General features: G+C 38.2%; 2 protein-coding genes across 6 annotated transcripts; one reads left to right on the top strand and one right to left on the bottom strand.

The window, feature by feature from the left end:
- Positions 1 to 143,494: 143,494 nt before the first annotated feature.
- Positions 143,495 to 477,040, top strand: SYT1 (synaptotagmin 1). 5 transcript variants are annotated; one of them, XM_058805517.1, is made up of 11 exons: positions 143,495 to 143,733; positions 222,630 to 222,715; positions 262,805 to 262,866; positions 352,755 to 352,946; positions 387,951 to 388,135; positions 400,497 to 400,619; positions 403,821 to 403,988; positions 407,218 to 407,385; positions 426,020 to 426,137; positions 469,517 to 469,650; positions 473,929 to 477,040. In XM_058805517.1, the coding sequence occupies exons 4-11, from the start codon at positions 352,772 to 352,774 to the stop codon at positions 474,133 to 474,135; spliced, it is 1,278 nt and encodes a 425-aa protein (XP_058661500.1). In that variant the 5' UTR covers positions 143,495 to 143,733; positions 222,630 to 222,715; positions 262,805 to 262,866; positions 352,755 to 352,771; the 3' UTR covers positions 474,136 to 477,040. The 5 variants fall into 5 exon arrangements, with proteins under 5 accessions (XP_058661500.1, XP_058661503.1, XP_058661499.1 ...); XM_058805520.1 differs by having other exon boundaries at positions 352,752 to 352,946; positions 400,506 to 400,619; XM_058805516.1 differs by having other exon boundaries at positions 352,752 to 352,946.
- Positions 477,041 to 500,820: 23,780 nt separating this feature from the next.
- Positions 500,821 to 570,975, bottom strand: PAWR (pro-apoptotic WT1 regulator). Its single transcript, XM_058805345.1, has 6 exons — positions 570,505 to 570,975; positions 534,604 to 534,732; positions 516,393 to 516,427; positions 507,796 to 507,943; positions 506,332 to 506,436; positions 500,821 to 501,861 (listed from the first exon to the last, which is right to left on the bottom strand). The coding sequence occupies exons 1-6, from the start codon at positions 570,973 to 570,975 to the stop codon at positions 501,775 to 501,777; spliced, it is 975 nt and encodes a 324-aa protein (XP_058661328.1). The 3' UTR covers positions 500,821 to 501,774.
- Between the last annotated feature and the right edge of the window lie 5,741 nt (positions 570,976 to 576,716).

The raw sequence follows: 576,716 nt of genomic DNA, 5'->3' as shown, positions 1-576,716 counted from the left end.
AATGGTTGTGACTCAAACAAAAAGCTGCTTAGTCTGTGTTATTCATTTTACCTCATGGCATCATTAGTGCAGGTTACATGACGCACTTTTATGTACAATTCTTTTTTCCCAAAAGAGATTGTGTCCTTGGGCTTGCTTCCTTCTCTTCCACTAGGTTTTATTTACCTCTGCAACACCACTTTTTATATTCTAAATCAGTGGCTAGAGTTGCTCCTTGCAATTATATCCTGGGAGCCCTCCCATCCCCAGTTAGCTTGAAGGACTATCTACAGCCATTTAATTTACACCACTGTCTCTCTGGGCACTGAGCTCACCCATATGGGTACCTTCTGCTCTTTTCAGCTCTATTCTGTTCTTCTTTCATTAGAAGTCTGAATCAAAACCCAGGGCTCCTCCTTCCCTAGCTGAAGGGAGTGATAATAACAGTGACATAAAATGAGAACTAGGAACAAGCACAGATGGAAATTTGCTGTAAGAATAACCATTGTGATTAATCTGCATTTCAAATCTGAGTCCCCCCCATCCCCTGTCATTTCCCTCTCTCCTCCCCCTACTCCTGCAGCAAAGTCCCCAAAAGGTTGCGGGTTACACACTGATGTTTTACTTTTCTATACATTTATACTATTGTAACAAAATGGTGATCAATAGTTCAGTTACAAAATAGTTTGGAGGGGAGGAGAGGGTTTGGCTGCTTGTGAGGCAGACAGCTCATCTCACGCAATGAGGCTGAACAACTTCTGTTTGATGATCGTCACGCCTGGGTGAAGTGGAGCAGGGAGGGAATAAATGTCTTTCAAATTAGATTGCAAAACTACAGGGCAAAATGCTGCCTTGAATTTTTAACCAGCCGGAGATCTGGTTAACTAGAATTATGGCTTTATTTAATTTGAAAGCTACTTCTCTAATTTGCACTTAAATTAGTATGGTCCAGCCCTTTTTGAGAGGGGTCTGTTCTGAAGCTGGTTTTGTCTGCCCAGTCCTCCATAGGTACCACCAAAGGCAGTTTTGTCTGCTGCGTCTTCTCCCAGCTTTCAGTGAATGCAGTTATCTCTGCACAAGCTGGGAGTGGGGGGTCTCTGGCAACATCTGAATTCATTCACAGCATCCTAAGGCACCTTCTGAGTTGAGACACTCCCAGGCACTTGCAGTGTCAGATTCTTCAAATGGGGCAAATTCACAGTCAGGATAGACTGTGCCAAAATTTTAGAGGCAAGAAGGACAGCCCTTAAAGGTCAGGGTAGACATAACCACTGAATTTTAATGGAAAGGCTGCCTTACTGGGTTATGGATTGACAGCCCAAAGGCCTCACAAGAGTTCTGTTTGCTTTAGCAGTCTAAAAATGCACTCAAATTTGTTGTTGAAGTAGCACCTCTCAGACAATAAAACTATATAAGCAGAATATAAGGCAAATCTCACAAACTTTGCTTCCAACTAAAATGCTTCTATCCTATTTCTCAGATGGTAGCACCAGTTAATTTGCTTCTGCTGCTGTTTTAACAGATGAATTACAAATGTGTTTGCTTTTCACAGTAACTTTGGGCTATGCTGGACTCATTACGCTTTTGACTGAGCAAAGTCAATGCCGTGTTGTCAGTCTGTTTGCATGGATCTTTTCATCATCAAAATTTATACTGTGATCTCAATTGTCAATGGTTTACTAGTGTGATATGTGGAAATATTCTCATAGTAGAGGTCAGGTGTCTCTTCAGAGTGGCAACAAAACCTTTTGTTCAGAAGCTTAGGTGATGTTGTGACTATGCCAATTTATGCCATTTAACAGGCTGGCCCTCCAGTATTAGCCCAAGGGGACAATAAAATTCTTCAGAATAGCTTTAATTCAGAAGCAATATTCCTGTCTTCTTGCTGCTACCCTCCAAAGGGAAGTGATTGACTTGGATTTGTTGTGATTTCTCAGTCAGGAAAAAAACAACAGGTAAATGGTGCTGCCTCTGCCATCAGCAAGGGGTGTTGGGAGCAGCGTAATGGAACGACAGACAACCTGTTATGACACTGCTGGGTACCTGGAGGAAATCAGTTCACTCCTACCACCAGAGAAAGGTTCAGGGTAAAAGAATCAATTTGCCCCACACAACTTAAGCTTCAAAAGAATAAAGCTGTCCTTTCCAAGTCCTTAGCTGATTGTAGCGGACAGGAGAAATGAGGTGTCACTAATCCTCTTGCTGCTTTCCCTGGCTGTTGGAGGAGTACAGATCTCTTTTAAAAAGGCCTCCTGCAGGCAGCTCTCTGGCAGGTGAGTCTGTCTGCAGTGCCAGTGGGGTTCCATAATGTACCCATATAACAGGGCAGTGGTCAGCTTCAAGGTCTTTAAATGCTAGGTTTTCAAAAGAAAACATCCTTTCAGTTTCAGGATAAAAGTCCCTAAATGCCTTGTTTAGTTGGGTTACAGCTTAAATAATAATTAACACTAGATTTGGTAGTGGGACCATGAATTCTATTCTTTTTTTCCACAGCTTTCTAAACTTCACAGTCTGAAGAGGGCTTAATCCTTAGCTTGATTTGCCACTTTATTGCTGTTGTTTGGGCAGAATGCCATCATGCAACTGAAAATAGCTAGGATAGCATGAGCTTGGACAGTCTTACAAATAGTAGATGTAGCAGGAGCACCTGCAAATCCCTTCACTGTTCAGAGTGGCTGAACCCAGTGGACTGGTGTGCATCCTGAGGATAATGTACATCCCTGCACAAGGCATGCAGGTCTGTGCCTTTCCTCATGCCTTGTTTCACCTTCATCAGAAAGCTGTTTTTAAGAGGAATCTTGGCTGAAATTATTTCTGCTGGGACAGCCACAAAACAACTGAGCCACTGGGAGCAGGAGGTGGAGGGGTGCTGCGCATATGAGCAGGACTGGACACTGCAGAGACAGCATCCAGCTCGTGGAGGAAGGCATTTTAACAAAGCTAGGCCAGTTCTTTCCTGCAGGCTCCCACTGTGGAGCAAGATCATGACCCTTGTTCTTTTTCAAGCAGACATATTTTCAATTAAAGCTGCCTTCTTAACAAAAAGGGTACGTATTAGAAAGGGCAGGCTGGGACATGTGATGGCTCCTCCAGGCTTTTCCCCTGCAGTCTAGCTGGAACAATGGCCTCAGGCAAGGCTGCTTACCAGAATGGGGGAAAACTTTCCCTTGCTACCTTTCATGAAAAGGCAAGGGTGGAAGGGCATTTTTTCCTCTGAGTGTTGGGATTTTTCCTCTATATAGATATCCCCTCTTACTGTTCAGCCAGCATTAGTGCGTCCATTACAAACCTGTTTGTGTGAAGCATCTATTTTATACGGTTTCTTAAAAGAAAATCACATATAATTTATAAATGGGAGAAACTTTTGGTTTGTGAAAAAAATAGTACCCTACACAAAAATAAGAAAAGAGAGAAGCTGTAACATATCCTTCCATGTGGCGTCCCAGTGATATCTGTTGCACATCCCCTATTGATCCAGTTACTGGGTCACCACAGCTCTGCCCTCATCAGCTCTTGAGTCCTGTTTGGTCTGAACAGCTGCAGGGTTGGCTCCTTTCGTTATCAAACTGGCATACTTACTGGGGCAGGCCTGAAGGTAACCCTCAATAAATTTTTCCTAAGAAAACCCTTCAGTTTCCTTGTCTCTTAGGAACTAACCCTTCATTTCATATTTTTAATGAGTACTATATTATTCAGAGCACTGGCTTCTCTGAACTCTTTAAAGACCCACCAAGATGCTAGTAGAGAGATGCATAGGATCATCCTCTTTGCTCTCAGCACTACAAATATGCAGATCTTGACACAGCAGCAAATGACAAAAAAGCACATGAAGAGTGTCTGCCCTACCCCATATGCTGTCCCTGACATTTGTGAGATGCTGGTACTTGTCTTCATGCTCTTCTGTTGTCCACTCTCCACCTATTTCCTCATCACTCCTGGGACAGGGACAAAAGTCCAGCTTCCATCTTCTCACCTTCCCTTCAGATGGCTGCTTCTCTGGAGACTGTTTTCCTTCTCTGTGATACTTTCTGCTTCCATTTCCCTAAGTCCTTTAACAGCTCCTTTACTGCAGCTGTGTACAATTGACACCGCTTTAAACCTAGGTCCTATGGGTGTGCTTTATAGGTGCAGCTGTTTATAGCTGTGGCTTGGTTTCACTATTCCACAGAGAGATTTGAACCTATTCCACAACCAGTCAGCTTCCTCAGGAAGGGTACACAGTGAGCTGGATACTCCATTTAGCTCTGAAGGAATACTCTGCACATAGCCCTTTCATATTTTCCTAATAAAGAGTTCAATGTTCATGTAATTCACATGAAACATCTCACCCCACCTGTGATTTGCCACCTTTACTGGTCCCTCATTTTCTGAACAAATGTGACTCCCAGCAAGAAAGTGTCACTTCAAAGACCCTGGAAGTCACTTGCAAGACTTACAATGTCTTACAAGATGCTATCTTGCCAAGACTGGGACTCAGTTGCAAAAGCATAGGTGTGTGGAAGATGAACAGAACTAACAGACTATGAATGCTTTGACTACAATCCAAACCAGAAATTTTCTAAAATATAATACCTAATTTTCTAAATGTTTCTAAATTGTTTTCTAAAATGTTTTTTTAAGAAATAGTATCTTCCTTTTGCTGTGATTTTTGAGAGTCTAGCAATATCTCATAATATGGAGGGAAGGAGATAAGAGAACAAGTTCTCTGCTATAAAACAATAAGGAAGTAGACATGTAACAAATCCTTGAGATACAATCCCTGAGACATAACGTGGCTTATTCTTTCATAGTGGTTATAGAGGAGCAGCAGTTGTATGGATTATGAATAACACATGCCCTGATGTGTTTGCTTCTGATCTCCAGGAGGAAATGCCCTTCCACTCTGCAAAACTGCAGCAGCTCAAGTGCTGTGCTACCATTGACTGTTAGCAAGCTTTCATTCCAGTTAAAGGGTCAAAATGTTGTCAAACGAAAATGAATGTTGTGATTCTGCCAGGCTGAGTTACTTAACATCTTCTTTCCCTCAGTTTTTAACAACAGGACAGGTTGACCTCAGGACAACTGGCCTCCTGAGCTGGTAGATGGGGACAGGCAGCAGACTAACCCTGCTGCAATCCAGGAGGAAGCAGTTCATGAGCTGCTGTGCCATTTAGATGCTCACAAGTCTATGGGACCAGATGGGATCCATGCTAGGGTGACAAGACAGCTGGTGGAAGAGTTCACCGAGGGGCTCTCCATCATTTCTCATCAGTCCTGCCTCACAGGGGAGGTTCCAGATGACTGGAAGCTGCCCAATGTGATGCACATCCCTAAGAAGGGCTGGAAGGAGGAAAGAGGAAACTACAGTCCTGTCAGCCTGACATTGGTGCCCAGCAAGGAACAGATCTTTTTGAGTTCACAAGGTGATGTAAGGTCATAGGTTGGATTTGATGATCTCAAAGGTCTTTTCCAACTTAACTGATTCTGTGATAAACAAATGTAATATCTGTGTTTAAATCAAGCAGTTCTTCCAGTCCTGATTAGATCTGTGTCTGGCTGGTCGCACCACCATATTTTGTGGAAGGCCTGTGTAATTTAAAGGAAAATACAGATTTGAAAGCATGTTCTAATTTTCTCCTCCTCCAGATTTTTCTTTTTCAATATTCTTTTTTCTTTTCTGTTGATTCCTTGATTCCCATAAAACAGAGCACGCAAGCTTGTTTTACATTATCAAGTAGGCTAGTGGTTGGGCATTTTTGTTTTGGTTTGGGATTTTTCTGTTGGTTTTTTCTATTCCTTCTCAGATGTTACAAACCTTCATGCCATGTAGTCCACACATTGGTTTTTATCCATCCTAAAGCGATTCTAGCATGGAGCTTTCATAATAAGTTGTACTCACTGAGTTGAAACAATAACTTCAAAGTACCCGTAGGGGAAAAAGATGTATAATTTCTTTTCATGTGGATTGCCCTCAGTAAATAATGATGGTTAGAATTGTTTTAAAGTAGAAATATAAAACTCAGCCATGTATCAACCACCTCCATAGGTGCTACTGCAGAAGCAAACTAAGTTCAACAGACAGGAAGGAATTATCTTAGAGGGATTTTACAGGCCACAAAAAAACTAAAACCTACAAGGACTTGTATGCCCATGCTCTTAAGTTTTGTCAAGTGCAGAGCAGACTATATTGAATTATGTACCCACACACCTGTTTTGTTTGGGTTTTTTTTGTAAATCCAGTAATGCTAATTTTTCTAGTGCACATCACTGTTTTCTTTGCGAAGCTCTTCACAGCAGCTTTTAACTCCCAGCTCTGTGCTTTAATAACAATACCATCTGGCAGAGTTTTCCAGACTTGCCTCTAGGGGTTGAAAGACCATTTTTTCCATTATAATTCATGAGATTTGGGTGTCCAAAACCCCTGGGCAGTTTTGAATACATCACCTGCATCTTTTGGGGTTCAGAAGTGCTTGGAGACTTTCAGACAGAAAAGCCATTAAGCTGACCTGAGATGACAGGATGCTGTCCAGTATTAATGCTCAATACTCCTTTCTGTGTAAAGTGACCAAAGTTGGCTCTGTTGTACCTGAGAGGAAATGTTGTTGGCTTGGTTAAGAGTGAACAAAGCTCTTGAGGACCTTAGCAACTGCATTTAATTTTTATTCCGGAAATATTGACCTGAAGCCCAGAAAGATGGTTTTTTGTTGCCCATATAAAAGCAACATTTTTAGTGTCTTACATTAGAGCAAAACTAGGTACTCATAGAAGTACATAAAATTCTGGCAAGTCTCAGTAGCAGCCGCTATCTTTGTTATGATAAATGTGCAAAAAATTGCTTCAAAATGCTATGCACAAAGGGTGGCCAGATTTTATGTCAGGTTCCAAAATCTTCATATGATCCCAGCCAACAAAACCCCTTCCATATTTACAGAAGAGATGAGAAAAGAGGGCAGGCAGTTGCTCCTAGTCATCTTGCAGACTGGATTTCAGCTGTGAGGGCAGAACTTAACTGTCCCTTCTTCATTATTTCTGGCAGCTGAGGGCTTGGAGGCTCCCACAGCTGGAACATCTGGACCTAGTTGTTCTGGGGAGTCACATTTGAATTAAACAGGTCACTTCATTCTTAAGCAAATTGCTAAATAGACTGACAGCATAAATGGTTGACACCAAATTATTTCTATTCTGTGAGTAAGTAAAGCCTGTCTGATGGCAGATGTATTTCATAAACATAAGCCAGTCCTTGGCATTTATTATGAAACATTTCTCCATGAAAACTGTGTAAAAATAAAAGTTTCTAAGGCAGAATTGAAAATGTATTCTCTCTACTGCAGGAGAATCCTTTCAGCAGAGGTAAGATAGATGGGCTCACTAAAATAGCAAATGATATAAAAGGAAAGTGGCTTCAAGCAGAGGGCAGTTATTTGCTGTTAAATGGCAAATAAAAAGTAAGTAGTGAGTCAGTTCAAATGATGTTTGGGGTAATCTATTTGGGTGTGCTTATAAAATCTATTTATAAGATTAGAATCTTCATTAAAATCTCTGTACTCAGCCTTAAGAGCCTTGTTCAGTTTTATGTTGTTTTGGGCTTATAGCAAAGGTTCTTTCTGTATGTTTTACAGCAAAAAATGGATTTTTGATAAAACTCATGAACTGTCAGAATTTTCATGCAGTAGTTTTCTGGACTTAAACATGATACCTCAGATATGACTCAGTTATTAGATTTGTAAGCTGCATGTGGGAGGATGTGGTTCTGTGCTCAGTGTAAGCAGATATGTATCTTGTACTACCTCTCAAAATAGCAATTTTACTGCAGGATCTCAATTTTCCCTTGTGCCAGTGTTCACAGGGATCCGATCTGGCTGAAGATTAACCTTCAACTCAGAAAATTAAAAATAAAAAACAAGCGTAAATATTTCAGCAAGGTAAATTTGCTTGGCTGAGCCAACTCAATGAAAGGATGGAAGCACAAGGTTAAGGGCAGACAGGGAACAGGAATCACCCTTCTGGCCCCTATGTGCTCTCAGGTCAGCTTATGCTTCTAACATCATCACACTCGACATGAGCACACAGATACAGAAAACATACAGGCAATTCAAGATATCAGAAGCAGCTGGCTACATGCCAGCATATAATAATTCTTGATAAATCACATTGCTGACTGTTGAATCTAGAGGGGGTTGAGTGTTTTTGAGGTTGTGGATTTTCTTTAAGACTGGCAGCTCTATAGTCTACATGGATTTTAGGCAAGATCAGAGAAATAATTAGCTATGTAAGTATGCGCAGAAATTTCTCTTTTAGTGAAACAGAAGGAAATCCTGACAGACCTAGATGACATGGAAGAAAGGACAGCAATTTTACCAGGAATAAGACACAGGTTTCAGAATAAATTCTGCGTATAAAGAAAGTGACAGTAGACTCAGTAGGATGTCAAAAGATATGGTACGGTAATGTCTGCATTAGTATTTGTTGTGAATTTCAAAGACTGCAGACTGACCTCCAGAACAGTTTATTAGCTGGGCTCAGCAAATCACTTCTTCCTTTGTTTGCTGGTATAAGTGAGCAGAAAGGGAATAATACTGTAATTCAAGGAATTACAGGAAATTCATTGCAGAGCATTTGCACCATGTAGACAGTTGTTAAATGATACAAACATTAAAAAGGCAAGACCCCACTTATGCTTGTGGAAGGGTAGAACCTTTGTATTAAAGGGAAAAATAATGTAAACCTATTTGAGAGCAATAATCCAAGAGGGGATTGTTGATTCATGTATACTGTAAGAAAATCATTGTGAGCTACTGCAAGCTTCTATTTATTTTTCCATGTTTCCACCACCACCCCCCTCCTGAGACAGTAACTGTGACTGAAATATTGTTTTTCCATCCCCAGATGGCAGTGCTGCCTTCCAAGATAATAACACTCGGTAGCTCTGGGAGAGAAATGCTGCCGGTCTCTGGCTGTCTTATGTGCCATGTTTCTTTGTTTCAAGGGAAATATGCTACAAATTCTCACATAACAAGACTGGGGTAATCAGGATGGGCTTTCTCAACCAAGTTTGACAGAGCAGCCATCTTCTGTTAGAGACACCCACCAGATCACTGCCTATTCATGAGAAATGATGCCTGTGACTACCAGTCAGAAATTCTGCTGAACTTTAACTGTGCAGTTTTGAATATCTTCTAGGTGGACTAGAGAAGAAATAAGCATGATGGCCATTTTTGCTCTTAAAGGTGCTGTAGAAGAAGACTGCACATACTAATCCTGGTTCACAAGCCTTTGGCATCTGGCCTAATCCTGCTTCCACTTTCCTCACTAGCACAATCCTTGCAGTCCTCAATGGGCAGGCCCTGAGCAGCATTGTAGGCACTGCATCAGGCTGTCACATCAGGCTGTTAAATCTCACACTGGCTTGCAGGCTGAGATCCTGGCTTTGTCCCACCGTGCCTTTCTCTGCACAATTGCATGTCCCTTCAGTTACCTGGAGCAAGAACCAAGCTCTTACTCCACCTGTGCTACCCTCACTGAGGTGTAACAACACCACAGCTTTGCTAAGCAATGCTCCTAACTTTATCCTAAACAAAATAAATGTGTATCAGAATAAAGAAACCTGGTGCATAGGGATGGCTGCCAGCTCCAGCAATGTATTGAAAAGATAACAAGGAGCTCTTAGTCCCTCTAGAGAACCCAGGAGAGCTAGACCTGATGTCTTGGAAAGTGCAGCTTTCAGCAATTGAAAATCCAACTGAATGTTCTAGCATGTTGTTCTCTTCTATTTCGAATTGATGAGCAAGGTCCTTCCAGGTTGGGAGGGTATGATCTTTTCCAAAGATCTTCACTCCCACTGCGGCTGTTTTGTGGGTAGCAGGCAGGAAGCTGAAAAAGAACTTGTTCTTTTCCTTCACTGGAGACTTTTGTGTGTGTCAAGCCCTCTTTAAAAATTTCTGTTACTTCTTGAATATCCTAAATCCCAGATGGCACTAAACTACAGTTCAAGGTAATTCTCTGGCCCCCTCCCCCAGCTACCCTGTTTGCAGTTTACAACTCCGTGAGGAGAGGCTTTTCTCCACCTTCCCTGATGACATGCTCACAGAGCCAGTAAGGAAAGATTAAATACAGTCAGAGCCGGGATGTGCATTGTCCCTCTCCTGGCAAGCCCAGGGCAGAGGAGGACAGGGGGCTCCCCAGGACGTGGTTGGGCAGGGAGGAAGAGGGGAGGACAGCAGCAACTGCACAAACAGCCTGCCACAGAGGCTTCGTCTGGAGGCGGTGCTGCTCTGTGCTGCTCTTTAATTGGAGCAAGCAGTAAATATAACCTGGCCTTCCCACTTAATAGGATAAGAGAAATGCAGATTTAGTTCAGAGCAGCTACTGTGTTTTTAATGGTGCTTGGGTCACAGCTTCTATCCTCAAGCCTTCCTTTATCCTCTTTTATTCCCTTTGATTTTCTGCATAGGAAAAAAACCTTTTTTTCAGGAAGGAAATATTTACTGTCCTTTTCCAGGTTTCTCTAATTCATCCCTTCTCACCCCAAATTCCTGTTATGTCCAGAGCCATGTTTTCCAACTCATCACCTCCATGCCCGCCTCTTTGACTGACCTCAGAAATTAATAACTCACCCTACCTAAAATGAAGATATATCAAACTTAAATTGTGCATTCTCAGAGGTCTACCGCAGCTGGAATTTCTCTATTCTTCTCTGCTAGCTGTAGAGAGCTTAGAGAAAAATTTTAAAAGTTAAAACTAAAAAAACCCCTTAAAATAAAATCAATAAGCAATTTTTTTTTTCTACTGGAAGCACTCACCCTTCTTGCCTATTGAGAAGACCAGGACCTCCTCATCACTATGCCACACACATAGGCCAACAAATAAACATATCTGTAAATAAAATGCAATAGACATAGCCTTTGGAACAGAGAGGAAGAAGCTATCTTTCAAAATGTAGGCTGAATTTTGTGCTATTTTCTCAATCAAAATCCCTCTCCTTCTCAAAAACATGAGCAAAGATGAAAGGGACAGTTTGTTTTAAAAGCTGTATTATCAAATCCCTAAAATATATCTTTTTTTCCTCCTTAAGTCTCCATACACAGAAAAGAGGGAAAAGGAACTCAGTAATCTCAGCCATTTAAAGACACATCTGCTCATCCCCAGAATTTTATTTTAGCTGTCACCAATTCACCTGAAATGATTATATGGGAAGCCAAGCTTATCAACTCCAGTTTCTTATTTCCAGTGATTACAGCACTTTGCAAGTCTGATGGTTTTTGCCTGCAGAATATGGCAGACTGAAATATAATATTGGTTTATTTTTTAAATAACCAGATTTCTCAGTTCAAAAGAAAACCAACACAAAATATAAACAGTATTACTGCTGCTTCAGAATAAAGATACTTCCATTTTCTAGAATAAGTTTGCTGCCAAATCGATGACTTTTCCATGGCTAGAACATATTTTTCATTTAAATGTTAAATACATAAAGTTTACTGAAAACAGAGATATTTTATCTGAAATTAAAAAACCCAGAACAGTCCTCTTCCCTCTAAATAGAAGAGAAAATTTGTAACTGCTTTTTATAATTTCCTTTATATATGTACTGAAAAATTACATTTGACACAACTTGGAAATAGAATCTTTTTTTCCCCAATGTATTAAATTGGAAGATAGTAGCAAAATTTGTTGCTGTGGTTGGATTAAATCACTCTTAGATTAATATTATATACCTTTCACTGTTAATAAACAATGTAAAAAGTAAGAACATTTGGTATCTTCTCCTTAAGACCAAGATGGTACAACACTTTCTGGGATACAGCCATCCCTGGCATACTTGCAGGGTACATGTGGATAAAGGGATATGGATATGGGTTTCTCCTTCTTCTGCAGGGAAATAGGTGGAGAAAAAAGGCATTGAAAAGTCTATGAAAAAATGAAATTAGAAGTAATTAGAAGAACATGAAATGTTACGGGGTTTATGAGAAAGGGCTAAGTAAAAAGAGGCTGTGAATTTGCTCATGCACAAACTGTTTTCTTATTTTGCTTATGGAAGCCTAGTTAGAAATACACAGGTTGCACAAGAGAGTTGTCATTCTAATCTTGGATTTCCCTTTGAACCAAAATCCTCTGTCTAGCTGCATGGGTCACAAAGGGCAGCTGCATTAGAGAGCTTAGCTGGCAGAACTTGGTTAAATGTCTGTCTTCTGACAAATCAGTGGTTTTAAAAACAGAAGTGACTCAGAGACGTGGGACAGGAAGGCTGTGCACCTCAACTGGCAGCAGCTTAACTCTCCAAATCCTCCCAGGGAAGGTGAACTTCTAAGGAATATTTGTTTTGATTCTGTGTCATGTCTTGTACCTATGCACACTCTTGGGACAAAGGGTGATAGAAGGTGCCCTTACCCAATCTTCCTGGTTTGAGTAGGCAGGAATTTGTTGCAGGTCCTCTTTCATAACTTGGCATAACTGGGATTCCTCTCACTTCTGGTTCTGTCTCTCTGCCATCACCTACTATGCAGCTGGAGCACGAATTTCATTCCAGACATTTTAACTGCAGTGTTCTTTAAGACTGCTAATAGATATGACCCACTGCAGGGGCGCTTGGTGTTTCCAAGATCTTTCTCTCTCTTGCAAACTGACAGGTTTTGTTTTCTTCACTCATGTGAAAGTACCCGCCTCAGCTGGTGAGCAAGCACACTGACTTGGCTGAGTGAGCTGGAGGGGGCCATCCCCCAGCATTCCCAAGACTGAGCCAGCCTGGCCCCCACACCAGGAAGCAGGATCACACTGAGATCCAGATTGCTTTGCAGCCAGATATTGTCAATTTCTATTCACTTTTATATTTTTATTTATTTACTCACAATCACTATCCAGGATATTCATCCTGGACCAGATTCTGACATTCTGAAGCCCTAATTACCAGTCTAACAGGGAAGCCTACATTAATTGTCAGTAAGACAGTGAGACTATTATTGAAGTAACTGTTGGCAACAAACCTAAATGCCTGTTATCAGCAAGGGAGAAAGCCTGCCAACTTTATGCTAAAGAGAGTTTTTATGCAGAGTGGGTTTTTGATTTGGGAAATTAAATCAAAATGCAGAGGGTATTTCCAAAAAGAATTATTATGAAGGGATACTAAAAAGGAAGATGAAGCCAAGAGAATGAGAAAGAAAAAGATGCTTGGGAAATTTTTCCTCTGGATGCATAATTTGGTTTGAGGGACACAGAAGATGGGGAAATGAAAAGAGAAGTTGTCTTTTTATGCGCTAGGAGCTGGAGATGGGTTGCTGGGAGTAGTACAGGAGCACTCCTACTGCTTCTAAAATTTCTCAGGGCTTGATTACTCTGGCTTGCTCAGGTTTAAAGAGACTGATGCCTTTGTGGGAATGAAGGAATGTTTCCAAGGAATGGACATTCAAAGCTGGATTTATTTCTATTTTTTTGCTTAAATTCATGGGGCATTACCACAGACAGTCCAGAATCAACTGCACAAATTTCCTGCTGCAGAGATCCTTGATCTCTTTTGCTCTGCACTTGTGACACATTGTAATAATGTGCTTTTACTGTTTAACCGTACACTTAGGGTATTCAGGGTTTATGTAGTCCCATGGACCTTTCTGAAATCATTTTTATTGTGTTTACCTGTGTCAGTGAGGGAGATAAATGGTATTAGGTGCCATTAGGTGGTTTGTTCCCCCAACAAACCACCTAAGCCATTAAGTGGTTTGTTGGGGGAACAAACCACCTAATGGTACCTAATACCATCACATGGAGAAAAATTTGCCATGAAATCACATGCCAGCTTGTAGCCTGCTTCCTCTGAAGCACTGGACGTGGCTTAGAGCAAAACTCCTACCCCCAGGTCTTTGTGCCATGCAATCTTGTCAGGTATTTTTATTCACTCCTAGGTTTTATGAAAGTAAATAGGCTAAATCAGCTGCCATCCAGTACACTTCATTAGGAGTTAATGTTCAATCATAATTTCTCAGAGTTCCAAGGGACAAAAATCCAGGATAACTTGAAAGATGATCTCAATTTGATATTGACTACCAAATATTGTGGTGGGCTATGACCTCCATGACAGGTGTTTCTCAGAAATTATCTAATAAATCACCACTAAACAACATGGAAAAGTAAAATACATAGATTGCTGTGCAAAGCAATCAGTGAGCTCATTTCTGTTATCTTTGCAATGCTTTCTTCTGGAGAAGATGTTGGAGAGGTCTCTTGGTGCCAGTGGATATTTCCACTCAGTAAGGCCAGCTCAGTTGTTTGAAGATGTTTATTCTGCTGGGAAATTTATGTTGATGTACACTCTGTCATGCTTTAGGCCATTCTGGTAAGAGGATCTTAGGATAGAGTTGATAGGAGATAGTAAAAAAAATTCCCAGAGAAAGTGGTAAAACTTCTTTTTAGAAACTCAAGAGTTTTGCCCCTCTAACAAAAGTTTTTAAAATATAGACAGTCTTTAGAAAATTCAATTGAAAAAGAATATTTCTCTGTCAGATTCATGGAAGCAGCTGCAGTGGGAAGTAAGTGCTGAGTTTGGTGTACAGGATGACAATATTGATGTTGAACTGAAGGGCTTTTACTTGGAATATTGTATGTGAGAATCTACATGAGCTTTGAAGCTCTAGTCACACCATCATGAATTCCTCAGTAAAATACTCCTTGTTCTCACAGAAACAAGATTATCTGATCCTCTTAGTATTTTTCTGTAATGAAGGATCTAATTTTCTCTTTCCTGATTATTCAGGGTCTTGACTGATGCAAACTCAAAAGCCAGTACAACTCTGTTCTTTTCCTTGTTACTGCTTGAGTTTTCTAAAGGTAGTTTTAACTTTCTTGATTGCCTTCCCTGCTGTACAATCTAGCACTGAAGTATGATAGCAACTATCACTTGATCTATTTCTGTGATCCTAATCTGAAAAATAATATTAATCTAATTTATGAAAGAATGTTTACTAATTTTTCTTGGCTTGCATGATTTGGACTGTGAAGTCAGATTTTCCAGTATGTTTTTCAGCCATGCTTTGTAGTATGTTTCTTCCCTTTTCCATAATGACTCAGTTAAATACTGTTTATTATGCCAAAGTTTGCAGAATATTTTTTCTTCCTGCATCTGCTGGGGCATCTTTGTTAATGCTCATTATGGGCCTGTACCAAACCCTCACAAGTAAAAGGGAACATTCCCCTTGGAGGAATCTGACTTTGGATCAAGCTCTCAAACTCCATTTTGATTTTAAATGGCATATCCTTCCCCAGCCCTCCCACATCTTTGCAATGCATTGAGGGGAGGAAAAAAGCTAACACTGTTGCAATATCCTTTGCTCATTTGAAAGCAATGCTTTTAGAAGGAAATAAATGTGATATTGTGTTCTCCCTTATAATAGCCATGGGTAAAATTATGCTGCATTGGTTATTGTTCTTTACATATATTACCAATTGAAAAGGAAATGAAGTTAGAATTAATGGACCCATTTGTACAAACATGATTGTTAATATTAATATGCAGGGTAAATCACTTGGCAAGAGCAGAAATAAATTAGTGAGTGTCTCGAACACAGTATTTCACTAGAGACTAACTGCACAGATGCTGAAAATACAATCCTGTAGTTAAACCAGTGGGTAGGGAGGCTTCTCTTAGAGTTTGGGAGAATATCAAAGTGTGGATTCCCCACAGTACACTCCTATTGTCCAAAAGTCTACAGGTGTTGCCAGGAGATGATTAGTGTTTTCTGAGAAAAAGCACTCTGCAAAGGAAGGAGCTGGTGGAAGAAACAACCTTCCCTGTTTCCCTCTATGGCTGCTGGGCTCACACTGCAGCTGCAGGAAATTCTAGATTGATTTTTCATTTGAAAAAATAACCACAGGGAGTCAGTTGGCTGCTTTTATTTTTTTTATATTTTGGTAGGCTCAGGCAGAGATGTTATAACCCGTTTCTGAGCCCTGCCTGTCTGGGGAGTGCACAGGTTGACTTCCTCGTACTGCCACTGTACAAGCAGCAACACAAGCAGAAAGACTGCAAAAGCAGTTTGTGCAATCTCTTAGGACCAAAACCCTGTCCCTAGTTAAGAGGTAAAGCTTTGGACAGCTCAGTAGGACTCTTAGTAGTAGAGTAGAAGTTTTGGTAGTCAGTTAACCTGGTCTCCAAATTTTTCCTCTGAAAACATTCCATTCTTGGCCTGTCATTATGATGTTGAAAGTAGTATTTTTGTGCATCAAGCCCAAACTTCTTTTAATTATTAATTATCTTCCAGGCAATTAGTTTTTAGGAAAAGTCACCCATCATAACCACACATCCTTGTTTTGTAATCTCCTTCATTACACTGATTGTTTCAAAAAAAGATGTGATGGTTTTGCTGGCCTATTTCAGAGCTGATTTTAAATTACCTTACTGAGACAAAGCTATCAACCTCTTAATCTGGAGAAACTGTAGATCAATCCAAAGCTTTCTTTTTTTTATATAACAAGAAAGGGTAATTTTCCTAAAATCAAGGAATACTCTTGAACGTGGTCTTTCTTTGTTTATGTGAAACATTCTATTTTTTTTTCCTTTTATTCATTCACCAAGCATTTCAAATGTAACATATAATAACATTAGAATAACATTAGAAAAATAAATAACATTAGAAAATAAAATGAAAATCCCTAAAATGTTATATTCTGCATCTGAATTATAAGAATCCAATTAAAACCCAACATTAAAGTGTTGTTTGCTGGAAGAAAAATTGTTACGACTTTGATAAAGAAAAACAAATCCTACCTTGGCTTTTACAGCTTTAATCAAGTAATTTGTGAGAGTAAGAGCTCTGTACTGCTGAGTTATTTTTGGAGCATTTATCACAGGTGTTTCACTTGTGCTCAGCACATCCTGATTCTAATCTTAATACTCTTAACAATAGTAGGGCAGCTTTTGAGAACAAGCAGACTGGCTCTCCTCACAAGCTAACTAACTCTCTCTCTAGTTATTATGTGCTGCATTCTTACACAAGCATTATTTATTTGGGATTTGAAAATCTTTTCCAACATTCATTACATCTAAAAACTTGCTCCATCCACATAGGGGGTCTTCTTGCATCACTAAGTTGTATGAAGAGAGATATTCACAGAGAAATCTAAAATTTGGGCCAGTTCCTTCAAATCTGAGCAATGATCAGTGTGCTGGACAGCAACCATGTGAAAAACATTTCTTCTCTGGGTGCTCATCACTTGGGATCTTCTCATCCAGCTGACTGGCATCAGAGCTTTATTGTGGGCTTAAATCATGATGTCATATAAACAGAAGCAGAAACAACCCAGAGTTCTCTAATTAGCCTCATTAATTCATTACTTGTGAGAGCTCCTGGCTTCACTGGTCCTATGATGGATTGCAGCAAATGCAGTGTGCATCCCAAGCCAAAGGCGAGGGCATGTAAGAGCAATGTCCATGAGATGATCTTCAGATCCAGCAGTGAATATTTCTGTTTAAGTACTTAATGTTTTTTTAAGTACTCCAGATCATTTTTCTTCGAATGATTATGCTTTTACTCTGTGATAAATAAGACTCTGCCTGAGGATACCAGGGGGCATGCAGCACCAGAATAATATCTTTGCAACATATTTTGAGTGGAGATCACACCATTTCTAGCTCACCATATGGCTTAGTGCAGCTGTCCTAGCATTAAAATGACCTTCTTCATTACATAAAGGTCACAGATGCAGAATTCAACATTTTGTAACCCTTGGCAGGGGTACAGGCTATGCAGGGAGTACACCTGTTGTCCTGCCTGCAGTTCAGAACACCATCACCCATTAATTGATTAAAATAAAGAGATTGAAATTTAGCTTGCATTGCTGTAGATACCACCAGTTTATAAATGTAGGTGTTATTAAACAGTTTAATGTGCTGAGTTTAATAAGAATGCTAACATATTAGCATCGACTTCTTTGTAGGTTTTTCTTTGTTATCCCTAGTAAGCAGAACTTCTACACCCTTCTTTACTCAACCTGGTAATATTCTCATGTTTAAGAAAAGAGAATATAGAGAGGAAATTAAGGCAATGACCAGGTGTTTCTGTACATAAAACAGTTAAATTTTTCTTCACTCCTAAAATAATTTTTTTGCATATTAATGGTGGAGTGGAGAGAATGCCCAGTTTTAATATTTTCCCTGCCTTATCCTGCAGAAGATGCTCTGCTAACGAAGAGCTGAACTGGATTTCCCTGCCAGCAGAAAAGCCTTGGGGTGTTCCTCAGTGTGTTTCTCCTGCTGCCTCATGCTGCTGGAGTCAGGCAGCATTTTGAACAAGACAGAGTACTCGGCCTCTTGACTTAATCATGATTGTGGAGGTCAAAAAAGGGCACAGATAAGCACTGAAACACACTTCTCCCATAGGAGTGCTCAGCAACATTGCCTTTTGGTGGGTATCACTAGAGAAAAAACAGCTGTAGTTTGCTTGCACCTCTGAAGAACTGCTAGATAACATGTTTTAAACAGCATATTCTAAAAAATACATTGAATCAAACTGAATTGAATTGAATCAGAGCTACTATTTCAGCTGGAAGGGACCTACAGCTAGCCCAGCTGCCTGACCATCTCAGATTTACCAACAGTATGGTCTTAAGGACATTGTCCAAATGCCTCCTAAATATTGATAGGTTTGGGGAATCAACCATCTCTGTAGGAAGCCTGTTTCAGTGTGTGATCCCCTTTCAGTAAAGAAATGCAAATTTGGCTTGATATTGTTCTTTCCAGCTAACCATCCAAAAGTGCTTTGAGGCAGCCACTTCAAATTCAGTACTCCTTTTGAAGGGATTTCATCAGTACAATGCTAATATATTTAGGAATATCTCCAAACCACTTTCTCTCAGCCAGCCTCAGAGCAGAATATCACTCACACTATTTCTGCCTGCACTGTGTATCTTCCTTAGCAATGAGCTTTCATGAAAGCTACTGATTTAGTTTGTTTAGGATGTAACCAAAACATGCTCCCTGACTACCTAACTGGACTTGGAACACCTAATGTAGGAGATATTTCATTACAAAGGTACTCCAATAATTGACCTGGGATTTGACATTTTTTCTAATAATTAATAAAAAAATACTAAAGCATTTGAAAAAATTGACACAAATAATACTCCAAACCTAACAAGCACCCTGAGACTGTATTTTATTCTCACAGGACAAAAAGTAGTGAAATGGCACTGAAGGTAAAGTACATGATGCTCAGGGAGATTGGCACAGCATTATGAAGCATCTAATTTCAGCTACCAAAGGGCCTCATATTGATTTTTTTTTTTCATTCTCTGTGTGTTCTTTTATAGAGACTTCAAATAGAGTCTCTATTTTGCTCTTAGGAAAACCACGTTTCTTAGAGGGCAATGTGGGAGAGGGAAAAGAATAGTTCTTTCTGCTTGAAAAATAGCAGCCTACTTAGCACTTAACAGAGGATTAGACACTCTAATGTTCTGAGAAGTGCTTTTTCAGGTATGTAGAGGGAAGATGGATGCCTTGAGAGTATTTAGAAATTATTTAAATCCATGCAGGTTGCTGAGTGTTTTCTCATTTGTGCATTGTGAGAGACAGATCCAGATTCTAGTCATTGCTTTTGGAGCTACAAAATTTAAATTAAGGGCAAAGAACATGGAGCAATTCAGAAATACCTCTATTTGTAGGTCATAATTGAAATTGTTGAAAAGGTTGTTAAACAGAAAATATTCTCTCTTCAGGGTTGCCCCAGTAGCTAGAATCTGACTCCTTGATGTTCAGACAGGGAATATGGAAAATTCCAGTCATGATCCAGGGCTGAATGATTGAAAGATCAACTCTTCATTCAGTCAATTATTTCTGACTGTTTAGAAAATTCTAAATCTTTTCAGGATCAAAGGAAGCTATATTTGCAGCATCAATATCTGATTTTATTCTTTTTTTTTTTTTTTAGAAGGGTTGGTATTCTAAAGTAAAAGATGCTTGCGTTCTAAGAGGCACATAACAATTATTAACATATAAATTTTACATCAGCATGAGCATGTGACAGAACTCAACTTTCCTCACTTTTCCCTGGTTGTTTTTTGGAGAGGCTTTGACCAGAGTCCCTCCAAACTTTTGTCTCCAGCATGCCTTCCTAACAGCTGGGGAAGTGTCACAATTTGTGCAGTCACACACTTGTTTACAGCTGTTTCCTGCAGTCTGGTTCAGAGATTTAAAATGGCCAGAGATCCCAGCAGACAAATAGCTTCCTTTGGATCTGACAAATTACTTGTTCTTTTGCTTTTTAGAACAATGTTAAAAAAATAATTGTGTTGGAATTTCAGCAGAGGAAAAAATACTGTAAAAAATAGTATTGCTGCTTCTTATGTTTGGCACTGTAACAGACCAAAATATGAGCCATCCAAATAACAGTTTTAGAGAAAGGGGAGGGAAGGAAGGACAGCAAAAAATTCTCATGGCTCAAACAACTTTCCTTCCCCCCTCCCCTCCTCCCATGTTACCTGACAGAATTAATAAACCAGCAGGAAATTAAACCTATACACCTGACAAAGAGCTGCTTAGATGCGATGTGTGATTATAGATGACTCATTCCCATTCTGAAAGACTGGTCTCCTTAAAAGATTCCAGAAAGCTCTGTTTTCTTTATTTTTTTTTCCCAAAAGACATTTTAGTTCTTCATTTTCTAAATATGATCTATAGATAGTGTTTATTTAATACAAAATAGGAAACATAACAATCTTCTTTTAATTCTATTTGTTAGATAGTCAAGTGATTATGAATTTATATGCCAGGTTTTTAAATTAAAATATTTTAATACTCTGTTTTCCAAGCCTGTGGAATGAATTGCTTCCTAGGTGCCTGTGAACTGTATTTTTAAATTTGTGTGGAGATAGCTGGACACAGCTGAAAAAAAATCAATGTAATGATATTATTGCAAGCAACCTAATAGTACTTAACCCTTGCATGGCAGCTCTTGCATAAAAGTCTGCAGTGCCTTCACAATGACTGAAATTATTATTTTTCATAACACCTCTAGGGTGCAGAGAACAGCTGCTCAATGAGTACTCAGTTAAGTGCAGAGAACCACTACTGGTTAAAGTCTTCATCAATAATAAACAGTTCAAGCAGTAACTTCATTTCTATCACTGAAACTGTCAAGGGATTTGAGTTTTCAGCATGTTGTTCCTGAGCTGGAATTTATCCAAGACATCCAGGTTAAGAGGCAAAGTGTGACTTCCAGAAAAATTACTGTGAGTGTTACATGATCAAATAGAGGGCACATCCCAACAGTAAGCCCCATCAAAGGATTAGACCTGCAACATTAGAGTGCTCTTTAATAAACCCCTATCAGAGTATTGACTCAGTACAGACTTAAAAGGAGGACTGCAGTCTAGTGAATCACCAGCACTGTGTAGTGCAGACTGAGTGTAATGTCACTTCACTTGAAGGATTTGACATGATGAGAACACAGTGCTGAGATGTACAGCCTACAACCACCAAGGACTTGTGCTTTCAGGAAACACATTTAAAATATTGTACTAAATTCACAAGGACTATATTCAACTCAGTGCTATACTGGGCAGTCATCACCACGGTAAGTGGTGCACCTATAGAAGTAAGAATATCCTGCACACATTACTGTGAGATGCTCTTATTAAGTGTTTATAACATTAAACAACTTGAATGGTCAAGAATAGTGAGCTTTTTCTGCTCAGGGGCATCATTTATTTGTTTTTGAAAGTTCAAGGTGTTTCCAGGATTGATATCACTAACAAAAGACTATTTATTCTATATTAAAAGGTAAGGTGTTTGACTGAGAAACTCTCTGTTATATCTTATTCTCTATTTGTTGTTGATTTCTCACTTCTAATAATAATTAGTCCATATTTTTGTTCTTTTAGAATCCTTCTCCTCTAGTAGAGTTTTTACTATACATATAACCTGTGCTACCTAGAGATGTTTAAACCTCCTGTGGGTGCTCCTGCCACTGCCTGGGTATCTGATGGGGGTTTCCAGGTCCCAGCTCCTGGAACAAGGCTCAGGGGTGATGGCCGGGTGGCTCTGAGCTCAGGAGTCCCCTGCATCCAACACTCACTCCTGGGTTATCTCGATCACTGCTGCTGCCACCTCATGGGCTCTTGTTTTCAAAGATAGAGTATCGCGCTATTTTTGTTAAGAGCCAAAACTACACATTTTTTAAGTGGTAACTGATAAATCTGATAACAAAATTCTGACATGTTCCAGCAAATGGCCTGGACAGCCTTTCTCCTTGTCCAAGGAATAACTTTCATCTGCTGGCCCTTCAAAGTTTTGCTAGAAAATAGCTTTTTTCCTTTTCAATGGGAAGAGGTTGGACCAAAACACAAGCAAGTGAGGAGCTCTCCGGAGATAAGAGATGTACATAAAAGACAGAGCAGAGGACACTAGTGAGAGCTAGAACTGGGAACAATTAATTTGAAACAGTAAATCTGTAAGAGAGAGAAAACAAGAGAGAGGGGAGTTACTTTGAAAAGGAGGGATTAAGGAATGAAAAATAAACCAGGTTGTGTTCAGTGGCAATAAAAAATGAGGAGCATCTTAGGCATGATGACAGAGGTAGTCAGTGGAGAGAAAGGATGAAAAGTGGTGGGCAAGCTTCAAGAACTGGGGAGATGAACATTAGTATAATAAAACTTCCTGAAATGTCAGCTCTTGATACAGCTCAGTAGAAATTCATCCCTTAGATTTTAAGGGTTTTTCCTCCCCCTCAAACTTGCATAAGTAAGGCTTTGCTCAAAGCTTGGTAAGACAGCTAAGATATAAACTCAGATTCTCGGAAATGACAGAAGCAAGAGTGACTGTTTCTGTCAGATTTTATCTGGTTTGGGCATTTTTTTTCCTTATGTTGCAATGAATGGCTTATATTAAATCTGGGCAGTTATCTAGGGGGAGAGAAGTAAATCCATATCTATTAAAAAGAGAAGGAGAAGCTGAAATAGAAAGATCAAAGGAGGGGGAGATCAGTTGGAATCGGTGCAAGGTTTTGGAGCCTTTTCTGAGCTTTATTAGTGGTCACAACTTAGTCCAGTCCAATAAAGATTGAAAATGATAGTCATCTGTTGGCATATGAAAGGCTTCAACTTTTGATAGAAAGCAAAGTGTAATTTTCTTGTTTTGACAGAAAAAAGAGTTCTGAAAACAAATTCTATGGGTATGGAATATAAGTTTTGTTGTTGACAGCTGGGGCACTGTGAATGCCATATGATGAGAGCAGAAATATAGAAACCACAAAAAGTTTTGGCACAAAAAGTTTGGAACCACCTTCCAAGGGAAAAATTATGTTGCTTTCCAATGACCCTTGCTGGAAGGCTACAGGTGACTTCCCAGACCTTTGATACCAGTACCTGACCCTACTGCAGGATAACTGCAAACCCCTTGCAGGCACTACTCAGAAGTTGCTGAAGTAGGATCCTTGGTTTATTTCTTTGACCAAATAAAAGGCATAAACCAGTCTGCTTTGCCAAAGCCCTTCTTAAATTTGCAGTAGGTTTGCTTGTAGCAACTGAGGAGATTTACAGATGCATACAAAAAACCAATATCTGACAGCAAATTCCTCCCTGTTGTATCACCACCATTGCTGGGATACCTTTCAGCATCCTTAGGGAGGACATGTCTTTCCAGACCTTCACTTGCTCAGCTCAGCCCTCTGATGTGGTTGGTGATTCGTCTCTTTTTGTTCTTCTTGAAGAGCCTGTCTCTTTGATGACAGTCTTTGATGTTCCTGTTTAAGATTCAAAGATACTGCCTTTTTCTACCATAAAAAAGAAAGTTTTAAAGCAAAGCAGAGGTCATAGTAGTAAATAGAGTTCATAAAATCAAACAAAATTAATTAAGATTGTATCGTCAGATTCCTCATAGTTTCTAGTGCAGTAAAAATCACAGACAGCTAATGGATTTGTCTGTATATATTTTTTAATTTAGGTTTGAGGGTTTTTTTGTTCTGCTGTATGTTTACACGATTTAGATAAAGCACAAATTATTGCAGTTTCTATGAATCATTTCAAATGTTATTCATGGATTATGAATAGTGACTATGACCACTATTTTCAACTCTTTCAGATGTTGCTTACCTTACTGAAAGACATTATCACTGCTATTGAGAGCATTTGTTTACAGGGAGAGGAGGTCTCCTAATAATGTCACCCATCTTTTTCTCCTTAGGAATTCCTCCAAACCATTTCTTTCTGGTTCCTGGAGGACTTGCCCAAACTCTGCAGTGGAACAACAGTGACAAAGTAATCATAAGTAGATATCCCAGAATGTGCAATTTCTTTTATTGGGTGGATAATGACAGTTATGGGCAAGAAAAAGTCTTTTCCTTCTAGTGCAATGAATTTTCCATTGTGGCAGTGCTTTCTGACATAGGAAGGTGCAGTGCTTAAGGATTGAAATGGGCTCTGTACAGAGCAGTGTGTCATTCTCTGCCCTGGCTGTTGGGCTTATTCCCTCTCTGTTATTCCTAACTGGTGTCATAGATTGTCACTTTTAAATTTTAAAGCAATGAAATATGCCATTAATATAATAGAATCCCTGACTTGCACGAGTTCGGATGATCAGAAAATTCATTCCCCGGTAGGGATTTTTAAACTGTAATGAAGAATTAAAAAACCTCCCTGCATGTCAAGCAGACTGCCAGATTTTCCTAGGCTCTATCACTTATAAGGTAGGAAAGGGCAGAGAGTCCAGCTGTTAATGGAAATTATAGAGGAGAGCTAGAACTTTGCCCGGCAGAACTTTCTGGTTTCTACACAGGCCAGTGAGCTGTAAACAAGTTTTAAAAATGCATGCTTGGGAAGGACTATATGTATATTATGTCACTGTATATATTTTCCTCAGAAAGAACCAAATTAGGATTTCAGCCATTCTGACTGGTATTATGACAATTTGGACATTGAGCTAGGAGAGGATACTCATGCAATTTTGAGAACAACATTATTGTATATAGAAGTTTTTTGTTAGAGTGACTAATAGTGAAATTTAGCTTGTGATTTTTTACAGCAGAAAAAACTCCAGATCTTCCAAAAAGCATCAGAAAGTGGAAATTTCTTCTCTGAGGAGTCTGACACAATTTTGTGGGGTGTTGAGAACATATTAGCTATAAGCCATAGTTCTATTCAGAGCCTCACTCTGTAAATGACATTGCAACTGCTTTGCTCAGGAGAAAAGAAAGTGAAGATTTGTAATTTGTGCTGTAGGACTCACTGAAGAGAGTGGGATATAACAAGCAAGCTTCAGCTTGCCCATTACTTGGGGAAATGAAATATCTATTTAAGGCAAATAGTTTGTGGCATGTAAATTTTAAAGTTCAGACTAGTTCTCAAACAGTATAGATTGAATATGTATAAATAATGTGCAACTATTACACCATGATATTTACCCTCATAAGGCTGTTGTCGCCGTGATGTCTCTGCTTGTCATCTTCCAGGATGTATCTTTGAGGGTTTGGTTGGGAATGTTTCCTTGAGGATTTTGGTACAGTGATGCAGAGTATGAGACAAGTCCTGTATCTTCCCCAGCTCAAGAAGATTCTAAGGATGATCTGGGGCATTCAAGATCAGCAGGGTAGGTAAAGAGAATCACTGAGATTCAGCTCAGTACGGAGAATTCCCTCTTTACCTGTTCATCAGATAAATGGGGGAATAGGGAAGTGAGAAATGAGGCACACTCAGATCTGAGTGTCAAGGCAGATGGTAACACAGACAGAGGAAGAGGTGGACAGGTGTCTGTTCCTCTCCCCATGCCTTGGTGAATGCTTTGGTGCAGCTGCCACCACCCACAGCCCTGACCCCACAGGGTAAGCCCAACCCAGTGACACTGGAAAAGTGCCTTTAGATGAGCCAAAACCCAAAACTCACAGCTGGTAACACCAGTTGCAAACAACTTCACCTACAAGTGTCAATAGATTAGACAAATATTCTCTGCTACATGACCCTGGTAAAGAGAGCAACAGAGAATGTGGTCTGGGCAAAAGAACGGGGAATGTGAACAGCAGTCTAGAGATAGACATGGGGAGAAGGGGCCTGGGAGAAGAAAGAGTGAAAAAGATATGCACTGTGCTAATGCCTGTGGCCTTTCAAACTCCTCGCCTCTCCCTGTTTTCTTTACTGCTTGCACACATAGCTTGACAGATTCTCTAGCTAAATTATCAGCGCTACTTTCCACTGGTTTTGTTTGTGCTTATTTTTCAGCCTGAATATGTACTTTTAAGATGGTCTCTGCAACACTGAGAAGCACTATATGAAAGAAGTTGCATGAGCACCCACCAACATGGAGGCAATTAATTTCCTACTTCTCAGATGTGGGTCTAAGGGGCAAGAATAATGAAGCACAATAGGGTGAAAGCAAATTAAAGGAAAGCAAGCAAATTTGTAAGTAGAGCTTCTTGGGGTGGCTTAGAAATCCAGCTTTTAAGGTAGAACAATAATTACAGCGTATTTTCACTTAGACTGTATTTCTGTTAGTTTTGTGCCAAATTGTGCAATTTTTCTGGCATTGACACCAAAAAGGGAGCACCTGCATCTGCTTCAAAAATCTGAACAGTCTTAAAAAAAAAGCCTTCAGACAGCAAGGCATTTCTGTATCATACATGTTGTTTTTCTTTATTAATTTACAACCTGGATCAGGAAAGGAATTTTGGCATTTGTTTGTTTAGGGATGTTTTCCTTCCCAGGGGCTTTTGGAACTTGAAGGTAGAAAATCCTTAGGTAGGGATATATTTTATTCTTGAGCAGTGAAATTGCATTCAGTTTTGACTGATGTAAAAGTTATTTATAATAATTAATTGCCTTCAGTAATGTGTCTTGATTGGGAAGATTCTTCAGTGCGTTAAAGCTAATGTCTAAAAATGTTCCACAGAGGATTGCTCACTAGTTTGATCAGCATCTCTTGCACCAGTTGCATCACCTACTGTGTCCTAAAATATCTCTGGACTCGAAATATATCACCATTGCTACTGTCTCATTTTTATGGGTCACGCCTCCTACTCCCTCATATCTGCTGGGTAGAGAAAAATACACAGAGCTCTCTGGGATTGCAGTTGGTTCCAGCCCCACCCCTGTGGTGACATGATGAGGAAAGTCATCATGGGGAGTTTCCAGATTCTTCACTTCTTCTCTCTGTATGGGTGTTAAGTGCAGGAGAAGTCCCAAATGACTATTTGTTGGACTTGATTCTTCTGCACTGTCCCTTGGAACAATGGACTTCTCCTTTACCAGCTGCTTCCTTGCAGACATGCTGTAAGATGTCTGTTCTGGAGGCATGCAGTCCAAACACTCCTCATACTAAATCCTGGGTTTGCTATGAAAAGTTACTCCATACTTAAATTGGAAGGGCAAACTTCTGAAATATAGGATGCTTCTGTAATTAGCTTGTCTGTGTAATCTTAATTTACATACAAATTTGTATGGACAGCTACAGTTCATAATAAAGCTTTCACTACAGGAGCTAGGTCTTGATAAAAATACATTCTGCATGCAGAGGAGGCAGAGCTGAGGATTTCTAGGCAACCATGGAAAAGGTATTTTCCAACCTATTAATCTTCAAATCCTGTGGACCTGCCAGGATCCCTGATGTAGATGCAGAAATCCCTATGCAGTATAGAAGAGTGGAGAGTAAACATAAAGCTGCTAAGCACAGAAGGATTTCAAAAAGACTTTTGAGGCTGCTCACCCAAAAAGACAAGACTGTCGCCAATACTAAGTCAGATCAGCCATGCTGTGTGTAGCTGCATCTTGAGGACCTCAAAAAAAGGGATGGAAATTTCAGAGTTTACCTGCACACCTTGACAGGGCTACACTGCAAAGGTTTTCCTCCTGGTGATAAGTTTTTCCTTAAATCCCTTTTTAATTTTAACTCCTCTTCAAGTAGTTGTTGCCTGCTTTTAGACCAAGCCTAAGACTCTTCAGCAGTCTCAGTATTTCAGGATCTCTCAGTATTTCCTTGTGGTCCAGTAGGTTGTCCAAAACTTGATTCACTTTTTCACATGAAGCTCCAGGTAGATGGGAAAAGCAACTTCCTCATCTCTTTTAGGGAACTCCTTTCAACAACAGGGTAATTCTCATTTTACCTTATTCATAGGAAGAGAGAGTATTCAAGCTAGAGTCCGACAATAATCTTCTTTTCAGCAGGATTACTACAAATTCTTTGATCACATGTGAGCTTATACTATTCCAAGAGCAGAAGTTTGTTTGTCTCCTTGTTGGAAATCATGAAGTTTCTGTTTTCCCAGTTCTCTAGTTTATAAAAATCCCTGTGGATTCAAGTAACTCCCTCTAATTTAGCATAATTAATAAATTTGCATGTGTTGCTTCCTAGGTCATCACCTAGGTCATTGATTAATACATCCAACTGTGAGAAAGAGAAAGACTGCTCTGCTCACTGCTGGTCACCAAGCAGATGCTGAGCCGCTCATTGATAAATTTCAAGCCCAGAGGTACTGTTAATTTTTGGTCCATCTAAATATCATTTCTTCCAGTTCACAGTTCTCATCTGCCAGCTGGCAGAGTATGGAGTCAAAAGCTTTCCTAATGCTGAGATACATGACATCCATGTACAACAAACCTCACTTTGCTGTAGGAGGTTTGCAGAACATCATTTGTTCCTGGTAAATCTGGGGATTGCTGATTAAAGCTGTAAAGTTTTTGTTCTTCACAACAATGCTTATTAAAGCATCCCAAAAAGAGAGGCTGTGTGATTTTTCCAAGGTCTGAGGAGAGCCTGGCTGACCTGTAAGTCCCCAGACCCTTCCTCTTGTCATTTTTAGAAATGGCGCCCAGCGCCACTGTGAAAACCATCCAGGGAAATGTGTGTTTTCTCTGTGAAGGACAGGGTATCCTGGAATTGCTTTGCCATGACAGAAGGGTCTGAGCCTGGGAAAGCACCATGATCATGGCAGCACACAGTGAGCTCTTGCTGCTCCTTGAAAATTTGGAGGAGACCGCGTAAATCTCATGCCAGGCCGTGGCCATATGTGCAGAGGTATTTATGCTAGCTGACTGTGTAATTTGTGTGCAGTCATACCAGGTTTTGGCTTTTCACTTAGACACCTGAATTAGGAGGACAACCTATCACATACACAATAATTTCTCTACAAAATAATCCAGAACTCTCATTTTAATCAACATTTTAGCTCAACTTCATTCTGTGTTTTTCCCTCTTGGGGGTATAATGATAATAAAGGAATCTGACTCAGTCCCCTGAGTTAAGAAATTGCTCCCTTAGGCAGTGTGACTCGTCCTACTGAGTTCAACTGGAAATTTATTTTGTTGCATAAAATAGAAAAATATGATTCATATACTGTTAATACTCAGCTGCATGTTTGCAATTTGAGCATTTAATGAATTTCAGTTCAACAAATTAATTGCCAGTTTAGCCTGAAAATGTTTTAGAGGTCCTTGGGAATAAGAAAGAGCACAATTGCGTTCCTTCATCTGCATGGATCAGCACATGACCTCTGCAGCTAAGACCATCATAAGAAAAATGTTTTTTTCTATTTAGAATAGCAATCACCAAGCCAGGAAAACCATTCTCTAAGTGAGGTCACATGCTAAGGGTGCTTTTGCTAATTATTTCTGGGCATTAATGCAAAGAAAATAATTCAAATTTCATCCAAAATAATTTATTCTCTACTTGAAAACAGTCATAGGATCATAAAGTTTTGAAACAAATATAGCCTTTTAAAAGACTTCTTTAGGAAAATATTTGAAGATTGATTGTTTTAGAGGTGGCTGCACTTGGAATTGCCTTATTAGTTGTAGTCTTCAATTTTACATCTAGTGCATTGTGAAAAACTTTTGGCCCACTTGAGGCTTTGTGCAATGCAGGCAGGCACTAAACTGCTCATCCTTGATCCTTTGGCTTAAGTGGCAGGGTGGGGAATGATTACACAGAGAGCACAAGCAGCAGCAGCAGTCTGTGTTTTGGAAAAGCTACATTTCAAGACCAAGAACGTTGAAAGAACAAACTCAGGAATCCTGTCCCCCTGGTTTTAGTTGTTTCTAAACCTCAGCCTTAAGAGCTTCCTTCTGCCCTGTCGATGATACTGCTGCAAGTGGTAACAAATATGAAATGCTGATAGAGATTTTTGGAGAGGGTTAGTGAAAGGCCAAATGAAAGCTTTGGGAGAAGCATTGTGAAGCTTTGTACTTCCCAGGTTTGTGACTCTGGACCCCGTTTGCAGAAACACAGGAAAAAATCCATCCCAGCATGGATGCCACTGGAATGGTGTTAATTGAGGGCATGGATCATGAAAATATTGCCAGCTTTTGTCTCTTGTAACAAGTTGTTGATTTATATGGGAAATGAGAGCTACAAAGGTGTGTTTGTGGATAAGTATTCATGTTTCTCTCTTGGTATAAAGGGCTGAGAATAGAGGTGAAAAAGCCAAGAAACGAGAAGAATACAAAAGATACACACACATCTAGTGAATATTATCTTGTTCAGTAAGTGACATGCTAATTTCCTCTTTGAGCATACGTACTGTGGCCCTGCTGAAGTTTATTATCAAGTAAATTAAACTGGAACCTTTGGTGTCTCAGTCAGTCTAGATAATAAATGCATTTCATTATTATTAAAAAAAAACAAACAGAAAAGAAAATTGATTTTATTTTCAAAAAATAGTCAGGTGGAGTGATGCATGCTGTCTGTGCTGTATTTTAGGTGCTTTATTATGCAATTTCCCATCTCTACATGAAGTTGCTTAGAAGCTAAAGAAAAATAGAAAAAATAATTAGAAATTCCAGTTTTGTAAAAGCTTGTCACTTTGACTGTATATTAGCTGTCTCTTCAAATGAAGTGAAGTGATGGTGAAGGATTAAATATGCTAACTTTGCCCCATGTCTCTGAGCTACTCCTGAAGATAAAATTCTGCTTTACTCACTGCACTTATTTGAAAAGCATACAGCAAAGTGTTCACAAAACTGTGATCCAAACTTAGCTTCCGTGTGTAAGACTTCATTAAAGAGTGAAAAAAAAGTGCTTCCAATTCCAAAAGACAATAGTTTGAGCACTGAGAATCCATGGCCTTTATGCAATAGAGTTGCATTTTTAAATATATCCTAAAGTCAGGGAACCAAAAGACCTAGATCTTCAAACCAGCAATCATGGTTGGTCTCTTGAAGCTGGACTGCAAGGTATGTGCTGTTGTCTTGGTAATTTATATCTATATTTCTCAGAGCTCCTCAAATAATTGTATTTTTATTAATTTGTTTGGATTTCACTTCAAGTAGTTTGAGTAATGTATGCCAGGGAAGACAGTAGAAGGTTTGGCATAGAGGAGATGTCAGTTATTTAGCTGTTGTGACACTGTCTTCTTTATTCTTTCTAAATCTGCCATTAGCAGGTTACAATGAACTTGACTCCCTAAAATCTATACTATCTCAGTAATTCCTTATTGTTTTGCAAATTCCTCAATAGGCTATGCAAGAGAATTTCTCTGTAAAATTAATTTAAATAGTCCTTGAAAACAGAATTATTAAGCCTTTGTCAGATAGTGGTTTGAGGGTTTTGTGTTGTTTTGGTTTCCTTTTTTTTTCCCCCAAAATTTAATATTTCCTTAGAAATAAAGAAACTTTTCTGCTGCCATTGCTGAACTGACTGATGGCTCTGTGTGGGTGTTGCTTATTGTGGTTATGCAAAAGAAACCATGAGTCACAAGCAAGTGGAAGAAAGCAGTTGCTGTAGGCACTGCCACCAGCCCTGGAAGTGGCAGAGTGCTGCAGGCACAGGGAGAGCTGCAGTTCTCTCCCATTTTGGCTCCTCATTTTTCCTGCAGTGTTGCATTTGACAGATCATTAAAATGGTGAAGAGAATGGCTACAAAACAGAAAGGGGAGCTGGGACTGAACTAGGCAAAAATACAAAAATAAGATGGATTAGGCAAAAGCAAGAAACAGAAATTGAGAAGTATACTAGCAATGATAAAAGAATTATAGTGAAATTTGATGAGGGACAAGTTTATTACAACCCCCAAACCTAAAACATGATTTGCCCACCTGTGATGAAGGATAATGTTTTCCCACCTCCTTTTCATTCAAGTGAGACAGACAGGATCAGCAGCAAAGCTGTCCTTGGAACAAGTTTATCATTCCACTAATCCATCAGCATTATCTCCTGAGCTGCTTCCTTCTCCTGTGAGCCTGCAGCAGATGTAGTTACATTGCAAAAAAAAAATGGAAATCACTTTCCAAGTCATTTCAGTCAGTACCATGGGACTACTTAAGCAGTGCTACACTGACCACTTGCACTGAGACCGTCCACCTGAGACCCTCCTCTGAGCCTCTCCCTCCGTTCTGACTCATGATCAGTGAGGTACCAGCAACAGGAGGTGTCGGCACAAGACAGTGAAGAATTGCCAAAACCCCAGGAAAAATTTTAAAATGAGCAGCCAGGTGTGTGCTGTCAAAATAAAAGGCAATAGGGTTAGAAGAGGAAATAGCAACACATGAATCTTGTGGTCAAAGAGATTTATAAGTAAAAAATAAGTAGCCAAAAATACTATTCTCCCAGTTGTTTAATGAAGATATGAAATGAATAAACAAATGAACAAGAGGTTTGACAGTACTATGATGATGAGCTTAAATGTTACAAATGTGGTTGTCCTAGGACATGTGAAGATCCTCTGCATTGTAAAATGATGTAGCTGTCCCCTGTTAATGTAGCTGTTTCTCAGTTAATACACCTAGAAATCATGCTTCAACACAAGTTTCCTTCAACACTTCTGATCTCTCTGTGGAACAAAAGGTAATGATTAGTGTGTTTCTTTCTCAGTTCTAGGCTGCGTACCAGGGATCCAGAAACCTAACAGAAGCAATGATATTGATTCAGTACAGTACCTTTAAGAAATCAATCACCTTCTAGATGCTGGTTTCTATCTCTGTTTGTTGTGAGGATTCACCAACAATTATGCTTAACTCTCTGCACCATCATCTGATAACATTCATTGGGAATGGTGATGCTAGCTGATATCACTAAAAAAATATTCAGGTGTAATTTTTTTGTCATTGCAAGAAGTACAAGTTTCCATGGATAGAATTATCTCAGATTTTGTATTCAAATCCATCAAGGGTTTTTTATTTATTAAAAAAGTAGCATTGGCAGATATATACATCAAAAGTTTAATTAACAAATGGGGGGGAAGAAAAACCCTCTTTGGTGCAAAAATCAATTGAGTAGAATGCTGTCACAAATAATCCCAAGACCAAGGTTTTTGTTCTGCACTGCCTGTGGCTAGTTCCTACTCCAGGCAGTAACTAATAGCTTGCAGTTTGGCCTTGTTTTTCTGGGATAGTAGAATAGTGCTTAAAGCAAATTTGAACTAGAGGGAAGAGGCATTGAGACACTGAAGCATATCCCTGAACCTCAGGTAACAAATGCCAGCCTGTGTCTGTGAAACACATTAAAGTAGCTTCAGGGCTGCTGTCACTCATGCTGTCTGCCTGCTCCAGAAGTGCCATTAGGGCTGCTGGAGAGAAGATGAATGGAGTGACTCTTCAGCATTTTCTAGTGGCTTATCTTTGGAGGGGTGGCATGGCACAGAAGTAACCATGGCTCTTTTATGACATGGTGACAAGTTGGTTGCATATTAAGCCAGTGAAAACTTGAAACTTTTCATCTGGCTGAGAGTTTGAATGCACTCGCTGGATTTTGTTTTAACAGAAGCACTAGTGTCCGCAGACTTTCCCATTTGAATATTCCTGAAAAACAAAGTACTTATTTTTTCCTTTACCCTTCAAAGGAATGACAGACTAGCTGCCAGATTGAACTCTCTTTTGTGATGAAATATGTGCCAACTCCTTCCTGTCACTATAATCCTTAGATTTACTAATTAGTGCCCTTCAGGGCTGTTAGGTGAGGAGCTGATGGTCAGAGTATGAGTTCTTTCCATGACATCTTGTTCAGACAGCTAGTCAAGAAGATCAAAGTGTGTCCTGTGTAATACCCTCCAAGAGCAACACCTGTTCAAAAAAAATTGGTCTTACAGTTTTCTGACAGCACTTTTCTTCATGAAATTATCCTCCTAATTGACGCCAAAAGCAGAGGTCTGCTATTAACAGGTGGCTGGTGCAGAGCCCAGAAGGCAGGGTACTCAGCATGCTTTGGGCAGGCTCACTTGCTTTTCTTAAATGTTTCCTTTAATCCTCCAAACCTCTGCAAAGCCAGGTTTTCTCTTTTACTGCAAATGGACTATTTTGAGCTAAATATGTGCTAGAAAATTGAAGCACTTTAATGCCCACACCCACCAGACTAATTTTTATGGCATGGCAATGTTTGACAGATAGAAAAGCTGTTGAGTTTTCCTTAGAACTTAAGAAATGAAAGGAAATAAGCTTATAACAAATTGTCTCTGAAACTCCAGGCTGCTTGTGAGACTGACAACACAGAGAGTGCTCTGTGCTGAAAGACACTAAATTCTGGGAAAACAGATATAGGAAAATCAGTAAGGAATAAAGACAAAACTAATACAGCATTTTAGCCTCTTTGTTTCAATCCATAAATGCTTCCATTTCTATACTTATTTATGTAGGTGGTGATCTCCTATAGTTATTGAAACACAGAACATTGCTATGCAGATGGGACAAATAACCATGATAAGCAGCAACAGAAGTGACTGAAAACCTTAAATACTACAGGGCAAAGAATATTTTGTCCACCCTTGCATGTATATGGGTACTACATAGATATGTATATACTGTAAGCAAAGATAATCATGTGGTAATCCACAGTCTTATATAACAGTCTTTATTTGTGATTTCTGCATGCAGGTTTTGCCACACATCTTGCACTATGGTTTGTTTCTTCATCTCTTTAGGCTGTGTTTCCACCATTCCAAATGTGTAGCAGCAGATAAAGTCCCAATTTGCCAGGTTCTTCTTTTTCTTTTCTCTATCCTCAGTGAATTAACATTCCAGGCAAGTATCTTTGTCACAAACAGAAAATGTAAGAAAAGGTAACCTGAATGTGGTGCAATTCAATCCTTGTCACAAAAAGAAAAAACATTTACTTTTCCTTATTGTTTTTCAATCATATTTAAAAAGCAGTGATAATCATCCACAATGGATTTTATTTTGTCTCTGTTCCCAGATTCATAAATAGGAATTTATAATGCAAAAGTTGTTACAAGATATAGTTATCTCAGATACATTGTCCTAAACAACAACACATTAATTAGCAGTACTCAAAAATGCATCAGAAGAGATATCTTTAATTTTTTTGCTCTTAATGTCCCTGAGGTGGCTCAATACCTTCACCAGTAAAGCAGACATTGACCAAAACTTCACAGATGTGTGATCTATGGTGGTCATTTTTCTGAACATGAATAATTAAATATTACATAAGCCATTAATTGTCATGGACGTTTGGGGAGGTTTTTTTCTCAGTAAAAAAGCCTTAGAAATCTCAGATTTCCTTCTTGAGAGTTGATATTAGTTGCTAGCAAGACTGTTGCGTGGAGACCTAATATGTCTGGTGAGCAGCTATGTCCAAACCACAGCCAAAACACTTACCTTGTCTGGGGAGCTGATGCCCGAGCAGCACCCTTCTGCTTCAGAGGCTGGGTTTGACATTATAAATGGTGCTTATTTTTTGCAGCCACCATCTTTCAGTCTCCAGTGTTAGCAACCAATCCTTCCAGGCATATTTGTAGGGAAACAAGGCATTCAGAGTCACTCTTTGTTCATTTGAAAATGAAATGAATTAGGCAATGTGCCCTACATGTTTGTCACAAAGGCTAGTATTATTGCTATTTAACCAATGGCTGTCATTTACTGAAATACTGAAACACATATTTAATTTTAATGTTACTGTCACATCTGAATTGATAAGTTAGGTATGCAAATTTGATTTCAAATGAGAAATTAAGTGGCTAATCAGCTGATCATTGCACTCATAGTATGCCATTAGCATTTTTGGTTTTATGTTGTTATTTGTCTTTGACTACTGGGTAGTTTTACTCTCACAGCCCGTTATTTAATGCAACTGCCATTTTTCTTGTTATATTTAATTAAAACTGATGAAGAAAACAGTTACAAGGGAAATAAAATTCTTGTTTTAAAATAGCCTGGTATATACCTTACAGAGGTAGGAACAATGCTAGATAAACATGTCTGTGGATGTAAGATACCACACATACACCTTCAGCACAGAGACCATTCTGTTGAACTAGAATTTTTGTATTTTCCATAGAGTGCTATATTTATATGAATGGCGTAAAACAAATCAAAGACAGTAACTACTTGATTTTTTACTTTTCCAGCATTTGTACTTTGGATTGGTTTCCATTGTTTTGAGCATTCATTGTACTGCAAAGCTACCAGCTGGTCCATTGAACTGATGACAGGTTACTCCTGAAGCATGTTAGGGGAGGTTTTTCTTATATCTGGTTCTCTAGTTTGATTTTCCAAATCCAGTCCTCAGATGATTATTCTCTGTGGAAAGCATCAACAGATTGTTGGAATTTTTTCCCCTGAAACTTATTTTTTGTACTGTAGAAGAATGCTAAGAAGAATGTTTAAGGCTCTTATAAGCCACTAACTTCCTTTTTTTAAAGAGGGAGATCGGGTTAGAGAAAGTTTGCAGGGAATATACATTGTCAGAACTATCTTTTTGCCTAGAAACTCCAGTAGTTCTTGGCTTGGAGGCCAATTTTACATTTAGTGAGGAGCAACTTCTTTATACATGAAAACCCACACATACTTGATAAGTCAATGTAGACAGATCACACATTTTGAAATTCCAGAATATAAATGCCCTGAAAATGTCATTTTCTCTGAATGTGGAGTGGAAGGAGGTATCTTCCTGCCATTGCAGCTCTGTGCTGCTGTGACTGTACGTGGTCTACACCCCCACACTGGATGAGTTGTGTGCTTTTCCAGTTCTCTTCCTGTCCCTTGATCCAGCAGTTTGCAAAAAGCTAACTAGATATTATGCACAGGGAACAAGGCAGAGCTGAGGCAAAGACTCTGGAAAGATGCATGGCAAACAAAGTGAAAAACTTAGACTGTGAGTTGGACTGGGGGACAAAATTGGGAATTTGGCATAGAGCTTCTGTCAGAGACTTTTAAATGTTTTTGGGCAGGACCAGGAACCTCTGAGAGTAGCCAAAGCTCTTGATCTCTTAAACAGCTTGCACAGTGATGTAGAAACTGGTGAAATTTGGGGGGGAAAAAGGATAAATGAATCTGAAAAGAAGCTTCAGTGCCAGCAGGACAGCAGCAACTTCTTAGGCAGTGGTAGTGGGGAGCAAAGCCGGAGGAGGCACCTGGAACAGAGTTTAGAAGACAACTAAATACTTAGTGAGACAAGAAAAATTTAACTGAGCTACCAGAAAGGGAAAATGAGACTAGTGAACAAGACTACTGGGTGAGAGAGAAGGCAATGCAGCAGTGAGTGGGCAGCAGTGCAGAAAAGTAGAGGAAGGCTGGTTATGCAAAAGAACTGGGAGGAGGATGAGAAATTAACTACTTTTCTGGGACTAATGAAGGGAGAGGATGTGTCTTAGGAGCAGTCAAGAGTAGAGCAGAGGCATTTGAGGAGCATGGGCACACTGAATCAAGTTTGGAGAAGTTGGGGAACAAAACATCGAAGTCTGTTCCCAGTAAAGCACACTTTTCTACAGAGCCTGGCATTGGACCTGAGATCCAGGGCCTCTTACACACAATAGTATGCTATCGTTTCCAGTCAAGGCCAGGTGCCCATGAATTGACAGCAGATGTCACCCGTGTCAGTTTTGTCAATTTAGACATGATAATAATGAGGATATGGCAGTTTGATCTCCTTTAGGTGTGATTGCACCCACTCAGAGACCCAGGAAGGGCTCAGTTCATACCAATACCTCTGACACCAGATATACATTAGGGTTAAATGAAAGTTAATGTGTTACTACATACTACAGTATATAAATACACTACGATGTGTTCTACACCAGTGTCTAGAATATCCCCTTATATGTGGGAAAGAGCTGAAATTATTAAACCAGAAGCTGTACTGTAATGACTGCATTAAATGGCACTCTTTGGCATGAAAAACCTGAGTGATTTCTGCTGACTCTTCTCCATTCTGACTAAAAGAGTTAAAACATTCAGCTGAAGTAGCATCAGAACTTGTTCCCTAGATTTTGTATCCAGTACCCATAAGTGCATGTCTATGAATGCCCATCTGTTAAGTCTGAAGCTTTTTCTGCTTCTCTAGTTCAACACACATCTATGTCACCTTGTTTGTCACACAATGGGAAATTGGTTCCACTAAGGGTTGGTGAATAAGCAAATTTGTGAATTCTGCTCTTAGATATTGTGCAGGGAACATGAGGTTATAGAAATCTAAAAATGGACTGGGTTCAGTATATGGAGCCTGGGGTGTTGGTGTATCCAGCTTTAAACCAGTACTTTGCTTTGCACTGATACTTGGTGCTTTCATCCCTCGTCTTGCAGAGCCTGACCTGGGACATGTGCTTGGATTTCCAGGAGTACCATATGAACCTCACTAAAACTGATGCAGTAACAGCTACACTTTGGGTGGATATGGTAGTGCATAAGTGATTATTTTCAACATTTAGGCTCTGGGGTTCAGACTGAGCACCCAAACATTGCGAGTGCTCCACGCCTGGGCTCTTTGGCTGTCAGAGGGAATTAACACCACTCCTGACAATGCCCAAGGCTGCCCTGTGCATAGTGTGTGTGAAACATCCAAATTGCATTTTGAAGAGCGCCACAGAAAAACCTTTAAGGAGATTAAACTTCAGAAGGGTTTGTGTAGTACCTGAATTCAAAACCTAAAAATGAGAAGAAGGAAAACAGTCACAGTCAGCTCATTAAGTGAGGTTGGGGGTGAAAAAAGAGTATGTAACTGTTAAATTGAATAATATATCATCTTGAGATGTGCATGATATTGAGTACTCTAGCATTAATTCTTCATTTCCAAATTTTTGAGTGTTAGACACCATGATCTGTTAATATAGTTCTGCATTTTTTATATGACTTATAATCTGACAGATGGCAAGATTTTGCAATTATTATCCCTTTATTTCCCCAGAATACGACCTAGTAGCTTTTGGAATATATGCCTAAGGGAAATGTTGCTTATTTCAATCGTTGTGTAAGTTAAAACTGTAGCATACAATATAATGCAAAGGACAATTCTATAGTGATAAGTCAGAGGACCGTATGACTTCATAGGGCTTTTTCTATTTGTGCTTTGTGTGGTTCTGGAAAAGGGAGTTAGCTTTTCTCTGTGTTATCCTGCTGCTCAGCCTCAGGGAAAGACTGGACTTGGACAGGATAAATTAATTTTCATTTGTACTGTGTCTCTCTCCCTTTCTCCCATCATCACATTTGAAGCTGCTGTGTTGTGTGATCAAAAGGCATGTGATGCAGAAAGGCAGTCAGCCCTGCTACCATCAGCACAACTGTGTACAATATAGATGGTACTAGGGATTATGGAGATTCTATCTGACCAGTAAAGAGAAGAAAAGTATCCAGTCTTTAACAAACGGTTGTATCAATGGGAGTGGGAAAACATTTGATCAGTGCAGGCAAGGTAACACTTAGTAAAAAACTTAAGCATTAACTTCTAAACTCTAGGTGATGTGGGAAAGAAAAAAGAAAAGTGTTTACCTTCTGAAATCAAATGCATTTTCTTCCCAGGGCACCAAACATCCCGCACAGAAAAAATCTTACTTTGACTAACATGCATTGCCTAACTCCAGAAGAAGTGCCAAGTTAGTCAGAGAGAATCAGCCTTCCCAAAGTTAGACCCTGCCTACTTATTGTCTTTGGAGTTAAGCAATGAAATTGAGAGCATCTCAATTTGTATGATTAGGATTTTTTTCCCTTCCCTTCCCTTCCCTTCCCTTCCCTTCCCTTCCCTTCCCTTCCCTTCCCTTCCCTTCCCTTCCCTTCCCTTCCCTTCCCTTCCCTTCCCTTCCCTTCCCTTCCCTTCCCTTCCCTTCCCTTCCCTTCCCTTCCCTTCCCTTCCCTTCCCTTCCCTTCCCTTCCCTTCCCTTCCCTTCCCTTCCCTTCCCTTCCCTTCCCTTCCCTTCCCTTCCCTTCCCTTCCCTTCCCTTCCCTTCCCCTCAACACCCTTTCAGTTGCAATCTCTCCATATCATGTGTCTGGACCCTTTTTTCCTCTGTAAACTCAGAACATTCAGGTTTTGGTCCAGTTGGCAGGACTGCTGATACATGAACTGTTCTCTGTCCTCCTGATGTGCCTGGAGCTGCCTGAAGGAAAAAAAAAAAGTGTTGCTGTATGAACAGGATAACTAGCAAGGGATAATCTTGGCAAAAACAATTTCTATTAGCACTGTGAAATTTGAGAGGATTTCTTTGATTACCTGTTCTAGAAATAATGTATTTCCTGACTGCAGAAATGTCTGTAATGCCTGCTCCAGTTAAGTTTTGGAAAACATTTATCATTCCGATCCTGTTTTCAGGTGCTCGTAGCTTCATGGAAGCATTCAAATTTCATTTTTCAACCCTGCTTAGCTAATGACAGCTAAAGACACAATGCTTTCTGCTGGTAATCATGTAGAGGGATGTGGTATTTTGGAGAAAACAGTGTTCTACTGTCGCAGACATATTTTCATTAAAAATCCTTTCTTGGGATTTTTCTTCCTGAGAAGCTGAGAGGCTTCAGGAACAAAATGTAAGCAATGGTTATCTGCTGCTGTGGAATGCAACAGGTGCATCTGTGATTGGCCCATGCTGGATGTTTACAATTAACGGCCAACCACAGCCCAGTTAGCTTGGGCTCTCTGTCCGAGACAGAAACCGTTGTTATTCATTCCTTTCTATTCTTAGCTTAGCTAGCCTTCTGAGATGAAACTTTTCCTTCCATTCTTTTTAGCATAGTTTTAATGTAATATATATCATAAAATAATAAATCAAGCCTTCTGAACATGGAGTCAATATTCTCGTCTCCTCCCTCACCTGAAAAGCCCCTGTGAACACTGTCACATTCTACAATTTGAGAAGAAAAGTAGGAGCTTTGATCACTTTAATTTAATAGACTCAGACTATTTATTCTTCTCCTTTACTATAGAAGAAATACCCTGCATATTAGGACTACTTGGCTAATGAAAGATTATGAGTCTAATTGTCCTAACCACATCTCCATTGTTTTGTTCTGTCTTCTTACAACAGCATAAAACTTGTCTATACAAAAGCAGTGTCACAAAGATGAACCTAATGAAGCAATAATATCACTTTTTATTCTAGTAAGTCTCCACAGTCTTCAAAAAAAGCTGCCCTGTAGGTTTCATTATTCCTTCATCCCATGGCACACAGTTGTCCAGCCTTTGCCTTCAAACTTCTCTCCGCTGTGTAGATGAATACATATATCTGCTCTGTCTTTTCTTCAGCTTCCTGAAGCTGGAAGGGAGGATAGGAAACAGTTTCCCACTCAATGGACCAGGCAAAGATGCGTTTACCATGGATGATACCACTCAGTTCTGCAGGACTTAAAACACCATTGCTATTGTTATTGCAAAATCATGTTTATCAGGGAATTCAACTGACTGGTTGAGAACTCCTTTTGAAATTGTCTATTGTGTGGCTTTGAACAGCTCACGTGTTCTTTTCAATCTAGGAGAAAAACATCTATAAACTCTCTGCAAACTTACTTTAATATTGCAGCTGATAACAAAGAAATCTGTGCAAGAGAGGAACACACTTCTGCAATTGTTCCAAAACAGTATTCTATTTAACAGTCTAGTTCAGACTGCTCTATACCAAGTTATTTTGGAGGCTACCTGATCCAACAAAACCTGAAGCAGTTACTCCTTAAATGCTGTCTTGTTGTTTAACAAGTGCCACCCTTGGTCAAGGGAACAAGAAGTTTCTCCTGTACAGGGTAACATTAAATGAATTTGATAAATCATCTGCCACTTGTGTTTGTGGGAAAAATCTATGAGAGCTTTGTCATGGTCAGCAGGGAAGATTAATGGCAGCTGGGACTTGAGTCAATCAGTGTTGAAACACACCAAACCAATTAAATAAATGGAAACATTTAACAGAGCCTGTATCAATAAATACAGATGAATATTAAAGCAGACCTGTAAGATTTGGAGTGGGGGAAAATAAAACTGTAAAGAAGAGAAAATGCTTAGATGGGAAGAGTTTCACTACTCATTTCTGCTGCTGATCACCCAGAAGGATTTGGCACTGGAAGGAAAACTGTGCTAGGACTTGGAGAGATAAGCTGGAGCTGTATTATTTTTCCATAATATATCTACTTTACTGTTCTCTCCTATTTTTCAGCTGTAATCTTCACCTAGCTTTTACATGTTTTGGGTTTGTGTTGTTTATATTATTGACTCATAATAGAGAACACACATGAATTTTGGTGTTTAATTACATGATCAAGGCAAAGTTCATGATTGGATTTTGAAATGTTCAGCACCACAGGATAGTTAATGTAAATATGGGCACTGCCTTTTCCCTAGGTCAATTCTTCAGTGGGCGGAAATTCTTCTAACTGCATACAATGAGACCATCCTTGTCACTGGGGAAGTTTCTCTGGACTAGTTAACTTTCTGAATTTTCCCAGAGACCCTGTTTATAACTTATGAAGACGAGGTTGATGATGATGACAGGAGTCTTAGGACAGCAACTAGGCAGCTCTTAAGAGATGTTTAAGTTTAACTAATGCTGTAGATGTATCTTTTAAGAGCATGAGAAAGTACTGGGCAGTGCTTGAAGGGGGTCTGACTGTGACAATAAGGAGAACTGTGGTGAAATGCAAATACTGAGGATTAGTAAGTGGACACAAAGATATTAAAATTCCTACATCAAAGAAAGCAGTGCTCAAAAATAATTTATAGAGTCTGGTGTGCTGGAGGAAAGAGTATGTTATTCAGATTGGAATTTTGCAGAACTCTGGAAAAAAATCAATTATTTAAAAAATCATGGGGCATTTTTTGTCTTTCAAATGACTGAAAAGGGGAATTCATATGCAGAATAAGGAATGGAATAACTTGTGTCTTTCTCCTCCACTCCCTGACCACAGCAGTAGGAACTTAGACATATACACACACAGAAGATTTTGAAAATATATGACATTTTCTTAAGAACTTGATTTCTGCATGGCAACCAGTTATCTTTGGGGTGCAGCTTTCCTTCATAAGGGAACACTGCTGGAAGGGCTCTAAACAAGCCTCCTTCTATAGAATACTAATTGAATTCAAGTGTCTCTCTGAGCTGGAATGTGCCCCTGAAAGAAAGGAGAAACAAAACAGAGCATCATGCAGTTAAATTCACCTTGCTGTATCTCACCTTCAGTAAGTTGGTGGATGGTATGACCTCAGAGAGGTTCATCTCACTGCTAAGGGGAATTGTTCAGCTGAGTGAGAGCAGACAGGAAAGCAAGCAAACGAACCACCAGCAGCAACAACAACAATGAAAACTGCTCCTTCTAATTAAAGACTGAACCAAAAAGGATCAAAATTTACTCTCTGCACCTGATGTAGTTGCTTTAAAAATTGTATATTCTACACAAACATAATTTGAAACATTTTGAAATTTCATTTCTGTTTTTTAGTTCTAAGAGGCAACTTTTTATTGCTTTATAATGACATGAACATCAAAATGTTCAATACTTTTAGAAGTTAAGTAGTAGGAAAATAAGTTTTCTTGCTGCCTTCCTCTCTTTCCCAGGAGGGCAATGGAGCACCCGCATATAAATAAAAACACAGCTTTGACCAGTTGTCAGGAAGAGCAGGAAATAGCCATTACTTAGCAAAGCAATAGGTTTTAAAATTAAAATCTAGTGTGAAGGCAATAAGAAAAAGTACTATGGCAAAAAGACTGGTACAAAGAAAACCACATTGTCTATTGAATTTTGATCCTCTATTTTACCCTTAGGACTCTTGAATTGGCCTACTGTAGCTTGACAACACCATGAAAACGAACATAACGATTATTTTTGGTTTTAGACACCTTTTAATTTTCAGGCAAGTTTTATCAAGGTAACCATTCTGATAGAATATAAATATGTTCTTATTCATGTTGTGAAAATCACTGCAGAAATGTGCTGGTTCTTCTTCCTATTCTTGCCATGCTTCACAGAGCTAATATATTAAATGGGCATGAATCCTTGAACACGTCATTTTCACTAGGGGAATTCTGAAATTTCAACTTTTTTGGCATATTCTAAACATGCAAAATATTCCTTAAAAGGAAACAGCTGCAAAAAGTTTATCTTTACTATCTCTCCTTTGGCACATTAGATTTTTATTTTGTTTTGTAACTTGTGTGTGTAGTCATCTGTGTGATGACTCCTGAAATGAGAAAAATAATTAAAAGAACACCAATGTCGACCCTGAGACTAGCAGAAATCCCTTCTCAGACAGTCCTCAGGTCTGTGCCTTCCTGACTACTCATAACATCAAAGAAGACCCAATTTAAATTAAGAAGCTCTAATAATCTCCTGAGACTTTTCCTAATAATTGCATCCATATGTAGGAATAGGAGGAATTTATAGGTAATACTCTATGCTTCATAACAGATAAGAATGGATGGGAATGTTCACTGTTTTTTGTGAAAATAATCCCCCAAAATGTCCATCTGTCAATTAAGCAAATTCCTCAGAAAGTGGAAGTGAACAGCTGAGAGTATAATTGTAACATGCTATAGAATTATGGAATTACTTGGTTTGGAAGGGACCTTAAATATCATCTCATTCCAAATGCCCTGCCATGGGCATATAGTTTCACTATAATTGTCTAGTTCTACAGTTTCATGCCATAGATTTTCATTACTAATTCCCAACTGTAGATGAATTTAATCTGCATAATTCTTAGTGCATTATTAGACTGTCTAGATGGTGAAGGGTGGCTCATACCAAGACAGTCTTGCAGGTGCTATCAATTTCTTTGCACTATTGAATTGTTTGCTTTAAAGAAGAAGAAGATAAAACCCCATGTTCACCCTACATGATAGCACAGAATAAGTGAGGTTTTCCTGTTATGGCTGGAAAGAACCCCTGGTCTGGGCGCTGCTGGGAATAAAGGAGTTTTGTTGGCTCAGCATGGTGTGTCCATTTGAGACACTGGGATGGGAATTTCATTGAGACTATTATTAGAGCTCCTGTCTCCCCAACACCTCAAACAAAAACTGAGCCAAACCAGTGGGAAAATTCATAACTCATAGTCACATTGATAGGCAAGAATTTTTCATTTTAGAGCAGTGACAAGCACCCAAGAAACATTTTTAAATGTTTTTTTTGCTTTCTCAAAGGCAACTGGGTTATCAAAATAAGGTTCTTATTAGTTAGGCTTTGTAACAGCTCAAGTAGACAGTTTTATCTGACCAGGATATGAGAGGAGTTTCTTCAAAGAACTCAAAAGATAAGCCCAGTGTCCTGATCCCCAATGTCATGTGCTGCAGAGTAGAGGCATCCCACTGGCTTCCTGCAGCAAGTGATAGTAAATTATTTTTCTGTTCATTCCCATATAAAATGCGAATAGTGTTTTATTCTCCAATTCAGAGACACATGGCTGGATGGTTCAGCATAATTAGTTAAAAATATACTATTTTAGCAGAACATAGCTGACTAATTTCCTAGCTTAGAAGACACAGGTGTGCGAGGATAAAAGCTTTCTTTGTTTGAATAAACAGAAAATGTCTCATAGCTTTTCAAATAACTTCCTTTAAAAGAATCAAGGTAAATGAAGACAGAAGTACCTGTTCAATATTTCTTCATTGAAAAGCAGAGAGATTTCTGCTCTGCCTTGTTTTTGAAACAATGTTAGAAGCTGTCCTAGTATGATGGTAATGAGCCTAATGAATTGTCACTGGAGATGAATTTGGTCCTGGTATCTCTGTTTTCACCTACCAGGAAAAAAATGTTTTTAATCTAACTCTACATATTAATCACTCACAGACAAGGAGACAAGTCCTGGAACAATTCAGTCTTCTTCATATAGACTTTCTAATTCAGCTTGTTATATAATGAAGGGAAAGGAAAGTCAAGATCACTCAATTTTTGTAAGGACTTTGAATCAGTTCCACAGATTTTATCAGGTGGAAACCCCAAACTCAAGAACTTCTTACTAGATTAATCATTGTCTGAGAAAATGCACAACTTTAAAAGTATATTTGGAGCATGGAAAAGAAAAAACACCTTGGAAATTTATTATCTGACTTGTTTACAAATGGTTGCTTTAAAAGAAATTTGGGTTACTTTTAAATATCTTGAACATTCTGACTTTCAGATTGGCGGGAAAAGTGCTGTGCTCATGCTCTGCCTTGACAGGCAAGAGGCTTCTGCCAGCCCTGAGCGCGTCCCTGCAGTGTCTGGGCAGAGGGCCTGGGATCCCTGGGCTGGCAGCGCCCAGGGAGGGGCTCTGGAGACAAGGCTGAGCTCTGCTGCCTTCCCTCAGGCCTGCCCTCCCTGCACCAAACCTTGGGGCACGTCTGGCAGTGCCCAGGGAGGGGCTCTGGAGACAAGGCTGAGCTCTGCTGCCTTCCCTCAGGCCTGCCCTCCCTGCACCAAACCTTGGGGCACGTCTGGCAGGCCCCAGCTCCCTGCGCCCAAACTAGAGGGAAATATGTTCACTTTAAAAAGCAGCCTCTTCCCTCTACATTTACCATGGCCTAAGATTTTTCTTGGAGAATATGTAACTTTCACAGTCTCATGGCTTCCAAATTTAGTATTGATAGCATGCATCTCCTGGAGAGCTTTAATTTAAGACTAATTCTGCCAGGTAGCCTAATTTGGAAGTTAGATTAAAGAGATCTTTCTTTAATCAGTAACATTTCTGTCATTAATAAAGACTTGTCTTTATTGGATGCATTGACTTACAGACCTAGTGGAAATTATTTGTTGTTTTGGCTTGTTCTAAAAACAACACATTATATAACACAAATTTCAAGATACTGCCATTTTGAAAGTGTTGTATTTTTGTGATTTCTTTTTTCAAAGAGAGGTTGGTTTCTCTTCCCTCACCACAATGGAATAATTGGTGGGCTGGCATGAATGAGTCGTGAGCTGCATACATCAGGGCTACTTAAGACAACCTAAAGTCCTTCAAACCTCAGTTGATAATTAGAAATGAGAGTTTAGGCAGGGTCCTCAAATCCTGATTAGAAGTCACTTAAAATAATTACAGAAAGAATGAATGCAATTTTAAATATTCTCACCCTGGTAGGCTAATCCTAGTTGGTGAGCAGAAATCTCCATAAAATATGCTTGAATTTGACAATGTAAAATTTCAGAATATGTGTTTTAAAAATAATTCATTGCTCAGATATACAAAATAGCCCCAAGCAGACAGAAATAAATGTCAGCAGGAAGTTAACAGTCATGTAGTGTTTAACATTAGGCATTATGTTCTCTATTACTCTACTTAAAATTGTTATTATTACATTGTCTTTAGTACTGGAAACATTACTTTGATGAACCAGCTATATTTAGGCATAACTGCCCTAACTTTTTATCATTCATGACATTCACTTGCAAAACACTCTTGTGATTTCATTATGTGAGTTTATTTGCACCCTCATCTCCTCATATTTTAACCTAAATTTCCCCCCACGTATGCAATTATTTCCTCCTTTTACTTTTCCTGTTTTGATTTCTGCACTTGTGAGACACTGATTGAGAATCACAGCTGTTTGGGAATGAGGTTAAAAATATCTGCTCAGGCCCACTGTAAAGCTTGAGGACTGTTTTTATTTTTGGAGACCCCTTGTATTTCCCAAAAATCTTCTGAACAGTAACATACACATTATGGAGTACTGCTGTCATCTCAAGGCAGTCTTCCATAAAGTATTGACCATTAGTGCACTATCTGTCCTACTGCATCACTCACATGATTCATCAACAGCCAAGAAGGAACAGTTTGATTTTTCTGGCTAGTACACAATCATCCTTAATGTATTTGCTGAGATTTAAATTCAAAGCCAGGTATTGCAAGGATTTCAGATAATATGATGTCATTAAAAGCTTTTGTGTCTTCATGAAGAGCTGCAGTTTAAGCCATATGTATCCTACACCTTCCTTTTATGACTGGTTTTTAGATTTTTTTGTTGATTCCCACTTGCTGTTGCTTAGAATTCACATTGCCTTGGGAATAGATTTGCAGCTTTGTCCTGATCTTGTCATGGTGTAGATGGCAGAGCAGTACTGCAATGATATTTTACTTTCATAGTAAACCTGTTTTCACTTCTTCTCCAAGTCTGTGACCTATCAGGATTTCTAAAGGAAAAAAAAATTGAGGGACTCTTTCTCTTCCTGCCAACAGAAATGAAAGCCGCAACTTACATTAATGCTCCTACTGAATTTTATTTTTTAAAATTATATTCATGTAGCACAGAATGAGAAGAGAATTTCTTCTGGAGAGATATCCATTCTAGCAGATAGATGTTCATGCTCCTTTCCAGGTGGACTGTGCCTGTTTGATGGGCCCCCATGCACACCTCTTGTCACAGCTCTTTCCTGTCAGCTTTGTGCTGACCCATTTTGGTTTTGTGCAACAGGAGTCCAGGAAAGCATCGGCAGGATTGTATGCATTTGTCCAGAAGTTCCTTAAACATGTGGAAAGATTTTAAATATGTGTATTTTGCTAACCCAAGAGCCAAACTGAGTCTCAGAAACCTGCAGCCTAAGGATGTCAGAGCACAGTTTTGGATCTTCCATTCTGGGGAGTGTCGACAGAGGGTGACTGTGAAAAGCTGTGGCTTTGAGCTGGCGGCACTCCTCGTGCCTTTATGTTGTCCAGGAAAGTGGAGTCACCATCCCTGGATGTGTTTGAAAAACAACTGGACATGGCACTTAGTGCTATGGTTTAGTTGACACAGTGGTTTTTCCTCAAAGTTTGCACATGATCATCTTGGAGGTCTTTTCCAATCTAAATGATTTTATGTTTCTGTGATGTGAGAAGGAAATACTTGTGATCATTTAACTCACTTATGGAGAACTCTAGGTCAATCCAGTGAAGGATGCACAAGAAAATGTTAATTCTTTCTTTAGGCTTTGTTTAAGTTTAGATAGGTTTATAACAATTTTTAAATTAAAATCAAAATTACAGGAACAGAAAAACATGCCCATTTCAGGATATTTCACCAGGAACTTCTCACCATGCATAAACAAGTTTTAATTCATATACCTTATTGATCTCAATAGAGCAAAAAACAGTGCTGCAAACTTCCTTGGCTGAATGAAGAAGAGTTACCTTTTAGGGGAACAAAGTAGAAATGTGTGTTTAGTGACAGACTATGTTGGCTATATGTTTATGGACATTTAAATCATGTAAGTACTTTTCCTGTCCTTGAAAATATAGACACTCAAAAGTTCTTTGTAGAGTGCATCATAAAAGACAGTGGTCAAACAGGAGTAGTGACACACAGGTGCTGAAGCTCTTAGCAATATTTATTTTACCTTTTAAAAAAGAAATTTGATTTGCAGTTGATCCCTAACTTCTTTTTTCTTTTGAGATTACATTGAAAAAATAGGAGAAGATAAACTACGTATCAAGTTATGACTGTTTTTTAAAAATTAGGTAGAATTTTGTGATTTGTCAGAATATTATGATCATTTCTGTTGCATGCTATCTTAGTTTAAAAATCTCGGGATGGATTATCTCTTTTCCCTCTATTATCTGAGGCTGTCTACCTCTAGCAAATCCACACTGATGTTCATAGAAGGATGATACAACAGGAAGTATTTTCATTCTTGGTTTGTTACAGAAATGAGTTTGAATTTATTTTTAAAGACCAATAATAAACAACTATAAAAATGTGCTCCATCCAATGAAATATTGGGATCAAATTGTGAGATTCATTTTATTTTTTCTTCCCTCAGCTTAATGGGTATAGTAAGTGCTAAAGTGATCCTTCATAGAGTACAGCACCTCAATTTAATGGGCATATGGCGTTAGGTCAGCTTTGGAAAATTGTCATTATTACATTGTTTCTTTGCCAAAACATTGCTAATGAATTTTAGAAACACTAATTTAGAGTTTTAAATACAGAATGTCAGGAGTATATCGGAGGAAGGCTTGTTTTATATAGTATCTGTTATAGCTTAGAATCCTCAAATATCACTTTTGTTGTGGAGCCAGCTTTTTAAACGAAACCCCACAGTGTTGGCTAGACTATGCAACTCCGACTGGAGCAATAATGAGAGAGGGAAAAAAGTCCCTGTTCCACTCTGTGCCCAGCTTCTGCATCTGACCCTCCATTCAGGGCCTCACATAGAGTGTACCTGGCTAATTTTCAAGCCTTTACACAAACACATTTTCTGCAAAAGGCTTCAGTCTGGCTGGCTCCACTGTAGATTTCTAACACCAATTCAAACTTATAACAGCCAACAAACTGGACATGATGTTTATGGGGTGGCTTAAGCTGTTTCTGCCAGCCAGGAGGACACCATCAGACTGTGGCTAGTAAAACTCCACACAAAATGCACTTAATGTCTGCACAAACCTTCTCCTCCAGCCTGGGAACTTGTTTGGTGGTAAAGTGAGAAGCAGTACAAGGAGACACCTAATCCTTTCTAGTATCTATTCCTGTCAGGGAATTTTTTCTTTCTAACAGAAACTGTTTCCACTTAGCAAGGCGCTTCTGGATCTTTTCACATGGCCAAGGGAAGGTGCAGGTGCTAAGCTGAGCTGTTCAGGTGTCACCTGAGCCACAGCTGGGGCCAGCTCAGCAGCCAGGACTGCTAACCTCTGCAGACCCTTCTTTTGGACAAGGTGTGACACCATGCTGCATGTGGCAGGCCAGAGCAGCTCTCCAAGCACAAGAAGAGAGCTCCAGCACAGGGGTTTCAGACCTGCTGTCTCCACAGGGCTCTTTGGCCTCTGCCCTGGTGCTGCTCACTGCATCTCCCTCTATCCACATATTGGTTTTCCACCCTGATGCCTGCAAAGGACATTGCAAAAAAGTTATGGCTCTTTTCCTTCAGGTCTGGGTAAGTACATTTGTAGGAGTCCTTCTTCCTCTCCACTTCTGAGTCCTGACACCCTAATCTACACCCATGTCATTTCATTTCTGAGCTATTTAAACATATGACCTGTACTTGTTGGCAGAAATGAAAGTTTTGATCTGAGACAAGGGGATTTGAGTGTTATTCTACCAGCAGAGATCACCACATACAAAGAGTGCTTCACAATTAGACACTGAAGACCCCCATGGTATTACATGCTCTAAGAGAGGAAAGCTACATTAAAAAAAATTCTGAGAAACTGAAAAATCCTATTCACTATGCACAAAGTTGGATTTTAATATATGCTCAGGTGTCTGTGAAAATTAATGAAATGTCAGTTTGAGAACTGGAAATATATTTTAATATGAGATAATATTTTAATAATGAGATAATATTTTGAGTGGGTGAAGATAAAGTACATACCGTGTAGTGAGATAAATAGAAAACTCTGCTGCACTTACTTGCCAAGCGTACATACAAATAATTGCATTGAAGTGGAACAGTATTTTGACCAGCTGAGAATTAATACCATGTTTAGCAGCATGCATGGGAAGGTGGATACACTGCTTCACCTGTGAGATGTAATTTTATTTCCATAAGGGCCAAAATGATGAGGAATTACTGAAAGAGATTTCAGCACCTTCTGTTAGGTACGATGTGATGATAGTGTGCTGATGGATATCAAACAGTATGAGTTGAAAGCAGCTGTAATCTTCATGCCTATCAACAGTTGTAAAATCACTGACATTAACTGTAATATTTCAGGATGGAGTTTAAGACATTGGTGGGCAGATGAAGGAAAGGGGAATTAAATCACATTTTCTTTGGAAAACTGCATGTAGTCCTTTGCTTTGTCTTTCATGCCTGCTCTCACACTAAAAAGAAATCTCAACATTTTATTATGATTATTAGTCATATTATAGTAGTAGCAGTAGTAGTTGTAGTAGCAGCCACCAATTTCAACTATATTTGGCAGAAAACTGAAGCTCTCACAATTTTTTAACTTTGGCAAGTCTTATGGAGCTGTTGCACACTGTTGCAGTAGGCCCAGTAAAGAAAGGCTAATGTTAGCTCTCCAAGCAATGCTTGGTCTAATAAACAGCCTCCATATGCTTTGGTATTTCTTGTACAATATGTCTAAGACAACAATCACCCACAGGGCACTGACCTGTAGGAAGACAGACCATTTGGTTTGGTGGCTGCTGAACTAGTGTTCTAGTTCACAGGGGATGTTGCTCAAAAATCTAATCCTAAACTGTCAATAGAAATACTGCATTTTTTCAATATGTTGTGAAATGGGTGTTTATTTTATTTATTTTATTTTATTTTATACTATTTTATACTATTTTATTTTATTTTATACTATTTTATTTTATTTTAATCAACAGTGTATCCATAAGTGACTGGTTGAACAATATGTATAACACTTCCATTCTTTCCTATGAGAGGAAAGTGAGTTTCCACCTATTTCTTTTCTGTCTGAAGCTCTAACATTTCTTTCTGTCTGAAGTTCTGTGGTTATAATTCTATTTCAAATACTGATATACAGAGCTATTCCCATGAAATTCAGCATTAGGAGTGTCAGGGAAGGAAATGGTGAAGAATACAAGTTGTTAAGCGAAACTCTTGCTAAGCAGGGTAAGTCTTTAACAGTCTCCAAAAAAGGTGGTAGATGAACTTTTAAGGTTGTGTATGCTTCAGCAGGCAAAAGCTGTGCTTCAGCAAACCTTAGACTAAGTGGCACTAATGCTAAATGCACATTACCCACTTCTGTAAAAAGAGCAGTGAAAAAAACCCCCAAAATCACACTTGCTTAAGGATTTAGGAAAAAAGGTGACTTGTGGGTGGATGAGATTTAAGTATCACATAAATAAGCAAAGTTTTCTGAGGAAACTTGAACCTCCTTGAAAAATGGAATTGACACAGAGATATCAATAAGTCTTAAAACAACTAAGGACCCCATTGCAATATTTCATTGATAAGGCATTGTGGCTCTATGATATCTTTATTTTTAGGGAATTTCTATGATGACTCAGGTACATTAATGTAAATTATTTCAGTATCATTTTCTCTTTTATGTCTCACAGGAATTGACTCACAATGATAATTAAATTCATTTACTCAAGGAAAAAAGTAGGTGAAAACAGAATGAAATTCCAGATACATTAAATATTACCCAGTTCTAATAGGAATGGATTTAGCAGCATATGAACCTCATTTACTATGAAGTGTAAGAAGATCTGCAGGTACAGCATTCAGGATTCTTGACAATATCAAGCAATCGCACTTGTAAATTAAGATACTTTTCTTCTCAGTATTCTTTACAAGATGCACTTTTCAAGCGATGTTGTTTTGATATTTATTTCAGCATTTTTAAAACAAAGGCTCAGGTTGTGAAATCATATGCATGTCACTGGCTTTTTCTTCAAATCGACAGCCAGTGCATCTTTTCAACAAGTCACAGATAGTTTATAGTTAGCTGGCCATGTTAAAGATTTAAACTCTCAGTAATGTTTGCCCTTCTCAAGGGAAGATAGTTTGCTACATCTTGCTTTCCTACAAACTCTCTGCACATCCTTTCTCCTGGAAAATGGAGCTAGTGCTGTGCTAGGGTTTCAGCCCTGCTGCCCATCAGTTTATTTTCGGATAAACAGAAGCAATTTACCTGGTGGCCAGATAAAGTACACTGATCAGCTCTGTCAAAGGGAAGATGTGACAGTCAAAAGAACTGCAGTGGCTACAGAAGTATATGCTGTCCTTGGCCATGTGAATTCACAGATCTCCTTTCCTTGCTTGTTTTGATAAGTTTAGCACAATTCAGGCCCCGTATGTGATGTGGGGCCATAAGACTATTCCTACAGTGTTCAGCTGCTAGCGCTTTGTTAGAAATTCACTTCTAGTTTCTGTTAGTTAGCATCTTTCTTTCATGTCTGTACTGCTGGAAACCCTGAGGCATAGGCCTAAGGCAAAATAATATGCTGTCCTTGCTGGAATCAGGAAAGTGAGAATCTCCCAAGTAAAGATAGTTTCCATTTCCTTTCTTTTTTTATCTTTAAGTTTTGTTCTTTTTTCCAATGTTGGTAAACTGTGACACATAACTAGTATTCGAGTGAAACACCTCCCATCTTTCTGCATTGCTTTTTCCCATTCATTTTGTTTAGTTTCTTCTATTCATTTTCTTTCTTTCTTTAAATCTTCCTTAAGAGGCTTTCAGAAATCCATTTAGTTTGACTCAGTTTGAAATATAAATAGCAGGCAGATCACTGTCCCAAATATCATCTGTGTGACTCTCTTTAGCACTTAAACAGCATCCGGTATGTGCCTGGCACCGGCACAGAGAGAAGAGTCTCTGCAGACTAAGCTGATTTAGACACACGTCATGAGACCAGCATGGCAGTAATTGCCAGTTTACACAATGAAGAGCTCCTATCTGGTAGTGAAGGAGAAAATTTCGTGATAAATTCCCATGGAGTAGGTCTTAATATAGGTCATGTATATTTTTACTGTGTTACAAGTTAACTCCTTAATGAGTCCTACAATAACACTTTTGTCTGGCTGTACCCAAAGATCAGAATTTCCCAGGGGGAAAGGTCTGTATCACTGTCAAAGTACTTGTGGTATCTACCAGACCTTTCATGTAAACATTTTTAAGAAGAAGAAAATGGGCCAATTTGATTACTGTGGTTGTAGCACATTTCACCACTGTTTCTGTTCTATGGCATGTCTTAATTTACCAAAAATACTACCTGGAGGATAACCTGCGGACTCTTATCTTACTTATGCTTCTGCATGGTTCAAGATGAGGTCACCACCTGTCTTGGAGTTGTAAATCCTGGCCTGAAAGCTCAACCTGTTTGTGTCAGTGTTTAGTTTATCTATGCAGATATGGAAAGATTATATGTAGGACTGATAGCATTCAGGAGGTATTTTTATAAAAAATAAGTGGTTGGAAATATCACTGAAAAATTTTACAACCAGGTAAAATTTCCATCAAATTTCTGCATTAGCAAGAGATTTAAATTTTAAAAATCCTCTAACAATGTTTTCTAACAAGGCAGTAATGTCTTAGACTTCTTAATTTAATTTAATTATATTGCAAGGTCTATATAACAAAATTGCATGTGGAAAAAGTTCTACTTTTTTTATATCTTTGAGTAGGAGCGTCTAATTTGGTATTATGCTTCTAAAGAAATGCCTTAGGTTGCAAATGCAAGATGTGGCTGGGGGTGTGTATTCTATTGCCATCTGTTAGAGGTGGGGCAGTTGTCTTCAGTTAATGGGCCACCCATTAAAACCAAGTGGGGCAGTTTTCTTCATCTCTTCCACAACCCATCCTCCCTCCGGGAGGTATCTCCTGTTCATGGGCCACTGAGTCTCACTGCATGACTGATAAAATAACATCATCCCGTTGTGGGATGCTCTGCCCAGGGGGAGGAGCCAAGAATTCCTAACTGGATATAATCTGAGTTGGAATACCACAGGCAACCTTTTCCCACCAGATTCCCAGGGCCATCTACACCACCACCAGACCTTCAAAGGAAAACTACACCCTTCTACAGGATCACTGCTTCAAAAGAAACACATCTGTCTCTCCAGGAGGGCTGCAGCCACCTTTTAATCATACTGCTACCAGCACCCTGACCAAGTGTCAGGTTGTATTCTGACTCTGTCAATGTTGTTTTGTATTACTGCACTTTAAAAATTATTTTTACTTTTCATAATAAGTAATTGTTATTCCTACTCCCATATCTTTGCCTGAGAGCCCTTTAATTTCAAAATTGTAATAATTCAGAAAGAGGGAGTGTTGTGCTGTGCTGTAATGTCCCATTTTGGACTTCCAGGTCACTTCCCCAGGTGTGCCTGTACCTCTCTCCCTTCCCCCTTGCCCCCATGCTGAGTGAGTCCTGTCAATCAGGCTTAACATTCCAGCAAGGCGTTGTGTGGTTCGTTAAGTTCAAAGGATGCCCCTCAGGCCTGGGGGTCATTGGGCTGTCTGGGTGTCATCTTCCCCTGAGACCCTGCCCCTCTCACCTGGTTGGTGGCTCACCTGTACCTCCCCTCCCCCTGTCCCTGAGCTTAAAAGGTGAATCAGACTATGCAGCTGGGATTCTGTTGGAGCAGTTGCCTGCATTCAGACCTCTGTAACCATGGAATAAACCTCTGGATTTAAACCCTCCAGCAGAATCCATTTCTTTTTCTCTTCACCACCGTCAGAAGCCATTCCTCCTGAGGTAAACGGAGTTCCTAACAAGCCTGGACTTGTTCAGTGCCCAGCTGCAATCTCCAGCAAGCCAAGGTATCTCTGGGGTGATACACAGCAGTTGCTGCCTTTGGCCCAGCAGCAACGGTCAGACTGGCTCAGGCACAATCTAACTGGTAATATTGGGATTCATATTCCAATAAGGGAGTTTACATTTTCCATTTCAAGAGAGGCTCCTGCCTTCCTTAGCAGACACCTGTCTTTTCAAACCAAGACAGGGAAACCACCCATCACATTTTTGAACTGGTGAAGATATCCCTATTAATATGGTTTGATTTGATTAAACTTCAGATTAAAATAGAAAAATAATTTACTTGTTTCAAGAGAGGCTTGAAAAACATTATTTTTCTGTTCCTTTGTGATATCAGCAAGCCCTGTTCAGCTGCCTGAAACACTTTGTAGGAGTCAAGTTTGAGTTTTGCCCTCAGCTGTCTAGATTAAACAGTCTGAAGATCTATAAGGGTGGGATAGGACATGTAGGCACAATGCTCCCAAACTGGCAGCTGTTCACTTCCACAATAGCTTGTTTCAGTTAGCTCTTCATTTTTCAGTGTAGGAGATACATTTGCTCTCAATTTTCCAATGGTCACATCAAAGTACTTGCATGAAGATTTATTATGTTGTTAAAAAAAAAGAGATGACTTTCTTTACAAGACAGATCCACAGGTAAAATGAATGTTGATTTTTAAATTTTTTTTCTTCATGTCAAGTTTTGTCCTCAGAATTCAGAAGTTGTTTTTTTATGTAGCCTTTTTACTTCCCTTGGGGGATGTTATGCCTAAATGAGCCTTATCATTCCAGTGACTATATCTTTAAACAGAGGTGTAAGGAAGAGATACTGCAGTACCTTCGAATTTTAGAAGTGTAGTATATGCTACAGTTCAGGTTGGAAAAACTGTAAGTGTGCTATCTGCTAGAAGCCATTTCAATCACAGAATTTATTAAAAGTGTTCTTTTTTCTGATCATGATGCACTGCATCACAAATATAGCTTTTTATAAGTAATAATGTTTGCTACAAGCAGGTGAAGCAAGAAAATATATAAATAAAGGGGCATAAAGTAGGATTAAGTGGAATCACTCCTCAAGGATTATCAGAGCACCTTATATCTCATAGAGCCTTATATCATCATATCATGTGGAAACAGCTTCTATTTTATGAGATTCTTTTTAATTCCTAACCCTTGCCCTTCTTCATTACAGCAGACTTTTTTGCTTGATATTAGTATTTTAACCACTTAGTAGCTTAAATTTAGCCATTTAGCCTTATGAGGCACTCAACTTCATACATTTTTTTAAAACATAATTTAACTATTAGCCACTACACCACTGTTTCATTTTTACATTTAAATAATATTTTCAATTTTCTTGCCAATTCATGCAAATTAGTAAAGGTCTTTAAACATGACACAGTTATTTTTTTCTCTTTGCACTGATGTCTGTTAATGGGCCTTTTAACAGCAAGGTGTTGCAAGACCAGTTGCCAATAACGTGATTTCCAAAAAAGTCCAATGCTGACACTTCCCTAAGAAATCTCTTGGCTTTCTTACCACTTCTTACAGGTGATTTCCACCACCCTGTCTCCAAATGCTCAGCTTAAGGCCTCGCTTTACATTTATGAGGTTTTTTTCCCTACTATGCCTTCTCAGAGCAATGAAGACAAGTTATGAGGACTAGATTGAAATGTTCAACAATTCTCATCATTGCTATTTGCACTAGGAAGCTTCCACCTGGTCAAGCTCTGTCCAGCAGGATAAACAAAGACAATTACAATGTCAGTGTTTTCTAAAGAGCCACTTTTGCAGAAAATGGCTTTCCTTTTATCTAATAAAAGTGCAATTGAATGTAATTTTGTTCTTTTAAGTAAACGGTTCTCTAAAAGAGATACAATTACAAAATCACAACTTAATCTGTAAAAAGACAATGCTCAACAGGTTCCAAGAAGTAGATCCTGGATTATCTTTTGAGTTCTTTAACACAGTCTTCCAAGTGCCACTGCTTAATAACAACTTATAGTTGCACTCTTTGTACATAAACTTAGTCCTTGAAGATTTGCAGCATAAGACAGCCATCTTGTCTTCTTTTGTTGTTAGAGGAAAATAGAGGGACTGGATTGCCTTATGGCTGCTCCTGGCTACAGATAAAACCTAGACAATCATCTATGACTGGCCAGCATATTTTTTATCTTTCACTAAAAGAAGTTTTATAAAATCAATCCTATGTGTAAAGTTACCATCCTCTGGTGAATCTGGGTAGGAATCCAGCTGTTCCTCCGAACTCCAGAGTCTCTCCAGATGATTTCTTTCTTTGTTGAAAGAAGACTTTTGTCCAATCCTGTAGATTTCATAGCCATTTCACTCTCCTTGTTAGTTCCTACTCAGATCATATGAATCTTTATTAAAGGTCTACACAACTCACTATGAAATTAATTGAAAGTTTCTCTCTGATTTCACAAGGCTCTGAACTAAGCCTTTTTGCTTGCATTGTAGCCCTATAGGACTTTTCTAGTCTTCTCTCTTTTCTAGTCAATTCTCTAAACTTGATGATCAGCTCCTGATTCAAACAGCTGCCAAATATCCTGCTGGGCCCTAAGTAACTGCTGCTAATTTCCCATTGCATAAATAATGAAGCCTGACATACATACAACACAGCACATGAGATTCAATTTCAGCTTTCTAAACTGTACTAAATGGAGACATTAGCTGTAAATTCACAGTTTATTTTCTTTGATTTCTGAGTAGATAGAGCTTAAAGCTACCACAAATCCTTCATGTGTATCTTTTTTATGCACACCTGATTTCTCCCATATTCCATTATTATTAAGAGCATTCAGGAGTGTTACTGTCATTCACTGACATATGCTCTGTGCCAAAATACCCACATGTTGTAATGTTTGTTATAGCAGGGTGTAAGAGTCTGGGGAGAAAAAGCACTTCAAGGCATAGGATCTGCTCTTGCTTGCCGGAATGAATTAGGGGTACTTGTATAACCAAGACCAGAGAATTGCCTGCCACAACTTTTCTCATTGTTCTGCTGTTTCAACTACTTGAGAGCCCAGATCAGTTTTGTGCGATGGTTCTGCTGTCATTTCTCCGGGGGTTACAATAGGAAGCTGTCGCCTGCCTCGTGAAGCTCCCAGTTGCTCTGTCATGTAGCCAATGCCAGTGTTTCCCACATGAGTCTGGGCTGCTATTCCAAGGCTCTTCTCTGCTGCCTTCATGACAGATGGTGCACAGCTCTGCAGCAGCCACAGCCAAAAGTAACTCGTGGAGGTGTGATTCCACCGTAAAGATTTTCCAGCATTGCTGCTCAGAAAAACTCCAGTGACAGGAAGTGACAGTTAAAAATTCTATTATGCACCTAGAAGCGTTTATTCACCCCTCATTGAACACAGACATGGAGTGCCAATTTGCATTACCTGAGCATCATGAATTTCTGCTGCATCAAAGCTAACATGTTGCATTCTGGCTTGCCAAGCTGGTCTGGGGAACAGCTGTAATCTTGTGGAGTCTTTAACAGTCCTTGGAACCACACATGTCTGAGAAGCTGCAGGGTCAGGAAATGGGCTAACAGCGAGGGCTTGTCATCTGGGGCAGTGGAAAAGAGGAAGAGCAGCAGTGCAGCTGGGTGGGCTCTGTGAGTCTGGTGGCAGCTCCTCAGCAGCACAGTCTCCTGCCTTTGCCTGCTCGTGGCTGCCTCACAGCTGACTTAGGGATGTATGCGAGCATCACACGGCAAAAGCAGAAGAGCCTTGTCTGATATTGAGCCTGCAGAAAGCCCAGATTTAAGGCAGTCTTAAGAAAAGAGAAGATGGTGCAGACCAGAGACTAAAAGTATTATGTGAGTTCTTAGGAGGCATAAAGAAAACTCTAGCATAGGGACAATTAATTGAAGCAAGACAGATTTATTTTTAAATGGGCTACCTATTCCCCAAGGAAGTTAAGGCCACAAGTAGTTCTACTGGGACCCAGTAAAGGGGAACAACAGTTTTTAATACACACTTCTTTAAAAATAACACCAAAATAGAACTTCTGGGGAAAAAATTAGCATGCATCTCACCTCAGTGACCTAATACTGATAATGACCATTATAAAATTACAAAGGCATATTTGGGGCTCTTTGGATACTATAAACATTTAGGCTCCTCAGGATCCATACTAGCAGTCATATCCTAAAATAATGTAGGCTAGCAACCTATGGCATTTACATTAAAACATCTTAGAGCTGAAAACAGGCATTGAATTTTCAGAGTCGTTTCAGTTAAGTCAATAAATTGACTTTATCTCTCCTCCTTTCTCATCCAGGCTCTAGCTGGCTTCATTTCCCCACTGATGGTCTTCACTTCTGTGATTTCTCAACTTGAGGCAGTATGATTGCTTGTTGACAGTGAATGTACTACATAATGTGTGTACTTCTAAATTGCTTTCAAGCTGATAAGTCTTTCTAATAAGCTTTGAGACAGTGCTCAGTATGTTTAATGTTTCTATTCTTTTTTATGGAATCAAAAACCATTGCCAATATTTTTTTTCCTTGTTTAAATCTTCTTGCCCCTAATCAGCTGGAAGAGGGAGAGGACTTATGCTACAGGTGCACAATTCTGAGCACAGCTGTCTCTCCTGACTGTTTATGAAGGCTTGTCATAGAAAACAAGACCACTGCCAACCTAGCTTGTAACAGGAAAATATGTATTCACTGATTATTATTTTTGTTTGGGTTTTATTCCTCTGTAAAATAAAAATGCAGATGTAGAGCTCTATGTGTTGTTGGCAGTGGTGCCCCATAGGTCTTGTCACAGTAAATTAAAAGAAAATAGATACTTGCTAATTTGTGGTTAGAAAAAAAATTAAAATTAAAAAAAGGCATTAAAGTGATAGTCCCTTCATAAGTCTGGCAACAACAGGGAAAAACAACTTCACAGCCTGATGTTGTTGCAGCTTGGCAGCCAAATGGGTTTGTGTAGGCTGCTGTTGGCAGCAGTTTTCATTAGCTTAGGGCCTCCTTTCTGGAGAGACAGAGCTGAGCTGCCACACACAGATGTCCAGTCTGTGCAAGCAGGACTCACTTGTACACTGTCCTGCTGAGCAGCCCCCCTGAGCATCTCCCATCTGCCTGCCTTTAAGTGCAATTCTCTTATCATTATGACATCTTCCTTCAATATCTGGGCTTTAATTTATATGTTTGCTTTAAGCTAAATTTCCTGTTATGATAAAATAACAATTAATAATCATGGCAGAACTTCGGAGAACTGAGTCACATTTCTGTATACTTTGAATAAATGCCACCATCGCTACAAACTGCTGATTGGAATAGAGCATTGTTTTAATTATTATTAGTATTTCTGCTTCACCTAGTAAGCTAATATGCAAAGCTAATATAGGATCACTGTAATGTTTATTGATTACCTTTGGTAAATCCCACAAATGAGAGGGCACTTGCAGAAAAAGAAAGCAGCACAACTATGGATCAGATTATTGCTATCCTTCTGGGGCATCTGGTCCCATGACTGCAATAAGTTCGGAAGGATTTAGCTCTTTTTCTTTCTGACTCTCTGAAAAGAAATATGACATTATGAATTCTTCTCTGAGAGGCAAATTAGAAGGAATTAATCACATCCTCATGACAAGAGAATTCTTCTAAAGTAATGGCCATTACTAGAAAATATTTTAAAACATTTTTTAGAAAATGTATTCTTATTGATGTTGTACTGATTATATTTCAGCAAACACTTTCTATATGATGATGTTTTAAAAGTTAGATCTTTTCAGAACTCTGGAGATGAACCTTGTGAAGATTCAGAATTTTTCAGGATCCAGAAAGACTCCTAGATAAATTGTGTATAAGGAATAATGTGTAGCTTTAGTATCTTCCTCTTACAAAACTTTTCTCAACTGTACTAAGACAAATTTTTCAGTGCAGCTAGCATTTGGACTGGAAGGAATAAAGTTTTGGAACTTGAAGGGATAAACCCTCAGGATGCAGTTATGTTTGCTCTGTTATTGTATATGTCCCAAGAATGTGGGTTTTTTACTCTGTAGATGAGAGTTTGAAGTCTCTCTAGAAAATAAAACTTATTTGCTATTTTATTGTCAGTACCTCCTGAGAAGGAAGCTTTATTCAATCAATAGAAGAAAAGATCACTACAGCACTTTACCATGCTGGCAGCAATGTTTTAAGAAAACAACTAGATCAAAATCTTAGGTGATAGAAATTAATTTGTGTGAGCAAGAAATTGCCTCCATTGTGCAGCTGAGGAGCTTTACTCTGGCAGTTCTTTGTTTTGCTTCTGAACTGTGGTGGGGTTTTTGAAGTTTGGAGGGGGTTGGTTATATTGGAGTCCATTTTCTTTTAGCTCTGCATCTTGATGTGATATATCCAGGTTCAGCACAGCCCAGTACTTTGAGTGAGACAGCTGAGGACTTTTATTGCATTGTCTTAAATATTTCCTTTGTGGCTCTAAACTCAATTTGGCTATGTTAAAGTTAAGACCAGGCAAACAAATATGTCATATGTCCATCTCCTGTCTCTGCATTATTTAAATAGCAGTGGAATTCTGTCTCAATTTATTTCCTCTGTGGCTTAACTTGTATGTATTTAGCCCTTCTAATATTTCCGTAAGTCTGTTTCGCAAGTGAATTATCACTTTTGTTTTGCTACCCTGGATTTCTTTCAATCTGTCCCTGTTTCTTGTGTAATGAGATGTCCAGAACTGCTGCAGGTGTAGTTGTATGTATTGCCCTACATAGATGAAATACCTTCTGTAGATTAAATGCTATTTAAAGAGCTGTGGACTTTCTGCTATCAAACTGCATTGCAAAAGAATTTCTTGATTGCCTCAACATTATGACTAGGTCCCTTTCTGTATGTTCAACAGTGAGGTGTTAATTTTGATTTTTAAATTTTTTTTATTAATGGAAACAACTGAAGAAACATAGCCTTTTCATTCCCATAGAAGTCTAAACTGAGGCAGCTAAACTGATTAAGTAGCTCCCTATTACTTGGTCAGGTTAAGTAAGATGTGCCCAGTATGAAATTTATAAAAATTAAGCTACAGCCTAAGTGACATGGAAGTGAACTGAAGAGAAAGCGAACATGATTCTGTGAAAGAAAGACAGTTCAGTCCATGCTCACACCTTCTGGTACATATAAATTACAAATGCAACTCCTTCTTGAATTGACTCATTATGTAGAAGGCAGAACCAATGCAGAGCTAACCTGTATATTAGGCATGCCTTACATAAGGCAAGCATAGGCATCTCTCTGACATTAAAATTGCACATTAAAAGATCTGAAGGAGTAGTGGTCAAAAAATTGCAGTCAGGAATGTTATTTTTCTCTCAGAAAATATGACATCTTTAAAATTCAGCAGTTCCCTTGATGTCTGTCAATGTGTCTGTTTATTTTGAGGAAGAAAAAGATGAAATGTTGCTTTTTGGTAAGGTCAAAACCTTTCCTTTTCAAGCACACCTGGACTGCTTTGATTGTTTCAAGACTCACATTCTCACTTTGCAAAAAAAAAATTGTATATCAGTATGCTTTAAAATTGATAGCATATTTACATTTATTTACTTTTATAGACTAACTAAAATAAATCTATTTAGGGTTGTCTAAAACTTCAGTTGATGCTGCTGGCTCTATGATTAAAAAAGTCATTAAGAAGATTTTATTTCTCTTTACTATTAGAACAGCATTTTGAAGGGATAGAAATAGTATATTGGATATTGAGCTACCTTTGAAACACTGAACATAGTGTACAAGGTCAACAAAGCAAAAAGCCAGGTTAGGTCACACACAGATGCAAGAACACCATCCCAGATACCCATATTAGTACACAAGCTGGGCTCAGCTGTTCTATTTCAAACACCAGCTCAGATAATTCAGCTCAACTGGGACAAGTTTTATAGCAACTCTTTTATTGCAATCTTCCTTCAGAGCTAGTGACATACGTAAAATCAAAGCTCCATTGAAGAGCGAAACTCTGCCTATGACTTTAACCTGTGTCTTTGTCAGAACCTTGTACAAGGCCAAATGAGTCAGCAACCTCCTGTTCTTTGTGGAAAGATTCTGAGAGAATTTTTGAAGAATTTTCCTCTAAGGAGGTTAATTTGCATCTAATGAAAACATATGGTTTTGGCAGCACCAATCTCTAAGGAATGCAGTCAACCTTTCTTTTATTTTCCTCCTTTAGAAAGTAACAGCGTAAGTAGTGAGCTCACTACCAGTAAATCACCAAGTAGCGTGAAGTATTCCAAATGTAATCATAACTATCCTCACTTGAAGAAGACTTGGAATGAAGTGAATCATAACTGCACTTCATAACAAAGATAATATTGTGAAAATGTTCCTATTCAGAAGCAATGAGTCATGCTACAATGACCATCACTTAATCATTCTGACTAAACAGAGATCAACATTTACAACTGAATGTGTTACATTCTGAAATATTTTGGAGAGATAAATATGGCAAAGTATAAGAAGTTGTAAAAGCTACCACTGTATATTAATTCATGTGACCTAAAAGCTACTAGTTTCACTTGCAAAAACTGTGGTCAGTGAGCTGTGAAAGGCACTTACTATTTCAAAAATGTCTTGAAAACATTTTTCAGTATCAGGAATAATCCACTTCACCTTTTAACACACTGTTTATTTTCCTTTCACAGAAGATTAATGCGACAATAAATCCTTGGTATGGTTGATAATAAAGACAGCATGGATGATCTCAAAAGGAGCACTTTGCTTTTTCCCTTAATGTAACTTAGTATTCAAAATTGTATTAAGTTTGCCAATGACACAAAATTGGGAGGAGCTGCCAATTCCCTTGAGAACAAAGAGGCCCTACAGAGAGACCTTGACGAATTAGAGAGACGGGCAATCACCAACCTTGTGAAGTTTAACATGGAAAAGTGCCAGATTCTGCACTTGGGATGAGGCAACTCTGGTTGTGTGCATAGACTGGGGAATGAGAGGCCAGAGCAGCTTTATGGAAAGGGACCAGGGGGTAGCAAGGGAGGGGACAGTACTGCTCTGCTCTGCACTGGAGTAGCCTCACCTTGAATGCTGTGTGAAGTTTTGGTCACCACCATATAAGAAAGATGTTAAATTATTAGAGAGTGCCCAAAGGTGAACAAGAAGGATGGTGAAGGGCTTTGAGGTAAATCTGTGTGAGGAGTGGCTGAGGACACTTGATTTGTTCAGCAGGAGATTGAGGGGACACCTCACTGCACTTTTCAACATACTCACAAGGGAAGTAGAAGGTCAGGTAGTGACCTCTTCATGACCAGTGATAGGACTCAATGAAATGGCCTGAAGTGTGGGAAAAGCAGGGCACCCCTGACGTCCGGGAGAGGAATGACAAGGAGGACTCCATAATATCAGAAAGCTAATTAATTACTTTGTTACACCATATTATTGTATACTATATTACACTGAATCTGCACCAAGCTCTCAACTGCCTAGAATCTTGTGACTGTCAGCATGACACACACATGGATTCAATTGGTCAATAAATCAAAACCCTCACACCAGAATCCAATTACCAATTCCCTTCAGGTAAACAATCTTCCTCAATGCCTTCCACTTGTGAACAACAAGAGGCACAGCAATTGAGATAAGAATTGTTTTTTCTTTCTCTGAGGTTCAGAGAATGTGAATCCCAGAAAATATCCTTGGGAAGTTGTTCCTTGCTTTTCTCTGTGAAGAGAAATGTGGCTCCACCTGAAGTTGTTTCAGGGGAGGTTTAGGTTGGATAAAAGGAAAAGGCTTTACACCAAGAGGGTGTTTGAGCACTTGCATCTGTGCAAAGTGGTCACAGTACCAAGCCTGTCTGAGTTCAAGAAGCATTTGGATAATGCTTTTTAGGCACATGGTGTGACTCCTGAGGTGTCCTGTGCAGGGCCAGCATTTGGACTTCATGAATTTTGCAGGTGCCTTCCAACTCAGCATATTCTATGATTCTATGACTTTTCTATACTTTTCACTTTTTTCTAACTGTTAATAAAAACCTATTATGGAGTGGCAGCTTGCTATCAAATGGCCCTTTAAAGGACTGGTTTATAATCCCATATCTAAGGACCTTGTATTCCTCTTGGTCTAGTATAGATTTAATATCTTCCCCTTAAAAACTCACAAAACATAATTTTTAAAAAATCAAGTTTAAAAGTAAAAATCTCAAGCCCATTTTTTTTTAGTACTGTCAAACACTGAACGGCCCTCATTGTAACAGCAACTTGTGTCCTGGGCTGTGTTAGAAGTGTTACCAGTGGGTCAAGGGAGATTATCCTTTTGCTCTACTCAACGCTGGGGAAGCTGCACTTGGAGTTCTGAGTTCATTGCTGAGCTCCCCAATGCAAGGGAGACTTGGACATAGTGCAAGGAGTCAAGTGCATCACCACTAGGAAGATTAATATACTCGAACTGGAGCATCCCTCATATCAAGAAAGGCTGAGAATATGAACCATTCAGCCTGGAGAAGAGAAAACTCATAAGGATTTTCTCAATGTGTGTAAATACCTGAAGGAAAGGTATACAGAAGAAGCAGCCAGGCTCTTTTCAGCGGTGGCAAGGGACAATACCAGAGCAAAGGTCCTGTCAATGGGCACAAAGTGAAATACAGGAGTTTCTTTGTGAGGGTGGCCAAGTACTGGCACAGGTTGCCCAGAGATTTTGTGGAGGTATTCATCACTGGAGGTATTAAAAAATTATCGGGATATGTTCTTGGACAAAGGGTTGTTGGTGTCCCTGCTTGAGCAAAGGTGCTGGACCCGATGGCCTCCACAGATCCTTTCAAACCTCAACCATTCTGTGACTCTGTGATCTCTTCTGAGTATCTGAGTATTGGTCATGATCAGAATTGGTAGTGTTTGAGTGAAACAAGAAGCACTGAACTCCATTCTAAATTTATATTGGATCACTAATAAGCTTCATAAACTTTGGAGAGTGATTTTTTCCTGAACTCTGCTGTTCCTGTACATCTGACACAACTTCTGCACACAATGCTTTCAAACTTCTGGCTTAGTCCATGTATTCCCCCTTCGACCATGGTGAATCTTCTGCAGAGCTATTTCTAATTTATTGTCCACCTCCAAGTTCTTTTACTGATATCATATCCATCTGGTGGTGCTGTGCTGATACCATTATATCTCCTGCTGAACACTATTCTCTTGCTTCTTTGTAGCATCCTGTCTGTATCCATCCTTTGAGGCAGGGAACATCTGGTTTTTATACACTGATTAACCTCGAATGGAGACTCCAGGGCTCTCAGGTAATACAAACAGATAATGACGATAGCAATACAATGTGAGGCTCCAGTCTAGCATATTGACTTCACCTACATATGAATATCAAGTTTTGGAATAAAATTTGGTGCTTCAAAATCTGTTTTTAAACTATTAAATATTTCCCTGGAACAATTATTCCATCTTTGCTTTTCTAGCTAGTCCAAAATTGAGATTTTTAAAATTTTCCTGTTCAGATAGCACTGTAATTTATACCTACTAGATGGAATTAAAGAATACTTTCTATAGGGAAGTGAAGCACAAAAATATTTTCATAGATTGTGAGAGGAAAGTTTTGCTTAGAGGCACAGAAAGCCTCTAAGCTTTTTTTCTTTTTCCTTCATAAAAAATAAGAACAATTACTTTTTTTACACAAAGATGACATCAAAACCATTCTACACAATTGTGCAGGCCTTCTGTCCTTGAATAAAATACAGTGGAAAGAAGTCAATAAAGGAATCCAATTTTAAAACACCAAGAAATTTATAATGGTTTTTAAGAGCAAAGGAGGTCATATCCTTTTGGAGAATATCAGTTCTTTTAATCATTATTTTTCTCACTGATTTTGTTGGGTCTTTCTTACTCTAGATGTAACAATTTTAGATCCCTAGTGAAAGCAAATGGAAGAATTCAGATGATGCCAAAGGTAAACTTGAGGAAAAAAATGAAAACCAACCACAGCTGGATAAATCCTCTTCTTTAGTGTTAATTCAGATAAACTGTCGGTATTATCTTTTTAAAGACAGTTTAAGCACTGCATGGCGCATTCCCTTTCTAGAAAGAGTGTAGATCATTGTAAAGTAGGACTTGAATAGGGGAGTTGGAAAACTTTACATTTGTACAATTTTCCTGCTATCAGGGAAAAATGAAGAGTGTTAATAATGTGGAAGAACAAGATAGCTAGCACTACTGCTGGTTGCTATTTTTTTCACCGTACAAGAAAACAGGTACTGTTTTTGTCCTCTCCTAAAACCCCTTCTGCCTGGGGTCATAGCCAGGCCCTGCAGCCAGTACACTGTCATGCATTGCACCAGCACATTTTGCTGTGCCACCAGCTACTCCCTCCCATCCTGTTAGAGCAGCTCTGCATTTTCAGCAGGGCAATATGCCCTGGGACAGGTAGGTTTCCCAGTAAATGGAATAGCCAAGATGCCCCTCTGAAAACAGCAAGTTGGAAACCAGCCCCTTTCAATGGGAGGTGTTTAGGCAGCTCAGCTGGATGGAATGAGCACACTGGCTCTCTGTGAGAGGTTTATGCAGCCAGTTGTATATCCAGAAGTGGAAGGTCTGCCTTGGTTTAGTGGCTGCTAACAGTGGAGGAAGTCTGCCTGGAAAGTGGTTTTTGTGTCAACGGTGTGTGGTGGTTTGACTCCAGCTGGATGTCAGGTGCCCACCAAAGTTGCTATATCTCTTTCCTCCTCAGTTGGATAGAAAATATAATGAAAGACTCCTGGACTGAGAAAAGGACGGGGAGAGACCTTTTATCTTTACCATCATAGGCAAGACAGACTCAGCTTGGGGAAATTAATCTATTACCAATCAAATCAGAGTAGGGTAACAGGAAACAAAAACTAAATCCTAAACTGTCCACTCCTCCCTTCCTCCCAGGTTTAACCTCAGTCCAGATTTTGTCTATCTCCTTCTCCCCAGTGGAGCAGGAGAATGAGGAATCAGGGCTGTGATCACACATTGTCTCTGCTGCTCCCTCCTCCTCAGGGGGAGGACTCCTCACACTCTTCTCCAGCTCCTGTGTGGGGTCCCTCCAACAGGAGACAGTCTCCACAAACTTTCCAAATGTAAGTCCTTCCCAGGGTTTCAGCTCTTCTGCTCCAGCAGGGTCCCTCCCTCAGGGTGCAGTCCTTCAGGAGCACACTGCTCCAGAGTGGGTTCTCCATGGGGTCACCACTCCTGCCAGCAAACCTGCTCACTGTGGGCTCCTCTCTCCACGGGGCCACAGCTCCTGCCAGGCCCCTGCTCCAGCACAGGTTTCCCACAGGGTCACAGCCCCCTTCAGGCCTCCACCTGCCCCAGTGTGGGCCCTCCCCAGGCTGCAGGTGGATCTCTGTTCCTCCATGGGCCTCCATGGGCTGCAGGGTCCCATCCTGCCTCACCCTGGGCTGCACCACGGGCTGCAGGGGAATCTCTGCTCCAGTGCCTGGGGCACCTCCTCCCCTCCTTCTGCACCGACCTTGGTGTCTGCAGAGCTGTTCGCTGCTCCTCCTGCATATTCTCACTCCTCTCTCTGGCTGCTGTTCCAGAAGTTCTCCCCTTTCTTAAATCTGTAATCCCAGAGGCACTACCACCATTGCTGATGGGCTTGGCCTTGGCCAGCAGCAGGTCCATCCTCAGAACAGAAGCCACCCCTGTGGCTCCCTCATTACCAAAACCTTGTCGCACAACAGCTCTTGCAGCAAACACAGGGGCCAGCACTGGATGCCTGCCTGCCCCATCCGGGTCCTGCAGGCGCTGTGGGCCAGGGGCCTGCCACAGCTGAGAAGCCTGAATGTCTCCCACCCCTCCTGGCAGACTGAGTCCTGGCTGACACCAACAGAGGCAGCCTAGGAGGAGACTGGGAACGCCATCAGTAACTCTGATAGCAAGGTTAGACAATGGTGAACTGCACTCAAAGCAAACCAACACAGTTAAATTAGCAGGTGTTTAACTCCATGTTCCCTCTGCTCTCTGAAGTGGTGGCTGTGGCTCCAACGTGAGCTGGTCACTTGGAAAGTGTTTGTCTTTGCGTAGAAGATCAGTGTACAGCATGCCTACAGGAAACAAAAATTGAGAGCTATAAGTCATCAAGACAGGTGTTATTTTCTGACAGGAATACAGTGATCTAGTTTATTTACAGCCAGTCATAACAGCAAAAGAGCAGAACATAAATCTTGAAAAGGGTGTCAAAGGTGGAAAGACAGCTGTGGAAGAACATACATGCCAGGAGAAAGGAAAGCATTGGAGACTGTGATTATTCTTGCCTTCTTTATCCCTACATATTTTAGATACATTATTAACTAAAACGATACGAGTGTGATAGCATGTCTTCTGTTCTGCAGATGGGTTGTCAGGAAATGGAAAGTCTGAACCTTCTTGGTGTAGATATGCTGTAGCAAAATTTAACATATAGGAAAAAGAAATTGTGAAGAAAAGAGTCAGCAAAGATCACACAGTTCAGTAGAAGATGGCCCAAATTCAAACTCCTTTTAAGTGTTTACATCACTACTTTTGTTTTGTATTTCTGCTGGCTATCATCTAGGTTGTACACCATCTGAATTCATAGGGATGAAAGTCACCCTTTAAAGGCAACCAGACTTTTCATTATATGAGTTACACATCAGAAATAGATTAAATAAAATAGAATGTCCATGAACACATCCTGTCTTCCCTTCATCTAACCACAGAAGTAATGACTCATTTTTATGCCACAGATGATATTGATATCAATAAACTATTAGTTCTGGTTCTTAATTTTGATTCTTAATCCAATTAATTAAACTTTTTTTTAATAGTTATACATTCTATTCATGGTTGCCATGGAGAGTGAAAGTACACAGTGTAACATCAGTTCTGAATCTATTAATATGAAATTATCAGTTTGGTTATGTTTCAGCTATTTTACCAGTAATAACTATGAAAATGAAGAGAACCATGATGCTTATAGGACCATTATGTGCTGTTAACCATAAATTATATGGCAGCCATGTGATTTCTTGACATTTATTAGGAGATTCTGTTCAATATCATAAAGAATTTGTGACCCTAAAATAAAAAAAAAAAATATTTATATCCAGAACACTCTCATCCACTATGTTAAGAATGTTTCTTATCTCTTTGTACCTGGTCTCAGCCAGGATTCAGTCAGTCACAATGTTTTTATCTCTTCGCTCTGCAAAGAGACCACATTGCTGCAAAAGAAATGTTTTGCACAGACAAGTGGATCCAAACTTTTCCACCTTCACAGTGCCCAAAAACTGCCATTACTGGAAAGGAGGTGATCCCTGCCATTTGTATGATATCATGGTAATTTGTCAAGTTGCATCAGGTGACTTTGAATCTCCCCTGTCCTGTGAAGACCAAACAGCTGCTGATGGGCTCTTGTAAATCTGAGCTCCAGCTGTAAATGAAGTTTTAACATTTAGATACCAAATAGAATACCTATTGGCAAAGATTTTTTTGTTTTTTCTTGAAAAACATGCATTTGTATTTCCTCAGGTTCGAGCAAAATTTGCTGAAGTGGTTTTCTTTGTTTTTGCATATCTATTTTTAAGAGAAGTCTCTCTTTAAGAGAATCTATGACCTCGAAAGTTTTGAAATACACACAAATAAATGAGTAAAGGAAATTAAACCCTTGCAAAAAGGAAATGGAGAAACTTATCAAGTATCTGTCCAATTTTGAATATTAGACTTTTTTATCAATAGACAATGAAGAAGTTACAAACATCTAAGACAGCCACTGATAGCTATTGATATTTATATACAGATCTATGGGAACTGTACTAATGCTAAATATACTATGAACTGATCCTTTTCAATCTGCAATTTCATGCACATTCCAGAATGTTCTACTCCAAGGAGCAATTCATCCATAGGGAAAGCAGAATATATTTCATAAGGTAAAGTTGCAGTTATGGTGCACCTGTGGTTTTCTCCCTTCCCCCTTTAGACAGGAATATGCTACAGGAAGCAGCTAGGTAGGGCCAATGTGATTTCACAGAGAAAAGTATTTCTCATGGATGTCAAGATAACAGTTGCTGCTAATCAGCACTCATGAGGAGAGATCAGAGGACTCTCAGGATATACTCGCGATCTATCTTGAATGCATATATTTTTTAGGGTTTTGTCTTTCTTTTTAATGTAGTATTATATACATTTTATATATATATATAATTATAAAATTTTAATATTTTAAAATAAGAATTTCACTGAAGTAATATTTCTCTTTGTCTTCCTCTTATGAGGAAAAGAAGTGGCTACAGTAACATTATTTCTACATCTTTGTAGAAATTATTTTTTGACATAATACTATTTTTTAAATTTTAACATCATATTCTTCTTATATTGACTTGAATACAGACACATGACTTTTCACAGCTTTTAGATGAAAAAATCCCTTTACATTTTCTCCCTCTCATTGAATCAAACCTCATCCTCCCAAGCAGCAGGAATGAAAGTCTTCAGAGCAAAGAGCTGAATATTGCTAAACCAGTAGCCATGAAAATTGATTCTATAGTGCATTCCAAAATTACATGATCTTCCGTGTTATTTTGGGCCACCTCAAAAGTTTATACAGACAGACATGATAGAAAGTTACATGATGAGTGAAAAGATTCAGTAAAATATGACAAGGAAATTGCTTAGATTAAATATCAGCGTTCACAAGAAGAGAGGAGATGTGTTATAACAGTCAGCGTTTTAATTCTCAATAGATTTTAGAGTGATTATCTTATTTTCTGAAGAAGCACTAAAGCCACCAAAAATCAAATTTCTTAACTGGCTTAGCAGTAATTTGCAAGGAGAAATATTGCACACAATTTCATTTGGTGGATAAAATATGGAGCTCGAAGTTAAATTATATGAGGGAGCATCCATAAATATTCTGGTAACTTGACTGGACATTAGGTGAAATTCAGTAACAGACAGTGTTCCTAAAAACTCAAATAACAACCTGACTGACTTCCAGCTCTGGAAAAAGGAAAAAAAGAAAAGGAAAAAAATGAAAGTGGGAGATAGCCCAAAGTTTAATTAATTTTCACATACAAAAGTAAATGTCAGTTGGAGGGCACTTGAAAACTCTTCTTGAATTTTTTTTTCCCCATACTCACATATTGATAGAAGTAGCACAGTCTGATTTGCTTCAAAACACTAAATCCCAGGTAAAGGAGAAAAAATCTCCAAAACTATGAAAGAAAAGCAGAAAAAATGTCATTGTTCTTTCTTGATCCAGACTGGCCTTGCAATACCAGTAGTTTCAACATTTTTCTGCAGTATTTTGTGAGCAACTTTCACATGACATAAGTGATAGAAAGCATTTGTGAAAGGTACTGCATAAATGATTTCCCACATGATTTTCTGCTACTTCATGGGTTACAAAATCAAATATCCATAGCTTTCTGTCATACTGAGGTGAAATAAGCATAAGAAGCACCCCATTTGTCTCAGTTCTTCACCAACCTTAAAAATAAAAAGGCACTGTTTGCACTTACATACAAACAAGGACAACCACATAGCAATGCAAAAGGATCCCTTTAGTGTTTTTCAGCTTTGGGCTGTATTTGAGCTTTAGCTCAAATATTACTAGGGCTTTAATTGCTGACAATTACATGTTTTCAATGTAAAATAAAAATCACAGTTCTACATAGTCCATCTTAGTTTACAGATTGACTATTGCCTTTGAGCCTTAAGCAGTATATGCTACCAATCTCTTTGCCGTAGTGCTTGCAGGAGTTAAAACTGGAGGCTAGCTAAACACATTGGTTTACACCACTTTATTTATGTTTCTTTATGCTTCATATGCTTCCATAGAGCTTCACAGCAATCATCCATTTCCCATCTGCTTATCTGAGAAGCAGAAGGTTCAAAAATACCAATACATACCAGACATACAAATCATTATTACTGGCTTTGTCTGGCAGTCTTAAAAATGGTAATGTTCAGGTGCATACAAATCATCTGTTGTTTTTATAGAGACGTAAACTCTTGCTAAGCAAGATTTTTAAAGCTTTTCTTTTAAAACCAGGGCTTCAAGACATCTTTGGGACATTGGGAATTTCTAGTTTGCTATCTGATACAATACAGACAATTACTTTACACACACACACACATACACATACACATACACATACACATACACACAAATTGAAATAGCTACTTTAAACATAAGTTCTGTTACAAGGAAACACCCTAAATTACTTCAAATATATGAGACTCAGTAGAAATTCAGTAGAATAAAAAAAAGACAGAGAAATGGTAGAGTGCACGTACAATTCCATCATTAACCTTCAGTGCTGTGGGGTTTACTTCATTCTGTAATGCACCAAAGAAATCTCAACGCCAAAACAACAACAACAAAACCCCTCTATTACTCTTGAGCCAGGAGAAACTTCTCAAGATTTAAGAAAAGATTATTGAAAAACATAACTTACATGATGTGCAGAAAAAAAATTATGAGAATTAATCTCATAGCTAATGATAACTCCATCTGATAGTGCTTGGAATTGACAGAAGGGAGAGATATTGAAACAAATCAAAACAAGTATATTCTTATATTAATTATGGGCTGCTTTCCCTACCTTTTTTCTCTTGAAGCCATAAGTAACTCAGAAAACTGATCCCAAATAGGGTTATTTCCCAAAATGACACTGACTTGACATTGGAAAAAAAAATTAGTCTGATTTCTTACCTTACTGAGGTGCTGGCTGTCAGATTCATTTATTCTTCAATCATGGGATTATATGAAAAACTGCTATCTATAAATTGACTAGGTGTTTGAAAGCACCTGAATCTTCTAAATCTATCTAGCTTCCTTGGGAGTCCAATAATTTCACCCTGAGGCAAGAAAAAATGTAATAATTTTTCCTCTCTCTGAATTTAAATTTACATTAGGCCAAAGAATCCTCTAAAAATGGGTCTTCTTCTGGGCTGACCCTTCTTGTTTCCCCTTTGCTATGGGTCAAGGCATTCTGTTCTGCCTTCTCTAAACTGAAACTGTCACATATTGACTGAATTAAAGGCTCTGTAAAGCTACAGGGCAAAATCTACTGAGATTCAGAATGTTTGTTGGAAATATTATTTCCACAACTGCAGCTTAACCTAGGCTAGGAAAAAAACTAGGCTAGGAAAAAAAAATCATATTTGGGAGTGTATAGAAAGCAAAGCAAAGAAAAACAAAAACCAGCTTATTGCTCTTGTATCCCTCTACCTGCAAACACAAGTTTGACAAGGAAAAGTCAGCACAGGGAAGAGAAAGAAGACTTCTTTTTACAGGTAGACTGACAGGTCTGTCATTCTATTCCCCTTCTTTGCATCTTGTTATCAAATCAGAAACCCTTGGAAAGCATTTTAAGTTGCCTCATGATGCAGGGAGTTTCCAAATGTTTCAACTTCAGGTTTATTTGAGAAGAATGTACTGGAACTAGACCCACTCTCTCCTTCTCAGTTCTTTAGTGAAGCAGACTGTTTTTCCACCTTCACAAATGAAAAAGTTCATAAGGCTTGGGGTGTTTCGTGGTTTCATTTTACATTTCAACACCATCCTGAAATCCTGCACAGTTTGGAGCACACATCTCTGGAATGATATATAAAGAGTAGTGTCATTTTCCAATATTAAAAAAAAAAACAAAAAAAAAACAAAAACAAAACAAAAAACCCCCACAAGATCAGTTTAGGAAACAGAACACCTCTGATTTTTGAAAATGTATAAGCAGTATGTGTGACTTATTTTATTCAAAAACTTTATGGAAAGCTCTCAGATTGTAAGAAAAGCAAAGTCTGAAATTAGCATGGGTGTTTAGCTTAGCTTTATCTCCAGACTGGCAGATAGCTGCCTGTGAAAAGGTTTAAAGTAAAGTTCTTGATTGTAGGTCACTCCTCAGTGGATAAATCACAGAAGCAGGCACAGATAAGGCACATGATTGGCTGTTCTCCTGCTGAGGAGAGACTGCATTAAGGCAGACTAATGAATACTGAATCATTTTCTCATCCTCAGGGTGGACACCCCTGTCAGGGCTGAGTCACTGTGTAAGCAGTATGCTGAAGTGATTTAAAATGCAGCAGCCTCTAGTGCTGGTGACAGATGGATATAAACTTTGGGCATGATACACACTCATTTCTAGGCCTTCACAAGCCACCAGTACAAATATACAAGAAAACAAAAGACAAACTGTGATAAAAGACCCCCATTTGTGCATATTTGAGGAAAGCGTGAAGTGGACACTTTTTCACAGCCTTTTCAAATCACCAAAGAGGACTCTCTTTCAGGGTAGTCAAAGATGGATACTTTATTCCAAGGTTACTTTGCTGCTATTTTTCTTTCCAGTAGACTGCAGAACCGCTTGCAATAAGCAATGTGTTACCTCTGCAGAATGAAACCGCATCTTTGACATTTTCTGCTGAAAACTTCTGATGTGCTAACCACTTTACCTAGTCACTTGGAGGTATTACAGAATCAAAATGCAGATATGAAAAGCTGGAGGTACATTTTGATTTTCTCACTTGCATTTTAAATAGAAATAGGTGGTCTTGCTTGAGAGAGAGAAGATAAAAGGGTAGCTTCAGCAGTACCCAACACTGAAGGAAAGGACTGATTGAATGAGTATTATTAGACTCTGGGTGAGAAATCACAGAATATCTTCCAACTTGGCTGAGAGATAATGTCTTATGGGCCTGACTTTGCCCTGGATTATGATTTCTCTTTGTACAATCCTGGTGTTTGGCATGGGACGCTACTCACAAGCCTTTCAAGTAGGGAATTTTGGTGAGCTCCCAAAGGCCTTTCATGGCAATCAGTGACCAACCTAGGAAATATGCTGGCTCATACTGCTCGCCAGGGGGACTTTCATGAAGATCCAACTGCTTGCTTTCAAAAGTTGCCTTCTGTCAAGCCTTTCAAAAAAACTTTGCAGAAAGTGTGCAAAGTGATTTATTTCTCTGTGGTGAACCCTCATTAGTCAAGAAGGGAAAATAATGCTGCCTTGGCACAGAGCACTCACAGAACATATCCTCTAAGGAATGCTATTCATAAAAGAAAAAAGGATAATGAAACTTCATAATATACATGCACGAATTCTTCTAGCTACTCTGTCAAACCATAGCCTATGGAAACCTAAATTGGAAAGCTGCTTAGGAAAGGAATCATGTGGCAAAGGGTGGCTATGAATAGTCACCAGCAGAATAGCTTTATGGAAACAATAGCTCTAATACTTGCATGCTCTTCTATGTCATTTAAAGCATTGCTGTTGATTGTAGAAAATGAGACTTTTAAGCTGACCTTCTGTTTTACCATTGGGGAAGCTAATGCTTACATTGTAAGGGGAAAGCTGGCTGGTTGGTTTTCATTATGGTATGTGCCACAAATAAGCATGTCAGGAAGGTCTGAAATTTCATCTCATCCAAATCGATTAGTGTTAATGTTTTTCTCATTATGATTTCATCAGGATTAATTAACAGAATCTGTGAATAATACGCTGCACATATTTGATATGCAAAACCAAACCAACTGTACAATTTATGTTTCCTTACAGCTGGTGCTTTCCATATTCAGTTAGGAATATAGACTACAATTCCACGGTGTAGACTAATGCAGCTCACCTTCCTGAGCCATGAAGTGCCCTGGATGTCAGTGAAGCCTGTGCTAGCAGGTGACCCTGCTGGAGCTGACAGCTCTGCCCTGCACAGCCAGCCGAGAAAGCAATAGACTCATTTCCTTACCAGTTCAGGAGTCCAATGAATGTTTACATTATATTGGTACAAATATGCCTTGGCTATTGAATTTTAAAATAGGTCAGGGTAAACTTATGAAATGTCCAATTTATTTTTTTTCAGACTCATCCAGTGGTCACTCAGAGCACTCTATATTTGACTGGCATGATTCATGAGTAAGTATACACACCAGACACAGGAGTGGGCTGCTTGTAATTTTCAGGAAAGTGCTCATGAACAGCAGAGAGAAACTGCTGTTGATGGCAACAGTTGTGTCCAATTAACCCCTCTCTAAATAAATATCTGAATTTTTAGAGAAGACATTTTTAAGTGTCTTTTGTAAAAAATTATTTTGTGGGCAGATCAGAGGATAAACATTTTATGTCCTTTGTACCTTTTTAAAAACATGACAAACCATCTTTACAGGCAATAAGATCTTGATATTTCGAAGCACAGAAGCAAAATAGTGCAAATCTGTTTTCTGATTTCACTGGTCTTGGCACTGGCTCCTGGATATTTACATCTTAATTTCTTCCCCTCAGATGTGGTATTTGATTTAAGTGTTTGTGAAAACTAGCAGTCTGACAGTCCTGTAGACTGAAGTCTTCCATTTATTCATCCATTAACTACAAAGTTCAAGTTTCCCTTTCAAATTAAGTGCCTCTATCCGTGTTGGCCAGACCACCTCAAGGGAGGAATAATTTAGATTCCAACCACACTCCTACCCCATCCTCACTCTTGTAAATGCAAGCAAGAAGCCGATCTGTGCCAGCTGCTGCACATTTCTAATGGACACACTTGTCTATAGGGAATAATGTGATCAGGTAACTTCAAGAAGATAAAAATTTCAGGTTACCACCAGTCTGGGCTGGACTTGAACTGATACTCCAGGAGCAAATTATTGTCTTCCATTATCAGTCCAGATATACTTTGGATTTTCTTTGGAGCTCTAAGAAGTATCTTAGTGAAAGTAGACCTTTTTTAAAAATTAAATTTACTAAGAATTCTGTGAACAATTCGAATTTCAGTCTATATTAACTGCATTGAGCTGTGGTTTGTACTTAATAGTAAGGAAAACAGAGTATAGTATGCAACCCGCTATACCTGGTACAGTGTCAGGTTTTGAAACAGCTTGCATTTAATCTGGACCTATACAGTGCAGAAAGAATCCAGAAAGAAGCTGAAGGTTGCTCAGCTAAATCTTTTTTCATGCAGCTGAGAAGGTTTTCAGGAAGCTGAGTTTTTCACTGATTATTTTCCCCACTTTTTCATATTTTCAAAAAAGGCATAAATAAAAATAGATTGGTTCTGAAGTAACAGAAGGACCAACACAGAGACGATGAAGGTATTCCAGTCATATGGATTATGGGAGAAATCCAAAACTTCCAGGTTCTCATTTTTCCATAAGAGCCAATTCTGATACTTAAATATATAGGTGTAGATATGCCAGAGGGGGAGCAAAGAGGAGATTCTTTCCTATCTGTTGTTGCAGCTTGATTGCTTTGGTGCCACACATGCTACTGGCACTGCACTGCAGCAGCTACAAAGAGCCTCACTGTTTTCGGCGAAAATGAGACAGAGATGTGGTAGATTCTCCAGAAGCTGTATTATGCCTCCTATTTCACTCTTGCCACCAGTTTGGGATGGAAAGGAACTTGGTTAGGCCTTCAGCATGCTGTACATGGCACACTTGGTTCTTGGTGTGTGACCACAGAGCTCACCATTCATGTTATAAAGGCATGTTTCTGGATTATTGATTTCTCCAGTGTTTTGCACTACTTCAAGTGCCCTGAAAACCCACTGTATTCTTTTTTTCTGGTGGAGAAAGTATGAGTGCTGCAAGTTTGGGCTCTAGTGAGGGGTTGAGAAGGCAAGTGGGACAAATGCTCTCGGGGGAAGTGGGGATGCATGTGCTGTATAACTGAAGCCTTGACAACAGCTGGTAACTAATGCCAGTGCTGTCATATGTATTGACCAGTCTGCAAATTCAACCCAGACTGTCATGTCAAACAAGAGACCTTATCCTATTGAATTTGAACCATGAACTTGGAAAAGAACTCACAGTAGATGAGACAGAAAGGCTACATGCCTACATGCCTTGCCCTGTTTCAACTTCCTACCGTCCTCTGCTGCCCAAGGTGGTTTTATTGGCTTCTTGTGGTGTTTTGTTAATGAACCAACCAAAATCCTCCAAGTTTTACTTAGGTAGAATTTTTCTTCCACATCTTATTCTTTTTCTGTCTTTATTCCTGTCTAGAACAACAAGCCTTAAGCCCTTGAAAAAAATCTTGACAAACAACCCTGTGTTCTGCTTTGCCAGCTGACTGATGGATTAGTTAGAGGTACCCTTGCCTAGGCTGCCTCTTCTGCAGAGCTGCCAACAGCACTTCCATATGAATGAGTGATCACCAGCACTCACAGTCTTCTTCTGTTAGACCTGTATCACTTTCTACCTCTACATAGATCGAGATACCTGGTTAGACAAAAGCTTCAATCAATTTATGGTTTGGAGCCTGTCACATACAATGTGAGTCTGCAGTATTAAACTCACAGGAGTTGAAACAGATATAAGGAAAACCTAGCACTTGCTAGCCAAGTGCAAATAGCTAGTCCTGTAATGATCTGAGAAATCTAAGTCTCTCAGCTGGAATCCATCTATTTTTCCCTTGTGTTGAGGCCTTGGGTTTATTATAGTGGTATTTTAGCCTACTAGTAGACTGAAAGCAATATGAGACATACTCATTACATTCAGGAGGGAAATTTTGCACATTGTATGGGTGCTGAAAGCATTTTTCTTTCTAACAGGCAGGAAGAATTAGATTTGCCAATTCCCCAATCTGCAGTGCTTTTCTGAGAATTTTGAATTTTAAACTCCAGCCTTCTGACTAAGAGCTCAGGACAAAAACCTAATTCCTAGCTGTATCCGAAGAATTGTCTTCAGTCTGTAGAAGGAAAATTTTCACTGTGGAAATCTCTTTTTCTCTGAGGTAGAGGTTGCACTACAGGTTAAAGAGAAAAAAACCCAGTGCCTTTTGCCCCTTGCCCTTTCCAGGAAGGTGCATTGGGGAGCTCAGGCAAGTATTTAAGTTAGTTCTGCTTGAAAGCCTTCTGCCAGATGAGTGGCTCCCACACAAAAGAAAAAGAAACAAGAAATAAAGAGAAGTTGGATGTGGAGAATTTGTAGTCCCTATGCCACTTTTGTCACCAGAGTTTTCCAGGAGGGCAAAAATGCAGCTTAGGCAGGAAATCAGCCATACCTTGCACCAGTGATTGCATTCTGAGTGCTGCTGTGCCAGTTTCCCTTTAGCTTTCTCTTTTTTTAATCTAGGACAACCCTACAAACTGAGGCAAATATCTTAAATGGAGAAACAGATAATGCACACAGAGCATGCATGCAAATAGCATGCAGAACCATATAAAATATCCCAGAAAACATTATGAGGTAGTGTTTAGATTAGTTGCAGCTAGACTAGACAGCCTGTTAATGGACATTAGGAGAGTGTGGTTTGGAGCAGGCATTTCCACGCATTCATAAAAGATTGAGAAGCCTTGGAAGGTCAACAAATAGTTTTGTGGATTATCAGATCCCATTGACCAGTTTAGCATTTCTGGCTTCTGTTATAGTGCATATGCCCCTTACAGCCACCCACATCCACCATGATCTTTAAAACCAGTGGCAACTCACTAAAAAGTCAGCATGCAGTACGGGACCCTTTGGTTTGTGATTAATGTATTTCCAGTTCAGCTTCAAATTTTGCAAAAGAAGGCTTCTCAGCATGCATCAATAAGAGATTAATCTTACATCCTTCTCAAAAATAACTGCTTATAGTTTTTCTTGTTTGTCAGCAGCTGCCCTTTTATTCTCAGCAAGTAACTTCCTGTTATGTGTATGATGTGCAGATAGTCATTCTTTCACTTTTAGATCCTGTGGTGGGCAGATTTAGTAAGCAGTGCTCCTTTCAACCTGCAAACCACTCTGTCAAAGGCCATTTCATTTCTTAAAAGAAGTTAATAGCACAGTGGATCCATTAGATTCTTTGTTTTATTGTGCCCAGCCATCTTGGTGTTGCAACACAAAAATCTAATGAACAGTTAAGGTTGTGCAGAGTCATTAGAAAAGCCAGATTAAATCTTGATTTCTGCCAGACATAGGTGACTGGAGGTCAGGTACTGCCATTTTTGATTTTAGAACTATTAATACTGAGTTTGGAAAAGGATAGGTAATTTATTTCTCTTTTGTTAAAGCATGGGTAAATATATTCATGTCACTAAAACATTTGCATTATTAAAGTATTTGAATGAACATGAATAAATTACTAATCTGAAAGGCTGTAATTATTTTTGCTCAGACAAGAATAAATAACTTTTTGGTAGCATCTTTAGGCTTGGATGATCCTTTTGCCCTTGTGTATTTGTAAACTCATATACCAGTTGAGTCACCTGGATCGAAGCCACTTTTTAATAAGACATAGAAAAAATAAAGTACATTTTCTGTCAGCCTCCTCTGCTAGAACTACAAAAATAATTGCACTTGATTTTACTTCTTTGGAAAAAAGGAACAAAACAAAATAAAGCAAAAAAAAAAAAAAACCCAAACACCACACTAACCCTTAATTTACTTGGAAAAAACAAAATGCTGTTAACCATCTTCACTGACCTTTCTCTCAGCTGACAGTTGGTTGTGACAGACAAAGCTGAGTAATCAGCCAGCTGTGGTAAAAAACAAAGCCATGTACCTGATGCAGTCTGATTTTGAGCTATCATTTGTGATACCTGTGGATTCCTTAGGAATGCTTCAGCGTTTTGAATATTTTGTCTTTCTATCCAGACATTGAAAAAAATTTCGAATCTTTTATTCACAGAAAATATATATTTCATTTCTGAATATACAGAGTTGGATTTTAAAGCATTCTTGTTTCCTTTTTTTCCTCAAAACTTCATTTTTAGCTTTGGGAATTCCAAATATCTCTTGTGTTCAACATTTTCTCTAGAAAAAGAGGTAGCAGACTAACATTTGAAGGAACTGACATGAAAAAAGACTGACTTTCATTTTAGATGTCTTTCTTGCCAAAACAAAAAAAAAGAGAAGAAACACTAGTTGAAACATGGGAAATTATGATTGGGCGTAGGAACAAAAAAGTCACAGTGAGACTGCCCTGTAACAACTTGTCAAGAGATGTTGCTTTGTCTCCACCCTTGGAGATATTCAAAACTCAACAGGACATGGCCCTGAGCAAGTTGATGTAAGTTGTCCTTGCTTCTGAAGAAGCAGCAGGAGCTGAATAAGGTGACCTCTGGAAGTCCCTTCCAACTTGAATGATTCTGTAGTTCAGAGCCTGCCACATGAGAGCAAAGTGCTGTCTACAATCTTTGTCAGTTCTCAGATTTTAGATTCAAGATATAATTATCTTGAATAGATTGCTTTGCATAGATTGCTTTGAATTCTAGAGCAAGAAATATTACATATATTCATATTCATACCACTGTCTTTATAGAACAAATCTGCAATCATTTGTTCCTTGGAAAATCGTTCTTCATGTAGCAAGTTCTTGTTCAAGCAGGAACAATCCCATAGAAGTTTGTAAGTTATGTTTTGGTGGAATGTTAGGATTAGATTGTGCTGGTAAACAGAATATATAAATGAAATATTCTCCTTTAAGTTTACTGAATGCTTCATGATAAGTATATTCCACATATTATATATATATATGTACTACATATGAAATTAATTTACTGATAACTATTTCAAAAATTAAGATGTCTTTGGAAATCAAAGAATGATAATGGAACAACTGTTCATGACTTCCTATGGCATGCAGTGAAAGAATCAAAATTGGTCTGGAGGAGTTCAAGTCTGATTACCATGTTATCATACATGGTTTGTACCTGCTGTAGGCAATGGTGAAATGCCTCAGCAATTGAACAAGCAAGCATAGATAAAGATCTCATTTGAAGAATACTTTTTCCCTTTTTTCCCCCTTCTCTGCTGTTTCTTAAAGTTGTTCAGCTTAACATGCTGGAAATATCCAATTTGGTTTTACCTTCATTTGATAAGGAAATCACTAATGATGGGATGGCAAAGGATGGTGAAATTAGAAATATACCGCTCAATATTTAGTTTGTCTCCCAGTTTTACTTGGTTAGCAACGTTTCCTCTAGAAAAGGCAGAATGAAGAAAAGCATGAAGTCTGACTGAATTTATTGTCAAATCGTTGGTTTTGTCATACTCTGCCTTCCTTTCTGACATATTTTATTAAGCAAAATGTTAAGCAAGAGATATAAATAATGTATTATTGAAGGCATCCTCATCCATGACTTAATGGTACTAAAGATAGACTTCCCAGCTTTCCACAGGGAAGGGAAGGGAAGGGAAGGGAAGGGAAGGGAAGGGAAGGGAAGGGAAGGGAAGGGAAGGGAAGGGAAGGGAAGGGAAGGGAAGGGAAGGGAAGGGAAGGGAAGGGAAGGGAAGGGAAGGGAAGGGAAGGGAAGGGAAGGGAAGGGAAGGGAAGGGAAGGGAAGGGAAGGGAAGGGAAGGGAAGGGAAGGGAAGGGAAGGGAAGGGAAGGGAAGGGAAGGGAAGGGAAGGGAAGGGAAGGGAAGGGAAGGGAAGGGAAGGGAAGGGAAGGGAAGGGAAGGGAAGGAAATTTCAGGTTCTGAGCAGCAGCAGTAGCACATCTATTTTTACTAGTTTAACCAATTTTAGGAATGCCTTAAGAATATGGATGGTGCAGTGGAAGTAATGGAACATGGTAGTCCTGTGCAGTGGCTGTCTATGATCCTTGTTTCCCATTTATGCTTTAGGAGATGTTTCCTATTTGGGAATCAGATGCAGGAGACAGCTATAGAAAAAACACTTGTCCTGACCTTATCCTTACTCCATAACATGAAAGTAAAAGAGAATTTCAAGCAGCATGGATTGTCATAAAATCATGCCTCTCCTGAGGGCAAGCCAGTAACTTAGGAATTATCCCTGCATCCAGATTTGTTAAGAAAGAGAAGACACGGTAGAACTGTATTTTGTAAATGACTGATAATTTAAATCACATTCTGTCCAGTGCTCATCTAAACCATTGACTAAATTACATCACCCGTCACAGCTCTTGGTTGTCTTTCAAAGGCAACTGCTCCACTAGGAAGGTGAAAAGGCAGCTGAAATAATACAATGTGTCATCAAAATAAAATGTGATACAATTTAAGTTTATTGCTACTCAGGGAATTCTATTCCAGTATCTTACCTTCTTTGTCCAGAAGGGAGATAAACTAGTGAGCATTGACACTTCTGGTCAGAAATTTTCAGTTATTATATAATTGGAATATAAGTGTTGTTTATACAAGACAGAAGTAAAATATATTCCCTCTAGACAAAAGACCATTAGCCTTAAAACTTTCATTACTTCTTCTATCCTGAAGATAAAAACTTGCGTTATTTTTCAAGAAAAAAAGCCTTGAGCCTCTAGCAAAAGATGCACAGCCTCCTCACTGTTGAAATTTTAAACATTGCCTCAGTTGAGGCTTTAACTTGCTTTTGGTGCCTCTATGTAGCATTAAGCGTATTTCCAAAGGTCGATTAAGTGGTTAATCATAAAATACCAGCTTTCTGTGATAGTGGCACTCAGTACTAGCTGCTCCCATTACTACAGATCCACTCTACACACCCACCAGAGACCACAGCTGGGGTATGAGGGTCTGTTGCTTTTGACTATAAAGTTACAGGGCAGAGTGATGGTCTCTCTGCAAAGAATAACTGAGCTGAGATAAGCTAAATTAGTCACTGTAAGAAATCATAGGAAACAGGAGATGAGTCTGAAGGAAGCTAAGGTACTTTCTTATCTTTGACACTTCACTCAGACTTTCCACATGATTTCTACAAAGCCAAAAGATAAAAACAAATAAATTTGACTCAATTCCAGAAAGTATACTGTGGTTTCTGCAGTAAGGAATGTTTTTTCAAGACTCAGTAATGGCTCTCCAGTTCCCCAGTTTCCTGGAGTCTATAGCATGCATAACACCTTGCATTTTTTTCAAAGAATATTATTTAAACTAGATGTTTTATAGAGACAAAAACCAATGGGAAAACATAGTTTCATAAAATGCCACACACTGGACAGAGGTAGAACCCAAAAGACAGAACAGATGTCACATTAGAACAGTGGGCAGAAAAAGAATTGTCATGTAAGCAAAATAATCAAAAAGGTAAAGTAAAAAAATAAGCAGCTATCAAAGAATAAATACTTATAAATAATTTATTGTTCCTTATTTTCACAGAAGCAATTCCTTTTCTCCTTTCACAGAAGCCAAGCTTTTTCAGCACTGAATACTCTGTTGGCAGCTCAAAGCACTGCAAATCTTGAATAAATCCCAGGACCAACTTCCATGTTTTCTGCACTAAACCATGATGATAGAGATAACAGCTCAGCTGATTCCTCCCTGACCATGCCCCAGTTCAGACCAACATAAATTTGGAATAGTTCAGTTGAAGCTAAAGAAGTTATTTTAAATTGATACTGTAGTAAGACAGAACAAGCCCTGACTCACAATAGGAAGATCAGATAATGTCATATATTGAATACAGACATAAATGCAAGGCTTCATTTACAAAGAAGTGAATTTAAAAAGTATTTAATATATTGTTTAACTACCATTTAATTAATTTGTTTAATGTTCTATCCATTGATAAATAATATTTGCATTGACAGCAATTGTACTCCTTGCTGTCTGCTCTGTACTGCTGTGATGATTATTATTTCAAAACAAAAGTCAGTCTTTTCCCCTCATTTGAAAGATACCATCCATCACATGAATTATGGATTTAGAGCATACTGAAGACCATTGGAAAAACTCTGACTTTCAGTAAGGTTTAGATCAGTCTTTTGAACAGGTCAGGATTCTTGTGGAAAATAATAGCATGAAACCTTGTAATTAACTCAAAATGTATAAAGCTTGCGCACAGGAGGTTTATTTGAAGGAATCACAAAATCTCAGAATAGATGAAGCTGGAAGAGACCCCGGGAGGTCATCTAGTCCACTCCCCTTACTCAGAGAAGGGTCAATTACAGTTTGTTTCTCCAGGGTCATGCAGGAACATAACTCTATTTCTTTACTTTTAAATGACCAACTTTCCCAATTTACTTTTTTCTTACATAAAACTCTGTAATACATCTTACTCTGTAATTATTGGATCATTTTGAAAAATCTTTTGCAGCCTCTTGTCAAGAGAATGGAATCCTGTTGTGCATTTTACATTTAGTATTACAATTTATTTTTTCACTGAATAGGTCATCAGGATTTGAAGTTTTAATGTAATTTTGCAAATTATTGTAATTATTTGCAATTTTGACCTTTTTATGGCTCTATATTTTGATTGCAAAGAACTACACTTCTTTAGTGTGAACCAGTGAGACTGCAATCAACGGAGAAAAGACTTAAATAGAACCAATATAAAATGGATATCTTTGAAGGGTAGGTAGATAAACACCTTCAAAACTGTCAAGATCTACCAGAAATGGAACACTCTGAGTGCTTTGGCTATCAGATGTCACTGTTGACCCTCAATGAAGATGGGATGTTAAATAGCCACCTATGTTTTATACAGATCATGTCCAATTCTTGTCCCAATGCTTTTAAGCTAATTGTTTCCACAGATTATTGTGCCCAAAATAACTTCTAGCACTGCTCCACCAAATGTTTTCACCATTTGCCTGGAAGTTATTAGGTGGCATCCCACAACATTTAAGTCCTCTTGAATCTGCTTTTTTTTTTTTTGCATTGAGCACTATACAGAAATTAGCTGAAAATGAGACCAATTTCAAGCAATTGATTGATGTTTTCTATGAGTACATGATACTGGTTGTTGATGAGAGTTATATATTAATTAAAATCACATCTTCTTTTACTACTTATTACTAGTTGAATATCATTAGAGTAGCCTTCATGCTTTTATGTCTTTTGGTCACAGCAAAGACAGATAGACAAGGAGCAAGGGGCTGGAAAGAGCAAATCTCCAGGGTTACTGCCTGCTTAATGAGGGTGTTTTCCTTTGATCAGGAAAATAGGGGGTACAAATCAAGACAGAATTTTAACGTTAGTCTAATCTGAATCCTCATTTTATGGTTTCACATAGAAGGAGATAGAGGGATATTCGTTTTACAGGTTGTATTTGATTTCTTCTGTTCCTTTATTCTGATAAGGTCCCTAATTCAAGCACATTGCAATTTTCTCAAATTTAGAAGTGACTGCAATGTTTTCTATAAGTATAGTCTCATATGCTAGAATTGAAAAATTAAAATTATAATACATTTGTATCATCTATTTAGTGTGCTTTATTGAATGAAAATTGCATGTATGTTTTCAAAAAGCTCTTATTTAAATTCCAAATATCAAAACATTTCTGTTTGAACTGTATAAAATGAAAAAGTATTATTTTACAGGGAGAGAGCGAGCTCATGAAACTGTTTTCAGGAGGGCCAACCCTGTCCTGGGGCCATCAGGTACAACATCACCAGCCAGAGAGGATTGTCCTGCTCTGCTCTGGGCTGGGGCAGCCTCACCTCGAGAGCTGGGAACAGTTCCAGGTGCCACCGTATCAGAAAGACATGAAGCTCTTACAGAGCATCCAAAAGAGTGCAATGAGGGTGGTGAGAGGTCTGCAGGGGAAGCTGAATGAGGAGTGGCTGAGGTCACTTGGTCTGTTCAGCCTGGAGGAGCCTGAGGGGAGGCACCATCACAGCAACAACTTCCTCATGAGGGGAAGAGGAGGGGCTGGCACTGATCTCTTCTCTGTGGTGACCAGTGACAGGGACTGAGGGAATGGCCTAAAGTCATTCTAGGTTTATGTTGGATATTAGGAAAAGGTTCTTCACTGAGGGTGCTTGGGCACTGGAATAGGTTCCTGGGGAAGTGGTCACAGCACCAAGCCTGACAGAGTTCAAGAAGAGTTTGAACAACACTCTCAGGCACATGGTGTGATCCTTGGGAATGGTCCCATGCAGGGCCAGGAGTTGGATACAAAGATCCTTGTGGGTCTCTTCCAATTCAGCATATTCTGTGATTCTGTGATTTGTGTCTTTTATATTACTGAAACATTTCTGAATCTCTTAGATTACTGATGGTTTTGTGGTGGGAAGAAAAAAGGAACTGGCAAAGAAGTGATTGACAGTGACCTGGAGGCAGTGAGGGTCCATCTGATCTTACCTAAAATGATGTTTCAGATTTCACAGTTTACACTGAGAAAACTCTGTTATCAATCAGTGATCTTGTTAGCAGTTGCAGTGGGCAGGCTAACTAATGATGCTGCTTTGCATAGATTTGGGGGATGAGTAGGAAATGAATATAACATAATTAAACTATTGTGAAGTCTCAAATTTGGACTGTTACTTCTGAAAATGTTGGTGGCTATGTCAGTTTAATCAAAACTAATAAATATGCAAGGATTTAATTTGCATCAGTTAATTTTGGAGCACAATCCCAAATACAGGTCTGTTAAATGCTGCTTTTGGAAGGATGTGCTGTGAATTCAGAGGTAAAGAGCATTTCCTACAGACTTTAATTCCCTGGGCAGAATGGGAATTCTGTTACCTAGGAAGAGCTTCCCAGTCTGTATTTTGCTGGGTGCCATCACAGTGGCTCAAGCCCTCAGCATCCATGCCAGTGTGAAATATGACACTGCAGGGATGACAGGACAGGGGACTGGGGATTCATTAATGTTGTGAGGGGCATCATAATGCCTCAGGATGCTGCTGCTTAGAACTGATTTGTCAGCAGGTCAGTCTTACCTCAGTAGACACAGTGCTACATTCAGTTGACTTGCTCTGACTGTTTTCAACTTTTAACCTGTTTTGTGTTGGACTGCAGGGTTCAACTAATCATGTTGAGTAAATTTAAAATTTCCTTGCATATTTTAAAAGCATACAGACTTTGCAATTTGCACATCCACTAAATGGAAGCTATGTCAGTTTCTAGGAAAAATAAACACAGAATCACAGAATATTCTGAGTTGGAAGGGATCCACAAGATTCATTAAAGTCCATCTCCTGGCCCCGCACAGAACAGCCCCAATAATCACAACATGTGCCTGAGAGTGTTGTTCAAATGTGCATTTAAAAGATATTATCTCCAAACACGCATATTAAAAGAGCACATATCCAAGGTCCAGCAAGGAGTACAGCATGGAATATGTCAATATTCCTGTTCCAAATTGCCAGCTTCAGGGACTTCATTGTATTATGCCAAAGACTGAGTTTATCAGTGGGGTGGTATTTTTCCAGATGGCAAAAGGATAATTAAAGGAGGTATTTTTTAGAGAGAAGAATAAGGAAAAAAATGAAAACCAAAACAAAAATAAATAAATAAATAAAAGATTACACTCCTCAGCTAGAGAGTCACTGATAACAGGCCAATATTCCTACCAGGCTCCTTCTAAGCCAGAGAGGTTTAATCTTTGCAGTCCTAAGGCAAGGATCAAGGACTCTGAACAACTGACTTAGAAAGCACCAAGGAAGTTGAACCAGTTGTTTGCAATTGCTTGAGGGGAATCTCAGACATACAAGCTGCCAGCAAATGCTTCGAGAAGGCCCCTCTCTTTCCCCCTGAGTCCCTGGAATTAATGAAACTCATCAAAGCTTGCAAAGGAGGATGCAAATTCAGGGAAAAGATGATAAAAAGGGCCCGTGGCTCCTGCACGAGCAAATTACATGTGCTGGTGACTAAATTGATGGGAAAGTCACAAACTCTGTTCACCAAACACAACAGAGATAACAGCAAATGTCACTTCTGTTAGTTACCACAGTGCCTGCCTTTTTCAATTAGCTGAGTGCCTGTTGTGACACAGACACTTGATTGTTCTAGCTGCTTGGCAATCTAGTCCCTAGTCCCTTTAAGCTTTTCCATGATGTTGTGTCAACTGGATTTTGTGCAGTAGAGCTCTTAGACAGAAATACCGACTGCAGAGCAACTCATGGCTGAGGAAAGTGAAACACACAGCTGAAATGAACTTACAAAAATCTGCCATGTTTCATCACAAATCTGTGACATATTGTACCCAGAGTTTTCCAACATGTAGTCAAGCTTAGAAATGTCAGCTGTAGTGGACAAAAGGGTTATGATACAACTCTAAAGAATTTCATGTGTGTCCAGTGTTTTATAATGCTTTTTATCAAGTAATTTGGAATAGTAGGCAGCCCACCAGCAAAATAACTGTTTCAAGCTTAAAAGTGACTCCTGAACTGCCAGAGGAATGTGCCAAGGATTCAGATGTCACTAGGAAATTTCTGTCACTAGCTGATCGGTCCTGTGGCTGCCACCAAAAAGAGAAGGAATGGGATAATGTATTGTTCTATTTTTCTGAGGCTAGCAGTCTCTGCACCAATCTACTGAAATTCTTCTGCCATTTGAAGCAAATATTTTCATGTCTTTGCATTTTCTTCCAAGCTTAAACATGTTTATGTGTCTCAGGAAGTGACGTTTCTAGCACTTAAAAAATGAAATGGTTGTTTATTTTTGGTCACTACTGCTGTACATTCTCAGCCTTTAGAGTCATGGTTTGAGTGGCAGTGTTCAAGGCAAGGTTGGAGCAATCTGGTCAAGTGAAAGTTGTCCCTGCCCATGGCAAGGGGGTTGGAACTATATATTCTTTAAGGACCCCTCCAACCCAAACCATTTTGATACTATGAAATGAATCTCTATTCTGGATACATTCTAATCTCATGGTTTAGAAACTCTTTGATTGTCCATAAGGATGAAATAAGTAGACTTTGGAGCTTTTATGGAATTAAAGCTCTACTACAGCTTTCTGGCATTCAGAAACATCCGAAGTCACAGTGCCAGTGTCCAAAGAAGGTCTGCTCTATTCACTGTCTGGGTTTTAGTCAGTCACAAGGCAACACAAGTACATTCTGGAAGGCATTGAACTATTTTTGATCTGTGATACCCCATTCTAATACGGTAATACTAATTCCATGGGCAGTTATGTTTATCCTTATGTTTTAAGGGCTTCCCTTCACTCCAGCATTATAGATAAGTTTAACTCAAATTTTACTCACCTGGAAAGCAGGCCAGTCCTACACATTACTTTAGAGTAAAGCCTAGGCTGATACATTAATATACTGCTTAGTAATTCTGGCTTGTCTTTCAACCTTAGAAAGTTTTTGTGCTTCTGATGCACACATGGGTTAGATCCAGTGAAAAAATCAAAGAAACATTTCAGTAAAAAATTCAGAAAATCAAAACACTTTCAGTTAAACTGAGGTTAGGAAACAGAGGTCTGAGTCTATCTGAATCCAGGTATTTTTCTACCTCCCAAAATGGTTTCGTTCAGATATCCTGTTCAGGACTGGGCTGAGGGCTGCCACACTCTGTAAGGTGAGAAGCCAGATATGATGGGAGAGCTTCTGAGCAGGACTCAATTGCTTTCCAGGTGAAAAACATCATCCAGGACACAGCTACCCACTTTTGTCTTGATCTCTCTGACACACTGCTCTGTTGCTCCAAATGTAGTTTAACACTCTGTGACAAATAGCTTCAAAAGTGGGCACTCAAATTTTACTGTTCTGCCACATGAAATATTATTATAATATGGTTTTCCTCCTCTGCCACATGCAGGCTTGTCTAATCACAGTCCAGTATTTACCATGCAAGATGAACTTTGGACTTCCTCAACTATGGACTTAACTAAAACTAAGCAAGAAACTGCAAACATTAAGTTAACTATATTTCCCTAAACTGCAAAAGTACCATTTTTGCTACTTTCACTTTTATGCAGTAAGCAAGAAGAGGGTTTGGCCATTTTGTATCCACAGCACATAAGAAAAACAGTAAGATTACACAGAAATTGGATCAAATAGAATATTAGTAAGCCTGATTTTTTTATTTCTAATGTATTGGCAGATTCTGCCCATTTGAACTGAATGTCTCATAACTCACTCTGTGGAACACAGCCTGCTATTGGAACCAACTTCTGACACCAGATCAGCACCCTCTGGGTTGTCAAGTCTTTATATAGAGAGAGAAAGCAAAGTATTTCTAGAAGGCAACTGTTATGTTAGATTGGGCCTTAGATTCCAAGGCCATGAAGACCAAGTGGGTTAGGCCCAGGTCTTTGACCATAGGTTGATTACAGAAAATGATCAAGCTCTTAGGATGCCACAGGAATTCTCTCTTTACATCCAGAGAGAGATAATTTCCTCCCCAGTATGAATCTGGACATTTGTGTTCTTTATTTCTTTGAGAGATTTCTACTTTCAGTATTTTGATCAAGAAGGGAAGGACGGAGTGACCAGCAAAAATATTGGCCAGTGTTGTGAATGAGCAAAGAAAATGACACAGCAACTGGCATTTCATACAGGCCAGAAGAGCTCCCATGTTATGTGAGATGCCATCTGGCATCCCTGAGTACGTAACTGGTCACATGAACAATGCCTCTGCTCTGTCCCTCAGGTCTCAATGGTGATTTTTAAAAAGCTGGTAGATTGGTAACTTTTATTGTGAAAAAAATTACAATTTGTCATGTGCAAAGGCAAGTTGCTGGAGAAAAACCCAGAACATCAGTCTATTTTCCTTCCCAAAAATTTCCTCTGCATCCCCTTCCCCCCCCCCCCCCCCCCCCCCCCTCCGCTGGGATGTCACCCCTCTTGATCATTGGTGAGTCTGTGAAAATGCACTCTGCTGTGTTCCTGGGGCTGTCTTGTGTTTCTCTGCCTCTAATGCTATCCAACCTGCGGGGTTTTTTTCTCTAACAAAAATACAAAGTGACTAAATTTGAAGCATCACAACACTTAAAAGGTAGGAAAAGACATTGTAATGCCCATAGAGCTGGGCTCTTTTGACCTATTCATCATCTGTTGTCTGCCTTGAAGGTTTTTAGTCCTGTGGTTATCAGGGACTGAAGCACAAGCATCTGTAGCTCCCTTCCTCCCTCTGTTAGCTCTCTGTTGAAGAAAACAAGGAGAGTTATTTATGCTGTCTTATTCAAATTTAAAAGAAAAATCCAAGACCTGCATGAGCTTTAGCTGAGAGCTAACAGGGAAGAGAATATGGCCTTAGTATCTTTCTTTCAGTGTAAACACAGATATTTTTGAATAAAGGAAAAAAGACAGTAATTCTGACTCATCTTTTTTTCTTAAATTGATATAATTTCAGCTGGCCTTCTGTGGAGAGAAAGGATAAGGGAAAATAAGTGGAATAAACATAAGATAAAGCAACAGAAATTCATAAATTCGTTTACCATATTTTCCATTAAGTTTTTGCTGTTCTTTGTTTTAGGGTTTATATTGCCATAATTCATTTTTCAATGATTTTGGAGTCTTTTTTTTTTCCTTAAGAGATGCTATGACTTTTCTATATGCAATTAAACATATGTTGTTTAAAACTCACTAGAACACATCTTTGACCAGTTAAGCATTACTCAAATCCTTTTATCATAAAACTCTATTCTCAAAAGATCACCTTATTCTAAGGTTACTAAAATGAAAGCAAAAGCCCTTGCACATTAAGAGTCTTTTTTTCCAAAAGATTTCCATTTTCTTCTGCAGACCTGCCACTTTACTTGCCAGTTGTATCATGAAAAGCTGTGCTTATAGCAGATCTATTGTAGAGTGAAAAGAGAAAATGCTTTGCTACAAGGCAGTAGCTAATTCACTATTCTTCAGGGACTGATATTCATCTATCCTTCAATAAAAGCTAATGGTTAAATAGACCCAATGCACTCAGCTAATCTTGGAAGAAGCTGATGGCTGGGGGTTGGGATTCAAAGTTCATGCTGAAGTGCTATTCCTGAAGACAAAGATATTCTTACATTTGCCTTAGAAAAAAATTATAATACTAAAAATATCACATGGCTTTCACTCTCAAACACATATTTTTATGAAACAGAACCTATGGCATGTGAAAAAGTTAAATTTTATTAATTTTTAACAATGCATCGCTTTTATGAATTTTTCTTTTTAAGGAATGTGAATATTTAAACAAAGGGATTACATTTTAAATAACCTTCTGTCTAGTCTTTTGCTACTTGAATTCCAACACCCTTAAGAAGATTCAACGATTTTTTTCATGAAAAGCAATTTTTGCAAAGCCCTCCCAGAAGGAAGGGAGATGACAACACCACGTTTATCTCTGTATAACTACCTTCCCAGTTAAAGTACTGCTGTGCTGTGCATATCAAACAGTCCAGTGCAAGAAGGAAAGCTCACTTGAGAAATCAACAATGAAAACAAAAGCCCACAACCAACACAGCAGACTACACAAGAACAGAGGAAATTTTTATAAGCAAGGTTGTGACTTGAAAACCAGTATATATGTATTCTGAACAACTGCTGTAGCAGTTGTGTATTAGTGCAGGTATGTCATTGCTTTTAACAGATAATCTGAAAGTATTTTTCTGTGCTGCAGGACATTTAAATTAGCCATACTGTGACTAATCCTGAAAACAAAATGATCTGAATATATAGATGTGCTGTTTAACTGCAGGATTTCAGTCACAAAAGGCCTTATGCTGGTATCCCTGAAAACAGTGGCAAGGCTCTCCCTGATTTCACCGGAAGCAGGACAGAATACTAATTAGGAGCACAGCTGAAACCATTGGGTGAAGTCCTTATTTCAGGACCTTCTCATAGTGCAGATGATGAGATGCACTGCAGCAAAACATCACACCTCTGCACATTAGTGGATTGCTGGAAAAACATCTGTGTTTTCTCAGAAACACAGAGCCACAATTGGACACATGCCTGATGAGAGGGTTTCAAGATTTGTGTCTTTCCACAAACTCAATACTGCCAATATTTTTTCTCTTCTTGCATTTTTCTTCTCATTTATCAGTTAAAAAAATATCAATCTGTATGCATATTTTTCATTACATAGGGTTTTGGGCACTTTCTCAGTGCTGGTACTGTAATCCCTCTTTTGAAGGATATTTGTTGGTAGGCATCATCTTTCTGTCTGAGGCCAGACTGTATCCCTCTTGGTGCAAAGAGAACTACTACTATGACAACAGCTCTTCTTTCCCTTCAGCATGCATCAGTGAGGAAGTCTGGGGAGAAACACAGTCTTGAAATAATCTGAAAACCATTCATTCGTCTCACAAAGCTGAGGAAAGGGGAACCTCTGTGATCTGCATATTGGCACCAAGTGGACTGAGCAACTCACGGGTCTAGGGATGGAATAAAGATGCTTACATAGCAGATCTCACATGTTATTTTTGTGCAGGGGTCTCAGTCTTGTTCCTGTAGAATTGGTATCATAGTAGCTCAGAAGTGCAAAGTAATATGGAGTCCAAGTAGTCAGTGCTGGAGACATAGCTGAGACAATGAATCAAATAGATGGAGGAGAGAAATTTTAATGAGCTGTTCAAAAACGCTCAGATTATTAAGTAAACTCATGGTAGTTTCAACATATATGAAAGGTGCAATTTTATATCTGAGATAAATTTGCTATATATTCTGCCTTCATCTGAAAGCTATCTCAAAGTCTATTTATTATATTAATCTGTTAAAGCAAATCTTGCTAAGATAATCTGAGAGATATTTAATTTTAGATTTTCATATATTGCAGTTAAATAAGAAAGACAGATATCTGACATTCATAAATAAGTCAAGCACAATTTTGGACATTATAAAATTGATCCAGAAATAAAAATTTTTAGTCGATTTTTTTAATATGGCTACTTTTTTATTTGTAGCTACTGAATTTTGATAAAATAGATTTGGTTGAGCGGTACCCCTGGCAGTGACAGGTAGTCACTAGGCAGTGTAGTCCAGGTATGCTACCACTAAGGGTATGGATGGGACCTGGCTGTTTCTACTGCTATCTCTTGAAAAATAAGAAAATAGCACCTGGATCCTGTCAATGCAGGATGAGATGGTGTCTTACTGTGTGACTGCATTTACATTCTTAATGCTCTTGGTTCTGGCAGGATGATAAACCAGGAAATGAAGATTGTGAATTCATTACAGCCTGTCTCTCATTCTGTCACTGCAACACACTGACATGTTTCCAACCCTGTCATTGAGAAGTTTGGTCACTTAATCCTTTCTTATTGCACATTACTTTTCAATTAGCTATTTATTGCATAACAGTCTTCCATTGTGTTACAGCTTGCTTACTGAGAGTCGTTCTGACAAAGGCTGTGGTAGGAGTACTGTCACACCCAGCATGGGTAACCAGGAGAACCAGCTTTCTGCTTCAAGCTGCTGAAAAACACTTTCCAAAAAGAAAGTTTTCAAACTTGTCAGAAGCAAAAGATCTTCCCCTTCAGTTTGTTAACATTCTGCAAGTCAATTCCTCTGAGTATGCTGGAGAGACAGACTTGTTTAAAGAGTAATCACTGACGGCTGTGACTGATCTGTATCACACAGTTAGCAATTTACGAGTACATGCCATTTCATTTTCTCAGGGTGTCATTTCTTTGCTAAATTTAAGCGACACTGAAAAATTAAAATATTTGGAGGGTTCTCTGAGTCTGTCTTTTCAATCAATTACACTGAGTGATTACAAGTGGAAAGGCCTGGGTCATTCAAATGTACTGTTTTCCACCGAAGAAACACTGCAAAATGCAGATGAGGCATTTGATATAAGACAAAGGGATCTCAGCTATCATGAAAAACAGAACTAGGAGTACAAAACAGTCAATATATGATGAAAATACATGGTAAAAAAATTATTTCTCAAGATAAATACGTATTACATTTCTTTTTGCCTCTTCTGCTTTTCTAGAAACAGCCTCCTCTGCTTTTAAATGTCATCCATATTTATCAGACTTCATGGTTCTTGACATTTAGGATTTTTTTTCATCAAACTGTAACTGAAGCTTTGACAAAGGGTACTAATTATCAAGGGACTAGATTTTTTTCCTTTTTCCCCCTTTTTGAAGGAGCAGCAGGCTGTAGAGAAAATGTGAATTGTCAGCTACTTTTAATACTCCTATAGCAGTCTCTCTGTCCTTACTGTGAAATATAACTAGAAATAAGATTTTAAGTGTTTGCTGAAGCATGTAGAAAATGCAGTTGGAATTGAGTAACTTGATTTTAAATGACAGAGGTCATTATTTACTTCAGTAAAAATGTTTCCACCTATTAGAACTATGTATAATCCCTACTGAAGGAAATTTTCCTAATATGTTAAAATTTAGTAACTGATTATTCACCAATGATGATTTAATCGACTATGGGATGCATAGCTTGTACAATGTCACAATATGGTGACTAAAAAATTGAAGCATGAAAAACTGAGAATATACTCAGTTACTAAACAGAAGAGTGCATTAACAAGAAAAGAAAAGTACATTGTGCTGCTTATCAACCAAAGTTGTTCCTGTTAGAAATAATCTATTTTCTTGTCGTTATTGGTAGTAAAGACATATTGGACCCTGATCAGAAAGATGATAGCTTTTCACAAACCCCTTTCTTGAGCCTGCAAATGAAGCCTAATGTAAGTGTATAGATATACATCTGAAATCTATTATTCATCCATTTTCAGTTGCCTAGCAATGGCACAACTGCAAAGGAAAGAACAGTATGTGGTGAGTACTACATGGGTTTTTTTGTTATCGATAACTTTGTGTCCATATATATCTTCATTATGATCTTGCCTGCCATCACATATAAATTATTTGATTTCCTTGACTTGTCAAACACAAGCCATTTAGTTTGAAGTGAGATTTTTAAGTAAGAAAAAATACCAGATATTCCCATTACAAAATCAATTTTAATTTAGTTACAATATCAAAGCCTGCTTTGAATACATGCTCCATGCATTCAGCTGAGTTAATAGCAACGCTTAGGTCAGATGATCGGAACAAGTTTTATAAAAATTCAAGGCTAAACACAGCTTTCATGTCTGGCTCAGCCTTGTTTTAATGTCATTAATTGCAAATTGACACACTCTCTTTGCCTGCTGTTTATCTAACCATAGTGTAAGAAAATAATAAGGCCAGTCCTAGTGAATTCTCAAGGATCACTGCAAAGGTTATTACCTGTAACATCAGAAGAGAAACAGAGATCTTGGGATTCTTAAAACTCGGCACCTTCTATACAGTCAACTTTATTTCTTGTCACTGCTTTTCATCCTGCACATAATCCCTATCAGTGTTTTCATGTTACAATTTTTAAACAGTCAGGCATTTAGGAAACAGAAAGAAAAATAAATAATTATAGTTCTACCCCTGAAAAAAATGCACAACACACCACCTCTGCCTAGCTCTGCATAATTTACAACTTACAATTTTCTCCTTAAGACACAATGCATCATACTGACCTAAACCAAGCAAACAAAAAAGCAGAAAAAATTCTCTCTGACTTCGCTTTTTTCATACGTTAGTGAAAACTAAGGCATTCTTGGCAATACTGTGCCTCTTATTGATTAGTGTCTCCAAAAGCATAGAATATTGATTGACACTGATTTACGTCTCACAGCTCCACATCAATTTGGTACTGCTTTCCTCTTTTTGGTTTATCCACATCAGCATCAACTCATAGAAACTCTCTGGACATCAGTGGATCAAGATAAACCAGAAAGGTTTAAGGATGCAAGGAGATGCAATACTATGCAGGACATGCTTCTGTTGGACTTGGCTCTTTGCAGGTTATGGGCTTCAAGCATTGCAGAATGTATGGCCAAAAAAGGAGTTGTTCTGTACAGGATAAATTGCTCACTGGCCATTTTCCATGTGGGGTGGTGGAAAGGATGATCTGATCCTTCCTCCCTCATAGAAAATGTCATCCTCCCTCTTGAAGTTTCTAATAACTAGAAAAGCAAGAAATTGTCATTCCTACTCTCAGCAATTCTAGTATTCCAGTATAAAGCTGTTAGAGATATTTTCATGACAGTCATTTCATTTAAGGAACCACTGAAGTTTTACACAGTTGTATCAAGTTCTGAAGGCACTTTTGTCTCAAGTGCTGAAGGCATGCAAATTTCAGCAGGATTTCGCTCACTTGTTCCACATATGTGTACAGGTAGATAATTCAGGAGCAGACCAAAATGAAAGGTTCACCTGTTCATGTAACTTCAGAAGTTACATGAACAGGTGAACCTTTCCTGCACAGAGGAGAGTCTTGAGGGCTTCAAGAGGAAAGCTCTCAATGTATCATGTTCTGCAGGCTTTTCCCACCTGTGTTTGGCTCTCCAGCCTCTTTCATTGCTGGGCATAGAGGCCTTTTTTCTCCATTATTTAAGTGGTTATTATGAATTCACTACTTCACCATTTCGCTCAGAGCAATTGTAAAATGTTACCTGTGATCTGAGAAATAATCAACTATTTATCTTGATTATGAAAAATCTCTATTTTACTTATGCTGTGGGAGGACTTTCAGGTATGGTCAGTTTACCCAACCTTGCATAAATGCTGTAGCCAGGTGTCCGAGCTAAGACAGGCATCCCTTGGTTTCTGCAATCCCTTGGTTTCTGCAAACTTTTGATTTTTTTTGCTGGCAGACAGAGCACAGAAATTTCATGGTGGAGTATAAACAGCCTTAAGGAAATAGAACATTTGAGGGATGGTGTACATAGGAGAAAAGAGAGAAGTAAGTAGAATTAAAATGTAGTAGACCCCCTGAGAAAAATTATTGCCTGGCAATTTAGAGTAATTTCCATTTTTAAGTAGTCCTTGCGAGGAAAAGCAAGAGTCATTTTCAGTCTAGCATTTGAATATTGAACTAATGGAGAAATGGCAGCTCTGCAGTGGCTTCGGCAGAGATCCAAGTGTTTTTTTTCCAGAGAGACCTTCTTCTGCTCCATATTTAAACTACATTTGTCTTAGAACTGCTGGAGTCTATTTTAAGGTAAACAAAGATCTCATTTAGCCTTGTGATATTTTCAAGCTTCACCAAGAAGCAGTGACAGTATGAAGGGATCAAAACTATTACACTCTAGTGAACAACGGCTTTGGGGAAAAGGACTTGGGTAAGCAGCTGCAGGACATTAAAGCCAGGAACGCATACACCACCCACACTTTGGCCTATGTGCCACTTTAAACTGTCACTGAATCTCCTACCTAAAGCACCCAAGGAGGTGTGGGGGTGCTGAGAGAATCATCTGCTGTAAACTGCCTGGCTGGCAGAAGTGAGGAGTGACCTGTGTGCCTCTGAGTAACCTCCCACACCACAGACCTCTTGTGGCATTCTGATTGCAGCCCCAAGGCCCAGGTCTGTGCCTATGCACTTGTGTCTTTTGCTTTGAAGCACCTGCAGAGAAGTGGCCCACAGAGCAGTGTATTTATAGACTGACAGCAGGAGGATATTGGATGCTCTGGGGCCTGACAGGAGGTTAAGGGAAGACAGAACACTTGGCAGGGCAAGGTTTGCAAATCTATGGAGACTGAACATGCCACAAGCTATCAGAGCCACACTCAGCCACACCATGTCTTGGGTTCACTCTAAAGACACCCCAAGAGGCCAGAGGACCCCTTCTTCTGCAATGTGGTTCATCAGGACCCAGTAACAAACCAAGAAACTGGGTCACAGGACAGCACAAATATAAAATAGGTCACACATCTCACTGGCTGAGGGCACCCCAATATTCTGTTTGAACAGAAAGATGTTTGCATCACTCAGATATCTTTATTTTTTACCCATGAAGTTGAGTGACACGACATTACCCTGGGCTGTCCATGCTTTGGGCTGATGCACTAGTAACACTATGCTTCTGTTGCAGACACGGATTTTACACCTAGGGAACACAAGGATAAATTTTTAAAAATTGATTTAAGGTCTTTATTCCAATGGAATTTTGCTAGAAAAATCTGTGACTTGAGTAGCATGTGCGTATTCACACAGCATTTGGTGGCAGAAGACAGGAAGAATTTTTGACTTTTGAATGCCAAGATAATATCCCTACCACCTGTAAAACACCTGTAAAATCCCTACCAGCAGTAAAAGCTGTGTACCAGAATGAAGTCACTAATCTATTGGCCCAGGATGGACTTGCAGCACCTATTTAGTCAAACAAGTCAATAATCAGCTCATTTCTTTCCTTCTTCTGAAACATTTAAGTTAATTATTTTATTTAATAAATAAAAGTAAAGTATCTTCCTACTTTTAAGATACAGAAATTCCTTATGTTTTTAGAAACATCATTTTTAAAGAACACTGAAAAATTGAAAGTACTTTGTTACTTCTATAAATGAAAGACAGCTTGAGAATATGGATTTTGTTTGGAAGGTATATTTTAAACTAGATTTAATCCAGGCAACCACAAAGCAAATCTGCAAAGTGCAGTCAGTGCATAGCAGAACAGTAATTTTGTGCGGTTTGGCACAAAATGCGATAAAAATAAGCTTTTCTGGAGATTGCCAGCATCTCCAAATCCCTTTAAAAAGCATAATGAAATAGCTTCCTTTTCTATTCCTATTCTTTCAATCAAAAAGAAAAAAAAAAACCAAATGTTTCCACGTGCTATGTGAGCTACTGTTCCTATTTCAATCGCAGGGATGGGAATGTAGGGCAGTCTTACTGTTGCAGTCAGTGTATATAAAATCACACTTCTGTGGCAGGACGACGCCAGACATTAAAACAGGGCAGGGATGTCCAATCCAAGCAAGGCTGAGTGGAGCTGTTTAGCCTGGCAGTGCATGTTTATTTAGCTGGTAAGAAGCTATGGATCTAGAGAAGGGCAACTAAAATGATTAAAGATAGAGCAGTTGCCTACAAAAAGAGACAACTACAACTCTCAGTTGGAAGAAGAAAAAACTGTAGGGGGTGCTGTGGTTTAAGGCCAGCTGGAAATAAAGTACCACACAGCCATTTGCCCAATCCCCTTCTTCCCCACAATGTGGTGGAATGGGGAGGAGAAATAAAGTAAAACTGGTAGGTTGAGAGAACAGATTAATAGAGGAAGCAAAATGTGTACACAAAAGCAAAGAAAAAACAACAACAATAAAAAAATGTACCACCTTCCATGGGCAAGCAGGTGTTCAGTGATCTCCAGGAGAGCACGGCCCCATCATGTGTACACTGACCTGGTGAGAGAAACCCCATCACTCCAAAAGTCTCTCCCTTCCCCTTTCTTTCCCCAGCTTTGCATACTGACCATGATGTGATGTGGTCTGGAGTATCCCTCTGGTCAGCTGGGGTCACATGCCCAGGGTGCGTCCCTTCAACCTCCCCGGCACCGCCCTTCTCCTCAGCAGTGCAGCAGTAGAAAAGGCAGAAGTGGCCTTGGCTCTGTGGAAGCCCTCCTCAGAAATAACAAAAACATCTCTGTATTATCAACTCTGTATTCAGCACAAATCCAAAACGTGGCCCCAATACCAGCCACTGGGAAGACTATTAATTCTACCCCAGCCAAAACCAGCACAGGGGGCTATGATGAAAACATGAAGGTGCTTGTGAGTGAAATTAATATAGTCTATCGTTCAAAAATTGTGTGGGACAAGAGCTAGATAGCAGCCAATGAAACTCAGAAAATCAGTAGGAGAATATTGGCATCATCATGTGCATGAAGGGATTCATGGCCAATTCATAGTCAAAAAATCCAGAAATAGATACTAAAGGGAGATGGTCATGGATGTATCCTCTAGCAACATGCATCCAGGGATTGTGGATGCTGGGAGACAACCAAGAGAAATGGTCAGGGTTGCTCTTCCCAGTGCCAGACAGAAGAGACAGACCACTATTGTGATGCACAGTGTTTCTTATGCTCTCACTTAGGGACATACACGCTCCAGTGTCACTGAGGTGTACCTACACCATGCTCTGTCACATGGTACAGACGTGGGATTTGTTCTAGAAACAAAAAATACAACTATGAACTTGATTCAAAAGACGTATGCAAAAAGACGTATGATTTCTCTGTACCAGTTACTGAGCAGAATGAAAGTACTGCCACTTTTCAGGGTGCAAGGCAAAACATGAGTTGGCCTGGCTTCAAAGAGGCTGACCACACGTAATACACCATGGTAAGACTGATTTTTGCCCTAAAGAAACTAAACCCAAACTGCAATTTGATCTTGTCTTTTTTATACGCAGGACACATTGCCAGTTTCACTGGTTGCTATCTAATGAATCTATGCCCTGTATTAACCCTGAGGTAAAAATTCAAATAAAGCTTTCTAGCGCCATTCCTGCAGCCTATGTGTGGCTTTGAGAAAGACAGTTAATTTTAAGAGTACATGTTCAGGAGTTCTGGATCTGGCTACATTATTACTGAATTATTAGTATTTTCTGTAAATTTATTGGGAATCTTGTATATTACATAATACCATAAATTAAGCAAGGTTTTCTAAGATTGGCCTAAGTGGCACTTCTGAGAGTTTAGACCATAACTTTTTCATTCCTTATTTTCTCCTGTAAAATGGAGACTCCACATGTTGCAGAACTTTTGCTGTTATTAATGTTTATACAGTGCTCAGGAAAAGAAAAATACCATACAAAGGCAAGGTATTACTACTTTTATAAAACTTTGGGGACTTTTTTTTTTTAATTCCCATTTGACCTTTCAAAGGGGTGAAAGCTGAACTTTCTCCTTTTCCTAAATATCATTTCAGGTCTTATGATTTAAAACCTTTAGCATCTTTGCTTTAGCATTAGTCACCAGTAATGGCTAAAGCACATACATCCCATCTGATATTTTGAAATTGAGGACTAGACATTTTAAAAACAGTGATGGCTAGGAAACAGACATACTTCAGCCATACTTTGTTGAACCACAGAACTTACAGTAACTGGATTTTAAAACAGTAATTTCAGTAAACTCTTGTGGTATGTAGCAATTCAAGAGCAACACTTTCCTACCTTATCATTTCTTGTGCTCACCCTCTCTTTTCTCAAGGGACAAGCTGACTCACACTACAAAAGCCTTGTACTTAGATAGGAGGCCCTGGATATGGCTGTAGGTGTGTGCAGTACCTGCCCACTCTCATACCCCAACAATGACACAGCAGTTTCCCCCCCAAAAAGCACCCTTCCAGAACACACCATCTTCTAAGAAAATACAGCATATTTTTTAGGCTACTACAGCTTCAGCAGATGCAATTATGAATAACTGCAACCTGTTACATTTTTTTAATACTATGTTGCTTGAAGATAAGTGTTTATCTGGCAGTGCAGAAGTTCAGTTGTCAATCATGAGTTAGATAAGCAGAATGTTTAAGCCTATCACATCTCTTTTATAAAGTAATGATATGATGACAGTAAAGAAACTAGCACAAACAGTTCTGATATCATAAGACAACTACAATAAAGTTTGATACATCAGCATGACCATTTTTAACAGACTGCTTAACATGACAATTTTTTATATAAGTAAAATGTGGATTTCAGGAATGCATTGCTGGCTGTGCAAATTTTTAATGATCTGTAAAATCACATTCAGCCACATAAATTATTCATATATTTGTATACAAAGAACCAAATCTGGAAAATGTATTTAAATACCTTTAAAGAACCACTTTGTTGATAGCAAAATATGGATATTGTTTTTAGAAGAACCGATTTTATTGCACATTGTAAGAAAAATGCCAGGTGACATTGTCTTCTGAAAGAAATTTTAACATAAAGGTTATTATTCAAACTCATAGTCAATATATAGGAGAAGTTGCTTCTTCAGGAGACTTCACCTGCATTAAAGTCACTCTATCTTGCCATTAGAGCTCATTGACAAATGTTTTTAATTTATGTTCAGTGTAATGGAACAACTCTGTCATTTCTTCCTGTGTGGACAGTTATTGCCACTTAGGAGTTTTAAGTCACATTTAACCTTGGATAATACTGATTTTTCCTTTTGATAGTCCCTGGACCAAGAAATTATAGCTTGGTTGTACTCAGCAGTTTTGTCTTTAGTGCCCATCTTCTTCTTGGTTCATTTATATATTTCCCAAGGTGTATTTTCTCATTATAAGCTTATTTAATAAAGGAAATGGGCAATTTCCATGCTCCTGGTTATTTGTTGCCCTAATTTTTAAATATCTTTGAATTTATCTGTAATTTTTCCATGCTGTCATGTTTGTCAGTGCTAACATAATGTATTTGGCCATACAGTCTCATATTTGGCCCCTAACCTTTCATATCCATCAAGAATATAAATGCATCATAAAGCTTCTATCTGTTACAGCATATCACCCCTTTTATTTGTGAGCTGCTGGGCTTTGTTGGCATCTTAGGGTATTCATTTTCCCACAGACTGGTAACATCTTTCTGAAAGGGGGGAAAACGTGTGCATAAGGAATACAGTTCTGAAAGGACAACCCCAGGCATCACCCTAGTAAGGCTCAGGGAGCAACTAGCAAGTCTGAGCATTCAGCAAGTTCTAAAAGTAGTGTGCCAAAAACAATAATAATCCAGACTGGACCTTAAAAAAAGTGAGGATACTTCAGTTTCAGACATATATGTATGCCTGGAGATATTCAGAATATTATGGACTCCTCCAGCCAGAGCTATTGAAATGTTGAGAATTCTCTGTAATACAGATGTAATAGTTATATCTGGAAGCAATCTTGACATACATTTTGCAGCTTAGAAGAAGAAATGAAGAAATCAGTTAACCAAGGATGAAGTACTTATTATCAAAATGAAGTTATTTCCCCATTTACATGCCCCAGATCCATATTAGAGAAATTATAGAATGTTTCTAAACTTTTGTTGCTGCTTCTGTTGCTTCAAAAAAAAATTAAATTAAGAGGTATTTTAATAAAAGGACTGACCATAAACAAGAATATTTTACTAATAGGGGTTTTAAATATTCAGCTAACAGAAAATTAGGAAGAAAAATAAATTAAAATAACAACAAAAAGAAAGAAAAGAGAAAAAATAAGAAAAAAAAAGAAAGAAGGAATAGCATATACAGAAGAAGATTCTGTAATAAAAACAAAATTGGTAGCTATTGTTTGGCAGACACGTCCTGGAGAAGATGACTACTCAACAGCATTGTAACGCTGCTGTTTAGTCATATGTCCAAGACTGCTCATTAGCATTCCCAAGCATGCATCAATTTGAAAGTGTCTTTCTTTCAACTCGTCAGTATGGAAGCCCCAAAGTGCACTTTATTTGTGTAATAGGTTCTTTCAAGATGTTCAAAATCAGTTTTGGCTCTTCTGGTTATATTCAAGTGACATCCACTCAGAAGGGAAAAAAAGTTCCTTCTTGCTAAATAATAAAAGCCTGGAGTGCAAAGAAATAATGTGTTCTAGACAGATTGCTTTAAACAGTGACAAGAAATACATGGTATTCTCAGACACTGAATCTGATTCCCAGGTTCAGCAGATATCCCCCAAAGAACACCTGTACATAGTATTCTGCTTGCCAGGAATATGTTTTGACATGATTAATATATTTATCAGCTAAACATATAAATCTAGAGACTGATGAGTCCAGTTTCATTCAGAGTAGAAGACTAAATTTTTTTAAATTTTCTGCTCTAACAGCACCTGTACAAACTTCCTTACTTTCCCAACTCACCCAGTAAATATTAGTAGTGTAAAGGAATTGGGCTCTGGGAAGAGAAAATTCAATGTATGTTTTGATAAGCTATATTTGTACATCACTTCTTCTGTTGTGCTGCGTTCAGGTGCAATGTGTTGCCATTCATCTTACATCATACTTTTCTTAGAAGCTAGGAGAGAGTTGATACCGATTTACAAGCCAGACAGTGTCTCTCTGGTAAGACGATATATCAAAGAATCATAGAGTTATCTGAGCTGGAAAAACCAGGTTAAAGACCATCTAGTTCCAACCCTCCTACCACACAGGCAAGGACACCCTCTAGACCAAGTTGGTCAAAGACCCATCAAACTCAGACTACAACACTTGAACACAAATCTCCTCCCTTTGGTATGACAAACCCAACCACTAGCAGCTTTCCAGCATATCTCGTCATGTGTTCCAAGAAAAAGAAGTTTGTGGATGTGAAATTTAATAAAATCATAGGGCATTGAAGCAACAGTAAATATAAGGTTTCTGTAGCATGTAAACTGCAACTGTGATCAGCAGGGGCATTAAGTTGTACTTTATAAGGCACGTTCACAGCTACTACTGCCTAATTTGCCTTCACTCAACTGGTTAAAGGCATTTTTAAAAAGCAGCAGAATTTGTTCCTTTCTGTCCCAGACTGCTGTAAAACTGAGCAGCAATACTTATATAACTTCCAGGGCTGTGACAAGGATTCACTAATTAGATATAGATTGGTTTTCAAACAGGGTGACTTGGCCACTTCTCAGTCTCTCTGTACCTGCCCTGCAGCACCTTCTTCCCTGATTCTCTCTTCAGGGCTTTGGTGAAACAGCAAAGCAGAACTTTCAGAGATCTTGCTTTGCTTTACACTGCAAACTATTTCAGATCAGTAATTACATCACTTAGTACTGGTAGAACAATAAGCAGGGAACATGCTTAGAGCTGGCATCAAACAACATATGTTGTGTGAGGCCAAAGATCCGAAAAAGCCTACGGACAACAGGAGTCTCCCCGTAGCTTCTCAGTTTCTTCTTGGAGAGTTTGGGATGGGCTTTTCATCCAACCCTGTATTCCTATGCTGTCCTCTAGCCTCTTGGAACATTCTCTTACTCCTGATGCACATTGCAGCAGCTTTTCAAGAGGAATGTGAAGCTACATGCTTCACATTCTTACACTCCTGTAGAGTGTAAGAAGAGTTTTTAAAAAAAGGCCTGTGAAACCTCCATTACTTGGATGAGAGAAAAGGAAATCTCAGTGAGGAAACCCTTTGTAGGCAAGTTTAAAATGCATGGTTTGATCTACTTCCAGCAAATTTATTCTCATGTATGTCAATTATTCATTTCAGAGTAAGTTTAATTGGACATAGGGCAATACTTTCCTGTCTTAGAGAGGAGAAAAAAATAGTTATTTTCAAACTTAGGACATATGCAAAGGTATTTTTTCTCAAAGGTTGATACAAGAGGAAATAATTCCTACAGTTTCAGAATTGCACCATTTGTGCAGTTGTGAATCATTCCTGCCTTTAACACTTGACAGCATTTAAAGTAGATGGACTGGTTTTTTGCTCATATTCACTACATATCTGCTTACCCCTGACAATACAATTTTGGCTTCATAGTAAATCCCTGCTGCAAATCATCTTAAGAATTCTTGTCCCATAATTCACCCAATGCTTTTTGACCTTGTTAACTACAGATTTTAGAGTGGGAGATTGAAATAAATGTCAGTCTTGCTGATGTGGCCTTATTGTTTTTTTCCCAAGAAGACAGCTTAATATGCTTAGACCACTGGAGGTGGCAATGCTTCGTGAATTTCAAGAACCATAATTAATTTATTTTAGTAATGAAAAGCAAAACAGAGTGTGACAATAACTTTTTTCTGTATGCTAATGAAGCACTAAAATCTGTAATGAAACACTGTTAAATATGAAAGGAGGAAGCAGAAGAAATGCATGTTACTGCAATTTGGTGCCCATTAGAGTGTCATTGCTGAGCCTGATCTTAAAAAACCCCAGTGTGCTGACCTGGCAACAATGAAGGCAAGTATGCTTTTTACTTCATTGCTGCCAAACTTTAAAAATGCATTTTTTACCTAGATAAGTAACTTCATCAAAGTTTTTTCCTGCTTTTTTCCTGCTGAAGTCAATACGCAAATTGCCATTATCAAAAAGAGCCAGAAGGTGCCGTAGTAAAAACCTTTTTAGCAATTGGACTTGAATGACAATAGGTAAGGAGCTAAATATGAAATCAGACTTTTTGATTCTTTTCTGTATACATTAAGAGAAGAAAATACTGTAGGGAAAAATATTTTTCTTATTTATACATCCTTTTTTCTTAATGAAAATTGAGGATACAAGGAGAAAAGTTGAGATCTTGGAAGGCCTATAGGTACCTCATGCCTTCAGTACTGAAATGTCCTGCAAGAATCATCAGCTACACTGGAGACAACATTTGAAAAACAGTCATAACCATAAAAGAATGCTGCATAGGATTTTACTGATGAGAAATTGGATAAGGTTGAAAACACTTGGGACACATGCAGAAGGATAGTACTTTAAAAAAAAAAATTGAAAATCCAACTATATAATCACAGTGCAAGCCTGCTGATGCTGATGTTGACTGCATCAGAAACCTCTAGAAAAAACCCTAAGGCTCTCGCTGAATTTTATGGAGTGTAAGATTATGAATAAATATTCCTATTTGTAGGAGTTTGTAGGTGGTTTTGGTACACAGTGACTGCTGGAGACAGAACACGTGAAGCAAAGAAAGGACGAAGTCCTCCCCTTTGTGCTGTGTGAGATCAGAGCTTCCAAGGACCCTCTTTGGTCTTCTCACATTCATATCAATTTCCAGACATGATTCTGAGCTGAGCATCTGAGATTTCAGTGGTTCTTCTGAAGGATTTAAGAGATTCTAAATTAGTTAATACCTGGCAAGGTATCTTGCTCCTTTTTGGAAGCAATTTCATGTGATTCTAAACTGTCATTTCTTAAGTAAAAGTGATTAATGATGCATTGAAATGGAATTTAAAATAATTTTTTTCTGAATTTAATGCTTGTGAGAGCAAATGACGTAAGTGAGGCATGATGCAAACAGAAGTAAAACAGAGCAAACTGTCCCAGTAAGTTCTGGTTATCCTTCTTGTCCTGAAAAACAGAATTCTGTAGCATTAGCCTTAAGTTTCTCATGAATAAATCCACACTATCTGCATTTGCTCAGGCTACAGGAAAAAAGGGGTTGTATTCAGTCTTTATGTTCAGTCTCTTTAATCAGCTTAAACCTGTTTTTTCCTGTTCTATTTGCGTCAGTGAATTCAGAGGCACTGAGTTAACAGAATTGATTTTAAAATAGATTTCAATTAAACCACGTAATTTATGACTTTAGAAAAGGCATATTTGGCTCAACATGTAAGTGCACTGGCACACAGCTTTTTTTCAAGACATATGACGGGCATGTTAAGCATCTAACCTTAGGGTGCAAACATTCCCTCTACTTTTCTGGCAGTAGCTTCCCAGAGATAGAACTGTAGCACCACTAGTTGACCCTGTGTAATTCTTGAAGTTCATTTTGCCCTCCCTATTATTTTTGGGTAGGCCTGTGATGCATAAAAAGACTCTTCTCTCACTCCATAGACAATTATTGTTCTGTATTCTAGGTATAAAAGCAGGCATTTCTGTATCTGATTTCGTCAGTATTGCTTCAATAGTCACAAGGAAATAAGGGATGGTTTCCTGGTTATCACAAGGAACTAATGATGGTGGTTCATAATTTTGAATTTTTATCTTGAGGCTTATAATGCAGCTTTATTTATTTGGAATTATACAGAGTTTATATGAGGCTCTTTGAATTTGCAGCTACACTTGGCATGGAAAAACACAACTTTTCTCCTGTGTGAAATAAATGGTGACAACATGTAATTTTCTTCTTTGCAATCCTCACTATAATTTTCTTCCTTTCAAGCAATAGTTATTCTGATAAAACCTTCCCCATTTGTCTTGTCACTGTCTTACTACTTATATGTAACTATTGTATGGCAAAACACCCTAATGGTTTGCAGAGGTACAGTTCACAAGTTGTTTTTTACATTAAGAAGTATTTCCCAAGAAAACATTATGGGGATATTCACTGATGCACTTCAGTTTCAGTAACCAAAAAGAATATTTCCACTGAAAATGTACTCAGTGCTAATTCAAACATTACTACACATGCTCCTTTTGGCAGATGAATCTTCCTTTCTAATTGAAGTGCTAATAAGAATATATATAGTTGCATATATATGTCCCCATGTAACTATATTATTTCTGTTATACTGCCAAAAAACGACCTACTTCTCAGGGATAACAATGGTTTCAGGTCAGGCTATTTCAGTTTCAAAGCTGAAAGAAGTAAAGAATGAACATCTCCATGCAGGCAGCCGTATTGTCAGCAGCTCTGGTCAGTCATGGAGACAGCAGAGGGAACAGTGCAGGGAGAGGGGAGAATGTGTTATGGCTAACAACAACCATGGGAGTTTTTTGGGAGATCACATGATGCTAGGAAAGGTGTTCTGACTTTAGCTTGGGACCTAGCTGGACCCTTAGTCCTTTCTTCCCTAATTCACGCAACCACGCTTTACCTGTAAAAACACACACAAGCTTTCTCCTCAATTTAAATCCCCAGAGACTTTGACTTTCTCACCATCTTTGTCTGTACCCCTGCCCACACGCTCTGCGTGTCTGTGATGCGTTTGGCTGTTGGTTTTCAGAAGTCTCCCAGTGGTATTGTTTCTCCTGGTCCCAGCAGCCAAATTGAGAGGCAGCAGGTTCAAATTTTAGCAGGGTTCACAGAGGAGAATTATTCTCTTTTGCACATGCTGTTGAATTAGGCAGGGGGATTTGTTGCTATGGTGTTTTTTCATCATACTTTCTTATCTTTGGTCCCTTCCTCTCTTCTTGTCTCCCTTTTTTTTCTCTCAGCAGCTTATATTTCCTTGTTTTATCAAACCACTTGCTATCATTTGATGGCACTCGTCATTCCTAACAGGCTTCTCTACAGGATCATATCTTCATGATGTAAAAGTGGAACACAGCAGTAGCCAATAAAAATAGAGTAGATGACTCGTCTTGAGATAATATTCTTTTGTTAAAAGAAGCAGACAAGCACTATTGCTTCTTTCAAGCAAAAGGATAGGGTCTTCAGCCTAAAGAAAATGAACTGATAGAAGGAAACTGGGCTGATTTACTCCTGCTTAATCATAGGCAGTCTTGCTTTCAGTACATCTTCAATTACAGAAAAGCCATACAATTTGGAAGGATGCACAACAAATTCTTGTCTAAACAGAAAAGTAGCCCATTAGGTTTAAAAACACATAGCAATATTTAGGTATTCAAGAAAAATTTCAAGCAAGTTCTTCAAGTTGTTTACTAATTTTAAAAATCGTTATTTGGATAGTAATGCTCTTCAAAAAATGAAAGGTTTTTTGTTTTCTTGAAATTTTATTCACAGCTAAACTTTGTTTACTAGTAACTATAGGATTCAAGTGCATTGCAGATAAATTTTCTTCCTGGACTTCTTCTCCAGCCTTGGTATGGAAGGTTATAAAAATATTTAATGCCATGCTTCTGCTATGTCAGTATTAGCTAACTTTGGCAACTCCATAATTATCAGTGGAGACATTAATTCAGAGCCCTGCAGGCATTTCCCAGAGCATTAAAGGTTCTATTAAAAATATGTCTTGGACTTCAGTGTATGGAGATCATATCTTCAAAACTGCACACTACCAAAAGTTTTCTCTTAAAAGTCCACATCTAATTAAAGAGTATTGATTGTAGGAGAAATATATATGGACACTGTTGCTTTTAATGAAAAAACACAACACATCATAAGCTTCAAATGTGGGGGCAGGGAGGGAGATACACTTTAGCCTTCATAGCAATAAGGAAAAAAAATGTTCTGCATGGTGTTTATTAACATGAACTGTGAAAAGAAATAGAAATGAGACTGGAAATTGTTAAATGCAGGACCAGTCAATAGCAAGATAATGACACAACACAGTGAAGAAAGATTGATTTTTGTCCCTCCATCACACTGAGGCTTAAGTTTATTTGCTAACACAGTGATTAGACAACAGGCGGAATCCAGCAAGTATGATTCACGAGAAAGCAGTGTTTAGATAGAAAAACACTATATAATTTAGATTATGGTATAAACATCCAGTATTTCTGCATGAATCCACCTATGGATTATGCCACAACAGAAATTATGATTGCAAATAAAGAACTCTATTACATCCATAATCAGACCCTTAAAAAACACAAAAAACCTTCTCCCTTCTAATATCCCAGTTTGAAAATATTGTGAACTATAGGAAATTGAGAACAGAGGTGGTAGTCCTTCAAGACCAATTATAGTTCCCACCTTGGCAGTTTTGCTGGAACAGTAGTTTGGATGCAAGATTCTTCACGTAACTCAAGTCTGCATCATGAGATATCTTTGATTGCCAATAGCTCTCCCACTGAAAAACGTGTCAGGGCATTTCTGGTTAGAGATTACCAAGAGGGAAGTTTATGATCAGTAGCCAGACATTTTGAGACTAATAATTTGTTGTTTTCAATGAGGTTGCATTTGCTAGACAGATTATGAGATGAAACTACAGCTGTGCCTGTCTCTTCCATAGCAACCAACAGAGAGCTCCCCACCTTTCCCAAAAGACTCCTCAAGCTGATCACACTCACAAGAAAGAAAATTCAGTACAATAGCAGCAAGCTTGATTTGGCAGCCAGGGGTTTGGATGCAACATCAGTGTGGAGATGGCAACCTCTTGCTTTGGTTCATTTCTCACTGTAATAAAAGCAAAATGAAATTTGCCAAATAATCAAACAAACCTTTCAAAGAAACATTAAGGAACATAATTGTTGATTAAACTTTCTTCTTGCTTGAATGTAAAATTCATCCTGGGGAAACCTAGGTATTTAGCAAAAGCCAGCCACAAAGTGGCTGTGATTGTTCTTTTCTGTTGTTGTAAGATTGAATTAAAATAAGACCTGGTACACAAAGCCTTCTTGAAGCTTCATTTTGAAGAATTTGCTTCTTATTCATGATTCACAGGGGAGTTAGTATTTCTTTTTTAGGTTGCATAATGCATGCAAGTGAGAGCTCTGAAAAAACAGTAATAAGGCATTTTCTTCTGACAAACTCTGGAAGTTTATAAGTAGGGATCATATCAGGACTCTGCAAATTTTAATCCAGTTTGCATCCTATAAAAATAGCAGTACTTCATCTCTTATGATGCTTTACTATTTTATATTACTGGTGTGGACTGATTTGTTGAGGAGAGTATTTAAAGAGAATTATTTAGTGTAACTCTAAAGAGAAATGTGTTCTCTGCAAACTGGGAACATGAACAACTTGAAGACAGAATAATACAGCCAGAAAAGGCAAAAACCTGAGAGTGATTAAGACAATTATGAATATTCTCTCCCCAAAGAAACTGCAAAAAGCAGCGGCATCTTTACATATAATTACTTCTACATTACTGTGGCATTTACTATCAGAGGAGCTATTTTCTCTTAAAAACTGTGAAGAGAAATTACTTTGTCTGCCACTGCAAAGACAACTTCTGTCTGAATAGTTCTGCTGAAAGTGTCGTCTACCTGATAATTTTTAAGATAGGAGAAAATTGTGTAACTAAATACTAAAACTGTGAGAAAATTTAACTTTGACAGTGCAGGTGCTGATGGATGAATATTAAAGGATATTATGTTTACAAATTTATGAAAAATAAACGTTTACAGCTGATGCCCAGCTCATATACCGAATATTCAGTAAAGAATGCTTTAGAGACCATGCTATTATAATATCTTTGTTACATGACATTTAAAATGATAAAGCCTCTTCAACATTATTTTAGCAGCTTAGATCTCAGGAGGCAGATACGTCCTTGAATAGATGGAGATCTTGAGATGAGTCCTCAAGAGAGTTCTCTGTCCATCTGTCACGTGGAAAGGTATTTCTGCCATTCGACATTTAGAACTAGCATGGGCACGTTCATGTGCAACTGTGTGTTCTCCAAGGGTGACACAAACCAGAAAAGAGAAGAACACTTCCAGAGATAATGATATGCTTTCACAATCTGCTTCTTATGATGTCAGTTATTACTATTTATGATGTCAGGAATCTGAGAGACAACAGATTAATGGCAAAGTAATGAGCTAATGAGAACTTCTAGCCAAAGCAGCACTATGATAGAGCACTCCAGTAAGGGGAGGGCCACCAAGATGGTCAGGGGCTGGAGCACATGGTGTACAAGGAGAGGCTTAGAGAGCTGGGTCTGTTCAGCCCAGAGAAGGCGGCCATGGAAGGACATTATGACTGCATACACCTGCTTAATAGGAGGATGTAGCTGAGATGGAGACAGAATTCTTTGGAGCTACACAGTGAAAGGGAAAGAAGGAATGAATGAAAATTCCAGCAAGTAAAATTGTGTTTACATATAAAGAAAAAGCTTTTCACAGTAATAGCAGTCAAACACTGAGAGATACTCCCCAGAGGGACTATAGAATCTGTATCCTTGGAGATGTTCAAACTCAGCTGGGACAAGGGCCAGATTAACCCAATGGGTGGGACATTGAACAAAACAGCCTCTAGAAGTCCTTTTCACTCTAAACTATTTTATAGTTGTATTACTGCATAAATTGCTCATGGGCTGAAACTTTGACATGAGATGCAAACAGTTTTTTTGAAAGAATGTTGTATGCATAGGTACACATGGCTTGTAACTATATAATGTTCAAACTTAAAACCCAAACTTGGAATTCTAAAGCTTGCCGTCAGTGACATATTCATGGCTTTCAAATTTTCTGGAAAAATCCTCTTTCCTTGTGGAAACAGACTTGAACCATGAAAATTTGTTAAAATCTGAATAATTTCTAGATAGGTAACAAACTGCAATTTATTTCAGTGCTACAAGGAGAAAAAAAAATGAACTGAGGTAGAAAGCCAAAGATGTATTGAATTGCATGGAAGCTGATAATTAGTTTCCAACAAAAAAAAACCCTGAAGCTTTTCACAATTGAATTACAGTAGAAACACACAGATGAGAGAAAGCAGCGTAATATTCTAATTGAAATTATATTTTATCTAAAATTTCTCATAAACTAAAATACTTCTTCATTCTTCTCATGCAATTTATCTGTGACTACTAAAACAATCAGGTTTGACATGACTGTGGTCACTCTTCTACCAAAGCTGTTTAGTACATGACAATACCTCTTAACTCTGAGTAATACACGTTTCTGCCAGGAAATCTACTCTAAAAGCAAAATAGCACTACCATATGCCAGTGGTTAGTTGCAGTATCCTCTCCTTGGTAATGCAGTTCAGAGCTGCAGTAGCTCAAAATTAATTCCTTCTGCCTGCACAAGGACTGGAAATGAAAAAATTTAGTTTAGGAACATCCAAATATTTTATTTCAGTTTCATTATTTTTTCAGTCTTTTTCAAGCGTTTGGCTTAAGAAACATCCAAAAACTACACACAGTAAAATGCAGGATTTTAGGTGTTAATAGAGGCAGGTCCCTTATAATCAGCAGTCAGTTAAACAAACATTTATCCTGGGCAAGAAAAATTACAAATTAGCATCCCAATTCTGTACAAGGGATCTCCTACACTGAAATAATGTTAGCACAGTGAGGAGGGCTATTTCCCTCCCAGCCTCAAACCTCTATCCCAAAATAAAGGTATTTTTGAGGGTTTCTTTTCTGTAACTGCCATATAGAAAAAATTTAAGTAACATAAAAATGAGTCAATTTCTATAGAAATGGTCTTCTTATTATTTAATCAGGCCAGTACCTGAGTGATTCATGAACAGCAGGTCGTAATTCAATAAGTAGTTCATGCATCTCTGAGTTGAGAAAATTTGAAGGGAAGAAAAAGGAGAAGAAAGAAGCCCCTTCCTCACAGGACTTAAAAAACACTCTTTCCATGATAAACACTGCCTAATTTACTTTAAAGCAGTTAACATCTACTCAGTTCCTTAGCTTATTTGCTGTTCACTTACAGCAATAGTTGGGCACCAATGATGCATTATGCTAGGCACTGTATAAGTCCATAACAGATAACCAGTATCTTTGAGAAATGTACTGCACAAAGCAGTTGTGAAAGGAGTTAATTGACATCTGGCAGTATTGTAAACAAGCCAACATTTTTCTTCCACAAGGTAAAATGTACTGGAAAAAAGATGCCTTGTGCAGGAACCTTTATATTCATCCCAAAGATGTTTATTTTTGTAAGACTTAAGTTCCTGACCCCAAGGTCAGGAAAGTGCCCTTTATTTCTCTCCTCTTTCCATAAGGTGTCTGTCGGCTTGTGAGGGTAGGTATGCACTACACATATGCACACACAGAGAAATCTATGCTCGTGTGCATTATGGGCATTTCCAGGTTCACCTTAAAAATACCTTGTAGTTACAATGCTGAGAAAAAGACTATTATTGTAACATTCCCACAGGGTGATTTTAGGAAGACTATGAAACAGTTGTAATTAGCTGGAGCTTAAAATAAGCAAATGGAGGAAGAAAATTTGCACTGCACTTTAGTTCAGTGTGCAGAATGAGCCCAGACAGCTACAGCATCCTGATTTGTAGAAGAGTGATACTGATTTTCCAAGGAACAAAAATACTCTGTCCAACTTTCAGCACTGCCCTTCAGTTCCTGCTCTCCCACCAGTCAAGTTAAATTGAAAAGAAAGACAGTTGAAGGGGGTAGGTGGAGAGAATGCTGCTGGAGCAAATGGTGCAGCTCAAACTCTCATTCTGTCCCCATCTTTTGACTGGATATATGCATAGCTTTTCAAAATAAAAAGTCATCTTTCTAGAGCACCTGATTGCTTTTAACATAACTTTTTTTTTTCTGCCTGCTTTCATCTAACTTTCTTGGATCAAATATAAATGTGATTCCATCTCTTTATCTGGCACAGAGAGCTCCAAGATAAAAAATACTATAAAAGCCAAAAGACATTTTCCATATTATTGTTGGAACCTCAGTAAATCTAAAGTACAGTGCTGTTAGACAGAATTTCAAGAAAAATAAGATTTTTTTTTTCCAAATCATTCTGTAACTATTCTTGCTGCAGGGGCATTGGAAATTTTGGAACATATGTGTTTTGCTGAATAAGGACAATAATGGTGCTGCTAGTACTGATGTGATTCTAAAAGTTGGTGACAGAAAGTGGTTAGTGAATAAAAATTGATAGGATAAAAGAGGCCATGTAACAGAGACTTTATGTAAAAAGAAAAGTAAATACCATCTGGAAAATCACTGGGTTACTGCCTGTTTCAGTTTCTGCCTTCTGTAAGACAAAAAAATGTCAACAAATGACAGAAGTCTGCAAAAGTTCACTGTATATTTGCAGTTTCATAGAAAACAGAGGTGATGCAATGTTATCTTCCCTCACTTTGCAAAATCATTGTGTTTGCCTTACTGACCATTGCTATATGTAAGTGCATTAGCTAGTAATCATTATAAGAGCTCCCCAGGGCGTCTGATAATTTGTCTGGAAAGAGGTCACTTTACACACCAGTGAGACCTCTTTTTAATATTTTTCAGGCTACCTGCACAGTGAGAGTTTCAGCTGAGAGCTTCAGGTGAGGTACAAATTCAGCTGCTCATCAAAAAAGTAAAAAAGGCTCTTTCCTATGTCTCCAAGGCCTATCAGCTAGATGGCTGACAAAAGGCCTGTGCAGGACACAGCCTGCAGCCATAAATCTGGGGAATAGCAGCATTATCCTAAGTGAAGGTGGGTGTTATAGGAACTTCTGCTCTGGGTCAGAAGGACCCACAAACCAGCAGGGAAATAGAGAATTCTGAGAGGCCATGAAAATGCTCATCTAGGAAGGCTTCAGGACCTCAAAGGAAGTTCTGACTCAACTTTGCTATGAAGGTACATGTAAATAGAAATTAATCTACACCAAATGTGAAGAATTGAAGATTTTTAAATTTTTTTTTTGTCAAAAATTCCTGTACTGCTCAAAGCAAAGCTCAGGCATCTTCATGACTGGATTGAAAACTGCACTTAGAGGCTCTGGGAAAGCCCTTTTAGAGTAGAGGTTGCAAGTGCCTGCGCAGTATGGTGGTGTCACATCCTCATCCCCAGGTCAGTGCAGGTGACTTTCCCTGAAAGAAACATCCAGCAGAAAACAGTTTCATAAAGACATTCTTTTGCAGAGTTGTCAAAGTTTTGTATGTACACATTTTCTATTTTTAATGCCCAACTCCAAATATTTTAGTTGTAAAAGATGGAATGAGTTAGGCTATTTATATTCAGCCATGACTTTTGTCACATTACACTGACAATAAAATTGAGTTTATAAAGATACTAACTTACCCAAAATACAAGCTGCAGTTGCTAAATATTTGACAGCAATGGGCAGTTTTGAAACAAGAACAAACTTGTTTAGGACCAGAAAAAAGAATATTGTAGTGAGATGTGTGATGTACCTCTGTGGTAGTCTGACAAATCTAAGTTTGAAAGATTCTTGCTCAAGAGAGATGAACAGGCAAGAATTTTGATTTTTGTGGGGGCACTGGTGTCCCTCTTTTATTATCTGTTATTACAGATCCACTGAAATAATTTGCCTGTTTGAAGGATCAGGATCTAAATCTGACAAAATTAATGGGAAAAAAAAGAACGTATGTTAAACAGAAAAAAGATAAGAAAATTCAACAAATAATTTCAGTAACACTTATCTTCTTAGTCTGAGGTTATTAGGAACATGATCACTGTGGTAAAGTAGCAAATTATAAAGGACTGACTGGTGTTCAAGAGATGGGAAGCTCTGCCTGAGCACTGTTGGCTGAGAGATCAGGTAACAGCAGGGAACACAAGATGTGTCCACAAGCAGTGTTGTTCAGAATCTTAAAAGTGATGATGGAGTGAATGTCAACCTCTTACATGAAAAGCTATATCCCGTATTCCTTATCATATTCACTAAAAAACACGTGGAGACTTCCTATTTTGCAATCTCCAAGTCCAACCTTATTATACAGGGACTGCCACACTGAATAAATCAGAACTGTTTAAAACCCTGTAGGCTGTTCGCACAACTCAAGGCCACCTGTTCTTGGTTCTGGTGCCTTTCTGGGACTTGCTGTAAACACAGCATCCCCAAGGTCAGCAACTGTAAGCTTTGGTGCCATGGCTGCCCTCAGTTCCATGCAGTCAGAGCCAGATTACATTGCTGCTCACACAGAGGCCTTGCAGGCCCTCCATAAATAAATGTTCTCTGCAGACAGCAGCTCTACATTCTGAGAGAGCACATTTATAAAGCAGTCACTTATTCCATACTTATTTCTATGTATGAATACATAATCAAGGAGAGAAAGTCAAACAGTGGTGCAGTTTAAAAGCTACAGCAAGAATCTGTGCCACAGGGAACAGCAAGGCAGCCTTTCCATTTAGGCTTCTGAATGCTTTGCTGTAAACACATAATGTAGGACAGGGATGGAGCACATCTTTTAAATGCACTGCCCACAAGCAGGGCAAGAATCCACTTAGTTCTTAACAAATGAACTCCTGTCACTGGAACTAACTGCAGCAAAGATAGATTTTTAGGCTATGTTTTCACTGAAGAACTGACACAAGAGAGTGGTCATACCCACAGACTATGCCTCCAGCAGAAAAGAATTATTGTGCAAGCAACTCATCCTAAAAATATGTTTAGAGAAAATGTTTTTATGCATAATTCTACTCAAACCTGAGTTCAGTTATAACGTAATTCACAACCTGGAAAGACAAAGAAGCAAGGGCCTACCTACACGAACATTTTTGTTTGCAGAAAATCCGATTTCACTTGTGTGTGCTAGTTCATATATTGTGACGTGCATATGAACTCCCTGAGCTCTTTGTGCTGCTCCCAAGACAGGAGCATCAGCTAGAAGATCCTAATGAAATAAGACATTACTTTCTTCATGAGCAGCTAAGCTCATCAGTCACCTGAAACAGCTGAAACTCTCTGTGAAGGTCGTCTGAAGCTATCAAAAAGAGATCTCCCAGGTGTGCTAATAAAAGTGGTCTTCTCCAGCTGACACGGTTAGCATCTAGGGGAACCTAAAGAGGAGGGTTTGATCAGTAAAATAGCTACAGCAGGTAAAGTTTGGCAATGTGTAAGTAAAAACTGGGAGTACATTTAAATCTAACCTAAGAATTCCATAGTAAATGGTAAAGATTAAATACTGTTGGCAGAGGCTCCACCAGTGAATGTCCTTACGCCTTTGCCAAAACACCTTACCAAGCTTTTTCTTGTTCAGGCTGATCAGATATGGCTGTTGGGTTCCCGTGCATATGTTATGGGCTTTCTTGGCACTGTAAAGCTGGCAAGTGGATCCAGTCAGATTCATAAGCACTATCCTTCTGACTTCAGAGCATCTGGATACTGTGGGCAGACTGTTCAAAGAACATGTAAACTACTTATGCATCAAACAGAAGCACTATCCGTGCCAGTTTAGCATGTGGTTTTTGAAATGCAAATTAAAAGGTTGAAGATGGGCTTCTGAAGCATTCTGGTGAATGCAAGGATATCTGAAAGAGATCTCTTTGTCAAGTGATCCAAACACTGTCATTCTAGCAATCAGTTTGTGCAGTCCTGAAGGGTGCATAGAGCATGGGAAGGCTGTTCTAGATCCTTCCCCATCTATTCCACAACAATTTGGCTTTTTTACCAGCAGAAAGTTTTAACATATTGCTGGTGCCATTCATTATTGAAATCTTCCGAGAAATACAGACCCATGGACATAGTGGTAAAGATCTAATGCTGTTCTTCATTACTACCCACGTCTTTCTGCCTTGGACAAGCCTTTCTATTCACTTGTAGTTTAGCTTTGATGGCTGAGCTACTGAACCTCAACCACAATTTTACATTTGACTCAGTTATTTAGTGCTTCACCTCTTAAAGTAGGTAAGACCTCCTGTGTTGATTTGTTGAGAACCTATATTACCAGGCATTTTTGATAATTTCCTGTGATATTTAACAAATATTCTCTAACCCCTAAGGTCTCTAATGAGCTCTACTTCACCATTTGTTATCTTACATATAGACAAAAGAGCAAGTTTGCACTTGTCTGTATCACATTTATTCTCCATTGAAAATATAACTGCTACTTTTTCTATTCTCCAACCAAATAGTAATAGTTCTTACTGAAAAGATTTGTTAAAAACACAGTCACACAGTAGTGACTTTTTAAGCTCATAATGGCATTTCTATCAAAATTGGTGGAAAGTATCTATATCCATTTTCTTTGCATTACCCTCTAGCTTTGCCCTGTCCGTTCATACCAGAGTTCAGTTTTTAAAAGCAAAAGATTCTTTGTCCTAATAAAGGCATGATGCCAAAGCTCATATTTTCCTCCTACTGTTGGAACCCTGGGTATTTCTGTTCTCTTTTTACTTGTATTGATGGAGAATCTTTTATTATTTAGATATATTTCTCAAATCCTTTCTTTTCCCTGCCCTTTTTGACCTCTTAAGTGTTTCTTTGCTAATCAGGCCTTTTTCCTTTCTGAATAGGATTTCTCCTTGTTCCAAAGTGTCCTTCATGAAGTACTCAGCCAGCCAGCAGAACTGTAGCCTGCAGGTTTTTTAACCCCTGTGTTTTTTGTAATATAAATCCTAGACAGTTTTATATCCATTGACTGGAGGGAATTTAAATCTTCCTTCACATGTGAGTCCTGGTGTCCTCAATGTGACTTTCAATACTGAGAAATATCTTCAGTTTATCAAAGTTTATCCAAGTTTCTCCTCTGGAGAGGGAATACATTTTGTAATAAAATTTTCTTTATCTTTCAATGCAATATTTTTCATCTATGAGTACAAGATGAATTATGTCTTTATCATACAACCCAAGATTATTTCCCATGGTCAGCTTTTCTGTAACAGTCGTGCTGCTCTGCAGTGCCAACCCTCAAAGCTCCAACTCTTGATTCATTAACAGCTTGACCACCAAAATTAAGGAATCTTTAATAAGCAATCAACTTTGTCCTGAAAGATTTGGCATTGCAAATCTCTGTCTTGCAGATTGATCAGCAGTGTGCTTTAATGCTGAGAGGAACCATGAAATAAGAGGAATGACTCAGCCATCAGATTTAGGAACTCCTCTGTTCTCTTGGCCATTTGCTGGAGCTTTTTAGTTCTAATAATGTACCACAGATTAGGCATTTTGTTGTCAGAAAGAGAATGCATAAGGTGTTGCCTTTTTTACTATCTGTACTGGCTTCAAAGCTGAAAATTACTGGTTTTAGAGCTTTATAACTATTTCAGCTTTTCAACACCCAAATTGGAATTTTTCCTCTCTTTGTAAGAGACAAAATTTTAAATAAAATCAATTAATTGTTGTTATTATTTGTGACATGGCTGGATAAAGTATTTCCAAAAATTGTATTGAAATCCTTTATTTGATAAAGGCATGCTGTTGGTTATACATGGTTCAAAATACAGAAACTTTATACTTTGTGTTTGCAAATTTTTATGAGAATATCACAAATGTACAAAATTTCTATTAACCTTAGTTCATGTACTTTCAGCACCTATTGCTTTGTTTCTAAATTTATGAATACATGTGGTAAACAAAGGGTAAGGAAACACTTTGTTTAAATTAAATATAAAATTAGTAATTTAATTAAATATAAAATGTGTTCCTCACCTAGTCATCTCAGAAAATCTTGGTGAGACTAATTTAATATACCTTTTAACTCTGCAGTTACTTGCTAGTTCTCAATACAGCAGCATCTACCTACTCCTCCCTTTATAATGCAGGCAGCACAAGTAAGTTATGAATTAATCAGTAATAATATGAGTTTGGTTTTCTTTCTACTGAAAAAAGGTCTCTTTAAACTGAATGTAAAAGGTTACTGAATCTGATTCTTCATTACTTTCATTTGTGTAGATGTTCAAAACAGATGCAAAGTCTGAAACCAATCCAATTAATATTTAGTATTCCCTTTGTGCTCTCTGAGCAGTTGATCCCACAAGCACAAGGATTTGAGTAACTTGGGTTGTATAAGAGAGGGACAAGTTATAAAGGTATCTTCCCTGCTGAGAGTGAGAAGAGAAGGGAGACCCCATAAGTTTAAAAAAAAAAAGAGTTCTTCGAAAGATTTGTGGTTAATGGCTGACAAGTGGTTAATGGCTGACAAATAGTACCCTATATATTATTTCCATTTTTGCAACTGGGTTGTAATTAATTCTAAAAGCAAAAGGAAAACGAAAATTGAAATTTTAAAAAAGCATCTTGATCAAACATGAGATAATCATTTTCTTGAAGGAAGGTCTATTACTGTAAGAGTCAACCCTGATTTCTCCCTGGTTTTTTATCAGGCAAAAATCCCAGTCAGTGTCAGCCTGTTTGCAGCTCTCCTCCCATTCCCACATGACCAGGCCTGCTGTGCAGTACTGGAGCTGAAGGTAATCAGTTTAGCACATGAATATTATTTGATTATTTTTGTTTTACATAGGCTATAAACCTGTCCAATCTGTTTTAAAAATCTTTTCAGTGTTCAATTCACTTAGCTTTTGCTGATTGAATTCCCTGCCTGAAATATATTAAGCAACTGGGGTTAAAAGAGGGTAGTCATTTTTATTTTTCACTTTTAAAAGCAAAGCTCTCCTACTTTCTTGAAATAATTCTTCATTAGAAATAAAAGGATTTGGTACAGAGGTTCCCATTAGCACTGTATCTGAGATTTTTAATCATGTTCCAACCTAATATGACTTTAGTGGATTTTGTATGTGATATTATCCTTCTTTGCAGTTCAGTCATGGTCTCCTGCTGGCTGGCACTGGTGAACGGGCTACAGGCAGCAGCTGCTGGTTTGACAGCCAGTTCTGTTCAAGGAGATGGGAACTGCAGGGCAATGCATGCCCAATAAAACAAGCTAAAATTGTCAGGGGATCCCTGAACAAGACCCTGCTACGCTGAAAAAGAGTCTCTGAATAAACTCTAAAAGGTTTCTAGCAGTCAGGATGCAAGTAGAAGTAGTCTTATTTGGAAGTTTACATAATCATTTAATTTAATCCTTCCGGTGGTGTTTCCCAGCCACGGCTTTATTTCTGTGATCATAATCTGCTAGGACAAATGTCAGGAAATATGAGTCTACAAAGTGATGTGAATCTTGTTCCCTATCGGAGATGTGACTATGAGCATTATCTTCATGATATTTTCTTTCTTGTGTATTCGTTTCTGCTCAGTGTTTTTCCAGTCTTTGATGACAGAGAAAAGCGATGACATTCAAGCTTAAAAACAAAGTTATATTATTCTGACCTTGGTGATGAGAGTGCTTTAGCTTGCATTTCAAGGTGGAGAAAAGCTATAGTAGCATGGATATAACCCCCTAAGCTTTATTATTATTTGGTATTTGCAACAAACTATGGCTTTTGGCTTCCATATTGTCTTGTACTAGCTGCAGCTCCATCATGGCATGTGTGATGAGACCTCCTTGTATGTTTCTGTCTCACAGCAGTCAAACATGGCCATTTCTTGCCTTTCAGTAGCTTTACAGACTTGAGCTTTATGAATTAGACTGAATTTTTTTAAAAAAGGCTTTCAAAATAATAAACTTATGCCATCAAGTACACAGAAATATATATACATATACAAAACAATATGCATCTATAATTTAATACAGACTATAAATACAGAAATTACCATCAAATAGTATTTGGACATCAATATTTTCTGGTTCATTTAAACTTTGCATTTACTAATTTAAAAAACAGAAAGAAAGAGATAGAAACTAAGAAGCATTCCATCACCGTGTAAGCATATATTTTATGTCCATTTGACATATCATGTGATTACAATGTGCAGTTGAGGTCATTACATTAGAGGGAAAATAATGGTAGAATGTAGAAGACAGTGAACCAAAGAAAAAAATATTTTGCTACTGCTAATATTTTGGTGTCTATTTGGTACGGGGTTTTTCTCTTGACAGTGAAGTCCTAGCTTGCTTTTAATTAATGTTGCATTACTCTTTTTAATATGAGCATCTGATTAAGATATCATTAATAACAACATCTATTGAAGACACTAAATCTTAGCATTAATTTAATGGGAGCATTAAACAGCATCTATTATATATTCCCAGTAAAATTAGCATGATGCTTTTTTAATGGATGTTTTAATAGACATTATTAACTAGAATATTATAAAACTAAACCAGAACCCAATGGGTTCTTTGAGTTCCTGTTGTAATACTCTGTGAAGCCACTGATTCTGAAAAATAACAGTGTATGTATTTTTAATTTAATTTAATGGCATTTGGCAAGAGCTTCAACACGCACATGCTTTTATATGGCATAAGATAAATATTCATTGAATTAAGACATGGCTGTTTTTTAAAACCTATCTTACATTTTCATCCTGTGGGTCAAATTCTTTAATAAAGGGTTCTTTGTAAACATCTGTATACAAAGAGCCATGGTTACACTTTTTTTTTACTACCTGAAGTGTGTTTAATTTCCTGCTGAAATCATATCTGAAAATAATTGAGAGTCAACATTTCTTTAGAGAATGAAACATTCTTTTGATAAATTACTATTCTCTTATTTTTCAAAAATAACCCTCATTTTCTCTTATTTATTTGTGAAAGTGAGTGTGAAGAGCAAGTCTCAATTCCAATTTTTTCACCAATTTCAAAGTGCAAAGCTGTAAAACTCCACAGCTCACAGATCTGCCTATTGAGCTCTCATTTCGGTCAGCAAACATTTAGTACACAGGCAGCAGAATCTGAACCTTCTCCTCATTGGTTTTCTGATTGTGAGCCACATTCCTGAAAGTATATATTTTATCCACAGTAAACATTATTGTTCACATCAATGAAGAAGGTCATTGGTCGTTATCTTTCCACTTCAGCAGCAATTATGATCAATTCCCATTTTCTGTCCTGGTCTTCACTCCGCTGGGGGAACGTGATACTCACCTGTCATACATCAAAAAACTTGAGAGAAAAGTGGCTTGTATAATCATTTAGTTGACATTTTGAATATGTCATTAACTTTGGCACGTGGGTGAACCTTTTTCTAGAAATCTCTGAGTCCTATACAACCAACCCTCCACAAGTTATTGTTTAACACCTCAGAGTTAGCCAAGAACTTTCAGTTAAATTTCTCGAATCACCATTGTTTTGTTTGAAATCCTTATGGTCTTAGTCAAATACAAATCTGTCATTTCGTGCAACAGACAACACTCGCAGACCTAATAGGAATTTCCTATTGGACTTGCTTGAGAATATGAATCCAATCCTTCACTGAAGGACTAAGCAAATACTTTCCCATCTCTCAGACTTGTCAGGAAGTGCAAATGAAAATATTTACTTTTTACATAGCTTTCTCTCTTGCTACCTGACTATATCCATCTGGCACTTTGAGATAAGGTCATGTACAAATGGTGTTTCCACGTTGATCAGTGTGCATTTAGAAAATACATGCAATCAGTAAACAAGGAACAAAACTATGAAGGTACAGCCTGAAAGTGGCAAAGCAAACACACAGATAGAGAAAACAAAGGGTTTTGTTGTGATTTCTAAACACCCAACCTTTTAAAGGTATGTCTTAAACTAATATGTCTAAAATAATATTTTGATAAATGAGAGGAATATTTTTCCTTTAACAGTGAACTTTACACTGAATTTTCTAATGTTGTGAAGAGAAGCTTCTTTTGAAAGAACTTGCCCGGAGGTTCTTTCAAGAAAAGAAGATGCTTTTATTTATAATCTCCAGAATTCCCAAAATGCAATGGTGTACAAAGACACTTGAAAGTAGACTTTTGTAATAATATGGAAAAAAATATGTGAATTCCTGCTGTGCTGAGCTGGTTTGATTGTACTCTAAAGCCCTTAAAAACTGAGTTTAATATGTCTTTTGGGAGAAAAAGGAAACTTAAAATATACCTTCATAATGGGCCGATATGAGTAAGGAAGACACTGGTTGCTTCACGTGCCAGTTTGCCTTGCTTTTTCTTCTAGTTTGGATGAAAATAGCTCATACTTGAAAATCCAGGGAGAGAATGAAGTAAACACAAGAGTTCAATACTTCAAATAGATGTCGAACTTCTAAATTTCCATTTACCAGCCTTTTCCCTTAAGAAAAGAAAAACCGCTTCAGGCAAGTTCTGCTGCTCCTATTATCTGGGCACAAATCTCTCCTCTTATTTTCCAGCCTTGGACCAGGGAATGGAGGGTTGGGCTGTTACTAGGCTAGGCATCAAGGGGGAACGGAGAACCTCAGTTACGTCTCCACGTTTCCCGCCTTTATCTCTGGACAAGACAGAACATCTCTGCAGTGCCAGAGAGAGGGGCAGCCCAGGGCTTCACAGGAGTGCCAGCTGGAGTGTTAAAGTTCTTTTTAGCAAGGCTTTTGATAGTCACTTACTAGAAAGGAATGGGTCTATTGAAACTGAGTGTGGAACTGCCACATGGCTCAGGACGGGAAGGGGACCATGGCGTGCTGGGTACCACTGTCTCCTCTGCACAGCATGCAAGAAGCTAAATTCCTCCTATTCAAGACTTCATTAAAGGAAAAACATTTGTTGGATAGGGATGCTGACTTCTTGGCTTGCTGAGCAGGATACTTGCCTGAAATGCAGATACCTAGATCCAATTTTCTGTTCCAATTCCAGTTCCAAATTGGATGCAACAGGGACTTGAACTTGCAGCCTCAATTCCCAAGAGAGTGCCACTAACTTAAAACCTAGTGGCTAGAAAAGCTACTGGGATTTTTTTAAATTTTAATTTTGTTACAGGGATTCAGAATTGGAGCCCATAATTGCTTTCAGCTGTAGTTTCACTGAAACAAATACATTCCTATAGAATTTGATTAAGACAGATCAGCATTTTCTGCCAACATCAATGAATCAAGAATATTTTGGGGAGCTACACTAACAAAAAATTATTTCAAAGAAGGAAATGGGAAGGGTAAAAGAGGAGAATGGCATGGGATTAGAGATAAAGGTAGATAAGCCGAAATAAAGTCCTATTTGGAAAGGAAACAAAAACTTCCCTTTTAAAAATATCTCTAGAGCATTCCTGGTTGAATACCTGTCCTGCTCACAAGGCCAATAGACTTTCTGCTCACCAGTGAACACCTGATGAGAGAAGGAGCTGACTATTAATTCACTGAGTTATCAAAGTCAGGTTCAATCTGGAAAACTGCATTTGCGGCCAGAAATCCCTCAGAGCCCAGTTTAGGCTCAAGACCCTTGATGTCTATTGTAGCCAGCAAAGCTTTCTCTTCTAGCTTTTTCCTCATCTTCTTATTCTTACACTTTCTGATGTATATTGCTATAAGCACCCTTTTGTTTTCTATGCTTCCAGCATTTCTTTTAATTACACTGAGATTTTTTTGTTTTTGTCTGGAAGTTTCAAAATCATTCATTAAGGAGACATACCTCCTGCTTTGATCCTTGGAGTATTGATGTGCTGATGCATTTGCTTTCCTCAGAAAGACCAATTTAATCTTTTGAGCAAATCATCTACATCGAGGGAAGTATTTTGCATTCTAGTCATCTCAAAGTGAAAGAGGTTAAATTTGTTAATGAGATAATATAATTTGGTTACATTGAAGAAGGACAATACTTGGAAAATAGTAAGAGCTTTTTTCATCTCTCCCACATTATTCAGATACAAAACAATATAAATGTCTAATCCTGCCTGTTTTCCAGCTCAACTCATAGGTAACTTGTGGCAAACTGAAACGATGGAAATTGCAAAGATTAAGCAAATGGTTAAGAACCATTACAGATGTATGCAAACCCAAGGATGTGAAAACACCTATAGGCCTGTCAACTGCATTTTACAGATTCTGTGCAGACTCCTTAGAAATGCCTGAATTCTAGACCAAACGAATGTTATGAGAGTCCAAACAGTTAAGGACACAAGAACAGGTTACTCAACTGGAGAAGAAAACCTCAAACCAGGGAAAGCACCGGGGCTCTAAACCACCAGAAAGCAGCCACATTTACTGAGATATAACAGGAAAGATATAGAAGAAAATCTTACAGATTTTTTCTTGAGAGAAACATTAAAAATTGGCCTTCTGGCATTCAACTAAATTTAAAAATTAATCTTTGTAATAAAGCAATACTGCTACTTCAGCATATGCCAAAATACATGGCTCATTCATGCCAAATTACTTTTTGTTCATCCTTCCTTTCTGATAATGATTTGTTGTAAGTTCAACTAACATCAATTCTTGTGTATTGGTATTGTGACTAGATTGATGAGAATTTGAGAATCTTTTGTACTGCAACTATTTAAAAAGAAATCCAAATCTTAAAAGACTGGCTTGAAAATTAAATTTAGAAAATTACATGAACTTGGGGATTGCACTTTGTCTGTGTTATTTGACACTTGGGTGCTGGTTTTTTCAAGCTTTACTGCATAATGTTTTTAAGCTAGCTGCAAATGTAAAACAAGTGAAAAAACAAATCTGAAATGTTCACAAAATCCCAAGGCTCAGAGTAGAGCTGAGAAGAGTGCTCAATGCCAAGAGAAAATGAGTTTTCTGAAGCAGAATTTCAGAATATTTGTTTCTATTTGTTGTTTTACTATGGGCAAATTACAATACCAATGTCTACTAGTCCTGTAAAACTGTGCATTTGAAATATTACCAATTAATAAAATGTGGTAATTGTTAATTTGGAATAAAGTTTAATCTGCATGACTCATGTCATGCTGCATCATTCCACACAATTTGTTCAAAAAACAGCTTGTTTCCTGCAATGATAGCATGCATGATTTGGGGGCAGTCATTATTAAACTGCCTTACAAATTTTGACTGTGAAAAGGAACACATCTGCATTCTGTAAATATATGTGCAATTACCTGAATTCCAGCTATGTTATGTTGATTCTGCTGTTTCTTTTCCTGATTGGAAAGAGAAAGATCTGCTTTTAAAATAAGCAGATGGACTTTCAAACTGCAAGCCTGAATGAATCATTGAAAGAATAAAAATGGTAGAAGACTGAGATCCTGGTGGAATCAAAAACAAGGATATGCAGAACTGACATCAGAAATATGGATGCCAATGCAAAACAATTATGCTAAATGTGTTCTAGTGCTATAACATCACTAGCATTTTAATAACAGGAAACATCTGAGAGTTTGTTTTATAAGCAGGATGCTATGTGGTACTACTCCGTGTGGGAGCTACTGAGAGTGCTAGGACAGGTTTCACACAAATCAGTTTTTAAGACTTTTAAAAATCTTTCCTGATTGGTATTCCTGTTACATCTGCTACGGCAGACAGAGCCTGAAGAGGTCATAGCACTGATGTGAATGTGATCTCTCAGTCAAGACCCTGGCTAATGGATGGGTTTAGGCTCACTTTCTCAAGCCCAGAAGCAGAACAGTTTATGACCTGGAGCCCTACCTACACCGTACAAAGAGAACCTCAATAAAAAACTGTGTTAGTCAGGGCATCCTAGCACAGACGCAGCTGTAATATGGTAATCTGAATTTAAAGTCTTCAGTGTCCTCCTCCACATCCCTACTATCTTGGATTTCCAGCACAGTTCTGCTGGCAATCTGTCATCTACAGATTGGCTTTCTTCAACTAAGTAGAGACTGAGCATCAATAAAAGCACCTTGGATCTCTGTTCTTAGGTAGATTTGACACTGTGGAAAACCGTGGCTCTGTTTCCCACTGCACAATGACCTTTCTCAGAGCACACATCTCTGGTTTTTGGCAGATTTCAAATCTGCCTTAGCTTTAGCAGCCAACTGGTACTGCCAAGGTAAGAGCCAATCTGAATCCTTGAGATGTGAAAACAAGTGAAACCACTTTCAGAAATATATAGCTTTTTGCTGCTAAAAGCAGTGGTTTAGTGCCCATCTACATCTGAGCTTCTTTTTTTAAAAAGCAGTAAGTTTTATTTAATGCAAATTATAATAATAAAGACTTAAAAATTGTGTTCTATATTTGCTATAAGGATTGGGTTAAAGCTGAATAATGCATTAACAGGTATATGTCAAGGGATACCAAAAATATAGAGGCAATTTGTAGAGAAACCTGAGATTCAGCGGCTCCTGAGTAGCCATACACTCAATATATTCAGCAGCTTCTGAGTAGCCAGGCTGACATTAAAGAAGGCTGCTAGAATAGGATGTTCCAAGTGAAGGGCCAGCATTCTTGGAGTCAATGACATCAAGTGAATATATAAAGAATCAGAAGAAAATTAGGGCATTTAACTGAGGGGTTTGAATTGGAGAAGATAGGATAGTCAAAGATCAAACTAGCTTTACACTCCTAAATTAGTTCTAATTGGAGAAATGTGGGTTCTATTAAATCTGCCTTGAGACCAGTAAAATGTCCAAATGGAAAACAATAAGAACATGTCCCAAAACTGTCAGTCATCTTATGAGCAATGGATTTTTGAGGAGTTTCATAATGGAAAATTTAGGCTAAATAATTCAATCTGTATATAGCAAGTCAGATATAGAAAGTTGAGTTCGAATGCAATTTAAATATTACAAACAGGAGAAGGAAAAATAGGGGAAGAACTTTAGAGAACTTGGACTAAAATGATACAGCTAAACACAAACAAGACATGGAAAGGAAAATAATATAAAAAAGGCAAACAGAACCTCTGTACTACCATACCCAAACATCTCTCTCACACTAGGAAGAATAAAGGCCAGAAAATATCAGAATGACCTTTATTTAAGCCATTAAACCTACATTTAGATACCAATAGAAAATGGATGTTCAGTTTTGATCATAGGCATTCTCAGACTTCAGATTACCTGTGTTCTTTCACTAAGAGCTCCATTTTAGAAATTCTAAGGCACAAAAGTCCCATATTTCTGTTATATCTGTGGAAAGATCTTAGTACACCATTATAAGCTTAACTGTATGTCAGTGCAATTTATTACATGATTCAAATCAGAATGTACTTTTGGAAACTTTCCCAAAAGTTTACATTAGTGAATTCTTACTCTTCTACCTTAGGACTATAACATTATACAACGCATTAGAGGCTGAAGGCATAGAGCAAAGAAAAGGTTTAATTACAGTTCCTGTGTGGAAGCTATAAATATATGGCAAGGATAAAGAAGACAAGATAAGAAACCAAAAATGAAAAAAAATATAGTGATGAGAAAATCACCTTAGAAATGACATCCTGAGGCAGAGGATATTGATGATGAATAGTAATAATATTCAGTCTCAGATAGTGCTGATGGTTCCAGCAACAGCTGCAGAGATTATCATTGTATTAGTCACTTTTCTGTGGCTTATTAGGAGAATTTCAGTTCAGTCAATTCTCCAGTTCTGGCTCAAGTGTTATGACCTGAAGGCAAAGATTACTCTGGCATACTTTCTATCATGAAAACATGCATTAGATATATTTTTTAATTAGAAGAATAAACATTCATAATTTTCTGCAGGAAAAGTATTATAGGAGGAATTGTTACTGAAACTGTATTAAAAATGTAGCTCTTACTGTGAAAGTGAAAGAATTTTGCATATTTTCAGGTTGCTTCAGGGTATTCCAGCAACCCCTTGAAGTTAAAAAGAATAATATCAGAAAGAGCCTTTTTCATCTTTTTCCAGACAGTACAAGCCCCAGTTCCAAAACAAACTTTAAACTCACTCTCCATGCCAAGAGAAGAGTACCTTAATTGCTATACTAGCTTTACTACTACTAGAGTAGCCTCACTGTAAAATTTAATATATCCTTTACTGCTATGTATATATCTTTAATACTACACTATTACAGCTATCCTAGCTTGCTAATTAATTTATTGTTTTATTTTACTTTATACACTGTTTCTGGTTTATTTTAGACAATACACTGATTATTTTACTTTTATATTAATTAATTTCATTTCTAATACTGCAATATTAGCTTTACTGCTTTATACTACCTTTATTTCTACTATATAGGCTTTCCTACTGCTGTAATAGAGGTAAGTATATAAGTTATCATAGAGCTTATAACACTTAATTGTAGAAAACGTAAGTACCATTATCCTATCTCAGAGTGAATTTGTGCATGACTGCTTGGAAAGGAAATCTCTAATGTATAATGAGAGGGCTCAAAAAGTAAGCAAGGAAAAGGTCCTGAGATATCTACTCCAAGGCTGGATTATATGAATGAAGATGAAAAGCTGAATTAAAAATCTAGAGCTACACGAAATGTTGTATAAGTATACCTGATATACTTGGCAAAGGTGATTCATAGACTAAGTCTGTATTTGGTGCACACTTGAGCTGCATCCACATTGCTGTAGTCTGCAGATTGTGTCCCAGATTGGTTTCCCCTCAATACAATGTCTTCTTAGTGGTTATAGATAATTATAGACCATTATTTTGCATTTATTGACCCTCAATTTCTGTTTCAAACACTGCTGTAACTGTCCCAAATACAGGGTCAGCTCTCTCCTTCCCAAAGCCTACAGAGCATTACGACAATCTAAATCTGCTCTGCAGACATCCTGCAAGTGAGTGATCATTCATTTCCACTCTTCCACGTGAAGAACAAGGACAAAACCTTTTAAGGAAATTCTAACCTCCTACCAGGACAGACTGGGCCATAGCTGCATAAGTGCAATCTGTTCTTTCCTGTCTGGAAACTTGGGACAAATGAAATTAATTTTAGATAGTGAAAAACCATCCATCTCCAGGCCCAGAACAGCTTAAAGCAGATTTTCAGGATGACGGTGAATTTTAGGACAAGAATAATTGCATTTGCCAAGTGTTTGGTATACCTCTCTGAAGCTCCAGATTTCAGAAGGATGTCATGACCCTTTCAAGCTTAGTCACTCCTGATCATTAGTTTGAGCTAGGAGAATCTATTGTCAAGATCATAAATTTGCTCACAGACCTCATGTATATGATCCATAATGGAATGGTTTCAGAATAATCCCTATACTCCTCCCACAGGAGATTCCACAACTTTTTAAAGTAATAAATGGTCTCCATATGACCAGTAGACCACCACTTTAGGAGACACAGCTCTCTATCAGGAGGGATGGCTGTGGCCCCTCACAAGATGGTTCATGGACTCCCTGACACCAAATTAATGAAGGAGCTGTGATAAGCTGACCCATTTTGGCTGATTCTGATCAAGGATGGACAGGCACATGCACAACCTTTCAATTTCTCAATGTATAGCTGTGCTTCTGAGTCATGAACGTGAATCAGCAGTATGGTGCTGCAGCAAAAGTGGCCAACTACATTCTTGGCAGTGTCAGCAAGAGAAGACCCAGGAGGTCAAAGCAAGAAATCTATCTCCTTATTCAGTACTTGTAAAACCACATCTGGTGCATTATAAGGAGGTCTTGAGAGCCACCTGACTTGAAAACCTTCATCAAAGAAAGCCCTGAGGAAACTGTTCTATCAGGATCTGCTTTGAGCATGGGGGTAGAAGAGATGACCCCTAAAAGTCTCTCATAACCTCAGTTACTTTGTAGATACATGACTATATGTCATTAGCAGCAAACCTTCATGGCCATGAAATTTAGCGTGCAAAGGCATTAAATATTTTTTTCTCACAGAACTCTCTAACCAGCACCAGAAATAGGAACAGAACCTCAGGTGGCTCCTCTGCATACTACAAATACAGTTCTCTGTAGTCTGGCATTACAGCCTCCTTGCTGGAGGTCCTTCCACAAAGGTACACAGATTTCTGAGATCCTTGTAGGCAGACATCAGATACAAGACAGCATCTATAGTGCAGTGAGACAAAAGATGCCAAAAGCATCAGCTGGTCTCTGTAGCCAGTCTCATCTCATGCTCTGGGATGCCTTTCCAGGACAGCCACTGAATGTGTTTATCAACATATAGGCAGTACAGAGTGTCAGCGGACTATGCATCCATGGTAAAAACTGGGAGTGTAAAAACATCACAATACTGAAATACTTCAAATAGGCTTAGTCAGAGAATTTTTAATGCTCTGATCATCACTAGAGGGCTGGTGTGGTTTTTCAGGGCAGGTGTGTGGACCACAGTTTGAGCCTGCCCAGCTTCATAGACAGGTGAATCTGTTTCCACTGTGCCTGCTACCATCTATCACAGGTCAGTTTGCAGAGTACAGTATGTCACAGTAATGAATCATTAGATTGTAATTAAACTGGCAATTACATAAATAACTTTGGCAAATAACCTTTTTTCCTCAGAAGAAAACCATCAAGGACTTTTTAGAAGTGACTGCAGGAAAAAAAAATGAAACTAGTTCTATTTAAATAAGAGTAGAATAGAAAGAAAATCTCCTGGAAAAAGTCAAATGTAAACATTTTTATGAACTCTTGTATGATGAAAATGGCATGACTGGTTTCCTTAATAAAAAATAAAAAGTTAGGTCAGAGATAAAGCTTAATAATTTTCAGAAGAAAAGCCAAACTAAAGAGGAAGCTAATAAGAAAACAGGTCTTAGCACTGAACAGGACTTTTTAAATTTAGGATGAATGACTGATGCTCTAAAAAATCCCCGAGGTTATTCTGCAGGTACCTTTGTATTTATGAGGGAATAATGATGATAATGCCTTTCTGTGATTATGGTGGGAAAGTGTAGGCCATAGATTCCAGCAGAAGGGAGAAAGGAAGGAATGAAGGAATGCACTCGAAGTCCCAGAATAACTTAATCTAGGCTCTCATCTTCAGAAAGAACATTTTAATTTAGAGTTCCAACATCAAAGACCATATGAAATCACCATTTCTTTGAAAATCCACACTAAAGGACTAGGAGATATTAGCCAAAATCCTTAAACTAATTAGTACCAAATACTCCTTTGTCCTGAACTTCTCCCTAGGATCAAATTACTGAGCTCAAGTTAGCAAGCTCTTAGTCCAATCTCAGTGTGGGCAAAGACAAGCTTCCAGTGATAACCTTTATTATCCCCATCCTAAAAATTGCTTTTTAGTATGTTTTTTATTCTTTTCTTTTCCTGTAATTTATTTTGTTTTTATCCAGGAAGCATCATTCCTTAGTATCTACTTCTGTTCACATACAAACAAGAATGAAAATGAACCAATGACTTAATGACCTTTCCATTCCTCAGCAAGGAACCACTTTATTACTGTATCTCATCATCTGTCATAATTCTGACTGCAGACTTCACCTCCATCCCTAATGGTAAAGAACCAGTCCTGGCTCTTGCAGGAATGCATGTAACATCAGGCTGAGGACGATGACTGTGACTGTTCAGACCATTTCACAGTGGACTGGCAATGTTATCCCAAAACATATTCTCAGATGAACAGAAAGGACTGAGAGGAAGGTAAAAGGACTGGCAAGTGAATAGACCAAAGGCAAAAAGCCTAGCAAGGTGTTAGGGGATTCTCAATACAGATTTATAAGCAGCCAGGGAAGATGACATTGCCTCAGACTAAGTAGGAACTATTGAGTAAAAAAGAAAGTATGTCCTCAGAGTGCAACTGGAGTTTCTGTTACCTTAAAACTTAGTATTTAAATTCAGCACTTGAATTAAAATTATGCATTGCTACATTAACTTCTTTAGGACTTTGAGGCAGTTTGATTTATAGAAGATAACAGTTGTGAAAACTGTGCTTTTAAGACAGCAGGTCTCACTACAGATTTATACCTAACTGTGAGGAGAATTAGGTTCACTGAGTAGGATTTATTTTTCTTTGCCTAAATTTTTTAAAAAGGAAGAAAGGCCTTCTTTTCACTAACATATTGTAATGAATAAAAATTCAGCTTTGACCTGGATAAATATCTATCAAGGTTTGCAGAAGAGACATTACTATTGACCTTATCATCTTAACAACACAGTTGGAGAGCTCTATTTCCTTCTAATTTATACTCACACAATTTGAAGGCTATGGCATATGCTATAGAAAAAGCAATAAGGCAAACAAAACAATTCTTTTAGTTTGTAAACAAAATGGTGTTTCTGACAGACAGAGTTGCCAGAGTAAATGCTAGCTTACCATATTGTATACTGGCTAAGATATTGCTATGAAGAAAGCAAAATTTAAAAATCTTTTCTACTAATTATATTAATGAAGCATAATTTTCAGTTCATTTATGTATGTGGTTTGCAAGCTTTTAAGCTCAAAAGTCTAGACATCAGAATGTACAGTGACTGCATTTTTGTAAGAGAAGTGAATACATTTTTAAACAGACATAAATTATTATGAAGTAATCATTACAGTAAAAAATGGTACACTTTCTTGATTTGACATTTTAAATTCAAATAATAAGGTAATTTTACTTTGAATGAAATGACAATATGAGCTAAATGAAAACAAACTCCCTTAAGAATTATTTATCATGCTACTAATATTCAGAAGTATTTTCTGAAATTTAAAATACATTAATTAATTATTTAGTAACTCTATCCCATTTTTAATTCACCTGGAAATTCTTGGCCTACTCTGCATAGTTAGATGGTAGAACTCACCATGCTTTATGGCTGGGCTGGCTTCCTGGGCCATTTTTGCTGTATGTCAGCTGCAAAGTGAAGATTTCATGGACATCTCAAATTAGAGGCATGAAGTCTAGCAAGCCTGAAGCCTTAAGATTTCACCTCTATTTCAGTGTTATAGTCTGATACTTATATTATTCACTCTCACTCCACACTCAGGTTGGTGTAAATATAAGCATATTTTACACTTATAAGTCAATTCATTTGAGCTTCTCCATACAGAGTTATGCTTAATTTGTATTGGAGACATGGAATGTGCTCTCTTATGCACATTGTGATAATCATTCATACTGATTTGAAAAACATTGTTTAAGTCTTGACCCTCTCCTCAGAGGTAACACTGACTGCCATTACACAGATCTTCCACCTGCTTTGCAAGGTCACTCCTCAAAATTAAATTAGAAATGACATTTCACATTCTTTTTATTACACAGTCATCCATGTGATGAATATACTAACAGTGGATTAGAAATTTTACATGGAGGAAGCCATAAGGTAAGGAGATTGATAGTATCTGGGTGTTCTGGAAGCTAAGAGTTCAGTAGTTTGTCATTTTATATAGCAGATTGTGTTTTCTCTCTGAAAAGAGAACTGGGACTTCAGTCCAGCTCATCTTACCTTCACTGAAAACCATTTTTTTCTGGAGTACCATCCTGAGCACCTTTTTGGCAAAACTGACTTTGAAAGAGGGGAGGGGGATCAGGGATGCAGATCTGCCAACCCAAAAGAGAATCCCTGAACTAGGGGCACCATCTACAGGGGAACAGACTGACACTGACTCAGATCACTTCACACATTACATAGCTGACATCTGTGCAAAGCATATGCAAGTTGGTTTGGCTACACTTGAACACCCCCTCAGAGTAGTTCTGTTTTCATTTCCATTTCTGCTGCCACAGTGTCCAGGAGCCCTGGGCACAAAGCAGGAGCTCTCAGTGTCAGCTGCTATACAAATGCAGACTAAAAGAGACCATCTCTGCCTAATCAACTTAGAAGCAGCAGCAGATGTGTACAGATCAAACAGAAGAAAACAATGAAATCAGATGACAAACTGAGACAGGCATCAGTGAATGGACTAACAAGTTCTTTGATTTTACCCTTTGATTTTTAGCTATGATTAAAACCACAAAAGCCCAACATTTATTCTCCACTCTCTCTACCGAAATGATAATCACACATGTTGTTAGAAAAATAATCTTCAAAGATGATTTGCTTCATGTAACATTTCCATTAGTTGTGTATAGTTGAATAGTTACTCCAGTATTTATTAATTTTACTGAAGGTTAATTGTCACTTTGAGGACGTAGCTTTCTCTCTCTGCTTTCATGTCCTTCATTCTAAGTGCATCATCACCACTCAGTAGGTATTATGTAAACTTTACTGACACCAAGAGTGTGACAACAGAACACGCAAATGGGACTCCAAGTGTTTAATTCTCAGCTATACAGACCAGCCCTTGGATTCCCAGTCAACTGGAAAAACACCAAAACAATCAAGAACAGACATTTAACATGTTAGAAGAAATTTCAGAAGCACATTCTTAAACTACAGCAATCAGAGCATAATTTTAAAAGCTGTTCCATTTCCCTAAGCAAAACCCAATTCCTTTATCTTCCCATGAAAGAACTTCTCCAAAAACTAAAAACTTGAGGATGGAAAAGAACAAATCAAAGCATAAACAGGAGTAAATTACATGATAAAGAAGAACAAAATAAAAGCATTTTTCTGTTAAAGACAGGGATCTGCAACCCTGTGCAACACAAAGCCAGTTCAGTTAGTTTACAGATCTACCTGGTAAGTAAATTAACATGCCACCAGTTTTATTTACTTATTTACCTGCCAGTGATTTGGTCTCATTATTTACCTGACTTCCCATCTTGTACATCTCTTTGTGGCAGTTGTGATACTTGGTCACACAAAGGGTGACCTACAAAAGGAAAAAAGTCAGAGACCTGATTGCTTTTTTTTATGTGCAACAACTTCTGTTGCTCCTGAATTAGCCTCAGTTCAGTGACTGCCATTCTAGCATCTGCTCTTTATATGCCATAAAACTTGCCAGGATAGGCCCAAGAATATTGGTTTCATTGGCTTTGGCCCATGCTTCCTCTTTCTTTATGGATCAAGCAGGAGTCTTTCATTTTCAAAATCTAGATTTTATGGCTCATATTACTTTCTAATATTGAGGTTGTACCTTGAAGTCACAATATACAGAAAGTAGAAAATAAAAAAGACAAAGATAAACAAGGAATAATTTCTGGTCTTAGTTTTTATTCTATTTTTTTATGCACCTGTACCTTTGGCTCAGTCAAAGTCTAAAACAAAACCAGGACATATGAAGAATATAATGGAGTCTAGTTCTTCATTTGTATGTAGTAGGATTCCTGATGGAACTTCTAAATGGCTGACGCTATTTAAAATTATATTCTGATGCATTAAAACACATTACATTTTTTTAAAATGCCAAACAAAACAACAAAATAGGTCTTAAAATAGATTTTCTTCTGGATTTGCATGTTTCTTCTTTTTTCTCATAATAGGATCCTTTCTTCTTTCCTAAACACAACTGTGGAAAATATAGCAATAACAAATACAGTGGTCTATGTTTCATGATTTTAGAGGCTAGCATTTGGCTACCACTCCAAGCACTCATCAAATGGCTCATGAGCTCTTCTGGAGCATCCTTGTCCATTCAGGGTATGTATGTCATTCCTCAAGCCTCACAGCTTCCTTTGGCATAATTAACATAATGACTGGATAGCAACTACCCATTTCCATGAAAAGGCAGTAGTGAAATAAAAATTGCAGGACTGAAAACCTCTTTCTGTATGAATAAATGTTTGAACTTGAAAGGAACTGAAAGAAGCAACTTTTGCAGCAATTCTTTAATTGCAAACAACCAAGCTCAGAAAATAATAGGCAAAATCTCCCCCAGCTGCTATGACAGCTGGTTTGGGGGGCTTTTTTTTTTTTTTTTGTTTGTTTGTTTGTTTTAAACATAGCAGAACAATTTTGTGTGAGCTACCACAGACAGAGTGCAAAAGTTGTTATACTCTTCAGGACTATGACTAGATAGCATTTCTGTTCCTTACTGTCTCTACACTAAGGAAGGGCCATTGGGCTTCAGTGATGTTTCTTGTCTTTGCTCAAATACTAAGACAGCATATGATGTGTCATGCCTTGTGAATGTCAGACTCCCACAGACTTCTGGCTGTGTGGCTGTTAGGAACTCAGCATCAAGTCCTCATAATTACTAGCACTGAAATGTGTGGGTTTTTTAACTGACCAGATAAATGATCCTGGTGAAAATAATCCTTGATATCTATTGTATTGGGACAGAGAAAACAGCAACCCTTTTAAATCATATAGAGTAATCTGAACACAGGTGACACTTCTGCATATGCAGTATAAATTATGGTTGTTCCTCCTTTCTGTAGCTCAGTAAAAGCTTTACAATGTAATTTCTGTTGCATTTGCTTTCCTTCTCTCCTCTCATGAGCTAATGTGCCCATACAAGAAAAACTGATATTCTGACTAACAGACCTAAGAACAAATGTGATCAGAAAAACGGAACTGGAAAAGGGCTGTGAATTTTAGAGTCAAATCCCAGCATGAAAGGATGGATGGGGAAAGGCAGAATACAGTCCTGTTGAAGGCACAATAAGCCACCTACGAGATGTGCCTGGGGGCTGCGTGACCTTCTCAGTTACCTGCTGACCATGGCATACGGGCTCCTCTCTTTGCCAACATCTGCTACCTATATTAAGATGTACTTTAGGTAAATTTCACTCTCAGTCAGTGTTATAACAGAAACCAACTAAATGGTTGTGAAATATATTACTACTTTCTCAAGTTTTCTTACAACAACTGTAATCCAGCAGGACCATGCACAGTAGTGCATCAAACCTGGGCTACAACCTGTATGTTCAGTACCGTGTAACCAATTAAAGGTTATGGGAAACACAGAAATACCACCCTGTTATGTTTACAATTGTGCAGGTAAAATTGTTTTCCTCCTCTTTGAGGATTTTGCTCGTTATCCTCTTTGAGGGTATAAATGTAGCAGTAATATATGCTGAGGAACAAAGAACTTTAGTCTGTTGTGTTTTTAAAAGCTGAGCTTACATCTAAATCTATTTCCATTTCCCTCTGGAACCTGAGCAACTTTTTATGTTATATTAAACATGAGACAAATAGGGTAGATCTAATTAAAAGTTGAAGAAATGTGCTTCCCTTAATTGAATTTGTTACAGTTACATTTTGCAGACCAATGTTAATCAAAGCTCCAGTTCAGAGTGGATGGATCAAGGGAATTAGGTTAACCCTTGCACGTCCTTACCTGAACACGCGATACAGTCTGCTCTCGCCTAAGCCACAGAAGCCAATTACGACTCACCGCTGGGTCGCGACTGCCCGGGGCGGCGGCACAGGGGGGCTGCGCACCCAGGCTCGCTAACAGTGCCACCTACGCCTGCCGGGGGTCGCCGCCGCCCCGCCACCTACGGGCGGGAGCCGCCGCCGCTCCTCGCCCGGGGCACCCGCTCGCCCGACGGCGGCTGGGCTTGCGGCACAGCGCTTCGTGCCGCGCGGCGGCAGCGCCGGGATGCCAGCCTTGCGCACCGCGCGGGGATACCCTCCTCATCCTCCCCATCCCCATCCCCATCCCCATCCTTGCCCCCGCCCGCCGCCGCCCGGCCCCGCCCGACGGGGCGGACAGGGACCCGCGGCCGCGGGATGGGCGCGGCCGGCGCGGCGGCTCCACCCTCGCTGGGCGCCGGGCGATTGGCGGCGGGAGCGCGTCTCCCCGCCCCGCAGCCAATGAGGGCGGCGGGCCGGGGGTGATGGGCTGCCTCTCGCGGGAGGGATTCCTGGAGACGCTGCAGTGTGGCGGCGCTCCCGGCGCCGCGCAGCCCCCGTGCCGCCTCCGCCGCCCCGCCTGCCTCGCCTTGCCCTGCCCGCCGGCGGCCGCCACCGCCGCCGAAACTTAACGCCCGGCGCGCCGCCAGCCCGCCGAGCGCCGGGGGCTGGGGCAGTCTGCCTGCCCTGCCGGGGGCGGTCCGCCCGCGCCCCGCCGCGCACCGCAGCCTCGCCCCGGGAGCTGCCGCCGTGGGGAGAGGCTGAAGGACGGAGCCGGCTGCGCCCGCCCCGGTTGCCAGGTAAGGCAGCGCTCCGGGGCCGTCCGCAGCCGCGCCCGGGCGGCGTCGCCTCGGGCGGGGGGGCTGCCCGCTGCGCGGGCGGGGGGAGCGCACGCGCTCCGGGGGCGGCTGCAACGCCGCCCGCCTGCCCGCCGGCTCTGCCCGCACTGCCGGGGGGCGGGGGCCCGCCCCCGGGGCGCTCCCGGCGGGGGTGGGGGCGTTTACGGGAGGGGCGACACAGACAAAGGGGACGCCCGCGCCCCCCCCCCGCCGCCCTCCTCGCTCCCCGCCCCCGCGGAGCTCCGCCGTCGCCCCCCGCCCCGGCTGCCGGAGAGGGGAGCCGTCCGCTCCGCATCCCTCCCCGCCGCTGCCCGGAGCCCGCGCCCAGGCGGCCGCCGGGCCAACTTGTTTCTCCGGGTGTCACCTGGCGCTGCCGCCGCCGTGCCCCCGCCCCGGGCTGGGTGGTCTGTCCCGACGGCCGCCCCGGCGGAGGGCGGTGGGGCGCGGCGGTGCGCCCCGCCCCGGCGCTGCTCTCCCCTCCGGACCGCAGGACAACAGCTTATCGTTTATATATCAATTCACAAAAGCCTTTCCCTCATTACTTAGGCTGTCAGGCTAATGTGTTTTCTTTCCATGCAATTTCATCTTCTCTGACATTGTTGCCTTCATACCGAGTACCGCTTGCCCTGCTTTGGTTTGGGGACGTTCTGTTCTGGTTCCTAGGTGTACACGGTATGGGTAGGGGATCAGCGCTCTTTTAAAAAGTTAATTTTGCCTATCAAACTCTACTAGGTACAGTAGTAAGAAAGTGACAAAGAATATTAAGATTTCTTTTGTTTCTCGCCTCCTGAAATAAAGATATCAAATGACTGCTAGCTTCTGGTAGTCAGTATAGTAAATAAATTAAATGTAGTCATTGGAATGAGCCTTTATGGCACTTTCAACAATCTGTAATTCAATCATCTCTGATACAAGCTGCCTTTTGCTATTATTCATCAGACCCAGCTGAGTGATTTCTGTCAGATGGGAAGCGGTAGAGAGAAATCTCTAGGTAGATGTAACTGAAAAGCTTTCCAAGTAGAGTCCTAAATGAGCACAGAAAAGCACTTGGCCACAATCTCAAGACAGATGTTGGCATCCAAATAAATAATTTCTTTTGATTGTCTGGGGGATGTCAAGTTTTATTTTCCTTATTTAATAGCCATTTGCGTGTGAAGAAGTAGCTCTGTCTTTATTACCTTGTAAACTCAATGCAAAATGTTGTAGTGCAATAATATTTCACTGTCTCTGCAACAATATTTTCTGTACAAAGGTCAGCAGAGTAGTTTTAGATACGCATACATGTTGTAGATGACAAGTCGACTCCTAATCTGCAGCGCTGATATTGATCTCAGAGCTGCCGCGCAGTGTGCCATCCATGTTGCATGTTAATCTGTTACGCGCTGTTTAAATTGCTTTATTGTCCGAGAGAGTTACTCCATCCTGAGAAAGGGAAGATGGTACTTGCAGACCCGAGGGAAATTTCCTTCCCTGGTGAGTTGACATCTAGAGTTATAGATGGGCAGTTGTTTAGGAGTGTCCCTGAAAAAGGGAGGGGGAAGCTTTTGGGTACAAGGACAAGTCGCCAGTGAACTAATTTGCTTTGTGAGGATGTGAAATGACATCTCCTGCCATGCTTAAAAAAACCTGCTCAGGAAAAGCGTAAGGAGATTGCACATGTGTCTAGAATAGTATTTTCTTGTCTGTCTTGCAAACAAATGACCTGATTTTATGTCTTGAGTCAAATATATATCTGTTTTTGTTCCAAGCTTTTTGGGTTTTTTAGTTGTATTAGTAGTTTCTGAGGGAAATATAATGTGGTGTATTACTTGGCTTGTGGTATAGTTGCTCAAAATTTGCATGCATACAATTCATAAATTGAAACTATATAGCTTAAAAACATAGTGTAGGCAGCTTGAGTGAGAAGAGATAATTTCAAAAAGAACCACAGGGCATAAGATAATGACATACTGTAGGAAATAATCATACTCCTGCACTTGCAAAAGCATGAAATGTTCCAGTGTAGCCATTTCATACAAGCCAAATTTTCCTTCACATTAAGAGCATCTAAGTGAGCCTTATTAATGTTTGATGTGAAAGATGCTAAATCTATTTTAGGGGTTGATACTGGAATTTAAAGGGGTAGCTCACAGACTAACAGCAGTTCTAATACTTCCTCAAAACAAATGGGATAAACAATCAGTTGCCACATATGCCATAGGAGCACAAGTGGGATATAGCCTCCTGTGTAACGCTGATGGGCCAGAAACCCTAAGAACCATACAGAACAGTGTTTGATTTAACAATCTGAAATGTTTTCCTACCTCAATCATAACTTAAATCAGATGTAGGAGATGACCAAGAACATGCTCAGTGTTGGTTAGTGTAGTGAAGGTGTGAGATAAGGTAAGGTTCTGTTTGTCAGAAACGTAGGGGGGAAAAAAAATCTATATTCTTCCAGCTAGCATAGAGACACCGGAAACATAAAATCAATTTTTATGGTCTTTTGGCAGGGTTGGCTGTAATAAGTAAAAAGAAGGAGCAGCTTAGTGTCTTGGCAGAAGTTTTTAAGCCACTCAGCTGTACAGAACTCAGTTAATTGATGTTTCCTTACATGAAAATGAAGCTCTTATTAGCATGTTGTTGTCTTTTCCTGTCCATTCAGCAGTCTGATTACAATTTAAAAAAATATTTGTAAGTAATTTTTTATTTGCATGCATGTTTAAGCACACAGATAAACTCTTCACTGGGAACTGCTTTCTAGGTAAAGGGTGCACGCAGCCTCATATTACGTGCTGTGGGAGAGACATTAAAGTTTGTGATACAAATGAGAAGGACAAAAAATATTTCTGCATATCTGGAAGAAAAGCATGGCGGAATTATTGTGCATGGATAGCATGATCTCCTTCCCTCTGCTGGTGATGCCTATATAAATACGCAGTTTCACAAAGAGAAATACTTCGTTGTTTGATTTTACTTTGATTTTCCATAGAATGTTTGTTTTAGACATAACTCTGTGTCTAGGAAAAAAACCTAATTAGAAATACAGATAAGGGAGCAAACTATTAATTTGTGTTTACTGCTGACATTTCCTAAAGATACTCGAGGTTAAAGTAAAAGCATTTGCCAGACTAAGTAAACAAAGCATTAGTTTAACAAATATTTTCAGGATCTTTACGTACAAATGTCATCTTTGCTAGAGTGGGCTCTTCTCTCATACACCCCAATAAAAGTGGAGGTGGTTTTACTGTTACTTCTTTTACAAAAATACCAGACGCCAAAGCAGAATGCTTTAGGAGGAGGACAACTGACAAGGGGTTTTCATGATTTCTTCTGGTGGTAGGCTAAGAGCAGGCTACAGGCAATCTCTTTCAGGATTAGCTGAGTGATTTGCGCAGCAGCGTGTTGAAAATTTTTTTCTTGTCTAAATTAAAAAAAAAAGTAAAAATATTTACTAATACCAATTTTTTCTTTGAGTCCTGTAATGACTGAAAGCTGGATGGGAACTGTACTAAGAACGTCTCCTTATGTACTACTTTTGACAAATGTCTAATCAGTATGTTTTAGAGGTTGGCTTTTCTCTTCTGTTGTTTTCCCCAAGTAGCTAAAGGAGGAGCACATCAATGGCTTATGAGAGAGCTGACCATTTTTCTTAACCTGTTTTCTTATCACTGCCAGTCTGGAGGTATTTCCCTGAAACACAAGGCACTGAACACTTCTCCCTCTCCATACTAGAGGGAGTGGTGTTGCCATCTTCTAAATTCTCAGAGAATTGCAAACTCGGGATGCCACTTCTGTTTTCTAGATGTCCCTAAATAGGCTCAGAGAAATCTATCAGAGCATGAAATAGATCTGGAACATTTCCTGTGCAGTGTAGTTATCTGATAAGCTTCTAATAGTCATAATATCTTTTTAAATTGGGAAGATTTAACAAATTTTAAAACAGTTGTGGGAAATTATCCAAATAATTAATCATCTCTGAATTATTATAGTTATATAAAAATTTCAGGAAAATAAAATTTTACTGAGGAGTGGCTAAACCTAATTTTGTTCTTTTAAGGATGTTGTCTGTAAGTTTCCTGGACACTATTCAGGATTTATGGGCAAATGTATTGTGGTAGCTTTAATAATGTAGCCATAGCTATAATGACTAGGTAGTACAGTGCCTCAAAGCTGCTCAGTGATGTTTTAAGGAATTGATTTAAGTGATTAAAAATACAGTTACAAGTTCTGTTTTGTTCCTTTATCTTAAGGGTGTTGTTTTACTGCAATCGTGTGGTTGAAAAATCAGTGTAGCAGTTGCAAATGGGAAGGCTGGTAACCATTCCTCAGCTTGGCTCAGAGACATGAGTCTGCTCATGCACTCTCATGTCCATGTGTTTAAATAACTATGTAGATAGTGCAGTTAAAAATAATTGGAGTACTTTTGTGCAAACCACTGTGGAAATAAAGTTTCTTTGACAAATAGCTTATCTGGTTCAGGGTAACAGTTGTGCTTTTGCTAGAAAATACGTCTGTGTACAGATGAACACTTGATCCAACTCCTATGTGGAAAACGTAATGACCACTATTAGCATGTCAGGGTTTTTATTTTTGTTTGTTTGGATTTTTGTTTGTTTTATTTTGGTGTTGTTTTTTGTTTGATTTCCTTGGTTTGGATTATTTGTGGTTCGGCTTTTTTTTTGTTGTTTTTTTTTTTTTTTTCTTTTTGTTTGTACTTTCCAAAGCTATGGACAGCATTACTTTACAAGCATTTATTTCTAGGATAAAGTATTAGAGTCTGGAGGAATTCATAAAGTATGTGATGATACAAATAGAGATGGGAAGGGTTGTATTTTTAAATTTTTTACAGGATAAAGTGATAAGGAAAACTTAGTGGTATGATGTTTTGATAGAAGACAGAATCTGCTGCCAAATATTTGAGGGTTAAAGAATGATAGTGTAATACGTCCCAATCAAAAGAGTTTTGAAACTTTATTTTTGAGTTTAAAATGGCTCTTTGTGTTTCTTGTTGATAATGTAAGTTTTGGGTTTTGAATTCAGTAAGGCATTTTATTTAGTTCAGGGTGTTCTAGTTGTAAAAATAATACTGTAGAATAGCACTATTGTCCAGGTGAACAGATTTTTTTTTTTTTCATGTAATAAATTGCAGAACAGATAGTGTATGGGGAATTGCCATCTCCATTATTCCAATTCTTTTCACTACCTTTGACAATGATCTGGAATAAAATACAAAATCCATATTCATGAGAGTACTTCTGGGTTTTTTGTGCCAATTTTAATAAAGTTGGAAAAAGTGCTATTATAGACTGATTTCATTTGCTTTCTCATTCTACATCTGAATGTGTTTTAACAAAGTGCACTGTAATACTTTTGGATACTTCCAGTAAAAAAAAAAAAAAAAGTGAACCCCCCCCACCCCCCCCCCCAAATACTGGTTCTGAGAAGGATTAGGCATGACAGCCAGGTAATGTGATCTGCTCTTATTTCAAAGAGAAAATAAATTGTTTGCAGGTGTAAACACTGACTGGAGTGTTGAGAGTAGGAGAGGTGCCTAACTCAGAAAGGATGCTGGACTAGAATTAGTTTAGAGGAGGGACTTGAGTTGTCTCAATTGGGATGTGTCTAGTCTGTTTCCTAATGGGACTTCTAAAAGCTTACTTTTCCCTTTGCAATGCTGGATATGCTGAAAGGCTTCTTGATCCCCACACAGTGAAAATACCAGTGTTAAGTTGTGCCCTGATGCGCAGAAGTTCACGCAGCAACCTGGCTGGGCACACAGGGTACTAGAGCCCAGACCAGAAATGAGGTATCAGTGTTTGGTCCATCAGGGTAGCAAGTGTATGAGCAGATGACACCTTTCTATTTGAAGTCTGTAGATTAGTATTTTCTTTTCTTTTAACTGGACCAGGTACAAGTTCTAGATTTGATGTTGAAATTGCTGCATTTGTGTTAATCCTTGAGAATGGAGAATGTCTTTTTGACCTAAAAATCACCAACCCGTTGAACTTGCTGCTATTAACTCCTATTGTCTCTTGGATTAAATAGCATTTGCTGTAAAAGATGTGACACGTAGCATAGTGTGAAGAGGTTCTCTCTGAACTTCCCTTAAGCTGCCCTTGTGTGTTATAATCCTATTTCATCCATTGTAACTGATGAGACATTTTTGTTTATTTATCTAACTAGTGCTAACTCTTCTTTCCATTTATTTTGTTCCTCTGATGTGTCCTAAAACTATAAACTGTGTTTATTAGTAGGTACTTCACCTAAAAAGAGAATTCCTGTTACTCTCTGAGATTTGGGAGAGCCAGTGCCCTGTGTTTCATTGTTATGGCCAGGATTTGTGTAAATAGGCGTTAGTTTCCAGATGCCCATCAGTGAGATGATACCAGAAGGATGGTCTTCTGTCAAACCCATTCTGGGTTTGGAACTGTCTATGCAAGTGACAAATCTTGTGGCTGGCATCTGAACCAGGGAATCCTGTCATGATTCTGCTTTGAACCAGGACAAACTTGTCTTGATTAGCATCTTCCATGTTCTCTGTGTGTGCCAGGATTTGGATAGTTAATTGGTGGCATTGGTAAGAAAACAGGTGTCTCTGATGAGAGGGCTACCTTTGAGCGTGTGCTCCCACTGAACTGCCAAAGATGTCCTCAAGTAGTCCAGCTGAGGGTGGAAGACAAGTACGTTTTTTGACTGCAAGTGGAATATTGGTTGAACTGCAGGATTTTTAGATTCTGAAATTAAAGTTTATGTGTTTTCTAACAGCCCAAATATTTAATTAAAGATCTGTCTGTTACACTCTTGCGTTTGATAACTGTATCTGGGACATACTAATACTTCCTTATGAAAAGCCTGACAGTGTGTGCCTTTCTTTTGGAGGTTTTTGATTTCTTTTTTTTTTTTTTCATATGCTAATAACAAGCAGTTACCTTGCACTTGCTCATCATCTTTGACTTTCCTACTTCATGCTTTGTTAGCTTGCTCAGCTGCTAGTTAGAGCAGAGAAACACCCAGCAATATCCATGTGACCTTGACAGAGGTCGCTTACTTCATGATGTGCTATAGCTGTGTAAGGCCTTTGCTGCTCTTATCTTGTATATTTGCTTTATTTATGTAAATCTTGCATAAGAGGATTGATCTGTGTGGGGTTTTTATTAATGTGTATTTATGTTTTTTTTTTTTTTAGCTTACTGAGAAAATGCTGATAATGAGAAATCAAAGTAAAAATCATGTGGGACAAAACCACCTGAAGTCACGTGCTATAGTTTTTTCTTGCATTTGTCATTTTCAAAATGTATGTCTGTTTTTAATAATAACTTGGGCTTACTTTAATATTTGATATGCAAATATTTGCTTTATAAATCATACACTGGCTTATAATTGTGATCTGTTTACTCAAAATCAGTTATTCTTTATAAATACTGATGGAAGTTGTGTTATAGGTGAGCAAGGCATAAAACTTGCTATAGAAATAAGCATTTTGGAATAATAATAATAATGAATATTTTATCTTTATATCAAACAGCTAGAGCTCAGATTTTTGAATTCAACACTGTTTATTCATGTACTGTCAATTAGATTCTAAAGCAAAAACCAGCTAAATGTCCATTAAAGGTGATGAACCAGTCTTTTGCAGGCACAGAAGGGACTGTCTGCACTGTTACTTAAGGTTTCAAATGAATCCCAAAAGTCAAAACTTTTTCCCTGCCTTTCCAGATATTTGTGTTGAAATTTGGCTCTTAGAATATCTGTGTGCTTCAGCTACTTTTAAAACAACATATCAATTCAGTGGCGTTTACTGATTTAACAGCAATGCTAAATTATTTACTGGAAGGGGTCAACACCTGCCATTCCCTAGTCTGTGGTGTCACTGTGGCTTCTTCCAGTCAGTTCTATGACTCTTTTTGTGGTGAAGAAAAGTAATCTTTCTGGGGAGGTAAAAATCCAGCCTCTTGGCATAGTTTACAGTGTTGGCTTTAGGCGTTTCAGGTAGGTAAATGTGTAAGTCTGGAAGGATGAACTAAAGGGTGGACAAACACAGGTAGATGTAACGAATACTGAGCCTAGTTGAGATTGTTATAGTCAACAAATTGTTTAAGGTTTTGTCTTCCAGTAGGCCAAATATTGGCCTTTTCATGGGTCCTTTTGGGATAAGTGTATTGATCATCCTGGATACTTTAGGAATTATGCTGAGGAAATAATACAAAAATTTATCCTCAAACTGTGAAAAATATTAGCTCAGCCTGTCCTACTTCTAGTTGTAGTGCTGTTAATATGCTTACAGGTAGTTGCTTCAATCAGTCTTCGAGGTAATTGTATTAAATAAATTCTAGGTACAAAGTTTAAGAGATTGTATACTAAATAGTGTAGAACTATGCTTAGTGTTTACCTTAAGGTGTAGTACTTAAAAAAAAGAGTAGGGGAATGTACTGAAACTTTTCCACTCCTAAAGACCATCAGCAAGTTTGTTGATTGTGGTTAGTGAAGTCAAGCTGTTGTCCCATTATTATTGGCTATATGAGTTTTCTGTCCTTATGTGTAGCAAGATTAGGAGGTAAATTAGAAGTGAGGTGTGTGACTGGAGAGGCTCCGTGTTGTTCCATGATGGTCAAACATTCTGTCCCTGTTGCTGCAGAGATGAAGATGATCTACACAAACTCTGCCAGGCAGAGTTAGAACTAAACCTTAGCTGGCTGGTATCAGCAAGTTAGTGTGTAAGACTAACATGTAATAAGCATGTTCACCATATGGGACAGCACCCTTCTACATGAGGATACAGTCACAGCATGTGCAATTGCTATGAGTTTTAGTAGTAGTAGATACATGTGAGTTTTTCCCTAGATAAGGCACAGAAAGAGAGCCTGAAATGAACACGTGCTAAAATTTTTCCTATCACAAAACAGCTGCTTTCAGGCCATGTTGCTTTTTCCATTGGACTTGGTCTAATAATGTTCTTCCAATTCTGGCTCACATAGATCAGGATTCTTGTTGATGTATTTCTAGTGAATCATTGTTTTTTTTTTAGATGAGCAGAATTGTGTCCCAGAAATACAGTTCTATTTTTTTCCCCTTCAAAGCACTTTTATAGTTGAGTTGGAAGACTGCATGAAAAGTCATTTATTGTCGTCATCACTTCAAATAGCTGGCTAAGACTTTTTCAAACCTGTTTACCTGTTTTGTTTTTGTAGGCTGCTTGCTTGCCTGGACACATGGGAAAAATCGAAAACAAACATCATAACGTGTGGTGGCCATGTTCCTTCTTTCTCCTTTTTTTCTAATTTTGCTTTGTTATTTTTATGTATGGGTGCTCTGTTAACACATGAATTCCAAATGTGGGTTGTAACCGACGACAGCTGTTTCATCAAGAGCTGCTTCATGTTTGTGAGGAGCAGTGTTTGCTCTGCTCTGCTCAGTCTCTTTAGAACAGGGCCTGACATGCCTTGTAATGTGTTTGTACTGTGCCTAACACAATAGGATCCAGATCTTTGACTGGGGACATAGGCTATTGTGCCAAAAAAAAACCAAAACAACCTAGTCCAAATGTTGGAAAAAGTGCCATCTTTTAAGGCCCCCAGAAATCAATAAACTCACTGTTGTATCTATATCAACCCTCTCCTTCAAAGGGATTTTAATTGAATCATGGGAACTTCAGACCTGCAAATGTGAGCACTTGTCTGTTAGATATTCTGCCAGATGTTAGTATATTTTGCTGGTCATAAAGTGCTGTTCATACTAGGGGATTTGGACATCCAGTTTGGAGCTCTATTTAGAAACCATGCTGAGTTATTCTTTAAAACCTCTTTACCTTCAACCTGGCATAAATGATAATTTTTTTGGTTTTAAATAGAAGAAGGTGTCCTGTTTCCCAGTAATCATGATTTGCCATCTTCCAGTTGAAAACTAGGTGTAAGCTATTTGACTTGCTACTGAAGAAAGCTATTCTATGTATAATGCCATGCTCACAACTGGGATTTGAATAATTTACAGGTGGGATGGTACAAAGAACCTGGATTTAGCCTTTTGCATCCAGGAGGTAATTTATCTGACGTAAAGGAGATAAACTAGTTTCAGCTCCAGTAATACTTAAAAGACTAGCTATTTCATACCAGGAAGCAGTTTCTATGATAAAGGAATTAGCAAAATTCTGCTACAGCAGCTTCCCCAGTACAGGAGCCAATTTATCTGTCCAGAGGTTGATGTAATTATATGAGATTTCTGCTCCCCCTCTCAATGAGAGGCTGATACAGGAGAACACCTAGTACAACTCTGATATGTGATAACATAAATGGGCAAAACAAATGCGCAGTCAAAACCATAGCTGCTCAGATAGCCTGTTTTGAATGTAGACATGAAGATTTCAGGTAAAGATCATAGGAATAGCTTTTTGTGAAGTGTGCAAGTCTGTACACATCAGACAGTCATTTATATTACGTAGGCACCAATCAAAGTAATGTCCTATTGATGTGTTGAAACACAAATCCCATATGACAGATGGGGATCAATGGCAGAGAGTGATTAAGGATAGGATTCATCTCATTTAAGTTTAAATACCTTCAGAAGGTGATTCATTTGACCTACCTTAGGCGTCTGTCTTGGTGTGAGATGGACTGCTGTCTGCAGGTGAGATGAACTGCTCTCTGGAGCTATCTGTTCCATTCCAGTGACTCTAAGAAGTCTGGGAGTACTAGATGAGACTTTGCCAGCCAATTTATAGATACCTGATGTGGGACACTGGAATTCTAAGTGATATGTCTAAAGGCCTTATGGGGAGCCCGTGGCAGTGCTGGGAATTGAGTCCAAGTTTTCTGGTTCCAAGTTAATGCAACTAATCACAATATGTGTTTCTGCAGAATCTTACAGTGCAAAAGAAGCACTAAGAATAAACTTTGTATCTCAGAGTCTTAATAGCAGTGAAAAGTTTACTATCAGCTCCATAGGAAGATGGGTATCTTGTCAGTAAAATTGTAGATAAATGTCCTTTGTATTGGGAGTGACAGTATTTTATTTGCAGTTACGGGCAGTTTGAAGTCAGATTTGTCCAGTCAGTGCTGATGAAAGGGGGCTTCCCTGAGAGAAAATGCCTTATATTACTGTGAATCACAAGTGTTAAGAGATCTGATGTTTCCTGAAACCGGAATTTGAAAGCTGAGATGGGGACTGATAGTGGCTCAGCAGGCTTTGGATCTTGCCTGGAGCATGCAGGGAACCAATGAGGTCTGCACAAGTGGGGGCACACTGGGCAAAGTGTGAGAATTGCCTCTCCTCTGGTTGTCTGGTCAGTAAAGCTCCCAGTGGAGAGAAGAAAAGCAGCAGCTCAGGTGTTGCTTGTGTGTATTTTCCCTCTCTGAACCTGCAGTAATTTTTGCACCTGAATGGGCACAGTGCTTTTAGGGGTTAGCTTGGTTCTTCCTTGCTTGCGTCCCTGCGCATACCCAACCCATCCCTTCCTCCTTAATCTGATTCAAGGCTATAGTTTTAGTGTAGTTTGTAAGTGAGGTGAGATCATATTTTGTGAGCTGTAAGTCAAGATCTGTTTAAAAAGCTTTGTGTAGTTGATATATAGAAATCTCAAATGATCCTGTCCCAGCTGTGAAGCAGAACATCCTGGTAAAATGTGACCCTCTTTAATTCATGGCAGCACATTTCTTTACATGGGACTATACTGTGATTTTAAAGCTTCAGGATGTAAATATCAAGGGTTTTTTCGTTTCAATTGATTGCTGTGGTAAAAAGAAAGGAATAAAATGTGCTATAATAAGCTAAAAGTAAAGCTGGCAATGTCAGGAGTAAAATAGGATGTATGTTTTAAGCTTATGTAATTTCTGCCTCTAAAAATTGGAAATCGGCCACTGGTTTCATAGTACTATGTGAAGTAAAAATTGTATCTTCATGTTAGATCTAAAGTAAAGTTAAATCAGAACAGCCTAGAAAGAAAAATCTGGTGCTCTGAAAAATTATATTACAGCAAAATGGTTGTCTTGTTCACACAGGTCATGAGAATTTCTCATTCTGTTCCAGCCTCCTTTCAGCAGCTAAGCATGATGATTTTCTAGCTAAATGAACCTTTAGAAGCTAGACATAAACTATGTATAAATGCAGAACAGTATGTCTAAAACCTGTCATGCTGTCAGAGTACAACTGTTTTCTCTACAAATATGGAAATTGTCACTTATCTGCATTCTCTCCTTGCCCTGTTTCTCCCCCATATGTTGATATTCACCCATGTGAAAGAGGCCAATTATAGTTTGGCTGTTGTATAAATAATGCAGAAGTTGTCAGTGGCAGAGAAAAATTTATGTTAGAAGACTGAGGGATTGAATAAGGAAATGAAATTAAAGCACCTTTTAATGAGGGCAGTGATGTCTTAGTGTCAAAAAAGGTATTTAACACCCCCCCTTGCCTCCCCAACTTTTAGGAATTATAATCCTTAATCTGGGAACTGTTTTTAATAATAAAATCCTGGTTCAATTTTCAGTCAGCATGTTTTGCTCTGCAGTATTTTACCTTTTGGCTTTTCTCCCCAGGCTCTCCCGGAAGCAGGCAATGGGTGTTTCCCCTTGGCAGGGACTGGTGCTAAGCAGCACCTGAACTGGAGGGGTACCCCAGGACCACGCAGGGCTCACAGGGAGTGGGTGTCTCCTCCCTCAGCTTTGCGGAAAGCACAGTGCAATCTGGAGTCAGGCTACCTTGAAAGTAAATTAATTAGGCTCATTAGAGGTGAAGTCACAAACTTCAGAGCAGCTGGGGTTGATTCTCAGTAGCTGCTGCTGGCATGGGGTTGCTGTGGATTTGGCCAGGCTAAATGGCACATTGTCAGTGCGGCTGTCATGGGCCTGCGCTTCTGCACGGTGCTCAGGGCGTGATCCCAGGTGATGTACCAAGTTTGCTTTGCTTCTTGTCTCCTTCCTCCAGCTGCTGTTACTCTTGAGTGTTATAGGGGCTGCTGTGCCCTTAAATTTAGTTGTATTTAAGCATCCACTCACAAGGTCTCTGTGGCCTGGCAGCAGCCTTCAGCGAAACTTGCTGGGCCGCAAGGCTGCTGGATCTGCGGTGCCTTGGGCCGAGGCACCAGACCCAGAACCATGTGGGAGCCCTTGCCCCCTCATTCCCCATGGTGATGATTTTAATGTAACTAAAAAGGATAGTTACAGAAGGAGATAAAGAAAAGCCCTCATCTTCTGTGAGTCTTAAAACAGGAGTATTAAGGAGGTAAACAAGTACCTCCTTTCTTTTTTCTTTTTTTCTTTTTTTTTTTTTATGTTGTTTTTTTGAGGAGATTGCAGTTTTTTGATCAGGAAGCTGCGATTTTCCTCATTAGCGTTTCTCTTTCATGATTGAGCTGTTTGTTTCCAGATGGCTCCTATGTATGCAGGGACAGGGACACACACTGCCCAATCTGTTCAGCTGCCGGCCGTGCATCAAACAGCCCAAGGTGCTGGGCACGCTGGCTCACTTGGAGCACTTGGGCAGCCCCTCCTGGAGCAGTTACTCTGCTGCTTTAATTTCCAGATAGGAAGGGTTTGAAGAAACTTCCTTCTGTGGAAAGGAGAGATTTCAAGGTTCAGAAACAGATAGGTTAAGCTGCAGCCTCCTATCACCTTTCAAATAAAATTGAATTTATCAGTGTTTCTAAATGTGTCTGCTGTACCAAAGCACTTTGAACTTTTTTCCTGGTGTTGGTTTTGGTAAGCTATTTCTCTTATCCATTCTGCTATAGCTGAGTTCTTAGTGTAATACTAGGTATGTCGGGTGAAGTATGTAAACAATTATGGTTTTTTTCACATTTGACAAAAGTATTCACCAGAGAACAGAGATGGTGTGTGAAAATTCAATGTTAGCACCATATGTTTACAGGTACAATGTCAATCTTGCAATGACCTTAAGCAACACTTGTTTGTTTTTATTTTTTTTTGATCACCAAATACAATTCTTTGGTTAATTTTATATATGGCTGTTAGGATTTGAATTGACCAAATGGTTTCTGCACATTCCTCTTCCCTAACATGTGCCCTTCTTTTCTGTGCTTTTTAAAACTGTGAGGGGAGAAGGATGGGAAATGTTATTAAAAATAGATACTGCAACAAGCTCTGGTTAAGAGGCAAACACATGGCCTACTATAAAGGCTGAAGAGGTGACCTATACAATCAAAAAGTAACTGTCATTAGTACAGTAGACAAGGTGATTAGGTATCGCCCTATTGAAATCATCTTTATGACTGATTCAATGAGTTAATCAACTGTTAGAGTCTGGATTTCTGAATGTTTCTGTTGTATTTTCCCACAAACCACAGTGGTGTTTGGGTAAACCCTGAAGTAACCATGGTAAGATGCTCATTCTCTGCAGTGCTATGTGCATGTGAATTGCTGAGCATCTGGAAATCCCTCTGACATTGAAGTGATCTGTACAAGTGAAAGTGTACTCCTAGCTAAAATAAAAACTTCTGAAATGGAAGCTTGAGGTACCACTAAAAAATGACTACTGTGTATAGATTTAATTTTTCCTGGAAGTTGTCTTGAAACCTTTCATCAGGTTATTTACATAAGAGAAACATAGCATATCTGAACTGAGAATCTCTTCAGACAATGCATTATTGATATGTTGTCTGAGAATAGAATCATAGCATCATTTAGGTTCAGAAAGGTCCTTGAGATCATTGAGTCCAACCATTAAAGGTTGTGAAGGTGTACCCAGGAGATAAGGTGAGTTTTATGAGATATTTCAAATAGCTTAGGTAAACTGCATCATTTTCTGCTAAGATTTGTTTATATTGGGTTGTTTGTTTGTTTGTGTTGGGGGATTGTTTGGTTTTTTTGTGTATATGTGTTTTCTTTGTTTGGTTGGTTCCTCACTCTCCTCCCAACTCTTCCAAACATTTAAACAGTTACAGTTGCAGGGACTGCTTTAGTCAAAGCAATGCTATTGAACCCTAGGACTTCCTATTATGGTTAATCAGCAAACGTGAGGTCTTCTGAAACCTCAGTCATGTTGTTATTGCAGCAAGATTTTGTCTTGAGGCTTTTCTATGGTTTAAATTTTCCAAAGTTTCTTTCCAAACTAGCACTTGGAAATCAAAGTTGTTCTTACCTCTGCTGTATTACAGCAGTGTTTAAAAATAACTCTAAGTGTGTAAGTTCAGACGGCTATCACATCAGTGTCTGCAAAAGGAAGGATAAATCCCACATGGAAAACACGAGTGCATGATCTAAGCAATCCAGAGAAGGCTGGTTTTTTCAGACCCCTTAATGCTGAATGCTAATGAAAAAAAGCTTTTAGAAAAAAATTTCTGAGTAGCCTTATTTTTTGTTCAACAGCCAAAAACCAGTCATTGCTCAAATAATTTTTGATGCTGAATAAGTATTCATAAGTTCACTTTAGACCTATCAGTCTTTGTCAAAATGAATAGTCATTTTTAATTCTGCATATTACAAAACAGAATGTAACCCTGTGAATTGTTCTTGTCCATACTTGTGATGAACAGTATTGTACAAACTAGAGTTCATTAAAACTTCCAAATTCCAATTATGCAAATAATAGGGTCTTAAGATTATCCTCATTGTGGAACAGAATGTCTTAATGCTTTCTGTTGACATCTTAACAAAAACTGGGTATACTAAAAGTATAAGTAGTTCCTATTTTAGGAATGTCAAGATAGGGTGTTTTTTTTCCTTCTTTTTAAAAAAAATATTTTGCCTTTATGACCTGATTTCATTGTAGCATTCATAGAAATGGACAATTGTTAGGGTTGAACTGAGGGAAAGTTTCAAGTTGCAAGAGAATTTTGGGGTGATATAGAAACGTGACACAAGATATTTTTATATGGATAGGTTCCAGTACTGTTTTAGTTCTCAGTAGAATATATTTTTTAGAAGAAAAAATGTCAATTATGCTGACAATAGCAGTAGTCACACAATGTTTAAGGAGTTGAAAGGTTGTTTTTTGCACCAAGAAGTAAAGCTGCACAGGAGTTCCCTTCCCTGGTAAAAGATAGTGACATATTATTCTGTTTGATTTTAGGTTGTGCTTCGTTGCTTTTTAAATAGATCTACTTGGGACATATGCCCAAACTCAAGATATGGTCAACGTGCGACCACAATTATTTCATTGTTGACGAGCTTTCTTTGCCAGAAAAAGACATCCAGACAAATGCTACTGTGACAAACAGCTTGAAACTCACTACAATAGATACTGAAAAAATTAATATAGGGAGCATGTAACAGTGTCAATATTACACATACTTAACAGTTGTGCTGGCTTAAGCTGGCAGGTCTGGAAACACCACTCAGATGCCTTCTCCCTTTCTTTCCCAGTAGAATGGGGAAAGAACTGGAGGGAAGGGCACAGGAATTTGTAAAATTCAGGGGTTCAGATGAAGGCATTTTGGTAGTACGGAAATAGAAGGAAAGCGAGTAATAATGATAGAAGAATTTGAATATTCAGAGCACATGATGCACAATGCAATTGCCATATGTGCTACCTAGTGACTGATGCCCATTCCAAGTATCCATGCAATAGAGCCAGCTTTCCTCTCAGTTTATATACTGAGCTTGGCATCATATGGTATGGAATACCTCAGTGGTCAGCTGGGGTCATCTGTCTTGTGTCTTTTCCCAGCTTCTAGTGGCCCCCAGCCTCCTTGCTTTGGGGTGGTGTGAGAAGCAGAAAAGGTCCTTGACTTAGTCCTGCGCCGACACAGCTGGAACATCTATCAACATCTTCACAACATTATTTTCTGAAATTCAAAACACAGCGCTGTACCAGCTACTATAAAGAAAATCACAGCCAAAGCAAGGACATAATCTTATGTCCATCTTAAGCATATGTGAGAGCCAATGCTTGAGATATCTCTCCTAGTTTTTGGGATAAAGGGCAAAATTATTACTGTTTAAGCAGGTCAGGATTTGTAAATGACCAGTTCCACCAGCAGTGCCCAGCTTGAAGCACATTTGGAAATGTCTTGTTTTCAGCAGGTGCTGGGCACGCATGCTGCTAAAATCAGGCTTAATTCATGCTTGGCCCAAAGGCAAATTTTATTCATCTGTGAGAGAAACTATGAGATAGAGGCACTTTGGCCACATGGCTGATATGGCTGTAGAGAACAACTGCCTGATCGAAAGCCTGATCCTGTGTTGTAGGCCTGGCTTCCCAGTCTGGGATCTTCTGGGTCCTGGTCAGATGCCTTCCACATAGCTGTTCTGTGTAATGTGATTCTAGGTAAACCACACTTTTCGAGACCAGTCCAGTAGCTTTTAGCATTTTTTGAGAGTAGTGGGTTTCTGTTTATTCCCTATCACAGAACACTGTTGAATAAAGGTGAATAACATGTTCTCAGTACATGCTTTGCACTCAGGGTGCCTATGTCTTCTGTCCTTGCAATTTTGTCTTCTTTCATACTTGTAGTTGATTTGTACTCCAGTTAGTATTTATATTTACTACCGAGTCTCATGTATGACACTTTGATTCTGCAAACCTGAATGAATTTCCATGTTTCCTCAGGAACAAATGAAACACTAAGTGCATGGTGGCATAGAATGTTACTAAGAGATTTCTGTTGAGTACCTTTTAGTGCCCTGCTGTTTATATGATCACTTAATGGGATCCAGAGAGACCAGTCATTAAGCATTTTTTTCTTAAGGTCTTGGAAGCAGGATACCTGCTGGCACATCCAAGCAGATTTCTGAAAACTGTACAAAATTTTAGCAGAAGTCTCTTGCTGATGCTTTACTTCTTAATTTAACTGCATTTATGGTACTGAGAGTCCCACATATGTAAGTAATTATGTTGCTTCTTCAGCTGAGTTGAATGTGCACACACAACTGTGTAGGTTTGTGTGCAGTATGCATTGGTGTTGTGCAGCCTGCGCACCTCTGCCAATTAGGATGTTTCTAGCCTGGCATGGTTGTGTTTTTCCTGGCCTTGGGCATGTCTTTGCTATTCTTAGGAGCTTGGACGTTGCCTCATATTCTGTCATAGTGTATTTGTGGGATAAAGTTTGGGGATGCTAAATGTCATTTTGCTAGGATACTTCAGCAGTGACCTTGAGGTATTGTCTTGGGCAGCTACACTGAGCATTTGAGCATTATGCATGCAAACAGCCTCTCCAGTTCTTCAGAGTGAAGCCTTTGATTATAAACTTTCTGTGGATGTACAGTCTTGAGGGTGAGTATGAAAATATATGCATGCAAATATGTGTGCAAGTACTGGGTGTTTTATATCCTTAGGGATAGTGTGAACATGTGCTGCTGTTTTCTTCAAGCTACCTATATTAGCTGTCCATCAGTTAAATTAAAATAAAAAAGGCTGGAATGAAGAATAAAAATGCTTTAGAGGTGCTAAATTAATTATTTTGTGCAGACAAGATGTTCTTTTAATAAAATACAATAAAATGACATGTAAGGACATAACCACAAAGCTACAAACTGATGATTGTAATGCTAGCAATAATGTGTAGCAGCAATAAAACAAATAGGCCTATAAAGAGTTACCCCATCACCTGGTTTGTTTAGGGTTTTTTCCTAACACAGATTTCCAAGCTTTTCACATTGGCATGTGCTGAAGTCTTTTTTTGACAACTCTGTGGGTGGAGCTTTGGGGATGGAGAGTTAGATTTCAAAGGCAAGAATACTGGAAAATTCTGGGCAATAGCTATGTAACAAACTCTCATTCTCTATCTGTTCCTGAAAAAAAGGATGGGTTCTTAGGCTTTTGTTCCTAGTGGCAGCAAGCACATTTCATAAAACATCTCCAAAGATTTAAGTGACAACTTCCATTAATAGTGAAAACTTTTAATTAATAACTCATAATAGTTGAAGAAAACAAAACTTCAGTCAAACAGCCAACATTTTTTGAGATTTTTTACCTCCCCCTGATAGTATTCTGGTCCATAAGTACATAGCAGTGGCTACTAAAGGACATTGGTTTTCAGCAATCAAATAGTAAAATATTTGGACAGTTAATGACTGAAGGGTTTTTGTTTTTTTACCCTTGTGCTCAGGTTACTTAGTCTAGTCTAGTATCCTCAAAGAATCTTCAACACTGTGATTCTGGAAAATTATAATTATTTTGCCACTATGCAAGATAATTTATAATACTTTATTTTGCACAAGAACCCTAATGCCATGTACAAGTTGGGCATCTCAGGTTTTCTAAAAGCTGGAATGGTAGCTCTTCAGTGTTGCAAGATGCTGTAAAGGTATTATTTACATGGTGCTTCCACCTAGCTCCTGTGTTTAGGCAGCCTGCAAGCGTTCTCAAGGACTTGGATTTCAGTAGCTCCAAGCCCTCTTCTGAAAATAAGTGTGCATGTATCATTGCCATAAAGATACCTCTGTCTGCTTTCTCTCCCTCAAGAAGGGAAAATATATTGGTAAATATTCCTCATACAGTGATTGGTTCCTTTAAATCCATCCTCTCTCAGAAGGGGTTCAGAATGAAGACAATTGGCTATTCAGTCTTGTTCTTAGGATTGTTCCTTTATTTTTTTCTGGTTTTAAGATCCTGAATAAAATACATAAATGGTCACTCTTTCTTTGGTTACTAATTAAAATAGAAAAAAGGTTTTTGCTTCCTCATCTGACCATGTTTATGGAGTAAATGTATTGCCTAAGTTGACCACTGCAGATGCTCAAAACCTACCCCTGTATATCCTCAGGAGATAGGTAAATGAATCTTAAAGCGTGTGTTCCAAAAGTGCATCTTGAAGCAGTCTTAATGAAGAAATCAAAAGATGTTAGTCTAGAAGACTGAGCAAGCAAAACAATCAACAAAAAAAAAAAAAAAATCTGTTTTGCATGTTTTTTCCTGTAAAGAATAAACCTCACTAGAAGCATCTCTAAGACTTGGCAGTTTCAGCATGTAGATCAAAGGAGAGAGCTGTCAGAATTATTGAAGAATGCCGAAGTAAATTGAAGTGGGATTTAAGATGAACTTGTGGAATTGCAGTGTGAATGAGAAATGGTTGGGTTAAATCTATTTCCTGTTTTCTCTTCAGAAAAAAAAGGCATTATAGTTCTATATTTATTTTAATAAAGCTTGGATGCTTTAGACAATATAAGTCTATCAAATAGTATAAAAAATGGTAAAACTGTGGAATATCATAACTTAGCAGTCAGTAGTTTTGGTGACATGTTGTTTCTTGTTGTGTTGCTCATAATTTGAGATGTTTGATATCTGGCTTTGCTGTCTAGTTTTTATGAGCTACTCAAATGCTACAGATTTAATGAATCTCTCTAGACCATGCATTAAAAAGAAGTCTTTCTAATGTGTCCACGAACTTGCATGACATTAAAGAAGTAAAAAAAGTGTTCAGAGCACTCATAATAATGCAAGTTCAGAAATTTCTAAAAGAAGAATATAGCACTGCTGTATCACTGAGTTTCTGAAATGTTGTGTTTAACATGATTTCAACTTCCCACCTCAGTTTCTGACTCTTAAGAATTTGTTCTGAGCAGTTTCTTTCCAGGGAAACTTTACAAAAACAGGTCAATATATAGGGAATAGAGTTAGTGTAAATATTACAGGAATAGAGTTAGTGTAAATATTTTAGGAATTTAGAAATTAATATCAGTGGCATGTATTTAATCAAATTAATATAATTTTCATCTGGTTTTGTGAACTGCTTAAGTGGGACATACAGGTCAGTCTCTGTAAGAGCTAGTTGAGAAGATTTGAAGTAATGCATATAAAATAATGATCCTTCTATAACATCTAGCAAGGCAAATGTAGTTTCCCACCTTGAATTCTGTGTGATGCTTCATGGTAACAAAACAATATTATTCATATGCTGTAGTAGAAAGGAAAACTGGAAATGGTTGTTGGAGACAAACCTGATGAAACACTGCAAGAGGGAGGCATGAAGCTGTTAAGTATGCTGTTAGTTTATGGCATTGCTTAGCAGAATGTAGTTTTTTGAGCTGAGTAAAAAGTGGTACCATACATAAACAGATAAAAAGTGGTATCATACATAAACAGATAAAGGTCCCGCAAGCCTGAGGAGCAGAAGTTCAAAGTGTGGATATTCTGCAGTGGCACCTGAACCAGCACTGGTGCTTCTCCCGGTGATGGGAACGTGCAGGCCTGGAGAACAGGATACAGTGGCTGTGTCATGGTGAGTGAGGAGGTCTGCCCATGATGTGGCAACCAGGAGCACATCTTTGCCTGAGGGTACCTCTCAGCAGGGGTGTAAAAGCTGTAATGCTGCAAGACTTATGCAGAAATGTAGGTGGAGTGAAGAAGTCAGTACTGAAACAAGGGGTTTTTCAGCATTAGTACCTAGATAGATTTAAAAAATCCTCATACAGCCTTAAATGTTGGGTTTTGTGGCCTGACATATTTGTAAGGTGATTTGGAATTTGACATCTACTGGTTTTGTCTTTGGGAAGAAGAACTTCGACTGACTTATCCAAACAGCATTTGTAGTCTCTCTGGGACTTAGATGGATATTTTAAACAATTTTAAAATATGTATTCTTGTATAAAAAATGTAGATATATACCTGCATTCATTACATTGTTTTTTTTTATTATAATTATTCATCTATTGGTAATTATTGATGTATTCCTCCTTGCTTCTAGAAGTTGGTGTGTAGGACCACATGTTGAGCATCATGGAGAAAGTCCAACTGATTTTTCATTAATTCCTTAGCTACCTTAAGGATATTTATCATAGTATTCAAGAAATGTAAATTAGACCTCAAATATGAAACTGGCATAAAACTTTTTACAGATTACTTTTAATGTTTGTGTTTGCTTTGTTTTGTTTTTTTCAATTTAAGAACTAGAAACTCAATTACATTGTGAAAAGTCATGTACATAGTCATGAGTCATGGAGTTTTTAGTCTTTCAGGGGAAAAAGACCCCAACTAAATATTACAATTGCTGTGCTGTAGTTTCAACGTGTAGCATACGTAGAATAGTACCATTTGTAAGTGGAGGAATAGAGTTATAACTGATGCTTTTGTTAACCTACAATATAAGTGCAAGGAATAAAACCAAATTGATTTTTCAGACTAGCCAGCTGCTCTTTCTGCCTGTTACTCCAGTGGCATACAACTCGGGGCTCTATGACTGAAATACGTCACATGAGGGTTTCAGCTGCAGCAAGTTCAATTAATAGGTGTCACTGGGTTGGTGTTTGCTCCCACAACTGCATATAAATCTGTTTGTGATTCTAATGTTCAGTAATGACTTCATGGTTTTGTCACTGCCACCTACACTCTGGCAAACTGCAGAAGTGTTGCATCTGGGCACATAAAAGAGAGTGCTACCTGATTTGTTTTTCTTGATGTGATAGGGTCTAATTGAATAGCAACTCCTAGCAATTTTATACTGACTTATATAGTAATTGTTCTTTCAAGTGAAAGTGCTGTCAAGTTGTTCTGGTAGGTTTGTGTATAAAACTGAGATTGGGCTCTAGATACTTAGCATTTTGAATTTGGAAATCTTTGTTGCGAATTGTCAGTGAGTGAAAGTTGAAATAGCTGTTTTAGTAGGAAAGTTATTTTAATATGAATAAGCTCATCAATGAGTATACTATTAGTAATAATTTGGAAGTATTTCTAAAAAATGTGTCCAGCAAGACTGAATTTGCTTACTTCTCTCCATGAACTCAATGGCAAAGCAGCAAACCATGCCCAGAGTGTGGAAGCTATTACAGTAGGTAACAGCCACCAAAATAGGTTATAGCCACTCTGTCTTACTTTTCATATATTGATTGGCATGGCATGGCAGGATCTGATGGCACCTTGGCACAGCAGCGAGCCCTGGGTATGGGAGCTGCACATCCCATTTCTCCTCCCTGCAGCTGCTCAGACAGTGTGTAGAGGGAGCCTGTCCATGTTCTTCAGGTGATGGTACCAGTCCGGAGGCAGATGCCATTAATGGAGATGAGAAGTTGTAGTGAAGAGGTGAAATGCCTGGTCAAAAGTGTTACAACTTGGAGAGAGCGAATGTAAGTCAGGGAAATAGTAAGGAAGAGTGATCGGGGGTCAGGTGATGGAAAGGAAGGGATTGAGGCCCTCCTCTGCTTCATTTACTACAGACTTTCCTATTACTGCAGTAAATGAAGCTGGAATTCTACTGGCAGTCTTCTTCACTACATAATTTAAATTAATCCCCAGAGCATTCTGTGCACTAAATGATGCAGGATCCTGTGGAGAAAAATAGTGGAGCTTTAAAGGCTGTATTGCACTAGGGAGTCACGTTAGCTTTGTACCAGCAGTCTTACTTCTGGCGTTTCTTAACTTCAGAGTGCTTATCTTAGCAACCATAGCATTATTTTAATCTAAGTTTGAGAGTGGGGGGGAAGAAGGATTAGGGTCCAAGAGGGTTGTGATAGATATAGACAAATTACATGCACAATTGTAAAGCATGCAGGAAACATTCAACTGGATGTATTCCCATGGAAGTACAACTTTTTCTGACCTCATTGTGTCATTGATTTGAGGTAACAGTTTTCCTACTGCTTAATCATTTTTATTTTCAAAATACTATGAAAAGATGTACAGACAAATCTAGAAAGGGGTTTTCTGAGAGGAGGACTCGTAGAAGGTAGATACCTGCAAAATAGCTGATAGAGTTGCCAGGAAAATTATTTACAAATCCTAGCACATCTCTTCAGCAGTCTTATCTTTCTTATGTAAACAGTCATTGCTTCCATGTGTGCTGACCCACCTAGCAGACTCAAAGCGTGGGCTCTTTGTGAATTATTTAATAGTTGGATTACAAATATTAGTCATAATGAGGACTGAAGCATTTTCTTAAAACACTTTTTGACTCTATAGCTTTGTTTGCAGGTCTCTTAATGCAGCCTGGGACTGTAACTAATAGATGTGCGTGAAGAAAAACATTTCACTCTGCAGCCTTTTCCACCCACATCTTCAGGGTTGCCAGAAATCCTATCTGTCAGCTGAAATGATGTTAAAGTTCTGCACAGCTCTAATCCAAATTTGACAGAGAATAGGATTAGCAGAAGCTGTTCAAATGTGATAAAATAAATGAATAAAAATGAGTTGAAGAGGAAAGCATGATATTAGTGGAACATGACCCAATTATATATGTAAAAAATACACTCAACAAAATAGGTCAGAAGTATTGACTAGACACATTTACATACTGTTTTGAATGTGGAGTCTCTGCGTAGCCATAATAATATTATATAAGAATTTGATATCTATGTATATTTATCTATTATAAACTCCCAAAAATGTATGTAATTGAAGTAAGACACTGGAATCTGACTATTTTCTAGAACATGAAACTACATAAGCCAGGATCTCAGGCTCCTGCATTGATGCAGACTTCATATTGCTTCTTTTTCATCTTTTGCAACTCTTGACAATAAAAAATGAATAGGTAATTTATATAAATTGAGAAAATGAATTTATTAATAGCAAACTACCTAAAGTGCAACCAAAAGAAGAATAAAGTCAATTATTTCAATAATAAACTCCCCCAGAAGCAAACTTCAATAGTAATTCCAGATTGATAGCACAAAGCAGGCAAAGCTTCCTAAACAATAATGTAATTCTTTAGTCTCAGATTTTATTGTGCATATTTTTTATACTGAGAAAATGTTAATTTAGTTTGCTAAATTAAAAAGGCAATATGCACATCTTAAAATTTGAAGCTGTTATCCAGTTCTGGAAATATTAGGAAATACTACAGTTGGCTCTTCTCTTTCTCTAATGATAAAAGAAATACTGGTCTAAAAAGAAATGATGTTCAGATCAAATGTAGCTGTTTATTTTTGGTTCCCTTATTTGGGAACCTTGTTATTTGTATATTTAATTCTGTTTTCATATGAGTGACTCACCTCTGTATGTTGATTAGAAAAGTCTAATTTTTGTAAAATTAAAATGTCTTAATATATTTTTAGGTAACCAGAACTACTACCATTAATTGGAGAACATAGTAAATTAGAAATTTATAGGGCTTTTTTTTTGGATTTCTTTCAAGATCTGTTCTTACTTTCTTTGTCCTATAAATAAAAGTAGTCTGAAGATCAGTGTCTTTAAAATAGCCATCAAACTTAAAGTCAGAATTAGTTTAACAAGCAAGTGACCTTTTAGTGTATAGTGAAGCTAGTTGAAAATGATCTTTAAATCCTGCTTTATCTTTCTTTAGCTTAAGAAAGCTCACAATTAGAGGCTGGGTTAACTCTTCCCTCAAGAAAGGTGAATGCAGACAAGACAGCAGTGAAGGTGAGAACAGCATTAAGAAGGAAATTTATTCTGTCAGTCTGCTGAAAACTGAGCAACTGAGCATGGATTGCTGTTATATAGATAATTCTTAGTTTATTGTACAGAGGTTTAAAATATTAGTACTAGATAATTCTTGTTTTCTAAACAAATCAAAAAGAACTTGGAATACAGAAGAATGTGCTCTAGTTTTATGGGTGACTATTCAGAATAACTAGCTATACCTGAAAAATCAGACTTATATGTTAAAATAGATTTTTATGGCTTAATTCTGAATTGGTGTAATTGAAAGTATTTTACCCAATAGTAGAAATCTATAGGAATTAATTTTCTATCCAGAGGCTGATAATGAGTGGTCTTTTTCTGGTGTGAATTTAGTCAGCTGTAGAGAATTCTAGCAGGTAGGTGTCATATGGTTTGACTGTTGTTAGACATCACACCAAATATATGAAATGGACATTTTGAATTTACTTCCCTCAGCTATACCAGGTTTAGTATGTATTTGTCCAGTGGCAGAATTTGTCTCCCAAAAGGTAGTGAGCTATGTAGTATACTGTGTTTTTTTCTGTGAATGTATCTAGAAGGACATGTCCTCCACCAAAGCTGAGGGAGTACCAACCTCCAATATCTCAGCTTATGCTGCTGTCAAACTGTCCCTCCTCCCTTTTTCCCATGACATAGTGGTTCTGCCCCCACTTATGCCATTTCTTGCTCTTGTAGGAGCAGATGGTAAGTCAGTTCAAGGAACTGAGCCAACAGAAAGTGGAACTAGGAGAAGAACAATAGTAATTATTTTGCCTGGCTGATGGAGGTGCTCATAACCTACTCATTTAAGCATGAGTGCCCGTGCAAAAGAAGAAGCATAACAGCCTGGACAAGGCATGGAGAGGGGAAAGAGGCTGGGAGCCTCATCTAGATGCTAACTTTCTTAGTTAGTTAAGTACTAACTTTCTAGATGAGTTGAGGGGCTAAAAGCAGTCAGGATTGATTTTCTGTGTTAGGTGGTTGGGGAGGGAAGGGAGAAGATGGTTTCTTCTTGTTGACAGTCTACATTTAACTGTTTCTACTAGAACAGAGTGTGTTTATTCTTTCCTTGCTAAATCCTGCCTGTCAAATGGGTTGATTTGGTACTTGTCTTGAAGGAAGTACTTTGCATTACATTTGTGATATCATGCTTTCCCAGTTTGGCATTCCCAAATATCTTCCCCTGCATTACTGCATCTGTTAAGAATCTTGACTGGTTTTTTTGGTGGTGGTTTTTTTTGTTCTTTTGGGCCTTTTTTTTTTTTATGAGGGGAGGGGGCAGGGCATGTTTAGTCATTCTCCTCAGTGCAGTACATAATAAATTATTACATCACTACGTTCATGTATAGAAGTACAGATAATCTAATATTCCCTTCTGTTGTGTACCCTGAGCATTACTGGTCCAGGTGTTAATGTAGGGTACAAGGCAACTGAGCCCTTGATGGTGCAAAATGCTAATTTGTAAGGAAGCTCCAAGTGTTATGCCTTCATAGAGTTCCTTGTAAACCAAACTGCATAATCAATAGCAGGGAGGAAAAGAGGAAGATTTTGCCTGTGCACTCTCAAATGTAACTTCATAACATTTCTGATTACAGGTGACTAATAATGAGTGTGCTCACAGAGCATAAAGGGCCAAAATCACTTCTGTCTGCTGGTCACTCATTTGCTTCAGTAGTTAGGTGAGAACTGGGACTCTTGGCTTTGGTCCAATGCACAACAGAACAAATGGGATGGATAAATAGCTTTTTATCAACAAATTTACAGTGTCCAGTCTTTGTTCTCAGAAAAAAAGCCTTGTATAGGACATTCATTTATTTTTACCTTGTTCTGCAAATATTAAATGTTTGTTTTGCTAGGCACACTGACAGCATTTAGTGACCTTCTTAGCAGAAGCTAAGCTGTCTGTGTTTTAGTTGGACTTGAAATACTCATGAATGATTGTTAGTGGACAGGCTTAAAATCAATTGAAGTTGGGTTTCTAGAGGACTTTTGCATCAGAGCCTTAAAGTTTAGCAGTTAACACTTCTTCATCATTGCATTTATGTTGCATGTACCCCTTACCAGTGGGATCAGGACCTTCTTTGTACTTGGCCCTCTGTGTTTGAATCTCTGTTTTATTAGTCAGGATGTTGGAAAAGGTGCAATTCCAAATTGTGTTAGTGGTTGACCCCATCTTTTTGGGACTTGCCATTACAAATCCCAAAAGACTTGTAATGCTTCTCAGTTTCCTTGAGAAGGTAACTGGGCAGCAGAAGGCGTAGAAAGGGACCTGAGTAAGGTTACAGGGGAATGAGTATTTCTAAATTACACAGTAAGATTGCCTTTTTTTTCCCTTTGGACAGGGGAAGTACAAAAATTTTGTTTCTAGTGATGACACTAGAAGTCATATTTGAAACTACTGAACTGGATCAACATACCTTCTGTTTACACTTGGGAAAACTGTAATTTATAGATGTCATTGCGGATATCTCAAAATAATTGAGCATTCTTTATAATGATGCGTTGCACTTAGAGTTTTATTTGTATTTTTATAAGACATCTGAGAACATGATAAACACTGTAGTCTTCACACCCCAGCTTCAATGTGTGACCTCTTCTCTCCATCCATGTCATGAGATGTCAACTACTGTGAGGGTCAGATCCACTGGTAAATGTGGTTTTGTGTTTGAGCGAGACAATCAAGATCTATTGCTGCTTATTTAATTCTTCTTAAACTGGGATTTTGAAAGTCATCTACTGAATTCCTTGCAGGGCTGCAAACAGACTTCTTGCTTAAAAAAAATTTCCACTTAGACTTATCTGAGTGTTGAAAGGATTTAACAAATACAGTGTCATAAACCTTGCAAATACTGATCAGAGCAAGCAAGTGCTATTATCCATGGTTTAACAGATGGCTAATCTTAGAATATGTGCTTGTTTCATCTTTACTAGCACTACAGACAGCTTTGCTAGTGTTGAGTAACTCCTGCCTGCTGAAACTGGAGATGGGGCTCCCATCTTCAGCAGCTATTCATCTGAAACAAAGTTTAACTGTTGAACTTCTCCCATCGCTATCATTCATACTAAAATTTACAGTGAGGTGCTTCACTATTCCACAGTTTTCTAAAAAAAATCTTGAATTACTGAATAAAGAGTGTTAAAGTTTTTCTGCAGTGATTTGTTTATTATTATTATGATTATTATTTTTAGGTGTTCTTGAAACTTTTAAAACCTCACAGATCCAAAGAAGATCCTCTGACTTAAAAAAAATGTCTCCCAGTAATTTATTAAACTAAACTGCTATTTTCATTCAGGTAAACACCTTGTGTTCTCTAAAATAAACTTTGATAATGTTGCCTATTAAAAGCTGTGACAGATCTACTGGATGCCTGGCAGTGAAAGAATTATGTTAAATAAAATGTAAATCATGTTTCTAAATCATATAACATGAAAATAGGAATAGGAGCACCTTTTGAGGAAGAGCCATTTGAGGTATTCCACAGTCCTGCTTATTTTTTACATAGCTTGCTTTCCTGTTCTATTAAAGATGTAGGTGCTGCTTGATGTTTAGAGTTAGAAAGAGGGGAGAACAGGAATGTGCCTGGAGCATGTGTGGAGTGGTGTTATTTTATGGGGTTTGTTTTTCTTCTGTGTGTTCAGCCCCCACCGGTAAGCATTTTGATGCTGAATGTTTCTTCCCCATCGTGGAGGAAATGTAAAAACCTGGAGGGGTAAAAAGAGGGTAAATTTCTTTGCAAAGATGAAAAGCTACTGTGATGTCATGTAGGCCAAGGCATGGGAGAGAATTGAAAAGTGGTTGTGGCTTTGCTTAGCCTGTATAGCTTGTGGTATTTTGCTGCTCTTACAGTGCCTTTTATCTCGTAGAACGTTTGAATGCCTGCGTTGAGCGTGACTCTTAATAGAAAGCACTGAGTGTTTGTCTTGCACTGTTTGGACAGTGAACCTCAGAAAACTGGTGAGAACTGGTGGCAATGATCGATTTATGACTAGGATCCTTCTTTATTCCGTATTTTGGTAAACAGAAAGCGTTGACATTATTGAAGCTTTCCCCCTTTAGACATGGAAGGGAACAGGTGCTGCAAATCAAGCTGAAGCTTGGTTGTGCCTGTGCAAGGGCACAGTTTTTTACCCAGTGATGAAATGGTGGTGACTTGTGGGCTGGACAGACACCTCCTCATCATACCAAGTGACCTGGCATTGAGTGCCTCCACTGGAGTCCAATTCATGTTTGCCTTGAGAGGGAAACATGCACAGGCAGGAGAAGACTTAGTGTCCAAGTACTGCATGGATGCTATTCCAGGAACTTACACCTTGTACTTAGTGGTTGTTAAAAAACAATTCATTTCACTAATGTTTTAAAATTGATGATACATTTTTAAGAATACTTTAGTATGCAGAAATTATTAAAGTTAAAACCTCCTTCTGTGTCCATAGCCTGTTTTTCCTTTTATTCATGTTTGCAGCAGTACCAGACTGAGAGAATACACTTTAACATTTGGAAGTATGCATGGAATTTTCAAACAGCCTTATTCTTTTATATCCTCTAATTCCTTTTTTTTTTATTATTTTTCATTATGTCATTTCTATCTTGTTCATTGGTAAAATGGGTTTGTTAAAGCATCATTAATAAAGATATTAATAATGCTGCTTGTTTAAACATTTTGTTCTACTGACACTTGGCCAAAACAGATTGTAGGAAGAAATACTAATTAGAAATGTCTAATCACCATCCCTACTTTTGCCTTCTGTCATAGGGAAGATGGAGATCAAGCAAAAACAGTGATGTCTTTGCTGCCTTTGAAGTCCTAGGAGGTTTGGTTACAAGGTTCCACTGAAGAAATGGGTGGTGTTATACCTGGTATCAGTTATCAGCTCTTACTACATGTTAAACTTGACTGAAAGCTAATTTATGCATACTCATAGTTGGGCTCAGAGAGTGGATTTTAGCTCAAAGAGTAATGGTTAAAATTTTAAAAGACCAGTGGCATTTATTGGCCTGCTGGTGGCATTTACTCATGGTGACTATAACATCTGGTGCTAAGTATTGTTTAAGCATGTGTGCGTATTTGATTTGAATTACAAAGAATCAGCACTGTAGCTGCTGAGGTCTGTAGCTCCACTGGAAACTTTTGGGACTTTTTATAAATGCAAAATTGCTCACCTTTGGATCAGATTGAAGTGGGGTCTGTGCTATTCAAGGCTAAAAGAGAAGCAGCTTTCCTCAAAAACCAGCTTCTCTGAATGAAGAAGATCATACAGAATTTCATAGTCATTTCCATACAAAGAGGGAATGCCTGAGCAGCCCCAGAGTATGTACCAAAAACTGTGCAACCAGTGCTGTAGCTGAAGGAAAGTGGTAGCATGACCCTACTTCAGACAGCAGTTACCAGGCTCAGTGCGGCTGCTGATGTCTCCAACAGTGCTACCCCCTCGCTCAGGGTGAAAACCCTTGGAATGGGACGGCTGCTATTTGAAATAGAACGTGGTTTGCAGAGAGGTTATCAATACTGTGTATGCTTGTAAGACTGCAGTTTCATTCTCTCAGGTTTTCAGTACAGCCTTGAAGAATGGTTATGGTCTGTTGGTTAATAAATCCTCAGACAAAGCTAGAGTTTAACTCCTTCTTGAAGTCGTGAGTCAGAGCAATTCTGGGCTATGCTTGGAGCCCCTTGAATATTCTTCCTGTGAAAGGAAAGAGTGAGATATGTCATATACAGTCTCCTTTCAGATGATCTCTGAAGTTGTAATGTGAATGGTAAGGAGGGTTGGTAAAGTTTCACCTGGTGAAAATTTGATCTGTTTAATGAAAATTCTTGATCAAGAAGGTCATGATCACTCAAACTTTCATTTTTAAAAAGCAAATTATAAATAAAAACCTTAGCAATTACTTTGTTTTAAAACCAAAACTGATTTATTTGAGGTAGAGGAATGTTTTTGTAGCAGCATAAATTAGCTTTTAAGCTTAAGTTGTCTTACAGTGTCAGTTAAAATAATTTTGTAAGTTACAGTTTAAGTGTTATATCAACATTTAAGCACAAGAATTAGTTTTGGTGCAAAACTTTTATGCTGCTACTGCCATGTTTTGCTGAAGTAATGAAGTATATCAGAATAGGAACTACTTTATGCTATGTGTAAAATTATCACTAGTATATACTTGACTTTTTTATGACAAGTAATACATTATTTGTTACTTTATTTGTCAGCATCTTCAGAGAGTTTTCACTTAGGATGGCTGACATGTTTTAGGATTCATCTTATTTTTTGATTTTAACTTTCGATTTGAAATCTTGCATTTTTAAGAAAGTTACTGATGAAAATAATCTTCTGACAATATTGGTTCATCTGGCTTTTACTTCTAGGTAAGTGTTTGAAAATTGCAATCAACTTGTTTAAATGTAATAAAGCCCCACAAAATCAAAAACTAAACAAACAAAATAAGTAAACAAGAAAAAAAACACAAAAAAACCCCCCAAAAAAACTCAAGAAAAACCAACCCAAAGAAAACACTTCAAAAACACAGAGATCAGCAGGGTATTAATATCTGTGGATGGTAAGCAATCAACTTGAAGTAACAAATGCACCAGAGAGCTTCTTTATGGCAGGGAAGACAATTCTGCAACAAAACACTTGATATGCACACCCCACAATGCTACCCAAAATGTGTTATAAAATCTAAACATCTTTTCTAATCTTTCTGCCCAAGGCTAATTTTCATTTGGAAAGCATAATAAAGTAGCAGAGGAATTAAAACTTACAATACAAAAGATGAAGCAATGCAGAATTCTAGATTAGTTCCGGTTGTTCCAATTTCAACATCAATAACCCAAAATAACTGTTCCAAAGATGAAGTATGCCCTCTGAAAATCATATTTGAATTATCCAATGAGACATTGAACTAGAGATAATTCTGGTTACTGTGTTTCAGTAGGGTTTGTAACCTGCTATAGTTTGTAACTGGATGCCAGAGCAGGTATAGTGATGCTGAGGTGCCTGTTCAGCTGCTTGCATGTACAGTCACGTTTGGGTTTTTTCCCTTATTAGACGAAAAGTTTTAATTCATGAATTTATACCAATCAAGAAATAGGTTTTAATTCAATTATGCCATCTACAGAATTGGTTGTAATTATGAAGAACATTAATCAACAGTTCTATCTTTCTGATTAGTAATTTCTAATCATAAGCAAAGAAGAAAACACAATTGTATTGTAAATAAAAGTAATTGAACTCCATACTCTGGATTGTGTTCAAATGTGTGCCAAGAGCCAGTCAGTATGGCCTAGGCTGGTTGGTCAGAGGTGTAAACAATACATTGCTTTGCCCAGGTTTTAAATAAACTAGGCATATAAAGGTGTCTCTCAATCAGCCCACCTGTTTGTGCTACTTTATTATTGTCTAGTCTTCCATGTTGTATGGTAAGCACCAAAATAATGTCCTGCATGTGTTTGAGCAGATTTCTTGCTTTTTTGCATTTATTGTTTTTTCCAGCAAAAGCTAAAACTACCTGAAAAAAACCCGGCAATCAAACCAAGCCCTAAACTTTGTCTCCTCTAGTTTACATATCTAGTTGGAGTCACCTTGGTCTCACCTTTCTCCCCCTTTATAGTAAGTTTGCCTTCCCTGACCTGGGGCAAAGAGAAAAAAAGTCTTTTTTGATATGTTGGTAGACTTACTGAAAAGTATATACAGAGAATAATTTTACTTACCTCTAGTTAAAATAACCACTCTTCTTAGTTTTGTTGTCACATTAAAATATGGTTGTAAAATAACACAGTGAGGCCCTTACAGAGATAGTGACATTCACCAAAGCCAGAACAAGTAGGTAAACAACATCCATGTCTTGACCAAAACAAGCATCAGAGTGCTTGAGGTAAACAAATGTCAGTATGCCTAACAAATTTGATCACAGTCTATGTGCATGGCATATTTTGGGATATTGTAGGGCAATTTTGGTAACTACCTTGGATGATCCCCTTCACTGAGTTTGATAGAAGGGGAATATGCATGGTCAGTGCTGTGAAAAAGCCTCAATACTCAGTTACAGTGCTTCATAATTAAACTTACTTTGTAGCAGGAAAATTATCTCAGATGCATAGTTTGATTTGGCATAAAAACTAAGTTATGTTTCTTTCTTAAAAGGATGTGTTACTGTGTAAGTTGAATCTTCTCTTCCCCTCAGTCTTTTATATAAACACTATTTTCTTAGCACTTTACCTAGTGCTCTTCAGGTTCAAAACCCTTTACACAAATTATTGTAATTAGTTCCCACATTTCCTCTGAGAGAGGTAAGTAAATATCATTATCCTCCTTTTTACAGATGGGGACTCTCATCTGGAGAGGTTAAGTAACTTGCCTAAGGCCACAAGGGGGAATATTGTCATAGTTAGTCCTGAAAACTCAAGAGCTGTTACCTTAGTCCTTTACTTCATTTGCTAGATGACAACTCAAGTTGTTAATGGTTACTTCTGTGTTGTAGAAACTTGTTCTGTGATTTTACTCCCTCTGTCTTAGCGATAATTTAAGGAAAGAAGAGATTGGATTTTCTGTAGTTAGATTTATAATATAGTAATACAGCCTCCTTCAACAGAAATGCCAGGTGACTTTGCTGCTACTTTGCTGCCTGTAATTAAGTAGAAAAGGTATAGGCAATGCCCTTTACAGTTTTCCACGCTGTACTGCCCAGTCCACAGAGACTTTGTCACTTCAGGTCATGTTATGCCTGCAGCTCCGCTTTATTGGAAATGCTGAATGTGCAGCCTTTGGAGTTTTTTCCAAGCTGTGTATGCTGGACCTCAGGAAAATACAGATACTGATTGTGTGTGCTCCTGTAGAGAACTCTTTTCTTGCACAAAGAACATACAGAAGTAGGCATCAGTGGGTTGTTATTTAAGTAATTTAAAGTACTACATGCCTTTTGTTGTTGTGTTTTGCAGGCTGTTGTATTGAATGTCTGAAAAAAATAAATTCTTGTCTCTCGGTCTCAGCCCCAGTTAGAGGATGTTTAAGGAATTGAGTTTGCTGTTTGACTTCTCCTGTTTCTTAAACTTTGAGGAAAGGTTAGTCATAATGCAAAGAATTCAAGGAATTTAGAGGACTACTTAATACTGTATTTTAAAAGGATAATGAATGGAAGAGAATGGGAAGGAATAGTGATATTTTAGAAATATATTGCTTGTCTCTCAACAGCTATACCATGAAAAAGGGAAATGTAGCCAAGATACATAATATGCATATAATGTTAATGCAACTAGTATCTTTTAGATGCACTCACTGTTAGACTGTGCTAACATAAGCACAGTGGTGCAGTGCAGGAAGCTGTGAGGCTCAATAAGTGGGGAAAGGGGTGAATGCTTGCATGTTTCCAGTCCAACAAGAAGTGATGGAGGACAAACGGGAAAGGGGAAGTTTTTAAAGGAAGGATGTCCAGGTGGTAGTTGTAATGATTAAGATAAGAAGTCAAACTTAGGATGGAGCTCGTGCTCTCTTGTTCCGTCAGACCTTTTATTTGCTAACTTGAACTTGGATTATTGTGAGGTTTTCTATCATCTTCTCCCAGTTTCATAGGGACAAGTGTGGAAGTTGATTGATTTATCCACAAAGACAGAGGCACCTGTATTTTTCTGATATTTCATATATTGTGTGAGATCTCTCTGTAGGGCTGCTGGGTGCTACACAAGAGCCATGAGAGCTTGGCATCCCACTTCTGGAGGATGCTTGGTGTACTCAAGGGTATGTTTGATAGCACCATATGCCTCAGTGGGGCTTCTCTGATGTCGTATTCTGAGTCCTGTAATACACTTAATGGGTTACAAGCCTCTTTCTCAGTTGCCTTTCACAGACATTTTTATCAGAATGGAAAGATGAAAAGGTGGAAGGAGCCCAAGCAAGAGAGTGACATAACATGCTTTATGAATCCAAGTGAAGGAAAAAACACTGAATGTTTTGCCAGACATTCTGGGAACTATGTGCTCAGCATATGTGCAGCAAGAGATTTGATCAGCTACCACTGGGGTGGCAAAATTAGTCATCAGTGGAAGTGTTAGGTAATTTTTCATGCTAATGATTAAACTAACTGGAGTCTTCACAGAAACTCAGGATGTAAAGCTTGAAAAATTAAATTGTCATTTTCTAGCATGCTATTCCACTTTCCTTCCAGATAGACATATTCCCTTTTATATTGAGTTATGGATTATTTTGTCTGTAAATTCAACCAAAATCTCTCCAGGAAGAATCAAATCATATATAACTATTTGTAATATGTGTTGTCAAAATAATCTTTTTTTGAGTGTCCTACTCTTTGGTTTTGAAACATATGCATTTATTTAAATATGATTTGCAAGGGTTTTATTCTGTTAGCTAGGTTGAAAATGTTGGTCCTTTTTGTTTTTTCACAGTATGAATATTGAGTTATCTTCAAGTATTTGTAACCCAAAAGTAAATACTTTTTCCGTCATTGGATTTTACCAATTAAAGGAATTAACTATACAAAATAACTATTTAAATTTCTCCACTTACCCACACTAAAGTCACCGAGGTTTGCTTGCTTTTGGAACATCATCTAGAGATCTTGTTAATAAAACTTTATTGATATATCATTATTCTCTATTATTATGAACCAAGGGTATCCTTCACTTTTGCTTTGCCATGGTGGCTGTCATGGCTTGCTAAACGACATCACTGCAAGCAGTTCAGGATTTCAATTTCCTTCTTTTTTTTCCTTTTGCAAACTCTTGGGCAATATTTAGAATATGCCTCACCAAAAAAGAACGAAGATTTGCCTGTTGGTGACGAAGAGGTGGGTGTGATTTCATGTTCTCTGGTTTGACCCTCTTTCTTTTCTGGCTCTATGTCATCACTGGCAGCAGAATCAGCAGTGTAAGCCTCATGCCTCTTGCAGTCATGGTATCTCAACTACTCAAAATCAATGAAACTGATTTTGTTTAAATTTTGGAACTTCGTATCTGGCCACCTGTATTACTCCTGTGTGTCTATAACAGTATGCAGCAGAAGGACAGGGCTGCTGGAAATAAAAAGGAGAAGATAAAATACAGATGTGATAAAAGCAAAGATTGTTTAGATAAATGTTGAAAGGAACATTTTGGAAACCTCAAATCAAATACAGGCTATGCTCTTTTTTAAACAGGAAAGAGAATTTAGAAAAGAAGCTCTACATTCCTATGGTCTACTTGTTTTGGGGTTCTTGCAGGCAGGTAGGAAGGCCTCTTGGTTAGGAAAGCAAGCACGACTCTGCCCAATTCACCATCAGGAGCAGAAAGGGGAGCCAGAGAAAAAAATCCCCAATACTGATTGTGTCACGATCAGGAGTCCTTGGTAATGGATCCATAGGTTAAATCAGAGCAAAGATAAGCTAAGATCAGAAGTCAGGAGCACACGCTGGCATGAAAGGAATGAATAAGCCAGTAGACTCACTCTGCTGCTCAGAGGTTTTCCATGTGGCTGCCTGCTAACTCCTTGGGGTAGGATCTCTTCTTGCAGAAGTAGTCACAACTGTGACAGCTGATTTGCCCCCAGACAGACAGTGATTCATTGTTGTCCGTGTGTGACAGGGTCTCTAAAAGTCATGATGTCAGAAGAAATTATTACAGGATTGCAGAAGACAATTTCAGTGCAAAACCCCCTTTTTGGGTTGCTGTGCAAAATTCTAAACAAATGCTTGGAAATAAACATTTTCAAATGTTGTTCTTTCTAAAGCAAATAGCATCTCAGGACAAATATACAGGGAGAGTAACAGGACAAAGTGGTGAGGAGTCATGTTGCCATATTCAGTACTATATTTGTTTCTCGCCAAAGAATTAATTTTCCTGTCATGTTCAATGGTGAAGTTTAAACAGTTCTCAAGAAGTCCTTTCTCTTCCTGAAATCTGTGGTGCTGTTTTGTTATGCTAACTTGAGTAATAGCAACAATCTGGCATTGAACTTTAATAGAATGTAAGTTACATGAAGAGGAATTTTAATCAGTCTCTAGTGTCTGGATTCTCTTGGCAGAGTGGTGATTGCATCCTTCCAGGTAATGTTTACTTGATTTATAACACATAAATGGCAAGCTGACCTGACTGCACTTACTAGAATCATCTTCCGTTTTGTCAAAGTTGCTTCATTTTAGTGTGATTATTAACTGTTCAACTCACATTAGGTGCAGAGATACACACTTCTTCTATCACCATACTTCAGAGCAAAAAATATCCCAAACCTCTTTTTTATTTGCATATACAGGAATTCTGGTCTGGCACTTCTTAGACCCTAAGGACCAGTGCAGATACTTGTATAGATGGTGTGAGTCTTTCCCTGGCTTTTAATGAGAGATTGATCCAACTTCAAAATAATCATTGTTAAAGGAAAATAAAACAACTGAAAAATAGTGAGGTATTTTGTAATATATACTAAACTTACAAAAATGAATCATGTAGCAACAAAAGTGGGTGCTATGATTACTAGTTTTGACAAGGAAATTGCTGTTGCCAGGAAGAATCTAATTACATGAACAGCTCTAATAAATAAGCATGAATCTTCCTTCCCCCTTTTTTTTTGCTAGGATGGGGAGTGAGGTTTCAAGTTGGAGATAAAAAATAAATAATCTTATGAATAATAGTCTTCAGTTTTCTTTTATAAAAGCTTAATTTGATGTGAATTATAGATGAAGTTATACCTGCTGCAGGAATGATAATCTATGATACTGTTGAATGATAATTACACTGCTGATGACTTTAAAGAGTTTATCATTTGATACAGCCCTGCCTGGTAAAACTACAGCTTGTAACATGTGCTAAATTAAGGGTTTAGTTGCATAGGTACAGCTTTTGCAGTGCCTTGTTCTATAGCATTTTACTTCAACATAAAAATTTTTAGAGGACAGTGATTTTTTCTTTAAGTGAAATACAGAAATTTGAATTAAGCTTTAATTCAAGCAGCTAAATGGTGACAAGCTGTTTCAAAAATGCAGTTATAGCTGTAAGCTAAACTTAAGCTCTTACTAAAATGAGAAAATATTGTTTTTTCTTTGCAAGTAAAATGTGTGGGTTTTTAACAAAGGGAGAACATGGAGCAGCATACCACTATATTTGGATATAAGTGAAAATACATTCTTCCAGTCTTAAAGTACAGTTCAGCTTTTATTGTGATGGGTAAGCTAGAGACCATTTTGCAGAACTGGGGTACAAGCCTATGTTAATCTCAGCTGTTCTTCTCGCAATTTAGCACGCACATGAAGGATAAAATTACAGCAAAAATTAATGTAAAAGCTGTGAAGTCGAGCATTAAAACCGAAGCAGTGCTGACTATTATGTTGCCCAGGCATTTTTGTTTCCATTGTCTTCATGTATTAGGATAGGTTTCTTTCCTCTGACCATACAGGAATAGAAGATGCATTTGTTTCTTGATCAGTGTCTCTAGTCTCCAGAGATTATTCTCAGTCTTCTTTCAGTCCTCAGTCTTGTCTACTGCCCATTATCTTGTCCGTCTGAGATGGAGAACTGAAAGCTTGATAGAAAATTAAAGACCCACAAGGAAGCTAAATTAAGGTCATATCTTGCTTGGTACTCTCTACATGGTACCAGTAAAATGCAAAACATTATTGATATGCATGTTGGAGAAAGTGGATGTGGAGTTCATAGTGTTATTAGTTTTGTGCCAGCTTTCTCTAGCAAGAATAACAGGTCAGATTTAGGATCAGCCACAGCTAGCAACTTTTAATAGCTTCAGCCCAACCAAATTTGCATGTATTTTCATGGGTCAGCACTTTTGTCTCCTTTCCCTTTTCCTCTCATATTTTAAACAAAACAAGTGGACTGGAAAGAGTGTGGAGGAGGGAAGTGAGAGAAGACTAGCATGTAGAAAATTACGTATTTATGCCTCAGCTTAGTTTTTGAAATGCAGTATTTCAATCTACAAGCTAGTCATGTCTCTCCCACCGCCTCCTCTGAAGACTGACAAAGTAGAGAGATGAGGCATGGGTTATTTTAGCCCATTGTTCAGTCTGCCAGAGCTGTAAGCAACTAAACAATGACTGTGTACTTAAAAAAAAATAGTTAAGTGTAATGTGGGTGTTATGAGCTCTGTGATAAAATAAGATGAACCATATTTTAATATGATTAATCAGCTAGATACTAGCAAACCTGGATACCAGCTGAGGAACCTGTTACTCCTAAGAATGAATGTTAAAAGGAGACCACCACCACAGGTCCATCTGAGCCAATCCTAAAATAATATGGTTTAAGGAGAAAAAGGAAATTAAATGCCAGGTATGATTATTTTGGAAGTAATGGAAAATTGTTTGTGTGACCTTATAAGCCATTTAATAATGAGCAAGACTGGAGAGCAGTAAATGTGTTTATTGATGCAACAGTAGTAATTTAGTTTCAACATAATATATTTAGGGTCTGATTCATGGTGCACTAAGGTGGAAACTTTCAGTAACTCATATGGAACCATCTGTAATACTTGAGGTATACTTAATTTGGGTGTAGCTTTTCCAGTTTTATTTCTTAAAGGAATAGATTAGTTTAACGCCAGTATGTACATTTTTCATTTTTCCAATGCAAAGGGGAGAATGGTTTTGGATGTCTGGTTCTTAATCAGATGCAAAATGTAGTTGAACTTTATTGCACCAGATAAGCAAAACAGCAAATATCAAAGATTTGTGAAGAGTCAGCGTCAGGAACATTAACACTGACATGTCGTGTCTTGTTTCTGGCCAATCTGCAAATCTAACCTGACAAAGAAACGCATAAACCACAAAGCTCCAAGGTCTGAAGCAATCTTGCCAGGTATAAAAAGGACAGAGAGGAAAAGAAACCAAGAAGAGAGGAAAAATCAGGCCTTATTTATGCATCTTAATGAGATGGAGATTACAGTTTTATGAAAATAAAGAAATACACTGTTCTAAAAGAAAAAAACAAACTTCTCTAGGTTTGCTTTCATTCATAGTTTTTTTTTTTCTTAACAGGAATGCTGTTGGCAATGATTTGAAAGCCATGCTCTTGAAAAAAGACTAGTTGAATCTTTGGCTCACTCTTAACAGTGGTGGGAACACATAGGTCACTTTGCCTAGAATATTTCTAAATTTGGAAAGCTGTGAAATTTCTTACTAAAACATGAGTCTGAAACCGTTAACTTCACATGAAAAAGACAAACCCACAACCACAAACTGAAACCGCTCACAAACACTGGTTTGGGAAGAAACAGATAGTCCTACTGTTGTGGCAAGCCCTTGCAGTCCAAGGGTCTTGGTCTAGCCTTAAATGATTTTGGCCAGCTAGGCAAAGTTAAGATAAATTAATTGATCTCAGGCCATAAGCTCTGAACTTTGGAGAAGTAGGTCTCCAGGTAAGAAATTCAGACCTTAGTACATTTCAGTGATGTAAAGAGGAGATGAGATTGGTTACAGTATGTAGCTGGGGCTTCAAAGAGCTGTTCTCAAAAAATATTTCTAGACAATGTCATCTACCTGGACTAAAAAATGCAACAGCACCTGTGATTTCTAATAATAATGCTGTTTTCTGTAGACCATAACACATTGGTGTTGACATTTAAGTATTGCTCAGCGAAGATGTTTCACAGCTTGAAGGAGAGGAAAATTTTCTCTTCCTCAGCACATTGTGATTCTTTTTTTCTGATTGGCTAGCCTCAGCAGTAGGAAAGGGGAAAGGCCTGAGCAGCAGCACAGCAGAAGGGTCCCTGAAGGATGACTGTTTCAGGATAGCCTTCTCCCTGTGTGCCATTTTCTGTTTGAGTTCTGCAGCTGCTCTGTTCCTACTTTTTTACTAATTGGCTCCTGCTGCCCCGTCAGGTTCCCTCTCAGTGATGACTCTTCCCATTTGAAAGGCTGGTGCTAGCAGTTGGAGCACGTCATGCAGATATGGCTGCTGTTCCTAGGAGAGGCTGTAAGACCCCAGTAAAACTGCCCACCACAGCACCACTGGCAATCTCCTTTGGCACAGCACTCCAGCATATCTTCACACTCCACAAGGTGTTTTGGAAGGCCCAGAGAGTGGCTCATGATCTTTCTGCACTCATGTGACCTCATACAAGTACTTCATTCGGAGATACTGGCTAAGAAAATACAGTAGATTTTTTAGTCCTTGTCTCTTTGGTTATGGTCAATATTTGCCACAGAATTTTGACTCCATAATTGGTAGGGTTTGCCAAGATCTGATTTCCTCGACCTATCAATGTTGCTTTTATGCCCTTTGATAAAGGGATTTTTAGCCTGGTTGTAATAGTTCACTCAGGGAATGAATGCATCATTAATTAACCTCACTTACCAGCTGAGACATTTTAGGTTGACATCAGATATGATCACTACACTGCACAGTGGAAGGATGCTGCCTCTCTGAACTACTCCTGAAGAAAAAAAAAACAGTAGTCAAGTGACCTCATGTTATTTCTCTTGCATCTCATGATGAGTTACATGGACTGACCATTACTATGAGTTGCTGCATTTATAAACCCATTTTCAAGTTAACAACTCACTGTTACATCTGCAACTCCACTTGATTTCCTCAGTGGAGGCATAGGAAGTCTTTCAAGATTAACCTGTAGCATTGGTTTGTTGTGTAACAGGAACTCAAACTGTTTTTTCACCAAGCTAGCAGTTCATAGTGTTGTGGGAACATCCCCAAGGCAGTGTCTGTTGGAATTACTAATAAAATTACATCCTTTTACTTATTTGTTTTTGAACAGAGGATATTTTCCAAGCCTGTAGCAAACAGGAGAGATAAAAGAATATTTTTTTAGTCTCTCTTGTCTTGTGGTCAAAAAGTTTTTATCTCCTTCTTGTGACAAAAGCTTCACATAAGCAAGTAGAATCATAGAACAGCTCAGTTGGAATGGACCCATCAGAATCATCAAATGCACCTCATGTCCCTTCACAGGACACCCCAAGAATGACACAGTGTACCTAAAAAGCATTGTCCAAATACCTCTTGCACTCTTTCAGGCTTGGTGATGTGGCCACTTCCCTGGGGAGCCTGTTCCAGTGGTTAACCATCCTCTGGGTGAAAAGCTTTTTCCTCCTGATACCCAACCTAAACCTCCCCTGACTTGGCTTCCTGCCATTCCCCTGAGTCCTATCACTGGTCATGAGAAATGAGGATCAGTACCTTCCCCTCCTCCTCCCCTTGTAGGGGTGTTGAAGACTACAATGAGCTCTTCCCCCAGCCTCCTCGAGGCTGAAGAAATACAGTGACCTCAGCTGCTCCTCATACAGCTTCCCCTCCAGACCCTTCATCACGCCTGTGGCCCTCCTTTGGATGCTCTCTAATAGCTTCTTCATGTCTTTCTTATATTGTGGTGCCCTGTGCACGAGACTCGAGGTGAGGCTGCCCCAGTGCAGAGCAGAGCAGGACAATCCCCTCCCTTGCCTGGCTGTGCTGCTGTGCCTGATGTCCCTCAGGACAGAGTTGCCTTCCTGGCTTTCAGGGCACTGCTGACTTGTGTTCACCTTACCATCAACCCGGACCCCCAGATCTCTTTCTGCAGTGCTTCTACCCAGCCTCTTGCTCCCCAGTTTGTGCACACAACCAGGGTTGCTCCATCCCCAGAGCAGAATCTGGCACTTGCTCTTGTTAAACTTCATACGATTGGTAATAAAAGAAACTGATCTGGCTAAGGCCTCATTTAGCTGAAAAAACAGTAGTTTGAGGTCTGATTAATTTGCACAGAGTTGTCAGTGATCCTGACATAATTTACACTAAGGCTGCACTTATATATTTGAATACACTGTCAACAATAGTGTATTCATATATGCAGAGTAAATTAACTGTTTGGGGTTCTTTTTATTCTGCATTTGTTTTGTTGTGCATGTGTCCCATGGATTCTTCCGCTATGAAATATAAAGTACTGGGGCACAAATATCAATCTGTCACGAAGAGATGCAGTTAATCCAGACCTACGTCCCCTCACTGCAGCAGAGCTGCAGTTTCGTGTGTTCCCAGCTGACTGGCAGAGCTTTTTCTAAGCCCAGAAGAACATTTTACAGCATGAGCATCTGTAAGCCGTGGCTTCTGGCATGTGTCAGTAGCAGACACGTCACACGATGCAGACATTCTACGTATGTTTAGACCATTTCCTTCCCTGAGCAGGTGAGCCTTTTGGTGGAGTATCATATCCTCATGTAGGAAAGGGGAAGGTTCATGAAAGGATGTACATGTTTCTCCAGGAGCAATTTCTGGAGAAAGTGGCTACGTAGAGTTAGAGCAATAAAGGCTATGTTGTCCTTTTTTGTTTAACTATACTACTTCTGCATCAAGTATTTTCATTGTCTTGTGACTCTAACTCCTAGCAAGCAGTCACAGTAACAAATAGTAGTTGTCAACCTATTCATTTTCAAACATGGTCAGGTAAAATTTATAGGTCAAAATTAAGATGTCTTGTAAAGCTTTAAGCTTTTGACAGTTTAATGCTGAGAGGAATAAGTAGACAGTTTCAGGAAACTAGAGTGATTTTCAGAAGATGGCAGCTCTGTTGTTCTTATTGATGGATTCACTAAAGCTATTTACTAAAATGATGCTAAATTTTGAGTAACAACATGGGAAGGTGTGTGGGTGAGATCTGTATTTCTGATCTTCTACCATGTTCTTCCATTTGGAAGAAACCATGAACTTTTTGGGTTTTTTTAAATGTTTGAAAATGTGGGATTAACAGGTGAACCCTAACAGTATGGTATCTGTCTTTATTAGATCCCTAGGGTTTTTTTTTTTGCTATCTCCCTGATTTTATTATGCTTTATCTGTCTCCTTTGATCTAGAGACCTACATGAATAGGGTTGCTTTTGGTTTTTTTATTTAAAAGCACTTAAAGGTCTTAAATTAAGTATGCACTAGAAGGAAGCCATTTTATAAATGCTTAATTTATAAATGTGCTTTTTTTCAGTTAGCAGATTAAGCCTGGAATGGTAAGAGCTTTGTGTGAAAAAAGCCCCAAACAAAACAAACCACTGGTTTTTATTATGCGCTGGAAAGATAACTTTAATAATGTCCTTGAAAAAACACATTTTTTTATTAGCTGGGTAAAATTGAGTCTCTGCCACTTTTGCAAAACAAACCTCCTTATTGCTAATATGTTATCTTACCCTTGGTTGTCAGCTTAATCTGTATTATGATCTCAAAACTTTGCCGAAGTTGATGCACACAACTGTTGTTCAGATGTTATATTCAGCATTTTGTTAATGGGAAAACTGTAGGAGATTGAGTCCAGGCTTAAGGAGATAAACTCCTCTGTGATCTTTACTTCCAGGCTGGAACAGGCAAAGGCCTTGTGATTCGCCAATGAGAGATCTTCGTGATTTACACCAAGCTGCTTTGTGAATATGTTGCAGGGTACAAAATCCTCTGAACCTTGCTTGAAAATCTGGAATTCTCCTGGTTGACTCAGGGAACGGATGCGAGTTCCTCCTTCCAGTTCATACTGCTCTGTGAAAAGAGCCAGGAGAAGTAACCAGGACAGAAAGGGCCACAGTTTAAGGATTGCCTCCAAGTAGTTGGCATGAGCTGTGTAAGAGCTGAAGGGCGAGGTTGGGCTGCCGTGTGTTCCTAACGCACCCTGTTGTGTCTAGGTAGCGCAGCCCATATGGCCTTCTCTCAGGAGCAGTGGGAACAGTGGGAGAGCGTGCTGCCATATGTTCCACTATACCTAGTCACTGGCAGGAAGTTAAGGACAATGTGGCAGCTCTAACTTATAATTTCCTTTTATTGGTGTGTGTCTCAGCTTTAATGTCCTGATTTGCATAAGTTTAAATAACTATGTAAATTATAGCTTTGAAACTGACATATGGTATTTTATGTGCACATCTATCCTCTGATGTATACTTAAGGAATACAACACTTTGACTAATAGAGCCCAAATGCTGCACTAGAGACATGTTGCCTGCTTCTAGTGTTCCTGTATTTTATGCCTGAAAGAAAGAAAAAAACCTCATTTTATTCCAGGACAGTTACATTATGTAGGAGGCTGTTGAGTCTATCCGGAATTCAGACTGAGTACAGTATAGCATAAACAGTTTGTCTCTTCAGGGACTAATGTTTTTCACAAGTTCAATTATTTAGACTTTTCAAAGTCCTGATGAAACTAAAATTTCCAATGCCTGAGCTTTTGAGGCAGTTCTTGATGTAAAATAAATCTTGTGGTGCAATTTTTAGTTATTCTCTTTTTCACACTTGTGAGATTACAGTAGAAACCAATATTAATTTGTGCTATAATGTTGCTTACAGTTTTCCTGTGCAAAGACAAACTGAATTAAGATGGGTTCCACCATGTTTAGTTGATCTGACTGCCTTACAGCCTTTATTCTTTTTGCTATGTTTAAGGTCCAGAGGATAGTTTATGCTGCATAACAGCATCCAGTTACCTTTTTACTTGTGTTTTCTTGTGTGTATTATACCCAAACAGTATCAAGCATAGTGTACAAACAGGAAGCAAGTGCACCAAACTATTCTCATGCTATAGTGTTTAAGACTTTTACATGTATTATGCTATTATTCACTTTGCTATTTCATCTCCTAACAATGCAGATGGTGAGTACCTTGTTATGCAATCAGAGGAATGATGCAGGAAGCTTTTACAACTGACATCATTGCAGATGTCTGAATTTGCCAAGTCTTGTTCTGTGCTCCTACCGCTGATCCTGTGTAGGCTCTCAGACAATGCAAGCTGCTTCCCTTTACTGTGCTGTCCAATCAGTTTCAAAACCACAAAAGATATTTGGTAGAACCCTGTAGACCATAATGAAACTAGACAGTGTGTGGGAATGTCCCTTGGCATCTTCACGGGTTTGGCATTCTGCATGCCAGGAAGCCATGCAGTCTAGCACTGTTACTGCACAACAGTTCTTCTGGACCAGTTAGATACCAGTTCTTCACATGTCCTTTGCCACATGTGCATGGACCTGCTTCTTTATTCTTGGCTACTTGGAGAACATGAGCTCGATATCTGGGTGTGGAACACTTGTAAGATGTCTATAAAATGTTTATAAAAGATACGAAAGAAGAAGTGAAAGGTAGATAATGATAGATCTCTCTGCTGCTAAAATGTCATTGCAGGGCTTCTTTTCCCTTTCTCCTCGCATTCTTCCTGTTCTCCCTTCATCTAGCAGACTTGCTGTGTATTTCTGATATTCTCAGCTGCCTAGAAATTCTGCATTTCTGTAACTCTTGATTACATCCATCTTCCTGATTAATTTCCTTCTTGAAATCCTTCAGCAGATCAATGCAGATTGGTATTTTCTCCTAAAACTTGTCCGTTTCCTTAATCACTGTATTTCTTAACTACAATAAAGGTCCTTCTCTTCCTTCACAGACATAAATGAGTGTTTGTTAGACACACGATGCTTTTTGTATTGATTAAACAGTTAACAATTCATCAGCTCAATGAGAGGTAATAGTCTCCCCATATCTCCTCTTGGAGACCTACAGGAGGATTCCAGACAATTCATTGCAAGCAATAGGAAATGTTTCTGTTCATCATCTATATTCTTGATCTTTCTTTCCTATTCCCATGCTTAAATTGAGATGGTAATGGAACTGACCAGAACTGGTTCAGCCTGCCTGTAAGTTTAAATAGTGCAGCAATGAATGTATATAGTTTCTCATTGAGAGATGGAGTGACAATAATTCATTGCTTTGGGCTAACGCTGCATTTACAATGACTGACACGCTAGGTCTTCATTCACAGGATACCATGGCACTGGGATAAAGGCAAAGAAAGGAGCAAGAAAGGAACAAAATATCTTGTATTCTTCCTTATATTAGCTGTAGTGTTCTTTGCTAAGTAGATCCAGAACTTGCTTAAAAGTCTAGAGTGGAACAAATATGTACTTGTCTATCAATAAAAAGGGGCTCTTTGCCCATGGTTTATATGCTTTTAAGTTCTATAGCAATCCCAGATAGGCAACACAGTAAATGAAAGAAAGGCTGTAATAAACATTGCAGTTTGCTTGTAAGATAAGAATTTTGTTTTGGGTAACTGTGGTTATTTAATTCACTAAACATTGCTATGTTTTCATTTACCTTCATAAAATGGTTTAAGTATACTTGAAGTTTCCCTGAATATGGGTGGCAGTGTGGTATTTATGTGCAATATTTAATCTATCCTTTGTCATAAAAACTTCCCAATTTCTATACTATACTGCAATTGTGTTATAGAAGGGGCCTATGAAAAGAGGTTGATAAGTTTTACAATAAGTACCAACACGCTTCATGTTAGGAAAGCAATTTGTGAGCATAAATATTGAGCACCAAAACACTAACATTTTTTCAAATTCATACTATTGTAGCTGACAATAGAGATTGATCCAGCTTTGGTTTATTTTCCAAAGTTTGTTGGAGGGGCTTTATTTTGAAAGGTGGTGGCTGTTTAGTAGTTTTAGTTTATGAGGAACTGAGGTGTCTTAGCTGATCTGAGAACATATACTCGGAAACTGCAATAAATTTGAATTCTTCATAGAGACCCTTCTGTGGATTGTGTTTTAAGTAAGCATACATATTTAATTACTTAAAATCCAGATTATAACAACAGCATCAAATCAATAATAAATGATTGTTGTTCTATCTTTAGGTGTTGTAACATGATTCATCATATATATTCAACATGTATATAGCTTTCTGATGTTATATGATAAAAGAAAACACTTGATGTTGTTTTTTTATCAAGTTTTATGATCTGTTCTTTTACCAGGCTAATCCTGAATTTAGTTACAGTCCCAGCTGTACCAGTGGCAGGTACTGACCCTGGGAAATTATTTACCATCTCCATCTGAGCTGTTGAGAAAGTGGTGCTGCTCTCCCTGGTAAAATGCTTTGGGATTGACTGATCAATGGCTCTGGAGGGTGAATTGCTGCTGGTTATGAGTCAACCCATGTTTCTACCTCTTAAGATTTGTAGGTAGTGTAGCAAATGGCATACCTCAACAATGCACCTGTTTGGTTTTTTTCTTCTATTTTGATTCAAACTTCATTAAGGTAAAATGTTACAGAGTCAGTGATATAACACTGGCATTAAGATAAACAGTCTGGTAGGTTAAGCCTGCACTCAGCTAAATTGTGATCATAATAGTGCATCATTCTGTTACACATCACCTGGATGGTTTCCTTTCTTGCTCAACGTCATTAAATGAGTTTTTATTTTGCATTAGTAGGAAGAAGAGGGCAAAAAGACTCAGGTTAGCTCACATTCATGTTAATTAAAATATTTCTTTCATGAAAACCAAAGTGATCACTAGCCAGTTAGATAAGGAAACACAGAGAAGTTTCTTCGCCTTAGCTTGATGGGCAAAGTCTGTTATATTGCAGGAATGCCAGCTGCCAGAGGTGGATATGTAAGTAGTTCAGAAATCTGGATTCATGCATTCCTCCTACTTAAGGCAACCTCACTGGAATGTAAGTAACTGGGTTGTTGACGAGCAGATGTTTTTTCATCCTTTTGATGCAGTGAATGTCCACATTGGTTCCTTGCATGTTGGATGATGTACCTGGGCAGATTTTACCTAGGTTGTAGCTACTGCATTGCAGTGTAACCTGTTCTTTAGTAATTTCACTGTTTTTTACTGTTACCTTTAAAATGAGCAGAACACTTTGATTAGGAACAAGCTTGATTAGCTCTGCCCATTATAAAGCAATCAAATGCTTTTAATTACTTCCATGATTATGTTTGTTTGATAATATTCTTTCAGTCTGAGGCTTTAATTGCTTCTAATTTTTCTAGAATTATCAGTTGAATGAATCTCTCCACTTGTGAGTCTCTTTGTGCTTTTATATAAATTTCTGAAGTGTGACTGTGCTATGACTTGTGTGTATGCCTAAGTCAATATTTTTTTAATAGCACCAGGCTCTCCTATTATCTTTTCTTGACAAGAATTATAGAAGTATGCACTGTAAAACCACCTGTGAGACTACAGTGACCCTCTTTGTATCAACTGTTTATTGAAGATCCCTCATCTAGCATATGCTGCTGGAAAAGCTCTGGCTCATGTTTTTCTTTCTGTCCTCAGGGGCAAAACTCCCTTATGGAGCAACCTTCCTTTCTACATTGGAAGCTAATTACTTGCTTGCAAACATTACAGTCCTTACCAGTATCACAAAGAAGGAAAAGCCCTGGAATTTATCCAGCTGTAAGACTGTGACCTTAGCTTCCTTTTATTGCAGCCTTGGAGTCAACACGAAGGGTGCCGCATGGAAATGAAAACCCAGAGAACCTAACTGGTCAATTTCCACTGTTTTTTCACCATGCTCTGTAAAGATGTTATATCTCCATTTTGAAGGAACTGAGAAAACAAATTCACCCAACTGAGAGATGAGAAAACAGATATGGCTTCTCTAGTCTTTTGATTTTTCAAGGAGACACGTGTGTAATGATTCAAAATTGCTTCAGGTCTTAGATACCTTAGAAAGGGAAATTTGAATCAATTTTTTGTCAGAGCTAGTTGCATCTTGACTGCTCAGGCAGTTACATGTAGTAAAAAGTGAATATATGTAAGAAGTAAATACATGAATATAAATTCTCACTATTTTAAGAAAAAATGTATGAAAAGTATTGTCTTGGTTTAAGACAATTTAAAGAGGTGGATGCTCTAAAATTATTTATATCTCCTTAAATTTCAACCAGTCTCTTTCCACCAATAAGGAATGGATGCAAGCGGATATAAGTGGAAAAAAATAACAGTTTACTAAGAAGTGAAACGGCAACAGGAAAAAGAATAACAGTAGGTAATCCCTAGATACAAAATTGCTGAATTTCACAACCCTCAAGGGAGCACAGAGTCACCCAAATTGTCAGGGTGCTGCCCCCCTACAGGGCGGCCCCTGCCACATGCATCTGTGTGTTAGGAGACAAAGAGAACATGGCGGCTGACCCTACCCACAAAATGGCGCCCACCACAGAATGGTGACTGCGTCGCTTGGGAGACAAAGGGAAAATGGTGTCACCTCTCTTCCATAAAATGGTGCTCCCCACTTGACCATGTGGTCTGGGAAACAGAGAAAAGATGACAGACAAGAAGCGCCCTTGCAGGGCTTACGGAGCAGTTTTAGCTGCAGATGAAGACTTGTCCCAGTGCGTGTGGCACTTTCTCCTGCTGCATGTGGGGATGCCATCGGTGTTGGTGCTAATGTCATCCTTGCTGCAGGTGTGTGTGCGTGTAGGGGGGAGATGGGTTTGTTGGCACCCATATGGGGCGGCCCAGCCCCAGGGACCAGCTCAAGCTTTGCTGCTGATGGGATTTGCAAAGTTCATCCTAAAACCAGTTTCTAATTCTGAAACGCAGCTTTTCCAAGTGGCTGCATTTGCAAGCCCAGAAAGCCACCCAAAGCAGCGCCTGAGCCTTTGGCAGGTGCTGCCAGGTGGAAGAGCAGGTTGGCTTGGGTGCTCCAGTCTTTTCAAGTGACCAGCACCTCCCGACTGCCACACAATTCCAATTATGGCTGGGCCGGATCTTAAAAAAACAGTGACCGTTTTTGGACACAGATGGATATGGAATACAGTAGCATTTTGAGTTATCTAGGACAAGTAATATTAATATTTTCTTCAGATTGTATTGTTTTTTTTACGTAACAGGCTAGTTTGCTAGGGCTAGACTCATTTGGTAACACGGGTACACTCTACTCTGTACATAGGCATACATTCATATGCTTCCCCTTTCCCTGGCATCTTAAATAGCTGGGCATGAACTGGATTGAACAGTTGGTGTTTGCCTTTCTGAGACCAGCTTTGAGATCTGCTATATCAGTGTTAGGTATTTGAGTATGGTCAATAGGATGCAGCCATATTCTTTTCCTCACAGTAACAGCAGAGAGGTATTCCCATTCCCCTTGGTTTCCCTGCAGTCCACCTGTACAAAAATTACACTTAGAGCATGTTTTACTCTGTTTTATTTTTGTACACAATAAAATGTGGCATTTCTGTTTTCCTGTAGAGATTTGATTAGGAACTTAAATGAAAGATGGAAATACCTATTCATAAGATCTCAAGTATTAGTGTAAAGTCTTTCAGACTTCACTGCACTCCCCTTTGAGATTTGACCTATCAAGATCTATTAAAATGTGCAGTGTTCAGAATTACTCTGCCACATTTAGAGTTTTTGCTGTTCTCTGCAGAGGCAGGTTTCTAGTAGAATTTCTTTCCATGCTTGTTTTAGTCTACTAATGGAGTGACAAGTAATACTTAATTTCTTTAAATAAGTGTTATAACTACCAGTGTTTGCTTCAAATGGGCCCAGATTAGTTGTTAGGGTTTATTTTAAGTCACTGAGTTTCATCTGGGACTAATTCTGAGAATGATACAGGAAAATTTCTGTTGTCAGTGGTTGCACACTGATCCCATTTTGGATGTAACAGCACAAATGCCAGTAGAAGGACCATTAAGTGTTCTTTCCACTGTGTCCCATAAGGGACACAGAAAACCAACCACAGCTAATGTTAAGGGGGCAGGGGGAGATGAACGATTCATTCCGGTATTCATACACACCATATAAAAATGCTGAAAAAAAAAGATACAGTCAAGACACAAAACAGCTACAAAATTCCATTAATAGAAGTGTTAAAATACATTCATTTCCTACTTTGTTACAAGGGCACTTGATCCATTGTAGAAAGAGAAGAGTTTGAGGAGGCAGATTGAATTGCATTAGTATAAGGTGCAGAAAACCAAAGATTGTTTTGGCATGATCTCTGTCCATTGCAAGGTGCAATACCACTGTAGGTTAGTAATTAAAAAAAAAAATGCATGGTTTAGATAATGAGTCTCAGTCACAAAATGGATGTGATTTTTCTGTAATCTATATCATACTGCTGTGCTTAACCAAACGCCCCAAAAAGAATGATTAGTTCCAAAATTTTTCAGATGGTTTTTTTACTGTAATTGTTTACCAAGAGCTAAAATCAGTTCTATCAGTGGAAGTGGTGGAAAATGTGTAAAGATTATGTCAAACATCAGTGCTGGGAAAAGAAGGGAGTATAAGTAAGGCAGAAAGAAATATTCCTGTGTGGTAAAAGGATTGAAAGAGAAAAGAGGAAGAAAACAGGGATGGTTAAGCATAATGGGTAGAGTGTGTTGATGATCAACACACTCCTTAAAGCAAAAGAGAGCAGTCAGTTTATTTCTTTTTTTCTTTTGGGTTGGACAGAACTGGAATGCAAAGTTGCCCTCAAAGCACTATTAAGCAGACATCAAAGCATGCTTTTTTTTCCTACCATTTTTTTCTGTGCCTTTTTTTTTTTTTTTGAGAATACTGCTTTTTAAAAAATTCTCAGATAAAATTGAAGCACTTGTACATTTTGCTTATGTAACTTTTCTACTGGGATTTTTCCAGTTAAACATGACTTTTTGGTAGAGGGTAAGAAAAGTGGATGTGTTTGTTTCATGAAAATTTATTGGCATGGAGGAAATAAAGACAAAATGGTGCCTCTTGTGGCCAAAAGTAAGGACTTTCAGTGCTCTTGGAATTAATTGAGTGTAAATTCACTGACTCAAGGAGACTTGATGGCTTCCTTGAGACTTGGAGACATGAAGCGAGTGTTAATGGTGGGTAAGCACTCTCCTAACTGTGCCTTGCCAAGATCATGTTGATGATGGGATTGGGAGAGGGGGAAAAAGGCAGGTAAAACACTGGCAGCAGCAAAACTGGCAATGAACACAAGGTATTAAATCATTACTGGGACTTGGAATATGATTAGGGAAAGTTAATGGAAAACAAAGCCACTGTGCCAAATGACTGTTGCTGGGTTAAAGGAGGCTAATTTGCAACACTGTAATGAAATTAGGCCTGCTGCCTTTGTTTCTGACACTGAACAGTGTTTAAAAAAAAACGGCAAAAAAGTGTGGGTTGTGCAGTTGTGGGCCCTCAAGTTCTCTACTGGATTTGGAAGCTGGAATGGTGCTGCCAAGGTGGAGTTGCAGTGCTTTCCTTTGGAAAGTGACTGGCAATAGACAGGTGTGTAAGATGGACACTGAATCCATCAACCAAGAATTGCTCGTACAACAGAGGAATTATAAGTACATTTTGTTGTCTGTCCCCTGCCTTTTAAAGAGAAATAATTTTCAATAATTTTTCAAGAATTTTTCGTTCAGCAAAATTCAGAGGGGTAGATGTTTCACAGCCTTCTTAGGTAGTCTGTTTAGGCTTAGACATCAATTAGCTGGCCATTAGAAAGTTAATCCTAACTGGAGATCTAAATCTGTATGGCTGCTATTTAAATCCGTTGCTGGATCTGCTGTCCTGGGTGAAGGGAAGAGACCTTTCATCTCTCTCCTTTTTGTAGGTAGTGGTGTAATCTTCTTGCACTGAAGTCTTGCTCTTTAAACTAACTACTTTAAATCCTCCTTATCATTAATATTTTTTTGCAATTTCTTTGGGAGAGAAGGAGTGTTGTGTTTTGGGGTGGGATTTTTGCTGTCTTCTGAAAACAGTGGGTAGAATTCAACTTAAATTTTGAATATCTATGTTTGCAGCCATCAGACAGATTTAGCATCTGTTCTTAGAGAAGAGAAACATGACTTTCTAAAGTCAGTTAACCTAAAGCAGATACATGAACTAAGCTAAATGAACCGTCTTGTATATTTATTCCTTTGTGACTGTAAAAAGAACCTGAAGTGCAGATGTCAATACTGTTTACTTTTTAATTCCTGCTCTTTAACACCCTTCTGTCCTATTTACAAAACTCCCAAGGAGTATTTTAGCTTTTTGTTTGTTGGCTTATTTAATACTTTCATTAAATGAGTAATATTTTATATTGCTTTTCAATTTATGTAAGTAGCAGAACCAACAAAAGCCAGCCTTTTCAACATGAGTCACTGGAGTGCCAGAAATTTAATATTCATATATAATATACTTTGTTGAAATACAGTGCAAGTAAAAATTAGTATTGTAATTAATCATATCCCTGTTAAGACTCGTAACTAAAATGGTAGCAGTATGTACAATTTCATCTATTATTGAACTTGACCTAATATATAATATTCCTCAGATTTAAAGATGCTCCCTTAACCATAATTTTCCATCTTCAAAAATACTGAAATGATCTAAATGTTTTAAACAGTGTAAATATTTTATTAAACTTTTATTAAACAGAGGGAGGTGTTGAAGTAGAGTAACTGTTTTGCAGCTTCTTTAAAAGGTGAATCACTTGACCCAGTGTGCATTGTTTAAGATATTTCATCTTGTTCATGTGGGTGGGTGCTTCTGGCTCATCCCATGGCACATGGGCTGTTTGCCTGCTACATTTTACAGCAAATGGGTGTGTGTCTCCTATTGGATTCCAGGTAATATGATTTTGGGATGGGAGTTGTATATGCAGGCTGAGGAGACTGTTTCAGCTGATGTTTAGGTATTGTTGCATTTTTTATTAATAGAGTCCAGACAGCAGGTGTGAGTTTTGCTTTGCAAAGATCTGTGGATTTCAGGGACAGATATCTGGGTGAGATGTATGCATACATGTTACATGAGAGAGCATGCTGCTCTTTTTTCTGTTTCTGTACAAAAATGAGTGTTAGAACAAGAAAGGCAGCCAGAGTGGATTATAGCTCTGCTGGAACAATGTCAGAAACTCAGTAAACTTCATGTAACTCTGTAATTTATCATACTTCTTTGCCTTTTAAAGGGAGGCTTTTTAGTTCTAACTGTGACCTTACCCTATACGCTATTGCCTAGGCAACATTCCCCCTCAGAAATTACCACCAAAAAATTACTTCATGTAACAAGCGCATTCTTTGCATAATTTTATTTATAGTCTCACTCAGATGGCATACATTTTAAATGTTATGTATATCCCTCACACTGAAGGTGGCATAGTATCATTTGCATTAGGGAGCTGATTCTCTCCTTCATTATATCAGCTAGCGTAAAGGGGAAAAATTGTAATTTTAGACTCATACAGAGCCACTCAAGGCTTTCTAGTACTTAAATAAAAATGGTGTTTCCTACCTAAAGATGGAGGGTCTGTGCCCTTGTGTTGGTCAGGAGGGTGTGGAGGAAAGAGTTCAAACACCTTGCGGCAGTCCCCTTTGCCAGGGAGGTGGGAGAAGAGGGCGTCCTGCCAGCTGCTCCAGCTGCTCCACAATCCTTCCCAGTTCATCACCTGAGCCTCCCAGGGGAAGCAGGATAGCTTTCCAGGCAAAGGAGGTGTTTTCTGGCTGAGGTTAGCTCTGGTTGAGTTGCTCAGGCTATCTCAGAGCACAGCTGGAGGTTCTTGTAAAGCGGGCCCTACCAGTTCAAGGAACTGGGCTGCACACCTTTCTCTGCCATCCTGGCACCACCTTAAGATGCCAGAGAGGATTGTCACCTGAAACATTGAAAACTGCTAGACATGTGCACTTACCACCTTCTCACATGTAATTATTCTAGAAATAGATACTTAAGTACAGGTTTGCTATACATAATGTAATGCTTAACACCGACAATTAACATAACTGCTTCCTATTTGTGATGTGCAGGGGTACAGAATTGTATAGGCAACTGGTCTGTTTCTAGACACAAAATATTCCTCTTACAAAATGAGTTATTTTAATTTATATTTCCCTGCAGTTATCAATAGCAGCAATTAGGTAGGTAAGTACAGTTTTTGGAAGGTTACATTGATTATGAAGCAACTGCATGCATTTTTATGCAAGTTTACTTCATTAAATTCAAAATGCGTGTGGATTCATGTCCTACAGCAAATTTTTATTGTGATTTAATTTAGCATTTCAGGCATTTCGCTATTCAATATCTTGCTTTCTACATATGTATATTTAATATGTATAATTTTGATCTGCTGCTATCAAATAAGCTGAATTAGTGAAAGGCAACACAGTGTTCAAATAATTTTGCTTGATGAATACTTTAAAGCCTATAGAAAATACAGTGGAAATGCTTAAATTCTCATTAAAATCTGTCTGATTTACTCAGTAATACACACTAAAGCCCTTTATTAGGTAATTTCTTGGGCAGTTTTCACAATGATAACATGGTTCTCTTTTATCTAGAGATACTTCACTGTAAAACATACTCTAAGAAAAGAGAGGGGTTTTAATGAACAAATCCAGTAGTATTAATTTTAAGCCCAGTTGAAGTACTAAGCCAAAAAACAAGAGTATGCATTTAAATAGTATCTCTCCAGTAAAAAATGCTGTTCACATGAACACTGAGCTCATCTGCCACATTAGTTTTTTTTAAATGGAAGATCATATTTCTTCCTTGGGAGCTGAATTGCTGTATCAGTGTTTCATTTCCTGAGTAGTAGAGGTTTGGACCAGGTTACCTCAAATTAATCTGTATCGTCATATGTTTTGGTCTGTTGGAGGGCTCTGCTAACACTAGGGGTCTTCACAGGAGTAAAGCAGGAGTAAAAATGCAGGTTTCTTCCTTGGAAAGGAACAAATTGTTTTATTTGAAAACCCCTAGTAATGCTATTTAAAGTATTTTAAGTTCTGTTGAAGTCTTATAGGATCTTTTAGTTTAGCATGTTCAACTGGTGCTTCCTTAAAGGGGTTATCACACCAACACCCTCCATTTAGAGCCTTTATTTGTCTCCATGTATGTTTGAGCAGTTTCATCTGAACTTGATTTTCTCCCTCCCTGCTTTAAACTGAATGTCATACACTGGGAAAATCAGATTTAATAGGTATTGTTTATTTATAAACTGTTGAAGTGTTGCAAAATATAATGACATGGAGTATCAGCCTAGATGTTTCATTTTAGTTTTGGGGCTTTTGTTCATTCCTTATTATGTTTCTGTACCCTTAACTTGAGGTGTAGAATGCTCTCAGGTTTTGCTTCCTTGGTGGACATATCTAAATTAGGCATTAAGTGTAATTTTGTTCTCTATATTTGATTTGTGCTTGTGATGGTATGAAAACTGCCCAATAGTAAAATAGCCTCTTCTGCAACAAAACAGAGTATTTTAAAAAATAGATGTGTTACCTTTTCTTAAAGCACCCTCCGTGTCTTTAGATTATACTTTCCATAAAGTAACACATTCCGAAAACGCTTTGTGTTTTCATGAGGTTAATGCCTATATTAAAAAAAGAAAAGTGCTGATAGCAATTTAATTGTTCATGCCATGGGGTGAGAGTCATTCCAGAGGAGAAGGATTCTCTTTGGGGCGTTGGGGAGGCCTCAGTGAGCATCACCAGCCACCTCTGGGCAGCGCCTCCGGCAGCAGTCGCTCACGGAGCTGCACATTCGCAGCAGCCAGGGAACAGCTGCTGCCTTTGTGTGCTTTTGCAGCTCCCCTAACAAATGGCTGATTAGAAATTGAGCAAAAAATGATACTCAGCACAAAACAGGAAGGTGTCTTGTGCTTCTGAAGTGTGCACGTGACGTGGTGAGAGGAAAAGGAGATGCAGTAGGAGGAAACATTGTTTTCCCTAGAGAGATCTGGCTTTTCAATGCCATGGAAAATAAGTCTTGTTTTGTATCATGGAAAGTCAGGTGCTGCAACCCATCAGCGTCTTTTTTGGGTGGGGCAGCAGGGGAAGAGAAAAATCAAGATGTGTAACTGTGTGTCTGAGGCAGTATTTTGGGGCTGTGAATTGGTTTAATTGATAAAAATGTCCCTTAAAAATGTCTAATTCCTTCTGTCATGTGAAGATACTCTGAGGTGAACACCAGTAGCTCATGCGGAGGTTTGTTGCAAGTTCTAGTGTAAACAATGCACATCAAATTAATTGCTAGAGAGCTAATTGTGATGGTATGGATTTTCCCCCAAGCATTGCTCCAAGTACACATCAGTTCCAGCTGAATTTCAAGGAGACCATGGTGGCAGATGCCTCCATTTGGTGATGAATGGCAACCCATGTGAATTTACAGGGAAGAGGAGAGGACATGGTTGATGAAACAGCTGCTTTTGGCATAGGACTGCTCTGTATTAATCCACCTGGGTAACTGATCTGCCTTTAGGCAAGGGAAAGAACAGAAGGTACATCCTGATTGAACAGAGAGGTGTGAAGAAAAGCATCCTTGCTTATAAGAAGTAGGGATTGCTGTCATACATTATTGGGTCACCTCATGCCATCATCTTTTCCTGTCCATTGCTCCTGGGAATGGCAACAATTCTTACCTTTACCATGGAGATGCTGTGATGGCTGCATTAAGAAGACAATTTAGATTTGTTTGGAAACGTAATGGAAATATACAGGCCTGTAATTAGTTGAAGAGATTTTTTGCTTTGAATTATCAGTCCTTGCACTCTCATACATAGTCAGTGGGGGCCCATTTGTGTTTCAGCTACAACTGCCTCCTGATGCTGAGTCAACAGCACTGTTTAAATACAAAATAAATTATTGCCACCTGATGCCAGTTCAGAATTAACATTATTTTAAAAGCCCTGGTAAAATGATCCTGACTGCCCAGGCTTATTTTATGGCATACCAGGTGTTGTAGAAAGCAGGGCAAGCATGGAGAATGGGTTTGCACCCTGTGTCTCCTGCCACCCTCTTGTGCATATAAGAGACTTTCCTCAAAAGCCAGACCTCGGTACAAACACAGCCCAGACTGTTTACAATAAGAGAACACCTCAATTCAAGCAGCTGTCAGGGAGCAGGTATTAATCATGCCAATATTCAGCAAGCCATGTGTGAGAGCTTTCTTGTTCCTTTGAGCTTAATATGGATAAAGCCAGTAAAGAAAGAGAAAATGGAAAAGGTGGCTTCACTGATAAGAAAACCTACCATAAACTTTGAATTAGTGACAGTGTGTACCAGATTTGCCTGTGGAGTGTTTCATTAGTATTGTGTACTGCCTCTACTGCATGTTAGCTTTCTGCTGACATGTCACCTGAGATAACAACATCATCTATTTAAAAGGCTCAGGAAAGAGACAAATTAGTTTCCTAGTGTCCTAAGAAAAATGTGAGTACTAAATACATTCACTGTGTTTCCACACTCAGTGGAAATTGTTCTGTTTGTGATTTACACATTTTTCTTAGTAAAACAAAAAAAGCCTCCAAATTATTTTTTCCCTCACATCATGTGACAGACTGGATCAGGGAGATAAATCTCATTCAGGAGATGAAGCAATGTACAATAACATTATGGGACCAGCTGCTCTCTTTGTATAATTTGCTGCATGGACTGCATTTGCAGAGCCCAACAAGGTCGAAACCAATTAGCTAATTAGAATGTGCCAGAAATAAGATAGAATACTTAAGTGACAGGAGAAGTAAATGCAGTTCTCCAGTCATTTTGTTCAGCAATACTGATCTAAAGATTGATATGGAAAACACAGAGCAGTATATTGTGCCTAAGATTATATTTATCCAACAGCTTTTTTTTTTTTAAACTTAAGAAATCCTGATGTTGCAATACTAACAAGTACAAATTCTGCAGCTAAAATGGCGGATTTTAATAAATGGAACAGCTGAGTATTGGTCTAAGTCAGTACTCAAGAGCTACATAAAAGTAGCTACATAACAACTGAATGTTTTAATAGGTTTATGATAACAAGATAGGGTGTTTTTTTAAAAGTAATACATCGTTTAATTGTAAATTTGTGGTTCAATTATCAAAGTGTTTTTTAAATCATTCTACATTTCTAGGTATATAGGATCAGAGTCATATATTGCATTTGCAAGCAAGATGGCTGGTGATGAGATGTGAACTACCTGGAAGGCAGCATTCAGAGCAAATACTAAAAAAAGAAATAAACAGGATGTGGATTCTGGAGGGGTTCCTGTTTTAAATATACAGGCTGTACTTTTCAGCTCTCAAATGAGCTCATGAAAGCTATAATTCATCAAATTCTCTCTAGGCCGGTGCAGAAAAAGCCCAAGGGTGGCAAAGAAATTAGGAATGATGGTAAGCTTTGTGTGTAGGGCCTACAGAAGCAGAGCAGCACATCCCATGACAGCACTGAAATCGTGGGTGCAGGACAAATTGTACCTTGGGTAGGAGAAGTGAAGGCAGCTGGGCGCAAACAGAGGCATTTATAGCTCTGCCGTCACAGGCACCGCAGTGACCTCAGTGTGGCTGCTGATACCTATCCTGGAGCCCTGCTAGGGCAGAACATCTTTCATTAAACTCAGTGCAACTAGCTAGGCAAGGCTCTCTCTAGGATGGATGTCTCTCTGTAAGCCGGGTCCAAATAGTTCCTGCAAGTTCTGTGCTAAAGGAGGGCGAGCAGTATTTTACTTAGTTGAAGCTGAGGTTGAGTTGAAGGCACTGAGCTCTATTCTTTGATCCCTTAACAGGTATAAATGCTGTGTAACACTGCTGTCAGGAAGTATTGGGAAATGACTGTAAGAAGTGGCGTACTAAAAGAAGTTGCACAGTTGTGAATACCTTCTTGTTGTAGGGCAGTGTTGGACACCGTATACTTGTGTACACTGTCACAGATAATTGTTTTCTGAATGAAGTTGTTTGTACATAGTTGTGTACTCTTTGGTTTTTGTTTGTGTAGCAATAGTGGATCTCTGATGTTGCTGTTAATGTTACCTTTCATTGTTTACATTTTGCTAGGGTTGAAGCAGGCTCTAACTATCGCTGATGGTAACATTTTTTCATCATCTATTTGCTTCTTATATAGGTGAGTTTTATTAATTTCTGTAAAAGAAACTTCAAATAACTTACAAATTAAATAAGCAGCTATTGCAGTAGGCAATTGAATATAAGTCATGGGCCTTTTCTGGGAAATGCACAATTGACTTAAAGGAAGGATGTTTAGTAATAGAAAATTAATTTGCTAACTAGTTTTTGGAGCAATTTACAGCCCTTTCAGTCAGGTGACTGGACGTGTGAGTGGTGCAAGCTGATCAATGGTCCATCAATATGGCAATGCCAAATGTATATAAAATGGGAAAATGTACTGTGGTCATGGCCCAGAGGCAGAGCTTGGAACAGTTGGCCAGGATGCTGTTCAGTCAAGAGCTGGATTGCTAATTTAGCTTTGAAAACTCCTTCTCAAGCTTCTCCTACAATGGCTTTCCTGGTCAGTTCTTGACTTTTCTTTTGGTTCAATAAAAAGTCCTGAGCTTGTTGTAAAAGAACTGCTAAGGTCTCACTGACACTTACTCGTCCTTGCTCCTCCATCATTTCTGTTCAAAAAAATGAAAAGGTTACTGCTCTTTAAATATCCCTTCACAAGGGTCTGTGAGAACTGAACTGTCTAAATTCATGTATCTGGTTAGATAAACCTCTTTCTTTATGAAAAGTAAATACTCAACTTTTGTCTGTTCTTACTTTCCTCAGGAAGAAATCCCACATGTGAGCCTGTTTTGGAAAGTGGCTGTTAATGAAAGGGTGGTACAGTGGTGTTAAAAAGTTCTTCTGTCCCCTCCATTCAGAGTTCATGAACTAACAGCATCTCTTATATTACATTTGAATAGTTATGTAGAAAAAGCAAAACAAAATTACCATGCCTGCAAAATTATTTTGTCTTTATTCTATTTGGAATGTATTAGAAATTGAGAATGTAATGTATAGAAAAATACATTATTATAGAAAAATGTAATAGAAATTGAGGGTAAGTTACAGATTTGTGATCTCAGAAATGGAATTCTTCATGGCTGGTGCTGGATAGTCTTTTTCCTATGTATTTTGACTTACATAAGGTAGAGTTGATATTCAAGTATATGAAAATGTCACTTAACAGTTCAGTAATAAAATGTAGTTGAAGTGGAAAGAGCACAAGTATCTCAGGGGCATGAAATAGTGAGTTCCACAAAAAAGGTAGATTGCTTTAATTAGCACATTAGGTCTGTGGAAAAACTGTGTATGATTCTGTAAAGTGAAGACTCATATTCTGTTGTCCTCTATTTATCATACATAGCTTCTCCTGAAAAATGGTAGTTGCTGTTTAAGGAATTTTGAAAAGAAGATAGATAGGGATCTCCTTGGCTGCCAACTCCAGCTCCTTACTGTTTCAAGTAGCCCTTCATATTGATCCATCTTCCCTGCTTGTAAGGCACAGGGCAGGAATGGGAAGGGAATGGGAGTTGCATCCATTTTTTCTGTTACAGGTTCTCATTGGTTTAATGTTTAGATTTTTTTTAAATTTATTTTTATTCGCAGCCTAGTTTTATTCATGGCCACCTTATATTTATTTATTTGTTCTTATGCCAGCTGTGCCTCCTAGACTGAATAATTTTTCCTTCCTTTTGCTGTTCAGTTCCCTGGCATATTTTCTCTTGACTTTCATTTCACCAGACCAGATATGCTTAAGCATTTTCATTCTCTTTTTGTCAGATAGATTTTCCATTTCTCTGATCATGTTGGCACCTCTTTTCTCCACATCTTCCAATTTAAGCTTATCATTCTTTAACATGAATGAACAGGGTTCTATGGCAATTTAGAGATAGCATTGATTAGATTTTGCCCATATTGGTATTTCCTTCTCTCCTGAAAAATCTTGTTTGATGCAGCTTAGAGTTGCATTGTCCATAGAACACTAACAGCTCAAACTTAAATCCTATGACTTATCCTTTTCCACCTCGGTCATTTTCAACTGATGAAATTCTGGCTTATGGAAGAAATTATTTTATTAGTCCTTGGGGGGGATGGCCTTGCCATTTATATGCTAGATTTTTATTTCACTAGTGTTATTCATGTTCTCAAGGTCACCCAGTTCTTTGCATACAAATATCCCAATGCTCCTTGGTATTGATTATCTCCCCAGAAATGAATTACCAGGATATGTCACTAATATAGTACTGGCACTTTGGCTAAAGTAGTTACAAAAATAAAAAGATTTCTCCCAAGACTGGTCATTGAGGAACTCTCTTAATAGCTTTCCTCTAGCCTGAAAGTTTCTAACAGTAACCACTTTCATTTCCCCTTTAGTCACTTACTGACCTAATATTTCTGATATTAATCCTAATTTTATGTCAACTGAGTAATGATTTCCCATGTTGCATGATATGAAAAATGCTTATCTGAACTTGCAATATGTGAGGTCTCCCACATTTCCAGTGTCTAATAATCCCCAGAACTTTGAAGATAGCTACTGAATTGATACAGTATGATCTGCCTACTCATCCTCCCTTGACCTGTGTGTCTTTAAATTAAATGCAGCTACTCTGAAAACTTCCTTTGAAAAAATACACATTTTTGAAAAGCTTTCCAACCATCTGATGCTCTAATGACTTTCTCCTCTCTCCCACTTTGCCACCCTACACTATTCTACTCTGTTCCATACCTATAGGACAAGATAATGATCCTACCTGAAATATCCTCTGCCTGTTCTTTCAGACTTTGGGCTGGGAATTGTTCTGTCACCCTCAGCTTAATCTTCTTGAGCTTTTCTTCTAGTTTCATAATTAACTGATCATTTATATTTTTACTCCTGCTATATGTCTTCATCCCTGCATTCAATATTTTCACCCTAATCCTAAAGTCTGTACCATCTTCACTACATTTTGATACATTTCTCATTTTTCTTCTTGGTATTTTATTCATATAGGTGAAAAATATTTCACTATTTGTTCTTATGTACAGACATATTTATTGCTAATTCCAGCCCATGTGCGTGTATATAGTTGTTTACAAAGAGCAAATATTTTTGAGTACTAAAACATCTTTGAATTAAACAGCAGACCTCTTTTGATCTTAATCCTTAATTCCATACAGAAAACTTTGAAGTAACTTTTTGCTTACAATACATTCCTTATACATTGGGTTAGGCAGATATTCAAAGGAGCAGCATAATTTATTTTCTCAGGTTTTAGTCTAGCCTATCCTGTACAAATAAAATTAAAGAATAGTTTTCACACTTCATATTAAAATGTGTTAGAAGAACATATGAACCTCTCTTTTTTGTGTTAAATCAACTTAGTGTTCAGATTAAGTATGGTTTTGGAAGACTGAAAGGAGGAATTGGAAAATATCAGTCCAGTGGTAGTTGGGAGACATGTTGAATGTGTGAGCTTAATAAGGATGAAATGAAGCACTCTAGAGTGAAAACTTTGAAGTTGGACACAGAGAACAGGAATGAATGCAAAAGGAGAAGAGAGGAAAAGAAAAATACCATAAGGAAAGGCCATCACTAAGCAGGCACCGTCTGCGCAAGGGAAGGAACAGCCAGGAGGGTCATGGGGCTTAGGTCTTTTACTGGGGTAGAACCCAATTTCCTGCTATGAGAAAAAGGGGAACTGCAATTACCCACCCAGCAATGAGAAAGATGAGGGGAGAAAAAAAAAGAAAATATTTTGAGCCTTGTGGAGAAAGATGTTCACTGGAGGCAACCACAGCTTCTGTGATGCAGTGAAATAGAAGTCTAATATAAAGTAAAACAGTGTATACTAATGTACTATAATAATTTAGTCACCTGAGAGCACACAGTGACAGTGAATGGTTCTAGACATGTTTGGGTTAACTGGAAAAAATGAAAGGGAAAAAAGTCAGAGATCAAAGTTATATTATTATTTACTTTTTATTTATGTACCCAACACAAACATTACAGTAACTTCTGCTAACTTTGTTGACCTTCTTTGTCTGTAGGATATAATTAATAGGGGGATGTTTTCTGCCTTTTTGAGGGAATGTAGTGTCTTTCAAGCTTATGAATAATTAAGGTACTCCGTACTGTGTTGCATTGCTTGCCAGATACTGGGCCACTAAGTTGATTCAGCTTGGTATTTCAAAAGAAACTATATTAATTTTCATAATTCAGTACTAAGAAAATTTCCAGCTCCTTTTTTAATGGATTTTGATAGTGGGTGCTGTAACCATAGGGTAAAAGTCTTCTATATTGATTTAATAATACAGAGCAAAATCCAGAACTTCTTGCTTTGAAGGATCATAGGGTTGCTTTAGAGATTTCCTGCTTTTTTCCCTTTTAAAATTTTTTTAAAATTAGTATTATTATTGTTTTCTCTTATTTTGGTGAACAGTGTTGTATAATTACATTTGCATGGCCAGGAAAGGGATCATGAAGGGTCATGGATAATTTCTGTGGCTGAAAGCTGTACATGTATGTGTGCGTGGCCACATTTGCCAAATTTCTGTTGACTCACACCTACTGCAGGAGAGCAGGATGTGTTTTAGAACAGAGGTGGCCAAGCTTTCACAGAACTTTTCTGGCTCGTTGTTGGGGTGCCTTGTTGCATAACTTAGAGGAGTCGTTAGCTTGTTTAGGACTGCATACTGTAAGGAATTTGTCATGGTGCATTTTCATCCTCATTGAAGTACCAGCTCATTCCTCCCAGAAAAAGTATCAGAGCTGTGCTGGATGAAACCTTTAACAGAAGCTTAACTCTTATGCTTGTTGGAGAATATAATGGAGCTCCCAGCAGTTCCTGCTACAGGGCTGCTCTGACACCTGGTCAAGAAATATAGATCCATCATTGGTGATGTTTGGTGTGTATAATGACCAAAGATGCAGTGGCATAGGAGTTCAGTTTAAGACAAGAGGCAGCAGATGAATAACAGTGAAAGGGGGTGCAAGTCCCAGGAAACATTTGAACATATAATTATAAGGTCAGTTTTGATCATAGCCAGAATTACAGAGCTCATTTCTGCAGCCTTTGTGCTGAATAGAGTTTGGCCAGGCAAGTAGTACTACTGACTGCTTTAATATGTACTGTTCTTTGCAGACACTATGTTTTGAGGCTCTAAATAGGGTCAGGAACCACTATTTGGATTGTTTTGAATTTTAGTGGCCTTTGCAGTGTGAGAGGATTAGGAAATGTAAACTCTGGGATTTTGTTTTTTTCCTCAGAAGTTTCATTTGTAATAAAAAATAACTAACGAACACCGTGTCACAGCATCTGTTACTAGAGAAACTTACTTTCAGAATATATTCTCTGTAAGTGATTTGTTGTTCTCATAATTTTAAGTATTTATAAAGGATTCCTTTTAAGGGTTGGTTAAGTTATATGGAGGGAAAAATTTCACTAGCAAATAAGTTCCCAGAGGAACAATAACAGCAACTAAGAAACCATGTTATGGTAGTAGAAAGGTTTATAGCTATGTGGGTCTATATGGGAGTGTTATGTAAGCCTCTACTCTCACAAATCACTGAGATATTAGGTTATGCTGAAAGGGATGAAGGTGCTCAGCTGACTACATTTTCAGCTTTGTCAGTAGTTAAGTTGGTGCTAAGGATACAGATGTTTCAGTGATTTAAAGGAATAGAATAAAAGTGCACTTTTATGTCAATGGCATGCCAGTTTAATGAGTAATATTAAGAATGGTTATAAAGAAACAATATGCAGCAAAGTAAATTCTCTTCATTCAGCTTTGACACTGCAATTAAAGCACAAATGCTATTTATGGGAAAACCTGTTGTTAAAATAACAATTACAGTAGCTTGTTTTATTCTTTTATTTCATTGAAAGACAATAAAGAATGTTATTAATTTTTTCTGTTTTCAACTAAAATGCAACTGAATTTTCCTACACGATCATTTTGCTTTTTTACTCTTTCCATCTCTCTATTTCACCTTAAAGTTTTAAAGAGCTATTTTTTCCAGAAATAATTGGGTCATTTTTAATTGCTGTCAGCAATTTGTTAGTCAGAGTAAAGCTTACGCTAGTTCCAGTCATGGATTTGTGAAAGCTTCCAGTATTAACTGCTGCAAATAGCTTCTGTGGCAGCACACTACCCTCCTCTCCAGCCCAGCTCACTGGACATCCATGTCCTCTGCTATTTAAATGAAGGTGGGACATCCTGCCCTGAGATGTTACATTCTCATATACTGGTTTTTTTTCTGAGCATGGTATTCAAAGAATAGACAAAAGCACGCCAGAATAGTGATGGTTATTAGTATATCCAAAACTACAGATGTATCTTACATTATATAAATCCTTATTTTCAGGAGTTTAATAATGCATGTTAGAATAGCCACATCAGAAGGGTTTTGTATTTTCAAATGGATGCATTTCAGAGTAAGCTCTACACAAACACAACATTGTGATTAGATAACATGTCACTGCTGTGCAGTTTGTTACTTTGTTTTTCTACTGCCTTGATAATTATTGTGGTGAGATGATCTCCTTATTTACTGACATTCTGTAGGATCACACCAGTAATTCACCTGAAATGACTGTCTGCAGTCTTACAGGGTCTTGCTGCTGAGGCTTTTCGAATGCTAATGTAGGTCATAATTAATCAATAGTGATTGTGCAAAGCATAAAACATTTATATGATCTTCATAACTGGCACCTAAATTCTCCACAAGAGACAGCCTGAAATAGTAGCCGAGCTTGTCCTTGCATCTCTCTGTTGTAGCTTGTACTGTTTGATGTGCTGGCATGCTTGCCCTAAATAGTCTCTGAGGTGAGTTGTTTGGATGTGTCATTTCAACTGAATATAGCTTTGCATACTCCTGTAGCACATAAAAGAATAGAATACCAAAAGAGATCTAAATAGTATACAGCAAAATATGAAATACTATTCTTTTCTGCTACTCTTATAGAAGCAGCACTTTAATGTGCCATTTAATGTTATTTCTTGAAATACCATTTTGAGGAGTTAATAAAGAAAAAGCTTTATGTGCTTATTGAAACACTGGTGGTTTACTTCCTGTGTTCCACAGCCTTAAGCTTCTTCTAATGTTAGGAACAAGGACATTCTTTTCTCATCTGTTTATTTTTGTCTTTATACCTTCATTAGGGTGGGAGTTTTTAGCTTCCATTCTGTGTTCCATCATTTTTACTACTATGTTTCTGCTTGATAGGCATTACAGTTGATTTTCCAACAGAAAAAAGGACTTTGAAGTGGCAGTTTACTTAAAGTAACTTGGTACTGTGTCCTGATCCTCCAATGCCAATATCAGTATTTCTTTAAACTCTTTGGTTTATTGCTATAATGTTTTTCTTTCTTTTGACTTTATATTTGCACAGTACTCAGCATGCTAGGACTCCATCTTAATTAAATCTCAGGACTGAGCTGAAAAAATAGGGAGTATTTATTATCTGGGAAAAATGTAGAAGGGAAGGATCTGGGATCCAGTAAACACATGCAAAACCAAGTAAGCATTACCCTCCTCACTCTTGTTCACCCAAAAATCAACCCACCAAAAACCAGAGGAACAGTTAAAAAATTAATTTACGTCCTTAATTCTTCAAATGCACATGGGAGACCGAGTAGTTAGCAAATTCATTAGTGTTTTTTTAAGTCAGCACTGATACAATACTGTGTCTACAAAATGTGGTCCATGCAATTAATTTGTAATGCTTCCATAGGAGCATGTAAAAAAGTGAAATCACATGAAGGTGAGGGAAAGCTTTGCTGTACCATAAATATTATATTGCATTGTATTGTACAAAGGTAATAGTCTAAAACTGTATGCATGCCAGGAAGTTACCTAAGATGTTTGCTTTTTTTTTTCCCCAAAAGATAGAGCTAATACATTTTTCATACCCTCGTTTAAATTTTTCTTTATTGCTTTGATTGATAAATTTTGATGTTTACCTTTTGGAAAATGAGATTTCTGATTGACATTATTAAAGATATCGTTTAGAAATACTGGAAGTATTGGAGGTGACCAGAGTTAAACATGGTAGGTTTTACTGGAATGACTAAATATAATAGATGCTTGACTCCCTTGAAGGTTGCTGGGAATAAGGTGCTTCCTCATTTAGATGCTTTTATAATCTCCATTAGGTGCTTTTGTGCATCTTTAGACATGCAAATACCTCATCTGCTGGTCTGAACAAAGAAGTGTATGCACTGGCAGCATTTACAATGACAGAAGTCAGGTATGCTTTGCCTCAAATCAGTGGGCTTTGTTCATTTATGCCTCTGTCTGAAGATACTCTAGATATAATCAGTTTGGATGCCAGCTGACAAAAAAAAATTCAAATGAGGAATTATACTTCGGGAGGACAAATAAATGTATTTTGAAAATGAGGAGACAAAAACTAAAATTACTTCCATATGACACAAAGCTATAAGTGTGTGACATATCTGGGTTAGTTTCATATTTAACAATACCTGGTGCTAAATACTTGCCCAAAAATTGGAAAATTGGGATCACACAATGCACAGCTCTTCTGTTTGGCATCAATTCCATAATACAATAGAACTTATCATTTGTAAGCTTGTCTGGTTTTCAGTAAAAGAGTGAGAACAGTTTGATCTGTCCTGATACATGAAACAATATGGTCTGGGTGGTTTAAAAACAAAACAGTTAATCAAGCAAAATTTTACTTAAAATACCTTATGATTCCTCAACCAGTCTATGCACACTATCAGTTTTGCCTTTCTGAGCAATTATTTATAGACTATTTAAATAGCCTGGACAGCATGTGGAACTACTGAGAATAATATTGTATTATGAATTACTTCTTCAATTTGTTTCAGTTCAATATGGACTGACAACATGACAGTGAGTCAAGAAAACTGCTGCTTTTTTGAATGCAATTCAGTACAACATGGAAATTAAATTTTGCCTCAGTATTGTTTTTTCTATGTTAAAATATTCCTGAAGTAAACTATGAAATGGTGTGAGAAATAGAATTACTTACTTAATCTTATTTAATCATATTTCTGCTTCTTTTTTCATATTTGCTATCACAAACTTTAGAAGTTGCATTTCTATCAGTAAGGGTCACTAGTAAGTTCTTACCTGCATGATTCCCATTCAAGCACAAAGCACTGACTTGGAGACATGAATAGACAATACAATGGAGAAGTTCCTTAGTGGACTGAATGCTAGTTGTGTTTTTTAGGGAAATCAAAGAAATGTATGAAGCACAAGGATGTTCAGAGATGTTAAATACATCAGGAATGTCAAGAACTGGACAGGCTTTGACAGGCGATAAGGGAAAGGAATTAGAGAAATTAGAAAAGCAAGAAGAGGGAAAAGGGGGAGAGTGCAATTATGGGCATGAGGTATTTATAAAGTGTATTATATACTATCTGGAGCAAAGACAGTTGAGTAATTTTTCTTGTGCTGCCCTTAGGAAAGTGGAACATCAAGGAGATGGAAATGAGGCTTGTGGCATCAGAGGTGGCATCTGGTTTGAGTACTGTGTTGCCAGGAGTTGCATTTAGACTGCTTGAGTAATGCTTTTGGGTGTCCTGGTTGCTTGTTCACCAGTGTGCCTGGAAACCAGGGTGGAAATGGTAAGAGAAAGAGAATGAGGGAAGGTCACTGTGTGCAGTTAGATGTCATGCTGGCTAACTTGAGTCACGAACTGTGACTGAGTACCTGTATTGAGTCTGGGTCAGATGGAGTTAACTTGCTTCATCGCAGCTCACATGCTGCTGATTTAGGTTAGTGACTGAAACAGTGGTGGTAACACACCAGGGTTTTATCTATTGCAGAGCAGCACCTGCACAACAAAAAGGCCTTTTCTGGTTTTGTCCATGGCAAGTAGGCTGGGGTGGGTGTGCCAGACCTTGGGAAGGAGCACAGGCAGGACAAGTGACCCACATCGACCAGAGGGGTGTTCTGTGCCTTGGAATGTCATGCTCAGTGATCAAAGCTGATGCTTGGAGGCTGTTTGAGTACTGGGATGCTGGCAGGAAGGCTTTTGCTTCACTTGTATATTTTTGCCCCATTTTTTCCCTTTACTTTTTAAATTGGCTTTGTCTCAACCCATGAGTTTTTCCTTGCTTCTGCGATTCAAATTCTCCCCTCCATGCTTGGAGGTAATGTGAATGGGTGGCTGGTGGAAACTTAGTCTTTGGCCAGGGACAACCTACCACAATATCTGAAACTTCAGTGTCTTTCTGAATCCTGCTGTTCAGAGGTAGTCAGAAAGATGCCAACTAAAAATAAGGCAGTAATGTCAGTTTATCTATAGTTTTAAAATAATAATTGATTGAAAAATTGAAAACAAAAGAAAAAAAAGTAATATTAATACAAATGTTTTGCAGAAACTGATTATTTCAGTGGCCATTTGGGGTTTTTGGACATTTTTATGGCATTGTGTTATTACTTTCCTGGTAAGTAAATTATCTGTATCTCTTAATAGTCTGTTGGGGATTCTCGGTGAGCAGTTGTTTTTTTGATACATTACTTCACATCTTTTAAGCCTGATCATCTAATATTGACAAGCCTCATGAAATCCGTAGAAAACTGAGTAGACTCTTCATCTGCTACAAGTGGGTTTTTTCAGTAGTATTTCTGAAGTAATGGCATAAAGTAATGGCATAATGAGCCATTGGTCATGACATTTTGCTCATCACCTGGGGACTATCTGAATAAGTACAAACTTACTTTTGGTATCCAAGCAATCAACCAGTACTAAATTTGTATCTGGTTATTTACTTTCAGGTTTGAGTCTTGAGAGAAATATTAGTATCTATCATACATATTCAGAATGTCTTGTTAAGATGCAAAGTAAAGGACTGTAAAACTGTGATTCACCTACACCTTTGTAGAGGCACTACAGACTAGTTTCCTCTCCTGTTAAGTGACAGGCACTTCCTTATAGTTAAGAAAGTAGTACCTCAAAGACAAATGAAAGTTATTAAAAATGCTATCTTTACTACAGCCTGGTTATTCTGCACTGATGGATTGGTTGTTAACACATTTATGTTCGTAAATCTATATGCATATAATATATCTGAAAGTTAAGAATAGAAGATGCAGATTGAAAAATATGTGGGCCTGGCACTCTTTCCTCTGCCAAGGCAGAATTTACTGTGCTATGTATTTGTTTGTCTGAACTAATTATAAAATCTCATGTGTGTTGTAATTTATGTCATTCTTGATGCAAACCTGGTTTCAGTGTTGTGAGTTGGATGCAGTGTTTTAATGTTTTCCTGGTTCCAAGTAAGTGCAACTCTAAAAACTTGCCATCTAAGCTGTGTTGCCCAGTTGGGCAGTAGGAGCTCCAAGCTTAAAATACAAAGGGTTTCCACTCTTAAATGACACTTTGTTGTAATTTACCATAATTTGACTGCTTTGCATGTGCACCTATTCGTGGTTTAGATTCTGACAAAGAAGCTTCCTGGAAGGTGGATGATAAAGAGGTGATGATGAACTTGTCATTTGTTCTAAATGCAAACAACAATTTTCAAGGGAGCTAATTAAAATCTTTATCTGATCCCTAGTTGCAAGAGAGCTCTGCCTGGATGTATGTGATAAGTTCATGCTGTTAGAGATTCCTAATTTGATTGAGGGTTTTTTCCTGATTTTATGAGTACAGCTTTTTTTTTTTTTTATGTTCATAAGTCTTTGCCAGAGGAAATGGCAATCTTCCTTTAAATGTTGCAGTTGGGAAACAATGCTTGGCAAGCGGATTTTGATTATCTTTGTGTATGTGAGAAAAATGTCGACTCAACTCATCAAAGCTGTTTGTAGAGGAAAATGGTTTTCTCCAATCTTACTGGCTAATGAACTTACTTTGAAGAGAGTTGAACCTGAGGTTGTTCACAGGATTTTGATAAACGGTGAGCTTCTGTTTACCAGAGCTTTGTGAAGATTGTTTTGTCATCTTAAAAAGGACGTGCTGAGTTTTCTAGATACAGAGAAACTAGCTGATACTGTACATCAGCTTGATCTGGCAAAGAACATTAAACTCTTAATATGGCATTAGAAGTTGTCAGCTGGTCACGTTAGTTCACTTCAATAATTGCTGGTTGACAGGTCTGTAGATCTGGAAGACAGAACATCAAAAACCTGCCCTTTCTTGTCAGCTTGTTAATTGTATGTCTTTAAGTTATTTTCACTTGTGGCATGAAAAAACCCAATTGTTCCTTCTGCAGAGAGTTCTGTATAAGATATTTTGTTTGATATCTTTCATAAATTAAAGGTTATACTAATAGTTTAAGCTGGAAATTGTTCTTTAATGGCAAGTAAATGAATTGATCAGTGTGGAATTACAGATCATGAATTTAGTGTGGTACAAGAGGTCAGAATGAGTTTGAGGGTAGAAGTTGGCACAGTATAAGGAAATGTAATTTTTTGCTCTGTAGTGAACTATTGATTCTTACTTTTAATTGCATGCTTCAGTATTCAGCATTCATGTGGAAGAAAAATGTTTACAGCAAAGCAAGATGTCTGTCACTGTCTGCTTTTGCTATAGTAAAAAAATTAATGTTAATGATCAGTGAAGCAAAAGCAGAAAGAATGTTGCTAAGTAACATCATACATAAGTGAAGTGGAAGCAGGAGTGTGATATTTACCCAGAATTTCAAATGGGAACCAATAAAGTAGGGTGCTAGTCGAAATAATATTTTTGTCTTCTTGTCATTTAAGTGCAGACCAAAGTATGTATTTTTGCCTGTATGTATTGTGTGCTGGTTTTGATTGGAAAGTAGAGAAATGGACCAGAATTTCCTTGACTAATTTTGTATCATTTTAATAGATAAACAAAAAATTCAGTCCAAATTCTTCTGGAAAGAAATATCCCCAAGAGGAAGGTGAAAAACCATCCCACTGAGACAAGAAAAACCAGAAAACACGTATAAGCTTGAATACTGACATATGAGACAGGCACATTTTTTTGAAAGTTGACAGCTCAAAGATGTTAGCCACATGTCACCAAAGTAATTTTTTATAAATGTCTAACTGTGTGGTACCATATGGATACCTAAAACAACACACAGGGAAAGAAAACAGTTGCAAGTTGCAGTTACCAGATCAGACAGTTCTAAGTCTGTGTGTTCACATGACTCTTTACTCTAGTCACTTGGTGTTCTGCTCTTGCTTTACCACATAAAATGAAGCATAGTTCCTCCTAGGTTTTAGACCATCCTGTTGAGTTCTTTGTTTACCCTTTTCTGCCTTACATTTGTCTGTGCCATGTAAGGAAAGAAAATTGATCTAAAATTTATTAGTATTACTATTATTATTATTTTTAAATTTTTCTCCTTTACCATTCTGAATAACAGGAACCATTGCTAATGAAATTATGATCATGGACATACCCAGTTTAAGCCATACAAATTTGTTCAGTAGAAGTGGTCTCACAGTACTGAGGACCAGTGGGTGATGCAGATGTGTCATGCAGTGGTTTTGACTAATTCCTGGAATATGAAGGCATCCATTTCCTTGCCTTTGCTTAGGCAGAAGTGTAAACAAATTCAGAGTATCTCATTGAAATGGAAGAATGGTTCCAAAAATTCAGACCAGGGATTCTCTTAGCCCTGGATCTACAGTGTTAAGCATCTTATCTCCAATAAGCCATAGCAGATTTCCAGAGAAGAGAAGAATAGAGTGAGAGTGCATAACACATCTCTAGAAAATTCCCAGCCTCCAACTGTTTTCAGCTCAAGGGATTTCCTAAACCTGGTGTGATATCACCAGCTCTCAATGACTCTCTTTTCTAAATTTGTGTTAAGTTTCTCCATTCAGCTTTTAAGATTTTCTTGTACCCCCTAATATGTTTCTGGCAGTTTCATAGATTTTTTCGCCTGTTGGGCAGAGAACCACTTCCTTCTGTTTGTTTTGCACTTCACTCCTACCAGCTTCCTTTAAAGTTATAGTACATATACAAAGGTAGAGTTTGAGTCCTCTGTCTCTCAGGAGAGAAAAAATACCATCAGAAGGCCCTGGAAAAAAAAAAAAAAAAAAGAAAATACTACTACTGTCTTCCAGAAATAAAAGAAGTTTGTGGTTTTGTGAGTTTTGGCCCTTTTCTTGCCTGAATAACGATGCTCCATGGAATTATTCATTCTCTTTCTATGTTTCTAAATATTCTAAATTTTTAAAAAAGAGAGACCAGTGCACACAGTGGAAAGATACATTTTTAAAATGAACTGAAGGGATTAAAGAATATGTGACTTTTGTACCTCAACAGTTTGTGTTGGTAATATAAGTATTTTGCGCTACAAAATTGTGTTGTGAGCACTGAATATTAGGAGCATGTAATAGTCAAATATGTGGTAGATGGGGTATAGCTGTAACGTTATCATCAGCAGTGATACAGACTACTATACTTATTGACAGGAGCAGAAAAATCAATTAAATAGTTTTCTTTTGAACATTGGTTATAATTACTTTGTTGACAAGATACCTTTATATTGCAATCTGAGGTGATATCTGTGCTTCCTTTCAAAACATCACATAAAGTTTTCTAGTGAAAAAATAATCTCAGTCAGAAAATACACATCTGAAGGCATTTTATCCCAGTCATTTGTGGTAGAGATGGCAGCAGGATGGCATTGTAAATTTGCTCAATTTTATACTTTTTCTCTCTGAATCTGCTTGTTCTTTATAACATAACTACAGGCAAGCCCTTAAGTTTGCAGATGTAAATAGCCAGTGTCAGAATGTGTTTCATGCAGAGCAGAGCTATACCTTCACCTGAATACCACTCAAGGTGAGGCTGTCTGCTCACCCTCATTGTACTCCTGTTACAGAAATGAGCAGCTCATCTTTTCTGTGGATTTGTTTTTTTCCCAGAAAGCAGTGAGAGCAAACTGAATGTATCTTCATCTTCCAGTATTTCTGGTAGCATCCTTTATAAGTTGGTCATTGACCTTTCTTGATAAGAAAGCCTTTTCCCATCATTCTTTTATTTTTTTAATACCTGCTGCCTCCTTTCTCTCTCTCTTACTGCATTTCCCCCTAGATATTCATACTACTAAGGAGGTATCTGAGACTCAGGCTGTTGATGAAGAACTAATTCATTAAGAATATACTACTAGCTTCAGTGTCTTTTTATGCAATTAAAAAAGAAAAAAGCAAGGCTCAGCAAAACAAACAACTCCTACCCCCAGCCTCCATTTTGTTTGTGTTCTGTGTCTCCATAGACAACACATAAAGGTTTTTATTAGTATTCTGGCAAGCTCTCACTTGTGGTCTGTAGACCACCAGAGTGCTGACAGATGCACTGTTATACAGAAATGCAAAAATTATATTTGTGTTTCTGTATGTATTCTGCAAAACCCCAAAACATTCAGATCTCTCCCTGCTACTCTGTTCCAGCTCACTCAAGCCATCTGCTTGGTTTTCCTGCTGCATTTGGTCTCATTAGTCATGTTCACATGTACTTCAGGCTGCTTAATTTCATTATGCAAAGTATTATGCACTGTTCATCCAATAAGTGGGAGAGTTCATCTATTCTGCTCCCTAAGAGACTTGTAAAAAGTAGTTTTAAATCTAAGAAAACCTAAAAATTCTTGTTGAAACATGTTCCATGCTTCATTGTTACCTATATTAAAAAGTACTATAGATTTATGTGTTTTTTCTTGAGTTCCAAACGTTAACTCCTGTCTCCTTAGAAATATTTGCGTCTAACTAGGATTTTTCAACACAGTTTTAAGATACCAGCACAAAACTGCATGTCATATTCAAAAGTTTCCTTTTTGGCATATTTAGGTCTTCTGCCTATCAGTGGGATTGCCAATTCTGACAGAATGTGTTTGTGGCCATGCCTGTGAATATTCGCTAGAATTAGCAAAATCATAAGCCTTTTGGACAGGAAGAGAATTCACGGAGGGAAGAGGAATCTGTTAATAAAACAAAGATAAAAAATACCCATTTGCAGTCATCACTACGTGTGCTCTGGCTTTTCAGAGGCTGAGAACTCTGGAGGCTGACTGTGATAAACTCTTGCATCCCTATCATCCAATGGACTTTTTGTTGCAAGATGAAAAAGATCTAAAAAGAGTTCCTGTGATGGCTTTTGGTACTCCCCTATGTGTTATCCCAGACAGAACTCTGCCAGGACCCCAGTGGGCAGAAGAGTACCAGAAAATTGGTCAGCCTTGAGCTGAGGAGGGAATGGCGGAGGCTTGATGGGCAGAGGCACTGGATTAATAGTCAACCTGGATAATGAGAAAGGGCATAAAAATTGGACATGGAATGGGAAACTGGGACTGACTAAACAAAAAGAGTCAGAATTGGCAGGGAGCTCTAGAGAAGACAGATTTAATAAGGAATTGGATATCTGGACAGCAGATGTAGAGCTGCCAGCATAACTGCCAGTAGTATCAGCGAGTAATTCTAGCTCGAGAGACCTGGGAATGTTTGAGAAATGAGCCAGGAAGGCAGGAAAATGGAATTCAGTGGGAGTTGTCTTGGATATATAGGAACATACAATATATGTTACATGCTAGAGGGGAAAAAAAAAATGGACATGGAGAGGAAATAGGGATCTATTATTTGGTGTATAAAATTAGTGGATTTTTTTATCTTAAAGAAATTTCATCACAAAAATAATTCTTTTATTTTAAGGGTCTCTTCCGTAAGGTATATGAATTTTAGAGCATTCATGAATAGGAGAGGTAAACCCCTTAAATTCCTTGAAAAAACAACCTAGGCACTGAATAAGCATAGCTCCCCACAAAAAAATTGTGACTCTGAGACTTCCATAAAACCTCAGAAATAGACTGAATTAAACTTTGAGTGCTTGGCATTGCAGTGATTTTTTTTATTAATGTTGTGGTTTGCATCTAATGAGTTTAATTTCACTTTGTTGTTTTGATAAATAAAGATATTCTATCCAGACAGCCACAAGCTACAAAATAATTGTTGACTGTGAAAGTCAGAACATTTTTAACCAGCTTTTCCTGATAGTTATTTCATTAAAACCCTAGGTGCTGGAGTAATTCAAAGGCTTTAGTCTTTTTTCCTTTTCTGATAGAAAAGACACATGTGGAGCTGTAAATTCTTGTACCCCCAGACTTTGGTGACTCTAAATTCAATGCAATGCGCTTGCTGATATGGACTTTATTCCCTAAAAATTAGAAAGCAAATAATAGGTATATACATTTACAGAAAATTACATAATTTTTACAGTATTTATTTCTTAATACTTAACTAATGAAAAATGAAAGCTTCCTAAGTATTTTAGATTATTTTTATTATTTTTATTTAATTAAATCTTTTTGTTGTTTAAAAAGAATCTTTATTTGTAATTTTATATTTTTAAATATTGTCAAGTCCGACAAAATTAAATACTGATAGTACTTCCTCCTAAGGAGAATATTCAGAAGTGCTACATATGAGATATGGGGGCTGGGCACAGGCTTTATGGGGTGTGATCCAGGTACTAGATAAGGATTCAAGGCATTTAAGACTGAGAAGGATCCTTGAACCAGACTCATGTGACTTTCAGCATATTGTTTAATATTTGTGTACCTTAGCTTTCATCTGTAGAACAAATATATTGATATAGCTTTACTCCTGTTCTTTACTGTCTAAGGGATTTGATTTATAAAAATCTTAAAGATGTCTAACAGTCTTGTTCAAACAACTTCCAGCACAGTGAGCATTCAGTCTTAAGTGGAGCTTCTAGTTATAGTTGTGGGAAAAAGTCATGTGAATTCCTTTAATTTACCAGAATATGAGACTTTATAGAAGGCAGAGAAGGGAAAAAAACCTATATAGTATAATCAGAATAGTTCTAGGAAAGAGTTTTGAGTCTAAGATTGAATTGACTGATATCACTTTTGCCCCTTAATGCAAACTGTTCTGAAATTGTCTTTTTGTGTATAGAAGTTAAAAAATGTTCAAGTGTAAATCCATTTTTTTTCCAGTGTCATGTGAATTCACTGAGTCTGCTAAGTTAAGGAATCTTAACTTTGGGTTACAGCAGTAGAAAGACATGATGTGTGCTTTACTTGGCTCACTGATGAAATCTACAGAAATATATCATATTGGAGCACACCAAGAAAACAGTCCAAATCAGTCCATGATGAAGAAATTTTGTTCATGTATTTTTGTTCTGTGTCTCTTAACAGTCTGATTAAATCTCATGATAATCAGCTATGGGCAATCAGCTGAAAGCAGTGAACAAACCAAGTACATTTAAAAGAGTTTTTAAGCAGCAGTTGTTCATGGGCAAAGATGGAAAATACAGCACTGCAGGTACTGGTAATTGTTTGCATTGAATGTCTTTCTTTTAAAGGGAGAAAAGGAATAATTTTCTGAACTGTGAAGTAGAAGACCCTTCATTCAAGATTGTGAACCCTGCATTGATGCCACTCATATAAGGTATTTTAAACAAACAAGATTCTGTTACCTTCTATAACCTATTAAATGCTTTAATCCATGGCACTTCCCAAGAATTAAAATGGAGATAGTAAAGAAATTAAAGAAATCACTTTTTCTGATGCACAGTTTGTTAGATTAATGAACACGTAATTTTTTGGTAATACATGATACTTCATTCTGACATTAAAGATTAAAAAAATCCAGTTGATTTGCATTTCTTGTTGAGATAGTAGTTGTATTCTTTGCCTTCTTTCACCATCAATTTATGTTTTATCAAATCCCAAGCTATCATGATTCATTATCCATAGATGATCTTGAGCAGCCTTGCATCACAAAAAAATATGCTGTGGCATCTGCCATTGTGCACCACTAAACAGATCACTTCTGAGTAGGATTTGTCTTTGATTAGTACATTCAGCAGTGTGTGTCCTTATATTTTTGCCTGTGAGTATCTTATGCAATGTAGCTGCATATAGAACAGTACTGTGATTTTCCAGGTTGCAGATGGAATGTCTGCTGTGCCTTTTTAGCTGATGAGTTCCATTTGAGTTAATGCTTGTACACCTCAGTCTCCACCAGGCTGTCCCATTGCTTCTGTAGTCATTTCATAAAATTCAGTATCAGTGATGTAGACAGCACAGTGAAATTAGGAGGTGTGATTATAGTATCATCATCATCAGGCTTGTAGCCTAGACCCTTTTCTGATTTTAGGAGCCAAAAATTAAATTCATGTCACAATTGTATTAACAGCATAATAACATCCAGATATAAGTATATTTAATATAGAAGTCTTTATTTCCTGCAAGGTACTTACATTGGTAAAGAGACTCTTCATTTTTAAAAGACAGGAGTTAGACTTAATGATCCTGATGGGTCCCTTCCAATTCAGCATGTTCTATGATTCTATCAAAAATATTTAATCTTCTAATTCCCCTGAATCTGTTCCTGTTCCACCAAAACTTGAAAATAAATTTTGATTGAAGTAGTAGTGTGTTCATCGCAGTGATAAAATTAATTTCCATCTCTGTTCACTATCTTGCATATCTCAGTTCCAGGCAGTTTCTTCTGAGAATATGAAATACTGTCTTATGAATGTGTCTGGGAGTAAGTCACCAATGTTATAACTCAGACTAATTTAAATGAAAGCAAATGTTTTGGGATTTGAAATTTGAATTTCCATTTGAACAATAGCTTCAAGGACTTGCATGCACATTTGACTGTCTTGTGCCCTGAAGAGTATTGCTACTAAAGAGATGATCCACATGGACCTGTGAGCTACAGTGAGGTTCTCAGGAATGTAAAATAGAATAAAGTTGTCTGTAAGGTAAATATGAAGTGGGAAAGCAAATTAAACCAAAACTGGAATATGAATGAATCTAGGAGAATTTTTTAAAAAATCTATACCAATAACCTAAGATTGCAGCAAAACCTGAGGATCTGATGCAGAAGTCTGAACTGGAAATGCCTCTTAATTTGTCACCTGAGTCAGAGAATTTGTTTGGTAGGTCCCCTAGCATGCTGATGTCTATATAATATACTACAAAATGGGTTAAAGGGGTTACTGTAATAAGCAGAGTTAGTAGGAAATGCCTTCTGAGACTTTCTGAGTGTTAGGAAGTGATTAGTGAAATACAAAAAAATTGGAAATTTTTAAGTGTTACAAGGAGTCTTCCTACTTAAAAACACCATTATAGTGGCAAAAATACTCCTTTAGTTGTTTTAGATGCACTTTCTCTTTAATACTACTTTTCATTTAGAAATATTTATGATATTTATGGTGTGTAGATTTTGGTATTTTTTGCTTTGGAGGTATTTATTGCTTGATAGTAACAGGGATGAAAGCAGTTCGCCTCTCAGAGGAACTATTACTTCCAGTGTAGTTGCTTTGAACATTCTAAAAAGGCAGAATGGTGCTCAGGCCAGCTAAGGGAATATCCACAGAGCACAGGGAAAGACTGTAAATAGTACAGATCCAGAATCAGGAGGCCCCAGACCAACCAGTCTCAATGGTCTGACCCACTTAAATTCAAGATACCATGCTAGTTGATAGCGAAATTCTCATGAGTTCTTTCCCATTTTCCTGCACTGGAGGTGTTTATTTTCTAGCCCATTTGTGAAAAACAAGGAGCCCTGGAATCCTGGGACTGTGCAAGAAATAAGGACTAAGGTGTTGTTGCAATGAGCACTAAAATTATGGGTAAACAAAGGTTGATAGACTGTAAACCTCTTTCTAAAAATAAAAACATTTAAGAAATTTCCTATTATTATGATTTTTACCTGTTTTTTTTTCTGAACTAACTCTTCATTTAATTTCTCTGTTGAGACTCAACTTTTCACTGGTAAGTTAAAGTCCCTAGGCTGTAGATGGATACATCTTGCCTCCTTTAATCATTGTCATCTTAAAGGTAAACCATTAAGCAGTGAAAATGGAGTGTTACACAGATCTATGGTGTTTGCATCCATTAAAAATAGGGAGAACAATAAATACAAGAATTACTTATTACAATACTTTAATCAATGTGTTGAAATTAAGCTCTTTATTAACCTCCTTAGCTGAAAGTAAATTCAACTATTTTATACTGGCAACATAAGCTGCAATGAGATTTATGGGTTTGGATGATTCAGATTGAATCAGATGCAACCAAGACTTCTTTGGGGAAAACAAAATTTCACAAAGTAGTACAGTCAAATTCAGATTTTACTCTTCCTGAAAGAAAGAGAATAAAGCTGCTGGTGCAGGAAAAGGCCTCTTTCTTTCCACAGTGCTGCACTTACTGTGTTACAGTCTAAACCAGCAGCAATTACATGTAAGCTGTTAAACAACATGAGAACAATCAAACAGTTGGCTCACTGAGCCAGAGGTGGGACTGGGAGCCCTTGCTGTTTGTCCCAGTCAGTCTCAGCATCAGTAATGGTCAGAAACCAGACACTCATTCTCCTGCATATGTTTGTGTGGCAAGGGGAATGTGCCTTTTCTTTCCTTTTGGCAAGCAAAAAAAGAAACTAAAACTTCATGGAAAAATAATAGCTCTATGGGGAGAGTATACTCCTACAAGTGCACACCATATCTGGGAAGAGAATTGTGGCTTTTAACTGGTTGGATAAAAGCTTCATTAGATTGCTATAGGATGAAGCCAAGAAGCTGGGAAAATTCAGAACTGTTTTGAATTGACAGGGGAGTTAGAGTTAATTACTTGGACACAAAGGAATACTAAATAAGTTTGCTGACAACATTAATGTGGGAGGAGCTGTCAACTCCCTTGAGGGCAGAGAGGCCCTACAGAGAGAGCTTAACCAATCTCCAGCCATGTGAAGTTTAACAAGAGCAAGTGCTGGATTCTGGGATGGGGCAACCCTGGATGTAAGGACAGACTGGCAGAGCAGTGCCATGGAAAGGGATTTTAAGGATCCTGGTGAAGGGCAAGTTGCAGATGAGCCAGCAGTGCCCTGAAAGCCAGGAGGGCCAACCCTGTCCTGGGGTGCATCAGACACAGCATCTCAGCTGGGCAAGGGAGGGGATTGTCCTGCTCTGCTCTGCACTGCCTCACCTTGAGTGCTGGGGGCAGTTCTGGGTGCCACAATATGAAAAAGACATGAAGCTATTAGAGAGTGTCCAAAGGAGGGCAACAAAGATGGAAGAGGGTCCAGAGGAGAAGCCGTATGAGGTCACTTGGTTTGTTCAGCCTGGAGTAGAGGAGACTGATGTGAGACCTCAGTGTGTTTTTCAATATACTCATGAGGGGAAGAGGAGCAGCAGGTACCCATCTCTTCTTCACTCCCATGACCAGTGATAGGACCCAGGCAAATGCCTGAAGTTGTGTCAGGGGAGGTTTAGGTTGGATATCTGAAAAAAGCTTTTCAACCAGAGGGTGGTTGGGCGCTGGGACAGGCTCCCCAGGGGAAGTGGTCACAGCACCAAGCCTCACGGAGTTCAAGAAGCATTTGTACAATGCTTTTTAAGCACATAGTGGGATTCTTGGGGCCGGGAGTTGGACCCTTCCAACTTGAGCTGGATCCCTTCCAACTCAGCATATTCTATGTTTCTGTGAGTAAATTATTTTAAGATTTTAGGGCGAAGAAGAAGACCCCAGGTGTAGGGCAAAATGAATGGCTAAGTGGGTTGGGTATTCTTTCATGGACTGAATTATGTTACAGATAACTACTGCAGGAGGTCATGCACATTTTTTAAATGATTGACCTTGTCATTTGTCACAGAGAGGATACCAGATTAGTAGACTGTAAATTTAGATTGGTTCAGAAAGTCCTCTGGTCCTGTCCCAGGTTTGGTCAAGCAATATTAAAAAAAAATGTGTGACAAATTGCCTCAAAAAAAACGCAGCAGGATATTTCTTACTATCTTTACATCTGAATAAATCAGGATGGACATTTTAAGAAACCCCAGTGTGAAGCTGGGGGAATGGCTGTGATCCAAGTCTCATAAGCATAGTCATTTTCTGAGGTACATTGAAACCATGAGCCTGAAGCCCTCCAAGGCTATAGTTTCATGATAGTGTGTTTGCTGGAAGTGGTGATCTTTTGCTCCCTTTTTGTTCCAGCACTAAAAATGAACAGTAGTTTTCAGCCAGATAAGCCTTACTGCTGCCTCAAAAGAAGATAGTGCAGTGATGTGCATGTGAAAAGTAGGGCAGGATCTCTTTTCTTTTGGCAGTAGCAAAGCCTTAAATCAGTTTAAGCAGCTTTTGAAACCACTCCAGAACTTTGAGCCTTCACAGAAGGTGGCTGTGGGCATCAGGTGGTGGAACAGCATATACTTTCTGTGTAGCAAGTGTTGCTCACCTCACTGTCAGCAAGTGTGCTAACAGTGTTATTGTAATAAGTAATGAACTTTGGTCACTTTTGTATAATTGGACTATCTGAATTTGTAAAATTCAGTTCTCAGATTTGATTCCCAAGAGCAGTGGGCTGACCTCAGCTGGCTGCCAGGCTCCCACCCAGCCCCTCTCTCACTCCAGGTGTCTCAAGATGAGGGCAGGGACATCACTTTCTTAACAGACAAAACAGGCTCATCTTGAGGGAGATAAACTTAATTTATTGTTGATTGAAATAGATTGGTGTGATGAGAAACAAGGAAAAACCCTAAAACACCTTCTCCCTTTGTTCTTCTCAGATTCACTCCTTCATTCCCAACCCTTTTGCTTGCCCCCACTGAGCAGCACAGATTGGTGGGAAATGAGGTTTGTGGCCAGTTTATAACAGCTGATCCCTGTCACTCACTCCTCATCCTCTTCCCCTTGTCCAGCAGAGGGACCTCCAGAGGCTGCAGGGGAGCTTGCGTGGTCATGGTCCCCATTATGGGCTGCAGGGGAGTCTCTGCTCCAGCCTCTGGGGCTCCTCCTCCTCTCACCTTGGTAACAGGGCTGTTTCTCACACTTTCCCCTCTCTCTTCTCACTGCTGGTGGTTTTGCACCATCCTAAGTGGTTTTGCACTGTCTTAAATACATTTCCCAGAGGTGTTCCCAGGGAGTTTTGTCCCCACCTCAGCTGTGGGCTCAGCTGTGCCCTGTGGTGGGTGCGTCTGGAACCTGCTGTGACCAGCCCTGGGCAGACCCTGCCTCTCCTCCCAGTGCCCTTCAGCCTCTGCTGCGAGCACCAGGACAGAGGTGCCCCAGACACCACAGTGTCTCTCAAACAGTTTGAGCAGCCAGAGAAAGTAAAGGTCATTTTCTCAGGATAGTCTGGAAGATTTGAGGGTCTTTTTTCTAACCTCATCTCACAGCAAATGAGCAGGTTCTGTGTGTAACCCTTTGTATGTGGCATTAAAAAGAAAAAATATTAAAATTACATTCCTTCCCTTAAAATATTTAAAAAGACTTGCCTTCTGTATCACTGTGAATCCAATTCTAGAATGTGCTGCATGTGCAAAATGTGCCAGAGAACAGACCCAGCCCATGCTGGGACAGGGTGGGTATCCAGGGCTTCAGCTGGAGTCATGCAGACCTGCTGTGTGTCTTCTAGTGCCTGCTCTGCTGTTGGGGCTTCCTGTTCTTTGCACCCTTGGTTAGGGCACTGTCCTGAGATAAATACATCCTCTGCTGTCCTCTCACTATTTTTTTGGTAAACTGGTTGAATACAGATTGCTACTTTATTATCTATGACTTTGCCTGCTGGTGTCAGAATGGTGGTGACCCAACCAGAGTGATGCTTTGTCCTTTGCTGTATGACAAACTGCTTGGAGCTGTTGGCACAAACAGCTGGTTTGTTTTGTTCTCACATTAAAAGGAGACACGATATGAAACCTTGTATATTTTAAAACTACAAATTCTTATCTGTGTCTGACAGATCTCGTCACTGTGAGAGGTCCAAAATTTGTAATTCTCTATAAAATTTAATTATCTGGCACTTTCCAACAACAGCTTGTCTACCACTGACATGTAGAATTTCATTTTGTTCAAACATCTTTTGTGTGTCTTCTTGATATTGATAACAGAGACTTGTACTAATGCTTATCTCTTTTTGATTCTGAAAATGTAATAAAGAAGAAAAATACAAAGTAATAGCTACATACATTAGTTAGGCAGACATCCATCAAATCTTTGTATCAGACTTAGCTCTTCAGATATCTCGAGAAACCGAGACTATGAAAGCAGCTGTAGGGTGGCAAACATGCCCACAAAACCAAATAAATCATTGTCAACACAGAAAATTAACTGAGACAGACTTTTCTTGTTCATTGATGAATTTCTTTCTTCCCTTTTAGAGTTAGTTTTCTGAACAAATTGTTACTTATTAGTTAGCATTAGTAATAGCAATAATTAACTGTAATTGCTCTCTTCGTAGCTACCATAACTTAACTCTTCCACGTATTGGAATCTTGGGTCCATTCTCCAAATTCTGAGGGATGTGAGTAAGGTAGGAAGTCACTGAAAAGTGGGAAAATAGTCTTAATAACATGTTGTATACGGACAAGAGTAGTCATTTAGAAAAAAGCATGGAATCACAAACACATGTAACATCATCTCATCAGTAAAAGAAGTCCATCATTAAAGAAGTAGGAATATAAATACATGCAACTGTAGGCACAACTCTTGCTTTGTAGTTTCCCTTTGAAATGACTGAAAATATTGGATATTTATATGTAAACATATTTATATAGATGACTTTGCTCTGTACTTGTGGATAATATGGACAGATGTACATATTGGCAGTATTTGGGACATATTATAGAAAAACAGGAAAATGTGATGGTATAATTCAGTATATGCAGAGGTTTGTTTGTACAGTGTTTGTTTGCAAGACACTATTTTTTGACATGTATTTCTTGATTGTAAATTGCTGTATTTGCACAATGATCCTGTAATGAGGCTTTGACTTTGTAACCCTTGTTCTGAGCAGCCAGATTCATTGCTAACTGAAGACTCAATGAAGAAGCCTGTATGTTTCCCTGGCAGGGTATCTGATTTGATGAGAAGTACAGTGGCAGTCTGCTTTATATTGTGGGAAAATTAAAAGTATTTTTAGCTTTCTGATAGGCTGTAAATAAGCTTTGATAGCAGTAAACAAGTTTCAGCTATGCTGTGTGACACAGAGCTGTGTGCATGGTGTGGCCTGCTTCTCAGGAGAAGCACAGATAGAAGCCAAGATTTCCTGAGCTCCATGATTCTTTAAAAGCTTGTATTAAGGAAAAAGCAAGATGGGAACAGCTGTGTGAAAACCATACCCCTGATGATCAAAACACAGGTGAGGAAGATATGTACTGACTGATGAGGGATTTTATATTATCCCTAGGCAGATAAACCCAAATTGAGTAGCTAAGGCTGTCGTATTTCAGTTCCCAGACCAGATCCTGCTGGTGTGGTGGCTTTCAAGTCAGCTGTTATGGATTGTCAACATGGAACCTCCTGAGCAAAGCACGTGAGGCTGTGCAGCTAGAACTAAAATAAAAGCTGTAAAACAAACAGCTATCACTCTTCACATACCCTGTACCTGGTCCAAGAGAGAACACATTGTGCACGCTGCCCAGTGCTTCTTTCATGTATGCGTGCATGAGGATGGATAGGTGGATCAGTTATGGAGAGTGTAAACACAGCCAGCAGGTGGGACAATCAAGGACATCTGGTATACTGGCTTTTGTAAGTAAGATTTAAAGTCTATTGGAATAGTACAAAAAAAGTTACAGGGAGCAGGTGGAGATAGGAGAGAAAGCTTCCATCCTGTCACACTCTTAACTCCCTCTCTGTGTTAGGAACAAATGGCTGCAGTGAAATGGGATCTCCTTCCATTTTGTAATCCTGAATGCCATTAAAAAATATTATTATGGAGAAATTACACACATAAAGGTAGAGAATGCAGCTCTACTTTTCAGGCACAGAGGAAGAAACAGAAGGAAGCACTTGGGCATCCTTAGAATATGTGATTAATTTTGGCAGGGTAGAGGCAAGCTAGCTTTAGTGAATTTTGTGAAAGACAGCTGTTGCTTTTTTGTGTGACATCGGGAGTCTAACCTGTATCAGTTAGAATTTCTTTGTACTGCAGCAAATAACAGTTAAATAAGACTGGCAAATTGTTTCAGCACAAACTAGTATGTGAAAGATGTTGGCTGCAAAATTTCATTCCACTGCTGCAGAACTGTACATAATGCATATACATGGATAGGCTGGACATACTTGTAAGCTCAAACTAATTTTGTAGATAAGTGGTTTGCAGCACAGTAATGTACAGATTTAAAAAATCTTTTCAGTCTGTCTACTGCTGTGTGTTCTGGTGCTTCTTTTTTCACTAGCAGCCAAATAGTTGTTTCTAGATTAAAATATTCCCTGGATGTGCTGCTGAAAGATGGATCGTTTCAGACCATACTATAGCAAACAGTGTTTTAACATGCCCATTCTACCATTGTTTGTAAATGGCATGAAAGCAACCAACCTTGCAAGTCGCTGTCCTATGTCTTTATGTGGAGAATGTTACATAATAAATGTGGGAAACATTCATGCTGTAGGTCTATAATACAGCCTTGTGCTTATGACTGCTCAAGTGTGTTTGTTCTTGAGCAGCACTTATATAATGCCAACCATTAGTTACTCAGTCGATTTGGTGTCTGGGAGTCAGCTACTTCAGATACATTGTTTTTAAATAGGATGGAAATGAAAAATGTCTTTGAGTTGAGTAATTGTTACATTAACTTTCTCATCCTGCTCTATTGCATGTTTATATAAGACTTCACTCACTATTGTGTATGTCCAATGTAGCAATGTCCAATTTGACACCATTTGCCAACCTCTTTTCATGCTGTTTTGTCAGCAATGGTGTAGGGTATGCTATTAATCCAGCTTTTGTAAAAAAATATTTTTTTTAGATCAGAAGTTAGCAGTGGCACGGTAGCAGTGGTACCATGAATAAACTGGTTTTAATAAATTGTAAACCAGTTTGAACACTTTGTCCATGGCAAGTTTGAAGAAGTAAAATGTTTGAGCCTAGAGGTGTGTATGTGTTAAGGCCACATTCTGCTATTCAGAGGATCACCTCCTCCCAGCTGGGGTGTGGTAGCAGAACTCAGCTGCCCTTCCTGGCCTTTCGTACCACATTTTGAGAGGTACAGGTCTCTGGTGAGGGATCTTCTACATAACCCTTGTCTAAGGGTATTCTTTTGAATGATAAATTCAAAATTATCTGATGGTGTATTTTTTGGATTGCAAACTCTTTATGGGGGGAGGATGTTTTACTTGTATGTGAGTGATTTCCAGTGAAATACAGGAGTTCCTTTCCCTTTTTGAATACAGGTTAGCAGTGGTTGGTTGTGTTTCCCATAAGCAACACAGTCAGCCCTTCTGATCTATCCTGGGGTTTACAGAGAAGGATATATGTCTACAATTTTGTAGCACAAAAGCATCCAAACTAAGTTTTCTTAATCAAATACAGGAGTTGTATTCATATGTTGTTAAAGGATGACACCTTGAAATAAAGATTGTATCCCACCTGAGAATTGTTGAGATAACTTTGCATGTTTGGTTATGTTGATTTTAGTGGAACAACTTGTGAGTTTATATGCTAGCCAACCACACTAGTCACTGTCAGCAACTAATGGACTCAGTGCTTGGCCAGGACTGTAGATAAATCTGAATCTAGTTAAAATTACAACATGATGTTCATTAGCTTCAGCAAGGGTAATTTCTGAGACAAAGTGTTGCTATCACCCAACATGTTAAATAAACAGTTGGACTAAGCAGATGGTGGGCAGAGATCAATGACTTTCCATTAAACTATAGGTAATTTCTCAGTAGGAAGTTACTTACATTCCCAAAAAGGGTGATGCACCAAATTCCTTATACTGGTTTATAATTGTAAGAAATCTCCTGGTCAAGTGTTCGTGCTTTAGAAAGATGAAGAGCCACAAAACCTTACAGACATTTTGAAGAGTTATCTTATATATTCTGGAATACCTCAATCTCTTCACTGTGCTGGGTGCTGCATGTGGATAGGTCTCAGCTTTACACTGAATTTTGCCACTAACTTATTTGTATGATGAAGGTTTCTCAGTATTACAGCAGAACTCCACTGTTGCAAATTAGCACCCTTACATAAAGTATGAAGTGTGTAGAGCATTGACTGCTTCATATATTTATGTCTGCTTACGTGGGGTTTTGTGGGAATAAGGTGTAATGGATGTTAATATAATAAAGTGTTAAGGATGAAGATATGGAGACATTACTTGGCCCTTTTGATTAATTGTTGTATAAAATCTTTATATAACTTGAGAAAAAATCCATCATCTTTACTTTTCATTTAGCATATCATGTCTTATTTTCAGATTGAAAGCAGACATATCGAAGTTGAAAGTTATTTTCTCAACATTCTCAGTTTAGTTGTTTCATGATTTCCATGCTGGTTTGGTTTTTGTTTTTGTTTTTTTAAATTATGGATCTTAAACATAATTTAGCGGTTCCTGGTTGAACTTCTGCTAATCTTTGATGTAACAGTGGATTGCAGTGAGATGACTTGGTGAGGGATGAGTTTCTGACTTGAACCTCCTGATAAATGGTATCTTGCCTGAGTACATTATGTTCATTTGCTTTAGCCTGTTTTGATTTACCACAATACATTGGTATTAAGAACTCTTTGACATTTCAGGAGCTTGTTGATTGGCACATCAGTTGTATCCTTGAGGACAGGAAAAACTATCTGAAGAGCAGGATGGAGGGCAGGAATGGTTATACTTTCTGCCCTTCAGTTTTTCTATCTAGCCATCACAGGAGTGCGGAACTGGATAAGACTTTCTGAATTTTTAAACACAAATGGTTGTTTATGTCTGTGAACTTTCCTGTCTTGATTTGATAATATCTTTTCCTACCCAACACAGTAATTTAGAGAAAAACAGCCAAAAGTGTTTGACATAATGAGATATGAATGAGGGGTAAGAAACTGTAGATTATTATAATAGATAAATAATAGATCATTATTCTTACCTGAGGCTTTTTATATCTCTATGTATTATAGATATAGATGGATCTGGACCGTGCCTCTGCATGTTGGCACTGCTTTCTGACAACCAATTTCTAGACTGCTTTACTTGTAAATAATAATGAAAAGTACATTATTGTGAATTGCTGCAAGAGTGTATTTTAATATTAAAAAGGAATAAAAACTAACCTTAAGATGACAATTTAATTTTTTCTCTCATTAAGTGAAACTTACCTTATAAAAATTTTTCTTTTTATGTTTTGGTTTCTTGTTTTGCTTTTTTTTAACCAAAGTATGATTGGCTTGGGTTGTTTAGGGGTGTTTTTTTTGTTTTTTTTTTTTTTTTTTAATTTGTTTGTTTGCTTTGTTTTGGTTTGGTTTGGTTTTGGGTTTGTTTTTTTTTTTGAGGGGAGACACTTTTATTCCTTTTTCTCTGTAGAGACAAAACTGTTGTATTTTTTTGGCAAAGCCTTACTCAGCCTTCCTTATCTCTTGTGTATTTTTGCAGTACCAAATACACCCATGAAACAAGCAGATGCAAAAACATCCATGAATTACTTCAGACTGGTGTTAGAAGGTTGCTTATGTTGAAGCATCATTAACTTACAAATGAAATTTCATATTCAGGTTGTCTGTAGACTGGGCTCCAATTGTGCCAGCTTTACAGATACTATGTAGTTCTATTCACAGGGTATTTTAAACCAGTCTCTGGATTAGGGTTTTACAGCCAAACATCTTAGAAGTCTATTACCTGATTTGTTTCATTACTACATGACATTGAGATGGAAAAATTAATTTAGCTAATGTGAATAAGTGTCTCTGGTTTCCTGAAACGTGATTATTTAAAAAAAATGTGTTAATATATTAATATGGTTATGTTGGGACTAATAAAGATGTTTGGGAGCGGCTTGAAAAAAGTTACAAATGAGCACAGAAACAGAAATTATAATTTTGGTAAGACTGTTCAATGTATAATGAAGAAAAATGATCTGAGGAGTAAATCAAGAGAGACAAGAAGTGAGCAAGAGTTGAGGAGAAGGCAAGAAGATTATGATTACCAAGAAAGAAAGAAGTTAGGACTGGATAGTATTTTTCACTTTGAAGGGATAAAGTTCTCTATGTTTGATTTTGTGAAGAAGGGAGAATTTAAGTGAAGGGCAAGAGTTTAAACATATCCTGAGCTACTGCAGATTTTTTTTCTATTAATAAAGCTAAGCACTGAAGAATAGATATGGGTAAGGATTTAGAGAAGTCAAAGTTTTTCTGGGCTAGCTATACTAAGTTTGAGCTACTATCAGGCCACTTAGAGTAATGAAATTGGAAAGGAAGTTAAACATGCATAAAAAGGAGCTGACTGGTTGTGTAAAAGAGATGAGCCATTGACTCACAAATTACAGCTGAATCCATGCATAATGTTCACCAGAGATAATATTAAAAGTCAGGAGAGTCTGGTACAATAGGGGAAAGAAACTCTAAGACAAAAACTGTATGAGTGAAAACTAAACTATGGGCCCACAGAATCTGAAATAGATAGTAAGAAAAGGAGTAATGTGGAAGGCTGTGGAGATGTTAGGATGGCAAGATTTAAGACTTGGATAAGAATTGATCAGTCTAGTAGAAAACACTGGTAAGGAAAGAAGAGAACATGTATTTTATAAGGAGTCTGTAAAATTCTGTCTAAAAATGCTTCTGAAAGATACGGGATGAAGATGGCACTGTGGTATGAACAGTCAGATGGCAAATGGAAGTGAAGCTCCTTTAGAATGTATATGGAGCAGTAATCTCGGTATGGCAGAGTCTCAGGTTATTGATGAACTGAATGAAATAAAAGGAGTGGATGGAGACAGATAGTGTAAGTATGGTAGTGCGATTATCAAGAAGTAGTAAAGCAAGAGGAAGATGCTTCAGTAAATACAGAAAGAACTTAAAGAGAAGGCAAAGGAGAGAAGTAGTAGGCCTATTGATTTTCTTTCAGTTGAAAGCCTGAGATACCAAACATGTTGCAAGTAGGCATGGTGTGGTAAAACCCAGCTCCATCGAGGTGCCTTTGGACTGATGAAGACACTTAACAGCTGCCAAATAGTGGCACAGAGGATTTAAGCAGCTGTGAATCCCCTTAACAGTCTTTTCACTGCCTTTATGTGTTCCATTGCTTCTTAATGCAACACAGAGAAGTGTCATCTTTTTTTCCTCCAGTATATTACTTCCCTGTCTATCTTCCTATTTTAATTCTGCTGCATTTATAATCTGTGCAGTACTATTTCAGGTTCACTGGTACCTCCTATGATCATTTTATTCTTCTTTCAAATACTGAACAGATTCAGAAGTCTTGAAGCCTTTCATCAAAAAATAACCTTTTAATCTCCAGATAAGCTTTCCAGGTCTCCCTGCTAAAGAATTTAAATATCCTTGACTCTAGTGTCCTGAACTGCTAGTGACATTTTAAGACTGGTATCTAAGGTGTGTCTGCAGCTTGCATTTTGGAGTTGTTTAGTCTTTACTTTAGAAACACACAGTCAGCCATCTTATTTTTAAATTTAGTTACCAGATTTCTATTTTCTTTGTTCCAGAAGTAGTGTTGTCTGACTATCTCAAGTACCAAAACACACTGCATGTCAAAGTTACCCATTTCTACAAATGGATGCAACATTCTGCCAGCTGACTGGAAAAAACTAACTAAAATTAACTAAAACCATGTAACTAGATTGTGTTAACAACATGAGATTAAACATCATGATGTTACTGAAAATTTTAACACCTGAATTCATTACAACTGCTAAATGAATATGCCTTTTGGAAAAGTTTGTCTTCAGAGAAAGAAATGTTTTGAGCATGAAGAAAAGTGGTATGTGTGTCAAATGTTTAACAGTTCAGTATGTCAAAAGACATTTTCTTGTAACAGGCATATGTAATTTTTGAAAAGACACTGGCCCATAACCTACAGAAATTTTGGTTGTGAGTTCATCACAGTTTTGGTTGTGATTTCTGTTTAATGAATGCTGCTACACATATCTCTCTTGCAGAATAAGCAAGTTTCATCCATTAAATTTGATCTTGAGTCTTGTGTATTAGAAGCTGGCCTTTGTCACATTTTTACCCATTGGGAAGATAAATGGCTAAGTCATTTTTATCTGGTTTGCATTAGGGAAAGCTGAAGCTCAGAGACTAAGCCTTTAAAATCATACATACAGGTATTGCAAAGATTAAAACCTGTAGGAGTTACATATAGCCTCTGACACAAAGATTTTGTTTAATGGAACCATTATTTTTCTTGATATGTAAATAATCCCTGTGTTTATTCACCTTGGACCATAGTAGCCTATTCAAATAGCACATGAATCTGTGCAGATCACCAGTGCTGCTGTTTGCTGTGTCACTTGAAGCATGAAACACAGGTCTGTGCTAGCCTTGGTGTACTTTCACAAAGTGTAAACACTTCCTGTCTTAAATTTCAGGCTGCTATCTTCTCAACATCTTCCTATGTCAGTATTTTCTTTATATTATTTAGATTTACAGACTGTATTCACAAATTTTATTTAATCTATTTTATACAATTTTTAATGTATTAATATGAATGATAAAAATGTTCCATTGCATTAGAGTGTTTTAAACCCAAGGCTATGCTAAGGAAGGGGTTTTATTGGCTAGTAGTAATGAGGTTCATGGGAAGCTAACTTGAACAGGAGGCATAGCAGCAATTTTAGTATCTTATTTTCCCATTTAATAATACTTAGGATATTTTCTTTAAAACACATAAATAAAATCAGGAAATGTAAACTTCTTTCTTCAACATGCTAGCTGCTCTTCAAGCATTCTTGTTACTGCACAAGTTGACAGACAACAATGTCAAGCTCTGTGCTAATACCTGTGCTGGTAACCTGTACATTACTGATACTGAGGTAGACTTTTACCTGGGATTGAAATTGTGGTAGCAGGCTTTGGGTTTTAGATTTGTTTGTCTTCTTGTGTTTTTCCACAAAACATCCATTTGACCTTTAAACAGCATTGCCCATAGTTAAACAGATGTAATCTTCAGCTATTTCTTGTGGTGTCTATAATCATAATGCTGTGCAAAATGGCAATTCCATTTACTGTAATTTGTAACGTATTAGGCTTAATTTTAAAGTAAAGTACATTTTTCAAAATCAGAATCACTTCAAATGTCAGCCAACAATAGCAGTGACAGGATCATGGGCCTATGAGTACTCATACATTATTTGTAAAAAAAGACATTTCTAAAATGAATGAGTTTTAGAAGATGCTGAACTTGTTGGCTCTTTTTTTTAACTAAGAAAAAGAGTAGAAGAGTAAAGAGTACTAAAAAAACTTTACTAAAAATCCCCTACTGAATGTCTCTCCTTTCTCAGAAATATAAAATACAAAAAAGTTCCCATGTAGCCTTTCCCTTATAGTTTTCGAAATATTTCCTTCTCTTTGTAATGCATGTCTACATTTTTACTTTTCTCTCTACAGTTTAGTGTCATGTTTCCATTAACTGCTAAATTCCTGAGCTAAGTTGTTTCTTCCTGCTCCCCAAATATCTTTCACTTGTTCTCTTGCATTTTAATATGTTGTACTTTTTTTCATAGGCTAATATTAAGGTCCTAGAGAAGAACTTTTTCATTGGTCTTTTGAAATGTTCCTCAAGTTTGACTGAAATACATTCTATAAAACTACCCTTTTGCTCCTTTCTTCTGGTGAAAGAAGTGGAAGTTCACCAAACCCATTCAGTATTCCGAGACAAAAATTTGTCTGCACTGTGGTTGCAGTCATGTCGTAATAAATGCAAGCAGTTTCAAGACTCCAGTGAATGTCAGTTCTATATAGAATCTGATTTAGTGTCAAAGACACAATTTTTATCTGGTGTAGACCCAAAAAAAAAAGACTTGGCACAGGCAGAATGCTGTGGTTCAAGTGAAAGCCCAAGTATTAAAAATTACTAGTTTTCATTGTGGTTTTCTTTGAGCCTCATTCAGTTTCATTCAAGTATTTTGATTCATCCCATTTTTGGAATTTGTTAGAATAATACCTTAAAGTTTACCCTAAAATAAGATTTGATGCAATACTTGTAGACATCTTGGAAGCAAATTTTTGAATTTTATGTTTTCTTAGAGTTTCACAATATATATTCAAAATTTTTATTGAACAATTTTGGGTATCCATTGCAAAAATGGGTTCTTCTGGAGCTCAAACTTAATGAAATTTCCATTCTTCAATTTTAATTCTTTTTCTTTTGATTTTGCCAGAAATTTCCATGGTGTTAGACTTCTTTCTAAGAGCTTTTGTGATAGGCTTTTTTGATGTGAAACATTCAACAGAAGAGCTGCATAGGGATGCACTGAGACTGCCCAGGAGCTGCTGAAGTAGTTTAGTCCAGTGAATTCTCCATGGTTTCTTTCTGCTTAGTGTCCACTCCATGACTTCAGTAAAATTGTGCTTTTCTTTTCTGCTCCTCATTCAGGTGGACACAGAATTCTGCCCAAATTCATCACAGGTGGAATACCAGTTTTTATCTCTCAGCTGTGTCAACTACAGCTCAAGTAGCAGTTCAGATGTATAGGAAAAGATCCACTGCAGCTTTTGAACAGCTCAAACTTAAAACTCTGCTTGTGATACCTATATATCTTCCAGCTTTACAAAAAAGAGAATGGCTTTTTATGAACTGCTTTTACCATGCAAACTCATTCTCCAAAACATTAATTTTCTTGATTGTGGGTGTGAAATTCTGATACCATATTAATAATTTAGTGTGACGGATGGATTAACTAGAGGGCAAAACTTTTCTAGGGGATTAACTAGGGGTACAATATTTCTAAACTTTCAGCTGCTTGACTTTGTAGCAATGACAAAGCCATTGCTGAAAATTTGTTTAACCTTTAATTTGTTTAATGTGAGTCTGTAAGCGATTTTGCATGTTGACTGAGTAATCTACATATTAGTCTAAGAGCTTCCTATTATTTTTACTGATCTGCAAAATCTAGTCTCCTTAAGGTAACTGATAAATAACTTAAATTGAATGAGTAGCTAATTTAAATCCAGTTGTTCATTAGATGGATAGGTAGAAGACTTACTGGAGCCTGCAGTAGCAGTTTTATCAGCATAAACATTGTAAATCAAAGCGTGTTACCAGTGTCTGACAGAAGCCCTACATCTGCATAAACAACCTGCTGAATACTTACAGAACACTGTAGTGCTGTCTCCAAGCCTACCTCAAACAAAATACCTTTCCTTAAGCAACTTTCTCCTTGCATTGCTGCAGACACAGAATGCTATAAAGAATACAGACAGATTGACTCTCTTTATTTGTATAAATATTTTTTCTTTTTCTGTAGCTCATTTTACTGGCAACTTTTCTACACTGGCATAGATAAAATAGTGTTTTCTACCAATAACCTTAAAATTGCTTTAGAATTCCACACTTCACTTTGTAGTGACACTTGCACTCTGAGCTGCTGCAAAACGTCATCTTGGGAAACAAATCCCATGTCAGTTTACATGGCAAGAGAGTAAATACTACTTTCATAGCTCATATGGAATCTGACAGTTGAAAACTAAAACAAATTACTTCAAAGGTCAACTCTCTTCTTCATTGACCTTGATAATATTAATGTTTGTACCCTGGAATGTAAATGAAGCACATTTCCAAAGTCCTTCTCCATCAAAATAAATTAACAGCTTTTTAATTCACCTATTTACAAACTCTGGTTATTTTCAAACATGTAGTTTTAATCTACCTAAATAAATTTAACCAGGGACAAGGCTAGGATGTGACTCATTTGCTTTATGCCAGTGGGTAGCATTGCGCTGCTAAAGGAAGACATTCTGACAGATTTGTGTGCCAGAGAACCTTCTTGGTGTTTCCAGTTGACAGAATTTCCACAGCAGCTAATGTCCAAGCGTGGAACCCAGTGTGTGAAAAAAGATCTCATTTTTGGGAGATGTAGACATTTTTCATACTTAAAACTGCTGGGACAATTCCTTCCAATAATTCCTCCTTTAATAGCAAGAGATTCTTTATTTCTGCTGTAGTGCTGCTTTGTAACAATAAGAAGAACCCAAAATATGAAATGTAGATAGTTGTAGAAATAAAAAAGTGGCAAGATAAAAGACCTGTTCTTTGATTGCCAGTACAATAAGAAACAGTTACATGAAGTCAGTACAGAATCAAACTATGATACCTGTTCTCACTGCTTGTCTCTACAGAGAGCAAGTTGAAAAGGATTAAGTAATACTGAGATGGAATGCGGTCAGCAGTTCTTAAAAAGAGATTTAGACTTCCAATTAGGAAAACTATTCTTGTCTTTACCTTGTTCTGTTCCATCTTTCATGGCAGTGAGCTGGAATTCTGGCCTGAAAAAAATGTTAAAATTTCTATGTTTGGCATCATAATTCAAGCTTTCCTCTTGTACACTAAGTATAAAAATAACAGCAAAATACTGTCCAGGGCTGAACTGTAACTTCACTAAAAAATGCCAAAATTCCAAGAAAAAGTTTGCTTTCGTTTTTTTGGAACACAGCATTAACAAACTTGGAGATTATGTGTTACGACATTTGCATTCTTACCTGGAGTCCTACTCCTGGCCCTGCACAGGATACCCCAAGAATCACACCGTGTCCTTTTCTTAAGCAAATTTTTGAGAAAGAATACTATAAGTCTCCTAGAGGGAAAGCATGAATGAATGTAAATGCGAGTGCTATTGAACTCAAGCAAAGAAAATAGAGTGATACTTCAGGATGGCTTGAGACCCATGAATATGAGCTGTGCTTGATTTTAAGACATGATATTATGATCCCACCATGGCTTTCAGTGAAAAACTGGTTAATATGCAGTCTGCTTTGGGTTATTCACTTCTCATTTTGAAGGTCCAGCAAAAAACAGGTACATATCTTGGTGGGTTTGACTTGGTTTCCTACCACATCATACTGTGTGTCATGGAAAAGATAGAAATGTTTGTGTTGTCATTATTACACAGGATCAGAATAATGAGAACATCAACTCTAACTAGGGAACTATGTTCTCAGACTGAAAAATGCACCACCCTGTTAGTTCTGCCTCTCACATCCCCTTGTAGTATCCCCTACAGCCTGTTGGCCTGCTCTAGTCATGCAAAATTGCAGGTTGCTTATAGTATTTGTTTCCAAGATAGGTAGTAGTTACATGGAGCTACCAACTTCAGTCTCAAAGTGCCATGTTTGCTAAAGAAATTTCATACTTTCAGGTAGCTGTGTCATTAGGGTGATAAAAACTTGTTATCCATGCTAAAATCTATTTGATTTAAAAAACAACCCCAACCAACCTACCAACCAACAACACTCCAAAAAACAACCATGTATTAATATATAGGCACTCTTTTTCAAAAGGATTTTCAAAAGGTCTAGTGCTTTTGTTCTTTTCCATGTTCAAATATAAACCAGCATTTCTCTTTCTGTTGCAGAAAAGTGCTTAATATTCTGAAATCAGCCATTTTAAAACTATTTCTACCGAACTCTGAGAAATTCAAAATCACTTGTCATCACTTGTGCTTACTGCATGAATAACTGAAGCACTTGCAGGGATAATAATAAGTATGAATTGCAAACACTTCTGGCTTTGAAGGTTGTTGCCACTGACAAGAAGTCTCTCATGTATGAACTGAGAAGCATCCGCACTTTTACAGTGCAGTAGCCAAGATGTATATTCAGTAGTATAGTCATGGGAAAAAGGTACTGGGAATACAGAAATTGCGTCATTCTTGCTTAGTGTTTGAAGACAGTTAGTCAGAAAACCAGAAGAGAACAGGAGGTCAAGGAGCCAGGAGAATTAAGCTGAAGGAAATAATTGGAGGAGGAGTTTGGAACTGGACAGAAGAGTCAAAAAGAACTGCATTTTTTAGCATTGTCAGGGGATGAAAGATAGACACAAAGTGTTATGGAATAGATAAAGGAAAAGAGTTTAAGAACTGACTTAGGACCAGGAGGAGGAAGGCAAATAGCAGAAGAAAAGTGAAGATTGGAAGGAGATAGAAAAGACCCAAAGGGAAGCATAAAAGCTGTTGACCTGTTTGAAGAAGTTGCTATATCACATGTCAGGAGAAGAGATGGAGATGAAGAGAACACCAAATAAAAGTAGAAGGTGTGATATTCATTAGGCCCAGAAAATAATGGTTTCTTAGCCAGGACAGGAACTGAGCTGAAGGAGGACAGAACAGATTCGTAGTGAAAGAAATTGATTTGGTTCCAGCTTTTCACCCAAGGGCATTCAGACTGAACAGAAATAGGAAATGGAATTTGGAGGTTATAGGTCAGAAGAAGAATGGAGGAGGAATTGAAAAATATATGTTCATTGAGCTGAAAATAGGTGTGTCTTGTTTTAAAAGGAGTCTCATATTTCATGAAATTCATCAGTTTCATCCTGACCTTCAAAACATAAATCTTCTGTTAAAACTTACCTAGCAGAGAACTAGCAGGCAAATTTGCTTTTTGGAGAGTATAAGATGTCTTTTCAATTTCAGTCCCTGAGCAGTGTTGTCAGTGCTATAAATACATCTATTTAAAAAGCATTCATTTTCAAATAATAAAATCAAAATAGAAACAGCTTTCAAAAAATCCACTAAATTAACTAAATAAAAACAAAATAATAGTTTTTTCTATGTCAGTGTTTACAAAGTTCTATTTCTTGAAAATTAAGGAAATTGATAGGTAAAAGAGAGCATAAATCTTTCCCTTTTTTTTGTCATGATACAGTATAATGTGCAAGGCTAAGGAGCCAAACTAAATGGAAGCTTTAGCAATTAATAGCAGTGAGGAGGATGATTATTATCTGATTCAATATATTCTTGCTATAACAGTGACTAAGATTCACCATTATTGACCAGCCTTTCTTGTACAAGGGGAATATACAAACCCAAACCAAAAAAAAGACAGTTCTTCTTTCAATAACTTTTCAGGTTAAATATTAAAAAAATTAAAGTGAAAGGCACTCCTCAGGCTAATACAGTAGGTAGCTATAGACAATGAAAGCAGGCTAGATTGTCTGAAATTATGCCTGCTTTCAAGCCATAGTAAGTTTTATAAAATTTCCACTTAAAAATATTCTCATGGTATCAGTATCAGTATTACAAATGTACTTTTGTGGTATAGGAAATGGCATGCTGAATGAATGGCACAAAGGAGCCATTTTATATTTAATACATAATTTTCCTAATAAATGTTCTGACTGTCAATGCAGTATTTTTTAAAATCATTAAAGATTGTTTTTTTCCCCAGTATCATTTTGCACAACTCACCAAAAGACCTCATTCAATATCAAAATTAGTTACGTGAAGTGTTTTTAGGTGTATGGATATTTAGTTTTCATTACAGAATGTCTTTTTTTACTTAAAAGGGAATGAGAAATTGCTGGATAGCAGAACCAGCCTAACCTTTTTCCCTAAAAAACCTGATTTTCCAAATCTGATCTTGCTAAGGTTGAAATGTGTTTTCATGGATTTTGATACTCTCATTCCTTTCCTTTGCATAGGGTTAGTTTCTTTCACATTTGGAATCTCTGCTTCTATCTTTTATTTTAAAATAAACATGAAAATTATTTTCATCTCTTCCACAAATCACCAAGACAACCATAAAGTGGTAGCATTTGAGTGATGAAAGGTATTTAATGGCAGTGAAGTTTTATAGAGTTCTTTAAATTTGGCTGCTAGAGTTTGTCCATACATAAAGAAAGGATTGACAGATCCTCTCATTTTCTTCATGATTCAAATTTAAGTGTAAGAATCTATTAGATACATCTTATATAAGAATATTTAGCATAAATAAGAAGACTCAAAGTAAATGTTATACCAGTATTATTTGTTTGTCTTTTATAACTTGTGTTCTTTCCTATAAATACATCAGATACTTTTTTGGTACTAATGTGAATTTCAATTACAAAGAACTATCAATAGTTCTCAAAAAAAGTAATATCTCATGGATAGGGATAATTTAGAGGTAAAGGACCAATCAGGACAATTGAGGATATTGGAATATTCTCTGTAATTTTGTTTTATTTTTTAAAAAAACCCTGAATTTAATTATGATTGGCTTGAGAAAGTAAAAGATAAAGACTTTTCAAGAAAAGCCCAAATTGTTTTTTATTTCAAAAGATAATAATTTTTTCTTTGAAAGACCAAGATTAATTGCTCTAGGACATTTTAAAATTTAAATTTTGGCAACATATGATAATATTTAGTTTCGGAGTTAAATGCTAGTGAAGGTGAGTGTCTTCTTACAATTTTAACATTTTGAAGAGAGAGAAAAAGATTCTCTAAAATAATCTAAAACGTACTTCTTCATGTCTATAAAATCATTAGCAACAAATGGATTAGACATTTTGTTCAATTTGAGATATCAAGGAGTGTAGCCAAAAGTTAAGAATTAAACTATTGTGGTTAGGATAAAAGGTAGCACAACCAATACCGACCAAGTGAAGAACAGGTTGGTCAGGTCTGTATGGAAGATGCAGGAGGTGGTCCAGCCTCTCTTGCATGCTGGAATTGTAGGGATTTGAGCATTTGTTTGTTTTACTTTTACTACCATACTGAGGGTGGGATTAATTTCAAGATGATGAGACAACAACATGCCAAAATTAGTGTGTTTTTCTTGTGTTATATCTATGTCAGATAGTGTAAGGAAATCGTACGTGAGACAGATTGCCTATCTCGGGGCATGCTTCGTCCACAAACAGAATTAAATTAAAATGCAACCATCAAAACACAAAACTTAAGGGATGTAAGCATCCCTGAGTAAAACAACAAAGCTTAATTAAAATCCTGTATTTTTATGGTTGATTTATTATCAGAAACCATCTGGGCCTTTTCCACCAAATTTTACCGTTGTGTCTCTCTTCTAGCTTGACTGGGAGTACTGTTCATTGATTCAGTTACACAAACATATGTTTGAGTACAGAAGTAGTCTCAAAGGTTTCCTGACTACTAAAAGTAGTTGTCCGTGTGCTGAAACGCCTTGCTGAGTGTCTTTACCTCTTCACAAGCTATTGCTATTATTTAGGAAATTCAGCATCTTACAGGAAAATCCTTCTGATCATGTTAAACAGGGTAAATATGAAGTGAATAGATATTTGTTGATCTGGGGGGAAGCATAAATGTTTAGAGCTGAGTAGTGATTGAAGTTAACTTGCCAAACATAAATCTAATAAACCAAACATTTCATGTTCTAGCTCCTTATAAATGAGGAGGAGTGTTATGTAGGGAAAGGAACAAAGAGGGCCACTGTGAGGCATGAAGGATGCTTTGGAATGCAGTGTAATGGCATATGAAAACTGCACAGACTGGCTTTCTTGACTCATTATATAAAATGGTGAAGCCACCTGGTTGCTCTGTTTTCCAGTTAAAACAGTATAAAAACTCACAAAAGCTCCATGATTACTGTACAAGGGCAAAGCTAATACAATCAGCTCTGTTTTCCCTTCCATCCCACATATAGTAGAAAAAGTTAAAAAGTACCTGCCCCACCATACTAGGCTCTGGGTATTTTCAGCTAACAAATTATTTTGTTGTTGCAAAGCCTAAGGACATTTGGATGTTCTTGAGCTCTCCTACAGCCTTCCAGTGGCTTAGAGATTTAGGTGCCTTTTGACTCCTTGTGTGAAAAAATTCAGGTGTTCTGCAACTTGTTGTCTCGGCAGAATATTCAAGGCCATTCCAGCCTAGAGGTTTTTCCAGGGTTATCTGTGTTTGCTGAGGGCTGAAGCTGGTGCCTAGGGTGATATCTTCCATGCACTGGGGAAATTAATTTCCTTGTTGTCATACAGTTTCTCGATAAGTATTGGAAGTCCTGGGACTTTCTCATTTCGTTCTTTGTCATTTCAAACAATATTGATGTCTTAGGCTTGGTTATGAAGGAAATTGTCAAACTACACATAATCAGCAAAGCCACATTGGTTTTGCTTTAAAGAAGGTAGGCTGCACTAAGCAGGAATATGAATTAGATGGTCCCAACAACAAAAACCAAAAAACAAAAACATAAAAAAAACAAACCAACCAAGAAAACCAAACAAAAAAAAAGAAAACCTGAACCAACAAATCCGATCATCTACTTTTTGTAGTAATCCTACTACTATAGTTCTCAGAAGTTTTTTTCCATGCTCTACCAAAAATTTCAGGCCAGATCAGTCTTCAGTCAGCATTGAGGAGCTCTTGCCCCAGCTGAACCTGACTCTGTTTTGTCTTGCCTTTTTGTCTTCAGGTGGTACGTGGCCTTTGCCACCCTTGCAGCTGTCTTCATGCAGAAGGCTGTGCTGTGTGGTTGAGTAGATCTAACTCATGTTTCTCTGCATAGTGTTGTCTCCAAAGGTACTTTTGATGCCTAGTCAGTAACTGACAGCTGATAATTTATTTGGCTTCTGGCTCCTATGAAATGAGTTACCCATTTCATTCTGAGTGGAAAAGAACAGGAATCTATTATCTGTACTATGTAAAATCAGAAGACTCAGACACCAAGTTTTTTACTGGTGTTTGGAAGACTAGTGTAAGTAAAGTGCTGTGTTTAATAAACAGGTCTATGGTACAGAATATGCCAAATCAATATATTTAGCAGGCTTGCAAAAGAGATGTTCATGTACTGCTGCAGCATGGCCTTTTGCCTCCTACCAAGGTAATTATCACTATCAATTACAGTATCTTTCATTATCTAAAAATATCAAAAATCTATTTTAGTTACTTTTTTAAGACTTCAGAAGGCATCTGGGCATAATAAAAGCATAGTATGCTGTTAAAGAATATCTCTAACTCAGTCTCTGTGTGCTGTATCCAGGCTGGAATGCACCATCTTCCTTTGCTATTCTTGTGCCATAAATTCTGTAGTGTTTGTTGTTATTTCAGAATGGTACACTGATCTAACTGAAGGTATTTTGAACATCCTGGGTGTCAAAGACCTCCCTGCTTTTGCACAGAATGTTATAAATCTCTTTACTGCGACCAGGGAGGCATCTAAATTGGGCTCATCTTACATCTCCTCTGTCTAATTCAAGACTCTGTAGCCCATTATCTTAGATATGGATGATCTGTTATTGGTGATTCTTTGATAATATATATTTTTTCATGTAATATCTCATGACATCATATTTTAAATGCTATACATTTTTATATATTCAGGGACTAAAATAATTACATTTATAATGTGTTTATTCGCATACTCAGTTTATGCTCATGCTGCTATAACTGCACCTTGTTATCCAAAGTAAATATTTCTGTCTCAACCTTTTAAACAGATAGAGAATATAATTCATGTCTGACATAAACATGGGTATTAACTTAATCCAGTTAGTTATTGTTTGGTGTGCTATAGTTTGTAAACAAAAATTCTCAAGTAAATACAGAACATCTATATGCAATAGAGTTGGACCTTGATTTTTGGGGAAGCTGGGTAAATAAAGAGGGAATATATGTGTGAGTGGATACAGCTTGACAAAGGCAGGCATCCCTACAAATACAGATAAGTGCTTATACGTAAGGTATTGTGATTTCATTTAGTGCTACAAGAAACTCCTTATATTGATATTTGAAATTATGTAACACAGTGAGTACAACAAGAGAAAAAGAAAGCAAAAATAAATTCATTGTGAAGGGGAAACATGGAACAGTGAAGAATATAGAATTGTTGCTGAATTTATTACATTTAAACAATCCAGAAAATACTGTTAGCAGTCTTGTAGTCCTTTGGTCCTTCATCTTTGTTTAAACTGCTCCATTTAAGAGCATATTTCAGTTTTGCCTGAGTAATTCCTATGCTGGTGAAAAGATAATACTTTGGGATTTAGTAGGATAAATGTAGTGTTATTAGCAGTGGCAACTGAACCACGTTAAATGTTATGAGACATGTTGTTTCTTTGTAATACCACTTTGCCCAGAGAGTCAGATGTGATGAGCCATTTACACATGAACAGTAAGAGGCACTTGTAGCTTCAAAGACTTTTTAAAACAAAATGGTGAAGGATATTTAGAGAGTGGTCTTTTTTTTCTGTTTATAATGCCTTAGAAAAACAATCTTAAGGTGTTAGGGCCGAAGGAAAACTTCAGCTACCCTGCAATATAAATCTGGAAATAAGGCAAAGTCCCAGAAGTGCAAACATTTAGTCCCCATGGCACGTGGTTTAGTAATGCAAAGGTAAGATTTTTAAAAACACTCAGGGTTGTCTTGATTCTCTCCTACTGCAGTTTACATTTTTATAGATGTAAGTTAAGGCCCAGTCCCTGTAGGCTGATCCATTTAAGTGCTGCAGGAAACTTAAATTTGGCAGCTTTCCTGCAAAATCCTGCACACTTGAATCCTGCAAGGTCCTTCATGAGTTCTATATTACTGTATCTGCTTTATTAGTAGAGAAACTCAACAGTGACACAAACATGGTACCAGAGCAAGTCAGAGACCAATCCAGGATTACATCTCTAGAGTTCTTGAATTCTAACCCTGTATTAGCTCCACTAATTCCCTTCACCTCCACAATAACAGCATGGTGGGGTAAGGTGGAAAGAAGAAAAGAAATACTTAGTTCAAGGAATCCTCAGCTCAACTAATGTAAGATGATATCAGCTTCCTACTTTATTATGCTTTTCCTGGTCCAGGAATAGCTGGGCTTTACTATTTCCCTTAAAATATTTTAGAGCAAAACAAGGGGTTTTTGGTATCCAGGCACTGCTTTCTTTCCCTGTTCTGTCTTGTTCTGCTTGTTTACAGTGCTGGTCATGTGCCAAATACTGTCAAGTCTTCAACGTTTCAGATACTTCCCACTTTCTTCAGCTGTTTTTTTTCTTTGGGTTTTTTTTTAACAGTATCAGTCTGCCTGCCACATTTCTCCAAAATCTACCTCTTAAGACTCCTCTTTGCTTTTCATAACATGTTCAGTGATCTCTTCCAATGATTTATGATTCATATTTGGAAAGCTATAAATGAAATCAGATGTATTTTTCAACAAGCTAAGATAAGGGTACTATCTTTGATGGGCATGGAAGATGGCAGCTGACACACCAAAAATCACATTGGTCTGTTTCTGTTGTTCTGTCTCATTGCAACTTGACATTTTTGAGAGAGCACTGGACAGATTGCAAGACAAGCAGATCTGGATTTTTTGTGAAGCAAGAATTGCTTTGCAGTTATGGTAATTTAATATCTCAGCTTCTTTTTTCACTATTTCTTGTGAGTGTGGCAAGATTCAGAATAAAAGTACTTCAAGACAGTTTCTTACTGTATGCTCAAAGGAACTATTTAGGTGCGAAGAATGGCAACTATCAGCTCTGTTAGATGCTCATTTTAGTTTAAGGAGAAGGTGGAGAAGAAGAGAAGGCATATGAGGAATGAACAAATGAAACCAGGGCCAGAGGAGTAGATACTTGATTTCTTTGTTATTTTCTCCTTTCTCCTACTCTTGCTGTTTTCTAATCTCCTGAATTTTCTGATATATGAACAGAGAGCTTACAGAAGGAAAATAGTTGACAGAGACAGGCGTTGGATTTATTGATGTGCCTGAATGAATCCATGATGTTCCTGTTTTAAGCTGTCACATTGTTCTGTTCATAAAGCAGCATTTCACATTGCATCCTGAAATCTCAATGTATCATAGAACTTTGCTGAAGACTGACACTGCTGTGAATTGTGTTACTGTATTTTAGGAGAATCAGTTTTGCTGAAGAGCCCTTGCTTCAGTTATTCTTGAGACAGGACTATAACCTTATGGGCAAAATGCTGATTTTTGTCAAAAGGAAAATACATTGACAGTCAGCTTTGCCTGAGTATGCTGAATTTGCATATTTTATGTCAGTGCAAAGCATAGATTAGAAATTGCATACTTCATAAGTTATAGTAGCAATTGATTACAGCAATTGATTCTACCCTGTGCAACGAGGTACTTATGGTCATTACAATAATGCCAAAAAGTACCTGTCAGGTTCAGAAAGGGCATCTGCTGATTTGTTGACAGGCAATTTCAAGTTCTCTTTTTACAGAAACTCCTATTAAGGGTTTCCTTGAATGAGATGATTTTTAACAGATACTTCCTTTTTGCCAGATGCTGAAATGAAATTTTAGATACATCATGTGGTGTTTTCTTGATTTGTTTAAAATCCATGTTGAGAAATGCTGTAACAATCATTCTGTGTAACAGAGTCTATTATGCTGTCCCTTCCTATCTGTGAATGCAGGTATGCTCTCATCTGACTGCTTATCAAAGCTGCACTTACATTCTCCTTCCTGCCCACAGTGTGTTCCCTTATATCTGCTTTGTTTGAGAAGCAGCAATGTTGCAATGTGTTCAGTGGCACCTGCTAGATTCTGCATTGGATTATTCAGCAGAGAACTTCAGCCTGTCAGTGTTACAGGCTTTCCTCTTTTGGGACAGGTGGCTAGTGTGACTATAGAATTGAGGGTGGAACTACAGGAACTGGACAAGGGGACTGGAAGTCCATAATCTAACTGCAGTGTTGCTTCCCTGAGTTAGTCCAGGGTAAGTTTGCCTTCTCTAGGCCCCTCTTTAAAACTCTTATACAGCCTATTTTAAGACTGTATTCAGTATTAGGTGTGCAGTGGCCAGGCTTCCTTTGTCAGAAAAATAGATGAGGCACATTTTGGATAATGATGTTTTGTGTTGAGGTAGAGTATGTCCCTGCCTCAAGATGATTCAGGCATTTGTTATGTTTTCTAACTTTCTGCTTCTGCTTCTTCTGGGCCACGGGTAGTACAGATTGCTTTTGTTTTGTAGACTTAGCTAATGTGTTTGCAAATTGCAATGAAAGAATCTCAGAAAATTACGCTATACATCAGTTGAGACAGAACAAATGGTTTTTTCCTTCAGACTGCTCCAGTGTGCTATTTGAGTGCAAATCAGTAGTTTTTATGAAGTGGCTGAAGTTTGGTCCAAATAAGCTGTATTTCAGAGAATCTAATAATCAAAAATTAAGCAGATTTTGTCAAGATGGGTAGGAAGATTAAATTAAAGGGTGGTTAATGTTAACATTTGGCTCTACAAAAAGGGAGAAATATTGCTATGTGGAATACTTAGCTTCATTAGCAAAAGTAGCCCAATTAAAATATTTGCCCATATGGTTTTTTTAAGGATTTCAAATAGACCTTGTTTTGAATTTTCCTTGATTTAGAGATGCTAACATTAAATGTGACACGTGAGATGGTAATTACAAGGTAATTATTTGATTTTCACTAAATAGACATTTCCATTAGATTCCTTCTGGCAATGTCTAGCTGAGGAAGTTGATTTTATAGGCAAATACAATATCACGATGTCTTTTCTTTTCTCAAATACGTAAGGAACAATAATGATAACTACCTCTTTTAATGTTCCTAGCCATCTGCACATCAACACTGCACTGTCTGATGTGCTGCTTTTTGATTAGGCTATCAGATTTGCTGAATGTGGACTTGATGCTTCCTTTTTTTACTGTTATGAAGACTTGCAAAAGCACCACTTGTCTTTTATCCTCCTTTTTGTTTATAATATCTTTACATGTAATCTGCCAGGATTGGCAGTTAAGCTCTTCTGTCGCAGCTCAGAGTGACACCTGTGATTAAAAGGCCTGCTTCAATTCCCCAGTCTCTAGGTTTCTGCTTGTAGTTTCAAGATGAAAAAAGTCATGATGCTTCAGTTCATCTTTAGTATTGCAAAATCAGGCACGTGCACATAATGTGCAAAGAAAAGCTTTAAGATACGGAAATTGCATCTCTAGAGGATGTTATGTAATAGTGAATTTAGACCCAAATACCAGCAGCTATAGGCTAGTTAAAACTTTCACTCTGTTTCTATAAATGTGAAGATGAACTATAGATACCAGCCCAGCCCTGTTAGTTGACCAGGGCAGGAAGCCAAGGTAGCCAGGTAGGATGTTACTGTGTGCCTCTAACTATGGAAAGTAGCATGGCTTAGACGCACTACCCTGGGGTACCTGTGCTTGGTTAAGAGCTCCAATGGCCAAATTCTCTCCCTTACACAGCCAGCCAGGCTGGCAGCCATTTACCTCAGGGACATGAGACATTCCTACTGAAATGTGCAGTTGCTGCTGAGTTGACTTTGCAGCTTCTGAGAATCACAGTAGCACTTGCAGCTGTGGCTGCTTACATGCCCACCTCGTACTTTCCACAGGCTGTTGTTACATGTCACTCCATGTTCTCTCTTGTCACTTAGGTTACACGTTTCTTCAGCAAGTTGTAACCTGACAAGAAACTCCAGTTTGTGTTGCTCTTGGCATTCACCTGTTTTATACACGTGCAGTGCATCTGTCTGCTATTCTTTTGTTTGGTTTCGTTTATTTGTTGGCCTCTGTGTCTAGGCAGAAGTTAAACTGCTGAAGAACCAGAAACATCTACTGACTGGTCAACCCATTACTTGTGTTTGAGGACCAGCAATACTGGTCAGTGCATCTCTTAGTGATGCTACATACAGCTCCTTCCAGGAGACAGCCCTTTATGCCACAATGACAGTCACTGGGAAAGTAGTTTTCTGGGCAGTACTAAATAAGAGACACAATTTTTAATGATTGCTCAGCTTTGGGGTTTTCTATACTGACTGTAAGGAGGTCTAATATTCTTACATGCTGAGGAAGATGGAGAACATGGTATAAGATGAATTTGTTTTTTCCAACAGACTTTGTGATGTTTATAAAATGGTCTCATAATGGTAATCCATTCTTGTCATAAATGTTTCAAAGACAAATACCACAGTTATTTTTTTTAACATAAATAATTTGGAGGCTGAAACATTTTATTTTTAACTAATTGCTCATAATTTTGTAATCCTAATCATCTATCCATAAGGTTATAAAGTATCTCCACCAATGTTAGTAGAAATGTTTGCTTGCTCTTATGGTGTTACGATGAAGTTATTTTAATGCTAAACAGAGTGATTAGAAACTTTTTTTGATGATGAAATATTATGTGCTAACTGAAAAGAAACATTTAAAATCTTCATGTATGCTTACTTTATTTAATGATCCTATTATTAATGAAGTCTAGTGCCAGTGCAAGGGCTCAGTGCTGTCCAGTTTCGTTATTAATTTTGAGTGTTTCATTCTTTGCTCCTGTTGACCACAGAAAGGTACAAAATATAATCTCTTCTCGCAAACAAAAAGCCAAAAAAATCTTCATTTAAATTGGTATGTTTTCATTCTCTTAGTTTTTTCATACTCCTAGTAGTTTGAAGCGTAGCTCAGTGAAAAGGAGAAGCCAGCTGTGATTGTGAGATTAGTGAAATTGCACATGAAGTTTAATAATAGCAGTCTTGGGATATGAAGCACCCAGATCGTTATAAAAAGGTGAAAGGGAGCAGAGAGCAGTTGCTGTGGAGCAAAAGGGCTTGTTGTATGGTGGATGCAGAACAACAACATTAAAATTAATGTGAGAAATCAAGGGTACCAGCTTTGGAAAGTGATGTACCTGTCTTTATGGGATTTGTTTTGCTGCTTACCAGAAATCTGATCAGCATGTAGTTCATTACTTCTTGGACTAGTACAGGAGGGGGTAGGCAGTAACTTGGTTTTGTCTTTATTTAGACTTGGTGGACTTTGACATTCTTTTAAATAATTTCCATTAGAAGAAAACAGTGGCATGAATAAAACTTACTGTATAGAAAATGTGGGCTGCCATTATAGCAGTGGTGCATTATCATCCGTATACATTTTGTGTACATATCCAGATGAGCTACAGAGTAAGTCTGCATAGAATTTTCTCTTTATTTAAAAAGTTACCTTTGAAGGAATACATTTAAATGGCCAAGAGATACTGAAGTTGTTCCCACAGTAGGCCTCTCTAGGGTAATATGGAAAGGGTATTGGAACATCTCACCCATAGATTATGTAGCTTAATTTGCTGAGGTGTTGACACTCACTATCAGATTTTATGGGTGAATTGCTTACCCATATTAGTACATTTTCATAAAGCAGAATTGAGAGATAAATAAATAAATAAATAAATAAAACCTCTCATGCCAGAACAAAAAGATCAGCTGTGTTATGTAACATATAATCACTTCCTGCAGTGGATATTGCAGCAGGTTCTTTCGTCCTGTGATAAAAGCAATTAGATTTTGAATCTCGAAACACTGGAATGCACCTCAGTGTGTATCTACTAATGTAAAGATATGTTATCTTTCTAGGAAGGATTTAGGAGACTGATTAAAAACCTCCATTGTGCTTCTAAATAGTCTTAGTCTATATCTGTAACAAGCAAGCTAAATATGACATCTGAAACCAATTTTGCTAGGAACTATTTTCTTATAATTTCGTGTGATCCAAGGTGCCTAGTGTAAATAGTGTTATGAAGCAACTTATGGAGAACTGTGTTTCTTTTTTTCTAACATGTCTCATAAATAATTGTAGCTTTATATCTTATTGTCTAGAAAAGCCTGAAAATATTTGGAATTAAATTTGATGGAATGCCATGTTATGAGTGCTAGTTGTTTCAGCTGAAATCTTGAAAACTTTCACTAAAAATGAAGCTTCACGCTGACTTATGAAATTTTTATGGCTTTTTATTGTTAATAAATGTTGGTATTCTCATGTGTCCATATTTGAAATTGGAAAAAAATAAGTGCCATGTAATCTACTCTACTCTTGTCTAAGAAAATGGCTGAGACATAGCCAGCAATCACAGAGCAAGAATGGCAAGCTACACACTGGGAAGATTCCTTCCAGAGCAGCTCCACAGATACTGCATGGCAGATGTAACATAGTGGTTGAGGTCTCCCTACGTAGTGTGAACACATCCAACTTATCTACTGTATAGGTCTGTTACATGCAAAGATCTCCTGGAGGTCTGTGCCACATTTGCTGTGCATCCATATTGCTGGCACTTGTACCATCCCTTTTATAAAGCAGGACTACAGTAGCTTCACAGTGAGAGGAGTGTTAGTAGAAGAAGAGATATATATTGTCCTGGATAGCTACTGGAGGGAGGAAATGCTGTTCTTGCCCCAGATTCTGATGCTCCTTTGGCCACATAAGATTCTTAAAACATCTCAAGATGATTCAGATACCCATTTGTGACTGTATTGTCACTGACCATATCATCACCATTGATAGGTTTTCTTCCTTGAAAAGAGAATCTTTTGGTGCCTACTGATTCATATGATTGTTCATTGATCATGAGGTTCTGAGGCTGACCAAGGTGTGGTTGTGTTAGGAGAGTGGATCTCTCTTCTAACATCAAGCCAAGTGTAAGGATAAAGCAGAAGCTGGAAAAGGCTTTTGATGGGCAACAAGAGATCTGAATCCAGCAGGACTGAGAACCAAAGAGGGTAACAAGGCATGTTCTGGACAGTACTGGTAGGAGAAAGAATCTGAGAATGTCAGAAGCATCATGCAACTGGGAGAGCAAGGCAGGGGCGTTTGAAGAGCAGCTGGCACTTACTGAAGGTTGGGGGCTGCTCTTGCCTGTGTGTGAGTTGTGTGTAACAGAAACAGCATTGTCTAATGGAGGTGTGTGGTAATAACAAGAGAAAGCTAGTCAGGAGTTGAAACACCTGGTTCTGCTAAGAGCTGAAGTTCTGAGAAAGTTACAGGGAAGGATCTTTCAACTTTAGGTGGCAGGTAGCTCAAAACAAGTGAGCAGAGGCTGAAAAACAGTTTTGTTGCTCGTATTGTAAAAGGGACTTCCAGAGAAATTCCACAGTGAGCTGAGTCCTTTGCTGAGTAGAGAAATCTGTAGAGCTGAAAACTAGTCACCTTTAAATATATCGATCACAGGATGGGAATGGCCAGGCCACAGACTGAATGGACAGAGAAAAGCAGGGTGTAAATACTTTAGGTTTTGTCTCTAGTGTCCACTGTGGGGGGATAGAATGTAAGAAAATAGTGTAGAAGGTAGTCTCACGCCTGAGGAGTTGCAGCTGTACTAGTCACCAAAGATTAGGAACAGGCCTGAGCTTAATAGGCCACAGCTGTGTCCAATAAGAAGAAGAGTGCTACAAAAGAGTGGGTTAGCTGGTTGAAGAGAGAGCTGAAGTTTTTTAGCTGTACTGTGAAGAAGAAAGAGTACTGTGAAGAGCTGCCATGCAAAATCACCAGGAAGGTGTAGAACTTTTGCAGTAAGATGACAACAGTCCACAGTGATGCAGCACTTGCATTCTGGTAAACTGTATTCTGAAGTACTTAAACATTGTTTGTTGAGACCTAAAGGCATGCAATCTAGTTAATATCTGTAAACTTAAATGGCTGTTCAAATGGCAGCTCTCCTAAATAGGTCGTCTGTCTTTGTGTACTGTGTTGAGTAAATGCTCATCTATGTGAATGAGGATGGGAGAATTTCTCCTGCCCCACAGGAAGTGTATGGTACAACCACTATCTTCTTCACATTCTGTTGCTCTAAATTTCTCCCTTGTCTTAGGAAATTACTCGATGCCTTGGTTTTATCTCTTGAACTTTCTGTTTCAATAGTTGTTTCCTTTCTATCAGCAAAAGCATCCCTCCGTATTTGCCCATCTCCACAAATTTACCCCTGTCCTGGTTTTTCCTTCTAGTTTTTGAGTGGACACTGGATCTGGTAACAAACTCTTACAGTCAGAAGTTTGCAATTTCCTGTCTATGTACAGTGACCCCTAATGCCAGGCACACACCTGAGAATTGTTTGGGTTTTTTAAAGCCACAGTTTCTTTTAAAACAAGCTGGACTGTCACAGTCCAAAATTGAGAACTGATTTTTGTCTGACAATCACTGTGTTAACCACATTCTGTATAAAGTCTGAGAGGCTTTCCAGTAGTGTTTGGCTTTCCTACCACTATTTGTTCACTTAGCAGACTATTCAGGAAATTTGCAATAACAATGCCAATAAGTACTTCCTCTCTTCTGATTTGCTCATTTGCTAGAGAAGTTTTTATTCTTGGTTTTGATTTACAAAATATCAAAGGCTGCAGAGCCTCCTTATATTCATTGTTCTGCAACTAAGTTGTTTATGCACAGTCACCTCTACCATGAGATGTGCATCTCTTTAGCAAATAACATGTCTTTCTGGTTTTTACTTTTTTGTACTGTTCTCCATCATTTCCTGTAGGCAAGGAGGAAGGGTGGTGATGTGAGTGGAAAAAGTGCTGTCACCAAGTATACAGTAACTTAGAGCAGTGCTATTTTTTGGGGGAGGGGGATGTGTGTGGAGGTATATTTAAAATTAGTTCCTGTTTTGTTATATTACAGGCCTGAATTCAGTCGGTAATGACCTCAGTAGTGCCTGTTTTAATGTAATCCCTGCTTGCTGACTGCTGTTCCAAGAATAAAAATTTAAGCCAAAAGATTTAATGAAATCCTTTGGGATTAGTGCTCACTGGGCTGGGGAAATTGCATATCAACCATTTCCCTGTATTCTAGCCATACGGCTTGGTATTTGAATAGGAGGGTGTCCAAGAGAGACAACTCTTGAGTTCATCAATAATTTACATTTTTGTTAGTTAAAAACCTGGTATTTGGGATTCTGTTGCCATAGCAATCCATCTGGGCCTGAACGGATAGTGTTTTAAGTGGTGGTTGTATAGAGATTCACAGTGTGTGCTTTAAATCCCTTCTGAAGTAATCCTCAGATCTGTTCTGTGACTTATTTGAGGTTTTGACAAAATCAATGTTACTCACAGTAAAAGTTGATGCTAAGCAAATTAAGCCCATAAAATGGTGAAATATACATATGATTAAGGACTGTAAAGTTCATAATGTATGACAATTTCTGTTTCAATATGTGAAACGATTAATAAATGCCTGCAACTGCATTTTTTTTCAAAATACATTTAATTTGTTGCACATTATGCAACTGGAAATTATCCAGACTCTGTACTGGTTATTAGCTAATTTAACCTTCATAATCGAATGCTAGCCTCATTTTTTCCAGACATCAGTTCTGTGTTTTACAGGATGTCAGTCTATTCATAATGGACTTCTCCACTTTCAATTAATCTGGTTTTCTCTCATAAATAATTCTAAAGCAGAGAATAAAATTTGAAATACCCATTTTCACTTCTAAGAGTATTGGGCTTGTGTTTTGAGGATGTGCTACTAAATTCAGTAGGCTAAACGCCCGCTGATTTTTGTTGGAGATTTAGTTTATATTTTTTCATTTTGTCACACAAAATTTCAAGATCGTTTATTCCAAAACTCCCAGATATGCCACATAAGTGATGTCCTCAGGTCTGAAAGACAATCAATAAAGTAAACAAACCTGGGCTAAGTTTCAGCTCTGTCAAAACCAAAACCCTCCTGAAACTGATTTCTAGAGCTTTTATTCCTTCATGACAAAAATGTTGTCCAGTTGTGCTCTGGAACTGTCACTGAGCCATAATGATGATATATTAGCAGCTCTTTATTACTCCAGAGTACAGATATTCCGTTTGCAAAATTATTCCTCACTGTTTGAAAGAAGAGAGGGAAGAATAGTACTCAAATAACAGCCATATGCTCTACTAATGAGTGTTTAGCCCATAATCCTAAACAGATAAAAATTCTTTCTTCATGGAGTTTGTAAAAGATCACATAGTTGTTCCTGGTTTTAAAAATAGTAATGGAATAAAGAGACTGCAGATGGCCTAAGATACCTTGAGAAATCTTTTAATTACCATGCAACTTCCCTTTCATCTTTTGTATCACAGTTCACAATGAAAAGTGAAGCATCTAATAAAAGGGGCTTATTTTTGCCATGATTCCGTGATGCTAAAAATGTTCTTTGCCACCTGTAATAAATGTAAATCCACTTTGTTTCTCTATGAGTTAAACAAGGGCTTCCTGAGAAAAATTGCAACTTCCTTCCTTGCAGTGGAGTAGGGTTTCATTTCATGAGCATATATGAATGTATAATCTTAAATACAGTGATTTTGCCTGAACTGGTTTTATTTCAGAGCTCCAGTCCTGCCCCAGTTTAATGGGACTATTGCCATAACTGGTTACCATAAAGGTGACTGGGATCAGAGAGTTTAGAATTAATGAAAAAAGGCTTTGTTGTTCTTTTGCTATCTATATGCTAACCAAATCAAAGTTGCAGATCATTTAAATGAGTATGTACCCTGAAATTAAACGTCTTAAAGTATCTTCTGTAGATAACATTTGTTAAATATAGATTGCACTTCAACGGGATATTGCAAGATGTAGTCACACATATCAAAATGTGTTTCTGTTGATATTTCCAATGGTTTCATTAGGAAACGTCTTCTCTTGCAAATATAGAAATGAAAATGGAGCCTTGGAAGTTACCAGCACTGACAGATGCTATTTGTAGCTCTGAAAATATAGTTGTCACTGCAGGGGATCTCCTGCACTGAAGACCCACAGGAGTCCATAACCAAGGGTGAACGAATTAATCTTTGAACACATCTAATAAAAAAATTGCCTGTGTTTAATAGTAAGTGATAGAAACACAGCTGAATTTCTTTTGTACTGTGTTCATCTTCCTCTAGAAATGCAAATATTTTTTAGATATTATATAGAGATAAATATAGAGTTTATTTATATCCTTATATTTTCACTCTGCAAATCCTTGTAAAGGGCGATGGTATTTAGTTTCCTGGACAACTGTTGAATTTTATTGATTGGTTTTTACTTATTCCAGATGTCTATTACATTTTTCATATCTTTTGGAAACTCAGACTGTGAGCTTCAAAGAAGCAGGCAGGCTGTCTCTGTTTGCACTTAATGCAGCACCACACTTATTCATAGGCTCACGTAAATCTGCTTCCGTGGTGCATAACCTGTATTTTTATTCAGTTATTTACAATTAGTAGTATAGTAAACATTTGTCTTTCTTTTCTATGTTGTCATTGCCGCAGAAGGAAGCAGTGAACCTCCTGAAAGGCTCAGTAATAATATGGCACAGCTTGACACAGACAGCTTAGAGAAACAGGGGAAGATTGAGACAGTGCACCACAGAGCAGGTGTGACTCTGGGTGTTAATTTTTTTGAGGCACTTGCAGCTACCTCTGCTCAAATGCAAGATATACACAGGGCCCTGAACCAAAGCCCTGGCTCTGAGCCCCAGGAGAAGGTGGAGATTAGAGGCTCTTTTATTGAACTCTCTTTCTGAGTGTTTCTGAATTTCAAATCCCTCTGTTTGGGAAAACTTGACTTGACAGCAAGAGGGAAAGTTTTGGTTGAACTTCAGAGTTCAGAGATGTTTGAGTACAGTAGTTCAGATTAGGTCTGTCATGGTCTGTACCAGAACATTTTATACAGGTAATACAGAGCACCAAGCAAGGTAAGTCTTGCTAAGGCTATTGACCATGAGTTGATATTTGATATGAGTCACAAACTGTGGGAATCAAATTAGCTGTGTTTTACACCAGCATCTGAACTATTCTAAACCCTTAAGAATAAGATTTCACATCAGTGTCCAGCTAACCTTGCATCATTTTAAGTGTTCAGCTCCTCACTGATGTCTAGGACATAAGAAAATGGGCTGTTAGATAGAAGAGCTGATCCCTATGGTTCAAAAAAGTATAAAACCTAATAACATCAAAATACTAGAATGCTTCTGACTAATGTATTATATAGCCCTCAGCTCCAAACATTTCTTAATTGTTGCTTAGCAGGTTTCTTCAGTAGACTCATATGAGATGAGTGATTTCTGGTATGTCATAAATATTGACAGAAAGATACAGAAACAAAGGGAAATTAGATTTTATAATTAGTTATAGTTTGAGTCCTGTATGATTTGAGTCATGAAAGATGGTTTGCTGGTTGGAGTGAGATGGTAGATGGAATCATGATTTGCCTTTTTAAAGGCCAGCATAAGTGTTGGTGTGCTGTAGTCTGACAGTTTCAGATAACAACATTTTCATTTTCTAGTTGATGTAAAATTAAAAATACGTCTGTCTATCTTGGTAACTATGTATTTGGCTCAATATTTTGATTGCATCCAAATTGGTCATCTTCACAATTAATGCCTTCACAGCTTGATTGTGCTTGCCCTTTCACACCAATGTTGCCCTTATTGTAACCCTTATTGCCCAGCAGTTCCAATTTTCTCCCTTCTCTCAAGCATCCTTTATTAATGAAGATTGTTAATAGTAAAATCTGCAAAGGCAGTATGCTGTGTTCCTTCAAATCCTGCCTTAAAACTCACCTCTGTTGTGATGCTTGTAACCTGGCCAAGAAAGGCTAAAGCAGCTGGTGTGCTGTGTTCAGTTCTTACCGTACAAATTTCCTGTCTGAAACAGCAGGAGTGAGGCATCAAAGACCCCTCTGCAGCATGTTCCACTCTCCTCCAAAAGTGGTGAGAGAGGCTGTGGCTGTCATTGCAGGATTATGTTCTTTCTTCCTTGGCTCCTCAGTCTAATGGGGTAATTCTGCTGAGATCTAATACACAATGAGAATTTGATTTTGATGAGAGGATTGACAGCCTCAGAAATGTGAAAGCCTGTCACCTTCCTGGAACTGGGGAGGCCTGCAGGTGCCCAGATAAAATTAGGATGCCTGGCATTTAGTCTGAGGTTTCAAGAGAGATTTGTTCCCTGAACCTGTAGATTTCTCATCTCTGCTGCTAATGTAGTATCTAAGACTGAAAAACTGTTTTTTAAGGAAAAGGGATGATACAAATTTTCTCTGCTGGGTGCTTTCACAAAAGCCCAGGATTTTAAATATTAGGGTAAGCCAAAAGTAAGTTTTAAAATGGCAGACTTCTGTGGCACAAATGAAACTAGATAGTTAATTTTAAATGGATGATAAACACAAGTATTTTTTTTTCTTTCAGGAGTGTGGAGTCCTGAATAAACAAAGAGAAGAGAGTTAAGCACACATTCTCTTTTGTGAACAGTAAGTGACCAACTTATATACTCCAAAGCTAAACATGACTTGCACTTCCTTTTAATTTTTTTTTATTCTTTCACATTTGCAGTTCTTCCAACAAGTGGAAGAAATTAGTGCAGGGAACATCTCTGCCCTGTATCCAACTTAGTTTCATTTCACAGGGGTAGACTTTTACGAATTCTGTAATCATCTCAGGTAAGAGGCCCAGGTAATCCACAAAAAGTGCATTCATTGCTGCTCATACTGAGAATATTGTTTTTCTTCTCAGTAAAAATACATTGCAATAGAAATTGAACAGTAGCAAACTAAAAACAATATTACACCAACATTTGCTCACGCGTGAAATTTTGCGGAAAAACAGATTCACTGCTGTAGTCAGATCCCACTGAGTTGGTGTAGGAGCAAAATTTATGGGTTTGTATTAAGCACATAACCACTGGTTCATTGTTCTGAACAGCCCTGGTCATGGCTGTGCTGTTCACTGCACACTGCAACCAGTCTCAGTGCATGGCTGCACTGGCCTCTGACAACTGCAGCATTGTCAAACACCGAGAAATTAAGATTGCTTTCTGAGACAAGAAAATGGGCCATGTTTGTGTTGTAGGTGATATTATTGACATTGTCCCTAGAAAAATATCTTAGATTGCTGGTGAAGTACCAGTCATGACAAAGTAGAGCACAGACACTGCTGTCACTGCCAATCCAAAGTAGTGTGCCCCGGGAACTGTAGCTGATTATATGGGTGTACCACATTTCTGGGTATTAACAGGTGGTGATATCTTCTGAGAACCAGAACAGGTGGACTTGTGTTAACACATTTCTGTTAACAGTTCCAACAAAACAGTTCCTCTGTGCTAGGTGCCTTTTTTGAGGTAGATAATTGTGGACGGTAGGTAATGTGCAGAGAATGTGTTCTTTAGCACCATTCTGCTTTTAGAATATACATTTGGCAGTACAAGATAAGGAATTTTAATGTTGTATATTAAGTCCCTATTTATTTAGCCAAACTGGTGTATGGGACAGGGTAGTTCTGAATAGAAATAAATCTTCAATAGTTCTTGAGAAATAATAAAAATAATATTCTTGATTGGAAAAAAAGTGTGTGTAAATCTCAATAGCAAAAAAATACCTATTCTATCTCTGGGCTGATAAGTTTGATGATGGGCTTTAACATGAAAGGAAATGTGTGGCATTTCACAAATCTAAGGAAACACAATGCTTGTTTGTGAACCTGTGTGGTTATTTGTACACTGTACTAAACTATATTACCTGTGGGCATCTTCTAGATATATAGCAAATGATACATATGTACCAGAAAATTCTAGAAAACTTCTCGAAACTCCTATTTATCTATTCCTTTGATTTTTTTTTTTTTTTCATTTTTTCTTCTATCAGTCATATTTTCCTTGTGTTTTCTCTTCTTTCCCTTGTGGCTCCTGTGGTTTATATTCCCTACTTGCTATCACGCCTCTTTTTACCCTTTATCTTTCCATTTTTGGCCATGTAGTTAGTCGGCTCGAGCTTCACATTTTCTGCTCTCATCTCCCACATAGGGCCATCTCCTCTTACTCTTGGCAGAGCTGCATTGCAGAATGTTTCTGATCTTGGGCAAATTTTAAGCTTGCTATTTCTAGTATCAGATAGGCATTCTGCAGACCAAGAGTGTTATTGCTGGTTTTGGGTCATAATGCACAGAATAATGCCATATGCCTATGTCTAAGGAATTCACAAAGGGTTACAATGTAGTGTAATGTAGGTGAGGTCTTGCAATTTTATTTGACATGTGGAAAGAAACAGTGGAACTTTGGAAGTTGTTATTTAATGCATGGGATACCTTCAGCCTAATAAATTATGCTTTATGCCCTCTGGATCTGAAGTTTTGGCAGCAGGTGACTGGTAGTTACATGAATAAATGCTAGCATTTCCAGGCAATTTGTATAATTCAACTGATCTATATTTACAAAAATCTACAAATTATTACAGACCTTCTTGTAGAAAATAAATTTCACTACTGCAGACTCTGAAGATCTTCTCCCCAGTTGTGTTTCTGTGTCAAGTGGCCAGAATTCACAGGCAGCTCTTTCAAAATAATGTGGATTTATTTGTGTATAGTGAGAAAAATTTAGTCAACTATTATTTGTACTCCTTCACATACAAATTCTCTCTCTTCTGCTGGCAGAATAGGTTGACAGGACCTTTTCATATTATCCATGGTTAATTTTATCAATTGTGGTATTATGATTATAAACTACAAATTATCTAACATATAATGAATATATAATTACAAAAATGAAACTCTGCAGTGGTTATTTAACATTTGTGATGTGAAATTTATTTAATGCTCTCTTTGCAATATACATGGGAAATTAGAATAATAAAACAAATAAAATTACTCTTACCTCTCATCCATCATCAGTGAGAACAATGTAACCAGCTTGATCAGGCTGTGCGTTCTCCCAGAGAGGGAACTTCATGTATGGCACCTTTGGGCCTTCTAACAACACCCTTGAGAACATGTGCTATTCTTACACAAAGGAACCAGTCATTCTTCTGACACTAGGTTTGATAAATTGAATTTGTGGAGTTGTTTCAGAATACCTTTTTTCCTTCAACTTGAATTAAAGTCTAAAATTTAAAGTATCTGGTGCTTAGAGGCAAAAAAAGATTGAATTCCCTACATATAGAGAAAATAAAATTAAAATCAATATTGTTCTTATTTTAAAAAGGATAAAATAAAAGTCAATAATGTATAGTATATTTTGTGGATTTTACATGTTCCCAACTTTATTTTAAGTGCAAGGGCCTTTGTCATTTGTATTTGATATTGCAAAAGATTGCAGATACCTTTTGAGGAACAGGAAAAAATTCTTGCAACATGTGTTCAAAAAAAGGTGTCCATTGTCCTCACATGGTCAGCAGCAATCAGATTTCATCTACCACAAACTTTGGTGTACCAAAGAAGTGGCAAATAATTGATGGCTGGTTGATAACAGGTTTTTTGTTACTCTTGTTTGATAAAGCAAATTCAGGTAATGTGACATAAATTAGGAGATTGCACAAGCACAGTGCTGGTACAGGAGAGGGATGGCCAAAATCTAGACTCTGCTGTGAGCAGATGAGAGGAGGCTTGGCCTGCTGAAAGTTATTGTATGGGCAGTTCGACTCCATTATGTGTAGAAAAATAAATTTATGTTAGACTTACCATTAGCTCATGAGCATGCAACTTTTCCCTTGTTTGTCCTAATATCTATTTCAAAAGCTACTGTGTTTTATATTTTATCATTTACAATATTATATATAGAGGTATGTAATGTACCAGAGATAAAGGAGCTAAATGATGGGGTTTTTGGTTTTGGAAAAGTTGTAAAAGTTGAATTTATGAGTATTCAAAAAGAAATGAGCCTGTGGTTCCTGAATATTCTGTAGTAATCACAATAACCTTCCCTTACGTTATTATTTCAATTTTTCATGCAGTATAGTAATCTAGAAGCAGCATGAAGTGCCCTCATTCCTTGTTCTTTGCCATTTTGTCACAGGTTTCGTCATTACAAATTAAAATTCATGTGCATATACTGCAGGCTTGGATAAAATTGTTCATTGGAGTGTTTCCATTACCTTAAGTCTTTAATGAGGTCTTCCCCTAAATTAGTTTCACTCATTTTTTTTTCCTCACATAGTGAAAGTATGAACTTCTGGTCAATTATACAGTAGCATTTGCATAATGTAAAGGTTGTTTATATTGCTTCTTTTTTGGTTATCATGTCAAGGCTATTCAGAGAAGTCTAGTCTCTATGGCTTATATGCTTACAAAGTTCTGTGCTGCAGAACTTTATTTTTCTTTTCTTTTTATCATTCCTGTATTACAGACACCGCTTTGTGTTTTTTAATGTGACATCTCTGCCATGGATTTAGATTCGGTAGTGCTTTGAGGTATGCTAGTTATGCAGCCTAATTTTGCAAAATGGCTCAGTAGTTGTAGTTCCCTGGGGCTTCAGTTTAGTTGTCATCTATCATTTTAGCACTGTGATTGATTAGTCCCTACCATTTAATTTATCTTCTGCAGCTTCTAAACTTTTTCTTTAATTGGTAAACACATACCTTTCTAGACACATTTTCAAATGATGTGTTTTCCAAGTGCCCCAGAAGTCATGTAATCATCTTTTTCTCAGCTAGGAATTTAACCATTTGAGCCATTTAATGGCTTCAATGAATATTGCCTGATATTTTGTCTATTATTTGGAAATTGTGAACTGGAAATCTGTGTTATATTTTCCATTTTTCAATGTTACTGTGTATATATATTTATTCCGAAGTACTACTGTATTTACCAGCTGCTTTTTCATCCACCAAAAAACATTAAAAGAAGTCAGTATCTTTAAGTTTAGGAGCCAAATGCCTGGGTTGCTGCTGTGGCAGTAGATTTTAACCACCTTTGCACATTAGGTTTCAAAAGCAAAATATTAATTAGTGTAATTTTCTTGTTGGAATTTCATAAGCCAGCTTCAGTCAGTAGGGTTAACATCCTCATTCTCCTCTGTTGCATTCTCTGTTCCTGTACTTGGCTATTTATAAACATCACATTGAATATCAACTTGGCTATGATTTTAAATCAGACTCTTTCAGAGAAATGTCATTTCCATTTAAAAAAGAGTTGGTTTTTGGCATTAAGTCATACAATGTGTAAACATTGCAGCAGTTCTACACAATTACTGAGGCAACTTCCAAGAAGCTACTATAAGTAATTGCTTCTATGATCCACACATCAAAGAAATTTTAATGTCACGTTTTCTTTGCTACTGCAGTTTTTATTATGGCTCTGCCTATTTTTGGATGGGGATATTGATAATTTGTTTAGTTGTTTTTTTTTTTTTTTTACTTTTAGTTACTGTGAAATATTTGTGATTAAAATCTCTCAATAAGAAGAATTATACTGTGTCATCATAATGCAGCTTTGCTGACGTTGGTAACTGCTATTATGGTCCCATCTCTAAATACAATCAAACAAAATTAGTAGACATCTGCAGTGTTGCATACTTTTTGGGTAAATTGGTGTTCCTTTTTTTTTTTTTTTTCCTTTTTTTTCTGAGAGCAAGCTTTAAGCAGTATTTCCCTTTTGTTTCTAACTCTTAATCTTGTTGCGCAATGCACTTTTAAAGACTACCAGGTTAGCTTCGGACACCGAAGAAATTCATGGTAGGTCACTTCCAACCCAAATTTCCAATGAGTCTTGGAGACAGTCTGTTCTGTCACTGCTCTTGTCATGACTTATGCTTTGATTAGGAAATAAGAGATAGACTTTATTGTAAATTTTTCTGGTTTGTATTTATGGTGCATGAAGCTTAACTCAAGAAATACCTCATCTGGTACAAGTGATTATGAAACATACAGGTTAAGAGGACTCCCCTGGATGGAGTTGGTGATTACTAAGGGACATTATTTGGCAGTTTTGGATCATCTCCAAGTATGACTTTTTTCTTTAAATATGATTTTATTTTCTTTAAAATTTCATACTATAAATCTTACTTTGAAGAGACCTAGCTGTCATAAGCATCTCATTTTGACTGCTTTCCTTATGTAAACGAAACTCATTCAAGAGTTTATTCAGAAATGGGAAAAGACGCATCTTAGACTTGTTTACAATTATATCTCTTACTTACAACTATGTTGAAAACACTTAACTGTGGAAATGGGAGGAAAATAGGAAATTCAGTTACTTTTCCATGTAAACGAAAATGTTTTGCAAAACCATTAGCACATAAAAATATCTTTTCTGACGTCAATCTTCTGTGTTTATATTAATATCTGAAGTACATGGAATAGGCACAGTAGAATTTTTCTTACAGTAAACAACTTTGAGAACACTGAATTCAACACTTAATATATTTGGAAAGGCATTATTCCTAGGATTAGGATTTTTGGGTGGGGGGGATATCCATTAGAACAACTAGAAATTAGGAGTGATTTGAAGTGCTCTGGAACATCAATCTGGAATATCAGCAGTGTGTCTGCTGCTGCACTTGCAGTTTTGCTCTGCAAGCTAAAGAGGCAAAGAATGGTTTTGCTGTGAGAGGACCCTCTGCACGACAGCTCTGAGAGCAATATTGATTGATGTCTTTCATACTAGTGACTCTTGTAGCTGTGCTAATAAATGAAACAGTACTTTCAGCTGAGGGCACAAGTTTTTGAACATGCTGTTCGTAAAGCACATAACATTCGGCCATCTTACCAGTCTCACCATTTACAAAGCTTTAGTCAAGTGATTAAAAATGCTGAGATTCTGTTTTTCCATATGCCACATACTTGGGAGTTTTTCCTGTTATTGCTCAATTTCTATGACTGCTTTAGTCCCTCCAAAATCTCAAGGTTTATAAGTGTATTTTTTATTGAAAGATGAGATTTGTATTCAGTTGCATGGGTCCAGGGGCTGAAGCTCCAAAAGATAACTCCCAAACATTTATTGCAAAGTCTGGTGATCCTGTGTAAAATGCATGATAGCCTGGAGGTCTCTGCTAGTACTGAACAGAGGTACACTTTGATCTTTCACGTAATAGGTCTCCCAATACCTTTTCATTTCTAACAGAAATAGTGCCCAGGCTGCTCTTTTACCAAAAGCCTATTTCACTCATCCTTATAAGTTACATTGCCAAGTAAGAACATTGGTTTTAGGAAGAAGGATGAGAAAAGTGGAATACGATGTCATTTAGACCATGCAACCTTAACTATTTTTGATGGTATTTGTTCTTAGAGTTCTGTCTCAGCAGTTGAATCTTTAGTTTCAATGAAATTATTAACAGGGACAGAGTTCGCTTAAAGATCTAATTTTACTTTAGATAATGCAGTTTGAAGTCTTAAATATTATTAAGCAATTGGTTAATAAACCACTAGGTATTAAACTGTTAATTGTTTTTCCTGTAGGTAACAGGGATTCCTTTTGGATAGTTACAGACTCTTGGGCAAATAGGCCAAATATTGCCAAATATGCCAAATATAGGTAGGTTTTAAAATGGGTGTTACATCTAAACATTAAAATTTTGTTCCTAGACATTTCTTAAGGAGAATAGAATCAGTTTCTTTGGGACTGAAATTTTCAAGATTTGTTAGTGGACATAAATTATTTGCTTAAATCCTCCTGAGTAGCTTTCCTTTTCAAAACTGATATGGTGGCACACAGTAACTTTCCAGGGGAGTGGAATTCACTCCAGTGGTGAAACTTATAGTATTGTTACTGGTGTGAAAAGAATAAACTCATACCATCTCAGTATTGCAAAGACCTTGAAGAACTACAGAACTGTGTACTGCTGTTACTTATCTTACTCTTTCAGACTCTGAGATTGTTCTGAATATTGATTTGTCCAGCAGTTCAAGCTTCTTAGAAGGTGCCACTGTATTTGAGAAATGTGTTCATTAGTACCTAATTATTTTTGATGCATTTTAAAAGAAATTGAGATTATATTTGCTGTTAAGTAACTGCCTCAAAAAAAACCATTGTCTTGCTTAGTGGTTCCTAATCTTGAGAATACCTGTGTAAGACTATGAACAACTACAAATATCAAACAGGTTTTTTGGCTGCCCATTTTACCGATAAAAGCCCTCTTTACCTCCCTTATTCATTCTCCTGGGAAAAAACAGCAGCCTTTTCAAGCCTGAATAATGAGATGGGGCTAGGTAAAGGAAAGGTCTGGTAGAATTATTTTCTTACTGCTATAGCATATAGCCCTATATTGTTTCTTGTTCTGATTCTCCTTTCTTCCTTTGTTCATATTCCCATTTTTCTCCCTTTACTATTTTCTTATTGGTAACTCTACCTAAGTCATATTATCATAGAATTTTTTGGATTGCAAGTGACCTTGATCTAGTTTCAATCTCTCTGTCATTGACAGAGACACCTTCCCTGACATCAGGTTGCTCTAAAGCCCCATCCAGCCTGACCTTGAACACATGCAGGGATGGGGCATCCACAGCCTCTCTGGGCAATTTTTTCTAGTGCCTCACCACCCTCACAATGAAGAATCTTTGTGGCCCTCCCCTGGATTTGCTTATTGAATTTTATCTTCCCTTCTAGAGTACTTTGATGATACTCTTCTGAAAAAGACCCCTCATAACTGTGTCACCTAATTTGTTTTCTTGTAGTTCCCATAGTTCTTGATCTTCTTCATAATAGGGATTTCAAAAAGATAGCAATAGGGATAAAAAACAACTTATATCTGTGGGAGTACTGTAACTAGGTTGTGACTGAGTTTGCAAAGAGGGGCTCAAGCTGGGATGGGGCCCATTTATGTGATCAGAAATGTGTCTAGACAAAAAGCAATGGTTTTTATGTGTACATTCCTTCCTCCCCCTGACCAGATATCTTAATGTTGTATTATAGAGCAGTGAATGAACCTGAGGTTTGTACTTTTTCCCTCTGCAAACATTTGTTTCTTTAACATAGGCTCAGAGCAATTTGGGCATCTCTTTATCCCAGTCAGCAAACTGTCGCTTTGTTCCTACTTCTTCCTTTTCTACCTGCCGTGGGTATGGCACTATAATGTTACATTACTTCAGATAGAACACAGTAAATTTGCTTAAAATGGTACATGCATACATTATCTTTGTGCCTTTTTTTTTGGTTGTAAAGCCCTTAGCATATACTACTTTCTTCAAATTATCTGCCTATAGCATGCAATGTCTGATTTGTTTGAAGAGCTTCTGATTTCTGCTGATCAGATATTTCACTCAGAACATTTATTTATTTACATCTGAAAGATGTAAAAGAAATTCATGTTAGTGTGACCTTTCTTCTTGGATGCACATGTGCGTGCTCACTTGCTTTTGCTCTGTCTCTAGCTTTTTTCCTCTGCTTTGCTGGAACATTATGTCCTCAGTTGTCAAATTGCTTTCTCTCAGATAGAATTCCAAAGCTAGATTGAAAGAAATCAATCCAGAAACTCTGAGAGAGGAACAGATTATTATTTTCTAGAGTGAAACTGAATTTTTTGAATCTTAAATGAAAAAATGTGTATTATTAAAAAAGTATGGTATTAGGTTGTGAAGAGAAATCTCTGATACTTGGTATATAAAAAAGGAGATATGATACGATTATGAAACCTTGAGGGGTTATTTGAATCGTCACCTTGTTTCTAGAGAGAAAATAAAGCTCTGTTTTATTAATCCTAACTGTCCTTTTATTTGTTGCCATATATTATATCAGGTTTACAGCATCTCTTCAGCATTAGCTTCCCAGGAACAGCATCACTTAAGTGCAACTATCAGCCAGCTGAATGCTACAGATAAAACCTGAAAATAAGTATGGATAATTAAGCAAGGTATTGTTTTTCAGAAACAGCACATCCACTTCTGTGTAACATTAAGAGGAGAGTTTAAAATTGTGTACAAGATTCCATAAACTGTTGAGCAATCTATTTACCAGTAAACTATTTTTGTGAGTTAATCCATTGGAAATAAAAGATAAAGAGGCAGTTTATGCATTATAGACTATTAAGAATTGCACAGTAGAAGGGAAGCAGATGACACTAGAACTGTATGATGTAGTGGGATAGAATATAAGAAAATAACAATAGTGTAGAAATTAATCTTACCCCTAAGGAGTTGCAACTGAGTTAATTATCAAAGATTAGGAGCAGACCTGACTTTTATAGGCCACAGCTGTAAGCAATGAGAAGAAGAGTGCCGTAAAAGAGTGGGGTGGCTGGTTGAGAAGGGAACTGGAGTCAGTTGGCTGCTTTGTGAAGGAGTCAGTGCTCTGAGGAGCTGCCCATGAGAAACACCAAGAAGGTAGGAAACTTTCACGATAAAGAGACAATGGTATGGAACCCCTGAAATGGGATGGCAACAGTATGACAACCTGTGAATTGTTGCTACTTAAAAACATCATGGCTCTGAAAATGCATTGAAGTCTTCTCTCAGGGTTCTCTAAAATGTTGATTGAGGTGTGAGTAAAGGCATTTCCATGACCCCTGACACCACTGTGTTGCCACACTTAATGTGTGGCTTTCAGGAGATGAATCATCATCAGCCATATGTGACTGTTTAGCTTTGCTTTTTACTAGATGTATATTCTGCTTACCAAAATATTGCTTCGTTAGTTTTTTAGCCTAGAAGTACCATATATATGGTGTCACAACTTCTTTAGCAGGAAGTTATGACAGGGTAGTTGGGGAATTCATGTAACATCTTGGAACTCATCAGTTTAGAACAGGTGGAGCTGCATCCGTTGATTTTATACTATGGTACAACCTGCTGTATAAAAGTTATCTCAGTCTGGGGATTTATAAATGCTTTTAAGGAAATAATTTTTATATGTAAGTATTGTTAAAGTAACTGAAGTATATAGTTAACACTTGTGGGAACAAGCAGGAGAAGGAGAACCCTGGGTTTAAGTCACAAACAATCAAACACTCAACTGACCCAAGCAAAAAACACCAAAATTAGAGAACAGGAGCAGTCAGAATGTTTCTAAGTAGAAGCATTCATCAGCTGTCACGTTGCTGACTTTTTCAGTTCAGTTATCATATTTGGACTTGGTGTGGTGCCAGTAAAAAGGATTTGCTCATTTATTTTCAAGTGATCAGAATATTTTTTAGGTCGCATGTAGAAATAGTTAGAAAATACAGTAGGCTGACTGGATAAGAAAGAATGGATTAGCTACTTGCCGTGATAATACAAAAGAGGAAGGATGAAAGTTCACATTTATTTAGATTTAAAAGAAATCTCCATAGGAGCTGCATTCACTTCAGATGCTAAATATATGTATTATTGCCTCTTTCTTCTCTGATTGAGTTAAACTTACTTGGTCACCTAGAATTTGATGTGACTTGTATATTGACTTATCTCAGAAACAACAAAAGACTGAAATTGAAGAAATAAGGATGAGCATGGTGGTGTTCTTTGGTAAGTTAAGAGGTATGTGTAGGAAAAGAATATGGTCAAGAAATACATTAAGGCTGAATATTTATTTATTTACATCTGAAAGATGTAAAAAAGGTGTAATGAAAAAGATATTTGCTACTGGTGTGTTAGCTATATTGGTAAAGCAGAAAAATGATAACTCAGAGCTAGAAGAATGAAGGTATAGGTTTTGTCAAAATATTAGTAAGCTCTCTAGATACCCTGATAAAAAATTGCCTCTAGTTAGTTTTCTTGTCATTGCCTTGACCTTAGTATATTTTCTGTTGAGCTTCTGTCATTTTCATCCAAAATATGACTAGCCATTCAGAAGGCTTTACATTTGTCTTCTAGACTGTGCCTGGTTAAAAAAAATATTTGGCAGTGACAAATACTGTCTGATCTGTAGGCAGCAGTTACTGTAGTCTGAAGTGGTGTTGAACGCTGCCCCAGGTGTAACTGAAAACACAGTTAGGTGTCTGTGGTTTATACTGATGCTTGCTCACAGACTAAATGATGTCAGGTGTGTTTTGGATGTATAGATTTTGTGCATGGCTAAAAAACAACTCTTAATTAAGTTGATTTTTAGGGAAACTAGTAATGGTACATGCACATCTCTCAACTATGTATCTTTCTGGAGAGGACACTGAAGCAACTTGACTGTGTAAAACAGGGTATGTATTTCTGTGGGTTAAGACTTGACTTTCTATTTATTTTAGAGAAATATCTTTTTTTCTTGGTGAGCACAGTCTTTTATCCCTCTTAAGGCTTTTTGATAAGAGCTTATCCATGGCTTGGTTGCCTTATCATTTTCTGATGCTGCTGGGGGAGTGGCGCTTCTCTGCTGCATGACATTTATGGACATTTGCTGTTTTTTCCCCTCTGGAACAATGGGTTGCAATACAAGACTTTGCTCGAGAAATCTGAAGTTGCTTTTTTTTTTGGTTGGAGTTTCATGTATCAATACTGCTAATTGTTTTATCACCAATAAAATACTGTACTGTGCAGTCCTTACACAATTCATGAGAGTTTACATATTTACTGTAAAGTTAACATGTCCTCTGCTCTGATTCACTCACTTTCCATGGTCATGTATCCCTAATGCCTTATTAAGTCATATAAATAAGGAATTCTTCACATTAGCAGTTCTAAAACTTAATCATTTACAATCACATGCAGAAGTGGCAAATGCTTTGAGTGATGCTCAGCTATACTTCTCATGTGTGGAGAAGTATCCAGCAGATGCTGTGCTGTTAAAACAGCGGATCTGTGGCAAGGGGGTGATCCTACGTAGGACATACCTGCTGGCACAGTATGAAGGCACTGGAAAAACTTCTGTCTGGTTGGGAAAAGTTTTGTGGGAAACATTAAAACTCCATTCACGTCTCACAAAACTCTAATTTTCGAAGAGAAGTTTTTTCTCTCCTTCGGTAGAAAATAGAGCAGATTTCTACTGTAGTTAATTGTTGGTGCATGGTAGGATATGATTTCTAGCTAGATAAACCTTGCTAAGAAAGATGAGTCAGTTCTAAGGGATCTTTTTTCTGTTATGGTATGTGGGGGTTTTCCTCTGTGCTTGTTCGGGTATTTTTTCCCCTACGTTTTGCTATTTCTTCGTGTTGTGCATCTTACTATTTATGTCTTTATATTTAGTGTTTATTATATTTGGATATGCAGGTGACTACCAAGTATCTGTTAGTAAGTAATTAATACTAAGTATTAAGTCTAAGCTTATGAGTCTTGAAACTTTTCATCTTGAAAATAACTTTCTTGAAGCACAGGGTCTTCTGTTTCTGTAGCTGTCTCTCCTTTTGTCAGTCACCACTGTAGGATGGGCAGTTGCCAAAGCTATCACACACAGAGCAGGAGGTCAGATGCTCTGGTGTGGTCTGTTTGTGTTTAGCTGTGCACTCTTATCCCACTCAGGTGATTTGTCTTCATGCCTGGATGTGGAACTCTGCGTTTTCTCTTGTGTGTACAGTGAGCAGCCCTTGCTGTCAGGACGAGCAAGCAGTTCACCCCCAGGTTACAGCAATGCTACTTTTCAAACTAGCAGCTGTGTGTTACTTCAGGAAAGCCCAATAGAGGGCCCTTCCCCAGAGACTGAGCCTATCCAATTCAAAGCACTGTGTGATGCCTTTGAAATATAATTGCTAAAATGGCACCCGTTTATTCCAGTAGAGCTGTAAGATGCACAGGTAGATTTTTTTTAGCTGTTTAAGTAAAAGATGCATATCTGAGGTAACCTAGCAAAAGGCATTTGCCTAATTAACTCCCTGTAGTTCACCATTCTGTCAGTTGCTGACAATTAATAAATACTTGGTTTCTATAAGCCTTATTTCTCTATGTGAATGATGTAGATGTTTATAGTTTAGGAAGAAAAGATCAGTTATTTTCCATGTCTTCAATGATACCTGTTTGGACTTTCCAGATCACAGTGCAGCTTAAACAACAACATGGATATGTGAAACTTTGAATTTTCTCCCATTGTGATGTTTTAGCTGCTGACTATGAGAATCAAAAAATCTACCATTTTTCCCCCATGCAAAGGAGTTAAATTCTGTAATCCTGTGGTATTCTGGAAGTGACAAAATTGTGGGTTTATTTTTTTTTTAATTTATGAGTATGTTTTTAAAAGTCTGTTTTTGTAGGGCATGTTCAGAGTCTCTTGAAATTGCAATACATAAAAGTGAGTCAATTATGGTCTTTAACAGGAGTGAGAATAATATGTAATAGCCCTATATCAAAAGTCACTATGTAAAGCAGTTGTATTCTGGACTGCATATAATTACCCCAGTTTCAGTGGGGATTACAGGCAGCTGTGGAAACTATCAGTTCTTATTGTCTGTGCTGTTATTTTCCATTCTGCAGTAAAAGTTAAATTCACTCTTTAGACCTAAATTAATATTTTCTGTCAAAGCTTGAGGAACAAAGAAAGGGCTTTTAGGGGGGAAGCACTGAAGTTTATATGTATAATGGAGAGCTGCACTAAAAAAGACATTTTGGTTAATGCTGGTTCCCATGGTTACTTGCAAATAATTATGCAGTTTTTAAAACACAAAACACTTTTTGCAGTCTTACTCCCAGGCAGATAAGTGGCCAGCAGTTAGCTATAATTAGCTATATAAGAAGTAAATTGTTAAGTCTTGATCTTTGAAATTCATCTTAACTTATAGATGTTACACCTCTACACACTAAGGTTAGATTTCCAGGTGAGGCAATTCTCTCTGGCTTGAATAAACTTAATCTTGAATAATATCAGGTCAATATCATAGCTTGTTATTACCTCCACAACTTTTACAGTAGACTATGAAAGTCTTTAAAGAAAAGTTATTCTTTTCTAAAGCAGCATTTATTCTACATTTAAGAGTTCTGGTCTTTTCTCTTAGGGCCTTTTTTAAAATTGTGTACCTAATTTTATTAAAACCATTTCAGTCTGGAAACCACAATGATGAGAATGCATCTTTCTGTGAAGCTTGGTCATAAGAAACCACTGTTCTGTTGCACTTCATTAATAACAAAAGCTTATCTTATTAATAATAGTAGTAATATGATTTTTATACTTGTAACACCACATTAGCGTGATGTGAAAATAAACAGATTAGGCTGACCTGCCCAAATTTTTCTAAATTAACAAACATACTGGCAGTTTTGCCTTCCTAAGTCCCCTATGTTGCCTGTCTTGGAACTGCACGTTTTGTGTCATGGCAGAATTAGGAAAGCACAACAGATAGCTTAGAACTCACACTGATCACAATTCTGAACTTCTGGAGTGAAAAGATTTTGACACTTATGTATGAAAAATTTTCAGATGATTCTTGCTGTTTAGATATGTGTGAAATCTTTCCATGTTTGCCGTATTATTTTTATGATTTGTCAGAAATAGATATAACAAGAGATGTCATGTCACATCAGCTTCACTGGTTTCCTGTTTTGTCTTTCTTGTCATTTTTCTACAAAGTTTTTTGGTATTGGAAAAAGAAATCACAAATTATGTAATTAATATGTGATAACGTATTCTATTTGACCTTTTAATGTCATTTCTAAAGTATAAGCACTCAATTTCTAATTAGATTAACTGCTCTTTTCTCTTTCACTTTAACACAGAGATCTAAATACACAGTAATTGATTGCATAGCACTTTATTTTATTTTCTGAATTGAAGTCTTAGCATGTTAGTTGCTCATTACCATGAGTTGATGATGATAAACCGTTAAACAATGAGGATGAGAAGATACTACTTGGTCACAATACTTCTTCCTCATTTTACACACTGAGAGGGAGGCTGGTATCATATCAGCAGGTGTCTGGCCGAGGAAAAAAGAGAAACATTTTGATTGACTCTGAAGCCTTAGAATCACATAATCATTCATTTTGGAAGGAATCTTGAGAGGTCTTCCAGCCAGGCTTCCTGCTCAAAGCAGGGTCAACATTTGAGTTTAGACCAGATTGCTTGGCATTTTCTCCAGGCAAATCTTGAAAGCATCCAAGGATGGAATTTCTGCAACCTTCTTGGGTAAACTGCCTAATTATCCTGCTGTGGAAATAGGGGTTTTTTCACATTCAGTTTGAACCTCCAAGTTTCAGTTTATAATTTTTTCTTGTTCTCCCACAGAACACTTTATGTACAAATAAAAGTTGTGTTCCATAAATGCAGCTTACTTAAATAAGTGTTACATGCAATTGGAATAACAAAGTTTGTCATGTCATTTTTTCACCTGAATTCATATACAAAAAGTACAAATTTAAGTATAACACGCATAAAACTAAAAACAGCTTTTAAGGCAAAATCCAGGCATTTTCTCATTATAAAACTTTCAAGGGTGGTATTTTAATGTTAAATTTTCCATACTTTTAAATCTGTTGGTTTAGGCCAGTTTTATCAAGGTTAGTGTAATTTTCACAAAAACTTGCTTTTTCCATCTCCAGTGGAAGAGTTCTCTGGCCAAATATGCACAAGCAGATTCTCAAAATGATGCTTCTCTTACAGCTTTTCAGAGCTGCTGCATTATGAGATCGCAACATCTGGGCTGTATTAAGAAAAATATATTTGGATCTGCTATGCAAGCAAAATGAAACTTTTTATCACCAATTTGCAAACTGGGAAGCTTCCAGTTTGAAACTCTGGAGAAAGAGATGTAAAGCTTATCTGGATTTTAGTCATATTAATGAACTTGAAAGGGGATTATAGGCATTTCTGTCCTCTCAGTTCTTCAAGTAGGGAAGAATAGGAGTGACCACACAGCTATGTAGCATGCGTTTGAGGGGGGCATGCCATACTTTCTTCACCAAAAGTCATCATTTGTTGTGCATTTTTGTTACTATAAGTAGCTAGTTCCTTACTAAGTCTTAAATTCAAAAAGCTGCATAAGGTAGCTTCCTAAAAAAAAAAAAAATCACTCTCCCTATTCTGTCTTTATTTTTCGATGTCAGTGTCTCTTGACACCAAATTTTCACTGAGGTATCTATTCCCTTTTAAGTGTTCACTTAATGGGCTTACTCGTTTGGACTTCTATCTTACTTTTATGTTCAATGTTTTCTTCTTCCATCCTATCTTGGTTCCAGTTTCTTATTGCCACTTCCCCCCTCCAGTCACATTTCAGCTACAACATGAGATAGCAGCTTACCCATTTTGTCCCTGTACATCTTATGGGCTTAATTTTTCTTTTGCCTGAAAATTAGCTTGAAGAATTCCACAGAGCTCACTCAGAAAAATACTGGGTTCTGGAAGGCTGAAACTGCCAAACCCAGTTTGTGTATATGAAATTACACTACAGTGGACAACAGAGCCAAACTCCAGAATCCTCCATGTGTTGATTGACAATTTCTTGTCAAATTGAAGCTGAAATGAAATTGAGCTGTTCACCTCAATTCCCTTGTAAAAGCTAGTGCATGTTTAAAGCACAGACTTTGTTCAGCTAACTAGTTGCTCCCTTGTAAGTACTTAATGTTCATTCTGTATGTAATTTGTTGGTGGTTTTACCTTGGAAACCAGAGTATTTCACTGTGGTTGGTTTCCTCTAGGTTTTTCAGTGAAACATAATTCTTGTCTTGCACGTATCAGGAGGGCCCAAGCAAGGTGGCAATTCTTGTTTTCAAGTTCGCACTCTGAAATTGGTTCAGTTTCAAAAGATTCATGAAGAAACACAATACTCCTTGAATGAGTGCCTGTGATTTGTTATGGAGCTGTTTGGATTGAAATTATCCATGGACAAGTTAGATGTTTACAGTGAGTTAATGGGTTACAAATAAATGCACTTTTAATGGCTTGGAAAACCTAGCCTTCAGCTTATTATCCATGTGTCAGAATAAATGAAATAGTAATCTGATGCAATGGCTACTTCAGGTGAGAAAACACATGGAGCAGTCTCCAGAATAATCTGAAAACATGAGTTCAGTATTGCCTAAAAATAGTGCAAGTGAAATCTGTGCTGTCATAACCGATTTCATTGTGAATTAGTGTTGTTCTTCATATATGAGTAGCAGCAAAGTAGAATGGAAGGTTAGTGAATATATAATGAGTATGCAAAGGTCACCAGTACAGACAAGAAACTAATTTTTTTGCAAAATACACTTTGTGTTGCTGGATTTTTAGATATCTGTTCAGAGTTTTGCAATTACATTAGAAACAGGAAATGCTGAACCTGGGTCTAACATATCATAGCAGACTGCATTATCAAGTGATGTTCTACAGATGATTTAAAGTTTTACAATTTCATCATATCATGTTTCATTATTCATTTTGTGTCCAACCAGTAATGCAAGGACAACTGTGCTTTTAGTATAGGAAACAAAACACATTTTCAGTCCTGTGCCAAAAAAAAGTTTTCATATACCTACACTTGGAAGAAGATTAAATTTGGATTGGTGGTTGTGCTTATCAACCAGATATAGTCTTTCTCCCATTGAGATATGTTTATATAAAATTATGTCTGCAGTGTTGGGGAGAGGAGGAGAGACAGAGAAAGGAATTACTGCAATTTATTTTTCTTTTATGAAAATATGTATTTTTATATTAAATTATTCATCTGTATCTGTACATCTGTGTATATTGATACATTTAAGTTCCTGTCCATGAGAATGAACACTTCCTCCAGTTTATCTTAAAACTCCAAATTAATAAGCTACGGTTAGGCAATGGTGACAATGCTGAAAGAAGTAGTTCTTTGTGTTTAATCACCACAAATCAGAGTCTGAAATTGAAATAATTTAACATGAAAAAGGCTCCAACAAAGTTTTTGTGTCCTTTTCATACAATGTATTAAATCTCATCATAATGTAGTTGTTTTGGTTTCTGTCAGACAAAGTTAATTTTTTGGCAGTAGCTGGGAGGTGTGTGGCTGTGGGAGGTTGTGACTTGGAGGTTTTTCTTTACCACCTCACTTCATTGCTAGGAGAGGAGTAAGGGACTCTTGTTTCTGAGGAGAAAGGTGTTCTTTCCAGTGGGGAAAAATGTGGTGAGGAAGAACTGGTCATATTGTGAAGGACTTTCTGTGTAGTTTCCTTGTGTTATACCTTTTGTTATTAATATTGTTGCTGTTACCTGCTGTATCTCATTGCTATTTCCAGTAAATTGTTCTTATCTCAACACATGATCTATGTCTTTTGTGCTTCCAGTTGGAGGGGAAAGTGGGAGTGAGTGGCAGCATGGTTTTTTTGGGGATAGTAAAATGGAGAATATCATTCCTAAACCACAACAGTAGTATGATTTTAAATGCATTGTAGATAGCCACACACATTGTCAGACTGAAAACTGCAGGTTTTAAATCAAACATTGAAAAATATAAATTGCTAATAATAAGTAAGCCCTTCCATTGGCCTCAGCATATGCAATTTTAGTTGCATGATCAAATAATAAAATAACTTAAGGGAGAAGGTTCCAGAATAAAAGCAAAATATAGAATGCTCAGGGAAGCAGCCAATGCTCATACTTTTGTTTCATCCTTGTTGTTTAATGGGATCTTCACATGTTGTATTCACATTTTTCTCTGAAGATGGGACTATTAGTGTTTTTCTCTGGGCTTTTCTGTGACACTTAACATTATTATCTAGTAAGGGTACTTGGATATAAGAAACTTGCGGCACCCATGTGAAAAAAGGAAAAGGTTTTAGTTCCATTTTACAAAAGGGTCAGTAAGGCACATAATGTACAAGAAGTGTCCATTCATTTTGTGTGCCCAATTAGCACAGGACCTTTAACATCTTGATTATTTCAGAATGCTACATTTTTGTAGCACAGAATGCTTTAAAAGCCTCCCTTGGGACTCAACATTGAAAGGAGGCAAGACACACTGTTAACAGATTCCACAGTTATTTGTGGAAAGTGGAAAAGTGCTGAGAAACAGTTCAAAGCCAGGTTCTGGTGGGGGAGCACTTCTCTAGCATTGCTCTTTGCTTCTTTTTCCATTGCTGCTGTTCTCTGGATTTCATCCACCTATAATGGTTCATGTCTTGACACACAGGATCTTCTATGAATTCTTCATGCTAGCTTGTGTGCTCTTTTCTGTATTGTATCTGTCTGCTCCTTCATGCTTCTGTCCCAAGTCACTTCCTACCCTCTGCCTCTTCATTCTCTTTTCTGGCTCGCATTCCTCCCTTGGCTGTTGGGCTGGCCTCTAGTTTCTGTCCCTTCTCCCTATCCAGTCCCTTTGCCCATTGTTGGTCCCAGGGCATGCAAGACCTATACTTGCTGACCAGCCATCCTTACAGAAGATGATTCATATCTTCATTTATCCCTTCCTGTGTAACTGAAAGCCAGTCAAGTCTGATCTGTTCTTTTTTGTATTGTCTGGTTACCTGTAATGCTTCATAAGAAAAGGTGCTTCTTTTATTCTGAAATTCTGTACGTAGCAGTATTACTATGTTTCCTCCTGCTCTACAGTACAAATGCTTGGTTCTTCCAGTTCTGAGCTGGAAAATTTGATTGCAGATGGAAATTTGGTTGATAGGGACATAGTTGCTCATACTTTGTCTCTACTGCAAATAGAGAAACCAAGGACTTTTTTTCTACAGGCATGTTGATTAGACAGATTTAGACACTTCCCAGAAATCAGCACATTTCTGGTGCCAGGCTGAACCTTCTGCCAGACTGGAAACAGGGGGGAGTAAAACTTCTTGAAAGATCCATGAGATTTCATTTTTCTCAAAATGTCTTCTTCCCCTAGTATTATATTTTTAATCAATTTGATGAAGATACCCCGTATGTGAATTTCAACAGTTTCGGCACACCGAACAGAATCAGAAAATAATCAGAACTATTGGCAGTTCATAAGAATAGGTCTGAGCTTTTTGCCTATCACATAGGCTTTAAAATTGTTCCGTGTATATTGCTCCATATGACAGAACTCAAACTGTAGATTGAAAATAGATATCTTGTACAGTAAACTGCTGAATTTACTTCTTAAAATTGATATATAAATCATACTTATTCAGCTGGAGGACAAAGCAAGAAAAAAAAATTGATTATAAGGTCTAATAGAGGATTTTGCTGAGGTTTAAGTGGCTGCCATGAAAGGATAATGAGATATTTTTGGGCTGTCAAGTCACTGTTTACTTCTACTGAAGAACTTAACTTTTTTTTTAATAAACTTGCTTAATATTGTGCCATCTTCCATTCTCAAAAAATTTAGTTAGTATGTTTACAGCAAGCTGTTTTGCTTCTTGATTGTCAGAACCTTGGAAAATCTCAAGGTCAAACATAGAATTGCAGATTAATGCAAAAATGTATTTAATATACTGATAGATGATCTACTCAAATGTTCCTATTTTTACACTTATAATTTTTTAATTGTAAGAAGAGTGAATTTAATGAGCTGAAAATGATAGCTTAGTGTTACTAGTTGGAGTTGAAACACTTTACTTGAGGGAAATGCAGGCTTGCATTTGGTTCCAATATGGTTCAGTCCAGAACTAGGGAAAAAAAGCACCAACCAAGCTGATATTTGACACTTCCAGTTCAGCTGGACTTCACATCTAGCTCAAGAAACAGTACCATTCACTGAACATCATAGGAGTATTGAAAGAAATAAAGGGAACAAGTGAAGAGTAATTTAATATACTGGGTAATGTAAATAAGGTTGAAGTTGGAGAAAAAAAAATTAAAGTTAGGTACCAGGTCTAACATCTTTCTTTTTTCTCTAAGAAAAAAAATTATTTTTTCCTCTTTGTTCTCTAAATGTCTCCTTAAAAATTCACCATTCTGTAGAATAATGTTGTAGAATACTTTCTCTCTCTTTGACCCCTGCCCAAACCCACCCTACACCCCACCACCTACAACCCAGTGTTTTGATTAGGAATATGTGTTTTATTGAAGTATAAGTGTTGCTCCATGTCTGTGGCTTCTTTCTCCTTTCCATATTTGAAGATATAAGTTAAATAAAATGTATAGTTAATTATTTGGGTATCAAGAAAATCTGTTATGGTGTCTGTTTGTATAAAAATTGTAAATTATGAGTCTATGGCAGAACCAAGACATTTTCCTTCATTAATTTTTAAACATAAAACCACAATATTGGTTAGAAGGTTACATGCAGTATATTATCCTACAGTGGTAATTGCATTGAATACTTGGGCAGTATAATGTCAGAGGAGTTATGTGAGTAAATGTAAACAGAAATGAGCTTGGGACTGATTTAGCAAAAATTATTTTTGCAATGTACTGACTTAAATCCTTCTAGCAGTGCAAAGGCTGGATGTAGGATGGTGGGAAGTGAAAAAACTGCTGATCCATGTACTACAGAATGCTGCAAGGTTAAAAGTTAGGAGACTCAATGTCAGAGTTTGAACAAAGCTAATAACATTTTGCTCTGTTTATTGGCCACTCCTGCTCTCCTCTGTACTCAAATTCCTGGGAGAAAAAAATTAAGTGTTGTGAGCCGTTTGACTTGTCAAAAGAATCGTTACCAATGGAAACCTACAAGTTTGATTTAGCAATTTTCTGAGTTGATCTTAGGTTATCATTGATTATGGGCTCTGAAACCAAGGAAAATGAACAGCTCAAAAAAAATCCCAGCAGTTAATTAGTGCAGTGCTCTCATTTTCACCTCATATTTTCTTTTAAACCCTACATGCTGTGTGCTGTATTTGGTAGTGGAGCTGGGAGGGAGAACTGCATGAGAGCATCCTCACGATGAGTGTCCCAAAGCATGGACAGTCCCCAGCCAGCAGACAGAATGAGGCTGGGCTGTCAGTCATGATACAGTTCTAAGGTAGAGATAGGATAATTTCAGACAAGGTGGAGAAAAAAATCACCCACACACAGGTCAGATGTCTTTTCCTCTTTCTCCAAGAAATAATTCACAATTTCAGTTTCTGGGCACCCTTTGTGGTCTCATCCCTCTCCTTCTCTCACTCTTGGGACTGACTTCTTCCATACAGCCTTTTGTGCCATTTCAGTAGGGGAAGCTGAACAAAAGAGAGAACCTTGTCCTGCCATGAGCTTAAACAGCTGGGGAGGAAACATCTACTCAGTCCGTGCATCACTGTGGATGGATGAATTTTAGCAAAGGTCTGTCTTAACAAGTACTGTGAGTCTTTGGTGTCTGCCATCAACCAATGTAGTCCGCAAAAATCTGAAGGTCTTTTGGACTGCATCTGGTCATGGTGAAGTTGGATACATCTGTTAGCTGGATAGATTTGTGGCTATTGAAAAATGTGGAAGAAGCTTGGCCCTTCATGGCTTCCACATATATAATTCTGATCATGCACATTCATTCATACCAATAGTTAGGACAGTGCTGCTACCAAACTCAGTGCTTTGAGATGTATCTAGTTTTGATTGTCCAGTGTAAGACATTTTAATTCAACCTGCTGTCCAGATGCAGGAACTGTCCTCAGTATTTTCTGAGGCAACAAAAAATGCATTGGAAGCAGCATCAAAGAAAAGTAAGAGCTTACTGGATATTAAAATTGAATTTTAAGCTAACTGCTGGTAATTTTGTTTTCACTGGCATCTTTTTGGTGACCTGGAGCTAATAAATTTCATTTCTCTCCCTTGTTATTTCATAATTTCAAACCTGAAATGTGAAGTATGTTTTATTGGGAAACCACTGTGGTCATTGCTTTGAAAGGATGATGCTGACAGTGTAGCTGCTTATAAACTATTTGTGTGTTGCTTTGCCCAGAATTTGAGCAAGCTAGCCACTGAAGCAGAAAAAGCACAGCCAGTGTTGTCAAATATTATTGGTGCAATGTGCCTTTATATGTGCCTGGCTGAGCATCATCAAATGGCATTTGACGTGGTTCTTTCCCAAGGCCAGAATGTGCTGCATACAGCAGACTCTCAGTTAAATAATTTTTATATTTTGTATTTGTACACATACATACATGCATTTATAATCCATCATGGTGATTTGCATGAATCTGTAAAATATTCCTCCACCTACCCTACTTAATTTTTTCATTTTATATTAATAAGCCACTTTGAAAAATCATTCACAAAATAGTATTCTTGAGTTAAAAAATTCTCAATGCATCTAACTATGATATACAGCAGTCACAAATATGTTTTCTGAAGTAGTAAAAATGGCCTAATACTAGTGATTTAGCAGCTGTTAAATTATGCAAGTGCAGAATTTTTTTTCTCAATTACTTCTTGGATGAAAGCTTTCAGACCTGTAAGTTTTTTGTTTGGTTTGGTTTTTGTGAGTTTTTTTTTAATTTTTTTTTTATGAAGCACTGAACTCTTTCTGTTAGCTATAATTATGAGGAAATATAAACAGCATTTGCTGTTCCTGCCCTCAATGCAAATCCAGCTCCATTATGTAACATGTTGTATACAGAAATCATGGGGAAATGCCACAGTGTAGCTAAGCAGCATTATTTTTTAACAAGTTGGTGTTTTAAAAGCATTTTTAGAATATTTTTTATTACTTTTCTTCTTTGTTAGGATTCTTCTGTTGAATATTCCTTTTGGAATTAAAAAAAAAAACAGTATTTCAGGGGCTCAGTAACTTAGATGGCTTATCTTGTGCAAATTTTAAGTGAAATAGATGTTTTCTTCTCATATTTTACTTATTGCACAAGTCTCCTTTTCCAATGAATGATGTAAAGAATAAATGTCAGCACTGAGAACAGACGTCTGGTATAGGCAAGCCAGATTCACCATGTATTTCTATTGTAGCTGAATTTCAGCTAGCCTGGACTAAATAATAGTGGCACCTTTTCTGCATGCAGGTTTTATTTCTGTGTTCACTTTAGATGGAGACAAAAAACCGCGTGCCAATCCATATTGGAACGTTTGAGTTTCATTGATTGCTGCCTGCAGGGACTGTCCCCGTAATGACTGTGTCACAACTTGGGGGTGAAAATGATCTCTCTGTCTGGTCTTGTGGGGAATAACTCCCTACAGAGAAGGACAAAATGGTCAAGGCGTCACTGCTGCTTTGCCCTAGACTTGTCTTTTCAGTAAGATTTTGTTCACCATACCTCCTGCTTGCTGTTAGCAGAAAACATGGGGTTTTTTTAGCCCTGGCTTATGAAATTATGGTTTTATTAAATCCTCCGCATTATGTTGTTAACTTGGTAAGAAAAACCTCTACATTAACTTTTATATCAGATAATAACCTAGACTATTTTGTTAATTCTTCCCAAATCAAATTCCAAGGAAGGATATATTGTAGTAACTTCTTTTTTTTTTTACAAGCTAGAAATTAGGTTTAGGGAGGCCATCTTGTCAGACTATTTAGGAGTAATCACTTTGTCGCCTGTTAGCTCAACTGAATTAAAAGTTGGTAATCATAAGTGCACCATTACTATGTAATATGTTGCCAATGTAATGATTTCTATTTTCAGGTAGTTTCAAGAACACCACTGCTACTTGAGTTTTCTTAATTTAATTTCTTCTAAATTCTTCAAAATAATTCATTGTTTCAGTGTTCCCTATCTTCCTTTGAAGCATGAAAGAGGGGGAGAGATGAGTAGGAGAGAAGGAAAAGTACATGGCAGACAAGCTATTCGTGAACTGTTGCCAAATGTACCAAATAAACCAACTGCATCAGAAGCAAGAGAAAAACCTTCAATCTTTTCCAGTTATAACAGTATTGGAACATTGGTTCTGGCATTAGTTAAAAATGTTTCATATTCTCATCAGAGAACTTAGTGTTCTCTTGAAAACATTTTATATCCTAGTAAATACTGAAATAGAAATAATTATTCTCTAACTGGAACTCACTGTGGTTCAATATTTTTCCAAGGGTGCACATACAAAACCTGCCACTGCTCAAGTTTTATATACAGTGTTTTGTCAAAAGGTAAGGCAATGCATTATCCCTTGAGAATGTATCAGGATTCCCAGCCAATTTTTTTTTTTGGGGGGGATATGGCTGTTTAAAACTCTAACAGGAAAACATGCTTTCTAAATACAGCCTCTTAAACAAAGTTTCTCTTCATTTCTAGAGGATACATGTTTTATTTTCATAATTTAACCTTTCTGACTTAACTAAAATTTACTTTTTCACATTAAGTTCAATTAAATTGTACTCATTTTATTTGGGCTTTGAAAATGGTAAATATGTTTCCACTGGACATATTCTGTTACTGGTTTTGGAAGTATCCACCTATGCATGAGAATTGACATCGTTTTTATAAGCTACCTCTTTGACCATAATTCCTGTGAAACTGTATTTTTCAGAAAGTACGATATTGTTAATTTATTTTAAATTTTTCTCCTTACTCTGGCCCTCCTTTCATCTACCTACCTTCAAACCGTGACAGCTGTGTCTCTCCCAAGAGATGATTTCATTTCCTTTGTTTTCTAATCACTCGAGAGTCAAGCATTCCTAGTGGCATGTTCAGAAAATGTAATGATGTGTCATATATTACTTCTGAGGGTTCAAAGGAGCTTGGCTGTCAGTGCACACTGAACACTGTTCGATGATAAATAGCAATTCTTTTACGTGAGCTAAGTGGTGGTAGCAGTCCTCAGTTGAGAAAGTTACAGATGTAGCACATTTATTATCATCCAGGTGGGGAACCACAGCTTGTCCGTGTAGTTCTGATCTTCTTAAAGATTTTGTAGTTCTATGGAGATCTTCTGTTGCTTCCTAAGCTATTACACATTTTCCTTAGATGGATCTGATTTAAGAAAAACAAGAGTTCTCACGATCTCAAAACTGATGACTTTCCTCATACGATTTCAGAGTGTGTGAGCAGCACACTAAGCAAGATGTTCCGGGGAACAAATTTGAATTGGTTCACTACATTAGTATTGATTTTTTGTCCTTTCGAGCTTCCCTGAATAAATGTGGAAGGAACTGCATGAAGCACAAACCAGAAGCCACTGTCAGTGTAAGTGCATTACTTACCAGTGGTCTGCTTGTGTTTAACACTTGTTTGATATCCAGATAACAATAAAATTAAATCAGGGTAAGTATTCAGTGCAGCACAAAGCACAGTCTTCAGCAAAAGCCATTTATTTCATGCTGTCAGATATGACCAGAGTATTGAAAATTTCTTGCTTTAACAGGATAAACATTTTTTCTTTAATTTCATGAAAACAGTTCACCTTAGATGACACGTAGTGGAAATTTTTCTACTACCCCTTTCAACTGTTGCATCTCCTCCAAATCCTTGTGGACGATCTGAAAATTGAAAATTTGCCAAAAACCCTTAACATCATTGCAGATGTGCTGTTTTGAGACTCGGAGGTAATGATTGTTTTCCTTTTCTAGGAAAAAAGCTTAAGTATGTAATTTTCAAATCTGGAAAATACTTGTAGTCCTGCCTTTGTAAGTCCATAAAAATCTTAAATAACCACTCACCCAGTATTAAATTTTTTTGGTATATAGATGTTATAATTAATATAATAAATAATTTCTTGTGTCTGAAGAAAAAGTTTGGAATGACTAATTTTTTTTTTCTAATTTAATTTCATTCATCAAATTTGCTATGATTCTATAATACCTTTTTCGAAATACCTTGCAGAAATACACCATAAATGTAGAAACAGATTAAAGAGTAATTAACTTCTACTATCTTCTCTGGTGATTACAAAGTGTTCCATTACTCATATTTTTGTGTTCCTAATCCTCTTCATGGGTTTTAGAATTGTGTTTGGTGTCTGAAAGTACCAAAGAAATACCTGTTACAGAAAGTTGTTCTGGACTAAGTGAATTGGGAATATTATGTTTTGGAAGAAAATCTTGTTTATTACCAGTCTCATAATCAATGCTGCATCCAGTAACAGACTGAAAAAGGGAATCAGGATAAACAACTGCAAGAAGAGATGGCAAGAGAAAGAGTTAAAGACAGTCAGATTTTATAGAGTTAAATCACTTTAATTTGGAAATACTTCTCCTTATACCTTTTACTTCTTGTGTGAGGATTAGACTGAGAAGTTTGTTGAGGAAAAAAAATAACAGCCTGAAGAGCAAATAGCCCCACAGAATATTGAAATTTTACTGTACGGACAGTAGGTGGATTTGTAAAGAGACTAAGAGCAAGTTGACTCATAAAATCCTGTATCAATTAATCATTTAAAGATATTTAAATCCTGAAACATGTAAGCACTAAATTGCAGCATCTTACCCAAATCATTAATTTAGCAACTTTGCTTAGATTAAGCCTGATTTTGATGAACTGATTTAATATTTCAGTACATATATTTATAGCCATATTTCTCAGGCATCCCATTCAAATTTAAAATTATTTTCCAGACTTAAAAATCAAATAGTAATGGAATTGTTCATAAAGTTACTATAGAAACACTGGATAGTCAATAATAAAGGATTTAGGGGATGCATATTAGAGAATGAGATATTCTTCAGTTCAATTGAACTATAGAAAATTGCTTTGATTGAATTTTTTATGCTTTTATTTCTCATGTATATATAAAAATAAACCATAATTAAAAATTAATATAGTTACTAAAGAAGTTTAAAACATTTCTGATGGAAGAAAAGAATCTAACATCTAATATTAGGCAAATGCTAAGTTAGCAAAAAATTGTCCGAAGGAATCAGTGGCAATTTTAAGCAGGCGATGACATTCACCTTTATTACTTTTGTAAATTATATTCCGTTTCACAGTAAGAGGTGGGGGAAGTTTTTAGGCTGTTCTTAGGTAGTTAGAAGAAAATTATGTTAGTTTAGGTCCAAAAGTTGGTCTGTCTTGTATTTTTTCAGGAAGTTTAGATGAAATTGTGCTATACCAAAATTAGATTTCTGAAGAAAGCTGAGTTTGTCAGAGTCACATACAGCTGCTTCTCTGTTGCTCATTACTTGAGGGCTAAAGTTGGACTGTTCATGAGTTTCTGCTCTTAGATTTGAACAAAATACTACATATGGTGGAAAAGGTGCTTTCTAATAAATGGCTGTAACCCACAATACTTTGGCAGTCTTCCTGTAGCTGATATTGAGAGTGCTCTGTGTGTATCTTTGACCTTGCAAAATCCATTTGGAGTGGAGATCTTTCTCTGGCCTTGTGCTTTCCTTTTGAAGTGAGCAACAGGTGAGTGTGATACTCAGCTCTCATTAAACATGATGCTTCTTTATTTACTTCGAACCCCCACCACTAAAAGGTTGAAGTCACACAGATCAAGCTAGTTTTTGAAGTTGGCACTTTGGTGTGTTGATAACTAAATAAAAGATCACCTGGTGGGAGACTTTGATTGCCTGTCAAGGCCAATCAGGAGTCACTGGCAGAGAAAACACTTATTCCAGCAAAGTATTCCTAGTGTAGATATGGTCAAGTAATCACAAAGACCCTCTGAGATGAAAAGAGCCTCCTTGCAGGGTACTGTATTTGTTAGCAGGCATGGAGACAGTGCTTTTGCTGTGACTCATCTACCATTCTGGAACTGCCTTTTTCAAAGGATAAAGGTGGACTTACTCTTCATCTTACTCGGTTGATGGCAGGGTAAAAAATGCATTTCTAAATCATGTCTTCCAATATGATGATAGTAATACTTTAAGGAATGATCAGAAGAAGAAGAAGGAAGTAAACATCCTGCCTTCGTTCTTAAAGCCAAGAAAAAAGGTTATGGGCAGAGTGAATGTAGAAGGAAATCACTGCTGGCAGTTTTCTTCTATAACCATTGAAAACTAAGGTAGGCCACCTTGGAGTGGTGAATATTTGCAATTTTGGAGCTCCAACCAAAGCTCCAAATTCGAGGACTCACATTTATTGCTCCAAGGTCACAGGAATGCAGAATTCTTTTCTTTCTAACCTGTGAACAGCTGTGTGTCCTCCTGAATGGAAAGTATTTCTCTGTGATCTTTGTTCTTTACTGAAATTTAAAGTAAAAGTTAAATAGATTTCTTATGATGATGCTGTGCTTTCTTTTTGTTTTGAGACCACTGTAAAACCCAGTGTTCTGTTTTCATCAGAAATTCAGTAGTTGGGCTGAATTTTAGCTCAGCTACCGCTTGAAATTTGAATACAATTGTATAAGAAGCAAAGCACTCATGAAGGATCTAGTGTCAACTTGTTTAAATGCTGTAGAAACTTGAAGCAAAAAACACTGTCCCTATCCGAAATAACTTTATGGTGAAGAACATCTTCCAGACAAATGCTGTTTTAAGTCTTTCAGGAATGTGTAGGGAGGCAGTGAGCTGACCCCTCCATGATGGTTCCCAGATCACAGGCAGCATCATGAAAGGGAGGGTGACTAAACTTCTGCCACATTGCTGCAGCACTTCATAAAGTCATGGGCAGAAAAATTAGACATCATTATTGATCAAGCCTGACATGCTGGCAATTTTGGCAACCCATACTCTACTGCTAGTGTGGATTTGTAATGTCATGATCTTGACAGAAAAAAATAACACATTATTTTTATTTATAATTTGTGTCATGATCTAGACATAAATATAAGTAAATAATGTAGCAGAATTTGGGAGCTTTTTTCCCCAATCTGTCTTCATTATTTTATTGTTACTTTAGGCCACAGGTAAGCAATCAAAGCTTATTTACAGTATTTTCTACAGATACTGCTGCAGTGCAGTAAAGTTACATATGATTACTACCTTTTTGTATTAAAAAAGGAGCAAGTACAAGAAAGCTGCCATTGCCTTTAACAATTATTTGTTTGAATTGTTCAGGCGAAAAATTGCCTAGAGACTTCATGGAGATACTTGAAGATGATGGCAGCCAAAAGGTGAAGGTGTGAGGTGGAATATCTTAGACATTGTCACTGTTTCAATGCCTCTTTGCTGCTGAAGACAGTTTCTTTCCTTGGTGAGAAGATAGATGAAGTGGAAAAATCTATAAAGTATTCTCTATGACACTGTGACTTCTCATTAAAGGGGGGGTGGTGGTAGGAAACCATTTTTGAGTGCATAAACTCTACACTGCACTCTACTCCGTTAGAATGCGAAAAAGGAAGAATATGTCTGGATTTCAGTGAATTCCAAAAATTTTTTTTCCTGTTAGCCATTTTTCTCTGGCTTCTGTATTAGTTTCAGAATTATTTGCATAATGTCATTTTCTCTGCTTGATTTAATAAAAATTAAATATAAGCACAAACTTTAAATTACTTTTGAGTAAAATCTAGTTTGTTCAGAGAGTAAATTACCATATGAAGAAGGGAAATAGAATTGGGAAAAATGTAAATGGGAAGACAATCTTGGGCTACAAGAAAGATACTGTGGAAAGTGAATGCTTTGCATTTAGGTCAGCCTGCTTTAACTTATATCTTGTCTCAAAATTCACCAGCTTTCAGCTACTGTAATGAAATTTTGAAGTTGACTGTTCTGAACTAGAGAAACATTTTTGGTTACATGGATTGACAAAGCATTTGTGAAAAACAGTGTACATACACTTTAAATAACAGGCTGTCCCTTATTCCAGTTCTGTTATGTAATTTAGTACATAACTAAACAACTGATGACAACTGAAGTTATCTATTATTTGTAGAACAACTTTGCTACAAACAGCATTAATACTTCTGGTTGTTGTAGCAATATACTTCATTTTTGCACTTTAGATTCAGCTCTTGATGTGAGAATAGCTCATTTTTTTTGTTCTCTGCCATCTATCAGCATGCATGTCAATCAAGCAGGTGATGAACATGTGCCTGCTGGGGGTTATATTTGAGATCATCAACTCATTTCATGTAGGCTTCTAAACAGATGGTTTCTTTTGGTCCCCAGAAAGATAATGTGGATTTGAACTGCTGATACGAGTGTGAAAGAATCTGTTTATATATTCCAATCTCCTCATTCTAGCTTCCATCTATGAAAATTTTAAAGGCAGAGATTTTATTCTGTGTGAACAGAGCATATGAAAAATCACTGCACTGGATTAATAAGTAATTAGTAAAATTTCCTTCAATTAAAACTGAGCACACAAGCCTGCAGCCTTGCATATTGAGTGCATTCTTTAAAAGAAAGTAGGCACCAGAATAACTTGAGACAGAACTATGGTATAAAATTCTACAGCGTACTTTACTTTGATATATTTTGAAAATGTTTTCCTTTTTACACCTTTTTTTTCTGAGGGTTCTTTTTAAGGTTTTCTAGGTTGTATCTTTCACTAGAATTTGTCCAGTTCCTCAACCATTTAGCAAATAAGAAAATAGGCAGTATATTTCTGTTCTGAAAGTAAAACTGAATTATTTCTATTATGAAAATGAAATATGAGAGTCATTTTATGGATTTTGATGGAAATAAGAAACCTCTTCTTTCCATTATGAATTTTCTTGCTATCCAGTGACCTATTTAAGGTACATACTGCGAATCACATTTTTCCCTCTCTCTCCATAAGTGACATAATACACTTGAATCTTACTTCTGCTCTTTGACTTGCTGTGAAAAGCCCCTGAAAATCCGTGGTCAGGATCTACACAGTTACTACCTATGTTGCTGGATGCAGTGTAGTATAACAACATTACGGATGGAGTTAAATAATTTTTCTCTTTCTCTCTTTCTCTCTCTCTTTCTCTCTCTGTCTTCCCATAATGTATTGATTCTCCTTAGTCATCCCCAGAAAATATGTTTTTGGTGGTGATCACCTCCTTTCCTCCACGTCTGGCTTCATTCTTCTTACTATTTTCATTTTTCTTTCCCAGAAGAATTCCACAACTAAAGGGCGAAAGGGCTTCAGATATTCAGTTGGTTTTTTTGATGTACACAAGTAAATTTGACCTAACAGGCTAGACCTAGCTATCCAGCTTTTCCTGTAGTTATCCTAAGATTCACATTAGTGAAACACTATTCTTGTCTCAGGATGGAAGGAAGCAGGAGTTGCTGCTTCCTTAATTACCTTTAAATTTAAATGATGACATGTTAGTTGCTCGTGCTTTCTGAATGTCAGTCTAGCTAGTATCTCTTGTCAGAATGGTAAGTAAGAGAATATGCTGCTGCCTCCTGTGCAATTTGAGTACCTGAGTTGACCTCCAAACTTAACATTACTGCTTGTCTTTGGTTTAGATTTCTCTGTGTGTCATTGTTAAGCACACTTGATTCTTTGGGATACTACAAGAAGCAGCATGGAGGTACTGCTTCTGTCAATAATTGTAGAGTACTGACAATTGTAGTTGAGGATGTCTTTAAGCTATCTGTATTTTTTTGAAATGTGTTCTTTCTGGTAAGCCAGTTCATTCCCATAAAAGACATGAACTAGACTTGAGAGTCTTTCCATTAATGAGTTTTCTGGGCTGTGCAGAATAGCTATTAAGATGAAAAAACTGTGACTTGGTAGAGTTAAATTAGATTTGTTACTCCTCACAAGTGAACTCCCTCGCAGTAGCTGGAGCGAGCTTCGGAAGCAGATGAAGAAAACAGAGCATGAGGCGCACAGCAATTTTTCATTGTTATTGCAGGTGACGTATCTAAACTGGCAGTATGCAGGCATAGGAAGGGCATATAAATTAGAAATAAGAATTTATTCCGACTTTTTCAAAAGCATCAACAGAAATAAGAAGAAGAATGAACTGCACTGGGATGTGTGAATGAACATCTTCATCATCTTTAGGTAGCTATCTTTCAATGCCAAAAATAAAAAAGAAAAAAACTTACTGGAGAAAAAAGTAGCTTTGCACCTTTGTTCTGCAGCAATTCAAAAATCAAATATGACATTCATGGAAAATCTGTACAAACTTGTTGTAGTCCCTAATATTGTGTGCATATTACAGTCATTTTTCATTTTGAAAAGAATGAAATTACTAACAACCATTTCAAGGAAAACATTTTTCACAGTGGACTGGATCTTTCTGTTCCAAGGGTAGTCTTAAAATCTTTGCCATTGCATGGTAGATTCAGATGACACTTTCTGGAATGTTTGACTGCCATGGTAGAGGACTCCTGGCAAAACTGGAAAATAGTGAATATGTGTATCCTCACTTTCTGTAAACTACCTAATTGTAACTGAAATGAAGCATCTGTAGCACAAACACTTTGTGATATAAATGTGTCATTAGAGCACAAATAGTTTTGTACAAAGTTAGTCAATGGTTTTTTCATTAATTTTCTTTATTGTAAATGAAGAAAAGGATTTTTCTTCACCTTGTTGTTAACTTAATGCTAAGTAGGCACAGTCATCATGTAGAGAACTGGTACAGTAGTCACATCATCAAAGACCCATCTGTTCTGATTAATGCTATGTCCTGCAAGATTATAACCCTATCATATAAAGTGATTTTTGGGGGGTTTTTGTGTTCTTCGTGTAAATGGAGGCAATTTCTCTCAGCTTGCTAGTTAGCCCGCTGCTTGTTCCTGAAAAGGTTTTACTTTTCAGTGTATCAGACCTAGGCAACAAAGAAATTATGGCCAAGAAAGTAGGAAAGTTTCTGCACTGCAAGTGTGAAAGAGGAGATATTTTATCATACTTCCTTTCTGCAGTGTTGTCTTTTGCTCCTTTTCTTGAATACAAGTATTTTTCCATACAAAAGGGCAAATATCTTTGTTGGGTTGTTTACTGTCATGGTAGAAGCTAAAAACTGTAGTTCGGATTGTAACTGCTTCTGATAACAGACGGGATATAAATTTGTCCAAGCGAACATGGAAGTCTCAGAGCGGCAGCAGCAGAGGGAGAAGCACAGGCCTGGCTCAAGGAGCCTGCCCACAGTGTCCCAGGGCAGCCACAGTCTGCTGGCCAGCACTGTCCCTGCGGGGGCTGCTGCCCCAGGCACACACACGCAGGCTGGGGGGTTCTGCAGGCAGGGCACTGAGAGCAAAGCAAGGAGTGGATTTATCGAACGTGCAGATTGCCGACCGCCTTTGCGCAAAAGATGGGAAGTTGAAATTGGGATTAAATGGTTCAAAAGTGGGGGTTTTGCCACTTCACAGTCTAATGACTGTGGAAGAGGTCTCAGCAACTAAATTTACTGGACAAATTCCTTAAACTTACATCTCAGAAGCTCAAAGAACAGGACCTCAAAGAATAATCAGGCAAAGTTTCTCTGAAGACCTGCGGCTTGAAATCAACATGATGTTTAAGTCTTGTTCTGACTTCTATTAATACAGCTTGTCTTAAAAAGTGTTCAGTCAATCCATTTTGATTCCATATTTGTATCATCAAATTATACCCCTTGTATTGTCATCTGTTGTTTCTTCAGTGCAAATATAAAACAGCCTGATAAGTTTAAATAATATCACACTGCTAGGCAACTACTGCTTCTTAAAAACATGAACTAAAATTGACAATTTCATCAGTTTTCCTGAAGAACTTTTAAACTTGCACTGATATAAACAGGGTTTATTTTTCTGCCAGATACTTGCAGTGTAGTGTCAGATTGGCTGTTTATATATACAAAATATTTTTGCCCTTTTTTTGAAAAAGAACCATAATACCTTTCTCATTGAGTGGCACTGAAACAATATTGCACAATATAAGCAATTAAAAATAATTGCAAAGGCTTGAAAGCTACAGTCTAGCATGTAAAGGTCAAATTCTAAAGTCTTTGCTTCGCTTTCCTTAGACAAAATTCCTGCATCTTTTACTGTAGTTTTCACTTTGCACTTCCTGACTCAAAGCCCACACAGGACAAAGTGGATAGAACAGATGACTGTGTGCCAAATCTGTATCTTTGATTGCATGTGGTTGTCAGTGGCCTGGGTAAGTGTTATGTGTAAACACTGTCAGCATACTGTGCTGATGTGTGATGTTCTGTGTTCTTGATTTACCTTGCCTGGATGCAGTGTCAACTCACCTCAAAAATTCTAAGCCAATATGAACTAAGTTCTTTTACAGGTGATATTAATTACTGCTATGTATTTCTGAGAGATCTGATTGCACCTCGTTACTGCAATGTTACGAGAATGTTCTGATCCTTCTCCAACATCTTCATTTTCTAAAACATGCACCTTTGCAATGCTGTGAGATGTTTTTTTAGCTGTTTTGTTTCCATAGATAAGATTTTGTTGCACCACACCACACTCCTGGAGCACGGAAGAGATCAGACAGCAGGGCTGGCTTGACATATTTTAATATGTGAAGCGTGAAGGTGAAAACTGCGGTCAGCAGTGCCAGTCAAATGGATTAATACCATTGCTGAAATTGGAAAAAAAATTACTAGGGCAGGGTAAACTGATTGTTTGCAGTATATTTTTTTAAATGATTGATCCCTATCCTCTTAATTTTAATGATTGGAGAAATAAGGACTGGGATTAATTTTGTCCAGTTGTAGATGCCTATTAGTCGGATGCAGGTTTGCAGTACAGATCTGAGCTGGTTTTACTGCCAGCAGATAGGCAATTAATCTTACTTTAATTCAACCTCTGTTATAGGATAGGATGACTCATCTTCTGAGGGAGCTGTTTCTTGCTGTTGACTGTGAAGAAACATAGTGTTTGTCAATTAAATTAGGGCAGATGAACCTACCATGCAGCTTGCTGTGTACATCTCTTGAAAATATAAGCTATATCTGAAACTCAAAGTGCTTAAGGGAAATAGTAGAAGTAGTTCACAGAAGTGGAAACAGGAAATCATTTGGTGGAGCTGTATGGTAGTGAATCAAAACTGCTTAATATTTATAGTTACAGATTTGATTTTTTTTAATAGTTACCTGGTTTTGCCCAATTAACAGTGTATGTTGGGTTTCTTGTCAGAAGAAAAGGAAGATATTTGTCTTCCTGTTAAGCAGATGCTTCAATGAATGGGACAGACTTTTGCTGCATGGATGTATATTATTTTGAAAAAGAACATGGGAATGTATCTGAAAAGTAGAAAATTATTTTGCTTGATTCTGCAATATAAAACCCCCATCTAGTGTAAACATTAATTTGTTGGGTCTTTTGCCAAACCAAATAGAGGTGTTGCTTTAGGAAAATAAATCTTAGGAGGAAAAATTACCAAAAATTTGCTTACATGTTTAATGAAGATTAGTACTTAGATCACAGCGATCAATTTTGTAAAAACTGGTGCCCAAGAATTACTTTAGATAATATCCATTTAATGTGTTTTGCAGTGGAAATTTTAAATAAAGACCATTAAAATTACCTTTAAAACATTACTTTACAGATTTCAGTATAAGAAGTCTGGCTGCATGATATGTGCAATATGACCTTATTCTTGTTTTTCATGGAAAGCAATTGTGCTGGTTACTACAAAGCTGTGAGCCTGAGGGCTTTGTGTCTATATGAGATCAATATCATAATTAGAGAAAAAGCCTTTTACAATATGACATATCTTAAATTAAACTTTCAAAGTATTTTTTGGAGGGTCGGGGTTCCCAAATCATTTGGTTTCTCAACCTTTTCTTGTATTTGGAATTTTGATAAAGAAAGGTCATTAAATAGTTAAAAAAAAAACTATTAGGAAATGTCTGTGATGTGTGATAATAGGAATAAAGAAAGGCAGTATTGCTAGCACTCTGTGAAATAAATCATACTTATAATTTGATTTTTTTTTTCCTTATGTCTTCTCAGACTGATTTTACAATCTCTTTAATTTTAGTTGCTCTTCTCACTTTGTTTAGTTATCACTGGATTTTTTTTTTCTGGACATTTTTCTCCTGCCCCTTTTCTGCCTTCTCTTTTAAATTTCCTAAACAGATTATGTATCAAGGTGAACTTTTGAACTTAGTGTGATTAGAAAATGGGCATAATAGGGAATCTCATTTTTAACAGTGATTTCATGAGATTAATTGAATAGCATCTTTCAGCTGGAGATCCCAAAGTCCTTTGTAAATGCAAGTCACTATTATTATTGTTCAAGAAATAATAGAGAAAGTGGAACAGATAAATTTAGGCATGCTCTTTGAAAAATGCTCACTTTTGAAGTAGGGTTCTGAGCCCTTTCTTCACTCCAGTTCTGGGTTGAGCTTTAGCAAGGAAACTGCCTTGAAGTTCCCTCTGAACCTACTGATAGCAGGGGCTCAGTGTGCCTAAAAGCCAGGAAAGAAGGATGAGGAGAGAACAGTCACACATTTAGGAAATGAGCAGATGAACTCAATACACAGGAAGTCTTCATCTCCCTGATTTGTCTTACCAGCCAACTTTTTCATGGTACTGTTACCCTCAGATGCTTAATTATGAGGATGTCATTAGAATGATGTTTCAGACTCTTCTCTTTAAAGTCTTCACCAAAGTAGTTTTCTTCAGGTCCCAAAGAACTTAGGCACACATCCCTACTTTTCTTTAAAGGTATAATGTAGAAAGGATCTTGTAGAATTTGATGAATGTAAAAAAGAATATGGCTTATAACTGAGCCTTAAACATTTCACTTTACAAGAAAGAGATCTACATGATTTAATTAGGAAATCAGATAATGCTGTTACTTCTATTGCAGCTGAGATGATGCAATGGATTTTGGGTCCTATAAAAACTGGAAACAATGCCTGTGCCTGTTCAGTTCAGCTTCTGTTGGGATCATTCAGAGGTTATTACATTTTAAGTTGAGCCAGAAACAGATACAATTTTTATATTATTTGTTCTGTATTGCAACATAAAGTACAGTATGATTTTACAGTGGAAAGTATTTATAGCACCAATAATGATGTCTCTCACTTTATGTTTAGAGCACTCAGCCAGTTTGCAATGCACCAGTTCCTATAAATCTACCATTTATCACTTTGCAACTTATGAAATACATTTATGTTCTTCCCTGGGTAGATGTGTGTGTATATAAATAACTAAGGCATGCACATCCAGAATCTTTGCAGAAAACTTTATCTTCTGTGTTAGAGTGGAAATTTTGAAGTGATGGATAAGCAAGTCTTTTTTGTGTAAAAAGTTGTTTAAATATTTTTGATTCTAAAAATTCTTGTCACTTGAAAAGAGAGAGAATTTACAAAGATCGTGGACAAGATAAGATAGTCAGTAATTAAGTCTTCGCTTTTCATCCAAGTTGTTTTATACATTTTTCATCATTTTTAGGTGACTTGTTCAATGTGAAAAGCCTTTCATTAACTGCTGTTGCTTCCCTTGTCTCTAGCTAATATCTAATAGCAGGCAATTACTTTTCTTTCCAGATCATTAGAGGAAGTACACCCCTCTTTTAAGCAGTATTTGGATTTGAAGGCATTAGGGATTAGAGAAAACTTTTTAAAATATGAGATAGTAAACAGGGGGTCTGACCCATGTTCAGTCCTCTGTCATGAGGCTGTCACAGGAAGCACTTTCTTCTAGAGAATAGTATTGCAGATACTATTAAATACTCCTACTTCATCCCTAATGCATATTATGCTCTTGAATTCATCAGGATATCTGGTGTACAGAATACACATAGATTTCTTCTGTGTGCTATATGCAGCAAAATTTAAGAAACAGATTTGATTTTCCTATTCATATCTGGTTCACTTATTTTGCTTATTTTTATGCGTTTACTTATGTTTCCAGTACCTTGCAATGAAACAGCTCAAGTACTAAAAAGGATATGTTTTAAGATTTAAGCTACATACAAAAATAACCCTATCAAAAAGCCATTGTGACTAGAAAACATCTAACCTGCTGGTCTAATGCAGGATGAAAACTAACTTCACCTGATTAAGAAACTGATTCAGTGTGCATGTGTTCTATGTTGATTATTAGTGAATTTCCTGTTGCAAACTTGTCTCAGTGTAATCTATAAATAGTTAGGGTAATCATTCAAAGGTAGTGATAAAACCTTTTTTTTTGCTGTTAGTGAAAAGTAAAACTAGTGAAAAATTAAAATCTACTTTTAATTTTTCAGGCTGATAGAAAACAACATTAAATATATTCAGGACTTTCAGTCTAATTGAGGAGTGAAATCCCCTATCCATGGGATCACACCACAGTGTGTACTCACTTGAAGCTGTGTGTTTCCACGGGTTCATTACTGTGACAGACACTCCTGCCCTCCTCTGAAATGGTGCCTTTCCCTGTGATTTCTCTTCTCCAGACTTCTCACCATAGTTTCACTGTAGTCATTGTGGCCCAGCTCTGCCCTGGTTTCTTACTGCAGAACTCAGACTCGCCCATTCTCGGTGTATTCCTATGGCTATATCAGCCAAATGGCTTCCAATTTAATAAACGTTCACATGAAAGTATTTGGGTTTAAGAAAATTTGATGGAATCTGTTTCAAAGTTTAAATTCTTCTATTAAAAAAATATTGGTGATTTTTCTATTTTTTTCTTTTAAAAATATATTGGAAAAGAATAAGTAAGGACATAACTGCTTTGAAGACTTTGTAACATTTCATAAATTCCTGTTTCTTTCTATGCAAAGAGAAAAATAAGTTTTGAATATTTTAAGGCAGTGAATTAATATAAGATTAAATATAGCTAAAATATGAAAGGAGCAAGCTGTCACCTCTTTGAGTGTTAATCTGCCGGTGATAATACTTTTTTTTTTACTTTTTTTTCACAAAATAATCAGTGTAAAATACTTGCCCCCCAATGTATCCTGGTGTGGTTTTAACTGCTGCTGGCTGTTGCAATTTCTGAGAGTGTTTGTGGATACCTTTCTGTAGAACATCCCTTCAAAGAAATGATGTGTCAGTCAAAGCCAGATGCATGCAGGTGCACCTAGAGAAAGGTGTTTACTCATGTGTTTGCCTCATCACTCACCACTGTCAGACTCATTGTGAGATTAAAAGGTTAGCAGCTTAAAGTTCAAAAAAAACCACATCATCAGATTAATAGACTGGGAACTGGAATAGTTCTCTCAATCTTTATTTTCACATTGCTGCTGATGATTATATTTGCAAGTGTGCTATTGGTAGTGGTCTGTCACTACATAATAACTAATGGAGAAAAATTTAAAGGCAGCAGGCAGTATCATGTCTTGATATTACCTGAATTATAGGTAGTAAAGAAATAATTCATTTAAGCAGTTCAAATATTTTTGTATTTGGATAGTATCAATCAAAAGATTAGAAAATATGACTGTGTTGATATGTAAAGTTTGTATATGCTCTGTGTTTGATTTCCAGGGAACACTGAGGTGGTGTGCTTAAAAATGCCTGTAGAAGAATAATGTAAGGCTCTGTTCTTAAATATGCAGCTTTGCACTTGCATGCATGGGTCAAAAGTTCCAGCCAGGATAGGAGTCCCTTTTGCTGACAGTTTCAGTGAAAACTGAGGGATCTTAGGCTCCATTAAAAATATTTTTGAACACCACACAATCAGCCTATTAAAACTGCTTTTTTTCTGTAGAATTATTTTTCCACGATTTCTTATAAGTTATTTACCATTTGTATTAAAAAAAATAATTATAACCTTAACATTCTTGCTCTGAATCCTAGGCCTGATATTAGTCTAAAGTTCTGCCTGTTAAATATTCCTACCACTTGTGAATGTTACCAATTCCATAGAAAGGTAGTTAATTCCATGGTACTTCATCTGTCTCTAATATAAAAAATTTATCCTGACTGTTCATGAATTTTGAATTTACAAACAGGAAAGATGAGTGGATTTTTATGTAAAGAGTTATAATTTTTAAGAAATTCTTTCCAGCAGTGTATTACCAGGAGTCTGTTGAGTTTAGAACTGATTTCTGTGCCTCTGCAACCCCTTTACATTGCATTTCTCAGTGTTAAAGGCCCAGTATGAGGCATTTTGAACATTCTGTGAAATTCACTTACTTGGCTGTAACTTTGCACTAGATTTACCACCATTCTGCTAGGTAGAATTTCAAAGTATTTGCACTTTTTGCTTTTACAGATAATTAGGCAGGAGTTTAGCTCTTGAGAAAGAACATAATGTTTTGCAAACATAGAGAGCTAACACAAAACTGCCTGAACTTGAGAGTTTTTGAGGAAAAGCTTCTTGGATACTGATTTTTGTTATGATGAGTTGTCTTATTACAATCTTTCCTCTGTCTTTTCCTCTTTCCTCCTGCCACTTGCAGGAGTTACATGTTAGAGATATATGTTTAGAGTTTTCTAAGTTTGATCTATTGTGGCCCCATTGTGAAGGATTCTAAGCAATGATGGTTCAGCTTTTTAGAATTGATGGCTTTGATTGATTGATTGAGTCTGTGGCAGTTAAATTGGAGCTGAAGCCAGGAGTGTTCATGAATACTTCTGTTCTGTATGTGAGGATAAGCAGGTTGCCATACTCATAGTGTATTGTAATTATGCAATTCCTTCTACTCCAACAGTGACTAAAGCTACTGGTGCTGGAAATCTTGAGTCAGTACATTGGGGTAACAGGTAGCTAAATATTTTCAAAGGATTGGCAGAAGAACTCTCTGATTTTTTAATATCGATTTTCATGCTAACTTGGAGCACTGGGGATGTTCCAGAAGCTTGTGAGAGTAAAGGTCATACTAACATTTTTTTTAAATGGATGAGGTAACCTAGATGATTATAAGCCTGTCAGTCTGACATCAGTCTGAGGCAAAATAATGGAAATGCAGGTGTGGGACTTGAATAATAGAGGATTGAACTCTACTGAGGGAAGCAATATGTCTTATAAGCTCAGCCATTAAAATATAAGGAAGACAGCTCCATGTAAAGAATGAGGGGTGCTACACAGGAAAAGCATTTAGGTGCCCTAATGGGTAATAATAATGGATATAACAAGTTTTTCATCCAGAACAGTAGCCAACAAGAGTTGATGTAATCACAGAAGGTGTGAACAGGGCAATATACAGAACAAAACTAAGGAGATCATTTTATCTCTCAGCTCTGTGCAGCTAGAGAATACAAAGCCTAATCTTATTTCCCAGTCTTCAGCAAGGATGTTGGAAACCTGATGTCCATAAGAGCCACAATACTTGTTAGAAAATGTTCTGTATGGCCATACATTATCTCAATGAGTTTTACTCAATTCTCTTAGAAAACAAAATCATTACAGGAAGACTTGAGACTAGTCTATAATTGTATATGTGGAGAACAGAAAAGTGAAAACTGAAGGCTTAAAACCTAGCATACAAACATGTTAACAGATTTGCATTTGGAAATTGGTGACTCATGCTGTAAATAATGAACCATGGTGGCACCTGAACAGCAATGGTGAATTCTTTAAGGAAGGTATCTCTGCTAGAAATAAGAATTTCTTCTGGGAACTCCCAAACCTTTTGTAATAATTCAGGTCAGACTGCATGGTTGCAGCTGTCCCTTCTGGCTCTCCAATCTCCTTGGGGTGTCAGGAAGGCAGGAATGGCTCTGAGATGGGATGACAGCAGGGTCTCAGCACATGGAGTTGAGCTAGAACAGACCTCCATGGACACTCACTGGCCTGTGGGGTATGCCTGCCAATTTGACTCCTGATCACAAGAGTAATACTGAAAAGTCATGCTGTTTTAGCACTGACACTAAGCACAGTAATTTAATTTCAGCACTTCACTTTCAGAGCCAAGAATAAGACGAATAAGAAATTTAAATCTGAGGTCGGCTCACTCACAAAGAGGGTTTTGCAAGTATCAGCGCCACCTTCTATAATGTTTGTTCCATTTACTTTAGTTTAGTTTCCTATGGGTAAATATCTCTACAGCTTTGCAGATGATCCCCCATCAAATCTTTCCACGTGCTGTCTAGGGAACACCTGGTAATTTTGCAATACTCATTTGACATTAGCTTCTCTGTGCAGTTATTAGCCCGTGGCTTTAGAATAGGACATTTTCAGTCATTACTATTTACATTACTTCCAGTAATGTTACTGTTGAAAGCTACTAGGAGTTCTTACTGATCAGAATATAACAGTAATGTTGAAGGAGTTATGAAGAGCAAAACTGAACACATTTTATTTCTCTCACAGATATATTTTGATTATCAGAACAAGCATATTTTAGATGAAATTAAATACTTTAATGTTTTTAATTTTTAGCCTATAAATATGCTTTTTCTTTGAAAATGAATTTTAAATAGTATGATAGCAAGTATCTGCATAAACCTCTAAAAATCCGTGCATATTCACAGAAAAAAGAAGAACTTATAGCAGCCATAAGAGCAAATTACATTTTATTGTTCATGGTACAGAGATTTGCCAACATTTTCTTTAAATGAGAGACTTCAACAACAGAGTTGTTGAACATATATCTTCTCCATTTAAAAAATACACTTTCATGGTAGTGTTTATTTTGTTTAATTTACTCTGTGAGAAAAATAGATTTGTGCAATGAAATATTTGATTGTGCCTGTGTGTTCATATTTCAGTACTCTCTAAATGAACCAGAATATATTGCAAGGTATAAGTAAGGAATTTTTAGGAATTTTCTTTTGCCCTGTCTCCTTTTAGATCTTTGTAGGAATTCTTCAAGTCGTTAAGTGAACATGATCTCAAAAAGGCTGTGGTGAGTAAATGTGCTAAAGTAATAAAATATTCAAGACTTTCAAATTTGTATGGACTTTACTTTTCCACTCACTTTCTTGGCTCTAAAGTAAGAAAGCGTAGTTAAATGACTGATAGTATTAACCTGTCATACTAATTAAAAGGTATTTGAGCAGTCTGCAGATTACTGTTGGCCTTGAGGCAAGAAAATCCATCAGGTGAGCACACTTCATTATCATTTATAGAATTTTACTTTTTATTATCTGAGTTAATTTTTTTGGTGTAAAAACCTGCTGCAGTTACGACTTTGCTGCACTGATGTCACTGGTGTAATGAGAGCATTTTGTCTCTGGTGGCAGGTTGAGGCTCTGCTGAAGCTGAGAGTAGGTGGGAATGTCAGGGGGACTGTAGGAATTCACACCACCTGGCCATAATGCCATCACATATGTGCAAGCTGGTGTGAGGTTTGCTCTGGCTGTTCTGCTGATACTGACAGGTGGGAGCTATATGAGAGTGAGGAATGTGAAGAGAATTCACACTTGCCCACATCTGGTTGCTTTTCAGCCGTTCTGTACTTCTGCAGCAGGTGGACCTTATGCTTGGGCAGTTTCTGCATTAATTATAAAAATTGCTTATGTAGATGTGTGAGAACATTGGCATCTTTATCTACTTTGTGTGTTCTCTTTATGGAACATGAACTTAATGAAGGAGGAGCACTGAAAGAAAGAAGGAGAACCTTAAAAAGAACAGAAAACAAAAAGATAATGCTTAAGAAAGAAGAAATAGTTCTGCAAACTGAGTTTTTTTACTGTCATTGTTATTACTGAATGTTCCCCCCTTGATTTCAGGTTCTGCAGAAGAGATATGTATAATTGCACATTTCAAGCAATTATCTGACTTGTTAAAAAAAAAGTAGAGTATAAACCACTATAAAAATAACTGTAGCATAGTAAAATAGTTCACTGATTTCCCTAACCTTGTCTGTGAGTAGCTAACAGATTCTCTGTACCCCAAAATAAGATGATCAGAATTGGATATTTATTGCCTGAGGATGCAAGACTTTCTTCATTTAGCTCTTGGTGATTCTGTTGTGAAGGAGACAGATAAAAAGTGCAAAGCAACAGTATTTCTGATTTTTTTTGCTAGTGGTGTTAGTTGAGAAAGAAAAGCTTAGTGGTTTTCTGTTGGGATCACCAGTCACAGCTGCAGGTCTGGCATAGAAACTACAAAAGCCACGATGACTTGCCTTAGCTGAGTTGTTACAGAACACATGGAGCTGCAGGATCTGCTGTGGGCTCCTTCATTTTCTCTTCAGGTTCTCAGCATTTTTCATTGATGCTCACTAAAACTCTGTCCATGTACTCTATGACCAAGCATTTAAGGGGATATAAATGGATAGCTCAGATGTATAAAACCTATGGAAGAAGACAGTATGTTTTGAATGTCTTATGATAGCTCCTGACAAAATATTGAAATCTTTGCCATAGGCTACTATTTGAAGCCACTGGAATGGTTGAGAAATCTCATGTACAGCAAATATGAAATCAGAACAGTGTTTTGGTCAACAACAGACTTAACCTGTATCAGCACCATATGAAAAGCCCTTCTCTGAGGCTCTCTGAGTCACACAGCTGTTGGAGGGCCAAGTTCAATTTTGTCTATAACTGTGGGGGCAAATATGGTCAAGTAACCTCATCTCCAGTCTTCTTTTTCCGTCTGTAGGAGATACTGAATGACTTCCTGACTCCACATGATACATATCTATAAATACATGGTACAGAGACTGCTTTGCTCACTTGAACTACAGTATACTTCACAAAAGAGGCCCTAATTCTTGTGGTATCTGTTCTGTGCAAGTAATTAAGAAGTTCTTAATCATATGGCTTCTTTGTATTAATTAATTTTTAAAAGTAATTACTGTAGTAAGTAGCTGCTTACTTGAAGTATTATTAAAATAAGACTATTTGCAAGAAAAGGCTGACTGGAAATAATGAAATGGAGGGAGCAATATAGGCAAAAATGAGAACAGAAAAGGTTGAACACTGGAATCTATGATCTGAGTTACATTTTTGATTCACAGTGGTAAATTATTTGCTTGAGTGATAATGCACCTGTGCACTTTGAAACAAAATTTCAACTGTGGTGTGAAAGGGAGTGCCCATCCCCGAGATGAGAAAGAACACACAGCTTTCCTTTCAGACATGGTGGCATACAGCAACCAGCAGCCTGCTCTCTCACACAAAGTGGCCACGTTTCTGCACTTCATCACCCATGGCAAGTTGCAGTGCAGTGTCATGTCATTGTGGCTCCCTGCAACCCAAGTGTCAGCACAGCCCTGGGAATGCATGGCTCTGTTCCACTTAGTGTCTGGCTTCTCACAGCATTGCACTCTCCTTCCTGTCTGAATTAAAAGGGAAAAAAGAGACTTCATCAAGTGTGTATCTTGTGTTTGTAGGCTGACAGGGTGGTCCAAGCCATTCATCAGTTCTCCTAAAAAGTGACGTGGATTTGCGAAGAATTACGTACATCTGGAGGTCCCAGGTTAACTGCGCAGGTGTCCCTGGTGTAGTGAGTGTGGGTGTGTATAGGGCAGGAACCAAGAGTGTACAAAATCCTAAGATGTTTTTTATGTATGTAATATTTCATTATGTAATATTTCCGGAACAAAAAAGTTTCACCCCATCCTTGCCTCTGTCAAATGTTTGTCAATAGATACAGAAATTTTTAATTAGTTGATGTTCTTTGCCTGTTTATTTGTCCTTAATTTTTCTTCATGTTTCTGTCTGTATCCTGACACCAAGATCAGGAGAATCTATTTCTCCATCTGTGTGCTCACCAGTTCTCAAAACTCTGGAACTTCCTGTGAGCCAGTACATTTTACTAATCTAACATATAGATAAGGTAGCAAAAGAAGATGGATAGTTTAGAGCTGTACTAATAAGCAGAACTATTTCATAGCAGGAGCCCCTGAATGTTAAGGAGATGGGAGAAAGTTTGTGGAAAGAACCAATAAGCCCTTCAATCAGGTCAATTCCTTACAGCTCTCCCCCCTTCTCTTTTGATCTTGTATATCCAAAATCATGCCCATTTCTCTATTGCCTCAGGTTACCACATTAAATACATATTCTCTTAATGCACTTTTTGCCTCTCCATCCATTTTCTTAAACTACAGAGCCATAGCTTTGGGATTGCCACCTTAAACACTAGTGGTCAAGACAGGTACCCCAGGAGTCCATGTATTTCCTTCTAGCAGTAATGAATTTATTTTTTTTTTTTTTTTACTTATAACTGAATGCCTGGCCAATTACAAAATCATTTAGAAGACAGCTCTAGTTTTTACCGGAGATAAATGATTGTTCCTTGTTCTGATGTCAGCTGTGGGATTGCTAGTTAGGTTTGACCATAGGGTGAGTGCTTTGCATGAAAATGAGCCATGCCTCTTTACTGAAGGAACATGCTCAGTTTCCAGAAGTTCTCTGCTGAGTCCTTACATTGCACCGTGCTTTTCTACCCTTGTCTTGCATGCTTTGCTAGTCCTACAGTTTACGTTATTTCTATCCCTACGCATAGGAATGTGTAGTTTCCTGAAGAAAACAAATTACCTTTCTCCATTATAAAGTCTACTGTTCTTTGTGTTTCTACATATTCATACCTATATGCAAGACTGTTCAATAAGCATTCATATAAAATACAGGTGAACCTAAATATGACACATAGAGACAAGTTTCAGAAGAGAATAAAATCAGCCAGAAATAGGCTGATGCTTTACCCCAGTATGTATAATGTGGAATTATGAATTTGCTTCAGATCTATAATAAAATTGGTAATGTGGGGATTTTGTGTCTTCTTTGACATTAAAATGGTAATATCTCCAAGTTTTATTAGTTAAACAAAGTTGTGCATAAGAAACGTGTAGGTTAAAATCAGCTCTGGCTGATACTGTAGTAAATCTCTAGTATAGCTTTGTACTCCAAGACAATTTTGCTAATATGTGTTCTGTTATTATATGGTAATAATCTATTACCTTGCCAATATAGGTCATTATATTATACAGTCAGTATCATCAATTTTAAGTTGTATTTGGATGTGCACCAGGACCCAGCTTAGCTGGAGATAGGGAATTAGCATATTGTTTCTTGGGGAATGCCCTTGAATGTGCTCCAGTAGCTGTCTTGTGTGAGACGTGAGCAGCATTGTTTGCAGAAAGGGTGAAATTCTGTTTCAAGCAGCATGCAGTAATCCTGAGTTGCTGTGCTTATTTTAAAACCCCAGGAAAGCCCTTCAGGATCATTTTTCAATGAGTAGCAAGCAGCAGTGGTGTGCAGGTTTGTCACTTGGGAAGGCAGTGCTAGGTCACTTAAAAAGCATCTTGGTAGAACTTCAAACAGGGTCTGTATGGGAGGCCAGGTCAGAATCTAAACTCAGGTTGTGGCTGAAGATGCCACCAAGGAATGAAAAGTGAACCAAAGGTCTTCCTCTTACTTCTGCACAGACGTTGAGGGCAGAGTGTGATGTGCTGAGGGAAGACATGAAATGTAAATGGTCCCAATGTAAATGATCTAAATTTGGCTTTTTTTCCCCCATAGTTTTATTTGTTTCCAGAAGATTATTTCAAATTTAAATACAGAAGTGACTGCCAATGTAATTGAATATTAAATGCTTCCAAAAATCAACCTTGGTGTGACCAACCAAGACAGACAGCAGCATGACTTTTTATTAATATCTTATGCCAAGGAACATTGTGCCACTTGTTAAGATGACTGGAACAAAATGTTGCTTTCTGGAACAAAGCTTAGAAATTGAGAAAATTGCAATCAATCAAATACAGCAACATTAGTGAAACTTGGGTGAAAAATCCCACAGAAACCTAGGAACATGACTGTGTAACAATCTCCCATTACTGACCATTCAGCTCATTTGTAATCCTATTGTGAGGTTAGTTGCATTCTCATCACACTTTTAATCAGGACTATTGTGAGAATTAGAATTCCATTGAAATGTCTCTTAACTGTTGTTTGAAGGCTTTTTTGTTCAGCATTTTTTTCTATCAATTAAATTTGGAAATGTTCCCATCTGCATACAGTGTAACATATTGTAATCAGACATAGAGGGGAGTATAAAATTTTTCTTTGGCCTTGGTACTGAAAGATGGCATGCAACAAAGTTGCAAGGACCACTGGTCCATATCAACCTATGCCTTTGTACACCTAGGGCAAATGCAGCCTATGACAGCAGATTTGGGTACAAGACCCAAAACAAAAAGCTAATCATACAGCTTGCTTACATACTCACTTCTCAGTTGATGAGATCCTTCACTGTTGAGTAAGTTATTTGAAATATATTTTACTGTACCTTCACATAGATATGGCATCTTAAACCAGGTTTGTTACATGAATTTTGTAGTAAGTGATATTGTCAGGAGCTGTTTATTTCCCATGTAAGAAGCAGCAGCTGTGTGTGCACCTATACGTTTGTGTGTTTTAAACTGAATGGCCTTTTTCTGTTACATATTACATTGTCCTGTATGCTGCATTTTCAGTATTTTTTCCTGTTTAAAAGTTGGCATCACACCTGGCAGGAAAAGAAGAGCTGTTATTATGTTAGAACTTGCAAAAAATAATAATTTCTTTTACTTTTTATTTTCTTTTCACTGTAATACAGTAACTAATTACTGATTATGATTTTTTTTCTTAATGAAGAAAATATCTCTATCATTATAATCTCCTTGTGATCTATAGGCTCAGACAGAAATCAAAACCATTATTGTTGAAACTGTAGCCATCATGTTGGTCTTTTTGTCTTGAAAATCAAGAGGGCAAAACATCACTTAGCTTTATCTTTGTGCACAAAAAGGTGAACAAGAATCATAAGAGCTGGGAAAACTGAAAATTCTCTGATGAGAGAAAACACATTAAAGCTCAGGCTCACTGTAGGAATTTTAAAGGTATTTTAAAATCTAGATTTAGTAGATATTAGCAATTCCTAAATGCTTATGTCAATATGGGTCATATTAATCTAGGAGAAAAAGTCACATTCCTAGTAATAGAGATTTTGACAATTGCTGTGGAACAAAGGCTGGTCTTTCCAACACTGGAAGAATCCAAAATAACCATCTTAAATTAACTGTTGTTTACTTTGGATCTTTTTTTGTAGGGTGAATAGGGGCAGCTTCTCATGTCACTTTAGTAAGTGTTATTGCACTGATTGCTTGTTTGAATTATTCTTTGAAAACAATGCAGTGTTACAGAAAGTCATATGACCTTCTTATTCTTCACCAAATAATATGTAATATACTGTGATAGATTTTTCTCTGAGTTATGTATGTATAAATCTGGATTTGTTATATTGATACCAATGTCATATTTCACTTTATGTGTTCTAGTGGTATTTCTGATGGTAGAATGTGGCCTGAATGTTTTTAGATAAAAAATGTAAAAGGAAACTAGAAAAAACATCTAGTATTTCTACCCTCATAATTTCCCTTGTTTAAGTTAGGGGAAAAAAACAGTGAAGGGTTTGTTTCCTTAAAGTATCTACTTTCATGGCTGTTAAGCTGATTTTGGAAGCATTGAGACCCAGTAAAAGTGCTTGTTTACTTCTTTCTGTATTGCACAGAATGCTACAGAAGGTCTTTCTTTTTTTGTCCTGCAGAATGTTTCTCTCATTTGAAAGTTTATTTTTTATTCCTCTTGTAATTTTGTTTGCCTGTTCATTGTTGTTGAATTATGAAGTTGTTACAGTTGGGAAAGACTTGAGTCCCACCATTAACCTGGCATTACCATGTTCACCAGTAAATCGTGTCCTCAACTGGCACATCCACATTTCTTAACACTTCCAGGGATGGTGATGCCACCTGTTTCCTGAGCAGCCTGTTCCAATCCTTGACCATCCTTTCAGTGGACAAACTTTTTCCTACTCTCCAACCTAAACTTCGCTGGCACACCTTGAGGTAATTTTATCTCATCCTGTTGCTTGTTATGTGGGAGAACAGATTGACCCTCTCCTGGCTCCAGCCTCCTTTCAGGTAGTTGTAGAAAGCAATGAGCACTCTCCATGAGCGTCCTTTTCACCAGGATGAATATCTCAGAGAAGTCTTCAGCTAATTCTTGTAAAATAGTACCAGTGGTGCACGTCTCCTACTTCCAAATCAAAGTAGCTCAAATAATTTCCATCACTTTGTTCATTCTGTTATGGAACAACAAGAATCCTTGCCTATGGGAAAATTCTATATTAAAACAACAATAAGTTTTGTTTTCTCTGATATCTCTTCTTGTCCATTCATTTTCATATGAATTGTAGTTTACTGTGGTCATATACTGTTGTTTGCTTGTAGCTTTGGTCATAAGCTGTGTGTGAAGTGGGTGCATCTGTGTAAAAATTAAATAAGGCATCCAGTGATTTCCACCATCTCACCAGATGGGACACTGAGTTTTGTGTTCTGTCAGTCTGGCCAAATGTGAAACAGATCCATCCATGAAAGTTGAGGGGGAGCTTTTGCTCCTTGTTTATAACGTCAGTAGTAAGCACAGATTTTTTATTCTGTGTTCTGAGTCTTTATTAGGCTGTGTAAAAAAGCATACATTTATGAACATAGATATCTATTTTTTTATATATATATAGTTAGTTATTCTTTTGCCTTCAAATATGAGAATTGCAGCCACAGTTACATTTAGCCTTCTCAGGCATCCATATGCAGTTTAAATATTGTGAGGTTCTAGACTTGGTTATGTGAACACTGCTGCACCAAAACAATCAGGTATTCCAGCTGTGTATCACTAGTCTGCAGGAACTTCTTATATTGCTGTATTTATTATTTTATTTTCTGTCTCACTTAATCATTCCTAATGGTTATGTATAGCATATTTTTCTCACTTCAAGACCATTAAATCTGAAACAAATTTCTTTTGCATTTTGCAACACACCATATTGTTTTATATTGAAAGATAAATTTGAAGAAGAGTGTAGCAATAAAATTTATCCTTGAAAAATTATTTAATTCTGTTTGTATGGCTGAGCTGTAATAAATAACATTATTATTAAAGGTTAATTTTTGGAAGAGAGAAGGGAAGTTGGAGGAAAACAGTAGATACTGAAGTGAAATGTATCTGTCTTTGGCTTTTTTTATAAGTAGCTAGATGACTATGAATTTTGAAATTTCTTTCCTAACTCAGAAAAACTAAAAGATGAGAGGGTTTTAAAATCTATTTTGAAAGATCGTTTGTTGGTTAAACTGAGTCATAAGAACTTATATTTGGCTTTTGGGTTTTTTGGTTTTTTTTGTAAATCAGAGGCAAATGAAGCATATCTAGATAAATGATGGAGAACCTGTCTACTTGTGACTGGTACAATTTTATATTAAAGAAGAGCAACACAATTGTTATTCAAAGTATGACATGCTGTCTAGTGAGATAATGAGATTCAATTGAATATAGGCTAAACTTCATTATCTCAGACTTTTTTTAAAATAAATAAATTAAAAAAGAAAAATATGTGAGGTTCAGATGTAAGGCTGTAGCATTCAGCAAAAGCAATACAAGACATCAGCATTCTCTGTGTGCTGTGGAAAGGGCAAAAAGAAAAGCTCTTCCTGTGGAAAGATCCATATGAAATTCTTTTTGGTGATTAAGGAGGAGTTAAAATTAACATAAATAATAAAGTGCACTTGGGTGGGATCAGAAGTCTCAATGCTGCATCTGAGTGCAGTAAAGCATAAATCACTGCAGGTGTAATTATGAAGGTAATTGCAATGCAGTTTAAGTTGTACCAAAAAATGAAATAAAAAAATTGCAAAGGAAATAAAATCACGAGCAGCCAAAAGACAAAAAGTTTGTGATAAATGGTTCATTTAGACCTGCAGTGCTGTGTGGGCAAAAGTGGATTGCAATCATAGCCATTTCAAAAATGAAAACATAAGAGAAAAGGAAATTGGACAGAAATGGCATGGAAATTACAGCCTTTGATCCATTTTTGAAGAACCTTTTATGAGACATCATCGTGAGTGGGCAGCAAATTCTTTCCAGTCTCCTCTTAAAGTACTTGTGAAAGCTTGGAGTCCATGAGACTGAAATAAACGTTTTAGCATGGATTGTGGGAATGTATCCCTCTCTTTTGACCTTTTCAGCTTTTATAGGCAGCACAGAATTGCACTGAATGTATAGTGTGATAATATAGAATACATAATATAGTCAATTACATAGAGCATCATTTAGCACAGTGATACAGAAAGTGTTTTCTCTAGTAGCACTCGGCTTTTTATTAATTCCCTATAAAAATGAGGAACAGTAAGTGGGGATAGACTACATGTTTTTAAAGATTTGTTAGGCAGAAGCACAGACGGGGTTTGCAGCTTTTGTAACTCTGAGGGCTGACTTGATCTGGGCTGAGTAAGTCCCTGTTTAAACTTGCCACAAGCTGTGTTGCTGGGGAAGGCTCTGTCTTTTTTTTCTTAATACTGCATCATTTTGAACCTCCTGGGTTATCCTGCTGTCTTGAGAGAATTACAATGTCTCAATGTGAAACTTCAGTGTACATACAGAGAAAAAAGGTAAATTGCGAACATGAATAATACACTGTAATTTCCATAGTCCAGCTCTGCACTCAGATTGATCTCTGAGGCTATAAAACAAAGATGATCATAGTCTGGTTCAGTCACTAACAAAATATCTCTAATGCTGCTGTAAAACATTAATGTTATGGATGTATTTGGCAGTACTCCTTATTAAATACCAGTAATTAAAATACATTGGGTTAGCTATCTCATTCAGTAAAGCCTGAGTAATTAGCTTTCAGGTAATTGGTCAGATTAGTAACTGTACAAAAAATGATTATTGTTGATGAGAAGAAATATGTTACTTCATGATTTGAAGGATCATGAATGCTGTCACATAAAAGAATAAGTACACTATTTTACATTTCAGTAAACAACAGCTGGATTCTTCCAAGAGTGCTGCTTAAATCAGATTCAAGCTGCCTGAAGCAAAATCCCTATTTATTTCCTTATTTTATTTGACTTGACTGGGTTCTGTTTTTATTAACATTTTCTATCTGAACTTATGAATTAGAAAATCTTTTTATTCAGCAGAACAAGTCATTTTTGAATTTGTGAAATTTGGGATCTCTTTTCATATTTTTTTAACCTTTGTGTATCATTATTAAGGTGGGAAATACTCTCCATTATATCCAGATAACGATTGTAGGGAACAGTAACAAAATTAATAAAAATGTTTACTCCTATATAGCCTATTTGATTTTCTATTTCAGACTATTTGATTATTAAATGGAAGGTGGAGACAGAGCTGTATTTTGCTGTTGGGGTGCTGCTGTTATCATTATTAATCATTTATATAGTTAATGTGTAGCTGTTGTTCACGTCTTAGGCAAATAAAAAATGTCATCCACGCCCTGAAGTGTTTGCAATCTAAAATTAGACAAAAGAGGTAACAGATTATAGCAGTCAGCTCTAGGAGTGGGAGTTTCAGAAGAATATGTTATTGTTTTCCTGCTGTCCTTTTACCACTTTCTGTTTGAAATGCTTTCTCTCAGCAGACTGCTGATGTGCTGAGGGTAGCACTGTGCCCCATCCTCCAGACCATTCATGGAGGTGTCACACAGGACCAGAGCAGTTTTGACCCCTGGGGTACAGCCATGAGTGAGCACAGTGTGTACCACCACTGATCACTGCCCTCTATGCCCGGCTCTTCGGGCAGTGTTCAGCCCACCCCACTGCCTGCTTGTCTAGCTCCTCCTTCGTCAGCTTCTCTGGGAGCATTTTGCAGGAGACAATGTTAAAAGCCTTACTGAAGTCAAAGTTGTCAATAGCCACAGCTGTCCTCTCATCTACAAAGCCAGGCATTTAATAATAGGAGGTTGTCAGGTTGGTTAAGCAAGATTCCTCCTTTCTGACAACTCCCAGTTACCTTCTTGTCCTTTATGTGCCTGAAAATCATTTCCAGGATTATGTGCTCTGTCACCTTTGCAGGGATAGAGGTGAGGCTAACAAGTCTGTAGTTCCTTGGGTCCTCCTTCCTGCCATTGTTAAAGTTTGAAGTGGTGTTTCCTTCCCTCCAGTCTTCGGATGATTCTCCCAGTTGCTCCACAGTGCTTCAAGATTATCAAGAGTGGCCTAGAAATGGCAGCAGGCAGCTCCCTCAGCCTTTCCGGGTGTGTACCATCAAGGACAACAGTATTTCCTGCCCGGATCATCTTCTCCAAGAGTACATTTTCTTGTTCCACGTTTTCCCTGTGGTGTCAAGGGCCTGGAATTGCAGAAGGCCAGTGTTCCTAGTAGAGACTGAGGTGCAGATGATATCAAGTACCTCAGCCTTTACTATGCCCTGTGTCACTAGGTCCCTTGGCTCACTTAACAGCAGGCCCACATTTCCCCTAGTCTTCCTTTTCTCATTGCATACTTATGCAAGTTTTTCTTGTTCTTTGCCAGGTTCAGTTCCAGGTAGGCTTTCGCTTTCCTAACTGCATCTCTGCATGTTCAGCTAGAATCTCTGTATTTCTCCAGGTGTCCCCTCTCTGTTTTTGACTTCTGCATGCTTCATTTTTTTTGCGTTTGAGTTTTGCTGGAAGCTCCTTTTTCATCCATGCAAGCCTCCTGGCATTTTTTCTGGCTTGCCGCTCACTGGGATGGAGCAGCTGTAGCTCCTGCAGAGCACAGTCCCAGCTCTCACAGCTCTCCTCAGATGACAGATGCTCCAGTCCTTTTATGGTCCTCCTGTCTGTTCTCTGGGAACATTGCAGTGTGTCCATGTCTCTCCTGAACTGGGAAGCACAGAACTGGACACAGTACTCCAGATAGGGTCTCACCAGTGCTTTTTTTTCAGGTGGTCATAACAAGGTGTTTAAGTAATGGATGTGGTAAGGAGATTGTGATTAACACATGACTCATAAGGGTAAGAGAAGTAAAGTTTGCAAGAAAGAAAAGAGAATGAAAAGAATCAGTCAGAAGAGTCAATAGAGGAGAGTCAGTGGGATAGAAAGCACAACTAATTGGAAGCAGCAAAATAGAGCAGAAGGATGAGATACATATATTGGGAAGGTGAGTAGGAGGGTGAGGATAAGAGGAAGTAGCTAAAGCTTGATAAAAAGTTAATTGAAGGCAATAGGAAACTTTAATGTTTATTTCAGCAAATTCTTGTTAGGGAACAGGTTGTAGAAGTGGCAGGTTGTTAAAAATAAGATACACCCTGTCTAGACTTCAGATTTCCTAAAGTTCAACTATAACAAGTGCCTCTGTGACTTTGAACCTGATTTCTTGGATTGGTGGCTGATGATTGCTTTGGTGCCTCAGTGGGATGCGCTTGGAAGAGTGACGGAGTCAAATGATCGCTGTTTCAGAAGGATGTTCTGATTTTCAGGGTTGGTTCTTTCAGTGGAATAATCCTCTACCTGGTTGTGGCTGGAGGAGATTACACAAATGCTCCAAAGAATGAGAATATTACTATGTCTCTTCAGAACATAGAAGAGCTCTACAAAATGAAGACAGGACCAAATGAAAATTTAAAATTTCCATGTCCTCATTGGAAAAATGAAAGTCAAACTTTGATTAACTGCTTAAATTCCACACATTTTTATCCTAAGCCACTGAACTGTTTAGAAACTTAAATGGTTCTAATAAGGATAGCACGAGGCCTGAGCAGATTTATTTTATGAGAAAAGTATCACATATTTTGTGAGCTCTAAATTCTGGTAGGGCCACCTTTTATCCTTATTTTCTGAGTAATTACTTGATTTTATTTTTAAAGCATTTCCATACATCTAGTCTGTTACTTTTTATAACTAACTTGAGATTCAGTTCTAATGTGTAAAACACATGCCAGTGATTTTGCTGCTGCTATAAGCTTCTTCAACTCTAAATCTCCCAAATGTGTTTGGATTCCCTATTGAAATTCCCTTTTTAAGAAGTATTGGCTGTAGTCATCTCCAGATAGCTAATGAAAAACGTAAAATACAGCATGTCTGTATTTTCTCTTTTTAGAAATGCTGTGATAAATACATTTTTTGTTTAAATTCACCAACCTCTGCATATTCTTTGGTTTTCAAGTTGCAAAAGAATATTCAATATATATTTAAAAAAAAGAAGAAATATTTCCAAAATTCTAAGTTATGAAATGCTACATGCTCTACTATACTTAGGAGTTTGTGGAATGTGTTTGAACAAGTGGCATGTAAGGTCCCCTGTAAAGTAGAGAGAGGATCAGAATTAATTCCAAAGGCTAGGAACAAGTATAGTGCTTGGCAATATTCCCTTGGCTTCCTTTCCTTCAAATCAGGACTGTTGTTACACTATTTCTACTGAAACATAATTGCAATCCTGTAGGTACAGATATCCATAGTATCTCCAGTGTAAAAGACTCTCTTCCAGAAGAGAACTATATTAGCTGTAATAGGTATTAACATAGCTATCTTAGGATAGCCAGTAATAGGTGAGCAGAAGAGGGTTCACAGATGACAGATTGATAACTAAGGCAATAGTGTTCACCCAAGGATTTCATATACTTCCATAGGATTATGTGGCAATAGGGAATGAGGTAGATTTCTTGGCCATTTCTCAGTTTCTCATATCTGGGGCTATATGAAAGCATTACAGCTCTTGAATACAAAGTAGGGAATTTCTTTAGTGGTAGCCAAAAACTTATTGTGTTTTATTTGTTTTGTTTTGAGGAGGTGATGGGATACTGGGGTCAAATCATTCTTTCCCATTCCTACTAGAGTATTGTTTTATGTTAAGGGTTCTTATCTTCTTTTCAAACTTCAAGAAGAAAACATGAAAAATAGCTTTTATTACCCTTCTGTGGTATTTGTAAGGATAGTGAAGGAATAGCTCATAAAAAGATATTTCTCAAGTTTTAACATACTGACTTTTTCATTACCGTAGCAGGTGGTCATTTTCATATAAATGAAACTGGTAAATAGCAACCCAGTTTTTCACATGGATTCAATTACAGTGAATGCTTCCAAACACCAAATGCATGGAAAAAAACCATTCCTTTTCATTCTCTTTCTAACCGAATAAAATGAATCTTTAAAACTTTTATGTGTATATATATATACATACACACACATACATATTTATATATGCTCTGGTCTAAATGCAACAATACACAAAATAAAAAATACTGAACTTTATATTTTTCCATTTTTCTCCCTTAAGGTTGATACTAAAGCTATACATAAAATAATTTAAGCCAAAGGAAATTTACTTTTTGTGTTTATATGTTTGTGAAATAGCTTCAAGTTTGTTACAGAAGATTCTTCCTCACTTAATATTCTCATAAAACTCACCCACCTCCATCTTTTTGGGCAATCATTACTTCAGTGCATGGCATCTCACAAACTTGCCATCATTGAATTCATCTTACCTAATTCTAAATCTATAGAAGTAAGACATCATATAAATACGTTTAAAAAACAGATAAAATTTTGTAAATTTTCCTCTGTACGTGTCTTTTTTTCAATAAGTTTTCTTCCTAGTCTGCTGTTAGATCAGGCTTAGGATCTAAAATCAGGTGAGATAAATATCACTCTTTAAGTCCTCAGTGCTCTAAGAGGTCTGGTTAAAATATTGATCTATCTAAGGACTCTTGAAGCTATGTGAAAAAAAGGCAACACATACTAATAATTACTAATTATGCCACTATCATCTGCATGAAATTTGTTACAAAAGTTGATAGTATTTTATGGGGTCTGTGAAAGTTTAAATGAAATAATTCCAAGTAAAATGAAATTAATTTTGGAATTTCATGTGCTTGAGCAACATATTATTTAATAATTATTGAGTACAGCTTAGGTGACAAGGAAGTACATCTTATCTAAGAAGTACAGCTTTTCACCTGCATGCCACTAAGATCAAAGATGAAAATAAACAATGCTTGTGGTGGGATTCCATAGCTGAATGACATTCAGAGAAATTATTCCTCCCTGATTAGCTCCAAAATGCTTTACCTGTATAGGCCAGTGGGAGCTGTGTCTTGGTGCAGTGCTGTAGCTACTATGTGCAACTCATTAGGTTATGCTGTAGAGAAACAGATAAAATAACATGAAGAGTTTACACAAAATTAGGCCATTTAACTGGGGGTCCTTACAACTCTTGACGCCTGTCTTTGTGTCCAGCAACCTGCTGACAGACAAAGGCAGTAATTTAAATTCTTGGCATTGCAGATCCTGTTAATCACAGCTGATGCAGGCTTCCTCTGTAAATCTGTTCTGTTTATTATGGGAAAGCATTCTATATGTGTCTGTTGGGCTTTGGCAAAAGTGATTCCAGAGATGACCAAGATATATAGTTATTAGATTTCCATTTCCCTCTCAAAAGTCTTGACATTTAAATTACTGTGCTAAAAACTTCTAAATTCTATCCTAAGCATACTTGCAAAGGTATGAATGTTGGCATGCATAAAGGAGAGTTCATGGTAACTTAATGATTACTTTGAAATACAGTTTTTCTGTTTTTTAAATTACTGTTATGAAGCTCAACTGTTGGTGGAAAATATGTGTGCATTAATTAGTACAAGAACTGATAAGCATATTAAATCAGGCACATTATGTTTGCATATAAATTATATTTCAGAAGAAAGGTTGTTGAGCTGGACATAAAAGTGCTAATAGTGATTTGTGAAACAGTTTTTATAATGAAAAGATATGGAAGTTAATGCTAAAATGCAGCCTTAGGAGAAGACATTATCTTTAAAGAATTGAAGAACTTTGCTCTTTCCTCACCCTGTACCATCCTCATCCCATAGATCCCTTTTTTTGGAGACGTTCTGTTTGTACTGTTACAAACACAAGAGATTGCATCTGAGTCCTTCTCACTGGCTCTAAATTAAGATTCTGCAGTTTCATGCCAGCTGTCTTTGGGGTACAGATTTCCTCTCTTCAGAGGCATGAGTGAGCTTGTTGGTGATAGGCAATAATACTCTATTTTGCCATTTGTCATTAAAAACAGAACATGAATATCTATCATGCTTTCCATTTAAATGCCCCATAAACTAGTACTTGATCTGCAGAGATAACTTCAACTTTCTTCTACTCCCATAAGGATTTACTCAAAAGAAACCCATGGGCAGTTTTTAATAGGATATTAGCACGCCTTCAGATAATTCTTAATTAACATCTTTCAAACCTTCCTGCAGAAGTGTAAAACAGCATTGATTGTCACTAAAGTATCAGTGATTTATATAAACTGTTTCATGAGTGGACATGTCTATATTAAGACTAATAGTAAAAGTTTCTGTTTGTATTATTTATATGCACTTTTCACTTCAAACCACATCTAGGCCATTTTACAAATATTCTATTGCTGTTCACTTTATGGAAATTATGTCTGTGTTAAGAATAGCTTATTTGTACTCTCTGTGCTTATCACGTGCTAGTTAAAGATCCTTTCCTGAGTTATTAAAGCTGAGGACACAGAAGCTACCTAAGTGGGAGCCCTTCCTTGAAATAATGGTGAGAACCCAAAGCCTCTCTTCATCTCAGAGAGAGTTCTGTGTCTGCAGCAACTCTGAATAGCTTAAGGCCTTGTTCTTTGGAAGTCAATTTGAAAATTAAATTATTTTTAAGATATTGGTTTACTAGTTTTAAGATACTGATTTAAGTTATCAGTCTGCCAGATTACCAGTTTAATATACCAGTTACCCTTGTGTTTCATAACCAAGTCTACTTACTGAACATCATGAAGTGAGAAACCGATGCCTAAATTCAGCTGAGATCTGAAACACTGTAGTCTACAAATTCCATATCTGAGAACCATCACTGTATTTTGCTTAAGATGGGGGTTATATTAAAAGAGATATTAATTTACCAAAAAAGCAAGATTAAAGTTAAGCTATTTTGTATTTCCTAATAGTTTATTATTAAAAAACACTTTAATAAGCAAAATAAATTAATTAAAGCACATATTTGTTTTAAATATTATCTCAATAATCAGCATTGATAATTACCATGAGTTTTAAGAAATTGTACCATGCTTGTTACTTTTTGTTTTCTTTTTGATTAATCATGCCTATTTCCATTTCCCATTGCATGTGGTTTTTCAAAAACTGTAAATAATTTAGAGATGTCCTAGATTTAGAAAATTATGTTTTAAAAATCTATTCTAGAAAGTGTGCCTGGAAAAGGCACATAGTTATGCACAAGAAATTTCATGTTTTCATTTTGAAATATGATTTAGACAATGGTAGACCATTGACCTCAGTAAAATACAGGGATTTAGACGATATTTTAACAAACCATAAGTAGGGGTATGGAAGCAATTGAAGCCCACATGGAATTGCCAGATATGGGGCAAGCCAGACTAAATTGCCCATGTTCTTTGATAAGAAAGGAACCGCAGTAAATTTTATCTGTATGGACTTTCTAGCATTTATTTTGGAAGTGTATTTAAAAATAGGTCTTATTTTTGTTGCAAATGCATAAAAAAGCTGTAAGGTGATTTAAAAACTATCAGAAGCAGTAAACATGATGATCTGTATTTAAAGTTACTGGATATGAAGGAGATTATTATGAGATTGTTGAAGGAACACTGGTCTTGAATCAATATTACTCATTTAACAACTGCCCCCAAAAGTCAGAAAACATTAAAGATTTGTTTCTGATACATACTGGAGGGTTTTGGCAGCTTGTAGAGGAAATGATATATTTAGAGACTGAGAGGATCATTAGAAATAGATTAAGTGTGTAAGTACAAAATGAAAGGTAACCAGTCATAAAATATTTCTACCCCATCTGGATTCTCATCCCTTGAAAACAGCAAAGAAGAAAACCAAAAATCAGCTTGTGGGTGAGTAGAGATAACATCATGGAAAACTGAAGGAGGAGTTACTGGACAAGACATTCAAGAAAAGCAGAGATGTGTTACTTTAGAAAAACAAAGATGAAATTGAAGTTGCAATGCTATATAAAGTTCTTGACATCATTTTCTTTCATGGAGATAGTTCCATATTAAAGCAGACAAAGAGAAGGATTATTAAAATGACCAAGGAAGAGTCGCAGTTGTCACAAGATAACCAAGAAGCAGTACAGGCTGGAAAATTAATTTCAGTAATTCTGAAATGGAAAACATAACTTTCAAGTAGTGTTTGAATCTTTGTGCTATGTTTTCTGTGTTCCTTAGTATTCCATATAAGAAGTTATGATTCCAGCTTTGGCAGTTTTTTAATCTTAATTTTGTACCAAATTTCATAAACTCTGCATTAAACTTTGTTCAGGTGTCTGTCATTAAGCAGTACATTCATGGCATTTTAGTAGCTTGCAGCAAAGAACAGGTGTGTTCACACTGTGATGCACCAAGATAGGCAGCATCTACTAAAACAGGTTTAGGAAGTACTGACCCATGTGAGTACTCATGTGAGTTCTCTGTGACAGAACTGAATCAGAAATGCAAGACTGGCATTTTCACTGCTGGGTAATTTGTTTCCTCCTTGTATTTGTGCAATATCATTAGTAAAAGATAGCAGTAGAAAATCGCTGTGAGTTCAGTCATACCTTTTCTAGCTGCTGTTTTGCCTAACAGTATTTCAGTATTTTTGTAAGGGACTTGTCAATACAGAGCTCAACTAAGTGATAAAAAGGAAAAGCTGCATTACAACTTGTTCAAAAATACCCTCTATACTAAATAATTACATTTCAGAATAATATTCAGCTACTCTTACATTTGAGGCTGTAGTTTGAAGATGTAGTTGAGTTATTTATTTATTTTGATATTTGCAGTTAGCTGGGCATCCTGCATATTATTTGTTGTTCAAGATTGCTCCAGGACTACAAACTCTGTGTGAATCACATTATGAAGCTCTGGAAATGCCAGATACGAGTCAATATTTGTGGTGTTTATCTGTACAACTCAAGCCAGGTCTTCCAGAATGGCAAATACCTCTGAAAAAAGAATGAAATTCAGCTGGTATAAAAAGGTTCTATCGGTCTGAATCATGCAGGCCTGACATTGCTGGGGAGGTGCAGCTGCATGGGTAAAAGAGAAACCTAGAAAAATAAGTAATTTAACACTGATAATTGCATTATTGCCCTCCTTCTCTATAGGAAAGGGTCTGGACTTTATGAAATGCTTAACTGTATTAAAATATGTCTACAAATTCTTATGTAATAGCCTAGTAATGTTAACGTGCACTTTGTGTGAAATAGGCTGTTCAGATACAGCACTACATTTTCAGCAGATCTTTAAGTTATTATAAATTGCAAATTTGGAAATGACTGCCAATTAAAAAAATTAATTAATCTTTTATACGGACTGTCATTTCACATCTGAAGAGTTGCTGGAGGGCTTTTTTTCTGTTTTGAAAAAACTCAGCATATTTGTTTTATCTAATAATTCTTGTCCTAATGTGTGCAGAGGTTTTATTGTCATTGTATTGTTCAGAGAATTAAGTATATACAAATGATTATCTGTCTATTATCTATGTAGACATGCATTCATATCTTATATTTTCCTTCTTGTTTTGAAATTTCATTTCTTCCAATTTTCTAAAATAGCAAGCACCAGTTTCAACCCTGAAAAATATTTTTAGAAGAATCACTGTTTTAAATCTTTGTAAATTCTTCTTTTCCCTTTAGAACTGGGTCTTTTTGTTTGTTGTCTCTGTCCTTTGAATGTCAAGGCAAAGTTACTTTATTGAGCTTTCAATGTCATTGAATTTGCAGGCAGCAACTCAGGTCTTCTATGAAGTCAGTGTTTTGCGACTGAAATTTCCATTGTTTTTCTTTGTTGTTGGAAAAAAAAATGTTAGGTTCAAAGTTTGAAGCCAAAGTCCTTTTTTTGTAGGATAAATAACTATCCTGACATAGCTGGCTGTTTTCACATGTGTCATAAATTTTGTGAAAACATAGAAAAATGGGTTATTGTCCTAAAGAATCCTGATTCTATTTTCTTGGTTTATTTCAGCAGTAAGTTTTCCTGGTCTTTAACTGAGAATTCCTTGTGGGAAGCTTTGTGTGTTATGAGTTCTCTAGTCTGATGCCATATTTGGACTGGCAGAAGGGTTCATGCTTCCAGTGTTGGCTGTTTTAAAAGCAGGAAGGAAATCTTTTATCCTTGATGAAATGGTGTCCTGCATTTCTGTATATATAAGGACTTCTTATACTTATTTTCTTCCATTTCACATCACTCTTGGAGCACTGACTATGGAAAAAAGCAGCATCACACCCTTGCTTTCTATCTAGCTGACTGTACATTAATGTCTCATTTAAACACTGAACCCATGTTTACCTCCAGTTATGAAGAAGCCGTGCTGTGCTGCTGGGCATTATGGAAAACCTATCAGAGATGCTGAAATGTGAGGGAGAGGAAATATGCTTGTGAGGAAAATGCATCAGGCAGCATTTTAAGATTTGTCTGTTTGACCGTGCTGCTGATTTTGCTTATTTGTTTTTATCTTCTGGCTTTATTATCAGTATAATGATTTTGTTTTATACTGGCATTTAGAGAGCTACAGATGGCAGCAAATTAACCCCCCCCCCCCCCCCCCCCAAGATACTGGAATGGGAAATTTGGGAATAAGCTTTTCCATAATACTGTGTATAAGCCTGAAGAAGTCCTTTAAGTTTTATGTCTTTCAGTTTCCCTCATACAAACCTGAGTTAATATTTCCCTGCTGCCAGACATGCTATTCTTCCCCTAGAGTGAGAGAGTACTTTGAACAATTAGATAAAGGAACTCCAAACATTTTTATTTAGGGGATTGGAATAGGACTATCCTGCAAATGTAGAGTTTTAAGAGAAGGGAACATTTGATATTTGTTTATAACTTATTCATTGCATTTAGATGCAATGCCAGTTTGAGAAAAAGTCTAGCTTGGTTTGGCTCAGCATTTGGGTCGATATATCACAATATGGAGTAAAAAGGCCAAATTTAGCTGAGCCTCTGGCTGAGTGTAGTTGGACTAAAGGTACTGATGCAATCACTTCTTGATTTGCTTGTTTGCATATAAACATTTGACTATATGAGTTCACCTGCCATAAAATCAGTAATCATAGTTGGCAAGTAAGATAAAGGAATAGAGCTGTTCTTCTGAAATAAAACTATTTTAGCCATAAAATACAAAACATAATATGCAAATTCATTATGAACTAAAAATATGTCCCTCAGAAAAATCCTTACATTTATTTTTGAAAGTTTGCCTTAGTTTTGGTACACAACCAAAATAAACACCTGAAATTTCAAGAGGAATCACTCAGTGCAAATGAGAAATTCTGTAAGTTGTAGCCTTTAAAATACAAGTGTGAAAACCCATTAAATCCATGTAAGAGAATCAAATACCAAAACAAAAAATAAGGCAGGAAATGTGCTTGAAAATATTTTCGGTGTCCTACAACACAGTGAAAGGCAGTTATGTCATCTACCCTTTTATCCTTCCTCATGCCTTGCAAAAAGCCAACCCTTCCCACCAAATGCACGGTTTTTTCAGTTCTGCAGCTAATATCTGCCTGTTGAAAATAGTCAGTGGAGATGTAGGCACTGGTTTGCGAGGGCAGAGGGGCAGTAAAGGGATTTCCAGATAGCAAAGTCACGCCAGCCCCAGCAGAGAGGCCAGGGCATTTTACACGGCTGTGCCAAATGCACGGACAGGTCTTTCGGGTTCTCGCACGTTCCCGGTGCACATCCTAAGCACTGGCTGAGAAAGGAGGGAGTGGAAATATTTCAGATTTTGCAAAAATGAAGTTTGTCCAAATCTTCCTGTTATGGAAGGGGAAAAAAATCAGCTTGAATTATTTTTACATCAGAGGAGAATTGCTTCCTGCTCAGCATTAGGCACTTTCAGATTGTGGTCTCAAACATGTACAAACACACTTTCATGGTGTTTAACTGCAGGGTTTGGCTTGAAATCACTTCAGAGGAATATTTGAGCATTCCCATTGGATATTTGGATAACACAGGATTAAGATTTTGTATATAATGTATATACCATGTGTGTATTTTTACAGCCTAAGTTTTATCATCAGAATTACTAAAATACATCCTTTTCAAGAACTGCTAGATGTAAAAATATCTGCAGAATAGAAATAATGCTGATGAATTTATATGACACGTAACATTTTCCTCTCTTCATTAGTAGAAGGAGCTGGGAGGAGTCTAGTGGAGCAGAGGAGTTGAAATAGCATTAGAGCTGTGTCAGCTGTCTTTCCCCTCATGGCTTTGAACAGTTTTCTATCCTCAGAGCCACCCCCCTGTAATCCTGAGCAATACCTACAGCAGGATTTGCTGTCTGAACAGAAACGCCTGTGCTGTCCTACCTATTCCTTACACTGTTGTCTGAAAATTTGTACCTGCTGTTGAATCTGCTCCTTATTGTCTAATTATATTATCCAGTGAAACAACTAAAATATGGCAAGAGTAATTAACAAAAGAAAACAAAATCCTTTTTTTTTTTTTCCTCAGCCTGCTGGGAACGTACACAGAGCCACAGGCTGTAGCTGACCCACTTCTTGATAAATCACACAGCGTAACTAACACTGAGGCAGCTAATGCCATCTACTGACTAAAATAACACACTCACTGAGATAGCCTCAAAAGGAGCTTGCAGAGCTGGTAGCATTAAAAATAATCAGAACATTATGTACACCTCTTTGATTAAATATAAGCTTGAGAAGTTAAAGTTCTTGAGAAATCAGAATTCATTTGTCGAAAGTTTGTTCTGCAGCAAGAAAGCTAAAATAATCTGGTGTTAGGAAAACCTTTCAATAACCTGATTTTCAAAATTGTGGAGTACCTTCTCTTCTATTGTATTCAGAGAGGTTTGTATTTTCCCAGACACTGTGAAAATCCATGGTGATGCTTTATAGAAGATACTTTATATGCTGAATGTCATTTGAAACAGTAAAAGAATTGCCCTTTCTCATCTCCATTAATTGTTGCAGTGAGTTATACCCAAGTGAGTTAGAAATTATTGTTTTCATCTCAGAGGTGAGACTCAGCTTTTTATTTTTGTTCTCAATATGAAGACATGATCAGTGTTAAGTATGTTGCTGCTTTATGATACCTGCAAATAACCACTTAACTTAAAATGTATTTTCCTGTGTTTGTAATAATAAATTCATGGCTTCAATGCAATATGCAGAAAAATTTGCATTTGGAATAAGTGCCACATTTCCTGCTAAAAATTATTCACTGAGCAAAGTGGATTACATATAAGATACCAGCATTCTCCAGGTTAATAGCAGAGAACATACCCTGTAATAATGAATAGCCATTTTGCACAGTAAAGCAAATCAGTGTGCTCTTTTGAGACAATTAAATTATAAATCAAAGTCTCATTAAAGCAGGTAAAGTAATTCAGTATGTTCTCAAGTGGGGTGGTGTCACTTTTACTGGGTCACTTCTGTGTGTGCAAAAATTTCTGAGGCCAAATCCTTCTGATCCTGTGGAACTTGATAGCTTTGTAGAAAGAGGCGGTGCCTTTCACCCAAAAAATCCTGACTGGATTAAAGTACTGAATCACTACTTACTGTTCTTACTCTCTGTCTTTTTTTTTTTTTTTTTTTGTACATCACATATCCAAAGTTCACATCTGGAATAGCAACAACTTTGCAGCAAATCTGTACTTTTCCTCATATTCCAAAATGAGGAATCTCTTTATTCATTCTTTATTCATGGCGTCTGAAACACTGCTTCACTCTGTAGCCTTAATATAGAGGCGGGTTAAAATTTTAAGGAACTGGCCACAATTTATCCACTTTTATCACCTTTTCAGATGAAAAGGATCTTTAGTCATTTTGAATAAACAAGGAAAAGAAATACTGTGAAGGAGGTGTCATAATGTATTAGGATATGGACTCAAATGAAATTAATGTTAATGTTGTTTAGGTTACCTTTTACAGCTTCTTTAATTAAAAGAATAAGCTCTGTTCATACAATTCTTTCACAAGTTCCATTTTCACATAATTTTACCTTTTTGGGCCAGATTAATTTTCATTCGACTATATGAAATCTGTATGACATTGCAGCAAGTAGTCTTCATTCCTGACTTGAAGTAGCATTTCCCAGCCACCTGCTGCATCAGACCAGAATAATTCTTAGTTTGACCAAGGTCCCTCCCTGGTCTAATTACTTACTCTGTTAAATTTATTCTAATATCTGTCATAAGAAACCTAGGTAAAAAATTCTTATATAATATTTAATATTTTAGAAGATGTCTTCCACTACTTCTGTGTGGGCTTTTTTTTCCCTTAAGTCTGTTATATAGTAGATATTTAAAGACTCATATTATCTCCTTACAGTTCTCAATCTTACAAGTCCAAAAGACCTGTAAATTTTTGTTAAAATATTTTGTACTCATTGTTAATAATTTTTCACCCCTTGAGATCTAATTACTTTTAAAATTTAAATTACATGCTCTGTACCGTACACCTCAGCATAAGCATGTTGATTAGTGGAATAATAGCAATTCTAAAACTTTCTTCATGGCTTTCAATCAGCTTTGTTTTGTTTTCAAAATGCCATGGATTGTACTGTTTCAGAGGTGTTTTGCAAAAGAGCAACTCAGTCTTGAGTTTCTCTTTCTGTGCGCAGTCAACCTCTTTTGTTGATCTTCATTAAGATCTCCAAGGCCTGTGAATAAGTAAGGTTTGCATAAGGCTGGCTGTAATTACTATGTGATTGCAATTTGTCTAGAATATACTAATTAAATGAGAAATAATTTTTTTCTGTATCATTATTAAATTATTTAAATGCTCATATAATTTACTATTTATGTGATATTTATGGCTACTTCAAAATTCTGTATTTGTAGTCTTTAGGATGAAATCTCTTGTTTTCAGTTATATACCATGGACCCTAAAAAAAATTCTGTAGATTTTACTGCTCATTTCCTACCTATTTCATTTGGACCTTTTCTTTTAGAGATTGAGGATGCATTTATTTTGACAAAGAAATATATCTCTCTACATACATAAATCATAATTTTATATATTTTACCAAGATACTCTATTAAAGTTTTCCTAATCAAAAGCATTTTTGATACAAATGTACAATATACTTACTGCTCTTGTGTGAAGGTGTTGTCTAATTTTTTCTATGGTTAACATGAAGTTTTGACTTTCTGGCACAGGTGAGATTTTTTCCACATTTGTTTACTTAAATACAAGAGAATGGAGATAGGGGTAGAGTTTTATTCGTTGAACTGGTTGTTTTCTTTGTTTTGGAAAATTATTTGGATTTCCTAGTGGAATTACTTATATTCAGAACATTTTCTGGTTCTCACAGAGGACATATAGCAGAAAACACAGAAGGTCATTGCAGCATTGCGTGTGGTAGGCAGCTCATTTTTGTTTGCCATATCTAGGAATTTTCAGACAGCTCCATTACACACTGTGCAGAATGTACAAGCATGGGTGCTTCATTTGCTGTTATAGACTGGGGTGCTGGTTTCAGAAAAAATGCTTAACATTGTGTGATAATGGCCAGCTGTGAAGGATGAATGAAGATTACGTAAAGAGAATTCATAAAGTTGTATTTATAAATACGGCATGAAACTCCGTTTAAAATTGCCTCATAAAATTTGATGACTTTAAATGAACCTTTGTGCCAAACAGGCCAATCTTCTTGGTTTCTAGAGGCATGGATTAAAGCAGGATTACTTACTGTGCCCCAGTGGCAAGGGGCACAGACCAGAAATGGGTCCCCAGGGATCATAGCAGCTAGTGGGCAGATCCAGCAAAAATTCCCCAGTCACTGTGACAGAGCAGAGGCCTCAAATGGGCATGGAAAAGTTACCCATCCCTCAGAGCTGTCCTGCTTGATCTCCTTCTCCTGCTTGCAAGATGGCGCCTGGGTGGTGCTTTCTGGAAAAAGGAAAAATAAATGTTTCATTTTCTCCTTTTTCTCTATTTAAATATGTGATATTTAAATGCTTAAGCCAACAGATTCAGTAATGCTGTGCCATAGTGAGCAAAGCAGAGCGATGCAGAGTCCCCAGGCAGGTGCAAAGGAGAGCCACTTTATTGCAAAACCCCGGGCTTTTAAGCAGTTAGCCCATTATCAGCTACATTGTTTTAAATCATAACATAATTCAACCAAGCACCATACATCACAGTGTGAACACACAATGGTTATATAACTTGTTTTTCTTCTTGTAATTCAGCTGTGTCACTTTCCCATAGTTCTTTTCTGCTTAGCCAGAGTAACAGGCCTGGGACATGATGTTACAAGGCCTTCTTTCTCTAAGGTTTTACCCATCTGCAACACAACAGGAGGGATCAAAACAAGACTTCTCACTGGTTAAACTGAAGGATCTGTAGAACGTGTTCTAAGCATGGTGATTAAAATACCAAGACCACATGAAAGAACCTCGGCATTGTGAACTTTTTATTTATCCATTCCTTGCAATTTTTACTTTATTTCTTGTGACTTTTCATAGGACTTGTGACTCACTATTTTGTTGCATTTCCCCATCTTCTATATTTTAACTTTTGTACTTAGAAAGTTCTTTCACTTTGTTCTCCTCTTGCTTTCCTGTTCTCTCTCCTGAATTGCACTCAACAATCACACCTCTCTGTCTGCCACCTTCTTCCATTACTATTTTACTATTCTAGCAATTTTAAGTTCTTTATCCTATTGATATTTACCCCTCTCAGGACTTCCTTCTCTTTCCCATCATAGGCATTTCTAGATTAGCATTTTCCCTGCAGATTTGTCTGCTTCTCATCATCAGTAATACTGAATTCTCTCTGCAGTAGGAGGAATGGAAGTGGGCAGATGCTAATTCTGTCCTGAGATTGCATCACCTGTAAAGAGGAGAAGGAAATTTGCATCTGAAATCAGCCTAGATTTTTTTTTATCTAGAAATTGTATATCCATTTGCTCATTCATAGGACCTTGCCCATCTGACACAGACTGAGTTCTTTTGACATGGAAACAGTGAAGTAAACTTGCACAACTCTATGGATCAGTCATTCTCAATAACAGCAGTTTTCAGAAGCTTTGTTCTTTCCTCTGTGCTGGTTTTTCAATGTAATTTGGAGACCACATTTAAGGTTATCCACACATTCCAATGAGATGTTATGCTCCAGGAAATGAGTACTTCACTTTTAGACTATACCTGTAACATTTTCCAGTCTGTACCACTAGTGTATGACCCTATTTTTTCTGCCATTGCCACTAGGCTGCCCATAATTATATTGATATACTTGAAGATTCCCAATATGTAAAAGACTAAAATGCTGCATCATAATTTGCTACTATGTTTTCCCTTCCATTTACATTTCTTAAAATGCTTTGGAATTTTGTCACAGTGCCTTCATACATATGCATGACCCGCCTCTGCAAAAGACAGAACTCCTTATTTTAGAACTTATGAAAAATGCATCCAAACTTCAAAGATGAATTAGAAATCAAGATTTCTGATAAGATATTTTGGGAATCAAATCATATGAGACCTCTAGAATGTAGACAATAAAAATGCTACTATTTATGTGTCTTTAGAGAGAGAAATTATCTTGCATAAATCTTGAGAAGTCTTCTTAATTTTTGGGAGATGGGAAATACAAAACATAGGCTAAAATAACAGCTTTGATCCCTACAGTTTGTAGCTTGTGATAGTTTTAATATGATTGCATATTGGTTTTTCCATGCCACATCACTAAAGATGTGAAGTGTCCTGAAATAATCTGTGTTCTATATATCAGGATTGACTGAAACATAAACCAAAAGAAAATCTGATGTGCTGTCATGGTTTTTAAGTTCTGTCAACATTATGTGTTGATATTAATAAATTTTAGCATTGAAGTGCTTTATTAATACATATATAATAAACACGACAATGTTATACCCTCTGCTGGAAATACTTGCTCTGTTAGCAGGTGAAAAGGCACTAGGAATTTTTGTGAAGTTGTAAATTTTTTAATAAATCTCAACTCTCACAGATGTACAAATCTAAAGTCTTTAAAAATTAATGACTTAATTCAAAATTAAAAATGTTAATTAAATACTACAGGCCATTGCTAATCTATTCTTACTAAATTTTGCAGTATTTTGTATTACATATATTTTGTCTGACTTCTCAAAAAACCCCAAACAAACTGCAGTTTCTATGGTGAAACCTGTTTTATTTTTGTATGTTTATGACTGAAATAATAGCCTACTTAGAGGTATTAGTATAAAGCAAAAAATTACTGAGTAGAAATTATTTCTAATTTTGAAACATAAGCATCTTGATATGAACAAGTAGAAATGTCAGAATTTCATACTCAAAGGTAGAATTTGCAAGCAATTTTAGTCTTATTCTCCTGATACCTTTAAGTCTTACATGTTACTTTCCTGTTTTCAAGGGGAAAAGTTGAATTTGTTTAATTTGTGAGATTGTAGTATCTTTGAACTATGTCCAATGCTTACAGCGTGTGGAATTAATTTTCACCAGTTGGCTCTTTCAGTGATTATGTAGTATGTCACAGAAAGTGTCTCTTCTGTACTAGGAAACTGAATACACCAAAAAAAACACTGCTGTGCAGTTTACAAGCTATACAGCATTACAAAGATGTCAGAATAGATTCTGCTTCCTTTTTTTTCACCACAGATGGGTTTTCTTGGTTAAAAACTGTTCTTCTCTGCATTGGACAGATACTGTTTGCCTGCCCAGAACTTTGCTCAGTTACAAAATCTGAATTTTAACTGAAGTATGTATTTGACTTTTATGATTCTCATAGCTGCTCCCAAAACAAGGAAGATGATTACTTCATACAATAAGAATCGCATTTTTAACTACTTAAATTCTCTTTAAACAGCAGAGCATTTCAATCAGGTCTACTGAAAGCATAACAAATTTGCTACAATCTGCATTGTCAGATGTACTCAGAAAATACTGACTTCAGGCATTGAAAACAAGGACTTGTGATTGAGTGGCTAATGTATGAGGACATTATTTTCAAACATTAACTCTTGCTTCTTCCTCTGATTTATATCCCTGTCTTACTCAATAAAAATTAACCAAACAAACAAAAAATTCCACGCCAGGCAATAAAAACTGAAAATTTCATTTGAAGGAAGGGATAACAGGCAGAGAAAGACAAGAAACTGTGGCTAGACTTGAATATACCAGGCACTAGATGGTGACACTTAAAATTACTTCAAAGCAGCATGCAGTGCATTACTGCAGGGTGGAACAGGCAGTTATTCTGACATCAGGAGTGAATTGGGTTGTTTAACTTCTCTGCTTCTTGAACATTATAGCCATTTTAGTATAATTAAATGAAGATGAGTTGGATGACTATTACTTTCCCATGTTTACAGGGCCTAACTATGATTCATGGTTTGTGTATAAAGAATGCAATAGAAATGTAGTAGATCTTGGAATATGGCCAAGTACTGTTTATACAGAATTATAGAGATTTACTATACTAGATTAAATCTATATTCCATCTAGTATAATATAGGTTAGTACCCATCCAATGTAGTATATATTGGCTGGCAGTATTTAGAATCAAATGCTTCAAACAGGCATGCAAGAAATTCTTAACCAGCTTGTTGTGTAGTAATCTGTCATGGGAGGTTACTTCCAGTCCTTTACTGCTGACAGTTTTATAAGTGAACAAAGAAATGAGACTTTGAGAATGAGAATGAGGGTTGTGAAAGTGGCTTCAAAGAGGGTGGGAGAAGACTGTTTAGGTCACATTACAATTCTCTTCTCAAAGGTCACATCCAGTACATTTTGTTTCTTTCTTTCAAATACTTTCTTTCTCGTGTCCCAGCATGGAGAAGTTCTTTTGTATTCCTAGAACATAATCTAAGAAACTTTTTGGAATATAAACCTGAAAGAGTTTACAGAGATCTGTAGTAACAGAAGTTAAAAATCATCCCTGATTCCCTTTCTTGAGATCCAGTTTCCTTTTACTTTTTCAGTACTAGCTTCCATTAGAAGTGGTGGGCTCGAAGTATAGTCAATTAAGTTTTGTACAGCATCATTAGGCTGCAAAACACAATTAGATGAACAGGCTTGCTAAAAACAGCCCATTGTCTTCTCTGCTATTGTAATGTCTTTTCTTACACAAATCTTTTTACAGTCTTGTGTTCTAACAAGGGCCATTTAAAATTAAAATTTCCATCACTCCTAAGCAGTTGCGACTTATGAAAAGAGACCTGAGAATAATTGGTTGTTATTCACTGCAACTATGCTAAATTAGTGTATTTATTTGCTTCTGCTGAAGTGCTGAGCATTGATGTTGTACTCCCCAAACTGAGCCCCTTCCTTAGCCCATTTAGATAGACACACAGAATATCAGGATCTATACATGCATTCAAGCAGATATTCTTGCTGCACCATAAATACCATTCTTTGTTGCGTTTTCATGTTTGTTGTTGTTCTGAAAGTAAAGTCTCTGCATCAAGGACTGTCTGACAAGTGTGGCTGAACAGCCTGACTGTTCTGTAGCTGCTGACCCACTGGCGCCATGGGTGTAGGAAGAACAAGTGCTGAAGAGGAGGTGCAGTTGCTGGTGCAGTTACACTGTCTACTGAAATTGGGTAATATAGGCTGGCAGAAACTCTTTCTATCAGAATAACAACATAGCTTAGAAGTTGTGCTGACATGTCTGCTCTGCAGAGATCTGCTGACATAACTATGGCCTCAGTTAGATAAGCGAAATTGAATAAATAGAACAGAGGCAGGAAGGGAGAAGTGATGAGAGGGGAGCTAAAAGTAAGAAAGAGTTTTGCTGCATAGCAGGAGAATTATGCAGGTGTAGGAGGAGATTTTTCAAAGGCATGAATAGCTAAATCTATTAAGATTGCACGGTGACTGCAGGGATTGAGATACAGATAGAGTGGAAGAATATAGAGAAGCGAAAAATTTCTAGAGAAGGGATCTAAAAAGATAGAATAAAGTTGGTTAATGAAGCAGAGAAATGTGATTCTTAGGGTAGCATGAGTCACACACCAGAAAGAAGAAGGGGAGAGTGAAAAACTGCCATGAGCAAGGGGAAGGGGCTAAAACCACCTAATAGGTAGAAGAAAAGCCCAATGTTAATGCAGGTTGTGCTGGGATATCGGGTGATAAAAAGTGATTGTAACCTTTCCTGCATGTCGATGCTCCTTCAGTGCACCAGAGTGTGCTAGTTATGATATCCAGACTGAAGGCCTGTTACAACATGTCCCTGAGGCTGCCCATGTATGAAGGTATAAAGGCAGCCCTAAAAGCCTTTTAGGCTATTCAGTATATTTCAACATAATTTACAACTTTTATGATTGATCAGATTCTCATTTCACAGCGGGTGTCACTTGCCAGTTTTGTTCCAGGATGGTTTGTCACAAGGAGTGTGAGTAGGCTTCGACAAAAATAAGCAAAGTTCAAATTTGCCAGCTAGAAATAATTGCATAGAGAAGGAATAAATGTACCTAACTGTCATGCTTGTAATCCCTGCTGTAAATGCTAGGCAGTCATTGCCTTTCCTAAGCAGAATATAGATACTTAACACTCCAGTATCCATTTATTTCGTGTCTTACAAGGGTTTTTGTAACAAGGCAAAGATTAGATTCAGAATCTACTACTGTGAATACTAAAATGAGCTAGTAAGTGTCTGTACTGTAAATCTAAAAGTTCTTGATTTGAGCATTGCAAAGGACCCAGTAAAATATATAATGAGCATATAAGTTCTTGTTATGCTAGATAAAAAGGTAGAAATACAAAAGGCTTCAGGAGTGTCTTTTGAGAGTTTCAGATGATAACTTCAGTGTTCTCCTGACACAGCTGCAGGTAAGTTCCCTCTGAAGTGAGCTCTGACCGGAGGACTTTGTGCTATAGGGCAGTTCTCTGCTGCTCTCTCTCACCTTGTAGATCCCCACTTTTAATTGAGTTCACTCTATCAGCAGGAAAAGCTGCTGTGTTGAGCTCCTCCCATATCACAGGCAATATGTATTTCCTGAAGTGTTGTGCCATCAGTTTGCTTGGTGTAGCTGCACTAAGGGGCTTCATCACCTCCCTGAGCTTTGATTCCTTCAACTGTTCCCTTCTGGTAATAAACTCATGGGACTGGAATGTGGGATAGGCAAACATCTAGTGAAGCAATCACTGGGCTTTAGTCAGGAATCTGCAAACAGAAAGAGTAAGAAATGTAAGAGTGAGGGAAGTAAACACTACTGCTGAGTTCCAACCTAGCTAAAAAAGTATCTTTATAAAATTTTGACTACTTTCACCTTGTGTGCAGTAAAAGGCATCCCAGTGCTTCAGCCCTCCTGAGCCTTTCCATCTTTTTCTACTAAAGGTAAAACCTTTAGTTTGTTCCCATTAATAGCATTCACTGACAGACAAAGCCTGGCTGATATTGGAGTTCTTTGCTCTTTAGCATTTCTTTTACAAGAGCCAACAGTGTTTCAGGGAGACAGCACTCTCCACTTGGGAGAGAGCCACCTGCCACTATATTTTCTTCTCTCCCAGTAGTGTATTTTGGCAGTAGATCCCTTTGCAGCTGTGACTACCATTTACATTTGGAGAGTATTGGTTTAGAAAGAGAAGGCATTTAACAGAGGTAACAATTACTGTTTTCAAATGGTTGAAAAGGTAATGAAAATTCCAGATACGGCTTATGCCTGTGGATTAAAAACAAATATCACTCCTTGCCATTAATGCTGCTTCTCTCTCCTATTGTGATAGCTGGTAATGGCTGAAACACAGTTGCTGCATTAGGGATCTTAATAGCAAGGGGCTTTTGGTGGAAACTTCTCAACTTGCCTCCAGGCTTGTTTAGTTTTTCAACGAAAAGTGGAATGCATGTGTGTACAGCATGGAAGCTGTACTTGTTCCTAAGTTCTGAGAAGATGCCTTGGCTTTCATTTATTTAGGTGTTCTGTGAAGGTAAAGCTGTTAGTTTTTTTGTAAAGGGCAGAAGACAAGAAAAACATGTTATTTGATGTGTGGAAAAACAATTAGATAATGACCTTTTCATTTACAAACTTGTCTTTATTTTCTAGGTTTAAATAATTTTCAATTATTCTATTTGCTTTTTGGCAGCAAAAATATGAACAGAATGAACTTCAAAACTATGTTGAACTAAGCTTTTTATCTCTTTTTTTGCTAGCAATTGCTAATAAATAAACAAGAATTGCAGGCTTGTAATTAGAGGTTTAGTAGTTGCTGCTTAGTTTAAAATGACCTTGAAAGGGTATTCTGCTTTTCATCTTTCTTTTCTCTTTGCTAATGTACATTCCAACAGGGCTAATTCCCTTTTTTTTTTTTTTCTCCAAGGGCTTTGTTGAAGTGAAGGCAAAACCTTGACTTTTGTCTCTTATATTTATGATAATCTTCTTGTCACATTCTTAACACTTTACTGCATCCACTTTCATTCTATTGTGAATGTCCCTTGTGCTCTAAGTCCAATTTTCTGCTTTTACCTCACAGTGCTTAAACTATCCATTCTGTTCTGCTCTGTTTTCATTGAGAAGCAGCCCTTAGCAGCTAGATAACGGCCTGTTACTGAAGATTTCTTCTTTTCACATACTATAATACATCTTTTCTCTTCCAAAGAGATTTTTGGAGCTCATCAAATTCCCCTGCTACAGAACAATGCATCCGTGTGCTTTCTCTGAAATAGCTTTTCTCTTCACACAACTTTGAAATGCTGACTTATTTATTACTTTCTTCTAAAGAAAAAGCAAACAATTTCATCAGTCATGTTGAATTCTTTTGTTCTTATGCTTTATAATGTTGGTATAATCTCTGGAAAGTTCTTAGCTCTAAGTTTTTTAGAGGAAGCCAAGATTTTCTTTAATAATTAGTTCTGCATTCATTATAGAGTACCAGGCTCTTGCAAGTAGTGCTGGAATTATCATTTGAGTCCAGTCCCATGTTTACATGCATTCATGAAGAAGAAATGCCCATGTCACAAAGCAGAAACACATGTACTGAAAGAAGCTTAAAGGCCATGCTAGCCTCCCTACATCATGCTTCTGTTTGGCTCAGGACCCTCTTCCTTCTCCAGAGCAATTCACTTTGATTTAGAAATTGCAGAGGGCAAAAAATAACCAGCTACCAGAAGATCTAAAGGAAGTTAAAATTATCACTTTTTTATCCTGGCTGCTCCTCTTGAGCAGTAAAAGGCATGAACCTCTTGCTGTGTATCGTCTTCCTTGTAGGCCAAGTTCACCAGCCAAACATTGGGTAGCACATGACCTCAGAAGGTGTGTACCCTTAGTGCTGAAACTCTCCCCACCTTCAGGTCTGCTCTGTCACACCCAGAAGGCCACAGATCACATAATAGCAGAAGTTACATTTTTCAGCTAAAAGTTAGATAAAGATGCATAGTTTTACACTAGCTATGATGATCTTAAAAAAAGTGGGAACTGAACACATAACTAATTTTCTTCATTCTGTGACAACAGATAATCTTACTTTCCTTTGCAAATCTTACTTACTTTGCAAATATGATCAATAAGGTTTTTTTTGTTTTCTGTTTTAAATGGATTATGGTTATAGAAGGAGTGTTGACCAATAGAGGTTTACAGTAAACTAAATAAGGGAGAAAAAAAAGGAAACCACAAAATAACAAAAGTTGAAGCATTCAATTAAATGTGACCATCAAGAAAATAAAAACTGAAACATAACAGGTTGTTTTTTAAATTATGTCAATAAGTCTATCCAAAGTAGAATTCTTTGCTTATTCAGAACTTCTTTCTTTCTGTGTAAATGTTAACTGTATAGCACTTAGTGTACACTCAGCCCTTCTTCTGATGTCTCAGTTGGACAATTAACTCAATCAGCTAAATCTACAGGAAAACTTAGGATGTGTGACAACATGCTCCAAGGTGTTTAGCTATTAGAGACTTAACTGCCATAGTAATATCTATTGGGCTGCGTTAAAAACAACATTCCTGTAACTATCCTGTAACCAGTGAGCTGTTCAGAGTGTTCCAAGTGTAATTACCCATAGGTTAAGTAAAATTTGCCCAAGTTTCCATCCACAAACTGAAAAACTGAATTATCCTACTTAAACACTTTTGATGAACAACACTTTCTCCTGAACATCTACTGAATCAGTGGTTTAAAACAAAGAGCACTGTACTGGGTCAGAGGAAAGAAGTGCCCAGAACAAAATTGGGAAAGCCAGCAGTAGCAATAAATCAGCCTTGCCTATTAAGTAGGATTTCTAGCTCCCTCAGGTTGTTTTGGCAATAACACTAACCTTAGTTGCCCTCCTGCAGGAGTAAGTGGCTAATGAGGCAGAATGATCTATCAATCACTGTCTCAGTCAGAATGCTGCTGCAGACTGTTGTCCAGATCTAGGGTAGATCCATCCCTCAGTCTAAAAGGGCATGATACTCTGGGATGTGCCATCTGAAAGAGGCATGCAGAAGGGCTGCTTTCAGAATGCAGCCCAGGCATAGCAGTTGGCCTGAGTCCACCAAGTTTCTTTCAAACCTGTGCAGAACCTCCAGGAATATTCATGACACAGAAGGGCCATAACGTCAGGCAGAGACACCAGACTGCTTCTGTCATCCTATTTATGAAAGCAGAGCAAATTGAGGTTGTGGGTTAGATTAGAGAATTCCTGATGCTGTGCTTACGAATACCCATGCTCCTTCCATCCTTGGACTGTGTCACAGCTTCAGAGCAAGCTTCCTGTACAGTATCCGGAGGATGTGAGTACCTCAAAATGGGTTGCTCAGCAGCCAGCATGCTGAGTGAGAAGCTGTCTAGTCAGCAGGGTGTGCTAAAAACAGAAGTGACTCATAAATCTTGCTTCTTCTCTGAACTGCCTCCAGCACCTTCTGAGAGGTGATGCCAGAAGACAGGCATGCAAGTCCTTTTTTGCAAAAGCTGAACAGTGGTGACTCTTCCCTTGGAGGTAGCAACACTGGCTATGCAAAACCCAAGTGATGAGAACTCACTCATTGAAGATAACCTTAGGCTTAGGCTGTCATCTGTCCAAGGGAATTCAAAGCTTTATCATACAGGCTTTCTCGGGTCTACAGAAGAGAAGGGAATATGACCATACCAAGCATTTCCATGTGCAAAAAGTCCTAGAAGTTTTAAACCTATGAAAATCCCTAAATTACCATTTATCCTTAACTTTATTTCAACAGCAACAAAAAAACCAAGTAGTTCTGTTTTTTATTTCATTTTGTTACTTCCTCATCTTTATTCTGGAGTTTTGTTCTCTCTAGTATTGCTCATGCATGAGCTGGATGCAACATTCTTGTAGTTGGAATCCTTGCTAAACTGATTGCAGAATAAGCAATAGTTGTACTAACAGCAGAAATCAGTGCTTATACTAATACTTTATAAACTGCCTCATTTTAAGGTTATCAGTTATTTTAAAAATTTTGGATATGCATAAGGGCATCTTTTAAAAGATGTCTTTCCAAAACACTGTAGGAAATGCATGGTTATTAGCCTCAAATTAGGATTTTTTTGCTTTCTTTCTTTCAGTAGAAAAATGTTTCAAATTGGAAATTAAATATCATGTAATTGATTGGTAATTTTCCTTCCTGCTGTGTGCAGAAGGCTATTGGATGATGGCATAGCATTCTCAACAGGAGGAAAAAGTGTCAGTCATTATGGGACAATTAGTTTCAATTTTTGCCATTTTACTTCCATGTGCTGATAAGATTGTCTTAAAAAATCTATGTAGAATAATTAACCATAAATATCAACTAACTTTTTTTAGAGAATATTTTAACTTAAGAACCAAATCTAAGTGCAGATGCTTCCTGTGTCCCCATGTTCTTTCCTTCACTGGTAACATTCAAGAAACAATAATTTTCATGTAGCTGCAATTAACAGAACCTGTCACAATCAGTCAGCTGCTTTTCATGGTTTTGCATCATTGTTCCCGATTTCAGTACTGCAATGATGTGGCTGAAGAAAACCCTGAAAAATCTTGACAGCATCACAACTTATGAAAATTGTGTATTTCCTCCTCTGTTCACAAGAAAAGTCTTGGACTCAAACTGTCATTGTTTCCTCTCTTGCAATAATAGTAGTGTATAATTAATGCTCACGTGGGAGGAATATACCTATGATATGTATTTAGAGAAAGATGTCTTTGTGCTCACACGGGTACTTTGCACATGTCTGATTGAGAGCTCTGTGATGACATACTGAGATTTTTTTAAAACTAGAATGAATGTACCTGAAAATTCTGAATCTTGATCATACAGAATTTGCAAAGTTTGATCTACAAAATTCACTCACATGGTATTTTTCCCATTACTACACTAGGGTGATGCATCTAAAGCTTTAATGCCAAATACCAGCTATTTACATTTTTCTAAATACCATAAGCATAATTTTATCATAGCATCTGAAAAACTAGCTGAACTGTTGTCTTTTCCCACCTACCACCAAGTGATGTAACCCAAATTTCATGAGCTTACTGTGTGATCTGTAGTAAGTTCTCAAAGGACTTTGAAGTTCCATTTGAAATTGCATTAATGATGGAGATGAGGAATACAATCTTACTGCATTTTCCTTGCTCCCTTAGCTTTATAATAGTGTGGATGTAATGGTGAAAAAACACTCGATGATGAAGTTAAATGTGGTACTCATTAAATTCAGCATATATGACTGAACATATGTAGAGAGCAGATCCTTCTCGGGGAAAAGGTGCCATTTTTATATAGTCACTTGTCAGAGTCACATTCTGAGGTACCAGTTACTTCACAGCCTAAGTCCAAGGCTGAACTAATGTGCGAGATAGCCCTGAGCTGCACATCTCAGCTCATCTCAGTTTGGTTCCTTAGTGCATGTACCCAGTTAATTTTGCTAGCCCCATGGTTACTGATTGCAGAAATTGGGGCATATAAGAAATATTGATAAAAAAGAAAATTCAAAGGGCAAAAAGTGAATTTAAGGCTGTGCCAAAGCAAGAATATTAATAGCATTTCTCTGTATTATTTTACCATTTCTGTTATGTTGTTCCTTGTGAATTTTACTGTGTCATAGTCAAGCTCTATGGCACTTCACTAATTTATAGGCTTTATTGGAGCCATTGATTGGACAGGAGCCACATATGGGAACATAAATTGATTTTATGCAATATACACAACAAAAAATGTATTGATGTAAAGGGCTTCATTATTTGTAAGATTACTCTAAAATGATTTTGGAACAGCAAGAACTCTCTGTGGACTGCATTTGAATTTCATGCTTAAATTCAGTTGAACACTAGTTTTTATATAAATTCCTTTGTCTTACACTGCTGTATAAAGGAAGTCTGGAAGTAAATACCAGGGGAGTAGAAACACAGATTGCAGCTTCAGGAAATGAGATGCAAGTGTGAAAGATGACAGAATGATCATGTGGGAGGAAATTACAGTAGTTTCTTTCTTTCTTTCCCTTATTTCTATTAATAACTAGCTATTATCAAGGAGCTCAGACATTTTAAAGCAGAAATTGCTATAGTAGATGAAGAGAGAGGGTTTAAATTGTACATGCTGTGAAGCTTTGACAGGTAACCTCACTGCTGCTGAAACATTACAGTAACATCAACATCCAGAGACACAGGGCTCTCTCCTTCCTCGTTACCTCTAAATAACAAAATAATCAAATGACTAAGAAATATCATATACTTAGAGGAAAATATAAGTTTCAGAACATGGTCAGGCATTTATGTAGTGAATCTTGACTTTGACTTTCTTGATATCCCTCTTGACTTACTTTGCAGTATGACCTAAGCAGAGATATTTCTCTGTAACTGCTGTGAATTCTCTGGCTTCCATGTGCTCTTCTGCATTGCAGGAGCAGAAGTTTGAAGTGCAGTCAAAAAATTATGGCTTTTAGCTGCAAAGAAAATAGTACCAACTTCACTGCTCTCAGCGAAATTAATTGTGGTCTTATCAACAGCTTAAGGACTGAATCTGAAAATACATCTTGCATATCTTGGTACTCCAAAATACAGTGATTAGCTTTTCATAGATTGCATATCAGACTCTGGTGCTTCCTGAAAATTCAAGACAAAGTTTCTCTTCCGTAGACTTTAGTATAAGATATTTCAAAGTCTTATACTTCAAGCAGTTCTGCCATATTTAATAGATGGCTGCACAGGAAGATGAAAGAGAAGCCTGCAGTTTGTGCTGTGGACAGAAGAATTTGTCTTTCTCCAGTGCTCACAATGTCCATATCCCTCCCAAAAATTTGCAGGTGATTTGCTGTCCCTGGACAAACTGTTTTCTGTGACATTATATGGTTAGCTTTGAAACATGCTTGGACATGAAATGCTCCATTATAATGATTTCAATTAAATAAAATAGTTTTATTGTAACAGAGAACTGTGAAGTATTCTATGCTTATTCTTCATATTTTCTAGATTAACAGATATACTAAAAAAGTGAATTAGGCTAAGAAGAGTACACAGAGACTTGGCTATTATTTTGATGCAACTCATATTCAAATAATAGGTTTGCAGTGTGAATATTAGACTGGAAATCTGAGAATATTTCACTTTCTCATGAGAATTAATTATATTTGGCCATCAAGTGATTGTCTTTGAGATGTTTTTCTAAAAATATTTGTTTATTTTAAGTGAATTCTGGAGACTCATATGGAACTCATATCTAATAATGGAAAGATTTGTTTCCTGGTCCAGGAATGTGCTGTAGATAACTGTCAGCCTCAAAACTTTATGTTTTTGCTAAGTGTAAAATATTTCTGCCAAGCTCTCCTTCTCTTTGCTGCTTTGGGGTTGCAGCACTTCTGCCTGACTTGGTATGTGACTGCTGTTCTTCCCCCACACTTGCTTAAAGTTTGGCTCAGATGTCTCCCCCTCCATGTATTGGATCCTCATCACTCCTGGCTCACCATCTCACAGTTCTGTTTGTCTGTGCTCCTCCAGCCTGCTCCAGGGCAAGTGATACTCCTTTGGCAGGACTGGGCATGCAGGCATGGGCATTTCTTAAAACTGAGCAATAACATAGCCATTGGCTTAGGGGAGAAGATTTAGGTGCTTTATCTTGTTTATTCAGTTCATTCAGCCAATTGCTATTACTGTGGTATTAGCAGCAAGCATTGGAAAGCAGTGTTAAAGAGCTGATGTACAGATGGCATCTGGGAAGTATCAGTTCATGTTTCATAAATAGCAGCAAGACAAGTTTCTCTTTTCCACTGAAAGAGGTGCAGGGATCACTCTGGGGCAGGTGGGAATTTTGCTGGGACATTTCTTGTGCCTTGATAGGAGCACAGAGAGGACCCCTGAATTCTCATACCAAGGTTCTTCATCAGAACTTTTTTTCCCTGTGAACTGTTGGCCTTTCATGTACCTTCTCTAAAGTAGTACTAAATCTGGATTGCATTGTAAACCTTTGTGGTAGCCATAAAAAGGCTGTTTTGATACATCTTTGCCATTACCTTCCATTCTTCTGAAAATGTACTTACAGTCTCATCTTTATAAAAGGCCAGGAAAGTCTCTTTTCTGAGCTTGTCTTTTAAAATAACTGTCCTTTACTGAAGTTACAAAGATAACCTATTTCATTAGTAGGAAGATGAATGAGCAAAAAATGTATTATTAACATCCCAGAATGCCTAAATCTAAGAAGAGATCCCTTATTGTAGGTACCTTTAAACATTCTGCTAATGATCCCATCTTCTGATTAATTAATTTCATGAAAAACACTCTGATGGAATGAGGTATATTTTCAATGTGGTGCAAACCTTTCTCTGGCAATACTGCATTCTTACCCTGGGTATACTGGCACTAAAAGCTAATAGTTGCTTTCTCTTTCAGTGTTCAGGTGCTGTAAACAAAAATGATCGAGGGACACAACTGTGAGATGTTTCTTCTTTCTTGGAGAAGTTTTGTTATTACATTACATCCATTACATTGGATGTGACTGCTGGGTTGAACATATTTTGTATGCTGAAACAATAAGCTTTCCAAGAAATACCATTTAACAGTATAGATCCCAATTTACATCTGGAGTGTAGTCAATAGCTCTACTACAGTTGCAGCATTAAACATTGCAAGAATGATGACAGTTACTTCTGAAAACTTAAACTACTCATAACAACACTGTAGTTCTATGTTTTTAATAATTTCACTAATTTTAATTTTTAGTATGGCAAAAAGGAGGCAGTAAAGTAAAAGGACACTTTCCAGAAAATTTCTCATTGGGAGGTAATTATTTGGTCAGCGTGGGATGCCTGACCTGTTTACTGTCTCCCTGCATGCAGCTTGGATTCAGCAGATAAGAGGAGAAATGAGCAAATATAAATTGTCTGAAATCCACCATGTAGAAGGAATGTTGCTGATTTTACACCTATAAGATTATGTATTAAGCAACTGCTGTGGTACACCCACTGTAATTTAGCCACATAGAAACACACCAATTAACTTTCCTGCCTTTTGGCATGTTATTATTTTTTTTTTTTTTTTTTTTTTTTTTTTTTTTTTTTTTTTTGTAAGGCTATCATAATTCTCCCCAAGATTTTCCAGAAGGTGATACATTGTTCTTGAGTTTTGCTCATTCCAGAAAATCCCCCTTCTGTGTGAATCAATGTGGACATCCCATCTCATAATTTTCTGACTATTCAGTTTTTTTAAAAAAGTTTAAAATTTCCCCTGAGATTAGTCTTCCCAAGTTGTCCACATCTTTGCATATGCCAGAGTGTTTGCAGACTGTTGCCCTTTGAGCACATTCTTTCAACTGTGATTTCCAGATTCTGTTCAATGCTCTGTTCAATTCATCCATGTCTGAGGTTTTATGCCTCTTTACTCTTCTCCTAAGAGACATTGCTGCTTTACCATTTTCTTTAGAGGTGCTTTCCAATGGCACTCTCTCCATTAGGATCCATACCAGCACATACTAGGGCAGTCAGCCAGTACTTTGTACCTCCATAACAAAATCCCTTGCTTCTTACAAATCTCCAGTGTGTATATGTGTATTTCTCAAATGCTCCATTTTCAGAGGAAATTATGTAGAAGTTTGAGCTGATAATTCATGTTTGTCAGAGTTATTCTTGCATAGGGAACAGTAAAGCTCAAAATGCCTGGTCTCCTCAAGGGTTCAACTGGATTTTCAGTCAACACATACCTACTTCTGAATAGAGACAAGCATTACTTCAAAGTATTCCACGTGTTTGTCCATTGTGTCATTTTGCATGTCTTATAATGACTATGTGGCACTACTGGCCAGTGCATGGGCAGTGGTATGCCAAAGAATTGATGTGGTCAGAAAATATAGTCTGTGCTACATTTTATAGAAGCTTGGAAGTTAAATTGTAATTTTCTCTCCTGATATAGTAACCTCCTCAAGCCAGGTCTAATAAGTTCTCAGAGGCCTATAACATACCCAGGATAGCTTAGCTGCTCTTGGAGGCATAAACATCAGCAGGATGGCTTCTGTTGCAGTATTGGAAAGAAAAAGGTTTAATAAAAGGCAAAATAACAAACAGAGAAAGACTGAGCTAGGTGCTAGACATTCTTGCTCCTGGTAAAACACCTTACAAAAGTGATTAGTGTCTTTGTTCCCTCCTTTTTCTAGTTAATTGCCCACGCGGGACTTTTAGTTTCTGTCCAATTAGCTGTCCTTAAGTTTGAGGTGAAGTCCCCTAAGCCTATGAAGTGTCTTTTTCACCTAATTGAGGAGAGAAACTTCTGGGCTTCTTTCCTTTTTGAGGGGACAAAGGACAGTTTTGTCACTCCATCAACAAGAGGCACACTCCTATATTGTACAATTAAAAATGTACTCTAATTTATGACTGGATGTTGCACATGAAACATAATATTTCATAGATAGCACTATAAACGTTGCAGTGAACATTGAACTGAAAATCATAGTTGAGTGGGATGACATTTCATTTTTTAATTTACAAGACTTTTTTGCTTGCAACTACCATTTCATAAATGGGAGAGAATCTGCTAATGATTTGTAGATCTTTACCTTCAGCAATGCACTGCAGCACTCAAGTAACCCCGTTTTTTTTAAAGGCCAGTTTAAATATAATTATTCTGTATTCTGCAGTCTCTAATACTGCCACGGTGCTTATACTGTTATTGTGGAAAGCTGCAGCATTACACTTACAAAAGCCCTCAGATATTATAAGCAAGTGGGCACATGCTCTTTGCAGAGAGCTTTTTCTGAGTCAAGATTCTTTTTTCAGCCCCCTCACACCTTTTTGAAATATCAGGACAGTGTCATTGGCATGTAAAGGTTGAAGGTTCTGTGGCAAGTCTCAAACCATTTGTGCGTGCCTCATTAGACATAGTGACCTCTAACTGCACTAGGAATCTACTGAGGATTGTTCCTGGACATCACAGGATAGTCTGTTTTGTTGGCTTTTCCTCCTTTTAAGTAAATCAAAGTGTAATGCCTCAAATTTGTTCTTTGAATATATTTTCAAAATATAGTTCAAAACCTAGAAGCAAATAAATTACATTTGCCTTAATTTTTAATTAGCTGAAAGTCGTCACTGCAAATTGTGTCTTCCATTGCTAAATAAAATAGTCAACTGCCAGGCCTGAATTAATTAAGCAATATATTCTAATTAAGCAATTTTGTTTTGATTTAATTATGATATAAAACTTTCCTTCTGATTTAAGTGACATTCATTGACAAAATGCTATAACATAAAACAGCACTAGTGTTTACAGCTTATGCTTCATACTGTTTGGCATTCATCAGAGCATATGGAAAAAGTCTCTTAGTCTGGAAGAGCTGACATTTTATTTGTTACCAAAATTATGGACTACTTGATTTTTTTTGTTGTTTTGTGAGGCAGTTGGGGAAATACAGATACCTCAGGCTTGAGCCAAATTTATGACTATTAACTGGAATCTTTCCATTGACATTGGTCTGCTTTTGATAGTGAACTGCTCCCATGTTGTTGCAGGGAAATAGTTAAGACCACATGCTTATGAAATATTTATAGAGATGTATTGTATACACATTCTGTGTCAACATCAACATGATTTTATATTAGGCTAGGGACTTGAGAGCAAGGACAGAAGTGATGGGTAGGCAGGGAATACCCCTTCATTTGCTGCTGCATCAATAAAATTGCTACAAAATATTCACTAAATTAAGCAATACCAACCCCTTATTTTGTTAAAATGTTTTTCATCATACAGGAGTATTGGAGAATGGCTTTTGTATTCCAGACTACACCCGTGTGCAAACCCCTGTTTAATGATAGGAATGGTGAGGATGATTTCAGAAAGTTCATTCTGCCTGCAGTCAGGCCTGTGCCTACAGATCTTCATGACTGCAGACTCGTACAACTAAAGTTGAAGGACAAAAAGTCAAATCTCCTCTTGATTTAGTGATCTGAGCGCAACATCCATGAAAACAATCATGTAAGACAAGAAAGGTCATGATTGATCATGTTGCATGCAGTCAGATGCTCTTATGCCCCTTCAATTTTGATGTGTTGTGTTTTATTCCTATGTTGATGTTTAAATTTCTCAGGAAAAGCTCAAAGGCCAAATGCCTTTTGAAGCTGAGAGCAATTGTATACTCAGCAATAATGAATGTTTGTTATTTTTCAAACCCTTTCTCCTTCTGTTTTCTTAAATTATTCAGATCAGTGATATTTATGATGCAGCAGAAAATCAGAACATTGTTTTCAAAAACTGAATAAACATTTCAGCTAGCCTTCCTGTGTTGCAGGAATTTCTATCATATCTTCTCATCTTCATCCCACTAGCCCAAAATTCTTTGCTATGTGACTGTGGTAGCTGACCCTGACTGGGTGCCAGGTTCCCACCAAAGCTGCTCTATCCCTCCTATCCTCAGCTGGACAGTGGAGGAGCAAGATAAGAACAGGGAGACATCAATCACTCATTGCTGTCACAGTCAAACCAGATTTGAATTAGGGAAATTGGCTTAATTTACCAATCAAAGCAAAGTAGGATATTGAGAAATGAAACTAAATCTGAAACAGCTTCCCTCCCCACTCCCTTCTTCCAGGGATTAACTTCACTCTGGATTTCCTCAGCAGTGCAGGGGAATGCGGAATTGTGGTTGCAGTCAGTCTATCACAAGTTGTCTTTGCTCTCCCTCCTCTTCAGTGGGAGGATTCCTCACCCACTTTCTCTGCTCCAGTGTAGGATCCCTTCCTCCAGTAACTTCTCTAATTTGAGTTCTTCTCATGGGGTATAGCTCTTCACAATCTGCTCCAGCATGGTCCCTCCCTCAGGGTGCAGTCCTTCAGGAGCACACTGCTCCAGAGTGGGTTCTCCATGGGGTCACCACTCCTGCCAGCAAACCTGCTCACTGTGGGCTCCTCTCTCCATGGGGCCACAGCTCCTGCCAGGCCCCTGCTCCAGCAGAGGTTTCCCACAGGGTCACAGCCTCCTTCAGGCCTCCACCTGCCCCAGTATGGGCCCTCCCCAGGCTGCAGGTGGATCTCTGTTCCTCCATGGGCCTCCATGGGCTGCAGGGTCCCATCCTGCCTTACCATGGCCTGCACCACGGGCTGCAGGGGAATCTCTGCTCCAGTGCCTGGGGCACCTCCTCCCCTCCTCCTGCTCTGCCCACAGTGCCAGCACGGCTGCTCCTCTCACTTATTCTCACTTCTCTTTCCCAGTTGTCCAGCAGTATTTGCCCTTTTTAAACCAGTTATCCCAGAGGTGCTGCCACCATGGCTGATGGCTCGACCCTGGTCAGCAGTGCGTCCATCCAGGGGCTGTCTGGAATTGGCTGTGAGGGACATGGGAGAGGCTTCTGGCAGCTTCCCACTGATGCCAGCCGGTAGCCAGCCCACTCTTAACACCTGGCCTTGCACACCCAACACAGTAATATACACTCAAAGGTTATCCATAATGCCCATTAAACAACATGAAATTAAAAATATGCTGATGTGGGATTATGCTTGTGACAGCCTCATGGATATTTCAAAATGGCTGCATTTAGACTCCCTACACATGTTGTATTTTCATGAATACAGTAAGACATCTGAATAATTTAAGAGAATGTTGTCAGTAGCAAGTGTCACACAAAATAACTTGAAGGAAAATTGTCTTCACTTAGTGAAGATAAAAATGCATGCAAATCAATTTCTATTTAATACACAGTTTTAAATAGGAAACAATAGGTTATTACTTTGACAGGAAATCACAGTGTTTTTATTATGTCCTTATCACCTTATTTATTTCATATGCAGAAACTCTGTCCATGATCCACACCTCTGTAATTCCCACAGAAAAATAATTATGTAAATACATTGAAATTTGCACATAGGGGCATTTATTACCCAATTTGCTTATACTTTCAAGCTGAAGAGAAAATGTAAATCTGTATGAGATTTTTACAGGAATTTTGAGGTTTCAGATTTAGCACTTCCAAAATGCAAACTATTGGAAAAGTGCTCTAAGCAATAAAATTATTCTGGCTGAAATTAACCCTGCAAAATACTTTTCTCTCTTGTCTAATAGATATTTTATGAAGAACCTGAAACTGTATAGAAATGAAGTAATATTTACCCAGTAAGCAGGAGAACCAAGTGATATTCTGCCTATTTATTCATTTCTTGATGAGAGATACATTTCAATTATATTACCTTTTGGTTTTCTGTTCTTTTTTTCTTCCAACAGCTTACCCAGGAGTTAAAATGGTGAGTGAAAGTCATCACGAGGCCCTGGCAGCACCGCCAGCAACCACAGTAGCAGCAGCCCCTCCAAGTAATGTCACCGAGCCAGCCAGTCCGGGAGGAGGAGGAGGAGGAAAAGAAGATGCATTTTCGAAGCTAAAAGAGAAGTTCATGAATGAACTGAACAAAATTCCACGTAAGTAAAATGTGATTGATGAAAAAGCTTCTGTTGGCAGACTAGGTTTAATTTGACATTTTCTTCTTTGACATTTATTTAGACAGCATACTACACGTTTTCTAGTCAAAGCTAGAAAAATCACAAGATTAAACTGGTTTTGTAAGTTCCTCAAAGTTTACTGAAGTAGAAAAAACTAGACTCCAACTCAAATGTAATTTATGTGTATTCTTGGTATGTCAGATTAGTTTGGTAATTTTTCCTGATGAGTTACTGCTGAATCATTAAAACTGAAACTAGAGAACTTCACTGTGGCTGTGGGACCAATAAGTAAAATGTTTCCTATTAGTAGCACTTAGTTTCATGTTTATGACAAATGTGCATGGCCATATTTCCTTAAAGCAATATTTGGCCAGAACGCACACATATTGAGAAAACAAGGAAACTTTGAATCTGTGGAGATTAGAAAACATTGAAAGAAATGTGAAAATTGAGTTTTAACAAGAAAACAGGTAATACATCTGTCATGTATGAAGGTAGCTGTGCTTTTCCCACTAGTTATTCTAGCAGATAAGCCACTGAATGCTGTTTGCATAAGTTCATGTACCTATGCTGACAACGTAAAAGTATAAATATATATTTCTGTGAGGTTAGTAGAACTAAAGTCAGCAGGGCTAATTTGGTCTTTGCTGCTAGAAAGTATTGATTCAAGTTGAGGCCTCAATTTGTTCGCATTAAAAAAAATATAACCATTAACTTTTTGCTGTTGTTTATGATAATACTGGAGTTCTTTAATCTGTTTGATATGTTCTACTCTGCATACACTGGTATCAAATCTAGGACTAATTCAGTATTGTCAATGGCATTTCGTATAATACAGAAAAAATCCTTTTTGTTACTGACAGAAAAATTACCTAATGCTACCAGCAGATCATTTTGGCACTTGTATAGACAAGAAGGTGAAGGCTCTGTGTATGTGTTTTAGTAGCAAGCATTAGAAAGTAATTCAATCTGTAATAACTTCTTTGCCAAAAAAAGTAAATTTTAAATATGTCCAGGGAAGTATTTTAACATATGTAAGAGTTTTCATCTTTAGAAGGCTATCCTTTGTGTAAAGAAATGTGCTGTGACTGATAAAGTCAGATAATAAATTCAAATATTAATAATTTTTTTATCTCTAAATGAATCTTGGCAATGTGGCAGGTGCAGTTTTTGATAAATTGATAGGAAACAGCTTTGCTCTGTCACTCAAAATTCCCACTTGCAAGAATTAATGTGTTATAGAGGTAAGAAGTTTGTGTGCCATTGTTTTGGTGATCTATGCAGTCCAGTGAAGACCATACTGAAATAAAATTGTCTGAGGATGTCATGGGAAAACAAAACAAAAGAACAAAAATACAAAAATACAGGAATAAAAAGAAAAAAGAGAAAAAATGAAAAAACAAGACATTGAGGGACAGTCAGAATTTGAAACATGTGTCTTGTAACTTTTATCTCACCACGCTATGTAAATAACATAGATGGGACTTTTACGTAAATACCCTCTTATTTTTAAACTTCGCTTTTAACTTTGCATGCATGACTTCCAGTATGAGGAACTCTGTAATGGGTAGGTGTAGGAAAAGATTTGTGGATAGAGAGAAATTTGGAATCCCCTGTTTAGTTTTTTAAAACCACAAAGAAAACAAGTGGAAAGTCCAATCTGGAGAGTCTTTTCAAGTTGAACTGACTAAAACTTCTATTATCTCTTCAAGAAAAAAGCCCCTACTGTTAGATAATGAAAGTGCTTACTTAGAAAAGTATATTAGGTCATAAGACAAATCTTATTTCTTATGAAATACATCATATTATTTATAAAATAAGGTACCTTATGCTAATAGTGACACCAGAATATATTGCCACCATCTTAGAAATCTGGTCTGTTATCCAAGATCATGCAGTACTGTTGTCTTGGAGAAGTGAACCTAAGGTAGTCACAAACCCCATTCCAGTTGTCTGCTCTTAGTGTAGAGGCTGCAGATGTGCTTGGATCATCCCAGGATCTCTATCAAATGCTGGGGCTATTTATTGTTGCTTTCTGCTGCACTGGGGGGGGTTTGCCATTTCAAGAAGAAAGCTGAATGTTCATTGTACTGCAGAGGGGCAAGGAACTGGTGTGGGGGTGGTTTTGAAATACTAAATATGGATTAGTGCCAATGACCTATTTGAGCATTTTATATTACAAATAACTTTCTTTTGCCTGTTTTCCTCAATAATAAATCCTACAAGAAGGGACCTCATTACACACATTTGTATGTATTTTTCATTTATAAACTAACATAAACACAAAACAAGGCTGTCTAAAAAATATTGGGGACAGGAGGGCAGAGGAGACCTCATTTCCCTATTGGAAGATTATAGCATTTTCTCATGATTGTTCAGTTTATGCTAGTGGGAATTTGTCCGTGTGGTGTTTTCAATCTCTTACCAAAAAAAATGTAATTGTGCTAGAAAAGTTTTCAGGACTTAACTCTTACAGCTGGCTGAAAATTTTTTTTAGAATCTCTCTTAAAAACAGAACAGAATGTAAATTAGTACAAACCAAATTGTTGGTATAGTGTCTTTTTGGGAATTTCTTGCTGTGTGAGAGAGAGGAACTATGGTGCATGGGCTCCACTGGGGACAGCAGAGATTCTTGGAAGTCAAGAACACTCCCAGGACCATGGATCAGGTTTTTCCTCTGGTAGATTGGAACTGAGGATGTGATTTGAGTCTTACACTTGGCAGTGAAATGTCATAGTCAGCAAGTTCTCTAATCTTTTCAGATCAGAATAAGCCTCTTTTTTAGTTCATGTGCTTTACCATTTTTACTTCCAAAGGTCTCTTGTTCATCCCCACATGAGAGGAAAGACTTTGAAATCTCAGTGTTTATTATGAGAGGACCTCTTTTCAGTGCTCTGTTGTTTATCTCTGTGTGAGATAAATAATTAAATGTTTTAGTTTTTTCTGCCTATGATGTCTGCAGATGGAAAAGAAGCCATCATGATGTAATGGATGTATATATAATAGGATAAAGTGTTGTGAAAAAGCTCACCTGCAATCAACTTGGTTTGAGTGCTAAATAGGCCAAACTATAGTAGGGCCTAATTTATGTAGTCTTCTCTTTCTGTTTTGTCTTACAAATTATATAGTATCAAGTCATGCTTATATTGAATAGAAAAAAAAAAGGAAATACAACATTCTAATAATGGAATACATGATAACACTAATAAAGGTACATCAAACTACATCTAGCTGAATAAATATTTTTCCTTCCATGCAGCTTAAAATAGAAGATTCTGTTTTTTTAAGTACTAAGTTTTGTAGAACACACAGATGTCAGAATTTAAATAGTCTAAACATACCAGATAACTGAAGATACCAGGATTCCCAATAAAAGTTCACTTTGCAAAAGTACAAGATAAAAATCAATTTAAATTATTGCAATTCAAATTATACTGGTGTTTTCTTCTGTGATGTATGCACAAGACAAGTCTTATTAAAAAAAAAAAAAAGATTAATTTAATAGAATAAGGAAATAAAAGTTCCAAGAAAAAGAAAAGACCTATTTGTATCAGTATACATTTATTTCAAGAACAGTGATGCAGTACATAAACCAGGTTAAACCAGGTTTTCGTAGGTACAAGCAGAAAATCTGGAGGTTTTTTCTTGATTTGTATCTCTTTAAAGTAGAGCATACACCCCATTTTGTGACAGGAGAATGTAGGCTTCCAAAAGCACACGCATCATTCAGAATGGCAATGTCCTAACATACATTTCACTCTGGATAAAGCAAGTGGGATAATTTTATTACAATGAGTCATACAATTAAAGTGCAAGAACCCGGTAAGTTACTGAGCCATAACTGGGAGGAATTTTTTTCTCCGTTATGTAAATCCCTGCATTTTGGTTGTGAGTGGCTGATTTGCATAATCACAGTACAGTTGTTTTTCCAGAACTGAACTGTGTATAAATGTCACTCTAACTTCATTGGTCCTTATACTTTCAATCCTTATTTATCTTTAATCTGCAGAATTTTTAATCTGTTTACCAGAAGGTGAAAAAAGGCACCATCTCTGCTTTTATATTTTGCATTTTACATATAGTAAATCCAGCAACTGATAAAAGCCGGGAAACAGAGTAGATAAAACAGCACTTACTCTTCTGAAAACAAAATGCCTTAAAAGATTTTATAAGATCTATCAGTTCTTTCCTTCTTCCTTCTTAGTGCTCTTACATCTGGATCTTTGTCTACAGGCTAGGAAAATATCTGCCATACATTTACAGTAAGTGTGTTGTAACAAGACTGTGGTAGTGGCAACAACAGCTTTTAGGTGGAGACTTTAAATGCCAAGATACTGAGACTAACCATACACAAATATAAATTGACATAAATTACCATTAGTTTATTTAATAATTTTAAAATTAAAGTGGTGTTGATATGTTTTCTAATGGCACATTCCTGTATGAACAGGACACCTCATTCTGCCAGTAAACAAGACAGCAAAAATCCAATAAAATTACAGCATGCATCTGATTGAATAATGATGTGCTGTTAATGCTGGTGGTAAAATCTGGAACAGCTATAATAGCTGATTGCATTGAATCCAGGATAGTGTCATTACCTCTGTAATAGAAAGACATTGCATATTTTCAATGCTCGTTGCTGCCTTACATTGTAATTCTATAAAAAGTTACATTTCTATACAAACCCGGTTCTGAAATGTCTGGCTGGCTTGCCACTCCATTTGGCTTCAGTAGCTGGTGCTCAAAAGCCCTGAATTTGATTCATCTTGTACAACTGACTGCTAATCCCCCAAAACCAGAAGCTCAAATCCCTGATGATTCTGGCTAAAATCTGATGTTCTGTCCAGACTTCTCTCACATTGCAGAGAAAGTTTTATTTCCCTCCCCTTGGACTAGTGAATTACTGTCAAACCAAAATGAGACTGGAGGCTGTAAAGAGAACTGTAACAAAAAATGTAAAAATAACTGTAAGGCTCAGGTCTAGTTTAGTTCTAAATAATATCCTATTAAGCTGACTACTAACTTGTATTTGGGTAATTTAGCAAATAAATTAATAAATTAATTGATTCTGTATTTATATATTTAGCTATTTAAGTCAAAATTTCAGCACTCAGCAGTCATCTAAGACACATCTCATAATTTCTTTCACCCTGCTGTTCTCTGCTGTTTTGCCCTTCTGCCTTTCTTGCTTGACCAGCAGAGGTGTATTAACAATGCTTATTGCCCTCTACAAATGACAGTAAAGTTAATTTCTTAATTCTTCATTTGTATGTGGCTTCAAGATTATCGAGGAGTTTTTACCAGATTATGTCTGTTATTAGAAAATTGAGGATTTTATTCATGAGGTCTTTCTGAAACTTAATTTTTGTAAGCTGATAGCTTAATCATTTGCAGAAAACAAATTCATTAGGCTTCTCCCAATGTTTCCTGGAGCACAGGTGTCACTGGTACAGGGAGGAGAAGGCACATTATTTTCTAAGTTCATAAAAAGGATACAAAATGCTGATAATAGAATGCTTTCAGATTTAGAAACTGGATTGATATTGTACGTGTACCATAAAATCAGAACAAAGTTTGCAGCAATAGCTCTGATTTATATTTTCACAGTACATGCCAGTGTTAGTCATTTTCTAATATCTTAGGTAGCCAGAAAAGATTTGGGTTTCTGCTTCAGAGATCATCCTGAGTAGCAGCTGACCACCTGTAGGAATGAGAATATGTATACATACATTTATATGTGTGCACACACAGATTTAGCAAAACAATTAGCAGAATTCTCAGCTTAGGAACAGTCAGATTTTGGCAAAATCCATTTGGGTATCTTGGCAAAGAGTGTTTGTATGTAGAGATTTGGAGAAGATAAAGAAGTTTCTTGATGTTCAGGGAAGTCTGAAGGGCAGTGCTGGAGGAAGTGGGACGGCATGAATTCAAGTCTTCTTGTCTCCCTTCCTGTCACAAATTCATTCGCAGCTACTCGTGCCTTGCAGATACATACAGCTTTACACTGCAGAAGAAACAGGGGAAATCAGAAATAAGAATTTATTTTGGAACACAGAATTACAAGACAGAGCTATTACAGCACAATATTAGATGGGGGGGGAAACTCCATTATTTCTAAATATAGCAATTTAAATGCAAATATCAGATTACTTTGTTTTTTTCCCTGAACGCCCCAGTCCCAGAGTGTAGATGAGAACTTAATTTCCTTTTTTTTAATGTTAAATAAAATTTCTAGATCTCTTGCTGATAGGGAAAAGCTTGAAAATACTGCCCACACACATCCAGAAGACACAAATATCATGAGAAAAACAGTTCAACTCTTGTTATTTTATAAACTCATGATATGAAAAAGCTGTGATTATTTCTAGGGGTCCAGTATATTTTGTTTGCTTTAAATGAGGAATCCTGAAAATACAGCTTTTATATCCCAATGTATAAATAGATACTGAGGGATGGAAGAATGGAAGTAAAAACTCATGAAGCAGATGAAAATCCTTGTCTGGAAGGAATAGCATGTGGTCTGAGGTCCCATTGTGTTATACTCCATCAATATTTTAATGATTGATTCTGACATGTAGAATTTATTTATTTTTTTATATTATTACAGTTTACAATCCATGAGTTATTTTCATATGCCTTCTGATGGGCCTCCCTAAACATGTCCTCTCCTTAAACTTCAGGGTTCATGACAGCTGCCAGTTTGATCCTCATAGAGAACTGAGCGAGGAACCTCAGGCTGTTAGAAGTACACGCTGCTTGAGCATGACCCTGCAGTGCTGCTGCTGCAGACTGTAGCTGGATCTAGCACTGGCAAGCACACATGCTTGCCAGGAGGTTACATAAAATCATTGAATGGTTTAGGTTGGAAGGGACCTTACAGATCATGTAGTTGCAACGCCCCAGCTGTGGGCAGGGAAATAATCTCCTCCAATCAAAGCAAACTCAACCCATGCATCTGACACACTTATGACCAAAGGAGTTCCCTGTTCCTACACTGGCCATTATCTTGGCTCCTTGGACAAGCCAAGGAGGAAAGCAGAAATAAAAAGAGCAGACTCCTATAGCTTGAACCAGAGCAGCAGATGCAGCACTCTCCATCCCCAGGACAGGCAGAGCCTATCAAAGGCTAAACCCGTGTCTTCCTCTGCATCACCTTGAGAATTCATTGTCCCATCAGAAATGCTGTCTCTAAGCCAGTAGCACACTGGGAAGGTAACCTCAATGTCAAACAATTATACATTATTGATTACATGTGTCTGTAACACCCTTTGCAGAAACAGCTGTTTGTTTTGAGTTGTATATTCTGAAAGACAGGGAAGGAGTAGCAAGTTCTCCTGTAAAACACATGATGCTGAAAACATTTCAGCAAAATATAAGAAAACAAAAAAAAAAACCATGTTCAGATTAACTTTTAAAGCCAAGGGAATGAAATTCATCTATAGCAGAAACAGGGGTGAGCACTTGCCTTTGGTTTGGTGATGGCATTTTAACAAGGGGTGTCAGACTACCCCCAGGGGTCTCCTCTAGCACATCACTGTGATTATTATTTTATACGTTACAATTACTCTGGTAGGTGTTTTATTGCCCTATAGATATGTCAAGTTGTGCCAGTACCTTATACACTGAGTAGAGAATTCAATTTACCAGCAGAAAACTGAACATGGTTGCTGGCTTACTTCCAGTTCTGGGAATGTATCTTAAAATTTCATTATTTTGTGTGAGAGAAAGTGCACTGAAATTGTGTTTGTGTGGATAAAAGAAACATAATCTTTGTTAGCCTTTTTCAAATTTACCTGCATATAAAGTACCTACAGAATTACACATTATCAGTTATAATTGTTTCTAATCTTGCTTTAAAAATAAGAGTTCATGGAACAATTGTTCTGAATTAAAACTGAGAATACATTTAAAGATTGATTCTCAGCAACATACAGCATAAAAGATAAAAGGCACCTATGACTGTGGGTAGCGGGTTTTCTTTTAAAAAGTATGGTTTAAATGTGCAGTGAAAATATAGAAATTGCTGTTAAGATTTATATCCCATCCTTCCCTCAGCTACTTGTGCTTAGGCACTGTGGCAAGCTAGAAAATATTCTCTCGCCACTGTTATTCTGGGAAATTGTTGTAAGGTGGCACAGCTGAAGAACAGAATGCCATTCTTTGTTGTTAACTATTCTGCTTAGAACTGGGAGAGTTTCCTGCTGAGAATTGTCCAAACTAAAGCCTTGTCTGAGTTATTATAAATAGATAATAACCCTCCTTTGGTTAATATGATTTTTAAGTGTTTATCTTTTTTTGAAAGACACAAGAATACTGATACATTAAAATACCTGGTCATCAGTGCTATATGCCAAGGTGGGTGAAAAACTAAGGCACTGACCACCAAGAGGAGCTCTCAGGAATACCATAGGTACACAGCATCCTTTCTTACATTCATTTTATCTTTCTTAGTCTTGGCTTTTATGTCAGGCAAGCTCTTGAATGATTCTAGATCAGAACGTTACTACTGCTTCCAGAACGTGCAGCCACTTTGCAAGAGCTGTGGAAGTGGCCTCAAATATTCAGAGAATCTTGGTATGGGAGGACTTCGCTCTGACTCCACAGAAGGATGTGGTGCTGAACTTGAATGACTGCCTCATGAAGGCTGAGTTCCAGCTGGCAGCTGAACAAGCCATCTGCCTACTCCTGTGCAGATTTCAGAATCTGAATCTACTCTTAATTACCAACTTCAGCAAGAGCTCCCTAATTTGCTCACAGCCCCTATATCATCTGGGGGCATGTTTCAGTACTGTAGCTGGCACTGTTTTCCTATTACAGTGAGCGCCACCAAAATGAAAGATGAAGTTTATAATTTCAGATGGGAAAGGCAATTCAACCCACATCTTAAAAAGAAGCTCCAGAAATTATTAGGCTTTCTACACTTAGTTTTTAAGAATCAGACTCTAGAAGTTGAATTAACAGATCTGAGATAAATGTGTTGATCCTCTTCAGAATGACTTAGAAATAGGAGGCCCAGGTTCATCTAGAAGGAAAAACTGGTATATGCAATGGTACCGATCCCACATACTTAGATATCTAAGAAGGGCTCTAGGTTAAGCCCGTTTAACAGAGATTTACAGCCTTAGAACACTTTCTCTGCTCTTAGAGACCTGATTTCTTTGATTTGGAGAGCAATTGCTTCAGTCTCTTCTGTCACTGTACAGTCTGATGAAGAGTAAGAGAGCTCACTGGGCTAGAGGCCTGGCTGAAGGACAGCATATGCATTTTGCTGTGAAATGTCTTTGGACAAAATGAGCAAATAACACTGGCTATTCAAGGCTCCTTGTGCTTAAACAAGTGTTTCACACAAGGTTGCAGAATATGGCAACATGAATCCCACATTACTTTTTTAGCTGTTCCTATAGGAAAGGCAGATAGAAGTTTTCTGTCTTTCTCCCTTGGTTTCCTTTAGTCCCAGGAAGACCTGAGGCTAAGGTATTGTAGGCTGCAGCCTGAGTGGTACTCCTGAGTCTTGGCTGGCAGCTCCTTTATTGTCTTGGCAGCTCCTTTATTGAGGGAGCACACTGTGACCATCTTGTATGCAATTTCAGGATAAGTCTTGATATTTATTAGAGTAATATCAATGTAATCAAGCAATGGCTAGTTTTAGATAAATTATTTTGACCGTAGTATGTGATACTGTCATAGTACTGTCTGTGATGGAATTGGAGTAGGGGACAGTTGAACTCTGTCCTTAATATTAGTTGATATGTTGATTCCTGCTGGGAAATTTTCTTACTGCAGGTATAGGATGCAAGCCTCTGACATAATGTAGTGTTTTGTTTTATTGTCAGCACAGTTCAGGCAAACAAACAAGCCATCTATTTGACCCAGGGGAATAGGGGTGTCGGCTCCTTGAAGAGGAAGGGAGAAGGGAGAAGGAGTATGTGAAAGCTGGTGAACTGCCAGTTGGTTTGGAAGTCATTTCCACACAAGAAGCTTGCTTTCTCCTAGACCTCTGTCAGGACCATAACCCATTTAGCTGTACCCCAACGGGGAGGGAACCTCCAGAACTAGGAGAAGGTCTTCCTTTTTTTTTTTTTTTGGTTTGTTGGTTTGGTTTTTTTTTGTTTTTTTCTGGAGAGAGGTTTTAAAGAGGAAATACATTCTTCACATAGTTAACAAGTTAACAGCATTCAATAATTTTTACACCTTTCTTATAGATGCTTTTATGGTCCTTCCTTAGCAGATTTCAATGGATTTTCTGTTTTACTTCTGTGTTGTTTCATTTATGTATTTATTAACACTTTCCTCATCACAAGTAAAACACTTGCTAACCCAGCATTCAATCTTGTTTTTTCTTTAGGTATCAAACTTCCAAAAATAGCTATTTTATCATGTTTCCTAAGACCTGAGCACTCAGTTTTCATCAAGCATGTGCTTTGAGCTGGAATATGGCATTTCAGGTCTCAACCCTGGAGTCAGTTGTTTGTTTGTCTGTCTGTTTGTTCATTATGTGCCATAGGTACAAATTTACTTGCAGCATGAGCAAGGGAAGGAGGACAGACAAAGATAAGGCAAGATTACTATTCATAAATTTCAGCCCAGCATAGCATTTTAGCCCAGCATAGCATTACAAGTCAATGATAGTAATCACTTTATAGGAAGCTGTTCCAGAATACCAGTTTCTAAATTTGTTTGCCTCATGAAATATTTATTGATGAGTTCTGAGTCTTAGGACATTGAGGTGGCCAGGACAGTGGGAAATTGTATGATGAGTGGAGAAGACCAATGGACAAAAAATACTCCCTGAACTCAGGGAGCATGGGTATGCAGGCTGAGTCCAGGTATTGAAATGCTACACAGCAGGTTTTAGAATCTCAAAAGGTTTAGACTGGTAAAATATTTAAATGTGTACTAACCTTTAAGCTCCTGAATGGTGCATCAAATTAAATTTGTCACACACAAGTGGTTTGGAGGATCAAAATTGTAAATAACATTTCTGATATGTCCTGTAATTTACCTGATGAACTGCTACACTGATTCTTATTTTAATGTAAATTAATTTTACTTTTGCTGTGGTTATTTTAGTATAAAATACTTATTTCATTAAAAGTTTGTAACTCTACAAGTAATGTAATTTTAAAAACGTGTCACACGCACATAGTGGTAGAAGCAAATTTCTTTTCAGACCTTCATAAATACCAGTGTAATTCTTTTACCTTCCATTTGATTTTAGTGGGCTGCTTGCTGAGAGTTGTACCCACTTTTCACATGTTCTATTATCACAGCACACATTTTCATGATTGTTGTCAAAAAAAGAGCATTTAGGACAGTTGTTTAGTTTAAATGATCAGTAGAGTGCTACTTTGAGATCATTTGGGAAGGGGACACACACACAGAAATTTTCCAATGGAAGTCGTTGGAAGAATGTAATTACCTCACTTGGGACTTGAGCCAACCCAGCAAACATCCAATTTCCACAGATGTGATTGAGGTTGTTTCCATTTAGTTTAATGAGAGTTGGATGGGGCTGTAAGGCATTACAATCTTTTAGGGAAAATCCCGGGGGATCTCTCATCACCAAAAAAAGCTGAGGATGTTGGTTTTATGTTTCCCCCAAAGTACAGCAGCCCTTGCATCAGCATGTCACCACTGCTGTTCCCCAGCATTACTGGCTCAGGGGGAAGCAGGCCACCATGGTGCCACTTTCTGTGCCTGAGAGGGATGCAGGATACTGGCAGATGATGTTGTTCAGCTTCCTTCTGCGTGTAGCTCATCCATGAGTGTTCAGTTGCTCAGTTCAGTTCCTTGGTGGATGTACTAGAGTGCTGTAGCAGTGAGCAGGGAGTGGATGTGATGCTTCACTAACTCCTCCCTCCTTTCAGCATTGAGTGGTACTCATTTCAAAGAAGTGTTTCAAAGTCACCATCAGAGTGTTACAGGGCTCAAGATTTTTTTCACTGACTGGACCCCAGCAGTGCTTTGGTCCTTGCAGACAAAATTACAGGATTGCCTCCAACGCTACTGATAGTGCCTCTGTTTGGGCAGCCTTGTGTAATCTTCCCCTGGTATCAGGGGAATCTTAACTGCTAGGAGCATACTTTGTATCCATCCTATATGGTAAGATGGATCACTTTTCATAGATTGGCAGATGCTTTAATGCCTCTCTGTTACAAAGTTGATTTTACTTTACTTTGGTTTCATTTTTGTAAGAGGTGAAGACAAGCTTTCTTCATAGAACAAAAATAAATAAATATTGTTGGGTGTGGCCTTACCATCCACTTCCCAGACATAACTTAATAGGCGAAAATTGTCAGGTTGTTTTATTATAGAAGTTTGTTACTCATGCAGCATTGTCATCGTGTGAGTTGGGAGCCAGTAGCAGATTGGAGTGTCAGTGAGAACTCCTGATACAGCAAAGCAATGCTGATATTCCCTGCTTTCTCACAATATTTTATGAGGCAAAGAAAATAAATGGTTTGTAATGACATTTTGGGAGTAGAGGACTGAGAGCTATAACATCTCTCTGATTCTGTCCTGATGCTAGGTGAATCTAAAATTGCCTTTTCTTTAAAAAAGTAATAACCAGAGATTATTTCTCCAAGAAGGTGCAGTATTTGCTTCCACCAGACAAGTGACCATTAATGACAGTCAGTAGATGTCTTGACAATCTCCACAGCAGTATGTCTGAAAATTAGTATTGCAAAGCATGTTGACAGAATGTATGACTTGTAAGTATTAGAGGTCACATCTGTGGTCTGAAAGTAAATGATAACCAATTTGTGACTTACATCTCCAGTTCTTCTCAGTCTCTTTCATTTACTGCCTCTTTTCCTTCCTTTTTCCTGGTTCCCTTATCACACAGCATCTCTGATTTACACCTCCTGCCTCTCCAGAAAAAAGCACAGTTTTGCCATGCTGACTTCTGTGGAGAATACAGTTACAGAAGGAAGAAGGAGGGTTAAAGCCTCCGAAATGTTTTTTTGACGTATGGCTGAGAGACTTAAGGCTTCCTGACAATGCTAGTCTCTGCTCTGTTTTCCAGACTAGACTGTCTGCCATAGGATACTTTGATGTAAAAGAATGAATGTAAACCAATATTTGTCTACTTCACATAAAGGTTGCTAAGAAGGACTGGAAAGCTTTCAGCTAACATTTTAGCAAAGCAAACCTGAATGCTGATGTGTATTTTTTGAGTAGCTTCAGGACTAATGTACAGAGGTTATAAATAAAAGTAAATGTACAGAAGTTATAAGGAAAGAACTAGCTATTTTTTTGCTTGAGTCTGAGGGCTCCTGTGAGGGGTAGTTCTTTGAATATGCTGAATGTTCCTGCACTGAGCCATGATCTAGAAATCTCACATCCCTGCTCAAGCATTTTCTAACTGCTGCTAGTTGTGCTACTACTTGGACAAGAAACATTTTCAGAAGGAGAGACAGAAAGTGTGTTGTGTATGACCCTGCGATGTCATGGCAGTCCGCAAAATCATGTGTGACCTCAGATAAGGATCAACAATTGAGATGAGCCAGGATAAATCACAGCTTTGCCAAGTTTAGAGAGAAGCCAAAGGAAAATTGGTTGCAGTGCTGGCTTACAGGAGGTTGTTCCCAGGCAGGAGCTGGCTCAACTTGAAGGCATGTGAGGCCAATTAAATAACTCCTAGCCACTTGGGAGGGGTATGTCTGTCAAAGCCTGCTTTCATGAAGGGATAAAAGGGCTATTGATAAAAAAATACAGGCTTCATGTTTGCCATAGTTAAAATAGTGTAACTATGGAGTTATTTAATAAGGTTTATTTTGGGGTAGTATTTTGATGTCTTCAGGGGTTGAGTTTTTGGAAACCACTGCAGAGATACTAGGTCTCTGAGCCACTGGCAGTGAGGTAAATGGCATTTAGTTTTGCTCCAGGGAAGGATTTATTCTTCCATCAAGTGTCACCTCTACCATGATGTGCCTGAATAAATATAACTAGCTTCGCTTACATTAGTGGTCTCTCCTGGGACAGCACTGCCAACATAAATTATTTATGATTTGAGACGTGTTTAATACTAGTCACAGCACAAAAAAATACTACCTTCCAAGAGCACTACCTATTGCAGGTGACAGAAACAAAAACTTTATCTTCATCTAAGGACTTTTTTTCACCATAACAATAAAATCTCTCACCCTCTTTTTACATCTGCTAACTGCATTTCTCACGTAGTATAGTGTTCCTGTATGTAGGCACAACTTTGGCTCTGAAGCTCCACTGAAAAGGAATATTAATGAGGACTTCCTTTCCCTCAGATCAAGGTCAGGCACCTCATCACCTAGCTGATCCAGGAATTTGTGACAAGTCACATTAGGAACAGTCATCTCAAAATAAGCAAAAGTTATCTTCTGGTTCTGGAAACCCTTTTTGATTTCACCCAACAAACCCTATTTTTGCTATATGGTAATGTGCTAATGTCAGCAATCAGAAAGTAAGGCAAATTTTGGCAGATTTCTTTCTGACATGATTTTGGCAAGACAATATTATTCTGCTTCATTCCTTAGTTATTAAAAATATTGAAAAGGCAGTGCAAGGTTAAGATTCAAATTTTTTAAAGTGTGATGCTCACCAATACAGTTGACTTGAACTCTAGAAGTTAGAAACTTTACATCAGATGTCCTATGTTGTTTTTGAAAATAATCTCTATCTTGCTGTATCTTGTTTCTTTACTGTCTTTACCATATATACATTACCTTTCTATATTTGTGGTGGCTTAAAACTCTGTGCTGATTTAAAGACAATTTACAAGTGGCTGAGCCCATGATAAAGCTTTCATATATTATAAAAGCTGGTTGTCTTATGAATACTGCACATTGAGTGAACACAAGACAAATGTGAGATCAAAGTAATGCAAAAGTAAAAGTGAAGATAATAAATAAAAATAATAAGTAATGACTAACTAGTAAACTAAATAATGCATTAAAAGAGTAAAAGAGTAAAGTAAAAAGAGTAAATGCAATGAATGTCCTTAATGTGATGTAATTGCAGCCACATGTATGTGCCACACTTCAAAAGCTCCAAATTACACTGAAATCAAAATACATAAAATTCTAATAAAATTATAAATATATATAAAAATTATAATGTATTTTAAAATAGTAATGTATTTGACAGTTCACTTTCCTTTCCTTAGGCAATGTGTGATACCACAGTAAAATCACCAAATCAAAGAATTGTTTAGGTTGGAAAAGACCTCCAAGATCATCAGGTCCAACCTTTGACCAATCTCCATCTTGTCAACTAAACCATAGCACTGAGTCCCACATTGTTTCTTAAAGACTCCCAGGGGTGGTGACTCCACCACCTCCCTGGGCAGTCCCTTCCAATGCTTGACAGCCCTTTCAGTGAAGAAATTATTCCTGGTGTCCTGAACCTCCCCTGGCTCAGCTTGAGGCCATTTCCTCTTGCCCTGTTCTGGTAACCTGGGAGAAGAGAGCATCCCCCACCTGGCTACAGCCTCCTTTCAGGTGGGTGTAGAGAGTGATTGGGGCCCTCCTGAACCTCCTTTCCTCCAGGCTGAACAACCCCAGCTCCCTCAGCCACTCCTCACAGGACTTGTGTTCCAGTCCCTTCACCAGCCTTGTTGCCCTTGTCTGCAGCATCGCATTGTCTTACTTGACTTGCAGTGACTCAAATTTAAGAACACAGTTCTTGAGGTGTGGCCTCACTGGTGCAATACATCAGTATACATTATGAAATGCATCAAGAAAATCTAGATCTGAATAAAATTTCGTTGATATAAAATTAAAAATTTTTCTTTTCAATTTTTCTTTGTGTTATATATTTAGAAGAAAAAACCCTCTATTTTACAAGTCTCTGTTCCCCTGAGGCTTTTTAGTGTAGTGCATGGTGCTGCTGACCTTCAGTGCACATATTCACAGGGAGGAATACTCATTTTATTGCATGGTCCTCTGTGACAGCCTGTGCAACACAAACCTCACCTTAATACAGGTTTTATGTTGTGAAAAATGCCTTATGCAAGCTCTAAAACGGAGTAAATTTCACGCTGGGATATAGAAAAATACCATGAAAATTACTATTTGTTTAGCAATTTAAGTCTGAAAATTAGTTGTGACTTAGCAAAGTATCCCTTTTCTATAAATCACCATACTTATCTTTCCTAGGTTAAAGGAATGCTGTCACAAACATGCAGTGCTTTTTCCCTGTGTATTAGTAAGTTCACCTCAAGACATAATCCTACAAACATTGTTCAGCATAGTTTTACTGACATTAATGTAACTATTTACAACTGAAAGAACTCAAGTTGGAGCTCTACTTATCAGACAGCAAAGAAAATTACTTTAATGGGCCATTTTGGAGATTTTTCATCATTTACGATTTCTTTTTCTAACAGAACCCTCTATGTATGTTTTTTCAAACAGCAGACTCAATTTTCACTATGGGATTTACTTGTCATAGCTATTGCTGTTTTTACTTGGAGGTTGTGTTTTCATCCTTGGAGGTAGTGGAGCTACAGTGGGGCTGAAGAAGGAAAGGGAAATGCCAAATGTTGTCACCAATTTTATTTTGTAATAAGAATAGTTGCTAAGGCACTGCCAGGAGTTGAGGAAGAACATGGCTTGCATCTTAGTCTAAGGAAGTTTAAAGCCATGTATCTCACCCCACAGAGAAGAGAGGGAGCCTATAGCCTGAAGGTTAGACTGCATGGAGAATGCAACACTCGTCTGCCTCACTGAGGGTGGCACAGAAATGCTCTGTGGGACAGCCAGGGACTCGGAGCCACTGTTCAGTGGGAGAGGTGGCTTAGCCTCTGCCTTACAGGGGTAAATAGCTCACTGCTCAGGCCTCCAGCTGAGCAAAGAGAAGTCTGCAGAGCTCTTCTCTCAGCCTGTCTTCATTTTTCACACAGTGAAGATTTCATCTAAAATGGTAGGAAGATTCAGTTTGTTGACCTCTAGGAGAGTGTCAAATCCAGTAAAGTTTTCATATGCTCTCATTCCATTTATCTATTGTAACAAAAGTGTGGCCTGATACAGAGATTTTCCCAGGAATATATAACCATATCTGTCCCACAGAATCAAGGACATACTGGAATTCAACAATTTATGAATATCAATATGGATATTTAATATTTTGGTGATCTGGTGAGCCTGGAAAAAGGATTAAAGAGGAAAAACGATAAGATCTGGAGAGCCTCTTTACTCTGCATGAATTCAGATTCCTTCCAAACACCATACATTTTTCTCTTTGGTTTTCAACATAGTTCATTTAGTTGTAATAGATCAAGACAGTTCTTTATTATCTATAATATTATTTATTTCTTTAAGTGGGAACACAGAATATTTTTTCCTACTGGAATACCTTATGGAAATCTGTTGTGATGACACTTTCTCTTCATTGGGATTTGTCCTCCTTTGACGTTCTTTCCTGTGACTATAGATGGTTTAAACATTTTAAGACAGTTTTGCAACATGAGATTTCTTACTGAATTTTTTGAGAGGGGAAGACATTATTTTATTACCTTGTTGCAATTTTAGATCTAGAATAGCTTATGGCAGATTTTCAGTTGAGAGCAGTAAGTTTTCTTACTGAATGCAATGTCTGTGGGATGTTTATTTGCCAGGGGAAAAGAAAATATTTTAAAAGGAGTAGCTAGACAGGACAAAGTTTTGATGATGACCGACTTTGCTGCGAACAACTCACATCAGTAATGTAACTCATTTGCACAAGTAGGTTTTTTGTAGAATTCTTCCTTAATAAGTGAGGCTAAAGGATGACTTATGGCTTCAAGCTTTTTTCTTTTTTCCAGCTGTATTGTTTTGCATAATGAAAGGACATTGCCTCCATTGCTCTTGTATCTATGGATACATTATCACTGCCTTTCTGAGTGAACAATTCCAAGGCAGCCATGGAGAATTTATTTGCTGATTACTCACTTGCTATTAAAGTGGTTCCAAATAAGTGAAATGGCAGACACACTTGCTCTTTGAAGCTCTGTCCAACTATAAAAGGAATTCTGTGTGTTCTCTGTAGAGCTCAAGTGACTTTGCCGAGGCACCATATTTAATTAGATTAGTTTTAATTAGACTGCAGATGCAAAGTTGCATCTGTGTATCACTATTAGTCTTTTTTGAAGCACTTTCAGCCAATAACAAACCACTATCTCATTTGCACTAATTTAAATGTGTTAACATTTTTCTTGCTGGAATAATCACTATGGAAGAACATATATAACTTAGAAATAAATCTGTTGTTGTCCTGTGGCACCATATGCAGAAAATGAAGTAGCCTAAGAGACAATCATGCAAAGAAAGTAAAAAAGGAAAATACACTGAAGAATTAATTCACTCTTAAATAAATCTTTCTCAGATTCCATTTATACTTATTTAAATTCCTTCAGAGCACTTAGTTTCCAAGGCAATCTTTGCAAGCTTTGGATTTTATTGATTGCTCATCTACCATTAATGTTTATTTTCTTTATCATGTTTTTATTTTAATTTCTTCATGCTTCACAGAACCCATTTTCTTTTGCTGCTTTTTCCTCTCTGTTCCAAGCTTAGCTCAGTTCTGAGGAGGCAGGGGATTAATTGTTCATTACTGGTGGTGCCATAGGTTTGAAAGAATGGTTGATGAGCTGTAGCAAAATTCTTATTAGGAGAGAGCTTCTTTAGTTAATGGCAGAATACTTGCTAGAAGAATTGGCAACCTGAGACACATAACTCACTGGACAGAAGTCACCAGAAACACAGCTCTTGATTTCAGCAAACTGACTTTTAATTCCAGGAGCGATTGTTTTTCCTAGGCATTCCCTGGCATTCCTTTCTAATTTTTATTTCTCTTTCTGGCCAAACCAGAGATTAATCACTTCAAATCCATTTAAAAATGTATTTATATAGAGACAGTAACAAGAATTCTGCTGTGTGCTTCTAATGTTAAGATTTGATTTTTTTTTCATTCTCTGATTAGCAGCAATGAAATTAATCCAGTAAGAAGAATAGGGTTTAATTAAATTATTTTAGTAAGTGAGATGAATTCTTGAAAATGAGGGGATGCAGTGGGTTTTAAATAGCAGTAAGAAAATATGTTCATCATGAGCAGCTTCTAAGGTTGGCTGTAAATACCGGAGCAAAATATTACTAGAGTAAAAAATTTATTTTGTAATTAAATTGATGCCTGTCTCAGGAGAGGACACAGGCTCTGGTGTTAAATTCATTGCTCTCGAGGTTTAGTGGCATTCTTTGTGATCTTTAAGCCTGCTTCTTCCTTTTGTTAAAAGGAACATAACACTGTTCTCTGATTATGCAGCTAACAAATCATTCAGAAAGCAATTCAAAGATAAGCAGTGAACTTGGAGTGGTGTCAACCAGAGGACTGTAGATTCAAGTCAAGTATAGAACTTCAGAGTCAGACCCTGATGACTGTTTTCTGCAGCAAAATGAAACAAGAATGTCTGAGAATTGACTTTAAGACCTTGCATATGGTTGTATTTCCTATTCTCTTCCCAATTACAGGAAGAAGCTGTGACATTTCAGCATTGAGTTTTCAATGTGCCCTTACAGGAATGCTTCACTTAGTGCAAAAAGTCTGGTCTGGACGTACTTGTAGGATCAATCTGTGCTGAGCACAGTCAGGGTCGATAGGATGGAGGAAAGGACACTCTTTCTGTGAGCTGAGCTTCTATAACTAGATTGCATAAGGGATGTAAGTGCCCAGAATGTGTCTGCTTTTCATTTGGGCAGCATAAGGCAAAACTGACACCTAATGCAGATAATCAAAGGTGGAGTCTGGTACTGAGAGGGGGTATTTATTTATTTCTGTCATATTCAGGAAGAATGACTGACATTATTTGAGAAAACCTTGCAGCCTGCATTTAGTATTACATGGCTGGCCTTCAGACTTAGCACAGGTGGGAGTTACGGGGTCTCAGAACAATGAAAAGCCTCCCAGCCTGGCTGTCCAGCAACAAGCCAGATACAGGATTTAAAATGGAAGGTTTTCATCTGAAATCCCTTACACATGTCTCAGAGCAGCAAACTGGTAAACCTGCCCACTTAACAGTGGGGAATTAAAATCCCTTTGAAGGTCAGATGCCTACAGTCCTTGTTTGGGTGAATGAGGTTAGGAGTAAAACAAGGCTGAGTCTTCTTATATGAAACTGGTAGCACAGCTCACCACTCATAATATATATATAAGCTTTATATGTTAATCTTATAGTTTGAGTGTTCCTCCAGAAAATTAAGAGACTTAGATTAAATTCCTTCATCCAGCCAGAAGCTTTAATTTATGACTGCACTTCTAATTCATGCTATAAGTCATAGCATTGTGTAGGAAATAATTCAAACTAAAGGCTAAAATCAGAGGGGAGAACAGATTTCTGGTTCCCATTGTCAACATTATTGAATTTTAGAATCAGCAGCAATTACCAAATAAAATGCAGAAGTTGATGAAAAGTCTTCATTTTCATGGTTCCTCTGCTGTCACTAGCATATTCATACTCCACCCTCTACTTTACAGTCACTTTTTTAAAAGGGTGATCAAAATAGTAGGTGAGATTTTTAGGGAGAGTTTTTCTCTTAAGAGACATACTGATAGTAGTTGTTTTCACTTGACAAGTCCACCAAAAAACTATTGGTACAAACTAGCTCTATTAATCCACACTATACAAGAATATGTAGTGCTGTCCTTCAGGATGATATATGAGCTATAAAACAGACTTTTCCAGGCGTCTTTCAGGTCCACATCATCTGAGTGTGAAACTAAAACCATCACTTTGAGTTACCGCTATAACAGTTATAACACACTCTCATGGCCCAGCTGAATGGAAGACCTAAGTAGAGCTCATGTAAAGTAATTATTTAGGCTAATTAGCAGAAGGCTAAAGCACAGTATGAAAGAAAACATATTCCAAGTATGCTGAATTATGAACTTCTGACATTGCTGGGTAGGCAGAGTGAGAAGTACAATAGCAGTGAGGAGTGTGTTATACATGTACCTTAAAGATGAACAAAAAAAGAAACTGTAGCATGTAGTAACTGTGGATTGAGGCATGAAATGTAGTCTGCATTTTTGTCTTTTCACATATCTAAAATGCTGTGTCTGTACATCAACCATATAATATGGGGGCAATTTCAGTGTACTAACATGAAATTTACAGACCTCTATGCATAAATATGTCCTTGATTCCTTCAGCAAGCTGACCACTTTTACAAGAAATGCAGATTCACTGGTCTTGTACAGGTATCTTTTAATGCCTCCCAGGAACAGTTTAAGTTTCTTCCAGACTGAAGAATTACGACAAACTTGAATGCTCAGCATTTGCATTGAGTGTTTTGGAGAGAATTGTGACCTTACAATGGTACAAAATTTCAGCTCTTATATTTATGGAGATCAGAAAAAAAGCCATGGAGTTCTTGTTCTAAAAAAGACAGTCTTCTTGTGGAGCATGATTCCAGATTTTATTAGATCTATTAATGAGGTCAAATGATGCTTTTAGACTGGTAGCTAATGTAAACCAAATCTATTTATCACTTTGGCAGTGGTTCCTGCAACAGCGTTAATGATCATTACAGCATTTATGGTTATCCAGTCAGGAATGGTGCTGTTTGTGTAAAAAGACAGAAGTTAGTAATCAATCATCATCATTGTCATCATAATTGTGCTGCTAAATGAGCTTCTGAAAAAGAAAAGCAACATGGCTATTAACCTTAACCATACCTTGAAAATAGATTTTTTCTGACAAAGGCCACTGCTGATATAAGCTTGGAACCTTGATAGCTTCTTTCAAAATAAAGGAGGTCAAAATACTAGGCAAGGGCTCAACCCATGTTTAGATTCTTTGCTTTAGTCTTTTAAAATGAAAATGAGCACATAAAAAGAGAAAGAAAGGTCAAAGCCTGGTTTTTTATTAAATAGCAGGTGAAAACATTTTGTCTGAGGGATTTGAGTTGTATACAGTCTGTAAATAACCAGATTAAATTTCATTTCATTTTTCTGTATTAAATGTATAAGTGTCTAATAACGTGCAGATTCCACGAAATTGTATTTTTATAATATGTATTCTTATACACATGATGATAGTAACTGTGTGCTAGTGGAACAGAGCAGAGAGCTGCAAAAGCTCTTGTGTGCATTTGTGCCAGTGGTGATTTCTTGGCAAGTTTATCTTAGCAAGGAAGGAGCAAAGGGATTTGTCTTTTGTGGTGCTTTTTTTAAACAGACGTGAGGTGTGACACAAGAATGGATTTGTCTTTCTATCCCAGCACTAGGATGAGGCTCAGGATAGCCGGTCTGTTGGTACCTGTTCTCTTGAAATTTGAAAAACTGGTATAAATATCCCAAACCAACACCTCTGCTTAATAGATAGAGGTCATAAAAAGATTTTAGTTTGAATGCCTGAAGTGTCAGCCTGGGACCACTGAATCCTTCAGCACACACCCCCAGGCAGTCTTGCAGCCCACACTGCAGAGCAGATGGCCCAGCTGCCCTGACCAGGCACGCACCATAAACCAGTGCAGCAGAGCCCACAGCGTTATGCCCCAGTCTCATGAACCGCTGTCATGTCCACGAGCTGAGCAGAATGCCTGCCAGGAATTTCCTGCATACCCTGCATGATTGATACTGTTGATGTACAATCTGATGTCCCTTGGAAAAATGCACACATACTACTGCAACCAGCCTGGCTTAGTTCTGCTGCGGTGAGCCGAGCCATCCTGAGGTGGAATAGCTCAGTCCAACTCCAGCAGCCTGCTCTCCCTCTTTCTATGGCTGATACATGGTCTGAGCTCTCGCCTGTGGATGCTGCACCTCAGGCATTGCTGGCCATGCACCAAGACCATGATTACCTGGCAATCTTAGCACCACTTGCATTCAGATGTGAGAGGACACTGAACCAAAAAGAGTGCACCTTATTGATGATCCCCATGAACGTGTGTGTGGCTCATGCTAATTGTACCTGCAGCATCTAAGGACCAATGTTGGCATTACAGCCAGCCTATAAACAAAAATGATGAATTATGTGTAATCTTTCAGTCAGGGTGACTAGGGACAGGGAATTTAATCTCACACTGAACTTTCGGTGGGACAGTGCTTGCCATACAACCATTTGTGCAAAAAAACGAGACAAGACTATATAGTCCTAATCTGGAGCAAACTAGAAGTGCCTCAATAACACAGTCAGCTTAGGCACTTCTTTTGGAGGGTCCTGGCAAAGAGAGCTGCTTCATTTGCTGTGTCCTCTGTTTCAGGGCCCAGCCATAGCCATTAGCTTGGCCACCGTTGGGATATGGAGCTGCCAAATGGTGTGGGTGGGTTCTCTCCAGAAAGAGGGCATTCATGTCCTAGGGGGACAGGATCTAGGAGGATCTTGGTGAGAAGGTAGAAGGGCTGTTTAGCAAGGACCGTGCACAGGGGAGCGCTGTGATGTGCTTGGACCCACTGGATCTGGCAGTGGGCACGTCTGGTGCATCCTTGTAGGCTGATGGTTGGGCAAAGGCACAGCTCTTGTGGGCAGTCAGACCAAGACGGGCACGTGCCCACCCCACAGGTTTGGGCCCTTTCACTGAAAAGCCTCTCAGGCAAGATTGTCTTTTTATTTCATCTGTGTGCAGTGGCTGATCTGCTGAGGCATTTTTTCTGAGTCAGTGCCTGTAGGCACTACCCACACACAAATGAATGTCTATTAATAAAGATAATATTTATTGAAAGAATCTTGTTCAAAGTTTTAGCTGTACATTTAAAATAACAGATCAAAAAATGTAGATATTTGGTTGATTTTACTGAGCATACACTACTGGGTAGCACAGGGAATATGCTTTTTGAGGTACATTCCTGTCACAGAAAGAAATGTGCCTTCTTATATGGTCAGTTGCTGCCTATGTTCTGCAGTTGTACTAACAATTCTCTCTGGAAGAAGAAGATTGGTTTTGATTTGGTCCTTGACTGTTTTTATAATTGATTTATCAGTACTACAACCATGCAATTAATTTTTGGTAAATCATTCTGGACACTGTAGAAAAAGGTCCCCAGCCTATTAAAAATGGATCTTTCTCACTGTTTACTATACTTAAGTATGTGAATGATTCCTGTTGAATCTATTTGGAAAAAAAGAAAAACACCAACAAAGGCTTTTATGTCTGAAAGTATTAATAAATTTTTGTAATTAACTGTTCCCAAAATCCTTAACTGCAAAATTCATCTGTTTCTTTAATGAGTGGAAGACATGTACAATGCATATATATAACATTCTAGGCTGTAGAAGAGTCTTTTTAATCTGTCTTTATCTTACCTTTCAGAGGGACAAAGAAACAAGTTCATCAGAGACCTTTTCAAGGGCTGGATAAAAACAGACATAAGAACCTGCTTAGTATCTGTTCAAAGTCAATACTATAGCTCTCCTGGACTCTGTAATGGATGGAGGCAAAAGATACAGTTGTAAAGGAAAGGCTGTCATACCTTTATGAAGAGAATTTGATTGTTTACAAAATAGAAGTACTTTACATTTTAACATTTGACCTGATTTCATATGGAGAGGCAGTACATTTCACTGATAATTTCACCAAATTTTTAAATTAGGTGGGAAATTGAAATATGAACTGCCAACAAAGCTAAGGAACAGCAGACCTGTTTCTACAGTCAAGTTCATCAGTTTGGTATGTGTGAAGAGGGAATTCTCTTTACTCTGTGGTATCCCATAATTCAGTGCTTCATCTTAGTGTGTGTATTCTGGTTACAGTATTGCTGTCTGGATAATAAAATGGCAATCAGGAAGGAAAAAAGATTGTTTCTAAAGCTTCAAGTAAGAAGTAGACCCTGAGGTCTGGGCAGAGGGGAGGAGGTGCCCCAGGCACTGGAGCAGAGATTCCCCTGCAGCCCGTGGTGTAGCTCATGGTGAGATAGGATATGACCCTGCAGTACATGGAGGCCCATGGAGGAACAGAGATCCACCTGCAGCCTGGGGAGGCCCCTGCATTGGAGTAGGTGGAGGCCTGAAGGAAGTTGTGACCCCTTGGGAAGCCTGAGCTTCAGCAGAGTTCTGGCAGGAGCTGTTTGCTGAGCAGGTTTGCTGGCAGGACTGGTGGCCCCATGGAGGATCCACACCAAAGCAGTGTGCTCCTGAAGGACTGCACCCTGAGGGAGGGACCATGCTGGAGCAGCTTGTGAACATCTGCAGCCTGTGGGAAGAACATGTATTAGAGAAGGTTGTGGAGGACTGTCTCCCATGGCATGGACCCCATGTTGTAGCAAGGGAAAAGTGTGAGGAGTCTTCCCCCTGCAGGAGTCCAAAGTAGGGTAGAGATGTGTGATTGACTGACTGCAGACCCCATTTTCTGTCCCCCTGCATCACTGAGGAGGAGGAGGTAGAGAATGTTAGGAGAAATGTTGATCCCACAAAGAAAGGAGGGGTGGAGGGAAGATATTTTAATATTTTGTTTTATTTCTCATACCTTTCTTGATTGGTAATAAATTAAACTAATTTTCCCAAGCTGAGTCTGTTTTACAACAGTAATGGGTGAGTGATCTTTCCATGTCCTTTTCTTGACCCAGGACCTTCCTCTGCCCAGCTGAGAAGAGAGGGGATAGAGCAGCTTTGTCAGGCACCTAGAATCTATCCACGGTTGCTGCACCACAGTAGCAGAGCATGACAAATGAAACTCAAATCTCTTTGTTTGTGCTACAGATCTATAATGATAAAATTAAGTTTTAAGGTCCCAAAGGCTTCCACAAGGCTGGAACATTTTCAGAGCAAGGCATGTCATGATGTTCTCTGTGGCACAGTAACTACCCTACGGATAGTAACTGTTTCACCAGGGTAGGAAGTGCCGTGTTACTGTCCTTCTCAGCAGCATCACTCTTTTGTATGAAACATCCATGCAAAAAATCTGAAAGTGGTCCTCTGACTTGCTGCTTGGGAAGGAGCAGAGAGGAGCAGGTGCCCTAAGGGCTGAGCAAGGCTCCTGGCACTGAGGTGCCAGTGAGATGTGTTGGAAAGATTGCAGCCTTAAGGGGCCTGATGCTAGGATGTAGGGCACCTCTGATGTGTGTATGGTTCTGCTGCCTTACAGGGCCCACGCTGCTGATGATTTGGTGTGCTGGAGGGGTTCATTCTGGCTGTGAGTTTGGGTGGCCTCTGTACTACCAGGGCCCCAAGCAGTGTGCGTGCACCCCAGGGTGGCACTGGGAGTGCCTGCTCTGGTGGTGTCCAAGGTTGCCTTTGCTTGCACCATGTGCATGGCATCCTCCAGCCCTTAGCTCCCTGTACTTGTGGCTGGGTGACTAGGACCTGCAGTTGACATGAACTTTGCTGCTCTGATGCTCCCACACTGTTTTCTGTGCTCTAACCAAGGTAATTTTATTTTGTTTGTACACATGTCTCCACCTGTGAAGTTCAGATACCTACCTCCTTTATAGGAACACTTTGTGGTCTATCAGTGAAAATTGCTGGTGAATATGAGCAATATTCTATTTGAGAACTTTTAAGGTAATATTAACTACCAGAAAGAAATAAAGTTGTTTCTTACTTTCACTGGGAAATTGATGTACTATTCAAGTATTTGTTATCTTTTTATAGTAGTTATTGTCCTTTAATCCTGTCATTGTGTAATAGCATCCTGTGTTAATATTGTATATGTTAATAGAACATTGACAAACACAGAGTTTCTATAAGTTCATCTCATTATAATTCACAAATCTGTTCCTCTTTCAAAGGACTTTACCCCTGCATAGTACTTTATAAAAAAGGTATGCAAATTATCTCTTTCTTTCTAGGCAGTGGAGTTCATACTTAATGTGGGAATTTATAATATTCATATGTAGTATGCATGACTAATTCTAGAATGCAAGAAATGTGATTCCACTTTCAAACATTTAAATACATGACTGACCCTCATTTTCACAGGGCAAACCTGGAAAATGTGATACAAACTGAAAAGGAGTATAAGACCAGTGTCCATTGCGAACAATTAAAGATGTATAGGCAAGAAAGAATAAGCAAGAAAATCAAACATAAGCATACATAAGCATACATAAGCATACATAAGCTACATAAGCATAATTTATTTTTCCCATCAGATTCATTATTTTTGAGGCTTATTCTCTTGATTTTTGAGTCCTGGGATTGATACAACTGGAGTATTTTGTACCTTTGAAACTTCCAGTTCCAAGTCAGATTTTTTTATTGTTTTATTTTCCTACAGTCTTTAGAGGTTCAATATATTGTGGATATCACAAGAAAAACGAAAGGTGGTTTTGATGCCTTGAGAGGCCGCCTAGAACAGAGGCTAGAGAGTTAAAGGAATAAAGTAGGTATTTATTAAAAGGCCTTCAAGGGATACTCCTTGGGCAGTACAAGAGCCAGACCAAGGCTACACCCAAGATGGACAATGGATCACAAGTTTTTAGACTTTTATAAGTTTTGATCCATTTACATATTAGGGTTAAATGTCCAATTACAGCTTCAGATTATGAAGTCCCATTCACCCAGATTGCTCTTCTCAATTCACTGTTTATAACTTTTGAGCCTGAAGCTGCAACAGTGTTCTTGGGTCTCGGGCTGGAAAAGGATTGTTTTGTCTAACTAAACTGTGAGGAGAAGGTGCTAACACTGTATGTGAAGTTCAGAGTTATGTACTGCTGCAGTACAGAGCCTGGAAAACTGAAAGCTAAAACTTAAAGCATCCTTTTAACCACAGAACAGAATTGTTCACATGATGGAAAGCAGTCATCTCAGACTTCTACGTATTTGTTTGTCATGGTTGAATATTAGCCTCATGGATTATTTTGTCCCTTGTCAAGGAAGTATTTGGCCTCAGCTGTTGTTACTACATAGTTTGTGAAGAGTACTCAGCAAACCTCTCTGGCTTCCAGGTATGGTTGGAGGCTCCAGCCTTCTTCATCTTTCCCACCTGCTCAGGGTGCCCCAGTACTGTCTCTGGTAACTTCTAGATGCTGAACTCATTTTTTATTTTAAAAGTTTAGTGGCAACAGATATATGAGCCAATAAGAGTAACCATTCTAAAAATATTATCTCACAGAATCACAGAGTAAACTAGGCTGGAAAAGACCTTTGAGATCGCTGAATCTGACCTGTGACCCAACATTACCTTATCAGCTAAACCATGGCCCTGAGTGCCTCATCAATTCTTTTTTAAACACCTCCAGGGATGGTGACTCAACCACGTCCCTGTGCAGCCCATTCCAATGCTGAAGCACTCTTTCTGTGAAGAATTTTTTTCTGATGCCTAGCCCTGGTGCAGCTTGAGGCTGTGTCCTCTCATCCTGTCATTGGTCACCTGGGAGGAGACCTACCCTCGCCTGGCTGCAGCCACCCTACTGGAGTAGAAGGCATCTTTCCCCAAAGTCATTCCTTTCCCTACACTGTTTTCTGTATGAAGTGACCTAGAGGTTTTGCTGGAAAGGGGAACTGTTCTGTTTGTCTCACTGGCCAGCATTACAGTCATTCCCAAGGGATGTGCCATCCAGCAGGAGGCTGGGCTGCTGGTGTCTCCTGTGGGTCCCTGTGTGCCGGGTGCAGTGTATCATCTTTCATAGAGGGCAATGGAAGAAATTGCTGTATTTGCTGGAGCAAGTGGGAAGCAGGAGCCTGCAGGAGGGGTGAGAGCTGTGAAAGGGTAAGAGGAGAGCTGACATCCCTGCAGAAGCATGGCACTGCTGGGAAGAGCAGCCAGAGACCACAGGAGGGACCTTGCTGAGGAGTCATCTGGCCACCAGAGAGGTGGTGCCCTAGTTGAGCTGAAAATGAGCCCAAGAGAGCAGTCCCAAGTGACAGTGACAGAGCCAGCAGAGCACAGGGCTCTGCTAACCCTCTTCTGCTTTTACTCTGTCTCATTTTGATTGGGGCTGAAGGGGAATGTGGAGGTAAACAGAGGAGCTGTTTTCATTGTAATATTTATACAGATGAAACCTGACATTTAAGCTTGAAGGCCTTTGAAGGCCAATCTCTCTGGGGTACTTCCTTCAAGGAGATATCTCAGCAGCTTTACTTCCTCCCTCTGGCTGCTGCACTATCCTGTCTCATCTGGACTCTCCCATCTTGCTTTCTCTTGCTTTCTCCCCATGTGTCTCCAGAGAGGAGCTGATGAGACTGAGCAGTGAGGAACTGGAGGAGAGAGGGAGCAAAACAAAGAGGGAGGGAGGAGCACAACAAAGAAGATACAGTGTTGGGTAATTGTGTTTTACTTTGACAGAACACAACACATGCTGTAAAAGGTGAATTCCTACCAGCAGTAATAAACATAAATGACCTGCAAATTACAATAGTAGGTGTGGTTTTGCCCTCAGGTAAATATCTTAGTTCTTTTATGCATTTTGATTTCCAGTTTTTGAGCATACAGTAGACGCATCATAGTCCCAAACAGCCCAAGCACCTTGGCTAAATTTGTACGTGTATCAGGGATTACTGCTGAATTCAGTGTGGATTTGTTTGCAAAGAATGGAATGTTCAGTCATAGAAATTTTGCATAATCTTGCATGATAATGTCTAAAAAGCTATAGGCAGAGGTATATTCAGTCAGTGAACTCATCTGATCAGTGCACTTCCACAGACTGTTATTTTTTGTGGAGATCTTTCACTGTCAGAACGTACCTCTTTTAGTAAAGTTAAGGCTTCAGTAACTTCCATAAACTATTCATAGAGAGAGTCTTATGCAACTGCACATGCTCAAAAAATAGAGGGGAGAAATATGAGCATGAGTGCACTCATTAAGTTGTTTTGTGATGGTTCTTTCTAGTGATGGGTCAAAGGTAGCAGTGTGAACTTTAAACAGAAGAAAGAAATGTTGTAGTGAATGTAAGAAAGTAAAAGTAATATTTTGCAAGCATGCTGTTAAAACAAGAGGTCACGCAGGAGAGTGTCTGGGGTGGAAATGTAGCTATGTAAGCCTGAATGGTAGTATTTAAATTATCAGCACATGCAAGTATGTATTTTCACTTTTTGTCTTTCCTGAGTCATTTTACCATGTTTTAGCATTTCTTTTCTTTGCATTGATCACCTTTGTATTCCTTCTGCTATCACAGTGGTATCTTTTACCTGGGTCCTTGCTTTCAGGACATTTTCTATAAGTAGCTTCTAATGAATGTCAAGTTGATTTCCAGAACATGGTCCGTGGAGAATTTCTTTACAAAAAGTCTGAATATGGCTACATATGAAATTTCCTCCCTGATTAGAAGCTGTAAGTGCAAAAAGCTAAGAAAAAACTACAGTTTCATAAACTAAAACTGCCAGTGAGCCCATATTCAGGCTACCAGAGCTTTAGATTACAGCAATGTGCTTCACATACAACTATTTGGTAGTTGCAGCTCCTATTAACCATCATGCCCCCTCTGAAACACAGATTATTAATATTTATCAATTCCAACATGCTATGGGCCTGAATAACATGGAAGCTGCCATCATCTGATAGTCCTTTGCTGTCACAGTTTAAGTGGGGCTGCTTAATTGCTTAATTGGGAATTTTTGGTGAACAGTATTTTTGGTATGGGAGTCTTCACTTTTTAATTCAGTCCTTCTCTTCAGTTCTTCATTGACCTTCCTTCTATTTGTGTTCAAAGTTGGTAAAGTTTCTTCTGACATTGCACTCAGAAAGGGAAGAAAATCATTAGGATTAAGGATTTTATTCTCTTTCCCAGAGTGCAGCACTTTGATGCCATTACACGTTTTGTGATTTCCCCCTTAAAGTCTTTCCTCTGCAGTCAGATGTCCTCCAAGGCATTTGATAATTTTAGATCATCTCACGGAAATGTCAGTTTTAGACCCAAGGCCTGTACCTCCCCAAGTATTTTGTGTAAAGCCAAGTAAGGATGTCTTTATATAAAGGACAAAATTTGTAGCTCTTAAATTGAATAACTCAGTAATATATCCTTCCCTTAGAATCTAGCATGCTCAAAGGACCAAGATTTAAGGACAGGTTGGGACACAAGCTGTACCTAGTGCAGCTCAGCAGAAGCAAGTCAGTGAAATGAAGCAGTCAGTCCTGAGGACTCGAGGTTTGTAGGGGCAGTGCTTTGGCTCTCATGGGCAAATTGCCTTTTGCAGCTGGAGCATCACTAGGTGACCTCTGGGCATGTGTATTCCCACTGTGTCCATTGTGCCCTCACAAATTGCTGCAGAACACGAGTACAAGCACAACCTATGGGTATGGTCTGGAGATAAGCCTTGTAAGCAGACTCCTAAGCCCAAACTAAAATGATAATCTAAGAGCATCACAGCTGCTTTGTTTGTGAAATGTATCAAGTGCATCAAATGACCCACAACATGCGCATAACACTGTCTGGCATTAGTGGAAGGAGGCAACAGAGAGAGATAAGAGAGCTTGCACTTATCTGCATCCATGTCTGACTGTTGTTCAGCATGAGTGAAGTATGCAAAATTGGTACTCAAAATGCCTTGATTCAACACATTCCTAGAGCTTACTTACTCCTTTCAGTGCCCTGCTGTTGCCCAGGAGTAAGCCATGTGTTTCTTTTTCTCTACACTCTTCTTTTGCAAATAGGCTTCATTCCTGCATTTCTCACCAAAGTCCTAGAGCATACTTTGGATTGGATCAATAACACTAATTCAAGACCTTATTTACTAACTGCTACTCAGCAAATCCCCTCTTATAGATTTGTCTTTAAGAGCTTTGTAGAATCACCAAATCACTTAGACATTCATGACAGCTTCTTCAAAATAAGTATTCTGTATTTTCCCAGAGGAGTAGAACAAAGAAAATAGCACTGAAACACCAGAAAGTTTACACACATATTCATTGTCCTTGAACCCATAGCTTTTGCTCAGTCGGGTAGGTAAGTATTGCTTGTTTCAAAGCACCCCCTTGTGCAGGCAGTCGGTAAGACAAGTTGTACAAGAAGCTTCTGGCTCCCTGACACCTTGATCTGCATGGGTCATGATCAGCATTTTCCAAGTCTCCCACCCTGCTTCATCTGCCACAGAGCTCTTTTGTTCAATGCTTCGTGTCCAGGGACTTCCTGAGGTTTCAAACTGCTCAGCCTGGTCAAACTGGTACAATATGGATGGAGGTAGTCTTCAAACTGTAGGTTCCCACTGTTGTCCACTGGTAAAATAGAATTCTTTGAAAATCTGGTATAACCATGGGTAGAGTCCAACTGAAATTGATCAATATGGATGTTCAATGTGCCGCTGCACAAAAAAGAAATTTCTTACACTTTTGATAAGGTTCTTATAGATATTAGTCACAGCTGGTAAACAGGATCCTTAAAAGTAAAAGGCTGCAGATTTGAGTCTTCCAAATTGACTAGTGACTTCAGTCTGTCGACCTGACAATGACTTTATAGAAAGGTAGCTTTTGAAACCTTATCTTTTCCAAATTTAAGGCTCTTCTGGTACCATCATAAATTGAGGAACACAGGCAGAAAAACTCTCAAAGTCTTTAGTAATTCTGGAAAATTTTGTCAATATTATGTAAAATTATTAACATTTTAAAATATTTGTATCATGCTTTTGAAAGGAAACAAACATCTCTTCAAAGCGAATGATAGCTGTATGTTTCAGTTGTCCAAAATCTATTATTTACATCCATTGACTGGGCAATCTCTGTTGACAGCAATGTTCAAATGAGCCATTTCTTAGACAGAGATAGTACACTTCTATTGGGAAAAATAATCCATTCCTTTTTGGTTTTGAAATTTGAAGTGTTTTTGTAAATGTCCAGATTTTGTGCTGCCTCCATTTTTTTTATTTTAGTGCTAATGCTTTTTTTAATAAAAATTTAGCAGATTTTTTCTGAAGAGGTAAGTGAGGAATTCTGCATAATTCTTGGTGTCCTAGATATTAATTCAATGATCATTTAATTGCATCACAAGAGCTATTGTTGAAATTAAATTACAAACAGCTGAGAGCAGACCACACATTGTAAAAAATAAGCTGAGGTATCTGCACGTGTTTCAGATGTTTCCCCAGGTACCCTACATTTTTCATGCTTCAATGAACCAAGGCAGCAGTGCCAGAATCCCACCTGATACAACACTTTCAGCACAAAGGCACTTGAATTCACTACCTACACAAGCTTTTTCATCTGCAGGATGCATATGTGTTTGTCCTGTTAATGCCTACATTCCCTGTCTCCTCAACCCATTGATTCTAACAGTTTACCTGCTCGTGCTGTGTTCCTCTTCTCTTACCTCAGAGTGGCATCCTCCTGGCAGAACCCCATCCCATATTGTTGCTATTCCCCATATTAATTCTTCAGGCACTGCAGACAAATCAGTGAAATAAAACACTGATAAATTTGGGTGCATCATTAATTTCCTTTTATCATCACTCCTGTGGATTATCTTAGATACAGTGTTATGTAAATGCTGTTTCAGACTAAGTACATGTGAAGTTTGGAATTTGAGTAGAGCCCATAGTTCTTGTGAAAGATGATGGGTTTACATTTCTGAGTGCTGGGTGAAAAAAAATACGTAAAAGCGTCAGTTGTGCTACAAAATGGTACTACACCAGATATGAAGACAAAATTAAATACTAATGCATGAAATACAGATTTTAAGTTGTGATAAGTGCAGATCTAATGCAGCTTTAACTGCAGAATTGCTGCTGCTGACTTCATAAAACACATCCCATAAACAGCTGCTAATCTATTCACCATTTGTGTCCTACCATTCATTTGTTTAGTAATCAGTTCTCATTTGTTCTACATATGGTACAGCTTTCCTTTTATAGCAGCTGCATTTAAGGAACAATTGGAGGCACAAAAATATTACAGAAATATTGAACTATTCTCCTAGATTTTTATCTGTCATTAGGGTAGTTTCAATTAAAGTTAGAAAATAAGTTCATTAAATATGGAGTAAGGAAGGTGTATATGCTCTGTCATGTTCCTGAACTGGTAATTTGTAGTGGAAGTTCCGGTGACTATGCTTTGCACTCCTCTTAGCTCCTTTAGGCAATTAATTTTCTCTATTTATACCATCCATTCCCTTTTGTGATTCACTGACGTCAACATGTCAAATTTGATTCACTTTTTGGCTTTGCTCTGTAGCTCTGTATCATATTCGAGACCTTTAGGTAATGTACTGAGTATCTTACAGACCAACTGAGTACATTTCAAGATTTTAGAAAATGACAGTTTACAAGATTTAAAATTTTGTCAGGTGCTCTGCTTAAATGTGGGAATCAGTAGTTGTTAAAGCTGATTTGTGTGAAGATAATTGCCTTCTGGAGTACTTGTGTTTAAGTGTCATCTTAATTGCTTCTTTCCAAAAATTCTGATCTTTAACAGGAACATTTTATGCTAGTAAGTGTTCTCCTATTTATTCATGCTTCAGCCATGTCCTGCAGCCTGAACTTAATGAAAAACTGTAGCACAATCTTTTGTTTATAGGAGAGTATAGGTGAGAATACAGCTGAAACTTTGCTAGTGTTTAGGGCATGATGCCAGCTAGGGCAAACGCCCGTGGATTGGACAGCCCTCTGTCCTTGGTCTGTCTGCACTGGTGACCTTGACCTGCAGCTATTGCGAGGAATCTGCGAATCTGTCAAGTGCAGCGGTGGGCAGAGGAAAAGGGCTGTTCATTAGAACTGACTGCTTGGATCAGACACCATTCCAGAAAAGGGAAATTTCCAGTCAGTTCCACCCGATTCAGCCGCAATGCCAGGTGGGTTGGGGAGATGATTAAAGAAAGAAATGAGTAATTGCTTAAATGTGCCGAGCATTTTACAGATTGCACAGAGTAAATATTTTGGATATACTCTTTTCAGATGGTTGATGAATCAAAATAGCTGCAGGTGAGTTTGATATGTGTCACCAGGCTTGTATATAGATAGATGTGTTAAATTGGCTTTGTATGGGCAAATGCTCAGTTGGGAGAAATATATAAATGATGACAGCATATTTTAGAAAGGATCTCAGGTATTTCTGCCAGGCATTTTCATTGAAAAAGGTTTAGCTGTGAGAGAAATGTGCTTGTTTCTAAATTTAACCCTACTAACAGTTTACCACCTTCTTTTTGTGTGTGTGTCTTTTTCTCTTCCAGTGCCACCTTGGGCCTTAATAGCCATAGCCATAGTTGCAGTCCTGTTAATCCTCACCTGCTGCTTTTGTCTCTGTAAGAAATGCTTGTTCAAAAAGAAGAACAAGAAGAAGGGAAAGGAGAAGGGAGGAAAGAATGCTATTAACATGAAGGATGTTAAAGATTTAGGGAAAAGCATGAAAGACCAGGTAAAGTAACTCTCTGTTTCTTGAACTTTTGGGTTGCATTTGAAGGTTTCTGTTTGATGTGTCTAGAAAAAGCTGTGCTTATTGTCTCAGTAGTAGCTCTGTGAAAAGTGGACTGATTGACAACATCTTCTCAGTGGTATCACAAGGGATGAGCCTGGGTGTGGCATCGCAGATGAAGCAGCCAGCCAATTTCCCTGCTCTGCTAAAAACAGAGCAGGCATTTAGTGACTCATCCTTAAGGGGTGAGTTTATCAAGGGTGTCCTGCTTGCTTCAAAATGGAGCAACTGTGTGCAATTTTCACTGTACTTTTTTTCAGGGCCAATGTTTATGTATCTTTATATGTCTTACTAGCAGGATTTCTGAGATTACATGATAAAGAAGAGTAGTTGTGAACTCTAAATTTCTTTTTACACAAAAGTTCAAGCTGGGAAGGAAACAATAGTATAGAGGCTAAAATGAGAATCAGGAGCAAGGAGAAATAATGAAAAAGAAAAACCACAGGGACATTCAACACAGTGATGTTTGGAGAATTCATTTTGTTCTAGAGAGGAGAAGATTAAAGATAACAGGCCATACTTGGAGCTGTAAGTCAACTGAGTAACTTTGAGAAGATAAATATAATACCCTTTGAGAGCAGCATAATTTTTATAAGGGCAGAAGAGCTTGTCCTTCAAGTCTGCTTGGTGGAGGAGAAGCAGAGGTTGCAGGGCTTAATCCTAAGGGCCACAGACTCAACTAATACCTTCCTGAGAGAAAACAAAGCTTTTTATTCATGGGATTTTAGTAATGCTCTTCCTGGAGCAAACTGTTTGGAATGAGCAGCAGAATGAGGAAATAAACATGAAGTATCTGCTTGTCCTCAAAGCTCGGAGATTTCCTAAGCTAAGAAGACAAAGGGCTAGATTTTTCAAAAAGGAAGGACTGAAGAAATTTAGAGAATTGCTTTGCAAACCCACATGAGTAGAAGCAAATAACTTTAATTGCATAGTCAAGTCTGTGTTCCCAAGACTCTTGGGGAGGTTGAGCTAGAGCAGTACAGGAGTAATAACCCAGTCAAAAAGAGAGAAGAAAAGCATGTTCAGGAATAAGGAGATGATTTCACAAGTTGGGATATAGCATAGAAGAAAGCTGAGCTGAAGGCAGGTTGATCAGAAATCCAAGTCAGATCTGGGAACCCGAGAACTAAGGCCAGGTGGTCAGGGACAAGAGCCAAGAAGAGAATCTTAAAGCACGGTAGCTAAAGAGGCCCATGGCCCAAGTGCAGAACAAGTGGTGAAATGCCACTGCTCAGTGAGGGAGCAGCCAGCAGTGTGGTTCATCAGCCAGTCTTAAGGGTCCTGGAATAGGTTAGCATGCTTTTCCAGGCATGTAGGGTGTAGTAGGGGGAGAGCAACATCAGGAAGTGAGGTGAGGGTGAGGAAGCCTTACAAGTCTGATGACCAGCTGCAATCAATCACATAAGAGGAGTCCAAAAGGAGCACAGATAAGGGGAGGAAAATAATGGGTAAGTGTACAGCTATCCAAGCCATTTCCAGTTTCAGAGAGAAGAGGACAAAGAGCAAATGCTGGAGACCCTTACATCCCCATTGCAAGTGGATTACTTTAGATACTGCACTGGTTGCAGTTTTAACCCTGGTTCCTCCTGGAGATTCAGTGCTTTGTGTGCCACACTGGTGTACTGGAGTGTGTGGCACCAACACAAGACAAGTTCACACCTGAGAAAAACATTGTCAGTACACAAAATCACCAATGTAGGTGGAGGTATTCCAAGGTTAGAAAGATTAGTGAGACTGAGCTCAAGAAATACCAGAGCAGAAATTTTGAGCTCTCTCTTGAAGAAGATACTATGCTGCTGGTTTTTTTCTCCATATGATGAATGTGACACGAACTCCTTCTCTTAAAGCACTTTGATTTAGCATTCATCCCTGTATTTATAGGCTTTGTTCTGAGGTATTAATATTAAGAAATTGTGAGATATTTTCCCTTAAATGTATGGAAAATCAGGTCATCACTTGTTGGCTTATTCTAGGCTACTGTAAGCTAGCTCTCCCATTGAACCCAGAATAATTTGGAAGAACTGCTTTGATTATGCTGATGGAAAAATTTCTGGAGAACTTTGTTATGTCCTGCTAATGATAATGAACCTATTACTTTCTCATACGATAAATAATGTGCAGTTTGTTTATTGATATTTATGTGGAATTTGTTCCATATCATGTAAGGCCTTTGTTGTATTTACAATGTATTATTAAGTGTTTTTAATTATATTCATTAGGACCTGGATAAATGACCATTGATTCTTGGAAAATAAGTATTTGAAATGCAAAAATACATTATTTTATTAATATTGAGCTCCATTTGTATCTTTTTAATGGGAAAATTTGATAAAAAGCTGAATCCTACATCTTTTGTCTACAAAAATATGTCAAATTTTGAAATGTTGCACAGATAGGTATTTTAAGATTATTCCATTCAAAATACTTGGTATAGTTATTTAAACCTACATTTGTCTGGATATTTTGGGATTTAACTAGCATGTTTTGTTTTGCACAGTTAAACCTAAGGAGGGTAGATTCACAGTTGGTGTAAATTTCAGACCTTTAATAAGTAGATCACCAGCTCTCCAGCTACCTCTCCTTGCTGTCTGGGATTTCAAACTCAGGCTGAAAGTTTCTTTAATTCGCACCTTAAATTTCTAGCAGTCTGACAGTGTACAGATTTTAAGTCCTTGGCATTCAGTAACTTTTGCCAACTTGATTCCTAATGCAACATTTTGGCTGTCATTTTTTCCTTTATGATGTGGTTCTTATTCTAACAGTTAATCTCGACTTACCAGTGCAGGTTTTCACATACCTAGCTGAACTCAAGGCAATGCTAAATGTAGTGTACTTCAGTTAAGAGAATTGAAGCATTTTAGAGGCTCTGGCATAAAACAGAAAGGGGAATAATAAGAATGCCTTTTAGCTCTTCAAAGAAGCAAATTGTTAAAAAAGTAGTTGAAGAGTAAGATGTAAATCTAATGCCATTATAAAGGGCAACATATAGTACTAATGTTGTCAAAAACTGAAAAACCTACTTCAGTCATTGTTAGGCCTGAACCTGCAAGTAGTAATTACTTCTGCCTTCAGCTAAAAGTGCATAGTAGCAGTTTGTAGTCACATGGCATCTTGCAGGATCCTAGTTCCCTAGGCACACAAAGTCGGAAGAGAGTGCCATTTGGTAAACTGAAAGCAACAGTTCCTGGAAATGAAATTTTTATCTTAGTCTGGATTTTTTTGTTGAGAACTACTGAACTACTTTTATTCATGCCTATCCACAGCAAATCATTATAGAGCTATGTAACTTGGCATAGTTTAAGATCCTTTTGAAATAGAGTCACAGTCAGCTCAAGTCGCACATTGATAGCTAGATAACACAGAAAGGGGAATAAATTTTTTGTCTCTTTTAGAATATTTGTGCTTCAAAATATCCACTTCCCTAAACACAATTCAAAAGAGAAATTGTCTTTATATGAAGATGATCAAAAGATGTAGCTGAGGTAGGATAGGAGATAAGTTTAAAATGAGGTTAGGTTTCCAGTCTTGAGACCTGTTTCCATTGCAGACAAGGCTTACTTTTTCAAGTCGAGTATGCAGCTCTACCAAAGGCCCCTGGGAGGATTAGGTTCCTTCTGGGGAAGGCAGAACTGTTAATGAATGTACACCTGCAAAAAAGGTCATTTCTCCATGTTTTCTACTAATGTTTGTGTGTGGATGTTTTAATTTTTATTTCTTCCTCCTCTGTCCTCCTTGTCAATGTTGTGTCTCATGACTGTTCTGGATTGTCACTTGCGGTAGGTTTATTTTGCTCTTTGGACGCACCTAGACTTAAGCTCTCATGCATAGACTCCTGACAGCTCTGTCTCCTTAGCAGAGATGGACGTGTAGTAGCTTTGATACACACATCAAGAGGCTGAACTAAATTGATTGGGTATTTTTTGGTTGGATATATATTTGGGGAGGCTGGAGGAGAGCAGAAGAAAAGAGGTTGTCATTCTTTCTACAGTTAAAATACTAAGTCAAACTGTACCAGAAAGCTCAAGTTTAAAATTGATCGGCGCATAAAAATACCTTGCCAATTATATTTCCTTTTTGTATAAATGTCACCATATCAAAAGTAGACAGAAGTAATGTGTATTTTTAATGTCTTAGTTTCTAAGTGTTGCTAAATTCACTACTACCTCATGAAACTTGCTGTGGGCTCTCACATCATCTCAGTACAGTGCTCAGGCATTAAATTCTTAGTGTTCCATACCAAAGTTTTTTAAGTGGTCTTAGTACAGATTTCTGTTGGTGCAACCTAGTGACAGCTGGCTCTGGTGTTTTCATGAGATTTTCCCATCATGGTTTTCATCTTCACAACTTTCAATCTTTACTAATGCCCTAGTTGCTCCCACTACTTTTTTTCTTTGAGGGGCAAAAAAAAAAAGGCCCTGAAGACTGTTTCAGAGATGGTGTAATAGCTGCAGATTTATTATGTCTGGATTTAGTGTGTTGGTACTGCAAAATTCTTGATTAAACTCAGCCTGTGGGCTAAGAAAAGGAATGAACATAATCATTCATGAACAGCACTACTGAGAACTTACTAAGATTTAGCCCTGTTACTTGGATAATAATTGTTGTGGTCTGAACATTTTATGAGGTCAGAAAGCATTTGTAGAAAAGGAGATTTAATAATTTCATCAGGCTAAAACACTGTAACTAGTAAAGAATTTTTTGCTTAGAATGTGTGTGTTAGGTGAAACAGGAGATTTGGTATTAGGTGTATGTACTACAGCCTTGGGTGTGAGTAGTATATTCTTGGCTCTGCTGCTGACTTACTGTGTCCTTCAGTCAGCCACTTGACTTCTCTGTATGTTTGTTTTTCCTTTACATAGGTCTTCCTTTTACACTGGGGTTATGTACTAACTTAGAATATTCTGAATAATGTTCCTCTCTGAATAGCAGGTGTTGTAGGGTGACATGACAGTGAGAGCTGCAATTGCACCCACCCAAACTCCAACATACTATGTTTTTTTAGACTGATTCACCTTATGATTCTAGCTGTTGATCATCCAACACCCTTGCCCTCATGTAGACAAAATACTGAAGGAACAAGATTTTTAGTGTTAGGTGCCCTGAAATATTCCAAAGTAGAGTGCATTGACTTTGCAGCATGAAGACAATAGCCCAAATGAAGTCAGGATAATCCACACTGACACCTAGAGAGCCTGGATTTTGTTTGAAGCAACTCAAGCCTTTATTGCCCGAAAAAAATCCAAGAGGATGTTTCTGAGGGACAGGAGCTCTGTTGCTGGCAGTGGTCTTTTCTTCTGCAGTATTTGGTTACGTGCTTGTTTGTTTTCCCAGTTGGATGCCTGGGAAATAGTGAGGTGTTTATTCCACAGTGCTGCTACCTGGTGTCAGCATGCCAGTCCCCATGTGTTGTCATCTTCAGCCCATGGTGGCATTAATGCTCACTGTGGCTCATCCACAGTTCAGTGAGACATCCTAATTCACACTCAGAAAGATGATGTGCTGCAGACCAGCTGCAGAGGGCTGGTCAGAAACACTGGGGATGAGTCTTTATAGAAAACAAGCCCAATAAGTTTACTGTGGCAGTGGAAATGGATTGACTGCGTCCTGTTTGTACATTAATTCAATCTCAGCCTTGACCAGTAGTCCTGCTTTTTCACCTGCCTCAAAGACAACTTGCAGTGGGCATAAAACTTCCTGAAAAATGTGAATAACATGTTTATGAAGATAAAATGTTATAGATGAATGTTTGTGTTCTGCAAATAAGTTTTCTGTAAAACTCTTTTGAAATTTAGATTTATATTAGATTTCAGAAGCCTGAAAATATGGAAGCAATAGCTGTGAGACACAAGACTGGACTTATTTGCATTCCTGTCTCTTCCTCTCAGTCGCTCCCAAGAAAACATAGGACCCTGCTTTGCATGCTTCCTGAGTTTCTTTTCCTCCTTCATTAAACTATTTTTTTCTGTAAAGGAATTAATTTGTCATTTCTGTTGTAACCTACTGTACTGTTAGGGGTACATGAAGGTGCAGATCCTACTCATTCTTTTACATGTCTTGTTTTCTATAGTGAAGGTCTTACCACTGGAACCTTCCATTTTCAAGGATGTTTTTTGCATTTCTTGATTAACAGACCAAATTGGAGTTCTTTATTCAAGACCAGAGTCTGCAAGTTCCTAATGAGTGGCATTTAGGAAGTAAGCAATTAGTCCTTAAATTAAATTACTTGAATCAGACACTCAAGACATTTACCTATATCCACAGACTGTACAGAGAGCTAAACTCCTACACTATGTCTGAAATTAATGGGTATGCATAATCTACAGCAAGACCAGCAGTTCATATTAATGAGGTATATGTTTTTAAAACATTAAAATAAAAACTAAATATTTGGGAATATTTAATCATTTTCTTTTTAAGCAAGGGTATTTACTCTTTACAAATATGAATAGCTGACAGCCTTCAAATATGAGAATATCGGGTACCTCATGAAGTCCTATTTAGAAGATGGTTAGACAATCATCTTACTTCTTTTTAAGGAACTAAGCCAGTAGAACAGGTCTGTGTCAGCTTTTTCTCCATAGATCAAAGCAGCACTCAGTAAATCATGACTGGCTATATTTAGGTTAATTTTCACTATCAAATACATGTAGTCCTAATTATATAGTATGACAGATTTTTCCAAACACAAATAAATGTCGTACTCTGAGCGGTCCTCCCAGGTCAAGGAGCCAGCTCTGCCCAAAGCATGCTTCCACCTGGCCCAGTGCCATTAATGTGGGGAGGATGCAGAACGATTGCTGGGGCAGCAGGCACTGGCCAGGCAGCCTGAGGCGCCTCCCACGCGCAGCCTGCTGCTGGTGCGGGCGGGCGCTGCTCCATATGGCCGGTGGGGCAGAGCCAGCAGCGCCCCTGCAGCAGCGCCTGCTGCTTCTGCTTCACACACATATGGGCCCTGCCTTCAAAGCAGACCCTGACCCACGGGGTGAACTCCCAAAATAGGCTCCCAGGTCTGAGATCAGCTTCATCTTTTTTCAGTCTATAAACACTGGCTTTAGGGCTTTATGAAACATTAAAAACAGATTGATTTGTGAGCTTAACAGCTCCAACTTAAATGAATGTATTCATATTTTACAATGAACACCTGCAGCATTTTCTGTATTTTTCTGTTGCACCAGATTAAGTTGGTATTTTGGTACCCAAACAATTCAGCAAATGCTTAAGGTGAACATGATGACCTCATGTCATAGAGCTCCTAAAGAAAGAAAGCCTTTTGAACAACCCAACGAAGACCATTTAAAAGCTGGATAACAAGCAAGGGAGTAATCAAGCAAGTCAGAGCATTGCATGCTGAACCCAGCAGGGTTTTTTTCATTGTGTGCATCAGTGTGGCCCACTGCTGGTATGTGAGGCCAACATTCTTAGAGCAGTAATGGCAAAGTAGATTTCACAATGACCAAAGCCTGTCGCAGCCACTGGAAACCCAGGCGCAACATGCTCTTTAAATTAATTCATGGAGAGAAAGCAGATGCTGAATGAATGAAATATTGCCTTTCCTTCTGAGAGACTGTGATAGAGAACATGTTACAATTGCAGGCTTGTCTGCTTTGTGATAGGGAACCAGATGGAAATTTTTAAAGGCTTTTGTTTTCTCTTGGGATAAAAATTGGCCAGATCAGAATTATGGTGTTCTTGAATGGGAAAGATAATGATAAGAGGTGTACCACCATTAGTGGAAAAGCAGTCATTTCTAGTTGTGGAGGAGAAATTGCCTTTCCAATAAATTCATTGTTGGACATGGCACAGAACATTCTTGCGACAAAATCTTACTGTTTTCTTTTTCCAGCTCACCAGGCATTGCACAAGCCTGAGGACTGGGCATCATTCAAACATTAAAACAATATTTCCTTCACCGTTCCAAAAGAAATGATGGAGGGGCAGGTGGGGATGGAAATCAGGATAGGAGCATGCACCATGCAGTGAACAAACTTACAGGCTGCAGTCAGTGTTTTGTTTTGCTTTGCAATGTCTCTCCTTCTTGCTTAATGGTAACTTGTTTCCTTAAAAGTGAGGCTGTAGGCCACCCCATAAACAGAAGGAACCCTAAAACCTCTGTTAGTGAAAGCATTTCTTTATATACAGAAGTGAAAGACACTTTGCATTTTAAATGATTTGCAACATAAACTAGTCATTAACAAGACGTGACTCAGTCATGACTGTGGCCTCTGCCTCTCAGTGCAGAGGCAAGGCAGTACACTTGCTCCCCCAGCAGCTTTGTTGCATGAATCTCCTACCACTTTCCTGAAGCTTCTGCACATGTGGAGTCTGGAGACAGCCAGCAGGGCAGCTGCCCTTGCAGACTCTCTCATTTTCTACATAGAGTTTGGGGAGGAATTAAAGTAAAGTTGTTTAAAGCCCCAGAATCTCTTCTGTTTTTCATGGTTGATAGTAGTGGGGCAAGCCTAGTGACAAGGTGCAGGGGTTTTGGTGGACCTGAGCTGAAAGCAAGGGATGTTTGCAGTGTCAGGATGCAGTGGCACCAGAGAGAGGCTTTTGCCAGCTAGGGGAATGAGAAGGAGAAAAAACCCAGGAGGTGTAGAAAGCCACTACAGGGTGTGGAGTTTCAAAAGAACTGAAAATTAGGCATTTTCTTTAACATCTCAGAAGAAAAGAGGAGGCTGCAAAACCACTCTCAATAACATTATGGAAGTGAAGATGCAACCAGCAGATTGAACTGTGGATCTCAAATTGCTGTAATTTAGGTCTTTTTGTTGTAAGAACTACTGCAGAGTAGTGGTTCTGATTTCAATAGACACAGATGTATCACCTTGAAATCTTTGTGCTGGATTAACTCTTTCTTGGTACATTCCTACACCTGTTTACATATAAGCCTATTTTTCAGATACTTACATGCATTTGAGAGGATGTAGATGTTTTACTGTTGTGTGTTTCTGCATATGTAATGCAGAAATGAAGAAACTGCTCGAGTAAAATTCATGGTCAGCTCAAATTAGAAAAGATAAATCCAGTCTCCAGCACAATGTAATTATGCATTTCCATGTTGCATACTTCACAGGAAAAAAACATTTAAAATATCATGAAGTTAAAGAAAATGGCAGAGAAGGCAGGGTTTACATTCCTCAGCATCTAAATCCAATCTTTCTGGTTACGGTTTATCAGTTGCAAAGGCTTGATGAAAAAACTTGCTTATAATTAAAAACTTTTTATTTTTTTATTAAAAAACCAAAGTATAGCTGCTTCTTTTAATTGGTTGTAGCAATGCAATAGTAAGATTCAATATAGTGTGATGCAGTATGATATAAATTGAGGGTTGTAGTAGTATTCCATTAAATACTGATCTTTGAGAGAATCTCAATACAAAATTAAAATCCCTGTGGGGTGTTTCAAGTACTTTGAAGCAAACCAATTCTTCTTCCTCTTTGGAATTCAGCAGCTAAATCAAACATGAGAAGCTTTGGTGCTTCTTTTGACTCAGCTTCTTCCTGAAGCATTAGCCTCTAGTTTGAAAGCAAATTCCTCTCTTAACAGTAAAAACTATTATTTACAGACTGCTTTAGAGATAATAATTTGTCCTTTTTTTTCCTCCACCCAGTGCCACAAACTTGTCCATATAAAAGCAATATTTCTTTCTCAGTGTTTTTTCTTAGTGGTTCAGTGTTTCTGAGTCAAGGTCAAGAAGAATCATGTAGCTCCTCAGCTGATGTCAGTAAGGTGCAATGTTTTCCATCTCTCATGGAAATAGCTTTCACTTTTCCAGTAGGCTTCTCATAACCTGTGGAGAGAGTTTCTTAAGCATACAGTGTTTCCTGCCTGCACTTCAGAAGTCCCTTGCAAGAGAGATGTTAGCTTCCCATTATATTTTCTGTAGTCACAGTAAGAACTTTTTTTCACATTGAGCTACCCACAGCTCTGTCATCTGGACTGAACTGCTTTGCAGAAGAGAACGTAGTTTTCCCAGAGAAAGTATGGATATATAGCTATTGCCTTGATGGACTGTTTACAAATTCCTCTGACTTGAAAATTAGCAAATAATGTTCTGTTTGCCTTCTCACTTTCCTCCCTGGGGAATGGCCATAGGATATTTCCTCTCAAAGAAAATCCAGGTCAAAAACAAGTGGAAAAACAGAACGGCCAGTATTTGTCCCAGAAACAATAATATACTGGAGCTGGATATCACACTTTTATCATGGAGTCCTCTTTTAGGATCATATAGGGATGATTCAGAGCAGTGGATCTTGGAGTTAACATCCCACTCTTTCCTCTTTTTTCCTGTTGTTTCCAGGCTCAATTAAACCTGGTTGCTTCAGATGGATTGAGTCACATCTTTTTTTATGACCACAAAACCCTAAGCTTAGTTTTATTACCAAAAGCAAGAGTGTTTGGCATAATCATGTCACTCCATATCCTGAAAATCACATGTATGGTCTGCCAGAGAGCCCATCAGTTTTCAAGTGTCACACTTCTTGTTGTACCAACAAAAATGTTGTGCTACAGTCAGGGAACTTACTAAGAGCTCAGTGATAAAATGTCTTAAACCAAATTTCATTTCAGGCAGTTCAGCCCTTCCAAATAGAAATGATTTCGTTTAAAAAATGCTATTCTTCCAGTCTCACAGGTGATTCTGTCTATCACTGACCTTTCCCCCCAATCTCATCCAGGTAAAATGTTATTTAGGTTTCTAGTAGAGTCCATCCTTCACTAGCATTCAGATATTTACATGAGACCTAGCTCCTTAGCTCACAAAAATCAAAGCTGTTGGTTTCATTTGAGCTATGCCAACAGAATTTCTAGCTAATTTCAAAAGTAGAGAAATAATTGCTCAGTATCATACAGTTTGGAGTCTGACCTTTTTTATTTAGATGTGGCTTTTGGAGAAGAACATTTTCTATTTCAGAGATGAATCTTCTTTCCAAATCCATGCAGTATTGCGTGGCCCTCACTGTATTCAAGGCTGAGTGAGAATGTGAATGCTTTCATGTTTCTTCTGTCCCTAACCACTATAGCTGTGTACATAGCTACTCTCTAGCCTTGCTACCTTTTCAGAGCTCCAGCAGCAACCTCTTGTTAAGAAATGCTGAAGGTTTCCTACAACACAAAAAACCACAATTGCAGAAAAATAACATTGCAACAAAGAACACATTCTGGCACTTTGTCTGTGCAAGCAGAAACTTCATACAGAAAGAACTTTCATTCAGATAGGGCTCTTACAGACCAAGTACTCTGTTTATTGTAACATGCAAATAATTCTGGATGAATGCTCAGTATTGATTCTTTATTTTCACATTCTCAACTTTACTTTCACATTTTCCACAATTTTTCACTATTTGCCTCATCACTTCTGTCTATTTTTCCCTTCTTATCTAGGAAAGGATCTGCCCAGAATAAGATCTACATAGTTAATTATTGTTCATATGGTTTAATAATTGTATGAATTACCTTTTACACAGTGAAAATACTTCTGCTTTCTGGTACAGGAAAAAAAATTACATCATTTAGTATTTTAATTATGTATAAAATCTAAGATAAATGCCGTGTCCTTTAAAAAATTGGTTATATGCAATAGACAAAGCTTGCAAGCAGTACTGTATTTCTTTGTTTTTGTATTTCTTTCTAAGCAAACTAAAATCAACTTGCAATCAATTTGGTTCAGCCAAGCTTTATTGCGAGAATGAATAAAAAGGAAATTGGTCTCGGGAGGGAGGGAAAAGGAGGAACATGCATTTGCTAATGGCATGGTGGAAACTTTGCTTCCATATTCATTCTAAAAAACATGAAAAATGTTTGGCATATGATTGTAGAAAGAGCTCATCCACAGCACATGCTCTTTATCACAGTAGTCCTACAGAAATGTGTTGCCAAATGCAAACAATGCACAGCATGTACAACCAGGTGTGATATTGCCAAGATTCTTAAGTTGAATGAATGCGTGACTTGGCTTATTTAATAGCATGTTTGCCTCCTTGTGCCTCTTTAAGAGCCAGTCTGAGCCCAGAAGAACTCTCTCTTCACATCAAGATGATATTTTGTTTCTACTTGCAGGTTTTATAACAATCCTTGCTTGTTATAGTCCAAGGAGCTTTCTTCCTACTTCCATTGCTTGCTTGCTGATTTATAACATCTTATTGAGCAACTCAGAAAGTAGAGATATATATGAAAACTGCATATTTGAATTTCTGCTGTTTTGCTTGCTTTTAATGGCTCTAAAATAGATTTGAGGATCGTGTCTATTTTAAACTGCTATTTAACGGTTTGCCTCATTTATGAATATTACATTTCTTCTTTCTAGGCTCTTAAGGATGATGATGCTGAGACTGGGCTGACTGATGGGGAAGAGAAGGAAGAAGCCAAGGAAGTCGAGAAGCTAGGAAAAATACAATATTCTTTGGATTATGACTTCCAGAACAATCAGGTTTGAAACAACTAACCTGTAATATTTCATTTCTGTGTGTGCAAGTAGAGAATGAAGTAATGCATTTAGTTAAAGCAGATATTTCCAAAATCCTTACTACTTTCATGGACTGAAGGGAGAAAATAAGACAGAAAATTAATTACAGAGGTACTACTAAATTGGTATTGCAGTATTGAATGCACTTGGACTTTATATTAAACCTTTAATCAAAAACTGAATGTCCAGTTTTATCTAATGATTATTAATAAATTAAAACATCACCAACCAATGTCAGTCCACATAAATTATGGAGTTTGCATGCAGTCACTAAAATGTAGTTTCAGCCTTCAAGTATTTAAAATGTAAGCAAACACAAATGGAAGGAAAAATAGAGGGAGCTAAAGGTAAGTTGATTCACTGGGTCTTTTAGAAGGTTGATGAGATTGCTTTCTCTCACTGCATCAAGTGTGTGCTTTGCTGTAATAACTAGCTGCATCAGGTTCTGTTGCTCTCCATGAAAGTACACTTCCCAAAATTCTAGTGTGGAATAAAAGTTCAAATGAAAAGGTCTGTACCCAAAAAACCACAGGACGGTTGGACAAGAATTTAAGGACTGATACTCCTTCAGTACTCTGCTCTGAAGCTGGTAACACTAAACTTTGGCATACTAAAATTTTCAGAATTAGTACACACATTACTACTGTAATGTGTAGTCCTAGAATTGACCAGCTTAACAGGTCTGGCCACATGCTGAACATATTTTATTCCCTTACCCAGCCTCTTTGCCAGGGATCAGTTTTGTCAAATAAACCATTTCCACAGCCTCACATTAAAATTCACTGTGTTTAATTTTGGCCCAAAGCACACCAACTCATCTGAGTTCTTCACTTCTACTGTGTATCTTTCAGTAAACTTGAGAACAAATATCCTGCATTTAATTTTTTGACAATATCAGTCAAAATCACATCATTCTTTCCTGTTTAGGGAGAGAAATGACTACTGAAGGTAAATCCCAGGTAATTCCTATTCATACCCTGAACTGCCTTCCATATGTACTTGTGATAAATTCCACATTCATAGTCTTTATTTGATGCTGTTCATAGAGCATGGTGGTCCTACTTGTTGCAAGGCAAAGACAATAAGAGAAATTAAGAAAAAATTCTCTATTAGCAGGAAGGTATTTATACACAGCTATGACCTGGCATAATAAATAGTATTTTCCTTTATTTCAACAATCTTCTGACTACCAATGGTTGTTTTACAATGCAGGAGCTAAAAAGAGTTCTGAAGCCTTTCAAGAAACTGTTGCTAAAGGAGCTTTTCCTCAACTTGCAGAGCAAATTGCCTGGCCATGTGATAAGTCACACTGATCCCCCTTTAAATCAGTATGAAATCAGTATGAAGTGTAGACACTTCAGAAGAAGAAGATTTAATGAGGGGGAAAGGAAACACTGCAAATGTGTTCTGAAAAATGGATTTCAGTTTTCTTAGACTATGAAAACAAATTTTCTGTGTGAATTTTATTAAAGGGTATGTTGATTTTATCAGCCATATTTTACAAAGGAAAATAGGATGGAAGAGCCACAAATCTGTATGTCTGTATTTAATTAAGATAATAAATTATCTGAGTTATGGATTTCTGTTTTGTTGTGCTGCTCTGAACTGTGTAGCAGCTTAAAATTTCAAAGGATAGATGATGTAAAAGAGTAGGAGAGTGGATTCATTTATGTTAGTATAGTGCAATGGCATGAAACTACAGTCCCAAAATTTGGCTAATATATTGCATAGGGTTAAGAAGACAAGATGACCAATGAACTCATCAGAGGACTGTGCCTCAGTTTTAGAGAGAGAAATTGTAAAGGGGAATTGAATTGCTTTTCCACTGTGTTAACTAAAAATTATAGACTTGTTTTTCACTCTTTGATGTGTAGATCCTGAGCCTATTCATGTATTTATGAACTGATGCATCTAGAATAAAAGTGGGACACAAAAGAATCATTTCATACAGCAAAAGGAAAATGTTTCATGGAGCTTAAGAGTCCAATCCATGAGAAAGCATGCAGGCCATACTGTGAATTTAAAACTGTCCAACTTTTAAGTCCAACTTTGAAGAGTCTCTTAGAAGCCAGAAGTTTCTTTCACAGATTAACTACATTGTTCTATATTCCAGTTGATAGAGTTCCTGTTTCCAATTTTAAACAATTCATCCATGAGAGAAGCAAATATATTGTGATTGAAGCACTGATTTAGAAGAAAATATTCTCAGATTTCATTCCCAGTTCCTAATATCTTCAGAATGACCTTGAAGAAACACTTCAATGTTTACTTTAGTTTTACATCTATGAAACAAGATTAAAATTATTTTCTTTTTCTCAGCTGCATTATGCTGATAAGGCCTCATGCAGTCAGGAGTGTCTAGATTACATGACATAACATGGCATAACATAACATAGCATAAGCCTTGATTTATAACACAAAAAACAGCCAAGATGTTGACAAGTTCCATCTGTGCTTCAGTCTTATCTTTGAAGTGTATAAGAGATTTAAAAATACAATTTTTCTGTTTTGCAATGAGATTAAAAATTGTTATTAGGATTTAGTTACCACAGGTTCATTTTCTTGAGATATTTTTTGAAAATGCTATCCTTAGTTTACTGCCTGGGCCCATTCATGTACATAGCAAGAGAATGTAAATATAAGGAAGACTGCAAAATTCATTTGTTTTCAGTAAAGCTTTGCCTGAGAATTTGCATTTGATTTTATCACCTTTTGTGTTTGGCTGGGGGAAGGTTACATGTTGGGGGTTTAGAATACAAATTTTGTAGTCAAAATTAGACATTCTTGATTGTTTAATAATGTGATTTCTATTCATGGTGCGCAGCAGAGAAAAATAATGCACAAGAGGAGAGAGCAATTGAAAGTTATTTGATTGCAGTCTTTAAAAGGATGAAGTCTGTATTTAGCTGTAATCAGCTGCCCTTTGAAAACCTCTTTTCTGCTTTAAAACAGGCTTTGTACAGTCTGCATCTGCCATAATTGGTTTTCTAAAGTCAATAGTGTTGCTTCATTTGCCTTCCTTAAAGGGGGGGTGGCAGGGAGAAGCGAGGGATGTATAGTTTCTCCTAGACCAGAAATAGAGTCTGCATATGCATTCCTCTGTTACAGTATTTCTGTAGATATCTATTTGAAATTTCATTCTGCTGTTTTTTATTCTCTTTTCAGCTTCTGGTTGGAATTATTCAAGCAGCTGAGCTGCCTGCATTAGATATGGGTGGTACATCTGATCCCTATGTGAAAGTCTTCCTGCTGCCTGATAAGAAGAAGAAATATGAGACAAAAGTCCACAGAAAGACCCTTAACCCTGTTTTCAATGAGCAATTTACATTCAAGGTAGTTTTTTTATAATTATTGATACTTCTTAATTTAGCCACTTTGTATCTCATGCTTGTCTATGAATTTAGTTGTCTTAGCTAATTGATAACTGCAGCAAAATTATTTTTCATGTGGTAGAAAACCATGATACTCAATCTTGCTATATAATACAGGGTCAGAAAGGTTTGAAAGGCACAGTTTGTTATCCTTACAGATGGCAATCTGATCCATGTTTTATAGCTGGATAAAGCATACAAGAAATTCAGAAAACAGTGACACATCAACAAATGTCATGTAAATTTCACTAGACCAATGTTTTCCTTAAATATCTGGTTTGTGAAATTCGGGATAACATTCCCTGAAATATAAATTAAAACTCAAGGGATGTGAATGGGTGAAGGACAATATGGCAGATTAATCTTGCTGGACTTCATCACAGCAGTTATTTGCCATGCTACTTTATGTATAAAATACATACTTTCTCAGGTTTAATAAAATATGGATTAAATAAATGTAGGTAAGCCTTACATTGCAGTATTTACATTGTTCCAGTGGTATCCATTAATAGTGTTTTTCTAAAACTATGGCCTAATTTCAAACCCCAGTTAAATAGAATAAAGGAATAGTGTAGAGTGTGTTTCACAGGGCTTCTCCTTATATACATTCCTCTGCTGTTACTTCAGGCCATTCTCTTTGTGCCCAATCTTATAATGACAGCTACAGAATGAAAACAGGAACAGTGAAAGACTCAGGCTATGAAATCATTCAATGAGAAAGATATCCCTGTAGGCCACAACTACTACTGCATATATAAGCTTATTTTTTCCTTGAAGATGTTCATAAAAGTAATCTTTTGTGGGGAGTTATTTCTTTCTTGAGCTTTCCTAAGAGAGCATTTAAAAGAAAACCGAGTTCTAAAATATATTCCCATGCAGCTCGCTAAGGCAAAGAAAGAACAAATAATGCTGTCATCTAAGATGAAGACACGAGTTATAAATCAGATCAGCCACTTCTGGACTATAATGTCCACTTGTTGTAAGTCACATCTTCAATATTTAAATTTTATGCTCCAGAAAATAGTTTGTTTTCCATGCCAGACCTGACAGAGTGCTTAGGTGCATCGCAATATGGTACTGATCATCCCCTGTGGTCTGTGGTCTGTACTTGAGAGAAAACCAGCAGAGCATGCCAAGTACTGTCGTTGTTCTGAGGACTCCAGTGACCATTTAACTGGAACTGCAGCCATAATAACAACTTCTGTGGGAGCTGTTGACAGTGTCTCATTTACTTGTGCAGAGCTCTGCTCCTGTGACCCACTTCAGGTGGTGCACAGCTCCTGCTGGCATCCTTCCCATCTCTGGCAGTGCTGCATACCAGGCAGCCCAGCCTGTGCTGTTGCCTTCTCACAGAGCACAGCTGCCTGCCTTCCTCCCAAAATACAGCTAATGGGAATGAGTTGACTTGTGTTCCTGCTGTATTGCATGTTGAGCCCTGAACCTTAGTCCTTCCCTCTTCCATTTTTTTTTCCCAGACATCCATGGTGCTGTCCCAGGGTGCAAGTGTTTGTCAGACTGCAGCTGTCTAGGTTGTGTACCCACACTGCAGTGCCAAAAGGAACCGAGAAATCCTGCACCACACCGGCCTGGCAGAGGGAGGTGTTCCTCCTCAGATCCAGAGTGGGAACAGGGTTCAGGTCTAGAGGAGTGACACATGTATGCCTGAAAAACACTCCTGTATACCTGTCCTTTTACCAAGGTCTCACTTGCTTTACGTCAAGAGACTGATTATGTCTGAGCAGAGAGCAGGGAGAGGAAGAAGCCCTTCATGAGAGCTGAGGCCATCCTTGATAGTCCAGAACAAAGCTGGAGACTGAGGCTAATTAGAAGTAACAAATGAAGGAAACATTTAGAAAGGGAGGTAGCTAAAATGAGCTTTACTGAGATCCAGTACAGAAAAGTAAATAATGATGAATGTAGTCTTTGTATTCCAAGTGACCAAAATCCATTAAGTGGTATTGTGAACTAACGGAGAAATAAACTTTAGAACATTTTTCTTCTCCTGTTTTCCAGGCTGTGTAAAAATAAAACTAACATTATTTAGAATTTTTCCCTTCTCTAACCTTTGCCCTTTCTAGGTTTTTAGAAGCTACAGATAATTTAGAGAATGGAAAACAGATTTTGCTGTAGTACTTACTAAGATACACAACCCTGTACCACTGAAACTATTTGACTCAATAGTGGAAACTAGATCTGGTCGTCAACTTGATAAGCTTATTCTAAATGTTATATAAGAAGTTATGTAAAGGGAAAATTACTACTTATTAGTTAGTATTTTAATAAGCAAGTGGAAGCTGAGCAGTAGCGAAAGACAACAGTCCTAGGGTTTAAGGCAAGAGCATAGAGGTTAACAAGGCCAGTGGTAATGCCACCCTTTCACTTTCCAATTAATTATTTACTTCTGAATCCCATGGAAACCATTTATACTTGTAGGATATATTCAGATTGACCAAGTGTTTATACAAATCCAAACAATTCCTAAATCAGACCTTTTCAGACACAAACTCAGGTGTAGCTTACCTGAACTGCATGTCTCCATCCCAATATTAAAATTGTGACTTGTGAACATCCAAACCACAGCATCTGTCTGAACCACACGAGAACAGTTGGAGAATTAGTCAGAACTTGGCCTTCTGCCACCACAATTTCTAGTTACACATTGTGACTTAAAAAGCACCCCAATGTCTAACATGGGAAAGGTATAGTATTGAAAAATATGCCTTGGTAAGTAATAGGTATTGGTACTGTAAGAGACACATCCAGTGTCTAATTACTTTGTTTCATATATAGTAAGCCAGTTCTGTTTTTTCATGAGTCTGGGAGCTAGCCATCTCTGAGTGATGACAGGTGATTTATTGAGGAAAAAACACCATTGTGTGAAAAGTTCATGTGTCTTCAGTGCAAGTAATTTGGCTTCTTGTTTCAGTTTCATCACCCACAAAATGATTTGAAGTAGAATGAGAAAAACCCAGGAGTGATGAGTGAGCTGCCACATTGCTCTGTTGAGTGCCAGAGCCTTGTCTCAAGAAATACTGCATCTGGTGACTCTGAAACAAATACACCTCATAATTTTCTCTGCAGTTCAATTTACCTGAGATGACAGCTGATAAACCAAAGAAATAGATTTGCATTGTAGTGGACCAATCTTTATTGTCTCAGATGCAGAGTTTGTCATTTCCTTGTCTTTGCAGGTGCCATACTCTGAGCTGGGTGGAAAAACTTTAGTGATGGCAGTTTATGACTTTGATCGTTTCTCCAAACATGATATCATTGGGGAATATAAAGTTGCAATGAACACAGTGGACTTCGGTCATGTCACTGAGGAGTGGAGGGACTTGCAAAGTGCAGAGAAAGAAGAGGTAAGAAAAATCACTTTTTTTTCCTCCCAGAACACTTTTTACCTCACCTATAGAAACAGAAAAACCAGCAATTTTTTTTTTTTTTGCTGAGACGGTTCCCATCTGTTATCAGCAGTCCTCAGATTTACTTTGCCTGATAAATTTTTGATAAGCATCTTTTCCAATACTTACTGAATACGACATCCTCCTCTGCTAATTCAGTCAATCTTTTTGATACTCTATGCAACCTATTAAAAATGGTTTCATGAGTTTGACATTTTCTTGAATTGCTGCATTTTGGGTACATAGAATTTGCATTTGATTATAAGTGGTGTGCATTTAGGTTTCTTGGTGATTCTCGAGGGTTTGCATCTCAAGACATCTTATTGTGCATGATGATAATGATAGGGTTTCACTGAAATACCTTACAGTTCTGTTGAACTGCTATTCAATAATATCCTTTGATTAGAATTATGAATTTTACAAAAACCTTGGAATGGCATCTTACTCAAATATTTATTACCTTTTTTATTTTCCTCTCATTGTCAACATCCCTTGGATTCATTATTTATAAGGTATAGTGCTACATGTACACATGACACTTCTTGGAAATATTTCATCATCAGATTGTGCATCCTATGAGCTTGTTCATACTGATACATCCAACTTTTTGCTTATTGTAATACTATTTTTTCCTCATTTTTACATTATTTTTTCTTTTGATTTATAGACAGTACTTGCCCACTCAGAGTGCATAGCATGCTTTAATTCTCTGGTGAGAGGAGAAGTAATCATGAGTCTGAGTTTCTCATCATCTAATTCAGCTAATAAAGTGCTTTGGATTCAAATCTTAGTTTCTGTAATTAAAGGGACAATCTCTGAATGAAATCTTTCCTTCTCACAAGTGATGAAAACCTGAGTATTGATTTAGACTAAAAGTGGTGAAAACAGCATCATATGCAGAACCATGCAGCCTTCTCAGGTTTTCAGAAATGGTAGATTTCAGTCTTCCTTTTTGAGTGTTTGTTTTAAAGACTCTATTTTCAGATGGCTTTTTTCAACTGCTTATTGATTTGAAAGCCACTGCTACATTAAGAGTATTCTGCATGGCATTGTTTCATAGTGGCAGTATTTGCAGGGCTCTCTTTCTGCAGGTGACATCAGTGCCCTGGTATATGGGGCATTTTTCTTCCACTCTTAAATATGAAAATTAAAAAAGAGAAAAAGAAAGTTTTCAGTTCAAGGGCCCTGTTGTTTTAAGCATCCAGCATACTAAAAAGCTGAAAATGTGAAATTGGGGTGTATTAATCCTTCCAAATTTTATTAAGCAACAAACTGGTCTTTTATTACACTACTATCTGTGCTTTCAAAGTGTTTCATGCTTTTCTGTTTCAAAACACATAAAATAAGCCAAACTATGCAAAAAGGCATTGTCACTTTGCTTTTGTAGTATAACATTAGGCTTTTAGAACATAAACAATGATATCTCTATATGCAGCTTACAGATAACATGCTACAGATTAGTGTGGGGTTTCATCTGCCTTACTGCATAAAAAGTTGCAGTGTTCTAGCTAAGATCCACAGTAAGACCTGATGCAGTCACTTGGTTGCTGTCATAGAATTCATACCCTGCTAATACAATAGGATTAAAACCTTGCTTGAAACGGATATTGAGTGTGTGAGCTACTTCCAGAAATGCATTCTGAGTTGTAAAATACTATTTATTAAAACAGAAGGAGATAATTAAAATAAATAATTCTGGAAGTATTTGGATATTGGAAGAGTATTGCAAGATCTTTGAATAGTTTGCTGTAGAGATGAAATCTAGGTTTCCCTCATCTTTCTTCAAATTTCAGGTACTGTTTATGCAGAAGAACCACTGTTATTTTTATACTTTTTCAATGGAACCTTTTTGAAGTTGCCACCAAAGCATGGCCATTTTATTTATAAGAAGCTAGGCAATATATAGGATGTGAAAGCATCATGAAAAACTATGCTTAGACCAACTCCTTAAATATTTTTTTATACTACAGGAGGTCTCGTGTTTTATTTTTGCATCTCAGTGCTCAAGCATGCAAGGTATCCAGTCAATATGGAAAAATATCACAACTTGGGGTATAAATATCACAACTTGGGGTGTATGGGGACATTTTAATCCTAATTTTCTATATACTATGTGTAGGTAGTCTGTAAGAGCTCATAAGCTCACTGTACACCTAAAAAGTGATTCTACAAAAAACACTCATTAGACAAGTTTATTTAATCCAAACTTAATTCTACTCTATTATGGAACCTCTACTTCTGCCATATATATGATGAGACAGATTCAAATAATTGCTTAGCCCAATTTGGAAGAGAAATCTCTACCGAGAACCAGGAGAGGTGCATCTGTCAGAAGTTTGGGATCTGTGTTTCACATGAAATGTCATGCATGTTCCATATTTGATTCAAGTACCTTACCATCTTTGATGTTCTAGTCCCTGCTCCACAGAAAAGATTCCAAGCAAATTCTTGTGTATTTTAAGTGGTGATAAGTAGGGGTGGGTGAGACCATATCTGCATACAGGGATTGTCACCTGACCCAGCAGATGTTGCAGAATTCATGGCAGATACAGCTGCAACCAAGAAGTACCCTGGTTTCAGAATTAGCAAAAACAGCACTGAGTATATGAAGGCTAACATGATTAACCTATATCATAGACACAGCTTTGACTCTTGGTAGTGATCATGAATATGATATGGTGGTCTGGCTTACTAAAATAACAAATTAAAACCTGAGCAACTGTATTTAATCCAAAAATGTATGACAAATGTAATTCTATTGCTAACAAAATATCTCTTACTGACTATTATACATATTATAATCGTGTAATGAATTTGCCCTTGAAAAGCACATCTGATGGAGATTTGCAATGTTTGAAGAATGACAGACTTTATTTCCTTTCTTGCCCTTATGACACTTAGGCAAGTTTGTCAGTTCTCAGCAATCTAGTGCTAACTATAATTCTAAATATGAAATTAAGTATAAGTTTGAAATTAAGTATAAGTTGCCAAAGTATCCTTAATGTTTTAATTATGACCCCTAGACAAGATGTATACCAAAGTGAACCAGTGGCAGTTGTCACTAGTCACTTGAAAAGAACTATCTAGGTGGCATCAGTCAAAGTGAATATAAACAGTTTTAGTTTATGTCAAATTCAGTTGATGCGCATCACAGAATTACAACTTAATTACCACTTCAATAGTAGGAGGCAAAACAATTTTGCAAGCAGTTACTCTTCTTTTTGTTCATAAAGCTCCACTGTACATTCTGTCCTTTTTTTAAAATGGGCTTAAAATTGAAGACAGAGGGTGAAGGTTTAATGAAATAATGTAAGCTCTATCTCTCACAGCCCAGTCACTTGAATGGCATCTCTCTGACACTGCATTCTCTTCTGGGAAAGGTCTTATTAATATATTTATGTCGGTGAAGTACTTTGAAGGTACAAGCCTTTGTGTGAGCGTTTGTTATGACTGTGAGAGGGCTTTGGGAATGTGCAATGACTGCTAAATATTGAGGAGGCTGCTACTAATGAGCTGCATACCTGGAATCCTTTTTCCTTGGCTGCTTTTAGATCTGCTGTCCCTGTGTCTAGTAGTCCTTCAGTCTCATTTGACTGAGTGTGGGAGGGAGGAGTGGTAGATGCTGAAAGGTTATTCACTTTTACCAAGTCTGACATATAATGGTTTGGGCACCGAGTGTTAAAAAGCAGATCGCAGGAGTTTGCTCCTCTCTGTCATCTACCAGATGTCATTGCTATTAACTTTTATCTGAGTACACACTGCATCCAATATCTGTTATCGCTCCAGTACAGAAGGCCAGACAGACCTCTTCTTTGCTCACAGCGGTGTGAATCATACTGAGAGTCATCTTCTGAATACTTCAGCTGATTTCCCTCCAGACATTTTGTTATATTGGCACTTAAATTGAAAGCTGGTTGTAGCAAACATGCCAAGAAATTTTAGGGAATATAACAAAGAGCAGAAACAATTCTTTCCCTTGAAAGCGGTGGAGATGCAGAGACTTATGTCATAAGGAGAAGGATCTTTGTTGACCTGACAGTATCTACCACCAAGAGTTCTGCAGATCTTTCACAACTTCTGCAGAGCCATGACATGAGACTCTCTGCATTATCTGATCAGGCAGCCACCATGGTTAGGTTACATGATGGATGCATGCTCATAGCACAGTGGGTGATGATGGGTATATTTTATACAAGGCTTCTGAGTGGGAGGTCTGCTGGAAAACACCACACTCCTGTGGGATGCACAACCACAGCAGGAGAGATGCACGGTGCTGCCTTGGAAAGGGGTGAGAAGGAGGTGTTCTTCAGGTGGAAAGAGTAGTTCTCTGAACCTTGACTGTGCTGTTCATGAGGATTGTTCTTTCCTGCCTTATACAAAAGTAAAAAGTGAAGGAAGGAGGTGGAAAAGTGGGCCTGTAGCATGTGTATTTAGTACCTTGGTGTACTTCATAGAAGTTAGAGACTGTGACAAAGTTACTGAGCCTCCCAACTCACTGACTCTGGAACTGAAACTTGCAGAGATATAAGAGGAAAGGACATTTTTACAAAAGTCACTGTCAAATTACAGCAGCAAATCACTGTTATTTTCTGTTATAGTTGCATGAGCAATGGACAGATGATCTAATAGGCCTTTCCCATCACTGGTAATAACACTTAGTTCTTTTACAGCTTTTCAGATAGCACAGTGCTTTGCGAAGGAAAGTATCATTATCCCTATGGAGATGCTGTCAGAGTGTCAGACAGATTTTAAAATGTGAGATTTCCTTTATTTAGCTGCATGTTATATTGGAACACTATGTTTTCTTCATGGTGTTTACATCTTCTCAAGTTCACTTCTTCTTACTCCCAAAACTTTAAAATGTTAAATCTAAGAAGGTTTTAGTTCTCAGGTTTTGTGAAGAGTTCATGCAGTAAACAGAGATTGTTGAATGCCTATTCAACATTGTAAGTGCAGCATCTGTCCTGCCAAGGAACTGAATTTCCTGCTGAGACAGGGAAAAAAACTGAGGTTTGGAAGTTTGAGAATAAGCAAGCCTGCTTTAAAATTCTTCAGCAGTTAATCAGTTGTTTTTCATCTTGAAATTGAAGATGCTAAAGTGACTTTTAAAACAATATGATTCAAGTGGAGCTGTAAGGGTACTGTTTTCAGTTCATTAGAATTATGCATTTCTTTTCTCACCTTTCATACTCAAAGTGCTGGCAATCCCACTATATACCTTTGTTGAGTATTCTCTTTTTAACTCCCTCTCTGGAAGAGATGCCTTGGGAGGTCACTTTCTTGTGTTATAATAAAAATAATGTAATTGGCTTACTTGAAATCAAAAGGAACCTTGTCTTGATTTATCTCAAACTGTCTGGCTTTGCAGATATTGAATTCAAATACAGAAGACAGTATAAGAGGAAGAAGCTGAGTGATAGTGTTAAATGCAGGCTCTTCTGGGGCCTTTCTGTTCCTGGACAGTATTCATTCTGAGATCAGAAAAACATGTATTGCTTATTTGCCAAAACCATTCTTATTACCATTTTCCTTCCGTGTGTGGGAGGGCATCCTGAGGTTAAACTGTGCTGAAATAGTAGATCCTATACTTGGTGCTAAGCATCTAATGACCCATAATACACAAAAAAATAATAATGTTTGTTTCAAACAAAGTATATTGCTAAGAACCTTGTAGAAAATCACAAAACCGAAGGAAGGAATAGTGGGAAATTCTCAGCCTTCACATATTAATATTACTTTGTGGGATTTGATTGCTCAAGCAGAAGATATTTTAAAGTTCAAAGACACGGCCACATTCAATGGCAATTGGACAGCAGTGTTCTGAAATTGTGTTTTTATGGAGTTTTGAGAAAACTGCTGAAAGGGATCAAACTCATCTGAAGCTGGAGTATGAGGAGATATTTTGGATGGAAACTGCAGAAGGAATTCTAGAAAATACAGATTTAGTTCTGGAGTACCCCCAAGTATAAAGCTCTGTAATCTGGGAGAGACTGCAAATGGGTCTGTGGGACCAGCTGATGAGTGTGAAAGGGCCACAAAACGTGCTATATCTGGAACTGTTCAGCATTGTTCTGCAGCTGGACTTTTATATACTTACTTATTTTACTGACTACCAGCATCAGTGAATGCATAATCCAGGGGCAGAAATGGCCTCACTGGGATTCCAGGCAGAAGCTTTGCAGTAGTCCAGGCTAATACCTTATTTCCCTTTCTCCCCTACGTTTCCAAACCAACAGTGACAAAAATCATTATCTGATCACTGTACAAGCCAGGATCAGGAGCTAAGGGAAGCTGTAAAACAGCTGTATAAAAATGCAGTGTCATTAGAAGGACCTTCAGAACAGAGAGCAGCATTTTTACAGTCACGAAAGAAGAGCAGGTCTCACAAAAATGACAACAGCATTTTCACTAGAAGGTTGAGGAGGGGATGTATGCTGCTCCAATTTCTTTGTTTGTTGTGCTCACTCCATGTAGAGCTAGAAGATTTTGGTTTCCAGAAGCATCAGAGAAAGATGTATTTTTGAAAAGGGGAGACAAAGGTTTAGGAATACTGGACCAAAAAGAAAGGGATTAGGCATTTTCTTTATTTTTTTTTCCTCTATCACCTTTTAAACACTGATTTAAACTATGTCAGAGATTACCATAGTAACCACTTAACCTCTTTCCAGAGCTTGTTGTGTTTCATTTTAGTTTAACAATGAGCTTAAACTGGTATCTGAAGCACTTTACATTGTACTTGTGGCAGGAATTAGCACAAAATAATTTAATCACAGTTAGAATCTGGAATATATGTTCAGTTCAGAGGTATTAGACTTTTAATTAGTTTATGCTGTTGTTTCAAGAAGTAGAGTACATGAATTTAGGAAGTATACCAAGTCTTATTTCTAGGCTAAATGGAAAACAGACAGAGATAATTCAGTCCTACAGTTTCCTGTTCTGTTGTATCATATAAGTCAGCCTTCTACCAAAGGCCAAAGAAATCACTCACAGTGACGGATGTGCTGTTACTGTGTTACAGGTAACACAGTAGGGTAAATTTTGTGCACCTGCACTTTGCTCCTCTTCCTTTTCTGTGGCCTTCTGCAGCTTACTTTGTGCTTGTCACCATCATAACTAGAGAAGCATTAGGGGTTGCCTGGCTGGCTTACTCACTAGAGGGATGGAGGGCTACTGTAGTTGTTTTGTCCCTTTTCAGAGTATTATTTTTTTCTGTAGAGGGCTAAAGTATGATCACTGCAACAGAAGTACTACTGCTGTGTCATTAAAGCAGAACACAAATCACTTTGAGCTACCATCATTGGTGCACAGATGAAATCTACTTCCGATATCGTTTTGGATCCCGATATGTTCTCTGTGTGCTTCTTGCTGGCCTAAAGCTTGAGTAAAACATGTATCTGAAACTGAATCCAGTGATATGGAGGTCAAGATCTTTTCCTTGTCAATTATGTCTGCAATCACAATTACAGAAATAATGTCAGAGGTAGAGGCTTCCTAACTAGCAGTGAGAGAGTTGAAAGTGGTGTTACTGCTGCTTGGTCAGCCACATGTGTTTGCCCACAACAGAATGGAATTGGGAGGTACTGCAGCATCCACTGACACTGATAAAGGCAGCTGCATTTGAGAACCCTTCTCTTTGCCTTTCTCCTCTTGTGGCTGACCTTGAGTTCAAATGTCTTCTTCTTAGCCAAAGAGCTTGCCATAAAATTCTGACTCAAGTCATTCCCTGTACAATTACCCTTATGTGGGGTTTACAGCTTGCTTTTGATGCCACTGGTAAAGAACATGGCACTGCAGCTTCTCAGTGCTGTGGCTGGCACCTGAGCTTCCCATCACATGCTTCATATTAGGTGCTACTTAAATTATTTTTAGTTGTCTGGAATCCAGTTATTTTACCCCAGTTCTTCCATATCTTCTTCAGTAACTGTGAAAATTAACAGGAGGATCTCTTGTTAATGAGTGGAGCCTCAGCTTCAGAACTGGCAGCAACTCATTTTTGTGGGAGTGCCCTGAGGTCTGCAGCTGACGTCTCTGGTCAGTTAATGCCCAGCCCAGATTTAGGAGTGGATTATGCTAAAAGTGGTTTTACTCAGTCAGATTTGCACATTAATTATCAGGACAAACATTAATTTTTCTGTGATTTTTTTTTAGAGCAGACAAGTTTTCTATGACATGTGGGCCATTTATATTAGAAAACATTTTCTTTCTGCAAAAAGCCTCCTATTTCAAAAAAACCTTTGTTTTCTTTAGAAATAGTGCTAGTTCTTTTCAATTGATTAAGACATTTCTGTAAATTAGGTGGTATGTGCCCTAAATCTGGAGGACTCCTAGGCCTTCAAGGAACATTTCAAAGCATGTCCTGTAATTGAACTTAGTCTAGGAAACAGGCAGCATCCTGGAGCTAATAGTGTTCTCCCAGTGCCAGTTTGGGAGGAAAGTGGCACAAGGAAACCCCCTTACAAGCTTGAAAGTTAGACCTTGTTGGTTTTGGAACAAGGAGCTAGAAACTGTATGATTTTCAGCCCTCAGCAATATTTGTTATAGGCAGCTTTGCACCTCCACTGGAAAACTCTTAGAGGGCCTTTAAAACCAGAGTTTGAAAGTTTCAGATTTTAAGACAGAAGTAGGTGAAGAAAATAACACATCCTTTTATAGTTTTGGCAATACTCTATCTCTCTTTAAAATGTGTACTTTATTTTTTACTTGAATGTTACTGGATTCTACTCTGTTGCTGATTCATGTTATGCCCTTCTTCAGTAGATTCAAGCAATTTAATACATGATGCTTGCTCTTCTCTACATTACTTACTCACAGTAATCATGTCCAATCCTCTTTTCAAAAAGCTGCTGAAATTATTCTTATATGTTTTTCAAAATCAGGTTTCCATTTTTCCAAGAAGAGTCATGACTTTTTACCTTCTTTGTCGTTTTCAGCATCTAAAAAAAATTTACGTACACAAGAGCTGTGTGCCGGATCCTTTATTTCTTTGGCAGGCAGACCAAGTCACAGCCTCTTCTGATCATGTCTACTATTGATTGTTTTGCACAGCATTGCACTAGCAGTTCATGATCTGTAGCTTATGACCCTGAACCCTCAGCAGGAGGTATTGCATTGTAAGATACCTTTCCTGATTGAGAAGGTACTTACAAAAAGTCTGGAGTTCTCTGTCTTAGACTGTAGAAAATTTGCTTTCGGCTGTATGAAAATGTCCTCTTTGTACCTGGTTGCAGATAATTGATTAAGAACTTTCTTTTTGACCGATCTGTTTCATTACTATTTACTGTTCTATCACCTGCGTCCTTTGTAAAAAAAAATTTTCCCCACTTATAAAAAACAGCAGCAGACCTTGAATGGAAAAAAGAAAAAAAATGTGCATGCTTCCTTCATCACGCAAATTTCCAATCTTACCAAAGAGGGAATCTGGTTTTAGTTGAAAAGACCTTTTTTATTTTTCCATAAAACAATGTGACTACCCATTCATAATATTTTATATCCTTTAAATCAACATTATTACAACTTTTATAAATTCTTCCTTTGTTTCATCTGTGTTTGATTAAAGACAAATGACTGATAGATACCACCTTTATCGTATTTGGCCTTTTTTGAGTAAGACAAGTAAAACAGAACTTTTTCATCCTTCTTTCCCTTGTGGTCTAAGATTTATTAAAAAGGAACGTCATTAAGCCAGAGATCTTATGATAAGTGCAGTCTTCTGTCCCAGATTTTTAGCTAACTGCAATGAACTCTTTACTGAAGAGATTAATACAATTGAGTGTGTAGTTCTGATTACTGTGATGACCTTTGATGAGCTGCCTTGTCTTCCTAAAGAATGTGTTAAGAGACTTTTTCAAAGTGAAATAGTGAGGAGAAGTAGAGTTACAAAAGAGGAGCTTGCCACTATGTATTTATCTAACACTTTAATATCTTTCAGTAGTTTCATAAAAATAAATGTTTGAGTGCTTAGTTTAAGAAGTGGATATAAGCCTGGTAAGGGTAAGTCAGTAGTTTTGAAAATGTAGCAGTGGTTTGAAGGACCTCATTCTTGAACTGAACACAAATATTTAATATGCTGAACTCACGAAATGTAATGCAAGGCATTGTGGGAGATATGTATTAGCTTCTTCATTTCAAGTGGAACCAAAGACAAAAATACTGAAATTATCTGAGAGAGTATTTTACATATTTCTGACTTCCCACAAACTAGGGAGCACTAGAACAGGAGCTTTTCTGAGCTTTACAGCTTGCCACTTTTCCAGCTGCATATGCTTTACCCTACCTCATGTTTAGGCAATTCCAATGCTCTGGAAAAATCTTCAGTACAAAAATCAGTAAAAATAGAACAATGTGAGAAAACTTTCTAAATGAAAAACAGTGATACAGAAAGGGACTTCTAGTCCTATGTGTGCTTGTAGCATAAAAGCAATGAACGGGAAAAAAAAATATTATATTGGTTGGGGTGAAATTTTACATGAAAGAAAATCTTCACCTTGATAAATTACATGTGGAGAACTGTCTTGCTATAAGTGTTGACCTATCAGCTGTCAACTTAGATCAGCTGTCTGTGGTTTTCCCATTAGCAAATCCAGTTCCTTTTCATCTTGCTGTGCCAGTCCTCGGTGTGCAGCCCTTTTAAGGTCCCTGCTGCAGTGCAGTGGGAATCCTTGTTTTTCGGTGTGGCTAAGTTATCTTTGTGTGAAAATAAAGGCACAAACTGGTGTTGGTACAAAACTGTGTTGCATGCTGCCCTGGAAGTTGGAGAGCAAGGTGAGAAAATTTCTCTAAGTGTAAAGGAATGCAGTGTCTTAACAAAGATGGATCCTCAGATTCTTGCCCTGTTCGGAGAAGCCCTTGAACATGTGGTGGGTCACCTTGTGTTCTCTTTGGCCTGCCCCTACCTAGGCAGCTAGCTTCTTGTTTTAAAGCAATCCCAGTATGTGTTGCCTCTTTCCCAATTGCCAACTTAGAAGATTTTGGAGGAGGCTGCTCTGTGGTGTGGGGTTTGTGATGGGGGTCATGGAAGGGAGCTGGAGGTAGTGCTAGGGGATATTGGGGAGGAACATGAAAGCTGCACTGGCTCTGCAGCAAGCAAGAGAGGAGAGAAAGGGCATGAGTCAACATTTATTTAATGGCTTAGTAGTAGGTCTTATTGTCTAAGTACTTTGTTGAAATTTCAGGAAAGGGAAGAAGATGGCTGCCTGTGAAGGGTAATCCATGAATTCTACTGAATTTCTCTTTATGGCTTTTGCAGAACAAATAGAAATGTAATGCCATATGGCTTCAGTAATGGCAGCACTGATTTTGCCTGGTGCTGATGAATTTCAGCAGTAGTTACCAGCACCACAGATGATTAGTCATTCCATCATACCAATCATTCCCACTTTTATTGGTTTGTTCAAATCAGCTTGTGTTTGTCTTGGAGTAAATAATGTATGGTTGTTTTAGCAAGGACTGTGCTCCTGCCAGGTTTTTTGTACAGTACTGCATGCAGTCATACATCTTAAAAGGAAGAAATTACTTATTACTTTGATTCCTAATTGCAATTCTTTACTATCTACTGATTCTATGTACTTTTGGATGTATTCTGTAATTCCAGTTCATAGTCTAAAGCTTTTAATTCAATCACCTTTGGAAACTAAAGACGCGCTTGGTAGCAGACGCTACATTAACTGAACATTAAGATACTCTTACTACAGGAAATTTCAAATCAAGCAAGGGAACTGTAGTGTGGCTTCCTATTACCCTATCACAGGAGGACAATGACTTTCTGTAGAGTGATTGCAGTGCATATGTAATATTCTAATAATTAGAGAAAAGCTTTGTGATTTGACTTCTCACAATGTCTGATAAGCCAAGAACAAAAATATTTCACATGTATTACATTTCCTTTCAATGTTATACTTAAACTACTCACTAGAAGACTAGCCTTGTGACATACTGTAGTTAATAAGTTTTCCATGCTGTCAAAAGTAATAATATTAGTGTGCCATTCAGTTAAACTAATTGTGTTTTGTGCAGTGGCCTGCATAGATGTGAGTGACATTTAGAAATATGATCAGGCAGGAGCTGAGGAGAAGCCAAGTGGCAAAGCAGAGGGACATGCAATCATTAAAGCAGAGCAGCCAACTGCAAGCATTTGTGGGTAGGCAAAGAGTTATGGAAAACCAGGCCACGTGTTTCAGCCACATATGATTCTTTTCATTCATTCCTTCTTTGCTCATTTATTTAGCAAATTCATTTTCTTCTTGTTTCATTAAAAACTTGGAATGTTTGGCAGCACGGTCTCTTGTCTGGAAATCAAAGAGTGGAGTTTGACTAGTCTTTGATTTCAGCTGCCTTCGACCACAGCACTTCTCATTTTGCAAGAGGCACCTGATTGTGATGCTTTTAAACTGATGACTGTGAAGTGTTATTTTTCTACTAATAATAACAGTGTTTTCTCCTTCTGTTTTCTCTGCTTTTTAGAAAGCAGTAATTGAAGTAGTCTTTCTAAATAGTTAAAAAATATAATAAGTGGACTAAAAGGAGGAAACTGACAAAACCTAGTTTGTTTATTTTTTAATAACATTGGTTCATTCAAATTTATTGCCCAAATTGCTTTCAAGTCCAATTTGCCATTATGTTGGGGAATATTACATAGTTATAGCAGTTAAAAGAAATGCAATCCACTGCTTCTTTATATCTATTGCAGTAAGAGGACAGAGATGTGTCACGAATTTCTGTTTCAAGTAGTACTGTTCGGAGGGGGCTGGGGGAAAGAAGGAGAAATAAGTAGATTTTTTCTTTCCAGAGAAAGATCCTGATAGGTCTGTTCATTTTAAGCAAAGGTAAAAAATAGTGCTGGCAAAAAAAAGGTTGTATCACAAAGAGTCAGAGTAGGACTGTGGTAGGGAAATCAGTCAAAAGCAATATGCAATTAAACCCTTTCTTCTGACTCTTTCTCACTTATACTTTATAGCGTGTAGGCACAGACTACATGCCTACAGATACCACCTTCCAATACCTTTAATGAATTCCCTTCATTTGAAAGAGTATTCTGTCTGCCCTAGAACTTCTCCCCTTTAAAATTGCCTCATGAGCCTTTACTGTCTGCCCTAGAACTTCTCCTTTTTAAAATTGCCTCATGGACCTTTACTTCTATTTCTGTTTTCTCTTTGCCTAATATCAGTCTCCTCCTTTTCATATCTTCTTTAGCCTGTTGTCACTGTTAGTCCCTTTTCTACAGAGTCCAAAGTGAGCCCTATGGATCTTTGCCTTGAGAATTCAGTTTCTTCCAAGGTCTCATGCTATAACCTATTTCACTTTCCTGATTGATTTATGTGTTAGGTGTCTTGTAACTGCACTTGTATTATCAGGGGCTTCCTTTTGGGGCCAAGTGTGCACATGTGAAGAGAGTGTAATCTATGAAGACTCTTCTAAAAGAAAAAGTTAGTAAAAGCAAACAGGAGAGACTTTTGATCAGACGTTCTGTACTTCCATTTTGTAAGACAAAACACGGCTGATGACAGAGTAAGGAATCGTGCAGTAGGGCACTTGTCTGTTCATATTTTATTGTTCTAAAATAGTTTCTTTAAAATTGCAGTAGGTGCAATCATGAAGATGGTTCTGGCCTCTCTCCAGAGGCTTTTAGCACTCATTTACTTCCAGCTTGGCTTCTGTGTTCATGGGCATGAAATTTTTTCAGACAGAAAAGGAATTACTCTGCTTGTCAGATTAATGTATAGCTGTCAAAGCCCTTAGTTTTATATTGACTGGATGTATAGATAACATTTTGCAAGTCTGAAACAGGTACTTCTGCAATAAGCCTTTTGTCTGAAAGGGTTGGGAGAGCTCTGCCTCCCCTCTCTGCTTTTGTCATTTCATCCCAAAAGTAGTGCACAGATTTGGGGTACAGTGGTACTTGGTGTGCATACATATTCATGTGATAGTCTCCAACGTGCCATAAGGGCTGACATGTTAGCTCCAGCTTTTCTTCCCCTTCCTTATCTTTCCCTGCTGCACCATCTATTTCTAGCCTGCTTCTACAAACTGAGGACTAGGAGTTTCTTGCTCACTTCCCACTCCTTTGCCTAATTGTGGCAGAATCATCTTCATATTGTGGGGTCATCTCAACCCTGATTTGCAAATATAAGAGGAAAAGATTCTTTCTTTCCTGATTATACCTATTGCAGGTTTGAAATGCTCTGCTTTGTTCCTTAATCATGTATTTATCAAAAATGCAGTGTCTTTGAAACTAGTAATGTCAGACAGCTATGGTAGCAATAAAATTTCATGTTTACTGGTTTGTTGGGCACCCTTTTTTTTTTTCTTGATTGCCCTTCCCCAGTGTGATCCCTGTTTTCTCTATGGGTGGAGGGACAATGCTTTCATAATTCTAAATCCCAGCTATGTATACAGGTTGCTAATTCTACCCACTTGCTACTTTGGCTTAATTGAAGTTGGGACCAGTCTATGTCATCAATTTCTGCAACCATGTGGTTCTGTCACTGGTATTGTTGTGGCACCTTTTGAGGCTTAGTGTAATCATGCCTTACATGCCAAGAAAAGGAATTTGATGGATTCAAGATCTCCGTGTGCAGACAGCATGTGGTGGCTTAAAAATTGTATGAAGTCCATCAGTGTGGGAATTGGGATTAGAGATTCTGTCATTACGGTTTACCTGGGTTTCCTGAATTTGGAAAACACAAATTTAGCTCATAACCCACAGTTATGCTGTCCCTGTTTTCTCCACAGAGTTTTAAAACATTTTGGTAGCTATGAAAACTAAACAGTGAACATTACAAGCTTCCATTGTAAATATTGGTTAGGGTAAGATGGTATTATCTGGGATCTTTGCCCATAAATCACATCATTTTGTGTTTCTCTCAGGCTTATGCAAATATTCACAATCAAAACCAGGTACCAAAGTTGGAAACCAACCCCACTGTGTTTATATTCTTCCTATACTGATTGGTTTTGAGTCTTACATCCAATTAGGGGGAAGCATATGGTGCTGTGGCTTCTTATTTTGGTATTGTTTTACTAAGAGAACTGCAAGCATCAACTCTCTCATACTATCTTCCACAAAAATGTAGAGAATGTTTACATTAATGACATAGATATATCTGTTAGCGATTCTGCAGTACAAATGAGAGTAATCTGCACAAAAAGCATTTTTCTCTGTAGCTCATTAGGGAAGTGTCCTGTCGAGGCAAACATGATTGCCTCAAGTAGGAGAAGAAGGACAAAACAGGCAGGAGCCACTCAAGAGTCATTTCTAAAAAGTCCAGGTTCTCAACAGGACTAAAAATAGCCTTTCCTAAGTTGAAGAGGTGTTATCAGCATTGTCTCTGTCATTTATGTTCTGCTCCATTGCATCCTCTTTAAAAGTAATGAAGTAATGAAGTTGCTTAGATGGAGAGAATCTTTTGATTGGTGTATAAGCATTATACATGGATAGGTTAATGACTATGAAACTCCCAGGTGGAAGTTTCTAACACTAACTTAGAGTTTCCATCAGAGATCAAAGTAATTTACTAACATAAATTATTTATACACAGGGCTGAAAGAAATTAATAATAACAATAAGGCATCTCCATGGGCTAATCACCATACCAGCAGCACTCATCTGTACTGTGTAGCCCTGCAGGAGTTTGTAATTATCTCCTGCAAACCACACCTCTAGTAATTGGGTTTTTTAGCTTCATTGCAGTGCTGCCACTTCCAGTGCTTTGCCTGACAAATACTTCTTGAGTTTTTAAGGGAAAAAAAAAGTATTGCTGTCATGCAAAGAGAAAAGGTTACAAGTACAAGAAGTTGTAGAAACGCAGTTGATAAAGATTTTCATACCAACAAAAGAAGTGCTAAACCTGATTCTGGAGGCATTTAATGAGGTGCCTACATTTTTACTTCAGGTTATTCACTGGAATTAGCCCATCATCTGCTGCCATTTCCCATGGCTTCCTGGTGATCTATGGAAAACTGGCTGTTTGCGTGATGCTGCCTTCTTTGTGTTTCCTGCAGCTAAAATTACATTAAAAGAGGCTAAAAAAGCATTAAATGCCCTCTTAAAATTACTCTTCTGTATAGACAATTACAGTATTTGCACAGAAGCATAAGATGATTGCAAACAGAAATGCTGGTGAGAGGTGATGGTCTCCGTGGCAATAGCTGTTGAGTGTGCAGTACTTCCTTCAGCTACTGCTGATGCACTCAGATCAGAAGCAACAATCCTAACACTATTTTATGCTTTCTAACCACACTCTTGTCTCAACACGAGATGTAAAAAAAAAAGCCACCAAACAAATTAAAAAAAAAAAAAAAAAACTAAAAATTGAAACGAACAAAAGCTGAAAAAGCCCTTACAAATATCCACTGAAAGGAACAATTAGAAGCATGGTATTGATTTAAAAGGGGACAAAAGTTCCTATGCTGCTACAATTAAAGCTTTGCCTAATGAATCTGGAAATGAGGCAGAGCCCTTGAATATTGGGTGATACGTAGTACAGAGATCTCTAAGGTGGGGGGACTAAAATATGAAAATATATACCTCATTTCAGTCTTTGGAGAGCCCCATGAATCCACAGGCAAATTTAAGCCAACTCTACAAAGTAATAGAGCAGTGACAGTGAAGAACACCAGGTGGCTGAGTGTCCTGTGATCATGATAACACAAATCAATAAGCAATTGGTTTCTTTTGTTCTGAACAACCTGCAAGTGATAGATCAACTTCACTGTTACCCTATCCAATATGGACTTGAAAAACCAAATGTCAGGTGAACAGGAGCATGTTTTGCTGTCACTGTGCCATTCAAAGCTCAGCTAAAGCCAGGCATGAGCTATGCAGGTTGCATGGCTGAAATCTGTATTTTCATTATCTGAATATGTGCTGGGATTTAGGACAGGATATGCAGTCAGGCAGAAATAGTAAATTCTTTCATGCCAATGCAGTCCATGTTCTGAAAGACATCTAGGGTTGTTCTAGATATGAGTAATTTTTTTTTATATTTTTGTCAGTCCTTTTGAACAAGGTGGTAATGTCATTCTAGCCCTTCTGGGTCAGATAGAGGTCTCTTCCCCAACTACTCACTTTGCAACCTGAAGAGTCCTAATCTGCTTAGATGTTCCTTCCGCAGAAACTGTGTCATATCCTTGCTTATTCCTGCTGCTTTTCTTGGAATCTGTCCCAATTCTACCACATCCTTTTGAGGTGAGGAGGACTCCATGAGTTTTCAAGATACTGGCACAAGTGCATCCTGACAGCATTATTTTTATCCAGTACAGATTTAACATCACGAGCTATTTGTTTGTTCTGTCTAAGCATTTCTTAACTACGTGTAACTATGCTTGTTCTATATGTTTCCTGACCACTGGTGGTTGCTGAGATGATCTCTGGCAGGGAGCTGTCTATTACTATACCTGGATTTCAGTCCCAACTTGAAATAATGAGTTGAGAATCTGTCACATTATAGGTTAAGTCCTTTGCACATGGACTGTCTATTCTGTAGGAAATATCCACTGCATCCATGAGCATGTGAGCAAGTTGCTGTCAGTTGTGTCTAGCAAAACACTGGAAGCAAAAAGATATAATCATAAAAATGTACTTTATACTCTACTATCAGAATAAATTGTGGAAGTAGACATATGCCATAAGAACTAATGCCTTTGAAAGAGAAGCATGGCTGTCTGAAATTTTTTATTGGTCTGCATGGTGTAAGCTCATCCTTCTTGTCTCAAAAACATCCTTGTTAGCCCCTGTAGAGATACCATGGGCCTTGAAGCAAAGGAGGAAAGCAGCTTGGATCATCCAGCTCATCATTTATAAGCAATATCCTCCCTCTCTCATCTGCAAGTTCCTATCTCTTATTCATCCTTTTAAAGCAAAGTTCCTGTAATTCTGAACATCATTCAGCTTTTCCCTCTTTGCCAGGACTGTTAGGAAAATATTAAGCAATGAATTGCAAAAGGCTGCATTTGGCAGGATCTCAGATGATGGGCTGGAAGGCAAAACCAAATCCTTCCAGCTATTTCTTATGTGAGGAGCTGTGTCCTTTCATGGTCTCTATCTGGTCTCTATCTGCCTGGCTTTTTTCTCTTCCAACAGACAGGAGACAAGTCTTTTTTTATACTGCATATTTTGTACTTTGTGGATTTTTTTATACTTTCTGCTTTTGTGGCAAAGTGTGACGAGAAAGATCCATATTACTGTTTCACAGCAAACAGCCTAGTAGCTGTGTGTGCATGTTTCCTAACAGATTTCCATTGAAATGCAGCCTGAAGAAAACAAAAAAAAAAAAAAACACCTGGCTTAGTTTAAAGAGCAAACAATATTTGTGGGACCCCTATTGTCAGGGGTGAAATTGTGAAAAGTATCACTTACTTTCTGGCCAGCACATATCTTGTCATTTGGTTGTGTACAGGAACAGACTTGAGGTTATCAAGGATTGAATCTGGACAATTTGTGGTAGTTTTCTCAATACTGTTCATTTGAAAGTTTTCTTTAGCAGTACAAGTTGGAGATGTAATCCTGCTAATTTTCTGCGGGGCTTTCAAAACTGCATTTTTCTAAAGGTAAAAAAAATCATTAAAGTAAAACATCCTGTCTTGTTTGCCTTCACAGCAAGAGAAGCTGGGTGATATCTGCTTCTCCCTCCGTTATGTGCCTACTGCTGGCAAGCTGACTGTCGTCATTCTGGAGGCAAAGAACCTGAAGAAGATGGATGTTGGTGGACTATCAGGTATGTGTGTGAAAATCTCCTGGAAGATTTTGCAGGTTGTAAAGGCAGAAAATCAACTAGTTTTCTGTTGGAGGTCCACTTGGCTGAGAAGGTAAGGGCTGTAGCTCCCTGCCTGAAAGATGTGGTTTTATGTTTTCTTGAAAGTTAGAACATGACTGAGTATATCAGAACTAATTGTAGCTTAAAAAAAAAATCACAAGACACTGCATTCCACTCCAAGACAAGGTCTGAAGTGTTACACGATCAGATGACAGTGCAAGCTCTCTGTGCTTTCCTTCTCTCCTGTTGCCTAGAGATAAATACAGGCTATTCAGGCAGAGAAAAAAAATCTGACTACAATTCCTATTGTCTGTTTAATCTCACAAAATGTGAGCATTTCACTGCATTGTTGCAGATAATAGGTAATGGAGGAACTCGCCACAGGTTGCCGTGCTGACTGCTGTTTGAGGTGCCAGGAAGGTTGTTTCTGCATTTGAAGAGCTCAGGTGTGATTGCTTGCACGTGCAGAATTAGAGGTGCTCTGCATTTGTGTGCACAGCAGAAATCGAAATGCCAGTCTTGTGTGTGTGTGGTAGGCAGTGAGGCTGATACATCCAGCGTGCTCAGTAGCTGCCAGCAGCCCTGGCAGCCTTTGCATGGGCTGAGGCTGTGCACACTGGGGGTGGCAGGGTGTGTGCCACCTCTGAGGGACGCACCTGCGCTGTGTCGCAGCAACCTGCTGCAGCTCCCTGTAGGCTTCTGTTCTCTGCTGCATCTGGAATTTGGACACAAATTACTGCATAAATTGCCAATTAGTTGAGACCAAATTAAATAACAAGATGCTTTATAAGGTGAGGTCTTTTCAGGAGAATTATGGGTTTTGTGCCTTCTGTTTAGAAGAAACAGTTGCTACCCACCATTGAGAGTGAGGCTATTTCCAGGACTGAAAACTTTTACAGCTGCCACTAACACATAGATGATGTAATTTCTCAATTTGATTTAGTAAGTGACAAGAAAAAAAGTGTTTTGCTCTTACTTTTTTATAATCTTAGCGCAAGGTAATAGCTGTATGCAAAATAAACAGAAATGGGAACTTACTAAAAGCAACTGTGAAGGTTTTATTTACCACTCTTGATGAATAACTGGAAGACCTTGCTATAGTGTGGGGAAGCTAAGTCTTCTATCAATAACTAGTTATTTTTTGGTTTTTGTTTTACTTGCATCTGAAGTCATCCTTTGCACAGCAATAGACAAAAAAGTGAAGGACATACAAGTGTTGTTGCAGTCATTACTCAGTAAAATCTGGCATTTTCTTGTCCACAATGGACACTCAATTAAGACACACCACTAATAGTTTCCCTAACACTCATAATGAACAAATTGCAAATTAATGTTCATAAGCACATTTACTCCTAATGGTTTCCTAATGAAAGGTTAGATTCTCATAATGACAAAGCGTGGGGATTTTTGACTGAAGGTTAGCTCTGACAGCCAGAGCATCTATATCCTTTTCCAAACTTTGTGAGAAATGTGATAGATAATGGGTACTCAGCTTATAAGAAACCAAAGAGAGGGGCAGGGGAAGCACTAATGAACTCAAGAGCAACAAACTTCAGATGGAAAATACAGTACGTGTTGTTGGAAATAACTGTGAGGACATGAATGGATTTAATCTCCTCTATGTTCTGAGCCACATAGAGAACATTTAAATTTCTAGGGCAAGAGAGGTTTTGTTCTCTGTTTTTAGGGCCATGCCAAACCTGAAACATCATGTTCTCTTGGAGACAAACAAACCCAATGGGATACCATAGTTGTAGCAGGAATTCAGAAGTCACTGACAGTGATAAGTGGCAGTTAGTATGGTATTCCTGGGGTAGTAATTATAGATGAAATAATGTTGGTTTAAAGTAGATCCAGTATCTTTCATCAGGGAATTTATCTTTTGAATAAATTATGCAGGAAGAACTTTGGAAATCAAGCTGAGATTCTGTTGTTATTATTCACACTAAATATTACCTACTCTCTAAGTGCTAACGAAGGTGACAGGATTTTATCTTGATTGGCAAATATTTCTCCCTAGTTTTGTTACTTTCTGTAGATACTAAGATGTCTTTTCATATTATAAAAATGAAAATTTAGCATGACAGTGAAGGTGGAAAAGGTTAACAATCAAATGTGAACTCAAACTGAATGTTACCTATACATTCAACAGCACCATTAACAAGAAGTGAAAATGCTAGCTGACACGGATGGGGGAAACAAATCTTAGCAATTTGTCAGAAATAGGCAAAAAATACCTTGTTGTTGTTGTTGTTTTGAATTTGGGATATATATTTTAGTTATTCTTTCCTATTTTTGAGAAGATGCTGGAAAAGTAGAATGCAGACATTTGGAAAGGGTTCTGTTTTTCTCTTGCACCCATCCTTTATGTCTCTGTGAAATTTACCTGCCTCGCAGAGAGAAGGAGCAGAGGCTCCTGGCTCCTGCAGAGGAAACACTGACAAGCATTCACAGCACAGTGGTGGGCAGCTTTGTGGCTTCCTTGTGGCTGCTTCTCTCCATATCTCAAGTATTACTGCTGCTATACCAGTAAATATCTGCTATACCTTTGCACCTCAACAGTGTTTCAGGTTTCAGCATTTACATTATCTTTAGCCCCAGTCACTGTGGCTCAGTAGTCATCTGAACTTCTACCACTCCACATAAATTTAATAAATCCATAATTGTGGCCAATTTGGCTTAAAAACATGCTTGATTTTATTTTTATTATGTACATTTATGTTATGCTGTAGATAGAGAGAGCCCTGTTACAAAAGTACCCAAAGCAAGAGAGATTGAAGTATATTGAGAGCATTACCTTTCCTAGCATTTTTACAGGGCCTCAGCTGGTAAACCTTAATCCTCCTAGTCAGCATCTATGTAATACTTAATGGTTACTACAGTTGCTTAAAAAAAAAAAAAAAAAACCTTTATAAAAGCATTTATCACCAGCATTTTCATAGATTTCATTAGCAGTCAAAAGCCAAGCATAAATTACTTTGGAAACAGAAAATAAAAGACAACAAACTAATCATCAAATTCATTAGACTTACTGTAGCAAAACCATATCACCCATTTGAGTAATAAACTCCCAGGTCTTAAACTTAATTTCAACATCAGGCTGTGACTAGGGCAAACCTTGGCTCAAACAATGGAACTATTTAGCCTGAGCTCATCAAGTTACTGCAACAAGTGGAAATTATTAATTCTGGTGAGCAAGGGCCTCTGGCAAGCTATTATGCATATTCTAAAATGGCATTGTAATTATTTAAATTATATTGAAATGCATTGCTAATGAATCTGACATCTGGAAGGTGATATGTTGGAATTAAGGATACAAAGCAATTATTTCTTTTATCTGAACTTGGTGGTCTTGGGTGGCTTTATAAGCATACTTCACCTAAAATGTCTATGAGATTTAGAAGCTTAGGTCTTACAGGAAACCTAGACTCCCAAATTAGTCCATTGCTTTTGTTTTGTTTCAATTTCATTTAGGTGATTTGCAGAATTGGAAGATTTCAAAACCAGTTTGTGGTTTAATCTCTCCAAACAGTCCTTAGATACATAATCCAGGTAATTCCGTGATAAGGGCATAATGCAGCTCACCAGTGCCATTCAGTTCAATGGTTGTCTGTTAGTTATGGTACTTCAATAGGTTTATGATCCCTTCTGCTTCAGAAAAGGACAGGAATTATCTGCAGCTCCTCTATGAGATATTCATCTAAATCAAAGTAATACTGATTTCAGATACAGATTTAAATAAGTATGAAACTTTATTCTGAATTCATTTGAATCTTATTTGTAGTTGTAATTTTAACTTAATTTTTAAAGTGAAATTGATTGTGTAACCCTCAGTGCACTTGAGTAGTAGCTAAATGTTGTCTGTGGGATAAATGTGGTGCTTCTTTGTACTACATGGGAAAATATGAAACACATACACACGTTTTTACAAGCAGTTCTATAGTTTCCATCTATTTAGCCATACCCTCCATTTGTATTCAGTTTTGTTCCTAACATAAAATAAAAACTTCCATTTCAGCTTCCATCAGCTTTCTCTGCTTTGACTATGCCAATTGTTGAAGTGAATGACATGAATACCTTGAAAAGCATTTTTCCCTCTAAACCTTTCAGGAGTGGCTGGGGCTGGCTCTTAAACAGTGTTGTTATAAGGTGTTTGGCCACTCAGGCCCTTCAGCTTAAGTGCCTTATTTTGGTTTTGATTTGGGTTTTTTAAGAATTTCAGTGGCTCTGTATATTATGGTGAAATACTGGTTTGTATCAAGAAGTCAGCCTTTAGTAGGTGTAAGCGTTAATGCATCTTGTCATCTTTTCAGGATTAATTTCAGTCTGGTTTATTCCTTCTAAAAATCTTTGAAAGGTAATGTGATTTTGTTCTTTTTGTATTATTTTAGTACACTTAGCTTTTAGTGAGTATATTTACCAGGAATGTATCCTAAAAGCAAGCAATACACTCTTCCCTTATGTCCTCAGCACTGCTGCCTCTCACCACTCCCCAGTTTCTATGGGGAATAGATGCCCTAGCTGGCATGGGCTCAGATATTGAGTTTGGGAATTGTTGCCAAGTAACAGATACTGTAGCAGACCCTAAATTGCACTATTTAGTGCAAATTAATGCTTAGAAAGAACTGCAAGGAGAATAGGATTGTCATTGGATCCATGTGCTCTTCCTTCTGCAGAAAGCTGCAGATAGAGTTGTGAAAAGGAAGCAGCCCATAATCGTGCCCATTATGTGTGGAAGCTTATCTCAGCATTTATGAGTTATAAATAGAAAATACACAGCACCCCTTTGTGTCTGCCAAGTAAATACTCTGAACAGTCTCTGGGGACCAAATGGTTCCCTAGCAGGAATACAGCTAGTTTTCTACAATTCAAAAGATTGCATTCACATTCAAGAGGCTTGGTTCAATGTCTTAGTTAAAAGAATTGAGAAATTAAAAATTATTTAGAGACCAGCTCTTTGAAGACCAAGTGAATGCTCATTATGCAGTCAGGGCATTCACTTTAATAACTTCATGAAAACATAAGAAACCTTAAAAGCTGGCTAACATGAGTGCAATGTTGTGGGAAAAGAAATACACCCTTAATGTCAGGGTCTTGCTATAAGCCCTATTGTAAGCGTAACTCAGCAAGTATTAAGGGAAGAGAAAACAGCCTTATTAAAAGGTGAAAGTAAAAATAAACAAGCCACCACCACAGCTGTATTTTCAACTAGCCTAGTCCTAAGGAATCCAGCAGAGATCAGTACCAACAAATATATGTAAGTTCTCTAGTTAGTGTGGAGGATTTCTACATCATCTAACACGTCAGACTCTACTGCACCAGCAGAACTTGCAGCAGCAGATGCTGCAGCCGCGCTCTCACGCTCGCAAAGCGGTCACACAGCATTGCAGCAAATTCACTGTGGGTCCTACAGTGGTGATGGTGTCTGTCAGCAAATCTCCATCACATCAAAACCTTTCTCTCCCAACTGAAAGAACATTCTTGTTGGTGGCATCTTCCATAGCACTGGGCAGTAGGTGGACAGTTGCCTGAAGTGGTCCTTCCTCAATAGTTGAGGTATTAGGGAGTTGTTTCTTTTAATCCCAACTCATCAAGCCTTTCACGTCAAGCCGTCTTCTTCCTCAATTTAAAAGCTGAAGAAGGAAGTGCCAAAATCAACATATGTTCCAGAGTACAATGTATTCATCATGGAAGGTATGCTAAAGGATACACAGACTCTCATATTTCAGGCCATTTTGGAAAGTCTTAAGAGAAAATTTTCAGGTAACTGACCATTTTGTAGTGAGTCCACAATTTCCACTGCATCTTATGCTACAACTATTGCACCCAACAATAAATTGTATTAGATGAACAGTCAAATTTGTTGATTTGTACAAAGAAGCACAGTCAAATTGTTCTGCTCTTTTTTTTACTATGAGGAAAACAAGACCATTCTTTCTGAGGGTCAGAGAGTTGTACTAAACCTGTGGATGTTGCTGTAAGAAACCTTAGGGCAATCACTGTGCTGAAAAAGTGCCTTGGCTCAATAGCTGTATGAATAGCTTCTTAATTTGAGAAAGGTAAGGTTATTTCATGCAGACACTGACCAAAGGTACAGGTGGTCAGCACCCAGCTGGCTGGACTCTGCCAGTCAATAATCATAATTTTCTGGCATTTCTATTGATTTTCTCCTACTTCCCTTCCCCAAAATATGAAAACTTCTTATTCTTTTATTTTAATAGCCACAACTAAACAATGCATTTTGTGTTTGTATGCCTGTTTCTTCCTGATTAAATTATAGTAAGTTTTTATTTGGTTGTGCAGTCCCAAAGCAAGTGTAAAAATGTGTGTGTTAATCGTCTCATTTTCATATAAGTAATTAATGCTTTAGGTCTTCAAGTTCCTCAAGAATTTCATAGCATTGTGAGTGGCTGTAAAATGGATGTAGAAATACTGTAGATAGATTCTAGAATCCTCAGGGAAATTAGTCAGTTCTCTTACAAGTAAATTTAATTTCTTTTTACTCTGAAAATTGCAGCCTACTTTTTTTTAATGGGCTTTAAGAAAAAGAATAGAAACTAAAAAAGGAAAATATCTTTTTCATCTTTATAAATACATTTTAGATAAGTGCAGAGAAAGCAAGGAAGGTATAAATGAGGCTATTTCCTTTTGACAACAGTGTAAAATCATAAAGGTTTTTAAGACAGTGTGATCAGTGTTTTGTTAGCACTATTGATGCAGTTGAGATTTGCTGAAGTTTGTGGCACTGTCAGAAGAACTAGGAACAGTTTTAAAGTTTTTACATTACTTTAAGTCCCACATGCATCTTTTGTTTGTTTAATCCTATGTGGGTAGAAAAATTATTAGTTTTGCAGTTGCTTCTTACAGACCTCCTGCCTCTGTTTCCAGTGTGTAACTCCTTTATGTGCACGTCAGTGGAAAGAAATATTTCACAAATTAGACCCTTGATCCCAGATTATTCCTGAAAGGAGCAGGGGTTGTATACTAAGAAGGGAACTGCACACTTCCCCTGGTACACTGCTGAAAATGTCTGTGACAATGGAAAATGATGTGCTGCAGCATAAGAAGAGAGAGAAGAAAACAGGTGTTTGTAGATCTTGGTGGAAATCATTACTTTCAAATCTGTTTTCACATTTGGCACATGAAGGTCTCCAATGGCAGCTGCAAGATGCTATTTGGCAAAATGAAAAAGAAGCTTTCCCCTTGCCAGTTCCAAAGTTTATTTTCCAAAACCTAACTAAAGGTGAAAGTCAAGTCCTGCCCTTTCTTCTATTGATGCAGTGCCCCAAAAAGATCCCATTACCCCTCTTGAGGTAACAAAAGTGATGTAAAATCTTTTTGCTGAGATTGGGATGCCACAATTCAGTTTTTCTCATTGTGCCTTTTGTCTCTCTGAGTGGAGTGATATGAATCTCAATGGGGTTCTCTTTCCAAATATTCCATTCCTCACTCTCACTTCCATGATGCTATCAATGAGGTAGGAAGGCCAGCATTTGAGCCCTCTCTTTTCTCTTCCAGCACAAGTCATGCTGCTTTAGAGCCACTTTGTTCTATTTGAGACAGTCATGGGCTGGGGGGGCAGTTTGATTAACTGGAGATCACCTGCCCACAAGGTGAAAAAGCAAAGCCCAGAAATGCCACTTTTCCCCAGTAAAGAAGGAATTATGTGGATGGAAGTGAAAATTATCTGCGTTTTATTCCTGGCTGTTGCTTTTTTTTTTTGTCTATTTGTTTATTAGATGTGGAAGTCAACACAGTCCTCATGTGGTTTGTTTTTAGCATAATTAACATATATGTGTCACTTGTGTGAAATCTGCAGGTGAGTTGAAGGGGAAAGTAAGGTTGGGCATGAATGAGGGATCTACACAAGTAAGCCCTTCATTTAGATACTGATTTAAGACAGCTAAGGTGCTAAACAATTACTTTACAAAGCTGAAGAGAGGAATGTGGTGGGGTTCTTTAAACTTCCTTAACTGTGTGATTAGTTTTGAAGCCAAAACTGGGTTTTCTTCCTCTGTTATACCAGCCCTGTTGACAAGATGGAGCTGGCTGTGTTTCTCTCAGCTCATGCACCTATCACCAATATAATGAAATAGTAAAATTAGTAATATGGAGGGAACAACTCCTGACATTTTGTGGTTATTAGTGCAGTGATTCTAGTCCTCTCATGTTTATGAAGTTATCTTTTTTCTGTCTTCTTGATGAATATGCTATTGCTCATTTCCCACATGAATGCCTTTCAATTCTGCTCGGCTGTCTTCAAGTTTACAAATAGCAACATTTTTTACTCTATTTAAATCAAAGTAATTTCTGTGCAGGGGCTTCTCACTGCATCCCATTAAATCAGATGTTAATGAAAAAGTTACTCAATAATAAAATATATCATTCTAGTTAAGGAAAGACAAAAACAAAGATGAGATAACACCTGTCCAGCATATGTACTGACAGACAAAACCTTCTTTATTTGACTGCAATCTTCAGATGTTATGTAATACAATTGACCAATGTGGAATGGTTAATATATAGAAATTTTCTTACCAAATATGCCTAAAAAAAGCTGTCATAAAAAAATCCCATCCACTGCAAAGGTCCTCTGTTTTCTACCTGTTTTGTGAAAGCAGAACACAGAATTTTTAAGAGCTGATTTTGAGAATTTCATCACAATGTGATCTCTCATGTCTGAGTTTGTCATAAATCAAATAGAGATTGAGGTATAAATTTTAAACCTATGCATTATCTAATAAAAGCTATGCATGATCTTATAGTGGCAGGTCCAAAATTTAACTCCTGTCCTATAAGTATGAGCATTTTGGGATCCAAATGTAATCTCTGCAGCTCAGCAGCATCTTTGTAGGAACATCTTCAAGTCAGAGAAGGAGGGGGTTCTGTTGAATCCCAGCTATCAAGCCCAATTCCCGGGCTCTCCTTCTCCAGACTCCCAGTGGTATCACAGAACACTTTACATCTACAGGTCTGCAGGTTAAATCCACCTTTCCAGTGAAGTGAATATGATAATGTCCTGATTGAGCCCTAGTGAGAAAAAAGTATTTTAAATTCTTTTTGAGCCTCTTCAGAAGTCTTTGCAGCACACCTGGCTCCGGGGCCAGTCTCATTCCAGCACTGTTGTGGGGGGATGCATTCCTGCAGTAAGTCCCAGGAAGCAGAACTTCAGTACTCAGCTGTATCCCCTGCTTCCTATCAGCAAACCATCACATGCTTATCAGCATCTGAGGGATGCTAAAAGTAGCGATTGTGAGAGCTTGCAACAAAATGGGTCTTTTGAGTTCAGAAGCCCTGACTATGTGGGATGTGAAGAAATGCTTATGTAAGGATGTAACAGCATCAGCAAGTCTTGTGCTGCAAATTGTTTCAGCTGGTTGGAAGCTAAGTTAATTCAGGCTGCTCCCTCGTGGATAAAAAAAATAATGGGGCAAAATATTTCATTTCAAACAAGTGCCCATCTGTCTAGAAATAAGGTGTTTAGGATCTGGATCTGGAAAGCTGTGGGAGCAAAGATGTTTCTGAGAGAGGTTTCACTGAGGCTAAGCAAGCTTAAAGGGTTTTGGGCCAAGCTGCTTGTTGGATGGTGGTAGAAATCAGGGACTGGCTTAGCTGTTCCTGGAGATTATTTGCATTGCCCCACTGCTGAGGAATATCTGCTTCAGGAAGTTACTGTCTGGATTCTGGTCAGGAAACCAGCACTTGTTAAGAATAATCTTTTCATCTGATGCTCTGCTCAGTTTTTGTGTCTGGTGGTCCCTGTGGCACAGCAAGTGAGTGATTTCCTACATTGATTGAGTTCTTTGACATGAATTAGTCAAGAAATAGACTCAAGTATGAGATAGATGTTGCTTTTGTCTAATCTGGGGATTGACTGCATTTCTTTGGTCAAGATTTAGTTCTTCACACAACAAAATGAAGTAGTATAAGAGAATCCACAACAATGCATTGACAGTCATTTGTTTATAAATGAAATTACTCAGACAAGCACATCTTTCACATATACCAGTGCACACTTTCCTTTGTGTAACTAATACATCTGTGATATAATGAAATACCCATTTTTGTTGAGCCTAGGTATTATGCTCCTCATCTTCAGCTTCCATGAGGTAGCAGAGGATATGACTTGATTACTTTTCAGCCTTGAGGGAAGTTTTGCACTTGTAGAATATTCTATTACATTAAGAGCTCGCAAAAGCCCAAGGACAGCAGTAGTCCTCTGGTAATTTCAAATACAGTGATCAGTGGAATTATAAAGCATGATTTCCATTAATTTCAGAGTGTGACTGGGTATTCTGATGTCTAATAAAATATCTGCTTCACCTGAAACTTTTTTCCACAGTTTGAACATCCATAGTATCTCTTTCTCATGTCTATTTTCTGGTGTGTAATAGGAGGTGAGACCATTGTGGAGCTTTCACCTCATACAGAGGTTCTTAGTAGGCTTTCTGTATCCCATCGGGCTGCCTGCTTTCAGAAAACTTACAGGAATTTAATGTCTTCAAGAGGCTTGTGATCCTGGTCAATGTGCTAAAAAGATATGGAAAGGGGGCAGTCAGTCACCAGGCTGGTAATTGCACTCAAAGAACACAAAATTATTACCTACACTGTGTTTCCTTGGGAACGAAGGAAAGAAAATGTATTTTATTGCAAATCCAGTGACAAACATGCTTTGATTCATATTTAAATCTATTCCCATTTTCCTGTCATATGTTGAGGTTTCTTTTTCTTTTTGATCTCTGTATAAAGGAAATTAATTTTTTTTAATCTAGATAGCTGCTCCAATCATTCCAATAATCTAAATCACTCCATTACTCCCTCACCCAACTCTGAATATCTTCAGCTATACCCTGATTTTAGAAACCAGGTTTTTTCTGTATTGGTTCCCAGCATCTTTCTTCAGCAAAGAAAGTGGTCTCCAAGCATTTTGTTGTTGTGTAAGGTTTGCTTTATGCAGAGCATTTGGAGGATAAGCATTTTGGCTTTTCTTATTTATATTCTGCTTGGTGTATTTTCTCTTTGTTTACAATTCCAGCACCCTTGAATCCTGATAGGTTTAATGGAAGACAGGCATCAGACAGTTGCTGCCTGACCCATCCAGCATACACATCTCTTGCTTTCAGAACAGCCCAGTCATTTTTCACTGGTACTTTGAGGTGCATTCAAATCTGCCTTGGCATCTGTCCAGCCCTGCATAATATCAAGCAGAGAACATCCTGTCTGAGACAACAGATTGTTAGTTCAATTATATTCCTGAAATTGAGTTAAAATTCCGTGAAAGAGGCTTCAAAATTGAAGGACCCTATGGGAATGTTGTGAGGTTTTTGTTCATTTGACTTATAGCAATCAGGCATACTAAATGAGATGCATTGTATAAGTGCATGTTTTGTGTGTTGTTTATATCTGTTTATGTTGTATTTGATAACAGAGTGAAGTAAGTAAATTGATAGCACTGGCATCTATAGATAAAACAAAGGTCTTGTGCTAAGCTTGATAAGGAAAGTAGAGGAGCTTGGACTTGTCTAAAATACTGGTAACAAATTTTTATTATAACCAGAAAGAAGGACTCTGAGCTGCTTCTGAATATGATAAATGACAATTCCTCATTAATAGTGACCAAATTTTATGTTACTGACCAGGGTTTCTGAAGTGTGATGCAGTAATTAAATAATCCATCAGTACCTGTAGGTCAGACTCAGTTACAAGCACTCAGGACCACTGCTGCTCTTACTGGACTGAGAAGTATATTTTTCTAATCAGGATTGTGTCTGACATATTGAAAAGACTGGTAGCCTTTCTGTAACTTATTTGAGTCAGTTTTTTTTAGTAAAGAGAAGGTGGTGCAGTTTTTTGGCAGAGATCCAAGCATCCATATGGTACAATAGTGTTCTGTATTAATTCTAGTGTTGTTTCATTGAAAGATAGCATTCTGGTCAGATGCAAAATGTTCATGCCCAGTTTTGTATTTTTACCCTTGTTTTCCTTTATTGATTTTTATTTATTCTCAGAAGCACAAAGGCCAGCTTCTCCATCTGCCAGTTTTATCTCTCCTCATACACTGTTTATTTTCCTTCTTGTTTCTCAAATTGCATACATATCTGAAGAACTGAAAACTGGCTGTTACGCATGAAGTTAGATTCTCCCATTTCCCAACATTCCAATAAGGCATATTTTCAGATTGCCTAAAGAATTTCCATTAAGTGAAGTTTCTGGTTTATTATGTAAAGGATGATAGAACTCAGATTTTGGATGCTCTAATGCTTTTTTGTTTAAGCATTTCATGGCCACATAATTAGTGAAGGCTTTGGCTATTTCTGGAGTGCTCTGTGTTGACTTGATATTTGGTCTGCTTGTGCATAAATGAATGTCACCTTTTTGCTCCTAGAAAACAAGACACTACCTATCACTGTGGGTTTTATTTCTTGTCAACAATTTCTATGTGAATTTTATATGGGGGTACTAATCTAGTTTGAATAGCACATATTCCTAAGTGATCTGCAAGCCATAGTAAAGAGAAAAAATGCAGCAATTAGTGTCTCACAAACTAATCAGAAGAAATAAGGCATAGAAGAAACAGTGTATCACTTAATGACTTCATCATATTTGTATGATAAAGATACTGGGCAAGATGAGAAAAATCCCTAAATAATGACAGCAAAAAGTATTTGAGAGAAATCGCATGCTATCTACCAAGAAGGCAAAAATTTGGGGTTCATAAAAGAGGCAAAGAGTTGCCATCACTGCATCACCAAAGACTCGGCACACTAAGACAGTTTAAACAATGTCACATAAAACAGAAACCACTGTAGAAAAGCATACACTAAATCCACATACAGCTTGCATTTTCAGCTCCAAAGTCCTCCTTCAGTAGACTGAAGCATTAAAGTTGGTTCAACTGCATATTTACATCAGCAGCAAATGCTGATATCAGCCCTCCAGTTCTAGTATTGTAGCCATGAAGCTCAGTAGATAACATACTAATCAATTAAAGGCAATGAAGGGTAAGACGGGACTTACCAAAAAGAGCAAAAACTTCAGCTATTATTTTTATTTCAGATAAGGACAATGCATGAATTTAAACTCTGGTGGGTGACAGGACTTCAGCTTAGATATGTATTTTTGAAAATCCCATCATACTTGGGCTTTTAAAGGCATTTTAAACTATACTTTTATCAACTTCTCCCGGTTCAGTCAGAAAGACCATAATTTCATCAATCAGTAGTTCAGGGCCAAATTTTAACTGAATTAATATATAATAAAAATATAATAAAAAATAACAAATTTTAAACTGAATGGCAGAAGGTTGGTGCCCCAGTTACATCTAAACTCTTTTGCACAGCTCTGACAGTACAAAAAAATGCAAATGTTTTTTGCAGTGAATTAGAGAACTTAAAAATCAAAAAATAGTTTCTAATACTCAAGGCTTAATAGGTGTTTTAGGGCTTAAGTTAATACTTACCTGAGTCTCTTGGATATGCAGTTAATAGGAAGATGAGAAGAGGGCATGGGGATGTAACCCTCTGTCAAGTGATTTGAATAACCAAATTTGAAAGGGAATACTCAGTAGAAAAATGTGCATATTGCTCATTCCCTTGAACCCTTTCATCCAAAAGCTGATTCCAAGATGTCAATGAACCTTACGATAAAAATAATTTAAGGAGAGTTGAGACTAGTAAGCACACTTCAGTTTCTAAGGTATAACAAAAGGAAAAATTCTTTTTGACAGAGAAGTACCTCTAGCATTTCTCAGGGAGCCTCTAAACACTAGTCTTCAAAATGGTTCTGCAAATGCAGTTGCATGAGGCAATGGAGATATGGGTGGCATGGAAATGTGACTAAATTAGTAGTTTCTGCTCTGAACCTTTGAAGAAATCTTACTTTCTGGTTCCCACTTTGGAGTATGCTTTGTGGGTGGGCTTTAACTCAGAACTTTCTAACATAAAATGCTTGTATGATCCCAGAGAAGGAAATCTCCTAGATTCAAGACCTTTATGTGTCCTCATCCCCCTAGGTATCCTAAGCAGTGCTTTGAAAAGTCAAGACATATCCTGCCAGATGCCCTTGTCCCAGGCACCTTGTTATTTCCTTGTGTGTAGATTTGAGAAGAGGGTTTAATTTCCTGGTCACCAGCCAAGACTACCCTGATAAAATAGGAAATGCTCAGAGAAGGTGGAGCATTAGATTACATCATATTGAGTAGGAATAGGACTGGGGTTACTGCTTTCCTGGTGCATGTTCTGCTCATGAAAACCTAGTCTTCAGAATGACCTTCTCTGTTTGCAGGGACAGCTACATTTTTTTGCCAAGCAGGCAAAGGCTGTTCTGTGTGCAGAGCTCGGTCACCACCTCTCAGTTTGTCTTTGTGCTAAAGATAAGCTGGGCCAGCCAGGGCATATCCCAGAGGCATCTAAAGTGTGCAGTTTTCCATATTCCTAAATGTTTGGGGCACCTCCACAGCTTGAGAGAACATATTCTGTGGGAGATACAGTGGGGTGTTGTTGGACACTTAAGAAATGACAGTTTCCAGGAAAACACTTAACAGCTATGTCCTATCGTATGTATATGTAAGGTCTTTTTGCATTTACTCTTTCTGGTACCCAGAGTTTGCCAGCATTGTTCTGAATGCTGCTTTGAGCCCTAAAGTTGACTCTCCACACTAGTACCTTGGGGTTTGGCCATATGTAAAGGTCTTGGGCTAAGTTTGACCTTGGAGAGCATTTCTTTCTGTCTTTATTTGCACTCATTTCCAGTGTGGAACAGGACTCCTTCCTGTTGTATAGAGCCAATGTCCAACTAAGAGGGACTTCTTGTGTGCTCATGTAGCAGTAATAACAATAGTAGGTCTTGAATTTCCTTGTTTTTACCTTCTCTTTTCATCTGTGCTCAGATGCCTTTCTTTCCTGAGACTGTTGTGTATTATTTGTATCATGGCTCTACTTAAGATCTCCAGTCAGTTTGATCATGCTTATGTCCTGAAAAACTTAATAATAAAAGTGCCATAGCAGAATTCTAAATATTCTTTCTTCGTGCCATCACCTGAGTATGAATCAGAAATATAGGGGGGCAAACAGGAAATGGTGAATACTCCTTATCAAATACATAGAGGCAAGTATTTTCTTGGGGAGGTAAAGTTGTTTGCAGTCAGTGCAAGGCTGGAGAACCAGTAGCCAACACAATTTAAAAACTCACAGCTGAAAATCTGCTCCTCAGGTTTTTATATTCAAAGAAATTGAGGTACATGATTCCTCAGTTCAAATTTGAAACAGAATTTTTTTTCAGCTTATCCTTCATACTCAGCCTCACTGAATGAATGGAGGAACAGATGTAGATTTCAAGGAAAATTTTGGTACATCTGTAACTGAAACTGTCTCAAATTTCCATTGAATCAGATAATTCTTATCAGATATCCTTGAAGATGATAAGAGGATCAATGCTGTCAGCAAGTTCAAAGCAGCATGAAAATACCATTTGATGAAAAGCAGCTTCATTGTAATGCAAAAAACAGCAGCCCAGCCATTCCTGTAGTGCATGTGCAAGAGTTTGAGAGATTTGAATGCAGGATTCCTGATACAGTAATTTCTGCCATATATGAGACCCAAAATGATATCCTGTAGAGTAAATGGACCTGCTCATCATGCAGGTCTTCGTAGAGATAATGCATACACCTGTTCAGAAGATGTAATAGTTGTGGTTGAAATACCAGGTCTGAAACACAAGGGTTAGCATGGATGGTTAAGCTTTTAAATCACTTGGAAGCAGCTGATTTTAAGTTGCCATGGCAAAGGATTTTCAGACAATGAGAAGCTTTTACATTAATATCTTTGTAAGCCTTGTTGTGATAGAATTGTCTCTGAAGAGCAGTCTCTTTCTTGCTCCTGCTGACACACACAGTTATAAAATCATCAAGTAATTATATAGAGCTGTAATGACTTTTAGGATTTCTTCTTTATGGGTTTTGCCACTGGTTTGTAGATTCCCTTTCTGTTAGATTTTTATGATAGGGAACGGAATTACTTACCATTTTGTTATCAAAAAATGTTGGAGATATCCCTTGTGTTTTCAAAAAATACCAAGGTGTGGTCTTGGGGTCTCTCGCTGGTCAGAGTGACCCCCAGAATAGTTGCGAAGTCTCTTTTCCCAGCCTGGCGGTCGAAGAAGAAATCAGAGCTCTTCAGGTCTCAATCTCAAGGTTGTTTATTGTATCTTATCTATAAAATTCTTTCTCCTGTCCTGCCGAGGTCCACTCAGCAAGACAGTCCAGGCACTCTCCCTGCCTCCCAGCCGGTGTTATCTTTTTATACTAAAAACTACGTGTACAGTATTTACAATTACTTTCCAATTCCTATCACCTATGTTAGACAGTGAGCTTCTAGTCTAAACCAGTCTAAAAGTGCCACCATCACAGCAGAAGATGGAGGCTAGGAAGAAGGAGAAAGGCTGGTCACACCCCAATTCCTCCATCTTGCCCCCTGAACCTCCATTCTAAAAACCCAAAAATTCTATTTTTCACCCCATGATAAATTCACTATCATTCTATTTAAACTTTAGTGGCTTGTAATTCTTCATACAAGGTTGGTAATTGTTTTTTCCAAGGGCTAAATCAAAGGAACAGGGGTCTTGGGCTCTGTGCCAATGTCTCTGAGCCCCCTGACAGGGTCTCAAGTCCTCCAGGGCAGCCAGAGGAATTTCCTGGGTTCCCAAAGCATGGAATGACAATCGTTCTCCATTATATTAGTCTACAAATTTTGAACAACAACTGAATAAAACCACTTTTCTTTGACAACTTGGTTAGTTTGGGCTTTTTTGTATTTTCTGGCTAACATGGCTAGAGTATTTTGGAGCATGTATTTTGCAGTTAGGTTCCATGGTCGTCTTATCTTCCTACTCAGTGGCCAAAACATAGGTCTGAAAAAGCATGTCCTATCTGAACTCAGGGTGACATGAGAAACTTATTAGTAGGGGAAATGAGTGGAGAATTTTGCAGGGACTTGGTTTCAATTTTGGGAGGAGAGAGCATAGTGTCGACTCAAGACAGCTTGGACTTGGCCCCGGTTGTTGCTGGTTCACTTTAGTGTTGCTCTCCTGCCAAACAGGAGCAGAACAAGGGGCTGTTCAAGTGGTTAGCCAGCCCTGGTTGACCACTCGTGCACATGGAGTCTCAACACACAGAAAACCAAAGGCCAGAATTTGTGTTCCTGTTAATCCCTGCCAACTGCACAGCAGCTCCCAGCTGATGCCGTGGTGCTGGTAGCACATTCTGGGTGTCAGGGGCTGGGAAGCAGTAATGCCAGTCTCTCACTGCCACCTCCCCCTGGCTGCCTGTGGGTTTGAGTGCTTTGGAGGCACACTTTCTAACATGTCACTTCCCCTGCCAGCTGCAGAGACAGGATGCTAAAGGGAAGGTTTGCAGGAGGGGAGTTTTCCAAGGAGGGCTTTGAGGAAACTGGCACCAAGTCTCTAGCAGCACCGAAGCTCTGACATTCATGCCCAGTGGCACTTTGTCATACTAAGATTTAATGGGCTTCAGGACATAAAGTGAGATGTATTTCTTCTGACACACTTTTAATTAAGGTTCTTATCAAATTCTTTTTATTTTAATCATTATTTGACATTGGCCATTTCTTCTTTGGGATTCTGTAGATCTGAAAAGCTTTCAGATAGGGCTTTAATTGCAGCCTTTCAATGTAATTAGTTGTGTATTACATGGGAATGAAGCTGGTTCTTTTAAGTTAGCACAGTATAAACACTTCATACTCTCAGCTGCTATGCCAATGCACAGGAATGGGATCCACATCACAATACATTGTCTTCATTCTCTATACTGCAACACAGGCTCTTCACTCAGTTTAGTGGCAGCTGCAGCACACAAGTAATTGGGGCTTGAAAAGTCTCTGTGGGTATCATTAATTTTAGTCTTGGGAGGTACCTAGATTTTAGTCTTAGGATGCACCTAAATGCCAATAACAGCAAAAAAACCCCACATTTAAAGACAAACTGGTTGATTGGATTGCATAAATAGATTGATCAGATCAATCTCAAATTCCTACATTTCCGGACATGTATTATTAGTTTTGCAGAACATGGAGTCAAACTGACATGAGAGTGTAGAACAGACTTTCAAAGAGTTAACAGCTAACAACTCAGTCTAAGTTGTTAGCTGTTAACTCTTTGAAATCAGCCAATATATTTAAGCTGAGTAAAATGAATTATACAGGAAATCTTTAGAGATTAATGATGTATTTGGAGGTCTCTTAAATAAAATAGCCCAAAGTTACAAAAAAGGCAAAAAGATGTTGATAGAAGATTTAGTAGAAAGTTGGGGGAGGAGGGGATATGAAATTAAGGATGCCGAGTAGTGGGTGGGGATAAACTCATTTTATGTAACAAGCTAATTTAAAAAGTGAAATACAGAAATAGCTGGAAAACTGAAAAATAACTGCATTGCAGCTTTCACATGTTCACAGCTCTTCCAAAGAGCTTGAAGTCTATAATTTGAAGCAGCAATGAGGAACTATTCACCTGATATGCGAGCACACCAGGGCTTAAATTCTCCAATCTTTCTCCCGTCATGGAACAGAAAATATGCTCACCACACAGCTGAAGAGCTGGTGTCCCCTGCCTGTCTGTTCACATGCTGTGGACAGAAAATGTTTCAGCCATAGAGTGAATGTGTTTGTAGTCTGATAATAAGAGGAGCTCTGTAAGCCCACAGGAAAGTGAATAACAAGAAGAATGGCATGAGGTTCCTGCAGCCCTTGCCTCCCTTCTCTCCCAGAGGACATGTAGAGAAGACCTTGCAGCCCAGGTTGCCAAGCTGTGGATTTAAGGGAGGGTTCAATCCACATGCTCCCCAAACTGCAGAATGGCTTTCTAGTGTTCTGGCTTGTTTTTGTTCTGTGAAGCCACAGTCCGGACTAAAGACCTTGGCTGGTTTGAGCTGGAAGTTTTGGAGTTGCTATTGATCTGGGGGGCATGCAAGATGGCCATTTATTCTGGGGAGGGAGTCCTTTGCCTTAGCATTAGTGTGGGTTTAAAATAACTATATAATTTTAATAGTAGGTAGTGTCACGACTTTTTGAAATTGTGTACATTGGGTTTGCATTTTCCAAGAGAAATCAGTTTCAGTCCTTTCTGTTTGCTATAGAAACAGAACAGTAATTTCTCCTGAACTGCCTCTCAGAGATAGGCAGCTATGAGTCATCCAGTGGTTCTGAGGGGCATCAGCCAAACATTCCCTTAGTGAAATGACTAGAAAATATTTTTCAAACTTTCCAGTTACCTAAAACATCAGTGAGTCATAGTTGAGATATCTAAGGAAACTTTTACTGCCAGGATAGTATTTTGGTCTGTGATGGATACCTGAGAATACATCACACAAGTAATAGGTACAATGTTGTGAAGCTGATGTTTCATTATTTAAATTAATAATCATGCAATATGTATGACTTTTTTGGAAAATACATATAGCAGCACAGCTGTTGTTGAAGCAATAATGGAAGGGAGCATAGAAGAGTGATAGCTATGACAGATGAAAATGTGAGCAGAGATGTGGGTTCCAGTTTGTTATGCTCAGTGCTGTGGTCAGTAATCTGTAGTTTATAGGTATTTCTGTAAATAAAACCCTGAAAATACTGCTTTTCTATTATCATGCAAATCCCCTATGTGGGAGTAATCTCTTGCAGGAGTAGTACTGAACAAGTGTCATCGTCTCTCATTCCCACACTGCTCCCAAATCAGAATAATTTGTAGTTCTTATAACCAAGACATCCTGGAGGAAATTAACAAACATTCCCCTTGTACAATATTAAATTAGCATTCTGATCATGTGTGGCCAATCCCAGAAGACATTTGCATCTGTATGAGATCAGTATGCATATACATCAAATTATCAAGTATGGATGCAGAATTTTTTGTTAAGTGACAATCTTTTAGTTTGTCAAGTATTGATGGCATTTAAACTGAGCAACTGGAAATCTCTGATTTAGGAGTATTAAAAAAATCAAGCCTGTCACTGTATTTCCCATCTATTTTGTCTAGTTGCATGTTTTATGGAAACTTGTGTAACCATTTTCGTAATGCTTTTAGCACATTTTTCTCTTTTTCTCCTTTTTATGGCTTCCCCAATAATGATGCCAGTTTATACACATTTCAGTTATGTTGGCTGCATAATTTTTTTATCGCTTCATTAACTGCATTGTGGATAAAAGAAAATTTTTGCATAAAAATACTTTTATTTTGAAGAACTATATCCACCTTTTATCATGCTAATTTAACATACCCCAGTGTACAGCGCCACCACAGAATTGGAACAGTAACAGTAACAAATACCTCTGTCATGTTTATTTTGCTTTCATGGCATGTGTGAAAGAAGGACATCACTTTATCCGATACACTTACATGACATTCTCATGGCATACCCAGACAATATTTTTTAAATTTTGTTTGTATAAAGGGTGTTTAATACCAAAATTCTGAAATAGTGTTTGGCTGTTCTCCTTCTCCAACTGATTCTTATCATCAAAAAGTGAGGTCAGTCTGAAATACAGATATTACATGTCTAACTGAATTTAGCTAAGCATAACTCTGAGAGCTGCTAATAAATGCTTTTGTTGGAGTGCAAAATAAAAACATTTTGTCTTCTTTATAAGAAACCCAAAACCTGCAATGTGATAGTAGTTGACATTATTCTGACTGTTCAGCCTATGATTCTTCAGTGCAGTGATCATGTTATTGTTTATTTGTGCACAGTAGTCTTGGTCATGGATCAGGTTCCAACTCAGTTCATGATGGGAAGCTAGCAGTGTCATGAATACTAGCCTCCAGCTGTGAGTAAATGCTGACTTCTGTGTCATGCAAATACTGCTGTGCTAGTATAAGTATCCATCAGATGAAAAAAGTCAGTATGGATTTTTGTGTTTGCTTTTGTTCAATGTTAAATTATATGCAGTCCCTCTCTGGAATGGTATCAGTCACAAAATGAGCCTGCAAGGAAACTTTTGAACATCAGTTTAAACAGAGCATTTTTCCAGCTAAGCATACTCTGCAAATGAAGAATCTTGAAAGTTAGGGAAAAACATATTTTCCAATCCTTTACAAGAAAAACTTGAGAGCTTGGTGCCAGTAATTTAAAAAAATATAAGAAACAAACAGACAACATCACAACAAAAGAGGCAAAATCCACAGATCATTAGGTCTAACATGGATCAAGAACATGGCCAACAGCTACAATGGACTCTTCTCATTATTTTCTATACATGGGTAAAATTTGAACAGAAGAGAATAATGTTCTCTTTACAAATTATTACAATCTTTGCTTTACCTCCATGTGAAGAGAATACAAATTTCATATTACTATGTGACCAAGAGAAAGGAGATTAGGAAATAGCTGAAAATTCCTTTTGTTCACACAGCTCTGCTTGTTGTGCCAAGGAGATCCTAGACTGCCCACCTGAGAGGGTAAAATGTGTTAGCAAATGCAAGGCAATAACCTGAGCCTTTGTGTGGCAGGTAGCTGCAGGTGGGACAGGGTCACAGAGTACCAGAACAACTGAGATAACAACAGGCTTTGGGCTAATGTGCTCTGCCTCTGACAGCATTCATGAACTAAGGAGCATTTTAATCATTCTGAAAATACCATCATGTTCTGCTCTCACTTTAAGCATTTTAAATGGTTACAAAAAATGCTCATTTTGCTGTAACACACCTATTGTGGAAGTATAGAAAACAATCACTATCTTTAAGGACTATCTTTTGAATATTTTGATGGAGTTCAGTTTAGGCATCCTTAAGTACTTACTTAAGTCTCAAAGATAAATTAAAAATTTTGTAGAACGTGTTAATTTAGCATTTTATGGTCACAGTTGTATGATCATTAGTTCTAAAAAGTGACGTGCCAAGGAAATTACATCAGTATAAAATCCAGCCCATATATTAGCAGATTCCTTTACAAAAAACAGTGCCATAAAATCTTTTTCTATTTTTTTTCCCCAACAGTAAACAGGCACAGTGCCTTTCTCTATGCATAGAGATATGTGCATTTGCAGTATATCTTACATAGTGCAGGAGATACATATCTATGGGCTCTATCATTGTGGAAAGCACTGCTGACTTTAGACCTAAGCAGCCTTCTTATGGACTTAAAGCTGTGTCTGTAAGGGCCTGAAAAGTGTGTGCAGCATCTGTCATGCCTAATATGCATGAGCAGTAGATTGAAACAACGAGGGGACAGTCTCAACAGTAAATTCCTTCCCTGGTGCAAGGTAAGCTGGCATTTTTAGATGCTGGAAGGGGACATGGACTATCCTCCTCAAGTGAGAAAGAAGGAGCAAGTATAGAGTAACTCACATATAAATGAGAACAGTACATTCCTAACATGTATTTATGTTGATGTTTCGATCTGAACAAATCAAATTCTCATGAGGGAAAAAACACTTTTCATTTGTCCTTGGTCCTTAAATTGAACTTCAGACTGCAAGATGGAAAAATCATTATTAGGGAATTGGTCTAGGGATGAACATGAACCTGATTTTCTAGTTCAGTGAAAGACTTGTTCAATCATGTTGGTGTGTGTGAAAGATGATATAGAGTGCTACTGGACAGTGAAGGCATGGCTCTATACAAATTCAGCACAGATGTAAACAATTTAGCAAAGTGCAAAGCACTGTGACAAGGTCTAAAACAAAGGTAATGCCATTATTTTGAACAACTGAGTATGTCACATAGTTTGTTCAAGGAGCGATCCTGGTACTTTAGATGTTGGGTGGTGTGTTTAGGGTTCACTTTTCAAATTCCATCAAGTATACCTTTTTACTTGCTAGACTTGGTGTGTCTAGTGGACCTGACTATTGACAGGCAGACTAATTCAAAAATAAATTGAGACACCACTAGGGCTTTTATCAAAGAGGAAAATATTATAATCTATTTTGCTTAGATTAGGAAACTGAGAGCTGATAAACAAGAAACAAAATAAACCAAAATAATTCAGCAAAAAAGATAAAAGTGTGTCAGAATTATCCTAATGCAGCAGGTAGTTGTTCTGGTCTGGTGGATATATTGTGCTGCAATATCTGAAGCAGTGCCCCTGTTGTGATTCATTATCACTATATAGCATGATTGGAATTAATAACAAAAGACAATCAGAAACTGATGATAGAAATTCTGGTGTTCCTACATGGTTTTACAACTAAGTGGCTAAATAACTGTTTTTGTGGAGATAATTACATTAAAGAGATAACAAAAGTAACCTTTACAGATAAGTAGTTACATAATTTAGTCTGGTAGGGCATTATTGGCCTAATTCTCTGCTTATCTGAACAGATAAAATTTCACCAACGACGACGATGATGTGCCCATTTATTCTAGCAGGGAGCTGTGCACAGTTTTAAATTATCTGATGTTGTCTGAAGTGCCTCCTTGTCTTTGCCTTGTTAGAATCAGTTTCTCACCAGGGTTGCTTCAAAGGCAGCTTTGGGCAGCACAATTGGTTTTTGTGGCCTGGGGACCGAGCCTGGGATCGGGACATAGCAGGGTGCTGGCTGGCATCTAAATATGTAACACAGCATGGTCCTTATTCTTCTTTTGTAGGAGAGTGCCACATAATTTTCACTGATCAGCAGCCTTTGTCTCTTGAGCACTAGCTGAGGAATTGTGTTTCCACAACCATAAATGCAGTAATTGTGCCTGCCTTTACTTTATGCGTGCCATGCAGAGCTGTTACTCAAACAAAAGTCCCGCTGACTCACCTCATGTGCACTGCCCATGTGCCTGTTCTGCCATAACTCAGTCTGCAACAGACTTAGCCAATTCCCATTTCTCAGGTTATCTAAGTTTTTTGTATGCAGCATTTTTAATTGACAATAAATCCAGCTGGGATGCCTTGTTTGTGCAAAACTTAGTTACTTTATCATGCCAGAGGAGGACTGTCAAACACTGATTGTGGAAAATAAAATTTTTATTTCCATTACAGGAGAGAATGGCATGAAATTCTCTCAGGCACATGATGTGACTCTTGGGGATAGTGCTGTGCAGGGCCAGGAGTTGGACTCGATGATCCTTGTGGGTTCCAACTCAGCCTATTCTGTGATTCTGTGAAAATTACAATGTTTACAGAAGTGTTTAAGAAATCAAGACAACAGTTTAGGAAAAGGGCTAGCTTTAGCCTCCTCTGGGTTCCTCAAAACTCTGGCTTCCTCAAAACTCAATTCTACCAAGGCTTCTACTCCTGGGAATGAGCACAGACAGGAGGATTTTCACATTCTGTGTTTGGAGAGGGTAAACTTCGTTTGGAACAGGGCAGGAAGATCTCATCATTCCCAGAGGAGTCCTTTCTACACTAGGTTAACAGCTACTAGAGCATAGCCATGCCCAAATTGTTCCACTCTTATAAGTAACAAAGTGTGCATTGAAGAAGGAACATCAACCTCTTTCACTTTCAGGTAAGATTCTTAGCTATTAGCTTCAGTGCTCCTTCTCACTCTTGTCTCACCGTGGTTGTTTGGTTGTTGTTTGTTCAGGGGTTGTTTGTTTTGTAAGAAAAGGCCAAAGAGACCAATTCCTTGATCCCTTAAAAAGATGAAAAAAATATGATGCAATGATGACCTGTCTGACCTCTTGCATCTTTTAAGAAATGTCACATTTGAAACCAGTCAGCTGGTTTTATTGACTCTGGCCCTGGACATGGGTTGGTGTTCTTGGAGCTATATTTGATTAATTCTATTAGGACTTAAATCATATTTTCATCTTGTACTTTGGAAAACCTATAGAGTAGCACAAAGATACAGAGAACCTTTGCAGTGTTTCTCCTAAACATGATTTTGGAAAAGTTACTGCAATCAACAGGTAAGAAAACTTACCTTCCTTAAAGGAAGCTTAGTATATTCTGGTATCATCATTGTACCAAGCTGAATCTATGGTGATATGAGTAGCTTGTAATAGCTGTGAATACTTCTGTAAAATTTTACGGTATGTAATTTTGCTGAACTATAATTTTTTTCTCAATTAGTAAATCAAATTTTTATATTCTGCAATAACTGTGTTACTGTGCTCTTTTCAGTACTTAGCATGAAATGGCAAAAATTAAGTTATTTGTGAATGGTACCACATAAGCAGAAACTTTCAGAATCCTTACATGAAGAAAGACTGTATCACTTTCAGACATAGCTATTAGGAGGTTTTTGAGTTTGTTGGTTTTCTTTAAATTCTATCAGAGCCCCTCAGAGCGATGAGGACAGTTGGTAATACAAGTAATAAGAGAGTCATTCCACAAGATTTAATGTGAAACCAACATAGAGCAATGAGCTAATGGAGCAGGCTGAAGTCCATAAATCTGGTTTGTTGTCTTTCTAAAAGATCCTCTTTGGCCAGAAGATACTATCTTGGTGAAGTAATAATGTGATCAAATAGAGTACATGCTAAAGAATAGACTGATGGGTCAGTATTGCCCCTTTTCTTTTACATCTACAAATAAAATTTAATGAAAAATAAACAAAGGAGCTTGTCTGCTGGAAGGAAATTCTGGAAGGAAATGTCTTCATTCATGTTGCAGCCATGGCAACAATCCGTGGAATTCAAATGTCCTGTGCTATCAGTCAATTCAATGAAATGATGATCTGGATATTTACTGCTCTCTGAAAGTCTCTCTTAAAGAGATTGATTCAATTTTGTAGAGCCCAATATAAACAGGTATGAGCTAGTTACCTTCTACAGTTAGAACATAAAGAGAAAGCAGGAGAAACATGATGAATGTGGTCCAAGTTTTTAATCCACGTTAACAAAACAGGGCAAGAAACCTGGTGTTTGCAGTTCAGCATGAAAAAAATGCAGATTTTTCACAGGTGCTGCACATCTGCATGAGGAATACCAGATTAGTCAGGAATCTTTGGGATAATAGTTAAGCTGCAGCCAGAGCTTTTCCCATGCTTGTTCCCCATGTTCCTTTCTAAAGAGCAGAGAAGGAAGAATCTTGCTGAGAGATCCACAGGAAGAGCACAGCCCAGGTGCTTGCCACCCTTCTTTCACACTTGTCTGAGCTCAGAGGTTGATTTTTCAACCACACAAAAGCAAAACAGACAAGCAGCATCTGAAAATTATGTGGCACAGCTATTTTGCTGTGGAAACTGCAGGGAGAGTTTTTTGTGTCCAGCACTCCAAAATTCTACTTTTGTCTGATTAGTCTTCTGAATTGCTTTATTTTCTCTCCAGGAGGAAACCTAAATAATACTGGAGAAAAGAGCTTTCTATTGCACTTAGAGCTGGAAGAGGACTATAGAAAATTTAGTGATAAATCTCCCAACAGGAAAAACAGTGTAATACAGATTGCAGTAGCTAGAAAAATATTTACCAAAATGGTGGCAACCTGAGTGAGTTCATGCTGACCTGACAGAGTCAACCAGTCCAGTTCTCGTTGGGTTTCCATATCTTTTCTGATGTTTTCTTCAGTTCAGTATGTGAGTGATCCAAGGAGGACACTGTGAATTTTCTGAAGATTTTATTTTGATTGATTCTGATTTCACTCAGTTCTGAAATTTCCCTGGGAAAAATGTCAAGCAAAACTACAAGTAAAAGCCCTTTTCAATTATGCTTTTAAAGCTTTTATCACAGCAAGTTGGCAATGGTTGCAATGGGAAATAATACATAAGGAAAAGGTCACAAGTAGCTCAGTTCTAGAGCATGCTGTTTGTAAAAAGGAGATAATAGTGACATTGCCAAACCTAGGTTTCCAGATTTTTGATCTTGACTTAAAAATAAATATACTTTAAGTATATTAATTCAATTAATTACTTTTGATTTGAAGCTTTGGGTTCAATGCTTTCAGACTTTTATTTCTAGCCATGAGAGTTAGAGAAGTTATTTTATTTGAAATGCAAGCTGCAAATCCCTGATGGTAGCATAATGCTGAGAATCTAAAGCTTGAAGAAATATACTCAATATCTCAGGGATTGTGATAAAATCACAAGAGTTGGCAGCAGTGAATATTCTTAAAGTTTGCATGCAATGATTTTGCAGTCTCACTTCTGAAATTATAGAATACCTCCAGGAGCTGATTGCTGGCTTGGCTATCAATCAATGCCAGAATTCTTCAGTGGGTTACCTCTGGTCAGTAAACAGACTGATGCCTTTGAATAAGGTCAAGATTCTGATCTATACTGAAAGAGAAGATGGATGCAAAAGCAAACATAACCCCAGGAATCATATTCAAATAGAAAGGTTTTAAAATTAGATTATTTATATTTATATATAAGTTTCAAATTTAAAAGTATAGCATTTTATCTGATTGCTATGCAGAGGTCTTGGCACCTATTTTGGGGCAGTACTCTGGCATTCAATATCAGCCTTTACCTCTGACTTTGCAGTTTGCTCATGCAGTGATGCATGAACTAGAGGCTGTAAGGAGAAAAGGATTCTGCCTGCATTTTGCTGGAAACCCATAACATTAAGATCAGCTGCATCTTGGGTGAAGAGCCTCAGGACAAAACACTAACTTTCACTCTCACTGAAGTAACAATTCCTGTAAATTGCCTTTGCCTTCTGATAAATAAACTCTTTTTTTAAATAAAAGACCTTACTGAAGACCTTTTATCTAAAAGACCTATTATTGAAGGCAGCTAAAACTCTTCCAAAACTGGTGTGTAAGGTGATCAAAACATCCAAAAAGTTTGGACTATTGTGGCAATGCTGTAGAAAATAGATCGTCATTCAAAGTGCCCCTAACAATTTTTCCTAAAATGTGTCAGATTTCTGGATAATAATAACAGCCTTTTTTGTGGGTAGACTGCTTTCCTTCACTCAGGAGATCAGTCATTCTTCAAAGCAAAGAAGTTTTAGCTAAAAGTTTCTAAGGTTCCTAATACTGTATTCTGGCCTAGTCGATAACTGCAAATGATAAAAGGTTTTCTCTCAGCCTTTGTGTTCTCTGGCTGCATTAGACACTGAACGAAGATATATGAGATGACACAGCAGGCTTTTTAATCCTTTAGAAATGGTTGGCAAAGTCACCTCTTTACTTACAAAAAGTAAAACATATGAAGCTGGAGTATAGGGCTTTTGGGGTTTTTTTAAGTACATGTCAATTCTTTTTGTAATCTACTGTATTTTCACAGTCAGGGGTTGGGTGAAGGACAGTACTTTAACATACTGAGACATGTTTATGGCAAGTTCAGCAGTTTATGAAAAAAAGTGCTGATAATTCAAGGAGAAGCAGGAAAATAAAGAGCCTTTGAAAAACTTCTGTGGGTTTTGCTTAGAGCCCTGGCTGGAATTTGCTATGGTTAGAATGACATGGATGCTAGGAAAAATAAATCTGAAATGCTGCAGAGCACTGCATAACACGTTGTAGGCAAATTTATATGAGAGGTCACTTTAGAGCTTGAAAGGCACAGAAAGCCATTCTTTTGTGAAAACCTAATTGAGATACCAAATGTGTGACAGTAAGACTCAGAGTTTATCTCCTATCTGGTTTGAGGAAAAGCTGATTGACAGAAATTTTTAGCAGCATGAAAGCTCAATTTTTCACACCTTTTCACTGTTTTTCTGTGCAACCTGCAACTTTTGCTGTGAATGTGTTACTCCTTAGGCACCATGTCTTGGTTGAACAATACTTCTCTACAGATGAGCAATATCTGTGGCAAAATACATGGTAACTGTCTTGAAAAGGAAAATCTAGTGAACTTAATTCAAAGTGTGGTCTCAGTTAAATACTCCGCCCTGCTTGTCTCCTTTCAAAGTCGGTAGCACAGATACCAATTTTAAACCACAACTTGAAATGGAAGCAAACAGGTTTTCAAACCCCCAGCATTCCCTATTCCCGTTAAATTTCTGTCCAGCAGACTAGCATTTCTTATCAGACACAAACATAACTGAGGAAATGGGATGTAACTTCCTTGTTGACTCCTTGACTAGATTAAAAAAAAAAAAAAAAAAAAAAAAAAGGCTCAAATTAGCAGCAAGGTGATTGTAGGCTGAATTACCCAATTCCATCCTCTGGGTGCCACCACATTGCCTTTTAGTGAATCAGTCTGAATTTAGCTTCAGCCAGAGGGCTGTCCCAGGCCCCAGAGTCCAGGTTCCAGGCTCCCACTGGTGATAAATGCTTACTGGGGTGACGTCCTATGATATTTATGGTCTTATACCACTGGCTCATGTCACGACCTGTGAGCTTCTGCTTTACCTTCTTTGATTTTGAGGGTGAGTAGAAGTATCTTGGTGCATCCTCAGCTGTGTTATATGCAGTTTTTATTTGCTAATGTTGATATAGTTCGTGGATATTTGAACAGTTAAGACAGGCTTTTAGAAAAACAACACACTAGGAGCTGACAACAGCATTCAACCACAGCGTCTTATCAAGAAAGGAGAAAATATAACAATGAAATCAATATGCTAGAGGGTGAGCACTATATAATTAGGAAGCTCCAGCTTTATTCTTGTCTCAAAAGCTGTAGAAAGCCATGGGTACCATTTTATTTCTGCATTCCCTCAGCCACTGCTTATTTTTATTTTTACCAAGACAACCTGCTGGTTGACAGAATCCTACCAATTTTCTTCCCCTGAACGAATACAAGACAATACATGCAATCTTCTTTTTTACTGTTAGCCTACCACCTTTCAGAAACCACCTTTCCTCTCAAAAGAGGTGGTTATATTTCCATGGGCAAAATATTATTTCTGCCACTATTTGTACAGCTCTTTACATTAGGATCTGTGGGGAGACCACCCCATTTATTTTGTTTGGATGAGAGAAGGATTGCCATGGGTGTCTAGTGGCTGATGATTAGAAAAATGTGTGTGTGTGACAGTTTTCTACCCATTGCAGCCAAAGACAGCAATCACAAGTGATGTGCAAGGTTACCAAGGCTGAAATGCTGGTGTTGCTTAACACCAGTTAACAATGGCTTGACAATGTATCCATCTTGTTATATTTTCTTGCTCTTCAGACTGTTTTCTTTCTGTGAAATAATGCACTAAGAACAAATCTTCCCTGGATTTCAAAATAGAAACGCAAACTTACCCATACCATGATTTTGTGAAGCCTCCTCACCTGCAGTGGGATGTATACTTGTGCAGCGTGAGAGGAGGTGGGATGGGTGTGCTTTGGGCTGCTGGGGAGCAGGAGGGGGTGTGGCACATCAGCCTTTATGTGGGACTGGCATGTGGGTACAGGCACAGCAGTCCTTCCTCTCTTTTGGGATGGCATCTGCTGTGCCTGCATCCCGTGAGCATCCACCACCTCACAGCATCTGCAATGCAGACAGTAGAGACAGAGATCTTTTCATAGGGCAGTTCATCGTGCTGAGTTTGGACTCCATGCCATGCAAAGTAAGACTTTCCCACCTTTTACAGGCTATGAACTGGCATGCATTGCAGATCTGGCCCTCATTCATACACAGCAGGTACAAAATCTATAGATTTCAACCACACGTCTGTGGAATTGCATCCCTTTGCCAATGCCATAATAGATTAGTTACCTTATAGACCCTCTCTAATAAGGAATGCTCAGAATACATCCATGCACATATACAAAGTGTGATAGCAAGTCCTCTGTTCTGCCTCTAGAAAGACCTGAATCATTAGCAAACATTGTATTTCAGGTGAGATTTTCTATGGACTACAACAAGGCTGATCACAAGTGGAAGAGTGTGTCTGTGATTAGGGGAAATCTTGGTGGAAGGATCAGATTGGCTGTAAACCAAAATTTATGTCAAGAGCAATTTAAACTCCACTGCAGTCTAATGCTGTCTTTCCAGCCAAAAAGAATGAGTTAAAAACATTTGAAGCTGATCACTGATACATGTCTTGGGATTATTTCACTCTGCAGCAATAAAGAAATGTAGGGAACAGGGTGTGCTCGTATCTGTAAATCTGGTTTGGACCTATACTTCAGTAAGAAGCATGATAAAAGTAAAAAGGAATCAGTGACTCCTACTGCTAAGGATTTGTTTTTTAATTATTATTTACTTTGTTTCCTCAATCACTTGGCTTTCCTCATTTGGCTGGGAGGCACACGCGTTCCCTGCTGATTTATCTCCACTCAGCCAGAGGCTTTTGCTGCTCGGTTTGATTCCTAATAAGGAAGCGACAGCAGATTTTGTCTGACTTCCAGAGGGCTCCTCTCAGCTCCTGGAATGCAGCAGGGAGAGAGTCCTGCAGAGCCCAACAAAGACAGTTGTTGCATTAATACTAATAAGGACCAGAAAATAGGGCTCCCCTACGTGTGCTGAAATTCCTGCTTTTACTACTGTCTAAATCACCATTTTTCCTTTACTTCATGGCAAGGCTACAGATTGCTTCCCATTACCCAGCTGAATTGTCTTTCTTGACCACATCAGAAGGCCTGTTTTTCACAAAGTTTAGAGAAGATCTACTTCATCACAATAAAGTTTTTTATGTTAGTGTATGGCTCGAGAGCATGCTGTCACAGGATCAGTGGATTAATTATAGGACAGAAGAATTATATGTTGTGAGAATTGAAAAAAACTTGGGCTTTCCTAAATTTTATTTCATTTTTCTTGCCTGTTTGATTCAACGCTCGACTTTTCAGTGGTTTGAAGTACCCACTGTTAATAAACGGATTTTTTTTCCCTTTAAAAAAAGTTCTCCAGGTAATAGTCTTATCAAACACACCAAATTTAGAAATGGCCTTTGTTGGTGACATACCAAAATCCAAAGGATTAAATTCCTCTACCAAGCAAGGTCTCTAAAAGGTTAATGTGGAGTTGGAAATTAATTTCATTCCAAATACAGAACAATAGTGTGCAGTGACATGACTTTGTGATAAGTATTTGTTAAAGCTAAATCCTCACTAAGCCCTGCAATTGTTTTCCTTTGTGCTAATGGCAAGCTAACCGAAGGCACTCCCTCTCTCTCCCCCTTTCTCTCCTGAAAGTATCAGAAAAGCAGGTTTATTGTTTGCTAAATGGGGCTTTTATTTAAACTTAAAATCTCAGTTCTCCTTAGTACATTCTTTTAAATGTTTGTGATCTTCATTTTTAACAGGAGAATGTTTTGTCTATCTGAAACCCACAAGTTTAATATCACTGCTTGCTGATTGCCATTTGTGGCATATACAGTAAACAGAAAGAATTTAAATTATTTCTTACTGCTGCTGAGTGAATGTCTTGACTGTCTTTGTTCAGAAGAAAAAAAAAAATCCTACTGTCACCTAGATACTGACTAATGCAGAGAAATGTTCAATGGGAGTTTCCAGGGGAAAGCTGAAGCCTGGGATTCCAGGGGAATTGATTGCTTCATTTTCATACCAGTGATTTTTAACAGGAGCTAGGTGCCTTTGAAAACAGACCTGTCTACAAATACTTGATATTTCTGAAAATCTATTCTAACTTTGGTGAGTGCAGCTTGAAAAGAGTACTGTTTTGTGAGCTTGGTTTTACTGAAATAATTTCTATTCGCTGTTTTACACGATGAGTACTACCTTGGCTTGGAAGCAGTGCCATCCACTTTTCCTTTACTATGATTTCTATTTATTGATTACAAATAAAAACAGTAGTTTCCCTCCTCTAGCATCCTCCTCCTCATCTAGTAACCAAAAAGACTCAGGCTTCTCTTTTCAAATACTCCTCCTTTCAATTCTGAAGATTCAAAGAGTTTCAGAAATTCATATATGCTTTTTGGATTCCTGGGTTATTTGATTTTGTTGCAGATCATGATGAACTGACTAGAATGCATCAAGATCTTGTTCAATGGAGTAGCAGGCAGAAATGTGCTGAGCTGCCCAGATTCAGTCTGGTTTGTCAGCAAAGCACTCTCCACCACTTTTGTACCAAATTGGCTATCTGCTGTAGAAATTTGTAGCAGGTATCTCAGCTGGAAACTATAATGTACCCTTGGATTTCTGAAAGGTTTTGTCACGTTTGACTGACTTTTAAACTGGAGTGGTGTAGAGTCAGTGGTGAACATGTCAGTCCAATATTCATTTGTGCCATTAACTGACTGGGGCAATTTGAAGAAGATTTTGGGGCATGAGCTATTGGTTGTATTAGAATTGCTTCCACCTTTCACCTAATGGCACCATTTTTCAAGTTGTCTGTCCTCTTGTCTTATAGCAGGACTAAAGTTCTCAGCAGCAGAGTGTTCTAATGCAGATGCTGTTGGCCTTGAACACTTGTTCTTTTCCTTGAATCTTAGCTCTTAAATAACTCCTCATTTTGTTCTTTCTTGTAACTTGTCTGGATTTAGAAAACAAAGTAAACACTTTGTTCTCCCAAGGAGTTCAGCACTTACATGACTCTTCAGTAAACATAATCTCAATGTTACTCTTGTATAAGTAAAAATTTGCCTTAAGTTTCAGGTCACTGCTTCTCATTATGTGTAATCGACAGGAATGTGAGCAGGCGTGCAGCCTCCCAGCCTTTCCTCTGCAAGTACTCAAGTTAAAAATCTGACCTTCAGGCTTCTAAAACCTGGGGGGTTTGGGGATTCTAAAAAATAGGTTTTCACTGAGCTGTCAAGTTTGAAAAACAGATGTAATTTAGCTGAACTCAGTTGAAATTGCTGATAAATTTAGCCTATCTTGTAACTTGTCATGATGGGAAGGCAAAGGTATTGCCCATCCCAATAAAATCTGCTTTTGATCTCTTTTTCCTTACTGTGGTTAAATTTAATCCAAAATAAAACAGGTTTTCCCAACAATATTGGGAAACATAATGCAGAATAGCCCTTTCCACTCCCTGAGCAGATGCATTTCTTGCCTTGCAGTGTTCTAGGAGTCTTCTCACTGCCAGGAAGCCCATCAGCTAAGCTTGTCCTTAGCCATGGCCCTGAGCAGGGAATAGGGAAAGGTTTCTTGTGGCCTCTGTATTAAAAGAGGTTCAAAAAATGAACTGTATTGTGTGTTGCCTTAGGTTTCATATATGGGATGGGTGGTCTGTGCATTGAGGCAGTAAAGAGTTAGATCCCCTAAGTCATGCTAAAATTAGGTGGCACAGATAGCCTATATGAATTCCCAAAATCCCACTTAAACACACACTGGATGTGTTGGGAGGCAGGAAAAGGAGGGGAAGGAGAGCTGTCAACTGTTTTCTCCAAATGATTCTGAATGCACATTTTGTAGGCTAAAAGCAAGACTGCATTCATGTACCTTCTTCCGTCCATTTATGGTTTTTTCCTTGAAGCTCAAATCCAACAGCAAAATAATGAAAACAAAATCAGAACTAGGATTTATATAAACTTCGTGGGTAGAAAAAGTACTGAGTATTATTTCAAGCTGAGACTGAGGACTGGGATGCTGATTAAATCCTTTTATACATGTAGCCACTGCTAAATGAAATGTAGTTTGAAAGTCTTTATATGCTCTTAAAATAAATATCAGTCTTGATAAAGCATAACTATGGTTGGTTTCTCAGCTGTGAAGAGTTCAGATCAGGCTGCTTTACCAGTAGACACTGATGTTGTAACACTATTTTTTCTATGCCTTCTTTACTGCAGCATTCCTGCAGTATTAGTTCTGTGCTATTTCTAGTTTCATGATCAGAATGAAAAAAAAGACATGTCTCCTTCACATTATCTGGGACTGAAAGCTTACCCAGATGAGAGAAGCTATTTACAAAGTGGCAGGGCTAGGTTTTTATTAAAAGCATCGAAATTATTTTGTGGTATAATGGCTTGCATTTTTCTGGTGACTCATTTGTATGATCTAAGGTAATTGGGTGTTTCCTACCCTTTCGATCATAGGTAGATAAAACTCCTTGCTGCTTTGCTTTTCTATTTTTTCTATCCTCTCCTTCTCCTCCCAGCTCACCTAATGTTATTTTGGCCTGTGAGGGTATGGATGCAATACAGGGACATAACTGGGTATGCTGCAGTTGAAGAAAATGTTCATGGTTAAGCAATGTGATAGTTAGTGGTTTTAACCTGAGACAGCCTTTATAACTGACTTTGCCTGGTTTTGAGTGTGTTGCTTCTAACCCTCTGTGGAAGAGTACAGATTATCCCTTAGTAGACTGTATTCACTTTTTTCCATGCAAAGACAATCACAACACAGTAGTGCCATGCTGACATTCAGTCAAGCTATAAAACCTTTCTGTGGCAATGTTGACTTGGAGAGTTTGGACTACAAATGTACATTCTTGCTACAGTAAATTGCTAATATGCTAGTTAGAGCAACTTTTGTTTTTAACAGACTTTCTCTGTGTTTCAGGGTTGAGGAATTCCTTGGAGTGAATACTGATACCCACTCAGATGTGGTTTTCTTTATTACCCAGTAATACTGGGATACCTGTCTGTTCTCAGTGAAGTTTGTGGTTATTTTGCCTCACAGGTGTAGGATTTGGGGCTTGGGGTCTTTGTGATGGGTGGGGTTCTGGGAGCAGGGAAATAATGAAAAGAGGCCTTCACTCAGCAGTGTGTGCCTCAGTGAGCTGGGGCAGCTCTGCCCCCAAACCAGCCCAGCTCTTGAGGGCTTCAAGGCGCTCTCTGACAGTCCTGTGCAGAACATCATTATGTACCCGAGCTCCTGTTGTTTTCAGCTAAGACATCCCACAAGAACTGCTTCTTAACTTGGCTTGTTTGGGGTGTTCTGTAACCTGTGCTTCTGATTCTCTCTTCACTCTTCTCCCTGTCCATGTGTATTCCCCCTTCCCTCCTCCCCAGTTCACTTGAGGACAGTCTTTCCAATCTCTCTAAGCCTCTGTGTATTATCATCTGGTATTTTCACTGCCATCAATTTTTTTTTTTCTCTCTACATCATCAAAAGGCATTACCTAAATTCTAACTCAGCAGTCTGCTGGAATTTGCTGCCTGAGGTATTGCCAGCTTGCTTTGGTTCCAGTCTGGATTCCTCTCCTGGAGAGTCTGCCTGTATCAGCAGCTCAAATTAATACATTCCCACTATTTGATATAAATACCTACTTCATCTCAGCTGCTGTTGTATTCTTCCTACTTGTATACAAGCATGGTATTGCAATATGCATATTTATGTCTTTATTTGTTATCTAGGATTGCAGGTGCCCTTCTCCACTATGTTAAAATTTTACAATGCCACGCTGTCTCTCCCCCCTCTCACTACATTTTAGCTTCATGAGCAGTCAGTTCCTCCCCTTTTGGTGCAAGAACAAGGGAACAAGGTTTACTGCTTTGATGCATGTAGTTTCCATGTAATCACATTTACAAGGTGCTTGGTTGGGTAGCGTTGCTTTTCCATAAGAGCATTCTGTGTTTACCCACAGCCAAAACTCAAGGTGCATTTTCCTGTTGGTTCAACCCACATTTGTTGTGCTTTATGAAACTGTTTGTTTTGCCAGTGTGTAACTGTGCTGAAATGAACCCCTTGGATACAACAGACAGATCAGCTGTCCTTGCTCTGGCAGTAAACTTAATCATAAACTCATAAGCACTAATTTGTGCTGATTTTAAATAAGACTTTTGGCTTTTCTTTTTCTTCTTCTTCTTTTTTTTTCCCTCCCATTTTCAGCTACTTTCCCCATCTGGCACTGTAACATTTGTTGTTATGTTCCAGTTGGAAGCACTGTGGGTGGAATTGCACACCCAAGGGCTGGCTGAATAGCCCTTAGGCCGCTGTGAACGTTTCTCTTTCCACTGTCAGCTCTACATGTTCAGCAACCTCAGTCTGGCATTCTTGGGTGAGGGAATCATTGACTGGCTGACAGTTTTACAGCACCTCCTTCTTCCCAAAGCTCCCTGCTTCTCTGAATTCAGCATTTCAGTAGCAACTTAATGTTCATGTAACTGCACACCAGTGAAGAGTTGTTATTTTGAGACTGCTTTGCTACATTCTCCATTTAATTCTCTTCATTCTAGGCAGGCTATTGTTACTTTTACAAATATCAACCTCTTCTTCCCCACTATAAAGGGATTCCTGGACTCCATTATTCCTATGAGAATCTGTCTAATATTACTGAGTATGAAATTTAAAATGTTTTCATTTATTAATTACCCAGTCTTACAGCATGTTTTTTTTAAAGATGCTGGTGGAAATATATAACCCAAAGTCATATAAGTTGTTCCACTGGAACATATGAGCCCAAGGGAGCCTGATGGGCATGTGCTTTGTGTGTGTGCCCTGGGTCTGGAGCACCTCTCTGTGGCACAGACAGACACTGGCAAGTGTGCTAGGAGCTTTTGAGGGTGAAACTGTGCACAGCTCTCATGGCCACTCTGACAGCCCCTCTGGACTGCCTGCAGCTTCTCAGCCCCATCCATGGCCAGTACCCTACTGGTGCTGGGACAGTCTCCACCACTCAATCCTCAGCCCCCTTAGTAAAAGGGATTTTAAAATGTGTTTTGCTGGGGTCAGGACTGGCATAGACACTGCACAGGAACCTACAAGAAATAACCTTTTGCTACTCACCTCTCAAGTCCTGGCTACTGATAAAGACTTGGCCCATAACATCAAGTAATATGCAGCCTGGTAGGGTTATGGAATGTGTGATGAGAGTAACAAAATATCAGCATTAGCTGAAGAGTGGACATTATGTAGCAAATCAACTTTTTTTAAAAGTCCTGTTTTTAAAGAAATCTAATTTTAAAAACCTTAGAAACCTTACAAACCATATAGTTTATGCCAAGAGAACTGTTTCCAATGTGAGAGTGTTTTCCAATATTTTTTTATTGGGACATCAACTGCTCCTTAAAAATAATGTCCTAACTTTAATTTGTTCATTTGTGGAGGAAGGTCAAAGGCCCAACAGCTTGTGTCAGTGAATTGAAACTATAATTTTTATGCAGTCTAGAAGGTATTTGGGCTTCTTCTTAGTCATTGTACCATTTATTGTTTTTCCCCCTCTGGCTTTTCTTCCCATTCAAAGCTTTCCATTAATATGAAAAAATACTAGCTGAGAAAATCCAGTATCACTCTAAACTCATTATTTCAGAGATTGTTTTTTTTATCCACTGTCATCCAAACAAGAATGAACAGAAGAGGAGAAGTCAGGGAAAATTATCCATGCCCTGGATGCCACAGACATTGTGTGAATTGTCCCTGTCCCTCGGGAGGAAGGGTTTATATGCCCACAGAGGGAGCATGTCCCATGGTTCTTGGGAAAAATCAGCAAATCTGTGGGAACTCCCAGCAAAGTTCTTCCTGTTTTGCTTTGCTCTTAGAGCCCTGCTGCTTTCCATAGCCCAGCTCTGGCCCGTGCTGCTGTTTCTCTGCAGAGGCACACAGGTGCTGCCAGCCTACATCCCAGATACAGTCTCTAGAGAAAATAAGGTTGTTTGCTGCATTAAATGGCTTTTCTCCCCACTGCCTGCCCAGAGAACTTCACCTGAAGCTTGTTTGCACAGAAGGGGAACAGGTTAAGGGTGCACTATTGACCCTGCTCCAGCTCTGGTCCAAGCCCCTGGCTCGGTCTTCCCTTGCTTTCCACCGTGCTGCTGCGTTGCAGGATGAGAGTGGCTCTTTAGCCTGGCACTAACAATGCACCCTGCATGTCACCTTTGTCCTAACTGCATTTGCACAGCTATTTGCAAAGCTGCATTTCCAAACCTCATTTTCTTTACTTCTTGAATCAATTTCCAAGCTCTTCATTAATTCATTCTGCTTCCTGGAATGGAAACTCCACTGTCTGCTGACACTTTTGCTCTAAATGTCAGTGATGTTGAGCTTTGGCAGGGATTGTGCATAAATTTTCTTCTGATGGGAAAAAACACGTGCTAATGAGCACCCAGTTATCCTGAACTTTTTGAGGACAAAAATACAGCTGGAGGCAGTTCTGGCACCGTAGTTCTTCAACATTTCTGCATTTTAGTTGAGAACATTTTATTACAGTGTTTTGTCATATGAAAGTATTCAGGTGTATCTATGACTAGTTTGTTCTGGCTCATGTTTTTTCCTGTTAATCATGTTAGGCTTTCTCAAAGCTTGTAGAGGGTTTTCTCTGATCTCTCTGCACAGACCTGGATGGGATTTTTTTTCTTTAAACCATTAAGCTCCTCCTGCCCACAGCCTTGGGACTGTAACTGCACACACAATCAATTTCAGTGCTATCTCTGACATTTTCCAAATTTATCAACTTCTAGATGCTTTACTTTTCATATTATCATTAGGTTGCAGAAACCTCCGTGTTATTTTTAAAAAGGTGGGCACTGTCCTTCTGTTTGCATTCAGAATAAGCCATTGTAATAAAACCATTCCAAGGTATGTTGTTGATTCTTTTTTTCTGAAGATCCATAGAAATGGAAATTTACATGCTGAATTTTCTCCTACCTATGTGGAAAATTATTTTTCATTAGCTACTTACCCCTCTAACATTTTTCATCCTGAAAGCAGTCATTCTCAAGTTCTACCTTTTCCTGACATACTGTCTTCTGCCACAATTCTCTTGAGTTGCGGTGCTTTTTACTTTTAAGGTTTTCTTTTGTAAAATCTCTTAACCAACTAAGTGCATCTTGTCTACAACATGTCTGTAACTAGTCATTGTTTTAAGAGAGATCCAGTTGTGTATGTGTATATATAAATATCTATATATATATGCCTCGTGGTCCAGATTACTGTAGAAATCTTGGTATGGGACAATCGACGTACCATGTCGATTACTTATTAAATAAGGTATTGGCATCATATTGCAAACATCAGGAAAACAAAATGTTTCAGCTGGTCCTCTCCATGCTTTAAAAGCAGTTCACCTAGCCTCCATTGAGACATTACTGTGAGATCCACAATGCACAATTAATTGTGAACTGTACATCTTTTTAGCATTCCTGGGTAGACTGTTAATGAGGGAATAAATAGCACAATTTTAATTAGTCCCATACACTGGTTAAAATGGGTTATTAAGCAAGGGACACAAAGCTATTCTGTCTCCTTCAGCAGAGGGACATCTGGGTGCAACATCTTTTCTTCCAGATAGATGAGTGTGATCCATCCAGAGATACCTGGGGATGTAAGATACCTGTTTATTTGAAAGGAATCAAACCAGCTAAAAATACAGTGATGTTTACCCATGGAGAGAAATTAATATTCTGGGGTGCAATCTATTTAACTAAAGATAGATATTGACTCTGGAATGAGATAACTATCCAGGGTACATAAAGAGAAATACTTATTTTCATTGGCATTGCCCTTTATGACCAGGCTAGGCATTTAACAGGCAATTTGTCATTGCGGGGCTGTAATATCAGTTCTGTCATCCTTACTAGTCTCAGTTCTTCGGTGAGACTATTTACATGTTAAAGTATTACTCAGAATGACTAATGGGGCCAGCACTGAGGTTATGTTGCAAGTAGAGAGGAAAGACGTTTCCATTAGCTCTAAACCTTATCTCACAAAAATCACTGGAGACTGGCACTTCCCAGAGGTTCTGCTTTCTCTTGATTATCATCCCTTCTTCCACTAATTGATTCCAAGCAGTTCAGCTTCTGTTACTTAGTGGAAGAGAATTTGTCTCTTTCAGAGATTTATTCATGAAGTCACAAGAAAGTGTGTGCTTCGGTATCAGGTTTTTTGTGCAGATTACTGGGGAATTGAGGGAGTTAATGCTGTGGAACACAGGAGAATGTAACTTAAGATTACATTCCGTGCTGGAGGGGCTCATGTATGGGACACAGAAGGATGAGGAGAGAGGAGAATTAGGATCAGGATACTTCAAAAACAAGGAAGTGGATATACCATCTAATGAGGATAAACTCAGGCAAAATCTCTAATGGCCCACTTACTTGAGCTGGGCACCCTGTTCTGATTTTAAATGTTTGTGATGGCTAAACTTATATAATACTTTCCTGTGAAACAAGAAAAGAAGGAACATGGTTTCAGTTAAGTTCTGTTTGGATTAGCATGACAATTCTACCCTCAGATGAAAGAAAATGGGATTATTTTACTGTGTTATGCCCCATTCTGTGCTCCACTTGGTACCTCTGCTACTCAGTTCTGCACTACAGTGGCACCACTGGGTCTTTCCACTAAACAACTGGCATTTGAGCCTGACTCAACTCCCCAGACTGACAAACAGAAGAAACTGATCAGAACATGAAAAAGAAACCACAGAAATGTGTCTTGTGGGTCTTGTCCCATAGCTGTGAGTTGTCTAGGCTAGGTTTTGTTCTAATGCAAGCATGAAGATAGAAACTATAGAAAGTCAGTAGAAGCAAATAATTTAAATTAATGTACTCACAGATGTAGAAGCATTCAGATACATTGATTTCTAGTTTAAAAATATTCTTCTCCAAAACATGGATTTTGTTATCAATATAGGAATATTTCTGCATCCCTTTAAAAATCTTACTGTACAATTCCTTAAGGACATACGAATAATCATCAAATCTGTGTATATTGTCTGTGCAAAGGCACAGATCAGCAAAGAATTGGCTTATATCACTTGCATTTATTTTAATAAATTATTCCATTCCAATACCTTTAATAATAATATATTACTGTACTGTTTAGCCTTCCAGTCTAGTGACTCAAATTATATTTTTACAGCATCTTACCTCATTCTCATTTCTTAACACTTTACCACTGACTTATTGACTACTAAACTTTCTTAGTATGTATTAGGTATACCTAAACCTGCATTTTGAAGTTAGCACAGTTTTGCATTCTCCATGGAACATTAGGGAAAGTGATGAGCTTTTCTGAAGTACCAGCTAATGCTGAAGAATTCCAGATTTGCCTCCTTTCCATCTTCAAAACCCTGTGTGCAGTGATGTTGAACTCAGTATTAAAAAAGAAATAGACCTCTGTTGGCTTTTTGCTAGCATTTTGCTCTTCACATGATACTCCTTGATTCATGAATTGTGCAGCCACAAGGAACCCTCACAATCCCATCTTGCCTGAAGCATAAACCTACCCTGATTTAATTTCTGTTTGAACTTTGAGTCTTTTGAGGGAGAAGGAGTCTTAACCCTCTGTAACAGAGAGTTCACCACTGAAGAAGCTACTCCAGCTGTTTCCATCTTATTTCTAAAATATGTGCCTATTCCTAAGTTAGAATTTTCCTAATTCCTTCTCACAGCCATTGGATCTTTTTGTACCCTTGTCTGCCGTCTTGAAGAATCTGCTACCAAAATTAGGTTTCCTTCAGAGGAACTGTAGACTGTGATCAAATGACTCCAGTAGCTTAATTGTCCTGAGCACCCAGATCTTCCAGAGAAAGGCATGTTTTGACTGTAGAAGAGTGTAATTACTCTTCCAAAAATTAATTTAATTGCAGAATCATAAAGCATGGTCTGCTCATATTAAGTGCAGTATTCATTTATCCTTATTCTGTTGCCCAGCCTTTTCCCAGGAGGGGAAGCAGAAGCCCTCTCCTTTAATATTTTGCGTCATTCAGGCTCCCTTATTTATGCTGCAGGTGACTCGTGTCTGGCAGGCATTTTAGATACCTCCTACTAGCTCACTCAAGGGAAGCTTGCCTTGATCTACATCAAAGTTCAGCTGCCTAAAGCCAGAGAGGTACCTACCCAAATTTTGGTGACAGTACCATACAGGTTGTTGAAACATATGAGTTTGAGATTCGTCAAATGTTGCTTTGTGGTAAGGCTAAACAGAAAAATAGCTGAACTCAGTGAGGGTACTTGTAATTACCAGCTTCATGGAAGAATGTTAGCTCACTCTCCAGACAGGCACATGGTTCTAGTGATGGATTGAGGACTCACAGTGCTATTCTTTTAAAGCAGGCAAAGCCTCCATTGAAATTTCATCACTGAGATACCTCATCAGTGTAATGTGCAGGAAGTGTTTGCTCGCACAAGGAACACCTGATTAGGTACCAAATGAGTTCTGTTCCTTTGCCACCAGAAGCTGTTTGAAATGACAGTGGGAATTCAACAGAGAATGGCAAAGCCAGTCTGTAATTTATAGCAGCCCCGTGGCCCCCATGGGCTCTGGCTGTGTGCAGCACTGAGGCAGGGGCTGCTGGTGAAGGGACAGAGTCCTTTCCTGCCAGGCACTGCTGGACCCTGTCAGTCACAGCTCACCAGGGAGGGCAGGGGACAGGAAAACCACGGCACAGCCCCTGCCCAAGGAGTGATGGGAACAGTTGCCAGGTGGCTGTAGAGCATCCAGCTCTGTACCTGCTGTGTGCATTTGGCAGCACTCACCTGTCCTGGGAAAGCCACCCCACAACCATTGCTGAGAAATGCTTGCAGGATGGTTAATAAGCTGTGAAACGAAGTTAGGTGGAATTTACTCCACCTTCATGATGTTAAGGAGATAAGGCAATAAATACTTTGTACCCTTTCCCATCAGGAACACTTCACACTCCTACAGGAGTTCTTCTATAGTAGAAATTAAGAACTTGTTTAAATATGAGCTTTGGATGTTGTATGTTTGTTTTTGCTTTTTTTTCTTAATCTACTCCTACATCTATGGGATTAAAATTTGTGGAAAACACACTGAACTCTCCTTCTTAGCTCTATCTCTTCTCTTCAATGCTTAGATCCCTATGTGAAGATCCATCTGATGCAGAATGGTAAGAGGCTGAAGAAGAAAAAGACTACAATTAAAAAGAACACTCTGAATCCCTACTACAACGAGTCTTTCAGCTTTGAAGTACCATTCGAGCAAATTCAGGTAATGTCAAACAGTGTTTTGTCTTCCTCTGCATTCCATTTCTCAGCCCTCATAAATATTTAACAGGAATCTTGTTAATTATCACATGTGCATGCCTTCATTAGCACCTAGGTGCCAGCCCTGTGCTACATTAGATGAGTGTGACTGCTTCAAGAGGGAAATGATAAAATATGAAGTACTTAGGAAGCTTTGATTCATCAGTGAGAAATGGATAACTGACATTTTCTGTTAACAGAAATGGATTTGGGGGAAAAAAATCCACAGGGAGATAGTGAAGGAATGTGCTAGCAAAAAGGTGTAGGGATAAAAGAGAAGCCATATATAACATTTTTCCCTAAATTACTTAAAATAATACATTGGCATTATCAGATAAATTTGTGTTCCTTATGCATTTATTTGCCCTGTTTTATGAAAGCACTGCAGCAGCCCTTTAAAGTAAAACACCTAATTCATACCCAGCTTTTTTTCAAGAATTATTCATTACATTTTGAAAAGTTTCAGTGATTCCTATGTCCCTTGGAAAAAGGCATTTGAGAATCTCAGGGGTCAGTACTGCAGCACCTGTTCTCTCAGTGCCTCAGGAGAGCTCCAGCAGTTGTCCAGATGCTACTCTCAGAGCTCAGTACCTAAAATTAAGGGTCTCAGAAGTCAGCACAGTGAGATGGGAGTCACCTACAGCAGTAATGGGAAATACCAGGACAAAGCATTGTGTAATTTTTTTCAGGGACTCAGTTGCCTATCTTTGAGCTACTGGGAGGCAAACCATCTCTCATGAGAGAGAATTAACTTTTTTTGATGTTAACTGTCTTTTATCTCAAGAGAGAAGTGTTTTTTTAACCATCTCAGGAGGCATGTGGGAAAAGAGCTGCATGCTGGCTTCCCACCTGGCCACAGAGCCCCAGGGCTGTGGAGATGTTAGGCAATAAAACAGCTTTTCTGGGTGGAGCTGAGTGGGGAAAGGGTCCTGTCAGGGGCCTCCCAATTTGAATGACTGTAATTTAAAGCATCTGGGAATACATCCTTCTGTGGATTGTAAGAGAGGTTATGGTATAAATTAGGTTCCATGCTTTTAAACTTGTAGTTTAAAAGTTTGAATGTGTTTAAATTGCTTGGACAAAACTTGGAGCCCTCTCTTCATTAGATGAGAGCATGGTTTGGGTTTTCACATTGTGTTTCTTGGATTTTGATAGCAACTGGGCTGGAGAGAAGCCCAGGAGCCAAGGCCTACCTTTCAAGTATCTTGTATTGAAAGGTATTGACTTGGTACTAACAAAAATAATAAAACTAGACAAGGTGAAGCATGGGCACAATGACTTGGATGCATGACTAGTTCATTTAGAACTTCTTCATGTACTACTGCATGTACAGGTGTCTGTGGATTCTAGGAATCAAAAAGTGGGAAATCCAGTCGGTGCTAATTTCTCTTGATTTTAATGAAAGCTGGTCTGTGTGCTTTTGGAAGATTTCACAACAAGGATCAAAGAGGCAAAAAGAGGTGAATCAAATCAAGTGGCAGTTTAGGCAGTGAGTATCTTGATTTCAAATAGGGATAGGATTGAAGAGCTGGAATGGTTACCTCCAACTTAACCCTGGCAAAACTTTGGCATGGTAGGGCGCATTTTTTTGTACTTGACCATTTTGCCTTCTAATTCAAAGTCATTTTTTGAGGTGCATGTAGTTTATTTTAAAAGTACTGTGGTTTAGAGGTTTAAATTTTTGTCTTCCTTTTTTTTTTTTTTTTAATAAGTTTATTAGAATTACCTTTTAGCTATCTCTTGACCATATAGCCCCAGTTTTAAATCTGCAATTATGGACTTGGGTCATTTGCCAATGTATTTTGAGTTAGTTATAAAAGACTACATTTAGACTACTTCATGATGGATATTGAAGTGATTTCAGCATTAGAAAAACTCATTTAAAATGTTATTTAGACTTACTATGGTAGGAATCACTGTGACCTGTGCTATTCATATAAAGTCATTAAGCAAACTTTCACTGTTAAAAAATAATGGTTATACAAGTTTTTTGATTGTTGGAGAATGAAGAGGTGATGGAGGGAAAGCAGGTCAATGGCAATACATCTGTGTAATTTTAAAGAAGACAAACATTAACATTTCTAACAATTTTACAGTGACTGTGGATTCTGGCTATTAGGAGAAAGAAAGTCATGTCTTCAAGGGTAATGGGAGAGCACCACAGGGAAGTCAAATCCTCTTGCTGCTGGCAGACCAGGCTCATGTTTTGCCACATGCAGAGCAGACTGCCTCTGCAGGCAGCGGTGTCTCCGGGCCCTCTCAGTCCAAAGGGCTTAATCACACCGTGGAAACTGCTAATCCAAGTGTTTATTAGGAGAGGCAGTTCTTTCTACTGGCACCTCTTGGGTTTTGCCATGCAGCTGCTCCTTTAATATGTGGTACAAAGGCAAAGGGATGCTCGCATTTCTCTGTAGGGTTTAGTGCAGAGATCATGAGGGGAGAATCATCTCCAAGTTAATTATCTGAGCTGGCTGTTCTTTACATCTTTGTAGAGCAAGGAAAAGGGTCCTTCATTTACAGTGCTCATTTTTATTCTTATGATTAACATTAAAAAAAAAAAAAAAAAGTAATAACTATCCCTAAGCTTCTAGGTAGAGCAGGCAAGCTTTTTTTTGTAGTGCAAAAAAATAGTCTCATGCTTACTTTTTGTATCTGTGAATGTACCATGAATCTAAAACATAAGTGTTCATTTGGGGAGGTACCATTAGAAGTGAGTGTATTGCAAACAGCAACACTGAAATGTAATTCTGGCAGCTAGAAATACTTCAGAATATTGCCTTTTATCGTGAGTGCTCTGGGGAGGGAAAATCTTGAGTTTGATGTATACTTTTGTCATCAGCAACTATATAAATACTTAAGTGCCTGCTGAAATCATCCCTTTCTCTGGCTCAGTGAGCTGTTATAATCCTGTAAGGAAATGGACTCTATAAAATAAACCTCATGACCCTGGTCTTGCTACTTCTAAAAGGTAATCCTATTACAAGCCCTGAAATTAATCCTTCTAGTAAGAGATGCAGATTATAGATATATTTAAAGCTTTAAATTTAAAATCCTAATTCTAGAGAATAGAGGATTTTTCTGGAAATATGTTTCAGGGCATTCTTCCTTCTATTCAGGAAGCTGACACTGTAATCAGGAAAAGAACTGTATGCTCATCATTAAAAATAAACCCATATAAGGACAAGTGTTTTGTAAAATAAGAATGAAAGTCTCAAGTGGTGTTGCAGGAGACCACTCCACTGAAGAAATAGCTGTTTATGCTCTTCTGACAATTATTAAAGACCTTAAAGAAAGGAATTGTGTGCATCTGCACACAACTCCAAACATAAATGCCTGGCTCAAACACCTCCCAGTGTTCCCCAGCCCAAATGGATGGAAAATTGTCTTTGAGCTGTGACAGATGGGCTCACACAGACCATGTGGGACCTGTTTAACCCTGTTTGCCAGAGGTCACCATTCCTACAGAAGTGGCACTCCAGCATCAGCTCAGTCGTAGGCTGTGCCAGTGTCAGAGCCCTGAGACTCCAGGGGTTTATACATCCATTCCAGCTCCCTCGAGCAGCCAGCCTGTTTCCTAGATTTCTCTGTAAATACACAGAATATACACAGTGTACACACATGCTTGTACATGTGCACAAGTGCACACACATGTGCATAGAGATGAGAACACACACACACACGTGTGTGTGTGTGTGTGTGTGTGTGTGTGTGTGTGTGTGTGTGTGTGTGTGTATGTGTATAGTAGCCATAAGGGCTGTCTTCTGAATTTTTCTGGAAATACCTGACTAGCCTACTGGATGGATGGGTAAGAGTTGCTAAGAGGTAGAAAAGCAGCTAACAGAATGGAGTACAGCATTGCAAACATAGAGCCATTTCTGAACTTTAGTTGTTGACTTATTTACTTAAAAAATAAGAGTGTGTAAAATTGCACAACTTTTGAATTAACTCACCTGTAAGTTGTTAATCTGTTAAAGGAAAAACAATCAGCCTCAATTTCCATATTAATCTATTCAATGTAAAGGGGCAAGTTTCAAGCTAACAGGGAGATGGTAAACCTGATTTTATTTGGAAGGCTCACAAGAAGCAAAACCAAAATTTTGAATTTTCCCCTCATAGGGGAATCTACTCCAGCTGTCACACACTTCTCCCTTCATGACTCCTCCATGGCTGGCTGTCCCCACATTCATCCCTGCCAACCTTCCCTTCCAGTCATGCTCACTGCTTTTCCTGTGTCTCATTACAGAAAGTGCAAATTGTTGTGACTGTTTTGGACTATGACAAGATTGGCAAGAACGATGCCATCGGGAAGGTGTTTGTGGGCTACAACAGCACCGGCGCGGAGCTGCGGCACTGGTCGGACATGCTGGCCAACCCCCGGCGGCCCATCGCGCAGTGGCACACCCTACAGCCCGAGGAGGAGGTCGATGCCATGCTGGCAGTCAAGAAGTAAATTAAATTGAGTTAAGTTAAATTAAATTAAATTATTAAGAAGAAAAAGAAAAAGACGAAGAAGCCTTTCTGCATTTGCCCACATAGTGCTCTTTAGCCAGTATCTGTAAATACCTCAGTAATATGGGTCCTTTCATTTCTAGCCATGTGTTCCCAACACAGATCAGTTGTACTTTAAAATTCCCATTTTAATTTGCACAAATTTAAATGTAGAGAGCCTTTCAAAGGCGCTTCATTTCACCACTGCCCGCACCAGATCTACTCTTCTTTTAAGCAATATGATGTGTAGATAGAGCATGACAGAAATTATTTATTGTATCACACAGTTGTATATATACATCAGTATGCTGAGAATTTATTTCTAGTTTGTGTATTTGTATGTTGTAAGCGTTTCCTAATCTGTGTATATCTAGATGTTTTTAATAAGATGTTCTATTTTAAATTATGTAAATTGACTGAGATATAGGAGAGCTGATACTATATTATAGGGTAACTATTGTATCGTCTGCATTCCAGAAAAAAAATCCAACTTGTAAGGCACTAGTAGTGTTACACTGACATCTTAAAGGACAACTTAAATCTGAGCTTTCAACTGGACCATCCTAATAGCACACTTCACGTCCACAGTGAATCTTGGAGGGGCAAGTCCAATTGGGTAGACTTCTTTCACAGGCAACTTAGCATGATCTGAGCAGTTCCATGGCTAACCTCATGGAGACGTAGCCAGAAGCCAGGATATAATTTTTTTGTATATATTCCAAAGCAAACACATAACAGACTGAAATGGCTTTAGATTCAAAGCTGAGGAAGCAGTTCCACAGGAGGCAACAATTTCATCTAACATACGAAGACAGACCACTGCAGAAGTGCAGGGAGGGGGAAGAGGGAAATGCAGCAGTAGTAAAATGCTGCCATGAAAACAAGAGTAGCTCTCCATTTTCACCTTTATACAAAATTTGCATACTGTGAATTCCATCCACAATTTCACATTATAATGAGTTTGCACATTAGACTTTGTAACAAAATATTTTATGATACTAACTCAGATTAGAAGGAATGCAGAATATTTTTTAGACACAGCCGTGTGAGTTTATTATACAAAATAGTTTCATGGTAGACAGACAGTATTGTAATCCCATCAGAAGATGACAAAATTTAGCCATAGTTCTAAATGCACTTCAAAGTAAGCCAAAAGAGAACAGCTAGTGACCTTTTATATACTATTTATACTTAAGTTTTAATTTGTCCTTTAAAAAAAAGTGAAAACAAAGAACAAGTTCTAGAAAACTGAAGCAACCTCTTCTGTATACTAGATGCTCGTTTCAGGAGGAGTTTTTAAATGTTTTAAATGTTATTATGTAGTAAATGGCACTATTATGAAGCTATTAGTCATTCCATAAGAGTCTTGAAAGACTGCTCTGTGTATCACTGTGACTGCCGTGTGTGCTTAGAAATGTAGTTTTCTCAGTGGATAGCAACCAATTTATTCCGTAGTGATATTGTAATAATACTGCCATTCCCTTCTACTGCACTGCCGAAGGAACGCATAGCACAAGCAGTTCCAGTTGTTACGGACCAATGTAGAACTGGAGAGCTATGCAGGGGACGAGGATGCTCTAGAGAATGGGTTGACCACGCAGCATTTTGTCGAGCCCTGTGCAATACTCTACGTTTCCAAGCGCCCTCGCCCCTGCTGCTTTCCCGTAGAGTCATCTCACAGCTCCCCAGCATGGCACCTCCGCTGTACCATCTCATCAAGGCATTCAGGGCATCACCTCTAGCTCATGCACCGTCCTGGGAGGCCCCTCGCTTATCTTTCCAAGCTGTGAATATATTTATAATGCTTTTGAAGAGTTCATTATTTTCAGCAATGCAAATTACCCTAGAAATGTGGAAATGCTATTGCTTTTGGAGGGAGGCATGAGAGTTAACCATTAATGTTCTTATCAGTCTTCTGTGTCTAACAAAGATGAATGTAATCGGAGAACTGTGCGCTGCAAACTGAATTCCACAGCCTCTCTCAAGGCTCTGCCTCTGGGAGAGGTGTGACGGTCTCAGAGGTCAGTGCAGGGATGGCCAAGCATCCCTGTTTTTTAGTACTTTGAGTGTAAAAGCGGCAGCAAAGTACTGGGAGGAGAATAAAAGCCTGCATCTCTCCCCACCTCCAAAAGTGAGAATAGCAAGATCCATTTTCTTTCTTTTTTACATGAAACATAGAAAAAACACAAGCGAGACATTTTCTGATAGAAACAGGCACATACATGCAAAGCATCAAGCTGGAATATTTAAAAATCTTATCCTTAAGGACCAAACCCCACCAAAGAGAAGAAATAGACAGTCAGCTTTCCAGCCTAAGAGCTTCATGGTCTCCAGCTTTCAGTTACTCATTCAGGATAGCTGCAGGTTCAAAGTGCCAGGACTGACTTACTGTATTAAAGTATTCTTAATGCTTTCTCTTCCTACACTGCCAGACTGAACGTCACCCTAGAACTGGTTTGTAAGGTACAATGATTCTCAGAGACTGAACCTGCCATGTGACCAAGATGACATTTTTCATCCTCAAAGAAGCCACATGTACCTTTCTGACAAAGCTGTGTGAAGTATTAGAATCTGATGCTGTAGAAAGATCCTAGTTGCCTTTGTGTATATTTACTGCCTGCTTGAGTGTTTCTCTGTGTGGGTTTTCTCTGTATCTTGTAGAAATGTTTGGGGTGTTTTATCCTGCCATATCGCTCGTGGCCCGCGAGCTGACAACTTTAGCCGTATTTTACCTTCATTTTTGATGAGGTGGTTTATATTTTGTTTCACTTTGTGTAGTGACTCCCCACAGTAGAGTTTTCCAATTGTCGTTAAAATAACATACATATTACACAGATATTCAATAAAAATGTTTTATTTCCTGTTGATGTTCTGGCATTTCTCTTTTGATCTAAAATTTTGAAAAGACAATTCACTCCAGGATTTTCACACAATCACATACTTTGAAGTGTCACAAGTGAAATAGCACAGCACGTTTCGAGGGGCTGTGAAAAGCTGCTTTCATCAGTAAGACAGTCACAGCCAGCAGCGCTACAGTAGATGAATTCTCCACCTCTGTTGCAGATGAAGCACTATTACCTTGTTTACCCAGGAGCCTGATTATTTGCCTCAAAAACCATCATGCTCTATCAAAACATGACCATGACAAAAACTCCCAAGTAGTTGCCTGCACGTCAGTATTCTTCCAGACAATTGTGCTAAAGCTGTGGTTGAAGTTTTCCTTCAGAGGAGATGGTATATTTTAACCTACATCCAAGTGCTACTTCTAAGATGACTATAAAATTAAACCTCTTATAGACTAAAGATCATTAAATAAGTGTTCAAACTATGGGGGAAAGGGGCAGCAGGGAGAAGGTATTGCAGGTTCAATCTGCACCGGCCATTCTTGCAGCTCTTAAGAATACCAAGAAGACATCTCTGTCAATCAAAGCCAGTTCTTTCAACAGAGTAATCACTTAAAAGTCAGTCATTACAACTAATGTAAGGAAAAACACTTCATATAATAGCTGTTATACTAAGCAGCGATAGCAGCAAAATTACCAATTTTATTCAGCTCATTTAACCCCTAATCAACTGTCAAGAAAAACATTCTTCCCAACTGTCAGACTGTTACCAAAGCAAAGTATCTGTCTCTCCTTCACTTTTCACATCATGAGTCAATGAAAGTTAATTGCCTGTTAGTTATGCAAAGCAAAAAATTAAAACAGTTTATTTTTGATTACTCTAACAGCCCTTTTATTTATTTAGGCTTTAACATTTCCACTCCAGGCTGCCAGTTCAGTTTTACACAGTGACCTGCTTTTCGGAACATGAACATACCAAATGTACATCCAGCCCAAATTTTCAGTATCCGTTCAAGCACTGTTGCTCATCCAGGCATTGAAGAAAGTATGAAAAAAAGGAGTTTTCTTTATATAATACCAAAATTTTTAAGCAGCCTTCTTAACCTTTACCTTACATGCATCAAATCTTTATCTTCGGTACAGAGAATACTTTTAATATTGCATCAAAAAGTAGTTCCAAAAGCACATGACAAACTGGCACAGAGAACACTACCTCTGTGTAGCTTTGTCACTGACATGAGCCATACAAAGAGATGTATGTCAAGATTATGCTGTATTCAAGATAAAAAAGAAAGTTCTACAAACTAGGGGATGATCCAGATGTCCTTCATGGAGCTTATAAAGAGGCTGAATAAATTGGGGAAGTGAAGATAGCTCTTCCATGCTTCTGGGGTGAAGGTAGAGGGTACATCTAGTACAGTTTTTTTTTTCCTGTGCATGCACTGTGTGATAACATGCTGAGATTTTGAACAGCCATTTAGCAAAAAAAAAATACACCAACCTTACCAAGAGTCTCATCTTCTGACAGAACCAATCTCATCAGTTTGACAGCTCACATTTAATTTCAGATCTTTGTACACTCTCTGATTACTTACAACAAAGAGAGCACACAGTAGGCAATGATGCACTGATATTAGAGCACCAAATGGAGCTGACACCAGTTTTCCTCATAAACAAAAGGCCAATGCACAGAAGTGCCAAAACAGTCTCTGCACTCCTAATCAAGATTTTCCCACAGTCCTGCACAGACCTGAGTTTGCTTGCATTCCCCTTGAGCCCAGGGGAAGTTCTTTTATCCATTATGTTTACAAACATGTTCCTTTGCCTAGAGGGTTTCATGGCTTTCCTAAGGAGCAGCAGTGCCCACTGGCACCAAGAATTTATTCCAAAACCATGACATGGATCTGTCATTGGAGACTTCCAGATTGAGCTCAGGATATATTTGTCTTCTTCAGCCATACACCATGATCTGACACTGATTCATGGGTAAAAACTCCGATGGAATGCTATCAAGGAAATTAAGTAATCAGTGTGACTCACAGAGTCCTTTTCATGGATTAAATGAAGATTAAATGGTCAAATTGCAATATAGTGTATGATTAAGGGTGAGGTGCTAAAGAGGTTCATTGTTGCACATGAACATTTATTAGTGATCTAGAAAACAGATGAATGAATTGGCAAAATTTACCCGTAGTGTAAAATTTTTTCAGCTGGAACAAATCTAAGTTATGAGGCCATCTCTAATTTCATATATTGAGAATCAAGTACCAAAACAGGCATTTCATTCAAATGTTACTGATGACCCAAATATTTTGGAGCAATTTTTGAACAGTAGTAGCAAAAATGTCTCTAAAAATCTCAAATGAGAAGGTAAGAGAGCTAATGAAGCCACTGAGACAAATGAAGACAGAGCCTCTTTTTTTGTACAAGAGTTATTTTCAGAAAAATCAATTTGTCTTCTCAGTAGTCTCTAAGAAGGTAATGAAAGCTTCTGATGAACTGGGAGTACACAAAGAATGTTCAAATAACAATCCTCATATCCATATATAGCCTTCATGTATGTTATCTGGAATATGTTTATTTGTAGATATACTTCACTCATGGACAGAACATGCTCTGTGTCCCAGTGCAGCACTTGTACAGATGCCAGGATGCTTCCTGGCTTCAGACTGGAACTGCTGCCACTGAGACATCATACCCTTCATGCAAGTGTCTCAAAGTGCTTTTCAAAGGTCAGACTAAACCTTGGAAAATACCTGTGGGAAAACTGGAAAATGCTGTCCCATTAAGAGCCATCGTATGGTCTGGTATAGAGTAAAAAGTTTTCTGCCACAGCTGAATCAGGTAAGTCTGTAGTTGAAACACAGGGTATAAAAAAGAATCAAGAGGAGTCCTTGGCAGAAAGAAATTCTGAAAAGTAAATCTAAAAAGATCCAGTCTTGAGGGAAACAAAGACGTTTATGGAGACAATACAAGTGAACAGCAATAAGAAATGTAGGGCTAGTGAGTAAATCCTAGCTATCCAGAGTTCTGCTGTACTACAGAAAAAGCAGCTACAGATTCATACCAGAGCAAAGATGAGTCCTGCCTAAGTCACATAGTGCCTTGTCTTTGAGCCTTCCAAGTCTCCAGAATAAAACCTGAGAAGATTCATGTTATCGTTGCTTTGCTCCATGCTTCCGAAAAGAGGATTTTTCCTACCACAAAGAATTAGCTCTCCCACTCCAGCCCAGTCATGAGGAGAATTGGTTAATGCTCTCACTCCCTGGATTTAATACAAACAAATAGCTGCCTGAAAGGTTTGAGCACCGTGACCATAATTAAATCTGCAGTAATTAGTAATGCAACGACAGCAAGCAAGAAAGCAGGCACGCTTCTCCAATTGACATTTTTTGAAGTACAGATAACACAGAGGAATAAACTGGCAAAAATACAGGAAGAAAAAGAAATTGCTTACAGACCAGGGGAACAAATCTCTCTCTTGCCATATAGCCCCAGTCCACAAGGTCTTACATGTTTTTGTCTTTCCCCATGTCACTGTTCTGTCAATAGAGCCACGAGATCTCTTGTATTTGAACTTCTGATCCCACGTTTGCTATTATGTTGTATTTACTAATCCAGCTGAGTACAAGCTGTTCCCTTCTTGATTGTTCTTGATTGATGCTTCCTTTGCTGCACTTTTGTCTAGCCAACTTTCTAAAGTTTATTCAACTACTCTGCAACAACTCCTCACAATCTCCTAGGAACACGAGTTCAGGAAAAAACACTGAGTTGCAAAGCCTTTGCAACCAGTTAATACTTGTTGCAGAATATATAAACTACAAGGATGCTACAGTGTTTCATTCACTTCCCACAGCATAAAACCTACCTTGGGTACCTATGCCATGTAGAGTATACTTTTTTCTTGATTATATTCTGCCACTTATTAGCAATGGACAGTCACACCAGCCCTCCAAAGAAGTGTAGTAGCACTTTTAATAGAGTAGAAATATGATGGACTGGGTGAAAAGAAGGGCTTTGTTTTCTTCCCCTGCACCAGAAATTATAAATCAGTTCCAACCACGACTTACACATCACTTTCCAGCAACTTTCATCATCTCAAGTGCCTTCACAAAACCTCCTGTAACCTTTTCCCTAAGACAGGAGAACACTCTCCCTGCCTGGCATCATAACAGAAACCCACTGCATTTTATCTCGGGCAGCTGAACAATCAGTATGGGCTGCACATGAGTCTCACCAGTCTCCTCCCAGCCTGTTTTGAAGTTAGCAGTACTAATACTTCTCTGATTACATGCCAGGAGGACTGCCCCTGCTCATGACCTGGCTTAGGCTGGTTTGACTCAGATTCTCTTTTTAAGGCATCTCATGAGAAGCAAACTTTTGTTCAGATCACTATCCCTTACCCACTCTCAGTTATCTTAGAGAAAAATTTACATTTTAATGTCTACAGAATAGACAGCAAACATTAAGCAGAATGTAAATACAGGTGACACAGAAGTCAACTTCACTGCTAGGTAGATTTTAAAATGCATTAAAAGAATAAGCAACTTAAAAGCATTATCAGGCAACTCCTTCATTCTCCTGCCAGCCTGGGTAACATTTTTATAATGTCTTCACTCTTTTGTATGTGTGTGCATTCATTATCTCCTGGGTGACAGCTCCATAAATCCTCTCACACTCTTGATATGTTCAAGGAGAAATGAGGAGCTCCTTCATGACATAATACCTCACATCCCCACACAATTTCACAGCATGTTCCTTGACTAGCAGCTGCTAAATACAGGTATGCACTGGCACTGCATTCCCAGCACTCCAGGTTAGGTCTCCTCCACATGTAAGCAGTAATAAACCATTCCTTGGTGAGTGCATTACATGGCATACATGTAATGCATACACCATATTCCTCTTTCTTTTATACCCACACTGTTGCCTTGTTCACTTTTCCTAGGGTTTGTAGCACACACACTTCTGGTCCACAGTCTGGGCATCTGAGGATTACTGCACTGCAAATGCCAGCTATTTAAATTCTGAAGCCATAGCAAAGGCCTTAAAGATGCATAGCTTTTAACACTGCAAATCTGAAATTATCACTGACATAATTTGATAAACAAATATATTATCATCAGTCAAATCATCTTACACAAAAGCAGCTGGATCTTCATATCCTTAAAGATTGCTATACTCCTCCTTAATTTGAAAAAAAAGAAATTTTAAAAAAGAGAAGATTAATGCCCTTCCCTGCTCATCTCATTAACAATATGTTTCCCACATAGTAGAACAGGCACTACAGCCACTTACTGTGTCATAGTTAGCAGAGCTAGGTAATTTTCAAAATCCTGCAAGAATTGTATCCTTTCATCTGAAGTGCTTGGAACATAATGAAAACATTTTATCCTGTTAATTATCTAAAACAGTTATCCATGGAGTGAATTTGGTCTTATTAGCAGCAACGTGGTCTCTGCCTTGTCATGCAACATGATTCAACAAGTCTGGTAACACAGCCACAGGGTACTTATCAAAGGGGAAAAAAATCCTGCATTGGAAATTACTGATCTGGATAATACCACAAAATCACTGACTCATAACACCTGGCTCCCAGAGATTGCCTGGAGAATACTGTCCAGACTTGGCCCAAGGTGTCATAAGAGAAACCAAGGACTTGGTAAGGAGCAGTGAGCTGTTTCCTTAGTTTGCAGGCAGTTTTCCCATGTTTAAAAAGTACAGTGTGTGTAGCAAAAGCATAAAGTCAGGTCTTTCCCTTCACCAAACTTTACAGGATGGAAAAAGGAAAGTCCTGATGAGGAGCAGCTGACTTCAGCTTGTACAGAACTGGACTTTGCATCAGCCCCTTCCTCCCCACTTGGTCTAAAAGGCATTCAAGGGATGGACGTCAGAAGTTTGCTGGCAAACATAACAGCAAGAAGCCTGAGTATCTGTACTGTAAGAATGTCTGGCATCCTTCTCTCTAAATTGAAGAGACAGACTGATGAATTGTCTATTAGGTGGATGAGGAATTGGTTTGATGTCACATCCCGAGGGTGGTGGTCAGCAGCTCAGTATCCCAATGGAGGTCAGTGACAGGGGCTGTCCCTCAGGGCTCTGCACTGGGACCAGCACAGGTTAGTGTCTCCATCAGTGACAAAGGCTGTGGGACTGAGTGCACCCTCAGCAGCTTTGCAGAGAACACCAAGCTGAGTGGGGCAGCTGACACAGCTGAGGGATTGGAGCTGGAGAAATCAGCCCATGGGCCCCTCATGAGGTTCAACAGGGCCAAGGTGCTGCACCTGAGTTGGGCAACCCCCAGTAAAAGCTGAGGGATGGAGGGATTGAGAGCAGCCCTGCTGAGAAGGAACTGGGGACAGTGATGGATGAGAATCTGGACCTGAGCTGGCCATGGGCACTCACAGCCCTGACAGCCAGTTGTGTCCTGGGCTGCCCCCCAAGCAGCATGGCCAGCAGGTGGGGAGGGGGTTCTGCTGCTGTGGTGGGACCCCACCTGCAGGGCTGCCTCCAGCTCTGGCTCCAGCACAGGAGGGACATGGAGCTGTTGGAGTGAGTCCAAAGGAGGCCACCAAGATGATTAGAAGGATGAATAACCTGTCCTATGAGCAAAGGCTGAGAGGATTGGGATTGGTCAGCCTGGAAAAAATAATACTATGGGGTGACCTAATTGTGATTTTTAATACTTAAGGGACTTACAAGAAAGATGAGGACAGACATTAGCAGGGCCTGCTGCAATAGGACAGGGTAAGGGTTTTAAACTGGAAGAGGATAGATTCAGACTAGATACAAGGAAGAAAATTTTTTACAATGAGGGTGGTGAAACACTGGAACAGGTTGTCCAGGGAGATGGTAGATCCCCCACCCCTGGGAACATTCAAGGTCAGGTTGGACCCCATGCCCTCATTGCAGAGCAGTCAGATTAGATGACCTTTAAAGACTATCCAACCCAAACTATTCTTTGATTAATCTTATCAGTCCCACAATTCCATCAGCCACTATCTCTCACCCCTCAAGCTTCTCACCTTCCTCAGTGAGTATCAGTTCATGCAAAGACAGCAAATCCATCTTCTTTGCTGTGTTTGTCAATAAAAACTGGGAGAAATACTGCCTTTGTCTGTACCCCATGGTTGGATGTGCTGTCTCTTTGGCTTTACAGTCCACAGCTGCATTTTCAAAATCTTCTCTGATTCCGACCACAACTACAGCTGGTTTTTGGTCAGGTTTACTGTCCTAGTTAATTGAACTTCTTGTGTGCTTAGAAGCTAATTAAGTACTTAATGGCCTGACTGGCAGAATGCTACATTGTGATGATCAGGTTTTACTTCTCATTGGCCTTTTTTCAGGGAATCCAATCTAACTTATGTGTCTGCTCCCTCTGTTCCATGGAAGTAGGAAACGAAAATCTTTTGCTCTTTGATCATTTGAGGAAAACAGTTTTGTAGATAATATGTAGCAGAGTTCTATATTAACAAGGCTATCTGTTTCCTATTATTTTCAATGTGTTGTATAAACCTTGCCCATCACATCTGAACAATTATTTTGGTAATGAGGTGGTAAACATTATTATATTTCTGCAGGCAGCAACTCCATGCCACGTACCTGACCTCAGGTCACACAGGGCCACACAGGCTGCAGCAGTGATTAGAGTCTTGGTCCTGACACAGCTCAAGCCTCAAGAATATCTGGACCCTCTCACTCAGCTGTAAAGCATCAGTGAGGAGTTTCTAGAGATTTCACCAAGCTGCTTGCACAGTATCTTGGGGCTGGTCACAGTACAAACTAGTCACCACCACTCAGTGGTGTGGTACATGCCACCACACGTTTCTACCCGTAAATGAAACCAGGGTTTTGAAAACCAACCACTGTCTCCCACAAGAAACACATCCCAGTAAGGATTGTGCCACGGTAAAGCAGGGTGTGCCATGTACAAGCCATACACACACTCCATTGCTCACTCAAGATGGATTAAGATGAGAAGCCTCTATGATTCCTGGATCTAGAGCATTGCAAAGCTAGATTGATGAATTATCTCTCCTTCACTTTCAGCTGTCAAGCTTCATCTTTATTTTTTCACTGCAGAGTATTATTTCCTTATGCTTAAATTGTTTTTCCACGTTCCCCTCTCTTAGTGCAGCAGTAGCTCCACTTTGTGGAAGATGAGGAAAGCAGAGGTGTGTTAGCTGTGGGGCTGGGCACAGCTTCTGAACCTGGCAGGTGTATAAAACACATGGTCTTCAGAATCAGCCAGTAACCATTAGGGAGGACTAATACTCACTCATCTCAGCAGTCACTCAAATCAACAACTTGCTGTATTTCTTCCTCCTACCCAGTAGTAAATAGACAAAAAACTGTATAACGCAGCATGCAAAAAACTGAAGATAAATTTATTTGCTGTATATCTACATATGCAGTCATGGAAACTGCCTGACCACAGATTTATCTTTCATAAGGAAATTGGAATATTTTTCAATCTGCTCAGGATAGTGCTGAGTAGTTTAAGAGAAATTAATGGATTACAACTCCCAGGAAATTCTCCAGTTCTACAGTTCATGCTGGAGCTGACCCGACATGGATTCAAGTGTCCAGGGACTACAGCTATGAGTGTTTTCAAAGGTATTAAATAATTAATAAGAATACTTCAATTATATTTACAAACTGTTTTTAAAATCTGTTTTACATACAAAGAAAGAGGACTGGATTTCTGACAGGGCTACCTATTGATGCAATGAACTAAAATGACCTGTCCAGGAAGGCAATTTTCAATAGACTTCCTTTAGAAAATGCTGGTACTTCTGGATCACTCTAGTGAGGGTGAGGATTTAGCTTGAGACATTATAGGTATCCACATACATCTGTAAGCGTAGCTGCTGCTTAATTCCAAGTATACACAGCAAAAATCTGATCAATTAAACAATTCCATGTACAAGGCAGCAGGTTTGTCCATTAGGGAGCAGCATAATTCTCTAAATGAGCTCCAGTGCCTACACTGACATTCAGGTATCACTGGAGACCTCTAAGTGGGCACCTCAGCTTAATGCCAGTTTCAAAAGAAATCTCTCCAAACCACTCAGAGCTGCCCCCTGACAAGCTGGCCCCACACAGGACAAAGCATTTCTGGCACTTAGCTCTGAACTGACTGTGCAGGGCTTTAGGAACCCTCTCAGTGCTGGCCCCATTCTGCACTTCAGCACAGCATGCTCTCTTAATTTCAAGTTCATGTCATGTCAGACTGTGGCAAGAGCTGTAAAGCCTTGCTAAGTGCTGGTCACATCAATCAGATCAAAACCACATCTTAGTTACAGAAAGAGAGAGGAGATGGATTATCCTTTTAGAAGGTGAGGGCATTATCTCAGCTTTGGATTTGAGAGCCAATGCTTTTAATGCTTTGTAGGTTGTACTCAAACCCAGCACAAAAAAGTGAAAACAGACAAGATTATTTGAAATGCTCACCACAACTCTGTTGTCTCAGTAATTAGTTTCATTTCAGGAAGATCTTCTGAAGAGAAAGCCTCAGATTTCTGCGAGGACCAGAAGATAGGTGAGTTCTGAATTATCTTCACAAGGCATTTGAAAACCTTCGGGAAGGCAAATAGTAAAAAAAAACCAAGTAAAAAGATTGTTGATATGGAAAGTGGCTGGAAGGATACTTCAACTTGTGCTGCATATGGAGCTCTGAAACCCACGTGTAACACCAAGGGATGGACACCAGGCAGCAGTGCCACAGGCAGCTCTGTCCCTTCAGGCCAACACATGCAGGGAGGGAGAGCACTCAAAAATTAATGGTGGTCCAAAGAATGAGGCTGGATAACTCACTCAAAATCTTGGGAGAGCTCTTGCAGGACAGTGCCAGCAGCCCTGAAGCTTCCTTGGGCTGCAGGACAGCAGGGGCACTGCTGGAAACAGGAACCCACACAGGGCTCTGCTTGGGACTGCCTGCTCAAGGAGTCAGAGCTGGGAGGAAAAGTGTTCTAGAAGGTTTTGTTTGCTTTGAACAAATTCAAGGAGCAAACACAGCAAGTAAGTGGCTCTGGCATGTCCCAGACCAAGGACACCACATCCTCAAGCACATTGAGAAGCAGGCAGACATCTGGAGCATGAGCAAGAGCCCTTGTTTCAGTACTGCTGCCAAACAACCCATTCTAATGCTGGCAGTCTCAATCTTTAAATTCCCACCAGCTCTCCCCACAGACCATTCATCTGGGGGGTTTCCCATGCAGACCTCTTTGGGAAAATTATCTTTCTATCCAGATTTTAGTGTAATGTCAGGGAAGCAGACCATGTAAACAGTCTGTGTTTCTGAATGTAAGTAATGCAGAGAGGAATGGAGATGAAGGACTAGAATGTAATTCCTGTAAACAAAACCATCAGCTTCCTTTAATTTAAAACACATACCTATCTCCCCACTGCTTTGTGGATATATGCATAGAAGCTCGGTAAATCCATGACAAATTTCAGAGGCACTGGTCTAGCATCCAAAAAACATTGCTTTAAGCTTTACTGAAGGAAATTATATTTATGAGAATCTAAAGCCTGTGCTGTTAGGAGGCCTTGCTGTTATATGACAGTAATCCCAAAGCTGAGGGTTGGAGGCCAAATGCATTTTAAAAATTAATTGATTTTGCAATATAGTTAAAATGCATCTTATCTATTTGATACTTATTTTTTTTAAAAATGCTCCCCTCCCTGCCCCCCCCCCCTTTTTTTTTTTTTTTTGTCATCAAACTCAAGAATTCTGCAAAGGAAGCCCAGAGGAATAACTGCAAATACAGAATTTGAGCGAGACTTTGCATATGTAAATAAAGTGACGAAGCAGAACATGACGGCAGTGATTCTGAGGGTTATGCAACAAACTTTAGGATGACGATTTCACGAGCTAGGGCCCTAAAATGCTCGCCATTACTTGCCGTGCAGTGAGGAGATGGCACCAGGAGATGTCAGCCACGGACCGCGAGCGAGGGCCCGGGAGGGAGCAGCAGGGACGATGCCCGAGGAAGCCAAACCCGCAGAAATAAACACCCATGTGAAAAGCACTGCAGGGGCAGAGGGGTCACCGCCAGTACCCTGCCATTGCTCATGCTTAAGGAAAATGAAAATTTGGGAGAAAAAGAAAGCAGAGTTTCTGCTGTTGTTGTATCTCAAAATTAAAAGTAAAAAAAAGTTTCTCTCTACTAACAGTAGTTATTTTGCTACTTAAAAAGAATCAGTGTCCTCACTGAGACCTGAATGTTTATTATACCCATGCATGCTCACACAAGCCCACCCACACCTCTGGGATCAAGCCTGGTATCTGCCTGGTATGTGCTACAGCAATGTCTTGGAGCTGGAGTTTGTGTGCTAGGTATTAAAAGCTCCATAATGACTGAAAAGGTTTTAAGCAATACATTAGAATCCAAGAAACATGGAGCAAAATGTGTTTGAGTGCTGCGGTTTTTGTGTCAGCAGATTCCCATCAAGGTGCCCAAGAGAAGATATTGATTACCAAGAAGACAACTAAGTTCAGTCTATTGTAGACCTACAATTTATGATTACAATGTTTATATACTCTTTGGCTTTTGCCCTTGCTACAAAAGATCACAACTCCAATAGATTTTTATGACTCGTTTTCTATTTCCTTATACACACCCATAATCTTTCCTGAGTACTGGGGTGGAAAATGGAGCAGTAACAACACTCTGATGTCAACTTTCTAATACCAGATGGAAATTCACTTCTTTTTTTTTTTTTTTTTAATTTTACATTATAATTGGTCCTGGAGAAACAGCAGGTTTAGCACCCTATGAGATGGACTTTCTTCGCTTCTAGCTGGTAATTCACAAATGCTTCAAGTTCACATAAAACCAAGGGACAGAACAGTTGGGATTTCAAATGAAGAGCCTCTGTCCTTTTATGTTCCTCACCACACACACACAAAAAAAAACTAGTTGCTGCCCCAGCCATCAGCAAAAGGCAGGGTGTGGGGGAGTCAATTTTTGGTTCACCTGCTCTTTATAAATATAGATCTGAAGACCTCTACCTGCAGCAGTAATTTGCAGTAAAAAAGGACTGTGTTTAAAATGTTCACAGCCTTCACAGTTCACAGGTACTGTTTAGCAATGAGTTATGAAAATTATTTATAAATACATACTAATTCAATTATCCTGGAAATTACTGTTCACGTAAAGGTCAAGAAAAGATTCAGCTCCAAAACTGCAATTTCAATAATGTTTTAGTTTCCTGTAATCATGACTTCAGCACTGACTCTCCATACCTCAGAGAAGTTGATTACAAATACAATTATTAGGATATTTTCCTGTTATTCAGTTTACTTCAATGGAGTAAAATCAAGATAAAGCACATGTAACTTGAGTCTGATTCAGTACACATCCCTATCTACCCCCACTCCAAACCAGCCTGGAATTACTTAAAACCTCTACACCACCTACTGACCTGCAGTACTGGAATTTGTAATGGAGTTCATAAACTAATACTGCAGGTCAAGGGAAGAATGCTGAAAATGGGAGGCAATAAACAGATCAGTAAAGAGACATGACTTCAACCAAACTCTGGCTCCTGTGGAACTTGGAAGCTGGGAGAGCAGCACTTTGTGTCCTTGCACACCTTCAGATTCTGCCTCTAAAGACTAGGTGGAACTGTTCAACTTCATTTTATGAAATATACTCTGAGAAATCAGGTTACATTAAAATGCTCTGTATAGGAGGAAAGACAGACAATTAGTTTTTATTCCCCTTTGAATTAAACTGGCATGTGAGTCATCATCTGGGCAAAACAAGGCAAGTCCCACCTCTTCCTTCTGAGGGAAACTCACGAGTGCCTCAATTAAAAAGCAGTCTGCAATCTTTAAATGAAGGCTCCTTTAGGTTTGGGGGTTTTTGGTGGTTGTTTTTGTCTCACTATTTTTTTCCCATTTTTCATAGCTCTAATACTTCTGCGTATTGCATGTAAAAGCAAGAGTAGCTCTTATGATTGCAAAAATACAGGTGAGATACACAAATTATTGTCAACTTCAGTTACAAGAGACACTGCAACATATGTAAAATGCATAAAAGTAAGTTTCCAACACCTAGTGTTGCCACCTATGAAATTTCATCCAAGAGGTTTTGGCCTCTTCTGGCCTTGTGAAATGACCTGCACCCCAACCAAAGAAGTCTTTCGTTATCATTTCAGAAGAACACAAATAGAAAACTTCCCTACAAATAGAGCTGGACATGGACACCTGGAGATCAGCAGGTGCCTTGGCCTCCTCCCATTTCAAGGCAGGAAAAGCCTTTACACTCAGTACACAGCTCCCAGGCACCTCACCTTGTACCACAGGCATTCACAAGGCTCTTCCATTGGGTCCCTTTTCCCTCACTTTGGGACAGGGCTTTTCACTCCACCAACTCCATTTAGGTGTGTCCCCTTTGGCCTGAGCTGGAGAGGACGCAAGCTTGGGATCACAGGGCCAGGCAGCAGCTTGGCATCAAGTTTTCTTCTCTTTCTTTGCCTTGGCCTCTGCTTTTGACTCCCTCAGAAAGCTCTCAGCTGGCTCATTTTCTCTCTTTTGAAAAAGTGGATTGCTGAACTGGCTTCTGATTTCATTCCCTGGCTGCCTGCTTCCCACACTACAATTCTCTGATCTCAGACTCACTGTGAATTTAGGAGTGTGTGCTGCCCAGCAGTATTTCTGTGAATTCTGTGAATTTCTGTCTCCAGCAGGGCTGAGTTCCAGCAGCCCCATCCCCATGCTGCACCTTGAAGAGTGGACAGGCAAGGTCTGTGAGGAGCAGCTGCCTCTAGGAAACAGCTGCCTGGATCATCTTGGCTGAGAGATCTAGATATCTGTAACAAGTAACCAGGCTGCTGAAAACAGAAATGCTGGTTCAAAATGAAATTTCCCTCACCTGTTCACATAATCTAGCAGAATATACATAATTAGCAATAAACTGGATAAGATCCTGCTTTCTCAGCATCAAGGCAGAAAGCAGGGCAAATAGTTATCAGAAAGACACTATCATTAATTCAGGGTGATCAGTGTTTCAACCAGAGTTTTGAGTGATTTAAGCAGATTGGTTAAGTGAGTTTCTCTCTCCCACTCCTTAGCACAGCATCCAGCTTGGTCCCTCCTGAGGGCTGACATCCTCCTCTAGTCATCATGCTGCTGAAGCAGATTTCATGAACAACTTAATACCAGTGGTTTCCCAAATATAGGCCACAAATCACATGCCCCTGGTCTTCAGAAAGCTGGTTAGCTCTGTCAAGCTGACTCCACTCATTTCACTTAGAAAAGGAAACAACAAATGAGAAAATGAGAAAGAAATCTACTGAAGAGAAAAAATGGATTGCACAGTTCTATCTGTATTATATTAACAGAAAATGAGAGAAAACCTTACAGAGAGATGAGCTAGAAACACAAATGTTTTACAAGTGCAGTTTTTCCATGTAGCTTTCTCTAATTGCTACAGAAGCTGTTACGCAATCCTGAACAGATCTTCTCCTTAACATGGTTACATTTGTGAAGGAACTTGGGAATTAGGTTTTGCTCCTGTAAAATGCACTGGCCTGTAGTGAGACTGCCCCCCTCCTGGCTTTCTGGCCTACAGCTCTCAGAGGAGGACTGCATGGTGACAAGGGAAAGTACAGGGAGGCTAATTAATCTCGTGCTGCAGCTGGTTTTAATTAGTAATTTAGGAATATATTAAAGAAACAGAGTCTAGAATAGCCATCCAAAGTACAGGCATGCTTTCCAAAATATCCAGCTCTCCAGTAACACCAAAACCCATTAAATCACAGTCTTAACAATGACTTAGCAAATCAGTCTTAGCAATCACAGTCTTAGCACCAAATCCCCCTCTCCCCTTCTAAGAAATAATTACTTCAAATCCTTTCCCTACCATTTCATCCCAATTGAAAGGGGAAGGAATGAGAAGTGTTTACTGTATCAAGATAGCTAAAACATTACTTCTCTTGAACATGAGTTAGAAAACACAGTAAATTCCCAAGCTGAGTTTTTGTGGGAAAACTTTCACCAGCAGATCTATCCCACTTAGAGAAAAAAAAAAAAAAAGTCCCTCTTAAATAAAATCAAAATCCTTCTTCACCAGACAGAAACAAAAAAGAAAAAGCTCTTTTTCCTTCAACACACCTGGCACTATGAGTAACACAATGGCACTTCTTTCCTTTTAAAGGATTTTTCCAAAGGACTACATGCTGCCCAGGTGTTCAGGGTTTGGGTTTTTTTTTTACAGTGAGCACAGAAATCATACCTGCTTAGCTCATTCTGTGCTACTCTTTAGTTTCTTATTCTTACCTTGCTGTGAGTGAAAGGAATGGGTTATTACTGCTAGTAACAGCGGTCTCTAGAGCTCACAGTGCTCTGTCCTTACTACTCACTGTTGAATTATTCCTTTCCTTTAGTGAAGAAAGTCCCACCACAGCCACTCTGCTATCTCATCGTGTACTTTTAAATTCTTCCTGTTTTTTGCAGAGCTTGCAAACTCCCCTATTTTTGCAGCTTCACTGAACCAACCTTGCTATCAGCCAGTACCAGAGACTCACCCACACAGCAACTCAAGGACAGGCCCAGCAGAGCTCAGAGCTCTTCCACAGAATTTGCTACTGCTTCTGCTGAGCCATTTCCAATGCCTGTGGATACTTCCTTTTTTTGTATATCACTGAGACAAGCTGTAAAACTACATGTGCTAAACACACATTCAAAATATATCTGAAAATATATAGTAAATTTGAAGCCTTTTTTGTCACATTTCCCAAGGATCATATAGGCTTGCTAACAGCATACAGATTTTTTTATCAACTGAAAACTGACAAAAGCAGTAGCTTTTAAACCTTATCTGCCTGAAAAGGAAGAACCCCCCTAGCTCTCACCTTTCACAGCCCACAGTCTGGATGCCTTTCCAAGTTAACTGGATGCCTTTCTGGTTGACTGCTATTATTTTGCTGAGTGCTGGGACAGCCTGTCTGCTGGCAAGAGGACTCCAGCCACCCTCCTCTCATATTTGACTTAGTGTAACCATTTTGCTTTAGAGCCTGTTTGCAATGTCCTGTTCTTTTACAGTCTGACCTTTCTTCTGTGCCCTTCTAATTCCCCTGCACCCCAAAGCTATTGCTCTTTATTGCACTAAAGAAATAAAAGGAAAAACAGAATCAGTATGAATGAATGAAGACTTATTTTTAAACACCATTTTCCACAGGTTCAACGGAGCCCAGCTAACGTGGTAAGTATTGCCATGTCAACACTGCAACCATAGAACTGTCACTTCCCCTCCCAAGCCAAATATCATCATCTCATACAAATATCCTCCCTGCAGGCATACTCACCAGCCACAAGCCCTACCTGCCATCCAGCCTGACCTTTGTTCCCGTCTCTCACTGACACACCCAAAATTCTTGCTGTGACACACAACCAAAAACTACTGTAGCAGACCCACAATGAAGTCAAACTCCACAGAAGTACAGTTAGTGGAAGGAGAAAAGACTAACACAGCCAGCTGTTTGCCCATATGACACTGAAGCCAAAGCAGAGGCTTGCCTTCCTTGGCCTTGCAGCTTTCCAGCTTGGTCCTGGGATCCTAGAGCCATGTTAGTGAGAAGCGATTTAATTAAAAGTGATTTAATTATTACTTTACTTAAGAGATTATTAAAGTCCATTAAAATCCAAAGCGATGCTTGCCAAGATCTCAAACCAGTTTATTATTTCATTTCTTGCATAATGACGAGGAAAAGTATGTTTTGTTTCCATCTCTTTGGTGAGGAGATATGGCACTTTGCCAGCTCACAAGGAGGAAAACTCTCCTTGGTGCCAACGCCCAAGCGCACTGCATCCTGTGCCTCAGTGCCGCGGCGCCCGAGGCGGCAGCTGACAAATCGCTCGGTACCTGGCTTTAAAACCTCCCTCCTTCTGAGTATCTGCACACGCTGCTATCTGCAAAAGAGCACTGGGAAAGATGGGTAAAAGTTTCATAGAGGAAGAGCAGAAAAAGAACATGACAATTTGCCAATTTGCAAATAAATGGAAGCTGATTCATCCTGTCCGGTGGGTCTTTGTATCAGCACAGTTAATGATACTGCCCTGAAATATGTTGGTTCAGCTGTCTAGCTGCAGCAGCGTGGTGGACAGCAGAATATTTCTGGTGCATGGCCTGAGAGAGGAAAAAACCAAACAGAAAGTGCATACCTCTAAATCTTGCTCCCTGCATAGGTACTTCAGTTGTTTACTTTCCATAATCACACAGCTCTGACTGCCTCACGGGGCCTGAGAAGATTGTTAATAGATTCAAAAATTAGTATTTGGCAGCATAGATAAAGGCATTTCCTGAACCCTTCAGTTAAGTGTTTTTGACTCCATGGTATTAAAAAATGAGTAAAATACACAGAACACTCCAACTGCAGAGATAAATAATCATCTGCTGGGATAACCTTCCTTAGATTTAGAATGTAAACTGAACTACATTTCAGCTTAAGCACTGAAAAATCTCAAGAGGTATCAGTAAAGCAAAAGATAACTAAAGAAAATGAAACCAAGAAAAAGGATAATGGCACTCGTCCACTGTAGAATCATCAAGTAGCCAAAAGAGATATGTTTGTCTTTGTTTAAACTGTCATAAAATACATTTCAATTGTGTTCAAGAAAAAAGGTCATGAAATGAAAGACTTGAAAAGTTTCAAGTCCTTATTTACATATAGATCAGACAAAAATACCAAAGTAAAATGCCTTGAAAGGTCTGCATCTTTGCTTACCCACAGAACAGACAGACCAAAGACGACAGCTTTATTCATCCATTTCAGTAAATCTTTTGGACATGGGACTTAGTTTCTTCTTTGAATACTCTGACCTCTCATCTAAGGACAATTTACAACCCTATGGGTGGACGTTGTAACAAAATTCAGAAGGTGGGAAGGCTCTGTGTCACAGAGGCTGCCCTGTGGACATCTGCTGGTCACTGCTGCCTTTGAATTAGCGAAAATTCTCACTTCTTACTAAAAACCCCAAAGAGCAATCTGCTTTCTTCTACCAGTAGAGCAAGTCATGCAGTTACTACCAGGAGTAGCTTCCAAATACTGGAATACACTCCCACAGAAGGAAGCCAGAGCAACTCTTCCTGCTCTCATCTGCCTCAGCTATAATATTTGCAGGATTCTGAAAGCAGGTAAACTCAGTGGATAGGGTGCCAAGTAAAAAGGATGTGATTCCTACACAGAGAGTTTCTCAATGAAGACTGCTGACAGCTGCATAAAAGGGAGCTGAATGAAGAGCATGCTTGCAGAGCTGCACCAGCCACTTCAATCAAAACAAGAAGCACCTTTCTTGAGATCCATATCCAGTTTTGGGCTTTTGCAACCCAGTGCACCCAGAAGAGTAACCTTCCTCTGATTCTAAGCTTTTTAAAAAAATTTCATAAAAGCATCACCATTTTTGACAGGCAAAGTGAATTACATTAAGATGCACTAAATTACTTCACTCAGTAACATGATATTCAACGTGCTTTTAAAAGACTTTTAAAATTATCTTGTTCCACAAAACTTGCATACACCTATCTGGCACACTACAAAAATAGGGAGTATTTTGTTGGGGGGGAGTGTTTCTTTTTCATAAATCTCTCAGCGGTAGTTAAGGAAGAGTTTTCTATATTTAAATCTGCAAATGCAGCAGGAGGGCTCTCAGATACAGGGAAATCAGAATTCCTTCACACAGTCCTGGCACTTTAGGAAATGGTTCCCATCTTACCCTGAGAACCAGCTCTGTTATGCTTCTGTTGAGATCTAAATGCTTAGAGCTAGCCATCCCCCAAAACATTAACCATACTAATCAACATTACCATAGCCTACTACAAATTACACTGTATTTGAAAATCAATGTCTAACATTTCTGACCACTCATCTATAGCCTAGCATTGTCTAGGAAAGATATGATCAAAGCCCTGGGTAAAGATGGTCACTTGCATTTCTTCAAGGGTAGAAAGTCACATTCTTCTCCTTTTTAAGAGTCTATGCAAAGGTGAGCAAATTAGAAGCTGGAGATTACATTTTTCTCATAAAAACACTTAACTGTACTGCAGTGATAACTGGAACCACTTCTACATCTCTATAAAATATCCAGTTTGTCATCTTTTTCTTGTTGAAAATTAGGCGGAAAAAAGGCTGGAGGAAACTAGATTTTCTTCATCCTTACACAAAGATATCCTCTCCCTAATATTTAATCCTGCATAGTCTCAACCCACACATTTTCTCCCTGCTTTAAATAAATATATAGCCTTATAAATCCTAGAATCTGGAGAGTGAAAATTGAAAGTGACCACTGTTTTAAATGTCACTTCTCAAACAAAGCCAAAGCAACACAGTTACAGGAGGGTTTACGTGATATTTTACTACAAACCATAGTGAGCTGAAGCAATTAAATAAGAAGAAAGAATGATTCAGCTGGGAACAACTAGCAGTTTATCTGTAATTGCTTCGCAGAGAAATATGGGAGTTATTTCAAGAGAGTCTCAACTTGCAAAGCTTCAGCAGTTTTATTGTCCCCACCCATTAAATATATTTGGTAGCTGGCTGTAAACACACATACACTGTTGCAATCAAAATTTTCAACTCTCTAAACTGCATCATTGTTATAATGAGCCTTCAGGCAAAAGCAGAGATTAACATTTCTGAGAGAGAAAAACAAAGATTTCATTTTCACTACCTGCCCACACAAAACCTGATTTCCAGGATGGAGAGTATATCAAGATGCCAATTATCAACCTGCACATTTCTAAAATATAACCTTTTGAAACAGAAAAACACGGTCTTTCTTTTAAATTATGTTAGTGTTCTTAAAAAATACTGATACAAAGAAAGGACAACATTTAATGCTACTTTGTTGCAGATTACACAACAGCTCATTTAATGAGCCTGCAATACCTAAATATCTTCAGGTCATTTAATCAAGGACAACCCATAAATATTGTTTTATGGGTTCAGTTCCCACCTTAAAAGACTAAGAGGAGATTGAGTGCTCATTTTTGCTGCTGCCACTTTTTAAGTGAATCTTTTTGGTACTCCAGAAAGCATGAATTTTATTAGCTGTAACGCCTACAGAGGCCAACAATGAGACAATCAATTACAAAACCTGTTCATTTTCAACAGTGGTTCTGTTTACCAGAAAATGAGGTAGAGCAGTAACACAATTATGCATAAATTTTTATTACCTCCCCTATTAATGGAATTCCAGATCTGAAAACAAAGTCTGATTCTTATATTATTTATTATTTTTTAACATTTACAACATATTAATTAAAAATCAAGGTAGACTTGGATTATCTTTGCAATACAGATAAGGCTTTTATCTCTTGTTATCTGTAGATAACAAAGAGCTTTACCACAAAAATAACTAAGTGTCAAAGGCATCAATTAAAGACACCAAAGATGGCCTTTCTTACCTCCAAGTTTCTTTCTAAAACTTACACAGCTACTGCCAAAATTTAGTTTAACCTCACAGTAATTATAACCACAGAAAGATTTCCTGAAGCAAGCATAAAATACAGCTACAAAAGTAAGAGCTTTCTGGCTCCTCCATTAGCAACACCCACTACAATTCCATCACTAATTACTAAGCATGTTTTACACAGTTTGGCCCAAACCAGTAGAAAATCCAAGCTGAGACATTTCTGTGATGCTGCTGCTATTCTCTGCTATAGCACAGTACTTGCAGGACTTCAGTGGGAAGTGACAATTGTGTTCCCTAAATCCATCAATGACGACCAAGGTTGTCACTCAGGAACAATGCTGGATGTTGTCTTTTCAGCCAGATTTTCTTCAATGAAGAATCAGAATGGTTTGGGTTAGAAGGGAGCTGAAAGATGATCTAGTTCTCCCCTTCCCTCGCCATGCAGAAGAATGTCTTTCACTAGACCAGGCTGCTCTAAGCCCAAAAGAAAACAAAGACTTGTAGTCTTAAGACCTTACCCTCAAATCTGCTCCTGGAATTCTTCTGAAGACATTTTAACTTCTAGTGCTGCTAAAAGAAGGCCTCGTGGGTTTTGGTTTATTGAGGTGCTTACCTTCATCAGGCTATAAAAATGAACCCAACTTAAAGGTGTTAAAAAAGTCTCTTCTGGGGGCAGCACTCTTTTATGTGATATTCCTACAAGGCTTCACTTTCCATAGTTGGAGACTAACAGAATTTTTTGCTGCACAACTGGAACATTAGATTGTCTCAATATCCTTATCAATATTTAATTCCTCTCAAAACCTTGGTAAGATCTTAAATGTCCCCAACCAACTTTCAGTAGCAGTGCAGTGTAGGAGAAACATTTTTCATATAAATATTTGAGGTTAAAGAAAGTAGAAAAACCAGCAAATAAGTATATGGACATCATCACACTTCACAAATACCACTTAAATTTCTATAAGAACAAGGGAAAGAAGAATATACCAAAAAATACAAAGAGTTAAGTTACAAGAGAAAAATTAGAATATCCATGGGAAAACATACCAAGTGCTAAGATAGGTACCTACTGTATGGCAAATCCAGTGATTAAAAGAAGAGCACAGAAAAGGCACTTGTGTACTTGGAGCTAAAACTTCCCACCGAGACTGAGGAACCTAAAAGGTCAAAGGTAAAAACTGAGCAAATGCATAGTTTTGTATTTTAAATCTAAAAGCCACCATGATTTCATAAAGGCAGATATCCTTACCCAAATTTACCTAACATTTTAAATTTACTAAGTGCAAATGCTCTTAATGAATAATGTCTTATCCATAAAGTAACCATGGTGTTGAATGCATGGTTGCTTGTGGTATTTATGTTTACTTTCTTTTAAAATAACAACATTACAAGCTTTATGATAAAATGTGGTATAGTTATCATCTCCTTGATAATTGCTGATTATCCACTTGTTCTCTTTATGTGCAGTCTGCAGCTACGAGTGAAAAGGAGTTTGCCCTTAACAATTTTGCTTGTGCAGGAGAGAACATTTGCTTTCATAGAGCTTTAGAAATTAAATCAATTCACCTTCTGCAGAAACAGCACTGTAACATTCTTGCTTTTCCTGGGAAGGTTTATACTTCTGCCTTGAAGTAGGAGAGAAGATCACTTCTACCTAACTGATGGAAGGATACTCACTATCACCTGAAGCAAAAAAAGTATAGTGCAAATATCCAGATTTCTCTCTTGCATGTCTGCATATGCAAACACACTTGAAAACTTCAATGTGAACGCAAAACTCATTTCAGCAGTTCAGATTGGGAACTTCACACCACAGAGGACAAATCCAGTTAGAATTTTAGGGAGACAGTATTAATTCTCCTTTAAAGACAGCAAGTACTCAGCCTGGATTAAAAAGAATTTTGTTTTATTTGAACAACGGCAAACAATCTTTATTATAAAACATGTATCTTTCACCTGGAGTAGAAGAATCTCAAAATCATTTTTATAATCTGATAACAAGTATCACCACAACTAGTCAATGTTCAAAACTAAAATCACTTACTCATAGGTTAACGATGTTTAAATTTTTTAAACACATAAAACGGGTATTTTCTAAAAATCACTCTGCATTATGATTATGAGACTGTTTTCAGAGGAAAACTCAACTACCACAAGTTTTCCAGAGCAGAAAAATCACAACTAGCCCTGAACAAGAACAGTTACATTAGAAATCCAGAAATTCTGCCAAATACTTCTGTCAGTTTTATGTACAAGTTTCAAAAAAAATTCTAATTCTGGCATTACCGCCGCCAAGAAGAGGTAATATGAAGACAAGTAACTTTTGTTTATGCTCTTCGTTGCTGTTTTTCTTTGGTTTAAAATGTACATGAAACACATTTTATGAAACATCTGCTTTGCTACTTCATATTGCTACCTGTGTGTACTGCAGTATGCTTAATGTTAGGCACTTAATAAACTCCAATATGTTTGACACCCCATGCAGCATGTGGGTACCTGCATTCCCTACCTGGTACACAGAGAAGGAAATCAGATGTTCTTCCAGAGGAAGTTTTGTATTTATTCAAAAGGCATGCATCTCAACTGACTTTATTATGTCTTTAAATGGTCAATTTAATGGAACTTAGAAATTAAGAGACCTCTTACTGTTTCATTAATATTACAAGCAATACTCATTGGTGTACATTGTAATTCAAAGGGCTTATACAAACCCCCTGTACCATTTAACCTCCTGAGAAAAGGTTTTAAACGGTGTTCCATGGAATCTCACCCACTGTGAAGGAAAACACTGAGGCATCCTGGACTGAAAGTGTCCTGAAAAACACTTTAAAGCCTTGAAACATTTTTCCTCATCAGAATGCACAAATGCAAAATAATCTATCCTATATCCAAAACAATTCAAAATGTTAACAATAATAGCTGGAATTTTAAATTTAAGAAACACTGTCATTGAATACAATTTGCACATTATGAAAACAATTTGCAAATCTGAAAAGGCATTTGTCATCTATATTTGACATACATATATTAATATAACAATACTGTTACATCGTTACATTAAAGTTGCTTTTTAGTTTTAAGGTAAAAAGAACTATATGTATGTAACTTTCTGACACCAAAATTGTCCATAAAAAGCCTAGACTGTTTGAAATGTTTTAAATTTTATTGTCTTTCCTCAAAGGGTTTGTACATTTAATCTGACCAGGAATGAAAAATGTGCTGTATTAAGATGAAATAAAGTACAAATAATTTTTAGTCTAAATGTTAACTGAGGTCTGTGATTAAAGTCTAAGGAAAATTTTGTCAGCCATCATGTCATAGGAGAATCCACACACAGTCATAACTGGATTGTAACATCTAACCAGGCACTTTTTAAACAAATCACTAGTATGCCCCTCTATTTCGTCATATACAAAAAAAAATTTCACTCAAAAAAAAAATCCAAAAACTTGTATGGGTTATGATCACTACAAATTTTAGGATGACAACAAGAAGTGTCTTTGCTAAAATGAAAGCTCCAGGCTTTGATTGAATTCTCAACACAGCAAACAAACTGTCTGATTGCAAACTTGCAATTCATTGCTAAAGCAAAAGCCATAAAATAAACTGCAGTGCACAACTTCAATGTGATTCTAAGAACTTATTAATGCTGATATGAGAGGTGATTTATTTGGCTTTGTGGTGTTTTGCATTTGTTTGTTTTGCAGTTTTTTAGTAAAACCTTCCCCTTCTGACAGAATACTGTTAAACACAGGAAAAAAAATTTGCTACTTTCTACTACTGTCAATTTTTCATACACAGTAAAAAACAACAACATACAAGAGTTCTGGAGCAAGTCATCAATCTGCAAAATGTTATACATCAGTAATAAGGCCTCCAATGTACAGCAATTTGAACAAAAAAGGAAGCATTTCCCAAAATACATATTTTGAATCTGTGTAAACAAAGTTCATATGTATTGCTTCCATTAATTTCAAAAATATACACCCACATGGACTGAAAATGATCTTGATGCTATGAATTTTACATTACTATAATTTCTGCAGCTGTAATCTGAAGATACAAAATCCAAATATTTTTGAACTTAAAATTTTGAAACATGTTGAAAATTTTAATCATGCTTATGTGAAAAGAAAGCTAAAAATACACCCCAAATTTTATGCCATTTCATTGAACAAAGGAGAAAGCACTATGAAAATAAACATTCATCTGGTTTCCTAACAATAAATACAAAGACAGTTATTATAAGATACTGCAACACAGGAAATATTACTATATTGACCTTAGTGTTCAATCAGTAGTTTTTTAAATCTTTCCTCATTGACATCTGAATCTTCTACCTTGTCAGCTGTCCAACAACTTTTAAGAGGGTTTTGTTTTCTTGCTTCAATTGTTCATTTTCGTCTTCTACATCATCGAGATCCTATACAAGAAAAAAGAAAAATAAACACTTCTCAGGATGGAAATACAAACTCTCAATTAGTAGCAGCAGAAATTTAATATCTTAGCTCTGAAATGAGGAAGCTGGAACAGGGAAGAATTAGTGTCACAGTAGGCACCCTTAGAAATGTTAAACCAGCCTGTTTCAAAGTGTTACCATAATTACAAAACATTAACATTATATTCCTAAGAACCTTAAATAGAAACATGTTCAAATCAAAGCTACAGCAGGAATTAATGCATAAAGAAACCAAAATAGAATGGGGGTGACTATTTTTCTGGCATATACAAAGAGTGTATTAATCAGCTCCTCTTCCTGCTTTCCCCAATTGCCTGTCTGCAACTATGGTTCCCATGTATACACATCACTGATTATTACTGCAAGAAATCCTGTTTTGAGTATTCAGTATCAAAATTTTCAGAAAAAGACATGCCAGTTCACTTTTTTCCTGTGGAGCAAAAAATAAAAATGGACTTTGTAGCTTTTGTCTGAAGTGCTACTGGAAGAACAGACAGTGTGCACAGAGTAGTAATGGGTGCTCAAAATAGATTGCCTTCACAGTGTTTGAAAATGTTTTGAAAGTGTTTGACACACACAAATGTTTGTGTTTTTTCCACTAATTACCATTTTTGTCCAGTTCCCATTTCACTTCCTCAATCCTAACAAGCTTTGTCAAACCTTTAAAGTGAAAATCAGTAATAATAACTGCTTAATGCAAACATTTCTTCAATAAACGCAATTTTTGTGTACAAAAATCTCATGCAAAAACCAAAATGTGAACTAGAAAAGAATGAAGAAACAGAAGAGTGATGTCAAGGACAGGATTTTAAGGAGTAAAATGAAAGGTGGGCAAAGGAAAATGAACCAGAATTCTCACTGGAGATCCTATGTGGTTTTTGATTCAAGTCTGCCAAACTGTCCTCTTGCCTTAAGCAGTAAAGAGATTTTCTCTCTCAGGGTCCTCTAAGTTGTTAGGCAGTGTTTAACATACAAAGCCCAGGTTCTTATTTCTTTCTCAGTGAGGTCATTGCAGAATAGAGATAATCTGTTCAATTGGTATAATGATTTTTAAAAGCCTCTTCAGTTTGCCAAGCTAAAATCCACACCTCAATACTTTGCAATCCCTTTATTGTTTTCTAGAGTAGAATCAAGAAATCACTAGCAGAAATTTCTCTCTGCCTCACAGAAGTAAAGCTGCATCACAGCATGAACCAATTCCAGGAAAAGCATTTGATTACTCCAACATAACAGATTCAAGCGACTTAAATACCTAAACAGGGTAAGTTTTGGTGGATAGATGCTAAAAATACAATTTAGTATAAACAAATACACTTTATAATCTCTTTTGTACAATTCAGATTAATAAGCAGATAGATGGAAGGGACAACACATTTTCAATAAAACTATTTCTTTTTAGTTTGGTAAACATAAAACTTGTATTATAATGTTTAAACCTGGTGATCGAGCCATCGGATATCTCAATTACAGCTTACCTAAATACCTCCTGTTTAAAATTCTAGTGTAATACACTCAAAATAAAATATTAAAAGTTTGTGAAATGTTTATGCTGCAAAAATAACATTCCAGAAATTACTGCATGTAAAAGTTTCTTGAATATAAGCCAACAAAAATAACAGCTTTAAGGATCTACAGAAACAATGGGTTGAGAGATGGAGGGGATTCTGCCACTCTGAAATTTTAAGTTTCCTGTTCAAAATTACAATACTAATTTATGCTTATTAACAAGAAAAAATGCAATAGCAAGAAAGTTTGAACTTCACATACCAAAAGAACTGATAACTAAGCAATTGACATTAATTGGACTGTAAATCCTCACTGAGATTTTCTCCAAACACGCTTTTAACCACACTGACATCTTAGTAAGGTCAGAGATGACTAAGTGTAAACTAATTGACAGCTGAACTTTGCCTACAAAGTATTCAAATATTTTGAGATGCCTTTCAGACATTTAAGGTTCTTATGAAGCAATTGCCCCTTTCTTACACTGAACATGGCAGACTTACCTTTAATTTCTAATATACTGGAATGAGAGAATGCTGTTTATGGGAGAAAGTCTTTTCTGTTCCTCAATATAAATGCAGCTCATATCCTTTAAGTATCTCTGTGATGTACTGACTGAGCTCAGTAAAACGATAATGTCACATTAAATAAATATACTCACTTAAAATGAGAAAAATTCTACCAAGAAGTTCTCATGATTCTTGGAAAAAGTTTTTCAAGTGCAACACAAGGTCTTTGCCAATCAGGGATGCATCTGTGGTTATGAACTGACTAGAACTTCTAGAAAGAGCATTTTGCTAAATATGGGCTGAGCAGTCAGAAAGATACACAATAAAATGGCCTTTTAAGAAGTTCTAGGGTATCTGATGTGGCATTCTTCCCATACCTGCACATATTAACATCCAACAACTGTATATATTGATGAAAGAAAAGCTGGAGGAGAACCATGAATGTGTAGATGGTCAAATTTAGAGATCCCTATTTAGGTTTCTACCAGCAAAATCTTTTCAGACGACATCTGCATAGACTCACTAAATAAAGTTCAGTCCTCAGGACATCCTTTTATCTGAACAGAAGGCTGAAGATTGCAGCTGTTCTTCCATGAAAAGCACCCAGTCCTGGTGCTAGGCCTACAGAGGGACACTCCATCAGATGGATGTCCAAGGGCTAGCTCTCATGTTCTCAGTTATGATAATAAACCTGAAGCAAATACAACTGACATATTAATTTCCATAACCTTCTATCATGAGAATGATGTGATATTTCTGCAGCTTTTCTTAATTTTTTAAACATTTTCTCTTTCTGAATCCACATGGATAGTCAATACAGAAGCAATCAAATTGAAGAGTTAATAAACAGGAAAGTAAAACTGCATTTGTGTTAATGGAAGCATCACTTGAGACATGAGTTCAAAAGACAAATAACTATGCTGGTCATAAAATCAAAAAGCAGCTAATTCATCATTAGGAAAAGCCTAAGAGACACAGACATAAATAACTTGCACTCTATTGAGCAAACAGACAATATTAAAGGTATGAAAAATGCTGACCTGATGGACCAAAAATATCCCTTCTCTTCTGTGTTTAAAAGTATCTACCTAGGGAGCACCAATAAGATGGCCTTGTAGATCTCATGGAAAGGTAACATTTTAGTCAATATAAAACAAAGTTGGTCTTGAAATTACTTTATTCAGTTTATGTTTTCTTCCATACAACAAGCAGAAATTGCTCTTGTACTTAACACAGGCAATGCACAGACAGTGCCTAACTTTACTATGGATGTTCAAAGACAGTTTCTAGTTAAGACACTTGATGGATTTCATTTGCGACATCAGACTTCAAGTATAGCCAAAAAACACAACATTGCTTCTGGAACATCAAACCTCTCAAAAAGCTGTGGTCCTAAACCCCAAGATTTCAGTCATTTAGGTTCCTTCAATTTGTTCTTTCCAACCTTTGAGTCAGGAAGTCAGACCTGACCAACGGTATTAAATAGCTTTGCCACCCATTATGCAGAAGGAATGAACACCTGCCTCAACTGTAATAAGGCCAAGCTTAGATGTGACAGATTCTTTGCAGAATGAAAGAACTGCATGAAAGCAATGCCTCAGTTAAAACAGAAATCTCTCTAAAACCAACACCACCTCATTTATCCTACAGATCAACTTCCAACTTTCCCCATATAAAAGCCAAAATACGTGTTTCAGAATAATCTCATCTCTTCTAATTTTCTAGGTTAGTTTGCAAACTTCTGAATGTTGTTCTCCTTTGCTACTAATGCAGAGCTGCAAAATGTAGGTCTGACACTCTTCATGCCTCCCTTCACTGATGGATTCACCAGAGCTTCTACACTGGACTAGAAGAGAGGTATCTCTAGGAAATCAGGACTCCACACTTCAGCCAGGAAGTGCAGGATGAGGTCAATAATACACCCTGTGAAAGAATTTCTGTTTGCCCTTAAAATTGGTACAATTTTTTTAAAATCAACTTTAAAACTTCTTATCCTATCCTATCCTATTTCCAAGCATATCTCACTCTTCTAGCCCTCTGCTCCTGCCTTCACACCTTGCCTGATGTTACCTCATGTCTCCTGCCCTCTGTCTTATTCTGTCTTTATATGGGATCAACAATAAACAGTATGAGAATATCTGTCAAAATATAAAGAGCTTTTGGTTTTATAACCTTGCTTTATAAACACTTAGAACAACAATGAATTGAGCAGACTTAGGGAAGTTATTCATGACAAATACAAGTCACCTTAGAAAGAAAATACTACTTACTGATATACCTCTTGCAAAGCTACACAAATACAAAAAACCCCCATATTAACTCTTTTCTGATCTTGCCCAATGGATGTCACCTGAAGAATACAACAGAGAATGCAGACACTTATTCCCTCCTTACAGAGCCATGGAATAAAGTATTTGCTTACTCTGTTTAATAAATCAATTTCTTCTTTCAGCTTTCCAATTAGTTCCTCTTTGTCCTGTGCCATCTTCATTAATCTTGCATTTTCCTGTCTTTCTTTTGCAAGTTCCTATAACCAGAATAAAGAATGAAGTTGAAAATGTAAATTCTTGTTTTAAGAGACAGTTTTAAGTTAACACTGTCTAAAACAAAGAAAGAACATACACACACATTTATCTATAATTCCTTTTCTACTGCAAGTCAAACCCACATCTTCAAGTCCTTTTACATTTCAAGGAGCTAAAGAATCACATCTAAGAATATTTTACAACAGAAAATCTGTTTGGTTTGATTCAATGATAATGTTTTAATTTATATTTAATTTAAGCTTGAACACAGAATTGGACAGAGGCCCAAAACAGAAGTAGTAAATATAAAGTATCAGCTCCCAAATTACCGCTGGTTGGATTTTCCGTTGTTGGTTTTTTACAATACCATTATAAAAAATGGTAATATGTATATGGTATTATCTTCATTAACAAGATATGAAGATTCACTTTTAAATCTGTGGGCCTGAATGTGATTAAGAATGAAAATGTTCATTAGGAAAGAATGTGCTTAAATCTTCTTCTACTTTTTTTTTTACTGGCAATTTAAGTATTTCAGAAAGAAGATGATTTAGAAGGGAGGATTACGGTATACTCTACTTAAATGAAGATTCCTCAAGTCTTAAATCAAAAATAGCAATTTCTACAAAACACATGTAATTTTCCCCCTTTCCAAAAAAAAAAGGCCTATTCAAATTGTGTTAACTTAGTAACTTTCACCCACATGATTCAAGAATATTTGTGAAGTTACCCACAAAAAATCCACTTCAGAGGAAGACAGAGAAGCCAGTAATAGATTACACAGATTAAATTATTTAGCAAAATACTGGCATAGGCCAAAAGCTCAGATCTAACATTATTACATTCTCCCAAAATTGTTTTTATTAAGTCAGTAGGAAACAATGCAAATCATTTTAAATATGTGTTTTGAATGTTTACAGCTCTAACAAACAACTAGACAGAAGATAAATTTTACAATATTTCGGTATACCAAATAAAACAAACCAAGCAGTAGATCAGAAACCAGCTTGTAACCTTGTGAACAGCCGGTGAGCTCCTTCTTCCCCCAAGGTATTTGCTCTGTGTTGGTGTATCACAAGGTACACAGGAGAAGCACACAGAGCACTGCTGGCTTTCTTAAGTGCATTATCTTTGCCTTAACTATTTCTCACTTAAATACCAAATGAAAATGAAACATCTGTGATTTCAAAATTCACATTCTTCTCAGTCAGTCTGACTCTCTGCATGTTTTTGTAGACGTAACTATCTGTACTTCAAGCATTTTGCATAATTTCTATGTATTTTACCTGCAAATTTCCCCATGGAGTTTCAAAAGTACTTCATTTCAGAAGTATGCCATAGCAAGGTTAGTTGGTGCTTACCCTTTCAAGTTCCTCAATCCTCTTCTCCAAAGAGTTACTTGGTAGAGAACTGCCAGAAGAATTTGCATCTCTGCTGTATCTGCTGTAAACTGTCCTCTCTGGTCGGGAATATCTGTTTGGAGCATCATCCTCTGGTGCACTGGCTGTACTGTGAGGGGCAGAGAAAGCACACACCTATTTACACACCTCACACAGCAGTCACAGAAGAGCTCTCCAAAGCAGTCAGTAGGTCAGTCTAATAAAGTGCAGAGAACATATTCCACAGCTGAGAACTCACTAAATTCACTGCCTCAGGCATTCAAATACTTGGATAATGCAGCTTTCATCACATGGGTAATACACCAGAAACACATACTTATCCTATTTTTCAAGTTTCATTAACTATGCACATTAAAAAACAAGCTAAATGCCTTTATTTCAAGAACTAAAGTGCCACTACAGAGTTTAAACCAAGAATCTTTCTAACTAGATGAAAACATAAGGGATGAAAAAACAGGTACACATCCAAAACATAAGAACATTGACTAATGCTTTGGGAACTATAGATTTAGCCTGTAAGGAAATGGAAAGCAAACTGAAGTGAGAAAGTGATGAGACCCAACAAACCAATTTCATGCCATCTCCAGATATTTTACTTCAGAACTTTGGTACAGAGGAATTTGTCAGAGCTCTGTTGTCTGACACACTTCCTTAAGTGGTCCCTTGGGACTACTTGGTCTGGATTACATGTCTATTTATTAAAAATCAGCCATGGAATCAACAGATAAGGACTGCAAGTGCACATAAGGTATGTTTTTTAAAAAAGCATGCAGGATCTCCATTACTACTGGCATGTAAAAAAACAGTACTAATTTAAAAATATGTATGACAAGTCAAGTATTTTCAGTCACAAAACTAACAGCATCCTTCCCATAGCCATTTTCTTCCTAAACAGTAATGTTACTCACCTTCAATGAAGATTCTAATGAATAACTAAAAACAACAGAACAGAGTGCCCTGAGAACAGACAAAGAGACTCTCCCACACCAATTCACCAAAATTACACTTCTTAGACTTAAAATATACAGACAAACTGCCAAAACAAAACCAAAAAACTGAGATACTCAAAAGCCACCTGGAGATGATCCTCAAAAATCAGCTCTAGGTGGCTGCTTGAGCAGGGGACTGGACAAGATTACCCCAGAGGTCCCTTCCATCATCAACCAGCCTGTGATTTTGCAAAATCACACAGCTGAAGTATGTATACACTGGTGCTCTAGACCACTTAGGAAAAGAATGAAAAGCACTATGAGCATCCCTTCAACATTTCCTTTAAAACACAGAAGAGTATATGATTAATGTGTTCATTTAACAATTTTGCATTTCATAACTCTAGAAAACCCGCTGCTGACAACATGCAGATTTAGATGGATATAGTGCAAATCAAAAGCAGGAGTATCTGGCAAAGGGATGTCTTTTCGTGGATATAAATATTATTTTGCTCCAGTATGTGTGAAGTTTCCAAGACACACTGACACAATTGTAAGGAATTTTGTAGCTTAATGTTATTACCATATTTAGCACTGTTTATTCTTCATCCAGAAGATTTTTTATAAAACATTTCTAGGACCGGATATGCATGTTGCAACATAAGACAAATATTTAAACTTAACTCTATAAATTCTAGGTCATTGCGTTTCCTAAAAGACTTGTAGTTTTGTGCTGTTAATGTCTCAAGGAGAGACCACACAAAAAAGTCTCAATTTTTCATAATTTAAAAAGGAATACTTTTGCCACTATACTGAAGTATTTAAACTTAGCTCCAGTGAGTGATACTGGCAGAAGCTCCTACACAAAGATTAGAAGAAAGAATACCTGGACAGGAAGGGTTTCATTAATAAAGAAAATGCTTTCACTTTCAGGGTTTTTTCCCCCTGACATTCAGACTTGAATTTCCTCACCTATTCCACTGGGCAGCAGACCCTACTGAACACATTCCTTCTCACTGTAGGAAAGTACAAAGAACATATCATAGAGGCTTCTAGGAAATGGGATTTTAAAAAACCATTTAAGAAAGCATGAGTCCAAAACCTAACACAAGGAATATAACAGATAAAAAGTTCATTATTTGGGGTGTTATAACCAATGGTTAGTACACAGCAATGGCAAAAAAGTACTACCCATGACACAATAGAAACATCTTTCACAAAGAATGGAACTTAAGTCTTCAGATGCAAAGTCACTTCATGAGTGCTAAATGAAAAAGAATCACAGAATCAGAATATGCTGACTTGGAAGCGACCCATCAGGATCATTCAAGTCCAGCTGTTGGCCCTGAACACCCCAAGAGTCACATGTGCCTGAGAGCACTGTTCACTTCTAGAAATCAAGACAGGCTTGGTGCTGTGACCACTGTCCTGAGAAACCTATTCCAGTGCCCAACCACTCTCTGGCTGAAAAACTTCTTGATACCCAACCTAAACCTCTCCTGACTCAGCTTTATGCCCCTCCCTTGAGTCCTGTCATGTATCACACGTGCCAAGATATCTGTACCTGACTCTCCTCTGTCCCTCACAAGGAAGGCGCAACTGCAATGAGGCCTCCCCTCAGTCTCCCCTTCTCCAGGCTGAACACACCAAGTGACCTCAGCCATTCCTCAAAGGCCTCTTGCTCCAGTCCCTTCACCATCCTTGTTGCTCTCTTCTGGATGTTCTCTAAGAGCTTCATGTCTGTTTTATATCATGGCACCCAAACTTGCCCCCAGCACTTGAGGTGAGGTCACCCCAGTGCAGAGCAGAGTGGGACAATCCCTTTCCTTGCCTGGCTGGTGATGCTGTACCTGATGTCCCTCAGGATCCTTTCCACAACGATGATTAGAAAAACAGTATCACTGAACTTGGAGCCTCTTCACTAAGAGGAAACATTTATGAATCAACGCCAACAAACATACTGCCTTATGGAAGCATACCTGTAGATTATGCTTATATATAAAAATACACAAATATAAATACATTTTACAAGGTGTTTTCCTGGTTATACTTAAAACAAAAACGATATAGCAAAATCAGTTTGACTTCTTACAGAGAAACAGAAACTTTGGTTTGATGTTCCTAGTTATTTTCTTTACAATAAAATCAGTTATTCATACAGAGACAGGTTTAAAAGCAAGGTGAAATATCTCTTGCTCCTTCCAAAACTTCTTTGATTCTCTCAATGTATTTCTAAAACACTGTCCAAACTGCCATTTCATCCAGTGAAAATCACCCTGTCCAAGCTCTATTTCAACTATGACAGGCTTATTTTTATGCCAGAATCTTATAACTGTACCTGATTTGGAAACTCCTAGTTATTTATGTCACTGCAACCTGGTCAGTTGCTAACAGCTTCTCTGGAAAAAGCAAAGGAAGAAGCCCTGTTTATTTCTAAATATTTCTAAACAGGGCACCTTGGCTTTCTGTTACTTCATACCACTTAAACCAAATTTGTGACTCCAGAGCTGAGCTAAGGAAAGGCATCTTGCCTTTTCTACAGCTGCATTCCCTAGGCTCCTCCATTTTTCCCGCCTCTGGCCTTCAGGTGAATGGGAAACTTCTCAAACCACGAAGCAGCAGCCAAGCAAAAGGAAGCCATCAACTTGCAGCCATGGTGGCTCCCTGAGGCAGTAGCATGCCCAGCTGCATGAGCACTGGCCCAAGAGGGAGTGAGGAACTCCAGCCAGAACTTAGACCATCAAAACATTTTGCAGAAATAAACCCTACTTGTTTATGCCTTCTCATAACATCAGCAGTGTCTCAAGAAGGGCTACAAAAGTCAAGAAAATCTTCTTTAGTGACCCCTATCTAAAATAAAATGTTCATATCTGCAAAGCAGTGGTCCTAAGGTAACAAGCTAGATGAGACAATGCTTCCAAAGCCAGCCCTCACTGTGGAACTCCTAAACACAGACAAGCAGGCATGTCTGGGCACAGCATTATGAAATGGTATTTCACAGCTGTGGTTTCTTTAAATTAGTGAGATCAAGGTTAGTATGATGGCAAGTAAACTGTTATAGTTTAAGTTTTATAATTATCTAAAAACACAGGCAATTTCAGCAGTGTTCAAACTTCAGACCCCTCCAATGAGTGCTCTGAAGCACCCTCTTTTCTTATGGTCTCTACTTTCCCATTTATTTTTCAACTCTTACATGAATGATAAACTCAAGTATGATGGAGTGTTTTACAATTACTGCTAAATAGTCTCTACCTCTAGGGTTCCACATTAAAGTCCTGTACTATCCCTAAAAGAGGGGGCAAAAATCCTCTCTGACATTTTGACTGGAACCCATAAAACCATACCATACTGTATTCATTTCCACTAGTAAACAAACTTATAAGGGGAATACACTTCTGAACCATGAAGAGATTTTAATCTAGCTCTTTTTGTAAACTAATCCAGTTGATCTGTCTGATTCAAGAACCATGCAAAAATCTTTAAATCACAATCTGCAAAGTTTGCTTTCCAATTCTTTTTTTTTAAAGAATCTAAATTGGTTCAAAAACTAGCAGACAGTCTTTAAGTAATCTGATAGAACAAACTTTCTGTGTTTATTAAAATATTCCTATGTCTGCATAAATATCTTGCATTACTGTTACTTGCAAACATGCCTTTTAGTTTACAAAAGAAACATAATTCATGTTTACATGTAGATTAGACTCAAATACTTCAATAAAGAAAATGCACTTTGTCCTTCTTATGCTTGAGAAATCATTGGAAACATCAACTATGCTGATACTATCAGACCTTAATCAGAAAACCATTCTTACTAATGGCAATATGTTTAGTATTTAAAATATCTATTCGCAAAGCAGTGCAAAAAATAACAGACCCAGTTTCATAACAGCAGTTTGAAATGGCCAAGACAAGTCATATTACATTAAAAAAACTGAGAGGAAAATGGAAGAATGGGAAGTTGATATGAGCTATTACCACTGAAGTATACCTAGAGATTTAAAACACTTGAAGCTCACAGTTAGGACACCTGACTGACCACAGCTCCCAAATACTCTCCTGCATGTCCTGTGGCCTTCATATCAGCATGACCTTGCAGATTCTGGTCGTACTTTTAATAGATCTCACAGTACCACTCCACCCCACAACAAAACCATCACTTTCTCCTGAAATTATTTTATGGACTTAATGAAAATACAAAGGAACCCCTCCACAAATTTCTGGGGGGTGTGAAAAATTCTGAAGTAAATCAGAAGACAGACTACAATTATAGACTTATAGATCTTATAGACGAAGATCCTCATCACAAACCTTTATTTACTTTACAGCACAAAGAGACAGGCTCAGTTTGTCCAAGTCACTAAGCACACAACAATACACAGAAGCCATCAGAGTTCATTTGTAAACATGTTTTCCAGTCAATGGACACTCAGTGAAATAGGTTTCCCAGCAATGTCATATAAATGTTTAGTCACGGACTGTTGCATCCATACAGGGGAAAGTAGCCAGTGTAATTCACAGTATAAAATCTGTACAATTCCTTAAGTCCTGGAACACACCAAGAGAACAATGATTCTGTAAGAACACACATAACTGATCTTCCCTGCTTTTTAATCTCTTTTGTCTTGTCAGATACAGGAGGATGGGTATCTCAGTGTAGAGGCAGAATCACAGAATTGTTTAAGTTGCAGAAGAATCTCAAAGATAATAACATAAAATCTGAAAACAGTTAAATGGAAAGGGAAAGGCACTGGAAGTCCAGAATGATATCAGTAATCCAGGACTAGAAGTCAGAAAGGACAGATAATGGAGACAGGAAGAAAAAAACAAAACAACGAGAAAAAACAACACACACAACATCAGACAAATAATAAAGAGAAGACTAGGACCTCGATGATTAAATATAAGGATGTAAGAGAAATGGGGAAGAGAAAGGAAAGAGTGCCTAACTGCACTAGGAAATAGAAACCAGTGAAGTGAAGAAAAATGCTGTAACAAACAAGATGCCACCTTTGATAAGGAATAACTGGAGAAGAGTGAGAAGGCAAAAGAGAAAAAGCAGTAGTAAGAATGGAAGAAAGCTACTTGAATATTTCTGGCAAATAGCTCAATCTTTCAATGGGAAAGAGAATCTATTACAGAATCCAACAATTCATGAAAATATAGTTTCCTTCTTGCTATCATATGTCTATAAAGTCTACCAACCATCTCTCTCCCAGAAAGTACTGGCCACTTACTGTTGCAAGTAAGTTTCAAAAAGGATCCCAAAGTGATTGTCCCTATGTGAAACATGCTTCATTCTCAGTTTGCTTTAAAAACCTAAGGGAGTACACCCAACCCAAGACTGTTGAAAGCAAATTAAGCTCAGTGTATTTGAGCCTTGAAGCAGCCTATTATCTCAATTCAGCCTTTTGGCATTAACATTCCAATTCTAGGTACAATCACAGAATGACATTTTCCATTTCATAGATTCGCAGAATATTTTGAGTTGGAAGGGACACACAAGGATCACAGAGTCCAACTCTTAAGTGAATGACCCATTCAGGGATTGAATCCACAGCCTTGGTGTTATTAGCATCATGCTCTAACCATCTGAGTTTCCAAGGGACTCCTACTGTATTCAGTGAGATCTGAGTGATCTGAATAAGAATTACTGTAGAGGAGGCTGCTTTCTGTAAGACCTTCACCTACTGTGGATGTTGGAAGAAACAAACAAGCCCAGAACAATTCTAGTTCCAACTCCTTTAGCATTCAACTCAGAAAGCAAAACCACTGGGAGTCATACCTTAAGTACCCTCACAGGAAAAATTAGTTCAAGGAGGCACAAATTTTCAAATACAGCAGAAAACTAGTAGATACTATTAACTCCAACCACAGTGGGCATTGTATAACTCAAGGAGAATAAAACCCTCTAAGTATTTGTGAGCACTGGGCACTGTGTTGACAGTGGCAAATAATCCTTCACTTTCAACTTGAAGTTCAAGACTATGCAATAAATAAGATAGATGGCAACATCCATAAAATATTGAACAGCAGCTCACAACAAGTCAGATTCCTCCTGCATGTGATGCCAGCCCTGACAGAGGAAGTTGACAAAGAGTCTACATCCCACATATAACTAAAGCTGACTGAGGGAAGACTGCATAACCAAGTCTCATTTAGCATTTTCTAGCTCTGGCATTTCCTACTTTTGCAATGCTAATCAGTAGGATTAGATTATTTTCAAATAAGTTACCAACGTGGTTGTGCAAACTTCTATTTATTACCACCCCACGCACAAGCAAGTTTTTGCAAGCAAGTATATACAGCAGGCAAGCAGAGATAAGGTTTATGAAAAGCCACAAAAGTATGACACACACCACTAAGTATTTGCAGATACAAACAGCAATAAAATTATGCACCAGGACTTAGGAGGAAGTAAAGACTGAACTAAAATGTGCTTGATTAATAAGAAATGAATCATGAAATTACATAGTTACTAAACTTGTGACAATAAGCCCACCCATTCTGCAATGACAAAGTGATTTTAAAAAAGCCCTATAAAAAGCATCATTCAACTGGGTTTATGAGAACCTGGGAATATAAATATAAAAGACACCGTGCTAGGAAAGCTAAAGCATAACAGGATAGGTTATTCTTTTTTACAGTGTGGGAGGTGAGATTCTGGAACAGGCTGTCCAGAGAAGCTAGGGGTGTTTCCCTCCCTCCAAGGTTCAAGGCCAAGCTGGATGTGGCTCTAAACAATCTAGTTCACTGGAAAGTGTCTCTGCCTATGGCAGGGGGACTGGACTAGTATTCTTCAAGGTCTCTTCCAACCCAAACCATTCTATGATTCCACAGGTGAACAATATTGAGGGGTAGTAAATACAGCAGTGAAAGCTAGATAATTGTAGATGCTCTTTGTACTTTCTTCTACAGCCATATATATAAACTGATGAGTTAAACACCTACATATTTTACCCAAGTAAAGGATACCTGAAAGCGAATGCATTAATGTACCAGATAAAAACATTCTTACACAAGTGTCTTCCTTCAGTTGCTGCATTTGAGACCCCATGTTAGCTGTGATAGTTGTGTCAGTACTAATTCCACATTAGTGGAATTTCACACAGCTCTCCGTTTCATCAAGAACTTCTGAAGTATTTATCTGATTAAAAAGCTGGAGTAATGACCAGGGTAATACTTGACTCAAAGACAAACAAATAACAAACAGGACATGCTATATATGAGAAACACCTCTACAACTGAGACAGTAGTATGACAAAACCATCTTTCACTATTACTGTGGAGAGCAACAAAATTATCTTCCTTTATTCAGCTTCGGAATACAATGGTTCATAAATTAAACTGTGAAAATACCGGCTTCTAGGCAATGTGTAGTCAAGTTTGACATTTGATTGGAAAATTATTCTGCCCTAGTAAGACCTAGTAAAACATTAGTGGAATTTATTTTAAAACAGTAACATAATAGAAGGCTTTGAATAACCTTGCTGCATCTTTCAGGTCCTTTGCATGCTATCAGGCTATATATCTACAGTAGCAGTATGATGGCTTCAACTACAAATAGCCATTTAATCAGCATTATTTCTGGTAGAAATATAAACAAAATTGTTGTGTATAAAGATCTCATACCTTTTATACCTGCTTGAAACCATTCTGGAGGAGTCCTAAAAGAAACAAAAAGGAAAAATTAATTAGTATTTTTCTTGTAGCTATACTGCCAAAATACCTTATCAGTCCAAAACAGTCTGCAGTGCGAGCAGTCCCATGCCAAGTACAAGTCAGTTTGCATTATTTTGTTGTCAGGTTCAGACAATACCAGGACTATTGTCACCATGTTCTTGCTTCTGAACATCACCCCAGAAGCCTTAAGTGTCTGCCTCTGATTACATCATAAAACTGGATGCACTTATTCCATCCCCCTGCAAGCTCATGAAGCAGCTCACACCCTGCCACCAGTACATCTCCACCACTAACTAGTATGGCAACACGTGTGCCCTTTGATAGTTGTTTATCAACTTGTCCAAGAGCAGCAGAGCAAAACTGTTTCAATTCCTGAGCACCACTGCTGTCCTTCCAGATAGGAACAAAAACTGAAGCTGCCAAGTACAAAAATTAAGACATGTTTCAACTGGTAAACAAGGGCTCAGATTTGACAGAGTAAGTCCATAAATATTTTTTAGGATGTTGTAAGAACATGAACCAATTATTTTCTTAGTCATAGGCAAAACACCCCCGGCAAATAACAAGTAAAAAGTCAGGAAAGAATATTCAAGGAGTTAAAGGACAATTGCCTTTACAAAAAAAAAAAAATAAGGCAAAGTATGAAATGCTGTCTAATTACAACACTTACTGTGGGCAAAGAACCAAACTAGCTCTTAAAACAAGATGCAAGAGAAATTCCATCCACTCTGAAAATTCTACAGAACATGACACTGTCTTCACTAATCAGCACACTAGTGACTTTGTAAGTAAATAAAAAAGCTAAAAATTAGGACACAAAGAGTATTACTTTAGTATAGAAAATAGTATTTTAAAAATATTTGTATTATAGAAAATTCTTGATCTGAAAGTACATTTTATTTTATGAAGCATTTTCCATTTCTGCCATATGTGCTACATCTTATCCCTAAGATAAGCAGAACAAAATTCAACAAATTCATGGGAACTAGTTAAAGAAACCCACAAATTTGGCAAAATTGCCGGTTTAACACTGATAGCTATTTTTATCATTGATGACAGCATCTGAAAATTAGTGATTCCCAGCTATGAAACAGAAACCTAATTTTACCTCTAAAAGGGCAGAGAAACAATTTTAAATGTTACCAATGCTATTTTTAAAGTTTACTTTAGGGTAGGTTATCTTTGAAAGGTCATGGAAGCAGGGGGAGGTTTCTGAGGACTAAAATGAAGTAAATATCATTCCTTTCTTCAAGAAGGATAATCCAGGGAACTACAGGACAGTCCTTAGCTCACATCCTGAGTAGAAAATGGAACAAATCCTCAAGGACAGGAAGGTGAAATCAGCATGGCTATATGAAGGGGAGACCATGCCTGACCTAACAGCCTTCTATGATGAGAGGACTTGGTGAATGAAGGCAAAGCAGATGATGCTTATCTAGATGACAGCAAAGCTTTCAACGCCTTCCCGCACAACATGTCTATGGAAACAGAGGCCAGATAAGCAGACCATGAGATGCAGTGACTACTGGGTCCAAAGGGTTACGAGCAGCAGCAGAAAGTCCAGCTGGATGCCAGCCACCTTGCAGAGATTGATACAGGGGCCAGTACTGTTTAATGACTTCAGTAGTGACCTGAATTATGAGACAAAGTACAGCCCCAGCAAGTTGGCACACTACAAACAACTTGGATGAGAGGTTAACAATACATCAGGTGGCTGTGTTGCCACCTAGAGGGACACACACAGGTTGGAAAATGGGCTTACAGAGACCCCATGAAGTCCAAAAAAAAGCAAAACACCAAGTCTTACCCCAGAGTCTGGGGATGAATAATCCCAAGCAGGAGTACTTGCTGTGGAAAGCTGCTGTACAGAAAAGAACCCTGGTGTCCTGGTGACAACAAGTCAAACATAAGCCATCTCTGTGCCCTTGCAGCAAAGGCCCATGGCATCCTCAGGATGCACTGCCATCAGGTTGAAGGACAGCATCCTGAGAAGAGCTGCAAAGACAGTGAAGGGACTAGAGGAGAACTCACACAAGGAGTTGCTGAGGTCACTTGGCTTGTACAGCCTGGACAAGACTGAGGGGAAGTTGCAGCTACAACTTCCTCAGCTGCAGTCACAACTTTCTCATGAAGGGCTGAGGACGGTCAGGCACTGATCTCTCCTCTGTTGTGACCAGTGACAGGACCTGAGGGAATGTCTGAAGCTGTGTCAGCAGACTTAGTTTGGATATTAGGAAAACGTTCCTCACATCTCAGGGCGGTTGGGCACTTGAAAAGGCTCTGCAGGAAAGTGATCACAGCACCAAACCTGATAGACCTCAAGAAACATTTGGACAATACCCTCCGGCACATAGTGTGACTCTTGGGGTGTCCTGTTCAGGGACAGAAGCTGGACTCGTGGGTCCTCTCCAACTAAGCATATTCTCTAATTCTCCTCTGCTCAGCCCTGGTGAGACCACGGCTGGCATGCTGGCTCCAGTTCTGGACTTCTCAGTATGAGAACAATATATTGGAGAGCTCCAGCAAGGCTGAACATATGATTAAAGGTCTGGAGCATCTGACAGATAAGGAGAAGCTGAAAGTGCTGGAATGTTCAGCCAGGAAAATAGGATGCTCAAGAGGTATCTTGCAAATGTGTACAAATTCCTGATGGGGTAAAGATGATGGAGATATATTTCTATCTGTTGTGAAATAAAAACCCAACTGGCTCCAGTCCTGAGCAATTTGCTACACATATCCTGCTCTGTCTGCAAGACTTGGATGGAGACTTCCCAAGATCCCTTCAAGTCCTAAAGATTTTTAGCCTTAAGACAGTCAGCAATGACTGATGAAGTGATTTGACTCTGAGGTATCCAAAGAGATTTCAATTGTTTCATCTAATACATTAAGATCCATGTTCCCTGTATCTGAGACTGAAACAGCACATCAGTAACATCAGACACAGTTCCTGGTGGTGATGGTCTCAGAAACATCCCAGCTGCCCCATTAGCCATGGGCAAGTGGTTCAATTGCCTTTTGAGACTTGGATGGAGAGTTACACTGGGTCTGAATTTTGCCTAACTGCCTGCAGATACAATAAAGTAGGAACTCTGAGCTCTAATCTTCCTCAGTTCTTATTTTTTTAACAGCTTCGTTTCTTCAGGGAAATGCTTCCTGGTGAACATAAGCCTTGGTTTGCAGTGAAAGGTAGAATTCATGAGAAAGGGAGAAACTGCACCTGAGACTGCAGTCTGGTGAAGCACACTAAGAAATCTTGTACAAAGAAATCTTAAGGTAAGAGATGCTTGTTTTGTACTCTAGACACTAAAAGGATACAATGAATGCACTGCATACCCCCATATTTGCTAAAACATTTTCATATACTAAATGGAAATAAAGCTGTAAAGCAATTACATGGACTTGTACATTTAATTCAACTGCACACTTTTAAAAGTTTGGCACTACTATTCAGAAAAGCCAGCTCTTCAGAAAAAGCTGGGAAAGCAAACAAATGCTGAGACCAAGTGCATAGCAAATACTCTCATTTGCTACAAATGACAGCCTGTTAAAACAAACAAACAAAAAAACCTTGACTCAATTAACAAGTCTTTTGTAACAGATGTTTCACAGTAAGTAGTAGTGGTTTTTATTTCTGGAGTTGAAACTAACTATGAAAAGTTAAAAAGGCACACCTGATGCACAAAAAAAATCCTCTGAAGCTCAAATTAATATTGCAGATTTTATAGATTATGATTTTTATTACTTTGAAATCTCTAATGTAAATGCAAACCAATCATTCTTTAAAGTGATGATGAAAACACTAGGAAAATGTATTATTTACCTCTGTTCTCATCTTATGAAATTCATTTTGTGTGCATCCAAAAGACTCTGGCAACATGAATATAAGTAGTCACACTGTAAATAGCCTAATGTGCCTATAAACCAAAAAATAATCTAAGATTTGAAACTACTCAGAGATCTGAAAATGAGGCAAGCATCTATAATTTAAGATCTTGACTCCTCCACTTTTGGAGAACTGAAGGTTGGCAGAAAATCAAGGAAGGGAAGGAGAAAAGGAGGGACGTGCCTGTTCTGACAAAGAGTTAACCTAAAAGCAGATGACTGTTCTTGTACAAAAGTACTTATTTACAAATCTGGCTTATATTCCTTAATATTTTTTTAACTTTTATTTTTAACCCATATTTAAAATACCTCATCTTTACTATAAAAGTGAATGATCAGTCATGAGCAATGAAGAGATTTGCTCATTTGAATGTCTCCCTCTAAAAGAGGAATTCTTTTTATAGTCTGTGGCAATCCTGAATGGAAAAACAGTAAGTAAAGAATTAATCTGTAACAATGCTAATGGTTTCTTTCATACTGGTGAAAAAATACTGCTGCCAAAGACATTTACCTGCATCAGTTCTTTGTCCAAGGCTGAAATCAAGCTCTCACTTCAATGCAGTATTCCAAACACAGCCTTAAAATTACTTTTACTATTTGCACATGATCTCAGGCAGCTTGCATTTACCCTTTAACAGCATATACTTCACTAATAAACCAAATTATTAGTGAACACTCTACAAACTACTGCAGAGTGACATACATCAGCATAGCTCCAAAAAAGTGGTCATGTTCCCTTTTTGTTTTGTCTACAAAAGTGATTGTGTGGATGGTATTAATGCAGGACAGGGTGTGATCTATGAAAAAACCAAGGAAAAAGAAAACATATTCCCACATTCCACATGAGCTCCTTCATGTGATTCACTGCACAGACTAACTCACAGACATGCACCTGCTGCACCAGAGAATATGTAAGGTCAGAAAAGGCAGCTGAGACTATTTCAGTTAATGAAACCATTTACTGCCAATTAAATCTCTGTCAAACTAGGATGAAGGAACTTGGCTCTCTTCTTTGCTCCTGGCTCATCTTGGTATTTCATTTGGCCAACAGAGAGACTGCATAAACAAGCTGGTCATCGGGCTTTAAATAAATAGAATTGTCTGTGTTTACAAGTGTCTGACAAAGTTTTCCAGATGTTAAACCCACCCTGCTATTACAAATTTGCTAATTAAAATGCCCTAACAAACACTGGTTTTAAACAAGTACAGACTCTGGAATCAGCTGGACTATGTAAAAGGGTCACTGGAATCCCTTGAAATACTACTTAGAAGTTCTGCAAACAATTAAAGCAAATCCCCTGGATCAAATCAGGATGTTAGGGCTCACTAGTATATATGCTGACATGAAGAATATGCACACTATTTTGAAATAGAACTATACACTAGTGCAAATTATTACTATATAATGATATTCCTGCAACACGCAAGGTTAAGTTTTGACTGAAATGAGGCTATCAAAACAATTTTCTTTTCATATATAATTCAAATGCAGGCTTCCTAAAAAGTTTCTTGTACATTCTTCAAGATGTGAGCAAATACAACTTCACTACATGGAAGAAAGAGGCCTACTGCTGGGGTTTCTTGCCTTTTTACATACCAAGGTAGATTCTATTTCCATCCAGCAAATCAAGTTAACTCCTGTACCTTAAATCACATCTTGATTAACTACAGCTACTTCTCACATTCTGTACAACTCTGCATTGAGATTTGTTTGGCAATGGCAGTTCCATACTTTCTGCAATACAGACAAGGTTTCATTCAGCTCCTATGTGGGATAACATCTAAATGCTAAACAACTGAAAGGCAATCTGACTCTAATACAAACCAGGAATGACTGCAGATGTGAAAAACAGCAAAAAGACAGATGAAATATCTTTCTTCTCCTCCCACCAAAATTTCCCAATAGCAATTCTCCCTCAGGAGTCAAGAGATACTATTTACCTTCCATTCCTGAATCACTGAATTAAAGCATACGGTGCATTGGAAAGGACCCATCAGGATCATCGAGTCCAATTCCTGTCCTGAACAGAATATCCCAAAGATCACACTGTGTGACTGAGAGTGCTGTGCAAACACTTCTCAAGCGCTGTCAGGCTTGAGGTTCTGATCACTGCCCTGGGGAGCCTGTTGCAGTGCCCAATCATCCTCTGGGTGAAGAGCTTTTTCCTGATATCCAACCTAAAGCTCTCTTGACTCAGCTTTACGCCATTTCCTTGGGTCACAAGAGCAAAGAGATTGGTACCTGCCCCTCCTCCTCCCCTTGTGAGGATGAAGACTACAATGAGGTCTCCCTTCAGTCTCCTCTTCCCTAGGCTGGACAGGTCAAGTGACCTCAGCTGCTCCTCATATGGCTCCCACTCCATATCCTTCATCATCCTTGAGGCTCTCCTCTTGATGTTCTCTAATAGCTTTTAAAGAATGTCTCTTACACATAGTGGCACCCAAAGCTCCACACAGGACTTGAGGAGAGGCCACCCCAGTGCAGAGCAGAGCAGGACAGTCCCCTCCCTTGCCCAGCTGGTGATGCTGTCCCTGATGCCCCCAGGACAGGGCTGGCCCTCCTGGCTGCCAGGGCACTGCTGGCTCATGTTCAGCTTGCCATCCACCAGGATCCCCAGGTCTCTTTCCTGTTCCCCAGTCTAGGCACACAACCAGGACTGCCCCATTCCAGGTGCAGGATTTGGCACCTGCCCTTGTTAAATTTCAAAGTGTTGGTGATTGCCCAAATCTCTAATTTGTCATGGTCTATCTACAGGGCCTCTCTGCCCATGAGGGAGTTGACAGTTCCTCTCAGTTGTGTCACCCCTTTGAAAGCATCTAGAGATGTTTTTCATAGAAATGCAACACAACTTTCTGCACCTTAACTTTATTTTTACAGCCTCATCTTACTTTCTCCTTATTTAGTATGTTATAACAGATCTTCAAACAAGAACTAACAGATGTGCTACAATGCTTGGGTTCAAGTGATAGATATTACCCCTGCAAAGCCAAGGGAGTTATGACTCATCTGCCTGTTTACACAGAGCCAGGGGGCCACGGAGAAACACTGCAAGAACACCTCGGGAATCAATCAGAGTTCTCACAGGTAAGTATCCACAATTTGTACCTATGAAGAAATCTATTAAGGACAGAAAGTGAGAGAAAATAATTAAAGAAATACCTGCAGATAACACAAGTAACTCCCAGGTAAGTCAAGTATCTGCCAGAAGAAAACAGCTCCCAGAAATAAGGAAATCAGAAACACACATTTAAACAAATTAACAGAGCTTTTCTTTTATTTGTTATTCTCTATTTCTATCATCAAGCAGTATTTACCACTGAGGAGTCAGAAAAAGAGCTCAGGACAAGCAGTTAGGCACTCAGAACAAAAACTGTGAATGAGTTTATTAAATTAGGGTGAAAAAAACCTGACTAGATCTCAGGTGACTCACAGAAAAAGCAGAGCAGGAAAAATGACCAGAAAGACAATGTGGTATCCCTAAAAAGTAAGAATCTGTAGGCTCCCATCAGACAAAAGTATTTGAAATCACACAAGGGCTCAGTTACAACTCAAAGCAGTGTTTCCAGAGCAGAAAACCTAGCTCTGTGTTGCATACCCCAGCATGAAGATTAAAGGTATGCAGTTGTTTCTGAGCTAGCAAAGTCCAGTAATGTCCTTGTAGCACTACACAAAAGGCAGCCCAAACTGGTGCTGTGATGTTCATACCATTTAAGAGGACTGGTTCCTGGTACGTGATTCCTCAAACAGCCCTCAGGTATGACATAAGAGAGCATTAGGTAGCACGAACCAAAACCATGCCAAAAAATGTTGCTAATAATTAAGCCACAGGCTCTATCAGCAGTGCAGCAGTTGAGCTCACACCCATGTCTTGCACTTTTTAACAGTATAAACACAGTCAGACTGTCTCCACCAAACAACTATGAATTAGATTCCTCCTCCCCCCTCCTCAGCCATCACAATAATTACACTAGACTGCAAGGATGTAGAGATGGAGCAGCAGGCTACCCTGCCCCAGCCATCCTCCCACCACCATGGAACTGGAATATGCACCTTCCAAACGCACCAGCACATCTGAGTAACTACTGCTATGGTGTTCTCTAACTGTTCATAATATGAATGTATGGTACATGTTACAAGGTGTCTGACAAATACTGCTATGTGTATCTCTGCAGAGTACACATTTCAGCTCATCTTTCAGCAGCACCAAGCAAGCTGTCTCCCCTCTCCACCTTGCAGCAGGGATCCTCTTGGGCCATGGGCCATGCCAGTTCCTGCAGGAAAGCACCTCCTCCCTCTCTGTACACAGCCAGCAGGTACTCATACTGTTACCTGAGCTTCAGATTTGTTCCTGCCCTGAAAGCAGTATTAATTAAAGTTCTCTCTCTAGAGCAGAAACACAGGAAAGTGCAAGAATCAGGAGTATTTCCATACCTTACAAAAGTTTTTAGTGTCAGTCAGGCTGTGTAATCTATTTGTACAAGCAGATACCTCAGAAAGACCCTCTTTTTCAATCAATTTGTATGTGCTCAATGGCTCTCCTTGCCAAAGAAACCTCAGCTACAGTTTATCATTATACTTTCAGGATCACTTGTTTCCCCACCAAAAAAAAAAAAAAAAAAAAAAAAAAAAAAAAAACAAAAAACCCAAAAAAAACCACAAAAACCCAGCTGACTTAAAGAGCTAGTCCAAAACAGAAAACCTGTGGGGAAAAAAAATAAATTCCTTAACATGAGGTCCCTCTAGGCTGCTCAAAACATTAGTTGGGAATTTGAGAAACTGCTTCCTATTCCTTACATCTGCATAAAGGTCTCAAAAAAGGCTCCAGACCAGTGTAACAGCAGCTAGTGCTGGTGCAATTCTGGAGCACAGCTACATGAGCTCCATAGTGAAAGAAACAAATAGGGCAACAACAAACCAAATTTCTATTCACATAGGCTGACTACATAGCAGCAACATCTGAAGACAAGAAAAAATTAGAATAAAAGTAAATAAAGCCCCCAGAATATGAAATCTTAGTGGAAGGACCACAACCAAACTTCAGCAGAAGAAATCATAACTTACAAGCTCTGCTTCACACATGCAGTATATAAGGATCATAAAGATCTGCTCTTCTGCAGAAGAGCAGCTGTGCTGAAAACCCTGTAGATTCCCAGGCACAGCTGTGACTCTAAAGCAAGAACAGGAAGCCTCCACAATGCCATGCCTGCACGGGCTTGATTCAGCTTTAGTTTTCATGCAGGTCCTGTGACAAACAGTTGTGCACACACACAGGCCCACAAAATCAAATATTCAATTTTAAGATATTTCATAGTACATTTAATTCTATTTACTGGGAGTGAAATCCATTCATCAAACAAAATTTTAAGCTTAAACCACTTATCCACTAAATTAAACTTTACTAAGCCCAGATGTTAAAAATGTTAATAATGCTGTATTTCTTTCTAAGAAAAGCAAAGTTTGCTATCAAAGGTAATCAAATTTATGCTGACAGTGATCAAGCACTGAACACAAATAATGCCTTCCACAAAAAACTGAAAGATCTCTTTTCTTGGTGAGTTGTCAGGAAGACAAATCTTGGTAGTCATTATCAGTATTTCCCTTCAAGAGCAGAAGTCAGGCAACTCAAAGCAGGGATGCCCAAGCTGCATCCTCAAGGTTACATGTTGCTTAGCCAAGCAACTTTTTCTGGCTCATAGGCAATTTACAGCCACCCTCTTTCCCACGGGTCTCACATCAGTAACTGATAACTCTCAGCTCCCTGATTTCTTAGGGGCAAAAAGGACCCTGATTTCACTTGAAAGCACTTTCCAAAGCAGCAGTATTGGACAGTGCACATGCAGTACAGCTGAATCAGATGTGCATGTGCAGATCCTTTGGCAAAGTAAAACCCACTGAACATGCATGGATCAGCAGCACTCTTCCAACAGACACATTATATACTGAATTTGCTCACATGACAGGAAAGGACGAAGACTTTGGCAGTGAAAAATTATGTTGCTACAACATCATCTTATGACACAGCCCACTCTGATGAGAAAAGCAGACTCCGCTTTTTTAAAATCTTCTACTAAAACCACAAATCCATACAATCCAACTAAAAGCTAGCAATCTCATTTTTATCAAAACAAATCCTTGAGTGTAGTTAAAGCCTCCAGTTATACCAGACAAGAACACCGTGCAACATTATTACTCAAACTCAGAAGTTCCCTTGAAGATTTTAATTAAAAATTTACTATGTAGTGTGCAGTTTTTCCAACCTGCAATAATACATACAGAAAAAAGCAATTAAAGCAAACCAAGATTGCAAAGTCTACCAATTCAGAACAGGTCAGAACGTCCCAGACCTATGCCACTTTCATTCAAACTCATGATACTGCCCTTCCTGACATCATGATGTCATGATGACATCATGACAACATTTCTTAAGTGGAACACAAAGAACAGTACTCAGTGAGTAATGCTGAATATTTGTACTTGCTACCTCTTCACAAAGTGGACACATGCCTTAATTACTTAGTTATTAACATATTCAAACTGCTCTGAATATAGGCCCATTTTGCTAGAAATTACCTCAGTGATTGCCTGATCATGTGTGACTGTGAAAACATGAAATTCCTGTGTTCCTGTTTTCCTTACACAGATCACAACAATCATGTGGGTCTCCCAAGCCATGGGAGCCCTGGCAGATGCTAACTGAAGCACCTGGCTCATGTTATGACCCACACAGGGCAGCAAATTCCCTCCAACTAATGTCACTTTAAAAACACTGCACACACACAAAACTGACTAAAGGTGCAAATGTATTTTAAAATTTAGTAATATTTTAATACTTCACACTGAATTGGAATACTTTTTAACTAATTTTGATGCAAACACTTTTGGACATACAGTCAGATTTCCTAATGAGTTTTCTACTGCAGACACAATTATTGCTTAAGTGCTTTGTGGATATTAATAACTGCTTTCATATCATCTCTGTGAAGTGCATCACAGTCCACCTGCAAATAGAAAACCTAAGATGAATATTATCTGGTAGTTAAATCTCAGATATTAGAGTCTCATAACCTGATTTGGCAAAATTACTTATGACTTCCAAACTCAAACATACGTCACCACAATTAATGTTTTTCTGTACTTTAACCACATTTAGCTCCTTTTAAATACAATACCAATGTTATAATCACGTTATTACGCAAAATAATTCCTGGCCAAACATCTAAAAAATGTAGGGCTGAAAAAAACCATGTTTAATACATTTATGCATGCCTAGTGTAGCACAACTACATTTTCTCTGTGGATGGAAATGAACATCAAGCAACAATCACAGCAAAACACTTACAAAAGATGAATTACTACCCTTGAATGCATGCATACAGTTCTTCATACATGAAACCTAGATGCCAAACACCTTTGAAAAGCCAAGATCATGTATGAATAGGCATGAATACTATTACCACATACTTTGGATAATGAGAGTAATTGTAAAATGATGTTGTATGACATTACACAGCTAAATGAAAAGCCAGAAAAGGTAAAATAGTCAAGAAGTGCAACTTGAGTCGGCTTATTTAGCAGTAAAATCTCAGCACAAGATTGAAGTACAAAACTCTAGGGATGCTTGTGTCAAGCAGGTTTGCTTGTGTCAGCTGTCCTTCTGAAAGAAATGCAGGTAACAAATTTAGATCCCTGCATTTCTCATAGTCTGCCACAAGGCTAAGAAGAAATTTTATTCCTTACCTGTATTTATTGCTTTCAGCAAAGCTTATAAGGTATGTCTATTAAACATTTAAACATTAAACACTGATATATGTCCTTGCTTCCAAAAATTTCAATGTGTTAGGCCACATTTAAAGAAAAGAATCATATTTAAGCAAACAGAACTACACTTCTGTAAAGATATCTCTGGGCCACATTCCTTTTAGAAAGTGCCTGCAATGTTTTGGTGAAACGTTCAACTTATTTAGCACAAAAGATTAAAAAAAGATCAAATGTGGTTTTCCTTCAATTTTCAAAGGCTTTTGAATGACTCACAACTGAATGCACAAGGCATAACTAAAGGGTCATGTTAATAAATCAAGTTTACATTACTTCACTAGCCACCTAACCTTCATATTGAAGTTACTACAATGAACCCAACCTACTGTGACACAATTTCATAGTTGTACCATTAATGCTAATTATGTAGACATTTCATCCTACCCTCACCTCCAATCAACAAGGATTCTTTCAAAGGTACTGGGTAATTTCTACACTAAACTGAATGATTATCCAAGCATCCATCACAAGCTAACCTCTGGCAGAGTACAAAAACCTGCACTGCTGCCACAGAGAGGAGTGGGAGCAACTCAAGACATGGCCATACTGCTGTGCATGTAAGTCAGTGCTCTGAGCTGAAAACTAGGGCAGCTTTGCCTTCCATTGTCTTGGATTAACAGCTCCACAGGAATTCAGTACTAGGATCAAGCTTTAGTCTGTCTGCTAATGCACATAATTTGTACTTACTGCAGGAATATAATACAACTTACAGTCAACAAGGTTAAGTGCTACAAATGAAGTGACATTTCTTTGCCTGGCAAATCCATTCTGTGTTTGTGACTCCAATTCAGTGTGGATGTTTAACTGTCTAAAATATATCTAACAATACTGTATCTTGTACAAAGTAATTTTGTAAGATTCAACATCTTAATTTCTTGTTCATGTACATGCTAAGACCAACACAGGGAGAGCAAGAAATGTGCATTACAATTGCATACACAAAGCAAATTAATTGTTGGAACAAAATTATTGCTATTTCCAACTGAAGTGCAAGGTCTTGAATGAGGCCCTGAGCTTTGCAGCAATAATAATATAAAATTAGGTACAGCAAAACAGTTGTCATAGTGAGTCATCTCATACTGGGGTCCCAGACTTCAGAATGCTTGAGAGGCAAAATTCTCCTCCCAGCTTCATACCAGCACTAGAAATACCAAGACAGGTTTCTAGCAGATAACTGCAGAGTCTTTGGCAATCAGACAGATGCAAAAGATATTGGTAACTGTGATAGTTATTATCTTCAATTTCTTAATATGGAATTAAGAAATACACTAGACAAATTCTGTGTGACAATAATTAAGATCAGCATTCCCTTTCTACATTAAGATATTCTAAATCATTCTAGTATTTATAAATAATTACCTTTCAGTTGAAGGATTCAGAGTATTAGTTTCACAAAGGCTGAATTCAGTATCTAAGTGACTCAGAATTTCCTCTTTCCATGCCCACAGGCACAAAAATCAGTATCTCTCACTATAACTGATTCTTATTTCCATGTTATATTAGCAGCAAAAATCATCCTGACATGTTTGGGTCAAGTTTTCCAGGGAGAGGAAAGGATTCAGCTCATCCACTGAGGACCATTTTGTCCTCAGTGAGGAGAAAAACACACATCTAGAACGCAATAAGCCCCATTCTCATGCCAATGACAAAAGTAATTTTGAAGTTCTTAAAATGCTTTATTGTCTCTTGATGCTTTTGTCAATATGTATTTACTCAACTCCCATATCTTAAATGTCAATTATTCACAGCTGATATATTTTTTGCAGTGTACTCATTCACTGCTCAGCACAACTAGCATTCACAGACATTACAACATTTAAGATAAAATTCAAGCAGAAAGGAACCAAAGATAACATAAAACAAAGTATTTCAAACCCTTTCCAAGGTATTGAGAATGATACTTCTGTATTATTATAGAATAACTACCAAAAAACAGACAGTTGTAATTTGAAGATTTTAATGGATGGAGGACCTATATATGTGTGTCTCACTGCAAGTCTTTATATTAGCTTTGACTTAATCTTCTCAGCCTTCCCCTTGGCTCTCCAATTTTCCAAAAACACCATAAAGTGACATATACATCATTTTGGCTCTCCAATTTTCCAAGAACACCATAAGGTGACATATACATCACAACATACTACCATGCTCAAATATCACTTTTTAATGACCATTAAGTTATGTTAACCCTACTGCCACATGATTACATGAAGAAGGGCACATATTTGGGACATATTTTAGGAGGTCAGATGCACAAACAACTGAATTCCAAGAGGCACATAACCATAATATCAGCAAACCTGAATGTTTTGTTATAAAGGTCTTGCATATGGTGGTTTTTGGCAGGGGTTTTTTGAGTATTAGCTAACAGTAACATCTTTTCCACATTCTGAAACTCAAAGTTTTCTAAAAGACTTAAAAATAAATCTTCATTAAACAAATTGTTTTTATCAGCCAAATCTTGCAGGTTTTTTGGATGCAAGCTTTCTGTATAGCACATAAACCCTAACACTATTTTCAATGAAGACATGTTCACTACTTTGAACGCATCATTTCTATCTACCTGCAAGAAAAACATTGATGTCAAATAGCTTTGCACTATTTTCAATTTTGCCATCTCTGCTAAACAAGAGCTAGATTTCTGTAACTAGAAATCTTCAGTGTCTGGTAATTAAAGTAGAAACCTTAACTTGTAAAGTAGGAGTTTTATCTATGCTTGTCCTCGGCATTACAGATTTTCTAGCTCGTTTGTAAGAGTTCTAGGCTTACTGATATATGACTTCTCACCCTCAGTGTGCATCTCCATACACATCACTGGTGTAGCCCACAGTACCACAACTCACAAGATCAGAACAATCTGAATAGGATTTTAGTCCTACTAAGAACAGGAGGAAAATCGAGCCAGAAAGTCAGAGTCAGACATAACACTTGTGTCTGGAGAGGATTTACTGTTGAGATGTGGCTATCCACACTATCTTTTTCTAAAGTTACACAACAAATTCTTTGATTGCAACAGTTTTTCAGTGCTTGTAACATTGCAAGACTACCACCTTCTATACTGCCAATATAAAATAATTCAGAAGATAATTTCAAGTCAAATAGCTCTGCTTCGGGGAAAATACTCAAATCTGCTGTATTTTTGGATCTATTCTTAACAAACCTGGTGAGTCTGCGCTTTGGATGAAGAACTTCCAATTCAGACAGAGTTTTCAAAAAATGTACATATTGCCTAAGAAAATGAGAACCACAGCCTCTGACAATATTAAAAGGGAACTGAAAAATCAGATTAAGGACTGGAAAGAAAAACCTTATCCAACAACTTATTTCCTCATCAAATATGAAGTCAATACCATTTTATTTACCATTTTCACAATAATTATGTACTTACAAATTTCATTAAATGATAATAAGAATGGACAAATGGGGGCGAATAGCTGTAACTACAGAAATGTATTTATTCTGCTTAGTACACGGAAGTAAAATATATATTGGTCAATGGCAACTTAAAATTAGTTCTTACATCTGCAACATAAGCTCTACTTTTAAAAAGTATTAGGTCTTGGACAGAGTAGAATCAAAAGGAAATTAAGTCATCAAAGCTGAAATAACACTACTGTCAATTTCTGTTGAAAATGGGCAAGTTCTAAGTCTTCTAATAAAAAGTGAATTGACAGAGCCAGGAGTAAACTGATTAAACCTTAGTAGCTGCAACTTTCTAAGGTTCCATCTGTTCTGTACATGTGCCACCCTGGGCCTCTGCCAGATCCGAGACCTGGGGCTCATTTCTGTATTGTTGGAGACACGACACTCCTGCTGAGCTCTGTCAACAAAGAAGTAGTGCCTGCTGGGAGAGAGGTGACAAACTTGGAAATGTACAAGACAATTAATACAGACGGTTTGGTAAATAAACTTAGGTTGCTTGTCAAGAAGAATAGAAAATATGGATGAAAAAAAGAGGGCACGGGAATATAGGCAAAGCATTATATAATACCACTAGGAGAAACTAAGAATTAAAACTTTTGGAATATCTACTGAAGAAGTGAAAACAGAGTGACCAAGAAAGAGTCTTACAAACAACTTGGAGAAAAGCATAAAAACTTTTTGGCGTGATGGCTCCTGACACATCTGCAAAGACAACAGATCTGGTTATATGAGGCATACTCAGAGGAGACAGTTGATTTGAAGAAATATTTTTGTTCATGTTCACCATGGAAAAGAATGGTAAGAGCGTCATATCAGAGCACTCCCTCTGGAGAACAGTCTATTTACAGCAGAAGCACTGTTAAAATGTGGAAAAAAAAAAAAATAAAAGAAATTTTAAAATGTTACCTACCAGACTGAGGCAGCTATTTACTCCTTGAGCTTTGAAGAAACTATTGATGTTACTGAAAAATATAATAGCTGAACTACTCAAGATTAAATGGAACATCTCATTTAAAACTGCCCTAGTACCACAGGGTAACATAAACATCATCCTCAAGAAGATTCTTAAACAAACACAGAACTATAGAGGAGTAAACTTGATATTTATACAGAATAAAGTGTTTCTAGTAAGTCTAGAACAACTAAGGAATAAGTAAGTAAATATGATACCATGTGGAAGAGTCATCAGGGCATTTGTAGAATAGTTACACTTTGCAAATCTAATACAGCTTTTTTAAGTTATAAAAACATGTCCAGGACAGACATTTGAATGGCAGCATACTGCATTTCAAAGGCACTCCCCAAAGCCTACTCAAGAAAGTAATCTCCTCTTAGAATAAAAGAGAATGTCCACTGGTGGAAAGGCAGGAAATAACGGTGGACCCAATAGTCAGCTTTCACAGTAGATGGAACAACCACAACAATGTCACAGGAACCTGTGCAGGAACCTGGGCTTTTCAATGTGTTTGGGGAGGAGATGCCCACAGATGCTACTCAGAACAGAAAAGATACAGATCAACTGTTAAAACATGCATGACTCCTTTATTGGGAGTGACTGGGAGGTGGAACAGGAGATTAAATTTAATGTACATAAGTATAGTGTACATAAGTGAAACAAAAGGTGAACATGTTTCTAAATTTACACAGGCATTGACTTCTGAGCTGGTTATTCTCACTCACAGATAACTTGAAAAATGTTAAGTTAGATTAGACATTCACAACATAAACAGTAAATTCAGGGCTCAGGAGACAAATAGGCATCAGGAATTATTAGGAAAGAAACAGAGAACAAAACAAACCCCACCACTAAACCACTCTATGACTGCATGTTATACTGAATGTTTCATTGGTTCTGTTTTCGGGTACCAAACAAAACAGAGTCAAATTGGAAAGTAGAGAATGTTATTGAGTTACTCCTGTATGAGGAACAGCCAAGTAAAATATAATTATTCAGCCTAGGGAACAGGGAGAGGAGCCATCAGTCACATAACTGGGAAGCAGTTGTTCCCCATGTCTTCCACTAGGACACTTTGCTGAAATCACATGGAAACATGGAAAATAACAGATTCAACTTGAACAAAAGGAGACTAATCTTGACATTCCAGGTAATTAAGCTGTAGACTTCTCTGCCCCAGGCTCTTAACACTAAAGGCATCCACAAGCAGATGAAAGACTAGGCCAAATTTCAGAAGGAAAATGCATCCAGATTCACCAATCCAGCCATGCCACCTCTAGTTATGGATGGTTACAAAACTACCCATGACCACCATGTGCTTGGTTTGTTTGCATTTTTTTTCTCACTGTGCATGTGCTGTTGCCTCTGTTGGAGTCAACAGGCAGAGCTGGATGGCCTCAGTTAGTACAGCTGGGTTTGTACATGCTGTTAGGTAACAGAAGGAGAAACAAGACTGGCTAAAGAGACTCAGAGCACTCAGGAAAGAGACAGAACATTTGCCACAGGTGGTGTAGTATGAAGGAGGGGTGTACCAGGCATAACTGGTAATGTTTTGATGTCAGGGGGAGGGGACTGCAGGAATCAGTGTGGCATGGGGATTGGAAAGAAATAAAAAGGGAGAAAAGGTTACACAGAGGCAAGGGCTGTTTACCCTAGGAGTTTGTGTGTTGGTTTCAATCCTAGAATCAGTAATTAGAAGTCAATAAACAAAATAAATTAGGAAAATGTGTCCTGATTTAGGAGGCTACCTCCAATTAATTGAATATTCTATGCCTGTCAGCATTTTTACTTGAATTTCCCAGTTTCTTTTCCCCTCACTAAACATTAGGTTCTATGATGAACATTAAAACTATTACCTTCAAGACCTCTACAGAAACAGAAGATTCTGTTGTCAGAATCTTCATCTCAGTAGTATTACATTTGTGGAATGGAACCTCATACTCTGTTTCCAGCAATGTGTCAACTCCTGAACTTTAGGGGGTTTTTCATGTAGGTATAATCTACTCTTTAGAAATAGAAAGAAGAACGCAGTACAAGTTTTAAATTGGAGTAAAATGCTAAAACAAACAACGTTAAGATCTCACCTGCAGTAAGTATGAGCAAGAGGTATCTGCACTGGAACTCTCATTTTGTACCGTGTTCTGCTGAGTAATAGCATCCTCTTTCTTTCGTTCCTTCTGCCCTGCTTCATCATCTTCATACTCATCAAGGCTCTAAAATTAAAAATATTTGGTTATTAGTTATAGTCTTTGTATGCTGCTTCACATATTTCACAAAATTCATGCATCAGTGAATATCTTCAAATATTAATTTCATATTTCAGGAAATTCTAATTAAATGCTTAAATGCTTTTCTTTCCAACTAAACAGCTTTTTCTTCCTGACAAAAGTAAGATAATCAAAACATGATCTGGGCAAGTTCAGTGCTAATCCTCCTGTGAGCAGGAGTTTGGGCTACACCTGAACTTTCTTTCACTGGAATGATTCTACAACCCTGTCTGCCATGTGCAACTGTATTACCTTTACACAAGAGATTTTCAGGAAATCCCGAAAAGAAAAAAAAGTTAATTGTACTCTTCACTCAACAACTGATCTTTTTTAACATAGTGGCACCTGCTGAGGTTGAAGTGTCAGTCTCAATCACCCATTTTAGTTTTGGCCCTCTTGGTTTTCATTTTTTCTTTGAAAATTTACCATTGAAAATCAGTAATTTTTTAATGACTTGGACAGTCATTAATTACTCACAGTTTTACACACATATGTAACGTTTTGACCCTTCAGCACAAATGTTTCATACTAGATTTGCTGAAATACTTGCTTTCAGAGGATTAAGTTTCTAAAGCACTGATTGCTGTCAGGCCAGAGACAGTAAAAGTAAGTAGGCAAGTAAATAAAAATATAAATAATCAGTATTACAGCCTCTGTTTTAGCTCAAAGCCATGTTAAGGCCAGCTTTGGGCTAAGTCAGCTATGTTAGAACACCAACTTCAAGCAAAGCTAAAAAAAAAAAAAAAAATCTGACCATGACATCACAAGCTGTTTGCCAGCACTCTACATCAGAACACGAGATGTGTGAAACCTTGTACAGAAACACAATAACCAGGGAAATAACCAGTTTAAGACATCAAAAAGCTTCTAGATTGATGTACAGTACCTTGAGAAACAGAGAACAGGACTAGCAGAGAACAAAGATGAATGTCAAATTATTTCAGTTGACATTTCTAATGCAGTAAAAACTAAGTCAGTATTCTGAGGCTCAGGTACTGACAATCTCTGTCATCATCTTACACAAAGGACACCAAACTAGTCAAAAATATATAATGAGAGTGCTGGAATACAGTATCTTTAAAAATAAAGCCAGTGTTATTTGCTAGTTGAAAACAGCACTAGTATATCAAAAACTAACTCCAGCTCCTCCAAAGCAAACACTCTGGTGATACACGTGTTGAAAACTGGCACACCAGAAAGGGATATGTTTCCACAAGTGAATCTGAATAAAAGCCATTTAAACTCTCCACAGCAGTGCTCATGACAGCAACACTAATGCAATTTCACTGGTCTACTTCTAACCAACCTTTCAATGCAACTCATGCAGACCTGCTCCTTTCACTAAGGCACACTTAGAAGGTTACCATGGCTAAATTATTACACATTCAAAAACACTTTCAATGAGTCTTTTCTAATAAAATAATTACAAATATTCAATGTAATTCTTTAGGGTCATTTGTAACAAAGCATTTAAAAAACACTGCCATGGCACATTCTAGGGAATGATCTTTAAATCAACATCCTCTACCTTTTACAAACTGTAAAACTTAATTTTTATGGCATAGACTTATGTCCTAATTTATCCCATTACCATATTAAGCCATTATGAAGTGACACAATAACAAATAATAAGGCCCTACCACAACAAGAAGTGGAGTCATCTTTGCCTCTTACAAAGTCAGCCTTGTTCAGAAAGAACTGGGAGGTACACAAGTTATCATGTAAATTTTAAATAGTGTCATACAGATGAAGAATGATACTGTGTTAGAAAAACAGAAACATTTTCAGATTGGTCTTCAGTCTCCAAGTTGTCACAACAGAGAATGGAAACAACTTTGCATTTTCAAGGGAAAACATTCTTTAAGGAGAAAAATGAAGCTCAAATACCAATATTGTAGGAAAAGTCTTAGTAGTGACTAAGTAGGTAAGTGTACCTTTCTCCGGAAATCCTCTCCTTCAGATACATGCTTCTCAGAAGATTTCCAAAGACAATGAATGGTCAACAGAAATATTTTGCTCTGAATATAATTACATCTGTAATGAATAATGTTCTTCTCTCTTTTAATATAAGATCATCTGCTACATTCTTTCAGCAATTTTCCACAGGAACAAAATCTGGTATGAAAGTTCTAGCCATATAATTTTAAACTAAACAGTTGGGATTTGCCAGCAATGTCCATTCCCACCCCTTCCTTTCTTCTCAGGAAGGTCCAAGATCACCAAAGTCTGCAAATCAGTACCATTGAAAGGTATTTAACCACGCCAAATAATCCATACTTCCAAGGTTAAAGGCCTTCTTCCCAAGCACGGAACAGTCTCTGTTAAACAGTTTATGTAAATCTAATTGTTTTAAAGGCTATGGGGGCTTGTTCCCCGCTCCAGTTCCCTTCACTGCAGCAGGTGTCCCACCAGCTGAGGCCAGCACAAGTTTGAGTGGTGAGAACCACAGAAGCACCAGGTTTTTTATCTTGAAAGAGGTGAGGGGTCACGAGCGCAGGTTGGCAGCCACCATCCATGGCTGGCACAGCACATCTGGCCAGGGCTGCCAATGCCCTCCTGCCCCAAAGCAGACTCATAGTCACTGTCAGAGGCCGTGCTTTCCCAAACACAAAGGTTGTGCTCCCCTTCCAAACAAGCAGACAAACCAATTCACACAATGTTTACAAAATGCAGGCTGAGCACAAATCAACATGCTCACAACTACATCATTTAAACCTTTCGCTGCCTTTGAGGAAGTTATTAAGTTTTGCTTCAATAACCGTTAGCCTTAAAAGGAAATCCCCTAGTTTTGACTCATGATGAAATAAGCTCTCTTATTGAAAATATCCCGCTTATGCACTTCATCTTCAGTTTTTAATTGCTAGTATTATTGCCATTTATGTTCTTAGCTAATTTTTAGAGGAATAAAAATCAATAAAACCACATTTCGCTTTGTGAGGGTTGATACAATATTATTGAAAAAATTAAAAATGTTTAAAGTGTTGTTAGACACTTTAAAAACCGAGTTTTTTCAAACTGCCCTGCAGCTGAAACTGCCTCAGCCCACAAGACATTTCAATTAGCTGGATTACTGTGTTGTTCACATTGCAGGCTCTCTCAAATACTGCACTTTGCTGTAAAAACTAGTTTCACATCATTGAAAAAGACGTAAGTACAGCAATTACTTTCTCTGTCAGCACAGCAGAGAAATGGACTTGTAACCACTGAGGTGTAATTCTGACCCATTATATAATTCTCTCTGTCCATTCCCTTTCCTCTGCTTTTTTTATTTTGCCACTAGGCACATACCATTTCAGATTCTTATTTTCCATTAAAATCATCTGAGTTTTGTATAGCAGATATTCAATGTGACATTCCCACATCTGATCTTAATATAAGGAATCCACAGAAATTTTTTAGGTTTTCTAGGATTTCAGTAGATGTTTGAAGCTGTAGTATAAACATTTTTTGTAAACCTCTAATATGGAAAATACAAGCAGACTAAGATGCTTTCAAAAGAATCAGACTGAGGAAAGAAACTGCCACAAAGATATCTCCACATTCCAGCACACCACCACCCCCAGTTTAAGGAGAAACTGTACAAAGAACATTTCTAATGATTCACTGGTTTGCCTCCTATAAATATTTGTGCATTGCTAAGAACAAGCAAAAGTTGGGGAAGGGCTGTCTTTTCCCTGGAAAGAAGCAATATTTCTATCTCATGCAGATCAGTTTATAAGTATGCACAAGCCGCTCTTGCCACAAGGAACCACACTGAGTCAAAATGTCCCCGTTCCCAACCCCTTTCCTGCACTAACCTGCTTCTGCCTTACAGCACATAACTGAGGGCTCTCAGCTCATTTCATGAAAGGTCAGTCAGGTTCCTTTCAGCAGTTTTAATTAGCTCAATTGATTTTGCCTGGACCAGATACAAGCCCATTCAAACTACTTATTTCGCAGAACTCCAGGAATGGTTGTGCTACATCAGTTTTTTGTAAATGATGAGCACTTAAGATAATTCCATATTTAACCAGTACAGCAAGATGTGCAGGCAGATATGTACTCTCAGTTAAAACTCATGTTCAGCTTCATATTGGGCAATAAACAGAAACTCTACATCACAAGCACCATCAGTTATCTCGATGGGCTCTCCTACCTTAACCATGGTAGTAATGTCAGAGAGGAAACAAATCGAGGCATCCTCCCATTTCCCTGAAACAACCACAGACAATCTAAAAAGGTAATTTTAAAAAATCAATTTTACTATAAGAATATTTCCCATGCTGAGAAAAAGTTCAAAGTGCACTATCACAACTTCACCTCAAAACACTGTAAAACTGCAAAGGTTTCTATTAAATGTAAGTATTTTCTAAAAGCTTCAACAGTAGAAATACAAGACAGGATATAATAGCTTTTAACTCTGAAAAAACTTATCCAGGCAATTAACTACTGCAACATACATTTTGAAATTCAACATTATCTTTCCTTTGGCTGACCAAGGAAAAACCTGGAAAATTAACTGGGAATAAAAGACAACTATCTTACACATATCTTACACATGATTTCTCTATAATCACTCTTCTTACTGCAACATTGAGAACCAAATGCTTCCTTGCTTTACCATGCACAACTCTGGTATCAGCTAAATACCATCTCCCTATCTCTTTGCATAGTATCAAAGGCTTCTGTCATCTCCTCCCATCAAAACCAAGCAAATATCCCAAACCTCTATGATTTAAGATTACGTATCTTTTCCCCTCTGACACACTAATTCTAACCATATTAATAACACACTTTTATTACACTGTCCAGACAACACCCAAAATACTTCAGTAAGACACATTTAGAGTAATAAAATCTTTTTATTGGAATGACAGTATAATTGGAAAAATGGCATCTTTTTCCAATGTGATGAAAGTAAGCCTTTCATCACATTTCACTTGCTGAAGTGCTTTTCTTTACAAGTTGAAAACCATTCCTATAGAGGTGAAACAAATAATGTTATTCCTAGGAACTGTCTAAAACCTACAAGCAGTTGCATCAATTATGCAGCTAAAGATCTAATTTAAGACTTCAATTTTCACATTAAGACAGCCCACAAAAGGACACTGAACTGCAACACCTTATCCACATGATTTTTGTGCACATCTAAAAGTCTACATCTGTAACTGGAGCAGTCCAGTATCAACCATTAGTATAATCACAAGCATGGATTTTTAACACAGAAAAGTAGCAAAGGCAGGAATCTTTGGTATCTGAGATCAAAAGAGACCCTAGGACAAGAATGGGTCAGTGCCCAGCAGGTGGGCCAGAGCACAGCTGACTGCAGCCACAGGATTCACTCATCCTTGACCATGCTGCCAACAAAGCAATCCTAAAAGACGAGCATCACATAGATCAGTCAAATGCACATCCTGCTCTACAAAATTCACAGCATTCCTGATTATAAGTCACATTTACATTTTTTTAACTCTATCCTTTTCTCACCCATAACAAGAATTTATAAGTACCTACTTTGTACATTCAATTATATTCCAGAGCAAATACAATTTAAAGTCTCAAAATCCTCTTAGAAATGTTTCGGGTAAAAAACCCAGCATATTTGCCTGTATTAAGAGCAAAATAACAAAGTACTTTGAATTCTTTTAAAGCTTTATGTAAAACATCAACTGCATCAACACCAGAATGTCAATTATCCCTCATTATAATAACAAAAAGCAGCAATGTTTGCAGTTTGTTATTCATCAAAAAACACTGTTTGGTCACCAGTGTTTTCAAACATACCACAAGAATGAGTTCAAAAGTCAAATGTTTAACTTAAACTAATCACCCAAAAATCCTTTATCACAAGGCTTGTCAAGAATGATTGGTGGTTATGCTTAATTTAACTACTTAGTACATGATAAGAAAGTTACAGAGTAAAATTCCAGGGATACAAGAAAACTTGTCTTGCAAAAGACAAGCTATTGAGCATTATTAAAATCTTTCTAGAAAATAGAGAGACAATAAAAATTATGGACTGGCAAACATCAGAATTAAGCACCAAACTATTTAACTGAACTGATGGTTAGCATTTGAGAGCCCTTCTGACTGATCAGCACCTAAGAACAGAACGATCAAGCAGCAACAATGGCTGAGGATCCTTATGCAATGACATCCAACTGTTTTCACCTGTTCCACGGGGAAATTATATGAATAGAATTATGAGTCATCCAGAAAATATCCCAATCCTACACTCTTAAAAAGAAAATATGAATCAATATCAAATAAAGGGTGTAAGAAAAAAGCAGCCAAACTCTCCTAATGCTGTTGGTATTGATCTGTCTTTCAGAAGTATAGGGTCCTTACATAGCACATCTCTGTGAGCCAAGAATGAAAATAAACATTCCTCTCCTCATTCAAATTTTGCACACTGCTCCTTACTTCTATTTTGACAGTAACATGTCTTTTCCCTCCTCTGTTGATGGTGGACATCTGGTAAAGAGTTAATAAAACCTAAATTGTCTGTACAGAAATTACTAATAGTGTTGAACATATGAATCCAGAAGTTACAGAAATGGTCCCAAAAATCACACACACACAGAAGTGGAGTCAGTCACCAAACCAGTCTCATTAACCTCCTAATAAGCATTCTGAAATGATGCATCCTATCTGAAACAAAGATGGCAAACCAGTGATTGAGCAGAAGAAAGTTGGTAAAACAAAGTTTGCCTGGTTCAGCCAGGGGAAAAAAAGAGATCTGTTAAAAACATTTGCACTGTCCACAAAGAAATATCTATTAGTTTGCATCATGCCACAGATGGTAGGAAACTACAGTCACAGACTGCAAGAGCAGAAAAGAGAACTCTTCCTGGATGTATAGAAAAAAAGTGATCATTTAGATGCTTGATGCTCACCTATGCTACTTTTTCTATTAAACTGGCTCCTGCATTAGGTATGATTTTGAGAGATGTTGGTATTAGAGTGCATGTAAGCAATGGCTGAAAAAAAGCCACTCAAGCAACAGATAATGGAGTAAAAATGTCTGTAACCACCATCACTTTGACTTTCACTGCCATGTATTTCTTAGCAAACAGAAACAATGCTCCAAATGAGAGAAAGTCTTATTGTCATGTAGCAAAAAAGCATACAGATTGAGGACCCTTCTCTTTAAAGCCACAGAAACAGGGAGAGAAAACAGATCTTGGAGAAGATTAGCAAGCTATTTTCAAAGCAGAATTATTCCTTTTAATGTGACCATGTAACAAGAACATTCTTGCCCCCAGTACATCTATGGTGCGTCTGAAGAGAAATAAAGATGAGGTCAGTAGTGGAAGAATGTTCTAAAAGGAGACCAAACAGGTTAATCAGTGGAACTGTATTTCTAACTATCCTATCCCCTAAAGCATGCAGTTTGTAGCCATTTACACTGTCTGAATATCAAGTTGCATTTAATTATTTTTTTTTAAATGCAGCAACTTCATAGGCTTCTGCTCTCCTGCCTAATGGGCTAGTTGTCATTTCTCTTTTTCTACTCACTGAATCTCATTCATTGTTTACATACAGTGGGTGTGGGATTGGTCAAACTAAACAAAGGCAAAAAGGCTGATGAAAAACGACTGAGCACAGGCAAGCCAGGACAACAGACTCAGAACCCATCCCAAAGGGAAAAAGAAAACTTTGGCACAATACTTCTTTGAGAGTTGCACTACACTTCTCATTTAGAAGTGAGATCTCAAACCACAGAAAAACTGATTTAAAAAAAAAAAATCAATCAGATCTTCTGCTCTTCCAGGTGCTTCTTTTGAGTCCTAACACAAGTAAGTGCACTAATCAGAGATGGGAAAAGCAGTACTGAAAAAGGAGTTCAAATAGGATAGGCACTTATCTGGATTAAAAAAAAAAAAGTTTGAATTTGATTTCCAAGGCAATAAACAAGCACTTTTGATGGACTGAGCACTGTTATCAGGAATAGACAGCACTGATCAAAACTGTGGAGGAGAAAAAGCACATCTGTGGTACTGAAGCCTCCACAGGACAGATATAACCAAGTAAGATGAAAAAAGTTTGAAGTCAAGTCAATATTTTAACAATTTCCTGGGAGAACACCTTATATCTACAGATTAATCCTAGTGACAATTCTGTGAAGCTGTTTCCCAACCTAGACTTCCTAAATCACTCTTTAGCTCTGTATTTGTAGGGAAGTCCTTTCCCTCTGGAGCATTACCAACACTTTTTTTATAAATATATCAATGTACAAGTATCTTGATAAAATCCAGTCCAGGTTCTCATAGTGCACTCTTACATGTTAACAGCCCAAGAGTCTTCTGTTACCTCCACTTGTATCCTTGCTTCTTATGCACACTGCTCAGGAATGGCAGCTCTTTTGTGCCCCTATCTTTCTGAAGTCACTTGTGCTGGTGGGTGTGTGCATGTTGTGTTCCAGACAGTAATTAATACTTAGTAAGAGATTCTTTAAGACATGAAAGTTGCACAAGTGTGAGGGAGCTAACTGAAGCTTGCTACAAGTGAAATATGCAGATTAGCTGCCAGAGTAATTCAAGGACTAGACAAAACAGGCAGTTACCCTTCCTCTGCACACAGCCCTGAGCCGGCTCAGCAGGTGTTTGACTCTTCCCATTCAAAAGCTCTGGGAGGAACTAAAGGAACTATGGTATTGACTTGGGAGTGAGGAGGAGAAAGCGTGGGAGACATAAAGAGCTGTGGGAAAGGCTCACAGAAAGAACATGTAGCTGATGCCTGGTGAGAGGGAGCTACTCAAGTAAACAGCTATTACAGCAGCAAAAATAACCAAGCAAGCAAAGGAGACATCTGTTTCAACTGGTCTGAGAAGCAAAACTACACAAGGTACTTGTTTTTGTGATCTTTCTGTCACTGTCAGAGTGGGCTGCCGAATTTTCCCTGCAACATGCATCCAAAAATTTTCATATTTTGATTACCAGGTCTAAAACAGAGCTGGGCACACTACACTTCCAGTAGGTAAGAAAAACTAGGATTTCAGTGTGAGAACATGCAAATAGACAAGACTTTGCCACTAAAGAGTATTTCATGTGCACACTAAACAGTACCAGACATTCAAGTATATTAATACAAAAGTAGCATTTGAATATGGTGTCCTCAGAACAGAGAACAACGTGCATAGACACAAAACCGAATCCATCCAGGTGTGAAGAAATCATAGTACAGGATCATAATGGGAGGAATGAGTCACATCACACAGTTGGTCCAAAACAACTTCACTCACTGGAACCTTACACTACTGTCACTCATTCCGTAAGAGAGCAATGCTATTTCTACAGGAAATCAAACCAGAACAAAGCATGAATAAATAAAACACAGAAAATGCTGGATAAATAAAAGCTTACATTCACCAGTGCAGAATTTATACAAAAAAGGCAATTTTCTGTTACTGTTATTTTAATTGTTGAGTGACTGATAGAATTCTGGGGTTTTTTTTAGCTATAGAGTTACTAGCATACAATATAGTGTAAGCCTTGGCCAGGTCTTCAGCCATCAATTATTTGTATGCCACCCCATCCTGACACAGACAACAGCTCAAGCAAGGAGCCTGAGACGAGACATCTCAAGCAAATCATTGAGATTTCAGCTTATAAAACATTTAATATCTTTTTTCATAACATCAACCGTACCGTGCATTTCTTAACTTCAAAATAGGAATATTGGGTAAAGTTCTCTCTTCTGAAATACTCAGAAATCTGCCCATTACTGGTGACTGGGAAACTTTGCTACAAGGTGAAACGGATTTGCTCTGTGTTCCAGACCCAAGGCACTGGCAAAGGTCTCCCTTGATGAGGCACAGAACAGAAAGGGAATGCCCCTTCCCCCTTTCTATTGAGTGTAATGAAAGCACGAAGTTAAGGTTAAGACTGATGCAGAATTAACATGCATCATGTTTGCCATGGTAACTGTTCACATGTGTTGTTTTCTGTAGACCAAACGGTGGTAAACACAAGGTAATTCAAGCTTTACCATTCCTCAGTGAAAGAAAGGTAAACAATGACAGGCAGCCTGTAGGTAGCACAGGGCAGAAGCATTCATTCCGTTACCATGGAGCAGCCCTGAGCCACTGCTGTGTCCAGCCCAACAGCCTGTCACTCTAACCAAAGAGGACAAGGAGAGGAATTCACATGAGTTGATAACACTGGAAATGAGATTCCATTCAATTTGTCTTGTATAATTACCTATCACAGCCAAAGGAGAGTTAAAATCAGACTTTTGTCCCTTGATTTAAAGAATCTTAATGACAAAAACCCTTTTCAAATATAAAATGATGCTCCAGTAGGGATCTTCACGTTGTTAACAGGAGTACACACACACACACAAAAACAACAAAATAAGTCCCCCCCAGCTGCTGCTACACTCTCAGTCCAATCCAAACCAGAGGAAAGGAAGTAAAGAAGTACCCGAGGAGTAGTCAGGAATGAGGATTGTGCTGTTCACGTTATTAAAACATTTCTCAGACTACAAGCTAAAGCCTGTAATAATGTCGCTTGGAAAACAGAAGGCTGAGTGAGCATCTGAGGGTGAAAAGGAATGTTTTTACAGGCGCAGTTAGTAAATACCACTGGCTCCTGCAGACATTCTTCCTTAAATGGAAATTAACATTGCTTTAGGTTAGAAAAGAATCTCTTGATACAATAGATGTGATAGGGTAGCTATTAACCTTTTAGCACCTGCACTAAACAAAACGAAAATTAGTATAGAAGGCTTTATATATACAGTTTTCTGTTCAGTAAATATTTAAAACTCTTTCCCCTCCCTGCCACATGACTTTTGGCAGTAGATCTGGAAGAGCAAGGAATCCTAAAGTCTCACAAACAATATTAAAATAAAGTGGAAACACAAAGTTTCTTTGCATATCTATGACTAACTGTGTGAGGGCACTAGACAATTTAAAGAAAGGAAACTACTCTAGATACAATCAGAGCTGAACCTTCACCCTAAAGTTGAGCCAAACTTTATTTCAACACTGAAATAACTCTGCATTGCTTTGATTTTACTTCTGCTTCCTATTTTTTTATTTTCATGTCCCCCTGCAACTGCTTTGTCCAGCCAAGAAAACAAGACTTCTCCCTCCCCCAAGATTCCTAAGAAATTTAACAACATAATGGGCAAGGGCTGAAGTTCCACAACAGCTAGAATCAGCAAGGGTCCATTTAGCTTTACTCCAACTCCCTCTTTCCTGCCCCTGCACAAAGGCATCTACCAATCCTCTGCATCTCCTCCATGTCAGGGTAATTTCCTAGCAGAAAGGTACCTCTATGAAAAGTGAACAGCATTTTGTACACCCTGGTCTACCCAACTACAGGATCAAATGGGTGCCAGGAGCACCACAGGCAAGTCAGGTAAAAGCAAGGATCTAAAGCAGTCTGGACATGGAAAAATTAAAACCTCAGCAATTCAAACCCAAGAAATAGGGGTTCAACAGAAATTCATCTAAAAGCACTAACATTAATACTAACATTAAACATTATTAACTGTTTTGGGATAGAAATAGTGTCCCTGATAATACTGAACACCACCTACTTTTATTCAGACTTCAGAGCTCCAACACAAGGCCTGGGTGACTTCTTGAATCTGCAGGCTGTATGTGCTACAGAGCAGTTTTCCCTTTGTAACCTGCACAGCTGCTATTAGTCTAAGCTGGGGAAGGAGGACTACTACAGAGCTGCAGAACTCATGCATCCAACCTGGAAGATTCACCACCATGCCACAGCACAGCCCTGTGTTAACATTCCCCAGGTAAAAAGCCCATCAAGAGTCAAACACTGGATTAACATGCTCCTCCTTCTTGGCTCCACATGCAGCAGGGCCATTGCAACTCACAGAAAACTGCAACACAAATATAAATGAATAGAATGGAGAGACAAGAACAAGCTGGACTTAACCTGTCTTGGCCAACACAAACAGCATGAAGTCAGAATACCTACAGTCTGGTCAAACAGCCCAGCCTCATCTTCTGTTCATCCTGATGCCCGCACTGCCCATCCTTCTGTCCTGGCATGTTTACCTGATCTCACAGTAAATGAATTCAATTAATCCCAAAAATGTAAATCTGCAGAGCTGCCACTTGCCCTTTTATTATGACAGGTGCACAAACATAACTGACAGCACAAAGACCTGGCCTAACAGCATGTGAAATTTGTAATGAATTACCCCTCTCTTGGCACAATATACAAAAACACATTAAAATATGTATACCTTGTATACATAGCATACCTCACATTAGTGACTTCTCCTGCTAACATATGTGAGGAAAAAATATCCATTAAAACAAGACCACAAAGGATCATAACACAAGTACTGCACTATGCCCTACACTTCCAGGATTTTAGTATTCTCTTATTTCTGCTTTAAGAAAAATTTTCCACATTTTTGAACAGGGAGCTCCTTTTTATAAGTAGAGCTTTGTATACATACATACTTCTATGCCTTTTTTTAAACTGTACTTATGACATATCTTGTAAAGATAAAAAGAAGGTATTGATAATTTAGCTGCAGTAGCGTATGCCTGGAATATAAGTGAGGTCTACGATTTTTCTGGCTCTCTTTATTTCTATAATATGTAGATCTTATTAAAATGCAGTTAGGATAATGAAAGGCTCTGACTCTCTTCTGTAGCTCCTTTGCTATTTATGGTTTGTGTTTGAAAACTGTTTCTAAATTGTGGAGAGGGAAGCAAGACACAGGTACATCTATGCACCAAGCACCTACATGGGCTTTCACAGTCATTCACTACTGATACAAAAGGTTTTCTCCCAAAATCTCAGCTCACATTGTAAACAACCAGCTGGATTAGTGAAAACAAAAACACACCTTGCAAATAGGATGCAGACTGATTCACTCATGCATTTCATTCAATCTAGTAAGACTTTGTCGCAAGAACAACAAGTACGTTACAGAAAAAAAACCCAACAACATACAAAAAGCCACATCCAAAAAAGGGGCACAGAGCTGCTTGTCTAGAAAAAGAATATTTATCACTGGAGATTTTAAAGTACACATCAATGGAAGATAAATATCAGGAATAACACAGGTGTAAGAATGCTGTTGGGACAAGATGACAAACTGGACAGTTCTTCAGGGCTCCCTGCAGCCTAATTTTCCAAGAGTTTTCAATAGCAAACTCCTTGCAGGAAGAGTTGCAGTGGCAACAGAAACAACAAATAAGGATAACAAACCACACCAAGAACACATTTATCCTCACCAACCTTCATGCATACATCCCACAGAAACCACCTGCAGATGCACAGCAAACTGGGAGAAACAAGCATAAGCAGCAGAGCAACTCTGCTCTCACATGTATGGGATTGCAGCATGCTGGCTCTTCAGCAGAAGACATAGGTACATATCAGAATTCCCCTAAGCACAACATAGTTCAAATCTGAGAAGGTAATGGTCAAAGGAACAAAAAAAGAAAGGAAATAAAAAAAAGTTGTTCCATATCTGCTTTGCTTTCAAACACATTCCCACTCATCGCTGCCAAGAAAAGATGTTGGGATGTTTCTGGAACGTTTCCCCTGAACGAGGACAACTGCTCTTATGTCACTTTGATTACAGGCTCTTTTTTTCTTAAGCAAAGAATAGAAGTTCCCAAATTACATTTTTCCCTTCTTGACCTTATCCAAATGACTGCACCAGAGTATTAACTTCAATCACTATTAGTATATCACACCTACTGAAGAAACTAGTTCACTAGTTCATCTACATTCCCTGTTAGCTTAATAAAAATTACTACCTTTCTTACAACCTCTGCCTTCAAGCTATTCACAAGATATACATATGTATATATGTAGTTATACATATGCATATATAACACTACAACAGAGTTCTGTGATTGTCTCAATTAAAATAGTAGGAGAAAAAGACCTGCTAAATTACTCTGCCTGTTCATTAGTCAATAAAATGAGGTAAAATAGATCTCCCACTAATTTACTTAGAACTGACTCCTATCTAGCTGATCTAAATTTATGAACCTAGAATTGCTTTTGTAATTATAAAATATATCAAATTCTCTGAAAACTTCTCCAGTATTCCAAGGTTTCTTAGAAATGAGTATTACCAGACCAGAGACTACTATGGACAACTCCTTCGAGAGAAAGTTTTCTGGACATGATTATTTGCAAATGCTTATCCTTACTGGAGATGAACCAACTCCCTAGAAAAGCCTTTCTTAATGTGAATACTTACACTGATTTCCACTGGGCAGAAAACAGAAATATTTCTTCGATATGTACTCCTAATGGCAAGTACTAATCAATGTAGCATAATAATACCAATCTAACCAGAAAGGTACAACGTGATTTACATCATAACTGAAAAACTGTTTGAGGAAAAGAATTGCACTTTAAAGTCAGATGGGTCCTCCAAATGAAATGTAGCACTTGGCCTTGGCCATACTACCAGACCTTAGAACTGAAAACATTCATTTAAAGTATCCAAACCTATTGTTTAAAACAACTCCCTTATTTTCCACTGTAATGGGCTATAGCTCACCCTATTAGTAACTCTGCCTTAAGTGAGGTAGGCACATAAGAGGCACAGAACCCAATACTAACACCATCACAGCTGATTACTGACCACAACCCCAAGTCTAAAGCAGGATCTTCCCTGGCAGACGAATGAAGGTTCTACTGAGTGCAGGACAGGTCCAACCCAATCTGCAGTGGCCACAGCTCTCAGTAAGAGATGCTGCTGTATACTTCCAGAGGAAAAATCTGAAAACTACTGGTTGAGAAGTTTATCTGTGTGTGGAGTCAAGTGTTGGAAACACTGAAGATTAAGCTGACTCCGCTGGCTTTGATACATAACTAACTTATAAACTCTTAAAAAAGAGACAAGAATTGTAATTTTTTGTTTTTCTTTTTAATCAATCCAATGGTCTGTTTTATTTATTACACTCCTAGAGTGCTTTAATTTGTGGTTTTCTTCATATGCTCACCCTCCAGTGAGCAACACTCCTGACAAAATTGCCCGTGCTGAACTTTTAATTATTCAACAGCACAGACTAAACATTTACCTCTATTTGCCACAAAGCACACGCACTGCTACAGTCTATTCTTAAAGACAAAAATTTTAATAAAAGTATTTGTAAAGAATGCCTATTTTGAAACACAGCATTCAATTGCTTGGTGAAACCCTTTGGCAAGGATCTTGTGCATTCCTAGGAGGATTTAAATTAGCTTGCCGCAGAACAAAACCTGGGTTACGGAGAGTAACTTGGATACAGTCACACACACACAAAAGAGAACATTCTCACTCCTCCTGATCTCTTTCCTTGAAAAACCACAACCATCAACATGCAAAGCCTGTTTTAATAAGATAATGTGAGGGGGTTTTGGGGAAGCAAAAAATACTGATTGCAATATAGTTTATACACCAAGTTAAACCTGTTTGTACTTCCCAAAATTACTAAGGAGTGTAACTTGGCAAAATCCTACAATGTCTGAAGCTGCTACTTTTGAACTGATATTTGAAAAGACAATTTTACATTAAAGACCCAAATTGTACATCTCAGTTTGAAATTCAACTGCTGATTTTTTCTAAAATATTACTTGAGACATGCTTGCTTAAAATAATTTCTTAGTTGTTCACTCAAATCTCACTTCTCTGTTCAGCTAATGAGTAGGGCATCAGAATAAAGACAGGCCTTAACATAAAAAAAGAAATTTAAACCAGTCTCATTAAAACAAGGCTTCTCAGCATTCAGTTCCCATCTTCTAGGGAATCTTCATATACATGATAATTAGCTTCCTCAAAGGCTAAGGCTTAAATGTCATTTCTTTGTGTTGTAAATTCTAATTATTCATAGTAAATAAATTAGTGATACTCTTTTATTCCTTAAAGCAATGCAGAAACTTGAAGTAATCGTACAACTGGCAAAAATTAGGAGTTCCCAAAAAGGGAAGTAAAACTTCATTCTTCACATTCCAGTAGACTTAAAAAGGGCTCCATTAACACTAACGGGGAAAGGGCCAGTGACCTAGAACTTTACTTATGGTCCAAAACTATTAATGAACTCTGAAGAATAAGAAGTAATGGGTATTCAAAATCCCAACTCCTGTGATGTAGCAGGAGAATGAATAAGCTGTGCTCTAATTTACTCTGACATGCAGCACATCATGGCTGCAGAAGCAGTATGTTACAACAAACCATCTTCCAGGAGTCACATTCTTGGGAAACAGCCGATTCCTGGGGATTCTCACACGACCTTTCGTTTCATAGCAAAATACTTAAGAAATTAAACTACATTTCTTACATATAAGTCATGAAGAAAGAAAAAAGCATCAAGGGGGGAAGAACAGGCTATTCAGGCTTACTTGAGGAGACAAAATCAAATGGACTTTATGATCACTCTAACATTATGATTATTATTGAGCTTTATCCCATCTGTAAATTTTAGATTATGGATGTCACAGTTATCCACTACTGGAAGACAGAGACAACTTGAATATGTCCCTTGAAAAACTGTCAAATGGAAAGGCTTTTAAGCATCTCAATAGCCAGCTCTTGTTCCCTGGACCATTTTATAGACAAATAAAGCATAATATGAACCAGTATTAAAATGACAAAATTATTTTGTGCTTTCCTCAGACTTGTTCAGATTTGGGCTCCACAACTAAATCAAGCACTTGATTAGAATTTGGCTTTCTGAATGAAAACTAAGGAAATAAAATACCATTCTTGAAAACACTAAGCTAAGTTACTCACAACCAGTAGTGTCATTCAGCTTTCAAAACCATCCTGCAAAAAAAAAACCACCATGCAAGGCATTCTATTACTAAACATACCTTAAAACTTTTAAAAAGAACATATAATCTTCTCACAATAGTGGAGTAAGTACTTGTTTATCAGCACAAAGGCGGAACTCAGCTTTTATAAAAACAAGCACTATCAGATAATTAGGATATTGGAATTGATTTGAAAAGTTATTACATTTTTCTACTAGTCAGAATAAACATTTAATGCTGTTTTCACATTCAAATTTAAGCTATCTGTAACTGGATAACAGATACAAATGTATGTGCATTCCATAATTCACCAAGATTATGAGTCTCCTAGATGGCTCTTGCAAGCAATACCAGAATTCTTTAAAATACTATAAATATGAAAACACATATCTATCCAAATCAGCACTGAGTATTTTTGTTACTAGAAATACTTCTGGTTCCAACTAAAATGCTTCAGTTCAAAGAACGAGGAACAACCTAAAAAATAAACTTAAATTACTGCATTGGACATATCATTTGTGGATTCATATTGATTTCCTTTTTTGAAAGAACAGTTGAATTAAGGTCCCTAGGTGTCTGAAACATCTGGAAAGAAAAGGATCTGAGAAAAATGTGAACTTTTACTGGTTTCTGAGGAAGCTACCTTGAAAAATAGGTAATTCTTTCTTTTATAAAAAAAGAAACAACCCAGTCTCTGATATGTGCCTGATGAACAGTAACTCCAGCAAGGAGAACCAACAAAAAGACACTTTTCTCAGATTCATTCAGCTGACTTACAAGAAGGACTAAGAAAACCAACAAAAATAATAAACAATGCTTTATACTCTCTTTACTCTGACTGAAATATGATTAAAGTACAAAATCAGAGTAATTTCTGAAAATAGCAAATGAATTAAACAGCAGGAAAAGAAACTAGATATGGTTTTCAGAGGAAGAGCACATGAAGAAGGGCTTTAGCCTGCTACAGAGGAAGTCAGGGAGCAATTTAAGAGCAAGCTCCAACCACTGGAATGTTAGTTCCAAAGTGGATGGGGGCCAGGCTGTTCCCAGAAGCAGCAGATGATAAAGCAAAGGGTACAAAATGCCTCAACTGGATACCAGGAACAATATTTCAGCTAGAGAGCAGCAGCACAGCATTGGGTGAGGTTACTCAGATATACAGTTGAAGAGACCATCCTTAAAGGTTCTCAAGCCTCAGTAAGACAAAGCCAAGGCTGACCTGGTGCAGGGCTGATCAAAGTACTGCTCTGAGACTTCCAAAGGCTCCTCCAATCAATATTTCTATGCATTTACAGAGCCAGCAAGGCTGCTTGATTTATCTTCCATGTCCTGTCATCCACTTCCCCTAAAGTGGAAATCTTAGAACCCACTTGGCTTTTATTTTTCTTACATTTGGACAACAATGAGATCAATACTGTCTTTTTGAGATGATTCAGGCAAAATGTTCTATAATTCAAAGCTCTGTGTAAAGAAGCATTCAGGCACAAGTCCAAAATCGCATCTAAAAAAATGTGCAGAAGCAAACAATTCGGAAAAAAAGTCCACACAAACAACTAATCAGATGCATTTGAAAGGTCCTCCTAAAATATGCCAAAGAAAATCTTTTAAAAGCCAAAGGTTATGGTTTTGAAAGAGCCAATTGATTCTCTATTATTCATTAGGGGAATGAAGAAAGATGGACTGCTTAAAATGCATACATTTTTCTGGATAGAAATATACTTCTTCCTGTGAAATTTGCTGAAGTTACCCACACCCAAAAAGTGAGCTGCCCTGTCCAAATGTACCCTCACTGGTTCACTGTTCCAACTCAACTCTATGGGTTATGTAAACAGATACACAGTAAAGTCACAACTCATCACACACTATATGATAAAGACTAGATGTTGAACAAAGGTGCTGCAAATGCACCAAATCCAATAAAGGTCAGCTTCCAATGGATTTGTGATCTTCTAGTTCACTGAAATCAAATCAAAACTGCCAAGATCAGAAATATCTCTCCCTTCCATGAATTATTTTCTGCTCCTTTCTCTCAATGCCTTCGCTGACACTGCATTTCCTTCAATTGCATATTACTTGGATTGCTTCTTTTATTGGCCTTTCATTGGCATTTGCAGCTTTATCATTACTGAGAGCAGCAACTTTCTCAGATGCAAGGAAAAGAAGAAATGGGACTCATGAATTAAAAACTGCAAAGGAAAACCAACATAGAGACAAATGTTGGAAAATCAACATAGTCACGTGGAGACTGCAAATCCTATTCCATGTGTATTGCTGCATGATCCAGTGAGAAGTTAAGGGATACACAGGTGTAGCTCTTGACTGCATTATAAAGTACCTTCTCAAGAGGATTCCTTGACCCTCCCCCTTCAATATGAAGGGACTATTTGATGAAAACAAGTAAACTTTCAGCCAATAACCATAGTAAGCAATGACTGTATTGACAAAGGCCATGATGGAAATTTATATTTGAGCAAAATTAGGAACCAAAGACAAAAATAATGACATTTTCTGACCAATTCATGGCGGCATAAAATAAAAGCAGTAAAGTTTGACTTGGAAATTAAGGCTGTCTTCAAATTAAGATCAAGTTAAAAAATGCATACCCTTGAGTGTATTTTAATTTTATTCAGTTCTCAAAACAAACTACACCTAGTCCTCCTACCAGACATTAACATCTGGAAGTGATGTGCACATTTCTGGTACAGTACTCTACCAGCAGATACAGCACAGAGATTTGTAGTGTTTAAGCTTCACACCTTTTCCTCCTGCTATTTACTGTCACGAAAAGACAATCAAAGGAGTTTTTATGGGGACTAAACAGGCAGCTGCCAAATGTCTGAAATGGATAAGCAGCCAAAACAATTCCTTCTGCCTCATTACAGGCCCATTTAAGTATCTTGTAACAAAAGGCACTAAAGCTTAAAACCAAAATTCACAAGTCTTCACTTAGCTCTGCGGTTCTCTTTCCAAATACTTTAAAACAGTTGAGTGGAAATTGTTTGCTCCCACTATCTTTTGTCCAGGTTTTGGCGCTGTAGCATAGTGACATACCCACAACAAGTAAACTGCTCCAACACAGTAGCAAGTTTAAATGTAACAGCATCGTATGGACTGAGCTCCTGGCAAGTTCTTAAAGTCCTGGGTCAGTTGATTACAACAGCAGATATCTACTTACATTTCAACAAGAACTGACTCAACCATCATCTTCAAGTTCAACATTCCGTAAAAATCAAGGAATTCAATCCAACTGTGTGTAAAACACTCTGGCTACTAAATTAAATATTTAGAGTACAGGATTATGTTCTGAACAATAAAAAAAGCCTTCTGGAGATAAGTGCCTTTTTACAAATCTACCTTTCAAGGACAGCTCCATCTTTTGAAGAGGATTGATCCTGAAAGTAAAAAGCACTCATCTATGAACTCATTTGAATTATAAGCAGCAAATGCATTTAAGCAGAAAATAAGCACATTCTTGCAAAGCTCCCCAATTAAAAAAAGAAAAAAGAAAAACAAAAATCTGAACATCCACGATCACACTTCCCCAGACTTTCAAAGGTGTTAAAACATTTGACAAAAAGTAAGAATAAATAAAAAAATACAAGCAGCAGCAAATGCTAATTTTGTTCAGAGCCAAACCATTCCACAGCTAGTAAAGCTAATTTTTAAGTAAAACACGCACAACACACTTTTTCATCCCAACACCACCAGTTCAGAGATGCCATGTAACACATTGTCTGCCCAGGGTGAAGTACTTTTAACTATCTGCAAAATAACCCCCTCCCTCTCACCACATTCCCTTCTTCCCTCCTCACTTTTGCAGCTAATACTTTGACATTACCGGCCTCACTAAACTCAATCCTGCAAATTCCTGACATTCATGTCTTCTTAATCTGAAACGTAACTTGAGGAGATGGTTAACATTTGACCTTTGCTCTACCTCAGACATACCTGGAGACACAAAAGAAGTCCAAGGCATGCAAAATGCATTCACAGCCTGAAAGGATGTTTTGTTTTAAAGTTCCCAGCACACAATCTTTAAAAACAACAATCCATTAAAACTTCAAAAGAATTTAATAAAAAGTTTTCTACAAGCATAGACCTTTGCATAAACATTACAAACTTGTACTGAGAATGAAGACATGAAAAAATAAATAAGAAATAAATCCCTAGAAGCATACACCCAGGAGTTTTGGTGAAATTAAGAATTAAATAGCTACCACAACTAACGAAAACAGTCAATCTCATTTAATTAAATTGGATACTACACTAAAGAATGAAAACCAATAAATCATACATTGATTACAGAAGTGGACATGGTACCTAACAAGCTATTAAAATATTAGTCAGAAACAAATTACTAAGATAAATGGAGGATCAGGCTACAAAACAAATCAGAAATAAAGCAATCAACTACACTGTAAAATAGAAAATCTACCTGCTTGCTCTAAATGAAGCCAAACAAAGGTTTAAATACCAGTACCTCTACTCTTTTTTTTTATCTTTAAGATGAAGTTTTAAAACTAAACCTTAAAGATTATTCCAGCTTTTATCCACCCGCCTACTTTCCTTCATTATACACACATACACACAACAAAAGGACTTATGAAGATTGCTAGCTACACTTCAAATGGGTGCATTTTAAGTGGGGTTTTTCATTGTTGTACTTTGGGAAACAGATTTGTAACAAATTAAATACTCTCAGTGATCAATAGGAAATGTTGTATTGGTGTAACAAGTTTTTACCTTAAATGAACTTGTCAGGCATACAGGCTTCACATGCTTTCACCTCTTAATTGCTGGAGTATACTATCACCAGATACTGGCAGTGCCAGAATTTTGAGGGGAGAAAGACAGGAAAGGGTTGGAATACCAGGGGTGAACACAATTCTTTAATGAGCCAGTGTCCCTTTGCTAGAATACAGTCCCCATTTGCTGTTATCTCTATGTGCTTCAGGCATTTTGTTTGTCATACAGTTAAAGCATGACTGAACATTCTGAGACTGTTCTTGTTAAATAAAATCTGTGGCTACAACCAGTAAAGGGAATGTCCTCTTACAGACATGAGGCATGCCACCTAAAATCTTAGTCAAGTTCTTAGAAGTAAAAATGTGAGGAAATAAAGTGATTAATTTTCTTCTGTTCCCAAGAAATTTTCTTTTTCAGTTACAATTGCACCTTTCAAATCAAATTGTACCAGTAGCTGCTAACACATGAAAACACTGACTAGAAAATTCATAATTTTCTCAAAAGTAAAATATTTCAAGGAATATATTTCCATAACTACATGACATTATTTATAGTCCTCTCTGGAAGGGCTGCCTATCACAGAGAGAACATGTTCTTCCTTGGACCTGCAGCTAATTTAAAGCCAAGACCTTTCAAATGAAACCAACTGCAATTACTTTGGTTCAAGCCTCGATGCAAAGCTGAATTTGGAGCCTAGGCACAAATACCTGTGACCTCCCACTACATCCTCCAAGCTTCTTTGTGTGGACAGGCAGCTTCCCTCTCACCCAGCACACACCCACACTCATCCCATTCAGAAGCCAGCACCAGTCCCTCTGAGCTCACTCCTTACATCCCATCACCTATGAAGCTCACAGAGTGCTGGCCTACAAACAGTTCATGCACACAAGGACAGCTAGAAAAATATGGTCCAGGCTGAGTTCCAGCTATAAGGCACCATCTGCAATCCCTGATGGAAACCTCTTTATGGCACAACATATCCAGTGATATTTTAGGGGATTCATTCACGATTAATTAGTGCAGATTCCTAATAAACAGTGTCCAAGCAGAAGAACCATCCCTGCACAAAAGACAGAAAAATCTTAATTCTGTAAATTGAATAAAAGTAGACTATAATGGAAAAAAAATCCACTTAAAACCGTGGAAAATTATTTTACAGGCCTTCTTTCCTTTTTGCTAATCAACTCTTGATACTGACCAAATACTAGTCCAGCCACAGATCCTAGTTCATACAGTCCCTCCTAGCTTCCACTGGAGTCCTGAAACAGAGAACCAATGACTGTGGCAAACAACCAAACGGGGAAAAAAAAAGACTCTTTACCATTTATTTCAGATTTAGAACTCTGCCCTGAACTATAGGTTGCATAAATGCTACAAATTCAATTTCACAGGGAAATAAAGAGGTGTATTTAAATTGTAATTTTAAATACTGGCTAGTAAAAATGTAACCAAACTAATTTTCATATTTAAGCTTAGATTCATACACATTTATATGAACAAAAATCTTGGTCACCTGTGTTTTAAGAATGGCTGTAACAAACCTTCCATTTCAGAACCTATAATTAAAAACATGGCATATATAACTTGACTGGAACAACACTTTTCTTTCTCCCTTCTGACACTCAAATACTGCTGCTCTACTTTCTCTTTGCCACATGCTCACCTCTATTTTCCAATAAAAGTTTTATCTATCCCATACTCATTTTGGAAGTGCTGTGGAAAACGAAGAGAAAATCCAGCCACACAGTCGCTGCAGATTTAAAAGTTAACAATTATGCAACCCTGCTTGGTTTTTCCCCGTATTCTTGAAAAAAGTTTATCTCAGTCTCCAGATTACGAAGAATTGCAAAAGACTTTATAAATACCATCTCATACGCAAGTATGAGCATTGGATACAACATGCATTCAAGAGACCAAAAAACTAAAAGAAAAGATAAAAATAAACCAATCAACAGCATGAGAGAAAATCACCTCTGTTTAATGAGCTGCTTTTTATTTGTCATGTTCATCAATTTTCTCCAGACACACCAACAAAATTATCTCTTCTAAACTACATCTGTAGTTAGCTACCTTTCCTTATCATCTGTTTTTTTAAATATCAGGACATTTTTTCATCTTAGTTGAAGGCCTGCAACATATTACAGGATAGACACATCTTGAATTTATCCTTCAGTTTCGCCTTTTTTTGTTATTTCCTATGATTTCATCACTGAATCTAGTAAATTGCTCCTCAGTTTCTGCCTCAGGCTAAAAAACCCAAGCATATTTAAAGAAAGATTTTTACAGGTATATTTTAAAGAAACATAAACCCTTCCATTGTTCCAAAGTGCTACAAAAGCTATTCTCTAATACTGCTCCTTCCAAACTAAGATCTGACAGACAGACTCAAGCCCATGCACCAGGTGCACAATCTGTACTCATTCAAAAACAACTGTACTCACTCAATACAGTGGCAGGCCCACCAAACACTCTCAGAAGTGGAAGCAACACTGACATCCAAAGGTCTGAGAGTCAGCTTGAACATCACTGTATCACATTTGCACACCCACATTCTGCATTATTTCCATATGGAGTCACATAAAGTCAGCACGATTTATTAACCACAAGTTCAGCAGTGCCTGAGCACCTTCCTGGCCCTTCCACACTGATCCAAGGAGGATCTCAAAAGAGAAGAACAGCTATTCTCAACCTGAATTAATAAACTGTAGCACCTAAATACAAGGCTGTAGGGATGCTTACACTTATTTTAATGGAATAGATATTAACTGATAGCTTGCACAATGTATGGAATCCAGGCTTCAGATCTCTCTGCTCATGCCAGTAGTAAATGATGAGAGCTTTAGAACATAAAAACATAGAAACAACCTCCAGATGATTCTAAATAAACAGACCACAAAAAATATGGAAAAATCAAAAAGGGAAACAGAATGGCAGCTATGAATACATCATGCATGCAAAAACACATCAATATTTCCAAATTCTTGGTTTGATTCTCATAAAAAAGTAATATGCAATGAGAAGTGGTTTTTTGTATTGAGCTGCTTAGCAACACCTGCATTCAAACAGCCTCTGGGTAACTTTGACAAAAACTGATTTGACATCTCACAAGCCCCAATTTTTTTTTAAATTAAAGGAAGAAGCAAGCCCACAAATGGGATGTATTAAAACACCCATTTATGTTTTAGACTAAAGAAGATAAGGAGATGCTCCTCAGTTTCTGCCTCAGGCTAAAAATAACTCCCATATTTTGCTGTAAAAGTCAACTGCCTGAGGTGCAGTATTTCACACAAGGTAATTACAATGCACATCACCTTCAAGAGGATACAGGGTATCTCACTGTATAAGTCTGGTAATTTTTAGCTTATTTCTATTTTCACCAAATTACCTTTAGAGTTTCTATGTCTTTCTAGCCATGAAGAAGTACGACAGACTTGGTCCTTTTCAAACCTATTAGTAAGAGATCAAAAGAATAGAGAAATAGGCTGAATAGGAAACTCTTTGACAGATGGGTTAGGACCAACAAAATTCCAGCTATGCCATTCAGAAATAACTGAATGCTGGTACCTAAATATTTGGTTGTCAAGTGTGGGGCCCTAATTTAATTGTTAAAAATGCTTGAAGTGCCCAATTCCAATATACTTCATTGGAATGCTTTATCAGAGTACTTAACACACCAAACATATGCTTCTTAAACATTCAGCTGTAGAATTCCAAATCTGAAAAACGACTGCATTTCTGACATTCCTACAGTCTTTACTACCTTTGTGAAAGAAATGTGACCATTTTCTAGGCTCAAACATCTTGAAAAACAACGACAAATCATTAACTAATGATTAAGCTCCAAACATATCCTTTACCTCTTCTCAGTATAATATAGTATAAATGAATGTAATTTAAAATACAAAAAAAATAATGTGGACCATCTCAATTCATCATATCTTCAGCTATTTTTCTAAAAGAATAAAACCAAAGGATTGCTCTGTCAAATGCCTCTACATTCAGTTTTTAAATCTTTCAGCATTTCTCATAATTTTGCAGAAGTTTTTAGCTTTCATCTAATTGAAATGACAGTGTCATACAATCATCCTTTGAAGTCCCACATTACAGACACATACACACACAAAATCTTTTATCTTGGAGTTAGTGCATTAATTTAAAGAGAACTTTTTACAAAAGGACCTCAGAGCTTTTATAGGAAGGAAAAAATGGTAACCCTAAATATGGCTGTGTAACAGACAGAAGTTAAACAACTTGTTTAATACAGGTCTAAACTATAATTTTCTACAGGACCAAGCATTTCCATGTTCCAGTCCAATTTCAACATTCCAAAAATATCTAGATCTTTAATCAAAACAGATCTTACTCAAAACTACTCCTCAAAAGAAAACAAACTACAAACAAGTAAAGGTAAGCTTTTGACTTTGTGTTCTAGAGGCACCTGTAGCAGCTACCAGCTTCAGGAAAAAACACAAATCATTAAATATTACCTGTGAAAAGATAATAGTTACTAGAGTACAAAGAACAGAGCAGTCACACGTGGAATCTTTTCCAGGTTCCAGGCTGTTCTCCCACATTCTGAAGAATGTGTATCATACAGGACAAAATGAGGAGAGTTGCTCAGTTAACAGAGGTATGAGTCCTTACTCATACTGCTAAGCACTGTTTTCTGACCAGAGATCAATATGACTCTTGATATCAGACTTGTGAAAAAATGAAGTCATGGTCCTATTTCAGATTAGATTTAGTCTATAACTGCTAATAAACTTCATTGCCACAAATAAAAAATACACATACTCCATCTCAATCTGTGAGTTACAGTCTGGGACACAGACTACAAGCACAACCACTGCCAAACTGCAAACAACTAAGGCTAACAAGGCACTGGCATAGTTCTGGCTGAGCAAAGCACTCATTCATTGATCAATATTAATAATAATTCCTAGTTCAACTTGCAAAAACAAAATGTACATTTATGGAAAAAACTGAAATTATACTTTGTATCACTGATCACTCTGTTCATTGCATCTTGGGAGTATTCAGATAAAATTTGTTCTAAATTTTCAAAAAGAGTTCCTGGAACTCTTTTGAAATGGTTGCTCACCCTATATTGTTGGTTTAAGACTTTTTTGCTGTTCACTTTGTTTAATAATCCGTCAGAGTACCAGAATATTAATTAGCTCCTAAACTCTGCAATAAAGGTCATCTTTCAGAAGCTCAACAATCTTGAGGAAAATATACAGTAACTGGTGAACGGGGATCATGACATGAGGCTTACAGATACCACATTGAGTTTCTGCAGGGAAGAGAAGGAAATAATCAGAGAGGTATCTCATCATCTAGGAGAGTTCTTAGAAGTGTGGACCTCACTGTCAGCTGATGTTTTGTTTACTAAAAGTTTACACAATTTGAGGAGGAGACTGAACACGTAAAATCGTATTAATTTCTGTCTATTTAGCAATTTCTATACAGTGTAGCAAGTCTTTGAGATGAAAACTGCCACATGGCTAGAAAGCTATCTCACAGGAACACCAGGCAACATTTCTGCAGACTTTTTCCTATGTGTCTGATTATGGTCATGGCAGGAGCAGGACACTGAGCAAGATGGTTCTTTAGTCAGACACACTGCAATTATTGGTGCACAGAGAGGAAAAATTAAGCTAAAGAACTTTACAAACAGCATACAGTGGGAAGAGACAATCCAGATGAGTGCAGGTTTCAGAAATCCCATGTTCCTCCAAACACTAAACTGCATATTGCACACAAAACAGTTCATAAAATATGTACCAGTAACTACAGTGGACAAGTAGGACATGAACAAGTTCCTATAATTCACAAAAATAAGCAGCAGGGTCAGAAAGTGCTGATCAGGAACAGTGAAAGAGGGGAATTCCCCATTACTGCTTCCTTCTGCCTCCCACTATGGTCTCTCACACACCTCACACATGTCTGTGGCTCAGACACCACACATACAATCAGCTGTTATTTCACAACACCTTTCCACATCTGAGTGCTGCATGCATTCTGCCCAGCTATCCTGCCTTTGTACCTCAGATCTTGTTATATCACCTATTTCTGCCCATCTAGATGGTTGCTCTTCCAAAAAACCAAATCCATCTTTTTTCCAACTGTCCCAGGCAGACACCAAGTAGACCTAGGCTCTTTACAGCAGTGCATGGCAGGAGACAATGGATATAAATGTAAAAGACAGACAAAAAGAAAGGAAAACTCTGTCATTTCAGGGACATCATGTCCTGGTAGCACTGTCCAAAGAAGCTGTGAAGACTTCATCCCTGGAGATTTTCAAGGTCTGACTGGATGCAAGAAGGATGAATTAAAGACCTCCTGAGGCTCCTTTCAGCCTTAATTACACTTAGATTCAATACCTACACAAAGAAAACACCCAGCATTGCACTGGACTATGCTTCCACAAGTCTCTCACCTACTAAAAAGCTTCTGACTTAAAAGATTCAAGACATCAGTCACTTACTTAGGTTTCAGATCAAGAAAATCAATTAAATACTGCAAAAAACACTGCGTGAAGCCCATACCTAGCACTTTGTTGTTGTTGTTGTTTAAAGGTGAGTAACAGTTGAGAATTAAGACAGGTAAAAATTGCAGATGGCACAGCATTACTTTTGTTTCTCTCAAGGGTTTTTTTTGGTTAATTTATTTTTTTAAGCTTACCTTAATTCAGGATGATGTTCCTGTATTTTGTACCAAACATAGCTACCATCTAAGATGATGTGATTATTACATGGTAAGACTATACAACAGAGTTGAATATAAGATTTTCAGTCCTAGAGTAAGAGAGACCTAAATGTGCCATTCAGTTCTTCATAGCAACATACAAGCTGATCAAATACAGTCAAATCATGAAATAAAACATCAGGGTTGTAGTTTTTATTTTAATTTCACATGACCTCGTCTAGCACAAAAAATAAGTTGCTCACTTAGTCTTTCAAATCGAATTACTTAAATACACAACTTCAACCCTGGGGGAAGAAAAGTTGCAAAGAAAACCACACGTGAGTTTACATAAATGTAATAAGTGTAAACTGAATATAGTTTGAAGAACACAGTACAGACTTGTATGGAACCAATCAACAGTGGCCCTTCCAACTTGCCATCAACCAGGACCCCCAGGTCCTTTTCCACAGGGCTGCTCTCCAGTTTTACACTCCCCATTTAGTGCACACACCCAGGGTTGCCCCATCCCAGGTGCAGAATTCAACACTTGTAATTTTTAAACTTCATAGGGTTGGTGGTTGCCCAGCCCTTTTATTTGTCAATGTCCCTCTCCCTTCATGGCAATAAACAGCTCCTCCCAACTCAGTGCCATCAGCAGACTTACTTAGCATTCCTTCCAGTCCTGTGTCCAAGTCACTCATGAAGATGTTGAAGAGCACAGGGCCAAGGATGGAGCCCTGCAGAGCCCCACTAGTGACAGGACACCAGCCTAATGTAACTCCACTCACCACAACCCTTTGCTCACAGTTGCTCACCCACTGCATAACATGTTTATCCAGCTGTGTGTTGGACATTTTGTTCAGAAGGATACTGCGACATAGATTATCAAAAGCTTTACTGAAATCCAAAAAGATCACAACTGGCATCCACTGATCATCTGGAGAGTTACCTTGTCAAAAAAGGAAATTCAGTTTGACAAGCACGACTTGCCCCTCATGAACTTGTGCTGGCTGTGCCCCATGACTGCACTGTCCTCCAGGTGTTTCTAAAAAACTCCCAACATAATCCTCTCCATGATTTTACCAGGAACTGAAGTGAAACTGAAAGACTTGTGGTTACCAGGGGCAGCCTTCTGGCTCTTCTGGAAAATTGGGGCATTTGTCAAATTTCAGTCGATTGGGACCTTTTCAGATTCCTGAGACCATTCCAGAATCATTGAGAGAGGTCTTGTGATGACATCAGCCAGCTCTTTGGGCACCCTTGGATGAACTCCATCAGGTCTCATGGATTTCGAGGGATCCGGCTGGAAAAGCAAATTCTCTACAACACCGGGGTTCATTGGGAGTTTATCATTCTCACAGTCGTGGTTCTCCAGCTCAGGGCACTGGGACTCCAAGAGGCCACCACCAGTGTTGAAGACTGAAGTGAAGAAACAATTAAATCTCTGCAATGTCTACGTTCCATTTTTTGAGGTGACCATCTTCATCACATATATTATTTCTGCACTGCCTTTTGCTATCAACATATTTTAGAAAGCCCCTTCTACTGTCGCCCACAGTTCTGGCCAGCTTCAATTCTGACTGAGCTTTAGCTACACCAATTTTCTCCATTTTCTCCCCACAGAGGTGAAACAGCATCTTTGTAATCTTCCTGTGTCCATGAACATTGCTCCCACTGGACATACAGTTTCCTTTTTGCCTTAGCTGCAGAAGAAGATCCCTGCTCCAACCAGTTAGCCCTTTGTCTCATATGCCTGATTTCCAGTATTTTCAAGCTACCTGCTCCTGTACTCTTAGGAACGTGGTACTGAAGAGACCAGCACTGTCAGACCACAGCACCATCTTCCCAAGTGACCTTACTCACCAGTTCCCTGAGCAGCCTGAAGTCTGCTCTTCTCATGACCATTTTAAACTTGATCACTTCCTGGTCACTGTGGCCAAGACAGCCACAGACCAGTCAATCCACTCCACTCACAAGCCCCACTCTGATGAAGGCAACAAATCAAGAAGGGCCCCTTTCCTAATAAACTCCCTTAGCATCTATATCAAGTTACCATCCAGGTGCTCCAGGAATTTTGTGGACCTGTTTGTGTGGTGCTCCCAGTTAACATCTGGCAAGTTAAGGTCCCCCATAAGAACAAGGATGGCTGATTTCTATTCCTTAGCTCCTTAAAGGATAATTTATCAGTGCTGTCATCCTGGCTGAGTTGCCTATAGAAGACTTCCACAATGAAGTTTGTCCCTTAATCCTTACTCAGTAGCACTCAACTGTGCCAACTCTGAGCTCCATACATTTCAGCCCCTCTATGACCTATGCCACCTCTTCACCTCACCTTCCCTACCTGATCTCTCCTGAAGGGCCTGTAATTGTAACACAGCAGCCACAGGACTCATCTCACCAGGTTTCACCTTTACCAATGATGTCACATCTCCGGGATTAAGGAAGCTTCTCTTCCTTGTTCCTCTTGCTGTGTGTGTCGGTGTAGGAATGTTTCAAGTGCAGTTCACTGTAGACAACACCTCATGGGGATGACTGACAGACCTCATGAGCATACACATAAACTCAGATTTTGCCAACCAGTTCCATTGCTTATCACAGGCAAACCTGGTTTTCTCTCAGGCTTGCCAGTGACAAGCAATGGGATGGGCACACCAGGCTTGGAAGGTACACACACAGTGATTTAGAAGTTGCTACAGGATTCTGAGATTGAAAGTTTCTCACACTTTAAAGTTTATTAAAAACTTAGTTATGATTGGTTTTTTGGACAAATAACTTCCAGTACCTAGCTATGTCAGGATATTAAAGCATACTCTTAAAACAACACTTGAAAAAAAATAAGGATAAGCTTATCATATGCTAAAAAAAGATGGAAAGAAGAAAATATGTCCTTTGAACAGGTATTGTCAGGAGACGTGGTCAAAATCAGAATTCACAAAGGCATTAAAAGCAAAACAAAATGGATATAAACAATCTCAATACAATTCTTTTATTAGAACCTGAAAATGTTTCTATTCACCCTGCCACATCTGAAAGAAGAACCATAAATGGAATCCTAGTAAGATGTGCTCACTAGAGAAAGCCAGCAAGAGAATGGTCTAACCTATCATGAATGGCTGTCCAGGTCAAATAAATATATTTCAGACTTCCACTATAACAGTGCTACATCTGCATGAATGGTAAGCATGTAAGTCAGATGCAGGGGTTTTTCCTAGTGCTCTGAACAACCACTTATTGAGGCTGTTTTTTCCTCAACACAAAACCAGACAAGTTGTTTTACAACACAACTGATGTTAGACAATGGAAAGACACTACTCATTAATCTCAAGATATAACATGAAGACACTTTAATCCTCAGGTAGGGAATCACTAAGAACGATAATGCTGAAGGCAAACTTCTAATCAAAAGAGCTCAACAGCCAGTACAGGATTCCACTCCTCTCTCTATTTGCCAGCCGTTCAGAGAAGGATTTCAATTCCTTTACAAGACACACAGTAATTGCTATGCCCGACACATGTAGCACTTAAATTTTCTTGATATTTTTCCAACTGGAACACAGCAACTTTCTGTTAGTCTCAACTGAGCAGACTGGACTTCTCTAGTAGCAGGAACTCTTTGCCCACAGAAAGCACTCACTGCTCTGCTTGCTTCCAAGGCTGCCGTTCCGTACAACACCTACCAAGCACCACACATGCACTGCCTTCTAAACACACAGGCAGACTCCTGCCAGGGAGCCACCAGTGGGGATGCAGAAAGCTGTATCTTCACTGCTATTCACAAGACAAGAGATGAACACAGACTGGCTGAACATCCTTTGCAGAGTCCATATTTGAATCACTTCTGCCTTTCACTCCAGTATTTCCCACGAACAGGTCAGGAGACTGTTGTGTCTCAGGTCTGGCAGCCTCAGGTACAAAATACACAGATCAGTGTTCCTTACACCTTTTAAAATAATTCATCACCTTGTTATTAGCAAAAGAACACTTCCCAACTTAGATGACTTCCATCTGGTTAAGTAAAAATGTAAACTGTATCTATACTGCACATATTACACAAAACCCAGCTATACAACTGTCCTTGCTAAATGAACCAAAATTTTGATTATATATATATTTAAAAAGTATATTATATATACTTTTGAAAAGGTAACCACAAAAATATTTGTTATTCTCCTTTCTGGAGTTCAGAAAAAAAAACACCCACCCAAAAAAAAAACCTTACTCACACAGCTATATCAGCATAATTCTCAAATGTAAAGTTACAAAAGTAAAGCTGCAGTTTCACCAGTGCACTGTGGCTTGCCTGGAGTTGGACATAATTATGATAACAATACAAAACATAACTGTTATCCTATATGTGGATCCTCATAAAGCACTGGGGAATAATGGGAGCTCTGTGTTTCTTAAATAGGCATTAGAACAACTGTAAATGAGAAAAATGCTGCAAGTAAACTCAACACCTGCATCAGGTGAGTAGCTGCAAACTGAGAAACATTCCCAACATAATCAAAAATGGTTATAAAAGTTAATATTTAAGGAAGATAACATACATAGTAAGGGTAATTACATATAATTCAGTTACCTTTTACAACCTGAAGAATTGTTACGAATCAAAAAAACTCAAATCCCACAGCACTTAATATTTAGACAAAATCCAACTTCCAAGAAACTACAAATGCTGAAAGGAAAAACACTGTATTTCCAAAGCCATTTTCAAAAGTCACCATGACTTAGATAAGCACTAGTGCTGAGAAGGTAAAATAAACAGTCTTTACTTTATCATGGTGGTCTCCAAATACAAAGCATTGTCAACTTCCAACCTGTTACCCTCTGTTTTCACAGCTTCCAATGTGGTTTCTGTCCTCCATCAACACCCATACAAAATACAGTTAAGACACAGAACTCTTGAAGAACTGGCCCTATTACCTTCCCATTGAACAGGAGAGAAATTAATCATTACTAAGTAATCTGCTAACATTTTTCATGCCTGTTTCAAGATAACTTAGACAACACAAACTGTTCTTATTCTGCCACCTTTCCTATCAATAAATTCTCCAGCTGCATTGCAAATGAAATTAAATCCTACTTCTTTGAGGCAGAACCTATTTTTGTATTCAGTTTTTGGGCACAAAAGCTTTTAGGCACTTCATGTCTTCTAGGAGTGCATTTTTTCAACAGGTACCAATTTTCATTTCAGAGGATCTCACAGGTCACCACCACAGTGGCATGATGATCATAAAGGGGAGACATTTAGCATAAAGTGTCTACTTCATTCTTACAAAAATTATTTTCTTGAAAAATAAGACAATGAAACATCCAGCAAAACTCTAAAATAACATCTCCTGAGAACCAATTTTAAAACATATACCATCAAGAGCTACAAATGGTAAAATTCAGGGTGTACTACTACCAAGTCACTATGTATTGACTGAACAGTAAACTATGCCTAGCACCAAGTGAGAAACTGGAGTGTTGCAGATCACTCCAACAAGCCATCATCTACATCACAGCCTTCTTTTGTCTGAGAACTTCAGCTGACCAGCTTGAATCAATACTTTAAAGCATTTTCTCATGACTACAAAGCTGTATGAAAGACAAGTAAATAGTCTGCAAAGCATTAACCAGTAAGTAAGTACTCACATTTGACACTGGAGACTGTTTTTGAAGCTGTTCACTACCAGGAATGATCTAGTGCTCCCTAGCTAAACAATTCTTAGGAATGCATGTGGCAAGGAATAAAAACATTTAAGAAAGGTGAAATACTGAAAAGAGATAGCTCTGCATAAGTATGTCCTGGTAAAAAATGCAACACTTATTAGTAGCAAGCTCCTCCAATGACACCTTGTACAACAGTTACCTACAGTTATTAAAATTTGACCCCAAAAATGTGATGAAATGCTTAATTGCTACTTATAGAAGCAATTAGTATAAAGGTACAAGAAGTTTCCAAGAAGCACCAACACATGGTGACACTCAGCAAAGTTTAGGGGGCAGGTGGGAACTTGTTTCTCAATGCCTAAACACGTTACCCTTAATAAATAAAGACATCCTTAAAAATGCAGCAAATTCAAGCACAGGATTCTAATGGCTGCTGAACAAGGAATGTGTTTTCCTGGAAAGCAAGACACATTTTGAGTAATACTTTAACCAAACAAACAAACAGAAACCCCAACCACAACCAAACTCACCAAACCCCAAACCACACCATCCGAAATCTACCAAAGGAACAGCAGTTCAAAGAACTGGGATGTTAGTCTCAAAGAGCAAAAAGAAACCCACTGCTCAAAACCAACCAACCAACCAGAGTACAACTAGGGACAGGGCACACCACAGAGACCCCTAAAATACACATCATACAACACCTGCTGCAATGTGCAAAACCATTACTGACTGGGCTAGGACTAGTTCACTTAGAGAAGTAAAGATGCAGCATTTTTAGGTTCCTATAAAAGACACAAGGGGTAGGTATTTAAGGGAGGTCCATATAAAACAAACAAGGTACAGTCTATGAGGCTTGCACACCCTGAAAAAAAACCAAAATAACTCACTTGTATTCACCACTTAACAAAACAATGACACTGAAGACCTATGCCAAAACTCTTTACCTCAAACTAAAGACTATGCAAGTAATTGTTCTCAAAAACCACAGTTATAAAGATTTCTACTGTTCCTGAAACTCACTTCTCAACCTTCCAAGACCACCTCACATGAAAGGGTGTGCTATGAGACTGCCTAGGATGTCACAAGTGACTTCAGGTGTGAAAAACACAATTTCATCTTCTCCTGCTGCTTCAGAAACAAAGATCTTGAATTTTCTTGACTTACTTTAATAATCCATAATATTAACCAGAAGAATCTTTTTTCTACAAAAATATGGTGATCACCAATACTAGTTCAAAACTGTAGACAGAAATCCAACTCTGTTCAAAGTTTCCTGTGGCCTTTCTTATTAACTGCAAAACAAGCTAAAAGCTTAGTTATCATTCTTCTGAATTCCTCTAGGAGTATTACAAATCAATGCCAGATTTTTATACTAGTAGCAAACCGCAGAGGACAGTGGTGTTGGCTGATAAAAATATCTTCCTCTGCCTCAAAAAAATGCTCTTCAAACCACTACATTTTTTCCAGTGCAGGAAATTCTTCTGGTTTCCAAACTGAATAATATTTACACCTGAACATCTATTCCAACCTGATAAATCAATTTTCTCTCATTACTATTATTTCGACCATACTTTAACAGGCACGTGTCTCAGTTTGATCTCCAAAAGGTTTGAACTTACTCTCTGTCGACAAGAAGCTACTAAAAAAAAAAAAAAAAAAAGCCGCAAGTTAGGACAGGTCTAGTTTGTTTATACGGGATAAACGACACCCCATCTGTGGGTCGCTTGGGACGCCGCCCTGCCCGAGCACCGCGCGTCCGTCCGGCAGCGCTGCCGCCCGCGGCGGAGGGAGCGCGCCCGGGCCGGGCCGCAGAGCGCCCGCCAGCAGCGCGGCACCGGGGCTGCGCCCGCGCCCCCAGCGGCGGCTCCGCTGCGGCCGCGCCCCCGTCCCCGCTCACCTCGGCGGCCGGGATGTTCACCACACCTGTCGACCTCCTCTTCTCCCTCAGCTTTCTCTTCTCGATCTGCCCCTTCCCCTTCCTGGCGCTGGGGCCCGAGCTCTTTCCCTTGGCGGCCAGCTTCTCCTCACCCTCAGGGGAGCCCGGTGCGGTGGCGGGCTCGGCCCCGCGGCTCCCGGCGAGAGGCGGCGGCGGCTCCTTGGCGGGGGCGCCGCGGCCCAGGGCGGCGCTGGCGAGGCTGACGCAGTTCAGCGCCCCGCCGGCGGGGGGCGCCGCGCGCTCGGGGGGCAGGTTGCTGCTGTTGTTCAGCTCGGCTGAGGGGCCGCCCCCCGCAGGACGGGGCTCCCCCCCGCCCGGTGCGCCCGGGGCCGGCGGTGCTTGCTTCGCCCGCATCTTCTCCCGCTTGGCTTTCCATTCCTCCAGAAAGTCCGTGGTGCTACCCCCGGCGCTGCGGTAGCCGCCAGTCGCCATGTTCCCGGCGGGCTGGACGGCGAGAGCGCCCCACCAGCACCGCTGCTACCGCCCGCCCCGAGGCGGCTCTGCTGCTGCCCGGAGAGGAGAGGTCCCGGCGGGTCGGGCGGGAGAGACGGGGGCGGGAGAGTCGGGGGCGGGGAGAGAGGCTCGGAGAAGCACAAACACCCTGGAGAGAAACAAAGAGGGGACGTGAGCCGTCCCGCCGCACTGCCCATCCCCGTCCCGCCGCTTCGCGAACTCCCCGGGAACCCCCGGCCCCAGGGGATGGGTCTCCATCACCGCCCGCCCTCGCACGCTCGGCTCCCACGGCTCGGACCGCGGCGCCCGGCCCCGGCGCGGCGCCCCTCGCTCCCCGCGGCTCCCCTCACCCCTCGGCGCGGGGCTGCCCGGCAGTACCCGCCTCCTCCGCCCGCCCGCTGCGGCCACGACGGCCGCGCAGCGCCGTCCCTCGCCCCGGGCCATCGGGTACCATCCCCCGAAGCCGGTGCCATCCCCCCGCCGCCCGCTTGCCTGCCCGGGGAGCCGCGTTCCCGCGCGCAGCAGGGCGGGGCGAGCGCGGCCGGCGCTCACCTCCCGCCCGGCGGGGCCGCGGCTCGGGCGCTGCACAGTGCCGGCGGCACCAGGTGAGCGGCACCGCCTCCCGCCGTCCCGGAAGGAGCGGCGCGGCCCCGAGCCTTCCCGAGCTCCCTCCCCTTTCCCCATCGCGGCGCGGACACAGCCGAAGCCAGGGCGGAAACTGCCGAGATGGCCCCGACAATGGGGTGAGGGCGGGGAGGCCCCGCCCGGCCCGGTGCGTGCCGCGACCCGACCGCCCCGGCTGCCGGCCCGCAGCGGTGCCCCGGCACCTGCCCCGGGCAGCGCCGGCGCGGGAGCGGACACGGACCTCGCCGCTCCCGATGAGCGGCAGGGACGGAGCGGGGATGCCCGGGCCGGGACACGCCGGCCGCGGCCGCACTCCGCTTCCCCGGCGGCTTTAACGGACGGCGGGCGGGGGCTGCCGGAGCCCCGCCAGGAGGGGCCGGAGAAGGCGGTCTGGTTTCACACCCCTCCGCGTGGGCTTCCCCAAACCCGCCCCGCACCTGCCGCGAAGGCTCGGCCGAAGGGCCCCGACGTGCGGCCGCCTCCCGCGGGGCAGGTGCCGCGCTCGGCCCTGGGGCGGGGCGGCTCCCGGCACCGCCGGCCGCTGTCACCGCCGGCCGGCCGGAGCCGCGTGCGGAGCCCCGCGCCGCCGGCCGCGCCTGCGCTGCCATCGGGGACACGGCGGGACGGGACGGGACGGGACGGGAGCGGCCGCTTGGCCTCAGATCGCGGGGCCGCCGCTGCGCCCTGCGGGGGAAACGGGGCACGGGGGGAAAGAGCCCGAGGTGAGCGGCTCCCGCAGCAGCAGCAGAATGACTTCCTCTGGCCGCGCCGGTGCTGGGCAGGCGGCTGCTGGCCGGGTGGAAGTTCACTCCCGCGGGCGGAAGGTTGGGAAAGATCCTGTGTTTTCCTGACGTTACAAGAAGCCAGGATTCAAGGGGTTTCCGCCAGTCATGCCGCAAAGACTTGAGAGATGTCTCGTTTTATAAATAATAACAGCTCTCAGTGGGGAAACCTGACTGGGTTAAATGTTAGGAAAAACGAACGTGGAGGGACCGTGGTGGGAGCATGTGCTATCTGTTGAACAGCTTGTGTAGGTGGTAAGATGGGTAAACCTGCACGGAAAACACAGCTCTGTTTTTGTTTGTCCGAACTCACTATGTCTTAGTAGCGCCCAGGAAATTGATCGTGGTACTTTTGAAAATCACAGCTTGTGGCTTGCTTAGTCGTGCTTTATAAGTGGTATGCTGAAGGAAGGGAGCGTATCGGTGCCACCTTTCCAGCTGGCTCAGGACAAGATACAAGCTTACATCAGTCAGAGGAAATCCATATCACCTGGGCTCACCTAGCTGAGAGCACAGGATCACCTTTTCTCCTCTTTTCGGATTCAGTCCTGAATTTGTCCACCTAGTTAATAAAATTCAGCAGTACTTCAGAATATAAACTTTGCAAGGATTTTTGGTTTCTTTTTACAGAAAAAAAAGTATATATAGGTGTTAGGGATAAAAAATATCCAGCAAAATGGAGCTCCAAGTATCTGCTGCTAGGCATTCTGCACTATGTAAATAACAGCATTAGTCCATGTAGCCACTTGTGCCTTAAATAAGCCTCTACCTCGTTCTCTTTCACAGCAGTGGGCACAGTCTTACCCTGCCAACCTTCTGGTGATCATTCATTTACTTGGACTTTTCTCCGAACTCATATCTGATTTCTGCCCTGGTTTGGATTTAGGGGTGTTTCTGGTGTGGTGGTTGGTGTTCAAATGTTCATATATGTGGAAGTTAAGGTGCAGTTTCATTACTGCAGAGGAAATCTCTTATCTTTCAGGCCAAGGTCAAATCCCCAAGCAAAACCAGCCAGTTGTTCAGTGTTGGGTTGGAAAGCTGTAAATAGGCAGAAAAATAGATGATAAAAACATAGTTCTGCACTAGTGCTTGTCTTCACTACTCAGCAGTACAAAATAAGTAAAGCTGGTCCTAAAAGAAGTTTTGACTAAGCACTCTCCCAAAGGAAAAAATCTTACCTGCACTCTTATCTGTAGAGTTTTAAAATTAGATGAGTACTCAATTGTATTTCTAGAAAACATAATCTAGAAAAAGGATTTCTGATAGGAGTCCTTGTCTCTCCTATCATGTAATTTTTTTTCCATTTATACAATGAAGAGCTTTTCTTGAGAGAATCGTGTAACTGTAACACCCTCATTATTACACACCATGAGCAGCACAGCTGGCCAAATATTAGCAAAAAAGTCATATTAGAAAGTTGTCACTTACAGCATGTTGTGTATATTGAGCAATATAACAATGTATTTTAGTTCTTAGGACACCCTATTTTCTCTGCTGCCCCTTGAGCCCCTCTCTCTGTGGCAATCTGTAGCAGCTAGCAAGGCTTAGCTGTGCCTGCCCTGCTTCACATGCCATGTGCCCACCTTGCTTATGTGTCGGAGCTGACATGTCCAGGCTTTAGCTGCATCTACCTCTGATGTTGGACTTTTTTTCTCTCTACTGTTAACAACATTGCAAGGTTTGGGGGGGCGGGGGTTGTTTGGGTTTTTTTGGTGGGGTTTTTTTGTTGTTTTTTTGTGCCAAAAAGCCTTTGTTTGCTTTATAGTCTGTTATAAATTAACAGAAGTTACGTTGTGGTGAGTGAGGTTGGGCTTAAGTGCCCGATACAAAAATGCTGACTGTCAGATGTTTGCATCTCAATAAGGCTGTCTGTGCTGGAGAGCTTTCAGGGATAAAGTCCCAAATAGTTTAAGTATCACGCTGCATGTTTTCCTCTGCCACAAGGGAGAACAGCTTAATAGCTTGCAAACATTTTTAGAACAACACTTTTTTCTTGCAAAGGAAAAAAATCCTCAGGATATTCGTAAGTCCTAGAAATACAATTCATTTTATTAGCTGTCTTTTAAACTGGAGTAATGATAAGGGTCCTTAAGCCTTAAGATACTGGTTTTTATATATTCTGGAATGAGATTCTTCCCTAGAGGTAAAATTACCACCAGGATCGGGTAGGATGATCTTGGTCTCCTTTGCCATGGAAAAAAATACTTCATTTTTTAATTTAGAGTAAAACCCATGATTCATTCTTAACATCACAAGGAAATGAAGTGCCTTTTGGGGTTGGGCACTTCAAAGCTGCCTTCTTTGTGAAGGGTTGCAAACTGCTTGAGATTTTCATAATTTCTTCTAGAGATTAAACCAAATTATCCAACCTTGTTAACATTCTGAGTTCAGTTTTATCTGAGCCATAATCTTTTCTGAAGTGGCAATTTTCAAGGGCTGGAAAATAAAATAGAAAACATAATAACATATTAATGGCTGAGAAAATTAAGGATAACATCCAAATTCCTTCCCAATGTCTGTTTACTTGTTACCATCATGCTCTGAGCTTGGAAAACATTTGTTATATACACTCTTGTTCTGCAGTGAAACATTCCCTCCATCTCACCCTCCTCAGCATCTCTCCCCAAAGTCTCTGTTGAGTTTACTGTGTTCACCTGCCTGATTCTCAAACACACTCTTCCTTCTGCTCCAGACTTTACTGTGCCTCTCCTGTTACCTGAATTTCCATGAAACCCTTCCACTTAGTTCACCTGTCTACTGCTTCCCATACTGGATCCCCTTTGAAGTTCATTCACTCAGCATTCTTCATCTTTCTTCTCCCAGTCCAAACTTTTACAGTCACACACTTGCTCTACCTGCTTTATTGCTCACGCCTTATTAAGCATGTAATTGTTATTTTTTAGCCTGCTCTGGTGCTGTTCCACTGAACTTTCCCTCTCTGTTGTTTTCAGTTTTACTGGCTGGATAACCCTCACTCGCTGTACCCTAACTAACACATCTACCTGCTTATTTCTGCACTATCTGTCCAGAAATGCTGTTGCTTAAAATTGCTATGACTCTGAAATCTTACAGCCCTCTTTTTGTAGCAACATCTCTTCTTTTTATCAATAAAATTTCAAAAACCTCTATCAAATTTTCACATTAAATCTCTGGCTGTAACTTCTGCCTAATCTTCCTGTAAATTCCCTGCATATGTTCCATGACATTTCTACTGTCAAATCCCACCTGAAAGTAAAATAGTCCTCAAGTATATACTCCTCTTTTTCAGCCTTTTATTCCTAATGGTCTTGGGTGTTTTTGTCTAAAGGCAGGTGAGCTGCTATCCCTTTCAATTTAATACCACCTTCTGCTACCCCTGAGCTATACACACTGTTCTGAAAGGCTTAGCCTATCCTCAGGGATTCTCCATTTCCTCAACTTTTCTTGCAGAAATTGATTAAATCATTCTTTTTCCCCCTCACTACAGATTGGGGCCATAGTGCTAACCTTCTGGCTAGGTTTTCCTCTCTAAGGTTCTAACAACACATTATGTTCTAGTTGCTGTAGTGAGTGGTTTAAATGGATTGCTTTCTTACAGTTTGTGTCTGCAAACTTGTACAAATCTGACAAGCCTGCTTTTAATGAAATGCCAGTTTTATCCTATTTGCTGTGCTACTGAGGTGGATGCTTAAACCCTTTAAGTGCTAGGGTCTGATTTGAAATCTTTAAAACAGAGTGTGTGTAAATAAAACAGAGCTTTGTGAAATAGATGGATTTATCAGGAGGCATCTGCATTCAAGATCAGTCCTAGAGTGCATCCTCTAGTCTTGTTTCTGTATGTGTTTTACCAGTCTTGAACTCTGCTATCATTTGACCAGAAAAGCTATATAGTTTCTTTGAACTAGTTTGGTTTCACAGACAAACTAGGATTGTTTCTTGCAGCAAAGTTTATTCATCTGTCGGATGGAAGGATGCAGTGTCGAAAGGCAAAAAAAAAACAAACTAACAGAAGTTTGCTTGATTTTTTTTTAAAGTATTTAATCTTACAGGATGAAAAATTAATGCAGAGATTGCCATCTGTCTCCAGCTGGCAGTTGTTGGATAAGAATGACAGTGGGGATGGGCATGGATTCGGTGTCTGTGCAGATGACTTCAAAAGTGTGATGAGAATGTTTTCTGCCACAGTTCCCAGTCTGACTCTGACAGAATTCTGTTGCTGCTGCTCATGTCCTGCACCAGGAGGGTATAGAGCAGTGACTTGGTTTGTCTTACTACTTGTGGTGAGGTTCAGCCAGCATAGTTTTGACAGAGTTTATTGAGCAACTGTGGTACCTC

This window comes from Ammospiza caudacuta, chromosome 5 (genome assembly GCF_027887145.1).
Source record: "Ammospiza caudacuta isolate bAmmCau1 chromosome 5, bAmmCau1.pri, whole genome shotgun sequence".
In the NCBI taxonomy this organism is placed as follows: domain Eukaryota; kingdom Metazoa; phylum Chordata; class Aves; order Passeriformes; family Passerellidae; genus Ammospiza; species Ammospiza caudacuta.
Note: the sequence above shows the minus strand (reverse complement) of the source record. Positions and strands in the feature narration are given on the sequence as shown.

What these genes read in the sequence shown, in the direction of transcription:
- SYT1 (XM_058805517.1), top strand. Translation starts at nt 352,772, where the DNA reads ATGGTGAGTGAAAGTCATCACGAGGCCCTGGCAGCACCGCCAGCAACC. An exon ending in TGAACTGAACAAAATTCCAC is followed by an intron (nt 352,947 to 387,950) that starts GTAAGTAAAATG and finishes TTTCTCTTCCAG; the next exon opens with TGCCACCTTGGGCCTTAATA. An exon ending in AAAGTGCAGAGAAAGAAGAG is followed by an intron (nt 407,386 to 426,019) that starts GTAAGAAAAATC and finishes TTGCCTTCACAG; the next exon opens with CAAGAGAAGCTGGGTGATAT.
- PAWR (XM_058805345.1), bottom strand. Translation starts at nt 570,975, where the DNA reads ATGGCGACTGGCGGCTACCGCAGCGCCGGGGGTAGCACCACGGACTTT. An exon ending in GTTTCAAGCAGGTATAAAAG is followed by an intron (nt 507,944 to 516,392) that starts GTATGAGATCTT and finishes TGCCCCTCACAG; the next exon opens with TACAGCCAGTGCACCAGAGG. An exon ending in GGATTGAGGAACTTGAAAGG is followed by an intron (nt 506,437 to 507,795) that starts GTAAGCACCAAC and finishes TTCTGGTTATAG; the next exon opens with GAACTTGCAAAAGAAAGACA.